This window comes from Anas platyrhynchos, chromosome Z, assembly GCF_047663525.1.
Source record: "Anas platyrhynchos isolate ZD024472 breed Pekin duck chromosome Z, IASCAAS_PekinDuck_T2T, whole genome shotgun sequence".
NCBI classification, from domain to species: domain Eukaryota; kingdom Metazoa; phylum Chordata; class Aves; order Anseriformes; family Anatidae; genus Anas; species Anas platyrhynchos.
The window spans coordinates 3,542,336-4,119,051 of NC_092621.1; the positions used below are offsets into that span (position 1 = coordinate 3,542,336).

Sequence of the window (576,716 nt, forward strand, 5' to 3'; positions counted from 1 at the left end):
CATAAGCAGCTCATATGGGAAGGGAAGAGCGAGATTATAGGAATGGCCACTTCAACAGGAAAGAAAGCTCAAAGACAAAGAGAAGGGATCCCTATTTTCCTTTCATTTAATTTGCTTTAAAATGAAAAGCAATCTTTAGGATTAGATAATTACCATTATACAATAACAACAGGTGACCATCAAAATAGTTTCTATAGCATTGAAAGCTATGCTGTTGGGCTGCCTCACACTTCGGGATGTCCATGTGGTACAACAACCTGGCCAGTGCCATATGATGCAAGGAACACTGCCTTTAGCAGAAACAAGCACTTCATGCTGCACTGGAAGCTTCAGTGGCTGATATTTCTTAATAGAGTATCCATCCTCTCCCACCAGAACTACATACTACAGCGTGGTTTATAGCTCCTTTACGGCCAGGGCACTGGGACCATTTGTAAAGGCTGCTGGAAAATTCCACTTAAATAAATTCCTTCTTTTGCTTCTGAGTGCGTTGTGTCAGGGGGACACTTTTCCTACTATCATTTTTTTAATTATGCTAACTAACAGATCTGATCCCTGTCTCCTACTGATCTCAGCCTTATCCGATTAGACTGATAAGCGATCCAAGAATGTTTAATCTAAAGGGGGGAGGGGGAAACATTGTACTTTGACGTTTTTCCAAGCCCAAGGTTCCCATCCATTTCTAGTCTGTCTTCATGTGGCAGGCAAAAGAAAGGGAATTACAGGTTTTCTTAGAATGTGTTTGCATTTAAAGCCCCAAATCTACAATAACATGCACATGTGCTTTTATTTTACTTATAAAAATAAAAAAAAAATCTTATTCACCTCTCCAGGCTTAAAAGTGGAAAGAGTTGCTCTGACAGTGCAAGTGTGCCGTGTTTTCCTACACAGGTGTTTTGCTTGCTCGCAGGGCTGACCTCGTTGCTCACTTAGGAGCTTTTTGAACGCATGGTGAACAATTCTTCTGCAGGCAGGTGGATGTGCTCTGTGCCTGCAGGCTGCACCTCCCCGGGCACTTGGAAATACTGGTTCTGTGTGCAGGATTTCATCCGGTCTCAGGCTGGATCTCATGGCTCCAGCGTCTGAGGCTGTAGGAAATGAAGTAACACGAGCGCCTGTCACATGTTTGCCCTTTCAGCCTCCCCTGGTGCTCAAAAAGCACGGGCTGGTTCCTACTGGCATCCTGCTTTAGCAGTGCCCTGGGTGATGCCCAGAACCAGCAGGTTGGGAAATTAATTACCTTGGCCTGTCTGTGCCTCTGAGAAAAAGCAGAGTGAAGGTCTGAGGCCATTGGAGTCTTTTCTCTCTGAGAGTTATGTTCCTCTCATTCAAATCTCCTGGAAGGTGAACAACTGGTAACATGGAAAGGTCCTTACCAGCTGAAGGCACGTTTCCATAGCAAGGCAGAAACCACCAGAGAGACGTCAGTGTGTCTAACAATTCGTAGTAGGCTTTGCAATACTTTGTCTCAGAGAGAGGGGTGGATAGCCAAGGATTTCATCTGAATGCACACCCCTGCTCCCTTGGGGCTGGCATTTTCTTAGCAGGTGAAATAGCCATAGTTGTGGCCAAGCTCTGTGTCAATTCTATCCTTTGTGCTAAATGTCAAGATGCAAAAGATTAGATAATTACCAATAGGAGCATTCTTTATATTGTTCATATTTCATGTAAGGACAAAACCATACAAAAATCCTGAAGGCTCTGATAAGAGATTGTATGGCTGCCTGGCCCCAGATCTGGGCACCTAAAAGCTGGTGTGCTGCAGGAGGTACTCCAACCTCCTGGTGCTGGTTCTGCCTCTGCGACCCCCTCCTGGCTCTGTTCTCCAAGTCTCCTGGGCTATTTCTTCCTCCCAGGCCAGCATCACCTGGGGTTTAGCATCTTTGCTGTGGGGCTAAATATTGGCCTCTTAGGTGCTTGCACTGGTGCTGGTTTGTACCCGGGGGCTCTGCTGGCAAAAAGCCGCTGCTCTGTGCCCAGCATCTTGTGACTGCTTATCTAAGGTCGTCTTTGTTCACGCTGCCCTCCTGTCCTGGTTTCAGTTAGGACATAGTTAATTTGCATCCTAGTAGCTGGTAGGGTGCTGTGTTTCGGATTAGGATGAGAGGAGTGCTGATAACACCCCGATGTTTTAATTGCTGCAGAGCAGTGCTTACACCAAGCCAAGGACATTTCAGCTTCTTGCTCTGTCCTGCCAGCGGGCAGGCTGGGGGTGCAGCAGGAGCTGGGAGGGGACAGACCCAGGACAGCTGACCCCAACTGCCCAAAGGGGTATTCCATCCCATCTGGGGTCATGCTGAACGATATATAGGGGTGGCTAGCTGGGGTAGGGGGTGGCTGCTCAGGGTTAGGCTGGGCATCGGTCAGTGGGTGGTGAGCAATTGCATTGTGCATCACTTGTTTGTACACATTAGTAGTAGTAGTACTGTATCATCATTATTGTTATTATTATTGTTATTATTTTTATTTTCCTGTCTTATTGAACTGTCTTTATCTCAACTCACAGGCTTCACTTTCCCGTTTCTCTCCCCCATCCCAGAGAGGGAGGGGGGAGGGTGAGCGAACGGCTGTGTGGTGTTTAGCTGCCGGCTGGGTTAAACACAACAGTCCTTTTGGCACCCAATGTGGGGCTCGAAGGGTTGAGATAATGACAGATCTGACCAGAGTGTGTTAAACTAAAATTGGTATAAGTATTAGACCTGCTTAATAGTTGCTAGTCACAGTGCTGATTGCTTTAATCTCAAGTCTGCTGTGCCTGTTTTCCAAATTGAGTTTAACAGCACGTTACCTACTGTATGTGCTCCCTGTCGTGCTGTTTATTCTTTCTGGGTCCTGGTTTAAGACAGGACAGATCTCTGGATGAGAATCCTACGTTGTTGTTTAGCCTTAAACAAAACCTGAAGTGCATTCAGGAGACATAACAACAAGAACATGTTGGTCTGAGTATCCCAAGGATATTCAATATCTTGGAGAACTATCATAACTAGCTCGGAGGATAAGAGGGCTGTGGAGGAGAAAGGGAGAGTGAACAAGTAGGAAAAAATATCTTCCCCTTTCCCCTCCACAGATTGATTCCCCAATGAGAAAAGGCAATAGATGTAATTGTTAATAGTTTCTGAGATATGGTTTCCAAAGTATAGAGTTGAGGACAGTGCTGAGTACAAATACCAGGTTAGAGTGGTGACCAGCAATTTCATCATATCATAAGCCACTGTTACACCGCACAGTACAATAACGATCTTAAACCAGGGCCCATCATAGAAAATTAACTCTGTCCTAACTGAAACCAGGACACCTCCCATTATCTCTGCCCAGCATAAATAATTCCCGTGATTTTGATACCTCCTGTATGTGTGTGTCAAAAACAAGAATGCAAAAAGACTGCTTGAAAAAATTGTGGACTTTGAATAGTGTTCATTTAAAGAAAAAAACACTAAGCAGAACACTTTGAGTTTTTTATATTTTTATTTTTTATTTATTTTTTATTTTTTATTTTTTATTTATGACTGCCATAAATGATTGTGGCAAAAGCATGAAATGCAAATTCTGAACGCTATACATGATGAATTACCACAGAACTTTGCATGGGGTGATGGGGAGCCTGAACTCTCTGGGTAGAGCAGAATGAAAAACCGAGTGATGTGCAAAGGATGAGACGTGGCCTTCATCTTCTGCTGTTTTCTGTTCTGTGCTTATGGTTCCTTTACAGCACTGCTAAAACGGCTCTGTTGCTGAGCAACAGCAAGCTGAAATAGCACCAGCTGGAGCAAGTCTGCCGATTTACACTGGTCATAAAGCGTGTCCTCTTACCCGAGTGCAGATTTCAGCAGGAGTGTGAAAGCCTGCCCTTGCCTTTAGCCCCTTGTGCTAGTGGCCTGCCCCCTGGGGCACATGTGGTGTGGCACACTATAAGATAACCTTTTTCTGAAGGGTTTGACAAGTAGTGAGGTGCAGCCCCTGGCCAGAACGGGCTCTCCTCTGTCCCCAGTCTACAGTCTGTGGCTTCCCTAGGGCTGCATCCTCGTGGTCTGGGCTTGGGGAGTTTTCCAGCCCTGGTTGCAGCACAACGCCCTGCCTTTGCGTATAGGGGAGTGTAACAAAGTATAAAGCAGTATAACGAGAAGTTGGAGGTTTCCTAAATATCAACGCTCCTACTTGGATTCCATAATTTTATTTCCCATTTTTTTCTTGGCTATTTATGTAATTTAAGAGAGAACCTCCCTTTGGAAGAGCTTAGTGATGTAAAATAGTGGCAAATATATACCCATCTCAAAGAGATACTGGTTTGTTTCCAAAAACAAACAAACAAAAAGCTCCACACAATATTATGTAGATATTTATCAATAAAGCACAGGAAATGGCATGCTTTGCAAGCAATCTCTGGAGCATCAGTCACATGGCAATAATGTCAAACAGCTGAAAATGCAACGTTTCATCAGAAAATGCTGCCAACAATTCATCCCAAATATTTTGCACTCAAATTTTTGTCATGTTCATAAAAATATATTTTTTTTCCAACCTCAAAAATCAGGAGTGGCACGATTTGCAAGGTACCTTTTTATTTTTTATTTTTATTTTTTTCCTCTGCCACAAGAGGACTGGGAACAGCATTAAAGTACCCAGGCTAATGCCAGCTGTAGGAGTGTGGAGGAGAGTATTCATGGTGAAGATGTCAGGCCTATATTCTCTAGTTGGTATCCCTGGTAAGGGACAGTGATGACAAAGTCTTATGGCCAAAACCAGTCTCTTGATGGATGAGTGAGGTGGCCCAGTGAGGCCACCAACACCACTGGGTGAAGGTCCCCAGACCCCAGGAGTCTGGGTGGAGGTGGCATAGGGCTGGTCTGCTTTAGGCTCTGCTGCATCCACCAGCCCCCTGCCTGTCTCCTGCCTGTGGCAGGGCAGAGGGAAGCAGCAGAGCAGCCCCAGGCTGGGACAGGATGGTGGTTTGCTGTTTGGTCTTCATGGGCTGGGTGGGATGGTGTAGGGAGAGGTCAAGATGCACTCATTATTTCTGCTTGTGCATGGGCTGAACAGAGTCCTTCCATTGCATAGGGAAGGAACTGCAACAGTTTGCTGCTGTTCCCTCCTTTGCTAACCTGTGACCAAGTTTGGGTAATTCAGAAAAAATTCAGAAAATCATGAGATAACCATAAAACCATGACACTTTTTTTTTAACTGGTATCACCTTTCCTCGCCTTGAGCTTACAGACTTTCCTCTGCAATGGTGTGGGTCTGAAACAATTTTTTTATGAAGTGTTAGAACCCAGTGCAAACTTCAACACCCAAAAGCTGGGGCTTATAGCTACCCTCTCCACCATTATTGTGATTTTACCACAAGTCTTGCAAGTGTTAGCAACACTGCCTGCACTTCATCTGTGTCCATTCTGCATGTGATGATTGTTAATTCACATATTTTTCCACCACGCTCGAGATCCTCCAGGCAGATTTCTTCATCACCTATTTTCTACTTAGCAAACTGTACTCTTTATTCCAGTTCTCTGCTACTACGAAGCTCCCTAAGATGCATCCTATTGCTGTGGTAAGCTGGGTTTAGCCATTGATTAGGAGTCTCATCAGATGCCGAGAGATGCTCTGCTCTTTATTGCTTTATGTTTGATTGCTGTAACTTGTATTTCAGAAACAGATTTTTCTTTTTGACTGCTAAGTCATTTCCCCGCTGTTTAAAATTCAAGCATCTTTTCAGGCATATGTGCTTTTAAATCATTACAGATTAGCCTTGGGAAAGGTCCCTCCAACACAGCACAGCCCTATCTAATCAGGATAGAACAAAAGATTGTGATGCGAAAAGTCTCTTCATTCAAAGGTGGTGGGTTTTTCTGGTCTTTTGACTTTATAGGGGGAATACCTTGTGCTCTTGCCTTACAATCTGCAAAGTATCTCTCTTCTTGGGTCTTTATACATCACAGCAAGACATCTGATGTTTCTTCACCCTCAGGTAATATGCTCGGTTGGCTTCTGGATAGGTGACTTTGGAGAGTGGTAGCTTGTAGATGGCAGAGTGGTTTGTGGTTATTAACAGGAAGGTCAGTGCAGATAAGCAGAAAGACCAGGTTCCTGATGGCACCCCAAACTGCAAATTAAAACCAAATCCCATATTTACTATATACTTGTCTTTTGTTTGGCCCATCAGCAGTCCTGAAAAAAAAAAAGACTCAGAGCCAGGCAGCTTCTAATAAATAAGCTTTCTCAAAGAAGTCTGGACTTGGTTTTGCAAAGAGGATCTCCCTGGAGAAGCAGAATTTGGGATCTTGACATTATGCATTAACCTGTAATGTCTACTGGCTCTGGCGAGAAGGATGCCTCCTGTTTGTGCATCTGCAGAGATTTTGAATGGAGCTGAGGTGGGAGTGGATACAGAAACGTTTATCTTTACCCTGGGCTGTTGCTCTGACTGCCTTTTAACACTTCAGCAAAGGAATTAAACCAAATTTGAGGCTTTGTTACCCATGTGGAGAGATCTTTTCTCAATCACTTCAGGCAGAAAGTATAGCCATGTAATTATTTCAGAGCTGTTGAGGGCAGATCTATGGAAGTTTGTGCAGGCTCATAGGATAAGGAGTAGTAAGTAATGACTGCAAGTGCCATGTTTCAGTGGGAACCACACCACCCCCTGGGCGGATTGTGTTCCCTCACCCAGCTCTGCCCTGCCTTTGGCTGAGTTGTGCTCTGAGACTCGATGTTTTGCCTCAAAGCGTGTTCAGTGAAACAAGCCTTTAGCTAATAAACTACTTACCACAGACAACATGTTTGTCATTGTTGCTCCCAGATAGGCACTGAAGAGCGCTGTGGAAAAGAAAGATAATTCTTGGTGAGTTCTGTTGCTCTCAGCATGGAGGAGAAACATCTCTCACACTGCCTTGGGTAGGTCAGGCACCACTTGTGACAATGCCTGGGCAGGCACCTCTTAAAGATCTGTCCTTTGCACAGTGTACCCTCCAACACCTGGAGCCCATGGAAAGGGCAAAACAAAAAAGATTGAGTGGTAAAAAGTGTGACTATAGAAATAGAGGCTCTTGAAACATGTATGGAAAGTAAGTAGGTTGATGGATGGAGTTAAACAGGAAAATAACCCTTCCATCTCTCCTGCCTCTAGGGCTAGAAGGGGGGTCAATGAGATACAAAGCTAAATCTTTTTTATACGCACACTGAATGAGCAATAGTTTCACTCCCAGCTCCCTGTGATATTGAAATTTCATATGGAATTGCCTTATAAATAATTCTTCAATCATTCTGCATTGCTTAGCTCATGCCTCTGGTATCCATTTCCACAGACTGGGGAAGCTGTGTTGTCTATTTCCAGGTTCTGATTCATCTTGGGCTCCAGTTTTCTTAATGTACACAATTAATTTTGAAGCTAAGTACCTGATTTCAAATATATTAGTTAATCCACTGGTCGCTTCTTTTGTTTTGAGCACAACTCTTGGCTGGAAGTCAAGGCACTGCTTTTATTTTGTCAGGGTGCGTTAGAGCAATAGCTCCAACATCTGCCTCAGTCCTTCGTCAGTCTCACCCGAGTCCATCTGCCTGCCTAGAGTTGGCCATCTGGCTTCAGCCCACCTCTAGCAGCAACACATCTTATCTTGTTTCAAAGGGAAGTATGGCAGCAGGGAAAATCCATAGGGTACGTACCACAGGCAATTGCCAGCAAATGTGTCTGCCAGGTGAACGCGTAGAACATGCCTCCGATGGCGATACAGGAGAGAGAGCTGTTGTAGCTCCACAAGCCGGAGTAGATTTTGCTAAAAGGTGTTGCTAAGCTCAGCGCTGCAAAATAAGTCAAAGATGTGTCATTCCTTGGCCAAGGAGATAAAAGCAGCTGAGAAACGGCACAAACCCAAGTTTTTGAGGGCTGAAGCCTGCATGTGTACGCTGAGTTCCTGCTTGTGGTCATGTTACCATGGTCTAGGAGTAAAGCTTTTCAGTCTAATGCAATCACTGCAGACTCTCCCTGGTGCTGCTGAGCTGAATTTGGCCTCACGGTTTCACCAGAAGATATATGAGTGAGCAAGTGTACGTTTGAACTCTGAATGCGTCCCTGAGGCCTGCACATTCAGACTCGTGGCAATGGCTTTTATTAAGCTGCTCCTAAAAGCATCCGAATATATCCAGAAATGAAGTATTTCAGGATAGAAATTCATTTCAGCCAAAAATGCATTACTCTCCTCTGAAGGTTTCCGCTGTCATAAAATGAGGTAAGAGAATGCGGAAGTCAATCAAAAGAATTCTTAAAACAGAAGTGGGTATTTTTTTTTCAAGCAGCCATTCTCCAATGGAAAACAGATTTGTGACTGTAAATGTTCCAGTCCCTCCACTTCCTCCTTTATTCTCTGTAGAAAGCTGTGACACAAATCAAATCCTTACCTGCCAGCATCCCCACTGCTGATCCAATTGCTGCGTGCAGACAGATGAGTGGAGATGAGATAAATACAGCAAGCAGGAAAATTCCCCCGGTCCAGGGGTTATCGCAGCCATAAACCTGACCCACCCCGACTGGAATGGATTGCAGTAGCTGTGTGAATGGGGAGGAAAAAAAAAAAGGCAATTTGTTATCCACTTTGGTGTTTCATTTTGTTTTAAACCTAGTTTTGTTGGCTGCTTTCAACCTAATTTGACTGAGTTATAGAAGTTGTGCTTGTTTCAGGAGGTTTTGTAAAAATAGTGGCTTGGATGGGAGGAAAATGATGGACTAGAGTGGTCCATACCAGAGGGCTGTGCCCTCCCCTTAGACAGGTGAGAAGAGCCCAATTTTATTGCAGCTATAGAGATGGTTTTGAGACACTTTTCCCCAAAATGTTCTGTCCCACCCATATGGAACTGTTCATTTTTGGTCCCCATAAAACTTTGTGTCATGGTAAAGGTTCTTTTGGAAATGCTACCAGAGTGGATTGCTATTCAGTGTCAGTTACCTTCCTTAATCACACCTGGGAACCCTTTAAAATAGTCCACCGAGCCTTAGGGGAAAGTGCTTACTGTAGTGTCTGTGCCGCTTACTGTGCTACACAGGAGAATAAAGTGTTTCTTTGGAAAGGTCCCACCTGAATATTAACTGAAAGTATGTGAACATACGCCTGCACCCAAGTTTATAACAATTTTGTCGTGGTAATACCTGCTTGCTCATTCCTTATCTGAAAGACCGTGCTTTGATGCATTTTTAAACACCCTTTCTATGTGGAAAATTGAAAATAACCTATGAGTCAACTGGTAGCCTCAGCGTAGCCTTAGCTATGGAGTGGTGAGCAATATACCCACTGCAATGGAAAATGAGGCTGCAGAGGCTTTTTGAAGTTGGTAATATTTGGTAACATTTAGATACAGCTGTAAACAAAAGATACCAAACCAATTCTCATTTTCAAGCAATCCAAAATATGAATACCTGGAGTAAACCCTTATAGATTGGATAATAGCTGTTTTATAAATGCAATGTTTTATAAATGCAATTCTACCATTGACATTTCAGCTTCTGTCCAGGTGATGTTTGGTGTTGCAGTTGCAGGCTGAATGACGGTTGTAGGGAAGAAGAGGTTATAGGGTCCTGATGCAGCCAGATAGAGGGTCAAGGCCAAGTTGAAAGGCAAGGTGAAAACAGGCAGATCCCACTTACAGAAGACTGAGCCTAAAGCGCTGGTGAAAACAGGGCTGAAAGAAGAACAGAATGGTCTCACTAGGAGCTCAGCAAACTCCCTGCCCTCCACATGTCAGTTAGCACTATACTGATTCCTGCTGACTTATTCCATATGATACATAGTGAATTTGGTGACCCTAAGGGGTCCAAAATGTGGAGGATCCAGAGAGGGAGTTATTCCCATGCCTGTCTCAGTGACTTAGTGACTGAATACAGGACACCAGTGCCAGGTCTAAGTGACCTGGAAGGAAGGCTGTGTGTCCTTGTTCAAGCTTATGGATCAGGATCATCAGAAGTAAAGGCTGACATCAAAGGAATGATTATTAAAATGAATATATCAGTACATGGACTTCAGACAGACAGATGATATGCATGATCTAGCAATCTCCAACTAGATATTAGGGGACCAAAGACCAGCATTCAAAAATTTCAAGTGTCCAAATACCTAGCAGATTACGGTGTTGTATGAGTAAAGTATTATTGCTTGTTTGTTTTCATTAGCATCGACCATCATGTCTTGAGATCACTGAGCAGCTTTTGTGCCCAGAGAGGTAAATTTTCGTGACACTTTTATATGGTGGCCTAAATAGATGAAATGCTTGTGGTTGATGATGGCAGGGAATGCTTCTCTTGAGAAAAACATGAATTAATGCGTCACGGCAATATGGCTAACATTAAGGGCATTGAATTACATACGATCAACCATCAATTTTCCTTTTATCCCTTTGGTTTGTTTGTGTGATTATGTGAGTGTTTTATTTGTTTTGGGATTACGTTCAAGTTTAAAAGTGCAAATAATTATCCAGATTTAGAAGCATGTACATGCCAGTTATGTTTCTTTTTTATTGTAGTCTGTATAGCACATAAAAATACAGTGGCTTAGTCTCAGTGAGGAAACACTGGGACTGGAGTAAGAAGCAGTAGAGATGTCTCGCTTACCACATCATGGACACCAGTGCTACTGGCAGTAGAAGCCACCAGTGATAGTCTCCCTTAGCAGAGAAGACTGCCATGAGCAGTCCCACCAAGACCCCGTTGTAGCCATGCAGACCTGCTGCTATGGCTCCTCTGTGGGAAGAAAATAATTGTCTTGAAATCTCCCCTACAGTTGCTTTGAGTGCATTGTCCCCTCTCTTTCTTCCTTCCTCCCCATGCAGATGTGACTTTGTGTGATGATGACCTGCCAAGTCGTGCACTGACTGACCTCCAGTTTCACACTGGCTAGAGTCCTGTGTCCCCTCAGAACCAACTACTCTTTCTGCAGTTATCACAGAATGGCTTGGGTTGGAAGAGACCTTAAAGGTCACCCATTTCCAACCCCCTGTCATAGGTAGGGATGCCACCCCCTAGTTCATGTTGCTCAGGGCTTCATCCAATTTGATCTTGTTCTCCTCCAGGAACAGGGCATATGTTCAGTGGTAGGGTTGTGTTCAGTGTCCCTGTGGACCAGATGCAGCTGGTGCTGGTGGGAAGACCTGTCTGTCTCTAACAGCTCTAGCTAGGGCTAAATTCATGCTTTTCATCACTGCTGCTTATTTAACATATGGCAGTTTTGTTTTGAAGGGGAAAAGGATGGACTTACCTGTCCTGGCCCAGAATAAGTGCTGTTAAGGTTGAGACCACTGTACCTAAACAGCCTGTGAGTGTCCACCAGGGGTTCTGTACCAGGAAGCCAGCTACTACAACAAGCCCACTGAGGGGATTATTGACAAACATCACCTGGGATATCCCACGCAGCACCCAGTCGATAAATTGGATCACAATAGGCTTGTCTGGAAGAGATCAAATTAAGCAATAAGTATAACTAAAAATGCACAGATGTGACTGATTTGGGATAGTTTTTTTTTTTTTTTTTTTTTTTTTTTGAAACTCAAAAACAATTTTGGCAGTGGAACTTGGCAGCATGACTGAAGCAATGAATCAACAAGACTGTAAAACCTGACTGGGATTTATTATGGTCTATATTGAAGTCTTGCAGCTGGAAAGCTGAGATGAACAGTGTGGTTGCCAGAGTCCCCTGTTGTAAAGTACCCCAGACCAGCTTCGTATGAACTGGCTAATTTATGACGTCTGTGCCTCAGATGGCAAATTGTGTGTGTATCCTGTTGCTGATTTATTATGGGGACCAAACACACTTACCTGTGTGTAATTTAGCTTCACAGTGGCATTAGGCTTGACAGAAACTGCTCAGCTGATAGGGGAGGGAATGTTATGAGGAATGGCAGAGCACGGAATAACCATCCCAGGTTACGTTCTGTGGGACTAAATTCAGTTTGTACATGGCGTGTTGGGAGGTAAATGTCACCTCAGCCATCCTCAGGATTTAAGCAGTATGTGGCTCTGCAAAGAAGCTGAACTTTACTCACTAAAAAGACATAAATCAAGGCAGAGGTTGTTTCTGTTCTACTCCAACTTGAATCCTATTACTGAGAAGTTAGTTATTACTCCTCTGGCATAATTCTTCTTTGGAATCCCCTTATTAATTTACTTATTAATATAATTTACCTCTTAGCCAGGCTCCAAATTCCTTCATGTCTCCTGTGATGTACCCAACAGCTCTGCAGATTCTCTTCCCACCTTTGCTCAAGGGACTTTGCTTTCTTGGTTTTCTTTCCCCGTTATTTTCTATCTTGACATCAACACTGTTTTCCATGGTGACGTTTTGACCCTGTGGTGGAATTCAAGAAAAAACAAACACGTTCATTACGATGCCTCTTACTCATCCCTGCATAGTATTGCTCATTGCCTGTTATGCTGGAGCCTGAAAGAGGAAAATCCTTAGTGTTAAAGCCTGATTCTTGTGTCTCCATGAGCACATCCTCTCTTCGTGCTCTCTTGGGGCCCTGTGCTGTCCTTCCAGATGTTCATGTAGCCGTAGATTTGAACACCAGGAGGAACCCCCAAGCCTTGTGTCATAGTGGTGGTTCACCTGGTTTTAACACCCTGATCAGCTGCATCACATTTTCCAGAAATCAAGATGTTCTTGATGTAAGGGCTGAATTCAAGAGCAGGGTGGCATTACCAGACACTGGCTTCACAGAAGTGGAAGCACACCTCAAAATTCAGCTTGGTCAGAGATTTTCCCACACCTGAGAAGCTGCTTCAGTGATTGATTACATCTTCCCTGCTGCTTAACCTGTACTTCCAGTTTGAACTTACCATCAGCCATCGACAATGGGTCCCTAGCGTTAGGTTTACGGGGTGTAGGTTTATGCCTCTATATAAGCACGATGGCGATCAGTTCAATCTTTCTCACGGGTATGGGCTCAGCTTATGGGTTGTTCACGGAGCCTTACTCTGTTATGCATAGGCTGACACGCGTTGTTTTCTGCTCCACTGAATTTTACTTTTAGCTGCTCTGTCTTCAGAAGTACCCAGCGCTGATTTAAGAAATTAGAGACCATGCTGAGAGTGCTTGCTCTCTGATCTGCTTTCTCTCTGCCCCGTAACGTGCTAGGTAGTCTGCACCAACCTTTCTTCATCAACATAAGACAAGATAGGTGAGCACAGCCTGCAATAAGAAACCCTCAGGGAGTAATGAAAAGACTTATTAAATTTAGTACACATTGTATCAAGCCCTAAATAAGGTAGGAGAGCACTAAATAGAGGTGCTTTGGCCTAGATGAGGTGTTTGGGGCATCCACATGGGGCTGGCACATATGGGGTGCCATATGGGAGGTATCTTTCAGATCAGGAGCTGCTGCAATGCACTGTGGCACCTCTTACAGCTCTAGACAGCTTCATTCAGGTACGTGGATCAGAGACCTGCATCTAACTGAAAATATTGTTGTGTTTCGTTTTTTAAAAAAAGACTTGTGGCTGGCTTGTTATTTGTTTAAGTGCCAATTCTCAATATGAAGGCAGCAAATTAAAAACAGTCAAACCTTTCCCTGGAGTGCACTCAGTTTCCTGAAGAGTAGGACTAAATCTGGGTAGTTATCAAGACAAAGAAAACACAAGATGAGGTACTGCTGTTGAATGAATAGAGAACCAGAGCTGCTTTGGTTCTCCCCAGTGAGTAACAGCTTGTGCAAGAAGTAAAGCACTTAGGCTGTGGGTTAGTAGCCTAAATAAGATGATACCAGCACGTAAGTCTTGCAGTTAGTCCTCGACTCACTTGTGACTTCTTGGCAGCTGGGGAAGAGAATTCACGCCTCAGAAATGCAGGTGCTGAGTAGTTAGGTTGAGGCAGCCTCTCCCCTGGGCATTACCCTGCAGACCTCGGTGTGTGGTGAAGCAGCTCGGAGTCTGGCTGTGGGAATGGGTGCAGCCCAGCCAGTCCCTTGCTGTGTGTTGCTGGAGGGCTGATAGCGACATTTCACCAAGTAGTAAATATTTGCAGAACTAATACACAAAAATAAGCATTTTATGTCTTCTGGGAGGGCCCAGCTCATGCAAGGATGTGTGAAAGTGGCTGAAGGCAGGACCAGTATGTAGAAGAGTGTGGAATCTGCACTGGGACAGGGCACAAAGGCAAGGAGCTTAGCTAGAGGAGAAAGAGAAGAAAAGGATGAGAGCATCGTTAGGGACAGTGTCTTGGTGCTGGAGGGCTTTTTCCCAGCTCAGTTATAATTCATTACCTTGATTCATTAACCTTCACTTTTCTCATATTTTATTCTGAAATAATGGAATAAGTGAATTGGATGCACTTTCAGTTAAATCAAAATTTCCAGCCAAGATAAATGCTCTTCATTTGGTGAAAGTGCATTTACATTTTCAATTTAAAGAGTCTTCCTCTTTGTGGAATTTTGGTTTTCTCTGTAGCTAATTCCTAAAAACAAGACTGTTACAATTGCATTTGTAGAGAGCTGCTGTGTGTCCAGTGCTAGCATTCCTGAAATGCTTCTCTGCATGCTGAGCAAGGAGGTTTTTTGCACCACAGTAGTCTGGAGATGTTCTGGGACATAATGTATGTGCACAAGAAGTGTTGGAGCCACTGTCTGCTCTGTTCACACAGTGGAAAAGGGGGTTGTGTTGGAGACCCTAGTTCATCAAAACACATACCCCACAGGAATGCCCTAAAATGCCTGTTTAACTTCCCAGAGGAGCTACATGAATTCAGTGCTTTACTGTGTCAGGGCCAGAATGAATAGGAATGAAAAGGACTTCTCCTGCAGTGAGAGTCTGAGCTTCATTCCTTTCTTATGCAAAGGAATTTTTACCCTGGCATATATAATAATTGCGTGCTCTGAGCCCCTCTGAGAAGCAAAGCCTTCTATCTGTTATCGAGACTATTTGGCATTGACGTGGGCTGAGCAGCTGGTGTGGATACAGTATAAGGCAGCACTGCGTGGTGCAAATCTGATCCTGGGGACTCCTTCGCTCTGGGTTTTCATGGCCAGAAATGAATTCAGCTCAATGCGCTTGGCATGGCAAAAAGGCCAGGTGAGTCACTCCCACCACCCTGGCCTGATCTGTACCCTTGATGAAGGCTGTGTGCAAGCCCTGTGTATTTGTTCTTCCAGAATATTTACAACTGGAATGCTCTGGGGGTGATCATGGGCATCTCTTGGTCAAAATCATGTCATTTTGTCCCTGTCTACCAAGTGACGTGTCTCTCTAGAGTGGGCTATTGGAGGGATAACATGGACATTGATTCATCTTCCCTGTGACATAATATATGCTACAGTGGAAGAAAATCACTGTGAAACCCCACCATCACCTGCAGAGCAGCTCGATATGTAATCACTAGCACACTGGTTGACAGGTGGGATCTTTGTGACAGCATAAAGTTCCAGATCCAGGCCTATTGGCCTCACTGCTATCCTGACTCACACCCCAGGCACAACGTGCTGGCAGCCTCGTGCTGCATCAGCTCGTTTTGCCCACGTGGAAACTGGCACCGGCTGAGGTAGAAGAGTATTTCTGGAGCCACTTTAATTACTTGTGTCACTATAAGAAGCACTTGCTGCCCTGTGTGTCCTGACTAAGGTCTGTTAATGCATTACCTTGTTTTATGGAGTAGGCAAAAGCAGCTCTTTAAGAAAGGATAAAGGTGTCTCATCCCAGAATCATGGGGATGTTCAAGGAATTTTAAGACAGTGATGTCCGAATTTTAATTTCAGATTAAAAGTGTGTGTCCTGATGGGGATTGCAAGAAATGCAGTCTGCGGCAGGTCTTTGGAAGACCTGCCATTGGAGTTAACGTGGTTTCTAGTCAGGGATATTTTTTTCTTAGTGCACAAGGAAGGAAAATGGAAATAACTGTGAAAGGACTGTTCTGCTGGAACAGTGCTTGACTTCTGCAGGGGGGAGGACTTTTTATTGCTGTTTTTTTCATGCCTTATTTTCATTAGTCTGGGAAAATGGTTTTCGATCCCAGATTCTTAAGACCATAGGTTCTGCTCTCGAATGCACAGCATGAAGTGCACTGTGTGCTCTCATGAGCTCTTGAGGGAGAGGTGCTCCAGACATGCATTTGGTAGGAAATTCAGTGTCGGCTCCCAGTGCTGGTGTATTAACAGCAAGTACTGATTTGTGCTCTGTTATAAGTGCAGAGTAACTATCTAAAACTCTTTTCCTATGGTGTACTGCTCTGGGTGAGAGCTGGATTTGGTGCATTTATGCTTCTCCCCAGTGATTTGAGATGCTTGCTGCCTCCCCTTGCCTAGAGGTCTTTGTGCTGCTGGGTAAAGGTCTCACTGCCATTCTTACTACAAATTTTGCAGCTGAAAGCATCTAAGTACTTTTGTATTGGCTATGAAGTGAACCCCTGAGATTAGGAAAAAAAAATCTTTTGCATGAAAATGAAGTCATCAGAGGGCCAGGAAACATTTTTTTTTTTTAAATCATTTGAGAGTTAATGAATGTCCCGTAGCAAAACACTGATGTTATGCAACTTCATGTCTCCCTAAGTCAATTTCTCTTCCCCTTGTGTGTATTCCTTCCATGTCACGCCACACCTGCGGCATCTCAGCAATGCCTCATTAAAACTGCAGCACAGCAGTCTCCTTGCTGGTGCTGCCCTCCTGCAACATCTGGCCTGCAAACAGGTTTCTATTCACTTGCTGACACGGTCACTATGTGTTATGTGTGGTAATAGTGGTGCTGTGAGTGCAGCTGGGAAAGGGACAGAGGTTTTTATTTGGCTTAATTGTTTTTGGACTCACAGGTAATAGTTATTTCCAAATTGGTGCCTGTGTTGCTAGGCGTTGGGTTTTATCTCAGAAAATGCAGCAAAATTATCTGCTGTTTTCTCCTCTTTCTGTGCTTTTCCTCTCTCCCTGACAAAATTCAAATTCCTCTGTAAATGAAGGGGATTTAAATTGCTGAGTGGTATTTGTGTGTCTAAGGAGCTGCTACCGCACAATTACAGTCATTGTGCCTTGCATTCACCAAATTGCTGCCGTGCAGTGTGCAGGCAGCCAGCTCTGTGTGCAGCATGTTTTTAAAGGAATTCCTGCATCCGAGCACAATAGGAGGAAAGGGCCAGATCCTCAGCAGCCCTGATTCCAGCCTAGCCTGAGTAATGTTACCAGGGGCTTAATAAAGCTGGGTAAGTGTTGTGTTATGTATAGGGACACATGACTGCACAGGCACACTCCCTGAACCAGAGAGATTATAATGCACTTGACCCTCACTGAAAAAAGTTCAGGTTTTCCCACAGAAGACACATTTCAAAGCAATAGTTCAAAAGGAAACTCATCCCTCAGATTCAAATATTCATTAAGCGCATTCCCAATTCAATTTTCAGAGATCTGTCTCTCTGGCACAGAGAGATCCAGAGATGCTATCACATTAACTACATATTATTGCTGTCTGGGCATTTTTCATTTTGTGGAAGGGAAAGGCAGGAAAAGGAGATGCTAAAGAGTTACTTTTTTTTTACCCCCTCAAAGTTTTCAGCCAAACGTGCTAGGAAGTACTAATAAATCCTCAGCCTGCTAGAAAATTCTCAATAATTGAAATTTCTGTGACATTCCCTAGCCTCTGCTTTCTTCTTGAGCCTTAGCTGCCCTCATGCAGGAGGACTTCTTAAAAGCTCTTTGTTCAGGGGTTTGGGGAGAAAGATCTAGGTAAGCCGGTCAGTAAGGCACTTTTTTTTTTTTTTTTTTCCTGTGCATTAAAAGGAAGGAGCAATACAGTCTTACCTTTTGGCTGAGCTCGGGGTAGCTGTTGCTTTGCTGGCTGGTACAGAGGGAAAGCAGGGCTAAGAGAGTGGGGAAAAGAAAATGCCCCACCAGCTTATATAGGCTAGCATGGCTCCTGTCCTGATATTACTAATTAGTTTGTTTCTCCTCCCACTTTGTGAGCTCCAAACAAATGTCAAGAAGGTTCCCTCTTGAATTCTCCACCTTTCCTCTTGTTCTGTTCTTGGTCTCCTGCCAGTAGCCTCTCCAAATGTCCTCTTCCCTGCTGCTTTTGTTGTTGTTGTTGTTTTGATTTGGCTTTTGTTGATGTTTTCTTTTAACTAAATCTCCCTTAACTCTGTCCTTTCCCCTCCTTCATCACTTAGAAGGACTCCAGGCTTCAAATTGGACTCTCAGCCAACCTGACCCAGTCCTCTCTGCTGTTAATCTCCTCATTCAGGACCACTCAGCATCTCTCCCTCCCTCCCTCCCAAAACGTTGTTGGCTCTACAGCGGAGAGGGAACCCAACAGCAGAAGCGTTGCTTGAGATGTCCCCTCTGTGGAGGCTTTAGACACCACAGTTTGCAGCCTGTTGAGTTCAGCTGTTTCTGGGTGGGTTTTGGAGCCACTATTCTGTTAATGCACTGGAGCGAAGGACCTGGCTCCATTGTTTAATATATGATTCTTTTTACTTTTTTTTTTTTTTTTTTTTTTTTTTGAGAAATTCAAGTTTTTGTTATTTTCCATCTTTGTTTTTTAACCTGGCCTCCCTGGCTCTCTGGAGGAATCTGGACTATCAGAAGTGGCATATTTGAGAGGTTTATAAGGCTGTGAAATAGCCATGAAAGGCAGAGAGGAGGCTGGAGAGGGAAGTCTTGGGAGGATGAATTATAGGAGAAAGGGCAGAGAAAAAGCTTGTGAACTTAAGGAACCTGCTAGGCTAATTTCAACCACAGCTCAGTTCACTTTAAGACCCTAGAAGAGTGACAGCTTAGAGAAGTGCCCTTGCAACTTCCCCTGAGTGCAGGGGCCAGTGGTTTGCTGTTGAACCAAAAAAGACCTCCAGCCTTACGGCTTTGCTTCCAGCTCGGTGGAAATACAGCATCTGCTGCGAGAGCTGAAGTGATGTTATTCTCATTGCATTCATTCCCAGGGTGTCTCTCTTTTGATGGAGATGTTTTTAACAGGAGACTGGATGCCTTTTTATGCCTTTTCCCTCCCTAAGAGCAGGCTGTCAGTTTAGCATTGCTGCACGAAAAAGTGTGTCTGATCTCCCAGGCACCAGTGGATGTGAGAGCCAGATGCTGCCATCCACCGACTTTGTACCCAGCAGAACATTTTACACGAGGCAAGAAAACATTTCCTTGCAGGGGAAGATGCTTCTCTCCACTTCAGTGAAGTTTTTTCCCTTTACTGTTCATTACTCCCTGGGCTGCCTCAGCTTTCTCTCTAGTAGAATGAATCCATGCACCTCGAAAGGAGGGAGATGCAGGGGGTAATTCAGCTGGGAGAGCCTCATGGACAGGCTGGTGGGATTGAGCTTTAGATTTCACGTTTCTCTTGTTTCAGACCTGGCCTCAGTGTCATTAAACACAGCATTTTGTCTGCTCTTTGTGAAAGGGCTGCAGCTCAGGGGGCAGGCAGGGATGGCTGTCGGGCTGTGTTACCTCCACCTGCAGAGCACTGAGGTGGATCTGCAGGCTTGGCAGACACTTTTGTCCTCCAGGAGACCAGGTTCAAGGCCACCATGTCCAATTCTGGCACTTTAAAGAGGTCAACACACTGGAGGAGATTCACAAAGAAGCCAAAGTATCGCAGGTGTGGGCTGGTTGTCTTGGGCTGAGGCTTTGTTCAGCTTATCAAACAGCTGGTTAATAGCTGACAGGATCAGTCTGCTGGTACCTACGTGGGAATGAGGTCTCTGCCACAGCCTGCGCCGAGAACTGGGGGCAGAGCAGTGATGAGCTCCACGCATTGGGATTACTGGATTGTAGAGGGCCAGCTGTGGGGAGGGACTGTCCCAGGTGCCAAATGCCCCAGGTGGAGTTCAATCCCTGCCAAGTCGGGTGCCCACCACCACCCCAGGCTGAGCTGCCCCTGTCTTTTGGCCTTTGGCTTTTCTGACCTCTTCCTGAGGTCTGCTCCTGTCTTGTGGGGTTTGAGATGCAAGGTGGGGAGACTAAAACAGCAGAGTCCAAAATGACCAGGACATGCCATATGCCTGCTATGGAACCATCAGGTTCCACCTACCTGGGAGAGAGACACCAGCTCTGGGTGAGGTGATCAGGTAATGCTGTACAAGCTGAGCATGCAGGTGACACTTCCAGGTGACCACTGAGTTGCCTGTTGGTTTTAGGTAGCCATGAAGACCACTTGGTGGACAAGGAGGACATGGCAGCTGGGGTTTGTGTCTCACACCTAAATCCTGTGTGATTTAGGAAGGCTGAATCCGTGATGTAACTCATCTCATGCCAGTGAGGCAGGTTGATGGTGGACTTTTTTTTTTATTTTTGTTTTTTGCCTGCTGTGCTCTGCAGGACGGTGGCTCTGAAAACACCTCTTGGCGTGAGCTCAGCTGGCATTGTCAGAAGAGGGTTTGGTGGTTGGATCCCAACCAGATGCGGTACCTGAGCTGTTTGGAGGGATGCCTGAACGATCCCCGACTGTGCCACCCCACCGGGCAGGAGCTGAGCTGGCTGTATTAGCTGGGTACAGTGCTGGAGCTCGTCAGCTCTGCCAGGAGACACCCTTGTGGCCCTCATCCAGCTTCACACGCTCTGTCTCCACGCCCCTCTCCAGGCTCAGTTGCCTCCAAGAGGTGCACTGAAAACCGCTCAGTAGCAGGTTGCCATTATACTGCTGCTTTTGGCTGTGTTCCTTGGCTCTGGTTGCACGGTGTGGATTAGGTGTGCACAGGGAGCTGCGCTGGCTCTTGCACTCCAATGGGTGCTTTAAAGTGACGCAAATCCACGTATGCATGTTGCTAAAAGTCCTGCTAGGCTGGGCTGTGGCCGTGTGAAATGTAGGTGGTATTTGTGAGCTCCTCATCATCCCTTACTGGGGTGCGGGGCAGTCTCAGGAGCCGACCTCCTGTCGTAGGGCACCACCAAGAAGGGCTTGGCTCTGCCTTCATTAGAGACATCTCTACACGCTGATAAGATGCGAACCCCTAGCCTTTTCTTCCCAGGCAAACCAGTCCCAGTTCTCTCAGCCTTCCCTTCTAGAACAGGTGCTCTGGAACAGGCTGCCCAGGGAAGTGGTGGAGTCATCATCCCTGGAGGTCTTTAAAAGACGTTTAGATGTAGAGCTTAGGGATATGGTTTAGTGGGGACTGTTAGCGTTAGGTTAGAGGTTGGACTCGATGATCTTGGGGTCTCTTCCAACCTAGACATTCTGTGATTCTGTGATTCTGTGATTCATCTTCATGGCCCTTTGCTGGATTTGCTTGGTATGTCCCTATCTCTCCTGTGGCAGGGAGCCGTCTTTGTGGCAAGGGCACGCTGCTGGCTCATGCTCAATTTGCCGCCCACCAGGACCCCCAGGTTTTTCCTGCCAAGCTGTTTTCCAGCAGCATGTCCTGGTGTCTGGGGTTGTTCCTCCCCAGATGAAGGCCTTTGCACTTCTCCTTGATGAACTCATCAGGTTCCTGAGCGCCCCTTTCTCCAGCCTGCTGAGGTCCTTCTGGACGGCACCCCCTGGTGCACCCACCACTCCCTCCAGTTTGGTATCTTCTCCAGATTTGCTGAGGGTGCACTGCCCCATCACCCAGCTCATCACCAGGAGGTGATGCTCATCCCACTTGCTGATTTGGGAGGCAGCTCCTCCAGCCAGGAAGGGCTGAGATGTCCTGGAGGCAGGGACAAGCAACATCAGCAGGTCTGTTTCCATCAGCATCTGTGGCCACGTTGCTTTTCATCATCTCATTTTTATGAGCAAAAGCAGAGTGGAAAAATCTGTTTCACCACAGAGCATGCAAGGGGTCTGTCACAATCTCACACTTGTTTGCTGAGGGAAATATTTCAGGGTTTATATAGAGCGGACCAAAAGCCAAGCTGGTGCAGGCTGCTTCTGCCCCTTCATTTTGGCCTGTAAAAATTCTCCAGGGAAAGCTGTTATTTGACATTCCTCTGCGCAACAACTGGCAGTGTTTTCTCTAGCTAATGGCTATCAGGAATGCTGGAGGGCCCAGCTCTGCTGTCCGTCTCCCTCTCGTGGCATGTTTCTGGCACAGTCTCACGTGCATTACAAAAATCAGAGCAAATACTCGGATGTCAAGTTTTAGATGCCTCAGAAACAACAGTTCCCTGGTGCTGTCTTGGTCGAATCTCCCCATGCTTTGGGCTTGTGTAAGCCTCTGGAAACTGAAATATGCCCTCCAAATTAAGTACTTCTCATAGTGCATGCACACTACTTCCCTCCCTGTCCACCTGCTCTGGAGACCCACTGTCCTCTCTGTCCAGCCTGACCTGCTCCCAGGGCTCAGCTTCTCTGTCCACACAGCTAGAAGTGTGCATAACTGGTGTGTGGAAACCTAGTTATTGATCCAGAGCCATGGTCTCAATATCCTGGGATAAGAGTGGGGCAGGCATGTGTAAAGAGTAGGTCAGAAATGGTTTATGGTTAGAGTAGGGTGTAAGAAAGCTCTATTCTGTGTTATCATGGAAATTTGGCACCAATGGTAGGCAGAGGTTCAGACTCTTCCTGCAGGCTGGAACAGTGGAGTGCTGGGTTAGCAAGCAAATTGTCTCTTACTTGCAGATTTTTCAAGAAATTTATTTAAAATGTTGCTGCTGAAATGAAGAATGGCTTGGGAGTGTGCTAGCTGGCCAAAGCCAACGCCTTCCACAGATGCTGCTGTGTGGTGGCTTTACTGTGCTAGGCAGCTAAACACAACAACCGCCCTCTCACTCCCCCTCCTTAGATGAGGCGGGGAAGAAGTAAAGGAAAGAACAACTCACGGGTTGAGATAAAGATAATTTAATTAAAGGGAAAAGAAATAATAATTATTAAGGAAAGATTATTATTAACTAAATAATTCACTAAAGGAAAAAAAAAGGGGAAAGGGGAAAAGGGAGGAGAAAAGGGAAAAAGCAACTAAAGGCTATGTGGAAGTGCAGAGGAAAGAAATTACTCTCTACTTCCCACAAATGAGCGATGCTTGAGCATGTCCTTGAAGCAGAGCCGGTGTTCGGGAGGAGGACTGACTTTTTCACAATGAAAGCCCACCCTCCCTTCTTTCTTTTTCCACCTTTTATTGCTGAGTGTGACATCACATGGTATGGAATATCCCTTTGGTTGGTTTAGGTCAGCTGCCCTGGTGATGTTTCTCTTTGCACTCTTTGCCCACCCCCTAGGAGGGTTAGAGAGAGGCCCAATGCTGTGCCAGTGCTGCTCAGCGGCAGACACAACATTGGTGTGATACCAGTGTTGTTCTAGCTACAAGTGCAGAGCACAGCACTGTATGGGCTGCTGCAGGGAAAGTTAACATCCCAGCCAGACCCAGCACAACCTCCACCCCTTATTCCATAACATTTGTGTCACTCTCAGATCCCCCATACTTTAGCATATAAGTATTCTCATCACCATTATTCCTTGTCCTTTAACAGATTAATAGGCAGGTGTATCTTTTCATTCCATAGGTCTTGGAAAATGTTCATAAGAACTGTTGATGATTTGGTCTTCATCTGCTAAACTGGTTGCTCAGGGCAGGCAGAGTTGGATGTCTGGACGCCAGCACCAGCTTAGCTCAAGTCCTTGTTGCACTTTCCCGGTTCCTTGCAAAGTTGACCTGTCATTCTCCAGCATTATCAGGGTCAGGGCATACGACTCTCAAACATTCTATCAGGGTTTTAGGATTTTGCACTTGTTCAGGGGTGAATTTCAAAACTATTGGAGGAAACACCCGTGACAGGTACCCGCCTATACCCTCCCACACACCTTGCCACCTGCCACAAGACTGTCTAGAGACAGATTCCCGGGTAAGCTTTCCAAACTATCGACTAATCTTAGAGAGAAGAGGAAACCCGTTATTGAGAATTAGAAATAGCAATATATGGGTTACACATAGATATTCAAAATACTCAAAAGCTGTTGCAATTAGCCCACTGTGAAAGAAGGAGGAGGTACCATTGCTGATATTATTCAGAAACTGACATCCAGACGAGGAAAGGATGGCAGTGTAGTTCTGAATATTCTCTAAAAGATAGTTTCCATGAGACCCAAATGATAACAGTGCAGAGCCTGAATGCCAGATTAAACTCAAGGTCAGTGCTTGGCAGCACAGCGAATTCAAAACAATGAACACAGATTGTAGCACTTTGTCGGATTGGATATAGAGGAGAAAGGAGAACATGACATGGGTTGCATGACATACGATCAAACAAGCCAATATTAACAGGACACTGAACGTGGTGACTAGTGAGTAAGTGTGTTAGTTGTATGCGTTTTAATCAATTCTACTGTTATCTCAACACTTCGAGCCCCACGTTGGGTGCCATCTCGGTGGTGATGTGCACCACATGGCACCACTCCATTCTCTAGTGTAGACATAGCTGTGGTGTCCAGCATGGGAGATATCTCCAAAGCCCAAATTAAAACCAGGGAGTCATCTGTCTCAGGAAGCCTTGTGAAATGCAAGTCAAGGAAAAACCAAGTGCATTTATCTGGCTGGGTCCCCTTGTTTGGATTTTTTTTCCTTGCCCCTTTTCCAGGCAGCACTGTCCCTTTTATTAGCAGCAACGGGCATTACGTGGCTGGTCTGGAAGCCTGTGGAAATGAGATGGAGTCACACGCACGAGTGGGACCACTGGAAATCATTCTTTTCAGCATCGTGATCCCAGCTCTGATGACTCACTATGTCCAGCTGGGTCCCAGGATGACATACACCTGTCTGGAGGTCACTGGCCTCTGGTACAGTCGTCTTCAGCTTCAGACACCTTCAGATCCTCTCCTCTTTCCCTGTTGTGTACTTCTGACCTGGAGGAGGGAGTATTAATTCTACTGACACTTGGCACGATCCTGTTTGTGTCTTTGCTCCAGGACCTACTCTGACTCATAGCTTCGCGCTATGAGTCTGAACCTTGAGGCTGTTTGTTTTTGTGGTCGCTTAAAGCTTTGCAAACAACATCAGCCAGATTGAAATGTCCTAAACCAGTAGAGGGTTTTGGAAGCCCAGAGTTAACTGTATCAGAAAGTTAACTGGGTTTCAGAACTGGAGAGGAAATTGCAACTCAAACAGTTCTGAATTCCAGCTTCATACCCCTGTTGTGTGCTTCTGGCACCAGGGGTGAGCCCGGATCCAAAGGGGTTCATTTTCCAGACCTACCTCAAGAGAGCACTAGCCCCACAAGAATGACAAAGATTGCCTCATTTTTTATGATACAAGGGAATGCACTTTTCTGCTGCTTCATCCCCTTTTGTTATTTCAGAGCCAGTTCCCTCAACATCCCTGCATCTGATCTCAGCATAGTAGAGTTTCACTCCCTCTTTGCTTCTTTGGCCCTTATGGTGCGTACGTAAGTCCGTGCCTGCTTTCAAGGAAATAATCCATTCTCACAAGCCGAAATGTTGTAGGATATGAAGGTGTTAGGCCTTAGGAAAGAGCAGAACACTGCCCTGGTTTCAGAAAGAAACTCAACATATAAATCCCTGTGGTTACTATGTTCTTAGCAAGTAGGTCTTAACAGAAGTGGAAGGTGTTATACTGTACATTGTATGGGTTGCAGCTCTGATCAGCAAGACGAAAAAGGCTGGTAGCTTCTGGAAATGGACCAGCAGACTATAGGAAGAGGTAAAAGTTAATAATCAGTGTGATGCTAAATGGTGTAGTTGCACTGGCTGTAGATGCTTATGGGATTTTGTAAGCAGTACTGCAGAGCAGCATTTTTATGCACATACACAAACACACAAATCTATTTGCTGCAAAGATTCACATTTTGTAGTAGGTAAAAGAAAAAAAAAAAGTCACGTGTGCTGGACAACTCAATTTCTGGGAATGGAAAATGCCCTGAGTGGGATTTAATTTACACAAATGAAATAAACTCCTTCAGCTCCAGTAAGAAACCGTAGCTGGTTGATAGTTCGTCATCATCTTCACCTTCCTAATTCTCTCTGCAGCCAGGAAGAAGCTGCCTGGCTTCTGGCTGCATGGCTTAGCATAGCAGAGGTTTGTGGATGAGAGGGAGGAGCTGTCAGTGCTCAGCTGAAATGAAGGAAAAGGAGAAAAGCAAGGTCAGGTGCAGGCTGGAGTGCCCTGAAATGAGGGAAAAACAGGCTCTGTATCATGCTAGTTGAGCAGTTTAAGGGTGTCTCTTTATGTCTGCCTTGGCCTTTTGCACAGCCTTGGCTGTTGAGATGTGCTAAGCAGCCCATATACCTGCACCTCTGCATTTTGGGTGGGCAACGTAGCTAGGTGTCTTTGGAAAGGCTCCCATCTGCCTTTGAACCTTGCCCATTCTGTGTTGAGTGAAGCCGCGTGCTTTTGGAGCATGGATTTGGGTCTGTCTCAATTCTTTGTGCAAAGGGTAGTCCCTGGAGGGGAATGTGAGGATGCAGCTCCATGGCAGCTTAAGTGGCTAAATATTCTGAGGCAACCAGTAATGCTCAGGAGGTGCTGAGCTGCAGCTGGAGGTGCCCAAATGCAAACTGTTTGCTTGTTCTCAGGAAAAGTGTGGTGGAGGAAACCTTTGCTTCCCACAGAGCTTTCCCCGGTCTTCTCATCCTGCCATGGGGATGTGTGAATTCTAGCTGTTGCAGCAGCTGCGAGAGTTTGCAAAGGACCCCATGAGAACTGCAAAACCAGCTGCAACCAGGGTTTGTTCCCTGTTTGAACGCTCTTTCCATCTTCAAAATTAAAACACACCTGTCTGTGTAAAGGGAAGCAGGGGGACAGGGTTTGGTAAAGGAACCTCACCCTTAAGAGTGCTGGCATTTCTGCTACCCTGGCAAACCTGATCGACAAAAACAAAACAAAACAAAACAAAACAACAACAAAATAACAACAACAAAACAGTTGGGGAATATATACATCCCTGCAGATCAGGGATATCTGGCACTGACAAAGCACAGAGCAACTTCCTAGCAGCTGGAAAGTTTAGGGCCTTGTAATATTTGAACATGCTGTAAAGTTTTGTTTTTGTCAGCTCATGCTGAGAGCCTGTATTACTGGAGTACCCCTCTGGAGCATAAAGCCCTTCCAGATATTTGCTGGATGCTGCCAGGATGCCAGCTGGGAGCTACACCTGCCCTCCCTGTCTGACGATTTGGCTCTCCTGCTTGCACAGACACCGGTCTGTAGTGGTGGCTGTGGGAAGAAGAGGGGTCAGCATTGCACAGGGGCTTTGAAAAGAAAATACATGAGGGGTTCTTGGATGTCAGTGCGCTGCAGACCTCACCGTTTCCATGTCTGAGCTCAAAACACAGCCACACTGTGTGCTGCAGGCCCAAATCAAACCTCTCTTACTCAGGCCAGTGAAGCACTTAAAACATTTTATAGCACTATTTTTTTTTGACTTGTAAAAGCCTATCAGTGAGCACTCACTCCATTTCCCAGCTAACGTGGAGATCCTGCTGCTGTGTGCTGAGGAGATATGTCTCCATGGGAGGTCAGGCTTTGAAATTGTTCATTGTAGCTTTGGGCTGAGCTTCAGCAAAATTCAAGAGGAAGTAATTTATGAAATGCGTTTTATTACGCATTGGCAGGAGGCATTTGAGCATGCCTTGTTCCTAAGAGCCTAAAGACGTGTGTGGCCCCAGACCAAGCCCTGACCGACTCAAACAATTTCTGTTGCTGGACTTTCTTCCCGAAACATACCCTAGCGAGGCCTTCAACGAGTTTTAGGTGGCTCATGTCACAATTTCCACTACCAGCTCCTGTCAAAATCTCTGCTGCTGGAGAATTCCCTTATATAAAGGGGCCTCGGATAGGTCTCTGATAGCCTTTGGCTAGAAATCTCTCTTCTTCCTGTCAACTCTTTGCAAACCGCCCATGCCTCCGACTTGTCAAACTCTTCCTGAGGCGAGTTAACAACTTCAGTCCTAACAAACCTCTGAGACTTGGCTTCAGCTGAACTTACTGAGGAAAGCAGGAAGGAAAGAAACATCTCCAGTCCCCTCCCCCTTACAAACTATAAATGGCTTCACAAAAATATAGAGCTACCCTGTTTTAAGTGCTCATGTTTAACCTGACTCTTGCTGCAAGATGAAAATGGGTACAAGGCCCAAAGCAGGTGGGGTTTTGCTGCGGTATGGGCTGTGCAAAGGCACTGGGGAAGGGCTGGAGGGATTGAACTTCATCAGTGACTTCAGACCTTCAGATCTAATTGAAGGCCCAAACTCTGTGCCTTGCTCCAAGAGACAGATTTTATAAAGCCCAAATCCCCTTTGGAAAAGGCCATCAGGTGAAGGGAGCTGATTGTGGGGAATGAGATGCTCTGGTGTGGATGGCAGTGTGGCTCTGACTTGTGCCACCAACGTTCTCTGAGATGACAAATCCCTTCCATGTTACCTCAGCAGAGCTTTGCTGGTTGTTCATGAAGAGTGATTAACAGATCATTCTGGAGTAATCAATACCCAAGCCAGGACATGAAGCACTCACCTCAGCTTTTGCTGTTAGAGGCTCTGCAACTGATAACAACAGAAGCACCTATATGTGTGTGAGAAGAGCTGGAAATGTCATCTCAAACAGCAAAGGTGTTTTATTTATTTATTTTAAATTGGGGTGTCAGAAGCAAATAGAAGAGTAAGAAAAAATGACATTTAGAATAATAAGGTAAATATTTTTCTTAGAGCCACATGGTGTAGGTAGTTTGCTCCCATTTGCCATTGTTTGGTTTTTGAAGGCACGTTTCCAGGAAGTTGTTTTTACGTATGCCAGGTGTTGATTTGTGCATGATTATTCATTTCACTTGCTGCAGATGAGAACTGGTTGGAGTAACTGCTCTAACTACAAAATACACTTTTTTGGGGGGCCTTCCCCTTCCCCTTCCCCTTCCCCTTCCCCTTCCCCTTCCCCTTCCCCTTCCTTTTGGCAGAATTAATTTATATTAAATCTGTGGTGCTTCTGGAAATGGCTGCAACTTATTAGTTGCATTAAAAACTAATTTTTTCTTTCTCTTGACATCTTCTGTAGAACTTGATAGCCTGCTCTTGGGGTTGCTTCACTGATAGTTTCAGTCAGTGATTTTATTGCCTACTGCTCCCATCCAGGAGACACTTGATATTTGTCTTGCCTGTTTTCAAGAATTATTAGTAGTGGGTATAGTTATTCACATCTTTTGACTGCTGTTTATTCCCTATTCTTTATGGATGGTTTCAACTCTAGAAATTGTTTTGCTAATTGATTTCAGGATGGATTCTCTTGTGGCTGAGGAATTAAAGTTTGTAATGGCTCTTTCATGACAAATTCTTTCCAGTAACCATATTGTGCTTGGACTTTACTCTTATTTTTAAGAAAATAAATAATATGCTTGGCATAATTAACCACATTTGATATTTTTCTTAGAAAACAAAACGTGATTCTAGCATTATTTTAGCTGACTCTATTACAGTAATTTTTGTAACTGTTGCTACTATTCAATTCCTTCTTTAATGGTGGATTGTGTATGAGCTAATTTAAATTATGCAGAGCAGATGAACAGGTCCTGCTATTTCAAGTGTGTTTAATATTTCATTGGCTATTATAGAGGGAAGGTGTTCAGACAGCCGTGTATCACCTCATGTGTTATTCTGCCTTTGTTTTTCTACAGAAGTAGTAACCTTGAGATGTCTTTGATCTGTAGTGGCTGTACAGGACTGCTTTTTTGCTAGTGTTGGTTTGCTGGTATTGTGGCTAAAAGGATGGGTTGGCAATCTGTGGCCCTCCACCACATTCTCTGCCCACCGGCACCTTTTCTGATGGTTTCTTTGTCCCGTGTTGTTTTTTCTGGAATCACCATGCAGGAATATGCAGCTGCGTGGACAGCCTACAAGTGCCATTTGACTCTGGCTGAGACTGGAGATCCACCTGCAGCAGCCCTTGCTGGTAGCTTGAAGGCATCACTGCTTTTGTCCAGTGTCTGGGTAATGGATTGCTTCTGCAAACAATCTGTTTCTCCTAAATCACTGGTTCCCCTCCCTTGGTCTTGTGTTAAAGAAATACATCTGTGCCTGCAGCTTGTAAAAGCTCAGCATTTCTGGGTGGCTGCTGGGATTTGCATGGGAGCCAAAGGCAAATGGATTTGCTTTTTGACTTGCTGCTGTTGGACGTCTGTCAGATCTTTCTCCCCTTAATAGAGGTAGGCAAGGTGTCAAGCTGTGGTCAGTCCCATTCCTCTAAGCAGAGCAAAAGTCTTCTGACTAACGTGTTGGGCAGGCTGCTGGGATTCTTGGTCTTTTATTAGTCTCTGAGAAGACTTGTGGCATGCAGGAATGCCAGCTGGTTCCCTTGGTGCTTTCCTGGAGGGCCTATGTATGGTTGGATTCAGAGGTCAGCCTGAGGTCTAAAATGGGATGGAGGTGTAACATAGGTGAAAGTCTGTGGGATGGAGCAGGCTCAAGAACTCATTGGGTTCCTACATTTTCAATGACAGAGTTATGCCTACTGAAATCTGGTCTTGTGCGTGTGTGAAGCTGTCCTACGCGGTGGAATCTTGAATCTGTTGTAATCCATTTGGGGGACCTAAACTTTACTGAAGTCCCTGGAATGGCCTAACCTGTTTTAAGTATGTTCAGATGCTTTTTAATAGCACCATAACTTAGTCCCTCAGGCTGAATTCAATCTTGGGTGCCTCTGCTTAGGGGATGCTTAGAGTGGCAGTTTCTGGTGCTGCTAACTTTATAAAGTTTATAAAGACACAGACATCCCCTTGGGCAGGGCTCAGGCCCACCTTTTTTAAAAAAGGTTCAAGTTAGAGCTCGGCTCCTATCTGTTTGCTCAGAGAGCCTCAAATAAATCTGCAAAACAGCCCAACATCAAGAGGCCGAAGGGACAACAATCTAATCTGAACATTGTGTGGTGTCTCTCCGGATTTTAACCTTAAATCTTCAAGTTCATTTGGGTCCATGATTTTTAAACTGATCGTATGAAGTGGCTTTAGATGAGGAAGCCTTTCTGGTAGGCTTTTTTTTTCAGTGGCTTTGGAAAAGGTTCTCAAGGATAGTACTCTTTTGGTTAATTAGCCCTTCCCTGTTATAAGGACTTAGAGGAAGCATAGAGTGGCAATATTCTTTTACTTTATGCCTGCCAGAAACCACTCCTCTGAGTGTCACGGCACCAAGGTCCTCCTCAGTTTCCCATGACTAACTATGGTGGTGTTTCATGAGGTTTCTCTGGGACAGCCCAGATACTGAAGACCCATGTGAAGATCCCAGGCCAAGCCTCAACAGACACCAAGAGCAGACTTGGACTTGTTCACTGCTTGTGATTTAATGCAACAATTTCCCTAAGAAAGGGAGAGAAAGGACTCTGGTAATTGCTGCCAACAGTAAATGTTTATATCATTCTTTATATAAAGGCTCCTATTTCCCACCAGATGCATGTGGGGATTCAGATCTGCTATCCTGCAGACTGCAGGAGATAGATCTTGCAAGACAGACAATGATGCAAGGAAAAGAAAAACATTTGATCATTGCTAGCTAGTCACTTTTCCAGTACGATTAAAGCACGTATATTTAGACCTTCATTGTCTTGGAGCTTAATGAGGAGTCAGAAGATGCAGCAAAAATAGTACACACTGTAAGAATTTACCTGTGTGTGCTGTAGCTGTTAAGAGGGATTAAGAGGATTAGACATTGATGAGACACAAGGAAGTAAGAGATCAGTCTGTTTATTCCACTTTCAGATGTACATGTTCTTAATTTAAAGTGCAGCACTTGATTTCTTACATTATTTATTATTATTATTAGATGCCACGTCTCGTCTCAGCATATTTATTTTTTTAAATTACATATCCAAGATTAAATGCAGCCTCTTGCCAGTGTTTATGTTCTTCTGCCTATTCTTATAATTATTGTTGATAAGAGGTGGCTTTCAAGTTAATAACATGTGGATTGATAAGGCAGCTGTTATTATGTTACCTGAGTGCTTTTTGGAAAGCTTAGCTTAAGGGCAAATCGTGTTTCCTCCAGCATACAGTGCCAAATCCCTGGCTCACAGACCACTGCCAAAGGTGGTGTTTGTAGCTGCAGAGTGCTTGGCTAGCATCTGACAAACTGCCCTGATACTGCTTGCTCTTGGACATTGGAAATCAGTAAGCACGGCTGTTTTTGGGGGTGCACAGGGGGGTGCCTCCTGTGCTTATTTTAGAGCCACACGAAGGTTTCTGCTCCTTTCGTTTCTGCTCTTCTCTTCTGCTCTCTGATGCTCTTCTCATCATTCTCAGGTAGTAGATCCGGTTGGCTTCTGGGTAGGTGACTTTGCAGAGGGGGATTTTGTAGAGGGCTGGGTTGTCTGAAGTTATCATCAAGAAGAGAAGTGCAGAGAAGCAAAAAGGCCAGGTACAGAGTGGCAGTCCGAGCTGGGAGGGGACAGGACAGACAGGTGCACTTTGAAACCTTTCACCATCCTGTCAAATACCATGTTCTGAGAGTACTACTCACAAACATTCACAGTCAGTGCCCATGCGTTCCTGGCATTGTGTCCAACCCTCAGTCCTGCACTGTGCTCTCACCTCCTGACCTGGCTTGGAGTTTGCCAAAACCGAGGTCACAAGAAAAGAAATAGGTGTCCTTTTCCCTGATGCATCCCCAAACCAGGTGTGGTTAACAAAGCAACCCCTCTGCGTGGACCTACGCTCTGCTGAGAAGGTGCCAGATGAGTACATTTAATGCATTTAAGCTGCTAGTTCTTTTTTTTTCCTTGTAAGTTACTAAATCAATTTTATTAAAATATGGTTTTGCTTTAGTCTCTCAGATCTTCAAGAAGAAACAAAACATGGCTGTTCTGGCTTCATCTCTTTCTTGAGCTGTCCAGATACAATCAGTTTATGTTTAAGAGAGCAGTGGCTTTTTTATTTTCATTTTTTTAACTTGTATAGTTCTTGTTGCCAGACCAAACTTGGAGAAAAAAAATGGTGGGAGAGTGTGGAAAAAGACCTTGGAAAAAGCAAGGAAAACAGTAGACTGCTGTATTTGTTTAAAAATGCTGCCTGTAACTAAATCTTGCATCTCAAACTACAAGCTGTTTCTGGAATTCACATACATACGCACACTCCCACTCCAAAGTTTTTTGAAATCATATTTGCAGCTGTAGTCTGCAGGTGCACTGTTAACTGTTGTGAAATCTATAAAAGACCTGGTGCTGGCTGCAGCATTCTCACTTCAATGCTGTCAGAACTGACAATTTGGAGGAACTTCCTTGGCTTTATATAATGATAAAATCAAGAGTACAGTTAAACAAAACCCCCAAAATAACTAAACTTACCACAGATAGGGCATTAGTAAAAGCTGCTCCAGAGTAGGCACAGAATAATGCTGAGGAAAGAAAACCAAAGACAGCTCAAGATGAGGAAAGTCTTGCTCATCTTTCCAAAGAAATTATCAGAAATATTAAAGTGTCCAAATGCACGGAAATGATCCTCCCAGCTACCTGATGTGAGGTTTAATGTTAGAATTCAACAATTAGTTAAAATTTTTGATTTTGAACTGAATTTGTGCAGTAGCTCTCTATTTATGATGCATTTCCTATAAGGATAAATGAAATGGCTGATTCTATGAATCTGCTGAGTTTTGAATTTGTTAGGCTTCTGCTCATGGCAGAGCTGTGCTTTCACAAACCCTGCTGCTTCTGCCCCTTCTAGATGTTTCTGTGCTATCAGTATCTAAAGACCCTTCCTTCCGCACTTGACTTGCAACCACTTGTGACTAATATCTGATGCCATCACTGAAATAACTCTTGCACAGTGACATATTTTGCAGCAAACAAAACATGGAGTCCACAGTTGACTCCAAGCCTGTATTGTTCATAGACTGTGTGGCTGCATCAATTTTTGGCTCCCCTTAATGTAAAAGATACATACCACAAGCAAGTGCCAGCAAGTGAGTCTGCCAGGTCAGGGCATAGAACATGCCTCCAATCGCAATGCATGCAAGAGCGCAGTTGTAATTGTGTAAGCCAAGGTAGATGCTGTCAAAGGGTGTTGCGATGCTCAGAGCTGCAAGACAAAAAAGCAGGGTGTTGAGGTCAGGTATGACAAGTATCTGCAGGAAGATCCGTGACTTGCGGGGAACCCAATCCCCCTTCCCTATGATATCCAGACATTTAACTGGGTTCACAGTTGCATGACAACCATGTGCAGAAAAAAGGTGAAATAAAATGAAGTTTATGATTTTGGTGCTATGATGATGTCCTTGGGGTTGGTGTTTGAGTCAGTCAGAAAGGTTTCTTTCAGAAAAACTTCCTGCTTATGCCCTGAGTGTGTTGTGGTTAGTCCCCCAGATCTCCAGATGGAGGATCTAGCCAGAGTGCACGAGGGGTTTCTGGCTTAGCTTTACTGCTTGCAGAAATCTGTGCTCACATATATTGTTTAAAGCTCGTGCATACCCTGAGCTTCAGTATTGGAGGAACAGCTGAGTGTTTTTTTTTTTTTTTTTGTGGGAGGAAGCAGAATTTTCCATCTTTTCCGAGTGACCTTTGCTAAAATACTAAATGTGGCCACTCCATCATTGCTGTGGAAATTCTCCAGTCGGGTGGGAGCTGAGGGTCTGCTCCAAACCTGATGTCATAGGTACTTCTACAGGCTTCAGGTGTACCAATAAAAAGGATAGCACAATATGTAGTACACAGGCCACCTTATTTTTAAGATCAAGACATTTCCTGCTATAATGCCCTCATTCGTCTTCTGTTCCTTTTCACCACACTTACTCCCACAGACTTTCCCCTGACCTTTCTCTTCTAGATTAAATGTCAGATCTGTACCCAACTTGCCAAATGCTCTTAACTGTACAAATTGTGGATAGTTTTGTTTAAAAAGACAAATGCAAGGCAGATGACATCTTGTATAAAGCTTTTCAGAGCAGAAATCAGAACTTAATGTTGCATGTCTGCACCTTTTTTTAGAGGTACTTGCCTCAGACCACACTTATTTCATCATAATTTTTTTAAACTAAAATTGCTCTGATTGCATTGATCTTGTCTGTCTTAGCTTAAGACTGTTTCCCAGAGACAGGCTATTTTGGGCAGCATTCATTGAGCTGCTTTTACAAATCTGCAGCAAGGTAGAATGAACTCTATAGTAGAAAAGTCTGTTTGTTCTCATTGACTGGTTAGCTCTGAGGCAGATCTTTGCTCGTGGTTGTAATTTAACATACTTCTGGTGGCAAGAGATCAATGAAATTATTTCTTTTTTTTTTTTTTTTTTTTTTTTAAATCATCATCTCCATGGGATTCATCAAGGTGGAACAAATACCTGCCTGAATTACAAATCTATTACCAAATTCAGAGCTTAAAGAAAGTATGTTTCTGTTCTTGCCTTCACCATGTTGAGTGACCTTCAGTAAGACCTTTGGAATTTAGAGAGACTTTCAAGGATAGGAGTGTATTCCCAAGTATATCTAAGCCCATTCATCTATTAAGTCTGGACAGAATCTCCTGACATCTTGGGTTAAGGTACTCTAGTTACAAAAATGACTTTGGTAAATATTTCTTACCTGCGAACATCCCCACTGCAGATCCAATTGCAGCATGCAAGCAAATAAGTGGGGAGGAGATAAGTAGAGCAACAAGGAAGATACCTCCAGTCCAGGGGTTTTCGCAGCCATACACTTGCCCAACACCGACTGGGATGGATTGCAAGAGCTGCAGCAGCCAGCAGAAAAGGGCATGTTATTCTAACTCTGAGGACACAACAGTTATTTCATCCAAGCTAATGTTTAGAAAGGAAAGGAAACAATCCTGGCTCTGAGTGAGGCTGCTGGGTAAATGTGAGTATTTTGTCCTTCAGTGTGAATTACTTCACTGTTTGGTCTGAACTTCCTCAAGTTAAAGATGGACTTTTGCTTCTTCTGGGATGGTAATGTGGTAATATGTGTGAACAACAAACACACAGGGTGTGTTGGGGGTGCCTTTAGTGGAAGAGAAACAGTAAGCTTCCTAGGCAGCAATACTGTGGTGGGGTTGATTTATTATATTTTATGAAATATACCAGTTATCTTTATGTTTCTTTGTGAAGGTGAATGTAACAAAACCTTTTCCAGTGCTAGATCTGGCCTGTGGGGATTGGTTGTAAATGAATTTCTGTCCCTTTGATATCATGATGTTTATTCCCTCTTTTGATATTGTCATTGACTGTCCTGCTGACATCCCTTTAAACACATCTGGGCAGTGGGATTGAATATCGAGATGTACTTCTGTATCAAGAGTACTCGAGCCATGTTTTAGGGCAGTCTAGCTTTAGGTGGAGTGAGAAGATCAGGATCTTTCTTCCCTCAGCCTTGATCACCCTTTCTGCTGGGTCAGCCAGGACTGTCCCTGGGGCTTTTAGGGCACTGTCTTCTATGAAATGAACTGAGCCAAGACATTTATCTGTGAATTGCTACAGGCTGTACATATCATATGCCCATTCTGACCTATTCAAAATTGTTATCCAGCGCTGAATGTCTTCATGTGCACATTTTTAATGAAATATCGTAAACTAGTTGGGAAGAAACTTACCAGAGGCACATTGATTGCAGTCCAGGTAATATTGGGCACTGATGCTACAGGCTTGATGAGGGTTGTAGGGAAGAAGAGGTTGTAGTGTCCTGTGGCTGCCAAGTACAAAGTCACTGCAATATTGAAGGGCAGAGTGAAAACGGGAAGGTCCCATTTACTGAAGATGGATCCCAATGCACTGGTAAGGACTGGACTGAGTACAAAAGAAGAAAAGAAACAAGTATAGCTTGTTCATAATAGTTAAAGTGGTGAAACATCCTACTACTTCGGTCATAAGCTCTTGTAAACACAAGCGTTTTAGAAACTTTGGGTAGTTTCATGTTCTAGACAGTATCAGATCAAAAGTTAGAGAATGATGTTTGTCTTTTTACAGCAATTATCACATCCAATTATTGGATATAAGGGTACGTATAGTGTGAGGCTGTTTATTTGTTGAAGGAAAAAAACGTCTGACAAAAATGGGATAGTGGGGGGGTGGCGGATGAAAGGGAAAGGGAACAACCACTCAGACAGGTCCTGATCAATCAGTGGAAATAGACTCTGACCAGATACCTGTACAGACTGATAAGGAAAGAGATGGAATATGGTAATGTTGATTCAAGCAAGGTTGCCTGACTGAGGATTTTTAAATTGGGCTAATAATAAAAATTAGAGGCAACTATAATCAGAATGCTGAGACAAGGACCCGACAAAGTAAAATGGAGACAATGACCAGAAACAAACCTCAAAGTCACACAGGTTTATGGGCTTGCAAACTAGAGGCCTGCTTCCAGGAAGATAAAGCTGGACTTTGCAGCTGATAAGAGGGACCCAGACTGGGAGGGTGCATAAACTGGGTGCCATGGGGAGGTGCAGGGGAAGGGCAGCAGGAGGATCAAAGAGGAGTTGGTAGAAAGAGTAGGGAAGGGCTAGTTGTGTATAAAATGGGGCAGTCAGTACGCTTGTCTGCTTGAACCCTGTGCCTGGTCACTGCAGTTTGTCCCATGCTCTTGTGTTTTCTCATTAAACCTTTTCTCAACTCTCTCTGTGTGTGTTCACACTCCCTCCCATGTGTGTGTGTGTCCCACAGGGTGGGACCTGTGTGTGTGTGAGGGAATTTAGTGCCAGCTGCTGGAGCCAGGCTGTGGGGTGTAGGCCTAGGGCTGTGGTGCTAGCTCTGGGAACCAGCAGGGCCCTGCCATCAGCTGCTGGAGGAGTGGGGTCTTCTCCTCCCAGCCCCGGATGGGAGCAGTGCGTGCTCCCAAACCAGCTGCTGGGGGACCAGCATGAGGGAAGAATGAGGGCTGGAGCAGGACCGTGGATCACAGCCCCTGTGCCTGAGGCTGGCTGCTGGCACTAAATTAACTCGCAAACCCATGTGTGCCTGGGGTATGTGCCCAGCTTTGCTACCAGCTGGGTCTGCAAAGGGGAAAGCGGCAGCCGCGTCTCCTGGCTTGGGCAGAGGCCCTGGATCCCAGGCACCAGTCTGGGCCCCAGCAGCTGGAGGAGTCAGCCATGGTCTGCACCTTGCTTAACAACAGGTGGTAAAAACGCCATTCTGTCCTCTCAGGAAAGTTGGCTAGTGTATGGGTGCTCTGCTAGTTATGCCAGGCTCAGAGAGACAATAAAGAAATGCATCCAGAACTGTATGTAGGCCTGCAGGGAAGAAGGTGATCTGGCTTCTACTCCTGTAGAGAAATGTAGCAAGAAACAGAAGAGCAGATTTTGGGGAATACCACAGGAACAGCCATGGAAAACTGGTTGGTGAAAAAAGCTCCAGTCTTGAGGAGACAAGAGAGAAGAAGGAATTATATAAGTTGCATTTTGTGTGTTCAAATGGTTTGGGGAATACCAGAAGTGGTAAGACAGTTCTGGAAGAGGAATAAAGCAGGAGAGGTGATCAAGCAGGATGGAAAATCTTCATTAAGAGATGTAAAATATTAAAAACAAACACAAAATAAAAACACACACACAAAGGAAAAACAAAACAAAAAAAATCCCACTACCACCACCACCACCACCAAAAAAAAAAAAAAGTATTTGGCATTTCAAAAGCAACAGCTTGTGTCCTGTTGTGTAGATGCTATCAGTGGAAAAATGCTTTGTTCTCATTTTATATTCTCAGATGAAGCCTATTCTTTTATGACAAATTTGGTTTCCAGAGCAGTTACAGATTTCCTTGTCACTGTGGAAAAGAAAAAACACCACTTCAGTGAAAACAGTGTCCTAATTTCTGTGTTGAAATACAAAGCTTCTGCCAGTTATACATCTTGTCAGGAAGAAAGAAACAATTAAAGAAATGCTGACTTCCAAAGCTGAAATACAAAGTACCAGTTGAAAAAAATCACTGAAATGTTTAATTTTAAAGTCTTTCAGCTCTCCCCTCAAGTCCCCGAACTAGAAGAATAAGGAAAATTTTGAATAAAAAGCCTCAGGGAATTCTGGCAGGCAAGACAGACTAAACATTCTTGCAACATGTTCTGGGTTTTGAGAGGGTGTCACAAAATGACCTTCGCTGAGAGTGACTAATGAAATAAAATATTGAAAAATCTGATTTTAAAAGCAGTGAAATGCAATAATGATTTGTGTCTTATCACTAGCAGTGATTAAAATGTGACTCAAATTAATTTCAGTCGAAGCTGTTAAGCAGATTCTGCAGTGCCGTTAAGGTCTGTATTTAGCATTGGTAACTAATCCTGAAAGGACATTGTCTGGCATTCAGAGCTACTTGGAGGAATTAATTTTGCTCATGACTGGTTGCGGATCTGAACGGGGAAGATTGAATTCAGCCTGAGGGAGAGCTCCAGGTCAGTTCAGTGCCTGGGTAAAGGAGGACAGTTGGGGTGCTGAGCGCAGTGACACCTGCCCTGAATGTGGTCTGCTGATGAGGGCCATTTGCAGAGTGTTGAAGTAGAGCTGCTTTATCCTTCTGCTGTGATTAGCTTTGTCAGTGCACTCGGCCTTCTACCAAGGTGTTTGACAAGCTCTGTGCATCAATGAATGCCCTTTCCAGCACTGCTGTGGCTGGAGCTACTGATGTAGGAGACTGGGCAGAGGGGACTTGCAATGTCTTTAAGATGCACATAGCAGGATTCCTCATTCTCTGAGAATTGTCCCTAGCAGAAGGGATGCTTACCAGGCCATGGATGTAACTGCCACAGGAGGAAGAAGCCACCAGTAGTAGTCCCCTTTGTCAGAGTAGACAGCCATGAGCAGTCCCACCAAGATCCCGTTATAGCCATGCTGCCCGGCTGCAATGGCTGATCTGTGATGGAAAGAAACGTTTGCAAGGCAGAAGGTGACGTGTCACAGAGACCCAAAGAAATACAACTTAAAAATGCCCTCCTTCTGGAAAAAGGACTGTAGGGAGAGGATGGAAAAAATGCTGGATTGGTGTGCAGAGGGAGGAGGCAGTTTGGAGCCCATTGAACCGTGATGACCCACAAGGGAAGCTGGTCTGCTGGTTCTGATACACCTGAACGTGAGGCTGTGACCCCTCAGCAGGTTCCTGACACCATAATGATCATCCCAGCCACGAGCTTCCACCTACCTGTCCTGGCTGAGGGCCAGTGCTGTTAACGTTGACACAACTGATCCAGCGCAGCCCGTGAGCATCCACCAGGGCTTCTGGATGAAAAGCCCCACTAAAATGAACAGCCCGCTGAGGGGGTTGTTGACAAACATCACCTGGGAGGTGCCTCGCAAGATCCAGTCCACCAGCTGAACCATTAGGGGCTTATCTGGAGGAGATCAAATAAAATTGCTGGTGATAAGGCAGCATTTCAGCAGGGCCTCTTCAAAGCACACTCAGCTCTACAGTTGCTTTCTGGCCACAGAACAGAGGCGAAGTATCAACAGGACTGTAAAAATGGTCTCTGATTTATTGCTGTCTGAGCATATTTTGCATCTGGCACTTGAAAAGCTAACAGGGGTGGACTGGGCACTGCTATAAAGTCCATGGAGGGATCCATAAAAAGTGGTTTATTTATGGTGGTCAAAAAAATAGTCTTTCTTGCACAGTAGGTTGCATAAGATTCTGCTATAAATGTAACAAGGAGATAGACCCTTTTCTATGTATAATTCAGACAGAGAGGGACTTAGGCAAAGGCTGAAAGCAATCTGTGTGGGGATAGGGAAATATAAATAGAAACACTTCTGCTGTTTTAGGGAGAGAGTTGGCAATCCATGATATGGAGGCACACTATATACAGGAGATGGGATCAAACTCACGAAGTTTAAAAATATTATATATAAAAGTACTTTGGGAAGTGAAGAACCTGAGTGAAGACAACAGTTACTATAGCTCAGACTGTCCTCAGAGAAAAGAGGCATTTCCAAAGCACAAAGGGCCACTGCTCTTCAGGGAAGCCTACTGGACAGAGCAAATGGACCCCGAGCTTGAGTGCCTCAGGTGAGTGCAGGGGCAGGTGGGATGTGCGTGGCTGCCTGAGCGTATCTCAGCACGGTGCTCCTAGTGATCTCCGTGGGCAGAGGAGGGTCTTGCAGCACTGCAGGAGCTCTGTTGCTGGCTTTTCTATTGTAAATGGACCCGAGGGCTTTTGCTGCCAAGTTTGAGGGAGAGGTGTAAATGGCATTGTGCTGCTGTGTGTTAATAAGCATGGTGTAAGGAGAAGATACGAAAAAGACGGTGTGCTTGCATGTACAAGATGTTCTTAAAAGGTGTATATACATTTTTAATCTTTGTAAATATTTAAAATTAATTGTTTCTCAGTTTACATTGTTAGTTAGGCACAGTGCAAAGTACCAGGCTACTTCTTGAACCCGGGCAAAATCTTTTTTCCTAATAGCTTTCTCTCACCCCCTTTTCCACTTCCCTTCTCTGTTGTATTTATATTTGAGTCTCAAGACCCGTTTTCCAAGGAGAGAAGCTTAAATAGAGGATCTCTGAAGTGCTGGGTACCACCCTGTATCTCTTCAGCATCCCTGGGAGAGCCCTCCCAAAAGGCTGGAGTGTGACTTAAGGGATGGCTCTGCAGGCATCCCTCGGGCGGTGTGTTGATGTGGAGCCAAGCAGTTATAACCAGGAGTGAATGAGCTCCTTAGAGAAAAGTGATTGGGCTCGTTTGGGAATTCTTACTAAAATTCACTGTTGTGCTATGAAATTTATCAGCAGTGTTCTTGGTGTTAGACACCAGTATTAATAGTATTGAAATATGGTTACACTGTGCAGGGGTAGGAAGCTTTTCGGGACACTGAATAATAAAAGTGTTCTGCCAAGCACAGGCCACTGGAGAAAACAAAGAGGGGATGTTTTCCCGTGGCTGGGGACTGTGCTGAGCCCCCTGCATGGAGGCATCTCAGCCCACCTCCTCCACCAAGGATGGCCACCGCGCAGCCCAGCAGGCTGCACACAGCTGTCTCTTATTCTTTCCCCTTGCAGGAGTCGTGCTGCTAATGAACCTAGTCCTGACAGAGGACCCACAGTCTTGCATAGCCTCCCAGAGCCCCTAATCCCCAATAATTCTGGGTAACACAGACCATCTGCTCATGTATTGTTCCTGCCCGGACAGTAAACCTTTTGAGATCAGGACTTGCTTTGTACTTTATCAGAACAAAACACCCGCAGTGCTTACTGCTCCCCGAAGAATGGTTATACAAGAGCCTTTGCCCGCACATGCAGGAGCCAAGTCCCCACTGCCAGCCCACACGTGGCTGAGGAGATGGCTGCTGATCTAAAGCACTTACAAATGAGACCAAACTCCCAGCCCTGACGTGTGATTCTGGGCACCGCCGCCAGGAACATGATGCTAATGACATAACTGATTAAGTGTAAAAGACATCTTCTTGCCTGTGCTGAATTGTGTGCAGCCATGGTAATGGCAAGAGCATGCAGTGAGATTCCTTTCGTGAGAATAGAGTAATTTGGGCTAAAAGGACAGAAGTTGGCAGTGAGATTGAGCCATGCCTCCCCAGAAGCTGAAACAGCCCCTCGCCTTGTGCCCCAGCCCTATTAGTGCTAGTGGTGACATAGCTGCTCCAGCTCACTCCTTGAGAGCCCCAAACACATCCCCATGCTTACTTTTCATCCACTCTCCATATTCTTTCATTTCTCCCGTGAGATACTTGAAGACTCGGTGGATTTGCTTTCCGTTCTTCCCCAGCAGGTCCTGGGTTCGTGGCTTCTGCTCTGCGTACAAATTCCTCTCGCCTGGACTCCCAGTCACTACAATTTCTCCGAGCTCCATCTCCTTTGGGTGGTGAAAAGAAGGAACTGTAAATCAAAAAGTTTGAGTGTTAAAAAACCCCTTGGGTTGTGCTCTGGCAACTTTCTGCTGTAGGTTAGAGCCCCTTGGCGATATCCTTTTTTCAAAGATGGGACATTTCATGGAAGACACCTGCCTGAACCCATGCTGGGAGCAGCATGAGCTGCCACCTGGCACAGCGGGTACCTGCTGTGGTTGTCTTCTCCTGGGGATGAGGACCAGGAAATGACCCAGTGCTGCCGTGGAGCTGTGGCACAGAGTTGTGAGGTGGCAGAGTGGATATGGAGCATCTCACCCTGATATGTGACAGGTTGGACAGTGGACATGGTGCCCGAAAAGTTACCAAGCAGTGCCTGCCTGCTGGCCAGAGCTGCCTGACCTGCTGGAGGGAAGCAACATGAGTTGCCAGTGAGGTAGCAGGCAGCAGGAGACAAGAAAATAAATACAGTGCCTGAGCTCCTCCTGGTGTTTTGATTTGGAACTGTTGCACGGCACGGCAAATATACAGCCTTGCCATGCTCCCCATCCCACATCTGCCTTTGATAGACCACCACGAGCAAACTGGGGCAGCATCAAAGAGTTATGCAGAAATTGGTGTCCAGCGTGGCTCTGCACAAAGACAAGCATCAAAGCTCCGGGCTGTAGGCTCTTTAATTAGCCGGTGAGCATCCAGGCGAGATTATGTGTTTATTAAACTCCCAAATAACATTTGCAGGGCTCTGTTCATTAAAAAGGCCGTTCAGATATAAACGCTTAAGAGAAAATACACCGCGCCCCACTGAGCTACACTGCAGGTGACACCTTCCTAGCTGTGTTTGTGGGTTTCGAGGGGTTCACCGAGAGCCTTCCCCGCGTTTTGTGGAATACGGGCACCACCTTCTGGTGGGATATGTTTTTTTTTTTTGGGAGCTCAGGCAGGCTAGTGCGCAAAGAAAGCAGGCTGGGAGGGATGCCTGGCTGAGGGGCGGCTGTTTTTTCTGGGAGATGGGAAAAGGCTCCGTGGCTCTGCATGCCCTGGGAAGAAAATCCTTGACCACCAGAAGGCGTTTTCCCTTCACCCCGGGCATCACGATGCTAAATGCAGCTCTGGAAACGTCAGGCAGTGCTTGCTGCCTTGTGCTTTGGCTCTCTCTGCCGGCAGCTCGTCCCTACCGCACACGGCTCTTCGCAGTGCCCTTCGAGCACCACCAGCACCGGCTGGGGCCGGGCGCGCTGGGCAGGCGGTGTAGCTACCTGTAGCCGTCAAAGCTGAGCCTAACAGCACTGCTTGCTTGATCCTGAGGGTGAGGAGGATTGTAGAAAGGTATTTGGAGCATCTCTTCGGATCGCCAAGTCACAGGGATGTGTCGCTAAAGCAAGGGTAGTGGCCCTTTTCACAGAATCACAGAATCACAGAATCTCTAGGTTGGAAGAGACCTCAAGATCATCGAGTCCAACCTCTGACCTAACACTAACAGTCCCCACTAAACCATATCCCTAAGTTCTACATCTAAACGTCTTTTGAAGACTTCCAGGGATGGTGACTCAACCACCTCCCTGGGCAGCCTGTTCCAATGTCTAACAACCCTTTCAGTAAAGAAATTCTTCCTAACATCTAACCTAAAACTCCCCTGGCGCAACTTTAGCCCATTCCCCCTCGTCCTGTCACCAGGCACATGGGAGAACAGGCCAACCCCCATCTCGCTAGAGCCTCCTTTAATATACTTATACAGAGTGATAAGGTCACCCCTGAGCCTCCTTTTCTCTAGGCTGAACAAGCCCAGCTCCTTCAGCCGCTCCTCATAGGACTTGCTCTCCAGGCCCCTCACCAGCTTCGTCGCCCTTCTCTGGACCCGCTCAAGCACCTCGATGTCCTTCTTGTAGCGAGGGGCCCAGAACTGAACACAGTACTCGAGGTGCGGCCTCACCAGAGCCGAGTACAGGGGGACAATCACCTCCCTAGCCCTGCTGGTCACAGTGTTTCTGATACAAGCCAGGATGCCGTTGGCCTTCTTGGCCACCTGAGCACACTGCTGGCTCATATTCAGCCGACTGTCCACCATCACTCCCAGGTCCTTCTCTGCCTGGCAGCTCTCCAGCCATTCCTCTCCCAGCCTGTAGCTCTTCTTGGGGTTATTGCGCCCCAGGTGCAGGACCCGGCACTTGGCCTTGTTAAACTTCATACAGTTGACCTCAGCCCATCGGTGCAGCCTATCCAGATCCTCCTGCAGAGCCTTCCTACCCTCAAGCAGATCGACACACGCACCTAGCTTGGTGTCATCTGCAAACTTACTGCAAACTTTGCTGCAAACGATGTCTGTGATCAGCAACAGAGTGCAGCTGTAACCAGCAGGGAGAGTAAGTGCTGAGTAGTTGCCTGTCTTCTTGGCACCTGAATGGCTCATGGCCATTTTAAACCTTACCACAAAAAATACAGTTGGGTTTTACAAAGGGGAAATGTCCCTGCAGAGCTTCTAAAGTCGGGATTTACGGGACTGCGTTGCTCAGCTCCCCCTGAAATTGAGATATGGGGCCTGTATATGTCTTAAAATTCCTGCCCTCTCTCACACAGTTTAACTAGTAGGGGTTAAGTGCAAAGCAGTCGCGTGAGAGCCTTTTGCCATCGGTACAGAGAGAGGCTAGTACCCCGGGAGAGCGATTCATGTCACTTTTGTCATGTGCCTGTATTAGCTGTGGATAAAGGGGTGCCTCTCTCTTTCCGCTGGCTGTAGAGGGAGCCTGGCTGCTGAGCTTTGAGGGCTATTTTTAGGTGAGCGAAATTCCAGCCTAAGAGCTTTTGCCAAGGTCAACCTTAAAGTTTATGGAAGAGGGATCTGGAGTCCCAGGCTAGTGCTTTAAATCACTGAACCATCTGTAACAGGCCTGTAATCTGCATCGAGAAGGGCACCCGAGCTGAGGGGCTAAGAAAAGTTATGGTCTCATGATTCCTGTTTGCTGTCGCCCTGTGGATCAGAAGGGAATTAAATCTCTGTTTGCAAGGAGCACGCTCACCCACCTCAGCTGGGGAGGCAACCCGGGATGTGACTGGAGGAGATGCCTGAAGAATTACCAACTTTCTGGGGAAGAAAATGATACCAAAAAGAGATGGGGATGCTGAAACCCTCCACACTGGCACAGCAGTGACCCTTAAGGCTTTGTAGCAGAGCAGCCTGAGGCGCTGCAAGCAGCTAGAGGAGATTCTGGAGGGCTGGGATGGGCACAGGGATCCCTGCAGCAGTCACCCTGGAAAAATACATTTCTTTGCAGTGAGCACCTGTCAGTCGGCAGGCGTGTGCTCAGTGGTACAGGCTCCAGGAATAATAGAGAAATCATTTGAACAATTAGCTAATTAGGGCTAATGAGAGCCTGAATCACTTATGGCACACCTAGGGCTGATGGGGAATTCCTTGAGAAAAGGGCCTTTTGTCAGCAAACAGTGATTCATCACTGGTAATGAGCTATCCTGCATGTAGGAACATTTGTCAGGCTGCAGGGTAGTGCATGGTGCTTGGGGCTCATCTCTGGACCTTCCTGTGCCCAATCATTCCCAAGTAGACTGCTGTTAGAGCATGCTTTTGGGGTGCAAGGTAAAGATAGCACAGCTCTTTGTATTTTTAAGCCTCCTAGAGAAAGCACTGGGTTTCTCCTTGGCTTTTTGTTACTGGAGTAAACATTAGTGGCGTAGCACCCTCACACATCCTGCAGAGATCTGGCTCCATAAGCAAATAACAGTACGAGGGGGCTGCGAATAGTGGGACAGTGCATGACCAAGGTGTGAGTGGATACCTTCAGGATACCTGAATCCAAAGCTGGGCATTTGCTCTTTTCCTGTTTTTATGAGCCCATGCTGTAACCTCCCTCCTTGTAATGAAAATCCTGGCTTTAAAATTTCGAGGTGCTTAAACAAGTACTGGGTTAGCACATTTGCTTTCAGGATGCAAATCTTTTCTCATCATGATTTCTAGCTGTGTAATCTTGCATGGTAGAAACTTCAGTTCTTTCTAGCTTGAATCCCCTGGTGTCACCTGGCTCCGGGGTGTGGAAATTAAAGGGAGCCAGCAGGAGTGCAGGGAGGGCTGAAAGCATAGAGGTGATCAGAGAAGTGTTGACTTCAAGGGACGTGGCCTCGCAAGGGCCTTGAAAAGGAGCAGTTTGTAAAAGCATGTTGGTCTCAGAAGAAACCATAAAGAAATAGAAAAGAAAAATAGTGTACAGCTAGAGGGCAAAACTTTGGGATGGTGACAGAATGCCTGGCTGAGTCGTAATGGCTTTACCGAGCAGAGCTCTACCAGGGATCAGTGACACCGAAATGAATGAACAGAGCAGGGTATTTCAGAACAGTCATGGAAGCTGAATGCAGCCCAGTGGCAGAGGTACAAAACACCTAGACACAGACCTTTAAATAAACAAAACAATGCAAACAAACAAAGGGACCCAACAGAAACACAGCACTCAGGTAAGCTTGTTTCCCATCACAGGCATTAAATGAAGCCACTTTCCAGAGCAATTATGTCATATCTGTGCAAACATGTCTATTACATCCAGATTTAGATGCTTGGCTGTTATGATACAGTCTTGGAGTCTTTCTGTATCTTTTTTTTTTTGCTTTGTGTATTTAATAAAGCAGTACATCTCTTTACTGCTTCTTCATTTCCCCCTGTTGCAGCAGCACCTCCCAGCCTGTCCAGTGGAGGCACAGAATTTAGCTGAAGGATTGTCCTAGTGTCTTGGGTAGGCAGCCTGCTCATACCGTTCCTGTAGGGGCTGCACATACACATATATGTGTGTGACAGTGCAGAAGGAGAGCTTGACTTCCTTACCACAGGTCTACTAAGTGACCAGCCGTGGGTATCTCCAGTGTACGGGTCTGCCTCTGAGCAGCTTAGCTTTGTAGTGGGGATGAGCTGGTCAATATATGGATCTAGAGCATGGCTCATCCCCTGCCATCCTGTACAGATAAATCGTGGCATAAACTGTTGCATTTGCTGTCTGCAAAGGGAAAGACAGCTCACACAGCTGCACCGCGTATATGGAGGGAGAGGGACAACGAATCTCACCAAAGTGATTATCCCAGGGTCATCTGGGAAATTTGTAGCTGGCTGGGGTATCAACCAAGGACATGTTAATGTTTGAACTGAGCATCTAATGTATAAAGAATTTTCAAAACGCTCACTGTTTTTTTTTTTTTTAATAATAAAAGTAGTCAGACCAGGTAGATATTTTAAGATGCAAAAATCCTGTTTTCTTGCATATGGTTTCAGTTATAAAACCAGAGGGGAAAACAAATAGAGAAAATATGAAATATAAACACCGTGGCTTCTAAACAGAATGTTTTTCAAAGGTTTCCATGAGGTGTTGGCTGCTCTGCAAAGCAGACTGTAAAACAACTTTACAAGCCACATTTATTCTAAGAGCTCCACTTATTGAAGTACAATTCAAACTCTTGTTCTGCGGGCCAAGTTCCATAAATTAAACACTTGTCCAATAACACATACCTCTCCTCTTGGATCCTCTGTTTCTTTTTGGCTTTGTGTGTCTGTGTCTCTCACTCTTATTCAAAAATTCTTTGCAAATGGAAACAACAACAACAAAAAAAGGTCTGCTTGTTTTAGGAATGAATTTAAGAAATGGACCAATAAAATAAAAATAAGGAGAGGAAAAATAAAACAGGTCAACGTTTTAGTTCATCCACCTCAGACTTTCTTTCCGTTATTTTGCATCTTGGTGACGCTGATTTAGGGCCAGGGCAAAATCCACAGCGTGGAGCTGCGTGGTGTCAGACCTCTGCTGACAGGGTGCCTCAGCTCCCTGACACTGCACAGGGAGCTGGGTGTTCAGAGCAACCAGCAAAGCAACCTGGAGCTGAGACGGGGCATGGGACCTGTGCCTGCCTTTAAAGAGCCCCCAGTTTCCCTGTGATCACTTCCCAGAGGGTTATGGCCTTAGAGATTTGATTTCAAGCAGGACCAGCCATTTATTGCGAAGGAAGGGACGGGCCCGTTGTGCTGTGGCTGGCGAACTGAATGGTGGTCTGAGATGTTTTCCATCCTGTCTGACCTGGAGCAGGAGTGGGTCCATGGATGTGCCATGGAAAAACCCTGCCCCTGGGCTCCCTGGGGCTTCCCTTTCCCATTTCTCCTGCTGCTCTCTGTCATCACCCCTCTCCCAGCCTGTAACTCTTGCTGCTCTTTCTGCTCAGTGCCTTGCACCCAGGCTGTGCCCAAACCTTGCAGTTTCTTTCTGCATGATGGCTTTTGAAGTCTGATTCATCCAAGGAGCTAAAGCCCTCACCTCATCTCTCATCGTAGCACTTCTCCTTTAGCACAGCATCCATCTCTCTGGGCTTAGCAGCCATTCCTGTCCTGTTGTACCACCGTTCTCCCAACCCTCATTCTGATGTGGCCCTCTGTCCTTCTCCTTCCCATTGACCATAACCTGCATGTCTTCACTTTCAGAACCAGTTATTGCTCTTTCTCACCAGTGGAGAAAAATTAATTTCCACATCCACCTGACCTGTAATGCTTTTGCTATGAGTATTTCTAAGGATTATAGAAGTGCAGAGTGGAGGTTGGAAGGGACTTCTGGAGGTGGTGTGGTCCAACCCCTTGCTCAGGGAGGGCCACCTAAAGCCAGTTGCACAAGGCCATGTCCAAATGGATGCTCTTCTGGTAGACAAAGCTTAGATGTCCCAACAAGAGCTACTTCTGCCTGGCTGAGATACTACAACAGACAGGAATGAACAAGTGGATGAGGAAGGAAACAAGCTTTTAGGATATTTCAGTGTGGAAGAAACCAGATTTAATTCAGCTGCTACTCAAGGTGCTTTTAGGAAGTCTGTTTGTGTTGCAATGAAGTTGTAGCAGCTCTTGGGGTCAATCCTAAAGGCTTGAGATGTGGTCGTTAGGGGTGGTGATGACTTCTTAAACTCTCTCTTCTCCCATCTGCTCTGCCGCAGGAGGGCTGCCTGAGGTCAAATAAAAGTTTTCTGATATCTCCCCCTGGCTTCTGAGGTGAAGCCTGGGTGCTCTCACTCCCTGGAGCACCAAGGGCATGGTGGGGCTGGAGGATCTGTGTCTCCAACACCATCCTGTGGGGCCTAGGTGATCTTTGACCCTTGTCACTTATGTGCACACAAAACCCAAATGTGGAATATATATTTGGAAACCATTTCTATAGCAGACAGGGGTAGCTGGTGGCTAAACCTGTAAACCCTTCTGCTGGTTTCAGAAAACCTGTACAAGTCATCGGCAAAAGAACCTCATTTTGGTGTGAAATATGCTGCTGTTTTTTAGCTGAGTGAGGAAGAACCAAGCCTCTTTCCAAGAAAGCTTTGCCTGTAAATGTTTTAAGCGCAGGAACAATCACAGGGTGGCTGCTATTTCCGGGTCGATCCAGCTGAGTACTGGACTGCCTTTAACAATGCGTGGTAAACCACAGGCTGTAACGTGCTAGGTGCTGTTCACAATGAATAAAAATGTCAGAGCTTGGCCAATATTTGGTTCAAACTTGAAACAAAACACACAGCATTTTAACGGGGTAACCATAAAGACATTTCTCCATATATTTCATGTTGCTTGCTCTTTAATAGAAAGTTAGCGGGGATTTTCTTTTTTAGATAGCTACAATTTATCGTGTGTTTCCCTGGTAACTACAACACTGTGAACCTTCCCTGAAAACTCCATTGGGATTCCTGCAATGTTAGTGAGCGTAATGAATGGTAAATGTAAAGCAAACCCATTGAATCACTTTATTTTAAATTCTGGCAGAGACATAATTTCCCACAGTTCATAAACATTTACAAAAATGGAGTTTACATGTAGAAAAACAGTTGTTTTTATCACTCGGATCAAAGAACACGTTTATCTGGATGTACATGTGCATTTGCAGCCAGCGTTTGAGAAACTCGGGTGACAATCTTTAAGAAGCTTCACAGGCTAATACCGAACCTTTGAAGTCTGCAGCTTTGCTCACCTGAAAATACAGACATCACTTCTGCTCTCTGCTTTGCATGAGTCTGAAGTTTACACTTCAAAGATTACAGACGACAGGCCAAATTCCCCAAGTTGCTAGCAGCACTGGAGCTTATCGACTAGAATGAAATGGAAAAGTAGGGCAGGTTTCAGGACACAGGACTTCGCATCCACACCCACGCAGGGATTGTGCTGCTCGCGAGCCAGATGAACGGCACTTGCGCCCTGGAGAAGTGGCTCTAAGCCTTCTGAAAACACAGCGGAGGGACTCCTGTAATGCTAATGACCTCTGTATCAGACCCTAGGATGGAGGAAGCAGAGGAGCAAGAGCTGCAGATAACAACTCAGTGGCTGCCAAGGCTCCTGGCAGACCCTGGCACCGCTCCACGGCCCGGGCTTCCTTTTGTTGCAGCAGCGCTGGATGGAGTCTGGTTTCCATCTCCAGTTTTATCCCTCTGTAGTTAATAGAATGCCACTAATATAAGCGAGAAAAGGGTCATATCCATCAACCTCAGTGGAACTGCTCTGGATTCATGCTGTTTTACATAAAAGCTGTTCCTGGTGCTGTGAGCAGGTGGGGGCTTGTTTCCTACAGGGACAAACTGACTTTCCACGCGCTACTGAAGCAGCACACGTCCCGGGGCAGGTCTGCACCACCTCCAGCACTGACTGCATCTGCATGCAATGTCTGTGTTACGAGGCACACCTAGTTGCAGCCTGAGAGTGTCAAGAATGGCTGGCATTTGGGAAAGGGTTTGGAAATTTATAAATGGGGTGTTCTGCTGAGGCAGAGCAACACCCTCCTTTATAAAGACCTCCAACAAGAAAAAAAAAAAAAGATTATTTTTTAATTTTGGGGTCTTTCAGAATACTCCATTTTGCTTTAATCTTTTAAAATGCAATATATCTGTAATATCGAGTTACAAATAAAATGAAGTGTGGTTTCAAAATGAGAAACTGGAACACTAGAGGCTGACTAGCATTAGAGATTTTCAGAAGAAAATTGCTGTGTCCTGAGATTTCCACATTTCTGTGGAGTTCTTTGTTTTGTGGCTACATTTTTTTTATTTTTTATTTTTTTTTCTCCCTGGTGCTTTGTTACTGCGCTGTGAGAACTGTAATATCGTGTAACTGAAACATCAAATACCTCCCACCATCAGAAGATGTCTTTGGCATATTGTGGTGGGCAATATGTTTGTGTTCAACCAGGATGCTCAAATCACACACAGGGTTGTGACAAGGATCTAATAAGGTTGAAAGCACATGAAACCTGATTAAATGATGTTTCTAATTAGAGGCGGGTATTATTTATCAGAAATGCAAAAAGTTTTTAAATTAAATTTGGGGTCTGAGAGGGTCAGATGACAAATGCACAAATTAGTTTAATCCTAATTCTTGTATGAATGGAGCATGTGGTCTAGGAATCTAGGAACTCTGCTGCAGCAAAGCTATTAAATGAGGGATTTGTGGAGGGGGCAAAGGAAATTTTCACCCTCCCAGCTGAAATGCCAGGGAAATTGTTCATTGGGTGGGTCAAAAGATATTTTGTGAGGGCCTCCTCTGAAAGGCACTGTGGGGTACTGGGATAACCTCCCATCCCTAATACTGAAAGGAGAAAGTGGGATGTGTAACTGCTTATTTTCCTGGCATCCTTACGGGGTTTGCAGAATTCATTCAGGGGGAATCCCTGGGATGTGTGCACACTGCAGGCTGCATGGCACAGCTTGGCACACGGGTATCTTCACTGAGGGCACACCACTGAGCTTGCCCCAGTGCAAGCTGGAGCTGTGGTGGCCCCATTAATGTTCACATTTGCTTCCATTCCCATAACCTTCAGCTCTGTGTCTCTGGTTGCTGTATCTCAGCCCCAGTTCTCAGTTCTCTGCACCTTCTTGTGCTTCCTAGACCTGCACAGACATGCCTAAGTGTCTGTCATACCTAAGTGTCCTACCTAAGATACCAGGTGGATGATCTTGCCTAGGAGAACTGCTCTAGGCACTGTGATGCACATGTGCCTTGTGAGCTGGGTGGCAATAGGGACATTGCTGGCTCATGTTAAGGCCACCTGGGTTGTGTAAGTTGTTGTCTGAAGTTCAGACCTCCCAGTGGACACGTGATGTTATCTCAGGGTGCCAAACATCCTCCTGGTTGAGGACTTCAGCCAACACCAGAATGTGCCTTTTGTTTTCTGGAGACTGAGTTACGAACTTAGAAACAGGGGTATGGTTTGTGACATTCAGGGCTGCACATCCCAGTTTATTGATTTATTTTTCCATACTGAGGACATTTTTTACCAGCTTGTCTTGGCTACAGTGGGTGCTGGGGCCAGGGGGCTTGAGCACTGGGAGTGGGGTTAGTGCCCTCAGTACAGGGGATTGATGAGACTCAGGTTTGTGCAGGGATATATTTTAGGTGAAGCACTGATGCTCGTGAGGAAAGGGATGGGACAGAAAGACATAAAAGAGCATTTTGCCAGACCTCCTTCTGTATTTCATTTGCAAGTGTATGTACTGCAAAGAGCGCAGCCAAGGGCTGGAGATGTATTCAGGCTGGGCTTCCAGAGAAGAAAAGCTGGAGAGCCAGGATTAGGTCAATTCTTAATTCATGCAGAGGAAAGCAAAAGAGGGAGTGGGACTTAGAGACCTGATCAGAGTTATGGCATGTGAACAGGGAAGCAGAGCCAAAGTCATGGCCAATTTCTGTAGTTCATACTCAATTATTCTACTGGAAAGAGGTGGAAATGTGTTGGTGTCTGAGACGTGTTCCCAACTTCACCCCACGTGTGTGAATAACACCCTGTTCCCTCTTGGTGCTGGGCGGGCAACCCAGTTTGGGGCCTACCCCTAGGCTGGGCAGGTTTGTGGTTAGTTGCACGTGTGGAGGGGATTTGGAAGAGCATGGTGGCAGGTCTTGGGAATTTAAAATTTAATTTTATTTGTTAAAAGTTATTTTAAAATTAAAATACAATTTGAAGTTTTAGAATTTGTTCAGGACACGTATCTTCAGGATCTGCATGTTTTAAAAATAAAATTCTATATTCCTCGTTTTTGGTTATCAGTGTGTCCCTGCAACGAAGTACTCTTCAGTTGGGGTTCTGGTTGTGAAAAATATTGCTGCAGAATGAGAAGTAGAGCTGAATTTTGTTGATCTCACTTGATTTCATTGCCTTATTGTGAATTTGTGCTCCATATGTATTCTTAACAGAGGCTGGTCTTAGATAAGGGATAACCTTTATGAAACTGTTGATTACAGAACTATGGTTATATTTCTATGTGCTTCTCCTGTGGTTGAGAGTATTGGTATCACTTTATTTGAATACCTTAACTTCAAGTTTTCTGTGGTGCTTTATGACTGTTTTATTCCCTATATTATTGTTCAAGTTACTTTTACAGGACTTGAAAGAAGCATTGCAGATCCAAGCTTATAGCTGAACTTTGGCATGACAGTGAAGGAAAATATAAAGTTTGCATCAGCTTGTTTTACTCGCAGTGAATTTTCACGTGGAAGAATATGCCTTATCTATAGCCAAGGTGAGGTTTAGTGCTAGATTCTATTGTAATGCTCAAAATGCAACATTTTGTTTCAATGAAGGCTCTGAATTGTGTGGAGGAAATGTCTAACTGGAGTCAGCTTATTTAAGTGCTGTATTCTTAGGCTTGTGTGGCCTTGAGTGCCTTGTTGACAGCCAGTGCTTGGGTAATATAGGGTTTATGAGACTAAAGGATGCATAATGAGGCTTATAATATAAATTTGCCAGTTGTACTGAGGCCAGTGCAAAGGTTGTGATTAGTTTGGAGGGTCATGAAAAGTTGAATTGGAAAGCCAGGGGTTTGGCTGTAGTTTGCCAGCTGCAAAGCAAAGAGCTGAGGTCTGCTTCCATTTGGTTTGAATCCCTTAGTCTGAAGGCCTTGTCTGGAGCCAAAGTCAAGGGTGGATTTGGGGTCAAGATGCACTCAAGGGTCCTTGTTATGCACCAAAATACTTCTCCATGAGGCTGCTCTGGGATTTCCTGTGTTTCTAGGAAGAGCTGAAATGCTATGGTGACACCATCAATGAAAAAAACACACTATCAATAATGTTGTCCTTGACATCAGATGTCATCTCTGGGCCATGGATTTTGTTTTCCCCATCTGTGGGATAAGCAAAATCCCAAGAGTGATCCTCATGTCCCACACTATGAGTAAATAGTGCTTTCTAGGCTGGGTACTCTGACTTCCCATCCATGCTGTCCCTCTGGCAAAGCCACAGAGCCCAATCTTCCATTTATGCTGTTAGGGGTGGTGATAAAGCAGAGCCTACCTCAGAAGCTACCAGAGAGATTTTAGTAAATATTTTAGAGCATCTTAGCTAAAATGTTCATGAAGGAGTAATGTATCACTTTGTTTTGTGTTATGAGAAGAGAAGAAATGGTTAGATTTCCCTCTCTGTCTCTTCCTCTGGATACAGAAGAATATTGTTTTAGGTAAAGATGCATTTTATTGCTAAAAAAGCAGTTTCAGGTCACTCCACATATAGCAATAACTGCTGTATTTAGCAGAGCACTTTGTCAGAAGAAAACAAAAAAGATCAAATGCAGGGAGGGAGAATCAAAGAGTTATGATTTAGTTGTTTTTTAAAGCCTAGTTTAGCTAAATTCAGTGATAATTTTTCAAAGGAGAAAAGTGCCGCCGTAAAACATTTATTGCATTTTTGTGCTTGTTTTCATTCCTTGGAGAAAAATGAAATGGTTTCAGACTCATCTAATGCTATTTTTTTTTTTTTTTTTTGAGTTCAATCATTAAAACCGAAAATCAGTTATTCACACAGTTCTCATTATAGATTATACTAAAGGCAGAAGCTGTAAGATAGCTTTTTGGATGGCCTGACCCAGAACCATTTCCGAAGACATCATTTGGTTTAAACGGATGTTGGCAAGATCCGTATAAGTATGTGAATGATTAAAGAAAGCCAGATTTTTTAAAATAATAATAAGAAAAGATCTGAGTGTGAAAAGTCCTACAAGACGTGTGTGAGAACTAACTCATCTGCATGGCTTGTTCTCAGACCAGTTTGGTGGAGAATTGTTGAGGCCTGAGGCACAAAGAAAGCTGTTTGGGCAGCAGAAGCCAACTTGGAGGCTGTAAAGTGATTTGTTTCTATTTCCTTGTATCAATTTGAAAAGTCAAGTCAGCTTTACAGCTCTGAAATAAACACAGTTGGGAGTTTATGTGAGTTCAGGATGGCGTAATCTGTATGTTTTGGCCATGCTAGGGGAAGGAGAAGAAACATTTGCAGCCAGCTTGCCAACATGTTCCTCATTTGACATATCAACAAGTTGGTTGAGGTAATGGGAGAGATAAGTGTTTTAAGTTGTAAATGCTTAAGAAGCTGAGAGTCTGGAAGAGGGAATTAGTTTTGAAGTTGAGCAGTCTTTTACAGCCAGATACATGGGATGGTGTTAGGGGACTTGGACACTTGTGAAGACCTTGATGCCCTCTGGCGTGTCCTGAGGCAGGTGCCCCAGCCGGCACATTGGGCACGATGTGTTTGGCTCCCTGCAGAGCAGACATTCACAAGGCAGAGGGCAAGCAGGAGTCCCTCTCAGCCAGAAATGTTCATCCTTTGGGCTGCAGACAGCCTGCCAAAATGTTCAACCATCTGGCAGCCGCTTCTCCCCTGCTCCCGTCCCGGGGCACAGGCAGTGAGCTGCAGCTGGATGGGCTGCCCTGGCCCGCAGCTGGCTCCTGGGACCAGGCCTTGCTGTGCTGGGACCAGGCCTGTCAGAAACACTGCTCCTATGGAGCTTTCCAGACAAAGATGGAAGAATTCCTTGTGTAAACTGAGATGACGATGAGGGAGATAGAGGGAAAAAGGGTTATCAACACTGATATCAGGCCTGCATTAAGTTCACGGTTTCTCTCAGAAATGTGGGAGCTCGAGGGCTCCTGGTGCCCACAGGGTCTGTCCAAAGCTCCTGAGCTGGTCTGTGACTCAGAGGCATTGGGTCCCTGTTCAAAGCCCAGTGAATTTGGAGGAAACGTGGATTGCTCTGTGATCCTCTGTCACTCAGCCACTGGAACAGGCCACCCACTGAGCGGAAGCTTTTGGGTTTTCATCAGTTTTAAAAACTAATTGATATGAATCATGATAATGTAGATCTTGCCTTTGGCAGTCAGCAAAACCACTTACAGAACTGCAGCCTTTGTACGGCTGGAGATATCTCAGCCGTGTCACTGGAACTCAAGGGCAGCAAAACCTTCAGGGATTTATTAACACAGAGCAATTTTTCCTGGTTCTGAAAGCCTCTTAATACTTTCTACAGCATATACCTTCTTTTTATCTCTGGACTTTCAGATCATGTTTCGTCTTCCATTGCCTAAGGCCTCAGCTGGCTCTAGAAACAGCCCTGTCCTTGCTTTGGAAAGGCACATTGAAGTGCCTTGTTTTCTGTTTTACAGGTGGGGAACCTGAACGTAGGACCATTTAAGGCTGGCATGTTTGCCAGTGATTATGGAAATATCTGTAATTGCACATCTTAACAGTCAGTGTGATTTTATGATGTGTGTGTGTGTGGTTTTAAGTATGTCGAAGTCAGCAGGAGGCAGGGAGGCTTAGCAAGGAGGAAAATCAAGCCACACATCTCTGGGTAGGTGTAAGGATCAAACACCCCTATTTCAGCCTACTGACTTCAGTCTTTCCATGATTCAGTCCTTCCCTCTGCAGCGTGAAGCCGTGATCACTCTGCCGAGAGCTAGGGATGGGACCTTGGGGGGCTAAAAAGCTCTTCAACCCTTTTTCTCCATCCTGGCCACCCGCTGCATTATCCTGGGAAGTGCCTCCTGCCTGGCGTCGCCGTGGCTGCCAGGTCCCCCAGATCTGATGGCGATTCATCGAGCTGTAGGGCCGGGCTGGCTGTAGGTACCATGGGCTGTCCTACCTGGGGTGGGCTGATGCCAGACAGCCCTCTCCTCTCTGCCTGCTCAGACCCAGAGGTTCTTCTCATTTTCATATCCAGCTGTGAATTTTGGCTACGCGCCTAGTCCCTCCTGCAAGGCTGCTCCCATATTTACAGCGTATTTCTGAATCGCAGGAAAAGTAGCTGGTGAAATTTGCAGAGGCAAGCACAGATAAGTGTGCTATAAAAGCCCTGTTTTAGACGCTTAAGCAGGGTTAAAGCATCCGAGCAATCTGATGTAAGAAACGAAGATACTGGAATTTCGGTATTGCTATTGGTAAAATAAAATGGATTTCAGGTCTTTATTATGCAATCAAAATACTCGAATCACCATTTGAACTAAATGAAAGTTTACTGTGTACACACATAATTGTTTTTCCTGCTACCTATTACTTGATTGGGGTTGGGTAAGGTTAGTGAAAGAATTAAATTAATTTTCTTTGAAAGTTATGCATTATGAAGTAAGAGGTATAAAAGTTACATTACACATGGCAAATGTCTTGAGGGTTTGGTTTATAGACTTGTTTATATTTTCATTTTAATGTTTATTACTTTCTCGGTGTCATTTCCACTTTTGCATCTCCATACTCATTACACTTTTATTATCTCTTTTATAAAATCAATGGCTGCAAACCAGAGAATTTTGTTGTTGAAATAAATAGATCCAAATATATCTATCCATAAATTAAATATCGTGGCTGTGAAAAGGACTTTTCTGAAGTCACCAAGCTTAAACTGAAGCCAATTAGTAGCTGACCTTTCATTTTTATGGACCGTGGCATGCAGCACATCCATCTGACTTGGCAGATTTGAAATTATCCAAGTGATAGCTGAACTGCATTGAAAAATACATTAGTAAAATTAGTGCTCATGAAAGGCAACAGATCAACAACCTCAGAAATCGAATGCTCACAAGTGAGATGCAAAACCCACTGAAGTCAATTGTAAGTCTTTCTCTTGGCTTCAGCAGGTTCAGGATAAGGACCTTTTGTTTAGTTTAAGGACCACATAGTTTATACAGCCTTTTCAGGGGCTTCACAAATTTCAGCCAGTGGTTGTTCACTGGGAATTCAACTGATGCATGCTCCCAAACATGCCATGAGACCCGTGGGTGGAAGTGCTGTCACGGAGTCAAGGGAGATCTGATCACAAAACCCAGCAAGTCAAAGAGATGAGAGGACAGAAGAGAGTCACTGGGCTACCTGGGGAAATCAGTGAAAAAGGAAACGCTGCCTTAGCAGAAGTGTGTCCAAACACAGTCACCCATGCCAGCATTAGGGAAATTTTGTGCCTGGTCAAGCAGCTAGGGACTGGTTAGTGTTAGGTCAGAGGTTGGGCTAGGTGATCTTGGAAGTCTCTTCCAACCTAGATGATTCTGTGATTGTGTGATTCTGTTTATTATTGCTCCTATTACAAAAATATTCACCATTGCAAAAATATTCACTGGCTGTAGAGACAGACGGAATGAGGACAAGGTGGTTATGAACAAAGCTGTGAACTGGTAGCTGTTGCACCCATGATTAAAGGAGATTTATGTTTTATAGTGCCAGGGAAAGTCCTGTCAATGTCTAGCTAAAGTAGAATCCAACTAGTTGGTGCCGGAAAAGCCCCAAATGTCTGTCAGACCTGTAGCATCACATCCAGCCAGGCACTTAGTGTAAACATGAGGATTTGTGTTGATCCAGAGTCCACCTTATCCTGGGTATCTACCACATCCCAGGGGCTGGGCTGGGGGACGTGACAAGAAGAGGCACAGCCTGATGGGACTTTGGCCCTCAAGGAATTCAGCTCAAGGGACACCCAGAGACTGCTTCTTATCTCACCACAGTCCCTACACATTTCAGTTCTCCTCCTTGCTTATGAAGGCCTGTGGTTCCTTCCCCAACTAGATATTGGACTGAACTTTCCACAGCTTCAAACCACAGGCAAAAATAAGACAGTCATCCCCCTTTTTCACACCAGAGCTGAGTTTGGGCTACATGACTTGACTTTATAGTTTCATGAGTGCTGGTGTTGACTGAGATCATGGTAGTTTAATTCTGTTATTTTGATTTATTTGTGGAGTCTGCTAAATACATGAGGAGGTGTGAGATGTAGCACCAGAAATTAATGACTTTTCTGGTGTGCTTAAAAGACTTTTGAGCTGGAGACTCCTTTCAGGGATGCCTGTCAGGGAAAAAAAGTGGTCCTGCCCCTCTCCCCTGTCCTGGTCTTGCTTCTGGAGTAGGCTTGCTAATTTGGGCTTCTCTTCACTGGAGAGTGAAGCAAATCTCTAAGGAAAATTCAAGTTTACATATTCAAAGCTAATGGGATGGAGACCCTTAATTCCCTTCTGTGTTTCAGAGGTGCCATTCCTCTGTCTGTACACCATCAAATCAGTCTTCTGGTTGCCACCAGGTAATCCCAGAACAAATCTTTGGGCATATAAGGACCAGCCAGGTTTCTTCTCCTGGTGTTTTCATGGAAAGGCAGTTCTAGAGCTTCGTCACAGTTGATATTAATCTGTTCCTCCCTATTTTCTCTTTTTCCCTCTCTCTGCTAGTAGAGGCTTACTAGGCTTACTAGGCTTACTAGGCTAGGCTTGCCAGGCTTACTAGGAAAATGGGGTGGTTGTGAGGAAGCTAATCACCTTATAAGAAGTAAGTGAGCTGCAGGAAATTGGCCCAGTGGTCTGAACAGAGAAATGCAGCATTTGGTAACGATCAGGCTTCTGGTGTGTTGAGATCTTGCCTACTCAGCTGACCAGTATTGCCTTGTATTGTGTTCATGTTTTCCCATCTGTTTGTCTGTATCAATCTTTTCTTTTATTTCACATTTCAATCCAAAGCTACTTTGGAGCTGGGCCATCTTTTTGGCTTGAATATGTATAACATCAAGCCCAGTGGGATTTATGATTACGGCTTCCATAAGGAACACAATATGAATAATAATATGAATAAAACTAGTGAATATAATTAAGCTTGCCATAGAACATCTAATACAAATCCTGTATCTAAAAATAGAATGCCACAAGCAAGAGAGATGTTCAAATTCATTTCAAGTGATTTTTTTTTTTTTTTTTTTTTTTTTTTTTTTTTTTTGTCACTGGGATTTGCAAGTGGACGGGGAACTATATTTCAACAAACTTGCCTTTCCACTTATAAATTTTCTAATCTGGGTTTTTAGGAAATAACTGTTGAACTATGCCCATCCCTGCTACTCCACAGCAAAGCCCCCAATGCATATTAAGCAGGATGCCAGTTATGATGTGGTCGTTTTGAATCGTCTTGTTGGAGTTTTGCCTGAGGAAACAGAGAAAGCTTCAAGATCTAGCTACTTGTGTGGTGGACAAAGATTTTCATTACATTTAAGCAATGAGCACAATGTTCCTTTTTAACAGTCATTATTGTTGTTGGAGAGGGAGAAGTAAGACGGTGATCCAAAACATCACTTGCCTTAAATGGGTTTTGAAGTAATGAATTACTGTGGTTGTTGGTAGTGAGAATTTATGGAGCTGTTGGCTATTGCTGCCCATCCTAATGACCAGTATTTCGCCAGGTAGTGTTGTTTGCATAGTGCTAGCACTTTGTGGGATGATCATGGAGCTGGGTGCTCTGGAAGATGCTTCTGCTCCCAAGAATTTGCAACCCAATTACAGTAAAGTCTGTTCCTTACTGCGAGGAATGTGGCAATGGACACCTAGGTGGGAAGCAGCAGAAGGGTGGTCTGTTGACAGCCCAGTGGTCCAAGTGAAATAAATTAAGGGTTCAGCAGAGACAAGTGGCTTGGGAACTGTATTTTGGAATTATTAACCTTGGGTATTATCAAATTTGAGCTCTCTTTTGAATGTTGGAGCATTTTGCTTCCTTATTTTTGCCTCTGTAGTGGTCTGAAATTCTAAAAAAGAGTAGCATGGGGAATACTGTAAAGACCTGTTAAATCTTCATGATCTATATACTTGAAAACACTAGTCAAGTAAAGAGTAGTCTCTTTTTGAGAAAAAATGCTCTGTGTGCATGAGTAACTGAGGAGACATGGTCATCTGCTGGGTCTGACCAGAGGGTAACCTGACAGCAAGGATGAGACTACAAAAGCTCTTCTTAGGAAGAACTTTTTTACCGAAAGGGTTGTTAGACATTGGAACAGGCTGCCCAGGGAAGTGGTGGAGTCACCATCCCTGCAAGTCTTTAAAAGATGTTTAGATGTAGAGCTTAGGGATATGGTTTAGTGGGGACTGTTAACTGTGAGGTTGGACTTGATGATCTTGAGGTCTCTTCCAACCTAGAAATTCTGTGATTATGTGAAAAGGGACATATCTCCCCTGCCACTAGAGAGATGGGAAGAAGGAAGAGATTATCTTTTTTCAGAAGTAAATAGGATCCTGGTTTGACAAAAAGGCTTAAAACCAAGTCCAAACTGAGAGACCTGAGCCACAGAATTGCATAATGCCATTTTTTACCTGGACTTTCTGTTTGTTTTGTTGTCTATATAAAGAACAACAGAGTTAGAGACCTTTGCAAGGTCTGTGGATTGCATTCCTCACCTCAATGGCACCTCTGGAAGCAATCTGTAAATCAGTGCTCAGGTGGGACTTGCACAGCTGGGGAGTCAGGGAGAGCTGGCGCTGCATGGCAGGATGTGACATCTTGCTCAGAGGTGGAAATGAGTGCTCTTTGGAGCCTGGTGTTAGCTCCACTTTACATTCCCTCCTGTCCCAGGAGGCTTTGGAAGGGTGGGGGTTCATGAGCATGCACGTTGCTTGCTGTCACCAAAGGGAGCCCTGTGCAGGACATATCCACTGGTGTATCCCTGTCAAAAGGGTGGCATGTCCTGTGCTGATGGCTGTACTCAGAGAGGGCTGGGCTTGGTTAGGATGAAGCCAGGGGCCTTCCAAATTTTCTTTTCTCTCAGCTTGCTTACTGGATATTCAGTAAAACATCCCCAGACCATTTTCCACTTATTCCCTTTGAAGAGCCTTCCTTGCTAGAATGCAGAGAGCAGTAAATGCATGCGTCCTGTAGCTGCCACTTTGTATATTGAATTAGTAAAGCTTAATAAGTCCCCCATTAGTTTGTTGCACTATGGAGAATACAGGTGCTTTTCTGCATAAAATTTTCACACAACACAGCGGGAGTTGCACTTTAAGCCTAAATGGCATGCACTTAGTTATCTAATTTTTGCACGTTAATCCTCTCAAGATGTCTGTTAACATAAACCTCATTAATTAATGTTCCTTTAGCATCTGCAAATGTATGATTCAGTGTTTTAAAGGAAATTGGAAGACCACAGAGTATTGTATTATGACTCATAATCTCAATAACATTTACAGGCATGTAAAATAGCTTAGCTGACTCCTTGACACTGGTGGCACATGGCATAGAAATATGCCACCCTCCAGTCAAAAAAAAAAACACAAAAAAAAGAAGGTCTTATCACTGCTAACTGCATGTGTACTTATATTCTTAAACAATCACAGCTATAGCAACACTTTGGTAATTATCTTCGTCTGAATGTGTTTTGTTAAAGAAAAAATGGGATTCTCACTGAAAATAAACTTGTAAAAAGACATGGAGGTCTGAATGAGACCCACTAGACTTGCTTTTTGGTCAGTGGAGATAAGCAAGGAGCTCCAGAAGGTAACTCACCTGATCACAAGCTAAGAGAATTCACATCTAACCCTTATGCAAACACCAGTGTTGAAACAAGCTTAAGTTTAAAGCTTTATTTAGCAAAAAGTGAGTTCTTAAGGGGCTTGTGGCATTCCTTTGCTTTTCTTATTTTGAATGGGAAATAGCAAACAGCCTATTGTCTCTGTTTTGGCATGTCTGAGGCCAGAAAATGTGTCAGACGTGCACTGTGGTACTGAAATTCAAGCCTTTATTTCCAGTCCAGAGGGATCTCAGATTTTTAAGCAAATGGCCAAACTTCTGGATATTTCTTTTGCAAAGCAACTTCCAAATTGCTCTAGCGCTTGCAATAGTGCCTTGCTTCAGAAGATGTGAGCCCACTTAAGCATCAAACCTTTATCAATAGAAACTTACACAGCAGAAATGGGACAGATTGTACTGAAAATATGATGATATATTCATGTATCATCACTGTGCATTTCTACTCAAAATCTTGAATGTTATCTGTAGATGAGATGGAGCAGACTTGATGGAGATCATGAAGAGAAGAGGAAGCATAGTATAAATATTTTTGCTCAAGAAGGCTGGGGCTAAATCTCCTGTGGACGGACTTGATCACAGATATACAACTTAAATCCTCCCATTAGCAATATTGTCTTAAGCCTTGTGGGTTATTTATTGCTGGTAATGTTTTTAACAGAAGGGCTGATTAGCTGTTGGAGCAAACTACCAGGGAAAGCAGTGGATTCCTCTTCTCCTCAAGTCTTCATCTCAAAATTGGAAGTCAACATTGCTATGCTCAATACAGCAGCTACAGGATGAAATTTACAGTCTGTATTACATGGGCTGAATGCTGAAATGTCCCTTCTGGCCTGAACATTTATGAATTTCAGTGTTTCTAAAGTGCCTACAGATCCCTGAATAAAAGGCACAATTGGAAGTACAACATATTTTATGGGAGAGCTCCATCTGCCTTGTGTGGAGGTAAAGAAAACCTCACGCAGTTGTACAGTGAGCTCAGGTACATGCACGTTTTATTGAACTTGTTACAACTTTCAACCAAGTGGGTGCCTAGACATAAATAAGCAACGCCAGACTAGTTTTACCAAAATACATACTTCTCTCACCTTGACAGGCATGCAACGGGCTGCAATTGCCTGCGTCTCAAGGACAATTTTAACAGCAAGACCATTCACCTCAGGGGACCACTCTCACTTTTTTTTTGTATTTAAAAAAAGAGAAAAGAAACCCAAGCTTAAACATATGATGGCTTTATTATGTGAAATCCAATAGGAAATGAAGTAAGAATATCAGCCTGCTTTCATTTGGGTAGTTTCCTAGCAAGGGATTTTGTTTTAACTTGGAAGAGGGAAGCTGTGTCAGAGGCTCGCTTCCCTTCACCTAAATATCAGGACCCTGAATTTAATTGTATGAAGGTCATTGGGTGAGCCGAGTGATACAAAAGGTAGAGCAGGCTTGATGGGAATGATCTCCCAGGGTTTGGTTCGGGTTCTGCGGCTTCAGAGAGGAAGGTTCAGCTGTAGAAGCAGAAGGAAAAGACCCCTCTGAAAGACTGAAGCACATCTATTGGTTTGCTGCTCATGTGCACATGTGTGTGTGTGTGTGTGTGTGTGTGTGTGTGTGTGTCTGTGCACACTTGCTGTGTAAGCCAGCTAAATTCCATCTTCATGGACAGTTCAATGGAAAGTTAGCTTGAAAATGCAGTATATCATATTTCATGAATTTAATAGGGTTTTCATGATTTTACAAAGTGCTTCAACCAGACACTCACGGCTGGAGGCTGCACAGCAGGAGACCTAAAACACTGCATCTGTGTTTTTCAACTCTTGCCAGAATCCATTGAATTTGATCCGGAATGACTATGCATCTTTGGAATGTACATTCACTTTTCTCTTGCCTTATCCAAATAAAAAAGGGAGGGGAAAAAAAGAGTCCTATGAGAATTCCATATGGAAACACTAAACTAGCATTATAAAGGATTTCCTATAAACAAAATTACGGTCACAAATTTTGGACTCGGACCACATTTGAAACAAAGGACCCTTTGTCTCCCTCTTTTTAATATATTATTTTATCTATGTTAACACACACTTTTTTTTTAATAGATATATATAAACACACACACACATATACACTCATGCAAAAATGAATGTATATATTAGTTTGAGGTCCATTTGTAATCTTTTTAATTTTATTTTTTTTTTAGATTGCAGAACTCCTAACAAGAGCAAACTTTAATCGTTCTGTGCACTAAATCCCCTGAAAATAAATATCCAGGGCAACTTCAAAAGCCCTTAATTAGAAGCACATGTGTGGTGTTACAAATTTCTGGCTGAGGCGGCTGAGTTGTAATTTAATGTTATGATCTGCCATAAATATTATCCATAATGAGCAGACTTCGTGTTACACTTCTGTACGTCAGATAACTGCAATATTTTTGTCTGCTTTTGTTCAATCACTAAACCTTAAGTGAAGTTTAAAATTAGAAAGAAAGAAAGGAAGAAAGAAAGAACCAGTTTTCCCACCAGGGAGTTGAACATTTTTGTCCTCCTCACTCTAAAGAGAGCTATTGATTTTATTCTGTTTTCTTTGTTATACTTTAGAATTGTGGTAAACAGATAATAATGTGGAGATGATGGGGGAAGGGGAATACTAGGGATGGGAGGTTAGTGAGATGACAGCTGTTTTTGAACATGTTTCTGATAGCAGCTTCCAGGAGTAAGTGCTATGTTTCCTCCTCTCAAGCCCCTCACAGCTCATTTCTGCATGAAAATCCAGATCATTTCTGTCCCTGCACTGTGCCTGACCAAGGGGCAGTTGTCTATCATACTGCAGGAAGTGGAGGATTGGGGAGAAAATTTTCTATGCTAATTTAAGGCACTGTTTGTTATTTGGTTCTGCAGCCTTGGCATGGCCTACTTATGAGCGCATGTATATATGTGTGTGTGTGTGTGTGGAAGGAGAGGGTAACGAACCAGCCGGTAAATTTACAGTACAAATATACAGCTGTAAGGATTATGCACTGGTTTCCTAAATGTGTGTGAAACGATGCAGAAATAGTGTGGGGCCATGGAACAAGTCCACAGCCTCATGACTCATGTATAAAAAGGCAGTGCGGTTTTGGACTTCAACCAACAGCGCAGGCTGCATGGTTTTTCTCTTTGCAGAGTGCTCCAGGACCCCCCCGTACCTATTTAAAATGACAAGCCTTATCTGGTGCTCATGACTTCAGGTATCTGAGCTGTGCTTTGGCAGCCTTTCTGTGCAGCCGCATCTTTTAGCCATGTGCAGGAAAGCTGCTCCCTCCTGGGCTCGCACTCCTAGACAGAAGACGTTGCGTGTCCACAGCCTACGCTCCCTCCAGCAGTCTGAGCATCTCCTGCATTTTCTCCCACTCAAACGAGCCTTTGGGTTGGAAACTGCTTTTATGCCTGATCCAAAAAAACTACTGCAAGAATGAGCAAAAGTCTCCGTCAAAGAGCCCAGGGTGTGGACGTGTCTCCTTTATTGACTGCAGCGGCTCGACAGAAAACGTGGCTCCTGCAGCTACATGCTGACAGAGCCATTCAGAGCAGGGAAGCGGTGAGCAAGGACACAACGGCTTCAAGCTGCAGGCACTACGAGGCCAGATAGAAGGCAAAGGATAGCTGGAAACAGCACGCTCTGTGGGCACGATGGCAAGCGGTCGGTTGGCAGCATGGCATGGCTCCCTGTCTGTTCAGCTTTCGCCAGGCTCTCTGAGTGCCTGACTGGCTGCTGCCACTGCTGCAGGGCAGACACTGGGGTGTCTGGGGCAGCATCTCCTCCCAGGAGATGTCAAGCCCTCATAGGAACAGTAGTTGATTCCCCTAGCAGCAGGAGGAGCTGCAAATCCATCTCTCCAGGGTTTCCTCTGCATGATCTTGTCTCAGCTCTGCCCCTCATTCCTGGGATGCCTATACACAGTTTTTGCCTATGCTGTTGCAAAACCTTGAGCTGGATCACATCGTATCAGGTCATTTAACTCGCATCAGATACAGCAGGTCATGTTTGTTCCCTGTGCTAACTCCCTTCAGTCTAGCCAAGTTACACAGTGATGAATTTGGCCACCTCCTTTTCCTCTTTAGGTGCTACAGAGCAGAAACAAGGCACAAGGCTGTAAACCTTACAGGTGACAGGTTATCTCCAAAAGCCTGCCAAGCTACTTTGTAAACTTCAGCTACATAGGAGAGAAGATAAAAGCTATAACGGTGCCCATCGGTTCCCATGATGGATATGCTGCTCTGTTTCTGACCGTGTTGAATGTCTCCAACCAAACCTTTTATTAAAGTCCTGAAAATAAAATACCTCTACATCCCCCTACCCCTTCCATCTTCTAGTTTCTGGAACTAGAAGTGCCAAGATATGGAGAGGCTGTTGTCGAGACGTTTCTCCCAGAAGTGACGGAAATACCCATTTCTCTGTGACTGCCAGGATCGATTTGTAGGCTGGGAGTGTTCAGATAATGCCTAGAGACCTGCAGAGCTGCCAGTGCTTCTCTGAATGTAATCAGCACTCAGAGTCATCTCCAATAAACACTTACAGACACACTGTCCGGTACTTTGGGCCACGTACCAAACAAACCTTAAACCTAGTACTTAAAAGTATATCACTGGGGAAGAGTCTCTAAGTCCTCATTTCATTAAGTTATTTAACACTTTGCAAGTGCCTTCCAGCCAGGGATCAAGAAGTTATTTAAAAATATGAATCCTTCCAGTGTTTCAGAGCAGCTCTCCAAAGTCTCCCCCTGCCACCCCCCAGCTATGTCTGACTGCTGGGCTGCAGGTGAATTCCTGGATGGGTGCGATGTGAGGCTTCTGGAAGCCAAACTTCTCTCCCATGTGTCTTCATTTGCCATCAATTATTTGGGTGACCGTGGCTGCAGGTAGGAGGAGGATTAGGTCCTTTTCAACCCAGGCCATTCTATGATTCTATGATTACCTGGCACATCCCCCTAAAGGCAAGCTTCGAAAAACTGTGTGTGAAAGACAGGTTGAGAGACAAAAAAGCGAGAAAGTAATTTTTCAGCCATGGTCTAATAAATGCTTGTAGCAAGTTCGAGCCAAAAGGGAGCTCTGATTTTGTGTGGCCTGGCCCTGTGCCCCCTGCCCTGCAGGAGGCTGCTCCTCTGCCCATTCCCTGTCTCATCCGGAGCTGCAAGAAGGGCCAGCCATGGCAGTGCCCCAGGCACAAGGTCTGTGGGACCCACCAGCTATGCTCTTCCCAGGAAAAGAGCTACTGAAATGTGGTTGTGAGAGGCTCAGCGTAGCCAGGAGGTGAATAGGACCTTGTGGCAAGTTGTCAAATGTCAGCCAGCTGCTCACCCTCGCTCTGCCCTTCCCCATGTACCCCCTCCACTTAGAGCTTTGCAAGAGCAAAAAAAAAGTGATTATTTAGGAAGAACGTCACAATTTGAGATTTTACGGCTTTGTGATTGGTCTCTGTTGGCCCACAAAGGCTTTTCACAATGAAGGGAGGAAAAAAAATGAAACAGCGGGAGAGAGAAACAAATGTAGTCCTCTGGCTACCCCTTCTTTCATCATCATTGCTTCACATCTCTGTAGTTTGTCCTTTCTGCCACTGCAGCCTTAGTAGGGTTTGGGTCAGACGTGAAACCAGGCCATCTGGGGTACAATAATGGTCATGGTTTGTCCTTTGAGTTGGCCTACATTCAGTTTAGCAGGAGCACAGTTGCTAATGCTGCCCCAATCCAAAGCAGGATTTCTATTTAAACGTCATAAAGTAAGGTTCGTCTGGACCAGCTGCCCTGAAACCACAGCGATTAGCCATGTCCCTCAGCCGCTAAACTACAACATTGTCTGGCAAAAGGGCTGAGCGATGTGCTCCAGGCGGGCTGCAGAGACCTGCTGCCCCCAAACTCTCCTGCTTTAGGACGCCAATAGGTGGAGCTGACGAACAAGGCAGAGCACGCGAGTGAGCACACACGGGTTGGTTTTGCTTTTCAGGGGATCGGGAAGGGATTGAGCTGGTGGAATGACAGACGTGTAATTGTATAGGGCATACGGGACACAGGGCTGCTCCTGAGTAAGGTGAAGGAGCATTAGGAAAAGAATGAGATGCATGGAAATTTTCAGCTGGGGCAAAGTATCTTTTCTCAGGCTACAGAACTCTCCACAGTATGTTCTTCGTTTGGTTTAATTTCTACACGTACAGTACCAAAATATTAATAAAAAAATACATTTCTTGGTAAATCACCTACAGAATGAATTTTAGGATATGATTTTGCATAGCTAGCTTGGACTAGGCAATCATTTAGTGCTTTGTGCATCAGCGATGTCCACCTGGGGATCTAGATCTCAGTTACGGCAGGTCATTCAGGTGTGTTTAAAATCTCCCTCCAGCTACGTAGATCACTTTGTGAAAAGAATCCTTAGTATGCCATGTAAATAAGGATTCTCATGTCATGGTTTGCTTAGTCTGCTAATCAAAACATGTAGCTCTGAGCACTTTGCATTTAGTGCAGCTTATGAAAATCAAGCATCATTATTGCCGTCTGATACATTATCACCAGCAGCCATATAATGGGCAAAATGTTCCTGGGTTGGAACGAGTGCAATTTATGATTCTAAATTATTATGTATAAAGAAGGAAAAGTGCAGCTGGATATTCATTAGATGCGTTCAATTTAACGTATTGAAAACAGTAAAGAATATGTTTTAATTAATAAGCCAAGTGCACATGGCATGGAATCTGTAAAGAGAGCCCACAGAGCTCTGCTGTGCTCTCGTACTTACTGGGAACTGAGACAGCAAAGCTCCTCTCTCAGAGGGGAATCAGTCTGCATTCATGAACAGACCAGCATTCACCTACTTCGTTTCTCTCTGCTTTATTGCCAGAGGTGGCTGATTCTGTCCTTCAGACCCACCAGAGACACAAAACACATCTGACGTTTTTATGCGCCTCAGCGTTTGGCCATCCAATCTGCAAATCATTACCGGCTTTAGTTTCAGGAGGAAGATAGCTAGCTAGCGTGTTCCAAAAATCAGGACCTTTGCTCAAATTGTTTAAAGAAAGGGCAATTAAGAATCATTAAAAAGACATTAAAAACATTGTGAGCGTTGCCTCTGTGCTGCAATGTTGGAAGGAATGAATAGGAAAAAACAGGACATCTTCAACAGCTGTAGAGAAGTTCAAGTCCCAAGATGACCTTCAAAATTAAAACCTCATCACTGAAATTTCCCCGAAGAGTTTGAAAATGAACAGAAGATGTCTACCAAAGGGTCTATTTCTTGTGAGGGGTTCCTAAAAAGACCCTAATTGGAAATGTGGAATAATGAACAATTATTAAAGTTACTGTTGGGACTGAAACTTTCATTCTAGCTCAAAATGCTTTCTGAAGGAATTTTTTGGCACCTGGCATTAACCGAGTTTGCTATAAGCCAGAGAGTGAATCACCTTGGAAAGTCTGAGCAAAATTTCCATGGCTGCCATCATGCAAGGGCACATGAAATGTGTTTCCAAGTTATAAGAATTTTTTTAACATAGTTTTTAGCTTACAGCAACTAGCTCAAAATCACTCAGTGCTTACAGTTTGTAATATGAGTTGAATCTTCTTGATTTTTATGATGTTTTATTATTTGAAAGAAAGGAAGGGGGCTGGGGAACAATTTTATACTCTTTATATTCATGTTAGCCCTCAGAATCCCTCATCAAAATCAGACTTGATTAGGCATGGCCTTTCCCCAAAAGTTCCACGAGCCAGGCCTGAAATGTGGCAGCACTTCTGACCATCAGTCCTGACTAGGATCACTTCCTGCTGGTGCCCTGTAAAAAGGGCCATCTGCATATCCCATAGGGGTCGACTGGGTGCCCATACAGGGTGAAGAGGGACCAGCACCTTTCTCCAAAAAGGCTGTGGTTTACACCATTCATAGAGTCAGTGGTGAAGGGAATAACCTTGGTGGCTTTGCCCATTTAATCTTTTAGAAATTAAACCATGGTAAGAGAAAGTCCCAGGCAGAGGCTGTACTATCACTGGCAGTCTGATCTGTGAACTCTGGCTACTTCAAGCAGCAATTGCAGTGAGGATGTGGTGATAGCCAAGCCTTTACAACACCCTGAAAGTTATTCTTGGTGATGTCTTAGCTACAGGACAGACTGAATGGCTTGCTACAGCCTCCATGTGTGCAAAAACACTACAAGGGTCTCACACCCAGGTGTGTTTCCACGGCTGGTTGCACTTCCTCTCCACAACTGTGCAACTGCTTTGAAAGACAGCTGGAAATTTTCTTCTCTGCAAATTAGGTGAGTTTTCAGCCTGACAAAAAGTGTCTGGCCTTGGGCAGAGGTAAGCAGCACAACTGGGTGAGAGACTTCCATGTGAACAGAAAGGAGTGAGGAGTGCACACACACAGGGAGCCTCAGCTCACTGGGAATGTGGGGTGGTCTTGTCCTCTTGCAGTTGCTGTCTACTTGTTCTGGGAAATGGAGATGGCTCCTGCTCACTGTCCCCTTCACATCATCCCAAAAGAAAGAGATACTGGAATCTGAGGTCCAGGAGGTCTATAAAGCAAGAGTGGTCAATAAGGTGATGTATGTACAGGGCAACATCCCAAAACCTCCTATAGGTGTCAGAGAGCTGTGACTAGCCCCAAGGGCCCATGGTGGAACCGACCCAGTCACTTAGATGACTTTGGGCCCTGATGGTGTGGTGTGTCTGTCTCCAGGTATTGAACAGAAAGTACAAAGGACTGGTTCTGGTTCAGTCCTGCTAGCCTTGGAAAGGATCTTTCAACATCAACACAAAGCCAGAGACCTCAATGGCTTTGTCCTGTGCTCCTGCGAGGCACCCGGACCACACTCAGATCTGTAGCTGACCCCATGTGCTCACCATTCATATTTCAACAAGGTGAAACGGAGAAATGCTTGTGTAAGAAATTTGTTTGCATGCATGGTCCCAGAGAGCCACCAGCCTAAAACATCTCTAAAAGTCTTGCTTTTCTGCTGATTGTACCATTGAGATTGACACTCACCGAGTACTGGAAACTACAGCGTTAATGGCAGAAGTCCCATCTTTGCTAATATTTTCAGCAAAAGTCCTAAGTGGGAACAAGTTGTACCATGAGCAGCAGAATTAATGAAACTGTTTCTTGTGGATGGATCTCAGGCTTGAACTCTCTAGTCAAAGGAGCACGCCAACTGAAGCTTTTCCATAGTCGCAATATGAGTAATGTCTCTCTCCAGCATGGATTCTCTAGCGTCTGATAAAGGGTAACTGGATCCTGTCTTATTCTGGCTGGTGCAACTAATCAAGCCTTGTCTTCCCCCAGGCTGTAAATTTTCATGAAACCTGTACAATTCTATCAAATTTGGTTGAAACAGGTTCAAAAGTTGTCAGAGGGACACAAAGAGATGAGCTGATGCACACATATCTGGGATTGTGTAAGTTCTTATTTTCTTTGGAAAGCAGGATAGAAACATTCTCTGCAGGCAGATTTTAATGCAGAAAATGGCTATTTATGGAAATCTTTATGCTCTTTTGTATCTTATAAAGAGATGCAAGTTGGCTTCACTCTTCTGTTTGATTTATGACCTATAGGGGAATGAGTGTTTAAAGGTATCCTGCCAAGGATTTTCAACAGTTGCCCTTCTTCCCTTTACAAGTTTTCTAAATTTTTGTTGTTCATTTTTTTGATGAACAAAAGCTCACTGAAAGATTTTTATTTTTTACCTCTAGTATTTTGCTGCTTATTCTTGCTGAGACTTTTCATGAAGAATCTTTGAGCTGTTTCACAAAGACCGTGTGAATCAATTTAAGTGTTAGTGTTGAAATTTTAACACAGGCTTTCTAAAGATTAAACACTCAATGTTAAGTAAATGGTTAATGAAGGTTCCCCTTTCAGTTACCCTTCACCAGATAGTCCTCCACCCTAGTCACAACCTATACTGACAAGCTGAAAATCAAAAATAAGTTCTATCAAAAACAATTTTTCTTTTTAATAAAGAAAGGAACAAGCAACACTGATCCAAGCTTTTTTGACTCTCACAGGTCCTCCTTCTCACCTGAAGGAAGGGTGGGAGGCTTTGAATATATCAGCCTAAGACAAAGTCTAGTCAAATCCTAGTGAGATTTATTTTTCTCTTTTTATCTTGTATATGCAAATTCAAAACTAATAAGTGATGGGTAACACTAATGTTGGGATCTTAAACAGATCATTTTTCCTAGGAACAGGACCTCAAATTTCCATGTGTCCTAGGTGCATTTCAAAAGCCTTGCTCTACAGTTCATTTCTGCTCTTTTGATTTTCACAGAGGCTTTAGCCAATTCCTGTTGTGGCCAGCACCAGTGACAAGGGAAATATTTATAGCTCTGAACTCAAAGGAGCCAGCACAAAGCAGTGCTAACATCACTCCATCACTTTAACCTTATTTTTCAAATAGGGAATGTAACTGCAGGCTTAGAGAGCAATCATCATGGTAGGAACATTTACCTCTTGGAAAGCTTGTCTGATAGGGCTTTACTTTAGGGAAACCTTGTTCTTTTGCATAATTCATGACCCTTTCTTCTTCATTTTGAACATTGCTGGTTCAAGCAGAACATTGGCTTTCTGATGCAGGCAGTGGCGCACCGTGCTATCTTTTGGCTTTTCTCATCCACCATTTCTGATGGCAGACCTTGCTCAGAATGGTTAGAACATTGTCATTCATCAACGCTAGCTTCTCTCCTACATTGTTCCTTAAGCTTCTGAGGGTTATTTTTCTTTGTTGTTTGTTTGATATTCTCTCTGTTTTGCAGTACATTTTGCACCTGCTATGTTCTCTCTCCAAAAACGGCAGCACAGGACCAACCTCCTTCACTGACTTCTTGTTTTTCAGACGTGCTGTGTTCTTTGGTTTGCAGCTGCTGAGATGGGCAGGTTGGATTTATAACAAGTCATCAGGCCAGCTCATGGCAGCTGGGACACCCGCAGGTACCCACAGCTCTGGTGCCCTACTCCATATCGTCAGTAGTCTTAAGCCTATAAACATAAAATTAGAAGATAACCTCTAACACTCCCCAAGCACCTACAAGCACCAAAGGCAGGGGAGACATTGGTGTCAGGGGAGGAAGAAGGGCAGGCGAGGAGAGCCAGGGGTCTTTGGGAGTGGCAAGAGCTCTAGTAAGTGTGGGAGATGCAAGCAGGAGCTCTGGTGGAGTTGCCACCTTACAGTGAAGTTTTGAGGATGTAAAGTCTGCAGGGCCATATCTATTTTTTGAACCTGTCTTTCATTCTCCTCCAACCTCCTTGCAGCAATAACCTGCCCCAGGCGACTGCCTCCTCTGCCTGTACCAGAGCTGGCCCCGGCTGCACCACCTGGCCCTAGGCTGTTTCCTCTCCCCTCTGCTCTATCTGCTGAAACCCTGGCAACAGCTCGCCGTGGAGTGATGGGAGCCTGACAGAGGGTATGTGAATAGCTCGCTGCTGATTGACAGCCCCTCCATAGCAGAGTCTGTCAGATTCATTATCGGTACTTCAGAAATCCCTGGAGATCCCATCACCATTTCACAGGGTGCTGTAGAGACATATAACAAAGATCCAGCCCCCTTTCCCCAAGAGATGGCAATCTGTTTCTGAGATAAGAGGCAGTAGGTGGAATCAGCTTCCTCGGGCAGCAATGGAAGAAAATGGGTTTTATGATCTGGGAAAGACGTAGAAGCCACAGAGTCTGTCTGCTTCCCTTTTGCTAATGGCATCAGAGTTTTCCTGGAGTCCTCTGGAAGCAGTGGTCTCCAGAAATGGACCATCACCATTGTGTGCCCAGTTTGGGTGGGTGTTCCCCAGCCTCAGAGTTACAGGAGAACATCATGTTGGAGGAAGACCCAGAAATCTGGGTTCCAGTGCTTGAACCTGCAGATGTTCATTCTGTTGATAAAACAATAAGACTAAGATTTTATTATTTTTATTATTATTATTGCCCAAGCAGCTGTCAAAGCGAATTTGGGGAAAGGGACTTTTAAGCAGTGTTTACATGAGGAATGATTACTCATGGAAAATTCCTCCTCTGAACTTTTCCAAATTCATTAACAAAGGAATGTTTATAAAGCAAAGCCCCGCTCGACACACTGACATTTCTGAGTTTGGACTTGCTCTTGTAGCAGTTGAAATTGAGTTCATGCACCGGTTTGCGAGCACAAATCACATCCGGGTGGAACAAGGACCTGCTTGTTGCAGTCCTGGGAGAAATTAGTCCTTGTGTGGCAATGAGGCAAGAACTGAGAATATGAATGAAGGCATCTGAGATGTCTTGGTGAAAGCAGATTGTTGCTGAAAGTATTGAAAAAAGACATTATTAGTCTGGCCAAATAAATAACTGATTTTATCTTGGGCAAATATTTACAGTCTCTGAAAGAGAACTGAATGTCATATCACTTGTTGCTATTAGTGACTGTTCAATATCCACCCTCAAACAGAAGTTTGTTATGTAAAGATGAGATTCCTGACACAGACTTTCCAGTTTATAATTTAATCCTTATTAAAGCTAGGCTAATCTCATTCTGTCATAGTAATTTATTTATTTATTTATTTATTACATTTTTTTCTTGTTGTTTTGCCTCAGAAGGAAGAGAGGCAATGTTAAAAAGCCCCACTGTCCCTGTTAGCTACTGAATTATCCAAAGTCCAACTTGAGCCCAAATACAGCTGGCTAGAAGGACAGTCCTAACCACTGATGGTCTCGTGCTGTCAGGTTATGAGTGGTACACTGAAGGTTTTCTGTCACAAGGCACTACATGCTACTGTTGGAATTGCTCAGGGATAGAATCACAGAATATCCCAAGCTGGAAGGGACCCACAAGAATCATTGAGTCCAACTCCTGGCTCCATACAGGTCTACGCCAAAATTCAGACTGTATAACTAAGAGCACAGGGGTTTGAACTTTCACATCCTCTTTCACTGAAGGGTGATGAGAACATTTTGCAGAGACAAGTGCCTTTATCCCCATTTTTCAATTGGGAAACGCAGGCTCAGCTAGGCCTCATGCTGAGGCCCTGGTGGAGTCAAAGCCTCACACCAGCACAAGGCCCTGCAGGACCTCGGGGTGGCATGGCAAAGATGAGGTATTTCTCAGTAGTCTTCATTTCTCGGTCAAGGGCTACCAGTTATTTCTAGACTCCTCTAGTGACCATCTCTTCCACAGCGTACACAATCTGACAAACTAGGCAATTTTGATGGAGGTTTTTCATGAACCATACCTATTGATTTTACTAACAGACTAACAACCAGGGCAGCTTGTGACAGCTGTGAGAGCATCAACATGTAGTAATGTCTTTTTTTTTTTTTTTTTTTTTTTTGTGTGTGTGTGTGTGTGTGTGTAGTGCTTGTAGAAAAAGGCAGGGTGGATCTGTTAGCAAGAAAGTCAGATAAATAGGGCTGCAGAGAAAAAAAGAATCTCAATGTCACCTTCCTGACAGAACCTTCTCAGAAGACCTCAAATATAGCTTCGCTGATGCTAATGCCATGCAGACAGCAAGCTTGTGCTATGTCACCGAGGTACTCAGCACTTATGAGGTGTATATTTTAGAAGATCACGTGAGGAATTAAGCATGAAGGTGCCATTTAATGATACATTTATGCACTTGCTTTTTTTTTAAGCAGACTCTCTGCTGAGCATTTACTCCTTTGAGTTAATGACAATAATTACATGAAAATCCATTCGGGCTTCTCAAGATGCTGAATTTGCAAACTGGCAATACAAATACTTTAATACTCATTTAAATGCACTGTAATTGCACTTGATTCTAAGTAGTGGTGTTTTAAAAACCATGCCATTTGTAAATACTCAATTTCCCCCTTCCCCCCCCTTCTGCTGCAACATCAATCCTTAGCAATGTACAGTGTATCTGGTTGGTGTCAGTCTTGATAAATGATTCTGCTGAAAGAGCTGACCATAAAGAATAACATTTTCCATTAAAAATTAATATATTCCCATGCCACAGGTCCCCGTGTAAGAGCAATACAATGGTCTGTATTGTCTGTCTGTCAGCAGCTCCATGCCTGATTTGCAGTTTACCTAGGTCCTACAAAGTCCTGAGAAAATTACAGTTTTGATACCTGCCATTGATTAGTAATATTTATATAGTCGTTCGTTTGCACGATGGCAAGTGACACCTGCAGTATGCTAGCTGTCACACAGGCTCATAACATGAAAGAAAAGAAACAACTTTGCATTATTGAAGGAAAAGATCCAATTTTTGCTGCTTGGTTTTCCAAAGAGATTTCAAGTGGCAATCTGGCATTTTTTGCAGGACAGGCATGGCTTCTGTAGTCCTGTGGAAACCCAGAGCAGCAGAAGCTGAGTTGTGAAACGTAATTCCCTTGTAGTGCAGGTCCCAGGTCTCATCACTGTTCAGAAGCTGATCGAGTATCATGTCAAAAGCAGCTTGAATTTCTCCCCCCTCCATCCTTCTGTTACTATGGACATACTAGGACTTAATTCCTCTGGAGAATAGCAGTGCTCTCCTCACTTCCAGCCTAAACAAAGCCTTGGAGAGTTTCAATGCCTCATTTATTTTGGTAATATTGTTCTTCACTTTATGTTACTTTTCTGTATACCTGGTTCTTCTGAATGTGGACAACTGTTTCATTCTGTGTTCTCAAGAAACATTTTTTTTTGCTTTGTATGCATGTGTGTACATGCATTGTGCCAGACTTTGTCTTGGAACAATATAAAAAAATTATTTTCTTCCTCCTTCGTATTTTATTTGGTTCAGAAAAAAAAAAAAAAAAAAAGCTGAATGATTTCTCTCTTGTGGAAGTCACTTTGTACAACTGTTAACACTGTTTTCAAAGTTGCTTAATATTAGCGAGATTTTGTTTCAAGAGGTAATCAGAGCAAGACCCCAAAATGGCTATACTAATTTTTTGATGCTTCTCTGTTTTGAACTTTCCCAGTTTTGTGTTGGATGATAATAATGTGAGAGAAAAGAGAATGTGAAGCAGAACATTTCAATTGCTAGGCAGCAATTTATTTTCTTTATTTCTGGGATGTAGCCACCGAGAAATGGTATCTTTTCCAACTTGCTTCCCTCGGAAAGAGAAAAGTGAGAGCTACCTATAAGGCCAGGCAAAATATTGCAAGAGATCTTTGTGATGAATATCTTCTAAGGGTAAAGGGTAAAGCTGATTGTCAGCCTAAGGATCCTCAATTTTTCATTCTATTCTGTGCAGAGATATAGGTATGAAATCTCTGTCTCTCTCTCTCTCTGCCTGTCTCTTTTTGTTTGTTTGGATTTAATTTCTATTCAGGAGTTGCTTCCAGGGTGCATGGGTCCATTCAGTTTGATGCCCTCGTGGATTATTTCTGAACTGGCTGTTCTGCTTACTTATTGTATGTAGGGACAAAACAGGGCTTGGATAAATCCTTACTCACACACAGTTAGAGGTCTGTCAACTGTTTTGTTGGTAGAAAGTGCACTTTCTGTATGATTTCTTTCCCAAGGAAATTTCTTATTTTGTGAGGCAGTTGAAACCAACCCAGGTTCAAAATTCTGTTCAAGTCAAGAAAGAGAAATCTTTCTCAAGTAGAGAGATTTGTTTCACAGCGAAGGTAAGCAAAAATCCATGTTTTGTGGCAAACCTTCCCCAGCAGTCTAGCAACTCTTGTGTAGATCTGAGTATTTTTTATAGAGGTCCATCTACCCTAACTGATGCATCTAGAAGGGAGATCTGACAAGGTCACCCCACTCACTGAAAAGTGATTCTGGAGCACAAAATCCCCCAAATAGCCATCCTAGATAGGTCAGGCATCATTCTGGTATGTCCTTAAATCCTGATTTGCATAACCTTATGTACCCTGTGTAAATACATCAAGTCCAAACCACATGTTCATCCCCCGTTAACAGACACCTGGTCTGTTTTTGCAAAGAAAATCTTTCACACATGGATGTTTGTGCATGTGCAGTGCACACCCGGACAAATGTGCATCCACTCTTACATTGCACATTTCCCATTTTCCCTTCTTGCAAGGGAGGTTTCTGAAAAACTCATTTTTTTTCGAAAATGAAATGCACCGGCAAGATTCACTGATACTCCACATATTGGGAAGAATGAAAAGATCAGCTTTGCAATGGGAACTCTTTTAGGTAAACCCACATGCTTGAATGATTAAACCCAAGGACAAAAATATCTTTTACAATGTGTAATTTTTTCCTTTCTCACAATAACTTTAACACAGGAAAGAGGGGAGGGAGGAAGAGAGAGAAATAAGCTTATATTCTTAACTTTCCTAACCCATATTGCATTCCAGAACTATAAGATGTGGTAAAGACAGGTAAGCAGATTAATTTAGCAGACTTCCAGGCTTCTGAAGCAAAAGAGGAGGCAAGAACATTTTATCATTTCTGACATATGGAGCATGTAGTGCTGACTGCAATATGGAATGGATGATCAAAGTCATGTTTTCAATAGATTCTAGGAACATTTTTAGCCTTAAAGTCATTAGTAAACTTCAATTTAGAAGCTGAACCCTAAAACCTTAATTTGGACAAAGCGCTCCTACTTGGGAGCAATAGCAACTCACTCACAGGTCAAAATTTAATATCATTCTTGAACCAGGCAGCTCAATGTCTTGGAGAAAACGACTAAAAAATACTTAGAAAAATACCTTCAAGGGATGAGGATGAAATTGAGAGCTAAGCACAGAAAAAATAAGAGCTAGGGCTTTCAAAGAAAATTGAAGCTTTGGAGAGCCTTCAACTATTTTGATTTATATTTAAACATTTAGAGATTGGAGCTTTGATTAGCTGAGACCCTCTCCAGTTCCCCTTCAGCTCTGATTTATGGGCAGGCTGAATCTCAGTAAAATGAAAGCTAAATGAGGTGTTCTTTAAAATTACCTTTGAACACTTAAAGAAGGTAAGGAAGAGGGCAACTTGGCTGATGCTGACATGAAGGGGAATGGAATATTAGGGTGGGTGTTTTTAGAAGCTGAAGTCTTTTGAATACTGGAGAGGGGGAAGGAGCAGGAAGAACAGGATGTCAGGGGGGTTCTAATTGCTACATGCAATAGTGCTAATATATATATCTCTTAGACCGGGAGATGTGTTAAGCTGGAAATGCTGGCAAAAAACAATGTTGTTTGTGCATTTGCAAGGTTTTTGGAGGTTGTTTTTTGTTTGCTTGTTTGTTTGGAAGATTTTTTTTCTCAACTTTTAATGGATGTCTTTCATGCTTCAGGGTTTACAAGTGAATGGTTCAGCCCACCCAAGGGTGTTTTGATAGAAATCTTCTAACACTCAGGAAGCAGCTAGACATTACCTCCAAATGAAACTGTGGAGGGGTGATTTATGATGGATGACCCCAGTGACCCATCTTAGACTAGCATTCTCCAATATTAAAGTGGGTCAAACAGTCTGTATACCAGAGATGTTTGCCTCACTTGACCATGTTCTCCCCAGTCCTCCCCTATTTTTGCCTTTCAGATAGCTGCTCTTTTTATTACTGAAGAGGCACACTAACTGACTTGAGCATTACCAGAAGCCAGTCAGCACTGCATAAAAGTACCCCTAAGCAGGCCAAGATTTAAGGCAACAACCAGTGCTACCAATGGTCTGGCAAAGGAACTGTCTCCCCTCACCTTCGTAAGTATTCAAGGCAGCCTCCTGCTCTTGCAGATGACTGCATCAGAGGTACGCATGGGATTGGTGTCCCACCCTGCCAGATCTCTGCAGTTGGCTCATCCTTGGAACAAAAATCTCAGGTGCAGAGGAAATTTCAGGAAATTTCACGTGACAGTTGTTTGAAAACATCTCTTAAATGAAGTAAGGAATCTGACATAAGTAGATGATTCCTGAGAGAGTGGTAGCTGCCAAAATCATGAGTTAGGTCATGACGTTTGTAGAAGATTTTAATATTTTGCAGCTGTAATGTGCATATAACAGCATATTCCCACCCCACATTCTTGCTGAGTTTGAAGACATGGATACAAATGATTACTGACTGGCTCAAAAACTTCCTTGTAGATATTGTTTCTTGACAGCCGTTATCATGGCAAGAGAATCTGTTGAGGTATTATGAGTGCAGAAGATTGAGCCTGACTGTGGGGGATTGTTTGAGTTTTCCTAGTTAGTTAAACAGCCATAGGGCATCTTGGATTAAATTCAGCTTCATAGCTTGGACACGGATCTCAGTTATCCTCTATTCTTGGCATTGGTCTTCACTTGCCTGACAGCTCAATGATGGGAATGCAGGATCTTTGACTACATAAATCTGTTCCTACATACGTGCCACCTCATTCTGCAGTAGTGCTCTGCATTCAAACATTTTCCTTGGTTGTTTCTCACTGACAACAGCTTCTTCCCGGTGGGAAGGAGATGAGCCATGGCAAACCTTTATCGCTTCTGTGGGATGATGTTACATCAGCTTCCGTATCAGTCCTGAAGCCGACTGCAGTCATGTGCAGGCAACAGCTTGGGTCTTTTCTCTTTGCCAACACACTGTCCCAGCAAGGCAGACTCATCCTTGTTGACTTGACCAGCTCACATGCATGCAGCTGTCCCATGGGACATGCAGATGGGTGAACAGTGACCTACTTGTGATGGCTCTTGCATTCCTTCCAGGGTTTTTATTTCAGACACATGCAATAATTTTGCTGATAGCAATGTGGCTGCTCTCAGCCAATCTGAGAGAATCACTGTGGGCTAAGGAGCACAGTTGCTATTTTTGTAACTACTGGCATCAAGTAATAACATAAGTGGTATTGCCTCTGGAATTAGCCAGATCGCACAATTCTTTGTATTTCTTCTTGAGATATTTGGCGTCTTTTGTCTCCCTAATCGCTTTCTCATGCGTCAAGTCAGGGCTGGGCATTTCTGACACTTAGCAGTCTTTCATGCCACAAACCATAATGTCATGCATTGTTTCACCAAACAACCAGCTGGAGAAATGGCAGTTTTGTAGGGGGACTGCATGGGGATTGGAACCTCACTGCCCCTCCTCTGTGCAACTCCTGGGAGGCAGAGAGGGTCCTAAGGTGGACCCCAAGCCAGCTTGTCCTCCTGAGTCAGATAAGGGCTCAACTGAAGGAGGAATAGAGGAAAAGGATCTGGGTAGGCAAGCAATATCCAGCTCTAGGAGAGGAATAAGCTAATCCTCTGAATTGCTGTTGCTTTGGGAATTGGGTATTCCTTCAGGAATATCTCAGTGGGTTGCCCTACAGACTGTCCCAAGGTGTTCCAGCCAACCCCAGGGAATGTAACACAAGTGGAGATGGGGCTGCTCACGTCTGGGAGAACAAAACCTGTGATGATCTTTCTGGTGAAGAGCAGATGTTCCTTCCCTACTGCCAGATTAAATGGATATCTCACTTTTCTAAAAAAAATGTTTGCTTATTTCGTTGAAAAGGCAGAATAAGCAATAAAAGGATTGCAAAGACAGGATAGACACCACTAGTTTATGGCTGGAGTGTATGAGCTGGGGGTACTTTACGGTTTAAGCCATGATGCCATAAGTGCTCCTGCAGGATAAATAGGAGAAAACTAGTTTGTGGAAATGGTTCTGAAGCAGTTCAGAGGATTTTAAGAAACAAAGTTGTGCAATTCTTTCTCTCTTAGGTCCCCAACTTGCCCTATCTAGCTGCAGTCATTCTCACTCAGCTAAGTCCCATTCAACAAAATGTTTTACCCTGTGCTTAAATCCACCCCTGTTCAGCAAAGTGCATGTACTCCATATTAAATGCATACTGAGATCCTTCTCCTAGGAGCCTCTTTACCAATCTGAAGCTCTATCTCCAAATTCTAGCCAAAACTGAACTGATGCCGGAGGTGTTTGGCCCATGCTCTAAGTGCTATCACAGTTTAAAGTACAACAACAAAAAATGCACTTTACACATAGGATCTCAATAGCCTAAACTTTGAGGCAGGTCCAAAATCACTATCATTTGTGGACAGTGGAAATCCCTTTTGCTGGTGCTTTATTAGGATCTCTGACTGATTTTATGCAGAGATAAACATGGTGATTTCAAAAGATCTGTATTTTATTCACATTGATTTAAATTAATATGCAGGCTATTATATTGAAAAAAAAAAAAAAAAAAAGATGTACCTCATATCTAGGCCAGATGCAATGTCAGAGATATTTGTTGTTTGAAGCTAGAACATCTGAACCTGTGGGACAAGGCTGTCGTGCTTGTCTACATGTCACTGTGTAGCAAGGGCCAATGTGAATACATGTAATGGCTGTGTGTAGGCAAAAAAACCAAATGCTTGCAGCTAATGAAAGGTGCAGAAGTTTAAACAGTGCAAAATTCTGTGAGAATACCAAGTCTAAATAACTGAAAATACACCCCCCTTATTTCTGGAAACAAAACAAAACAAAACAAAAAACACAGAAAACTCACTTTTTGAGCAACTCCATGACCACTAAAGTCCAAGAAACTCCTGCCACTCATTTCAGTGTGAGCAGAAAGTGCTGCCTACTTCTGAAAGACAACCCCCCAGATTTAATTGTCCAAATGAAGTCAGCACAGGCCAGGTCTGTCCTCTCCCTGGCAATTCTCATCTCAAATGAAGTGATCTCCTGTGGTTTGCTGCATGAGGACAGAACAAGGCAAGGGAAGAGAAGGTAAAATGCTGTTTTCAGAGTCCAGACTGTCAATGATTAAGTGCTCATGACATTTCCACACCTGCCTGTGAGCTTTTCCTGTGAAGGCTTCCATCTCCACCACAACACCTTTATCGAGTGAGATCTGGAAATTCAAGCTTTCCCAATAAGTAGTTTGTAGACAGCAAACACGTGAACAGGTTTACATCTCTTCTGATACTACATTACTGTTTGGGACCTACGGGGCTTACTGCTCAGCCCCAAGCTGGAGGAATGATCAATGCAGTGTATCCACCAACCCCAATTCATGCAGCATGTGCATCTGCCTTACAGTCCTGGTTTGAGCACTAGCCACATCTCACTGACGTGGTATAAAATGTGCGACAAGATAAAAATCTGGTGTGGTGCTCTGGGTCATGATATCATTATTACATGGCAATTATAATAATAAAATAGCAACAACTAAATGCCGTTCAATGGCTGTACTAAGAATAGGTTCACTGAAATGTAATGACTATGTATCATCATTAGGGAGCTGCTGAGTCCTGGAGAATCTCTGCTAATGAACAATTGGAATTTAACTAGCAAACGATGACTTTTGTGACTGAATCTGAAAGATGAACTCATTCCTACCATTTGATTATTAAGGGCTTATGTATTGATGTTCAATCATTTTAATAGATTTGCTTTCCTTATTGTAGAATATGACAATAGAAGTGCTTTGAATAGTAATTTCCTAATAATAACTCTAATAATGCTAATAATACCATAATCTTATTTAATCTAATTTAAATAGACAGCAAAAAGACCTACTTAAAACCACTTGTCTTTTGTTGGCAGAAAGATTCTCATTACAAAATTAATTTGCTTTCAAACTCCTTTGGCACACTGAAATCAAAGCCCCTTACCATTTATGAACCAGGCTGCAGCCCCAAATCTGCAAAATCTTTAGGGAAGCACTAATGTGTTGTGTTTAATAGGGATGGATTTAAGCACGTGCTTACAGACTTTGCTGAATTGGGCTTTCTCAAGCCTTTGGGCAGGGTCTCACTTTTTAAATGAGATTAATTTTGCATCCACGTCAGGGCACTCTGAGTCAATTTAGTTTTCCAATGAAGTCTCTGCAAGTGGCTGTAGGAATTAACAGGGAGTAGGTGAAGGCCGCATGGCAAAGATTCAGCTGAAATCAACTGGTAAAGCCTGTCTGGCAGACCAGACTCTGAGCCTATAGTAAATTTTCTTGACTCCACTTGTACTTTTAATATCACGTATCAGAAAGAAATCCTCTGAAAGCATGTTACCCAAGTACGGACTTGCCTCAGCAGTATTTAAACTTCCATCATCAACTATTTCTAAATTGGATCCACCCTGAAGTTTCAATACATTTCTTTCATGTATAAACATGGAAAACTTGGCAGAAATAACCCTTCATGGGAAGAATTCAGAGTTAGCCCCTTAAGTGTCAGCCTTGTTTGGTCTGCGTGTTACCTGTATGGCTTTGTATTTTGGTCATATTTGTTGTGTGCTCACAAAGGCAAGCTTGGCAGGTTTGGGTTTGTATCCTGCAGATGTGACTCATCCTGGGGGATGAGGGCTGGATTCTCACATGGCTGACACATCATACTGAGGCCTGACTCTGACTGCAGCATCTTATTAGGGGCAAGGGGCAAGACAGCAGAACTGAGGTCAAAAGGGTGGACTATTTACAGGGCTGACAGGCTAAAAAAAACTTTCCTGCCCAGAGATGAAGAGTGGATGTCATTGAGATTGAATAAACTTGCTAGTCGATACGATTGTTTTTCATGAAAAGTCCCTTTTCAGACTTGGAATGCCAAGTTCAATGTGAGCAGGCTGGGCTGTACTCACATGGAGGGTAAATGCCCTGTTAGCTGCAAAATTCACTGGTGCTGACAGCAGTTTCTTGCAGGAGGCACCACAGGTGCCTGTCAGACAGTCAACAGGACTTTGTTGCTTGCATTTGTCTGCCCACAAGCCTCTGTGCCAAAGGTGCAGGATGCCCCTGTGCAGGAGACGACCGTGCTGCAGAAATCCAGCTAGGTGACCATGCACGGGTAAACCCTATGCAGTTCTCCTTACAACTGGCCCCCAAAGCCATTGCAGGCAGCTCAAAACCTGCTCAGACTCACTGCTTGCTTATGCTGTCAGTGCCCACGGGAACAACAGGGTGTGAGGAAGCCTTAGGCCATGCCCCACGTCTGCACTGCAAGCACAGGGAGCGTGGATGGGTAGGAGCTGTCACTGAGGAGTCCCCCGCAAGCATCTCCCTCCCAGGGTGATCAGAGCGGACCAAGGGATGATTGCACTGCTCATTTTATCTCTGGATCTGTGGGGATTCAGCTATTCCCACCTGCCTGTGCTCCCGCCAGGCACTGCAGAGGAGAGTGAACTCCTTTGGGATGCCCTCGCTGCAGAGCGATCCCCGTGTGCCATGCAGACTGCTGGGGAGAGAGGGTGTTAAAAATAATGCTAGAGGAAGACTGCAGAGCACGCTGAAGTTGAAGACAGGACTTTCAGAGAGCACAGTTTGTCAGGAAGACAGCTGCTTTTTATAGCATGCCTGGCATGGCTGATGGCAAAGACATTTGACATTTAGATCTGATTGAGTGGCAGGTGGGGAGGAGGAAGCCAGAGATAATATAAGCAAATCACTCCAAAAATTGAGTTAGGAAGGGACAGCTTTGGGGGAAAGTTGTGTAGCTTTGGCTGGACTTTTTGGCTTTTTTCATGGTTCTTGAGGGGCTAGAGACAAAGTCCCTTTACATCACCTAACCGTCCCTTCATGGAGAGGAAAAAATATTCCCTGAGCTGCAGGGAGGACAGGCACAGGGACAAGGGTGAAAGAACTCAAATCTGGCAGGAGTCACAGCCGGCATCCACACCTGTCTTTTGCTAAGGAATTGCTGCCTAGAGGGGAAACTGGGTGAGGCAGGCTGTGAATTACCTCTCAGAGGGTCGCTCAGGCACCCCTGGCTTAGGCATCTGCCTGGCACAAGGACTTGAGCAATGTAAAGCTTATTGACATGAGAATGGGTCTCAAGGTCTTATTCTCTCCATTTACAAAATATGGCTAGAAACATGGACCCTTCTCCCACTTCTCAGGGTGCCTCTGAACATGTGAGGTTATTAGGAGGGGCTTATTCCTGCACAGCAGCTCTTATCTTTCATGCTTGTACTGAGCCCCTTGGCATTTGATTGCTATCCTTGAGCTGCTCACACACTGTGTGGGATTCCTGCCTAGGACCTAAAATGGGGATAAGAAACAATGGTGTTTCTCTTTCCCTGTTTGAATACTTTTGTGGTGTTCCCAGCCTAGTGCTGATCCTGTGTCGCATCAGCAGTGTGGTCGTGGTGCACTGTGCCCCTCTGCGAAAGGCTGGCAGTAATTCCCTTATCAACTACCCCTTATCACATGGACCTACTGATGTATTTGTTCAAGGCTCCCTTGAGCTCCTTAATTTCATTTAGTATTTTTATGAGGTCTTCCTTATCTCTAAATACATTTTCTTATTATTTATTGTTCAGGATGTGTTTGGTAGAAGTAGTTAAGTACCTCAGTAATTTACAGTCATCATTAATTTCATGACTGATAATTTATTAGTGTTTACACCTTCTGTTCAAGAAGGCACAGTATTTGATACAGTAAATAATCTTCTCCTCAAGCGTTTGTCAGGCTGTATTTGTCACTGCAAGTCTTTCCATTTCAATACAAGCATAAACTACGGGACTCACTGCCACAGGACAGGAGAGGAGAGACTCTGAGCATGTGAAATACTTAATTAGGACTAACGGCTTGTGGGATGCCCTTAGGCAAATCTGTTCACCTGCATATGGGTAAGGAAACTTGTTTGGAAGATGAAGATAGATAATGCAAATGGCACTAAACATTGGCTTTGGAAGAGACAGTGATTTGAGAAAAAATATCAATTTGCGCAAGTATTGTATTTTCATTAGGGAAACATTAAACTAACATTTTTATTTTTGTTGTTTTGAACTGAAACACTTTGATTTGTGTCCCAGACCCAAAACATTTGAGGAACAATTTTGTTTCAAACTCTATTTGACTAAGGTGCTATGATATTTCATGGAAGCTGTGATTTGAATATTCATCATCTCCTGTAGGCAAAACTTCTCCCACCAGGTTTGTGGCATAGCTGCTTTTTCTTTTTCTCATCTATCTCAAATTCAAAGTGTTGAAAAATTCCTACTGCAGGCCAGCTGTCTGGAGGCCTATGTGTAATTGTACTCCTGCTTCCAGCAGAGAGAAATCTGTGTAGTGCTAGGAATGATGTGTTGATGTTGAGTTTATACCTTGTCACAGGCTCAGTATGTATTTATTGGAAAATGCATCTACTTTCCCTGTGATTTTCTTTCCATCTGAGATGTGGGAAAACTCACTGGACAGAAGTTTCTTTCCTGCATAATTTTCCAGGCTGGGGGTGTGGAGGCAGGATTTCAGTTTTATTATCCAACATCTCATTTTAGATGAATTCAGTCCCCCAGATATTATGAACATTGTGCCACAAGGAAATTGGAGTTGGCTGCTCATGTCTTCTTCCAGTACCCAATTTCCAGCAGGGCTAAACCTCCTGTAATACATCATCGTTTCTTTTCTTATCAATGGGAAATTGAACATTTGGTAAGTCTCAGAGAATTAAGCATTAGGGGAGATGTTGTCCTGCAGGAGACTCCAGTTTCCAGGTGAGAATGGGACTGCAGGCAGCAAAGTTCACCCCTGAGGCTTTTGTGACACTTTTCCTTTAGCCAAAAATATTTGTCTTTTTGAGGTGGTAGTATAAATAAAAAAGTAATAAACAATCTCCGTGGAAAAGCAGCTACTGTTAATTAGAAAATAAGTTGCACTAAAAGTAATCCAAATTTCTAATATAAAGCAGTTTCCAGAGAAAATATTTGCATGACACTATTTACAGCAGTACTTTGCTTGTCATTTTCTGTGCCTTGTGGATACTGCAAAGGGGATCCATTTGTGTACCTGTCGGCTGACTCTTGGTCCTGCTATGGGAAAAGAAATGCAAATAGTACATTTCTGAGATGCACCTGAGATGTCCCTGAGAGCAGACCAAAGCCCAGCAGACAGACCCTGAACAGAGACTACAGTTGTTCCCATGTGCTGGTTCCCCTCCTGGGTCCCTGGGGATGGTGGAGAGGGAGAGGGCACCCCATGCACACAGTGCTGGGGAAGCAAGCCAGGGTCATTTTGAGGCAGAGATCCTGGGATAAAGGGTAACTTCAGGAGTGTTGCAAGAAAAACCCTCAAAGATTTCCTGAGATCCTCCAGCTTGCAGCAGAAATTATCGGCTTGCTGCAGGAATTACGGGGTGAAGCCTCGTGCTCTCTGGGATGCTGATGCAGGGACAGATGCTCACAGCGGCTCCTTCCCAGCTAAAGAATCCCAAATCCACTTAATACGGCTGTGCTTAGCCTGATGTTTACTCGTAATAAAACACCATTAGAGGGGCCTAGCCTAGCATTAATGTTGGCTTTGTTTTGATGAAATCTGGCTGCACGAGGAGTGTTTTGGAGAGCTGCTCCAGCAGAAACACCGGCAGCCCCGCACTGCCAAAGCGGGTGCAAGCACAGGCTGATGGAGAAATTGCTTCTCCTGCGTGGTGACCTGGCTGGCCTGCTCCTGTACGGGTAGCAGGAGTAAGCCAAGGCAGCACAAGTTCACCATTCCCATCTGAGATGTTTTGGCTTTAGTAGCCTTTTATTATTCCTCCCTTCCCCCCCCCCCCCCCCCAAAAAAAAAAAAAAATCAAACAAAAAAAAACACCAAAAAAACCACTTGGTTGTTTCATTATCTTTCCTTGGGGAAATAAAGGAAACTTCTTAGCATAGCTGCAAAATCTTTGTTGTGATCTTCTGCATTCATCAAGGTCTGTTTGGTTATGTTTGTGTTAACTGCTTGTATAGTTTAGCTTAGGACTGTGAAAAGTAGTTAATATTCATTAAGTAAAGACATGCTCACAGGATGGGATCCAGCCTCTGTTGAAATGAGCGTTTCTTAGTGATTGAGACAGGTTGAGAAAAACTTCTTCGGTCTTCTGAGAAAAAGGGGGAAGCCTAAAGTGCCCAGGCACATTTGTAAAGATTGTTCCAGCCAGGGGGATTCAAAATCAATTTTGCAAATTGCACACCCAGTTTATCGGACTGGGGTGAAATGGTGCACCCACCTCCGGGGCAGAAGGCAGAGACTATTTGGCAATGTGAGTGGCTAGGCATGCGAAGGGAGGAATGCAGAGAAACTATTCAACAGCTTTTGGCTGGCAGGATGACTTCTCACATGTGAGACCACAGGAGGAGTGTGCTGCTCTGAGATGTTTCATGGTTGTGAGCGGTCAGAGCTTTAGCTTTGCCTCATTTCAAAATGTGCGTGGGGAAGGGCTAAAACCTAAGCATCAATCACATACAGCAGAAGAATGGATTGTTTGTTCTGGGGGGGACCATAAAGGAAAGCTTTAGGTACTTCTGTAAACTAAGATTAAGATTTAAACCCGTTTTAAAGAGATTTTGAAACACATTTATTTGTAGGGAACACAAATTTCTCAATTGCTGTCTGCAATGCTTTGTGTACCTTGTGTTTAATTTGCTCAGTTTTTGGTGGTGCTGAGGCACATCACCATCCACTGCTTTGAGCTCAGGTTGAAGGATGTTGTCAGAGTAACTGAGCTCAGCGTGGCTGAACTGACAGATAAAGCATGGGGACACTTCCAGACTGGGGTTTCTGTGCATGTTAACTTACAGATATGTGCAGCATGTTATGCAGTGACCATCCTCAGCATTCTGTCATCCTAAAATGACTAGAGATGTGGCCAGTCTGGCCAAGATCATGACTGCATAGTAATAATTACAGTGAAGTTTCCTTGAGTGTACCCATAGGAGATTCTCCAAGGCAATGAAAGGCTGTACCCAGCCTGTGATGTAGCAGCTCCCATCACAAGGAACCCATTGTTGCAACCTCTTAATGTTAATGCTGGTGTTTCTTGGGTTGCCTCCATTTTGCCCCTAGACCTTTTTCTATAAACCTCTTAGCATGTCTCACACCAACTGGTGTCTCCCTGGCCACAAGACCGTGTGAGATTACGTGTTAAAGATAATATCACCTAACATACTTCACTTAGCCAATATCATCACTGTTAAATCTTTAATGGCAAGGGTTAAATATTTTATTTAATGGAGAACTTCCCTTCACCCCTGCCCAAGAATGATATTTCTCCCTCCATGAAGAATGATTGCAAACATTTCTGACAATAATTAATTTTCCATTAATTATTTTCTATTTCTGTACAGTGTGTTCTTTTCATTCTAGCTCTCTAACAAATTTGGCGTTGAGACCCCTTCACCCTTTCCATCTCTTCAAGTACAAGGTTCCATTCTTCATTAGGGCTATTTTAAAATCTGCAAAGAACTGTTTTCCAGATGTGGATATGCACAGACAGTAATTGCACTTCATGATCACTTCCAGCTGCCCTAAATGCCTGCCAACAAATTCCCATAAGGAGTGCATGTTTTGTGCTGCAAATCAGGGAGAACATTGTAAAATGATAATGTGTTGCACACTGCAGTACCTACAAGAGTTATGGACTTTATAACCGAACTAATTGGAATTAGGCTTTACTTTAAAGGTCAAGAAAGTGACAAAGAAATGCAATCTTTGTAAATTAATCTGTTGGGTTGTTTTTGAGTAGTACTGAGTACCTGTTTGTTGGATAATGTTCATTTTTGTAAATTATATATTTGAATACTCTGTGGATGCATTGAAAATGTATATTGTGGATATGGCAATCCTATTTATTGTATTTGGACACATAGTCAGGCACCACGTACTCTTTTACCAAGTAAAACATTTGCCTCCTGAAACTCTTCAGGTGTGACCAGAGCTTATAGTTATGGATCACATGTTCTGCTGGTGTTAATGGCCTCAGTTTCATTGATATCAGTAGAGATATGTACACACTGCTGGACCTGAGTTTGGTCCTGTATTTTTGTTATTTTAACAATGTAATTTTTAAATAGGTGTTTATATAGTTCCAGTGCAGTTTTCTTCCTTTTTACTCACACATCCTTATGATTCTTGGCTGAGATACAGTTTTGTGCAAGACCAGCAGAAGACATCACTTACAGCCTCAAAGTGAATAATAACATCTTAACTAGTAGAGCAAGTGCTTTAGCAGTCTTCAAAAAAGAAAAATAAAAAATAAAAAATCTGACATTAGCAGAACAAAATTTAAAAATCTATCGTGTTATACCTTGCTACAATCCTCAGAAGCCAATAAACAACCCCTAGCAGCTCTCTGTATAGACTATATTATTCTCTGTGGCAAAGCTTGACCATAGCCCATATGCCAGAAGATGAAAAAATTTGGAGTTGGACACTTCCAGCCACACTTACCACCTTAGAACTGTGCCCCAAAGCTCAGCTTTCCTTTTGGCACTTGGGTTCAGAATTTGGCTTTCCTCTGGAGCAGTGTAAAGTGTGGAGAAACAGGATACTGCCAAGACCTGGAGCAGAAGAGCCCCAGACAATAAACTATGGACAGGTGAGTCTGTCTTTTTTATAAGAAAGGTATGTATTTTACATTCTATGCTGAAAGGGTCGTACAGCTGATCTTTGAGGGATTTACTAGTCAATATGGTAGACTTGAACTAAATGCCTCCTGAAATGCCTATCTGCTGGTGCAGCATCAGCTGAGAGGAATGATTCCATGTATGTCCACCACATTATGGTGGGTCTAGTTCACTGTTACCACACTGATGTACGTGCACATATATCTGTGAGCATGTCATGGAACTTATTTGAACTTGCTAAGGGCACGGTAGGGCACAGTGTAGGTGTTCCCCATGACTTTTTGTGGGAGAGCTTCTTACGGTTGAGGAAAGTAAGCAGTCATTCTTGAGTCAGTTCTGGTGAATTTGCCATTGACTTTCAAATTTTATTTTTATTTATTTATTTATTTATTTATTTTTTCTTCCCATTGAGGGTGTGGATTCTTATCTTGCAAGGTTAAGCAGCTTCCAGTCAGCAGCTTTTCTGTCCTTAGCTTTTCTTTTGCTACCACCTGAGAGATCACAGGTCAAAAAACACTCTATTGTAAGGCCACTGAAGTAATTTTCTTGAGTATCTATTTCACAAGCTACTTTCGACAAATACCTGAAAGCCTTACTACAAGTTTATTTAAGCTGCAGCCCTGTTCTGACAACATTCTGTGGTCCGTTGATGTCACCTGCCATTAATAAGGAACAGCACAATGGGCTGGACAGCCTGGCCAAGCCTCACCCGTGCCTTTCCCAGCTGCTGTGGTGCTGTGTGGGGGCTACCTGGCAGTAACCAGCTGTAGAAAGAAGCCACGTGTTGTTAACAGGAAGACCCGAGACAACAGACGGTGCTGTCCAGGTCATGTAGATATAAAGTTTGTATAGGCTGCCCCACAAATCGCTCCTGATAAATTTACAGCTGGATACTTTGCTATCTGAATGAAATGGCGTAGTAATACAGTATGATTACATGGCTTAAGGACTACAGAACTACAATTAGGAAAAAGAGATTTTAAAGTCAGGATCCTAAATCCTAACTAACTCCTGGTGAGCTTTTTAAACCTAGTAAGTGTACAGCAATCCCTGTCTATGCAGCAATTAGTGGGTAGAGGACACATTGCAAAAACTGTGTTCAAGTAGGAGCCTCTATCTAAAACACCCTGCTTTGAAGCCGTGACTTATCTGCACATTGGAAGAGTGTTCTTGTGCCAACAGAGAAGTGGCTTTCATTCTGACATTAAAGTCTCACATTTGGTAAAGGAAGAATTACCCTCTTGCTAGCATATAATATGTGGATGATAATTCAAGGTGCTGGGAAAATAAAGTCATCATGTGAGATGGTTATGAAACCAAGATCATGCTGTATGAGAGGAGGATATTGCAGAGGAACTGAGAAAGAGAGAGACTTGTAGCAGGCTGCCTAATAGTATCTAACCCTCCTACCATCTTCTTCCTCAGAATCAACTCCTCTCCTTGCTGTGTTGTGTTGCAAGATACCACATTAACCCCCCTGCCTGTGTTTTATGGACAGACCTTTCTCTATTTGGTCTGCAGGCTTTGATTAGCTTTACAGAGAGATATGTGTGTCATTTCTCAGGCTATTTTAAGTGCCACACTGAAGGAACCTAAGGGAATTCTGGATGTTTGGAAGGTACATGTCTCTGTCTGAGCTGTTCATCTGTGGTTCATATTAGTTCACAGTCAATGGAGAAAAAGCAGTTTTGACTAATTTGGTTTAAGATTAGAGGAACTATGCCATGGAGTGATTCCAGCAAGTAGGGTGACCAACCAGGGTGAGTACCTTCACCCCAAACTAAGTTTTGCAGAGAGCAGAGTGGTAGATTCCCCCCAGGAAGGTTCAAAACTCCAAGGATTTGTACCTAGGAGTAGGCAGTGTGAGCACCTCCTGTTTGATGATCCTAACGTTATAGTAGCTCCTCCAGCTTCTAAATCACTGCCTAGTGCAGCATCTCTGACAACTTCAGCAAGCATTGACCACGACCGAATGCTTGATCTGAAGTGCAGTGCAATGAAGCCTTTCTTTTGACTTTCTGTGGGATTTTACAGCGAGCCCTGTTACATAAATAATAGCCTGTCTGCATGTGACATTATCAGCCTGATAATGCAACTGCAGCAGTCTTTTCTCATGGTAGGTGTAAGTCATTGGCTGGAGCAACCCTGTAGGCAGACTTACCACTTGCTAGACAAAAACAAGTGCTTTCTTACCATGGCATTTGTCTTGGTAGGTGGGAAAGCATTTATAGCTGGGCATGGGAGAAGGAATAACAATCTTTTGTTATAAAGTTTTGTTATAACTGAGCCTGTATGTTCTCCGTGGCAAAAATTCATCAACAACATTAATTTATTGTGCCTTCATGAACAATCCTTCATTCAGAGCCCTCCCACACCCCAGCATTCACACATGACCATGGTTCATAGCTGAAGATACTTGCTGACGCACAATTCATCAACGGCTCTTTTCAGCAGTGAGTCTTTCCCATGATGGATTTTTTACCCTGCTTTCCAGCTGACCCAATGCCTATGCTATCTGGGTGTCTAGCCCAGAACCTCTTCGCTTTCTACTCTCCCTTCTGTTTAAACATATATATTTTCTTTGAGTTAGGGCTTATTGAAATTTCAGGAGGAAAGAGTTTCTGCCAAAAAATACAGTTTTGTCAAACCTAATTTTTGGCAAGAAAATGTCAGCTATACGTATATGCATACACAAAAAAACTTTGCTTGCAAGAAATTCAAAAGGAAAAATTGTTTTGAATGATCATTTCAAAACAAGATGAAATATTGTGTTACAGCACAACCTAAACTGTCATTTTTTCTTTTCAGCAAAAATCTCCTGTATTTTAAAAGAAAACAACATTTTGTTTTGAGACATCAACCTGAGATCATTTTCTTTTTGGAATTTCTTGGAAACAGCTCAAGCAAGTGATTTTTTTTTTTTTTTTTTTAAAGTCTACACCCAGTATTTTTCTTCTTCAAATTCCATCTATTTTTTTTTTTTTTTTTTGAGAAAAAAAGTTTTTTTGACTTGCTCTACTTTTATTTTTAGACCTGGTCTCAGGATCTGCAATGCTGTAATTGTTTAGAGCTGCTAATGGCTAAAAGAAGGCTATTTTATTTTACACCCAGCTAAAAAGGGAAAATTAAATGTTTCAGTTCCAGTTATGCAGAAGACTGACATGGGAAAAACAAGCCCCAAGAGCTCTTCATTCATTCACAAATCTTTGTGCCACTTAGTTGGCCAGAAGAGATGGAGATTCATAACTTGCACTCCCCATTTGTTCAATGTTCGGGGCGCCTATTTGAGAGGAAGGACCATTTTCAGTATCTGGTCTTCACAAGGCTGCTCTTGAAAGTATGCCACACCATGCTGTAGCTCCTCTGCTCCCTTTCCACCTCCCTTGCCTGCACTTTTGATCATGTCCCAGTGCTGCAGACTGCAGCTGCTCTGCATACCCCTCGCCAGGCTCATGGCCTCCATCCTCTTCAGCTTGCATGCTTCTTTAGAAAACAACATTTACTCTTTGTAATCAGCATGAAAACTTTGCAAGTCTATTGTCCGTAAAGGGGAATTTAGATGATGATGGTTGCATGGTCTATCGTGATAAACCACACCTCCAGTTGTAGGGAGGAAAACAGCAGGGCTCTTGTGTTCTGCTGACCTTTCTCCCAAAATAATATCTACAGGCTGTCAAGCCTATTAAACTCTGGGCTATCTTGAAAGGCTCATCCATATATGTGGCTCCCTTTTCCCAGATGGAAACCCCCAAACTGGAGAGACCTAGGGAACCTCTTGGTAAATTCCTTCAAGACAGTGTATTACAACGCTGAGGCTTCCACAGCAATGTGCGTAGGGCAGATGCACAAAATAATAGCTCTCCAACCATGATGTGAATCATAAAGAAAGCACTTACCACTCGTAAGCCAAAATCAATAGTAAATTTTTTTTCCTTCGCTCAAAAGGACAAAACTATTTGTTTCGCCATCACACCAGCAGGCCATTCCCTGAGATGAGCTGCTTCCATCAAAGGCAGCAGCGCCTGCAGAAACAGAATTAGCTTAACTTCACTAGCCTCTAATCTTAGAAGGATTAGGTAACTCTATCTGTTCAAAGTGGATAAACAGTTTCAATTGCCTACCCTGGTAAGCGGGATCTGTTTTAAATTTAGAAACCTTTCATAGCCTGCAGTAGTGTCTTTCCTGTGACCTTGACACTGGCAAAGTCTGGCTTGAGGCCTTGCCCAAGTTTTGATTCTTTCCTACGGGATGATACTGTTATTGCTGAGAAGCTGGACAATTTTGCCAAGTGCTAGGTCTGTACTTGTAAAGTAAAAAATGATCTATAAAGTCAGCTGGACTGTAAATTTACCCATTACCCCTCCTGAACCATGGCCTTCCCATGCACACAGATGCTTTCCATGTAACTGCCAGGGTTTTCTCCAGGACGTTATTCCTTTCTTCCAGCTGTGAGTGTTGCAAGTCCTGTGTTTGTGGCTGAGTCAGAATCAGCATCTGAAGCTCCTGCATAAATCTGCACAATGGTTTTTGTGGATGGGATGGAGATAGAAAGGAAAGGGTGGTGGAGGAAGGGGACACATTAGAGATGAGGTGGGGAGCAGCATGAAGACATGGCTGGAGGCTGGTTTTGATGAACTGAAGCCTTAACTGGCTACGATGTCCCAGCAGGGTATTTTATTTTATTATATTTTATTTTTTGCAAGCATGAAGGAACACAACAAAGTCTGTTACCTTTGCCTGAAACAGGTGCTGTTCAACCCCACCAGTGCTGTGTTTAATCAGGTTGTCTGTATATTTGTTCTCTCTGACTCTATAAACACCGTTCTTTCTTCTTGCAGCCTGCCCTCACCTCATACTGGTTTGATCTCTTGACTGTTCCCCAAATCCCTGTTCCCATCTTCTACAAGATTCTTTCCCTGCACAGCTCATGTCAGCAGAATACTTTTCACTTCTCCACAAATCCCTTTCCCTTTAATTATTCTGAATTCCCTTTAATTATTCTGAATATACCACTGATACTACAGGTCCCAGTATTTTGGGTGTTGTGCAAACTCATCTAAGAAGCAGTCTTGCTGAGGACTTTACAATGCAGACAAATAAGATAAATAAAGGATAAGGGGAAGCAATGTTATTACATTCCTGGTTGAGATAAGGAGCTAAGATACTTCCTGATTCAGGAAACAGCTTATATCTCAGGAAATGGGTGAGTACTTGTTTAAGTTTTGTTAGAGTCTGTGGATCGCAAGGATATATGTAAAACTCACTTAACTGCTTCCTTGAACAAAAGCTAGGTGAAGTATCTCAGGTGACTTAAGCAAGGGGGCTGAGCTGGGGACTTTGTCCACAGTTCCAGTGACCTCGTCAAGTTCCTCCAAGACCATGTTTGGTTTATCTTTTCTCTTCTTGCTTGTGTTTGAACAAACTCAATAATTCCCTCTAGGTGTAAAGACACTCTTAAATATTGTGTTATTCTTGTTTATTTTTTATATTTTATATTTTTATTTTTTTAATTATTATTATTATTATTTTTAATACAGCATTTTGAGATTAAAAAGGAAGGAAAAGTGAAGTCAAGTATAACATCTGCAATTGTGAAAACTGAACAGATTTCCATAGTCAAAAAATTTATGACTCAGACAATGGGTTTCAGTTTAAAAATATAAATTATAATCCCACCAGGGATCAGTTTTACAGTGCAAAACTACTCTTTGGCACTGGCACGGTTTTTTATTAAGGAGTTTATAAAAGAAAATCTTAAATAAATACAGCTGGTGTGAGCTACAAGTAGGACTGGATTGTAGATGACAAAATTACTCAGATAGATAGATGGTCTCAAAGGTCCCTTCTAGACAGTTTGTAATCATAGTAATAGGGGTATTGTACACAAGAGTGACAAAAAGAAACTGTGACAAGGGCCAAGGAAAAGGCTGTGGGACATAGTTTAAAGTTTTCAGGGGCCAGTAAAACATCACACAAAAAGATTTACTGTTAGCTGGTGCGAAAGGATGTATCCTGTTATGCGTCGTAAATTGCAAATGGGGTTCAAACATATACTCAAGCATATTTCTAACCATTTTTGTTGTCAATGATTATTAGCTTCCTGATGCTTGATTACTGCAGAAAACAAAACAAAACAAAACAAAAAAACAACTCTTCCTAATGCATGTAGAACCCCAGAAATGCTAAGGCTAGAACACACTTTAATGAAGAAGACACACTTTAAATAAAGAAGACTTTTAGTTCTGTTTTATTTTTTCTCATGTTCTTATTTTCTTCTGTCATTTACTATTTCACAGTGCAGCTTGGCCAGAGATTGCCTCAATGCAGGGTTCACCATAAAGGGCGTGAGGAAGAAGAGGGAAGATCTGTTCAAACCAGATACCCTGGCCTTTATAAGAGAATGGGAACAGGGAAAACAAAATTCTCTAATGGTCATAGATTGTGTTTTTTTGGTTTGTTTTCCTGAAAAATCCATATTTTTTTACTAAAGTAGTATGAGAGACTGCTTCTCCTTGAGCATGCCTGTCTGAATTAACCCTGTGCTTCAAATATTTTTCTTCTCAGACACTATCTCTGTCAAGAGTGGCTATTTTGCAGTCAACTGTTCAGCCCTACTAGCTACATGCCCTACTAGCTACATTATTATTCATTTCCTCTTGCAAGTGGAACATTCATGGCTGCCTTTTGTCTTTATTTCATCAGTGTTTTAACAGCCCCCCCCCCTTTTTTCTTTTTTTCTTTTTTTTCTTTTTTTTCCAATCAGGAAATGGAAATTGGAAAATAATAGAAAATATTACAAACAATGAAACTAAATTCTGGGTTCCTTATTCAGGTTCTCATACCTCATTTCCAAACCCATGCTCACAGGCAGACAGAAACAATAGCTTGGGAAAAGCTGTGTGTCAAGATAAAAATGTCCAAGTTTGTATTTCAGACACCAAATTGTTGAAATGAGCTTCTCAAAAACACATAAAGACTTCCACATGCAGAAAGTACTTAGGAAACAAATGAGAGAACAGCAAAAGTCAGGAATTAAACTGCTTATCCTCTGCCCTAGACATATGAAAAAGGCAAAACTCACATGATGATTTTCAGTGGTGTGCTTTCTCACTGTTATTCTCAATGTCAAAACTTTGTCCTTCTCTAGGGCCCTTAATGGAAAGATAGGAAAGCATTTTCTAACAATCATCCCCCAAATCACCCTGTGCTAGGTAAGGCTTTTTTTTTTCTCCATCCATCCCCTACAGATCAGCTGTGTTTGGCAGTAGCATTGATACTCCATCCCTGAAGATCCCCCATTGTGTGAAATCTTCCCCAGCTTCAGCAATTTGAAAATTTAGACTTCCTCTTTTTCCAGACCCCTTTACCAGAGGGATACAAGTCAGTAAAAGAGCCAGTTCTCTACTACCTTGCCCGACCCTATACTACAAGCATGTTTCCCTGTCCGACATACTGCCAGCATCAGCCTCTTTGAGGTCCCCGTGATACAGCTCTGTATCTCCCTGAGTTGTAGGTGCAGGTGGAGTCCGCGTGCTACAGGAATAATCGCCCATTAGCATCCATATCGAGCCACAGTGCAGCAAGCCTCCCACCCCAGTGAAGCTGCGGGAAGTCCTTGCCTGAAGGTTTGACATTCATACTCTGAAGATAAATTATTTATTACCACCCTCCTATCCCCCACCCCGCACTTTCGGCATTGTATTGTATTTCATACCATGCTCGCCACAAACCTTACGAGGCTTTCAGAGTGTGTGTGTGTCAAGGCTTAGAGAGGAGCGCTGAATTTTCTAATACTAAAGGGCCCATTTCATGTTATTTATGACCTCACTAGTGTCGAAACAGAGACCTATAAATCGTAAACATAGGCGCACTAATTCTAGCAACAGCAAGTTTTAGTCACATGTAATTAAAACATCCCAAAGTCTTTCAGCTGTAATGTATTTCCAAATGACACCACTGGGACAGGGGGAAATGGGAAATGGAGGAATCAGCAGTATTTCAAAGCCGTGGCCATTGTTAGCTTTTGGGGCTTTCTGCAGCGCTGGCAGTGCTGCCAAGTCTGCAGGTTTCTGGATGTTATTTTCTATTATGTATTTTAACGTTAACGTCACTCATTTCCAGAAACAGTAGAGATGTATGCTGTGCTAGGATGTCACTGAGAACTTTAGGAGATAAGGCTGATGACCACACTAAAAAAATAATACAGGCAAATTCTGTGATGGCATTTCTGCTGTGGATTAGATACAGTAGAGGGGAGTGATCTACAGCTGCATTAAAACTGGTACTTGAGACTCTGATAAGGTTTGAGAAAGTTTGGGGGCTTTTGCTTTTCCTGTTATTTCACATAGGAGCTTAGGATAAGCTGTTTCCTTGCAGGAACTGGGGAAAGACAATGCAACAGGAAGACAATGTGTTTTCAGATACATGTAAGGGATTTGTTGTGCCTGGCATGTGATGAAGCTGTGATTAAGCTGGTGTTGTTGCCAGCTGGTTGGAAAGTCCTACTAAAGCGTACAGCCAACACCAGTGTGTGGCCCCTGGTCACCAGAAATTAGAAGACATCAAAGCCAAGAGTGACAGCAATGTGTGGTGGTGCACAGTGTTATTGCTCAGCAGCACTGCCCGTTGGACAGCAGGTTTGAGATTTACCTGGAGGGAGGGAACTTCTGCTGCTGGACTGAAGGACGTGCTGTCAATTCGGGCACAAACCCATGGGTTCAAAGGTACTGTGCAGTCCGGGCCAGCCTGGGTGAGGACCTGGGATGTTTTTTTTTTGTCTTAGTGAGGATGTTGGGCTTCTGCACTTCAGGGTACAAGCCGGCCCACAGCTACCTGTGATTGGGAAACCTCCCCATGGGCAGGCAACAGCCCAGTGCAGTTCCTTTGAAGCATCTGTTAACAAGTGTTTTCGAGTGCTGACTTGATGGACCATCGATTGATCCAGTGTGACAACTCCTGTGCTCTTTTCCAGCCTGGCTCCTCAGGCTAGCGCTGGCGCTGGCTGTAGATCACAGGAGTGAGTGTGGAGCCAAGCCACGCTGCTCCCTGCAGAAGCCAGGAGTGAGCCCTGTCCTGGGAGCAGCATGGGCGTGTTTGCAGCTGGGGTCTCATGCTGGGACTGTGGCGGATGCTGGCAAACAGGGCTCTGCCCAGGGCCAGATCCCAGCCTGCCTGGTCATTTTCCGAGGGACACGTTGCTCAGCGTGCACCAGATTTTCTGCTGTTGCCAAATTTTAGTGAGTAGTAGAAGGAATGGTTTAAGGAAACAAAATGTAAGTAGTGACAAGGATGAAGGGGAAAGCATTGTTTTTTGTGGCCAAAGTCCCAGGCATGCAGACTTCCATGTGACTTGTTTCCTGCTCTCTTTTTTCATTAGGGTGTACTTTTCCTCAACCAGACCCGCTCTTTCTTATCGGCAGGTAATGAGCAGTGGCAGGCACATACTCTAGAAAATTATCTCTTTAAGGATGTTAAAGTAAATGCAAAGCTAATCACTGTGTAGTTAGACTGAGTTCATTCTCTGAATTCAGCTTTGGTGGTGGAAAGACAAAGCATTTCTAGGGCAGGTGCTGTCTTGCTCTACAAAAGCTATCCCAAAGCAAAGTCCCTGGATCAGACCACAGATCACCCTGTCTGGGCTTTGGAGCCCAGACAGGACCTTCTGCAGCATAAGATGCTGCTGGGAACAACAGGGGCAAGTTGATCTTCTGGGTGGAGCATCCCATAGCATGAGTCGAGGTGTCTGCTGAGGGGCAGGGTGTGTGCGAATGGCACAGTGTGATAGGTCAGGTCTGAGGGACATAAGCAGAAGCAGGATTCTAGTGATATGGGTGATGGAGGCAAAGTGTAGAGAGCACCTTGGACATTCTTGTATTTTAAGAAGAAAATTTGGGCATTTTGGTCCAAGTTCTGATATTTCAGGAGAAAGGAAGCATTATTATCATCTACAGCAATGAGAAGAGGCATCACTTGAATTGATCTTAAGGAGCCTGGCCAGATGTAGCAGAAGTGGAAAGGGATTTTTATACAGTAATGCTTTTATATTCTTGAAAGTAATGTGGCTACGTAGGGGTCTCTGCCTCTAAATCCTCTTAGGGGATTTTGCAGGGATTGGATTTTGTTGAATGAAAACACATAGGACAAGAGCAGAGGTGAAGATGTTCAAAGTTCCTGACCTCAGTGGCTGTAGCTGCGATAGAGGGAAATGTTCAGGGTGGCCCTGTGGGGTTAATGCATCTTCCTAAATTTCTGCATAACTGAAAATTTCCTGAAGTCTGCCTGGTGTAGTGATGCCATCCCCTTTAGCTGGGCAGAAAGATTACATCAGTGTGTTTCAGCTGTGTTGCTTTTCCATTCAATGCAATGTCCTCAGCTTTACCCTCTACCTATAGTTAGGCAATGGTGCTTCTTTCTCTGTATGGGGTGTCTGAGCTTGCTACCTATCATAAATTTACCTGGGAATTTTGGGATCATCCTGTCTTAGATCCTGACTGTCAGGAAATAAATCACAGCACCTTTTAGATTGCAATTTCCTTTGCTGCTCCATGTACTCAAGTCTCTGTTTACAGAGATGTTGCCAAGGTCTTCTTAGTAGTCAGCATTTTGTGCTTTGGTGTTGATACTGGTGAAGCATCACAGTTACATTTCTCACTTCAAAACCCATCGAAATACAGTGCCAGCTTACAAAAACTGCTAAGAGCAATTTGAGATCCAAAGAGTAGGTTTTTTTCTGGCCTCAGTTTAGTCACATACAATGTAGATGTTTTAATGCTTTCTGTGTGTTTTGACTCCCTTTATAGGTAACAGAGAAGCACCTCCTGCTTCACTGTATTACTCATGTTGGACAACTGTTCCACATGCTCTGCTTGGTTTTCTGGACAGTCGTTCTCTGACAACAAGAAGACCAAATGGTTTAGATTAATCATCAGCTTTATTTATTTATTTATTTTACATGGTGAAATCTAAGGTGGCACTAAAGATTTGTGGATGCAGGAAGAATTTCTGTTCTGTTTTCAAGGTACAATGGACAATCATATCAGACAAACATACTTATGTTGCTACTATATGATGAGAATATTTTTTAGGCTGCTGAACTTTCAAGATACTTTAAAAATATTTTTCATTGCAAAGTTATTGAAATTTTCTAGTGAGGGAAATGAGAGGCTTACTTATTTTTAGACTACTGACTTCACAAGAAATTAAGAATTTTGTTTCATGAGAAATGTTGAGTTTGGGAAATTTTTAGCAATCCTATATCAGAAAGAAGCAGACAGATTCCCAAATTTGTCATACTAACAGCAATGGCTGCAAGAAGAGCCCTGAGTAGCTAACAGATTGCTTGCAAGGACACTTATCCCTGAAGTTTGGGAAAACTCCAAGTCCACATGATTCAGGTAGACTTTTTACTAATGAGTAATATTGAAGCTGATACATTTTCCACAAAACAAAACAAAACACTGCTGAAATAAAAAGAAAAGTAAAAAGGTCACAAACTCCATTTTGTGACCTCAGCCAGTTTTCAGGATAAATTTGGAATCTGATTTTTCTTTTAGTTTAGAGGTGAATTGATAACATGGTTCCCAGGGCTGTTTGCACACAAAATTTGCTACTAAACAGGAGTTAGAGCAGGAGGAAGAAGGCATGGAAACAGGATCCACTCTTTCTCCCTGAATGCACCTTTATCATTTATGGTTTATATTTCTATGGTTCTGTGGCCTTGGATCTAGCTGCCTACTGTTCATATGATGAATTAATGTTTGTGTTAAGCAAACCTTTATTCACACACCTATGGTCAGATAGTGATTGCAATATTTGCTTGTTTGACTGCTTAAAAAATGCCTGCCCCACTCCAGGTTGCATTGCTCCTGGAGATGTGCTGATGGGGATGAGTCTCCTCCATTTCTCAGTGTCCTTGCTGTAAGGCCTGGAACTCAGGGTGGCAGATGTCTGCTGCTGAATACTTGGTTTTTTATTTTTTTTCCCCCTCCTTGTACTTCATCACTCGATATTTTTAGTTGCTAAATGTTGCAGAGACAGCTTTTTCAATTAGAAAAGTGACAAACTCTGCAAAATGAATTCCAGCACTCGGAGAACATCAGCATCAATCTCCAGTGCTTGCTCACTGACTTTGCAGGATGGGCTTGTTTTTCCTAAACTGAATACTCTGACCTATTTGTCTCCAAAACAAAATAAAACAAAAAAAAACAACAACCCAAAGCTAAAACAAAACACCAATGAAGAACATTCCCATCTAATGACATTTAGGAAAAGGCACGTGTCCAAATCCATTCCCATATCCTAAGCAGACCAGCATCAGTGGACTTAAAGCTCAGTTGGGGTGTGGTGGCAGAACAGTAAAGAGACTCTGCTATGGATACAGAGATTTTATTGCAGGCTGCCAATGAATTTATAATCCTGTGTGTAGTTATGGAGTCAAAGGTATCCAGGTATGACACGTCTTTCATTTTCTACAAAACCCTGTGTGCCTTGAGCATGCTTATTTAATGTCTAGGCATCAGACAGACAGTCAGTTTTGGCCCTGACATTAAGTGAAATCGTTAGTATTGGCCTTAATTTAAGGAATCAGCCCTAGCAGTGCCTAAAGGATAGACCTGATAAATGATACATGTACCTGTGATGCAAATAAATGGCCTAATTTCCAGGTTCTTCTTTAAATGCTAATAAAAAGTGTTCTGAGAATTTAGGTTGTTTAGTTTTCTACGTGTTATGGACCTGTCCTCTATTTTGTTGTTCTCTTTAGAGTGAGCATGCGGTTATAGACTGTCAGGCAAGTCAAAGCAGTGGCAAATCAAAATCATAATACTTGGATTATTATTGATTATTTGTATTGTGCTAGGATCCATCTGCTTAGCTAAGAAATGTTTATGGGAGGCCTGTGCTGGAGGAGTTTCCAACTAGTTTAAGAGTCAGCTTGTTTCACTCTGTAAGTGGCAAGTTCAGAAGCTGAAATTAGACAAAATTAGTTTAGGAAGTAGAAATGGATAAATTTTTAACTGTGATGGCTGGAACACCTTGTGTGAGACTACATTGGCTTCTCCATCCCTAAAAATGTAGAAGTTGAGTTGCTGTTGTTACAGAGGAAGTCAAACTAGAGAATAATGCTCCATTCTAAGCCCAGGCTCTATTCTATCACCTTTTACTGATAATGGGAGTGATAGATTCCAACTTGTTTGTTGACTTTTGTTGAGCTTCTGAAAGTTAGAAACTTCCATGCTTCGGAGAGTCCTGGATTTCAGACTGGGCCATCATAGGTAGGTGCTCCAAGTGTGGATGGCAAAGAGGAAAACAAGGCAACACAACTTCACCCAGTGATCCCATGAAAGAAAACCACTGAGCTCCATGAATTCCCAGATGAGTTGCTCTGACCCAGGTAACAGGTGCTGATGTGGCTTTTGTAGCTGGAAGCTAGTGTCTTTTGAAACCTAACTGCACAAAATTATTTTTAAAAAGTGAATGGGTGACCCGGGAAACAGCTCATACATCTGATGACTTATCATGAAGCAATTCAAAGCTACTTTCCTCAGTCCAATCCCCAGTGCTCCCAGGTTTTCAAAATAAGACCTAAAGCTATAAGAAATCGGTAATATGAGAGAGAAAGTGCTGTTGGCAGGAAGCACGCAAACATGGACAAGCTTCCAGCTTGGTAGACTCTGTTGGAAAGGAAAAGTTGTCGCAATGAACCCCTGATGCTACCAGGGTGTTTATAGCAATTTTGTGTGCAAGATGTTGTGGGTGGGCAAGCTTTGGGAGTTTTGCTCTCAGAAATGAAGGCTTTGGTCCATCATCTCTTCAGTGTGCTCTCACCAGTGCTCCTGTGCTAGGATCATCTGAGCTAGCTGCAAGAACCCAAGGAAACTGCTCCCTCTTTGCAATCTAAAGTGGAGTTGGAGTGCCCTTAGGATAGAGAATAGGACAGAATTAGTTTTAATGAGTATTAAGAGGACTCATTACTGAGATAAATGTACCTCGACAGATCATACGAATCCCTCTGTTTCTTTCCCAGACAAAGAGAGAAAGGCTCAGCTGCCAAAGTCTTGGCTTCAGCTGAGCAGTCAGGAGAGGGATCAGACCACAAAAGGGTCTTCTCACACAGCAGTGTCTTGCAGGCTCTTGTGTCCATCTTGCCTTCTGTGGAGTGTTTCTGTTCCAAAATACCGCTGAAACAGATATGTGCAATTACTGGGTAAGATGCAGCTGGTCAGCTGACTCCTATGTATTATCCAATATACATCTGGAGAATGTATGGCTGCCGATTCCTGCCTTTGGGGATTCTTGCATGGGAGCAGCACGGTACTCAGCAGTGTCACTGCCACAGACAGATCCTGCCTGGCCAGCACGGACTTGGCTCTGTGATGAGGGGGTGACAGACAGAAATTTGACCTCCCCAAATCAATAGATGAGCAATGAGTTACATTAAGAAAAATCTCCCCTGTCTACTGCTTGGGGTAGCACCTAAAACAGATCTGCCAGATTCAGGATTTTATTTGAATAAGATGATCTTGTTTTGCAGGAGTGAAGCTGTCTGGCTGCCTCTTATTCCAGCTGAGATAATGGCAATGCCTGGACTAGGTTCAGGGAGCTGTTCATAGCAATAGGTTATTTTTATTATTTCTTTAAATCACAGTTTCAAAATGTTTTTTCTTCAATGAGGGAATTCCTGATTTCCATTGCTCACCCAACAATTTTTGCAACTTAGTCATGAATTTGCCTGCAGATGTCCCCTCTCGTAACCTGGCATAGCCTCACAGAAGCCCTGCTACAGATCTGGGAGGAAAAATAAAATGGTTCTCTAGGGGTCATAAATTTGGCTAAAGTTTAAATACCTCAAAAAAATATACCTAGTAGCACAAATACAGGTAGAATTCTATTGCACCTTTCATCAGAGTAGCCCAATTTTCAGCAGAAAGGAGGTGAATATCTCCTGAAAATCAAACACCGTTTAACTGGTTTGGGCTGGGTACTCAAGAAAGGAAATCATCAACCATCATTAAAAGGTTTGGACTCCTCTACTCTGAGAGCATGGCTTATGCAACAGTGAAGGAGCAAAAAGAGCTATGTCTTTCTTTCTCATAAGACTCCATGGAATTAGAGGATCAGATTTATTTATTTATTTGCATTCTGGAAACAATAGTATTGAGGTCTCCCCAAGGGAAATAATCTCAAACAATTAGGAAAGTATCAATACAGACAATCCTTAATGAACGCAAAGTTTGCTCTACAAAGGAGTTACTGGATTTAGTTCTTGCATCCCAATAAATGTGAGGTATAACTCCTGGAAATATGAGGATCCTTAAGTTAAACCTGAATGAGCCCAAGTTAGTCTTTGATAACATGAGACAAAATTTTCCATCACTATGAGAATAACTAGACCTATCAAATTGGCAATAAAGGTGAGAATGTGGTCTGGTTGGTGTTTGGAACAAAGTACTTTTCAGAAGCACTTTTTAGAAGGACACCCTTCTGTGGCTTTGAAGCCATACAAACAGGAGTGGATACATATCTCCAAATACCGTCTGTCTGAAAATTAGACACCTATGGTGGGTTTCAACTTGTACAACAAACCACAATCCCTTTGAGTGTGTCTTGGCTCCCACTGCAGTCGGTGGCTGTCTGGGAAAAACACCGAGAGCAGAGGTGTTCTGCGAGCAGTTCTGCTCTTCCAAGAGCAGACACCTACACTTGGTCAGCTGAATCCCTCCCTAGGCTTCTTTGACTAGCTGAGGTCTCTGTTGGCTGGGTGTGCAGACATCCAATTCACATGTGGGCACCTACACATGCTCCCCTGAATGTCAGCCTCTTTGCCTTGTACTCAAGGGACCTGTCCAACTTTCCTATGTGGAGAGAGAAATGTTATTCTCTCAGAGGACATCTCAAGGCTGCCTGCAAGAAACCCGGAGCTTCATATCTCCCTCTTGTGTGTGCTTAAAAGTAGCCCAGATGCCTAATGTAGATTAGACATCTAATTTCTGGAAGTGTAAAGATAGGTGAGTATGCCAAAATAAATCACTGCGGCTCTGACCTGCACAGTCTGTCTCCATTTATATATGATTCAACTGCAGCTGGGAAACTGCATTTGATTAATAGCTCTGTATTGCCAGCAAGTTGTTGAGGAGCAGAATTACTTCATTTTAGTTGCTCTCCTCTGATCTGAAAGCTGGAGGCATGGGTTTATAGGGAGAATTAAAAGAATCATATCTATATGCATACAGTGGAAGAGGCAATTAGAGAGAGTTACGGAAAGCCAAACTTCAAGAGATTGTTAACACTGAAGGAGAACAGCAATTATTTGGCATGATACCCAGGGTAAAGCTAGCAGCAAGAGGATTCAATTAAGACAGAGAAAATGTGAAATTTGGGCAGACCTTACAGGAAAGTTTTCTGAGAAAGAGACCTATGGGGGTATGGAATAATTTAAAATCCCTGAAAAGAAAGATTTTAAGCCAGGCAAAACAGAACATCAGCAAATATTCTGGAGATAACTCTCACAAGAGCAAGAAAATTGCCTGGATGGTCTAACTGGGTTCTTCTCTTTATAAATTCTGTAATTTTCTATTCGGCTTCCTGATGCATGATGGCTTCCACGGTGTAAGTCCCTTTAATGACGACTAGGATATTGTGGTTCATTTATCTTTGGTGGATCCATTATTACTTCTCCACAGTAAATGGCAGTGTTTTGTGACAAACACACAGAAATCAGCTGTACCCACAAGTACGCCTGCCTTCACTGTCGCTGTGCAGTTGCAATAACAGCCTGCCTAGACTCAGCGTGACCTCCAGACCAGGTCGAGATGAGGTTCAGTGTACAGCAGTGCCCTGAATATATGCGGGTGGGGCACTGCATGAGATACTCATTTTGCTTGTCTAATTTTTTTTTTTTTTGCTAGTATCTGATCCTAAGGGAGTAAAAGCTGTTGACATGTTGTCCACTTGCTGAGGGTTTGGCTCCTAAAAAGCCATTCATGTGTCTATTGTGCTAGTAGGCACTTGGGATGCCTGAAAGTGGCTGTGTCAGCAAAGCCTCTCTGATGGAAAATTGGTAAAGATATTCTTAGGGAATGAGAAAATCAAGTGACAAAGATTCAAGTGAAATGCAAGTCTTAACAATGACATTTTTCTGTACAGCAGCTGCAATATGAATGGGGACTTTCTGGAATCCCCCATTTAACATCAAAGTAAGGAGATGGAGGCCTGGGGGAAATCCCAAACAGTTTGTGAATCTAGGTCCATTTCAGTAAATTATTTTCTCCAAAAAAAGTACAATTTTTGAAGGCATTACACACTGAAATGCTTTTCCACATGAAATGTTTCAGATCAGGAAATGCCAAGGTAATTCATGTCAGTATTTTTTTAAGAAATATTTTGACTTTTGTTTCAAAACACTTTTTCTTTTAAAATTGATTAGTGAAAAGGAAAAATAGGTTAAGTAAATAATAAAAAGCTTTCTTTTCTTTTACATTCTCTTAAGACATAGTAAGATGCTTATTTTTAGAGCAAACAAATTCCTTCAAGTTGACCCCAAATGAATTTGATTGTTATGCTATTTTTTTTTTCTGATTTTTTTTTTTTTCAAGGGTTTTCCTGATCAGGAGTTTCTCCTGGGTTGATTTTAAGCCACTGAACAGAAAATAAATAAGTAAAACAGTAAATAAGCAAAACATGTCCACTGTGGAATGCCTTGCAAGGATCAGCATTGCCCTGGTTGGAGAAGATGACACTGCATCTCTCTCTTATCTCTGTGACTAACTTTCAGACATCCAAATTGCCTCCTAACATATGGAAGATGTACGGACAGGATTTTTTTTGTGCAAGCCAGACTGCAGCAGATGGGTGACAAATACAGCACTCTGACTTTGATTTAGCAAAAATAATCTACTTCACATTCCTGCAGACTGCATGGTTTTTCCATGAAGCTTCTATGCAGGCTTCCTTCTCTAAGGGCTCTGGTTAGGTTTCAAATATTTTGTAACTCAGTTATGCCAATTTCTGTTCAGTCAGGGAAAATCTTGTGGATTAGATGCCTGTTTCTTCTCCCTTGGCCAGCCCTATGGCATTTCATGCTTTTGCAGAGCAGCAGTAGAGACTTAAATCCAGAGAAAAGCCACAGCTCAGCAGGTTGCTGCTGGAGGGCACAGTCCCTGGGTGAGCAACCACCAAGGCAGCCTGGAGAAGAGCCCAGGCTGGTTGATAGAGGGCTCCATCCCTCACACGGAGTGGGGAATCTCTGTGGTGGACCTCCTGCGCCGAGACAGTCAGCTGTTGGTCCAAGGATGGGCCCTGATGGGCTCCAGCTCTCAAGATGATGCCATAATTCAGTCCCTTATCCAAAAATCACGCAGCCCATGCAGGGCTGTGCCCTTGCTATGGTTTTATGTTCACATAAATATATGTCAGTTATACAACAGTTATACACCGATGTGCTGCTATCACTCAGGACATCATGGTTCCACATACATGGGCTTTAGAGGCACTGAGGGGTCTGCAAACCACAGCTGTCTGAAGAGCTGTACGGCCCTGGCCCCTGCAATTCAGTTACAAATGTCTGTAAGATGTGTATAAGCCAGGGGCAAAGAAACCCTTTCAAGCTCAGGTTACATGCCATCATTCCAAGTCCTAATTTCATGGCACAATTTGTTCTCTTTTTACTCAGGCTGTTCTCACACCCAAGTGGCCAGACAAAACACTTTTCAAGATGGGTGGAAAAAAAAAAAGGGGGTGGGGGAAAAATAAAAGAACATGATACTCAAAGTTCCCCATCAGTTCTGGGCATGTCCCCATGTCTCAGATGAGGATGAGTGTGACACAAGGAAGAGCAAGGCTGATCCAATCCCTGCTCGCTCTTGCCCTGCTCCCCCAGGCCAGCCAGTGCTGGCAGTGCTGCAGAGCCAAGCCATTGTGCAAAACGAACCTTTTCTAGCCCGATGCCGTGTCTGCTTTCTAGGTCTGTTCCTCTCACACCAATAAACTCTCATTATTAAATCTTATCGTTGTAATCACAAACATTCCTCTGCAGAGCAAGACCAGTAAGCCTCAACTCTGCCTTTGAGGAGGCAAACTTGGCTATTCCTAAACACGATTATTATTCTTATATATATATATATATATTTATTTTTTTTTTTTCCTATTTGTTTGCTTAATAGCCTCTGATTTGCTGTGCTGAAGGCAGAGTGGACTGCAGCTCGGCTCTGTACACCAGGTGGCCTCAGTGGTATGTACTTCAGCAGCGATGATCTCAGGGTGCAGTTGTCACTCCTGCTGATACCATTTTCGTTTGCTGTGAGCTGAGCATGCTTACAGTGTGGTGAAACGGAGCCAAGAATCATCCAACAGGAGGAAAAATAGAAGATAAAACACATGTATGGATGGGATTGATATTGCAAGGCATCTGTTAAGCACACATAATCAATTGTCCATCTATATGAAACAGCTCTGCAGACAGTGCACGCCGCTGCGTGTAGCTACCTGGGGGAACAGAGTCAGGATCCTCTTGTCTGAGAGTAAAGTGCTTAAAAATGAGAACCTCCCCTATATTCAAACATTTTGCGTGTTGCCATGTGAGAATTTATTCATTAAAAAGGAGATGCAGAAACTGACCGATGACAGAAACTGGCTGCATGGGAAACTGCATCATGTCTTAGTGACAGAGTGGTTGTTGGCATAGAGGGAAGCTACCGGTGGAGTTCCTTGTCTCACTGAACTGATGTAATGTGTACATAACGAGGGAGTGCAGTGGTGAAATCTGCTGGTGACATGGAGTCAGAAGACACGGGCAATGTGATGGAAAATTGCGAGTCAGAAATTTGGCAAGGTTCAGTAGTAGAAGATGAAGGTTGTCCAATGATGGTGGCAATCATCTGACTAAACGTAAATTTCCATGGATGAGTTACTCCATGAACTCTATTAGTAGCAGCAAAAAAAGGCACTTTAAACATACTATCCGTGTCTGCTTAAAATAGATGCCTAAGATAGAACTAAAGGACCATACACTAAGAGCTGCCATTCACTCGTGATCGTAAGGACACCAAATGAGCCTGGGTCAGCTGCAGCAGCATGAACTGTAATCTTGGTGTTGCAACATGAATGCCATGTGGCTTTAGTGGAAAATACCAAATATTCTGTAATCTGGTGGCATCCATAAGGAAGGATGAAGAAAGGGTGGTTTGTGCTCTTCAGGCACAGAAACCTCTGGTCTGTCACCTTGTGGGGAAGAAAAAACAATAAGAAATGAAAAGCTTTAGCTTGGTTCCCCCCCCCCTCTTTTTCCTTTCCTTTCCTTTCCTTTCCTTTCCTTTCCTTTCCTTTCCTTTCCTTTCCTTTCCTTTCCTTTCCTTTCCTTTCCTTTCCTTTCCTTTCCTTTCCTTTCCTTTCCTTTCCTTTCCTTTCCTTTCCTTTCCTTTCCTTTCCTTTCCTTTCCTTTCCTTTCCTTTCCTTTCCTTTCCTTTCCTTTCCTTTCCTTTCCTTTCCTTTCCTTTCCTTTCCTTTCCTTTCCTTTCCTTTCCTTTCCTTTCCTTTCCTTTCCTTTCCTTTTTTCCTCTTTATTCTTCCATAAATAGACAAGGAGCTTGAACGATGAGCAGAGAGCCATTGGGGCTGCAGCTGCCTGCCAGGATGGAGGGATAGATGACTGAAGATACAGAAAAATCACAGAAAGGTTTTAGAGAAGGATGAATGAGGAATTCAAAGGATCAACACACCTTGAATTAAACCAACAGTCAACAGAGATTAATTGCAGGTGGTAAGCAAGGGAGGGCTATGCTATACCTGCCATATTGTATTATAGCAGGGGGAAAATTCTACTTTTAGGAACTGGTTAGTGGCCAGGTAAATTGGATAAAAGAGGTGAAAATTTTGAAACACCGTACATCTAGCTTTTGTAAAGGAAAAGCTCATCACTGCACTCAACTGGAGTCCTTTGCACATTGCCCAAGGGGTGACATGTTAGAGAGAAAGACTACTCCAGAGCATCCCTCCCTCACCCCTCAGCTGTCATTGGAGCCATATGAGCCACCGAACAGCAAGTGGTTGGCTTCTAATGGGACAAGATTCAAGAAGAGTTTGGCTAAAGATGAATTAATTGAGTGAACCTAGTATGAAAGCAGTGGACTGTGGGGTGGGAAAGAGGCATGGTTTGAAGATGTACAAGTTACTTAAGGTTGACCATGAAGCACCCAGCTGGGTTTAAGCACAGCCATGCAGTTGAAGAGTTAGAGCAGAGACTGTGACAAAGGCCTGGTAAGTACCTGGTGAGTCAGATAGAGGTCAGTGGGGAGGAAGCAGAATTAGAAACATTTTTCATGATTGCAAACAAAGACATTCTTTCCTCCCGGAATGCTTAATTGATCTCTGGAACTCACTGCTATAAAGTATTACTGGGCATGCAATTTAGCAGGAGGAAGATGTAGTTGGGAATACTCTGAGTTATCTCACAGAGGATAGATGTGTAATGGAAATACAGTGTAATGTAAAATCTTATACTTTAGGGCATACAATCATTAACTGCTGACAGGCTTATATGGCAAAATTAGTCCATAGTTCCTCAAAGGAGATTCTTGTGTCTTCCTCTGAGGAGCTCTTGGAGAAAGGATACTGGATTAAAAGCACTGCTAATCAAACACAGCTCCAGCATTCCTCTATCTTAGTAAATCTTTTGATTTCTGACTCATAGGATATGGAAAACAATTCACGTCTCCTGTAGGTTCTGTGAATTTCAATAAGAAGAGAAGTTTAATTTCTATGAATGACATTCTTGGGAAAAAGAAGAAGATCCAAACAAAGGCAGAGAGCTGTAAGGGCAGGGCTGTTTTGCAGACTGCCCTACCTGCAGGCAGCTAGCAGGAGCACAGCGGTTGAAACTCGATGAACATCTCCCACAAAGCACTGCCTTCGTTAGAGGGCCCCCTGAGAGCTCCTCCACAGAGACCTATTTGAATCTGTAGCATATGTCTAGGTTTACTGGAAACAGAATTGCTTTTCCTCCCCCCCGTCCCCCCCCCCCCTTTTTTTTTTTAATTCGAAAACATCTGTCATTAAAGACTGCAAATCCCAGCATACAAGGCAACACATAGGGAACTGAGCTAGAGGTTCACATGTCTCAAGATTCGTAGGGCATCCAACTTCCCTGGGAGAGTTAGGTGCCCACTAGGTGCTGCTAAGTGTCTCCTTGCTACCTGGGGATTTCGGGTGCCTCAGATGCTCAGCAAAGATGAAGACAACTGCATTTGATTAACCTTTGGGCTTCCTGTGGCTTAAGGAAAGAAAGTAGGCTCCTGAGACCTCAGCTGGTATCTTTCAATAGAGCTCCTGAATTCTGAGCTGTGCCAATAAATAGTGATAGTAAAATGTCTGAAGAGGAGAAGAATAATTATTCTTTGGGATGGTAGGAACATATGATGGAATTCCCCATCCTCTGATAAACACATCTACAAACAAGTGATCAAATTGAAATACTTTTGGTTCATAAGCAGCTAATCTGCAAAGAAATCTCTCCCTTGTTCCTTCCATTGCCTTCACAACATTATTTTCATTTCTATCTATATTTGTTTGCTTGTTAGTCTGTGGCCTCCCCCTAAGGATATTACTGCAGATGGATGAATTATTTTATTTTATTAAATATTATTCTTGGCTTTTTGGAGATTTTTTTTTTTTGTTTTGCTTTAATGATTATTCCTCCTGGTGGTATTTCAGTTTTCAATTACAACTTGTGTGTGTATGTGTCTGGTACACTACCATTTTGTAAATGGATGTATGCACTTATTGTTAATTGATTCCTCAAATAAACCCAAATGCTTGTATTGAAATCATGTATTATATTTCTTGCATGCGACTGAGCTGGATGCCTTCCAGTTTGGCATCCATTGCTGCTCTGGAGGTGGGCATCTTTTTTCCCTCCTGTTACCCCTGGAGTAAGTGGAGGTGCTTATATCAATTTTATCTGCAGACCTCATCATGCTGACTGATGTCTGTGAATGAAGGTATCCAAAGTTGCACTTCCAAGACTGTATTTAGTCATTTTTTATTTATTTTTTTAAAGCATCAATGTCATCAGCTCCCACAGGTTTCAGTGAGAGTATTTGCCCCTAAAGCTGGGTCATTATGAAGGGTATTTTTTCCAAAGCAGCCCTTGGCAGCCTATCTCTGCTCCTGCTGAAACCAGTGTCTACTTGAGAGCTATTTTTTGGAAAGGATCAGTAAGCCATGATTGGTCCTTTAGCTGCTTTTTGCAGTCTCATATTTTTTAGGCTTTAGCTAGAAAAAACAGCCGAAGTCCCTGATGGTGGGACTGTACTTCGGCAGGTTTCAGCAGGTCATCTTGTTCCCCTTTATGCCAAAGAAGAAAGATAATCCCTTTTCAACTGTGATTCATCCCACATATTACAGACATCTATCTTAGGAGAAGATGAATCATTTCCTGGAGGTGCTTCTCTCTCTCTGCATCTCTCTCCATTTAGGAAACCTAGAAAAAAGCTTAAGCAAGACTATAAATTGTAGATAACTAAAATGGGGGAGATGAATCCTGCTATGCAGTGAGAATCACTGAGTGCTGATTCATTGCATTCCAACTTCCAGATGCTGTCAGCATTTCTGTTTTGACAGCAATACAATTTTTGTTTGGGATTTTCTACCTGCAGCTAATTACTGCCATTTTTAACACAGACCTGAAGAAACCCTGACACTGGCCCACTGTGCTGGTAGCTGTATGGACATATGTGATGGGATTTGGTTGATCAGTCACATGCACCTCAGTGTTGTTTTAGACACCGGGGAGTTTCGTGTCTGCTCTCCAGATGCTGAAATGAGTCAGGTCCCCCATAAGGCTGGCGTCATGTCTGCTGGCCCCACGAGGATAACTCAAGCACAAACCTTTAGCTGGATCAAACCCCTGGTACATTGCCTTCAAAGAGAAGGAAGCAGAGGGCAGGTAGGTGGCATGTCCTGCCCTGGGCTGCACACCCCTCAGCCTTTCTCCTGCGTTGTGCTGCTGCTCTCCACCCTGGTCACCGTTACTCATCTCTCTGATGGCCGTGTGGTAAAACAAGGTTGTGCTTTCTGCTCATGGAGAAAACAAAGTTGCTGTTGTTAGAAAGATGCTCAGAGAAGAGTGGTGTTAAATAGAGCAAACTGCCTAATGAGGATGTGTTTGGTTTCACCTGTGCTGGAGAAACCTGAGCTAACTCCCACGGTGGGGTATGTCTCATCTACCCAGCTCCTGCCCTGCAAAGCAGCAGCTGATGTCATAGAAGCAGAGTTGTGTGGTGACCTGGGCCGAGCAGTCTGCTAATTAGCCTGGACTTTAAGGGAGATTAATTAGCACTAAGCCAATACAGCACAAATGCTTTTGGCTGCAGAGGTATCTTGGTTGGGACCTCTGCGTGGTGTTGTATTATATGTTGCAGTCAGCAAGGAAAACATTTTTGGTGGAGATTACATGATTGTGTGTGCTGATGATAGTGACTGAAGAGCTGAAGTGAATATGAAAAGCACATGTAGCAGCTTCTTGAAGATAAACTACTTACCTCTGTGAAACTCTTTTTGGCTAAGCAAGCATGATTTTGTGGAGAATAAATGACGTCCCCATTGCTGAGCATAGAAATGTTTTAGGATTGGAGATACATAAACACTAAAAAATACAAGAACCCATGTAAAGTTGACTAAGGAACTGATTTATCCCACTCCAGTACTGTTGTTCTTCAGGCACAAAATGCAGTAAGGATGTTGTAAGCACTCTGATGATGCTCAGTGATCTGATGACCAACTGGAGCAGACCTGTGCCCTTACAAATCATACTTTCTCTGCAGATGGGGCAGCAGTGTGACGATGGATGCATCACAAAAGCCTACCTGTAAATTTTCTCTCTGATCCTCCCTCCAAAAGAAGGTTAAAAGGAGTTATTCCTGAAAGCTGCAGCTAGGAGTTTAACAACTCCCAGCTGGTGAGATATCTTCCTAGTCCCCATGTGCATGTGTTAGTGGCACAGGTTGTATTGCATGGAGAGAGGAACCTAATTTGGATCATGTTTTTCCCTAGAACTCTTCCTTATTTAGTGTCTGAGTTATACATTGACACATAATACCAATACAAATGCTAGACACAGTGAAAAACCCTTCCTTGGGCTACTTTTGCAGGAAGGGTGCCTATATGACCATCACAGTCCTTCAGAGGGTGCTCTAGCAGATAGTTTTGCAGTGACTCTGGGGCTTTTCAGCCGTGTCCACACACCCTGTTTTGGGCAGTCTTTGTGGCACTCTGGCCTTGGCTGTCATAAGCCAGGTCCAACATAGTGAAATAGCCCCTGCTGTAAATGTCATGGGACTCTTGTCCCATGGGTGATGGTGGGATGAATTATAACGGCCTGTAGAGGCACTCAGCTGATCTTCAGGGGGAACTTCAAGAAATCCCCCAGGTTTTATTCTAATGTCCACATCTTACACCAGAAAAAGGTAGCCTGGCTCAAAAGCACACTGATGTAGAGTTCTGTCTGTTTTTTTTGGTTGGTAGACATAGCATTCACTATGTGCCAATTTCAGAAGCATTTTTGTAGTCAGACTTTGTGCACTCTTTTCCTTTTGAATACTAGTAAAGGTCACATTGGTCTTGGCTACTCATTTATTTCCTTTCTCTCATTGAATTTTTAACAATAACAGGCGTTCATCCAAAGCTCTGGGCTACTCTACATTACATTAAAATTCTCAATGTCGTTTGCTTTCAGTAAATATATTCAAATGGGTTGCCTTCAAAACCATAAATGACTCACCATCCAATCAATCATAATTGCAGGACCCTGAATTTCTCCTCTACATGTTGTCCTCTAATGCCCAGAAGGAACAAACAATGTAACTCTTATCACAGACTGGTTGGAGAAAAGAAAATATGTGCGATCATTTTAATTCTCTAAGGAAAATTTGGTAGGTTAAATTTACAGGACCATTTTTTGGCTGAAAAGTGAGACAGATACATGTAAATTTTATGTTACTACTCAGTGCTCTGAGAGTTACTGCACTTAAGAAAACTTATCTCCCTAATCAATTATTAAGTTTCCAAATGGAACATGTACTTCTTTCTTACTAATTTCCCATAAACCTCCCCCACAATATCAAACATGCATATTCACATGCTAAAAGTCTGCTCATTAAAACACTACACAGTCAAAGTTTCCAATCAGATAGAAATGATCAAGGCATTCTCTTATAGGGTATAAGGAGTTATAGCAAGGAAACAAAGTAAAAGAAATGGCTAACTAGAAATCCTCTGAAAGATTTTGAAATGTAATCTCATTTTCATCACAACATTGGGCAATTAAAAAGAAAGGGGGGGTGGGCAGGGGGACCTGATTAATCCCAATAAATAACAGAAATTATTCTGTTGTCTGTCCATCCATCTGTTCCCCACTTCCCCTCCCACCCCCCCTTAAGATCAGGCCCAGGTTTATCAGTAAATCAATCATGTACATAAGAAGTAGAGGAGGTCTATCAGGAAATCCTGGTTTCTCTTCCTAAGTGTAGACTTATTCCCTCCAACATACTTTCTGAGGCTCTGTCCGGTCAAGCATTTAATGCCTGAGAACAGCAAGGCTCCAGTCACTTCCCTTGAGAGCCGATTTTGTTACCTAATAGATCTCAGTGTGAGGGACTGAGTTCCAAACTAAATTTTACTTTTCATGTCACTAGAGAGCTACTCTTTCTCAGGAATAGCTGCTTTAAACCCCTTGCCCTTTATCCTGTGATAAATCTGTCCTGTGTTCATACACCTTTGAACCGAGTGTTCAGCTCCCGGTTTACTGCTTTGCTACTCAAATCTGTACACTCATCCTCAAGGCTGATTTAAATTACTATCCACTTTACTTAACCTACTGGCGCTTGATGGTTATGTTCAAAGGAATGGTTAAATTCCCAGTAGTCAACATTGCTCTTCTACAACAAAGCTTACCAGAAATCAGCAACTAATATTTTTAGAGACTAAGAAATATGGGGAGATTGTATCTGTAGATCCCAGCTGCAGATATTTCTAAGGGTAAGATAAACAAGTGCAATGCCTATCAACTTTCCCCTCTGCCTTTTTCATACATTACTTGTCTTCTTTGGGTCTAATCCAAAGACCTCTGAACTAAACAGAAAACTTTCACTGACTTCAATAAGCTTCAGGTCAATCCCTCCAGGGCAGCAATTGTATCTTCCCCAAGTGTGTGCCCTGGTTCAGCGAGAGACTTAACACACAACTGCCTTTTGGTTTTGGAGCCATCTCAGGCCCTTGGTGAGATTATTCATATACTAAAGAAGAACATTTTGTACCACCCTGCTGATTCTTTGTGCTTAAGGCAGAGAGGGCCTGATGGAATGGCAAAAATCATATTTTCAATGATAAGGATTTTATCTGTATCAGACATGTTGTTGCTAAATTTTATGTGAAAATAATTCGAAATGCAGAGCCAATTACTCTGTTGGTATGTGCTCATGTGTTTACACTGCTCAAAAATCTGTCCCTTGACTTTAAACCAGTTTGCTAATACAAGTTTCTTTCACTAACCTGTCTCAGAATATCATAGGCAAGCAAAATCAAATAGAAGTATAAACTTCACAACTTATGATATATGTGGAGTAAGGCCAGTCAAAACATTTTTGAAAGAACAATTTTATGGATAAAAGGAAGGCTTATTGAAACTGGAACATTTTGTAGGAACATGACTGTTTCAATGACATTTTCAATGGGAAAAATGTCTCAGCAAATTATTTTGATTTTCTTTTCATATTTGTGCCACTAATGTAGAAATGATTTGTTTTGACGAAACAAAAAAATACATTTTTTGAGCTTACCATACTATTTTGTTTTGACTTATAGCAACTACCGATTTCATCAGGTAGTTTAATATAGAGTATTATATTCAATATTTCTTTACAGTATTTTTCAGTGTTATAACAATGCGACATTTCTACTTTTCCAAAACAGTACATCCATATTTCTCAATTAGGACTTTCAATATTTCTCTTCGCTGAAAGTTTCTCTTTGAAAGCTTCAAATTTTTGCTCCAACTCACCCTGAAAACATAATTTCAGCATGTTAACAGCAGTCATAAGAGTTGAATTTCTGGACATTTGTAGTACCAACTCAGTTATATGTATTTGCTGGTTGAAATTGGCACCAATAAAACCAACTACAGCTGAATTTGTGTATACCAGGTCCAGATTCTCAGTGATGGGAAAACATAAGTGGAACTACATCCAGCTGTAATCTACCCCAATGCCTTCCTTTGCCATGCATACGCTCATGACTGGATCTGAATCTGCAATTTCAGTCACGAGTTAAACTTTTATGAAAACTGGAAGAATTTTAGAAAAGATGCTAAGTCAGCAAGAAGATGTTCTATGCATAGATATGAACAGTCATGGTAAACTACAACTGAAGGTTAATCCAGCTACCTGGAGCTCCTGTCTGGAGACCAGCTGCTCCCCATCCCATACTGCTTGCTCACCCCAAAACCTGATGGTTGAAGCAGTGGAGTCATTAGAAATCCTGCTCTGGGATTCCACATTGTAGTGCATGGTAGTGAGCCACACATGGCCACGTTTTGTTTATGACAGATGGCTCTTCCCAAAAATATGATGTGTGAGATTGTGCTGACTTGGACAGTTCTGCATAAACTGTGGGGGATTGACAGGGTGTAATATACTTTTTCTGTTTACTTAAAGTCTAGGAGAGAATGGGCCAAACCCAGAGAAGAACAGCCTGTTTCAAAGATATTATGGCTGGAAAATGCTGTTTCTCACAGAGATCATCTCTCTATAATAGGCTTCATGGTGATCCTGTATGGTGGGGGAAAAACTATGCAGATTGGGAAAAGAGTCAATCACATGATTTTCATTTGTGTGTCATCATGGAAATGTCTGTGAGAGAAAAGGGAACTTCTGCTCATCTCCATAGCTCGGTGGAAAGCCAGCCTAGCTGGAAACATGCTACCTCATGGGCTAGAAACTCCTCATGGGAGCCGTTTGAAATTCAAATGAAGAAGAAGGATCCATCAGAGAAGAACAAGCACCCTCAGATAGGCTGACTTGATGGACAATCTGAAAAAGTCAGCTGGGAATTGGACCAAACAAAACACACATGCAACCTTGCTTGAATGACAGCTTGGAAGGGCCACACTGAATTTCCCTGCAAGCTGGGAAGCTGTAGATCACACATGGGATTTGCTTTACCTTCTTTTTTTTTCCCCTAAACTTTGTTGAACGTTTGCTAAATGAAGAATGCAATATGTAATATGGGGTTACCTGAAACTCTTTTGCTAATGCCTGAGGATTATAATTCATCTTGAGATATTGGGGATATGCTTATGGCCCTCAATCAGGATGGATTACTATAGGTCTGGCAAGGTTAATGCAGCTGAACTGATTTGTGCCAGCCCAAGATCAAGTTCTGTTTTATATGTTTTACTGAAAAAGAAGTAAGTAATTGTTTTGCCCCAGATTTTTCCAGGTGCTTTGGACTGGAACCTGCTGCTGCAATGGGATCTCTCATCCCCTTTGGCTTTTCAGATTACATGGCAGACAGACAGAGCACAGAGGGCATTACGGTTGTGGCTTCTATTTTTGTCACTTCCTCTGAACTGTGTAAACCTCCCATGACTAAAAGGTCTTTCTATGGCACGGGGGAATCATGTCTATTGGGATGATATAACTAGAGTTGCGTGGGAAGCATTTTTTTTCTAGACTAAGAAGCTGATATTAAGAAAAATACCATTACATTCCAAGTTGAGATCTTTGGAAAAGTTCATGGGAAACAGGAGAGACCTACTCTCATAACAACCAGTTACCTCACCCTTAGGTTAAAACGTGGGGCTTAATGATATTTCAAAGTCCAGGCTTTTAGGTGCTTGGGAGGGGTCCTCTTTTCATTAGCTGTCATTTTGATTGAAACTCATTTTGTGGAAAAAAAAAAGTAAAACATACATGCTTCTCTGAACAATTTTGTTTCTATCAAACAAGCATTTGTTGATGACAAAACATTTTGTTCCAAAACTTTCACTGGTGATAATAATTCACTAAGTTAAATTTGCCTAACCTTCTTGGACCCCTTGACTGAAAAGCCATAACTTGAAAGCAGCTGAAAGCTGCCTGCTTAAAGAGCACAAAACCTCTCCTTCTGCCATTAGTACAGCTGAATTCTGTGTGGAAAAGCACTTCCAAATTTCCTCGCTGATCTCACCAGTTTTTTCTTTCAGACTGTGTAATCCCATGATTACATGGTGATGTTGATGCAACGTGACATGATATGTCAGTGGAGTTTCTAACAACTTATTCTGTAGCAGTAAAGGAAAAAAAAAAGACAGCAGCTTGCCTGCTTACACCAAAGCAGAATTAAGTTAAAAAAAAAAGGAAATCTGATAATCACTATTGAAACCTGCTCACAGGTAACTGGCAGCCTTTTCCGGAAGTTTCAGCTAGTGCCATTATGCACAAAATGCTTGACAGTCTGCCAGTCTGTTCAGTAGATACCTGTATTTAGAAGTATTTTGGGAAAAGGTTTGAGTGGTTAAAAGGTCCTCCAGTATCAACCTTGTGTATGAGCACAGAGATCAAATCCTTAAGCCGGTTATGTTATACCTTGGACATTTCCTCAGCTGGGGCTCAGTACTGTTGGCCTTTTCATGCACAGCTCAGAAGAGATTGTCTCTTGATCATAAATGGTAGGAATATGTATGATGGTGTTGCAGACACTATTTAGGTTCTTCTGCTGCAGTCTCAAGGGGATTGTGACCCCTGGCTCCAAATTTCAAATCTTTGCTAAAGATTTTACCATTCATTCAACAAAATACATATTTCTCTCTTTCTTTGTACAGAAATGCAATTTAACTGGAATCCTGTTAGGAGAATAAAAAAGAAAAAAAAAAAAAAAAGCACTCCAGCTTGCATAAGAATAGCCCTGTCCCTGGCCTTTCTATGGGAAAGGTTAAATCAGTATAAGGTGCAACAAAAGATCAGGGAAGATTTTGAATATTGTACAACATTGTTGAACTGTAAATGAACATCTCTGAACACTAGCAGATCACAGAGGGAGTGCTGAATCCAGAGTGTGAAGAATGGCTTTTGTGAAATGTCAGCTGGTAATAATGCAGTGTGGCGTATCAGAGAGCACTGGAAAAAAGAGGCAAAAAACCACTGAGCCACAGTAGCAGATTTAGCTGTGCAAAATTTATCTATAATAAGTACCTGAAACCCTTAACAGGCTTGATGTTTAACATCTGCGCAAATGCTACAAAGCAGGGCTACTCAAACTATAAATTGTTGATCCAGATTGTGAGTACCTTTTGCGTAGTAGACTTGGTGGTTTCTGAAGAAGCAGCTGTGATGAGGTACTATGGAGGCCTATGGAAGCGTTGGCATGAACTGGTGTGCTTTTGCACCTCCCAGAGGTGAGTTGCTTCCTGCTGAGTAGACCTCTGAGTCAATACATTGTTAATTGAAACCCTGTCATTGGAAAAGCCATATGAGCAACTTGAGCAGTGAAGCTGTAATCATATTTTTCGCCTCTTTCTTAAAAGTACCCCACTACACTCTGATGGAGGAAGACAATATCTAAGAGCTGGTCTTTAGGCTTCAGATGTGTGAGCTATCTTAAATGTGTTCACCCAATCTTATTTTTCTAAGGCCATCCAAATAGCTGGCAACAAAATCTTATCTTGAAATTTATCTAAACATCTCTAAAAATTTCAGAAAGAACTAATTTATGAGGAAATGACATCCTGATTTAGAACATCCAAAATGAGATGTAGCAGTCTGAGCTGTGATTTTTAGAAGTGTTAAATGTGTATGATTTTTTTTCAGATGAAATTAGGAAGAACAGGAGGGTGTTGTTTAGCCACAGTTTCACACCTTCATCTCTGGTGAATGCTCACTTTGCTGGTCTAGTCTACACTGGTCTCAAAAGACAAATTCTGCTTTCTGACAGCTTCTTAGGGTAGAAAGGAATGTGTGTTGTAGTCTTCACCTACACTGGCCAGGGGAACCACGCTCACCTTCAAGTAGTAAGGGCCTGTGGGCTCACTCCATGTGTGCTGCAGTGAATACCTGGGTGAACGTTGCTTTGCTCAGACTTCAAATATTTCTTTGCATGTGTCACAGGCTCAGTGTGCACCCATGGGTAACTTGCTCCCTCTCAGGTGAATGAGGCTAAGCTGTTCATCATGCAGGCATTTAAAATGCAACTCTGTGGTGAAGGGAGAAGTATCTGCAGCTCTCAGTTCCTTTCATGGGCAGTATATATAGATGCTTGTACAGCAGAATTCAGCAGGCCTGCTTTAAATGCCTACTGCAGATAAGATGAATCATGTCCCAGAAATGCTATTTCTCCCTAACACCCCGAGAACTAGCTCAGATGTAGGCATCTATATTGTTGATCTAAAGTTAGGCAGGATTACTCCATCCTAATGGCATTTAAGATATGACATTCTGAATCTGAACCCACGCTGCCCTTGTTTGCATGATTATTAGATAAAAATAATAGGATACAAATGCAGTGGTCAAAAGCAATGCACGCAAATAGGCTCAGCTCAGCTATTAACATAGCTATGCAAGCCGGGGGACCTGCTGGCTCAAAATTCAGCCAGGAACCCTGAAGGCTTCATTATCCAATTAGTGAAAGCTTTGACACCTCAAGATGCTACTGAGAAGAGCTCTCTTTGTTGGCCACCAGACTGATAATCCACAAAACCTGTCCGATAACTGGCTTGACATACTGTTAGTACATTTTAATGGCAGGTCATGTATCATTATGAATTTAACAATAACAATTAGAGATGGGTAAACTTGCCATAGTCAAAGTTGGAATTTGTCCTGCAGCTTATGCAATGCCCACAGAAGTACTGCCTTAAGAAGGCTCTGAAATGCAGTCTCTCTGGTTTTGTTAGAAGTGTATGATTTCTTTTTCAAGAAGATTAGGGGGATTCACCTTGGGTTAAATCACAGAGGAGGAGAACAGTGGTTAGCAGGCAGGTCACATTCATTCTCACATGAATAGTGACCAATTGACCAATTGTGTATTGTGCAAGCAGTCTCTGTGGCATAGACAAATTCACTAAGAAAGATGCATCAAGGCAGATGAGACAACCAGTTGTCAAGATGACATTCCTGAATGAAGAACCACAGTTGTAGAAGAGCTCTAGGTCTATTCTAAGCTTGTTTCTTTTTTTTTTTTTTTTTTTTTTTTTTTTTTTTTTTTTTTTATGCCTGAGCTGGCATGTGGCATAGATTCTTCCTTATCTTCATTTTCCTACAAACGTCTTTTTGTCTCTTTGGGTATGAATTGTTGTTTTCTGTTGCAATCAGATGTCACCACCTCCATATGCACCTTTGAAGATGATATTTTGTTCTTAATAAAAGAGAATGATAGAAAGAAAAAGTAAGGAGAGTTTGAAAAAGATTTAAAGAAGTTAGTGACATGTTTATAGTCATGAAACCAAAAGGGGAATTCAGCATCCACTGGGTAATGAGATGTTTCTCTGTTGCTGAAATGCTTTTTCAACAGTGTAATAATTTCATCTGGTTTCTGTGAAGGCCTGAGGAGGTATATGCTCTAGTTATCCCAGCAGGTCTCTTTCTAGAGGCATTTTATAAGGACTGCAGTACATTTAACCTCAGTCTTGGCTTACCTTAATGCTCATCCCCCTGAATGCTGCATAGTTGGTGGTGCGGAGACAGTCCTGAAAGGGTGAAAGCTTTCCACTCAAATCTCTCCTCTCAATTAGACAAAATGGATCTGAAATAGGATGTCTCCAGGTGAATGCCTGAAGATCCCTGGGGAAAGATCGCTACACTTAGACCTCTCCTGAGCAGGCTGTCAGGGAGAAAGGGGACCTGGAACAGATGTTGATGCTCTTTTATGAATTTGGCTCTTTGTTCCCTGGGATTTTGGTAGAACTGTCTGAAAACAAAGTCTGGTTAAATCAGCATCTTTTGGGGCTTTGTCTGTTTTGCTGAGAAAAAGTGAATAGCTTTTTGTCTGTAGCTCCGCTACTTTTATTTTTTTATTGTTTTCTGCTTTGCCATCCAAATTGGAGAATTAATTCTTTTTCCAGCCCAACTGATATCAGCAAGATGGAATAAAGGAGGATAAACAAAATGGAGAATAAAAGAAAGAGAATCATACTCCTGGGGGAGAAACTTTCATGGAGAATCTCACAATGTGTTTATTTTAATGGACACAGACTGAAACTCCTTTTCATGAGCAGCCCCAGACCTGAAACATAGTTTAGTTCAGAGATATGCTGGCTTGGATCTGGGGGTTATTTACTCATATTAACTGAGACATTAAACCTCGTTTAAATGCATCTGCAATTCCAGTTACAGTGAGGAGACTTCCTTAGGGCCTTAACTAGGGTCTTGGCTCTCCCAGCTCAGGTGCTTGTAAGGGTCTATTTTATTTATTTATTTATTTATTGTGTATTTTGTGTGTTTGTGTGTATTTTTTTTTCTTCATGTCTTTGGGTTCTGGTTGCAGAGGGTGATGATTCAACTGAAATCATCATGAAGATGATTTCTTCATGATCCCATCATCTGACACAATCTCTGTCCCTGAAATCTGTGGAGGTGAATGTGGGGGAAACTTAAAAGTTGTGTTAGTGAGGAACAGCAATATTTTCTGCATCCTGAGGATCAGCTTCACAGAAAAACAGATTCCAGGTAAATTTTAACCAAACCACACTTGAGTGGTGCTTTTCTGAGTACAATTCATAAATATAACAATCAACATCATGGCCTTGACACCTGAGGCACTGTCTTCTTTTGACACTTTGTTCAGTGGAAGCTTGGCCTATTGGAAAGAGCAGAGCTAACAGCCTTGTTAGGGGCTTGATTAACAACCAGCTTTAATGCTTGGCCAAGCTGCCATGTAGCATGGCAATCATTCCCTGTGTCTGTACTTGCTACATGACCCCAGCAATAAAAACACTGCTAACTGCTGAAAGCAGCTTAAAAGAAAAAAAAAAAAAAAGGAAACCTTGAAATGGGGAAGCTGAGACAGTGGCATGGGCTTTTATCACCATTTTGCTAATGAACCTCACCTAAAGCAGTCGACATCAGGTGTTTGGCTAGTTTGACAGCCTCTGACTCAGAAACCAAACAGGGTCAAAGCTTACAATGCATGTGGGGCTGGAAAATTGTCCTGAACACCATTTTAAAGGACTCCTAAAGGTTCAAGTTACCTTAGTTCCCCCAGAGCCCCTGACTCTTCTGCAGTGCAAATAAGTTAATCTGCTCCCAGAAGTCTGGTTTGAAGCAAACCAATAATAAATGTGCAGAGGGAACAGAGGACAATGTGTGCAATGGACTGCACTTCACAGTCCTATGGGCTGTGGAGCCAGGACTCACTCCTGATAACACGAATACGTCTTACTAATTAAGCTAATATATATTTTTATTTTTATTTTTATTTTTATTTTTATTTTTATTTTTATTTATTTTTATTTTTATTTTTATTTTTCCTAGCTCTGTGCTACACTCTGTTGGAAAATGATCAGAACTTAGTTTCTTGTTCTGGCTTCAGTGCTCTGTCCCATACTGGGAGCCATCATTATCCTGTTAATTCCTGATCAAGTTCAAAGAAAACACAGTGACCCAAGCTGTATTTTGCACAGACACCTATAAACTCCTTCAACAATTGAAAAAAAACATGGGAAACTTCTAGTGACTCTGAGAACTTAGTAGTCTGGGCTTTCTGCTCTACTGAGAGATGGCCCCTCCAGCAGCATGTGCTCGGGCACTGGTTCAATCCTAACTCAGGTGGAAGAGATCCAGAAAGTGAATCACCAGCATCTGCCATCTACTCATGAGGTATCCAGGCTTACCTGGGGAGGTCTGATGGGTACCTGCCCTTAGCGTGGCACAGCAGCCAGAGTGCTCCTGGAGCTCATCGTCTTGCCCCAGGGAAATAATCTTTCAAGGCTAAAATACTGCAGTAATGTCTGAAATCCTTGATAAATTGCAGAAACAGTAGTTTCTTTTTTGGTTCTTATGCACTGTTGAGAACGAAGCCCTTTAAGCTTTCGTTTGTTTGTTAAACACAGAATAGACTATAATATTCTTCTCTGGAGACATTTCTGCTTGGAGTTACAGATTGTGGAGAGATACTGTACTACAAACCAACTGTGAAAGCTTATTGTCCCTATCTCCCAGCAATAAATGAATTCCATAAATTGCAATTAATGATGCAATCGGGGAGTCTAGTTAAATGAGTGGCAGTCTTCCAAGCTCATTGGCTTTTACTTTAAGAAAGGGCAGAGGTGTTCTATATTTTGGCAGTGCTTGCATGCCTCCTTGTGCCAAGAAAGGCCCATTGAAGCTGGAGAGACTGCCTACAACAAAGCAGTAATGGCTTAGCATAGCAAGTTATTGTGTGTTTTGTAAGCGCTCTGCTCAGCATCCATTAGGTCAGGCCCAGGAGATGGGGTAGTGTTAGTATAGTCCTAACTTGTGCCGGCACTGGGTGCAAGATTAAATTTGGAGTTGTGGTGCTAACTTACTCTACACTGCTTTCTGCTGCAGGGTGAAAAGCTGGGCTGGTGTAAGAAATAGAGGTAATTCCCTGTTTCACAGTTCAGAAAGAGTTTATTGTAGGGAAGGGAGGCTAAGGACAGGCTGCCTTCTACTCCTTTTGATGTTGCCTGATGCAGTTCATATTGTTCTGATTATTTGGTGGTGAAAGTCCACCTGGCTGCCCAGACCCTTAGTAAATCTGCAATGTCTCAGTCATGGTCCAGAAAACAAAAACATAAAGAAAAACAGAACATAAAACACGTAATGAGTTCAATCTTGTCTGCCTGAGTTTATTGGGAGTCTTCAATGGCAGCTCTGCACTGTGCTTTCAGGTGTTCATTTCAGTATATGCCATCAGGTAGGCACTGAAAAGCCAGAAGTTGCTGCAGACAGGACAGACATGTTGCGCTAGAATGCCTAAAAGCTCCTCAGAACTTGCTTGTTTTTCTTGGTGGTATCAAGAGATGGCAGTTTCAGAGTCCACACAGAAGAATTCAGCTATAAAAGTCTAGGAAAGATCCCTTGTAAAGATTTATTTTCTTTTTCCCATGAAAAGCCAAATGTTTGTCCCAGCTAAGGTATTTCTGAAGGATAAAAGAAGAGACGGATGGTGTAAGAAAGGAGGAACTGGTTAAAAAAAAGTGAAATCCACTAACACACATGTGTGTATGTGTTATTAGCACTGAAAAAAAATTTCTTACCCCCAAGATTCTAAATCCACATAAAAAGTCTGAGCAGATCCTAACATATCCAACTCAAATCACTTTGTTTCCATCCCAGAAGTGTTTTTAAACAATATTTTTATGGAAATGTGAAGTTCTGGACCCCTACCCCACCATTTTCCCTCACTTCACCAAACTCAAAAACACTTCAGAGCTGTGCCCAGTACAAAGGCTGGGAGCTGGTTACAGCAGGGGCTGCCTAACCCCTGCAGCCATGCTCTGATATGGATGCTTTCCAATAGCAGAATGCTTTTTCAGCTCATTTTTTTTGAGCTGTTTTGACTGCTGCTCAACTAGGCAGAAATGTCGGCCTGGATTTTGAAAATACCTCACCTGCTCAAGCTTGTAATCCAGTGTATGTCGTGTACTGGGGTTGTAACTGCCTTGGCTCCTGGGGGATGTGGGATGCGTCGCTCTGCTGCATGCTCACTGCAGGTGAGGACCTGGCTCCTTTGAGCTGCTGCTGTGTACTCAAATAACACGGCAGCATTAAGGTGCTTTGTTTGCACATTTTTGGTATTAAACTATAAAAGCCCCACCCAGCTGTGTTTGTTTTTCATTTCTTTTAATGTTTCCTTTCCTCCAATATTCTCCTTGCTGTATCTGCCACCCTTTTTTACATTTTTTTTTTCACCCTTTTTAATTTCCCCTTTTTTATTCTCCTGCCGCTTTTTCCACCCTTTCCTCCTCTCCCTCCTCATCACCGTGTAAGCACCACCAGGTCTACCCACACTACTGATGTAAAGGATGCTCCCTGGCAGAAGGTACAGAGGACTACATGGAGCAGAAATGGTTTTGGGGGAATGTCTCTGGCAGATATCCAACAGCCAGGTGAACTTGTGAACTTGCTGTAAAAACTATGATACCCTTGCAGGAGGCTTTTGATTGGGTTGTAGCATGGGTGTGTGTTGTATGGGGCAGAAGGGAAAGCATGGTAGTGGTCCCACATGTGGGTACATGTGACCAGCCCAAGGCTTGGGCTGTTGGCCCTAAGTGACACGTGGAGTATTGGGGAACTAACCATGAATGGGGATGTAGTGCAGTGCTCCATGGTCAGGCTTTAGTTTAAGGTAAAAGAAAAGCAAAAGCATCATGTGGAATGGGAGGATGGTGAGCTTGCTTTTGCAGTAAGTCTGGCTATAGTTAAATGGGATGTGCAGGAAAAGTTCACTTCAGATGGAGACCATGTAAGGGCTGAGCTTGGGAGCTGGGCTCAGTTTTATTTTATGTGTGTGTGCAGAGCACAAATCCCATGGACAATATCCAGCTCAGGGTGAGACTAGATTAAGCCTTCCTTTCACAGTCCACTTCCATCAATTTGTCCAGAATTAAAGCATTTTCCAAATGAGAGCTGGTTTAAGGCCCCCCAGGTGCCTCCAGAATGTGGGCTAGGGGAGGAAGTTGGGGACACAAAGTGGTTTCTTTTGGTATTTTCCTCACAGTACTTCTCAAGTAGCTACATTTAAATTGTCTCCTTGGTCTGCTGGTGACTGTTTGCGGTAGACGGATGGAGGTGGACAGGTTCTTTTTAAGCTAACCAGGGATGACAAGTCCCATGACACAGGATTTATGGAATAATGCAGAGCATTCAGAGGAGACAAACATCTTTTCACTGAGAAGGCACAAGGATGGGACTGGGATGCTTGATGCCTGATATAAAAGGCATCAAAAAGGAATGTCGAACTCTTTTCTGATTCTGCTTTCAGCATTCTATATAGGCTGAAGCTGTAATGTACTGAAGCTTTTGAGACATACAGGTTTCCATTTGTGTGTTTTCTAAGTCACAAATGCCTTGCATAGGCTAGGGAAATATCAGTTACATGTAGGAGAGCATTCAGAAGTGTCAGCAAACATCTTCTCTAGTTGATGGTAGGAAAATGGCTGCTTCCTCATACTTAAGGAGTTTGTGATAATTGCATACAAGTAATGGTTTAAAATAAGATAAAGGGAACCCTCAAAAGTTCAAAAGAAAAACCTACAGTGGTCAAAATTAGTATGGTAACCTGTGTGGGAATAATGGAATTAGCTTGATGTTGAAAAATTGCTGTAATCATAATTTGGGTGACTCTCAATGGATCAACTCTTTAGGCATTCACCCAGCATTTTGGGCAAAGGCTGAGCTTGCTGTCTGCTCTGCTATCAATACTCAAATGAGCTGATTTGAAGGGAGTGAGGATACATTTACATGAATTGCAATTACACCTTATTTACAGTACAGTCATGCAAAGGGTTACCCACGTTGTTCAGGGCTGCATCCTCTCTGATGAGCTGGTTGCAGTGGTATGAAACAGACATAAACTCACGGGGGTGTGCCAGCTTTAAGCGTCACCCAGATAACACACCATTGAGTCTGAACAGACAGTTTCAAAGCCTTCCAGTTGCCCAATGTAAAGTCCCTCTACTTGTGAGAACAAGGATTCTTTAAGGACAAAATTTCAACATAGAGACAGGAAAATGTTTTAGGACAAGATTCAAGAACTATTGGAGAATGAGTGTGTTTACAGTGTAGGAAGAGGGAAGCACAACACTGAGAGTACCTTGAAAAATTAACTGTCCCAGAGAGTGGATCAAATTTAAAGGTAGACTAGTATTTCCAAAATTTCAGTATAAGACATTTAAAGGAAAGTTGCCATAAAAGAAGCAATACTAATGCTATATTTGAGCCTGAATTTGCACATGCAATAGCCTCCAGCATGACAAAGGACACGAAAATGTGAAAATAAAATAAACTCTAGATGAGAAATTTATGGCTCAGGTGATTAACGAGGGGTGACAAAACCTTGTTTCTTTTTAAAGACTTATCAAGTTGACAGCAACCAAATCTTATTATCTGAGCTAACTAGGACAAGGGGTAGAGCTGGGGGAGAGCTCTCTGTGCAGTGCTGAGTGGCTGAGCAGAGATTTTCAATAGCCAACACTATCACCCTGACACCTTTCCCATGCAATAAATATAGCACAGCTTCACAGCTCTGATTTGTTGAGCTAGGTGGGTGAAATGTATGGTCTGCACTATACAGGAGGTCAGACTGAGTGATCTTGTTGGTCTCTTCTGCCCTTAAAACCCATGAATCATAGCACAGTGATGAATGCTTCCTGACTAAAAACCAGAGTCTAGAACCAGGGGAGAGGCTGCTATGGGACAGAATGAGGATCTGGAAGGTTCTGTGGGATTTCAGGTTGTCTCCATTCAGACTCCCCTTTGCATAAGGAAGGCAGTGTGCAGCAAGCCCAGGAGCAGGAGGATTCATGGCCCAGGAGATCCTCTGTGCTGCCTTGGTGCAGGTGGTTGGAGCACGACAAATGAGCTGTAGCAACCTTTGCTGTCACAGCATGGAAAGACCAGAGCCTGAGAAAAGCTGGAGGTGCTTAAAGCATGATTTTTAGGTGCCTAAATCCAAAATTGTCATGCTGATTCAGCTGTTATGTAGCCCCACAGGCACTGAGATTTCAAGGGCACCTCAGGTTTTTATGCTTAGTTTTTCCAGTTGCCTAAAGTATTTTCTCACTCCCAATAAATTTCCAGAAATCAGCAGTGACTTTATTTTTCTCCCTTGAGAAGTGTGAGCCAATGGGTTTTCTCAGATTACCTCTGAGGCTGGTGGTTTTGACTTCACATTGTTTAAAACAACAGAAGGGAAACCCCTTTTTCATAAAACAGTACTCATGCATGGAAGGGATATCCACACCCAAACTTTCCCCTCCATGAGGATGTCAAGTCCCTGTTTCTGGCCTCTCAGGAAACGGCTTTAGCCACCAGTCTGTAAAGTGGTGTAGGAAAGAATTCAAGATTCATGGTGAGAAGGAGCAAGGTAGGCTCATCTCACTTCCAAGAACATCTGTGAGGAGGTGGATCTGCTGTCAAGGACAGAAGAAATGGGAGTTTTACAAGGAAACCACTAAGAATGGCCCAGCAGAAGTGGAAGATTTAGGCTGATTCTGTGTTACTGGACATACAAATAATATAGTTGATCTTGGAAGGCAATAGGTTAGTGTTGGATCTCATCTCTATTCAAAACACAGTAAGTGGTCTTTTGTCTTTTAAGACTGAGTTTCTTTTAAAAAATCATAGAAAAATACAGAAAGTCACCAGATCAAAGACAATATTTAAATTAAGGATTATTAAAATGCAATATTTGCTATTTAAATTTGGCTGTGACAATCTAGTTTCTACTCCATCTTCTCCAAATATAGTATTTTCTTTCCTGTTGAAGTCCAAAGATGACCTTCTATTTCAAATAACCTTCTATTTTTACAAGAAACCAAATTAAAATGTGAGCACTGAGCATCTCTCAGACCTCTTGTTTATGAAAGATTGCTGTTTTCCTAAACCTTTCCCCAGGCCTAGTCATATCCCCGAAGTTCACCCAGAATTCAATGGAAATTTTTCTTTTGATAGTCACAGGATGCAATCAAATGCCTTAGAAAAAAGTTGTTGCTGGATGAACTGAAGAATTAATAACTGTTCACTTATTTTCTGTATTTTTTTTTCCTGTTTTTATTCCATGTCATTGTGATGACCTCAGCTTTCAGAGCTGTTTCTATCCCCCAGGTACTACCTAGGGGATTCGGTTCCCATGTACGTTTCTGTCCCAGTTTCTGTACTCTTGGGCACTCTGTGAGCCTTTGTCTAAGTCCCAATTAGCAAGAAGCACCACTTGTGGTTCTTAGAAATGCATATGCTGATTACTGACCAGTAGTCTCATGCTTGAAGGCCAGCTGGCAGCTAAAACTGAACTGAAAAGCTACTGATTTTCATGAAAGGCACTGGAATTTAATATCTTTGAGACCTCTACCCTTCTGTCAAAGTTGATCAGTGGGCTTACATGTTATTGAAAAAGACTGACAGATGGCTGGACAGGCACAAAGCACGATCACACAAGCTCTGTTTTCTCAGGCTAAAAACCATGATTAACTTTTGGAAAACAAAATCCAATGTACCTGGATTAATCTTATCTCTAGCAGTGATTAATTGCAAGTTAGGGCATAACATGCAGCGTGAGTTATGTACTGGTGATGCACATCTAGAAACTTTTCCAGCATTACGAACTTCTAAATTTCTGTTTTTGATAGCATCCTCCTCCACACCAGCAGCAAACTCAAGTCAGCTAAAGAGATAAGCAGCTTATCTATTTTTAAGTTGCTTTTCTTTCCTCTTTCCTGCAGCTACTTCATCAGTTAGAAAGCTCATAGAAAAAGGGCATTCCTAGGAGAGATTCATGATGCAGGAGAAAGAAAGAGCAAAATGCAAACACAGCTGATCCTCAGTGAATTGAAACTTCCCCCAAATACTGCCACAAATAGATAGATGTACTTCTAGCTTTGCTTCTTGGGATTCTTCTTTCTTATGCATCATATGCTAATTGCCTCACTAGTCAGGCTGCGATATTTGATTTGGCAGTTTTCCTGCTTCTTGCCTGTAAATTTACATCAGAGAAGAAATAGGGTGAAATTATTAATGAAAATGTATCCACAGGTGTCTTTCCAAAGGAGGAGAGCAGAACCACTGTATGAAAGAGGACCCATTTTCAGGTTGCCTATTAATACATTTGCATTTAACTCTGATCCCCAGTAATTTGCATAGGCAAGAGGATAAAAGCAGTAACAAACATCTCAGCTAGTACTGAATTTCCCCTACAGACAGAATTATATATATGCTGCTCTTTTTTGTGTGTGTGTTTCCTGTTCACTTGCTGCTTTTCATTCCTTTTAATGGTATCCCAAGATGTACATGGCAAAAAGGGTATTGATGAGCTTAGATACAGTGCAAACACAAGTGTCTGGAGCTGAGCTGCTGCTTTTGGGTCCTCTCCAGCCAGTGCAGAGGGAATAGGACTTCATCAGAAATAAAGGCCTAAAATATGTGAGGTGAATCAAGGCCTATCCGGAGCCGTTTTGCTCAACTGATGTCAAAGGAAGCTGAAGGCAGTTTGCTCTGATGAATCCATTATTGTGACCACTGGGCACTGGAGGAGTGAGAAGGAACCATTTCCTGTTTGGAGGGTTATAATTTACTTTCTGACCAAAAAATCAGAAATTTCCATTAAAACAATGTTTTTAAAGAAATAAATGCAGTGAACTGCCCCTCAAGAAACAAACAAAATCAAGCATGTGAGAAGAAAACCACCTTTGATTGAGAAACTGAAAATGTCAAATGCAAATTCAGCTGCTTTTAATTCTTTAGCATTCTTACTTGAGTCCACCTTTTAGCATATCTTTTATATTTTCAGCTGTAGAGCAATGAAAAATACTTGGCTTTAGGTTTTTCTACTCAAAAGGAATCTGACCAAGTCTTGCAGCCAGCTTATGGCTTCAAAACAACCCAATTCTAATGTAATTTGCATGAGTCCTATATCACCCAAATGCTCCTGACAATTCATTGAACTTTGTCCTGCATTTTACCAGATTACTTATGAACCATATTGGGCACAGCAGAGCTGTTAATGAAACTGGAACAGTATAATTACAACATGCTCATCCTTGAAGATGCAGGCAGATGTGGGAAAGTGTACTCCATTTGTCTCACTGAAATACCATTGCAAATTACCTCTGCACTAACTACATTTAAATAGGAAATAAAGGGAAAAAAATCTTACTCTATAATGACAAGACAAGAATATCCATAAAAAGGAAATAGAGATGACATACTTCTTTGCCTGTGACATACATTTTTTACATGGCTTAGGGGCTTTGCTTCCTGAGAGTTTACATCGTCAACTGTCAGGGCCCTTCCATGCATGATTTATGTATGCATAATAAAGACATTGTGGTTGAGGAACTGATCTGTGATTTCCAACAGCTTTGAAACTAACAGTAATAAAACATACAGCATATGAATAATATAGGGTTTAGTTAAAAAACATTGAGTTATGAAAAATGGGAGGCATATTTATTTTCCATTGCTTCATTTGCTTTTTTTTTTTTTTTTTTTCCATGCAAATTGAATGACAGCTGTCAAGGGAGGCAGGCCAAAATTTTCAAATCCAGGGGCCAGGCTATGCACAGTATTGCAGATGCCCCCTTGCTCCCCTTGCAGACTCCAGGCACTCAGCAAGAGAGCAATTGGTAGCACAAACCTGGCACAAGTCATCTAAGATTAAATTTAGAAGAGGACAGACTGTGAAGCTCTTGGAGAATGCATTTAACTGCTCTTCCTAAAATTTTATGAGACTTCTCCTACTTTTGCAGCACGGCTCATGTACTAGTAGCATTGACCACCAGTATTTTACAACAATATCTAGTGCTGGGATCACAGAGAGTGTGCTGACACCATTCAATGAGGAGCTGTGCCACAATGGCTCTCAAGCCAGCGAGTCTTGCTGAAATACATCTCATCTAGCTCATTAGCCAGCATGCATTCCTGCCTTGCACAGTCAAATGGACCAGGTTATAGAGCTGGGTTTCTTGGTGCTGATATCAGCTGTTTGTAGCAAAGGACAAATACATTGGACAAGGCCACATCCCTTCAGAAAATCTCACTGTTCAGAGACTGGATGAAAGGGGGCCTTTTTATTTTATATGAGAAAATCAAGATACAGATACTCAGTGATTTAGATAAGTTCATGCAGGAAAACTGCTAACCAGGCTCTATTTCTTGTCCATCTCCATGAAATTGTCCATTTTCTACTGATAGAACTTTGTTGTGTGTCTAGGGAAATTTTACTAGTGCTCTGTTGGAGTAATGTATGAAAATTCGCCCCTGTTCAGGTTAATGAAATGAAATAGAGGATTAGATTGCACTTAACGACAACAAGAACATGGCAAAGGTGCAAAAGCCTTCAGGAGTTTTCTCCAAATCTACATTAAAGTTCTCATTTGGCTCCATAAGTAGGGAAAATGGACAGAGGTCTTACATAGCCTCAGAACCTATTTTAATTATCGCCTCCCTGGATAATTATTAACGGGGGAGGAGAAAACTGCATGCAAGTGCAAATGCTAATGGGTTCCCCTGAGAGCAGGAGACCAGAACATCAAGGAGCATGTGACAGGCTGCTGGCGTGGAGGGGGGACGTGGCAGTCAAGATGCTGATGACATTCCTCAATGACTTCAAGACTAAATTGCACATCTTTATAAAAGCAAAGTGGTCCGTGCACTGAAGTGTTCAAGGGGAAAGGAAATTGTGTAGCTAAAACATGGGCTTTTGACGTAGCCAAATGCTGTCAGAGGGAATAAGGAAGGGGAGGTAGATAGGGCATCTGAACGAGGTGGGAGTTGTGCCCCACTGGGCTCTGCTCTTTAATGACAGTTCTCCAAGTGGTTTCTAGAGTGGAAGGAGGTTTCATGATTAAACAAAGGGAAAAGTTTGCATACTTGCAGGATGACAAAAGGATGAGGACTGATAAAAAAAAACAAACAAACACACACACACACACAAAAAAAACAAAACAAGAAAAGCCCAGACATGTGTGGGATACAACTTTCATTAGTACCTTGAAAAAATCCTGAGGTGTTACCTCAGGTTTAGCACATCGGGTCTTTGTTAGGCTGTTAACTAAGAATATTATTTAAAAACATCCACCTTCCTGATCAGTGTTCCAGGTGCCAGACGAAAAGCACATCTGAACAGGCTATGGTGAGTGGGCACTGACTGAGTTAAAAATAATGCTTTTCTCCAGGGCCCTGAAATCTGTTCTGCTGTGCTTGGAGGGGATTTAGCACATAAGTGCTGGTACATGAGATGGAGGCAGAGGAAGTGATTCTTCCATTTTCTCAGGTGTTTTCCCCTGAGGTCCTCCCTCCAACAAAAAACAGTCTGTGGAAAACCCTTTGCATGAGGTTAGGGTCAGAATAAAATAACTTTATTTTTTCAGTAGCCAGTTTGCCCTGAAAGTGACTGAAAAAGGGATTTTATGTTTGTTTCTCTTCCCAAATGTTATATTTTAATTTCACAAGGCTGATTTTTTCAGCCTCTCCCAGCTCATCCCTGAATCTGAGAGCTGTCTGGAGTGAGTTCATCCCAGCTCAAACCCAGCCCATGAGCCTCCTACCAAGTGTTGGGGTTGGTCCCACCCTTTCCACACAGCCTGAACAGTTCAGATTCCAAACCCACCAAACAAGCCTTTGGAGGTATCCAGAAAACACCATTATTTAATTAAGTACGTTAAAACTGGAGAGAAGACTTCCACGGGTTGCCTAGAAGAGGACTAATAAAGGCTCGTTGCTCTTAGAGGCTTTATGAGCATGACAAAAACTGGCGTGCTGTTTTCTAGGACCTGCCTACGTATGGGTCATTTGAAAGCTGGCACGGAGAGTAACTAAGTTAACCACAGAACTGTCAGTTGAATCTTGGTTAATTAGTGGCCCAGAGTAAATTAGTCTGCACATATCTCCATATTGTCTTGACCACATTGCTTCCAGGGCCCAAAGTTAATGTCTAAGCATGATGGAGACACAACCCTGTCTTCCTCTGAAAGATGGATGGGGAAAAAATGAACTATAATTTCCATTTCTGCTGGAAGGCAGCAGGTGAGAACCTGTGGCTGAGAAGAGGGAGAGGGTGCTGGTGCTCAGGACTCATGGTCAGAATTGGACCATGCCATCATGGTCCATCTCCCCAAATCGCACAAGGCTAATTTAGGTAACACTGCTTCTCCTGTGCTGCTGTTCCCTGTAACAAAGACATAATGCTATGGCTTTCTCCCCCTCTGTCTTCTGCAGCTGTCACCACCTGATGCCAACAGTCCATTAGGAGTGTATTGAGCTAAAAAGCTCTGCTCAGATGATCATGCTTATCTCAGCTCAAAGGCTTTCAAAGCCCAGCTTAGCCAAAATATGTGATACACACCATGAGCCCAATCATCCCCCTTATAGCCATCTATGAAGGGCTGTATTTTAAACCAAGCTTTTCCATTATCATTTTCTTCTTTTCTTCCACCCTTGTTTCAGCTCACTAAGCATTAACCACCATGACCCACTGCATAAACCCAAACCGTACTAAACAGATTAGGTTGATAGCCAAATCCTAACACCCTATTTGGGGAATGGCTACAATGCCTGGCTGTTTCTGTAGTTCAGTAGGATGGGTATTTTTTGGACAATGTTAAATCTTTTTACTTCGCTGAAACATTTAACACCACATTGCTAAGGCAAAACAAATAGCCAGGAAAAATCCATTGATTTAAGAACAGTACTAAAAAATAAGACAAATGTAAGCCCCAAACCCATCTGCATTGTATATCCAAAACTTGTAAAAGAAACCGACAAGTTTTTATGAACTAGCTTATATAGATGTGTGTGTGTGTGTGTTTACATTTTAGTCTCATGGATTGTATTTATGTTGGAACATAGTAAATGGCATCTACCTTTAAATTTATATTGTGGCTTTACATAATCACATGCTTTCTCGCGGATAAAAACCCACTGCTGTTAACAGAGCTGCCAGCAAGCTGTTGTAGAAAAGAACATTGCTGAATATCATGGTTTTAGTTTTCAAAGGAAAAGGCAAGGGAAGGGAAAAAAAAGCCACATGGTATGATATCAGTTGACAAAAGGGTAAATGTCAGGTCAGGAAATTCAGATAAATCATCATTAACTAGAGGCATTCTGAGCAGTGCCTCCAAAGAACCAGACCTGTGCTTGGGGCTACTGGAAGTTTTCGTCAGTAATCCAGAATTAGATATAAAGTCACCACTGATAGAATTTTCAGCTGATGAAGATTGGTAGAGGTATAAATAACTGCAGGGACAGTGTAATCTAGATCACTGGTGAAGCTTGGCTTGTTCAGGCAAAACGTGTTTTACTACAGCCAAATGTGGTGTTGTCCATGTAGGAACATAGAAAGCATGCTTTATTCCTATTCTACAGTAATGAAATTTCATCTGTAGTGAAGGGGCAGCCTTCTTCAGGCAAGGGATGTGAGGGGTATGTGTGCAGGAGGTCATGTTGGGTGACTAACCCAGCCTGAGCTTCATGCTGTGCTGAGACACAACATTCCTGGTTGTTCCAGGACCTCTGAATGTAAAGAAATGAATGATGCAAGTGGCTTGCCTTGGTCTGAGGGGTAGGTTTTAGCCCCCCACCATCAGGAGTAGCCAGAGAGCCTTGCTGTTTCTTGTGAAGGTTGTCCCCCAGGACAGAGCTGGGAAACAAGAAGGAAGAAGCTCATGCTAAAGAAGCCTTGCTTTCATAGTAATACATTTGAAAGTATTTTAATTAAAATCTTGACTAAATGATGTGATTAGTGAACAAACAATATAATATAAATGTGATGTGATGAATTACTAAATGGAGGAGTGCAAATGACATTGCTTACAAGGTACAGATGACACAATTTACAGAAAGTTGAAGTCCATGCTATAGGTAATAGTAAATAGCCTGGTCTGATCAGGATTGACTTTTATCCACATTCCTGTGATCCAGTGACCATTTTTCAGCAAATATCTTGGAGCAGACAGGAACTTCTGTATGGCCATAAATTCAGGGCAGGAGGTCTCCACTAAGAGCTGACCATTCATTTACATCTACCCATATCTAGACGAGGCAAGCAAATCAACCTAACTCCTTATTAGTGGTCATACTTATTTTACTCTCCCTTCTTATGCAAGACTGCAAGACCCTGATTCATCTGTTGCTTCTGACACATCCTGCTTCTGACTTCTTTCCCTCTGTTCTTCAGTAGTCAGCTAAACCTACTCCAGGACATAATCTGCACCACTATAAAATAATTACCTCTATGGCTGTTAGCCCACAGATCAAAGGCATGTCTACACCTACATGTATTTCTCTATATGTATATATGCTCTATGTGCATGTGCTCCATACACTACACGTCAGGGCCTTTCATGTTGAAACTCATAAACCTTTCTTATATGCATATTCCCATTTCAATAGGATCTGATTGCAGCCCTGCACCTGTGTACAAAATCAGGGTGAGCGAAATTGTAGTGCTGCATCCCAGCTTGTTTGCTTTCAAGAATATAAAAACAAAAACAAAACAAAACACAGAGAAACTGTAGCAAAGAGCCAGACAAGAATAGGGGAAATTCCTGAGGATGAAAGACTTTTCAAGCTCATCCTGCTTATTTGGGCAAGGAGAAGATGGAGAGGTTATTTGACTACTGCAGAAATATTTGTGCAGGGAGAAGAACCTTGTTGGAAAAGGGCTCTTTAATCAGACAGAGGAAGGCATGAGAGGAACCAGTGTGATTTAGAATAAGATTAACTTTCTGCTGAGGAGGATTACAAGCCAGAACAAACTGCTAAAGAAAGCCATGGGTTCTCTGCTTCTCAATTCCTGCAAATCACGGCTGGGTGTCTCTCTGGAAGACAATTTTCTCTGAACGTCAATTGCCAGGATCAATCCTGGGGATGACTGGGTGAAACTTAACAGCCTGTGACATAGATGATCTAAGTGAAATGATTCTTTGGCTTTAAAATCACTGAATCTTAGGGATGGTGAAGAGTAGAGCTCTATATAGCAATGGAAATATAAGTAGAGAAGACACTGGAGGGGCAGAGGAATTAAATCCAGGCACCAAGAGTTCCATATCATTCATTTTCCACACCTAAAGGCTATTAAGCAGGCTATTAAGTAGATGTTCTGGGCCAGAAGTGTGGTGTAAAGTCTTTGTGTGAAGTGTAGATGCAAGTAAGCCTTATTGCTTTACCCTGATGCTTCTATGATGTCTCCTTTCCATGCCTTGAGCTCTGTGGGAGGGATATACTCTGCCCAAAGGGGAATTACATTAATCAGGGACAAGGTTCTGTGGTTCATGGAGCTTCTGCAGGTGCCTTGCAGCACTGGTGAGCTCAGCTTGTGTCTTTCAGTGATTTTGTCATGAGAATACAGTATTTCATGTTTGGAAGAAGCTACTTTACCACGACACCTCTCAATTAATGGCTTATTGCAAATATTGATGTTTTACAACATAGATCATAGAATCATTAAGGTCAGAAAAGACCTCCAAGATCAGAAGTTTTATTGCTGCTTTTTCTGCTTGGCTGTTACTCATTTTCAGCAATGAATTCCAGCCTGATTATTTATGTGTTTACTTATTTTAAGGAGAGCTAACAAGTTTCACACGAATTATGTGTCACAGGGAGATATCATAGCTAATCCAAAGAAGTTAATCGCAAGACCAGGAAACCTCAGCATGTGAATTGAGTTTTATAAAAAGAGATGCACAAACTGCAATATGTGCTCATCATGACAGAGGCTTCTATGGAGATAAAGAACCACTGCAACTGGCAGTGTGCACAGGCAGTGCTTTGCAAGGCTGTTCCCCTCCCATGGAGACTGCAGACAATGAACTCAATGGGCTGATAGTTGGAGCTATAAGATGCTAATAAATAGCCTTAGTTGGTAAATGACAAAAGTGATTTTCAGGAAGCACAGACAAACAACTCTGTTTTAGGAAACTGAGGCACAAAACAAGGTGATTTTCTATTCCTGAGGTTTCTCAGTAGACTAGTATAAAGTCACAAGCAAACAGAAAGGTTTATCAAGACAAACTTTTCATAGAACAAATGCAGTCCCCATGCAATGCCTGTAAGAAAAGGTCTCTTTTGTCCCAAAGCCTTCCCAAAGCAGGGGAAATGTATCCTTCTCTGCAGCTGTCTGGGTGGAACACATGCCCTTGAAATGGATGGTGCAGTCACTAAACATGAGATGCTTCACAGTCACATCGCCTCCTATTTAACTTATATCATAAGGTATTTTTGATCCCAGATTTTGTTCTGGAAACTTAATTTTGAGATGTGATCCATTTACATTATCAGTAAACAGGAAGGAGAGATCACTTGCCAATCTAACATATAACTTTTTCAAGAAACGTATCTTTTGTTAGCTTGAATATTGAGAAATCTTATTCTTTTGGTGTTAGATTTCTGATCTGAGAACTAGTGCTTCTTTATTGCTCATGCTTATTTCTCACCAGGACAATTTTCCTACCTCCTTGGTTATGTGAGGGTTAATGTGTAAGTGAATGGTGGAGGTGCTGCCCAACCGAAGTCCTATCCTCAATGCTAAAGTACCTCCCTCACTTGGAACTACTCTGAACTTCATGGCTAGGAAGGGAGAAGAGAAAACAAAAGAGATCTCTAGTTTCCTAAATTTTCTGTTACAAAGTACAGAAAGTATTTCTCAAGTAGAAAACTTTCCAATGAGATAAAATACTGGTGATTTTTTTTCCCCCCTGAGAATATTTGATCTTTCTCCTTGCAAGATGAAAGTCAAATGAAGTGCAGGGCAGAATTTCCTTCCCCATCCATCAGCAGAAGTGCAGTTCCCAGGAACATCATCTCTGCCTCCAGAACCTGCTGCTCAGAGCCTAAATGTGGAGGCCAAACCCTGCTGCAACTCCAGCACATCTTCCAGCTCTTCCTGGACACGGAGCTTCGTGTAACCCAAAACTTATATCCCTGCAGCATGATTTTCCTGTCAGCGCTCTCTCACACATTAAAAAGCCCTGGAATGACTAGCTATGACAGCACCACCTCCTAAAGCATGTCATGGGATCATGTTTCTTGACTCCACGCTACATGTTCCCTGCTCCTACAAGTGAGTGTTCATACAGGCTGCCAAAGCAGCAGCAGAAGCCTCCAGTACTGCCCTTCTGACATTGGCCAATGCTAGATATCCTCCAGATGGTAAAAAGTAATCTTTACAGACCTTGGAGGCACTGATGTGGTACCATACCAGCTGACAGCAGCTGTTGATTACCTAAACCTTGTAATTTTTATTTTTGTTAATGCACACCAGCTGCAGAGCTTACTGTCACATGACAAACCCAATTGTCTAATCTCTGCATTTTCCCCTGAATCAGGAACTTTTCTCTATGCCCGTCTATGGTGCTACAAATTAATTATATCTGGCATTAGGATATTTGCTTTGTTCTATTAAGATACATGCACAGAAGCTCCCAGAGGACTACATAAGGTGTAGATGAACAACTTCATTTAGAAATATCATTCTGGTATATGTATTTGTGAGAGGTCACTTATTTATTCAGTTAAATCAGGAAATATAATCATCTGTCTTAATTTTTACCTTTGGAAGCAGTATAATATATGCCAAATCAAACATGTAACTCATCCATCTTTAATAGCTTTCTTTGTGCCATGTAACTGCACAGCAGCTGCTTTGTCAAATGACCAAGAAATTAGAGTTTGGCAAAACAGTGGTTTTCATCAGCATATGACCTTAAGATAACATTTATGTTTCAGGAGATGCAGTTCCAGTCAGAACAGAACTGCAGGGCAAACTCACATCTCTGGATACTCATGGAGGCATTCGACAGAAAAGCTAATAAATGCACTAGATTAGTACAGTTTTATTTTCCATAAATCTGGGACATGTTCAGCAATGTCAAACTTGTTCCTGTGTCTTTAAATTAATAAATAAACCCAAGCTTGCTCTGAAGCTCAGAAGTGAGGTGGAATTCATTTAACTGATTACCATTTAAATGATAGATGGACAAGGTAAACTCTTCTTTTCAGGCAGGGAATGGACCCTGTAGAGACTCAAACACTGGTATAACATAGACCTGGGCTCTCAGCTTTAGATGATTAGATTCAGATGTTTCCAAGAAAATTATTTGCTCCAAAAGGACTCTTTGGTTACTAACAGGTATAGCAATCATATTTAAAATGTTTTTACTCACAGTCAGGTTCCTACAGCTTCAGTCACATAGGATTTACTTGAGGGTTTATCCTTGGGCTGCTCTGTTGAGTGCGGAGAATTCAGGTGGGTGTTTTCAGATGGTTAGTCTGCCAAGACATACAAAGTAAAAAACAACATGTTTAGAGGAGAAATATTTTGCTTTTGCCATTTTGGCTATAATTTATTTCCTGCTTTTGCAGAAAGTCATTATTTGCTTCTCCTAAATCGCAGAGAAATTTAAACAGGAGAACGGGAGTAAGTGGGTTTTTGGTTTGTTTATTTTGTGAGAAGAGGAGGTACATCTGTAGCTGAAAACAAGATGGTAAGATCTTCACACCTAACCCAGGCTGAGTGAGAAAATAGCATTTTGGTATTCTGTAAGCTAATTTAAGGAATTAATAAACTCTAAATTTAAGTCTTGATTCTGTCTTAATAACTATATGAGAGTGGGGGGATGACCCCAAAACAGAAGAGAGATTTAACATACTTGACATTTATGCTGCTGCATAACCACAAATGACTTGCTTGATTTCTGGGTTTCTTGTAACCTTGAAGCTTGATCTAAGCTCACCAAAAGTTTTCTGTGCACCCACAGGTCTCTTCTTAGCAGTTTCCATTTCCAGTGAGCTAACAGGGATTTATTGCTTTGAGTCAGAGAGATGGATAACCTGTGTGTGTACGTGGCTGTGACAATATTTTGATCCCCACGTCAGACACAAATGGTGGCACAGGGAGAAGGATGGGGGTATGTTAGAGAATAGGTCACGTCTTATAATGTTTCTTTACAATAACCTTTTTTTCCTAACAGAAGAACTCTTTAAGACACTGTCTCATAGATGTGTATTCTCAATCTAGCCTGTGTCCGTGACAAACTGCATCACCCTAAGACTCTGCCAGACCCTAGGACAAACTCTTCCTCTTCTCCACCTCTGAAGCCTGATGACGTGCCTGGTCCTGGCTCTCTCTGCAGAACTCCTTGCTGGGTTTTGCATACATCCCTGCAGCTGCTTTTGCAAACCACAAGTTACATTTCTCCACTGTCAACAATTGCAATCTTTCCCACGGAAGACTTTGCTCTGGGTTTGAACCTCAGCCACGGTGCTGTTGCCTGAGTGCCCACCTCTTGCCAGCTGTTGAGCTGCTCTCCATCCCCCTGCCTCCCCAGAGTCAGGCAGGCATGCTGCACCTCACCTGCTGCAAGCCGTTTTATTTTTGTTGGCTTGGGAAAAGCTGTTGGTGTTGGTTTCTTTTTCAATATTTCACATGAAAGAGAGGAAATGAAGCTGCGTTGCAGAGCCTAACTTCTTCAGGTCAACAGCTACCAACACTGTGCCTTCCAGCACCTGGTGCTGGAGGGTGATTTGGTAAAGTCCTCCCTCACCTGCCTCCCTGTAGGTCATCCTCCTAGTTTCAGTGAGACTATTCAAAACATTTACATCCCCCAGCTGTAAGTGGGGGTGGCAAATGGAAATTAAATGAAATAGAGAGATCTTTTCTTTTTGATATGTCACCTGCAGACGTGAATTTTTGCTGATGTTGACAATTACTCCAGACACAATATATAGTTTCTTAACATATATTCATAAAAAAAAGAAACACGCACACACACACACACACACACAAAGAAACAGCCAAACCAAAACAAAAAACTACCACCAAGAAAAAAAAATGTTCAGATCTGAGGAATAAACAAATGGCTTTCCAGAGACCTGAAATTTCAGGTTTATTCCCTCATATTTACCAGAGACCACACTCAGGCTAGGATTACTCCAAGCAGCATGCAGAAAGAGTAATTCAATAGCATATTACAAGCTGAGGTCTGGCAATGTTTTTCAAATTAATTTGAGTGGACAGCACCAGTTTTCGTGGCCAACAGACCAACATCTCATCATCATTTCTATCCCCAGAACACACCCACAAGTAGACCAACTGGAGGCAGCCTCCAGAAAAAAAAATCAAAGCTTACATCTTGGGCCGGAAATAAAAGGCCTAAACTGCTTTTCTGTCTTGTATTCTCTGTGTAAACCCATAGTTAAACTCCAAATATGGTTTTGGAGCTTAATAATTGGAAAGACTTTCCTATAGCAGTGCGGTTTTGAGGGCAGCCATCTATTCCCAGCCATTGCAGATGGTGTGCTACTGGGTGAACACCATTTGGGCAGCCCTAAATTTTGAGAGCCTCTGGCTCTCAAAAAGGCCCCCGTTCCTGGACTGGCAAACTGATTCAACAACCTATGTGACTTATGAGTAAAATTCTGAATGGACAGAGGCAAACAGAGCAGGGACCCCAAGGAAATGCAGTTATTCTAAACAGGGTACCATACGCGTGTTCGGCCTCATGCCAATCCCCGAGCAGGCTATTTCATGCTTTCCTCTATTGGCTATGTACAGAGTTACCACAAAGAGGGTGATACAGGCAAAGATGTGCACTGTTGCTTAGTTCATGGTGATGTGTTCATCTGCCCTTGTCTCCTGTAACTTTGGGGTTTGATGAAGGTAGATAAACTTACAGGGAATTTGCCACATTTATTGTAAAAAATGCCTTTAAATTTATGGCTCTGGAAACTCTTCTGATACATGTCTTCTTTCTTATGGGTGATGAAGATGCTATATCCCAGATTGCTTGGCTTTTTTTCTGGTGGTCCTGGAAAGCACCCCTTGGCTTTCTCGTTCTGGTGGGACAAGGGTGCAAAGGTCTTGTGAAAGAATAAGAGCTGCTCTGGAAATGCCTGAGACCTGATAAACACAGAGCCTTGCAAAGCCATTTTTAGACCTCTGCTTTTTAAATATAGCCCTCACCACCAGCACCTGCTCTACCAATAACGTGTCATCTGCGAGATGTCACTCGCTGACATTGAGTGTCACGTACAGAAGCAGGCCAAGCATTTGCCGAACAGGGCCTGTTCTCCAGAGGGAGGAATATAGCTGCAGATTATATGACTTGGATAACATTTGACAGCATTATGCCTCCATACATGTTTGCTCAGCACCTTATGCATTGAAGCTCCCCCAGTCTGGAGCCACAGGACATTACTGTAACCCAAGTATTATTTATGTTGGCAACTGAGAGATAGATGATGGGTGAGAGAGAAAAAAAGCAGTATTGCTGATGAATGAATTTGCATATTATGGCTTTTATAACATCAAACAGCTTAATATTATTAGAGACTGTATTGACCTAAACAGAGATTTTGTCTCAGGGGATCTATTGTTTTCCCTTCCATAGAGATCTTTGATTGTCAGAGATCATACTTATTTTTATGCATTTTTGTATCTCACCTTTTCTCTCTTTTGCATGAGAACTGCACATCAGCGAGTGGTGGAAGGAGAGAAGGAGGGGCAGAATCACAGTCCCTGTACCTTGCAGGACACACAATGGGGCTGGAGTGACAACTGCTTATGTCTTCAACCTGCCACCTCTTCCATTTTCCTAGCGGAGTCAGAATAGGACCTGGACCTCACTGTTTGGGATTGCCTAGGGCAGGCTTGAATATTTTGGCCAGGTTTTGACCGTCGCCTGCCCCAGCTCTGCTGAGATGTGCCAGGCAGGCTGCTCAGGCTCAGGGTGGGAATCCCAGCACATGTCCAGAAATTCCTGCACTGAGCTCATGGGCTCCTGTGCTATGGTCACAGTGGGTGCTCACTGGCAGCACTGATGCTGAACCCTGTGCATAGCACTGAGGTGTGGGGAATGCAATGCACCTGAAATCTCAGATGCTGAAATCACAGCCTGGCCACATCACCACCTCTTCCCCAGCCAGGCACTTGCTGGACATCGGGATATTAAGGGCACAGCTTTCCACAGCCTGCTTTCAGAAGGTGCAGCTGGGGCTCGCACTGCTTTTCAAAACACCTCAGCTCAGCTACTGAGCTGTGGCCGTGCAGTCTCCTTTATCTTTTTTGCTCTCCCTCATCTCCTTTCCAAGCACCTGCAGTAGCTTTCAGCAAGCATTCTCTCTCTCTTGCCGCATATATGTTAAAATTGTTATTTCCCAGCAGATGAAGGTATTAAATTCCCACCCTTCCCACCTCGCTCTCAGAGCATCGACTCTGTTTTCACGGAAACACCAGTTTTATTATAACAGAGCTGAGCATTTAAGCTTCATTCTCAGATTTGTCTGTCTTAAAACAGAAGATGTTAAAAAGATTGGTGATGGGAAGCAGTGAGTGTAACCTCCAAATCTCCCCTGTTCGGATCAGATGTAGCTTTCCTGCTGTAATCATTCCTCCCTTTCCCCTCCTCCCCTCCCTTCTCTTTCTTTTTGGAGATGTGTTTCTCTCTGACTGTGATTCTGCAGTGGCAGAAAGGGGTCAATCTATCTGTAAAAGATGGACTCAGCCAAGCTTTTCTAGCTCTTTCCTGCTGATGGCAATTATCCGGAGGTTGGCAGCGGTCCCAGAAACCTGCAGTTCCTGCAGTCCTGCTGCTGTGGGCCTGCTCCACAAAGCCAGCATCCTAAGAGGATCACTTGGTGTGATGCCCAGGAAATGACAAACAGAAAAGGTCACACGTACTCCAAAAAGATATACTGCTCGGCAAATTTAATTGACATTGTGCAGCTTTTCAAAATGTCCCTGCAGACATTCCAGCATTTAACAGATGCAAGCAAAGAACAGCAAAATAACAGGGCTTTATAAAAAGGGCAGAAAAAATACATTCTGTCCCCCCAAAAGAATTTTTTCATACCCTGGTAATATCCTTTCACATGGTCTATTGGATCTGGATACTTTTTTTGTTACCCCTGGTCTGGCAAGTGAAACCCGCTGGCCCATCCCCCAGCCTCCCTCCCTTCCTTCGCACACACACTGCTGCTTTTTAAATCATTGAGCTTTCATTACACAGGGTAGCTGTCCTTGTTGTTTTCCTTGCATGTTTGTCTGTTAAAATACTGTACGACAAACCAGCTCCCTGTCAAGCCCAGTGCTCTCCGGAGGCTTCGGCATTGTGTCCTGTGTTATCTAGCCAGAGGAAAAAATGCTGCTTGCATCAATGGGTGCTTTCTTTAAAGAAAAGAAACAGGATATCTGTGGAAATTTAAGAAGGTGTCTGATATCTAGCACTGTTAGCAAGAGGTGATGGGAAAGCAATGAGTGGCCACAGTGAATCTAGAATGAAGGCAGGTGGTCCCATTTCAGCAGGGAGTGTATTCTGCAAGGGCTCTGCTCCTCAGCTGTTTCATTCAGCATCCTTCTGCTAAGAACAAATTCAAAATCAATTTGTTTTTGTGGTTTTGCCTCCGGTTTCTCCCAATTAAATTTAAAAAATGGTGGCAAAACTGAGTATAGAATGAGTACTGAAGATGGAGCAGGCACTGACATGAGATCTGAATACCTAGCCCATGTACATCCATGCAATTTGTGATGAAAGCTACCACCTTCCCTATACAGCAGGGACTATGTGCTCACCTTGATTTAGATGGCTGGGAGAGCAAAGAAGAAGGTTTGAGTCTATGGAGAGCTTTGAATCTTCATGTCATGAGTGCCAGTGTGTCAGCTGGCACTCATGCTTATAGGGAGAAGTGATTAATGTTCCTGAAGCTTTCATGGGCTGCTATCTACAGAAACTGTCTACTTGGAAAGATGGTATAAAATATTCAGTGCATAGGATTAAATACTTCAGGACTCTGTAAGCAAACACAAAGATCCATGTTGGGGTCTCTTTGGTAACTCTGTTTTAGAAGAACTAAATATCCTAAACAGAGTGTGAGCACGTACATGGATAGAATCTGTGAAAACTGGTTACTAATTAGCCAGATTATAACCAGAGGTTAGTCCAGCAATTCTGTGATTACAATTTCAGCAAAGAGTTAGTGGGACAAATTGATTTGGCTGAAGGATGGCACAACCAGGGAGTTTGCAGGGCACAACAGCAACCTGCAGAAAGCAATGATGATGGAACTGAAAGTCACTTTGTCTTGCAAAGCTGCATTTGATACAAGAGGGTATGTATAATACAACCTACAACTGGAGGTTTAAAGTACTCTCTGAACAACACATAGCCCTACCAGCTGTAAAAGGTAGGGAAACATGATTTCACTATTTTTTTTTTGTTGTTTCATTTATGGTAACTGTTGGGATCTTAATCCAAGATGCTCTGTCCACCTCTGCACTTAAAGTACAGGCTGTACACAAATAAGAGGGATTGGATAGTGCCAGATCCGTTTCAAGGCAATTTTCTCAATTTAAGTGTTTGTTACAAAGGAGGATCTTGTTGAGAAGACAACATGACATTAGGCTTTTTCAGCATGGAGGTACCAACATCCACTTTCTGAATGAAAACTGAACCTCAGTGTTTGAAGAGAGGTTCAAACACCTTTAGCTGAAACTCAGACATAGGGTAAAGTTTCAGGAGTTGTTTCTGCCTGTTTCTGAACAGAATTTGTCCATCCTTTGCCTTGCTTTGTGTCAGGGTAAAAGTTCAGAAGCAACAGTGATAAATCCTACGTCAGGGCTTAGACCACCAAGTGTGGGAGAAGCATTAGTTATTTTGAAATGTCCTTCAGAACTAGTTCAGCCCCATAACAGGTTTCACTGTTATGCTGAAACTCAGCTCTGGCAAAGTTTCACTTGGTTCAAAATGTTCTGACTGTCAAGAAATGTGTGAACAAACACACTTTAATTTACATGGTGTTATAAAAGGATTTTGACTTCCTCATGGACAAGACAATTCTAGTTTAAGAGCATGCTGTCAGAAATAGTTAACTTTCCAACAGAAAACGTTTCCAAGAAAGGGTTTTTGCTCTTGACAAAATCGCTGTGTAGTAAGTGACTCATAACTGTGTAATATTAATGGCTGGTTTCATAACACACTCTCCTGTTACACTGGACTTTACAGAAGCAACACAATAAAACTCAGAAGTTGATCTTCTCTGTACTGCAGACTTCTGTCAACACAATTATATTGGTCAGGAGAGGCAAGAGGTGAGATCTCTGGCCGAAGAGCAGCATCAAGAAAAGACTGATTGTAGAAAAAGTCACAGAAGCCAGAACTGAGCTTTTGCCATATCAATGCCTTAATTTCAGGATGGAGGGGGCAGAGGAGAAAGGTTACATTTTTCCCCAAATATCCTGACCTTTGGGTTTTGTTTTCTGGGGGGAAGCTCTCTAAAGCATCTCAAGATTTTAAACACAAAATATTTTCTGAATTAAGGCTTGATTTAGTTCTTCTGCCTCCAAAAGCAAAAGCTCCAGTCCTTTAGACCACAGGAAGCTTGCCAGCTGTGGAAATATTAAGGCTTTTACTGTATGCAATTGAGCTGTTCTGATTCCATCTGCTAAAATGGTAAATTTTCACATATGCTTGTTTTGACTGATACCCAATCCCGAGTACTTTGTAAGGCAGTTACACATGCAGGTCGGGTAAAAAGTATTCAGCTCTTGCCAACACAGAAAAATGATTGGTTTGTTAGCAGAAAGTGACAAGTTGGGCCTTTGTGACTTAAGTGGAGAAGGACAACATTCATAAACCAATCTTGTTTTGTTGGCAAAGAATGTTTTTAAAAACAAGGAGATACTATAGTTTTTCTGGCCGTTATGGGAAACTAGTTGAAATAGCTAAAGGGAAGAATATACATCCTGATGAAATTATTTTAATTTAAGGATTGCCAATCCAGTCAGTGCTGGATTAATTTTATTAGTCTTGCTGTTAGGTCTTCCTATTTTCTTCTCATGCTGCTAATAAGTGCTTGGATATTTTAGCAGATGAAAACTTCAGGAAACACAGAAATTCTTCCTTTGAGGCCACTCCTTTCTTCTCATGGAACATGTAGAACTAGAACAACAAAAATTTCTAAGAATAAATCCCTGTGGTGTATTAGTGTGAAATATTGTCAGTGGCAACTCAAAGATTGCGTAGTCTCAGGAGAAAGGAGAGAACACAATTTAAAGCTTCTTATTTTAATTGCAAAATTGTATCATTCTTTAGTTCAATCTTTGGCTAGGAAAAAAGAAAAAGCATAAACTGAATTATGGCCAAGTATGATGGATGCTTCTTACTCTTACACAACTGTTTAGGAGGGAACCGTGGAATTTTGCAGTAATTTCTGCTGGAAGGGACCTCTGGAGGTCACCAAGTCCAACCCTGCCCTCAGACCAGAAAGTACTGAATAATCCTATTTCCAATCAAAACTGTGGGGAAATAAGGGCAGGCAGAAGGTCAGGATTTGATTTCCAGACAGCCTGCCTGCCCATGAATTTTATTCTCCCAGTTTTCAAGGCACACTGAAGAGCTTCCAGGGAGAACCAGCAACATCAGCAAAGTCCTTAGCAGATTTCACAGGGACTCCAGATTTTCTGTCTTTTTGACATAAAAGTTTTGGAAAGGGTAAGGGTATTTTTCCTCTATTTTGTTTTACTTTATATTAAAATACTTTTTGAAAGATCTGATCAGTATCCTCTTTTCATGTTTCTGGGAACACAGAAATAAGTCCAGGTTCCAGCAGTATACACCTAATGATGAGAGTAGCTTTTTAGATGGCAGTTTTATATTGCATCCCTAGAAAAGGGAAAACTTGGATCTACCTGCTCTTTTTAATGTATAGCTTGCTGCTCTTGATCAAGAAAGGCTTTGTCTTCAGTCACCACATGCTCAGCTCAGTTATTTAAAATATGGTTGCTGTCTCATTAAAGACAAGGAAGGTCAGGATTTGGGTTTTATGTTTTGCTTGAAAGACTTGGACATTCCAGACTGCACAGAGATTTCTAAAATAATTCTGGGATTTCTGTCAGTTTTGATTTATAACAACATATGTCAGATTTAATTACACCATCACCCCATCCATTCATCACCCATGTTGCTCTCTACAATGCTCTTCACCAAATCTCCAGTGGATATAATGACCTGAACTTGTTTCAGCAGTGCCAACAGGATTAGATGTCCCCATACCATTGTGCTTTGTAGATTAGTGACCCCACAAGAACTGGGAGGTATTGTCAGACAGCAGAAAGGTGCATAAAGCAGAGAGTCTGGGGCTGCCCTTGCCTAAGCCTGCTCCATAACACACATCACTGTTAGCAATCCCTGCTAAGGGTACTTGAAGCAGATCTGCACTGGGAAACATACTTTATATATAAATCTAACTCATCCTTAGCACCTTTGAGTGGAATTGTGTGGGTGAAGCAAGTTCACTGAGTACTGGCTCTAAGATCCTTGAACCATGCAGCATTACGGTGTAAACAATTTCTGGACTCCTAAACTTGGTTTTGTGCAAGCAGAACAAAACAATATAACAAAACAAAACAACCCAAACCCTGAACTCTTCATGTTTCTGTCTCTTAATTATCAGGAAATATGTTTTAATCAATGCCAAGGCACTACTCTCTGATCAAAGGTAGAGGAGACACAGGTGTAATTACAGTTTTACTCTGTTGCACCAGATCAGCGCTTGCTGGAGTAGTCAGACTTCACATCTGAGCTCTTTCATCTGATGCTTTAAATTCACAGTCAAAATACAATGTTGATGCTTATTTTTGTTTTATTTAGTTTGGTTTGATCTCTCCTCAGCTTTAAATTTCCTTACAGTAATAAATCCAAATAACTGTCAGGCTATCATGGCAGCAGGTTCATCACTGAACAGAGACTGAAGATCAAATACAGAATTTAATTAGCATTGGACAATGTTTGTGGGAGGGCAAAATCTTCCTAAAATCAATCTTTATTTTTCCTCTGAAACATTTAATTCTCTTGAAAGGAAGTTTGATTTTGAAGCTAAAGACTTGAATTTGGGCTTTAAAGAGGCTAATCCTAAGTAACATTTTGGACTTTGGGCAAATTTCAGTAGCTTAATCCTAGATAGGAATTATGCAGCATCACAAAATTATAGAATTGCTGAGGTTGGAATGGAATGTCTGAGGGGCACTTGGTCTAAGCCACTGTTCTGAGCAAGTCTGGCTTCAAAGTTAGATTTAGCTGTTCAGAGCCTTGTTCATCTGGATTCTGAGAATATCTGTGACTGGAGATCTGCACAACCTCCTTCCATGTGTAATCACTCTCTGAGTGAAAATTTTTCCTTATTTCTGGAAATTTGTTTTACAACGTCTGTTGAGCCACTCTGAGGAGAGTCAGGGTTTGTCATCCCTAAAAGCCCAATTTGGTAGCTGAAGACAGCAATTAGTTCCTACCTTAGTCTTTCCTTGGCTTAGCACTTTTGTTTGCATCTTTGCATACAAACAAAATCCACAGAAACAGAGGAAAGAAGTTAGGCACTTTAGGTATGCCTTTTTGTTGTGTTACTGTTGTTGCTTATTTGTTTATTTTTCTAGTGTTAAAATGCCATTGGGCAGTACCTGGACATAACCAAAGTTCCTCTTTTGAACTGACTGAATTCTTCATTCTTTTATGCAAATTGAAACAAGGACTGAGATCGTTGTACCTGTGTCCACCCTTAGAACTATGATACCAAATAGGTAGCATAGGAAAATGTAAAATTCTTGTTTCCTGTACAGAGAGATGAACTCATGTCTTTCTCTTCCTACTTGTCAGAAATAAATTAAATGCAGTTTGCAATGGTAATCATTAATTATGCACACAGATGTGTGACTCTGTGACCTTATGACTTTGTAGTTGACCAGAAAGATTTAGTCCATCCCACCAAACCTTTCATTATTAAAGAGGTTCAGCATTTAGTTCTGAGGCCCATATGAAGATGAAAAACAAGAATAAGTCATGAACTATGTACATTTATGTAAAACAAACAGAAAAAAAGGAAACCTGAATAAATGGGAAGGAAAGATATGTAAAACCAAGAAAAGGCTGAAATTCTGGCACCAGGCTATAGAACTCACCACAAGATGTCATTGGGGCCAAGAAATTAGTAAGATTTGCACAAATAACAGGAATATCCAGAAAAATCACAGATAATACTAACAAAACCTTTATGAAAGAGATGTAAGACTTCATGTTTCAGGGTTTAAATCAATCTGTAACTGTTATGATTTAGGATGAAACATTCTCTGAGAACAGATTACCAAACATCTGCCTTCTGCAGGCTTAGTACACATTCCTCTGAGGCATCTGGCCCAGGCTGCTGTTGGACACTGGATATGTACTAGTTAGCCCATGTGTCTGTTCTGATCTGGCACTTCCTTCTTTCCTTTCCTTTCCTTTCCTTTCCTTTCCTTTCCTTTCCTTTCCTTTCCTTTCCTTTCCTTTCCTTTCCTTTCCTTTCCTTTCCTTTCCTTTCCTTTCCTTTCCTTTCCTTTCCTTTCCTTTCCTTTCCTTTCCTTTCCTTTCCTTTCCTTTCCTTTCCTTTCCTTTCCTTTCCTTTCCTTTCCTTTCCTTTCCTTTCCTTTCCTTTCCTTTCCTTTCCTTTCCTTTCCTTTCCTTTCCTTTCCTTTCCTTTCCTTTCCTTTCCTTTCCTTTCCTTTCCTTTCCTTTCCTATTTTCTTTTCCTAGAGGTAAAATATTACCAGAGAAAAGAGAGATGCTTTCCCAGCAGAGTTCCTCTTGTTCCTAAAGACCTGGTATTTGTATGAAGATAAGATGGTAGAGATAAACAGAAAATAAAACTATCATGCTCCATGATGCTTTTGGAGTTAGAATGCTCCAGAATAAATGCCCATTGCCATTTTTCCCCTCTGTATCATTCCTTCTGCTCACTGTGCAGCCATGTATTCAAAAATTGTGCATTTACCATAATTCTCTGAATTCCCCTGCAGTCTCTCAGCATTTGCTTGGCTAGCACTTCAATTTCCCTGACTACAGTAAATAGTTCATCTTGCAGGCTTCAAACCTCCCATTGCAGATATCCTCTTGGTGAGAAACAGATGAGCACCCACAACAACATCCCTTTTCATACTGCATGGCCCAACGCTTCCTCACTTTGTCTTTGTTTCTGGTAGGCTGCACAAAGCTCTGTGATAGATCACAGTTCCATCGTGTGTACACATCACTCTCACCCAATCTTTCGTACTATGTTAATTTTAGTTAATTCATTCCCTGCTGTGAATTTAAATCACTGGGACAATTTCACTTGCCGTGTAACTGAGACTAAGCCTGCTAGAGAGTAGAATAGATTAATTGAGCATACTATTTTTATATCTTAAAGATCATTGTTCTTTTAAATATCACAAGTTCTAACTATGTAACAGAAGATGATTGATATGTCTATTTTCCATACAGTATAACACAACTTAATGGAGTCATAAGATTTCTGCCAACACATTATAGGATTTGGAATCTAAATAGCTCCTAGATTACTGGCATCTATGTCTTCTACCACAAGTGATCACATACCGTAGTGGCAGCTGTGATATAAATCACAAGAGTATCTCTCTCTATCTGTCATTGCTGTAACTAGGTTCCAGGAAAAGGAAAAAAGAATCTCTCTACAAGCAGGTGAAATCCACAGGACTATGCACAGTGATTTTAAGCCCAACAGTTTCACTGCAATGGAAATATTACAACCCCCCAAAAAATTGTTCAGACTTGAGAAAATGTTTGTAAGTTTTGTTTTTGGAGACAGCCTGCAATACTGGCTCTGTCCACTTCCTTTGTGGGCTGGTAGAGTCTCACTCTGTGCCAGAAATGCACCTCTGTGTTGACTCATTGTCATCAGACAGTGATTACACTCAGCAGGATGCTGTATCCAAAGTTTGAGACTTTTAGGTAGCCTGAGGTGTTAGACAACTTTTTTCCTTCAGATAATTTCAGTGCTACAGTAGCATGGTACTTCCACCAGTAGGAGGGTGCGGTTCAAGTTAAAAGATTTCTCAAAAGAGTGGTGTGCAATGTCCACTGATTCAGATGGGGTTTATTTAAGTATCATCAGCTGCATGGCAGGTGGCTGTTGCTCATGGTTACTGCTAAATTCTCAAATGAGGGAACTGGTCTTATGCAGAAAAATACAAGGCAAAACCTACAGGAAATTCCCTTAACAGAAAGAGCAAAGGCATTACCTCTTGGTTGTATCACTCTACAAATGTTGACATATAATCTAAAGCTCAGCCTTTACTAATTTCAGTCCAAATTAAGGGCTCAAAGGTAGAAGCACTGATGAAACAGCTCTACTCCTCACCCCCTTCAAGGTTCACAGCATGAGAGACTCTGAGATGTGTGGAGGAGTAGAGATCAAACCTCCAAGTAAGAGCTTTCAGAGAAGCTTTTTTTTTTTTTTTTTTTTTTTTTTTTTTTTTTTAATCCCAACCACTGTGATATGTCTTTTCTGACAACAGATCCCAAAGTGCTTTAAACTCACCAGAGTGCCACCAACCAAACCCTCAAATAAATACAAAATGTAATTGGAAAGGATGCAGGTGTTGGTTTTGGCAGAAGGAGAAGCTTGTTTCTGACTCACCCTAAATTGCAGACAGTAATTTTAAGAGCGGGTTAGCTATACTGCGCACATCGTTCAGCTGGGAATGAAGCACTGTGCTCATTGTGATCTTGATGCCATCTTAGTCATTAGAAATGCCATGCATGAGCCAATTTCAGACCTCAAAATACAATTTCTTTCTGGACGAAGAGACTGCATTTCTCCAGTAATTTCATATTTGGATTCAACAGCTGAAATGAATTATGAAACTTTCTACACTGTCACACATTAAGAAGGAACTGTAAAATGCTGATAAGATGCCAAAATGAAGGCAAGTGGATTTAAAGGTCACTCTGTCTGTCTTTCTTATCTGGTGAGGAGTTTAGACTGAGCTCATTACCATAGTACCTGAGCACTTAATAGGCTGTGCTGAGTTTGAACACACAATCACATCTATCAGGCCTCCAAATGTCCTCAGTGCAGGGACTGGTGAGAGCAGGGCTGATGAATGCAGTCAGCGTCGAACTGGAAGATCCAGGTTTAATTTCTGACCATGTAAAATACCTGCTGAGAGTTTCTCCTCTTACTTGTCATCATCTCCATTTACACTGTGCATTCATGAGGAAAAAAGCAAGTCTAACTATGGGTACTGAGCACAGCCAATACAGATGCCTCTCTGGGAAGTACTGTAATATAAAGCACAATTCATACCATGCTTCCTAACATGGAAAAGTTGAGGATCACTGCTGAAAACATATATAGCAGGCTTTGGACTTGGTAAACAAGGGCTAAATTTCCCTGATTTGTCACATCTCTATTTGTTCATCTTTCATTTTAGAAAATAGAGATGAATCCTTAAAATATGCTACGTTTATTATGATAAAAATATTTTGAAAGAAACAACAGAAGGTAAAAATCAACTAATCAGTTGAGAAACTATTTTTTTTTCCCTGTCCAGAATTGTAACTATAGTGCAGTAATTGCAGCAGGATAAATCTAAATTATAGAAATAGGTGCTTGAAAGTTTTAAATGTAATATTTTGGTGCTATCCTTAACCAAAAAAGGATTATGAATTTAGAAGGCAGTCAAAACCCCGTAACATCAGTTTTATTCTAAAGTGTGTGATCAGACAATGATGAAAGAAGAAGCCTGTGTTTCAGATACCTACCCTAAGCATAGGAACAGGACCAGCAGAAGCCAATCAGAGGGGCTGGGATGCCCACTGTGCAAGATGTGAAGTATAGCCACCTCTGTTTCAGTCACTCACATCCTAGCTAAGGTGCCATAGGTATTTACTGTGCTAAAATGAGGAAATAGTTCTGTTTCTCCTTCACGTGTTTTATCATGAGATGTCATTCTCATTTCACACCACTGTACTGTTATGCTGTGTTTGTGTGTATGAAACTTTCTGGTAGTTTCTCCAAAAAATTATTGAGGAATTGTGAACAGCTCCCCATTTCCAAACACAGGTCCTATTCACACCTATTTATTTATTCATATGACTGGATAAATAATTATAAGACTGGATGAACTGCACTACAGTGGGCAAGGAGATGTTATTTAAAATCAGCAAATTCTTCCTTTAACGTACATCAAGGCTTTTTCTCTTTCTTTGTCTCATTTTATTTATTTATTTATTTATTTATTTATATTCCTACTTCCATTCCCCTTTAGGTTTGTTATACTGACTCCACCAGCCATGCACAGCTATCTAAATTCAGAGATGGCATTTGTTGGGGCTAAGTGTCAAGTTTGCAAATGTGCCTGCATATATTCAAACCATTTATGGAAGAAAAAATTGTAGCTAATAAGATATAACTCAGTTTCATATTGTATCATCTTTAATGTTCTCAGGGTTGCTCCACACTGATTTATGTGTACCTCAGAATTTGATCAAAGTAGTAGGTTATTCTTATATTTTGAGATGTATTGACACAGATGCAAATTTGGTATTAAACTAATCCGCTTTGTTGCAATTACAATTCTCACAGCATAAAGCTTTGGACAAGAATATTAGACACCAAAAGGAAATATATAAGACTCAGCCAAGAACCTACTCCTCACAAGTGGCTTAGCCACATTATTATTGACTTCAGTGGTATAAAATCAGGGCCAGAATATATCTAGTACATACAGACAGGGCTCATATTTTTTGTAAGAGTTCCTGTTCAAACGTTTCTTTATGAAGTAGGAGACTCATGGCTTTAGCAGTTTTTCTTCTATGTGCACATTACCTAAAACCTTGGCAGTTGGGTAGGTTCAGGCCTATTTCAGATGAAACAGGGAAATCATTGCAAGTTATCATCTGTAGTGACTAAAAACAGTGATCAGACTTCACAGAATTTCACAGAACTGTAGGGGTTGGAAGGGACCTCAAGAGATCATCGGGTCCAACCCCCCTGCCAAAGCAGGTTCCCTAGAGCAGGCTGCCCAGGTAGGCCTCCAGATGACCCTTGAATATCTCCAGAGAAGGAGAGTCCACAGCCTTCCTGGGCAGCCCGTTCCAGTGCTCTGTCATCCTCACCATGAAGTTCTTTCACATGTTGGTGCGGAACTTCCTGTCTTATGGCTATTACCCCTTGTCCTGTCCCTGCAAACCACTGAAAAGAGGTTGGCCAAATCCCTGTCTCCCACAGTTAAGATATTTGTAAACATTGATAAGATCCCCTCTCAGTCTTCTTTTCTCCAGGCTGAACAGACCCAGGTCTCTCAGCCTTTCTTCATAGGGAAGATGCTCCAGGCCCCATATCAACTTTGTTGCCCTCTGCTGGACTCTTTCCAGGAGATCCCTGTCTTTTTTGTACTGGGGAGCCCAGAACTGGACACAGTACTCCAGCTAAGGCTTGACAAAGGCAGAGTAGAGGGGAAGGATCACCTCCCTTGACCTGCTGGCCACGCTCATTTTTATGCACACCAGGATCCCATTGGCCTTCTTGGCCACCAGGGCATACTGCTGGCTCATGGTCAAGGATGAGGATCTTGATTATTTATGTGCTGACTCCTCTGACCTACAAACTGAACTTTGCAATAATTTCAATCATTTCTTAACCAGAATTATCCTTCCTTTGTTATCCTTTTTTATCCATAGTCTTATTAGCAATGATGATGATGATGATGATTGAGATAAAAAGCAACTCATTTCTTTAGAAGGAAACCTTAGACTTTATGTATTCAACACAGTCTGTGGAACTTTTACAGAGCTTTGGATCATACATGGCTTATTTTCATTAAATGTAATGGTGTTATTCCTGGCAACATGGCTTATACAATTTAGCTCACAAGTACAGATACATATAAATCAGCTCCTACAGTTTCAGAAGAACAGAGGAAGAGGATGCATGGCTCATCTCTAACTTTTAAGCAACACTGGCACTGTATTTTTGCACTCTCCACAGAAGAGATTGTTATTTTAGTTCTATTGAACTCAGGATTAAATTGAAGGAAGCAATTTCAAAACCTGGCCTTGGGGTCCTGCAAGGCTAAGTTGTGGGGAGAGCAGATTGTGAATTGGCTACAGGTTGAGCTCTGAAGGGAAATGCACACCTGCCATGACAAAGCATGATTATCTCAAAAAGCCTCATTCACAACATGTCTGGGAGCCCCTTCTCACATTCTTCTAGTCAGGGATTAACTTGTGAAGAGGTGAGAACTGCCTCTACTCAGTGCATCCCTCATTTTTAAAATTTTTAATTTCAATAAACTCCAAAAACAAACTCCCCCAGGTGCCAAGACTGACAGGATGAGTCTTTATACAAAGAATGGAGCTCACCTGTTGTCTTCACCAGGGCCTGAAACAACCAATGGCTGTGAAGAAATTGTAGCATTTGGCTTTTTGCCCAGAAAATAAGGCTCTCCTTAAAGCTGTGTGCTTGCACGTATTCACAGAGAGGTCTTGTGGGAAAAGGAAGTGGAGAAAAAATATTTTTTGCAAGGTTAATTGACTAAAAGGTGAACTTCATCTGAGGACAGTCTCTGGTGCTGAATGTCTCTGCTAGTGATTTGGTTGGAGGGGAATAGATTATGCACTCAAACTAGTCATGCAGCAGGAATGAGTGCAACACATGAGACCTGATTTTTGTATTCTGGCCCTAACAAACAGAGACAGAACTCAGTATCAACTGCAGCTTTCCTTTCCAGGCAGACTGGACATGTCATACCCTCTACAGCAAGGACTACTAAGTGCTGGGCACCTTTGAAAATGAGAGCCTCTATGTAGGTGACTGACTATGGAGCTGGGGTCTCTAACTCAAAACTCTCAGTCAAGATCATCCAAGGCATTCAGAAACCCAGTTCCCACCGATTTTTCATCAAATTCTTGGTACCTTCGAAGATTCAAATCTTCCACTTTATGGGAGAAAATTTATGTCATGATATTGTCACCATATTAAATCAGTCATGAACACCAGGTAGTTTTAAAGAGAAAAGGTTCACATGTACATACTAGATTAGCATTTAAAGACACCGGGAGGAAGTCTGAAAGCTTATCTTTCCTGCCTTTCTGATGGTGTTTAGTACCCTTTTTGTTTGAAATGTGATACATCAATGCACTGATTTTATTTAAACATTCATTACTTTCCCCATGTTCTTCTCTTCTCTTCTCTTCTCTTCTCTTCTCTTCTCTTCTCTTCTCTTCTCTTCTCTTCTCTTCTCTTCTCTTCTCTTCTCTTCTCTTCTCTTCTCTTCTCTTCTCTTCTCTTCTCTTCTCTTCTCTTCTCTTCTCTTCTCTTCTCTTCTCTTCTCTTCTCTTCTCTTCTCTTCTCTTCTCTTCTCTTCTCTTCTCTTCTCTTCTCTTCTCTTCTCTTCTCTTCTCTTCTCTTCTCTTCTCTTCTCTTCTCTTCTCTTCTCTTCTCTTCTCTTCTCTTCTCTTCTCTTCTCTTCTCTTCTCTTCTCTTCTCTTCTCTTCTCTTCTCTTCTCTTTTTTATTTTACTTTATTTTTTAAGTTGGCCTGGAAACAGAGCTAGCCAATTTCTGGTCTGAAAAAGCAACAGCAAAAAGTTGGAAGAGAAATGGATTGTTGTGTGCAGGAGGAGTGGCCCCTTGGTAAGCAAGACCTCAAAACACCCTCAAAAGTCACACACATCCTGAAGCTTTGGCTGTTCAGCTCTGGTCCTGATGTTTTTTCTAAGCAGCTCGTTGTTGGGGTGCCACGTCTATGTGCTTTTACACCATGAGCAAAAGGAAGAATTACAAGTAAGAGTTCAGTATGGCCAGGCAACCTCACAGAGTATGAGGTGGGTTTGGGTCCAAAGCCTCAATGCCTCGTGAATGAAGAGCTGTTCCCAGGACAATACATACTTCCTATGCAAGATCTTGGCCCAATGCGACTCTAACCGTGCCATGAGGTTTCCATATCAGAGTAGAGTCTTGCTCACAGTGACTGGGCAAAACAAGACTGGGTGCATATCCTTAGGGATGTGAGTGGAAGCTGTTGACAATGGTTCAATGCTGTTGGCAATGGGTCAATACTTGACTACATAACTCTTTTAACCATAGGGAAAATTAGCATCACAAAGATGTGCTATTGCACAAAGCCAGGCTCTGAGAGGAAGCCCTAAAGATTTGCATTCAGCTTTAGAGAACAATGATTAATTGTTATTTGTAATACAGGAGTACCTGGAGTTCACAGCTGGACTCAGGGCCTTGTTTTGCTGGCTCCTCTCCACTTTTCCTCTCCTGCTTCATGCAAAATACACCTTCAGCTAGCATCAAAGCACGACTGAGAAGCATTGTTTTGTGGCCAAAGCCTAATTCTTCAGAAAACCAATCCTGGTCCCTGTCTTATCATCACATATAATTGTCCTTGACTTCAGGTTTCATCCTATCAGCAGACAGATTAACAAGTTGCAAGGTCTGGTAATTATAACCCAGAAAAAGTACAACAGACCTCTTTGCTTCTGAAAGGTGGGGGAAGAAGAAAAGAAATGGAAAAAACATCAGCTCAAAATATGTCCTCTAAGGACCACATTAAAATTTATGGATTAAAAAAAATATATCATGTATCAAAATGAAGCCAAATCAGCAGTTTTGGCCTTGCTTCTCTAAGCAGAAAGGCTTTGCTGTCTGACTTCTCCTTGGCTGCCTTTCTAGGCCTGCAATTCACAGCTGCATTGAAGCGGAGCAGGTCCAGTAATGCCATTTGTTTTCCACTTAAAAAAGAAAAAAAAAGAAAAAAAAAAAAGAAAAAAAAAAAGAGGGACATATAAATGGATCACAGAAGAAGGGGGCCATTAGCAGACATTTAGTCTGACCATGGCTAGAAGTGCAGATGGTTCAGAGGAACACAGCCAACTTGGCATTTATATAAGCTATCTTGTATCTCTTTTTTTTTTTTTTTTTTTTTTTTTTTCCATGCACTGGCACTCAGATTGATTAAGAGGTCAAATAAAGGCTGCTTCAGTGTGAGAGTGTGCATGATATATGACAAAAAATTCTGTCTCACAGTTAAGGCTTTCTAAACAGCATAAAAGACAAATCAATGCATAAACTAATTCTCAGCCTGTTTAAGTCTTTTCTTCCTGCAAGCCGTATGGATCTCTCTCTCTCTCTCCCCCTCTCTCTCAAATAACCTAATGACAAATATTTAGAGAAGTAAGTGAAGAAAACCAGGCAGAGCAATGGAATGTGAACATTATGAGGTGGAATAGGAAGGGAATTTTTAATAAAGCAGGTAAAAATGCTATAAACATATTTGATTTATTCAGTAGACACAATAAATATCCTTCTTAAACTCTACAAAAAAACATCGTGTTTTAGTAGATTGCTGTCTCCAAGAGACGGTGCTTTGTGGCTGTCTTACCAGTGCCCTGACAAATGGCTTTTCTGAAGTGTAAGGAAGAAAAGCAAATGCTAAACAGTGAAGGTCTTGCTTCCCTTATGGCAATCTACCTCCTGCATTGTCTAGGCTTTTGGCTCAGGTGTTTCTTGGGTGCCTGCTTTGCAGAGAAAAATTTTGACTCTATGGAAGACAATGGAAATTTGATGGATTAGATACCTTCTACAGTGATAAAAGTAATGATGTGTGCATGAATTTAGGCACTTGAGATTTGACCCACTGTGCTGTTTAGGCATCTGTCTTTTGGTTGATTCAGGGATCCAGGTGTCTATACATCCAAATAGTGCCTAAGTTGTATGCTTCTAAGAAGCTCTTTTTAGACTTATTTGAGGATTTGTTTACTTCTTGGAATCTTTCTGGAGCTAGATCTTCTTCACTGAACTTCAGGCACCTTAAGGTGGTTCAGCATCTGAAAGTCAGGTGAAGTTAGGGCCTTTATTAAAGGCAGAATCCCACCCCTGAGTATATCTAAAGATTTGGGTCTGAACCAAACCCCAGGCTGCAATAGCTCAAGCAGGCTGATTCAAGTCTTGCCTGTACTTTTAATGCTGAATTATGCCAGGTGCCACAGGGATGGATACATAGAAAACAGATGAAGAGGTATTCCTGAGCATCTAAAGACAAGCAGATCAGTTAGATCAAGTTCTGTAGATCTTGTTTGAATAGTTAATCACAGGAACACAGAGATGAAAAGAACCACATGGGTCAATGATCCCAGGTCTCTGATATTTTCTCATTATGATTTACAACCTGGATAGTATCAGGAGCATGCCAGGTGCTTCATATAGTCAAAGAGTCTGACAAGCTGGTATTTATTTTGGAGCCATGGAGGCCTGCCCGTTTTATGAAACAGAGTTGTTGTTGTTTTTTATTTTGAGCCTGGGAGGTTGTTAATCATCCTGTTTACACTGCGATTTGTGGGGTGATATCTTTGCTCACCTCCATTACTGTTGCCTGTGCATTATATCCTAGTGCTTTAATTTAAGAACCACAATTATTAAAGCTTTCTTCATAACTTTACTGAGTTATCCTTGAATGTATTTTGCTTTGAGCTGTTTAGACACTGCTACCTGCTCATACACTCAGTGGAAATTGTCAATACATAAAGATGCGTGTCATATGTGCTTAGGCCCACCCATACATGCTCCCCAGATTTGTACATGATTTAAGTATATATATGCAGAAAATGTAAAACATTCTTAAAAATCCAACTGGTATCAATAATTGTCTTGTTATCTGAAGAGGCTTTTTTTTTTTTTTTTTTTTTTTTCCAGGCACAAAATCAGGAAATAATAGATACCCTTTGCAGCTGGGATTATTGATGCAAGTGTAACCACATTGAATGTGCATAAAAGAATTAATGGCAGCCTGAAATTAAAATCAATAACCAAAATTCTTGCTTAATAGATGCACCAAACCACACTGTTATGTCTGTTTTAAGGAAAAGTCTTTCACAGAGTTTGACATATTGGAATGAGTTTCTCTATAAATATCCTAGAGGAAGCAGGTCTAGATGATTTTAGAGGTGTTTATTAGACTGTAGAAAGTAAGTATTATTCAATAGACCTTTTTTTTTTTTTTTTTTTTTAAGTGCTTATATAAAACATCACCAAAAGATTCAGAAATGATTGGTAGATATTTTAAACTTGCTACTGACAAAAGTAGCATCTGAAACAGATGGGGATAAAAACATCAGTAATGCAGTTATAGATTATTCTACACTACACCATCCATTTATTTACTTGAGTTGGTAACAATCATATTATTAACTTTTAATAATCTTGTAGCCCACCTATGGTAAATTATTTATGAATGTGACCTTGATAAAACAAGTGTGACCATTAAGGTTTTAGTTTATATGTTTAACATCTGAAAAGTTTCCTCTGATAGATAAATTGCCCAAAGTTTCTAGTAATGAAATATCTTTGAAATCTGCCCTTAGAGTAAAAAATTTAAATTAGTGATACCCACTTGTAGGCACCAAAATGAAAAGATTCCCATTATTACTGAAAATGGGTGCAGGATAGAAAAAATAAGGCCTGGAAGGAAGTTCCTTAAAGCAGGAGTGTTTTCAAGAGTACTTACAGAAGTGTCTCTGCGTAAGAGGAGGTAACAGGAAATAGTTAAAGTTAATTTAACTAGAGTACTAAACTTTTCCACAACCGGATGTCACTAGAAAAGTCAAACATAAAATGCAAAACCATTTGAAAAAACCCTTAAGAATAATTCTGAAACATACAGTTGAAAACACAAGTTCAGACACAAGCAGAATTGAGTTTGCTGGACAATAAATTACAATAATGTGCCAAAGTATGACAGAAGATAGGCATAACAGACAGCTGTAAGATATAATATATAAGCGTGCTGGACACAATCTATTCTGCCAAGACTTTCAAAGCATGTGGGCACTTTGTTGCAAGACATACAGAGAAAAGACATATAGAAAGCTCAGAAGGTTTCTGGTAACCCTCCCTCAAAGACTGGTAAAGATCTGTTATAGTGGGACAGGCTACTTAATGGATTATTAGCTTTTTAGCAATGCAGAAGTATTCAGCACATTAAACGATGATGTACTACTGGCTTGTAAGTGACAGATTGCTCATTACAGGACTTCAGAGAAGTTAATAATCATGATAATGGACCATGAGTCACAAGTGTCTCTTGTATATCAGTTTTTCACTTTTATAGACATATATAAACTTATCCCATCAAACACTTGTAATACACAGTCAAGTGGGAGAATTAATTAAGCTGGTTGAAAGGCTTCTCAGTGAAAACTGAGGGGAAAGTTTACCCAGCACACTGCCCTGCCTTTGTCAGCAGTCCAGAGATCTGGGGGAAGAAGAGAAGAAGAGCAACATCTTCAGAGCCAACATCTAACAAGCTTTTTCAGGTAAAGCAATTAATGTTGAAGCAGCTGTTTAACCATTTCATGATAAAATATCCAATCTATCACAATAAAGCAATAATAATAAAAAAGACCATGGGAAAACACTAGCATAAAAAGGCCAAGGTCTTTAGAGAATTGAAGCTAACCAGCCGGGGGTTAGTTATATAGGATAATGGAAGACCTGTTTTATGACAGACTGTTTGCATCCATTGCCACACACTCATTGTCCTTTTCTCCCACCACTGTGGAGTGAAAACAAATCTCCATTTCTAATTATTCATAATTATTATAATTATCTCATAAGAATCACTGAAGGAAAGGAAAGGTATGTCATGGACTGCAACACCAAAACCAACTACTAAGACGTTCAGCTGGTCTCCATGAGATGCCAGAAAAGTTCATTTGGGATGCAAATGACATGATGACTAATATTAAGACATCCACTCAATGCAAAAGCATCGAGGGTGAGCAACTCTGTCACCTTTTCAGGTTCAAGTAGTCACTTGAACTAGAACTTGAATTAGTCACTTGAACACCAGAATGCAACTTTAACTTCTAAGTGCTGGGGCTTGACGTGTACATGTCCACAAGAATTAAGGCTTCCTGCAGCTATGCATCTTTTCAATGTTTAATCATCTAAATATCTGTAGTGCACCTTCTTGATGCACACAGTCCAAAGAGGTGACTCCTTTACTGCACTTAGTGTTGGAGCTGCCTCACCTTGAATACTGTGTGCAGTTCTGAGCTCCATAATAAAACAAGGATGTTAAGGTGCTTAGAAATGTCCAGAGGAGGGCAACAAAGCTGGTGAATGGTCTGGAAGGCATGTTCTGTGAGGAGAGGCTGAATGATGCTTGGGCTGCCTGGGCTGGAGAAGAAGAGGCCAAGAGGTGACCTTGTTGCTCTCTGCAGCTTCCTGGGAAGGAGAAGAAAAGACAGAAGTGCTGGTCTCTGCTCCCTGGGAACTGATGCCAGGACATGTGGAAATGGTGCTCAGCTCTGGCTGAGCCATGGGATGGTCACAGTGGATATTAGTAAAAAATACATTTTGGTAATGCCCTCAGGAACATACTTTAATGTTTGGTTAGCCCAGAGGTAGTCAGGCAATGGGATTTCGTGATCTTTGTAGGCCCCTTCCAACTGAAATATTCTCATAGTGATAGCTGATAGTTACCAGGGACAGTGTATTTTAAATACAGGTGGCCAAGTTAAGACAAAAATGTTTTGTGAATATAATTTCTGGGCATTCATTTTCCTTATTACAAAGTAATCCAGGAGTAATTCAGATTCAGAATACTGCTAAAATTCTAGTATGATAGTACTGTATGCCAGCCTACATTTTACTTCTTACTTGTTAAATGAAAATAGGCTAAAAGATTATCAATCTTGTTATTTTAATTTTAATTTAAATTTTTGTTTTTATATTTGGAGGAAATAAAATTGTTTAAGCCTTAGAGGGACAGATATCTTTTTTGTTTAAAGAAACACATTTACAATCTTTTTTTTTTTTTTTTTTTTCCTGTGATATAAGTTTTTGATATGGGAAGAAAGCATGAACAGTTAATATTTTGGAAAACAGTTTTTGTCTTAGTGAATTTTGGAGTCCTTTCCCATAACTCCTGAGACATGGACACAAAAACATCCCATATGATTTTAGGTAGTTATGTGAGTCCCATAGTCCTTCACATTTTGGGTTTTATTTTGAGACTGGAGAGAACATTATGAGTGCATCTGAAAAGCAAGACAGCTAAGATCACCTTTTCACCTGTTTCTTGACTATATGAAAACATGTGGTGGGATAGGCAGGTAGAATAAATTCCACAGAACAGAGCACACGTCTTCCCTACATCAAATCCCATCCTTTACAGGCATATCCAGGAGTCAATGTTTTTGCACCGTCACTAGTCCCTGGATAGAAACAGGAACTTTGGCTTTGGCTTCCACAGCTTGATGGCATTGTTTAGAGACTCTTGGATCAACTTCAGGCTTGCTGCCTTTAAAACAATTTAACTAGCCATAATGTTTTAGACTGTTCCAGAAACATAAAAAGGCAACTAGTATTGCTAATCTCATATTTATCTTTCTTCTGTTAAATTCATTATATTCTAATGAGCTCATTTTAAGCTGGAGTTGTTAAGTAATCTCTACCGTTGGTTTCAATGCAAGTCAATGTTACTCTCACTTGACAACTCCAATGTCTAACTTACTTGTTACAAGCACCCTGACTTTATGTATGTGCTGAGATTGTCAAATGATGGAGAGACACACTTGCAACCTAAATTTTAGAGTGCAGAGTAAAAAATGGTCATACACAACTAGAGCTCAAACTGTCAGTGTAAGTAGTCTCTGATAATAACATTCGAATTCCTCTCTTCCTACATCCAAGGAGAAGAAATAAATAGTAAGAAAAATCCACCTAGTAATGAAAGCAATTATACCTATTTTTCTGAAGATAATTAATCTGTTATAACAATACAGGAAGACTTCCATCACTGCCTGTAAACACAGGCTGAGGTTATTTTATAAAACAGTAAAGCCACCCATTACTGTTGTCCATCATTTATTACTTGCCTAATAAATACTTCAATTACATTTAATAAATAATGTATTCAGACTCACTGAAGTGATAATTCTTTAAATTAATTATTAAATTCATGCAAAAGATTTTATTGGAAGTACTACTAAAGGAAATTTCTATCTTTAATCTAAAGCGATTATTCATTATGTGCAGTAAAGCCTCCATTTGCATATTATTAGTGAAGTAACCTTTAGCCTTCCTGGCAACAGTAAAAATGCATCTTAATGTTGCTGTACATTAACGTTCTTGGTTAGCCTTCCAAAACTAAAGTGACAATAAACAATATGTAATAAAGTCCTTGTTTATAGCCTTCTACCAGCTGTTTTTTGATATCTCAAATATACTACAATGACAAAATGTCCAGTAAATGTATTACAGCAAGTTGTTAAAAGGTGTTGCCTGCAGATGGTTAGTTGATGGGAAACAGTAAAAGTGGAACCGATTAATGCCCTAGGGGTCTGAGTTGTAAATTCATCTCCAAAAGATTTTTTAAAAGCCCTCTCTCTGATGGTTTCTCATGCACTGAGCTGCCCTGTACTTGCTGCTTGCCTTGCCTGCTACACAGCAGAGCCACTGGGAGTTAGTTATGTTCTTGAGCAGTGATCAGCTCCCCTGATGGTAGATTTTTTCTGTCTTGACCAACTCTCAGTGCTAAATAAAGCATTTCCAGCACCATATACATGAATCTGTCCTAACCTTACTGGTAAGGTAGGGAGGAATTTGCTAGGGAGGAAAGTCCCACTGATTTTTAACGAGATAAACCATAGCAGCCTCTCCCTCTCCTGCTCTCTGTCTTCTGCAGAGGAATCCTTAGCTTTAAGGTCTTTTTTATGGCTGATCCAGATTAGTGAGTCCAGACATTCAGTGCTGTGGAGATTACCTGCTCAGGAATGGGAAGAGCTATCCCATGAATACACTTTTCTTCTGCTATGTTGTATTGTCCTGAAGCCAAGCTGGCAATCTGGTGCTAGCTGAGCAATAATTACAAGCGATTCACAATGCTGCCTAAAATCAATTCTGAAATGTCAAGCCTAAGTGCCTTGTAGCACTGCTTGTAGGAGTACTCCTGGCCAGGAGACAACTACTCTGGCTGGATTTTCCCGGTCCCAGGCCACCAGGCCTTCCTTCCTGGAGCTTGCTAAGGCCTGATTACCTGGACAATGGATGTATGTGTACTCTGGGAATGATTAATTTTGCAGGAAAACCATGGCACGATCCCCTAGTTTTCCTTGCAGAGATGCCATTTCATAGTCTATTGCTGCGATGAATGCTTCAATCCCAGCCAGAGACATACCCATGCAGGTAATGCCACTCAAGGACATGGTGTCACAATCCATCCCCTGGCCAAACAGAGGCACTGAGCAACCCTGCCAACACCTGAAGCTAGAGTGCTGCAGTAGGTGGTCCAAGCACTGGATCATGGAAATCTAGGCTAGATGTAGGAACTCAAAAAACTTTAATGTGAGTCTTGGTAAAACCAATGATGGAAATAAAGAGAAAAATTAAAAATTATTAAATTATGATTATGTTTCCTACAACAGTCTCAAGCATGGAGAAGATGTTCTCAACACAGTAATTTGTCTTAGCCCTGCAGTCTTAATCTTTTTATAAAGATAAACCACAGGACTGAAATGAAAAATTAAACTGATCATGGGCTCCTTTTACTAGAATGTCAGGGGAAAATCTATTTTCTTGAGACTGTGTCCTTTGTCTTTTTTTTTTTTTTTTTTTTTTTTTCTTTTCAGCTGCCAGTACTCTCTCCTGCTGGGAGCTTGAAAGTAAGATTTCTGAAAAATGAAGTTATCAAATGCACCCTAATTGGAAGCACATTTTAAAGATGCCATTACTTATTTGGTAAATATGCGCTAGAAGAACAAGTAGTGTTTCACGTAAGCTAAGAGGTGAGGTGAGATTTGTCTAACCAGATGTAAATTGAACTGTATACATTTTGTTGCCTGATTTGGACAACAAAGAAATGCACCTTCAAATGACAATGTCATGTATCCTTAGGTATGCAGCTGAGACAAACAATATAGTTCTCGCATTGCAGTGGTCGAGCTCTGCAGAGAGACCCCCGAGCTTTGCACTGGAGTAACTGAGACCACTGAACTTAACCAAGGTGAGTCCTGCCCATTGCAAAATCCAGGCAAGAAGAATACAATTGGTAGATTACTGTGCTTCAGCAGGTAAATAATGGGAAAGTCTCAGGATGTTTTTTAACTTGTTAATGACAAGAAAAACAGCTTGACCTTCATTAGCATTTCACCCTGTACTAGTTAACATGAGTCAGCCAAGACACAGCTTCCCTTCGCTTTCCTTGAAGCAAGGCCATTTTTACTTTTTAACTAGATTTTTGTCACAGATTTTGAGCCTACAAGAATAAGCTATTGGGCTGTGTTATCTCCTTTCCCAGATCTGTTTCCAAATTGAAGACATCTTTGTTGACAGGAAGTCACTCACTAATTCATATAAAAATGCAATATATATGAAATCGCTATAGACTCTTCATTGTGTTAATGAATTCAGCATTTTACAGAGACAGGCTCCCTTCCCCCATCCTGCTCATATTCACATTTCTAACACGGAGACCTCTGGTTCACCTTTGAATCACTTATGTTCTCTTCACTGTAGCAATCAGCTCAGTCCTACATAAAGTGTAAAGTGCTGACATTTTCAAGCAGCCTAATGTTTCTTGCAGTCATCTAGCAGCCTTTCAAATGCAGAATCCTGGATGCCCTTGCTTTCCTTAATCAGCTAGCAGTGAAAAAGAAAAATGGAATAAAAAGACCCCATATATCCTCTTGTCCCATGTCCCCCCTGCAATTTGCTGTCCATCCACACTAATCCCCCTATATCCCTCCCATTATACAGATGTGGTGAGATCTCTGAACACAAATATTGTAAACCTCAACATCACTCCACTGATTCACACTAAGGAAAATAAATTTAATTCACTCAGCTTCTCATCATCTTACAGCTCCTTTAGGGCTAATCATCTGTGTTAACTTTCTCTGGAGTCTTTCTAATGCCTAAGTGCCGCCGACTATTTTGTAGCCGAAATACGTGTGGCAAGAGAACAAATTGCCCCACAGTGGATTTCTTTTCTACAACAGTGGTTTTACTATTAAGGAGAAAAGAATCAGGTTTAGAGTGGTGTTGGTTTAAGACTTGGATGGCAGATTATGTGGCTGACTATAACAGCTTCATACTGCAATTTGTAGTCAATTTTTCTTTCTTGAAAAAACTGTACAGTATTTATGTGTCCAGATAATTTTTTATGTCTATTCAAAAGCCATAATAATCCCTTTGGTTTTAAGGAGAACGATCCCTTTCTCAGCATCCCAGTTACTTGAATTACCAAATTTTAATAGCTAGCCAGCTTGTTTTTGCAGATCTGTAATAAATACAGTCTTGAGTAGCAGGTCTTGAACACTGTTAAAAGGATACTCCTAATGCCTGACTTCAAGCTTGACTGAAATGTGCCTTTTAGAGATGGTACACAAAATAGATGCACTTTTGTTCAAGGCTGTAGATTCAAATTCTCATTCTTCCACAGATTTACTAAGCAGTTCTGAGTAAGGACATTCTATCTTTAAAATACTGCTGATCGTATATTTTTTCTTTACTGTCTATTTAACATTCTTCATGGGGCAGGAGTTGTTAGCATGTGTTTACATCAGGCTGTGAATTGCTCAGTGAAGAAATCAGCAGAATTTATTTTGCTTCTTGTTGCCTTTTCACATCTACCTTGGTTTTCTTTCCCTTGACCTGTCTTATTACCTTTTTTGATCCTAATGGCCTCAATCACCATGGAGAGTTGAACTCCTAAGATTAATCTTTGTCCTCTGGCCTTGTGCATCCTCTTCATTCCTCAGTGGCAAGTGCCACTTAGATCTTTCTCTGCGGTATTCCACCATTAGTATTAAATCTGTATGGTAAAACAAGAACTTGCCACCCAGACAGTTAGCTTCTTTCCTTTTCTGTCACAAATAAGTCATTTTTCCTTCTGGTTTCTAGGACTCAAGATATTGAAGAACGGTCTTCTTCCAGTTGGTCTTGTAACTCCTATCTGATGGTCTTGATCAGGTTTTCCTTTTCACAACAGAAAATCCATTTGGGGAGTGGGGGTGGGGAAGGGGGGGAGAGAATGAATTTTTAAATATGAAAAGCCTCAGTTTTAGAGAACAACATTTTTCGTTAGGCATCATTAATTTCCCAAATAGGTCTCACTATAGCATCAGGTTGTCAGCGCCAGCAGGTGTTAACCCATCCACCTGAGTATGGTTCTCACAGTTTGTGTTTTCTCTTTGGAGGAAATCCAGTTGGGACATTGAAGAGTTTGATGACAATTATAACTAAGAAGATGGGTGGAGAAAGTGGGGAGTGACTGTTTGGCTCAGACACAGAAGTTCTGTCCAGTGAAATACACATATTATGAGAAGTACGGTTTGTTCTTTTTCTTTCTCCTAACTCATCTCTGTAGCTTTATCCTTTTCCTTCTGCAATACCAGATGATGCAAGTGCCGCTACAGATGCTGTTCTAGCTTTTTTTATAAACTCAGACACACAGATTACCTCCCCTGGCATTCCTGTACTGCTGAGCTTGTTAAAAAAAAAAAAAAAAAAAAAAAGGAAAGAAGAAGGTTTAATAGCTGTACTTTCCACTCGTTAGGTTCAATCTATTTCAGTAGAAAGACTGAGTGGAAAAAGAAAGGCAACAATGATTGCATGGCACTGTTCATATGCTCAGGGTGGAGGATTATATTTTCCTAAGCCTTCCAGGAAAATAAACAAGCATGTTTTGCAGGGGTATAAAGCTCTTTTGTTGTCAATTAATGGTATTTTGGCTTGCTTTCATTTCTTCACTGCCTCTCTCCATCTTCAGGTGGATGTATCTTTCTGAGCACTCTTGATTTTTTTTGGCCTCTTTGCCTATTGATTTACCTAATTTAATAGTACATCCACCTGAATGTCTGGCTTTCCCTGATATTTTTATTTGCTTCACTGTGAAAATGATGCCCTATTTTAATGTAATTCTTCTAGGGCAATAAAAAGAAAAGACAGTTGAAAACACAAATGTGTGAATTAAACTGTTTTGGGGTAATATTTGCTGAATGAGGAGGGGCTAGACTGAAGTCAGGAACAGTATTGTGCATGAGAAAATACTTTAAAGTGCATGACACCACACTACTTCACTGTTTTCTCTGGCATTTCTAGAAACAAATTGAAAATATTTAGCCAGAATACGCTTTTCACATGGGAAAATAAAGAGGGTGATACAGCCTATCTAGTTTATTTATCACCATCAGAGCTGGAGTGCTTGTTCTATCCCTGTCTCCATTAAATATGAGGCGCCTATAGTGGCTACACTCCTAATTTTAGCACCCTGGTTTAGTGGCTAAAGCTGGCTGGAAAGCATCCTGGATTATGTTCTTTTTTAACTCCATTTAGTTGCCTTTAAATGAACGTAACTCCTGCAACCATACAAGCCAGATCATGAAGGACTTAAATGTACTGAAAAAGAGTTGTAACAGGGACATACTAAAAGTCCTGTTGAGCATCATTATCATTAAGAAACCAAATTGCTAAAACACAGCTAATTACACCATACCATCCTCAGACTTCAAGCTGACTGAAAATTTGTATTGAATGTATTGATATTGATTTGCCCAGAGATGTGAAAAACATTGGTCTATATTACATATCTTTCTTTCCTTAGTATATCTTTTATTCTAAGTAATTAACTGTCTACCAGGGATGAGATTGGCTCCTGCACTCTACTCAACAGCCCAAAATTTAAAAATCAACCCCTTTGACACATGATGTGTATATTTTTAGTGACTACAACATTAATGTTTCTCTGCTGGGACCACACGTCTGAGCTGATAGGCACTTGGTTAGGGAGGAGACTGGGAACTGTTCAATAACCTGGGAAGATATTGCTAACCTGGAGAAGCAGGACATGAGAAAAAGGAAGCGAACATGTTTAACTCATTCTCAAAATAGCCCTGCAATATGTGCTTAGATATATAAGGGAATATATATATTTATATTTAGGGAATATAATCACAGAATCATGGAATCACAGAATATCCTGAGTTGGAAGGGACCCATAAGGATCATCAAGTCCAACTCCTGACGCCACACAGGTCTACCCAGAATTTTAGGCCATGTGACTAAGTGCACAGTCCAAACACTTAAATTCAGACAGGCTTGGTACATCCCTGGGGAGCCTGTTCCAGTGTGCAACCACCCTCTTGGTGAAGAATCTCTTCATGATGTTCAGCCTAAACCTCCCCCGTCTCAGCTTGACACCGTTCCTGCAGGTCCCATCACTGGTGATTAAGGAGAATAGGTCACCTGTCTCTCCACTACCTCTCGCGAGGAAGCTGTAGGTTGTGATGAGGTCTCCCCTCAGCTTCCTCTTCAGGCTGAACAGGCCAAGTGACTTCAGCTGCTCCTCATACATCTTCCCCTCTAGGCCCTTCACCATCTTTGTTGCCCTCTTCTGGACACTCTCCAACAGTTTAAGGTCCTTTTTGTACTGTGGTGCCCAGAACTGCACACAGTACTCGAGGTGAGGCCAAACCAGCGCAGAGTAAAGCGGGACAATCACTTCCCTTGACTGACTAGCGATGCCGTGCTTGGTGCACCCCAGGTTGGCCCTCCTGGCTGCCTGGGCACACTGCTGGCTCATATTCAACTTGCTGTCAACCACAACCCCCAGATCCCTTTCTGCGGGGCTGCTCTCCAGCGTCTTGTTGTCCAGTCTGTACGTGCAGCCAGGGTTGCCCCGTTCCAGGTGCAGGACCCAGCACTTGCCTTTGTTAAACTTCATGCGGTTGGTGATTGCCCAGCTCTCCAATCTGTCCAGGTCTCTCTGCAAGGCCTTCCCACCCTCATCAGAGTCCACAACTCCAAGTTTGGTGTCAGCAAATTTACTCAAAACACCTTCTAGTCCTACATCCAAATCATTTATAAAAACATTGAAGAGGACTGGCCATAAAACGGAGCATTGGGGGACCCCAGTAGTGACCATCCAGCCAGATGTGGCCCCCTCTACCACAACCCTTTGAGCCCTGCCCTTCAGCCAATTACCCACAAATCATATGATGTTTTTGGTTAGTTGTATGCTGGACATTTTATCCAGTATGATCCTATGGGAAACCATGTCAAAAGCTTTGCTGAAGTCCAAAAAGATTCCATCAGCTGGTTTCCCTTGATCGACTAGGTGGGTGATCTTATCATAAAAGGAAATCAGATTTGTTAGGCAGAACCTACCACTCATGAACTCATGTTGGCTGGGACCAGTTGATGGGAACAGTCTGTTTGTTTGTTTTTGCTTGTTTATTTGTTTGTTTCTCTCTCTATTTTTTTTTTTTTTTTTTTCCCAAGACTATTTCATGTCTTAGTTTCCTTAGGAAGGTTAGCTGACTATACCAAATGATGCTTTCTCCCTTGAGTGAGCCAGAAGCCCATCTCTTCTCTGGAATGCAGATGGTCAAAGCTGTCATACAGATACTTGCACATCTGAACTAAGCACATTTGTGTCCTCCAATGCATTCCTTCAGCAGAATTTGGGAATATGGAACTCGCCTGACCTCACCATCAGTATTTGTTTTTGTAGTGGCCCCAGGTGGTCCCACGTGCCAACAACTCAGGTTGTATGTTGGTGAAGTACTGAACAAAAGCCATCAACAGTTAATCAATAGCTGATTTTTGTGTTTTTTTACAACACCTTCAGCTTCAAGCCCTTCTGCTGACATGCAGACCAAGGTGTCCATATCCTTACTCTACTACATGAAAAGCATCTGTTGACACACAAATATTTTGGAATGAGCCTTTGTTGTGGTTTAACCTGGCTGGCAGCTAAACACCACACAGCTCACCCTCTCCCCTTCCTCTCTGGGATGGGGGAAACGGGAAACTGAAGCCTGAGAGTTGAGATAAAGATAGTTTATTAGGACAGAAAAATAATAATAACATTAATAATAATAACAATAATGATGATAATAGTACTACTACTAATAACGTGTATGAAACAAGTGATGCACAATGCAATTGCTCACCACCCGCTGACTGATGCCCAGCCTAACCCCGAGCAGTCCGACCCCCCCACCGCTATATATCATTCAGCATGACCCCAGATGGGATGGAATACCCCTTTGGGCAGTTGGGGTCAGCTGTCCTGGGTCTGTCCCCTCCCAGCTCCTGCTGCACCCCCAGCCTGCCCATTGGCAGGACAGAGTGAGAAGCTGAAATGTCCTTGGCTTGGTGTAAGCACTGCTCTACAACAATTAAAACATCAGCGTGTTACCAGCACTCTTCTCATCCTAAGTCAAAACATAGCACCCTAACAGCTACTAGGAAGAAAATTAACTCTGTCCGAACTGAAACAAAACATGAAATAATAGTTCAAACCCTTCTGTCACTACTGTGCTATGTACCTTGGGGTTGACCTAAATGTGTCTAAGATATAAACCAGCAAAAGTTTCCATTTTTATTTCGCCTTTTTTTTAAAAAATAAAAAACACCACCAAGTAGTCTGCCAGCTACCCTATTGTTGGTTTAATATCCTTAAAACACATCTACAAATGTAAAAAACAATTATAAATATTTATAAATAATTTTATAAATATTTAATATTTCTTTCATTCCAGTTTATTTGCAGATCTCTTGACTTTGTATCAGAATGTGTTCCTCCTGAACTCACTTTCTCAATTATTATTTTTTTTGTGTGTGTTTTTAACAGTCCGTGATGTCTCTGAGAGATGGGATACAAAAGTGTAAATATTAATAATAGGAAGGTTATTGGAAAATTCCCCAAAAACCTAACTCATGCTTTCCTGCCTTTAAACCTTGACTGTTAAATTTAGTGAGACTAAACCTGTTCTCAAGTGTTTGGACTGCATCTGGTGTTTCTAGTGGCCAGGAGTGTGTTTTCTATTAAGCACTCCTCAGAGGGCAACAAGCCACCTCCTCCCATAGTCTTCTTGCATCCCAGTGATTACACAGGGCACAAATAGGAGAAAGGACACTCCTAGTTGGGTCAGCAAGTGGATTTGCAGATGGTTGTCTTCCTGCTCTGTCTTGAAGTCTTAGCAGAATGATCTTTGTGCCTTGACTGTACAGTCAGATATCTCAGAGTTTTACCAAGACCAAAGCTGAAAACTGGTTTAGTGGTCAGAGATCTAATTACAAGAGGTCTGTATTCAAATCCCTTGCTCTGTTGCTGGCTGCGCTTGGCACAGGACATGCTGTTTCTGTATTATTGTCTCACGTGAAATGCTGCAAACTGTATTTTCCTTTTCCATGAAGATATGGACTGAACACCAACACAGAAAAAAAACTCCTGGGGGTTAAATGTGTTGATAAAAAAGAAATGATCATCAAAGCACTTCTGAAAGGACTTTTTGTCAGTGTCTTTCTCCTCTGGACTAAGAGGAAGAAGACGTGTACTAACGCTGGTCAAATATTTTCCAGAAGAAGGGTTCTCTGTTAGAAAATGCTGATTCGAGATAACAAAATGTACCTTGATTTCAGTGGATATTTTGCCTTGTGTTAGTGGGATAGAAGGTGAGATGTAGGCTGGGAAGAATTACTAAATCACTGATTTGTCAAGTGAGCAAGATCTGTGAAAGGTGTAAGCATGGGTATAGAGCAAAAATGGTCTTCACAGCCAACAGAGATAAATCTCTTCTGTCTAATGGCCTGTAAGAGAGCAAAAATCACCCCATCACCTTCCAGATACGTCACTTAAAAAATCTTACTGTTGGAATGAATCAATCAACTGAATTACCATTAGTAATATTAGCAACCATAACCCTTTTGATTTTTGGCATTTCTGGAATGAGTTCATTGCATCAATTTAAAGCAAAAGCTAGTGGAAAGATTAGGTGGCTCAATTTCTATTAAAGTCCTCTTTGTCTTGTAGCACAGATGGAGTTCATACAGATAGCTAACATTACTGCAAAATATGAGAGATTATTATGAATAGGGCATAAAATTATAGAAAATACCAGTTAGAATAATTACATTATCATATTTTTATATGGAAATTATTTCCCAGGCAAATGTCTCCTGTTTGGAGAAGTTGAAAACAACTCTAAATAGATCCTTCTGTATGTCACAGAACAAAACAATTTTAAAGTTTAAAACCCATTATTTTAGAAGAGCTATTTATTTCAAGTAGGTGGCAATTTTCTCCCCCTCCCCCAGCCCACAGATTTCAGTAGCTATTCACCTCTTGCAATTTTCATCTAGCCTGTTCTTTAGAAACCAATTGCAACCTTTAAAGTAGTCATCTATTTCCAATGGAAATCTTCGCATCCTGCTCTCCAAGCTGCTTTTTCAAACTCTTAATAAATTGCCTCAGGTTGTAGAGTTAGTAATGACACTAAATAGTGGAGGGCTTTCATGAAATGTTCTGAACTTCAATTCTCTTCTCACCCTTTCTTTTGTCCACTGCTCCTTGCATTTTTGTAGAATTTCAACAATTGCTCATTCAAAATGAACAGATGCCTTTATTCTCCCACAACAGATTTTGTGAAATTTGCCAGATAAATGGGGATGAGAAGGGACATGTAAACAGGGTCAGTCAAAGCAGAATTGGATCTTGAAAGAGCAGTAAATACTTAGCTCTCACAAAGTACTTTTCTTGGCAAGAATAATCTTTTCAAGGAGAGAAAGAAGAAATCAGAAGGTGACTTTATGTTACTGAATTTACCTCCTGCTGCTGCTTTACAATCAGTGTCTGCAGTGAATTGGATGTTTCTGAAAGCTAGTGAGGGTATCACAACACTGCAATGCACTCTGCAGGCACACTCCTTGTAGAAGTACTGAAGAGGAGTGATGGACTCAAAGGATGGGAGATCAGGATTCACAGACTCTAGAGTCTGGGGTTTTTAGCTAAGACAAGTGTTGGAAGGGTGTAGCTTGTGACTTCATTGGCTTCCCACAAAATAGAGAAAGAAAGGAGGATTCCTCAAGCTCCATTCAGTTGCAGGTCTCTGCAACCCAAGTGCACAAATCAGCATGCAGTGGACAATGAAAACCACTGCATCAGATGAGGAAAATTTATACTAGGACAGCCTTATACTGGTTCATAATAGTACATGTATAGGGACAATACAAAAGAAACAGGTGTCCAGAATAAACTTTGTCTTCAAGTAGGTAGCCATGTCCATATAGGTACCTAATGTCACTAAGAAGGCAAACACAATCCTGGACATCTAAGCAGAGATGAATGTCAAATACAGTAGGGAGGCAATATTTCTTGTCATGTTGGAAACTGTTACTGGAAGGTGGTATCCTAGTGCAGGTTTCTACACTTCACAATTGGATGTGGGAGAATCAGAAAGCATTCAGAAACAATTTACAAGCACGATTAGAGTCTGAAAAACCTGTCTCACCGTGAGAGATTTAAGAAGTTCAATCTATTTAGCTTATCCAGGAGTAGATTAAGAGGTGAATTGATTATAGTCTACAAATATCTATGTTGAGAAAGGATTTTGGAAAGCAGACAATTCTTTAATTTAGCTGCGCAAAGCTTAATGAGATTTGGTACTTTAAAACAAAGCTACTGTGAACACAGAGTAGGAATGTGGCATAAAATTTTTGACTCTGAAGATAATTAACTATTGAAGCAGCTGAACTGGATGTATGGAGGACTCTCCACCACTTGGAAATGAGCTAAAGAAAAACTATTATTTAAACTCAATTAAGTGCTTGGTATAGACACAGTTAGCAAGGTTTTGTGGTCTGGTGTTATGTACATCAGATTAGATGGCTATGATGGTCTCTTCTAAATTATAATTCTTCATTAATTATTTCTGTATCAAAGCAATACTTTAGAAAGGGCAGGATTTGCTCTGAAGACTGCAATTAAGAACACTACATTATCACATATTTAATTCTATTGGAACATAAATGAGCTATAAAATTTAAAAAGCTTTAAGAAATAAAACACTCTACAGTTCTCAGGGCTTGCAATTTCTACCCTGAATAGTCAATGTTTGCAGATTCATCTTCATAATTTTTAGCATTCATCAACCATCCAGCCTTGCTAGAGAACTTCTTCTTCAGAAACTATTCTGTGAGAAATAATCTGTCTCTTCATTTGCTGCTCTCCGGGGTCAAGCCCCAATCCCTTCTGATATGAAGGTACAAAAGGGTTGTCAGAAAGTAAGGCAAGATAATTAGACATTCTTCCCTCCCCTCCCCTCCCCTCCCCTCCCCTCCCCTCCCCTTCCCTTCCCGTCCCGTCCCGTCCCGTCCCGTCCCGTCCCATGTAGAGAAAAAACGAATTGCCATCTTCCATGCCAAATTGTCCATAAGGATGATAGTCACTTGATCGATAAAATTTGTTGATAGAAACCTCACTTGGTTATAGGAGAGTTTAAAAAACTAAACCCCATGCTGTTGCCAGACCATGAGTGATACGAGGAATAAACAAAGGTTTTGTATTTGAGCTCTGCATCACTGCTGTAATTGTACAGAGTTGAGCAAACCCACATCACAGATCAATGCACATCTATCGGTGACAAAGATGCTTGTCCTCCATTGGGATCTGGCAGGTCACAATGAGCTACTGAAGTCAGCAGAACTAAATAGAGGCAGGGGCTTGTACTTCTGACATACAAACCTGTAGTCACTAAAGTAATTATTCATGCTCTCAACAGCTTGAGAAACTGGGTGTCATTGAAGTCATTGTAGTGAGTCAGAGCATGAAAGAGAACCTGAGTTTATCATTTCCTGCACCAAGGAATACAATCCTTGATATCAGTTCAACCCAACACCAGATCTGTGCTAACTTCAGAGCATCTGATGCTCATGTAGGTTTTTCCATGCAGGATAATGGACTTTGAGGAATAACTGTAGGTATTTCTAACACCTTTAGGTACCTCATTTTTTTACTCTTTCTATTGCAGAATTTGCTTAGGAAGGGTCCTGCCTGAGTGTAAAGTCACTATGCAGTTTCTGCAGGAGGAAAAGCAAGCAGACGGATTAAATCTTAAGAATCATGTATTATAGCACTATAGCAGAATTATAGCACTATGCAATGTGTGCTTCTACAGAGATGCCTGGAGAAGATAACTGCTCTGGGGAGATCTGAGGTGGTGACAATGCAGCTATCCTGAAGAAACTCAACTAAATATTAGATAGCGTAGGATTGAAATATGTGTGTTCATCAAATCTATTCCACTGCAGCACCTCCCACCAGGCCAGACTCTTTCCAAGAGATGATCTAGTTGACAGCACCCATGGAAGGGTATATGGTAAGACTAGAGACCTGGTTAGTCCAGCTGCACTGGATGTTATACAGAAGCAGGTTAAAAATATGGTCTCTTATCTAAGAAACTAGTCTAATTGGAAAAGAAGAGATAGAGGTGGACAGAGACAGACACAATGAGCAAATACAGGGGTATCATGACCCCTGAAGAGAGGGAATTTGCAGCAGTCACACAAAAGAGCCACATGTTTTCACTGTTTTCTGTCAGGTGATTCATTATAGAGAAATGCTTCTGGAGCTAGCGGAAACTTGATGGGTTCTAAAAGCAGGCTAAATCAACATGGAAGTTAGTGTGAAAAAATAACTTGACACAGGCTGCTTTCAAACCTGCTGAAATTTGGATTGATCAAAGATTTTTTAAATAGAGTCAAATACTGTGTTTTTAGGAAATGAAAGAGACTGTATACACAAATGTCAAGACTTTTGAAAGCTTTAGATTCCCTATACTAAAGTGAAGTAAAGCTATTGGGATCAGCAATATCTCAAAATCAACACGCAAGCTTTAATTGTGACCATTTAAAATGTATGATGAGAAGCAGACAAACACAGTTACTGATGATGGAAGGAAGGCTGCTATGCTGTTTGTGTTATTTTCTTTCAGAGGTGAAATACACTTATAAAGTTTGTTTTTCGTAAAGAGAAGGATACAGGAGAACCTCCTACACCACTGCAGAAGCAATCTGGTGCCATCATGCTCATGGAGGATATAATTTACCTTGAATTAGGATGTTACTTTAGGTACCTTGGTCTGTAAAACGATATAGAGACTTTCTACCCCAAGCCCCCTACCCCAGCAGCTTTGCAAATCCTTGTATCTGAGCTTTTCAGATTTGTTGTGGTTTTGAGTTCCTACAGTGGATTGAACTTCAGTCTGGAACAGACAGAGCCCCTGTACCACAGAAACAACATAGCAAGCCATTTAAGGTTTCTGTGGCTTGATGACTCAGTACCCCAAAGTCAGTTTATCAGTGCAGCTGGGACAAAGTCAACTTTTTTACTTAGCTTATGTAAAACTATTCCCATGAGATCTTATAAAAAGCTGTGGTAAATTCTTGATTCCTGTTGGGAAACTAAGAGCAAACAAACCACACCTACTTTTACTAAGAAGATAATTAGTATAAATTAAACAACTCACTCACAGTCACAAAGCTACAGCTGAGCAGAGGTGAGGTTGACCCATGGACTTTGGAAGCATCCTCCAGCTCTAAGCTGTAGTAAGTCTTAAACACTGCCTTTAGTAAGAGTAGTAGGAGAGAAGAGCATAGGTATAAACCTTCCTCAGCTAAGAATCAGTCTCTATCCGGGAGTGAAACAAACCTACAGCTTGAAGATTTGTGGTAATGCTGTCTGCTCTCTTTAATTCTCTTTCTCTCTCTCTCTCTCTTTTATTTTTTATTTTTATTTTTTTTGTGTGTGTGTGTGTGTGTTGCTCTAGTACATCTCCTTGGAGAATATCTTTAAAACAAAAGACTGTGTGTTTTTCATCACTTAATGAAGACTTACCATTTGTTTTTTTCACATGTAGACAGTTTTTTTTCATATCCTGGACCAACACTGAGCTGCATGGGTGCTTATTTCTCTCTGTTGGCCTTAAAAAGAAGGCCTAAGTCATATCTCAGCTTTTAGTTAGATAGCTGAGCTAAGATGTTACTACGCTCTCACTTCTCATTTGCTTGTATTTTTTTTTATGCTTACTTAATCTGTTAAATCTTCAGGGAAATCAGTCCTTGCAAAATGCTGAGCACATCTGGCTGTTGTGGCTGGCCTTTGAATGGTTCAACAACCAAATGCTGCAAACTTCAAATAACCGCTAACCATGCTCACTGTTGCACCTAGCAAATGTGAAGGACAGGAAATATAATTAAATGATTAAATTTAAAAGATTTGGTAATGCTTCATTTCAATTCAAACTATCTTTTTAATTACAAATCAACTAGAATATCCTGTAGCAATGTCATTCTGAGCTGACACTTGGAATTATTTAAGAAGATCAAGTCAAACATCTCAACAGCTTAAAAAAATGATATTATTCTAGCCCCTTCCTCTATGATCCCTTAAGAAAAACAATCTTCTAGTCCATGTGATTCACTCCTGATAAATCAGTATTTCCAATGGGAAATAAACTGGTTACTTGACAAGTTCCCAACCAATTCTAACAAGAGTTGGCAAAGGTCACAGTCTGATGAAAATTTGCTTTTTGTTAAAGTATTTCCCCTTCCACTGAGGTATCTCTGGGCGCCCATTCTTGCCTTTCACTTGTTCTTCCGTCTGATGACATCAAAACCTCCCTGAAGGAAACACCTGTCTGAGCTCCTCTGCTTGGGAAAGTCAGCAGAAACTTTCTCATGGTGCTACAGGGGAGTTTGGACAGGGAAACTTCTGAGTTCTTTTCATCAGTCCTTGGATTTCCTTGCCCTGCCCTGGTCTAGGGCCAAGGTCTTTTGTCAAACCCATCTTAAGTTAAAATTTTTTGCAACATATCAGTAGCTGTCAGCAATGGAAACTCAATTTCTGTTATCACCCAAGAGACATCTGTAAGGATGGAAAGAAATTATCAAGGAAATGAGTAAAACTTGCATAGCATAACCATCAGTCTGTTATCCTCCATAAGGACCACCATAAAGTCAGGTCATTCTTGTGCTATGTTCACATAGGTAAAGGATGAGACAGGCCCTGTTTCAATAACATAGTTAACAATGGTGAAGATGAATGAGTTGTTTCTCAGAAATTATTACATTTTTTTCTCAAATTCACAAACACAGTGAACTGAGAGATTACTAGTGAAATTTGATGTAATCTAGACAAGTGTTTTTTTTTTTTTAATCCATTTGAAGAATTTTCCAGTGTTTGAGATTGTTGTGGACATACTTATTCTCCCCTGTTTATAAGGGGGAAATTCTTTCATAGAGGAGGATAAGAATATAAGAGAGAACTGAAGTGAAGTGAGGAGAGGGATCACTTAGGTTATATACTGTATGTTTCTATGTGTTTGTGTTATATGTTGCAGGAATTAACACATGACACTATCAGATATTGAAGTGAAACGTGGGAAGAAATTTTCAGGGCGTGCCAACAAATTATGGAACCTGTGGCTCCGAGATGCAGTGAAAGCTAGAATAACAAGCAACCTGACCCCATTATGCTCTCAGATAGTCCTGCATCTTCCTTCATTGCAGAAGCACAGTTCAGGTTCAAGGACAGCTGGTTTCCAGTATCATGACACCATGAATTTTGGAGAAAGCAACAAAAGAAGTTGCTGTATTATGTAACAGCTGTCACTAAGACACAATAGAGAATGAAATTTTGTTTCTTAGATTGGTGCTCTTAAGAGACTGCATGTGTGTTACTTACACACCTCTTTACCATGTTATTGGATGGAAGAAAAACAACCAAGCTTGTCCAACACAATGCGTCCAAAGAGCAGGTGTTTCCAGTGCTGACTTCTCCACGGCTAGGAAGACAAACTGCAAGACTTTCACGTCTGCTACTGCTCAGCAGAAGAGCAATTTATCAGCTATCTCTCCATCAGCTATGCTTTGACCTTGCTGATGACTTCCCAGATGGATATTTGTCCGTTTAGGCTCTAGTACATACTTTCCCAAAGGCTTTTCTTCCATCTTTGTCCTCTTTACTGAAAGACATGTCTGGTGTTTAACACAAGGAAAATTCCAATATTCTATATAAATTCTTTGATAATTTTGGCAGAAGAGTTAATGATTCTTTTACATGCTTAAATTGAGAATATGCACAGCGTGACCTCTTGTAAAATCAGTTTTCCATTGAGCAGCTGAACTCTGAAGATAAAATTACCAGCTCAGGTTCAGCATCTTTGCTCTCTCTTTGTCTTTCTGCAGCATTTTTTTTCCCCTCCTCACTCTGCCTTCCTCTCTTGGTCTTTAGGTAAGTCTCATGCTTTCTGCAGTACTCCTTAGTCATGAAAGGGTCAAGTTCTCTTCTAGTTCATGCTGATGAAATTCTTTGGAGGTCAGGGAGATGACACCATATGTGATATCAGATATGCTGGTATAAAAAGTGATCATAATGCTCTTTCTCAAGCTCAGTCTAGGCTCATGTCACAGGAATGCTTTCTTCTTCAACATCTCATTTCTATTCCATATGGCATCTTTCCTATCTGAAAATAGTTATGTTTTTACAAAAGTAGATGGAAAAAGAATCTTTAAAATTTAGTAACAAACTAGAAAGTGTCTGTGTCTTCTGAGGTTTTGAGATCATTGGAGAAGTGATATAGGTCCAGCTACTGTCTCAGATTGGAAAGTAATATTTTTAATTTTTTTAATCCAACTAGAAATTTATAGTTATTGATAAACCTCACTATAAATCAAAATTCTAGAAAATAAAGCATAAGCTTAAATACTTCATTGTAGAGAAATGACTTAAAGTATATTCTTCTTGCTCCTATTTTTCAATTGCTTTCTTTGTATAAAATATTTCCTTAAAATTAGGTCACTCTCTAAACACTTCAACTTGATAGAGTTCTTATGATGCATTCTGCTTATTAGCCTTTCATGATGTTGTGTATTCTGTAGAATTTTAACCATGCATTTTTAACTTTTCTTCCAGACATACCATCTATTCAATCCCATATTTTTAAGAAAAATTTCCAAAAACTGCTAGAGAACTATCTTTCATCCAGTTTCTTTAGAGCTTCAGTCGCCAATGCAAACAACCAGTTTTCAAGAAGGATGTGACAATACAGCACATGGACTGTAAAACAACTAAGAAAATATACATATTGAAAGAACTCCAATTTTTAAATATGTCTCAGAATTCCAGCATAAATCTTCCTGGAAAAATAGCAGTGCACTTCCCATGACAGTAGGAGAGAGATGTCACTTCATTTTAATTTGCATTCCTGTGGTCATCACTTCTAATAATTGCAGTGACAACCTTGGAAAGCCTTAAATTCTGGGAGTTTTTCATCTCCAAAGTTCTTTAACTCTCTGAAGGTTGATGTCTTCTTGGTAACCCTGTAGGCTGGAGGCTGGTCATGTCATGTAGGAGCTATAAAGAATATCCTTCTGCTGGTTGATCTACAGAGCCCAAATGTGGTGCATAATGCTCAAGAAGTCTCAAACCCTTTGTGAAAGAATCAGATGATAACCTCTACTTTACATCCACCATTCAATCATTAAAACAACATATGCTGTAGTTAACAGGAATGTTGTTGCTATTTGAAAATCACCTCAGTAATGTCAGTAAAGTACTAAATAATAGAATCACAGAATGGTGTGGGTTGGAAGAGAATTTAAAGACCACCTAATTCCAATCTCTCCTGGGGCACGGACACCTCCCACTGGTTGCCCAAAGCCCCATACAGTCTCTCCTTAAACACTTCTAGCAATGGGGCATCCATAATGCCTCTGGGCAACCTGTTCCAGTGCCTCACAACCCTCATAGTAAAGATTATTTTCCTAATGTCTAATCTGAATCCGCTTTCTTTTAGCGTAAATCCACTATCCCTTTCCTATTGCTATACTCCCTGGTAAAAGAGTCTCTCCCCATAAGGAGTAGCTCACTGGAGTCATGGTATTTCTCCCATTTGTACTGGGAATAGAAAGTGGATTGCTTTCATGTCCAGATGCTACTGATCACTATCAGAAAAATACCATCACTATTACACTAATTGCTAGTCTCATCAAAAGGGTTACAGCTGAATAGTGAATGAAATTGTTTCTGGTGGTTTGCATGGCTATGCATGTATGCATAGTAAAGGTGCTTTCCTTACTCTTTTCTGAGGTCTACTTGATTGGAGAGAATAGGAATGAATTCTGTTCCCAAGATTGCTGAGATTCTCTTTAAAGATATATTTTACTATTAGGAAACAATATTATATAACTTAAAGGTTGTGGAATTGCAGTAACTACTATGTACATAGCAAGATAGGCAGAAACGAACAACTATATTCTGCTGCCATTCCACACTATAAAGCCAGAAATTTTGGATGATCTAGAAATCACCTAAATTGTAGTTTGCTCTCAAGTATTCTACACAGCAGAAATCCTCTTTCCCAGATGATTTTCCTGTTTAAGCCATGGATACCTTAGTCCTCTAGGTATGGTTTCTGAGGAAAAAAAAGTCCATGAACAAGGACTACAGTTCCAGGAACACTCCATCAGTTCCAGATGTGAACAAGGATTTAACTCCAGCATATCTCCTGCAAGTGATTCTGTGTTTAAAGACTTCTTTTTTTTTTTTTTTTTTTTTTTTTTTTTTGCCTGTTGTTCCAACCAAAGGGCAAAGAAAAAGCAAAGAAAAATGACAGTCTTAAACGGTTGACTCATTTCTTCTTCCAGAAACTAAGAACAATGTAACAAACCAAAAGTGTCTGATGTACAGCTGACCCCAAGCAGCTTCATCTTCTGCTATTCATCCTTTTATCTGACATCCTCAGCATTAAGTACATTCATTGTATCTGTCATTACCACACTTGAGATAAGAATGGGAACTCAAAAATCAGGGACCTTATGAAATCAAATAGCTAGACGAAGTGAGTGTGGGCCAACAATCTGTGAAACCTTTCCAACAAGGAAAGCTTTTGACAGTAAACTGCTGGTTTTGTTTCAGGCATTAAAAAAATCTTAAGGGCTCTAAAAACATGTCATTTTACTCCTACATATATTGATATATCTGGTGATACTAGCTGGCTCTTTATTCTTCCTCCAAATCTGGTTACTAATAAAGAAAATTTTCAAAATTACAGTGGAAGCAAAACACGAAGGATGAAGGTCCCAAAGGAAAACAGCTGAGCTAAGTTTGTGTATCTAATTCCCCTAAGGTCTTTTCAACTCATAAACAAAGAATTCAACAGGGATTCATTTAGACTATAGAAGAAAAAGTTTCTGCAAAAGGCTCATGCATTTGTGCATGAAATCCAGTCTCTTTATTCAGCTGGTATTTCGTGAGCAGTGGTGTAGAAGAACACACTCTTCATAAGAAAATCACAAAGTGAGCATTTAATGTTCACAAATTTTATCCAGAAACCTGCATCTCAGGAGATGTAGAATATTTAGGGGAACCTGTCTGACAAATCTGTGAGATTAAATCATATAATCTGACATTATGCATAATGAACAGCAGAGAATACCACCTCGTTATGCCTAGATTAAGGCAAATAACTTGCACTTGACCAAAGCTTTTAAGCATTTACAGCAAATCACTTGATCTTAATTTTAAGACTTTCAGCAAAAGATTCAACTAACTAAATATTGCCATCTGCAATATGTATTTCTACATCTCACCCTGGCCTCCCTGAAAGTAATGGCTAAAAGTAACCATTTGTAGGGAAAAGCACATCTCATTCTGCAGGAAACATTTAAAACAAATTAAAGAAATAGTATCTATTTCCTAACAGTGTCTGCCTCAAGCCAATGGTAGTCTTTATAGCAAGTCCAGCAAATTTTGTGTGTAGTGTTTATGAATACCTATAATACAATAAAGCATCATTTGAAAAAAATGAAAACAAAAAACAGGTAAGTATAAGAATATGAATTAATATAATTCATCCTACTTATTCAAAAAAAAAAATTACCAATACTTGCTTATTTTGCTGTTATAATTTTGTAAACTGACTTACAAAGCTCTTTCATACTGGTTGAATTAGGGCATTTAAGCCAATGTACCCTAAAAATGCCCCATAGTAACTTTTAAATATGAGGGTTACACTGGAAATGTAAGCATTTTGAAAATTCCTGTGCCTACAACCTAAGATATTATTTCTTCTCAAATGAAAATAATAACGTTCTTAGTCATATGCATGAGCTGGAGTTTACCTATGATATAACTGTTGTATAAAAATTACTGGAGCAATTTACACAGATCACTAATCCCTCACACATACTAATCTTTCCCTATGAAACTATAAATTAGAAACATGGTTAAATTCCTGGATTTTCTTTAAATTGTGGTTGCACAGGGAGGACTTTAAATGCATAAGAAAGCCTTTCAAATGGTTTATTGAAGGACCAGGTGTGCAGCCTGCAAATTTCCCCTAAAAATATACCTAAAAGTGGGTGTGAAGAATTAGAACGTGGCTCTAGCTTTAGAAGTTACTTTTTTTTTTTTTTTTTTTTAAAAAAAGGCTTTATTTCCCACAAATGATTCGATAGTTACAATTCATATTTCATTTACAGCCCAATAATATGTTATACTCACACACAGACACAGCCTGTCATTTTACATATGGGTTTTGTGAGGTTGTAATGGCAATAAAAGAAAACAACCCACAGTTGTGGTGAAAAGGGGGCAGTGCTTCCTGCAAAGTTGTCTTTTGCCGAGTAGCATGGTCATGATGAGCAGTACTCAGATTATGTCTTATCGATGGTTAATTTCCAATCTGGAAGTTGATTAACTTTGACTCATAACATAAAAGGCCACGACCGATTATTATTCAGAAAAATCCTGCTGTTTAGCCAAAGACCATACAGAGCAATCCCGTACTTGATGTGCTGGTGATAAATGTTCACATGACAAGGTTATTTGGTGTACAGCGGCTCGAGTGGTTGTCATAGCAACCTGAGCACAATGCCCATAAATCTGATGTGTAGTTATCCTTGCTGTGTATGCAAAAAAACACAAAGCCAGCTCAAGCAGTTTAATTTATGGCATCGACTGTCTCAAAAAAAAAAAAAAAAAGAAATAATGAATTCTAAGGTAATAGACTTCTTCTCTTTGGATTATATTCCTTCACAAGACAAGTACTCCAAAAGCTGAGACAAGCTCTTCAAGCCAAAAAGACTTTTAAGATAATCATTATGGTAGGAAGTGCAGGTCATCATTAATACCAAGCAAGAAAAAAACAAGAGCTCTCTTGCAAATCTCTGCTTAAGTACATTGTTTTTTTTTTTTTTAAACTCACGTAAACAGCTATCTGTAAGTGGGGAAGGAAAAAAGAAGCCACAAACTCCCTCTTTTTTATTTTGCTTGTGTTTTCCAGAAATGAAGAGTTGAAAAGTTAGAATCACCTGTCTAGTAGGCTATGACAAAACGTCTTCTTTTCCTTACAAATGTCACCAGTTTAAGAATAATCTGTCTTTCTCCACAGTTCTGTCCTATTCAAATACAGGATAAAAGTTAAGGGAAAGGTAAAGACTCTGCTCTTTTCTCATGGGTAAAAAAGGTTGGCCTAAATACACATACATAGAAAGAATAAACTGAAGGCTGGAAGATTTTAAGGACCAGTCCATCAGAACATTCAGTTTGGCCAAGTAGCTTAGGTTGTGTATCTCAGTCTCCCTATCTATATAGCAGGGATTCTTGGGAATGTCATTACCCTGTTCAGAAAGAAATAATGCTTGGAAGAATGGATATTTTAGAGTAAAAACACTTGTTAGAGATTAGAATAGGAACTCCAGACCTTTCTCTTTGGCACTGGGGAGAGCCCTGATGGAAACGTTCCCTTGTGAGTTCCCCTCTACCCTACACAGGGCTGTGCATGCATGAAATGCATGGGCACCAAACAGCAACGACTTCATTTTATATCTTCTCTTGCAGTTCTTCAAAATGAGAAGATGTATAGTAGGGTGCAACAAGTCTTAGATGTCTTCAAAGTACTGTGACTCTCCTCTGGAGGATGTAGAAGTTTATTATTAATTAATTCCAAATGCATGTATATTCATGAGTCAAGGTTCCTGGGCATAACCAGGACAAGAACTTCCCAAATACAGGACAAGAGGACATACTGTTCAGGGTCACCTTCCTACACAAAAGACCAGGTCTTTTGTGAGGAGCTGCTGCAATAAGGACAGAAGATGCTTCAAAATACAGAAGTGTCCTCAAAATTATCTGGTGTGTAAAAGAAAAAGGAATTTAACATGCAGGGGTGATTGCAGCTATTTTCATCTACTGCTATTCTATGATTCCTTATTGCAGGAGAGAAAAACACCATAAAAGTATAGATAAACTCAAAAAAATATATATTAATGTATTAATAGTAAAAATTACAAAAGGAGGAAAGAACGACACAACCTTCTGGAGATAAATGGGATGTCCCATATTCATCAGTTCTGGAAAGTGATTCATCCCACTCTCCGAGTATTACTCAATGTAGTCAGATGATCACTCTCTAGAAAAGGATATTTCCTTCTGCTGTCACACAGGGATGCCAGGATGACTAATTCAAATTTAAATACAAGAGATCTAGAAAGAAGTAAACTAACCTAAACATAGGTGTCTACAGTGAAGGAGTTTACATGTCATCTACATATCTAGTACCTCACTATGCTCAGGGAGACTTGGGCAAGACAGTTAATGGGCATTAGGACAAAATTAATTTCATCCTTGAGTTGACTCTTAACATTTGATTAGATGAATCTCTTCCTAATTTCCATTTACTGCTTTGACTGGAGTTTTGCTGATGCTGGTTGGAGCGAGGATGGTTAGGTGATGCATAGACTCCTTTGTTGTGGACATCTATGGCCAGATAAAATTTACTCCCAATGAAAAGCCTTTCCTTTCTCACCCCATATCAAAGCCTCAGCAACATCTGCACCTTTCACATTCTTTCCTTGGGGCAAATGCTTTCTTAAGGATTCCTTCTTCCAAAAAAATCATTTTGCAACACTGCCCTTTAAAATGCCAAGTAGCTGTGGTGCCATGTTTTTAGTGAAACAGGATGTTCCCACAGGGACTGTCAGCTTATACTGAGAAAACCTGGTATTTTGCCACTACCAACAACTTTCAGAGAAAGAACCACAAAGTCTAAGTGCATGTGGTCTCAGTGTAATAAAATGTGTCCCCAGGAGTGCAATCCAGTTTTGGTTAACTTTACACATCTCCCACATAAATGGCAACACCAAAACTGGTTATCCTGGGCTCCTTTTGTAGTCAATGGGATGAGGGTGGAAAAAGTACTTTTGGGGCACAATTCATCTGAGTGTTTTGATATGTATGTCGGGACAAAATGAATCACATCCTGAAAGAAGGCTGAAGTGACTAAAGCAGTGGTAAACACCTACATGACTGACACAGTCAAGAGACAATGTGCACTGCGCCATAGCAACATCATGGAAGCTGAACATGATATTTGCCTGTCCTTATAGTCTAATATTAGAGGAATAAAGTAAGGGATTTCTCAGTTCAAAGTAGGATTTATGTAACAGAGTACAGAGGTCAAGCTTTTGTATTTTTCTCTCATGAGAAGCAGAAAAGACATTGCCTGAATCAGTGTGTCCTATACAGAGACTGTAGGGCTTGGGCTGCTGCATCTTTCTGAAGGCTTTCCTCTGAAAAAAGTAGCAGCTATTTTGTTCTTCCATCTTTTCCTGCCTCTCAAGGGAAAAATAAATGCTTGGTAAGTGGCAGTGGAGACCCCTGAAGCCAGGGGAAGCAAGAAGAGAGCTGTGTGGTTTCTCACATCCTTCATTTCTGCATGGCAAAAAGGAGAATAACCCAGTTGTGTGACCTGAGGGAAATTGTTTGGAAAATAGCTCTGCTGTGAAACTGCCAGGCGGCCAGCAGCTGAAAGGAGTTTTTGCAAGCCAGTGATCCCAAATCATGTCATGGGGGCTGGGAGTGGAGCTTGCTTCACTCTCCTCTCTCAGAGCAGAGTTTTCATGTTTTAAACCCCGATGACTGGGGATGCTGGTGCTTGCTGAATTTCTTCTCTCTGCTGGATCTGCAGAAATGAAAGGTGAGCTATAAGAGAAGTCCACAGGAGGCCACAGAGGGGAGATGTTAGCAAGAAACATCTTTCTTTCACTTTCTAGCGAAAGACTATTGACTACATTGGTCCATATTTCATCATCAAAGAGTAGCTCAGAAAAAGCTACAGATGAAGGAAAGAAGCATGTTAAATTTAAAGTGAGGTATGTTAGAAAACTACCAGATGAATAAGAGAAGCATCTTAAAACAATAAAACACAGGATATCTGGACCAACAACACATACCACTGGAGTTCTCCAAGTTCCTGTTTAATGATCTGAAAATATCAATGATCTATAGGTTTGACTTTTTTTTTTTTTTTTAGTAAGACAGGAAAGTTTATTACTTAACTTTTAAAATAATTCTCAATATTTCTAGAAAGAAGCAAGCTAAGAACAAAAGCCAGAGTTACTCTGATCTACTGAAATGCTGGAGGAGTTAAAAAAAAAAATAAAAATTGGAGATGGCAAGCTTTTAATATTGTTTTCTTAAAGAAAATCTTAAAAACTGCAATCAGATGGCAGCTTCTTCCCTTCCCTTCCCTTCCCTTCCCTTCCCTTCCCTTCCCTTCCCTTCCCTTCCCTTCCCTTCCCTTCCCTTCCCTTCCCTTCCCTTCCCTTCCCTTCCCTTCCCTTCCCTTCCCTTCCCTTCCCTTCCCTTCCCTTCCCTTCCCTTCCCTTCCCTTCCCTTCCCTTCCCTTCCCTTCCCTTCCCTTCCCTTCCCTTCCCTTCCCTTCCCTTCCCTTCCCTTCCCTTCCCTTCCCTTCCCTTCCCTTCCCTTCCCTTCCCTTCCCTTCCCTTCCCTTCCCTTCCCTTCCCTTCCCTTCCCTTCCCTTCCCTTCCCTTCCCTTCCCTTCCCTTCCCTTCCCTTCCCTTCCCTTCCCTTCCCTTCCCTTCCCTTCCCTTCCCTTCCCTTCCCTTCCCTTCCCTTCCCTTCCCTTCCCTTCCCTTCCCTTCCCTTCCCTTCCCTTCCCTTCCCTTCCCTTCCCTTCCCTTCCCTTCCCTTCCCTTCCCTTCCCTTCCCTTCCCTTCCCTTCCCTTCCCTTCCCTTCCCTTCCCTTCCCTCCCCTTCCCTCCCCTTCCCTCCCCTTCCCTCCCCTTCCCTTCCCTTCCCCTTCCCCTTCCCCTTCCCCTTCCCCTTCCCCTTCCCCTTCCCCTTCCCCTTCCCCTTCCCCTTCCCCTTCCCCTTCCCCTTCCCCTTCCCCTTCCCCTTCCCCTTCCCCTTCCCCTTCCCCTTCCCCTTCCCCTTCCCCTTCCCCTTCCCCTTCCCCTTCCCCTTCCCCTTCCCCTTCCCCTTCCCCTTCCCCTTCCCCTTCCCCTTCCCCTTCCCCTTCCCCTTCCCCTTCCCCTTCCCCTTCCCCTTCCCCTTCCCCTTCCCCTTCCCCTTCCCCTTCCCCTTCCCCTTCCCCTTCCCCTTCCCCTTCCCCTTCCCCTTCCCCTTCCCCTTCCCCTTCCCCTTCCCCTTCCCCTTCCCCTTCCCCTTCCCCTTCCCCTTCCCCTCCCTTTTTCTTTTTTTTAATGACCAACTGGTATATACTGAGAATGCAAGTCCATTGGACTTTGGGACAGTGACACAAATGTGAAACTGATGTTAGATGTAAAACTGAGAGAAAGATCTCTTTTGGGCAAGCACCAGTGTTTGGAATAGTCAGATATCTCTGTGTAATCCCTTCCATTAGGGAGGATAGCTATAGCTTGGTTGGTATCCTGATGACACCGAAGTCAAAGGAAATATAATTGCTTTCAGTAGGACCAAATCTTTACCTCTTTATGCTTGTGTATATTCCTTCTAATCTGAAAAGCCTTCAACTACATGTTCTGTAAACTTGACTCCAGCTACAAGCACATGAATGGATTAACCTCTAGCAAGTCAAACTGTCCTGACTTGCAAAAGCTGCAAACAGATGTCACAATCTCCAAAAGAGCTTTGGCTCAGTCCCAGGAATGGCCAATTTACCCCCTGGATGAATCAGGGGCAATTTTCCCATACATTTTGCTGCCTGCCTTTTAGAGGCCTGTCTGCTTGTTTCTCACGCTCCCAGACATATATAGACAGCAGGTTTGTGCCCAGCTGCCACCGTGCAACCCACTCAGGTTTATGCCTCAAGCTTTGCCTCTCTGCTCATGTGTCCATAGCCTCAGGGCTTGCTTTGACTGTGACTGAACTGCACCCTTCTCTGGGCTGTATTAAATTATTGCACACACACACACACACAGATGCAATGGAAAATACAGGGATTTATTTTTTTTCCAGTTGTTCATTGAGCTGTGATGGGAATGGCTCAGAAAAGAGGCATTACGCAAAGTGCCATGGGCTTTTGAATGATCGTAAATAGGAAAGCTTTCTGAATGATGCCACTGCTGTCAAAACAACACTCAATACCAGCACCCTATTGTACAGCAGCACTGTGATGAAGAATACAAATATATTGAATCATCTGGGTATTTTTCTTCAGCGTTTTGATGTTACCCATCCGTATAATGACCAAGTCCAGTTTGTGAGTTAGTGATTATTACCTAAGTGAAAATGGCTTCAGGCACAACAGGGAAAGTCATGAAATGGAAAACAAACAAGCAAAGTAAAACTGAAAATCTATCAACTGATCGATGAGGTGCATGTGTTTCTTCAAGAAAACAAAGGCGGGTTTAACTCTATGAATAAGACTGAAGCAAAATAAGAGAGCTTTGCAGAGGGTAGCTCTTGTAACAGCACTTGTGTTGACCCCAAGTGGCTCACCTCATTGCACAAGATCCAGAAGTGCTCCATGCCCCTTCACTCCTACACAGACTTGCACTTGCCTCTGCAGGATGTATATCGTTTTGACAGTGATTTATGGGGAAATGAATTCTTGTATCAGATGAGAAAGAAAGCAAGTGTTAAGCTCACACTAGCTCTCATCTTTGCACTAAAAGCTGTACAGGATGACACCGCTTCACACAGAAGGGGAATAGGATCACCAGCAAAACCCTTAACCAAAGCTCTGTCAAAGTGACAGTCAAACAAGACAGACATGAGCTGAGTGAATCTTCACAGCGAGGGCACTTGCTTAGCCTGAATCTGATGAGATAAAATTAAACTACACCAAGCTGATTAATCTTAAAGGACTTCATTATTACTATTATTATTATTTAAAAAAAAATGATGTCTTGGGCAAAGGTGAGTAGTCCAGAAGAAAAAGGGTTTATAATTTTTTACATTCCATAATCCACCTTATCTACTGTGTTTCCTAAATTATTACTTCCCCTGAAATAATCAAATGAATGTTGGTTACATAAGCCCCAGTTATGATGAGTTACACTCAGCTAGGTGGGGAAACAAAACATGAGCATACAACTTCCAGGCCATTAAAGCTAAACAGCCCAGCTTGATTTCTAAACACTCGGAACCACTTACCAGTTCAAGAACATTTATATATATATATATATATATATATATATATATATATATATATATGTTAAACCTTCATTTTGAAGGAATCACAGTCTTCTTCTGCATATCCTAATCTGGATTGATCTGAACAAACTTCAGGACTCAATAAATGTGTCTTTCTGAAGACTGAAATAGTTTTTCTTTTTCTTTCTTTCTTTCTTTCTTTCTTTCTTTCTTTCTTTCTTTCTTTCTTTCTTTCTTTCTTTCTTTCTTTCTTTCTTTCTTTCTTTCTTTCTTTCTTTCTTTCTTTCTTTCTTTCTTTCTTTCTTTCTTTCTTTCTTTCTTTCTTTCTTTCTTTCAAAAATATTTACTCAGGTTTGATTATTACTATCCTGCTTAATACAAGTCTGAAAAATCTGAATGATATTTCTTAATGTATGCAAATAAGTCCAGGATGCAGCTTTTCTTTACAGGCATAAAAGTGGGCAGCATTGCTTGGTCCATCCTTGGGCTATGTTGGATGAAGCATTAGGAAATGCACTGAAAGGAATAATATTGGACTGACCTGTAGATCCCTGGCTTCAGATGACTTTATGAGATTTTAACATCTGTTATTTAAACAGTATCTCAGTGATGCCTCTTTGATATGTCAGCCTGAAGTTACAGGATGTTAGCCTTTAACCAGGATAAAACTTACCAAAAGGCATTTACTTCCTTCTTACACACCATGAAAGAAAGAGCAGTTCAGAAACAACTCTGATATGACTCCTGCAATAACGCCATATCGTTTCTAGAAAACCTTAGCTCCAAAAAGAGTTAAGATTGTTCCTTGGACAGACTTAATAACCCTGCTGGTTCTGACCCTCAGGAACACATGGTGACAAAGGATCTGTCAGATATATTGGGCCACAGCCACTGAATGCCATAAAAATAAGCAGTAAAACCTTGAAATCGATAGAGAATTTTACAGGGAGTTGGTGTAAAGATTGTAAAAAAGGAGTGATGTGTTCACCTACGTGCTGATGCTTTTTTAAGGGACGTGCTCTACCCTGCCTGCAGGTCTGTGGCTGCAATTAATGTTAAAGGGAGTCACACACTGGCAAGTGTAGGAGAGGCCGAGGGACAGGAGAGCTCAGGTATCCTCAGCTGGATTTTAACCGAGATGCATAGGTGGAAATGGAGAGAAGTGTTTTTTCCATATCCATGCCTATGTATGTTATCATATTTTGTTTAGTCATTAAAAAATGTTCTGGCATATTTAGATATGCATTTTATACAATTGGTTTAGACACAACGCACTAGACAGTAAATATATGTGATATAATAATTATATGATGAACAGCTTTTATTTATATTTGTGTATGCACACCTGCCCTCCCTTCCCCCCTCCTTTTTTTTTTTTAAATACATATATTACAAGTTTACCATTTTATATCTATTGATACAGCTTTAAAAACTTTCTGTATGGATATGAGTGTGTGTACAGTTCCAGCTCTGTTTAGCCAGTTCTTTTGGAGATGTCTTTGTGGAGATGCATGATCATTTGACACACAGATTCATATTCTGATGCCCTCATATGGTGAGCTGTTCCACTGAACTTTGCTTCCAATAGAAGGTTAAAAATGTCCTTGACTTTGGTACTCTTCCAAATATTCCTCTATAGACCTAAACGAGAAGAGCCTGTTCTGCTACTGGGTCTATAACATTTTTGTGAGCAGGCTGGGGGCTTTGAAAACATGCAGATCTCCATGCTGCCTCCAGAAGGTCATACTGTGGAGTCAGGGGACACCATCCCCTTATTGCACTGGATATTAGAGCTGGCTCTTTGTCCCACAGAATGAAAGGAAATTATTAACTTTATACCAGGTAATATAAAAGTCAGATCTATTCCAAAGATACGGAGTTAGAATAAATCTACAAAATGAACTCCTCTTTCATATGCAAAAAATATTCATCCCAGGTCAAAATTGCCTATGCCTTGTCACAAAATGCCCATTTGAAGCATCAACTTGTTATCCCTTGCAAATACATTAATCAAGTAATAAAACTACAATGGCCAATACTCCAAAAGAGAAGCCAAGGAAATGCGTCTGTCCATACTGAGCAAAGACTGTACAGTTCAAATAATAGAGCAAATGGGGAAAAGCACAGCATCATCTAGCTAACACTGAACTGCATTGTCCATCCTCACCACCTCTGCCCAGCACAGCTTGTTGTGGAAAGCCACTGTGTCCTCTCCCACGGGTAAATAATGTCCTCTGTGATCTGCCTGTAAAGAGAGGAAAGCAGCACAGAAGTTTTCACTGAAGGAAAGGCACCTTCAGCTTTCCGATCAGTCCTACATTGGGAGCCAGGATTACTACAGTGTTAAGTAGTACTTAAAGATACCTTTCACTCTGTAGTCCCTTTAGAAATTGCAAGTGCTCTGGAATTTTATGAAGAAGTCTCAGGTCTGTGATGACTAAAATCTCTTTGTGGAAGGGACTGATTTCTTTAATCTTCTTGCAATGCAACAGAGCAAAAAGATGCTCTGTGCTCACTGGAGGCATTTCAGTCCTGTGACAAAACCAGAGCCTGCAACATCTTGTCACCTGTAACTGCCAATTTCTTGTTTTTGTTTCTGGTGCCCTCTCTCATTCCAAGGTTCTGTACAAACCATAGCTTGCACAGAGATGACTTATAGAGAAAACTCCCCACGTTTTCTTTGTTTCAGTGGATTTTGTTTATATATTTATTTATCATTCCTTACATCCTCTTAAAGTCTTTCATGTCTTGCATCCCCATAAGGTCTTTCATGTCAGATGGACACAGCATTGTACATAAATCAAGGAAGTCAGCATTGCAGTCTCATATTTGGATCAAGAGAAGCTGATAGGTTTCAAGATAACAAGATCAGACACAGAGAAAGGCTATCCATAAAGATATAGCAGTAGTGGTGCTAGACCCCACATATCCTAACTCGTCTATTTTTGAGCAGAACACAAGAAGCTGTCTTTAAAACACTCTCACCAAACAAAAGTAAATAGATACTGCTGTGCAAAGAGTCCTTTGCCATTGTAAATGTCACCATTTTAAGCAGGACAGAGGTCTAAATTGCTTCCAGAACAAGAAAAAACACATATTTGTCCAAAAGTTCTATAGGGTCTACCTAAAAATCCATTGTCTTCAAGATGCATTCTTGCATGCTGATGGGATGGTCTATATGTCAAGAGCTGCAGACATGCCTGCACAAAACTCTTGCTTCATTCGGTTACCGGATAGAATAAAAGATGCTTTTATTCAGTGGAAACATGAGCAGTCTAAAGGAAACTCTTTCCACTGAAGTATTTTTGGGCCTGGGATTACCATACAGGCTTTTGCTCAGATCTCTAAATGGATTCTCCCTGGGAAACAGGAGGTTACAAAAGCAGATGTCTGCTAGACACAATTGCCTATTTCCCCCCAAGTGGCAAAGTCACTCAATTTGCTGAGTGAGGAAACCACTACAGCACAGTATATAATATCTCAAGGCATTCGTTTCAGGACACAGCATTCTTTCATTATCCACTCACAGCCTTCAGCATTTCTTCAGACACACATTATTAAACCACAGCTAATTATTAAATATTTAACAAAGACTTTACAGTACATTGACTACAGCTACCAAGGTAGGCAGAGATACACAGATTGATTTCCCTGTGTCTTGAGCTCAGTATACATCAAACGGCATGGATCCTTTGAAATTTCAAATCACAAGGCTGAGTTTGGACCATTGGTAGTGCTCAAAAGCAAGTGATTTCTTTATCCCATGAATATTTTTATGATACTGAAAAAAAAAATAAATTAAGATAAAGACAAAATCTTGGAATCCTCAAAAATTTCTTCAAAGTGAAAAATATATGTATATTATTTAATAAAAATAATTTTCTTACAAGGGACTTCAACATTTAGAAAGTAAGATTCTCTCAAATGGAAATGATTCCCTTCCCTTCCCTTCCCTTCCCTTCCCTTCCCTTCCCTTCCCTTCCCTTCCCTTCCCTTCCCTTCCCTTCCCTTCCCTTCCCTTCCCTTCCCTTCCCTTCCCTTCCCTTCCCTTCCCTTCCCTTCCCTTCCCTTCCCTTCCCTTCCCTTCCCTTCCCTTCCCTTCCCTTCCCTTCCCTTCCCTTCCCTTCCCTTCCCTTCCCTTCCCTTCCCTTCCCTTCCCTTCCCTTCCCTTCCCTTCCCTTCCCTTCCCTTCCCTTCCCTTCCCATTTAAAAGAAAGTGCCTTGAAATTTTCAAGAAAAGAGGAAGAGTTTAGCTAAAGTCAGTCTCATTCAGTGGTAAGTTTTACTAGTGTGACCTTTCAAACTTGGGAGTTGGCAGCTTGGTGTTTACATTTCAGCTTTAAAGACCTTTGTTGGAATCCAATTTACTTGTCATGTAGAATAAATGTTGGGACTTCCATTTAATCCTTTCACAGATATTTCTCCACACAGATTAATGAATTTTAAAGCCATTATGATCATCTAGTCTGACCTCCTGCATAACACGAGTCATAAAATGTCACCCAGCAATTCTTGCATCAAGCCCAATCATCTGCAATTCAGCTAAAGCCATCACACCACGTAGCATGACTTTCAGCATGTACAGAGAAGCTGAGCAACAGCACGAATCACAGTTTAGCAAAGCTGATTTTTATCACAGAGGGGGGTGATCACTGATTAGATTTGCTGAGTTCCCATGGACTAGAAGAAGCAAAAAATTCACATTTGGACATCTTAAAAAAAAAAAAAAAGACAAGAGGACTGCTGTGTTTATCCCATGTTTTTGAAGTCGTCTTTATTTGCTGACCTCAGGATCTCTGGCATATGCTGCTAGTACTATTACAACAAGATTGCAGCCTGGTCCTCAAAATTTTGATCCACTTCCCAGAAATGTGGGCTGACAACAATGATCAAGCATGACTGGCAAGACCCATGGCCCATAGCATGGCTCTTGTGATGTTTATTAAATATCTGATTGATACTGCCAGACTTAGCTGCCCAGAGTACAGGAAGGGAGCAGTCACCTGAAAAGTGTCATAAGCTCTGGAAAACCTTTCTTCTCCCTACCCACCCTTGTCATTTAGGGCAAAAAGATACCCAGGGAAATTTTATCTTGTGAAAAAACAGCAAGAAAAAAAAGGAAGAAGGGTTCAGAGGTAAGAAAAGAGAGTCAAATAGTTATTCTGGTGGATTTTTTGTTTATTTTCTTCTTTTATTCTGACACCATTTTTTTAAAATCTATCTATCTATCTATCTATCTATCTATCTATCTATCTATCTATCTATCCATCTATCTATCTCTATGGTTATTTTTGGCCATTATTTAAGAATTATAAAGCCAATACATATGAACATTTACACTTTTACCTTTTCAAGATGCTGAGCAATAATTACGGTAGTTGCACCTGACAAATATTACTAGTTGCCTTTTCTCCAAGAGCAGAATTATTGCAGTGAGATGGCAGGTAGGGAGAAGAATGTCTCCCAGTGCCCAGGGCCAGTCCAAGCTTTCCCACACATCACCTTCACATTGCAGAATCACATTGCACAGATATCTTGTTCCTCTGTCCAGCACCTACTGAAGGTACAAACCTGGGTTAACTGAGAGACTCCTAGGCCTTTTTTATTTTTTAACAAGGCAGCCACAGAGGTGGGATTAGATACCAGGGATTTCATCTCGCTTGTTTGATTTTTGGTATAAAGGTGTTTGAGAATGTTTGACAGCGTAGCCATTCTGCAGAAAATGAGGAACAAAGCAGCATTTTCTCAGTTGGAATGTGCTTGCTCCAGTTAAAATCCTGTCAGAGAAGTTTTATCAGGGCCAAAACGTTTTATTTTTTTTTGTAGTTGAAATGAGAATCTGATTATTTTGAATCAGAGTAAGCAGGGACTCATATATTAGGTAGGTGCTGGTACCACAGGGGGATGGGTCTGTTGATGGAAGTTTATGGAAATTCACCCAGGCCTGATAGGTTTCTCTGAAATGCCTATAATTTCTTAGAGAAATTCTGCATTAATACATTCCTTAAATTTTGAAAAATCCTTCAGAACAGCAATCTCACTTCTCAGCAAGCTTTGTGTAGGCTCCACAGTCCATTCCGACATTCAGTGTTCCTCAGAACCATCATATACTGCAGGCTTCAGCAAAGCAACATTATTTTTCCTCAAAGAAATTCCAGCACCATTTCTTTTAAGATCAATAAGAAGTGTGCCTGTGCATTAAAGGGGTTGCCTCAAACCCATTTTGATCAATGGAAAGACAATCGCTGACCTCGGTGGGGTTAGATCACACCCTGGGTACAGTATAGGGAGGTACAGATGGCAAAATCTGTTTGCAATGAAGTCAGTAGGAGCTGTGCTTTAGTATAGCCCAGTATTGATTCACTGGATAGCAAAATCATCAGATCAAATGTCCCTGCTCCCTATAAATTATCCAAAGCAGAGAAAAAAAATGACCTCACTGGTAATTATGGGAAATGCACAGCACATTTTCTCAAAATTGGCTTCCCTTGGGATAGACTTTGAGGAAGACTGCATATTAGCTGCCCTTTGAATAAAGAGGAAGATAATTTTTCTATGATGTTCAGCAAGCAAACAAGAAAAAACACAGAAAGAACCCAATAAAAATATTTATAATTAGGGTGCTTAACAGTGCTTAGAAGACTGGTTTACTCAGGAAAAAAAAAAAAAAAAAAAAGAAACCTCTTCATATTCCTTCCCTTCCTTGTTAACTGCATACAGAGCATTTCCTCTTTCTGTTTTCTCCTAGATTCTGAAAATAATTAGGAAGACAAATTTGTAAATTGGAAGATTTTTTATGGGTAAACTAATCCTAGAAGGAGACTAAATGATTGAAATTTTTTGGGGGGAGGGCTGTATAAGTCATCAAGCATGCCTTGTTTCTCTCAATAAGGCAGAGCCAAAAAAGAACCGGGCTAGACTCAGATCTTGCATTAAGTGATATTTTAGATTTTTTTTTTTTTAATGAAAAATTCCCATTTTACAGCTGCTGATCTGACTGCTGCAGAGAGTTGGAATAATTTCTGCCAACACTCACTGCCTAGTTTGGTTTGGGCGAGTCACACCTATAACAAGTGTTTTGGGGCTTGTATGTAACCTGCTGGCTCTTGTTAAATTGCATTTCAGCCTTTGATGTATGTGAAACAATATTGCCAGTCCCCTTTACCACACAAATCATAAGGCTGACTAATAAAAATACAAAGATTGTGTATATAATAATGAGCTCCCAAAGGGTGGAAAGAAGGTTCTTTCACACTGAGCTGCACACAGGCACGTATTAATGCAGTTTGATTTGATCACTGGAAAATTGTGTCCTGTAATTACTAAGCAAACATGAGGTGGAATGACAGGGAAATGCAATGAAATGGGGCTTTGAGGTGGAAGATGAATTTTTAGAAAGTGCAGTCGGGAAGGAACACATACAAATCCAGTGCAACTGCCTTGAAGTACAAGGGACCCATTGATATAAAAATGAATTGTATGCTCACTTAGTGCTGCAGGACCTGCATGGGGCAGTATAGACTAAGAATTATTGTGAAAGAGCTGGATTTGGGGCATGTAGGTTCTCATACAATAGGCATAGGCATCAGTTTTGGAAAATATCTGCTTTTCTGAGTGGCTCATCTTAGGCATCCAAATTTTTTTTGTTGATGTTGCTTTTAAATAAAACATTGGATATTCAATTTCAATTTCAATAATCTATTTTCTGAATAATAAAAACACTGTCTCTCTTTATTGGATGTTATGATGATCTATGAACTAGAAATTTGTTACAATTCCCTAAACACATTCACATATAACAAGTTATATTAATACATTGATCTCAATCTTTAATGTTCCACATTGTTATTCATTATTATTTGCAAATGCTGAAATGCATTTGCAATGTAGAAAGTTGCTCACTCAAAATCATTCCACGGGCTAGTCGTCAGACTCTGTCAAACTCTTGGCTTCCCTGTGTTCCAACCCAGGACTTAGATCAGCAGCATAGTACCCAAGTGCAATATGCAACTTTCCCTAGAAATGGAAACCCAAAATTGAATTATTCTTTAGATTTCCTTAGTGATACTTAAAAAATTCAAGCCAACCTTATAGGTTGTGTGTATTGCAACTCAGAAATGGAAGGATGTATTTGAATACCAGTAAATCTTACATTTCCTTTGTCCCCTGACAAAAAGAATGAAAAACTATTTTACAAGATGTAAGGACAGCATGGGAAAGTTGATGCTTTCAGTCTTGTTTCATTTCCTGCATTTGAAAACTTTAATATGGCAATAGGTATAGTTGGACAGAAACATTAAGAGGAGTTTAATGCAAGACTGGTGTATTGGTAACATGTGTAATGATAAAAGAGTGAGCACTGATCACCTTATCCTTTCAAATCCCACTCTGGAGGCCAAACCTATATGCTTGATAGTAGGTTCTCAAAGTTGCCATTAACAAGGAGAACTGTGTGCTCCTAGAAGCGCTTGTGAACTCAGCACGAGTGTTACTAATGGATTAGTGTTCTGACTCAGCTTCTCCACACTCCTCCTTAATAGACAGTAATTGGTTATGTTCAGAGCATTCGAGCGCTAGCCTTGCACATGCTGCCAAAGTCTCAAGAAGTGACAGAGTTGCAATAAAGCTTCTTGAGAAGAGAAACGAACAATTAATTTTCAGCAAACAATAAAAATAGGAGAAAAATTAAAGATGTAGGGATCCTAATAACAATGATGTGGACTGGTGGTGCCTTTATTAGTCTCCTTTGTGTTCTTGCTAGAAACATTTATCATCACTGAACTAGCTGATTATTCTCTTTTAATTACTTCATATGGAATAATTAAATAAAATGAAGACAATAATCTTTTATAGATGGTTATGAAGAGGAACATTTTTCTCAGGGAACTGAATATAGATTTCTTTCCCTTCCCCTTTACCTCCCAAGGCTGTAGGAATCTAATGCATTCAGTGCTACAGCATAAAGAGAGCCCCTGAATTCTCTGAATTATTTATTTTTAATAGTTAACCATCATTTAAGAGCCTCACCTGGATGACCTATGATTGAAGATCAAGCCTCATTGAGCACAGTGTTTTGTTCTGATGAGATGTTTCCAGACAATTTCCTGTGTGTTATATGAGAAGCTGCAAAAGCTGCAACCTGCTCATATTCAAAAGGGCCATGGTGCCCTGCTGAGATTTCCCAGACACCTGGAGCTTTTGGTCTGCCCCTCTGCATAAGGCTGTATGCTGCACCGCGTCAAGTACACAGGACAGGAGGATAGCAAAAAGTCTCCTTTGATGTTATCCCTGATGAGATGGCTTTTTCCATTGCAACAGCGTCCCATAGTTTCTTGCCTGCTCTGTGGTCACAGCTCAGACCCCACATCTGGATGAGAATATAAGACAGAGAGAAAGACTCTGGGATGAAAGGAGGCCAGGAGAAGGAGAAGAGTGAAGCTGGATCTGAAAACTGGTCTGGCTGCCAACAAGTTTGGCCTTCCCTCATTGATGTGAGGTGAAGAGCATTTTTGATTACATATTCTCATTTTGTCCTAGCTAAGTCCCCTTGCACAAGCAGAATCTGTCAGGTTAATAGGAAATAGAAGGATGTGATCTATAAGCAGATGATGTATGGATTCAATTATGTTTCATGTCATCAGAGAAGACTATGAAATAAGTTGTAATCAAGATGAGTTTTTAAAGTAATTATGGGTAATCCAGTCTGTATTTCAAGTTGAACTTGTGGCAACATTTAGGACAGAGAAAATGAATTGTACAAGAAAACAGAAGGGATGGAATTCATTCCCCTACATTTTAGGTATCTGAGCATGTCTCTACCTACAGTCAATATAGAAAATTAGTATTTCAAAGGAGGGGAGAATGCATCTCAAAAAAACCTGACATGGGGTATATGAATCATTCATTGTGTATACCCTTCCCATGCTCTGGGGTCTTTACAACTCAGGCCACATCTCACAAGTGTCCTTGCAAAGCTGATGGTGAGGTGGTCAGCAAGCACATGGGTTGAGAATGGGAGAGGATTCTTAGACTATTCTCAGACTATTACATACTACATTCATACTACATACTATATATTTCATATATTTCATACTACATAGCTCCGAATACCCACCAATGTTTTTGCCTCTTTATTCCTGCTGAATTGGCAAAGAGAAGCAGACTGGTGGGCTCTCCTGTGGGGACTGCATCTCACTCCATTCATTTCTGGGAGCAGATGAAGGCACATATCTGTATGCTAACTATACACCTTCATTGGGCAGAATGAATTAGGGAGTAGCTTTCTCTGAGGGCCTTTGTTTGACCCTTCTTCTCAATCTGCTGACTACAGTGTATAAAATTCTTTGAAAAAAAACTCTCCAAGCACCCTGTTTAGGGGAATAAAACTGCATCCCTGAAATACATTTGCTCCAGCAGGCAATGGGAAAATGCCTGAGATGAACTGTGGCTTTTCTCAACCTTTTAACAGTCTTGTCTCCTGTGTAATCACAATCCCAAATTACAATCTTGATATAAATTACACTTAAAAATTAATAATAAATGTGTTTTTATTATTATTTATTTATTTATTTATTTATTTATTGTGAGGAAAGATGATCCTCTGGGTAAGGTGCTTTTAACTTTATGGTAGTCCTAAGAGTAAGGGAGTTCTGAATCTGGAAAAGCAATCATTATTAATAATACAGCTCTTATAATACTCTCCTTTTCAAGATTTGTTTACCTATCACCATTGTTTGATCATAAATATGCCCATTTTACAGCTTAATGAAAAGAACTCTTTTATGGCTTGAACTGAGCGGAGTTCAGGAAACTATTTCTTTCAGAAGGGCCTGTGCTATTGAGTGTCTAATCTGGACCATGTCAACCTGCACAACCAAACACACAGATGCTCAAGATTAGAATCAATATTGTTGTTGTTTCTTAAATTAGTTTGTGGTCACACGGAAACATTTAACCCACCAGTGCTTCCCCCTAGTCACTTGCCCTAGTTCCAGGACAACACTGTCGCCCTGTGGTCTGAGTCTTGGCTCACCCTCTAGTCTAGTTGAACAGCAAACCATCTCAGAAAATTTGTTTCTCACAGGGCTTCCAGCGTCATAACATACTACAGGAAAAGGCCATCATTTTGACTGTGCTTTACAGATGTCAAATCCTTCACGGGACTCAGTTTAAACTTTAGGCTCAGTGTCAAAAATAATACAAAAAAACGGCTGTAATTACCTCCTGGAGTTAGCTTGCAATAAATTAAAACAAAACAAAACAAAACAAAAAACCCACCCCACATTTTAAAAGAATTTTGACTTTCTGCCTAGATATATATTTTTTCACTCCTTGCTTGGAAACTTAAAGAAGGGAACAATTAACGAAAACCAATTGCTGAAAAAGACATGGTTTTCAGATCATGTTTGTTTTCATATCTTAGAGTAGCCTGCTGTTTCTTAACATAGATTTAATTCATAAGGAAACCCCAAAACAAATTAGAAATGTATATCAGATGTGGAAAGATATAAAATTATTTTTATTTTGAGCCCATATTATTCACTACCTTCGTGTATGCCTCATTTTTTTTTTCTCATTGACCACTCTAATGGTTCAGTATTTTTATAGCACGCATCATTATAATTAAAGGAGTGTATATTTTTATGGATGAAATGCCCTTCTTGCAGCTATTGCCAGAGACTATAAGTAAAATGCAAATTGCATGTAGACTTCTGGAATGAATTCTGGAAAGAAAAATTGTTTTTCCTCCTCCAGCATACTACAGCTTTCACTTTTATACCTTTTTCCTCCTCAGGTGCAGCAGAAAACAAAAGGTCTGTGATGCCAGATTTTGTTGGATTTTGGAGCTTAATAGAAGCAGGAGATATGAGCTCAGATATCTTGCATAGATTTGCAAACTGGGAAAAATATCACCACATGAAAATGATTATACAACACAAAACTTCCAGGCTACAAACAGGTAGAACTCTCAGTCCATTCCCAAGACTGGAAATTTGTCCAACGATAAAGATTTGACTGTGAAATTCACTCAACCAACAGTATCAATGGCAATATTGCTTCTTTAATTGCCTGTTTCCAATTCAGTCTTACCTGTTCTGTCTCTAATTGATGCCTCTCCATCCTGTTTTACCATCCTGGGTACTCTGGAGATGAGAGGACTCAGATGCTTTATCATTTACCAGGGGAACAGGAGGCAAGGGGGCTTTGTTGCACTGGACTTTTCTTGGTAAACAAGAAAAGCTCTGCCTTCAAGAAGACTCTGCCTTCTACAAATAGACTCCATTACCCTTTGACAGGGATTGTTCCTGGCAGGAAGAACTTTGTCTTTCTGCTCATGCCTGACTCTGACTATATTACATGAGTTTGGATCCCTCTTAGCTCTTTATTTCCTGGACTTCAGTATGACCATAGACTATGTGTCTCATCCAGACTTTTAGTCTATTTTTTTTTTCTCATTTCTGCTGCCTGTTTTTAAGCATTGTTCATAATTTTTAGATGTTTCAGTCTAAACTCAATCTAGCTTCTGTTAAGCTACTCCACATTTGTGTTATATATGCGTATACCAACACACCAATCCTTAAGTAGTTTGCTTGAACTTTCAATAAAAAACAAGTCTGATTTTAGCCAGAATATCTGTGTCAGATCAGTCAGTGCCTCTTATGGAATTACTATGTGAAACTCAAGATGGAAGGTTTTCAGAGTAAATAGTGAATTAATCATTCTATCTTTATCCCTAGAAAAAGAAAGTGCTAGTCTCTTTAAGTGAAAGACCTTGGATCCCCTACCAGAAATGCTTGTGTTTTTCAAGTTCTATCTATACGAGAAACATGAGGCACAGTGTGTAAAATACATCAAATTTTGCCATTTTTTTTCATTTGTCAGTGTGAAAAAGTAACTCTGTGTGAGAACTAATTGCTGCCAGAAACTCACTTTATGGAAGTGATCAAAATGAGTAATTCTATGAGTCTAATGGATTTGCTTCAAAAGGGAAGCAAAATGAGCCAAGAAAGAAGCACGTAGAGAGTTTTCCAAGGATTTAAGGTTAAATAAGACACCATCTTTCAGAAGTGTAATGAATGACAAGTAAGAAATCAAGACCTTCAGCCACAGGGAAATGTCACACTTTTACTGTAAGGGAGGAAACTTAAAAGAGAGTGTCATAATGGAAGTGAAGCAATATTTTTTTAGTGCATGCAACAGAGTCATTTTTTAACCCCCAACACAGAACAATCCATGTGAAGTCAGGGCAATTGGTGAAAGAAAGGTTTTTCCCAGATTAAAATTATTTTTTAAATGATAATTAAATGATTTATAAAAGCTGAATGAAATGGTGGCATATTTTAGAATGCTGGTTGCTAGCAGGTGATGCAAAGACGGGTATATTTACACCATCCCATAAACTCCTGCTCTGCACTCTGCAGTGTATCTGCCTCCTTTGCCATCCTAAAGCATGACCTGAAACAAGAAGAGAGTTGCAGTTTTCCATGACTGAAGAAAGGAAACACAGGAAGAAGGGGAACAAAGGTGTAAAAGCTATTTTACCTCTACTGGAGCATTGGTCATAAGACCTAAGTGAGCAGTGGTGGGTTTTTCCACCTGATGCTTGCCCGCAATGCGAGCTGAGCATGTAACTTCCACTTCTCTTTCTTCCATATTCCCTGTTCAGGCTGACCATTCTTCTGGACAGACAGTGTTTAACCATGTACATGGTCAGTGTGTGATATGTCCTGATCAGGACATAGCCAGGTGTCATTGTAGCCAATACTTCTTTGGACCTTCAGAGGAATCACCCAGTTGTGCTACAGAAGAGAAACAATGCAATGGCTTTTCCAGATTCATTGTTTTGTGACTTTCTCATAACAAGCAACTTGCTGGTTTCAGGTAGTCTCCTATGGTCACCTGAGAAGCAAGGATTATGAACAAATACCATTGCAAAGGGAGGAAGTGGTGCCCAGGTCAGAAAGCAATGGAATAAAAATGACACTGTGTGTCCAGGATCCCAAGCATAATGAATCAGAAAATGGAAAACCATTAAAAAACATAAAGTCTTTGAAGGAAGAGAGATGGGATTCAGCAGCTCTGGGGCAAAGAAATGGTTTCTACATACAACCCAGTTGTCCAGTCAGTTGGAGGTACATTGCAGTTTCTTCACCACCTGCTGCTGTGAAGCATACAGAACTTTTCCTTACTCCACCTTCCTCATATTTAATGTCTTGTATAAGCCCACTAAATCCAATGAACTTATATCATAGTAAAAGTGCATTTGTAGTAAATTCTACTCAGTCTAATAACTCTGTCACTGAGCTTGCAAACCCTTTATTTATGGATTTCACTTCCTTGACTGATGCAGATGTTTGGGTTAAGTAACTTTACATCACAAAAATCTCACTCTCAGACATTTGGTTATTCCTACAGTTTAACATCAAATGTTTGAGGCAAAAGATAAACAATTCAGATAAAAAAAATGGTAGCACTTAAAAACCCATGCTTAAAAAACAATCTTGCCAAGATATGCAGTAAAAAGCAAAGGAGATATATCTGCTCTTTACTCCTTTTTCCCATAGGGATGAGGATGTCTTTTAAATCTGCAGAATCCACACAACATGTGACAAGAAATGCCAACCCACCAGCATGAAAAGGGAGATATGTCTTATCCATTAAAAAAAAAAAAAAAAAAAAAAAAAGACAAGAAATATAATGTTCATGGGAGTTACAGGAATAAATATAAAGGAGTTTCAGGTCCAAAATTCCTCCTTGTGCACTGGCTTATGTGCCCTGCAGATCTCTACATCACCAGATACCAGATGTGGTTGTGCAGTGCTTTGCAGCATTTTATAGCCAAGCCATTGGCATCACAGTGGTATCTGCTTCTGTTTTGCCTCAAGCTTTTAAATGTTATATGTCTAGAAATAGCATTTTATCACTTTCTTTTACTGGATCACCTTCAAGAGTCACTTGAACATGTTCTACCAAATGAATTATTCACTTTTGCAGGGATTGTGGGAGTTATTGGTGCTGTGGTCTCAAGATTTCTGCTCCTTGCACAAAGTCATTTTATCTCCTGGTGGTTGAAATGCCTTTTGTTTAGTCCCGTTTTATAGGATCAGCTCAGAAATATCGAGGAGGCATGAGGTAATGGCTTGAGGTACGCAGAAGGGAAGACTAAATGACCAAATAATCCTGTTTGGATATTGGCTCTACAAAACTAACAGAACAGAGCAGATAAATTTATTTTTAACAGTAAGAGAAGTTCTGTCTGTTCACCTGGGAAAATCTATTCTTGCCTGACACAGCAATCCTTTTTCTGTATGGCTTGAATTTTTTTTGGTACTAATCAAGCTCTTATGGTGAACTATTTGAACGCAAATGAAGTTTAAAGATACTGTAATGTCTCATTTCAAGATGGATCCTTATGATTAGAAGAATAAATTATCCCAAGCATCCCCACATGCTTTAAGTTTATCATGCCTGTTTAACATGTCTGAAGAGATTTCACACTGCAGATATTTTGCAGCTTCTCTTTTCATCTCAAAGAGAAACAATTACAATATGCTCATGTTCTTGCCATCCAATTACTTCTGTTTTTCTTTTCCCTGTGATTTGCTGATAACATGGGCTGGAGAAGCTCTAGGTGAAAACAGGGAGTTGATTTTTAATCAGCCATTTAGGATTTCGGTTGCAATGGCCAGAGTTTTCCTGGGCTAACACAAAGCTAACCTAAGCCACAGCTTGATGCTCACTGGGGTTAGGAAAGTAGATAGTGAAACCGAGGATGAAATCATGATTTGCTAAGACTCAGTAAATGGTGGAGGTCACCTGTCTTACAGGAGAGGAAATTAGAGCAGCCTCTTCACTCTTCAATCTCTGGGATCATTTCTTCATTTCTGGTTGAAATCATTGTACTGAAGAGGTGCAACAGTTAGACAAGAATAAGGGTCTTTGACGAGGTCTTTTCTCTCACATACCCACAGGAGCAAGGTACATTGCCCCACTGCTGACTCCTTGTGTGTTTTGGAAATTCAGCCAGAGTCACAGAGGAGCATAACTGAGCAAGAGTCACTGGACATCCCCCTTCTTAACTCAGGGATGGGAACTCCTGGGCTCCACGTGGAGCAGGCACTGCAGGACCACCTGCACAGTTAGGCTGAGGACATGGAACACGAGCTGATTCTCCCTCCATGTTTCTACCACCAATGTACTGGGACAATCTGACTGGGAGGGCTGGCTTGAACCTGAGCAGTCTGTCTTCAAGCAGTGCAGCACAACTGTCTGAAAGCATCTGATGAACACTGTCAGTCCTGACTTGGACACAGTGTAAAGTCAGCATGTGTGCACCCCTAAGCACAGGGCTTTGATGTTGTCCTGGAAACATTACATTTTCTCACCTGGTTTCAGATCCATTCTCGAGTCTAATTCTCCACAGACATGAATTGCAGCACTATAGGGGGAAGGGTATTTCCTCTATTTATTTTAAATTTACCTACCATTTATTTTAACATATGAGCACCAGTTCTCAAGTTACTGCATAGTGTAAGGAGAAGGAATGATCAGCTTTTCTTGAACCATTCATCATCTTAAATAGGCCAATTAAGCCCAAGTAATTATCCTTCTTTCCAAGTTAAATAATCCAAGTCTTTGCAGCTTCTCATATGGAAAGTCCATCATGCCTCTAACCCATTGAAAATTATATGGTGCTAATTTAAAACATGGCCACTTGTAACATGTGTATCTGTGTCTGTATCTACTGATGCTATGCTTGTCAGCTAATTAAACATGTGTAACACAGAAAACACCACTCTGGCATTTTGTTCCCACATCCACTAATGAAGACATGGTAAAGTTCTGGGTTGTAAAAGCAATTTGTATTTGCTGAAGGTGGTCTGGCACCTTCCAGAGGGCTTGGAGCTATGGATGCTTACAAAATTGTGAGCATATTTTACTCTTCGACCTATAGAGACAGGGTGCTCTTTGGCTATGTCTACACTACCCAGTTCCCCTGCCAGAGATTCCCATTGCACTGATGCAGCCTCAGATAGAGGAAACTTCAATTATTTCTGCCGTCCAAATAATGTCTAGGGTCCCCAGCTGAGATCAAGGCTCCATTGTGCTCGTGATGGCATAAACATGTATTTACAGACAGTCCCTGCCCTAAAGGGCTTATAGTCTAAATAGAAGAGACAGATAAAGAGTGGGAGAGAAAATAAATGTGGAATGACTTGCGCAGCTGCTGGGACAGCTGCTTTGGGTGGGAGCTGGGAACAGGACCCAGTTTGGAAGGGCTCAGGCCAGAGCTTTTGCTACTGGGCCGTCTTGCTTGGCTGAGCCTTTGCCACGAAAAGCTCTTGTGGAAGCTGATGTTTTAATCACCACATCTTGAAAGCACTTGGTCAAGGAAAGCTTTGGGTACAGCAAAGATACTTGCAAGATACTTGGCAGCTCGGCACCCTTGCACTGCACCAGCTTCTGTTGTGGTAGATGCAGTGCAATGATTTCAGAGATGACCTGGTGATGGAAAAGCCATGCTGAAAGAAATGAGAGCACAGGTAACAGATTTACATTAACAGCTCAGAATTCAGGTCACAAGAAGCTTTAGTGAGCTGAGCAAATAAGCACAGATAACTCATTTAGCACCAATGTTAAAAAGGTCTTTGATCTAAGACCAAAAGCCTTAACAATGCTTAAATTTGAACACAGATTTCATTGCCTCTTTCCACTCCAGTGTGAAAGCTCTCCAGTCTTGTGTGTTGCTGACTAGTAAAAGAAAGGAAAATGAAGGAAGTCCGTAAGCCAGGAGGTTTCACTGCCAGCGACATGCACAAGTTTACTCCCTGTAGTCTTTCCCTGTCTGGTTGACGTCTCTGCTGTGAGCTAGTGAAAGCAGCTGGAGAGTCTGTGGCCAGTCCACACCAGATATTCAGGTAATGATTTCTTTTCAACACTGTGAGATGTTTGTGCCTCCCATGCAGTTTTGTAAGCACTGGTGAAATCTTACTCTTCTTCAAAGCTGTTAAGTGTGATCAGATTTCATATTTATGAATATGTTGCTTGTTCATATCAGCACCATCCTACTTGCTTTACCCATGACAGACTGATGCTACAGGATTTAAGGCAACTGTGCCCGGTTCCCTGTGTCCCAGAAAGACCTCCTAATGTGAGCATCTCTGCTGGGCAGACCAGACCTGCCAGGGTGCCACCACACATCTGGTCCTTCCTAGGGCTACCTGGTGCTCTCCATTACTCCTCATTTGAGGTGTTTTTGCTGGCTGACTGAATTTCTGAGGGACAGAGCAGTGCAGCAGCTGCAAGGTTTGCTGTGATCTTTGCAGAAGATTCCCTCTTGTGAGACTCTTTTCCACCCTCTTGCTCGCAGTCACTTCAAGAGACAGACTCCTCCCTCCCACTCTCTTTGAGATGGAAATGACTGATCCAGCTCCTACTTGAATTTTTTTTTTTTTTTTTTTTTTTTTTTTCTGATAGTAAGCTTTTCTGCTTGTGTGCACTGCCTGGTTTCTGCTTCATGATCTCCCACCACAAGCATCTACCAGCAAACTAGGTGGCCTCATGGCATTAACACTTCATCACCAGTGGCACAGGAGGAACATCTTCCACACACAGCAGTATTTACTAGCCAGTGGGTACACAGACAATTAAGATAGTAGATTTATAATAATAAACACATAAAATTTTACAACCTTATATGCCTGTAGATAGACATATTAATTAGATTTGGAGGCCATTTTCCTCAGAACCTTCCTGCTACATCCCCCAGTTTTCTCTCAGTGTATTCCTCTCCACTTTAAATCATAATCAAAAAGTCTCTTGCAACTCGTTTCTCAGTCTGGACAAGACATCTATATAAACAGCCCTGGGTAAAAGTGGTGAAAACCTTATGGAGATGTCCCTGATATTTGATTTTTAGGATGCTCTTAAATTAAGCCAGCATGCATGTCTTCTTTCATGTCAAGTTTGATCTAATGACCTAGATACACCAGGAAAAGTGTTTATCACTTCTAGACACAGATGTACCTTCTACAGTCACAGAAAAGAACAGGACACTTTTTAAAGGTGATTTATTCTATCTCAGATCTGATTTATATTCCAGAGGACTCATATTCTCATATCCTCTTTACCTATCAAGGTGGCCTAGACTGGCAAGCTCATGACACAGAGACCTATGTTTGGTAGCAAAAGCTAGGTGAAATAATGGCAGCTTTGGGAAGGATCCTTCCATGCTAGCTTTGTTCCATTGCTGCTATACTACAGGGCCTTCTCATAGTGGAGACAATGTGAAAACCCTCAGAAGCCAGAATCCTGCCAGCGTAGTTGTGAAAACCTCATTGAACAGCATATCTGTGTCTGCAGTAGGATTTTGTTGGCAGAGATTCATTGGCTGGGTACATCTGAATTTTTTTTTGTGCACTTAGCCAAAGAAGCTATGCCAGCAACATCTCATAGCATAGACTTCACCACAGTAGCCCATCATAAATGCACTCACAAAGGCACACAGAATGGTCATTAAAAAAGATGTTCCCCAGTTCTCCGCTAAGTTCTTGTTGGCCACTGATACATAGCAAAGTTAAAAATAAATAAATGAACCAATCTGCCAGCTACTTAATGTGAGTCAACAGCTGTCTCTTTGTGCTAGTAGGAACTCCAATCAGAGGTCATGATGCAAATTAATTTTAGCAACACCCAACATTCTCCCTGATGAATATGATTCTTTTGGGTCAATCCTGGGTCATGTAAGAGTCAAGAGAACACGCTTTCACTAAGTTTTTTTTTTTTCTTGGGACCAACTCGCTGCAAAGCTACTCCTTGCCAGAATAACGTGACCTCTTCACAGAACAAGATACTTTCCTTGGGTTAATCATTTAAAGATTTAATTCTCAGCTTATAAAAATAGTTCACACCGTAACAGAGAGTTTTTTCAGGGTTTATCCTCTTCCTCTTTTTAAACTGATTTTCAATTCACTGTTACTCAATGTCGTTTCTGCTATTCATGGAGCACAGCCAAGTGAAACCAGGACCCGCTATGCTGCTGATTTACACTATAGAACCATTATTAGCTGAGTATTGCATTGGCATTCCAGGCATTCCAGCATGCAGCTAGTCTCCTGTGTATTTATTCATTCAAAATAATGACAGGGCCAGTGAAAGATGCCGGAGAGACAGCCCTGTGGACTGAAGAGGTCCTTCGTGAAGTGGTGGAATAGGAATGGCAGAGCCAAAGTGAAGCACCTCCTCCCCATGCCTCCTGCATGGTCCTCAGTCCTAATCTGAAGGCTGTCTGCACTTTTTCCAAGGCAGAACACTCTCCAGCTCTGGTTAGTTTTTGATGAGTTGTGCAATTTTTGCTCTTGTTGTCAGTGGTCTTTCGTCATTCTCAGGCTGAAGAGTTCCCTAGCACAAATGCACTCATCAGCTGGCCCTATTTCTTGATTCACTAGGACAAATACATGCACAAAAACAAAAACAAAACCAAACACAAACAAACAAACAAACAAACAAAAGCAGAAAACAACAACCTCTAGATGATTTAGAGCCCTAGGACTATTTATCAAGAGTGACCTGGATGTGTAATTCACAACACCAAGTCACTGTTAGGGTAGATCTGAAGTCTCTAAATGGCGCAACAACTTAACTCAGCACCCAGAGCACATTGTTCATTCTTCTTTCAGGCCTTTCAGTCCCATTACTTTGTAAGGAGGAAGCATCGTGATAGATCGTTGACATGAAAAATGTGTTCTCTGATAGGAGGGAGTATAGCAGGGAGGCAATTAAAATGTCCCATTGTGCTCAGCGCTGTGCAAACACTGAAACACTGACTTGGGGATCTAACCACTGAGACACTGCAGACAATAGCAGACATTCACACCACATATTATAGACTATTTGGTGTATCCATTTTAGATGTAAGTCATGGGCTCAGTTTTCTGCACTATCAGATAGGTGCTTTCAGGGAGTGACTCAAAACACCTAAGTCAGGTGGCAAAAGCTCATATGGTATTGATATCCCAGCCAGTAAATGGAGGACAGTGAGGGACAATAATCGCCTCTGTCTAATGGACTGGTCTCCCTAAGCTCCCGCTGTTACCTCTCCAGGAGAGGAACGACTTGTACACGTGAGGAAATTCGGAGTGTCCAAACTGAGCTCTCCATCCTCCTGATGAAAACCATTTCTCTTTGCTGACAACAGAGGGGGAGTCTGGGGATAGTAAGTTCATTAGGCTAAAATAACCTCGCATAACACCCTTGCAGCTAGCAGGAAAAACAGCACACAGCTGCCTAACTTTGTCAAGTTGCCCACTAAATTTATTAATGGATACAAATTGGCCCCAAAAATTATATGTGTGGTGGGGAGAATCCATTTACAGGAAACCTAACATCTTTCCACATTCCAGCCAAACATACTCAAGAACAAAAATGAAAAACATCCATCCCTTCAATAAATTTCACATCTCATCTCAAGCAGCACTGTGATTTACACGTAAAGCAGGACACTGTGAAGCCCTAGCCACTGCAGTGCTGGGCTTGTTAAACATGAAGCCAATCTGCTCCTTTGGTCCGACCGTGGAGCATGTGCCCAGGCAACTGATTTCCCAAGCTATGTTTCAAGTCCCTGCTCTCCCAGGGCACACACCTTAGAGAAAGGCAGTTCCTCTTGCCTACAGAAGCAGGAAGAATCCACAGGTGGCTGCAGGAATTGCTTCCCAGTACTCAATGACAGCTTGCAAACCACAATGGAGTTTTCTCTGATGCCATGCATAATACTGGGCTAACAGCATCTACCTGTTTCCTATCAGCTTTATTCAACTGATGCTTGCAGAACACTTAGAGATGCTCAGATTAAGTGTGCTAATGGAAGAGCAAAGTGCTCGAAAAGCACATAGTGGGATCGCCACCACGTGCTTCCCTCTGGCTCCCAATCCTTCCCCACGAGCCGCCTTGAATGGATGCTGCTCCACTACGACCTTCCACAGTGGTGCTGTGGCAGCTTCTTTCTTCATGGGGGCACTTGGGCTGACAATGAGAAGCTCCTTTTTCCCACATAATTGAAAGGAATTTCTGATTATGCGCAGGATGTCAGCAGTGCGAAGAACTTGGATGCCTTCCAGCCGCAGCCGGATCCAATGACAGTGCTGCGATTTCTCCTTTTTTGGCACTCTACTTGTGAACTTTCTGCTCCCTTCTGGGAGTGATTTCTCAAGATAATACACTGCTGCTCCAGCTTCTCTCTGATGGCCTAGATTTATAGCTTCTGCAAGGCGTGAGAGGGGAAGGGGTGTGGGAGAGGCAGGGAGGATGAAAGGAGAGAGGGAAATTATTTTTTGGTTGGGGTTTTATTATTTTGGTCCCACTCTGCTGCAGTGACTGTCTCCAGGCTTTGCACAAAAATAGTCTGTCATTTCCATCTCTGTAATGCTCTTTACTGCCTACAGTGAAAGGTTGAAAGTACACACGTGTTTTTTTGGCCTCTCTTTAGTCCAACCCCAGTGAATATGCAGTACAGAGCGAGCACTGCATTTATCTCTGACCTTTTCACTATCTCTTGCATCTGCTAACTGAAAAGAGCTAGAGATGTCCCCAGCCTCCTCTCCCACAGAGCAGATGATACTGGTGACTGGATTTACTTTATCTCTATCCATCCTGACTTGCCTCAAATCTTTCCAAATGTCTAATTTATCTAAAGCATTCATTGCACTAGCTACACTGGGGAAAAACAAAACAACTGCCCCCAAAACCCCAGCCACTGATTTTTAGTGAGAAATATTTAAAACTTCCAGATGCTGTGCTCAGAAATTTAGTAATGCCATAATTAACTAGGACAAAAAAATTTCTCTATGGATGTGCTAAACAGCTGAATATCCTCTTTCCCCAGTGACTTCAGCCTATTGAAGATGTTTCTACAATATCAGATCTGGATTATCCAAGGATTTCGGCTGTCTGTCCTAGCACCCCCAGGAAGATGGGACAGTGCTGCCATTCCCATTTCACAGATAGGGCACTGAGACACTGAACATATCTAAGGTAGGCCAGGTGAGTTAGCTTTTGAATATATCTCTTTCTCCCTACTGCTTATAAAGGGAGTTCACTGATGTTTTATAGGATTACATCTCTAATCCTGTATGGCTAAAAGCAGCTGGGATGAATACTGCTCTTTGAGGCTCGGCAAGGTCACCCAGGAAGCACAGAGCAGAGCAGTGAAATGAGCCTTTGTATTTCACAAATGACCTGGTGAATAACATGTGCACCCCCTTGTGAGGTGTTAGGCCCTGAAATGTTTTGATGGCATTGCTGGGAAAGGCATGGGGTGCTGAGCAGCTCCCAGAGTTGGTCTTGGGCCACTTTTCAGCCTTGGTGCTGCCCTGGGGACAGCAAGGCAATCCTGCAATGCTCACTGGTTTTAGCTACCAGGGCATTTTGGTTATTTAGCCTCTGTAAGGAAAGGGAAATAGAGCTGAGAAATCTGCCTGTGCTCTGCTTCACATTTCTCATCATCTGGAATAGTCAAATTGCCAGTGCTGAGTGCTCTTTTCTAGGGGTCATGGCTCAAATCCTCCCTCTCCGATGACAATTTTTTTGGAGACTGATGTGAAAAATTTGCAATTCTTCTTGTTCCTATTTATCTTTTGCTGGTTGCATCTGCAGGAATCCTAAGCTTCCCTACAATATAAGCTTTTTGAAATTGCACTTGGGAATCTCAGATAAGCTGATTCCAGGTACTGAGGCCTACAAAAAGCTTTTGATTATGGAGAGATGTAAAATCAAATGGTACTGGAAGCTAGACCATAGTGCTTTCTTGTGAGGACCTCAGAAAATCATCCTAAAGATCAGGACTGGTGAGTGTTTGCTCCACTCTTCCCTTTTGAATATTTCAAGGAACAAAAAATAGAAAAAAAAATATAGAAAAAAAAATATAGAAAAAAATATAGAAAAAAAATATAGAAAAAAAAAAAGCATTACCTGTAATGATACACCCTAATTAGGCATCACCAAAAATCAGAGCACACTTTTATTCTGAGCAGAAATGAAGTTGACCACTTGGTGCTCCCTGAGTCTGGGTACCGGGGCAGAGGCTGTGATTGAAATGACCTTATGCACAATCAGTCACGGGAGTCAAACTCCTCCTCAACAAGGATTGGTCCAGAATGATGGGAAGCCTATCGCTTCCCCTCAGAAATCAGAGTGACAAAGGCATGCCGACTGGTTGAGGAAATTATATTTTATTCAACTTATCAGCATGTGAAAGATAACGGAAATGAGCTGCAGAAGCGAGTCCCAATCTCTTCTGTGATGGCAGTTGCAGAGGGGTAGGAAAAATACGGCAGTGGACTGGGTACCCCCAACTGTTGGCAAGTCCCACACCACTGTGGGTTTCCTACATGGCTTTGCAGGGTCTGTCTGTGATAGCATGGCTGTCCCCATGCCTGGAAAACTGCAAACAGGCAGTGCACATCCACAGTTGTCAGACAGTCCAGGGAAAATAAGTCACAAAGCCTGGATTAGGCAAATCACATGGTATTCAGTGTGCTGCTGGCCTTGCTCTGCTGCCTGCATATGGATCAGGAGCGTGGCAGCTGGGACTAGCAGCCACTCTCAGTTGCCCATTATTGTCTTGATCTGGGCAGCCCTAGGAGCTTGGATGCATAACCTGGGCACTTATATCAGGAAGATTGATGTAGCTTTGAGAGCTGTGATCTACATTTCCATATCTAAAACACAAGCTTAACAACAGTGTCTGTTAGCAGATGAGGGATGTGAAGGTGAATAGCAAATGTTGTTGCATGCTCAGACTCCCTGGCCAAGGAGATTTTCTAAGCCCTGGTCATCCCTGCTGCCCGCTGGCTGTATGAGGGGCAGGTTGTGACTACCAGGCTCCTGTGGACAGGCATCCTCCTCTCATCTGAAGACTTCTCTGTTGATGCATTTGCATTCAGGGTGCTGTGTGCATCAATGAAGTCAAAAAGAGAGCAAATATAACCTGTCAGTGAAGCCACAAGACACTTCTGTCTGCATCAATGCCTTTGCCATCCAGGAGCATCCCTTCCTCTTCCTCTAAGTAAGGAGAGACCACACACCTGAATTGCGAAAACCAAAAGTCAGACTCAAGTCTAGTGTGGTCAGAGACAGAATATTTACTAGCCTGGTAGTATACTTTGTACCCACAAGTAATACCAATAAAAAGTGTTTTTGATGTATGGAATACTTATTGGTATATGCATGAAAACATGTGGTGGGATCTGGGGGCATAATAAAATGGCTGTGCTAGTTAAAGCCAGCAGAAGAGCATCTGGGGGACAGGACGGGTGCAGGGTGAGGGTGCCCACTTTAACCACTTCCCTGCTAAACCCTGCTGCCTCAGGCCCACACAGAGGGCTTTTTTAACATGAATTTCAAGGCCCCTGGACTAACGGTGCTTCCCAAAAGCACAGTTTTCCTCTGCTGCCCTGTGGGCAAGGGACATCCCACCCAGGGAATGACATCGCCAGTGGTTTATCACCAGACCTGATATGGTTTAAGAAGCCTGGCCCTGATATTTCAGTTGCTTATAGACTAGGAAGTCCTTGTGATTACATGGACAGCACTCATAAAATTAAATGCGTCTTACAAATTGTAAACAGGAAAATATCAGCATAATTGTATTTACTCCACACCAGTGCAGATTTGATTCCAGTACAACTCCCTGAGAAAAGGAAGGTGGAGGCTGCATTCTTCCTGTAGTCTATTTGGGACATCCTTGATGTTCATGACCCTTCTATTCTTCTTTCAATGACTTTTAAAAATATTTTCTCCCTGCTTGATTCTTTGATTCTTGAGATAGGCCTCTGTATCTCTTTTGAAGGTTATGTTCAGGTCTTTTTTATTCTCCATGGAAATTACTCCCCTAATTATTTCATATATTTGAAGAGGGGAAAAAAATCAAACTGCTTGATGTCTAGCTTACAAGAATATGGTTAAGAGTTCTCCGTATTTGTATATATAGACAGCTTTGGAGCATTTATGGTTTGTAACCAAGAAGTTTAGAATTGCCCTAGGGAAAGGTGATGGCAAGGGGAACATGGACTGGATTTTCTTGCCATCTCCATAATCTAGCCCATCAATAAAATTGTAAGAAATAACATCTTTGCTCCTCTACTGAGTTTGCTAGGAGATGTAATTGTTAAAGAAGCAATGAGGCAGAAGGGAAATGCACTCATTTTACCCAGTGCAGTGCTATTTGAAGAGCTTGGAGATCCTGGGGCATATGTGGTACCAGTATCAGTACATAAGCCCATGAGCGGGGCCTTTCTTCATTTAGGAACTCGTTCAGCTGATAAACATCGTCACTCCAGATTAGACTATATACAGTCCTCTGACTTCCCTAAGCAGGAGTCATTGCTAACAACCCTATGTTAGATGAAGTAGCCTCAGGGTTCTTTATATTTAACATCAAAGCACAGCAAAACAAATGCAATTACAGGCCAATAATGAAATTTGTATCTGTTGTAAATGTCCTTAGCTACATAGCAGAAAATCCAGATACAGATGAGCTAAAAACAGCTCCAAAATGAGTGGTGAGGGAAAGTTGCAATTTCTTTTTAATTTATGGGGAAGGAGATAGCAGACAGTATATAAACCTCACAAAATGTTTACTTTTTGTTTAAGCTGTGGAGTAAAAATAACTTTCCATTCATCATGTGAAGGGCTGTACAGTGTGAGGCTGCTCTCAGCCTCCAGCAACGTGATGTTTTCCAGTTCAGAGGCAGGGAAAGGGGAAGATTGCTGTGGGGGCCAGGTAATTTCTTATCACTCAAAATCTTCAGTGCTGTGCCTCAGACTAATGGCCAACAAACGCTCCTTGTAAAGATCTAATGCCAGACCACTCTTTGTTGCACCAAGATAACACTTATCCAACCTCAGAAGACCAGTGGGAGTGGGGAAGTAACTCTACTCCTCCTTAGACACTGGCACTTGTTAATTAGCATTTCCTGTTAGCGCTAATGACAGTGGGTCTCTGCCTTTCCTTCTCAGGATGAAAAGGAACCAGAGGAATAAACAGGCAAAGCCTTTTCAAATTTCTCCAAATGAGTCTTCTCCAAACAAGTACCCGTGACTTCAGTTACTGATGCACTGCACAGCTCCTCCTTCCCAGCTTTGGAAATTATCCCTTGCCCTTCTTACAGAATCTTAAAGCAAGAGCCCAAGAAAAGGTCGTGCCATTTCCTAATCAGTCATGTGTGGTGGGCAGCTAGAAAATTAGCAAAAAATTCAGCCAGGACTGCATAAAATAAAATGAAATAAAATGAAATAAAATAAAATAAAATAAAATGAAATAAAATAAAATAAAATAAAATAAAATAAAATAAAATAAATAAAATAAAATAAAATAAAATAAAATAAAATAAAATAAAATAAAATAAAATAAAATAAAATAAAATAAAGTAACATAAAAATATTTGTCACTTTGGATGAGTTTCCTGTTTTCTGTGTCAGGACCAATGGTAGTTCCCAAAGGGATTTTGTACACTAAGCACATTTTTTGTACCTTAAGTATACTTATTTTAATATACGAGTTGCTTCCTCTGTCCTCTGTGCAGTGTCAATTATTTTAATTTAATGGCCAGGCTTCAGTTCCTTTGCTTTTATTGAGTAATGCTGCAGTTTCAAGAAGGCTTTTTATAGCAGAAGATGTGAATATAAGTGAAGACATTAATGTGAATAACCAGATCAGAGCACGTCCCTGAGACCACTGGACCAAAAATACATCTTTTTTTTCTAGTTAAAAATATTAAATGTTCTTGAATAAAAGTCATCTGAGGTGTAATTCCACTCATTTCCATCAAGCCTTTCATCAGGGAGAGCTGGACTATGAAGTTTCCCCTAGACAAGACACAATGTGCAGTAGGACTACTGAGCTCCCCATGGAGAAAATGTCAAGAGTCCTTACTCTCGCTGATCTTGTGGCTCTGCAGACTGCCTGAATCACAAATGTGTGTCATGGTAAGATAGCTAGTTATATCTTCTTCAGAAATGGCTAAATGTATTTTAAATAATTCCCTGCACAAATAAGGAAGTATTTTTCACTGAGGTGGGTTGCATCATCTCAGCTCTCTGAAGATTAAGGTTCCTGCTTGTTAATGCCACTTGCCAAGGACACGTTTTATTGCCTTTGTGTTACTGTATGTCAGTCAGGAATAAATCTCTGCAGAGCTTCTATCTCGCTCTTCAGCCACACGTAACCTCATTTATATTCAACAAACTTTCCTTGCCTTCTCTCTCCCTCTCCTCCCGCCCCCTCTTCCTTCAGAGAAGGCATTTCAATGAATCGGTGCGGGCACCATTTAGGACTGAAACGAAGATCTCTATTCAGAGGCTGAACAAATTCTCACCAGCTTCCTTAGACGTAGGGCTAAGCTCCTCAGTTCCCTTCGCCCTTTTGTCTGCAAGTTTTTTGGGGCCAGACTGCCAAGTTCAAGCGAGCCTCCGATCTCTCCTCTTTCACAGGCCTCCTGATTAGTGCCTTTCTTTTTCCAAGACTATAGATACAATTATTAGAAATTCCTTTTTTTGTGAACACATTGAATGAAGGTATGAATGGCAATGCTAAGGCGAAGAAAGTGAGAAGCTTAATATAACTTCAGCTTCTGTAGTTAATTAGATTTGGATGGCTTCAGAGAAGCAGCTGTATTTTTTTTTTTTTTTTAAATTGAAGTTACATAAAGGGCTATTCAAGGTATTTTGGGTGGGGAGGGGGGACTGTATAAAATAAAGAAGCTGTGAGATGGGTTCTGGAAATACACCCTCTCTCCCTCTTCCTTTTTGGGAAACAGTTGTGGAGAGAGTAAAAAAAAAAAAAAAAGAAAAGGAAAAAAAAATAAAAAGGAAAAAAAACCAGTCCCATCACCAAAGGGGATAACAGAATCACCCGTGCTAATACTCTGTGTCTGAGGTCTGAGGCACAGTAGTGAGGCACAGTAAGCAGGATGCATATTCAAAAAAGGAAGATTGTTTTTCCTTTCATTTATTTATTTATTTTTTATTCAGAGATAATCTGAAATGCAGAAATCTGAAATGCATTCCTTTGCATATACAGAATACAAGATATCAAACTTTAAAGGGACATTGCCAAGATAAAGATCACATTCAGCATTTAAAACATTTCACTGAGAGACAGAAAAAAAAAAAAAAAAGCTTATCTGCCTGAAATCTTCAGGTTGCTAAAAGGAGGCATGGGTTTTGAAATCCAAGTGACGCTGCAGCAGTTACGCTCTTTGTTTATTCTTCACCCTGCCTGGCGAAGGAAATGAGACTGGTCAGCTCCGGCTGCTGTTTCATGTCATGCCAGCTTTCTGCTCTTGCACCACACACACTGCAGCTGCCTCTGCAATCCCAGCCCTGTGCAGAATCCCCATCTTAATTGAATTCTTAAATACATAAAGAGATGCCCAGTAGCGTTAGATTTTGCAAGCCTTTTTTTTCCTTTTAGACTATCTACATGTTGATCCCAAGACACTTCAGGGAAGCGGCTCTCTTTCATCAAGGGTATTTCAGGAGATAAATCCTCAACTCATGCAGACAGAGTGATTTCCACTGGCTGCAGTCATGCTGATTTTGCCTCAGCTAAACATGTAAACCAGGGCTCTGGGAGAGGATGACCATCAATTCCAGTTACACCAACACACTGCATTGCTTTCAGGGCAGTGACTGCATGATCACATTGACTATATTGCTAAATCCATCAGTGTTTTTTAGTCTTCTCACTTGGGTTATCAATAGAGTGAATAGGCAGGAGAATTCTACACTTGGTACCCCAACATATATTTACAGAGTTGGAAGGATGAGAAAACAAATATAGATGGAATTCAGCCATTTGTCACTATCAAATTTTTTGCAGTTCAGCAAGAAATGCCACTTGCAAAATCCCTGTTTCCTCAGTTTGAATTCTCTGTATTACATACATTCTGCACATGTATGCTCTCAAAAATATTATTCTTGTAAAGAGAGGCAGTAGCCTGGGCTTTAGCCTTCTAAAGAACTGTATTTTATTTTTATTTTATTATTTTTTTTTAACTGTAGGACAGCATCTCAGAAGTCTTCAGTTCTTTAGCAATAATCAACAGATGTATTGGGAGGAGGGCAATTTGTCAACACAGCCTGCCAATCTTATTTCTTTCTCTTACTCCTTTCTCATCTGTTTGGAGTAGAAATAGAAATTCTTATGAACTTTAAATCACAAAAACAAAAACAACAACCACAAAACAAAACAACAACAAATAAACAAAAACAAACAAAAAAATACAAACAGACAAACAATAATATTATTTTCTCAAAATGTTTGCAATGATTTGATTAGGAAAAAAATATCAAAATGGCATGAGGCTTTGAATTCGTTTTTTTTTTTTTTTTTTTTTTTAATTAAAAAATGTTGTGGAAATGTTGAAATGAAAAAATTCTTTAAACTGAAATAAGAAAACATTTAATAAAACATTTCAGACTTCTGAGTGATTTTTGTCAAATTTGTCAACACATTTTTTAAACATTGTGAAAACAGGAAAAAAAAAGCGTGAAAAAATTTCCAGCTACTTCATATTGGATTTAACTACACCAACCTTTTGTCAGTTCAGAGCAGTCTAAATATCATCTTTTTTTATGACACTTGTGTAGAAAAAATAAAATAGAAGAAAAAGCTTGATCTATCCTGTAGATTTAACAGTTGGAAAAAAGGTATAGGTGCCTAGACTAACAATGAACAGTGATGGTGTGTTTGCAAGAATCAGGAAGAAGACTTTTGGGTTCAAGGCTGAGTGAAGGAGTTAAGAGGAAGAAAAGATTGCCGGAAAATATGTGTGGTATCCTTCTCCGGAGACAGGGTGGCAGAATGAGAGAATGAACTTTGTGGCATTTGGTTTCTGGTCTGGAGACCAGCTTCCAGTTACTAAAGCAAGCTAGCCACCTCCAGCATAGACATGATGCAAAGAAGATTTTTATTTTTACTTTATTTTTTTTTTTCAGTAAACTTCCTAACTTGGTTACTGAAGGCTCCAAGCTTTACAAAGTCTGAAAAGTAGAAAAAATTATCCTGCCTGGAATTCATCACTACCACAACTAAGCTGCTTCTACTACCCAGGATAAACCCCTTTTAACTGGAATAGTTACCTTTAAATTTTTCTGCAGCTCTACCAGAAGAAAGTATTAGTTTGCTGTTAACCTGTGCATTTCTATTATCAATTCTCTCAGAATAAAGATACATGTTCATTCTAAGGAAGTGTTTGCTGCTGGAAAAAGGAGAAGAAAGACAAAGGTGTTGAATATGGTTATTGGGAACCAAATGGATTACCCATATGCAAGGTTTGTGTCTAAAAACATGGAAGAACTTAAAATATTGGCATGTAAAATAAACCATTTATTCCTCATTTACAGGAAATAGAAACGTGGCAGAAAAGCTGCCATTGGAAGGTTCAGAAAGATACTGAGAAATAGGCAAAAGTCAGCACTGATGAACAAAAGGAAATGGGTGGTGGGAGCAGTTAGGTTTATTAATAAATTATTGAAAAAGTCACCAGCAATTTTTTCCTGCACCTTCATAGATAAGCTCAGTAGCAATTCTGGTCCAAATATCTGTGCCTTGAATTTAAATTCATTCTTTAAATATTTGTATAGTGACTTAAAAATTCCCTTTCTATAAATATTCCCAACAGGATAAGGTGGGATATTGAAATGTTTGCACACAAAAGGTGTAGTCACTGTGAAAGCAAATCCATTAAAAAAGTGTTGAGCAAATATTCAGAGGAAATGAGAATAAAATGAGTGAAAACAGCTTTAAGAGGGTTTGGAAAAGAGGCAGGTGAAGTCATTGTGATAGTGCCATGTCAGATTAGTGCTCTGAAAAGACTGTAGGGTTCAAAGTAGTTAAGACATTATTTACTCTTGCAATAAAACAAGTATTATTTTTACTCACATTAATCAGTAGACTTGTAAACCCATTAAAGAACATAGCCCATGTATAATAGGAAGAAGAAAAATCAATGTAGAATGGTAAACTAGTAACAATGAGTGAAACTAAACGAGTTTCTGCGATTTCCTACCTTTTCAAATTGCATTACTTATTAGAATAAACCCTTCAGGGAGCTTGCTGTAGACCTGACTGAAATACTGTAGAACAAATTTGGTAACTAAACAGGGCATCAAAATAAAAGAGTAACTCAATAATATAATCCTTTATCCAGAAGTCCTAACTACTAATCTGACTCTATCACTCGTCTGTCTGATTTGATAAGTTTTTTCTAAGCGTATTCAGATTCAATTACCTTGATTGGAGAGTTACATGGCACTCAGCTGGAAGTAACTCTACTGCAGCCAGGGAACTACAGTCTCAGGAGGCAGCTGCTTGGCTCCTGCACATTAAGTTGCCAAAAGCTCGTGGTCAGAAGATGGTGAAAAAGGAATCTGGTGGGTGTCAAAAATGCCTAGGAACTGTTCGAGCTAATTATTATCCATGATCTCCAGGAACTGGTGTGCAGATCAGGAAAGTATATAAAACAGAAGGAAGGACTTGAAGGAGCCCTCATGAAACAGCTCTTATTGTTGGGGCTACCAAAACTTGTTGCATTGTCTAGATGTAAAAAAGGCTGAGTTTTGTTGGTGTTCAAATCATGGAAGTACACAGAAGCTGCAACCAGGAAGAAGGCTTCAGATCATGGAAAGTGTAAAGTTCTTATTAGCCTCTTTGCTTTGAAGTATTGCAGTGAAGTGCTGGAGATAGCAGCTTGATGGAAAGTAGAAAGATACAGTCACACCCAGAAAGGTTCTTAAGTTGCCTCATGTGAGTGCCTACACTTAAGTAGGGAAAAATTTGGAACTAGGAGATATTTAAAACCTAACATTATAAAATCACAAAGCAACCTATGAATCTAAATAACCTAGACAAAAAATAAAGGGTGAGGGATAGCAGTGGGCGGGGGAGGAGGAAGGGGGGGGTGGGGGAAGGGCGCAGAAATGGTTTGCTGAAGATTACACAGGGATCAGAGCTGTTAGGAAAAACCAACTCCTCCAAGCCTTTAGCTTCTTCCCTCCTATATCTCCACTGCTGAATCCCTTTGGAAGATTCTTTAGAACAAAGGAGAAAAAATGACCTAGTGGTCCTTGCATGAAAATAATAAGTGATTTTCAAGTGTTTCAACAAGCTCTGTCTTCTACTGTTGGTTGCCTTAAAGGGCAGTGGAAATACATCATTCAGCAAGCAGGCGAATTCTTGTGTCATGTATCTGCTGTCCATACCTTCACATTCATGTGGCAATTTTACATCTGCGAGCCTGTATGTTGCAAGAACTCATGAATGGATAAACCTCTACCCACACACACACACACAAAACTGTTTAAAGAGAATGCCATTTGGCAGATATCTGCAGTTTTAAAGAATTAAGATTTTTTTTTTTTTTTTTTTTTTTTCAGCATGAGAAAAGGGTGAGGAATAGAAATACATTTAATCTGTGTCACATTGTTATCTTGGAATTTAAATAGTTGTGTGTCCTCTTGTTTTTATTAGATCAGAAAATTGTCCATTGTGATTGTATTAAGAAAGTCTCCTTTACCAAACAAAATGTACTTTGGGTGTGTTAAGTAACAATGAAATCCAGTGTCTGTGGTTGCAAACATTCATTTTGAGTTAAATGGATGGCTCCCTTCAAATCTAGGTTTGTTGATTGTTCTCAGCACAGAGCTGGCTAATGCTTTCTGTCTATCCCTAATACTTTTGAGATGATTTTCTCTGTCTCGTATTCCAAAAAGTAGTCAGAAGGGAATAACTCCCGCTCTTGACACTGTAAACATGATCCATAACTCTGAGAGTGAGTCATGAGCTCACACCAACATGACCATGACTCTGTACGAAGAACATGTTTAAGAAAACAGATCTTATATTCGTTGATTGCTCATCATATTTGTCTGCGAAAAACACTATACACAGCTTCTGCACAACAAGAAAGACAGACAGAGCCAGAATGTGCAATAGCAGGGTTGGGAGGGAATCCCATTCATGTAGCTCTCTCCATAGCATGGCCTGTCAGAAGCAGAAAAGCTAAAACGAAGATTTTACTTCCAGAAGCAGTTCAGTGTTGATCAGCCTGTGAAGAGCCAAGGGATTTCTTATGAAAGATATAACGGGAAGAAAATAAAGCTTTCTCTTCAAAGTCATGTTGCCTATGTTGTGGTCTGAAAGACCCATGTCACGCACAGAAACCGGAATAACAGCAGCTCCAGCAAACAAACAGACAATATAACAGATGTTTGAGCAAAACTGAGATGAAAGTTTTCATGGACTTCCTACATATTGCTGCCATGTGTCATGGGAATAACAAATTCCTGGAGGAATTACAAACATGGAAAGATCTTTGGGAGATATGAAATCTCTCGTTAGACCAACAGACACTTTGGGAAAAATAGACAAGTTTTGGAGGTACACAAGCCTTTCTTCAGGTCTGAAATAGAAACAGTAGCATTCAAAGCTAAAACGAGTGTGGGAAAAAAATAAATAAAACCTGAGTTTTACAGAATCAGAGAATCACAGAATGGTCTGTGTTGGAAGGGACCTTAAAGATCATTTTATTACAATCCTCCCTGGCTGTATGCACACCTCCTACCAGACCAGGTTGCTCAAAGCCTTGTCTAGCCTGTCCTTGAACCTTTCCAGGGATGGGGCATCCCAACTTCTCTGGGCAAGCTCTTCCAATGATCCACCACCCTCATGATAAAGATTTTTTTCCTTATATCTAATCTAAATCCACCCTCTTTAAAATGGTTTAAATGGTTTAAAGCCATTCCCCCTAGTCCTGTCACTGCGCTTCCTGACAAAGCTTTCCTGTAGCCCCCTTTAGGTACTGGCAGGCTGCTATAAGGTCTACCCTGAGCCTTCTCTTCTCCAGGCTTAACATCCCCAGCTCCCTCAGCCTGTCCTCATAGAAGAGTTGCTCCAGCCCTCTGATCATCCTCATGGCTCTCCTCTGGACTTTCTCTAATATTTTCATGTCCTTTTTGTGCTGGGGATCCCAGAGCTGAACACAGGGCTCCATCTGGGGTCTCATGAGAGCAGAGCAGAGGGGGAGAATTGCCTGCCTCACCCATGCTGCTTTTGGTGCAGCCCAGGATATGTCTGACTTTCTGGGCTGCAAGTCCACATTGTCATTTAAATAAGATATTAATTAAATAGATTTGCTAAAAGAGGAGGTAGAGTCCACCCAAGAAACACAAGTTAGAAAAACAGAAATATAATGCTTGAATATTTTCATCCCACTGTGCTTGCTTCCATTCAGAATTATTATTCTCACTTGTACAATTTCCTTTGGAGATTGCTGCCTCTGTCTCAGACCTAAAACAAGACTCTGTGCTCTAAATCCATAGCTTTTCCAACTGTATTTCTTATTCTGAAGAAAGATGTTATCATTCCCCCTGAAAGCTATGTCTTGCTAATCACCTTAAACTGCTGTGGCTATGACAAAAACTGTTTCCTGATTTGAATGAAAGAAGGAACAATGCTTTGACTATACTAAAGATCCAGCCAGTGAAAATGTGTCTTGTTGTTGGACCACTCTGATGAATCAGCAAAATACATGCAGAGAGGTCTGTGCACATCATAATGGAGGGAAAATTTCATCAGTGCTTGGTCACCCAGCACTGCTTCTTATGTTCAAGGTAAATAAGCTAATAAAAATACATAGGAGAGAACTCCTCTATGCCCTGGTCTGTAATATTTTCTTGATAAAAAATGTATAAAGTTTAGCAGAATGACATTGATGCAAGCAACATTAACCATCTTACAAGAAGTGACTTGTATAATGGTGGGTCTAACATATAAATACAAATAATGAAAGCTAGTGTTTTCCACATCTTCTTTCCAGAGAAGATGGGGTTGAAAGTGAATCTCCTCATTGCCTCTCCCTTCCAAAACCAAATATCTAAAAATGAAAGGAGAGAGCCTGCAACAACTGCCAAGGATGAAAAAATATTGCTAGAAAAGTGTGAATGGCAAATTTCAGATAAAAAAAAAAAAAAAGAAAAAAAAAAAAGAACATTAGTTGGGAGAAATCACCTATATTGCTTTTGATTATGGATTTTTAACCAACCCAAATAAATGCAATATTTAGAAAGCCGAGATGTGATAATGGTGATTCTGACACCAAAAAATGAACGACACCAACAAATCATCTTCAAAGAAACCTTTTTCATTGTGCCATTATACTAAGGCAATAGGTATGGGATTAGACTAAACTAAAGACAGAATATCCTTTGAAGATTGCCCTATTGCACTTACAGTGCAGAGCTGGTGCATTTTCTTTTTTTTTTTTTTCCCTGCTTTTTACTGGGAGAACCAAAGCTTTCTCTAATAGAGCTACCTTTGGAGTCTATTCCAGGTTTTTGAATGAGGTTTTCATTAGGATTTTCCTTCCTAATATTGAGCATAATATTTTCCATTGCTTAATTTCATCCTATTATATCTAATTACACTCCCCTGAGCAATGTGAAACTATTCTTATCCCCCTCTTCAACTACTTACAGACAATTATCTTGTTACCTATCTCTATTTGCCAAGTTAGAGTTATTTAGTTGTTTTAACCTTCTGTTTCATTAATTTGACTTTCCTGTTATCCAAAGGCTATCTGGTACCTTACTTAACAGAGAAGAAAGACTTGGAATAACTCATATAAGCATAAAGGCTTAGGTTTGCAAAATATTGTCTCCTCGCAATTATAATCACAAGTATTCCATCATATTTGAAATTCCTAGTTCCTAGCATTCTGTGGAAGATTATCAAAAATATTTGACCTTTTAATAGAATGCTGTTGCTGAGTATTAAATTCTGGGCTTTCGTCTTCTATCATGAGGGAAAATACAAAATAACTATCATTGTTCCATGCTGATGATGTCATCTAAAGATTTTTGACTAGGACTTTGGAATATCAATAAAGGAAGAGACTATGTGAGGTTAAGCATATGATCAGACTTTTTTTGTAACTCTAAATATTTGTGGCACAGCTTCTAGATTACTGATTTACAAGCATTTCTGAAGTTCTCCTAGAAGGAAAATTTTACACATGAGAAGGAATAATAATTTAGTAGATTCATTGTGAAATAAATCATCAAGTTTTACAACAATACAAATGTTCTTTTCCATACAGCTCCATGTTTTTAATAATAACAAAACCCTGGTCAGTTAGCCTTCAACTCATCTCACCTAGTCATCCCCGTAGAAGAGGGAAGCATGCAGACTAAAATAGTTCCTCCACAGTTATCTCTAGGTAGTGATACGTTTCACCTGTCTTTGGTACTTATCTTGGTATATAGCATGTTCCTTAAACATATTTTCAAGATTTCCCAGCAACCATGGAGCAGAAAATACATTAGACACAAACAGCTTTGGAAACAACTCACCAGGCTGTGACACTTACAAATGATATTTCATAAATAGTGGCATTAACGAAACCTGTTTTCCTAACAGTTTGGGTGTGCTTATTTTGTTAGCCCTCTCCTTTCCCTCACCTAGCGTGATGAAAAGCTGCAATACCTTCTGTCCTCCCTGACATCCCACAGCTATCACACAGCCTGTGTGGTACCAGATATGTGCCATGGGAAACCAGGTACTCAGATTGGAGTACCTGCTCACACCACAGGATTTTTCTCTCTGTGGCTGTTGGATCTCTTTCCTCTACCCACCTGCCAATTTCATATACCTGTCAGGAGCTTAGGATCAACAGGATGTTACAAGAGAGGTATAAACCCATCTTCAGATCTGACAGAAATAGGCCAAAAGATCCCAGAGTTATTAAGTGGAGAACACAGATGGACAAATGATAGCATTATCACAGAAGTCTTTTTTTTTTTTTTTTTTCTCTCTTCAAAAACTCAGCTAAAGAAAAACTAACACTTTGAAATAAATTAAATCATAACTTTTTTTTTTTTTTTTTTTAATCAGGGACTTGCTATCATTTCCCCCTTGCTGCCATGAAAATTGAGAAACTGGGAATCCAATTACAAAGGCTAGATAAAAGGGAATGATAGTAAAGATTTTTAATTGGATGGAAAAGACACTGAATGCATGTTCATGCTTCAAAAGCCCTAGCACTACAAGTGTACAGGCAGAGGTCACTGTAGAAAGGGATATAAGGTGGCTCAAACACAGAAATAGCAAGCCATGGCTCTGGTTTTCAATCAATAGGGCCAGCAAGAGCTGCTGGACCTCTCATGCAATTGATTACTTCGAGAGGCAGTAAATAGTGATACTGACATTCAGAATGTGACCAAAACAAAATTGCTCATCTCTTTTGTCAGCTTTATTCAGTGTGAAAACCCTGAGCAGCAGGTACCAAGGGTTTGGTAACCTTTCATTTTCAGGGCTTTCTATAAGGAAAATGACATGTTGTTTAGAGCTCTATTCTAAAAAGCTGCTGTTGTAATTATTACTATTATTATTACTATTATGTTTATTATTCTTTGTGTAAATTGCTGCAGCAGAGAAAAAAGAGATAGCCTGTTCTTTCATGTAAGCAGCATGACACAAAGTCCTATTGACACTTGAAATTAGAAAAGTCCAGGTTGTTTGGCTTCAAATATATAATTTAAACTTTGCTGTGGACAAAGTTCCTGCTAAGCCTGACAAGCAGCAATCATTTAAGCCCTGCTAAGTTAAACTAACCTATTTTACATGCAAGAAGATTCAAAATTTAAATGCATCTAAGCCTGGACTTTCCTCAGAACAGTATAATAAACTTTATCTTGTGGTTTCTCCTGACTTATTGGATGCTGGCATTCAAATCTTAGTGTAATCCCAATGGAAAAATTTTCACTGATTTCAAAGATGCCGGGATTTCACTTGTAGATCTTCTATCAAATTGCCTTGTTCATCCCCTGTGAATACAGGACTGTGCCACCTGCTATATCCTTCTACAATTCAGGCTGAGGAGTGTGGTTTTAATCTATTTGAGAGAGCAGCCCAGAATCTGACAAGTCTTTGGAGCTAGGATATATACCTTGAATTAAATTTCTTCACTGCTGGGCTCTGTTTGTGGGAAAACTATTTACTTTTTAAATTATGCTCTTTCTCAGACCTGTCACTGTAAAGAAGATCCACACCTGACCCTATAGGTTCTGTTAATGGACTTGAAGAAATTTTATTGGAAGGACTTCAGGAAAACAGAAACAGGCATGCCAAATTTGATGGTCCATCCAGTGAAGTAGTTGATGCTAGATCTTCCAAGAAAAGGATATAAAAATACCTGTAATGGCTACTATTTCTGCCCACAGCAGAAATGTCCTGCTAATCCATATGTCTTCAATACAGACACTAGATTCTCCTTTTACACTGGAAACATGGAGCTTCCTCCTGTCCTTACCTCTCTGAACATCCTTTCAGTAAGGATACACAACACTGTTTACATGTACTGCTGAAGACACAGACCTTTAAAAACAGAGAGGTTGAAGGCACCCAAGGGTCTGAAAAAGAGCATTTCAGATATTTATAAACAGTAAGATGCTGCTTTTTGTAAATCCAGGACTTTGGGGTTTACACAAATTAACCTGCAATTGTAGATCTTGACCCCACAAAACCACTGATATATTATGTTTAGCTACTGTCTCACTCTTTGGAGTAGATGACAGCTAAAGTCATGCAATATTTAGCTCTGTAAAGAAAAAAATAAAACTGTGATGTAAGTATACAAAACTTCAGACAATTCTCTAAAATTTATGCTTATAGAGGAACTTCCAAATTTGTACCAGAGGGGCTAAAGATGAAAAAAATAATTACATCTCTATATCTATCTCTCATTTGTATCTGTGTTTGTATCTGTATCTTCTCTATGTCAAAATCTTCAAGCCTCTCCTTTGCTGCTGTAAGCTTACTTATAATACCTTGGACATAAATTTTGCATAGATGTTAGTATTTTTGAATAAAAATTTCATAGAATCATAGATTTGTTTAGGTTGGAAAAGACCTCTGAGATCATCTGGTCCAAACTTTAACCTAGTACTAAAGTCTACCACTACACCATGATACTAAATTCTCAATTTACATGTTTCTTGAAGACCTCCACAGATGATGACTCAACCACTTCCCTGAGCAGCCTATTCCAATGCCACACAACTATTTCAGTAAAGAAATTTTTCTTAATATCCAACGTAAACCTCCCCTACCGTAAATTGAGGCCATTTCCCCTCATCTTATCTTTAGTCCTCTTATAAATATTTTAAATTACCTTGATTGGCTGACCTGTCGGGACACTTATTGACATCTGTGCCTCTTTCAACAGTACTCCTTCTTCTCCACCCTAAAGGTCATTCCAACTCACAAGTTCTTTCCCTTTCCTGCACCTAATTACAGACACTATTGCCACCACCCCTAAAGACTAACAAACCCTCTTTCTGGGAGCCAGCTATAAGTGTTACACAAATATATATAATTCAATTCTTTTCTTGCCCTGCCCATGTTACAGATCGATCTGCTAGTAACTTCTGTTAATATACACACCCTGCTTATCGTCAAGGAATCAGGCACAGTCTGTCTGAAAACAACCCTGATTATAAGGCAGCAATAACAGATGGCAGCAAGTCAAAGAACATTATAGATGTCATTTGCCAAAAGATTTTTCTTACAGCTTGTGGACACTGAATTATTGACACAGAGTGTGGGTTTTTTGACTTTTCTTTCCTTTTTTTTTTTTTTTTTTTTTTTTTTAAGTAATGTTTTCATTATAGTATTATACTGGTGAAATTTTCTACAAGCTGTCATTATAGTTTGTTCTGTAGCTCTTCCTAGAGGTTCCTTTGGGGACCTGAATATGACAGGCATATAAGTGAGAATTAAACTCAGAAATCTTTAGATATTGACTATGGACTGATCTAAGCTACTCATTATGAAATCCCTTTGGACATAACTGAGAGGAAATCACCACCAAATGGTTTTTCATCTGACCTAGCTAACTCAGGCTAGAAAAACTTTATCCTTAAAGTGCCTGTTTCCAGTAACTGATTATAGAGGAAACCTAGACAACCAGTTCAGAGAAAGAACCACTAAAGACAACTATCATTTTTTGAGAGTAAACCTGCCCAAAAGACAGTCAATGATACTCAAGAAATCATTCAAAAAGCACTACAAACATGAGAGGTTATGCATGCTTACATTGATTTGTTTCTGAGATGTATGATTAGCCACAGGCAAAGTAAAAATCGCATATTAGTAAGCACAACCATTTTTATTATTATTTTTTTTTCAGATGTCACAGCATGGGAGAATTTTTAGGAAAGAACAATGAAGGTGAACAGAACAGTTTCTGAGGAAGTTTTCAATGAGTGTCTTTCATGCATTACTAGAATGTGAGAAAAAAATATCTTGCTTGTAAAATTTAATAAAAAATGTCGTACCTCTGGCATTGCAATCAGGAGAGAGAGGATGTAACAACCTTACTGATTATATACAAGGATATATTGTACATGGTGGTGATATAACATAAAAGCCTTAGACAGAAAGAAGTTTATGTTGAAGAAATGGAGAATGAAGGACACTTGGAAAGATACAAAAAAAAGGAAGCAGCATTTTCAAAACAATAGGCAAACAAAATGTTCTCTGCTGGAGTCTAGAAGTAAATGCTTATTTTTTTTCTTGCTATTGAATTCCTGCAGTACTATGAAGTACTCATCCGTCTCGCTTTCCTGACCACTAATATTTACATGTACTTTAGGTGCAGTTCTCTGTTTACACTAATAGCTAGTGATATATTCTTAAGTGTATTGAAAGGCCATAGATTATTCAGCAAAGACACTGGAGCTTTCCCTGCCAGTACCCTGCTGGTTTCTCTCCAGTTCTGCAGAAGAGCTGGAGAGGAGGCTAACTGGGTCTTTGCAGCTCAGTCCATATCATCCACTTGCTGAAATCATCAGCCTGGACACCAACACCTAAAGGAGATGACTGCCTCACCTAGCGACTAGCTGAAATTTCCCTTGTTGCATTTTTAGCCCACTGTTACTTGCTCTGTGCACAGGGGGAATGAAGATTCTATTTATTCATTCATTTATTTATTTATTTTGCCACACTCTTTTACGTATTTTGAGATTGTTTTATGCCTTCAATTTTCTTTTCTGTAACTGGAACAACCCCAGTTTTTCAATCCCCCTTTGTAGATCATACTTTCAAGACCTCTAATCATTCTTCCTGATCTGCTCTGGACTGTCTTCAATTAGGCCACATCTCTCTTGATGTTTACTGAACAAAGTCATCTGGATCTGCTGAATTTGAAGTAAACAGTAACAAATAGTGGTGAGAAGCTGTGCTGGAACACAGGAGGCAAAGCTTGTGGTTGAGAACAAGACAATTATGTTAATAACTTCTTATCCTCAATCTATGTATGTTTTTGGGAGTTGTCAGCTGAGCCCTAAGGAATGCTGAGCCACTGGTATTCACCATCTTTATTCAAATTAAACCACATAAATAAAAAGTGCCAACAGACAGCAACCTTTGAAGATACCGAATCTCTAATGCATATTGCTTTTCAGTGCTGTGATTTATTTTCACTTAAATAAGAATGAGATTTTGGAGGGGAGATAAGTTTGGGGGGCACACCTGAACCTGCACCTGGGAAGTTCTCCTGGTTCTGGGTACTGGTGTCTGTGGCCCTTGGTTATGGCCCTGTAAAAAGGCACAGTTTTACCTCACTGTCCTATTTTCTGTGAGCAATCTGACCTCTGCAATTATTAGGGACCTCTATGTATCACAGCTAAAAGGTCTCACAGTAACTCAGTCACATATTGGGAAGAATACCTAGGTTTTTTTAAACTCCACCTTCTGGACTTTCCAACTGTACAGCATCTCTCCAGCTTTTTCACTTTCCTGCTTCCTTGCAACAACAGCTGGTCGTTTTATGCTCCCTTTTCACTCCTCTCCATGGTAATCAGGATGACAACTGCACTACCCACCCTGCCCATGCAGTTTTGTCCGTCCATCCTCTCTGCACATTTTCTGGATTCATCTCTCATACAAGAAAAACTTCCCCACAGTTTACAGTTTCTTTTTTTTTTTTTTTTTTTTTTTCTCTGCTTCTTCACCAAATATCCTCTCCAATGAAAAACTGCACCCAAACATCTGGTAAAACCAGTCCTGACTCAATTTGATCTAAGACCCTTCTCTGAAAGTTGCACCCAGCTTTCAGTCCCTGGCATGCTTTTTTGCCTCTCCCTTGCCTAGCTGACTTACTGAACTCTTGGCAGGAAGCCCTTCCAGGAACCCTGCACTGCAATGTGTTGGTGATCAGAGTCTTTGATCTCAGAAGACTGGAGCCTCCTCCCTCATCCTGAGTTCCCCTCCACCACACCTTAGCTTCACAACAGTTTGAGACAGGTAGCAAAATGGGAAAGAGAAAAAAAAAGCAAGGTGGAATTTTCTTGGATTTCCCCAGTTCCCTCTGGATATAATCTATGCCTCTCCCTTTCTCCTTAACTTATGTCCTCCAGCCTCAGAACCTGTCTCCTAACATTATGTGATTTCCATATACAAAAGCAAATAAAAGAGTGGAAAAGCCTTGGGCACCATAAGAAGAAAAAAAAACCACTATTGACTACCTGAATAAAAATCCGAAACAAGAACAGAGCCGTGATGTTTTGTAGCATAAGGATTAACAAAATGTAGTATGAATGCACATTATTATTTCTATTATTATCCTAATAGCTCAATGGAGATGGAAAGTATTTAAAGCAATCCAGTAAGCTGAGGTGTTCTGTAGTATTAGAAATGAAAACAGCCCCTATATTAGTTTTGAGAAGAATCTGAGTGTAGTCCTACCTTAGCTACCTTCTGCTTTCCTATTGAGAAATGACCTATGCATTAGGAGCTTTCCTGAATTACAGCTCAATACAACTTTTTGTTTTTTGTGCTATTTGACTCTGGCTGGGTGTGGCATGAGGAGCAACTCTGGAGGTTGGAGCCAACTCATTGCACTGAGCACGACCCCTAAGTCAATGTCATGACCTGCATGGAGCTCCAAGCCAGCTCCATTCAGTCCATCTCAGGGTCATGAAACAGCACACAGACACAACTGGAAACATGCCACTAGACCTCTTGTAAGAAGTGTTGGCTGAGCCGTTTGGCAACAAGAACGTTTCACCTCTTCTCTTTAAGTCAGTGGATGACCCAAATTGGCCCCATCAATTTTTCTGTTCAGTCTCACAAGGCCAGGCAGAGAGCTATCCAGGTCACCACAAAATCCCTTGTGGAGGAGTCCTTCAGCAGCTATAGCTACATGCTGTGAGATTGCAGGGGAGACTCAGCCCGGTGAGATAACTCTAATCAGCTAACAGCCCTGAATAGAGCAGGGAACAAAACATGTCTGCTGTCACTTATAATAGCATACACTGTCCGATTTCATTCAGTTGGGCTACTTTAATACTTGTCTGCTCTCCTATTTATGTATAGGTGATGCATAATTATCTTCTTCTAAAATGTCACTCTCAATTGTATTCACTGTAATCATTACACAGTCTGGATATTTTTGAGAGAGGACATGTTAGGACAAACATCTTTCCAGTTATGCATAAATGGGGCCATCAGAAACACATACACCTTAAAAAGTTTAGTCACTTGAGTGTATGCCTCTGGCATGACTTATTTTTATTTTTATTTTACTTTTACTTTTAATTTTTAGTATTTTGTGTAAATACTAAAGTACTAAGACCTCAAATTCTACAGACAAATGGTCACCTGAGTTCATGAATTTTATTTCCTTTCCTAGCTCTTTCATTCCAGAAAGGTTATGGAGGAAGGATTTGTATTTTAAACTACTCACATGTTGGTATATATTATTCTTTCAACAACAGCAACAAAAGAACCCCTACTTCCTCCATTTTAGTCCCAGTTTACTCAATTCCTACAGCCTTCATTAACTTCAGGTTTTTGATATGATAATTGAGTGACTGGCTGCATTCAACAGCCAGTACAGAAAATAGAATATCAAAACTTGATCTTCTTTGAGTGATATCACAGATATTAAATCAGGTTCTATCTTGTCCAAGAACATCACCTCACCCTTTATAATTTGCCTCAAGTCCTTACAGTGTCTATCCATGCCAACAGCATTCTTCAGGTTTTCTCTGCATGGTTTCAGTTCTGCAAATATTCACACAGGATGCAACATAAAACTATCTACACAATTAGAGATCATTGAATCATCAGGTTCAGGTCTGGCTCCCAAGCATATTCATGTTTGTGAAATATAATTCTGTGGAAGAAAGGCTTTTCTAGCTAATAAGGCTTTCAGTAAAAGGTGCAAGCTCCTATCTTTTGCTGTACTGATTCTGCTAAATTGGCACCAGAAAAGATCTTCCATTTGCTAAATCATAACTAATAGGTTTTCTCATTGAGATTACAGAATCACTTGAACTGTAGCCAGCCTAAATGAAAACAAAAGGCAAATAAGACAAATAAATTTGTGTCAATAAATAAATAAATAAAATAAAGAGTGGGGAATCAGGTCACTCCTGCAACAGAAAAAAATAAGGAAAAATGAAGATCGGAGTAGAGTGGAAAAGTCCTGCAGAGCTGAGGTTCCTTTTTTATTTTTATTTTTATTTTTATTTTTTTTTTTTTGTGATGGAGAAGGAACAACAGAGATGGAGGCAGGTGTTGTCCCAGATGGCCTAACTCCAACACACCTCTCCTTCTCCATGGAGGAAATAGCAGTATCTAAAATAGACAGTTGAGCCACAGCTGATTTGCTCCTCTTCACCATCCCTTAGCAATCTCATCTCCAGGGTGAAAGGCTGCCTGCCTTGCCCTTGCCCTGGCATGGACACTGTGTTCAGCTGGCAATTACTGCTTCTGTGAGTCAGCGCCACAAGACCCTTAATGCAACGGAAACAAAACGCAGCCCTGAGAGCCCATCTCTGCCAAAAAGCCATCAGACTGAGTTCCCTGGAGGGTTTGTAATCGACTACAGGTGGGTTAAAATCTGAGAAAAGGAAAAAAAAAAAAGTTTTTTCTAGTGCTTTTAGCTGCATTTTTCTTTGAGAGACAATGCATTACTGTTGTTTGTTACTCCATTTTGATCCTCTGCAAAAACGAGGTCTCTTATAATTAGTGTCTGAAAAGATAGCAGGTGTCCAAGGATTTTTTTTTTCCTTCCTTCTCTTTTTCTTTTGTACCAAAAAGGTGAGTTAACAACACTGTCTCTTCTTCTGAACTCAAGCTGGATCCAGCTGAACTTCAATTCATCCCAGCAGCAAACTCTTTATTAAAGACCTGTCAAATGCCCATATTCTGTGGATCATCACAGGAGCTGACAGTGCCACAAAGGCTTGAAATCCAGTGCATATCACTGGAGGATGCCATTAAAATGAAAGTGAGACCAAAACCTCGCAGCTGTCACTCATTATCTAGGACATTCTCACAGAGTAGATCTCGCACACTTCCCTTTATCTAATGTGAGTTTTCACATGAGTTTTAACTTGTCTATTTCTGCTGTAATTAAACATTTTTTGAACCCAAACATTTTGAGACAAAAAATCTATAAATCTCTACTGAAGTGTGTATTGCTACTCCATTTGGAGTTCTCCTGCATATCCAGTTAGTCACTGTATCTCTGTTTTTGGTCACCTGCTGCTTATTTTATGGGCTTTTAGATTTTACAACTTGAAAAGAAGAATAAATAGGAATGGCTGAGTTTCAGCCATTCAGACAGAGCCATTTCAAGAAGAATGGTGCTCAGCCACTTGCCCTTATCTCAGACCAAGCTTGAACGTAACTTTGTTCCAGTTCAAATAAAACAGGCTATTAATGTTTCTGTCCTCATTATATCTCATATTTTCTCCCATTTTTCCACTTCTGGTTTTGACTGGAAATTTAATGGCTGTGATAACTAAATCAAAGCCCTATCAGTGCTGACAGTGAATAGCTCTTAGTCATGAGAAAAGGCTGTTCTTAGCTGTATTGACAATACAGCTATTGGTAGGAAATACCTAAAGCCTCATAAGCTTGTTCTTAAAATGGCTTGATATCCAGTCTGTCAGACCAATTTTACAGACGTTTAGCTCCATCAACATCAGAGACACTATGAAAGTGTAAAAATAATGGAGTGTTGACTCAAGCTTCTATAATTGCAAGTCATTCTAAATTTGCTTTAGACCACAGTATACTTAATTGCCTGTTGCCTTCACTCTTGAACCCAGGTCTCAGAGAATTATTTTCATTACAAAACCAGTGGCCAAAGGAAGATCCAACTACAAGACAAAATCTACAGTAATTACTTGACTGTGATCTCATCACATGTCCTATGTAATTACCAAATGGTTCCACTTTTTTATGTCTATAATTGCTACAAATTCATATTAAAAGGCAGGTTATCCATATTAGCACAGCTTTCAGATTTATTACACTATTCTGTCACTGCTTTGATGTTAAAGATTCTGACAAATATATTTGGAAAAAAGAGCTATATTAAGGGTAATTATTTTATTTATACATGGACTTTTGTGATTAAAGAATTTTATTTTTAGAATCTCTGTGCACAAGTTACTTTACACCTTAATTATTTAAAAGTTTTATTTTGCATTAATATATATGCAACTGTTACAAAAAATGTCAGAATAATTCTAGCACGACTGCAGGTTAAGTTCTGTTCCATTAAGAATAGAGATTTAATAATGCAGTCATACACTTAAACTTAGGAGTAATTATACACTTTTAAAAATATATTCTAAGTGTAATTACAATGGAATTGCAGTAAAACTGCAGTACATTGAAAAGCACTCCATTTCCTGGGGTACCTGAGGCAGGTGGAAACTTATCTGGCTTAGAATTTAAGGCTAGGTAATTGGAAAGTTTTTCAGGGACATGTCAGTTAATAAAGAGTTGCAAAAATAGAGAGAATTTTGTTTTGTTTTGTTTTGTTTTGTTTTTTAATTCTTTGATGAATTACAGTTAAGGCTAATAACACACAATCATAATAAAATGCCCAAGTCACGGTGCAAACAAATGGTAGAAAACTAGGTTATTCAGAACAAAGGCTTTAATTTTGGCCTCAAATTCTAAATACAATTAAATATAGTAACAGTTTTGGGGAGGGTTTAGGCAGTGGCTGTTTAGGTTGGAGTGAGAAAAATAAGATACCATGATAAAGGCTTATATAGTGCTGTCCTGATGATGAAGTGCCCGCTAGAAAAATGCTTAGAAACATGGAAGCTGTTTTGGGTGCCTCCTGCTCTGCTTAGGAAAATGAGGCATATTTTTACATATTCTTTATGACTAAAAAGGATGGCACTCATGCATTACTTGACTATAGTAGCAACACTGCCTCCTGACAGAACAACCCTGGAGGCCCTGACTACTGATTAATTGCTTGTGACATAAGGAGTCATGTTAGTATCAGCAGCAGGATCCGGTTCCCAGGGAGAGAAATCGCAGTCTGGTAATTCCTCTTGATCCAAGCTGGAACAAATAACGGAAACGATCACACAGAATCTAAAACAAGGGCAGAAGATGAAACAAGAGGGGTTTAAAAGAATATCTGGAACCATCCCTGAATGAGCTTAGAGTTGAGCTCTATGTGGAGAGAAAAAAGTCTTAGCACAAAAGCTACAAAATGTCCAAACAGGCACAGAACCTCTCTGGTAAAACTTCCATCCAACCTGGCAAGGTAGATCAGAGAGGCTCAGGCTGTCCCCAAGCCTAGCAGAGGACATGAAGAAAGTTATGCTCAATCTAGGATGTGCTGCCTAACATGACCTGCAACATGGACTCAGGGAGCTGAAAACATCAGCTTCTGAAATGAAAGGCGTGCAGACCAGCATGTCTGGATGAGTCAGTGGATGAGGAACTCGGCCAGTTGGAAGATTTGGTAAGACTGGGCACATATATCTTCCACATTGTCTGTAACCAACAGAGAGCTGGAACAGAAAGGCTGGATTATCCCAGCCTGAGTAACACAGAAGCCAATTACTTTAGAGGGAAAAACTCCCTGGGAGTTCTTGCTTCTGTTTAATTTTGTAGTCCAAGTGAAAAACTTGGAGAATGGATAAAAAGTGTGAGAGGGAGAGATGGAAGGGGAAGGGGTATTTTCAGGCTGCAAACTTGATTGAACATCTTCAGTGGTACCTCAGCACCATGTCCCCAGGACAGAAGCTCTGTTATCCAAATCTGGTAGAAGCCCTGTGTTTGGCATATGATTCCAAGGATTTAGCTTGCCAGAGCACACCCAAGGAGACCCCACCTGAACCTGCAAAATGCCTGTAGAGACTAGTCCTTCTGGCATGCCCAAACACCAGATCCCTGGAGCAGCTGAAAAAAAGGCACAGCTCTATGGAAGGTGGCAATTTAAGATCAACAAAATAAGGCCCAGGACTGCAGTGGAGATTTCTGAATTTACCAAAGAATCTGGAGATCTCCTTGGTGCAGCCTAACAATACATGAAGAAGGACCCCTCACAATAAGGCATGGAAATATGTGGAGACATGGCTCAGCATGTTGGGTGAAGGCATTTAACATGGTTCACGGAAACTGTGAAAGATTGAAAGGAAAAACTTCTGTTTGTAAATGAAGGAAATGGGCAATTGGAAAAAGAAATTTTGCAGCTCACATTGCCCAGTACCAACCAGCTGGTGGTTTGAACCTGCATATAACCAGTTAGAGTTATGCTTCAGAGACTGAGGGTCTCAGTTTAAATGTAGGCAGTAAAAGACTAGGCATGGAAAAATACAGAAAATCTGTGAAGGACACAGGAATAAAAGGTCAAACTGCAAGAGCTGTTTTTTGCATGATTTTAGAGAAAATGGAGCTCAAACCCATCACAGATGGAGACAGTGATAGGAGGGAAGGAAAATACAGGGGAAAACTTGGATCCTAGAATTCACTCAGTAGTCTGTTCACAGGAGCAAATACTCAGTTTAATTTAAATTTTTGATAGTAATTGTGTCACAAACTTCAGGAGAAGTGGCAACAAATGGAATCTGTAGAAACGTGTCTTGTTAAGTAAAGCCTATGTTTTCTATGTATTTACGATGAATAATAATAATAGTAATAATAATAATGATAATAGTAATAAAACAGCATGTCCTAAAACACATTCTGAACTCAATTCCAAGTCTGCAGTCTTGGAGCCAGTAAAAACATGGATGATTCTGATCAAGCTGGAGAGTGGCACAGCAGCATATATTGAACAGATATTCCATCATGTCACAGTACCAAGAAGGAAAAACATCACTGGGGAAAGATATTAGCATAGTATGAATTACCAGCATAGTATGAATTAGTCTTCAACCAGTCCCAGAATTTCATCATATTTTTGGCTAAAATACATAGTAGAAGCAGATTTTCTTTGGAAAATAGCAGATGAAGTGCTAGAATCTTTTTTGTGTTTTTGAATAGCTGTTGACCAGGATCCCATAGCGTGCCCTTGTCCGTGTGAAAGCGTTCATAGGGACACAGAACTGGATCTTAAAACAAGGTGAGAAGTGCTGCACCAGCAGAAAGAATCTCAAGGTTGTTTAAAAGGAGATCAGAGTGAAACAGACCGAACCTTCCCAGTTTACCCATCACAAGGTCCCATGGTTTGCCAGGGCTGCAATATAGCTGCAATGACAAGGGGTAAATGCTTCTGGTGGTTGAGAGTCACTTAGCTCAGAGGAGAATCCTAGTGACTGCTTCTGTCTTATCCTCCTGTTGCTTTCAAAACTTCTTTCAATAATGCTCACGGATGGCAATGCTTAAGGACTGGATGCAGAGCACAGCAAACCTGGCACAGTGGTGCCAGATGACAAAAGTTTCCACAGAAACACCTTGGGAAAAGGCCTTGCCCAAAAGAAAGTTCTGATTGTGGTTAAATCTGCAGGACATATTCACCATGGGCTACAAGACAGCATAGCTGTGGTTGAATCAGGCCAAAGTTTCTTGCACTGGCTCTTTTAATTCAGAAATCCTGGGGAAACTTGCCAGGTGGTTGGAAAAACTGCTTTGTTTTGATTTCATGGTCATATTGAGGCCTGGGTGTGAAAACATCGTTGGGCCGATGCTCTTACAGATGGTGTTATTGGGAAGCTAATTGCAAACATTGTCTCAAGCAGGATTGGGAGGAACTGGTTGCTCCAGAGAAGAAGCCTGTTTGGAAAGAGCTAAGACATTTTTTTTTTTTGGAGGGGGGGGGGGGGGGGCTTTTTTTTTTTTTTGGCTATTTTTTGGTCTTTTACATTTCTGATTAGTTTGAGAAAATAAAACGGGGTTGCAGAAAGGGTCTGAAGGAAAGTAATTCCAGAAGCATATCTCAGTATCAAAATGGAGCGGCTACAAAATCATTTGAAAAAACTGACCATCCAGAATGGTGGTATTCCTGGCCTGCTACTGCTCAATGTATGTACAAGCTATTTCCCTGCTCTGAAGACCCAGAAAGTGAGATACTGAAAGATCAACACACTGGAGACCATGTGTGAAATCTATTGTCTAGGAGGGTTTTCTGGATTACAAAGAAGTCACTGGCAGAGGTGGATATGTGAAACCACAAGCCTTCTTTCTGTAACATGATTAACTGACTTTTTATTTAAAGTATTAGTTTGCCTGTAATGTAGTTATTTGTATATATATATATATATATATATATATATATAAACCATAGCCATTTTTCAGTTTCTGTTCATCCTTTTCTATTTTAACCAAATATATATATATATTTATTTGCTGCTGAAAACCAAGGAAATTCTTCTGATTTTTAAGACTTTATTTATTTTTATTTTTTTTTCCATGAAAATCTCCTCATTTTCATGTAATTTCCAGATCTTATTTCATATTTTACTGTTAAAACTTCTTTAAGTATTTTTACAGTTTCAGTGAGTGTTATAGGAAAATCTCACAAACTTATGTCTCATTCACACACACCAGTGTCCCACACTCCAAAAGCAAGAGTCCTGCAAACCTATAAGCACTTCATTCTGAACTCTTCATCTGAGTGCAGGCATAGACTGATTGCCAGACGTATCACTGCTGTCCTTTCCAGACCCCCAAATTGGGGTACCTTTATCATCTCTCAAGACATGTTTCCCCAAAGTGTAGGATAACTTTTTAGAGGCTGGTGTAATAGGCAGAAGACAAAACAGCATTATTTTGGGCACAGAGCAGAAAGCAAGTAGGCATTAAAAACAATTCAGCATGGCTAGCGTTAATTTACTCTACTGTTTATGATTAAAGCAAAACCTGTCCAAACAGTTAGTCAGACAGAGCTGAGTTTGCACAGCTTTGTCTGGATGTCTTGTCTTATTTAGGATCTGGACCTCTGGGAAGCAGGAATGCAGAGGCAAAGATGTCTTACGATACACAAGTACAGAGCAGATAAATTCATCAACGCTGGGTGGACAATAACAACGTTCCAGTTTAAAACTCTCCGTGCTCTACTGGGTTTTGCAACCAGCTTTTTATAAACCTTGTTTCACACCAGCCATCTCTTGTAGGTGCTCAAAAGCTCTGGTCTATGGTGGGGAGAGGAGCTTTCCAGTAGGCTGAAGGAGTACAGGTGGTTGAGTTTACCAGATTTCCAAGTGGTTTTCATTTCTTTTTCCTTCCTGAGATAGTTAAACACACATTCCTCAGCTGTGTAAAAACAAATGGCCTACTCTCCCACTTTGGGTGGATTTCAAATGAAAGCCAGGCTTAATTAGAGCTTTTGAAAGCTTAAGAGTTAATACGTGCCCATTAAACACTAACCACCAATCATTTACTGTCCGTTTGCTGGCAATAAGGAGCCGCACAAGCGGCTCCGGCTGTCAGTGCTTGCAGGCATGCCGGCATGTGGGACGAGGGATGAATTATCAGGGACCATCCTGGTGCTGGGAGAGGAGAGAGGACCATGTGCGTGGCACTGTGCCTGGCCTGGGAGGTGGGCAGAGGCCGACGTGCGGGGAAAGGCACAGATGTTTGACCTCTCAGGGGGCTGGAGAAATGTCTCCAGCTTGGAAACACCGGGATGGTAAGAAAGTCTCTCTGCGGGGTTTGCCATGGGGTTTGAGCTTGCAGGGAGGTGGTGAGAGGTATTGGCACTGAGCTGTCACCCTTAGACCAACACCACTTGGCATGCTGCTGGCCTTCAGCATGGTATGTCAGCGGTGTCACGGCAACTCGTACCTGGCCAGGACCTGGGGAGGCAACAGCTGCACGAGGTGAAATCCAACAATCATCCTCATGCAGGAAACACTGCAAGAGTTATTGTCCCTGCTTTATAGGTTTGGGAAGCCAGGGATTAAATGAGTTGTCGAAGGCCACACAGGGAGCCAGTGGCAAAGCCGGCAGCACACTGGGAGCCCTCTCTGCTCCCAGAGGCAGCTCGCAAACCACACTGTGTCTTAAAGGCAGCCATTCTGCAACCCCATGGCTTGTGTATATGTTTAAATGGAAGACAAATTGCAGCATTTTTGTCTTTATTTGCACTACTAACATCTGCCCAGACTGCACAATGACTGATGAGTAGCTCAGTAAAGATCTGTAGCAGACAAAATAGACATGCAACACACAGGGAGTTATATGTTTAGCTTCCCTGCAAAAATCTCACTGACAGTCTTGCGATAAATATATAATTTTATGGCCTATTTCTCAATCATACTCTGCTACATAATATCATGCTACAAACTGCTAGCTACCTTGCCAATGGAAATATGTTGCTGGCAAGCAGCAAGTCTCTCCAGATCTGCTCAAAGAGTCATAACTGTAACAATATAAGCAAATAGATCCTCAGCATATTCTTTTCTGCATTTTTTCTCTCTTTCTTTCCTCTCTTCCTTTTCCCTCATTGTCCCCTCTAATTTTCTTCCCTCTCCCCTTCTCCCCCATCCCTCCTCCTTGCTCCCTTGCTCACTCCTCCATTAGTGTTTAGAAGATTTCACAGTTTTCACCCAACCCTGGAAAGAATGTAAGTCGATGCTGCTGATTGCCTTTGAAAACATTTGGAACAAATTATCTCTACTTTTGGAATCTGAATAAAGGAATGTGAGCCTCACTGGAGAAATATGAAATACAGGGTGGGATTCACAGAAGGTCTGTAGCTTTTTTTTTTTAATTATTATTTCTTTTTTTTCTTTTTTCTTTTTTTTTTTTTTTTAATAATAATAATAATAATAAAAACACTTCTTTTGTTCTTCTCTCTTTTATATATATATACATATATATATATATTTGCTACTTCACGATGGAAAATGTTTCATTTGGGAAAAGAGAAGAGTGTAGGAAAGTGTTTTTTGTGAAGTGGCTTCTTAATAAACTTTTTTAGAGGTGAAAATGATGACTGACATGAATCAATTGTAAGCATGAAACCAATGGGCTTGACAAAGAAATGAAGCAGACTTTGAATTCTCCCCATCCTCTTCTCCAGTGAGGGACAGTTTAAGTCACTGAGGTCTCCTTCTCCCATCTTACACTGCTTTCATATAACTTGCCTCAGTTTCCCTTCTTGCCAGCTGCTGCCACAGTGTGGTGCTGTGGAGTTGCCATCAGTAAAACAATGGAGAATTCCAGAGGAAAGGTGCTATGTAAATTTAGGACAAGCCACACATTTCCAGCTTCAGACTTTTCTATGTGTAGGAGTATTTGTATCCAGGATTTTATTTTGTCTCGTTGCAGAAAATGGTGCCAACCATATACTTCCAAATCATGATATGAATGGCTCAGATTAGTTGGGAGGAATTGGGAACTAGGGCTTTTGTTTTTTTGTTTTTTGTTTTTTGTTTTTTTTTTTTCTATGCCTTTGTTTTTTTAGGGTTCAGGCTCATGTCTAGCACAAATACAAAAGACATGATAACTGGAAGATGGAAAACTTTGCACTTATTGTGTTCTCAAACTGGAAAGAAGGTCAAAATCAGAATGATTAAAATTGTGTTGTACATTGGCTAATATTTTCAGGTTGCAGACAGAACAGATAGGTCTGTAGATATGAGAACGAAAACTTGCCCTGCTGAGGACCAGTTGTCAGACCCTGTGTTGCCATGGGTGTTGACAGCCCACAGTTTCCACTTTTCTTAGAGAAATTTATAAACTGAGGAAGATTTGCTTGCAGGTATCTTAACAGATAATTACACATACCTGTCTAGTTTGCAAAAAATAGCAAAGAGCAATGATCAAGATATTTTCCCATTTCTCCTCTGTTTTTCTAAAGACATTCCAGAGAAGCTGAGGCCTAACCGTGCTAAAAAGCTGATGTGGCTACGAAGCACATCTTGGTAAGTGCACAACTGAATACAGAGTGCTCTGAAGATCAAATAAACCTGAAAAATGCAGATGAAAACTATTTTCTAAGCTTTGGACTTTTTGTTTTGTTTCCTTGACTCATAAAGTGTTGGTGAATCCTGCCCTTAAGTACTGGAGATGGTGATAGATGCCAAAGTCCTGGCAGGTTTGAATCTGTTCGCATAAACCCCGTGGGTGTGAATTTGATTCTTTCCGATGATTATTTTGGAATGATTTAGTCACATTGTTTTGACCTACTTTCCCTAGTTGCAAGCTCCATCCAAGTTAGTTATTGTTTATACAAAAGGACTGTGAAGGCTGTTTTATACATTGCTATATTATCTATGGTAATTTTCAAAAATAAGCTAAAGGGGAAAAAAAAAAGCAAATCAGGAAAATGTAATTTTAGGCAAACACAGAGTGTACTGCAGGATGCAAGTCTTTGCAAACTCTGGCAAAAATCCCAATGTAAAGAAGAGGATTGAGAGAGTGGCTCTGGCAGGTTTGGGGCTGAGCATTGTGTAAGACTGCATATGAGAAAACAACTGGGAGAGAATTCTTTGCAGGCTGATGGAAAGAGTCTGGTTTAGAGGACAAAGTCAAAAAGGGCAGAAGGCACAATGCAGAAACTTCCTGCAGAAAGAGGGATGCAGAAGTGCACCACAAACACAGCCTATGGTCCATGGGGGTTTGTGGCAAGTCACAAATTGAAGGGTTGAGAGGTGGTCAGGAGATGAGAGAAGGTCACCTATGTGGGGCTCAGAGAACATCACTTGGCAGTCCCCTGCTGGATCACAGGCAGTAAATTAATGGCAGCTGGGCCATGGGGATATATTCTGGAGACCCTCTTCTGGCTGCACTGACAGGCAGTTTGGGCTCGTCAGCGCTACCACAGTAGCAATAATAGAGATGATTGAATTTCTGCTTCCTGGAGAGAGAACGTGCCCTACGGAGCTAGGGAGAGATAGGAATCGGGAAGATCATAAAAGATGGGAAAGCAACAGTTGAGGCAGGGAGTCATTAAAGGAAAGTTAATGCTGTGAGTGGGAGGTAGTCTAAGAAAATATATTAGAAGCTGAAATGTAAACTTGAAGAGCAAATTGAGACCTCTAAGTCTGAGATTATCAAAACAGTCCTAGGAAGTGAAGTGCCATGGTTTTATGGAAAGCTTGACATCTACAAGCTTTTTACAATTCTGGTAATCAACCTGTTCATATCTGGCAGCTAGAAGGAGCAAGGGCTCTTTTTCCAGTGTTTGCTAATGCTGCGGAACAATTCTATCAAAAAGAAAAACCCAAACCAACAGCTTGTCTCCACTGGGGAAGTTAGAAATAATCATTAATACCAACAAGTTCCCACTTACAGTGGAGCAAGCAGGAAAACATCTCTGTGTTAGGTCAGTTTTGAACTGAAGCATGTTAAAAATAGAAGACAGTGTAAATATGTCTTCAGCTTTAGATCTCTTGGACTTTAGGAAATACAGATAAACATCCAGCCCCACTCAGCTTAAAAGCTTACAGCAATGAAATATTACCAATAAAACATCATCAATGGACATCACATACAGTAATTGGAATGCAAAAGGTATTCAATCTTCAGGCATAACATACATCATGGCTGAAGCCTGGAAAACTCTGAGAATAACAGCATTTATATCCCTTTGCATTTTCTGCATTTTGATTCTGTGAAAGACAAAGAAAACATCTGTGGGGAAAGTATCAAAACTGTGGCAAAGGTTAGGGATTAAACTGCCGTTCTGTAAATATGTATATATGTCTAGATGTATACATTATTCTGAAAGGAAACCAGTCACCCAGACATTGATTTTCCTGCAAGAAATATAATTCACTGATGCATGGTTGCTGTAATTTAACAAGCTCTATTTGTTCTTCTCATACATGAATTTTTGCATTCAAAGGATATGGTTTGCTAATAAGTTTGTGCCTATGTGCTGCAGAAGAGGGAAATCTTTACCTAGAAATCTTCATCTCCTCTGAATGCTACCTTTCAGCTAATGAGATTGCTGTCACCTAAATTTTCATTGTTTTAAGAGCAAGTGGCTGCCGACAGTTTCCTTTCAAGCTTGAATGATGAAAGGAAAACACCACACTGCCTCATCTGGCTAGCTTGCTGAGAGCTAATGAGCCTGAGGCTGCACCCATCTTTGCTATACTAGTGTGACCTTATGTCTGCTAATGCACAGGGAAGGAGTGAAAAATGTACTGCTAGTTCCCTCCAACAGTTCCCTGGGGACATGCTGAATGTGCCAAACAATTTAGTAAATATATATCAAGTTACTGTGTTGAAACATACTTCAATGTATTGCGACCCTGGGTATCTCAATCTAAAGATCGTATTTTATTTTTGCTTGTCTTCCCCTTCTGTGTTTGACATCTGTAAATTCCTCTTTAAAAAGATATCTTTTCTTGCTAGTTTTTAAACATTGCACAAAAAGGAAATTCACTTGGGGCTTACATTCATAATCATTGATAATGAACTATTTGAAAATTTTAACTTTTTAAAACTAGGTAAATGTAGTTTTTGTTTAAAGTTTGTTTAGTTATTACTAATTGAAAGCCCTGAGTTGCATGGAGCACGAAACTCAAAGAGATTTGCTATGCATAGACAACAGGAAAATTTTTGTGGCTTCCCCTTGGTGGGGGAAGATGTCTTATCTCTTTGTGCTCACTTTCCATAAATATTGCTGGATATCACCTTCATCGGATTTTAAGATCAAATTTTCAGTTGCAGACATTACACTCAAAAAAAGTAATATTTGAAATGCAAGTTTGAAATTCCCACTGCATGCTCGTTATTTGCTGAAGCCACATAATAGGAAAGGAAATGTCACTGAACAGTGGATATATAAACAGCCCCGTGAAACTAGATTATTCACAATAAACAGCATTTCTGAAAACTACAGAAGATCAAGAGCTTCTTGATGAAAAAAAAAATGCGGTGTAATGTTAAGTCAATTAAATAATGTTACTTACCCAAAGAAAGTTAAAATAAACCTAAAAATCTATATCATGTTACTAATAATTACTTATTTTCACAGCTCTAGGACTTGTCTTGTGCTGGAATATGGTTCAAGATTTTAGACTAGCCAATGATATTTGTGACCTATGCAGCAGATTTGCTTTTTTTCTGACAGAGTCCTCTTGTGTCTTGAAATTTTTGTCAACACCTGGAAAGCATGGCCCAGATTGGTGAATATTTCTCTTCACATAATTGTGAGACAGAAAAAAAAAGTGGTTAAAAGAAGAGTTTTAACCTCTGCCAGGATTCTGGCAGCTCATTGCTTCTGAATATTTTGCGGTGATCTCCTCAAACACACATGGGATGAATTGGGCCAAGGGAACTGCACCAGAATTTTCATGCTCATGTCAGTCCCACACCTCCTGGTAGTGCTACTACCAGCTGTGATAAATGCAGAGCTCCATTTCATCCTGCTCCAAATGTCAGTATCACCCATTTCTTCCATTACAAACTGAAACACGAATATTTTGAAAATATATGACAATCTGGCCAAAAGCAGAACAAAACTTTAGTGTGGTAACTCCACTAAACATACCCAGTCCGCTCCTCCATGTCATGAGGATGTACTTAACAAATTGCAGAATCATTGCCTTGTCCCAGGAGATATATAATTTAGATATTTTTCATAGGATAGAGTTGGGCAAAAAGTCCCCACATCGGCTCTGCTCATTTCCAGCAACCTTAATGCACAGAGAGGGTGGACCTTTTAGAGATTTTACTGACTCTAGAAGACCTTATCAGCTGTTGACAGCAAAACCTTGTGAGGTTTGTCAGTCTATGAAATTTACAGATCTTCACACAAAGAACCAGAACACACATTTTTAGCTATTCTACACTGCCCATGGCTCTCCTTAATGCATTCTTCAGTCAAGTTTTAAAGGCTTCAGGAAAACAAAGTTCTACCATTTCCCTTGAGGATCCTCCTGGCAACAGAAGAAGTGCTTATCTTTTGGGAAGTCACTCCCTGTAATGACAGAAAGGAGCTTTACAAAAGGCAATTCTGATCCCAAAGCAGTGACAGCACAAATAACTATGAAGAGGAGAAAAGAAGCTGTTTTCTCCATGGTGGGGGCAGAGAATGAAGCTCATAACCCCACGTGGCACTTGGCTGACTATTTTTGCTCACCAAGGCCATGCAGTGCCTGCTGGGGTTGTCTCTTCTGGGCTGCTCTGCACAAGGCAGAAGTGTTGCAGGAAGGCAGGTCTGAACACAGACCTCTTGCCCTGTGTTTCCATCTCCTTGCTTTTCAGTGAGCTGTTGTGTTTTGCTTTGTGTTTTTCAGGCTGCACTTTTTTTTTTTTTTTTTTTTTTTTCCTGTACCATTTGAACAGTGGAAGCACTGCCTTGTTGGCACCAGTGCTGTTTTCCCCTCGCATTAAGCCTGTCTGAGTTGTTATTGCATTGCAGTCGCTCAGCCTGTTTTGCTTTCTGTGGCATCAGCATTTCCCTGCAATAGCTCTTGTACTGCACTATAACCCTGTGGATGTGCTTTATAAGCCCCGAGCCTCTAATAATGGGAGCAATGTTTTCTTTTCTGTGGTCCCTGCCTTCATTGCAAATAAGTGTTAGGCCTGAAATGTGGAAACTTATGTTTGACTTCCTTTATTTACCTCCATCCACACCTTTCTAAACTGCTACAGTAAATCCTTCATGCTAATTATTATCCTGTAAGTCACATATGCTTACACAATGCTTAATGCACAGAGATGCAACATGGCCCTCTTCCAAAAACTACAATCAAACCAGGACAAGATTAACTATATTCAAGGCAAACACACCCACAATCTAATCAAGACAAAAAGAAGAAATCCTGGCTCTGTTTGAGTCAATGGGAGTTTTGCCACTGACTTCAGTGAGGTTAGGATCTTACCCAAGATAAACAAGCATGAGACAAGACAAAATAAAATAGTTTAGAAGTGGGAAGGTTTGTGGATGAGTCATGGGAGAATAAGGGAAGGGATATTTACTTCCTGGGGGGAATGAAGATGAGACAAAAATGAAATATGAATATTTGGCTGAGTGCAGCATAGGAAAATAGAGGATTGAAGGGAATAGGATCTTTGACTCTTGATCTGGCTTTCAATTGAAAGTTAAGAGGTGCATGGTCCAAGAAGACACTGTGTACCCTCAGCCTTATGGTTCAGGCCACTTGCAGGAGAGAAGAGGAGAGGAGCTGCTGCTTCTGAAGTATTTACATATTCACCTTGCTAATATTGGGATATCCTTTTGCTCTGGTGAAATGATTCTTAAAATAGTGTAAAATGTTGTTATGGGAGAGGTTCATGAGGACAGTGTTAGTTTTGCTGAGGTTGCCCTCCCCCTGTGGGAGAGCTGCTCTGCTCCAGAAAGTGGTTCTCAAAGATGCCAGCTATGATTATCTTCTGCAGGACTTGGCTGCTACCTGTTATTGCAATCATCAGTACAAAGTCCAGCCAGAAGCCAGTCAGTGGTGTACTCCAGGGTTGCTGGGGTACCTACACTGGGGGCTGAAACTATTTAATATCTTCATCAAAGAGATGGACAAAGAGACACAGTACATATGGAGAAGATACAAAACTGGGAGGCTGATAGAGGAGATGGGTGTGTTGCCGCTCAGAGGGACCTGGACAGCCTAAAGGAATCAGAACACAGGAATGCCATGAATCTCAAAAAAAGGGAAGCACCAAGTCATATCCCTAGGGCAGAATGCCCCATGCACCAGCAGTCTGTGGGAAGATTGCCTGGAAAGCAGCTTTGCAAAGAAGGCCCTGGGCGTCTGTCTTTTTATCACTTTTTCTGATGAAAACCAGGTTGACCATGAGCCAGGTATGTGAAGAAAAAAAAAAAAAAAAAAAAAGAAAAAGAAAGAAGCCAATAGCCCACTGGGTTGCATTAGGCAAAACATTGCTATTGACTTGAGGGAGATGGTCCTTCTTTGCTCAGAACTGGTGAGACACATGTGGGGTGCTGGGTCCAGTGTCTGAAGTACAGGAGTTTTTCAGTCTTTCCTTTCCTTTCCTTTCCTTTCCTTTCCTTTCCTTTCCTTTCCTTTCCTTTCCTTTCCTTTCCTTTCCTTTCCTTTCCTTTCCTTTCCTTTCCTTTCCTTTCCTTTCCTTTCCTTTCCTTTCCTTTCCTTTCCTTTCCTTTCCTTTCCTTTCCTTTCCTTTCCTTTCCTTTCCTTTCCTTTCCTTTCCTTTCCTTTCCTTTCCTTTCCTTTCCTTTCCTTTCCTTTCCTTTCCTTTCCTTTCCTTTCCTTTCCTTTCCTTTCCTTTCCTTTCCTTTCCTTTCCTTTCCTTTCCTTTCCTTTCCTTTCCTTTCCTTTCCTTTCCTTTCCTTTCCTTTCCTTTCCTTTCCTTTCCTCTCCTCTCCTCTCCTTTCCTCTCCTCTCCTCTCCTCTCCTCTCCTCTCCTCTCCTCTCCTCTCCTCTCCTCTCCTCTCCTCTCCTCTCCTCTCCTCTCCTCTCCTCTCCTCTCCTCTCCTCTCCTCTCCTCTCCTCTCCTCTCCTCTCCTCTCCTCTCCTCTCCTCTCCTCTCCTCTCCTCTCCTCTCCTCTCCTCTCCTCTCCTCTCCTCTCCTCTCCTCTCCTCTCCTCTCCTCTCCTCTCCTCTCCTCTCCTCTCCTCTCCTCTCCTCTCCTCTCCTCTCCTCTCCTCTCCTCTCCTCTCCTCTCCTCTCCTCTCCTCTCCTCTCCTCTCCTCTCCTCTCCTCTCCTCTCCTCTCCTCTCCTCTCCTCTCCTCTCCTCTCCTCTCCTCTCCTCTCCTCTCCTCTCCTCTCCTCTCCTCTCCTCTCCTCTCCTCTGCTCTCCTCTCCTCTCCTCTGCTCTCCTCTCCTCTCCTCTCCTCTGCTCTCCTCTCCTCTCCTCTCCTCTCCTCTCCTCTCCTCTCCTCTCCTCTCCTCTCCTCTCCTCTCCTCTCCTCTCCTCTCCTCTCCTCTCCTCTCCTCTCCTCTCCTCTCCTCTCCTCTCCTCTCCTCTCCTCTCCTCTCCTCTCCTCTCCTCTCCTCTCCTCTCCTCTCCTCTCCTCTCCTCTCCTCTCCTCTCCTCTCCTCTCCTCTCCTCTCCTCTCCTCTCCTCTCCTCTCCTCTCCTCTCCTCTCCTCTCCTCTCCTCTCCTCTCCTCTCCTCTCCTCTCCTCTCCTCTCCTCTCCTCTCCTCTCCTCTCCTCTCCTCTCCTCTCCTCTTCTTTTACTGTGAGGATGGTTAAACACTAGAAGAGGTTGTGAAGTCACCATCCTCACAGATGCTCACCTCCATCTGGACGCAGTCCTGAACAACCTTCTCTGGCTGACCCTTCTCCAGCAGGGGCTTGGACTAGATGTACTTCAGGGGTCCCTTCCAACGTCAGCTGTTCTGTGATTGTGTGTGTTCTCAACAGGATAGACGAAGAATTTTAGCCAAAGTAGTCTAAAGTTAGCCTCTGTGAGTTCCTGAGATGTCTGTGTCTATGTCCTGTGTATTTGGATAAATACTGAATTCCTTTCCCTAATCCTCTCACTTCCTACAGACAGATTCTGCATCTGCAAGCTACTCAAGGACATTGCCTTTCTGATATCCACTACACACATTCAAACAAGCACATCTCTGACCAGCCTGGGACAAATTTAATACAGCTTTACCTCAGCTGCAGTTAATAGAGGTTTCCTCATACACGTGAGTGGAAAAGAGGCTGAGTGCTAGTAAAATTGGTGTGGCTGAATCACCTTATGAAACTAAATATGCTGACAGATTATGACACCTATAATGATGGTGGCTTCCATTAAAATGCCATTCACCAAACAGCTCTTGCCACATTGATTTACTATTCTGAGCAGAGAGGAAATGTTTGCCGTACACATATACTAGTGAACACCAACTTATTAAACTCTCTCAGTTTCAATTTCTTGTGAGACCTGAAAATGGCAAGGAGGGAGAGAACTTTTTGGCTCAGTCACAAAGAGTCACTGTCCTCACGGCGTCTTAGTGCTGCTTCAGGCAAAACTCCTCTGCTTCTCTGCATTGCATTGAATCCCTGCTAATGCGAGAACAGATCTGAAATCCATCTTTCCCTTTGCTGAAAGGAGCCAGCAAAGAACACTTGAGAGAGTATAACAACAGAGCATGGGTAGTGCAACTTTTTCTATTTATAGTCTTATCCAGCCAATAATAATCAATAGACAGATTCTCCCTTAAATATGTAAAATTTATTTCAGTCTCCATATCTTGCAGCTATCCCTTGGAACTGCAGGACAGCAGGAGACAAGAACACCCTTGCATTACTCTTATTTCTCTTATCTGGCTATTGCAACAACCCCCAGGCATAAATAGATCAACTTCAAAGCAGCAAGAGGCTGATGAGGGGTGGAGCCCAGGTAGAGAGTGTGAGGTTTGTAATGGGTGCTTGGAAATAGCATGGGTGAAACCATCCTTGCAGCAGAGATACAGAAGAAACCCAAGGCAGCAAACTGAAGACAGGCCAAGAGGAGGTCTAAATACAGCAGAAAGCACAATAACCAATAGGTAGAGGAGGTATTTTCAATGCTTTTTCATTATTTCAAAGTTGATCTCTTCTTAAAATGGACACAGACTGCTTTTCAGTGAGGGGAAAGACAATCTGTGGTGAGGCCTTGCTAATGTCTTCACCCAGAGGATTCCCAAAGAATTTTTACTTTCACACAGACTTTACCCTGCTCTCCAAAAATCACGTTCAGGGCTTTTCTTTTTCTGTAAGTCTGTATCTGCTTATCTGTTATTGGAACCACAACGTGGCCATAGAACCCAGACTCATCCTAGGCCTGGAGGCCTGCCAAGTTCTCCAAATCTTTTACAACTGGCATTTCATTCAAGTGATTTATTCACCTAATCAAAAAGTAAATAATACATACAATTTCAAGACTTCAAAGATACTGTCTCCCATGGTGGGATACAAATAAAGCCACAGTTTTCATAATGCTGGTGATAGCTGGCAGTAGCTGTTTGGTAAAATAAGCTCAGATTGACTCACACAGACCATGTCTTCTGGAAGTGAGAACCATTAAGAAACGAGGCTAAATGACATAAATGAAACAAGATTCAGAGATCGAATAATAAGGCTAGACATAGGTGTTACTGTCATCAGTAACAGTAATTAATAAATAAATAAGGAAGGAAGGGTTTAACTCAGAAAGACTTCTGTCTGCTGCAGTGGTGTTTGGGCACAAAAAGAAAGAAAGTGAATGAAAAGGTCCCCAGTACCATAAGTAAGCCATATTTCCAATTCAGTTGCAAGACTACCTTGAAAGGTTTTTAAGTGATAGATTCACTTGGATAAAATGAAATCAAACAAGAATTGGTGTTTCAAAATTCATTTAAAAGTGTTACACTAATAAGTTGATATTTTATATCAGGATGAAAATTACATGAGAATTTCAGAGTCAGCAAGGCATTCCCCCATTACCTGAAGGAATAAAGAGCAAGATCTGAAGTGCATCTTTGACTTCCACTGATTATAAACTCCATCAGAAATCAAAGATGTGGCAACCATTTTGGGCAACAACTGACGAGTGTGTCCAGAATGATGTAATAAGGCAGTCTACTTAAAGCAGTGACAACAGACAAGAAAGAGGAAGATCCATTTCCAGATGAGATTCATAGGCAATAGATTAAAAAAAAATAGTTATACTGGCAGGATATTTTGGAAAGTGCGAGTTGATGAAACAAGGTTGTTATTTTAATAACACTGAGCATGAAATTATGACAATTAAGAATAGACAATCAAGAAATACAAGAAGAAAAGAGTGCAGTCAGAGAAGCCTGAGCACAGCTTGAAGACTGAGAAACACAAAAGAATGGATTTGAACTAGTCATTGAAATGGACCAGCTGCTTAACAAGCAGAAGAGAAACATTTTGTCAATCTTGGTGCATTTTACTGGTTACTTTGAATTACAGATGCAAGCAGCTGACCTTAGAGAGCATTTCTAGTTCACCCCTCTTCTACCACCTTATTTTACTAACAATCTTTTCAATCATTTGAGTTAGGCTGAGTAGGGGTACATAAACATTTCCCTCAAATCTCTGAACTGAGCAACATGTTTCTGGCTGGAGAAGGGAGTTCTTTCTGGGGAGAACCAAACTGAAGCTTGAGATCAGTTTGTTAAGAAATCTTTCAGGGAACTGTTAGTAGGAAAACCTCTACCTCTGGCAGACCTTTTAGCCTGAAGAAAAAGCTGTGTGTGCTGATGTGCAAAACCTTCACTCCAATGGAAAACCTACATTTTTTTTTTTATCTCTACTGGGCATATGGGCACATGACAATGGCAAGATTCTCATTTAGGATCATTCTTATTTGACAAGCTCTGACTTTAGCATAAGTTCATCTGTTGTGATAGGCAGTTAAATTTTTGTTATAATAGGTGCCACAAACAAAAGGATGACCCAAACAGCTGACGCAGAAGGTGGCAATACTAAGCTGGCAAAGGCAGTGTGAGCACAGAACTTCCAGTAGAAGACTGATTCATTCCTTGACAGACGACAGACCAGAACAAATCTGTATTCTCAACTATGGCATCTACATCTGTTTAGGTACTGAAAAAGCTAAGAATAATTTACCGTAAGTGGGAAATAGATTATTACCCTGGAATTATCTAAACAGGATTGCTCTACTTATACAATGTTGTTTCTTTATGGTTAAACACAGTTTCATCTTGGTATCAATGTCTTCCCCTTGCTAGGCTTGCAAAGATACAGTCTGATGCAAGGGAGACAGTGGAGACAGGCTCTGGGACCAGAATGTGAAATTTATAATGAACTTCCTGGACGGGCACCAGATTAAGCCAATATCTGCTGTTACTATGTCATATGGATATATTTGCTTAGCACATCCATACTGTGATGCAAAAAGAGAGCAAAACCACTTTATATGATGATCATTAACTGCCTATGCTCTGTTAACCTTGTTGATTGCAGATTGTAGACACCCGTGAGGTAATTTTGTGGCTCTGTGTATAGATACATAAAACTGTACAGTTGAAAAAGAGAATTTAAAAGAGCAGAACAGAGCCAAAAGTTTGACACACAAAAACAGTCTTGCTGCATCCCATCCTGTCTCGTTCTGCAGTGATATTTTCCTTTAGGAGACCACTCAAACACATACCAGCTGCTAATCTATCTACTGTCCAAAGATGAGCCGATTTACCAGTCTCTGGTACCTTGTATAATCATTCACACCTGTGAAAGGTCACTGTAAAAATAAGGCACATCAGAGCTGTGCTGTTTAACACCCACTGTGTACAGATGTAAATGGACAGCCACTGTGGAAAGCAACAGAGAAGGGATTCAATATGCTACGCTAATTAAAAGTCTGACCAGACATAACTAGAGGAAAACCAGAGAAAAAAGAAGACTCAGTTTCTTATTTATTCAGTAGTCATCTGAATGCAGATGACTTTGGCATTTGTAAAGCATATTTACATTTTCTCTAACACCAGAAATAAGCACAGCAACATCAACAAAACTTACTGCAATTACTAGTGACTTTATCATCTATATCAGAAATGTGTTTCTATACAGAATCTCATGAGTCACAAAGACTTTTGACACTACATCAAACAACATCTTAAATAAATGATGTTCCCAGTAGTGCCAATGTGAAGGTTGTAGCAAGAAATCATTGTTCAGATGGTTTGAAAACTTAGCTGAAAAAAGATGTGTTCACAAAACATCAGATTGTACCTGATTACTCCAATAGCTTCCTGATAGAAAGATAACTGGTCTTCTAGACAAAAGAGATATGAAAAACCTAATTTATTTGGATGCTCTTACAGTATTTGATAAAATGCTACCATAGGCACATTCTAGATACTTGTTGAAGATGGAGAATTGTAGAGAAATCACTGGGTGGGAGAGTTAGTGGCTAACGAGGAGACAGCAAGAGATAACAATGAAAAACATATTATTATTCTGCAGGGACATAATGGTCCTGGACCACACTGTCTTCCTGCTCATGCTGGCAGAGGGCACCATCTTTCCTCACTTAGTACAGAAGAACATCAGAAGGTGGTGCAGATATTGCACATGACATGACCCTGGAGACTTGCTTAAGAAAAATACCATGTAATTCAATAGCACAGTGCAAAATCATGAATCCCGAGGGCAGGTATCTCAACATTGTCATATTCTGATAATTGGAGTGTTCATCCTTTGGAACAACTGAGAAGGAGGTGACCTAGAGGCAGTAGATGGTGGCATGGGCAGCAGTTGTAGATTGACAAACATGGTTTAATAATTTGCAAAAGGGGAAAAGAAAGAAAGACCACTGGAAGTGGTACTCGTGAGGAAGTCCTCTAAAGAAATGTTCAAGAGAGATGTACCATAAGACAAAGGAATTCTTGCAACTGTAAGGTAAGAACTAACCATTTTTAAGATGCTTCTCTTTATGAAGTAACGGGGAGTTTAATAAGTTTATGCAGCAGATTATATGAGATACCTGTAGTTGTCAGGTCTGAACTCAGTTGTCCAGATCTGTGGCATGTAAAAATGTCAATTTTCAAGTTACTTGTGGCCCTTTTTGCCTATTATTTCTCATGCAAATGACATTTTTTGAGCTTAGGTAGCCTTTTTCTTCCCAATGCTTACACACAGCCCCCGTCACTTTAGCAGGCTAAGAGATTAAACTGTTGGAGCATTCATCTGTTGTGGTAGGCTGAAACCCAGGTGCTCACACCCACACTGAACAGTGGAGTATGACAGCTTCCGAGAAGCCACCTCAGGGCAGAATGGCACCTTCCTCTTCATCACAACTTATTGTTGTACCCTCAGCTGCTAACACAACCTGATGGCTTCTGGGCTGGAGCTGGTTCACATCTGAGGAGTCTGAAGAATCTGCCTATTTGGTTAACCCTCTCCACAAGTGTTGCTTTTCATTTAGGAGTGGATTACCTGAAGACACTCTTATGCTAAGGGCCATGAAAATACTTTCCCAAAGAAAATTCAGTGAAAGCCGAAGAGGCTCAAATGTTTGTAAAAGCCAAACTCATACCTTCTTGGGAGCTCTGTCATCAAATATAAAGCATTTGTGATATGCACATTTTTTTAATCATTTATCAATTTTAGTTAATTCATCATAGCTTCACAGAGAAAAAGTAATGTACAGGGTGTACATGAATTCCCCCTGTTTAAATATCAAACCAGAAACTACCAAAGGGGCAGAGGGATAGCAACCACAAAAAAAGCAGAGAGGATTCAGCATAAAAGGGGCATTCAGCAATTCAGCCTATTATGTCCAAACTCCCATCAATAATTTTGCAGAACCAAATTTTATCTGTCCAAAATCTGTTCCAATTTTTCTTTGATTCTCTTGCAATCAGTATATCTCTGTTTCTATTAGCCTAGAAAATGTTGGTCTACTCTGCAAATTTTGTTTGTACTTCCAAATATCAGAATGTCTTCTTTTTTTACTGCTGCAAATTCTTCTATCTTGGAATTTCAGCTTATTTCACAATCTGGCTGCCTATAGACAATTACTCAACGAACTGGCTCTTTCAACCAGCCTTATTACAAGCAGAGAGAGACTGCTTTAAAAACAAATAAACAGAAAAACAACTTCATTTTAATCTCTTTGCAGAATTACAGATTAGTGCAAGATCAGTCAAGATAAGAGGACTGAGACATGAGACACCGGGTGTTAAACTTTCTCATAATTTCAGACTCTTCAGACAAAGTAGTTTTGAATTCACTCCTTATTTTCCAGATCATCAGGTTTAATTGTAAACTCTTCATCATTACAGCCTATGACCAGCATGAAATGTTAACAACTCGGGAAGCGTTTTAAGTCCAATACATAAACCTCCATGCCTACAGGGTTCAGAAGGAAAGCTTTTTTAACCTTTTGTGTCCACATTGGCTACCAGCTCCTGAAATAGTGCTCTGGAAAGTGTTTTGAGATCTCTGAATGAAAAGAAATGTTTTTGTCAAATCCAGTAAATATACAAAAACTGTAAGGCCATTCATGGCTTATTTGAAATGCTTCCTCTGCTATTTTCTTTAAGAGAAACCCTGCACCTTGAGAAGTAATGAAGACATGTCACTGGTCAGAAGGTAGCTCTGTCAGTGAACATATTGAAGGCTGATCACATAAACAGAGAAAAAGACAGAAATATTCATGAGTTGTTTGAACCCATCAACCCATAATGTGAGATGGTAGTTCACCAGGCCAAAATGGCCAGTTCAGCCAGATTAGTGAGGTTTCTATGATCACTCATCTTTATTCTGAGAAACATTTTTTTCTGTATGAAGGCTTGTGAAATTAGAATGTTCTATAAGAATAGTCCTCATTAGAAATATTAAGAATGTTAATTTATATAGGGCTTTCTTGCAGCTATTATGTCCAGGAGTGCAATTAAAATCAGCTGAAAATATCACTGTTAAGAAATACCAGCTTTAGTACAGATAGAAACATTGAGCAGGAGTCCTATTAGAATGACAGTTTTGGACCAGGGCTCAAGAAAGTCAGATTTTTTTTAATTTTATTTTATTATTTTTTTTCCTTGTAGAAATAGTAATTTTTGTCCAAACTATTACTTTGATCTGTTTGCAGTGCAGGGATTAGGTTAACTTTGCCAAGCGTAACTGTAGGCAACAGGAGTGGTCTTCCATCACCTCGCGGCCAAGGGCTGAGATATTTACCTATGCTGTGAAAAGTCCAACTCAATTTCCTTTTCTGTTGCTGACGACGTGAACTTGTGTATCTCAGGTCAGTGAATTAATTATGATGCTCTGCATGTTGCCTAGTGGCGAGACACTTGGTCCCTCCTCCACACTCTCCAGCTTTCTGCTGTGGGTGCTGTTTTATGTTGTATAAATAGTTAATCACGGGCACTGAGACTGGTGCAGGACTGCTCCAGCTTGCAGACGACATTGAACTGCCAGGGCACGGAGTCATTCAGACTCTCCCTGGCTCAGTTCATCTATTGAAATACAGCACAAAGGTTTCAGCAGAAGAGACGATGAAAGACCGGCTGTCCGCATGGCCCATAACCTCTGATTAGGACATTCACTGAAAATGTAGGAGTTGTTCATCCAAATCCACGCTTTGAACTTTTTCCCTGTCTTTTCAGAAGTCTCCCACATTCTCTGTTTTCCACATCTTATGGGAAAACTATGAGGTGGACAGAGCCTACAATGCTGTAGGCTTTAGAAATGCTTAAATTGTGCAGGAATGACACAGGAAAAAAAAAAAAAAAAAAAAAAAGAGTGCATAGTGTGGTTTGTTTTATCCCACTGAAAGGAGATCTCCCTGGGGTTAGAGGGGTTGTCATCGCACAGCCATGCAGACTGGTCCAGTGTGGAACAAACACATCATGTCATAGGATCCTACCATCATTTTGTAAAGTGGATATATGCTGCCCATGCTCTGCAAATTGATTCTGACAAGAAGGATAATAATAACACGCCATCCACTAGACCATCTGCTCCTTCCGAACAAAAATATCTTAATCAACTATTAGAGATATTTAATATGCATCACAGCAAGAATTATTTGTGGATATTGGACTGTAGCTGAAACCAAATGCAAAGAACAGTCTAAGTTGATGTGGAGCAATGTAGCAGAGTCATTATATCTGTGCTGACTTGTGCTGGTTGAGCATACAGCCCATCATATTTAGAAACACAGTATTAAGAGTGGTTATGCTCTGAAACTTAATAAAATTACAGATCAGAATATCTCTAGTGAAATTAATGATCCAAAATATTACAGTCAAGCAGAAGTCAGCCTTGTCTTGAATTTTGAAGGTCATTTGTAGCCATAAAAAAATACAGTTTTATGCTTTAGAGCTTTAGAACAATAATAAGGCTAAGGGGACATTTAGCAGTGAGGGGGGGGGAGAAAGAGTCATCTCCTCCCATATTGCAATAAATTTGCTGAAAAATCCTTTAATTGTCTATCTCTGTAGACTTATTAAACATGAATAAACAAACAAACAATCAAAACCCCACCCTAGTGACATTCAAAATAAGCTGTTTCTTCTGGCTGTGCAGAAGAGGATATTTATAAAAGACACTGTGGAGAAGGTAGCTCAGCTCTGGCACAAGATGTTGTCAACCTGACATCCTTGTTGCCCTCTGCAAATCCAGAAGAGAAACTGGATTTAGCAAACAATCAAGAAGAAAAGAGAAAATAGCTTGAGCCAAGGCAAAGAAAAGTACTTTGACATACTTAGTGGAAGGGGGGAAAACAAACGATCAAAAAATCATCAAACTAAATCCCGAGGTAAACAAAATATTGGTGGAAAAACATAATATTTATTCAGATTCAAGGCAGTTTTTTATAATTTAAGAGAAAAAATATATTATTTTTTCTTTCCCTAATTGCATCAGTACCTTAACACAAAAAGTGACTGTTTTTAATTAAAAAAAATATCATAATTTTAAAAGTATATGTCCCATTTTGCAGCTATGGACAGTTTTTTATTTTTTTTGTTGTTGTTGTTTTTGTTTTTGTTTTTTAAACTAAAAAATAAGTCTTCATTGCCTCTTACCGAAAGCATATGTTGTACTGAAACAAATTTTAGATAACTATTTGACAGAAATATTGTATTCAGCTCTATCAAAGATCAACAGAGGGTGGAGATATTACTAAATCTCTAGAAAGAAGAAAAAAGAAAAATGAAGCATGAAGTATTGAGAAAAAGAAATTACTCTATTGAGAGAAGAAATCTGTTGCTTGGAGGAGAATAAATATGAATTAAATAATAGCTGATCATATTGTTCTTGGCCAAAAATATTTGATCAGGTTTGACAAACTTATCACAAATTTAAAATCCCTGCATTACAACTGCCATAATCATTGGTCCAAGTCATACATGGCAAGCATTAAACATCCCCTCATGTGCCTGACTTTCCTCATGTAATGTGTGAGTAATGAGTGCTACCTTGATACCTTGAGAATTTATACATACGTACATGAGAACAGAGTGAAATCCTGATCTAACTAAAATCCACTGAAGAATTTCCTTCAGTTGTATTTTATTCTGTATAATTCTTGCATTTTTTTTTTTTTTCTATAGTTTCCTCTTAACTATAAGAATGACATTTTGGGAACAAAAAATCAGAGGATGTATGTTTGCTGTTTGTGTCAACTCTATGATACAGTCATATTGCCCATCTCCGTTAGACCAGACCTTGTAGAAAAGCAGGGACAGGTCTTTTAAGTCCCACCAACCATGAATAGAGAAAGGGAGATATTTGATCTTTAGTTCCTGAACACTGTGGCTGACCTGCTGTCTTCTGGAAGTGAGTTCAAGTTTAGGCATTTGCCAAGAAAACATTATCCCTGGCTCACACAAGTCTGACTTTCCACTAGACATAGCAATATTTTTTCAGGCTTTCCCTCCCCCCCCCCCCTCCTCCAATGGAAAGAACATTAGTATAATTAAAATTTAAAAGGGGAACATTAACAAAAAAGAAAATGATAAAACTTAATCGATACATGGTAATGCTAGAGCTGACCTGTGCTGAAAGATCATTTTGAATTTTTCAGTCCATGAAACTATCCTGAGATTGACTTTTTATCTTCATTTTTGCAGGGAAAAGTGCTTTCATATTCACATTTGCATGAGAGAGGAAAATTGTTTTCCATGCAGCTGTATACTTCAGGTTGACAGCTGCATTTTTCACGGATGTGATCACTCAAGCTGAGCTAGTCACTCAAGCAGCTTGAGCTGATCCCATGCAGGGCTTTGGAAATGACCAAAGCTACCTTGAAATTGTCCTGAAGAGAGAAGAGCTCCAGGACAATATACAGTTTGGGCATGTGTTGCCATGAATACCTTTTTCTCTCTTCTAACTCCAAAGAAGCTTTGAATCTCTAAATTTGTTTTTCATGCAAGTAACAAGAGAGAATTCACTAAGTCCAAAGAGTTAATGGAACATCACACTGTTGGTAAATTACAGAAGTCAGGACTGGATCCTGCTTCTTTGGTGAGATGTAGTTGCTTACTGCCCTGATTTTTGCAAGTGTACAAGTCAGAATGAAAACTGCCTTAGAGCTGTGGAAAAATGAGCTATAACCTCACATCAATTCAAGTCTGAAGGCAAGGCTGATGCTAGAATTTCCAACTTTACAGACTGGGCATCATTTTCCCAAGGGTCCAGTTCTGAGAGTTCAGTTTTAATGCTTGCTTGTGTACTTGAGGTATGAAGGGACCCACAGCAAACCACTGATTTTAAAATCAGTAATTTAGAAACAACCAATCAAACAAAAAACAAACTTGCCTTGTTGAGTCAATGACACACAAGAGGCTGACAAGAGATAAATTGCATTGACCAAAAAAAGAATAATAATAAAAAAGGTAGTATCTCTCTGCTGAAAGGGGAAACTTGTTTTCTCTAGAGTTACATTCTGGCGGAGGTCATATCTGCTTCTCTTCATCATAGTGTCTGCATTATTAATATTTGGGGTTTGGGGTTTTCTGATGTGCAGAAACAAAACTCCAAAATTTTGTGCATCCTGTGAAGCTCAAGGCAAGAAGCAGTAGTCAGTTGTAGAGTTGCAAAGCATTTTAAGTAACCTACATGTGTAACTTGCTCTCTCTCAAATACCTCATCAATCTGGAGGCTACAATGCCCATATGTCTCTTCTGCCAATTCGTTTTAACTGTCAAAGAGCTTGTTTTCAAAGGACTCAAGTGACAGCTCAGAAATCCATCTTAGTGGATTGGCAGGGCCTGGGAACTGTGTCTCTGAACTGTACAGAGGTCAGTCATTTAATTTCATACTGGTTCACATGATTTATACATTCTCCAGCTCTCAATTCAGAACAGCCCATGTCTCCTCTGCTAGTCAGGTTATAATGTCTGTCTAGGGATTGCTCCCTCCTGTATTGCTTGTACAATTACAGAGCACAATGCCGGTGCTAAAGTAGATCAATACAATATTATTATTCCTATATTGAAAGGAGCAACATATAGGTGTCCTGTGAACGCAAAATCTGACAAAAAGACTTGTCTTGTCAAACATTCACTGGACCTCACTTTGTCTGGTGATTTGAACTGCAATTTTGGGCACAGGTATAATAAAATCAGCTCTTAGCCCTTGATATAGGCAAAAAAAGATACATGGTAAGAGGTAGAAGGGAGGAGGAACGAATCCACAAGGAATTTCTCTAGTGAGCAATATGAATACTTAACACTAAAAACTCAGGATGTTCTAGTACGCTCATTTTTGGGGTAAAGAAAGCAATATTTGGATAGGCAGGGGAATTTGTCTGCTGAGCTCCCACAATTTCAAGGGAAGTGGCTGAGATTTCTGGGTACCCAGTTCTGCCTCACTCCATACAATGTGACACCTGTCACCCCTGAATTTCTTCACCTGTACAGGGTCTTCAGTCCTAGCAATAGAATTCAAAGGTAGCCTACAAAGTCATCCTGCAAATATCATCAGAACAAATACATTGTCTAGGACTTCCTGAGAAATTTGCATTTGTGATCAGCAGAACGATTCCGTCTCAGAAGTGCTCTGACATTTGACAAACAGTACAGAAAGAAAGGGGAAGAAGTACTCTCTCTCTCTCTCTTCTTTCTTTTCTTTTCTTTTCTTTTCTTTTCTTTTCTTTTCTTTTCTTTTCTTTTCTTTTCTTTTCTTTTCTTTTCTTTTCTTTTCTTTTCTTTTCTTTTCTTTTCTTTTCTTTTCTTTTCTTTTCTTTTCTTTTCTTTTCTTTTCTTTTCTTTTCTTTTCTTTTCTTTTCTTTTCTTTTCTTTTCTTTTCTTTTCTTTTCTTTTCTTTTCCTTTCTTTTCCTTTCTTTTCCTTTCTTTTCTTTTCTTTTCTTTTCTTTTCTTTTCTTTTCTTTTCTTTTCTTTTCTTTTCTTTTCTTTTCTTTTCTTTTCTTTTCTTTTCTTTTCTTTTCTTTTCTTTTCTTTTCTTTTCTTTTCTTTTCTTTTCTTTTCTTTTCTTTTCTTTTCTTTTCTTTTCTTTTCTTTTCTTTTCTTTTCTTTTCTTTTCTTTTCTTTTCTTTTCTTTTCTTTTCTTTTCTTTTCTTTTCTTTTCTTTTCTTTTCTTTTCTTTTCTTTTCTTTTCTTTTCTTTTCTTTTCTTTTCTTTTCTTTGTCTTGTCTTCATCCCGTTGCCTTTTTGTTAATCCCATTTACTATGACTTGGTGTGTAGGGATAGCTGAAGTCCTGGGACAACTCCATGCATCATGTAGTAATTCTTGTGAAATAGAGCACCAGACTGCAAATACCTTACCAGTGCCATCACTGTAAACCTCATGGAACTTCTGCCTTGCTGTGCCACACATAATTGGAGCTTTGGTAGCATCAGCCTCTTGGCATGGGTCCCTGTGTTGAGCTATTATTCTCTGCCTTCAATCCAGAATGATAGAAAGCTTCATGCTTTGGCAAAAATCTTTAAGCTATCTATATATCTATGTTCTTTTTATGACTTGGAAAGCGAAACTGTTTTCTGTCTTGATTATTTGCCTTTGAGAAACTTGCAAAATAAAAGGCAGCAATGTAAGTGCAACTGATATGTTGAAGTTCACTTTCTCAAGTTGATTTCATGGGCAACTCCCTGTTCTATTAATGGGAGACATAGGAGACTTTTCTTTGCATCAAGCTAACTCACCCTGTTTTCTGATACTGATGGAAGTGGAGAATCCAAGAATATCAAAATACTTTCATTGAAGTTTTCTAAAAGACCTGTAGGTGCTGTTAGCAGATCAAGAAAGAATAAACCAGCCCAAGCAGAATTTGCCTTGTGACACAGCCAAGTCATGTGACCACAACTAAATGTAGAGGTTGTTATTGGTGCATTTATTTTTCTTTTCCCATTACATCCAACTAACTATTCTTCACAGTTGGCTATTGTGACACTGGGGAAAGAATGAAGACTTGGGTCTTTTACTCCTATTTCCTCTTTCCTGTGCTACAAGCAGAATCATTTCAAGCACCCCCTGCACCAAAAAGTGGTGTTCAGGGTAAATTGTCATTTGAGATCATGTCATGGTGGCTGGCTGGGGTGTTGAGAAGTGAGTCCTGCCTTTGTGGATTCACACAGTCCTTGTGTACCCTCCAAATTCATTAACTATGACAATATCAGCAGTCAGCAAATGCCACCATGAGTTTATTACAGTTATGAAGGGCAAAAATAATTTTATTCTCTTTCCAAAAATTTCTTTTTCCCACTTGTAGGTGGTCCATTATAGCTTTACATGTGTTCCAGCAATCCAAGTACATCTGCAAAAGGTTTGTTTGGAAACAGAGGAAAGGAAAAGCCTGAAAAAGTGAATACTTTCCAGTAAAGTAAATGCCATTCCAGGAAACCCTATGTTTCATCACAGCCTCCTGAATTTTCATCAAAGGGGTTAAGCAGATTAGCTGCCCACACCAGAATGTACCCCAGCATAAAGAAACATTATTGAAAACAAACTTTATTCCAATAAAAAAATGCCAGGTGTAAGGTGGTAAGTAGGAAATGACCTAGTGCTGTCGGTTCTGCTGTGCGCAGTTTTGTTTCTGGATATTAAGTCCAAGACAAAAAACAAGGTTGAGCTGGGCAGCATCCTGTTTTACTCAGAGACTTCGCCCTATGCCAAGCATACTGATGTCTGGCCATCTGAGGAGCTAAGAGTTTATTGCAAGACAAAAAAGAATAAATCTAGTGAGATATGCCTAATATGCCATTTCATATACTACCTTGTCAGTGTGGTCAGTAAAATATGAAGGAGACTTCTTTCTTCCTGGTTCATGTATTCTCAGTGGAGGAGTTCAATATAAAAGGATGCTACATACACAGATCTACATACAGGTGGTGTATAGTTTGTTATGTCATACAACAGCAAATGAATTCTGTATTTCCCACACGTTTCAGCTGGCCAGGCAGCTCTCATACTGCATGCAGGTACAGGAGGTGGTACAAGTGATGCCTGCTTGTTTTCCTGCATTCCCAGCACAGCATGCCTCATTTGCAGGGACAACTCTGTGGCATGTTAAAGGTAACATGCAATCCTTTCACCACAATGTCACAGGAGACAAAATCCTTTTGTTTCATAGAAGAAATGAAAGGGCGCTCCAATGCCTTTTGTAAATGGCAGCCTCCTATCAAAAGTAGACTGTGTACAGCCCAGAAGACACCGCTCACTTTGTGCTTCTCAGCATTGTTAAAATGAAGGCAATGGAGCCAATTTACTTCTTTTGATGATCCTCAACTTAAAGCTGCAGAAGCAAATGCAAAACTATGTTTGATTCAAACTTACCAGTTATTCATGCTGAGAGACATTTCCTCCTCAATATTTGAGACAGAAATCCACAGCGAACAGCCACACAGTAGAATGAAATATATAGAGTAGGATTATTCAGCAGCTGTCAATTTCACATTTGTTTATGGAACCAATATCTTACAGGAATTACCCCAAATCCACCGAGTTCGTGATTATTATTAATAGCATTAAGCATTGTGTACTGTACATTGTGGATTGTAAAACTGGCACTTTGCCAACCAGTTACCTATTGGAACACCCATTAGAAAACAAGATTAATTCACTTCCTTGGAAAAGAGCTCAGTCGAGTGAGTTTTCAGACAGCAGAATGAAAAATAAATGTATCACATTAAATAAAATGTTCCTGTTTGCACAAAGCATGCATCCTTCTGGATTACTGCAACCAAAAATGAAGGAAAATGTGGTTTGGGGTTCAGCCTGTTTTGGGAGGGAGCCCACAAACTGTCACAAAAATGCTACATCACAGCAAAGCTCTGGTGTCTTATTTTTTTCTCTGTTTAAGCTATTTTATAGATTTCATGTTCACGAAAGCAGATTAAAGTTGCGGACAAAGTACTGTCTTAAAAGCCTGAATCCCAGGCAAAGAAAATTATACCACTTGTTTCTCTCTCCACTTCTCCCCAAACCTATGGAGTCTGGCTCATGACTTTTAAAGGTTTAGGGTCAGTGGGACTGAATAGTATGTGAATAGGCAGAAACTGAGTCCAAACAGGGCTCACATGGAAACCAGTACCAGAAACAAGGGTATTTGATGGTGCAAATACAAGGGTATTTGAAGGTATTGCTGGCTCTTATGGGGGAAAGGATTTGTGTGTGTTATGGTCTGGTTTCCCTTTCTCCACTTAACCAGTGGCAACCACAAGTTTTGTTGTTGTTGTATTTTTTTCCAGAAAAATCAATCAATCAGTTACAATAAATGCCAATGACATGATGCAGTCTCTCCACCCGATCCAGCTGGATGCTTTCCTTGAAACACCATTCTTGCAGTCAAGTGCTGAATATCTCAGAGAAAGAGGTATAAGCAAAGCAGGTAGGCTAAAAACACACACAATATGTATTCTGGTTTACCTTGATGGGCAGGAACACATTAAGCAGTGGTAACTTGTAGAGGGGACCTCAGTTTCATTGCTTTTGTACTTCTAGCATCCCTTTGCCTCTGATGGCTATCAAGTCTGCCTCTGCATGTGGGAATCGTTCTCATATGTGCCTTTGCAAAGTGCCTTGCTCCCTGCTGGTGACTTGGTCTGTAATAAATTCTGACCTTTAGGCCAGCAGAATCATCTGTGCAGCCACAGCTTAATTTGTATTAATGTTAAATAATGTGTATAAAAGCAAAAGGGAGCCTGCATATAATATCTTTCTTTCTTTTCTTTCTTTCTTTCTTTCTTTCTTTCTTTCTTTCTTTCTTTCTTTCTTTCTTTCTTTCTTTCTTTCTTTCTTTCTTTCTTTCTTTCTTTCTTTCTTTCTTTCTTTCTTTCTTTCTTTCTTTCTTTCTTTCTTTCTTTCTTTCTTTCTTTCTTTCTTTCTTTCTTTCTTTCTTTCTTTCTTTCTTTCTTTCTTTCTTTCTTTCTTTCTTTCTTTCTTTCTTTCTTTCTTTCTTTCTTTCTTTCTTTCTTTCTTTCTTTCTTTCTTTCTTTCTTTCTTTCTTTTTCTTTTCTTTCTTTTCTCTCTCTCTCTCTCTCTCTCTTTCTCTCTTTCTCTCTTTCTTTCTCTCTTTCTCTCCATTCTTATATTTATTTTATTTTCCAAAAGGTTAAATTTGTATACATGGTGTGGAATCTCCATGGTTTTCACTTATCTGCTACAGAGCGTGAACTTTAGTCTTTTGGTCCAAAGGGAGAAAAATCAATAGTATCATACTGATACACAAGAAACTTTATTAAAGTAGCCATGGGCATCTCCGCAACCTTACCCTATCAAGCTGGCTTGCTAATTGGTTTGCAGCAGCGTGTCTGCCATGAAAATTACCCAGGTCTGTCTTGTGAAAATCTGGCTCTATCAGCATCAAGAACACAAACAGCCAGGGAAGCGGTCAAAGGTCGCTTCCTAGTTGTTGGAAACGGAAAATGAAGCTTGTTAACATTCTGCTGCTGCTTCTTCTAGGGAGAAAAAACCACATCAGTGCTGCAGGGAGCTGTCCTCTGGAGGATTGAACAAAGATGATCAAGCTTCTCTCTGCTCACTTCCACTCACCCATCAGGATTTCATTGACGGGGAAGCCTGAAAAAACCTGCCAGAAGTGTCATTTCATACCCGCCTGAAGTCTTTAGTTTGGAGTGCTTCCCTTATTCATCCATCACAACATAGTCTCTCTCCCTTTTACACATTGTCTCTGCTTGTTGCGGCACCCTGGTTTGCTAAACCAGGTTATGCTAAAGCAAAGCCAAATTCAAAATGGTCTGAAAAATCATTGGTGTATCCAGGCAAGAATGAATTAAAATGTTGCAAGAAATGCCAATTATAGATACAAGAGGGAGACAACCACAATTTCTAAATCCTCCCCGACACTGTTCTGCAATCCAGAAAGCAAGAAAGGCTTTGGCTAGCTGCATGAGTTTGCATTTACATCTTCAAGGCAAAAATGTGACTTGAAGGAGCATGTTGCCAGAGTGAACCGATGCCAGCAAGAAACTGTAGCAGATCGTAAAACATCTGTGTAAGAAGCTTGCACTGCTGAATAGATGTAGTGTCCATCAGGTATGTTACCTATGTCGCACAGAGAACAGGAAAGGATCATCAGAGGTCTTAGGAATGACCTCTGGGGTCTCTGAAAAACAAGGAGAAGCCATGGAACCATTGTTGGGGGCTCAACAGGGTTGTGCTCTTCTCTCTTCCTGGCCAGCTCTGCTCCAGAAAGTGAACTTGTTCCTCTGGACTGGCTGGTGGCCACAAGGAGGGGAATAAGGGAATTGTTTTTCCCAGGTCCAGCTGCTTCAAAATCTACAGAGACTCTCAGAGCAATTTTAGCTAGCCATCCCTTGAACACAAGACAGAATAATTACAGATGTAGGTGAATAACCAAATTAGCACTGAGATACTCCATAAAGTATTGCCTTCTATCAGTTTTTGACAGGATTTTGTGGTGGAGATAAAGAAAAAAAGAAAAAACCTGAAATTTTATTCAATCCATCTGAGAGGTCAAACGGATAGTAGAGAATATTCAAACCCTCCTTTTTGTTTTTCAAAGTCTTTAATTCAGGATGTCACCCACAAAGTAAAAACATCAGCTTTGTCCAGTAATAATGACCAGAAGCTTCAGCAGCCAAGCTCTGCACAAGCAATAAGTATGGTGTTGTCCTTGTCTCTAAGAAACTGAGATCTAAGTAATTCTCTGCCACATATTCAGTCTTCCATAGTGAATATTTTGCTAAGATCAGCCACAACTCCAAAGCAAACTGTTGTCCAAATAATAAATTGTGTCCAATACAGCTTCAAACACACAGAAGGTAAGTACAGTTTCCAGCCACTCTTGGGCCTGTTCAATCTCCTGCCCATCTTATCTTAGTGTTGAAGCCTCTCCATAGCTTGAAGGCCCCCCCCCCCCTTTTTTTTTTTTTTTCTTTTTTGAGGATGTAGGCACTCCATGGTGCCAGGATCTTCCTCCTGGGGCAATAGATATTTGGAACTGGCCATTCATAACATCTCCTTATCTCCTTATAATCCACACAGCAGTTCTCAAGTAAGAGGTTCTCAAGTAAGAGGTTAAACTGCCTTTAGGGCTGATGCGTAGCCTTCTTGTACCAAAAGACATAGCTCATGGTTTTACACTGAGCTAACTGTTTGCATTGAAATAGGGCCCTGAAGACTAACTCAAAAATTTCAGCCTGTGTTGTTGTTGTTGCTGAAAAAACAAGGTACACAATTTGTCACAGAAAACATACGGAGAAATCATAGGAGGAATAATGCCAAAATTGCACCTTTTTTTATTCACAGTTTATTATGAAGATAATTGTAATTTATCCAGCCAGCTCCCTAGGGATGTTTTCAACTTTTCCATATTGTGATGGAATGAAGTTAATTAGGGATCAGTCATGCAAAATCTTCCATCTTGGCCAGTGTGAAATATTAAGCTTCTAAGGGGTCAATAGATTAGGGGGAAAAAAGCTAAGAAGCTGTGAAATCTGGCTTCATGAATTAATTTTGAAAGAAATGTAGGATTTCAGCATGAAGCTTGATGTATAATCTTTTTCCTTAATATGAAGTGGTTGTGTCAAACTACGAATTTCATCTGCTTGTCCTGTTCTTTTTTTTTTTTTTTTTTTTTTCCATTAGGCTACTCATACCAATAGATCATCCCAAATTTTCAAAAAAGAAGAAAGATTTCCTGTCATCATTAAAAAAAAAAAAAAAAAAAAACTGTTTCAAAGGAGAAAAGCAGATTTTATTTTTGTTTTATTTTATTTTATTTTATTTTTGTTTGTTTGTTTGCTTTTTTTTTTTCAGGTGAAATGGAGGACACTGGACAGGAAAACAAATTGATTCAGAAAGCAATTGAACTTTGTGAATACCTCAAATCTCTTCAAACTGGTGATGATTTGCAATAGATTGCTGTTATGCTACCATTGTATGCTAAACTGTCTCCCCTCCACCTGACACACAGATGTACACACTTTAAATACAATATTAAAGATACCTTTGACTAGTAGGGATCCTGTCAAAGTATGCTAATCAAATCCAGCTTTGATTTCATGCTTACTTTTCTGCTCATCCGAGTTGTAAAGCTAAGCTCTAATTAATACATAAGAGGCTGATGATTATACAGTATTAGGCTGAACATATAGAGTGAACATACAACATTAGATTGTGTTTCAATAGATATGACACTGCAAAGAAATAAGATCAACTCACAAGGTCTGGTATTAGCAGACCGCTAACTTATCTTGGTGACAATCTTGAGCACTTGCATTGATCTCCCACTACCAGTGATGTTTCCTGCATGTTCACATATGGATGCTTATACCTGCATGGGAGGACTGAATAGGTAATCTTTCCCTTTTAATTTTTTTTTTTTTTTTTTTGAAATTGAATTTTAAGCCATGTCTCTCAGTGAACTATTATTATTTATTTATTCAGAAATGGGTCTGATAGTCAACTGCCATGGCAGAGACAGTGTGCCTTCAGGAAGCAGATTTGCAACCTCCCCTCCCTCCCTGCTCACCTGCTCAGGGGCACCTCACAAGAAGGACAGACCATATAAAAGAATAAATGTTGCAGCATTAACTGACACCCTACTGTCAGACACACCATATAAACTAGAGGAATCCCTTCAGATTCTTTGTCAAGGACTTGCTAAGGTCTTATTTGTATACTCCCATCAGCAAAGAAAAGAAAAAAAAAGAAAAAGGAAAAAAAACAACAACAACAACAAAATCCACCAGCTTTCCATAGTCTGAAATTGAGATACTTTGAACTGAAAATAATGACTTGTGACTGCAAGAAAAGTCCTAGTATTAAGCTTTATAGCATAGGGCATCTCACAAATTGTAATAAATAGTGAAAAGCTAAAATGAGGAAAACCTAGCCCCTTATGATCTTGAACCTACTTGTGGTTTCTCTGAAATAAAGCTGGAGATATTGCATTAGAAACAACAACAACAATAACAACGAAACAATAGAGGTCCAGACCTTCAAAGTCCACTTGCCACCCTAAAAATTTCAGTAGTTCATCCTTTGAACAGTGCTATACCTCAAAACATTTTTTATTAAAAAAACACCACCAACAACAAAAAGACAAGGAAAGGAAGGTTCAGCTCTAAGGAGTTTTATTTTGCATGCAAGAACCAATTGCATTTCACTGCAGAATCACGCAAGAGCAATACTCTCATGTTGAGCACAACCGTGCCATGGTTGTGGCATGCCATTTCCCCACACCATAACGAGATCATATGTGAAAGCCTAAATTATGCAAATGAAAAGGCTCCACTAATACTGTTGAAATATTCCTGGAGTGTACACTTGACAACCTCAAAGTACATTTCACACCACTAATGACTTCATCACTAACACAATTGTCATGAGTCAAGCAGTTTCCATGGCAACGCCCTAGTACAGCTGTTTACCCATATAAAGTACTGCACCTACTTAGTTACATATACAGACAGATCACTAGATTCCTAGGTACTGAAATTGAAATAATTCAATTTTCAGTGTCTCTCTTTATGAAGTGATTCTGCCAGCTATAGGTATTAGCATATCAATGTGACTTTGACAGGGTCTGCTGCAAAAGACATATTTTGCAGGCACTTCATGTCAATTAGAGCCCTAACTGTTTCATGGAATAATCATTCCTGCCAGATTAAGGTCAGGCTGCAAGGTAATTTAATTGGTGCCATTATATCTAGGGGGAAAAAATGCTCTAATAAAGTGCACACGCTGTAGCTGCCAGTGAGGATGTGCTATGCGACATGAAAGGGATTGCCTTCCTAAAGTGTATGGGCAAACCATTTGAAGAGAAAGAAATAAAATGGAGCAACTTCAGATGCTTTGTTTCCAACAAAATTCCGGTGTGTTTGACCAAGGGGGGAATTTTATTTCACTTGAAGTGGTGCTATTCACATGGGAGGAAGTATTGAAGAAAAATAAATAAGAAAAAGGAGAAAAAAAAATCCCCTCACTCTATGTACATCTTCTTATCTCCTGTGGAATGATAAACACTTTAATTAAAAATCTGCAAAAATCAAAACAAAGTGTCTTGTTCCCAGTGTGAGCAGGAACCTCCCCAGCCTTCCCCTCGGGAGTGGGACTGGGAGGCTTACTCCTTCCTTCTGCCAAAACTTTTGGCTAACAACATATTTCATGAGCAACATAAGGTTTTCCAGAGGCTTCCTTCCCCCAGCAAGAGCCAGGACATGGGGTGCACAACATGGGCATGTGTCAATGTGAGTGCTAGAACAAACTGCATAGTCATTAAGGTCTACTTTCTTCTACTCCACAAGGACAACAATACAGGTCTTTTTTATTTCCCCAGAACTTGTTTTTCACCGTTTTTTTTCATACATTTGATTGTCCTCAAAGCACATGCCTTTTTTCCTCTTTTGTCTAAAGCCAGATACTGTTTTCAGGAGACTGACTGATGGACAGTGTTGTGAGTACTACAATATGGTAATCTTATAACAAAAGAAGATGATAAAAATATAAAATGATTTGTTCTGTATCCACAACCCATGATGATTTACCTAATGACAACAAACTTACAACAACACCACCAGTTTGAATTTACCCTTGTTCTTCACAAAACAAAACACTGAGGATAATATTTGACTTGCAAACTGATTGCTTTTCACAGAGTTGGCCATGCTCAGTGTTGTGGTTGTTACTACATTCTAAATACTAATAAGCTCCATAGCAAAGGTTAGGTTGACTGAAGATATGTGATGTTTACCAAAGGCTCAAGGCCAGGTTTTCATTTGGTGTAAACTGTCTCATTTTCACAGACTTCATCTAGACTGCAATTATTTAAACAAAGTTGAGGATATTAATAAAATATCATGATGGGCTCAAGATTAAGAGATAAGAGAAAGCTTTCATTAGGTTCCGTATAATCCAAAGTATTTACAGTTAGTTGTAAGGACTGTGCAGACAGTAGCTTTAATGTATCACTAGGGGGTTTTGTTCTTGTGTTTTAGTCTTGTTTTTGTTTTTAAATAGGAATAAATGTATTCCTAAAGTGCACTGGACTGATGAATTCTGCACCTTTATTTATTATCCCGAATAAACTAAAATACTTATTTTTAATGACTTCACCATTAAATAAAAAAATCTACTTAGTCACACTTACTAAGTTGTGATGTGAAAACTGGTCATGACCAAATACAGCCCAAAAAAACAGAACTGAGAAAATTGTCTTTTTTTTTTTTTTTTTTTTAATTGAAATAATATGTGATATATAACAGAAAATTTTTTGAAATTGTTCCAATTTTGCAAAGTTGAAGGAATGGAAAAAGATCAGACTCTGAGCCCTTTAAATTTCCCTATGAATATTTCAAAAGACTCTATTCATTATTACTATTTCCTTTTACTATCCACTCAAGCTTACAGTGGAACTATTTAAAAAGATATAGGAAAGATTTTTTTGCTGGTATGAATATTGCATAAACTAACTGAATTAAGGTCAAGCAAAGGTAGATTATAAATGGAAATGAAAGTTTTTTGTCATTATTATTTTCCTTTAAATATGTCTGCTATAACATTTTGGCTCAACATCCCATCTGAACAGCATTTGATCAGCCATAAATTATCCATTAAAAACTCCATTAATCCCATTATAAATGTAGTTTAGCTCCCAGCATTTGGTTCAGCATTGGTCATGAATGCAGGAACAAGGATGGTTGGATGAAAGAGATCTTTGGATTTGAGAACTCAGCAGCTGAAAGTATCACAAAGCTGTTAGAAATAAAACTTCATTTTCCTTCCTTCCTTCCTTCCTTCCTTCCTTCCTTCCTTCCTTCCTTCCTTCCTTCCTTCCTTCCTTCCTTCCTTCCTTCCTTCCTTCCTTCCTTCCTTCCTTCCTTCCTTCCTTCCTTCCTTCCTTCCTTCCTTCCTTCCTTCCTCTCACCTTAGTCAACAAGCATCTTTGCTTTGAAAAACCTGGCTTTTCATTTTTTAATTTATTTTTTTTTTCTGCTCTGGAAGAAGGACCAATTCACTGCTAAAGCAATTCACCATTATTTCAACTCTTGTGAAGCCATGAGCTTAGCTGCCTGCTGTGGTTTGGTTGATGAGTTCCTGCTCATCTGGTAAGCAACAGGTTCACATGATATATCAAATATATCTTATTCATATGTCAGCTATATGAAAACAGTAGTGTTTTCATGAGTGTCTTTGCAGCAACCAGTAGACTATGCTGAGAACATCAAACTGGGTAAAACCCTTGGAATATGGAAAACGTCCTGCCCCTTGCTATGGGATCTTCATGAGGAGTTAGTATGCAAATAAACTGCAGCTTCACTGTGACTTTAGCTCCTATTTCCACTTTTACACTTGATGTGCTAGTTAGGTCTACACATTTGATTAGACTGGAGGAGATAAAAAGGGTTTTGATGAGTTTTACCTGTGCATACATGCTCTAGTAAGGTCACTTGCATTTTACAGGAGCCCTAAGGCCCAGGTAAGTGGTTGGCTGAGGATATGGGAGGCAGCAATGGGCAAACTGATTTTTCTGCTTGTTTTATGAAGTATTGCTGTCTCTTCTCTCTCAGACCCCCCCCCCCTTTTTTTTTTTTCCCTATAGTCCTTTCCTTTTCAGTTCCTTCTGATAGGAATTAACTTCTTGACTCAGTCCATATAGTCCATAGACGGACAAATTGTTCAATGAAAGTGATTTAAGGAGCAGGACAACATCTAGATCACAGAAGGAATAGCTCTTTTATTTTCTTTCTGAAAGACAAGGAAAACTAGAGCTGGAAAGTTCACACTTGTGAAAACACTTTCTTTCAAAGGTTTTCAGACAACAAATTAACTAAACAGATGACGAAAGCTGATGAAAACTGGGAAAATATTGTCATAAACAGACATTTCCAAAATACATTTCCATCTGGCTGAAAGCCACTTTCATTTATTTTTTTATTTTATTTTATTTTTTTTCCTTCTAATGTTGTTTTGAATGAAATCACTTTTAGCAAGGCTCTCAACAAATCTGGAGATGCCCCTCCGATTGTAAGGGCTGACTGTTGCCAGTAGTTTTCTCTTTGTCAGGTGAAGCAAATCTGTTGAGTTTGTCTGGGATCACCCTTATTGCCTTGAGAAGACCCTTTACACACCAGGCAACATTTTTGGTTATTCAGTGTTTCAAATCCAAAGCATCCTTATTTAGCCACCAAAGAAACCCATTGTCAGAGAAAAAAATAAAATAAAAAATTCAAGTTCTGAATGCTGCACGCAGCTGCTGCGATGTGCAAAGAAGAGAAAACAGCTCAGAGCACGTGCAAGGGAAGAATATGTTAAACTATGTTCAAGGGAATAAACCTGACAAGGAATTTTATGCCTGATTTTTTTACAAAAGGAAGACAACTTGCAAATGTGTATCTCCAGAAAGAGGAGGCGGTAATGAACAAGGACGGTGCCTTTCCCAGTAGGTGATGAGTAAGCCGAGGGATAGCTGCAGGATGCCATGATGTACTCTGCTGTCACAAAGATTTTACACATAGGCTGGACAACCTGTTCAATAAATCAACATGCATCTATCATTTTTTTTCCCAGGTATCTGTTTGGAAATTCACAGCCACAAGATAATGCATGCACAGTGTTTGTTAACTTGGCATACCCTTTTTATCATCTCCAATCCTATGCTATCTCCTGGGGGTGAATCATCATTATATAACATAGAGCACATGGTACCATGTGATGATCCTTGTCCTTGCTGGGGAAAAAAAACAAAACAACAAAACAAAAACAAACAAGCAAAAACCCTAAAGAGCACATAGGAGGTTTGCACAAAGGTACAACATATTCTAACAATCATATACTGGTCACACTAGGTACCAGATGTGTTTTCCTCACCTCTCAAACACTCTTATTGATTTCGGTGTGAAATGTTCTTGCCAAACTGATACGGACTATAGTCTCTGAGGTAATTAATGAGAAATTTTATTTTCCTATTTTTGAATTAGATTCTGACCTTTTTTTTTGAAAGGAGGAATTCCAGCTAACTTCAGTCATCAGAGCAGACCCTTCTGCTAGGATCTTGTTCAGCCATCTCTTCCTTTCCTGTGCACTGCACAAATTCACCACCAGTAAGGTGGTTACTTAGATAAACTGACTGATGTAAATCTGGAGAAATGCCTTTTGATGGTCAAAGAAATAAAAAGAAAGAGTGCAACTCTCACCTGGAAGTGGTCAGTTAAAATTGACAAAGATTTAAAACGTGGCTAGTACAAACAGCTTGGGCTATTCCCATCCTAGATCACACACTTAGCTGGGTTGGAAGGTATCAAGGAAATGATGAGTGAATTTAGTTATCATCAGAAGTTTTCATTACCACTTCCTCCAGCAATGGACATCACCACATCCATAAATGTAGCCGACAACCTAAAGGTATTGAAAATACTGACTGGAAAAAAGGGGCAGGGTTAGTCTCAGATGCTCAGCAAGGATTATGTCTATTTATAAGCAAAAGGTTTATTCACTTGGAAAGACAAATCAGCAAGGCACCATGGGCCTCTTCTTATAAACTGTGTGGTGAGTTCATTTTTCAAGAAAATTGTGCAACCTACAATGGAAGCCATAAGGACTTTGGCTGGCACAGATAGCCACTACAAACACAGAATCCTGCCATAGATCACAGCCTTGCCTGAGACAGAAGCATCTCTGAAAGATGACAGCATTTGCACCACAGATGTGAAATAGCCCTGCATGTTATAAAACTTGCTTGCTGAGGTTTGGAGGAAAAGCAAACAAACAAACCCACCAAGTCTTCCAGCTCTTGAAATTCCATTCTTCCCCAAGAATTTCAGGCATAAGCATTTAAGCATTTTAGGATTTTTTCAGAACCAAAAACTTGTCTAGGTCTTTGAAGTTTTACATCTTGGGAATATGGTAGAAAAATTCCTTGTTTCTCTAATTTACTGGGACATCATGGGATTACATAGATATTTAGATCTACACTGAATTAAGAGTTATTTGGGGAACCATAAATCTAATTTTTCATATCTGTAGCATATCATTATTGTATGAAATTAAGTATGAAATTCTTTCACACATACTCTATCTAAACATTTATATCAAGACAATGGTGTGTATTAACACAAGCCAGAGTCTGATGGGAGTTTTATCTGTGAAGAATTTCATCCTCTGAGTCCACGACTCACTATGTATGCAATAGCAAAGAAAGGGGAAAGAAGTAACTGGCAAGTATTCACAACATACTTTCAAATAGTAGCAGTAACACTTTGGTTTGAAAGAATATTGGAATAGAAAAGTGCAATGTGTCCAAATCCTTCTATATTCTGATATCTGTTATTTAAAAACAGAAAGAAAAAAAAAATGCCATGTTTCAGTAGATCACATTTTATCAACATGGCATGCTGACTTCTGGAGCAAGAAAATAAGTGAACATGTCAGGTGCAGGGAGAGTGAAGTAATGAGCTGCATGTCGGGATCCAAGTTAAAGGAATGTATACAAATGCAACGGGCATACATAATAAGATGTCCAAATTGGATGTATAGTGCATGCACTCATGGATACATTTAGAAAAATGACTTGGAATTAAACACAGACAGTACCCAGAAATGAGAGATTAAGTAAATATAGAGCAGTGCTATATATGAGGCTGGAGGGGATCATGTGGCAGCAGAACAGCACTTGCAGGCAGAAAAAATGGGTTCTACCCTGGCCAATGGAAGGGAGATGGTAGTGTAATATCACTGGTGCTTGAGATGGAGGTTCAGAAGTTGTCAGTTATTGCACTATTTTTTCTTTGAGAAGAAATCTGAAACATTCTGGATTATCTGAGCATGATTTTTGAGATTATGAAAGATTAAATTAAAATATTTTTATAAAAGCTTTCTCATTTCCATAAGCTTTTTTTTTTTTTTTTTTTCCCTTTTCTTCTTTTAATGATAAGATTGATTTAGTTTTGTTTGATTGACTTGACTGTCTAGCTTCTGTGGCTGGAAAGGAAAGCAATGATTGCGTACTGTATGCACAGTCTGTTGCCTGATTTATTTATTTTTTTCCTGAAGATGAATTAAATCACATATTTTTTTAGACAGGTGTGTAGTGTTGCCTTAAATATTCCAATAACACTGAATCCACTATGTTGGCTGATGCGCTGATCCAATATACAGACACAATTGAATACAATTGTGTATACAATTAGACATTGTTTAACGTTTGATTTGCTCTTAGTTTTACCTGTAGAATAGTCTTATACTCGTGTCTGGAAAATTAAAATACACCTTTTTTGCCCAATGCCTTGTTATACAAATTTTCCATGTGTCAGCAGCCATGTACAGTGCTTAGATCACATGGTGACATTTTTTTATTATTATTTTCAAATATAAAATGAGAAAATTTTCTTCCCAGAAACTTTTTTTTTTTTTTCTTACTCCATTTTACTTTAAGCAACTGCAAGATATTTAGCAGCTTCTCTACTAATGTTGAGTAATGAACAAATCTGAATGGCTGTTTATTTTTTTGAATGAATGCATTCATTTTGGGAAAAAAAAAAAAAAAAAAAGAAAAGACAGAAGTTCTGGAGGGATGGGAGTTATTCATGAAGTGTGGTTAAAATCAGTATAAATCGCTGTGGCCAAAAGAGCCGAAAGAACATTTGGAAATGTCTAATATTTTATGTTGACATTTTCTGAAGAAAAAATTTCCATTTTTGCTTCCAAGTGTCATTTTGTTTGGAAATTTGAAAAACATTTGTTATTCTTATAATTATAGTACAGTGACAATATTACATATCTTCCCTAATATTTCTGTATTTTCTAGGACCATATTTGTTAGAAGATCACACGAAAGTCCCACATTCAAATAGTTATCACCTTGTATTTCCTACTTCTAAGACTAACTGTCAGTTGCTTCTATTTCTCAGTTCAGTGTCTTCTGTCTTGTCTGATCTGTAGACTCTTTGAGGGGTATTGCACATTTTATTTAGTTTATGAATTCAGTCTGTTATATTCTAAGTCTTTGCTCAGGCAATTACAAATACAATAATCACTACACTCTGTATTGGTCAACTAAAAACCATTGTGGCATCTTCAGACTACTGGCCAAGATTCATCTCATTGGTAAAAATGCTGAAGAGAGCTAGATTAAGACCCTAATCCCTTGGAGACGGAATTAGTAACAGCTCAACTCATTGATTTCTCCCCATTAAAAACTCTGTTTCAAGACCTGTCAGACAGAGAGTTTTAATCCATCTAATGTGTGCCCTGTTAATTCCATATAATGTAGGGTTTTTAATCTAAATGTCATGTGGTACTAAATCAAACTCATTGGAGAAATCCAAGTATATTATGTCAACACCATTGTCTTTATCAACCAGACCTGTAATGTTGTCAAAAAACATATAACACGTTTGCTTGACAAGACCCACTTTCGATGTAAACATGTTGACTAGCATTAATTGTATTTTTAGCCCCTAATTCTTTGTTGACAGAGTCCTGAATTAACTGTTCCATTAGTTTGGCCAGACTGACATCTGACTAACTGGTTTACTGAGTCATCTCTTCTGCTTCTTTCAAAAGCTAGGATTTTACTGGCAGACATACAGTCTTTAGGAAATTTCCTCAACTTTCCAAAGCCTTTTTAAAATCTGGATCAGGGGACAATCAGATAGTTCCTTTTAGATTGCTGGACATTGGTTATACGTGTCTGACTATCTCACAGTGACTCATGTCTACCTCTATGGCAGATAGTTATTGCTCTATTCCATTCACAGCTTTATCTCATATGATACCTCTTAGACTGTATTTTTATACTTAAAATATATTTGACACATCCTAGAAAATACTTTCTAGCATGACTGTATGAACCTTTAGTAATCAGTAGCAAATACCATGTGTTTATTTTGTTTTTGTCCTCAACACATTTCCTAATTCAAATTTAATTTTTTTTAACCTTACTGAACATTTGCATTAAGATGACTACTGTATTTTATCCTATCAATCAAAAAGCGTTTTAAAATACACCCTTTGCACTCATACATGTCATCCTTTTCATTGTATGTTGATTTATTTCAGATGTCCTATCACTTTTTTCACAACTTCTTTTGGCATTCATCTCAGACTTGCATTTTAGAAGTCAGCTGAACATAAAAAAAAATACTTTTCAAAATAGATGACTTTCATCTATACATCTACTTCTTCAGCAAGTTGGAAAATGTGTTTCTTTCACTTCCTAATTTGTGTCTCTTGCCACTAAACTGTTGCTTCCTCAAACTTTAATCAAACTTCAATGATTTGATTAGATTAGAAATGGACATGTATTCTTTTACTCATAAAGAAAATACAGATTTCTTGGGTAATGATCCCAAATTGCATGGTATTATAGGACCTCATAATTGTTATTAAAAATATCTCAGGGTGAAAAGAAATTAACATTTCCATTCAAAATCATAAAAGGTGCAAACTGTGTTTGTAACAGAGTAGGGTATTGAACTTATAAATCCAATTATTTCAATTGCTTTACCAACACTTCTCAATAAAATTTTCTAAGCCTCTCTTGAAGAGCACTCCAGGAACTTGTATTTCACCATTACTGTTTATGACTACTGAACAAGAAAACAAAAATAATGAAAATTATGTTTTTGTGGGTGAGGAAACACACAAAAAAAATGATGCTGTCATGGTCATAGCACAAATACTCAACAGGAAATTGTTGTCAGGGGGCAAACTGAACATTATTGTTGAAGTTCTTGAGGAAGAGAAAAATTTGGCCCTATGCCAGTAGTTTGTGTTCAAACCAATATGCTCAAGTTTGTATGGCTAATTAAGAAAAAATATGTTTAATATTTCTATACAATTAATTCTGAAAGGGAAATAAGTCTTTCAAATAGACAAACTGGAGTACAGTCAAGTCTCTGTGAGTTTCAGTGAGTCAGGGTACAGCCAAACAATGGAGAAACATACAAAATAATACGTCTCTTATTTTCTGTTTCTGATCCTTAGACTTTAACTCTGGAACCATTTCATGCTCCCTGAACTTGAAAATTTTAGTTTCTCACTTGCTTATAAGGAGACATGTAAGCTTGTGACTTTAAAAAGCTGTCCCTCCTGTTCCCTTCCTAGCACACTGAAGTCTCTTGAACATTATCTATTCAGTTTATAAATTAAAAAGTGGAAAAAGTAAGGTTCTACTTAACAAGAGGATAAGTTATGTTATCTCATTAATGAAATGATACTTTTTCATCTTGCGAATGATAGTGGACTTGCAGAGTGTTGGTTGTTTGTAATACAGTGAAGATGTTACTCTTGAGATACCAAAGCCCTGCACTGGGACATGGAAAACATGTTTGACTGGACAGACGACAAAACACAAACAGTGAAGAGGACACTGGACAAGCCAGCATAGATGCACATAAAAGGGATGGAATCCTGGAAGTCTGACTTTTAGTTCAAGCCTCAAGTACAGGAGCACTGATTCTATGCTTCAATGTTTTGCAAAAATAAAATAAAAAAAAAAAAAATCCAGATCCAACTCTTTCACAAAATTTGACTTTTTAAACTCAAGGTTGACCAGGTGTCAATTTTGTTTTCTGTTCTCTTGCAAAGACCTGGACAGGACATATATTTATAATGAATGTAGAAATAATAAATCTATTCAATAAAACACATTTTGACCAGCAGTTCATGACTGCCTTCAGCAACCTTTATAATGTGTTTTTACACTGCATATCTTTCAAAGAGGTGGAATGCCCAGAGTCTGTTTATACAGAATGAAGTTGAGAGATATGTTCCTCCATTCCTCCTATTTTCATTCTTCTTTTCCTACGGTTATGAGCAAACTCCTCTTCAACCTGTTTCTACAGATTACTTCTATTTATTCTTTTGTTCCTGTTTCCAATAATACAACTTCAGAGTCAATTTGAGTTTCAATGCATGGCAATTACTAAAGAAATAAAATATTGCCCCCATCTTCAAACATTTTGGCCACATTCTTCTTGGTTTTTCTATTTTCAGTATCTAAAGAGCTGCACTCCTTCAGTGCCCTTGAAGTACTTGTTACATTACTGGATGCATTATTCCTTAGAAGAAGAAGAAAGAAAAAAATATCATTTTTCAATTTATGAATCATTCTTATCTTTACTCTTCACCTTTAGTTCTCTTTGTGTTTCCTCTTCCTATGATATTCTAAATTATTTCTGGCCAAATACAATGTCACAAAGTTGGAACATTTTATTTTGCCACTACTTTTTTCAACATTTTTACTCCAGCTATCTTTAGGTAGTACAACCTCACTGTTTGGCATACAATAGCATTACATTATTCTACAGAAACCTATTTTTCCCCTTTTCTCACACTATGCAGAGATGCCGGTTTATTTATTTATTTATTTATTTATTTATTTATTTATTTATTTTTATTTATTTATTTTTTCCACATGCTATTGTTTTGGCTCAAATATATTCCTGCAGAAAGGCACATTGGCTCTTGCCAGAGGTACAGAGTTCTCTGGCTCTGATTTCTTCAAAAGCTGTATCACAGAAAAAACACCATTTAAAAGGGACTCTCTTTCCTCATCAGAAAGAAGTGCCAGGGTTGCTTCTAGAATTAGAGAGCAATGATACATTATAATGTGCTCCAAAGATGTCAAAGAGCTACTGACAGATCAAAGATAAAATATTTCTTCCTGATCACTCTGTCCCAAATCAGTTATGAAGGTATTTTATGTTGTGTCTTATGGCAGGGAAGGAGATCAACTTTCTCTGATCAGGGAAAATAACAAATTTGAAAACATCCATTCTGCTAAATAAGTCAACATCATTTCCAACTGATGCAATTTAACACATTGTTTTATATCTACAATTTTACATGTTATTGAACATGTAACTGTACTGCACATGTACTAAACAGTCGATCAGTCACCTTTTTACAGTATGTGTCCATACATTTAACGTTCCTGCAGTGGCAAACTTAAATGTAATCATACTTTTACCAAGGGACCTTAGCAACCTACTTATACAGACCAGATCTACCAAGAAAGGGAGATAAATATTGTCAGACAAATATTAAAATACCTGGAGATAAGAAGATTATGAATCAAGACAAGAGGCTAGAGCAAACATACTTCACGAGTCTGGGTGGGCAACTTATCTCAAAGCACAGCACCTGAGAAACTTCTGCAGCCAAGTAGATGTGCTACAGTTCCTCATCCAGCATCAGATATAAAATGTGCAAGCTGACTTCCCCAATGGGGATGCCTACACCAAAACAATGAGAGATCAGTCACCCAAAGCAGCCACACAGACAAGATAGAATAGTTGGGCAGCTCTTCAGTAATATTCTCTGCTTTTACAGCATTTTTCCACTTTGGACAGCTTTCCTAAATGTTAACCAGAACCACATGGCTGGCAAGTCACAGCTGTGTGAGCCACAGGAACCTCACAAAAGCACCACCACCTCTATTGTATTCCCTGCAGTATGATAAGGTTTCTCAGCACAGCCTGAAGCTATGCTGATTCCAAACTGAGTCTACACAAGGAGCTCACAAGAGGCAGGATCTGAGTACATTACAAAATGGCTATGCTCCGATGTTTCTGGTTTCCTGAGCAGTTTGTTGCTACTATACAAATCCAGAGGTGAATTTTAAGTCTGACACAGTGTACATGTTTATTCCAAAACTTAGAACATGCTTAAGGCATTTCTGAACCACGCACAGGTGCCCTTGGAGCAATGTGACTATCAGCATTACAAGCTTTCTGTGTACTTTTATTCCAGCACAGTGTTTGCTGAAGTCAGATACAATGAAGAACCAACAGATAAAGCTGAATAGTATTTTGTTATGAATGTCTTTGGGGATCCAGATCCAGGTGATTTGCCCAAGATCATTCCATAAATTTATGGCAGCAAAAATAGATGGCTTCCCAAGGCTGGGAAGAGCAGCTGATATGTGGGGTCACAAAATAGTGCCAGGACATGGAACTAGGGCATTGCAACACATTTTCCTATTTTCCAACCTTATTTCTGGTCTCCTTTCAAATATACATTTCAGCAGACTTTTTGGAAGTTTTAAGGTGAGGAGGCCTACAGAAAAGCTGGAGGACTCTTTGCCAGGGAATGTAATGATAGAACAAAGGGGAATAGTTTTAAACTAAAAATGGATAGGTTTAGATTAGATACAAGGAAGAAATCCTTCACTCAGAGGGTGGTGAGGCACTGACACAGGTTGCCCAGAGAAGCTGTGGATGCCCTATCCCTGGAAGTTCTCAAGACCAGGGTGGATGGGGCTATGAGCAACCTGGTCTGGTGGGAGGTGTCCCTGACCATGGCAGGGGGATTAGAATTAGATGATCTTTAAGGTCCCTTCCAACCCAAACCGTTCTATGATTCTATGATTTTCTCCAAGTCTAGGCTGCCAGACTGATACAGCACTCAGAAAAGAAGGAAGCTGGAAAGCTTTCTGGGAAACTACCTTGAGGAATACCTTGTGGCAAGATGCATCCTATATAAGCCTTGGTTTAACATGTAGGTTCCTACAGTGCATGGCAAAGTGCTTTGGGATGTAGGGATAACATGCATTATTACTGCCGTTGGCATAGGAGAAGAACACTTACGTACATTATATGAATGAGTACACACATACATGTAAAGCAGTAAGAGTGCCATAATATATATTGACTTACAATAAAACTGAGTCTGGAAATGAGAAGACTTCAGCTCAAAGTTTCAGAAGAAATTGAGTCACTGCAATCGCTCTGTCCCTCTGTGAATGCAGACAAGAGGATGGTGATGGGCTCACAGTTGTGTTGGTGATGTAGTTGATGGAATTTCCTTATATGTATGCCTGTGTACATATATATGTGACAGTGTATGGCTTAAACCACAAGTATTTGAAAAGTTCTCAAAGGAAGACAGTCTCAGACCTGTGGAATGTCTGTTGTGGAAATGAAGTGACCAAGATGTGACCTCCTTCTTGCCACCATCACAGACAATAAGACTGATTCTGAAGAAGAGGTTACTGCAGTATTTCCAGATAAGAAAATACTAAAAATGACATGTCTAAGAAAGGCAGAGTGTAAATGTTTGAAGATATGAGCTCTGGGTAAATTGACACTTGGTCTGAGAATGCTGACAAATAAAGAATCAGGCTTCATCCTGAAGCTCTGTAACTATGTGCTCTCAGCGTGATGCTAGTCTTGTTTAGATTTCCACCCAGATGACCCCCTGATGGTGAAGTTACTCCAGCTTTATACCATCAGAAATATGCTTACAATGCCCTGCCTATAAACAACTAAGCTGCCAACAAAGCCCTGCTCAGTGCTATTTCTAGGTGAAGCAAGGCTTTCACATGAATAAGAAAGACAACTTTCCTTGAAGAGGGCAGAGAGGGAAAAATGAGGCCTTTTTGAGGAAAAAGATGCAGAAGAGAAGATAATCAAGGCTTGTGTATCCATGTATGTGCAAGAGGAAGAGCATCGGTGAGAGATCTGTGTGAGGGGAGCCCATTTGCTCAAATCGGATAGCATTACTAATACATAACGACTCTGCCAGCAAGGCACTGCACAGCTGGAATTAATCTGTGAGAATGTGTGTTGCTGCACAGACAAGCGCAGAAAACTTTCCCCGTGTGAAGGCTGCGTGAAGCCCTGCCCTGTGGCTTGGAAGCACTTCATCACGCCCTGACAGCACAGACATCTTCTTTAGACCATCAGTTTGGAGGGGCTAGGGGGAAGTGCACTCCACCCTTCTCAAATGAAAGCCCAAGAGGGACTTTGGGTTTTATTTTATGCTATTTTTCAGATCACAACCCTCTCTCTTCTCCTTGATTTTTTTTTTTCTTAATTACCAAGTTAGTTTTGTTCTTCTCTTGCCTTATTGCATCGGCTCTGAACCCAATTGAAAAACTGCCATGGCTTATTTACACTGAACAGCTATTCAGGCCAAAAGCAGCTGCTCCATTTAGCCAAGCACCTCTGTGTTACCATTTCTCTGCTTGTTGTAATAAGGTGCTTTCTGTTAAATGCACGCTATAAGGAGGAGTATTGAATGTACGCAGGAGATGATGGTGCTCTCTGAAAGGGAGTTTTGATAGCTCAGTGAGCCCAGTGTCATCAATATAAAATGCCTGTCCACTGAAAGACAGTCTATCCAAATGTGAAGTACAGCCAGAGCTGATTTTAAGCAGACTCATGCATGTGTGTTGTTCTCTGCCTCCAAATCCTTTTTTGTTCCAGTCTGTGCCTGGGAGGTTTCTGATTTGCATCAGTAACTGATTTACCCCTGAGATTTCATGTTGACAGTGTGACTTGTTCTCTGTTTGTCACCTAACAGAGTTCTTTTCCTACACAAGTGTAGCCATAAGGAATTAAGGAACATAATAAAAATGCTTGAAAAGGAAATAATGCGGTTTTAGTGCAGAAAATGAGACAAAATGTGCTTTTACAGGGGGAAAAAAAAGACTTTAAGGGAAAAGGTCTTTTTTGCTTTTGAATAAAGACAAAAATACACATGCTCATATGAACACACATAGAGCTTTTGCTTGCAAACATTGATTTAATGTTCATTTCACCCCTAATTATCCTCCTAATAGCTATCGAAAGTCTCACATAGTTACCAAATTGAAAATAAGTTCCTGTGCACCACTTCCAATTACTGCAGAAATTATGGCTTTATTGCTATTATTTACTTTCCCTGGCTATAATGTATGCCTGGCCGTGAATCACCCTGCTGTAAGAACCAGTGGCTCCAGCATATTTTGTAAGAGTTTTTTTTTTTTTTTTTCCCCTCACTTTCCTCCAGCTCTTCTTTCCATCCTGACTTGCCAGCTTCACCCCCTAAATATTGTTCCTTCTGTCCTCCTCCAACTTATATTTTGGGAAGCTTTACAATGCAGGAAACAATAAAAGGAGAGAAGAAAGAAGAGAGGAAAATAAGAGAAAGTTGTTTAGTGGCTTGAGATTTTTTTTCCAATCTCTACAATATTTTCTTCCCTTTTTATTTTTCTTTTCACCCAAGATCTTGGCCTACTCCTTTGGTCCCTTGATGGCTGGTCAAAGATTTCCCAGGTCTCAGGAGACTGCCTCAGGTGGAATATATCCAACATAGCTGGTTGGGACTGTGCCATATCTATCACAGATGGAAAGGGCCTGCTGCAGAAGCCAGAGGTCTGCAGGAGACAGCAGAAGGTCACTGCTGCTGACCTCCACTGGTGTACCACACACTTCAGCAAGATAATGAGCTGAACCATGTAACTGGTGTTTAGCCTAACGCATAATTTGTGTTTGAAGAAAACATGCCTTCCAGATATGAGTCCAGCTGTAGTCTATGTGTTAAGAGCTGGAGGAGTCAATTCTTCATTTGTTAGTTTGCCTTTCCTAGCTGAAAAATAGAAATAAAAATCTGAAAGTAAAAAAGTGAATGACTGTTTAAACAAACAAACAAACAAACAGAATAAAGAACTTTTGTGCATAATTTCCCATTAGAATTTGTCTGGCATCAGCGTCTAGGCTTGTTAAACCTTTCGTATTGCTTTTTTTTTTTTTTTTTTTAAGACTTTTGGTATTTTATCCCTTTAAAGGTACTCAATTAATGCTCAGTACACTTTTTGATAAATTAAGCAGATTTTATTCCCTAAGTGCCTGACTAAGATTTTTTTTTTTTTTAGTTTTTAAATAACTGCATGCCTTTCTTCAGCAACTGCAGTTTTTCAACCTGCAATTTAAAACATTGATTTGGATGCAGAATTCCAGTTTTACTGTAGAAATGCACAAATCAGGAGCTAGAGGGGACAAGAGAAGACCTACACAGATCATATCCATATCCATACCCACTGATGATAAAACCAAGACTATTCTTGCCTAATCTTTGAGCTTCAAACCTAGATTTGTTACATCTTCAGTAACAATGGATAGGCACTAATAAAGGGACATTCTGCGTGTAATGGGGACCTAATTTTTTCCTTCACTGATTACAGTGGAAGCTTTAAGTAACATTTCTGCTGGGTGTACCAATTAGATTACTATTGTAGAGTGGATTTTTCATTGTGGTCTGCATGTATCTGTGCTGATCACCTAACCCAGGTTTCTTGTGCTGTTAGTGAGCACAACAAACAATTGGTATTGCAGTGCCAAACATGATTCTTTATTGTGAAAAGATTAAGAGGAACAATCTGATTAAACCTTTGCTTCAAAAGACCTTACATTTCACATAACTGAGCCTCTAACACACACACAATGAATGTTTGTAGTTTTATCGCAGTATAGACAAAAATATAGAAGATTCTCCTTGCTAAGTCTGGTTGTTTATTGGATGAGGAAACTGCAGGACATGCTATGAACAAGCTAGATGGCCACACAGTTTCTCTGGAAGTGAACTGCTGCTTCATATCTGCCTTCATATATTGATTCTGAATAATGGCTCTTTACCCATATATGCCCAAAAGGTTTTAAAGGCCATGGGATGGAGAATGATTAATAGCAGTAATTCATAAGGGATATGTTTGCATGTCATAGTTTATCAGATGTCTCCAAATGGTAACTGAAGTCTCTAAAAGAGAATTAATTTTAAAAAGGAGATATTTTAAAAAGCTTTATCCAAAAGTTTCATCATAGACTTAAGGACATATGGGATTTCACTGTCAGAAGCATGCTCAAATGTTTCAGAGACTTTTTCAGGACCATGTACCACTAGTGATTCCTCTAAGTCCCATACTGATATCTTCTTTCCCATAAAGACTATGTCATTTCACCACACCTACTGATTCTCTTGGAGAGATGAGATTGACTTTCAGAGATGCCTGAGGCTTCTTTATGTACTTTTCAGACCTTTCAGTTTTATTTTCCCTTTCTTATATTGGCAACAAATGCAGATAAACTTTATTTTAAATACTTCTATATATTTATAGGCACACATACAAAAGAGAGAACTGTCAGAGAGAGAACTCACTCTACTCCTGAAATGAAGCCATAGGTTAGGCAGAGCTTGGCTGCTAACTAGCATGTATACAATAATTCAGATCAGCAAGTCTAGAAAAATTACTTGGTTTAGAAGTGCAAGAAGGAAACAAAGAATTTTAAATAGCTTTACAGACATAATATTACCTATTCTCTGTATTCAGAACTGACTACATTTGAGGACACTTCACCATCGGTACCCAGTCAGTAAACTTTTCCTTTGGATTAAATATTCATTGCTGGGGTAACATTCCTGTAGATACAGCAATTTCTCTGAATTTAGCATAGATATATTTTAGAAAAACAGGTCTTGCATCACCTCTGTACCATGCTTTCTATTTCTTGGGGTATGGAGTATAGTAACTCTAATGATACTGTGCTTATACAAAGCACTATAAAAGTGGTTTGAGATAAACCACACAACCATCATTTTAGAAATCAAAGCTGTTTTCTACAAATGCACATCTGTTTGCAATGGTTTCTTTCCTTCTTCCTCTTTCCCTGACATCCCCATCAGCTGGTTCATCCCCAAAGCACAGAAAGTTGGATTTGTGGGAAACATATTGATTTAATTTCTTACCTGTGAAATCAAAGCTTATAATGAACCAGTCTGGAAGCAGTGCTCCATGACAAACAACATCCCTGCCAAATACAAGATTCAGCCAGAAATCAAATTTCTAGGTGTTACGGTTTATTAAGAAAAATCATCAGATCATTTTTATTCCCAAAAGATTCTATAAAACCTCAGTTTGATTTCTATTTAATAAATATAAGATGGTGGGGGGCAGAGGGAAATAATTCAAATATCCTAATGCTATTTGTGCTTACTGGCTTTGAACAGAATTGATTTCATATTATGGATTTCTATCTTTGTTCTTCACTTGGTATAAAGCATTAGGAAACAAACACTAGGTAGTAAATTAAACATACTCTTAAGCAGATTTTTTAATAGGTAAGTGGCCAAATCATATCTATTCAGCTGTTTTTAAAGGAGACATTTGGGTGATTAAATGTGACCAATCTGTCCCACTAACTTTCAACTGTCCAAATTCAAGTTTAATTTTTACAGATATATAAAAGATTTTTAACATCGCTATTAATATTTCCTACCCTAAATTTATTGAGGTATTGAAAGGCACACTCTTCTCTAAAGAGTATTGAAGAATTATTCTCCCTGTGTTTATCTATTGGAATCAAAACCTCAAACATACTTAAGTCCAGGTCCTCAAGACCATGTTGATAGTTAAATCACTTAGAACTCAGTTAGTGGCAGACACAAAGTAGGGTTAAGGAGCTTGGACTTGTGATTTGTGCAATTACAGAGGAAATGTTGGAATGGAAGCAGCTGACCTGAAGCCACCATCTCCTAACTGCAGGGTGATGCTTTTCCTGACCATTGAATAATCCCTTTATCTAAGGGCCAAAGTCACAATGGAGAAAAATCTTTTTTATTTTTATTACTTCTTATTTATTTAATCATTTATTTTTATTTGTGTGTGTGAAACAGACATATATCTGAAGTTCAAGGATGGAAAAAACAAATATCAGACAATATTAAGTCTCTTTCAGGCTTCCATATAGAGGGAAGGTTTGGCTGGTCATGACTGAAGGCAACAGCAGGCATTGCTTTCGTGGCCTAGGAGCTAGCTTCCAGACTTATGTCCTCTGTTCTTAAGTAAAAAGTATAATAAGAGTAATCTGCAGTGGTAAGGAATAACATATATAATTTAATTGTTATTTAATTTATGAATTCCTAACACCAATGTAAGTGTATATATTTTCATGTGGATGCCTTTTAAAAGACTTATAAGAATCCTGGAAAAGTTTTGAAGTTAATGGATTTGAAGTCACCTCTGCTTGCTGTGGTACTATGCCCAAGCAATCACCTCTGCTTGCTGTGGTACTACGCCCAAGCAATGGTTCTCAGAAATCTTTGAACCTCTCCAGAAACATGGTCTCTGTCATGTCAGAATACACACACAAAGTGTGCACTCATATAGGTAATTTGGAGGGAAAGAACAGCTGTGATGTTAATCCAACCAGTCAGAAAGGATCTAAAGGACTTTGAATCTTTAAGGACTGTTTCTGTTATGACTCTCATAAACTATGCAAGAAGAACCCAAGATATAATAGCTGGGCTAAGGGATGCCGTATAGACTGTATATATTTGTTATGCTCCTTCACATATCTCTCCTCACTTTGTAATTCCTGTTAATGGCAGAGTCCTTCTTCATAGTCTCAGTCCCACAAAATCTTATGTATGTGCTTAACTTTCTGAACTCTTGAGTTGTCCCAATGACTTCAGTATATCTACCCCTAGTGCAAAATTAAGTGCAGACATAAATCATTGCAGGGCTGAGCCTAGAGTGCAGCGTGGTGAATAGTTTCTCTTCAGGAAAGCATTTATTTCCTGAAGGTACCATTTCAGCCTAAAGTTTTCACATATTTGTGTTATACTTAGTGAGTCAATAGGGAAACAGAGGTGAAGGACAATTGGAAATGCTCAAAATACACATTACTAAATACAATATTTTAAGTTTGGAGAGCTAGACACACAAATTAATTTAGATGCCATCCACAATGTCTTAAAAAGAAGTGGCAAATTAATTTGTATTTTTCCATGTTAGCCCAAATGAACAGGGTAATCACCTGGGAAGAAGGAAATTGGGGTTTAAATTTCCTCTCTGCTTGAAAGTATGAACTTGAATTTAAATCTCCAACACCTTTAGAAAATGATGTCTTAAACAATGGACTATGGAATCTGGAAAGGCTGCACAAGGCTAGGCCTGGGAACCGAATTCTCTGGTGATTTTAGTGCTCTTTTTCAGGTGTTAAATATATGTTAATATTGATCAATTTAAAACAAAGTAAAAAACAAAAACAAAAACAAAAAAACAAACAAACAAACAAACAAACAAAAAACATTCCCTTAAAAAAAGTTATATTTTTGGAGTGATCAAAATTTGTGCTATAGCATACTATTTAATCACATTTTGTGCTGTGGCTGATGTAAAGAATTAGAAGGTATTCTTGGCTACTCACAAACATGACTTTGAGGTTTTCTCAAAGTCTAATATTAAATATTTAGTATAATTCTATAAAATTTTACATCCATTGTGCTGCTTGCTTGTTTTACCAGTTCTCAAGGGACAGAGAGGGTTCTGTATCCCCTTTCCAGTCCATCAAACCTTTTTTTCATAATACCCCTATTAAGCCGTACTTCTCCCCAGCCTCCTGTAGATTGTCACTGAGTCATGTCGAAATCAGTGCAGAAACTCCAGCTGAGTCTTGCTGACATCGGTCAGAAAAAGGGCAATAAAAATTGCCGGAACCCAGCATTCTTAAAAATACTACAGTTAGTGAGACTGTGGTTAGTCAGGTCACCTGTGTTGAATTTCAGCTTCCTTTCTACATTTGCATATTGATTGTCAATGCTTTCTTATGTGGCTGTATAGCATCATACATATTGCCAGCATGGCACAAATAAACGAGCTAATGAATAAATAATAGCAATCAATAAAAACAAACATAGAATTGACTGGCCTCCTTCTCATTGTCCTCACTGAATGAGATGCCAAAAGTAATCAAGCAGCATAAATTATAAAATATAAGTTCAACATTAGAATGTCATTGTTTCAATATTTTAAGAAGCCTGCAGTGTGTGTAAGGCAATGTACTGGCTATAAAACATTTAGACAATTTTGTTTTTCTTTCAGCAAATGCCTACCTCTGCTCCCACTGAAGTCAGCAATAAGCCTCCTGGTGTGGAATGATTTCAAAAATACCGCTATGGTTTCTACAAAATAAAATGTTTGCCTTTATTTTATTTTATTTTATTTTATTTTATTTTATTTTATTTTATTTTATTTTATTTTATTTTATTTTATTTTATTTTATTTTATTTTATTTTATTTTATTTTATTTTATATTATTTTATTTTATTTTATTTTATTTTATTTTATTTTATTTATTTTATTTTATTTTATTTTATTTTATTACTAAGAGAAATTTTCCTCTGTAAGGGGTTGTTGTGCCACAGAAAACCAGTTTAATCCAGTCTTCCAAGAACCTGAGGACTTGAGACATGCACTTGTTAACAGAGACTTTCTGCTGTCATCTGCATGTGCTTAAATGGTGAATTTCTCCTATGGAAGTAGTTGTTACTGAAATTATATTGAAATTGTTTTTACTAGCTGCATTTCTTCTTGTCTAGCTGCCTTTAAGCATTCCCACCCTCTTGAATCTTTATATCACCTCCTTCTGTTGTGCCTTACATATACACAGGGAGAAGTCTTATTTCCATCTGTGATGCTTACCACAAACGCGCTTTAATTCAGTGATACTGGTACCCTCACAGTTTCTTTGTGTTCTTCCTATCTCTAATGACCTGTTGGCCATATATTTACATGCACGGAGAAACCCCATCGAGAGCTACAATAGCTGTGGAAGAATTTTGCAGTATCCAGCACAAAGGAACCATGATGTTCAGCTTTGCCATAATACAAATACATGTGGGGGAAAAAAAAAAAAAGCAAAACAAACAAAACAAAACAAAAAAAACCACCACACAACACAATAGCACCACATGAGTAATGACAACAATCACCTGTAAAGTGGAGGGTGCCTTGCAACTCCTGTTCCCTGCTGGATGCCGAATTGTGTTTTGCCGAATTGTGTTACACAAAGAACGTTCCAGCAGACAAAAGCCAAAAGATTATAAGAGACCATGTTGCACCCATGTGTAATTGTTCTGAAGTGCCGTATATAATTTGCAATACATGTGTATTGAGATAATACCATGGAGGTGTTTTTTTTTTTTTGTTTGTTTGTTTTTTTTGTTTGTTTTTCTAGTAGAATGCATATGTATTGTTAAGTAACTGATGACAAAGGCTGGCACATTATTAAACACTGGACCAGGTTCAGGATTTAATATTCCCCTCACATTTCAAGCAATTTTCAATGTCCACAACTGTCATCTAACATTGTTTCCAAGCTGCAATTCAGTGGGAGAAAAATAGCTATCCATGTAGGGCTTCACAGTGACACATCTGTTATGCTATTTATCTTAAGTGTGAAGACAGGAATGGACCAACTTCCAGCTTCATAATTCAGAACTGAACATAATAGAAATTAAAGGGAGAAAAGGAAGAAACAGCATCTTTGCATGAATGTAGGTTAATGAAATTTCATGTGGAACTGCTTTTGCCAGAATTACACTCCCCGGTTCCTTCCAACTGTACTTATCATGATGTAAATCAGGAGGAGCTTCATTAAATGAAATGGCTTACATCAGTCCAAGCAGCTGTAAAACAGATCTGAATGAGGCACAATATCACTGCAAGGGGTCTGTCGGTTGAAGCCTCTCAGTGATTAAAATGATGGGACAAACACTTGAACCTTTCAGACCTGAAGCATGTTTCTCCTCCAAGGCAGCTGTCGGACACTGTATTATTTAAAGCATTCCTTCCTTTGCGCTTCAGCATTTTGGGGTTTGCCCCACCCGCCCCTCGCCAGGACTCGCCGCACACAATTTCATGGAACTTCCAAACATTTCCTGTGGAGCAAAAAAACAAACTTTCTGAACTTCACTTTGCTTCAGGGCATCTAATCTTGAAAGCTATGTGTGCTGTTAAAAATTGGCTTTCAAATCATGGAACTAGGCCTTTAGGGATACTTTCTTTCTTTTCTCTCTCTCTCTCCCTTTTTTTTTTTTTTTTTTTTTTTTTTTTTTTTTTTTAAGAAGTTTCAGAACTGCAGAGCCTCAAGCCAAAAGAAATAGTTGTACAGGCAAGTTTTCTACACAGAATCCAAGAGAACAAGAGGCATGCTGAGGTGCTTGCTAGGGGCTATCTCGCCCTCCCGCATTCACATGCCTACCACAATGCTCCATGTAGCTGATATGAAAATGAATACATGAACTCCTGTGTGAACTTTCAAATTGGCCCTGCTTGTTCCTCTCACCTTGGCCATTTCAGACACATTCTTCATGCATGAGGATGACTTTCCAGCTATTTTACACCCTTCTAGAATGAAATTACATGAAAATAAGGAGTGAGATGGAAAGATAGAAATCCTCCTCAGCATCATGTCACCAGAATCTGATGGGCCCAGAGCAGTAGCTATCATAGTTTCTGTGCTGGAATTGTACTTTGCATCTTTAGGATTATAGAAATGTCCTTTTTAATAATTTACTGATATTCATGAGTATAAGGTGGACAACACTAATTTCCAAAGAGCTATTATTACTCATTTCCAAAGAGCTTCCAAAGTTACTATTTCTTTTCAGTAGTAACATTCCCACTAACACTGGTTTTACTGTACATAGTCCAATAGCACTGTTTGGCTCCTTATGGACAACTATTTAGAAAATAGACTTTGTACCCCCAACTTAACAGATCGGTAATTTATTTTCATGTACTGTTATATGTGTTAGAAATAGAGCTTTGCTTCTCTTTTGTGTTAAACATAGAAATCAATGTGAATATATAGAATATTCTCCTTTCTATGTTTTAGGGCCAAAAGGGATCACTATTCTTCTCTAGTCTGACCTCCTGAAAAATAAGCTTTGAAATTTTGCATTGTGAGCCCTGAAATGGTAAAATTAAATCAGAGAAGATGGATGAATGCTGTCAGATTTTGTGTTAAAAATAGCTTTTCAAAGACACAGGAAAGAAGACAAATGCTTAAATTAAATATTTTACACACCAAACAGACTGTTAGATAGAAGACATCTACTTTGGCACTATTATTATTATTTATTGTATATTACAGTACTGCCCCCAGTTGTGCCTTTGTAATAAAACACAGATTCCCTTACCCACTCCCTTCCTGACTTTGAGAGATTGCAAACAAAGGCAATGACCATGCCAAGCTTCACACCCATGGTGAATTTCATACACTGCAAGCTTTTCCTGTGAAACCCAGGTCTGTGCATGGTTTAGTACAGATGTGGATGATGTTGTAGCTCTGTGCCTGTGCCCATGCAAGCAAGACGGTACAGCTGATGGGTTTCAGTACATACTCATGTCTGTGTATACTATTTTTAAAGTCATAGAATTTGCAAAAGATTTATTTTCTTGAAAGTTAAAAAAGGGAAAACTTCTGGTTATCAGGGGTCAATGCCAGTACATACCTCCATGGAACTGGATACTGGGAGCCTGGTGTATAGGTTGGGGTGTCAGATATTGATTCATGTTCCCCCACCCCAATATTCCACAGGGACAGGAGGGGAGCACTGCATACACAGAGGAATCCTGGCACAAAGCAGATACATTTCTTGCCCCAAATCATCAGCTAGCAGCAGAACAAAAGGGAAAATGCATTTTTCCTCCTCCCAGGGTCACACAATTTGCATGGTGGTCTGTCCTGCATGAGTGAACAAATGTGTGAATATGCCATTTTCTCTTGTGTACTGATCTTGCTGTGTTTAGCTTACCTACACAGAAGGTTTTTCAAATGCACTTAACGGGTATTAACTTGCAGTTTCTTACAACTCTCCAGCCAGATTGCTGAGCAATTATATACATACTTTCTGTTTTCAGAAACTCAGACAGAGACTCTGAGGACTAAATCAACGTAAGGTGCAGAAATTTGTTCTACCACAACTAATTATCCAATGAAAACCCTCAGTTCAGCAATATATCTGAAAATAGAGTGCTTGGAAAGCCAACCTAGTATTTCAATCTATTTATAATATAAACCTTCATTATAGCCAATGTCGTTAAGACGTTTTTATAGTATATAGCATGAAGTTTTGGTCTTTAATTATTCCTTTAATCTTTGCTGGGCTTGTTCCTGAGAACAAGTTACACTCCTGCCTTTTACAGGATAAACAGCTTCCAGGAATGCATCAGACTGCCGCAGGGGTCAGAGAGAGCATTTATTGAACACCACTCTACTTCAGCCTAAATCCTGACTGATCTGTTTTCGCTTAGTGGAAGTGTAATTATTATAGCTAATTAACAAACGGCCACCCAACATTTATTTATTTATTTATTTATTTAATTTCCAGAGTAACAGAATTTACATAAGCTTTAATTTATTCCACATGGCTTCATTTGTGGGCACACTTAGAAATAAAAAATGTGTCAGTGTTGTCCATTTGTGTTCATTGGTGAATGGCTGATACAACTGGTTACAGCATTTTTCTATTTGTTACGTTTCCAAAACAGATACAGAGGCTGAGATTGTACACTGGTTCCTGTTACAAATTCATAGGAGACCTTCAAAGGATGTGTGTTTTCTTTACTATCCTGCGGTATGACAAAGCACCATTGGAGATGTTTCTTTCACAATGATGCACTGTGTTGGTTACTCCTCGAAACATCATGGACGTACAATGCTACTGTTTTCTGGATACCCTTGAAACTTTTGTCAAGGTGCTGGTGATGGGAGAATGACCCTTTGTTGTAATTATAGACCTCTCCTGTAAGAACAGAATTCTTATTCACCAGATACCCTTTAACAACCCTTAACAGAAGACAAACATTAAAGGAAAAAAGGGATATTTGCTATCTAATGTTTTTGACATTTGTTTCAGAAATGGATGCCTACAAATGACAATTGTGCAAATATTTTTTTTTTCCTCCACCTCTCATCTTCATTCCTAAGGGAAGAATGTATAACTTCCCTCACTGAAGATGATCTTGGTTTGGAATTATGTCCCTTTAAAGTCCTAATCCCTCCTTGGAATTCAAATTTAAAACTCCTTCCTTCAACAGTATTGCTGAGGACTTCAGAAATTCAGATTCTTGAGCACAGCAAACTAGAAATATCTCGTTGCCCACAATATAATAGTTAGAAATTGGTTCACCTAGTGAAAGGATTTTTTTTCTTGCCAGAGAGAAACTCAACCATTCATGCAAAAATTACAAGCTCCTCTCCTGCCCCCACCCCCCAAAAAAATAATAATGAAAAAATAAATCTCTATTTCATATTCCTTGATACCTGTATGCATGCATGCAAATGAGACTTAATGTGTGTGGTTTGTTCTTAATTCTTGGACAAGGTTCTTGGATGCAACTGAAGCTGGATAAGGTTTTGACAGATGTCTGGATTGCTGACACTTCCCCATGTTTTGACAAGCATCTGCCTGTTGTAAACTTATTGTGCAACACTGGAGAGTTACTGGTTGGACACGAAAAGCATATGGACCACATCAGTTCCTCACGTTAAATTTGATTAAGATTTTAAATGGTGTATGGTCACTGTATTGATTTTCTGGAAAGTGTTTAATTTCACAGAAAGAAAAGAAGAGAAGAAAAGCTTTATCTAAATGTTTATGGGTGTTGTGAAGTAACAAAAGGTTCTTACTGAGAGGTGGCATATGAAAAAAAAAAAAAAAAGAAGGAAGATAGGAATGAGAAAAATATTAGTGGCATTCCTTCATAAGAAGCTGTGGACTACAGCTGAAGGAATTTATGTTTTGACTGTGACTCAACACTGTCAAAGTATAAGCAAAGAAGAACAGGGAAAACAAACAACAACAAAAAAAAAGATGCATGTCTGAGGAAATAAAAGTAGAAACATGAGGTATGGGAGGATATATTACTAAAGTGTATGTTAATAGTTGATAGCTGAATTCATTCACTTAACAGTAGTGAAGGCAAAATCTGGCTAAACCACAAAGACTAGGAGACCAGATTTATTACTGCAATGATTCTATAGTGGTGTTCCCTAGACCATATGAAGCCATAAGAGGCCTGGAAATGTATGGCAAATGGTCTGTTCAACTATACCAAACAATAAAACACATTAAGTTCATCTCATACAGATGCACATGTTGTCTGTGATCAGCTTATTTGAATTGTTGGGGGTGACTGAGCTCATGAATGATTTGTATGTTTGCTCAAACAGATTTATAATTCCAAGGAGAATCTTCTCAGAGCAATCTGGATTGTTGTTATCAATGCTTTGGTTTTATTCTCAGAAATTGTTCACAAGCTAGTATTGATTTCTGAAAATTGATTTATTCATAAACATTCACTAAGCAGCTTTGACAAACAGTTTCTGGACTAGGAGGTATTCATGAATAGCACCTTCTTACCCTGAACTGTACATTATGCATAATGCGTTACTTCAGCCATATAGCATTGTTCTGTTCCTAGACTGGTCAATGATAATGTAACTAGTGACTTGATAAGCATAATGGCCAATATTGAATCATGAATAACATATAAATATTCAGAAAAGTGACATTTGAGGAATACAAGGGATATCAAAATAGACAAACAGATAACGAAATAGACTGTGGTCATTCATATACTCATGAATAACCTTATGAGACCTCAGAAGAGAAGAGAAGTTAATCCACATATTCATTTATGCCTCACCTCATTTTGTTATTCCAAGAGCACTAATCTAACCCAGAGGGAGAGCAAAATTTACATGAAAGAGTCATTAGATAAAATGCATAAACAGTCTTTGAAAAACAGCTGAGAGCACAGATCTATCTCCTCTCCAAAGCAAGCATGAACCATGGAAGGTTTGAGAGCTTTGCATTCAGTTGATACCTCTTTCAGACTCCAAAAAAAAAAAAGAAAAGGGAAGGGAAGGGAAGGGAAGGGAAGGGAAGGGAAGGGAAGGGAAGGGAAGGGAAGGGAAGGGAAGGGAAGGGAAGGGAAGGGAAGGGAAGGGAAGGGAAGGGAAGGGAAGGGAAGGGAAGGGAAGGGAAGGGAAGGGAAGGGAAGGGAAGGGAAGGGAAGGGAAGGGAAGGGAAGGGAAGGGAAGGGAAGGGAAGAAGAGAAGAGAAGAGAAGAAGAGAAGAGAAGAGAAGAGAAGAGAAGAGAAGAGAAGAGAAGAGAAGAGAAGAGAAGAGAAGAGAAGAGAAGAGAAGAGAAGAGAAGAGAAGAGAAGAGAAGAGAAGAGAAGAGAAGAGAAGAGAAGAGAAGAGAAGAGAAGAGAAGAGAAGAGAAGAGAAGAGAAGAGAAGAGAAGAGAAGAGAAGAGAAGAGAAGAGAAGAGAAGAGAAACAAAAAGAAAAACAAAAAGAAAAACAAAAAAAAAAACAAAAAGAAAAACAAAAAGAAAAACAAAAAGAAAAACAAAACAAAAAGAAAAGGGAGGTGTCTATCACAGCATGATCTGGTGAATGTAGGGATCCCTGCAGGAACTGTGAGGTTTTCTTTTGAACCCCTTTAGGTAAAACTGAACTTGAACCTTGGCTTCTCAAAGAGCCAAGTGTTCCAATGACTAGGGTTAGTCTGACTTTTAAAATATAAATTTCTTTTCCTCCTTTACCTTTTAAACACTACAGAAATAAAGAACTCAGATGTGAGACACCTTTTCTGTACTTTCCTCCAACCCCCCCTTCTCCCCCCCGCCTGCCCTCCAAAAAGATGGAATTTAGGCTTATTCAATATTAGCTGGTAGTTAAGATAATATTTTCAGGCTTGAAATTTTGACTGCTCTGAAGAAAGGAACAGATCAGTATAATTGAGCAGGTTCTATAGAAATATAGTGATGTCATCAGGAATATAGTCAGTGTGCAGCAGACTGCAAATTATGCCTCTTTCCAGATGCCTATGAGAAACAGAGATACACAGAAGCAGATCTGCAAAAATCAAGGTCCTACCAAGGGGAAGCTAATGAGATCCATAATGTGCAGTGATCTGCAGTTTTGTTTCTGCAGTTTTTGCTTATCTCAACAGAGGAAACTGAGGGTTAAATGCAAACTTTCTTATCAAATAGTGAAATATTAAACAAACACTCATTGCAACACAGTTGGGGCCAAACTTCCCAAGGGTTGTGATGATAAGATTATGGTAAGAAAATCTAGAAAAGAAATATGCTAAACTAACGAGATTAAACAGGGTGAGATCATCCATTGACAAATTTATCCCATGACCAAGAACAATATAATGGGATTAATGATGAGGATTTTTGATCATAATAAGATGTGGGTTGATGCCTGAGAGAAAGTTCTGTGGTCACAATGACTGCAGTGAGTCCCACGTGTAAAGACAACATAATAATGCTTAATTGGCAAAATGCTGGATTATGAATAGAAGTCTTTGCAATCATTTTATGGGAAAGCTCTACAGAATTTATAAAACAACTATAATCTTCCTTCTATTATTATTCTACTTTTGGACTGGTCCAGCTAATGGAAACACTGGGTCCATGGCAAAGGTTTTTGTATAGATAAAACACCCCTCCAAGAAATATTATTTGCTACTGGATTTAGCACATGGCACTTTTAGCAGATAGGCAGATGTGCTACCTTTGGCCACAGGGATACTCTTTCCCATGGGGGTTTTCATATCTGCATATCATCAGCTTTTTCTTCTCACTCAGTGAACTTAGTTTGGAAACTGTAAGGCTTAGGTCCTCTGAGCACTTTGGACAGAACTCTTTATCCTAGCTTGCTGAGACTAACACACACTTCGTATCCAGGTGTTGTTCCCAGGAGAAATTCCCTGGGGAACTCCTAAAAGATGTGTGTTATAAAAAGGTCTACCATGGTCCACCCTGGTCTCAGGGTGACAGTCAGATTACCTACTCATGAGCTGGTCACCCTGAGTCCTCTTCGTGGTTATTCTACATGAACTCCTTTCACCAACTTTGCAAGATTAATTTAGGATGATATGACTTAAGCTTAGAAACTTCCCTCTTTCTCACAATAAATTGAAAACAGAGGTGCTAGATCAAAAAGCCAACTACATTTATTTAATGAAGAAATGTTCTGTAGTTTGACTTTGTTCTTTTTTCCCAATAGAGACCTGATAGGTAGATCTGATCAATGTGTTTGACATTGCTATCAATACTGTAGTGGTTCTTTCAAAATAAAACTACTTCAGGTTTCTGGTTGAAAAATCTCTTTTGAACTTCTATGTGAAATGGCATAGTCCTACAGAAGCTTCTTATTTGATTAGAAAGTCAGTCTTTGCTTCAGAAAAGAAAGAATTGTGCAAAATTTTATTAACATCATAACTCTTAAAGTATTAGCCAGCTGAACTTCGTAAAGTCTTGTAATGTATGTTTTCTATTTGATATATGAGGAATCATAGACATCAGAAGATGACATTGTGAGCACTGCAAAATCGTTGGTAATAATTATTTTTAAAATTCTTCTGCAGGGTCTCATCAGTTAGAAGACTATTGATGTAAAAAGGTAGGTAAGTGCTCTCCAAAAGAAGGAAGAGAGACTCCTAAAAGGACATAGTCTTAATGGAATCCATTGAATGGAAAGGCAGTTACAAGTAGTCAGAGGGTGCATATAACTACATATACAGTTAAAAGAAAAAAAAAGCGCAGTGAGTACATGCTTTGAAGTTTTCCACATAACTACTCTTTCATAAAGAGAGGCAATGCACACACTCTATTGAACCCTAATGGCTTGTCTGAAAGAACTTGTATTCAGAGAGCTTTCAAGGAGCATTTGTCTGTTTTCAAGATTATATATATGCTTATGTTCCTTACATGTACTTACTTATATCTCCGCATTTTTATTTATTTATTTTTATTGGCTTTGCTTGATTTAGACCAAACCAGTTCTTCAAATAATTAACATTTTTACAACTAAGAAATCCTGTATAGGTATTTGGTTTCAGCTGAATTTCAGCTGAATTGTATGTAAAATAATCTTAATAACAATCCTAAAGTATTTGCCAACTCCGTCATCCATTAACTTTTTACAGTAGGCAAACATTTAATGTTTTATTGACATATGTCACGAACATGTACAAGGGGACTAACTAGGCATGAGGGCAAGGAAGTTATCCTTAATTTGTAATTTCCTGTTATTGTAAATTATACCTATTCTGCATCTTTATGGCCTTCTTCCATTTTGAAATGTTACTATGTTACTTTTCTGTTTAACTTATGCACCTTGAATGTTGTTAAAACTACTGTAAAAGTCAATAAAAATGCAATAACTTTGTGTCAATCAAAAGCAATGGAACGATCTCTATTGAGCAAACAATTTGAAAGCTACAAATAAAATGCAATTGCGATATGCAATTGATTAAAGATATGAATCAGAAAATTAAAAGTTTTTTTCCAGTTTTAGTTATTACCAGGTTCTTAATTTATAGAGCAGTTACTGTAATTCTATCTAAAGTCCTGTAAAGAGCTACCAGTACAAACAGTGATACTGTCTTCTCTTGTTCCATTAATACGGATTACCTGTGATCATCTCAAAAGCATAATCATTCAGCAAATGTTGCCACTTCTAGTCTGTTTATGCGAATCCTCAGGTAAGTCCTTTGTTTTTATCAGGAACACAAAAGCAGCTGTACTAGGTCAAGCCACAGTTCGGTCCAGCTCAGCATCCCCTATCTGACAGTGGCCAGCAGCAAAGCCCCAGGGAAGACTATAATAACAGGGGAAGTGTAAAGTCATCCTTCCTGGGTATGATCTCAGTGATGTGGCTCAGGGACCTCTTGACCTGCACATCTCTGCGTTTAAGAGCATTTGCTGGATTTTTCTCCCCTGCACTTTCCTAATCACTTCTTGAGGCCAGTGTAGACTAAACATGAATGAGTCTGAGATGGTTTTCAAGCAAGTGACTTGGGGGTTGTGCTGATTTCAGACTCCGTTGTAACTTCACACTGGAAAATAAGATTTCTCACAGGACCACCGTAATGGATCAAAAGTATTGAGCTAGGAGGAAGTGATAATCTTGGGATGGGGATATGGGAGAAAGGAGATCTGGTGATTTCAAGGCCAGTGTTGGTAGTTTTCCTTCCCCATACAATTTTGGTGTATGAGTGGGGGTAAAGTAGCTTGTTCAAAACTCCAGATACCCGTTTGGTCAATATGACAATTTGATTCTAAGCTGTTTTTTTTGCATAACAGATAAATAAGCCATCATAAACTATGTCATCATAAATAAAAGCCTTACTGAGCTCAGGCAATGAAATCCAATCAATAGAGGACACTCATCCCCAGTGAAAGCAACGGCTAATGCTCTGTGGTTCCTGGTGGATACTCTGTCATTGTATTTTAAAACCACAAGGAATTCCCTGTGTCATCAGCAATGACCACTTTATTGCTGGTGAATTAGGAAGTGAGCAGGGCTAAAGGTACATTTGAATTCCACAGACTCATTTATTTAGTGCATCTTTCAATGGGGGAGATCACCTGGTTAGCTCATGGATTTGGAGCGATGCAGAAAAGAAAAACAGGCTCTTGAGTTTCAACTTACCTGTGATACTGGATTATGATACTTTCTGTTCTTTCCATTGCAGTGGAGCAAATTAAGGTTGATTACCAGAAAACAAACAAACAAACAAATAAATAAATAAATAAATAAAGGACTGAGCTAGTCTGCTTAGTCATTTATGTCGTGCAGTTATGTCTATTCCTCTGCTTGTTTCAATCAGAAATCCAAACCCAAAACAAAACATCTACATTTTTTTCAAGAAGTATTACACTTCCTGATATACAGTAGATTTAATATTTCTCTGTATAAAGATCAAAATTCTCAATTTAAAAATAGTTCTATTTATTTGTGTGTGTGTGTGTGTGTATGAGCCTTTTAAAATGGATCATTCCAACTTGAAATTAATCATTTTATTTATGTCTTAAAAAACGTATTTGTTCAACCTGGAAAACCATATAGCTCACCTTTCCCCACCGAAATCTTTTATTGTTATTTTTTTTATGTCATTGATTAGTTTTAATGAATCGGAAATTTTAGAAAACTGAAATCTATCTGTTTATTTTTGCTGTTGTGCAACTTATCCTATGGAATATATCCTGAATACCATCAGATACATTAATTCAATCTCAGTCTAAAAAGTGAACAAACTTCATTAAAACAGTACAATTCCTTTTGCAAATATTAAAGGAGAAAAGAACAGCAATTTGAAATCATTCATTTCTCTCTTGCTTAATGAATTATTGATTTGTACTTTACTTTTGAATGATAGTGCTCTGATGTGATAAACATTGATTTGAATCTTTATACAAATATTGTATATCATCAGCAGATTATGGCAACAGAATGATACATAACAAGATAGACCAGAAGGGATGTAATAATACAAAAATCATTATGAGATGCCATGACTGTGTACTGTGTGTGTGTGATGGGGGTGTATATGTAAAGCAGAAAATGGAAATAAAAGTAATACATCCAGGGGGATGATAACAATGAAGAATTATAGAAAGTTTACATTTGCATTAACACTGAACAGAGAACCTTGAAAATGAAAAATAATTACTTTCTGCTACTAGTAATTCTTCTAAGCTGACATTTCTTGCAACCAGAAGTGCAGAGCTGTCACAGGTTTAGAGAGCTCTCTTACACCCTGCTCATGTTCAGGAGCTTTAACTTCATGCACAGCTATTCACACCAATAAGAACTACATAGTCAAAAGACAAAAGAAAAGTGCTGAGAGCAGTAAACACATAGATAATCCTGTCCACCAAACGATTTTGCATTTCCTTTATGCACCATTTATTTCAGACAAAAAAGCTGCTGAGAGATTTACGTCAAAGTGATTTCCACAGCTCAGCTGCTCAAGGCTGGGGAGATGATTGAAGCGCTGAGCTACACTTTCCTGAGGACCTGTGTCTACCCCTCTACTTCCATGCCTGGTAGTGGAACATTACATGTGGTCTCTCTCAGACAAGTTCATTTCTGAGATCCGTTGTCTGTATTTTGGCAGGCTGGACAAGGGGCAAAGGCCCCTAGGTACAAAGAGAGAGAAGGGAAGAATGACTTTTTTTTCCTTTGGACAGCAGTAGTTTTCCTTCTTTTGGGCTACGTGCACTGGGCAGGCTGTGAAGGTCTCCACTATCTTCCTCCTGAGCCCACTCTATAGTGGGGAGCACCCCTTCAACATTCATGAGGCAATACCCATATATTTGACAACACAAAACAAATCATACATATCCAGCTCTAAAATATTCGTATTTGTCATGAAAAATCCTCAAAGGAATATGGTTGCACTGGGACAAAAACCACTCATGCTATCTCATATATTCAAAGTGAATTGAACTTGCAACTAATGAACTATAACTATTATCCACCAGGGCTACGTTAAGATTTTGCCTAGATGGCTACAAAGGATTTGGAACAAATATTACCATGCAGGGACTAACTAGGACCAATATATGTTCAGATCAGCAGAAACAATGTGGGGCCAGGGAGAAATGGAAGCTGGGCACCCTCCCTAACATCACCAATAGCAAGCCCAACACAGTGGAGAGGGAGCTGCCGTTTGTCCTGGTGTAGGCTAACAGCAGGATATGACCCCTTAGATTACAAAATACATCAGTATTCATGTGAGCATCACTACATAGGCAACATTGGTCTGCATACTACAAAACCCTGGCTCAATGATGTACCTGCAGATATATTAGGTTAATCATGCTAGGCAAGGTATATATACAAGGATATTAATGCAAATTTGTATAGTACTCCGTATCACTTTTTTTTTTTTTCTTTTTTGTAAACACATGCTTTTGTGAATGGCCCTGCTCTTCTCAAGTGTCTCTCTAGACTTAGTAGTCTCTCAGGAATTGTTTTAAATGAGATGCCCCTGAAAATTTTGCTTGAGACTGTTTCAAAGGAGTAGGTGGTTTACTCAGGGTTGAAAGCTTATCTTATCCTACTTTCACTAGAATCAGGTATCATATTACTATCACTCAATAAAAATGAGTTCTCTATTCCCAGGGAATATTTCTAGTATTAATTCAGAGCATTACCATTTTTTCTTATTCTTTTTTTTTTTTTCTTCTTTTTTTTTTTTTTTTTTTTTTTCCCCTGTGGTTACTAATATAAAGACCTAAACAGACCATTTAAAACTTATTAGCAAGTACACAACAACTAAATAAGACATAATTTTTTTATTATTTTTTTTTTTATTTTTTTTTCCCTTTACACATATTTAAGTGTTTTGGAATACGGTGTATAATGTACACAGCTCTGATTGTTCAAAGGTAGATCAACATCCTGCACCAACAGTCTTACATGTATGTATGGAGTAGTAAAGTGAACCTTCAGTTTACTGGGGAAAAAAATAGAACTGCAGGCTGCACACTTGTAATCATTACGGCATTTGCATTATGACATATTAAAAATTGGTATTCTAGGTTACGGACAGTGCTATAAAGCTGGTATTCTACACTGTGTAATGCAAGCTCATTTAAAATGTACTCTTCCACAACATGATGAGAACACAAATTATAATTAGGAAAGTAACCCAAGCAGAAAATTAGTCTGGAAAACTAGTCTGAGTGTGCTCCTGGAGACAAAGCGATCCTGTGTCTTAACTTTAATGTCTTGGTATAGGGAGAGATTGATATAGAAGATAAAGACAAGGACACATAAGGCTTTCTGACAGAAAGAGAAAAAGAAAAAAAGCTTTGCAAGTATGTGCACAGGTCAAATCTGTAGTGTTCAGGAAATGCAAATGTGCACACAGAGAAGCAGCACCAGATCTTACCTTTGCAGTTACTCGCAGCATGGGCTGTAACTGCTCCAATATACAGGTCTATACCTGGATTTTTGTTCTCACAGTGCTCGTCAGAGGTAAAAATCTACATTTATTGGCACAAATCAAGGTCTCAAATGCTACTCTGAAACCAGAGCCCACTTGTAGAAGCAAACATACATGACACTTTTTACCAACAAAGGCTTAGCTATAACGGCTGTCATCTGAGAAAAAAACATGGTTTCAAAACAGCATTCTGAAATTCTGTTTGGATCAAGAAAGAAAAAAGTCAAAAAATACTTGTTTCCACTAAACCATAAACCAAAAAAAATGATCTCAACAAACTTAGAAGCAAGCAAGAGGCATATCTGAAAATATTTACATTTAAGATTTTTTCTTATGGAAAAGTTTTGTGGCATTTAAGAGAAAAGCAAAATGACAAATCACTCGGTAAGTCTACAGTTTTTAGAGAGGCTGAAACAATCCCTTCATTAGATGCCTTATCTTACGGGAAGGAGACCTGCTACATTGCACTCAACGGGAAGTATCATAATTTTCTATTAAACCTTATTTGCTGGTTCTGTGGGTATCCCTGAAGCAATTGATAATACTTTAATGTGACTTAGAGAACATACAACTTCACAGTACCTTATGGGATTGAAGAGGTTTATCCTTATTTAGAAAAAGACAACAAGAAAAAGAAATAACTATTATGGCCAGGAATTAAAAAAAAAGTGCTCTGCTGTAAGGGATCAGGGGATCAGTTTGTCAAACAAAACAAAACAAAACAAAACAAACAAACAAACAAACAAACAAACAAAAAATGAAATGTTTGGTGAGTTGAGTTGAAAGTTAGGTGTCTACCTAAAACACAGGAGTTTAAAAGTGAGAATCAAGACATGAAAGAATGTATTTTCTGCAAGGGTGGCCTGCATCCCTGCCTGTCAGTGTCTGCAGCATCAGTAAGGACTTCAGCAAAGCAGGCATTTGTTTGAAGAATGTGTGAAAATGTTACCAGATTGCAGAGCAACACACAACAGCCCTTGTGCTGAACATGGAGCCCAGCTCTTCTTAGTTACTACAAATGACCTGGAGAATTTTTTATAACTGCTGCAGACATTGCTCAAAATATACATCCTATGATCTTGATTGTAACTGCACGAACCAGTAACTTGGTGCAACTTTGGCTTTGCCTTTTCCCTGGCTATGGACTGTTGTCCTGAACCCTTTCTGTTCCCATGTCTCAGCGAGTTAAAGAATCACTCACTGAGCACTGTTTCTACTGTAGACATTTTTAATATTTCTTTTCAGTTCCTCAGTTACTTTTTGTTTGTTTGTTTGTTTCACTTTTTGGATGGGTGGGGGGAATAAAAGTTACTTGATGATTAGGGAAATATATGAATACATAAAAACACATTCAACTCCAGACACAGCCTTAGCCCCAAATCCATTATCTTGGCTCTGCAAGAACCCAGATTACCTACAGCAGCTCCTGCTGGTCACTGGGGCTATGCAGTATTCATCTTCTCATTACATTTATTTCTATTGCTTACTTACAGACTAGTTGGAGCATCTCATTTTAATGATAAAATGGTGTGGTGGTTCAGGTGGCAGTCAGTGGCAGTGATGAGAAATCCAGCCCAGGAAACTGCTACAGGAAAAGCTGCTTGGACCTAAGTGAAAAGAACAGATGCATTATGGCTAGTTGCTCATCCCATTTGAAGGCCAAGTTGTATTAGTGTATTAGTTTCATATTAGGTTATTCAAACTTATTTTTTTTTTTTATGTGCTACTTCCCTTTTGTCCAAGAGTTTGGGAAAAGGGGAATTATAATTTCACATACAATGTGTGGTCTGAGGCAGGATAAATACATGACTTGTGTGTGCATTTAAATCCATCACTTCTCAGAACCTTCTCCAGCAGTAATGTTTAATATGGGCTTTAATACTGTGCTTCTGTTCTCTTAGAGGTGATTTAAAACCATGTCTGGAGTAAGTACACATTTAAGAATTGTTGTCCAGGGCACAGAAACTTCCTGATGGGCTTCAGAAGAAACCAAAAACTCCTAAGCAAAAATTAAAGTAATTGCTTATTATTGAAAATCACATAAACACCTTTGTGGCCAAAGCTCCTCTTTAAACCTCATCATCAGGACATATGTTGCTAATTTGCAAGGCTCATTTCAAAAATTTTAGGCATATTATTTATTTTTTTTCCATTTTCAAAATGTCGAAAACATTTATAACAGAGAAGCACTTCCTGTAAAGAAAAAAATGGGAAAAGGACTGCAAATTCGTTTTTAGTGCTTGTCAGAGCCTTCACATGGGTTTTAGTTTTGATTAAAAGAAAACAATGCACAATCACAGACCACAAAAACAGAAGTGACAATGCAGAAGATTTGGGCAACTGGAAATTTCATTTTTGATTACCAATTCCTGCCTTTTTCATTCATCTCCAATATGGTTTCAGAGAAATGCCTTCTTGAAAGTAGCTATATATTATAAGCTAATTAAATTTTAAAACTCTGGATTGGTGACATTTACAGGATATTTAACACTTTCCAAAACTGTGACGGTATTTATATTCCTGAATATAGTTTTAGGAGCCTAATTTCAAGTTTAAAAATACTGACTCATAGACTGCTCAAGATGTATGAGAAACATCCTTTAGAACATGCGTAAAATGACAAGAATAAAGGTGTTAGGCTAAAAACCTGGTCGAAGAAATAAAAACCCACCAGGAAGGCTGTTAATCTGCTCACGTAAAATTGCACCGAGCAGCCTGCAATCTCCTTATGTAAGGTTTCTAACCAAAGGATTTCTTGGGCTGCACAAACACTTACTGAGCTGGAATTGCAGCTCTGTGGTGGATTATCTGGGTAGACTGAGGATGCACATGCTAGGCTATAACATACAGGCAATAGGGGGGGCAAACTTGGTTATTAACATTTTGTTATTGAATTAGGCAATTATACTTTCAGAAAGTTCAGCATTTCTATTTGATGGAGTTCTCTAAATCCAAGAAACAGGGTGAAAATATCCCATGAATTGTATTTTCTATGTTGACCCCTTTCAGAATGCTTGGTTCTTCTCATATGGACCTGGATTCAGGTGATAACAAAATATTTTTTATTTTTGACAATGTCAACAACAGCAACAAAACCAAAGCAAAACCCAAAGGAGTTAAAAAAAAAAAGTGATTAAGATATTAACTGTACTGGTTGCAAGAAAAAAAAAAAAAAAAAAAAGGAAAAAAAAATAGTCTTTACAGTTATTCCAGCAGAAAACAAGGCAGACTCAAAGCTGTACTTCCTTAAAAAAATACCTCATGATTTGAACTTCTCTTCAGGATTTTAGAAATTTTGGGATATCTGGTATTTTTTTTGAAAACTTGAAACTCACACTACAATCTTTTTGGTGAATTTTCCATCACTTGGTTGGATTGAAGAAATTAGAAATGTACTGCTTTCCTAGGGCTTTTCAGCACCTCCTCCTTTCCACCCTCCTACAGATTAAAACATGGTATGATATACTAAGACTGGCCAAAAGAAAGAAAATGCAGAAGCATGTCGGAAAGCCTCAGGCTTTCAAACTGCAAGAGACAGGGATGAAAGCTGCAGACAAACGTGTACCCATGCTGTTAGAGGGTGTAGCCCCAAGCTTAAACGTAATGCCCAATTGAGAAATCTACCCTTAAACTTCAAAAGTCACAGGCTGCTGCCCTATGCCTCTTCCCTTGCTGAGTGACTACTGCATTTTTATTTAATGACATCATTATGTACCTTAACTGCAATTAAAGACCCTGTTCAGCCAATATACAGGAGCACTTTGAAGGGGCAAAACCCATGAGTACTCTTTTTATGTTAGGGCTTTTTTAAAAAATATATGGACATACAGAGTTGCCATGAAGTGTATCAGTGTTCTTTAGCATCCCAAATACAATGAAGAAGAATAAGTGCTGAAAAACCTCAGATTTAATTCTGTCTTCAGTAACTTTCCCTCTCCTATACATCCTCTGAGTATAGTTCCTGCAGGCCTTTATTCATGGGGACAATTCAGTAGCCCAGTGGTTTGCCAGTGGCCAGAATTCTGCATCAGGTAATGAATTGCTGGCCCTATTCTCATATAGGTGCCCTATCAAAGGTTTTCTCTCACTGATTTATGGAAATGACTCTTCCTCTGGAGATCCCTGCCTCAGGACACCTCTGGAAATACAACTGTAAGAGCTAGATATTGTGAAGATGGGGGCTAGGTACTCCAGCCTGATCTGAGAGGTTTTCCTGAACTCTGATATTTTCCATTTTCTGCATCTTCTGTACTGACATACATATCTCCCTACATTATTTCTATCCCTGACTAGTATTAATAGACTTCTATTTACTGACTGCCTTATGTCTATCACAGTGTATTGGGTTTATGTGACAAGGTTTTGGTGGCAGCGGAGCTGCAGGGGTGGCTTCTGTGAACAGAGCCCAGCAGCTGACCCTTTTCCATTGTATTTTCTCCCCTCTTCCTTTGAGGAAGGGGAGTAGGAAAGTGGTGTGGTGGAGTTTAGTTAGCCATTGGTGTGAAACCACCACATGCAGCCTCATTCATTCAAGACTGCCTATAAGTCTTCATCCTTCCCTAGCACCACAAATATTCCTCAAGGCAGTATGTGCCATACACACACATGTATGTCCAGGTGTGGCTGCAATGGCCCTGAGATATAGGAAAAAGTTAATGCTGTGGTCTGCAACACAATGTTGTATCAAGCTGCATTGCTCAAAAATAATTTCCCTTCTGCTTTAGTGCATATTTGTGAATTGTTTAACTCTGTTATTTTGATGGTCACCATTGTGAATTCAGCACTGCAGCAGATAAAGGTTTTTAACTTCACCTGAAAACCAAACCAATGTGGCTGGGGCTGTAAGAGCATCCTCTGCTATGTGGCTGAGGGAGGCTGGGGAAGCTGCAACCCCATTCAGCACTGTGTCACCACAGATCAATGCAAACTGAATGACCAAATAACTTTATAGTCTCTTTAGCTTCCTGGGTCTTTTATTTTAGATTGGGGTTGATGTGCTGTGCAAGAGCCAAACAACTAAAACTTCCATGCTCCCAAAAGAAGAGACAGAAGAGTGAAAAGAAATTGGGGAAATATTTCTATCAGTGTTTTGTATAACTGGTTTCCAGCATCTTTCAAATCTTCTGGTGTCCCTTTAAGAATGCTCTTATCTTGGTTCGTAAAAGCCGGTAGCATTAAAAATACAGTAATTAACATGTTCATAATGTAAATGCTAATCATTTAACATGTCAAGCATCTTCATCCCCTACTGAATCAATATGAATTATTAAAACAGACTCTTTAAGACCTTTAAAATCAACTCTCAAAGCATGCACTAAACAACCACACCGTTGGCATACGAGAGCACCAAGTTACAAATTCATGTGTTAGACTGTCTGACACACTCGTTCTCTTTGATGAGAAAAAACAAAGAAAAATACCTCCCCCCAGAATCTTATATTCAGAACTACGTAATCTGTATGCATAAGTGTATTAGATTTTTTCTCAGAGGTTTTGTAAATCATTTTTTGTTGTTGTCTGTTTATTTTTTATTTATTTTTATGCATTTATTGAATTAAGTAAGCCGTATAGAGTGGAGGAAAAAAAAAAAAGAGAGAGAGAGAGAACTAACTTATTCAGGATAAGCAATGTTTTTCTGAAACAAAACTGCAAGATGGTCCCAAAAGATCTTGAAACAATAAATGCATAAAATCAATAACAAACAAATATAATAAAGTAATAACAAGTAACAATAAAGTAATTACAAGTAGGGTAAAAGCTGAAGTACCTATCTTTAAAAAAAATTGTCAAAATTTTTAGTGGTCATGAAGAATTCTGTATGCACATTTGGAAATTTATTTTTAATATTACAAATAAACACTAACTCTTAAAATCAAATTTATTTCCATCTTTAATGCAGAAAGGACAAGAAAATGTTTCACATTTTCAAATGTCTGCAAATTAGAGATGAAATTATTAGACATGCATCTTACCTCAGAGCCAGCTTACTAGATGTTTCAAGAGAGTCATGAAGTAGCTTTTGTGAATTTATATATGTGTGCAGACAAACATCTGCATGAGATGGCTGTTTCTTGTTCAACCCATTGAAATAAGATAACAAACATTATTTTTTGCTGTTGTTGCTTCTGTTAAAGATATGAAATAAATGAAGTTTTGCAATCAGATACAAGCAATCACATAAAGAGTGGATTTCAAATACTTTCATATCAGATTGCACGATGCTGGTGTTAACATCTTGTTCTACGTGAACAATCAGATAACAGCCTGGATGTTAATAAGCCAGAGGTTGTTCTTGCTTTGCGAAAATCTTCTATGCCCATTAAGTTAATTGATAGGCATTTTTCACAATGCCACAGTACTTTGCTACAACTATCTGGATTCAGATATCAGATATATCAGATTTTCTGTATCTGGATCTATCTGATTTCAGATATAAGTTGAAGTTCTACCTGGGCAATCCTAAATCTTTATTGTGAGAAAGGAGGAAATTCATTATAGCATGGTTAAAATTTTACAAACTTTGTGTACTTAGAAATAATGTATGAGGGCTTACACATCTGATTGGAGATAGGAGCTCACGCATCTTGCTTTCCTAGCATGAAAAATACATCTTGACCTCCCACCACCCTCAACTAGGAAAAAGTTCATACTTCATGCTTGTAGATAGCAAAAATTATAGTCAAAGTGTAACTAGAAGGAGGAGAACTTCAGATCTGAGACAAAATAAGTCAGCTGCAGTTAGGAAGGCTTTTCATGCTTGTGTCAAGAAGCAGCTACATTATGTTTGGTGGGCATATCTTCCTGCTAACCTCTCAGTAAAAATTCTTTTCACAACAGGGTGTGAAACAGGCATGATAGATGTGAACATGTTCTACTAGTTTCTAAATCATCTAATGATTTAGAAATGTTGATTTTTTGGCCTCTTCTTGCAGATAACTAGCTATATGGCAAGAAGAAATAGCCTCAAGTTGAGCCAGGGGAGGTTCATGTCAGAAATTGGGAGAAATTTATTCTCACAAGGAGTCATTAAGCATTGGAAGAGGTTGCCCAGGGAGTTGGTGGAGTCACTGTCCCTGGGGGTGTTCAAGGAAAGGCTGGACCTGGTGCTTAGTGACATGGCTTAGTGGGTGACATTGGTGGTAAAGGGATGGTGGGACCAGGTGATCCTGGAAGTCTTTTCCAATCTTAATGACTCTATGATTCTAATGAAAGACCTCCAAAGAGCTCTTGCATTTCCCACAATGTTTGGAAAGGCTACACAGGTTACCAGACTGATGTGGGTGCTTGGAGCTCTAATATCTGCCTCTGAAAATAAATACAGTCAGACTTCCAAACTCTTTAATAGGTGGGGCAGCTGAAACAAAAATCTTGGTAGATTTTCCTAGTTAAATACTCAAAACCTGAATGTAAAATTTTGTTTTGTTTTGTTTTGTTTTGTTTTGTTTTTGGTGCTTGTTGATTTTTGAATATTCCTGGAGTTAGATATCCAGAGTCAAAATTATAGTATGAATACAAACAGAATCACAATGCAATTAGGTTTTACAAGATATTAGTTGAATTGCAATTTCACAACACAAAGCAAACTATAATACTACTAAACTATAATACTATAATACTATAACCTATAATACTACTAATACTAAGCAAACACTAGGCAAAAATATTATTGCAGCAGCTAGGGAAAATTGGTAAATCAACCACAACAGGAAAGACTGGGACTGGCAAATGTGAACTTCCCTGACTGTGAGCAGTGCCAAGAGCTATGATCAAACTGGACTTGGATTTTCTTCAGTGGTAGGACAGTGGTCCAGGAGAGAGAAGGTGAGGCTGAAGCCATAAAGGGGTAGGAAGAAGAGGACAGAATAGAAAGCAAGCAGATACAACTGAGTTGTGATGAGATTACTTGATCATGCATAACCCTAAACTGAGTGTCTTTAATATAAGGAATTATTCTTTAGGGAAAGGAATACTGGGAAACAGAACATATTGTTAATTTAAAGTCCATATTATTTCCCTTCAAGATTTAGCTTTTAAAAATATGTGTTTTTATTTTAAAACAATGGTAATTTGTTCATTATCAGTTGAGGAAATTGGAGGTAAGGTACAGACCATGGCTATATCTGAAGCAAATAAAGTATCAAGACACGGCATTAATATACAAGCCAGCTTGATATTGTCCAGGTTTAGCTTCTATACTATGCAAAGAGGGTACCAGGAAAAAACCTCTAGAATCTGCCTTATAACACCCTGCCAGCTTTGAGTATCTACTGACTTAGAAGAGATACAGCCAGTAGTTTGACATTTCTGCAGGAAAGTTATGGTGAGTGACATCTCTATTAGAGCTGCAGACATGGTGAAGTATACAGTATCTGCAGTGACAAACTATCTGCTGAGAAGAAAAATCATGGGCTTGTCATGTATATCTGATCCTCTAATTACACATACTTATGCAGACAGTGTAAAAGAAAGAACTACTCCATCAGAAAATGCTTCCATCAGGAGTAGGCTTTCAAACCTCTGCAGGTCCATCCTTTTTAAGGTATGACATCATTGTATATATCCCAGAGATTAATTCACACAAAGGTCTGGTGTTCTTAGGGACGGGATATTGAAAAGAGGGACAGGGAAAGTGAGTGAGGTCACACAGCAGTTTGTTTAGTGAAGACTAGAAAAAAAAAGCTAAAGACAGCATCCTTCAAGCCTGGCCACAGATCCAAAATCAGGATTATCTCACTGGGGCAGCTAAGAAGCTGGTAAATTTGCCTTTCAGATGTCTTACTTCTGGCTGCTGTAGAACTTTTGATCTCATCTACCCTGAAGTCTATTGCCACCCAAAGGAGACCTGTCACATCAGAAATCAACCTGACTTTATACCCTACTTCTTTTCAAGATCCTGTGCACAAATTTGGCCAGCATCAGATACAACTGACTTCACAGAACAGACACAAATAAGACTTGAATTCAAGATGAAAACCCATTTTAATTCCTGTATTATGGTGAATAAAAGAAATCTAATTTTATATAGAAAGGGGATATTCATCATGTATTTCACATCAACTATGAAGCCAGGTTATTAATTTTGGTGAGAAAAAAAATGCAGTAAGAACTATGTATTGCGGAATTCTCTGCCTCAGAGGCCCAAAGAGTCTCCATCTCATCAAATGTCATCATTCCCATGAGCTCTTTCAGTAAGTGACATGCAAGCCAAGATGTGTTCCTTGATTTGATGATATCCATGCCATGGAAAAATTATATGGACAAGATCTTTCTATCATCCATCATTCCTGATATAGGGAGAATATGTGCCATTTTTGAGAAACACTGAAAGTTGTTATAAAGCTTGGGACAGAAAGACTGACAGACTGGTGGCTGCATTTACACATTCTGAAAAAGGAGTTAGACTGCTGCAATATAACAAGAGGGTATCATTCTTGCATGAAACCATGCCTGGGCAGGATTCCTTAGGTCTCTTCCTGGGGATTAGGGATTTTAGATCACATGTGAAAAGAAAACTTAAATCCTCAAATCCTTCATAAGCTCCTTGACTTTTATTATTATTATTATTATTATTATTATTATTATTATTATTATTATTATTATTATTATTATTATTATTATTATTATTATTATTACTACTATTATTATTACTACTATTATTATTGTTGTTGTTGTTGTTGTTGTTGTTGTTATTGTTATTGTTATTATTATTATTATTATTATTATTATTATTGTTATTATTGTTATTATTGTTATTATTGTTATTATTGTTATTATATCTCTTTCCCAATCAAAGTTAATCCCTGTATTATTTACTTTCTTAGCAGCAAGAGTCTAGTCCTCTATTTCTGCAGAAGGACCAGGCTGTAGATATCACATGGCTCCTCTCAGGCTCAATCTGAAAAGAAATAAGCCAACAACGCTGACCTATGACAGGGTGCAAGACACACTCCAGACAGCAGAAGGGCTGTCCAGTGAGGACAGCCTTGGGGGCAATTTTCAGTGACTTCAACAAATGTGTGGTCCTTTAGAGCACATGTGGTCTGAATACTCTGAACCTCTGGGCTGTCATGACTGTATCCTTGTCCAAATCCCCCACAGCCAGGGCTGTAGCTGCAGCAGTAAGTGTTGTACAGTGTGGGCCACAGGAAGCCAAGTGAGGTGGGTCACACTGAGACCCGGATTAGAAGTTCATTGTGGACAGGGAAAACAAACAAAATACACACATCCATTTCTTTCATGCCCAGTTGCCTGGGCTGAATGCAGCAGCGAGAGACTTTGGGGAAGGCTGCATGCAGTAGAGGAAAGTGCAGGTTTCTCAGTTCTGCAGGCAGAGAGGCAGCTCTGAACCGGAAGAAATGTAACACGCTGATATTCCTGTGCCTCCTGTGAGAAGGATTCCTGCATTCTCTATAAAACAAAGTGAAACAATGTGCATTGTGGGATCAGTAGACAGGGCCAAGAGACATTAAATACCTCCTCCTGCCTCCCAGCAACAGGGTCCTTGTAGCAAGGGATCATCTCCAAATCACTGCCCCTGCGAGGGAAACACTCCACGCATCCCTCCCTTCAAGTCCTTCTTTCTGTGGAAATACTGCTATTTAAAGGAGGGTAGTTGGCATTAAACAAACTTGTTCTGCACTTGCTGTGACAAGGTTTTATCCACCTGGCTTGCTATTTCTCATGCAATTTTCTACCTGCCCTGTGTCTAAATTTAAAGACTTTAACACACGTCTTACAGCTAAGCAGTAGCCTAAATGTATGAACACAAAGTTAACGGGTCTCTGGCTTTCAGCAGCTTCACAGTGGCCCTCCTGACCTTGCAATTCCTCTTCCAGAACTGAAATCCTTTTGCTGAAATATGAGCCTTAAAAACATGGGGCTTAGCACAGCAACAGAAGAACAGCCTGCTTTTCTGGGAGTCACCCATGAGTGTGCATTTCAGTATTGCTCAGTGATTTTTCAGCTGAAAATAGTAGGCAAAAGTAGTATCAATATAGGGAGGGTGAATAAAAAACCTTTCTTTTCCATATGAAAGATCAATACAAATATTGCCTCCTTATGCCACATGAATAGAAATTAAATATGTATGGTGATTGAAATGGACTTTGCTAAAACATGGCAGTGAACTAAATTCCACTAGCTGTCTGCAATTTTCAGGGAAAAAAAAAATATTTTGGTGATCAGACAAATGTCTCCAATTCCTTTTCCTTTACTTTCCATTCAGTCTCTCGTACTACCAATACCTACAGGAAAACAGGATTCTAAGGAGCAAAACCAGACTTCACCTGCCCTAAAACAAACAACTGAAAAGTCTTTAAATAAAGACTTTTAATTTTTAAAGGGAGGCAAAGATATTGAAAAAGTTGGTACTGAATTCTTTGTATGCTAAATCAGGATGATAATCCTTTGTATGCTAAATACTAACTTAGGGATAAGAGCTTCAGAGAAAAAAGTCTTTAATTAAAGACCTTTCACATTTAAAATGCTCAGTTCACAATTTGATGAATCTGGCTGAGTCTGTCTCAGCTGCATGGCACCAGCAGCATTTTGTTTTCTGCTCAGCCTCTAGCAGAATCCTTAAGGAATATTTTAGCAGCTTTGACTTTGGGGACTGGTGTATTATTCTTGACTATAAAGGAAGGATGGAGAGTTTATAGCAGAGGGCTCTGGGACCTTGCTGTATCACAAGTACTTGTTATGTGGATACTACTGCAAGGTCTTGCTTCCCCCAGCCTACATTTTCTTTCTGTAAAACAAGAGAGAGGTAGCTATCATCATTAAGCTGAGGAAGAGCTATCAATTAGAGTGAGAGACAGCAGTCAGGAAAACCATGCAAGCACCTTGCAGAAAGTTAGAACAAACATGTCTCTATTTGCCATTCTGTTCCTGTATCCACTAACTACAGAGGCTCCTGAGAAAAACAGGAATGCAGCTGCCTTCTCACTTCAAGTGAGATCATTCAGATCAGTAGGCAAAGGAAATAAACAGCTAAGAGAGCACTGAAGTGGAGGTTATGTTTCCTTTGGAGCTGCTGTTTACATCGTGTATGCCGCAGAAGATGCTTATTTACTCCCTTTAGAATAGCTCCTGCACTCAGAGAGATTTTTGTTGTGTTGCTGTTACAGTCCTCAGAGAACAGCAGGGAGTATCCTTTTTTCATATAAAGCTTTGAGAAGCCACTTCAGATTCAGGCCTTCTTTAATGGAGCCCCTCTCTGTCTTTTGGGAACACGAGGACCTGTACCATTGCCTTCTTGTTCCTGAAGATGTCTTCAATTTTGATGAATTAAGAAAAACATAAAAGCAAACAAACAACAAAAAAAAAAACATTTCTTATTCTACTTTTTTTTTTTTTTTTTTTTTTATTAAAAAGTAGCCATGACCTCTTACTAGTACGAAGAGTAAATAATAGATATATGTTTTCAGAGTCAGAAGTAAAACATGCAACAGTTCACACACAGCTTTCACTCTGTGGCATCCTCCACTCCACTCAGGGTTTTTTAGAATCAAAGTGCACACAGATATTCAGTCACACACATCTTTGCAGATCCTTATACTCTGACCTGTATTCCTGTGGAGACCACCGGGGCATACCAGAAACACCGTGATGCTATCCTTTGTTTAACTTGTTGCAAATTACACCAATAGAAATACAGGATCAACAAGAAGCTTTAACAAGTATGAACATTTCTGGCAACTATGTGTTTGGTTTGTGGAAAGAGACGGACTGTGTCATTTTAGGAAGTCTTGTGTCACTTTGCTTCCTGTAAGTAACACACTGGTCTGTACCTAGGCTTAGTTTCCTTGGACACAATGCCATCAGGGAATCAGGGTACTTCTTATTTGAACATCAGATGTCAGGCATAAGGTGATATTTCACTAGATGATGTTGGCAACCTTGCTAGCAAGACTTTAAAGGACTTGAAAGATCAACTTCAATTTACCACAAATACTTCCTCTTGTAACATAAGAATCTTTTGGTCTAGACACAGAAGTGGCAAAGGAAATATTTGGCTAGCACTTGTACGAGAGAGCAATCTCAATATCTAAACAAAGGTTTCCCACTGCCTGTCTGGCATTCATGAGCCTGGTTAATTTGTTAGATGTTAGAGAAGAATACTGAGAATATTTCCCCATTTATTGACAAAGCATAAGGCTTTGCTCAGAAATGTAGCCTGAATGGGAGGCAAATATATTGCAAAAGTTGGTACTGAATTCTTTGTCCTTTGTATGCTAAATACTAACGTAGGGAGAACAGCTTCATAGAAAAAATGAAGGAAAAGCTCTTGCCTTGCCCTGTAATTATCACAGGGTTTCGGGGGCGTGCCTCTGAGAACAGCACATGTACTTTGTCATGAATGCCCTGCCTGGTCCTGGAAGTCCTCAGCTTGTCTTTGCACAGATGGAAAAGGGATTGCTTTGAGGTGATGGCCTGACTTGGGACAAGGTTGTTGACTGATCTCTTAGCCACCATCACAGCAAATTATCTGTCTAATTGGTGTGGCAGCTCTCCAGCTGAAGATTTTAGATGATCCTGGAGATAACCCAGATCCTCCAGCTCCTGCTGTGCCCAGATTGTCACACAGTCACTCTTTGTATGCAATTGCACATAAATAAAACACTTCTAAGAAACTACCTACAGATACTGAAATTGACACGTAGTAAAGTCTTTCGCAGTTATATGCATATATGGAGGCATAATTTGCATAGTTTAAACAATCAATAGCAATGGATAGTGCAGATACTGGTGTTGTGGCCATGTAGCACATAAAAGCAGAACACCAGTTTGGTGAGCCCCAGCCCAACCAGCATCATTGCTCCTGTGAGTATTGGAGCCACTCATAAAAGCATGAGGATCTCTTCCCTCTTACGGGTAGAAACTAGTATGACACAAAGCTCCTTCATCCACCTTCAGATTACTTCATCCAATGTTGCTTTGTTTGACAGATCAGAGGTATTATTTATGTGTGATGTGTGTGTGCATATGAACATTGTGAGAAATAATAATATATATGAATAGAGACAGAGAAGGGGAGTTCCTTTCTTTCCTGAAAATGCAGCCTCTGAAGTTGCTCAGTGCACTGTTATTCCAGCTCAGAGCAAGTTGCAGAAAATGAATTCACTGAAAAACTCTCATGGATTTTCTGCTTGGCCTGGAACCTTTCAAAAGTGTTTGGAAAATGCCATGAAGGAATGTGTCTGCATGGAGCTCTCCAAAAAGTGAAACAAGAGATACTTCACACTCCCATGTGAAGACAGCTTATTATATCTGCTCTGGGGAGAAGGAATATGTAACATATACAGTCCTGCAAGAGATGAAATTCATTTTAATTAATGGAAACCTCAAAAATCAGGCGCAAAAGACATTAATCAGCTAAGCGACTTTCTGTGTTGTTGGTTTTACCCACTAGCTAGTGCATGCTCCTTTATGACTCAATTTAGTGTGTGTAACATTTAACAGCCAGGAGAGTAACACATGTTAGAAAACTGCAGCTAATAGAAGGTGCTGGATCCTGTCATTGCATCAAAGCATCGATTCCCTTCTTATTACCTAGAGAATGTTAAGGATGCTTTTCTGACAGAGAAATGTAAATAATAAAAACTACCATAATCAAAGTTCTTCCTTTCTTAGTTTGCATTAATTTATTAAAGCACGATGGAATTAATGAAAGCGTGTCTGAGACATACAACATGCTTTTTGCATGTCAGTGACAGATGACCTCTGATATAACATGCCTATGAAAATATAGCACAGTTTAAGAAGAATGAGGAATAAATTGAGTATCAGAACTCATGACTTTCAGTTTCCAAAGTATTTGTCTTCTGAACATTGGATTAAAATACTGTGTACTGAATGCACAGTCCCTTACTAGACACCAGAGAATCCACACAATACCCTTGACTAAGAAAAAAGCCTCTTTGCTTTTGTATGGTTACAGCATTTTTGTTTCTCCCATTTTTTATTTATTCACTCTTTTAAGTTTGAATGTTTAACCTGTTAAATTTTTTCTGCTTAATAATTAGGCACTTTCCACCCAGCAGTGGAAATTCTCTTTTTGAGAATGCTGAGGACTGGGTAGATCTGACAGCATCACTCCTCTGTCAGGTTTGCAGCTGATAAATGGATCCAGCAGTTATTAAGTGGGACTGACAGACAGAATGATCATCCAAGCCTCATTTCCTGAAGAAACTAGGCTAAAAATTGTTCAGTAATTATCACTGATTTGCCAGGATGCATCACCAGCATTCGATGAGGAATGTTTAATTTGATATTTAAATTAATCTTTTTTTTTTTTTTTCCTTTCAACATTAAAATAATACTTTATCCTTACCTCAAACCTTTCCACAGGTTTTTCCAAGGATTCTTCTACCTAGAACAGCCATTTATGTGCCCAAATTTCTTAACTAAGGGTCTTTTTATAAATAAGATCATCTCGTGTAACATGAGGATAACACATAGATAACTTGGATAACTATCAGCCTCCAGCAATAACTGAATTATTTCTATAAGTTTGAAAAATAATTCAGTAAGCGGATCTTTTAACAACACCAACAAATATGAAATGAACATAGATCACAAATCCAACAGAACTCAGAAATGGAACTGCCTTTATCTTTTCTTGAGCAAGCTGAAACGGGCCATCCAAAGGTTTCAAGTCTCTCAGACTACATTTGACTAGATCATGGAAAAGAGCAAGGTTTTCAAACAGACACAACTCAGATTTACTGGGACAAAAAGCAGCTTTTACATATCTACAGGGTCTGTGAGGTTCAACAACTCTACTGTAGTGTTTCTTCAGTGTTTCTTCCACTTGTAGCTTCTTGGACTGTAAGGAACTGCACAGTCCTTACCAGGACCCATGGGAAAGTTTCCTTCAGCAACTGCACTGACTTTGCACACACTGACTGTGTGCTTGCTTGCTACTCTTCTCTTCCTGCCCCAAAGACCCTGCTGGCTCCTTGCCTACTGGACCGTTCATGTAAGCCCCCTCTGCCCTCGGCTGTTCTCCACAAAGGAGAGAGGTTATCTCTTCACTTGAACTGGAGGGCAGGAGCCCAGACCAGGCAGCAGGCAGTCTTCCTCCCTGTGGTTTGGCTGGTTCCCCTTGGCTGGCAGAATGGGCAATAAATGGTGAACAGGAACTGGTCACCCTCTATCACACAGTCCAACAGGAGTAGGACTCTTATACCAAGAAACATTACGGCATACATTATGTCTTCCAGAAGTTGTATTCTACTCCTAAAACAAGAAGAAAGCTTTGTGGTAGCAAACACAGCTCTGCTTTTAGGAAAAGTTCTCTGAATATAGATAGATTATAAAATACAAATGCAGATGGCACCACTCCAAGTGGTAATGGCAGAGGTCTCCAGGTGTGTTTAGATACCCAGTTCTTACCATGAGTCAATCCTGGTCACAAGTGACTTTCATTCATGGATTACACTACCAGTTACAAATGTTACTGTGTATATTTATACATTTAAGAATACTCAAATTACCATTTATGAGGTGAAATTACATTGCAGTTTAACAGCTAACAACAGCTTCATGTTTCTGTTCATTCCCACCATCTCACAGAGTTAAAAAAAAAAGAAAAAAAAGAAAAAAAAAGTTTTTACAATTTAATTTTACTTCTAGTTTACTTCTAGGCCAATATTTGAGAATATATCTATAATGACTTTTGTTTATTTATTTATTTATTTATTTATTTTTGTTTTTATTCTTTTCTCTTTCAGAGAGATTCCTTCATTAACTACAGTCTCTTTCCCTAGCATGGATGTGTATTCACTGTGAGCGTAACCATGCCAAACTGACACAAAACGAATAGAAGGGATTTGATCCCACGATGGAAAAAATTCTCTGCAGTACATACACATACTTCAGAAAAGACATTCCTTAAAATTTGAAAGAGAGCAGAGTGTGATCTCTCATGTTAGTCATTTATATGTGAAACCTGGGGATGGCCATACATCTGACTGGGAGAAGCAGGAAGAAAGGATTGCTGTTCTGTTGATACAGGTGCAGGGGAGACATTGTCTTTCAGAGTAAAGAACTGCTGTACATGAACATCTTGGTGCTGGAAAACAGGTTTAAGCACCACCTTGTGGGATAAGCCATGGGATTTGCATTAGGCTACATTTTAAGAGATTCTGACATGTAAGGATGCCATGCTATGAAGAGAACGACATTGCACTATGTGTTGGTTGCATTACACATTAACTCTATAGGACCCTAGAAGGAGTTCTCTGCTTTCCTGTTAAATGTATCTAAAGAAACTGGGAGTTTATTTCTTTGGGGAAAAGAGAGGGGGGAAAGAAAGTGCTGAAGGTATTACTGGTAAGGGGGAGGCCAGAGAAAACTTGAGCAATCTCTTCCAAAGGGACTGCTCCAGGACTGTAACACTTCACTGTATTCAAATGAAGTAGCCAGGTTGCAAAGACCATGCAGGAGAGATGTATAGAAAAGATTTATTTTATTTTATTTTATTTTATTTATTTTATTTTATTTTATTTTATTTTATTTTATTTTATTTTATTTTATTTTATTTTATTTTATTTTATTTTATTTTATTTTATTTTATTTTCTGTCTTGCAAAGGGGAGCATGTGGCATGGATTTAATTTGGTGAAAGAATAAGGCATTAGAGAGAAACTGCTTTTTGTGGGTGTCCATTTCAGTTTTTCAGCTGGTTATAAACCTAAAGTTTTCGGGAGAGGATTCCCATCTATCCCAAAACTACACTTAATCTTACACTCTTGGCTTCTATTTCAGCCTAGCTTAAAGCAACAAACATTGCTGAATACAGAAAAGAAACACACATTTTCAGTGTAATTTTATCGATTCAATATTTCTTAATTTCTAAAAAGAGTCCAAGAAGTAAGATATTATTTTCTTTGAGAGAGTTGGTTTGTGACATTTTCATATAACTCAAATTTTCAACATCTGCCTCTAATTAAGAAGCATTTTTCTACTAGGAACAACGATTACAGTGTCTAAAAGTGCTGTTACATAGATATGATTCATATCTCCCTCCTAAGAAGCTCATCTTATGTCCTGAAATCTGAGATTTGTAAATCCTTTAACTAAACATTTATATCTGCTACTAAGGTCTTGACTGTGCAGGTGCTTAAATTTGCAACGTTTTGCTGAGCTTGATCTGTAAATGCATAACAGACCTACAAATGTTTTCCAAGTCTGGGAACTTTTCTGTCAAGGCTTTTCCAGTTTCAGGTGATGTATTGAATTCTGTCTCCTGTGCGATACATTTTACAGTAAAATTGCCCCATCTGATGAATTAACTTCCTGCATTGACTGCTTACCACTTTCCTCAGTTTATAAAATAAGCAAAGAAAGACACCCAATTGAAAACAAATGAACAAACAAACAAAACAAACAAAAAAGATAAATGAATGTCTACATTTTAATTTTAGATAATTATTAGGTGCTTATTTTTTTATTTTTATTTTTTATTTTTTCCCAGTTGTAAAAAGTATAATATACTTTTTGTATATTATACATTGTGGAAGACTGTATCAGGTACATAATATGGGCTATATTTATTTCTGCACACAATTCTGTCAGGAATTTATCTAGAAATTAAGAATTAAGATGACCTCTTCCATGACAATTTTGTGCTGTTTGTCAAATAGTTGATGGAAGAATGATACATGATGGTGCCATGTCCTTCCTTCACCTAGAATAATACATAATAGCTGTACACAACCTTGGAAAGGACACTGTTATGCCTCAAATACATATCTGCACTACTCTAATTAAAAAGAAAGTCAAGTAAGTTATTAGTACGGTTTAGGACAGACAAGAGTACAACACACAGGAAGGATAAAAAATTAAAAGGTAAAAATCTCTTACCTTATTAAAATACATGCAGCAAAAGGAAAAGACACTACAGTCATGACAAAGTCCTCTACTTACCTCTGAGGCCTGAGTGGACCTTGCGTATCCTGTTTTCTCCTGTTTAGCACATGATAAAGAAAAGCAGTGTGGAACTCCAAGTCATTTTATATTTATCATGTGTTTCCTTTCTTATTTGAAAGAGGCCAGCTTTGATGGAAAGACTAAGGAGAAACTGTGTTCCTCCCCACAGCTTTTACACTTGCATGCCTACCAACAACATTTCAACTTACAACTGCAAATCTTGATGCTTCACAGAGGTTCATTGATAAGAAGATTCTTTTTCCTTAGTTATGTCTTATGTTTGTGATGATTAAACAACCTATTCCTGTAGAGTTTGTGGAAAATGCATAAATGAATCTCTTACTGATTTTCAGTGAGAAAGAATACATTTAAACTGGATTAACAAAGTATAACTCTGAGAACAGTAAAATCAGAAGAAAATAGCAATATTTGGCACTGCTGAAATTGAATTGCCAGTATCCTTTTATATATAGCTCACTATAACTAAGTGCACTTGTTCAGAACCAAATGCAATTAAATGTTATCAGTGTAGTATCATCTAACATAAGCAATGCATAACACTTACCCTGGATATTTGGCTTTTTTGTCCTAAGCTACTTCCCATTCAGCTCTGCTTTATAGATGGGTGAAATCACTCTGAGTTGTCTCTGAACAAATTAATCTGTATTATGGCTGAGTGACAATGCTTGGTGTGCAAGGTGGTATATGAATTAATGGATTCAGATGCAGTGTCTGACCCATTTCAAACTATTTCTATGGGGTACGTAGAAAAATGATAATACTATAGAAAACAAATGTAAAAATGGTGTTAAGCAGAGGCAGGGGAGGTTTAAGCTGGGCATCAGGAAGAGGTTCTTCACCAAGAGGGTGGTTGTACACTGGAACAGGCTCCCCAGTGAAGTAGTCACTGCACCGAGCCTGTCTGAATTTAAGAAGCATTTGGACTGTGCATTTAGTTACATGGTCTAAAATTTTGGGTAGACCTGTGTGGTGCCAGCAGTTGGACTCGATAATCCTTATAGGTCCTTTCCAACTTGGGATATTCTATGATTCTATGAAAATTATATTAAAATCCCACAGAAATTCATTCCTGCTCTGTGTACCCGGATAATTTGGGATCTTCTCAGCTGACAGCTCTTCCTATCTTTAGAGCTTGAAAGAACTGATAAAAAAGCTTGAAAGCCTGACAGCAAATAAGCGCATTGTCCTCCAGGACATTTGACATGGCACGCACGCTGAAGAGAATTCAAGTAAGGGATGACTTAAAGAAGGAGGAGAAGAATCATTTCATTTGTGGTGGTTTTTATTTTTGTGATTGTTCTGTAAGTTCAGGCCTAGCATTGTCAATGTGCTTATTTTTGTAACATATTAGAGAAAGGTTGAGAAATAACCATAACTGAGTATTGCTTTATAATCTAAATAACAACATAATGATATTTAATATGTAATGTTACAAAGGGATAAATCACCTGTCTAGAATATTAATATTGGAGAGGAATGACATGGAAGCATTTTAAGTCTGGCTACATAAGATGCAGATCCAGACATGAATTTTGCATCTGTAGCCATTGTTAAAAAGCAGCAGATATTGCAAAGACTTATTGACATAGCCTCAAACTTTGAGTTACTCTAATGATTTAAATTGAAATAATAATTTAGTTAAAGCATAGAGATGTAGTGGCAAGTGTAATCATGAAAACTGGATTCCCTCCCACAGGTGTAGGAAGCTGGAAAGTAGAAATCATGACTATAAAAGCAGCTGATGACATTTTAGTCTCTGTGACTTCCCTGCACTTACTTAACTGTGACCGTTTCAATGTCACCATGCTATAATATGATTATGGTCATTTATGCTGGTCTGATGCACTTGCCAGGAGTCAAAGTGTCTTCAGTGCTGTTCTCTTTTGGCCCCTGCCACTTGCAGACCTACATCAAAGCCTTGAACATGGGTGCCAAAAGCTCTGGATGCGATAAAGTGTATGTGAAAAATATGCAAATCATCTTCAGGAAGAAATTTCCATTTCTGTACCAGTAGTTTTCACTTTAATCCTTTCGCCTTGAAGATTTCATTTCCTTGAAAGAAGGGGGAGAAAGGGGATGGATAATTGCTCTCTAGTTCCATTTCTGTTGTTGCAGGGCCCTGATACTGAGATCCCATTTCTCAAGCTTTATTGACTTTGATAAAAGCCTTTGACTTGCTGAACTTGCTCTCACTTTAGGTACAGCTATGGAAATATGGATTTCCTGACAAAATAATTAATCTCTATCTTCCTCTCTCTTCACGTATGTGAGGAAACCCAATAAGCTCACTCATAAAATGTTTTTATGCAACTTTTCCCTAAAAACAGCAGTATTTATTTCCTATAAAATTCCAAGAGAAATGGAGTAGATAATCTCTGACTTGCTGTGCAAGATAGAAAAATGTATCACAAGATCCATCATTGCACTAGTTACCCTATGTAACATCCTTGCAAAAGAGCTCAACATTGAGGCTAAGAAACAGATGGACAGCTTCAGTGAAATTTCTCTTTTGATAGAACAGCTAGATGGAGAGGGACAATTTTGCACTGTAACTTTTTCTAATTCCCCATTGCTACTTTATTTATAAAACTTTATATTCTGAATATAAACATCTTTCAGCAGAAGAAAACTTGTACTGTATCTAGGTGGTCATTTTAAAATGGGAAACCTGTGGTAAAACCAAGATATTTATATCTTGGTTAAATTTTATGACTCACACATTTAAGGAAGCTACTACAGTTTAATAAGTTTCTTTGGGTTATCTGAGCTGTGGTTATTGCCTGTATTTATACATTTAGCCTGCATCCAATGGAATATAACAAGTTAATTTAATGTTCTTCACTGTAGTCTGATGTGAGACAGAGGATCACAAAACCAGCATACACTAAGATCATACACAAGGTCATTTGCTGTACGGTAATTCTATAAAACCATGGCAAAATGTTTTGATGTTCAGCCTGATGAAGTGGATGTGTTACTGCCTCTCCTTCCTTTCACCTGGTATCACTAAGGCACAGCTCCTAGTTGTCTTCAGCTCTCAAAGTGCAGAAGGAATGCCCTGATGTCTTCTGACCCACAGACAAAACAAAAAAAATCTAAACTCTTATTACTATGGTGACCTGGTAAGAGTTTTCAGTAGTCTTTCAGGGTCAGCATTCATGTTTTATGGACAAAGATGTGCTAGACTTCAGAAGTTACAACTCCACTTCCACCTCCTTATATACATGAAGTTAGATATTTGCCAGTTGATATTTATCTCTTTCTAATTTGCATTGAAATTATAAATAACATCCTAAAAATTAGATTCAGGAATTCCAGAGAAAGGAAAGAAAATCAATGTATATATGTAAGGTACTGACTTCTGAGTCTGAGACTTACTTTTCAGAAGGATCCAAGTTTCAGATGTTCACTTGTGTCAAGGTTATCGATCACTATTCCCCTCTTTTAAGCCCAACTGTTCCTCACAAAGGCACAAGTAGGAAAACAAAGATCCAGTATCCACCAGCGTTAGTGAAGGAGATAAGCTGTACAATGCTCAATGAGTAAGAATACTTCAAGCTTTTGATGAGAAAATAGATTCTCAGTCTTTTTGTCTGTCTGGAATGCAAACATAATTGTGGTTTCCTCATGATCTACTTTGTGCATTTTTGTAGTGTGATGTTCTACCTGATTTAGGGAGACCAGAGGTTCCTGGTAGAGCAGAGTTAACATTTCTGAAACATGGATTTCAAGAGCCAACCATGTGGTAAGGTTACTTTGCTTCTGGTTGCTGTTTTGTTTTCCCTTTTTTTTTTTTTTTTTTTTGATTGATAGTTAGTGTGTGTATTCATATTGGACACAATAAGCTTTGCATCACAGATCTAAAATATTCTCATAATAATAGCAGAATTTTATGTTTATTTGAAGTTCTGGGTGTACGTAAACAGTTACAGGTTCTCATGCTTGCAAATTCCATAAAGTAGCTATCTAGGAGAGGAACACATTTTAATTTGCCCAATGTCCACTTGTTTTGGCATAATGTTTTCATAGAAAGTGTCCCTTATCTATTCTTAAACTATTCTAGTATTCTTAAACTACTCAATCTTTATGCTGCCTTGATTTATAATCTTACTTAGGATTTTCAAGAAATAAGTATTGTATAAAGGGATAATTACCACACCCCAAAACATACCTAAAGAAATTCCCAAGTTGTAATTTCTAGGGCAGAACTGTGTCAGACAACCAAAAAGCACCAACATCCAAATACACTAGCCTAAGATTTTCCAATGATAGTGTATCAAAGTTCTAATTTCAGAGTTTTTCCTTGTCAGACTGTCACACTATAATGACAACATTAGGAAGATGTTATAACATCCCAAAATTTACAACTAGAATGCATGCCAATTTTCATTTATTTTTTGTCATTTTAGGTATGTTTGTGTATGTTTATGATAATAAAGTACTAATTAATTTTAATACATTTTAACTTCAAATCTAAAACAGTTCTTCAAAGTTTGGAGGGTTGTTTTCTCCTTCCTCTGTATCAAAACCTTGTGCGGTACACCTCACAGTAGGGTTAAGTGTGAATTTTTCCTGTGACTGCAAGATGCCTCAAGCATTTGGTGGTATTTGTGGTCTTTTCTGGTAATTTGAAGTCATCGGATAACTGCCGTTCTTTCCATGGTCTGTTCACCATGTCTCATGGGAAAGTACATTTCACTAGTTTGTATTCCCCATGGTTTTGTCTTGGGTTTGGTGGAAACAGAATAATTGGAAGCTTGGATGAAATAATCTTACTGCCCATTGTCATGTTAGAAGCTTGAGTTTTTATCTGTTCAAGGCATTTAATTTGTTTCACAATGTGTGGTTTGTCCTGGAGAAATAACTTGATCCTAACAAGATCTGCAGCTATAGCCATGGAAATGTCTCTACAATTCAATATTGAGTGTTGGACCAGGCTTCTGTTAAAGACTTCTGTGAATTTCTTTATGAGCAGCTTAGCAATTTGATCTGTCAAGCTGATGGCTAACGTACGGAGATGATGTGATGTGACCAAATTCCCACTCTCATATAAATAACAAAACTCTGCCAGTAAACTGGGACTGAAATTAAATATTTTGGGATGCTTTGGTTTCTGAAGTACTACATAGCTTGACTTACAGTATCCCAGTAGTAATGTCTGGCAGTTCATTTATTTCCCAGATGTCTGTGTATTAGTATACTTTGAATAAGTTGGAATGAAGTTCCAACTTCATAAGTTGGAACTATCCCTTCCAACCCTGCTTCTGTTCATCTTGTGGGAAGGCTTTGCACTTTGTGTATCTCTTTGCTTTTCTGCTTTTGTCCGTGTGTCACCCATGCTAACTAGATCTCTCATGTTCTTGGACATATTTAGACAAGGTACTGCTCTTGTAGACTTCTGTTGTGGATTCCTGAGATAGCTCCTGCTTTCAGTGATCAGTGTTATAATTCAACTGACTGCATCTGTGATAGTACTTTGTGTCTTTTATTCCCCCACCATGATGCTTCCAGCATTTCTGAAAGCTAACTTAGCCTTCTGTGTGACTGTCAACTCTAACAGAATAGTACATTGACAGCTGGATATATTTCCTGGTAGATAATCAACTAATCTTTTACTTGCCTTGGAAATGACAAACAAGCCAACTTGGCTGAGGATTTTCATATCTTTTCATGTTTTCTTTAGTTTCCTCCAGTTGAGAATCTCATATGCTAGTTTACTTTCATATTTTCAATGTGCAGGCTTTTCTGGATAAGAAGCCAACTTTATGTGTCTCATTTCATTGCATGAGAGACTACAGGCTCAGTAACACGCATGGAACTCATGCAGAAAATGGGTTTTAACCATTTTCTTCAAACGGTTCCCCTTCCCTGAAAAGAGAGCACACCTTCATGTTGGTCATAGTATCATTTATGCAAAGCTTATGATATGTTCCCTGGTAGGAATGATGCTGTAAGCCACGCTTTATTTATCACTCTGTATAGTCTCTTTTTCTATATCGTCTTCTCAGCATAGAGAGGCAGCTAGCAGTTTTTTTGAAATATATGATAGCTGAATCAAATAACCATTTTAAGGAGGACCATTATTGAGTTGAGGTATGAAGGACTAAAAGACATTTGAGAAGTTTAGAAGACATTTACTTTATAATTCTTAACAGTAATAATCATTTAAATCTACTTTTATGTGGATGTTTTTTATAAAATTTTTATACTTTTGAAATTATTGGAAATCGTTAAAGCAGATAAAGCATATGAAGTGTTCAATCCATCATATTTCAACCAGTTGCAACCCTGTCTTCATTTTGTTTGTACTCACTTTCAAATGTATTCTGTGACTTTTTCTTGTGAACAGATGGGATTGTGATTGTGACCTGCCACAGCTTCTGTCATGCTGCCTCTGTGGGTTGCACATGGCCGTAGGTGGTTTTACATACATATATAAGCATTAAGCTTGAGGCAGTGATGAGTGATTCAGACCAACTCCTAACCAAGGCTTCTAGTGTCTGTTTTTCTGTGCAGTCATGGCAAGATGCAGGAGCCAACGTGCTGTAGGAGGTTAACTTAGATTTTCCTGTGAAACCTAAGGAAGTATCTATGTCATTAATTGCAAAAGATGCTGAGGAAGACATATCTGGGACAGTGGGTAGAGGTCTTCAGCCCTTTATTGTACTGCTCGAGTAAGCATACATATTCTTCTAGGGCCCTCTGGCACTGCTTGTGAGTGAGGTGATAATCTCGTTATTTGCTCCACACAAAGGAAGGCAAAGAGACTGAGAGTTAAAACAAACAAATCCCAGTGAGAACTTTAGAGAAATAAAATGGAAATGAATCCTGAACTCGCAAACCAAGATTAGTTCTAAACAAGTCAGGACACAGCAGATGAAAACAAACAACTCAACCTGTACCTGCTGAGGTCTGCAATTAAGCAGATCTAACTCTTACTATATCCAGGGTGCACAAGAATGAACTGTAAAGGGAAGATATTTGCTCTTAGAAGAAGTATGTAACCACACAGAGCAGACTTTACTGTTGTGATGGTTTTACTCATCTGGACAGTTGAGCTCCACAACAACCACTCTCTCACTCCCCCTCCTCAAAGGGAAAGGGAGAGAAAATACTACGAGAAGGGTCCAAGGGTTGAGATAAGGACAGAGAGATCACTCAACAACTATTGTCATGGGCAAAACAGACTCAGCTTAGAGAGATTAATATAATTTATTACTTATTACTAACAAGCTAGAGCAGTGAAAAGCTAAGAACAATCTAAAAACAGCTTCCCCCCATATTCACCCTCTTTTACCTTCTCCCCCCACGTTGCACAGGGCAACATGGAATGGGTACTGCAGTCTGTCCGTAATGCTTCATCTCCACCATTCTTTCACAGTCACTCTCTGCCCCTGCTCCGCATGGGGTTCCTCCCATGAGAAGCTGTCCTTCCCGAAATGATCCTGCTGGGGCTGTCCACAGGAAGCAGCTCTTCAAGAGCTGCTCCCACACGGCTCTGTACCACAGGGTCCATCCCCCAGGAGCAAACGGCTCCAGCATGGGTCCCCCATGGGCAGCAGCTCCCCCCTAGACTCCCTGCTCCCGCGGGGGCTCCTCCATCGGCTGCAGCGTGGAGATCTGCTCCATGTGGGACCCATGGGCTGCAGGGGGACAGCCTGCTCCACCAGGGGCCTCTCTGCAGGCCACAGGGGAACTGCTGCTGCCTGCCTGGAGCACCTCCTGCCCTCTTTCTGCACTGACCTTGGGGGCTGCTGGGCTGGTTCTCACTCTTTGCTCTCCCAGCTGCTATGATGCATTATTATTATTTTTTTCCTTAAATATGCTCTCACAGAGGTGCAAACAACATGGCTTATTGGCTCTGCTCTGCCTAGCAGTGGGTCCCTTTGGAGGCAGCTGAAAGTGGCTCTTACCTAACACGGGGCAGCCTCCAGACTCTTCTCACAGAGGCCACCCCTGCAGCCTTCTGCTACCAAAACCTTGCCACGTAAACCCAATACAACTGTCAAATTAAATACTGTGCTCTGAAGTAGTTGAGAAGGCAGGGAATGACAAGGTCAATGCTGTTTCTGAATAAGGACAAGGTTATAGATTCACTGTAGTATCCTGGCAAAGTGAAAATTTTGAAGAGTGTAGTCTTAGGAATAAAATGAAATCAATGGCAAATGAAAAGCTAGAAATGGTTTAGAAAGCAATGAAGGACTAACCAGCTCAGGAGTACTCAAGGGAGAGAACAGGTCACAAATCAGTGTTCAGATGAGGGTGTCCCCATGTGAGTTAGGTGCCTAAGCTCTCAGTACCTGAAACTGAAATCAGTATAGAATTAGTAAATACAGTCAGCAGAGGTTGGTATAATATTCAGCTCATTGTATGGATGCTCTGGTTGTCTGAACAGCCATTGTTCAGCCTCTTGCACTGCGGATAGGCTTGATTCAGTTACCAAAATACTGGTCTTTACTGGTCTTCTACTGTATGGGCTGCTGCAAGGAAAGTTAACTCCATCCCAGCCAGACCCAATACATTGCCGTCTGAGATGCTTTATATTGTTTGAGAGATTTGCCTGGGGCTGGCAGATGTGACCCTGGACATACAGGAGACACATGCTCCTCTCAATCAAAATTAGGGATTATGCTATATTATAGAAAATTTCAGCACCTGGTATCTACATTTAGTCAGCTGAAATGAGTTTTGGATTGTACAGAGATTATCTCACATGTAGATAGCTAAATGTAGGTGTCTCAATCTGTGATCTGAATCCTATCTTAAATAAATAATTACATTAAGATTCATTGGAAAACTGGACTTCTCATACAAGGAAGAGTTTTACAAGTAGGAATATACAGAGATTTATGTCTTGCAACATGTTGCTTTTCATATCAAATAGTATCTGATTCATAGAATGTGGTACAGGAGATAAAACAGAACAAAGAATGTGTGAGGTGTATGTGTCCGTGGTTTTGGAAAATGGATTTTGCATCAATACTGTCTAACTTATTTGCATTGCGAGATATGGACATTCAAAGGGACAGAAGTAGCTAGGCAAGAACTAAATAATTAAGACAGCACAAAAATCAGGATAAAGGAAATTACTCACATTGATTAAAAAAAAAAAAAGAAAAAAAGAAGAAACAAGAGGTCACTGTATACACTGTTATCGATCAATATATTCTTTAAAGGGAATAAAAGTCATATTCTCTATGAAAATTTTTGAAAATTTTGAAATTTGTTATAAGACTTTGATTTTCATGGGAAAACAAAATTTCCCATGCTTCCCAAAATTTTTTGTTTTCCCATGGAAAATGAAATTAAAATGAAATGAAATGAAATTTTCCATGGGAAACAAAAATAAGGAAGATTAAACATCACAATGATCTTTCAGAACAATTTCAGTAGGTTATTTCCACAAAATGAAAGATAACTCTTTGTTTTTCATATGGACGTGGGGAGCTTCCCTCTCATCTAAAACAATTAAAACTAAGGATCTTGGTCTTTCAAACAAGAGTTTTCTGTTTCTTGGACAGCTTTACTAGTCAGTAATTTTGTTGTTCTGTTTTGCCAGTACTGTCATATGGCAAGAGGTGAAGCATGATTTATAATTATAATCATTACATGCTACTGTTGGGGAAAGAATAGATATGTTCCCCCTGAACAAAATGTTGCCTGTATGTGACCTGTCCTGCCCCTCTGCCTTCTCTACAACAGTTTTGAGCAGGTTATTTTTAGTCTTATTTCTTGTTGTATGTGCTTTCAGGTTTCCTTCTTACTTTAATTAAAGTGTCCTTAGGCTTGTGCATGTAAAAAGTCAGCAAGTTCACCCAGTCAAGATCTCTCCTAATTACAATGCAAAGTAGGAGTTCAAGTGAGGAGAACATCAAACAGTTTTTATGTGACATATGAGAGGTTGACACTGTATTTTGACAGGCCTGTTGTAGAATACATGATGCCACTAAAATATATTTTATAAGTAATATCCAAGCTTATGCATCAGCCACAAAACAAGCCCGTGGTATAGAGAGCAAGCTGTACAACATGCTATATATAGCAAAAGTCAGTGTTTAGTGTGTTATTGATGTGTTATATAAACAGTGGTAAGATCCAGAGCACTATGACTTTTGGTTTGGCTTCTTCTATATGACGGTGTTTACAGATGAACCAAATCTATAGGCCATTTCTTCAAATCTAGGTGCCTTCAGAGTGGCTGCTTAATGAAAAATCGGTGGACCTTCAGCACTAACAAACAATCTGTCAAAGCACTAGCTAAACAGTGAAGCTTTTCCAGGCAGGAACAGAGTGCAACAACATTTATTTTATTTTATTTTTTTTTCTGGCGCAAAAGAGAAGCTGTAGTACAATCTTATTACACTAGGACTCTGTGCCCCAAAGTACGTGATTTTCACCCCAGTTGCCTTCATGAGAGCTGTAACCTGTAGGCTCACACTGCAAGTGCCTAGAAAGCCAGGCTCTGTATGCAGCCATACTTTTGGGCAGCAGTTCATCCAACCTGGACTGAGATGAGTCATGCCAAGAGGTTTCATTTTCCCTACTGCTAGTAAGAGGAGCCAAAGGTGACTAGTTTAGATGTCAACATTGCAAGCATCTGCACTTAGTCACACGAATTCCACCTGCATACAAATCCCTCTGCATTTTCTATGTTTCCTCTTGCAATTTTAGCTCTCCAAGTTAACATATAGTATGTAAATTAGTTGAGAAAGAAGACAAGCTGGGACTGGGAGAGTGGAAAGAAGGGTTGATATGATTAGTGTGTATTATTGGAGCCAAAACAAACAGACATTTTTTTTACTGAGAGTGTTTTTCTTTCCATGGAACGTTTGTTGCTCTTGCTAAAATTGGAATCTACTTGGAAAATATATTGTTTGGTTGAAGTCTTGAATTATTGCAAAAAAGACTGAGAAACAACACAAGATGTGTGAAGAAAGTGTCAGTGAAAAGTATGAGAGGTTAATTTCCTGACCCTCAGCTCTACTCATAACTCACCATCGTCAGCATTGCCGTGAGCACCCTGCAGTCAGAGCTGACACTACTGTAGCAAAAATGGGTGAGTCAAGTCCTGTGGGAGTGCAGATGACTGTACAGGACTCCTGCATGACAAGGACCTTTTATTTCACAACTTGGGGTGCCACTCAGCACTCAACAGTGACCTATACAGTTGCAAGATCAATACACTGAATGAGAAGAAGCAGAGGAAGGAGGAATGTGAGGCAGAGAAAGAGCAGAAATACATTGAGGACAGAGAAGGGAAGGAAAGGAGTGGAATCGACTGTGCAAAAAGGACACAAAAAGGACACAATTTCTTGTTTTCTTTGTGTTGTCTCTCTCTCTCTTTTTTTTTTTTTTTTTTTTTTCTTTTTTTTTTTCCCCTAATAATTGCACAGAGCTGATCACACAACTTTATGGTGAAGGGTAACACTTCTGGGAGTTTCCCATAACATCACAGCTTCAATTTCTGCCTTTCACTGTTGAATTGAATACAACTTTAATAGCAACATTATTTCCTAAAATATATCACAGCGTGAATATTTAAAACAGTATAACTGCAGAACATCTGAACTGCCAAACACCTCCTCTTCTGAGTAAAATTTAGGACTGAACAGCAGAGGTATTATGCATTGTCTCACAATTCAGGCCAAAAGGAGGCAACAGCTACCACATTTTGCTTTCTGCTCATCCCTGGCTGAGGAAAGCAATTATTTCCTCAGAATTGGATGCAAGTGCAAAATATGTTTGAAGGCATGCAGAGACTAGAAACACAGTGTCTCAATATCTTATAATGTCTTAGGCATCCACTATTAGAACTGCATTTACCTGAATATATTTCATTGTGAGTTGTCTTGTAAGGAGTACATGTAGACAGTGTTGTAGTTATCGTAACAGCCACAGGGCCTCCCTGAATGGCATGGCACAACATACTGTACTTAATGTTGACACTGTTCAGTGAAACAATTATTACAATCAATTTGACTTCTAATGCAACTTCTCTTGTAAATCTCTGGGTCATTAACCTTAACAACATCAATGTACTGTCAGTATCCAATTCCGCCAAATTAGTGTCCGAGGTAATAGGAGAAGGAATGTATTAATGCATTATTGGTGACTAATAAAGACAGCAACCCTCTAATGTGCTATGAAGAACAGCTGAAGCATGCAAGGGAAGAGTAAGCAGACAAAGTCAGGGAAACAGACACATTTGGTGGTATATGTCAGGTCATCTGATTAGGTGTTAAACAGCTTAACCTCTTTACCACAGACTCAGGAGGACCAGGGATGGGATGGCTCCACAGCATATGACAAATGAATAACACAGTGCATTTTGTGCTGATCAAAAGAGCCTTTCTTCATGAAGAATCATTCCATGTTCCAGCAGATGAAGAGCACCATCAGGTACAATCATATAGTTGTACTAGAAAGAAAGGGAAAATAATCCTCACTATGAACAGATTTAATTTTATTAGCCCTCATTATGCTCCAAGACATAGCTTGCACTTCACGGAACTGAAGTTATGCTGGGCTGATATAAATAGTTCTTTGCATCAGTGCCACCTAGTTTATCTTCCAGCTGGAAAGCTCTAAGTGACGTCTTCTCATATTGTTTGAGACAGCAATTTACTGAGATGATAGGTGTCACAGCCTATCATGTCCACCACTGTGAAAGGAACTCTGAGTGCTCACAGTGCAGCAGAAAAGGTGCACCGAGGCTCTGGAGGGAGCAACCAAGTGAGCGCTGGGAATCCCACTGACATCCAAGTGTCAGGAGAGTACCGTGTTTGGAGTTGACTCCTGCCAGCTTGCATTAGTGAACAGAGTTGTGGTGGGTGAATGTGGCACGACACAGGCAGCATTTAGATCCCCTTTAATGCCCTGCAACATCAATCTTTACCTGTAATTACTGAGTGGACAATAAATTTCTCATCCAAGTAAAGTCATTTTAAGATAGTTGATATAGCACAGAAAAATTCTTCAACAGACATCCCTCAATAATAATAAAGAAAAGCTGAAATAATGTATTTTTTTCTCTCAAAGTTTCCAAAGACCTTTATATTTTATAAACCAAAATCACCAACTCAACACCAAAACAAAAATCCTTTAAAATCAACCTTTCAGAGAAGAAGAAAGACATGGAGAATTAGTGACAAGTTTAATCACGAGGCAACCTATCTTGAACGAAATAGATTAGGCACCTCATTTAGGGATTGGCAGGATCAAAGAGTTAATACCTTTTCCTATAGAAAAAGTGCTATAGGATTTTAAAGTTTATCCTATAATTACAATTTCTGTCTTAGGACTGCAAACATCATTCTGTGTTTTGGTAAGGCACTGCTCTTTATGCTAATTTCTCTTCAAATCTATACAAAAAGGTAAAGAAAATCAATACCAAACAAACAAAGTAATCCTTATATTTTGGCAAAATCGATACTATATGCAAGAAAAACACAAACAAACAAACAAACAACAACAACAGAAACAACCACCTTCAGGAACAATTTCATATTACTGAGAATTTCTGTCCTGCACAGCTGACCAAAACCCAGGATTATTTGTTCACTACAAGTTACATTTTTATCCCATCATGAAAACCTGATGAAATGTGTCATTAAAAGTTCATAATGAATGGAATTTTAAAGATCTGTACTCTTAAACAACAACAACAACAACAACAACAAACACTAAGAAACCCCTCTGCTGCAATACCTTATATGGAACCTATTAGATAGCTTCCCATAATATTGATAGATTTTGGATGAGGCTTTTGTATGTGGTTAAACTTATCATTTGTCTCATCAAATGGGATTAGTTTCACCTAACTTCAGCCATCTAAAAAGTTAGGTGTCTAAACTTAGTTAGATAAGTGATCACGTTCTATAAACAATAACTTTATAGAAATTCCTGGTGGGGGATTTGTAGGTAAATAGCTTGGGATAAAGAAACAGTGTTTGCTATCAGTAGGTATCTTTCCTACTGATGGAGGAAGGAGCTGAGGTGACTAGTCTAAAGCTGAGTAAATCTTGGATTTCTGTACGACTAAATACTGTTGTGAGATGGGTCATACTTCTGATCAACAGGGACGTTGATTAGTTTGTGAGGTGGGAATGTAGCATGTCATGGAGTGGTTTGGTGATGGGCAGCAAAGTATTTGTACCCAATTAAAAGTATAATAGTGAAACACAAGGTGTTAACTATTTTTCTGTTGTTGTTGTTTTCCTGTGCTGCCAATGGGTTATATTTTGATTTTCTTCATCTCCTGGATGCCAAAGTGAAATAGAATTTACCTTATATTTGTCTTTCTTTCCTTGCCTTTTTTAATGCTACAAGAACAGAGTTTGACACTTGTATTGCTTTGCCTTGGGCTGTGTCTGCAAGAGAAAATGGAGGCAATAGCTCTACTTTCAGTAACGGGTAGCCTAGGAACTTTTTTTATTCAAGGGGATCTGATGAGGCAGGAAGTTTTTATTTCTCGAGGCCATTTCCCTGGCATGAATTATGAATATCATGGAAATGTGGCTATTAGCACATTTGAGAATGTGTTACTGCATAAGATCCACAAGGCAGGGAGCAGGGGGATTGAGAAGAAAAGGATCGTACTTGGTTTTGAAATGATGTGAAGAAGCAGACTGAAATTTCAGCATGTATGCAGATTATTATTTGGTTCGTATTTGTGTCATTTAGGAAAAATGGTTGCCTTTTGTTCCATAAAAATATATAGCATATTTTGTATGTAGATTGTTATTCCAAATGTTATAAATAATCCCTTATATCTGATAGGACTTTCCTTCAGTGTAATACTTCATGAACATTGGGTGTCATTTTCTCTGGATATTTAGGCTCTTTGCATTCAGGAGGTGCAAAAAGACCTGAATGCATTAAAACAGACAAATAATGCAAAACAGTAATTTCATAAATGCCAGTTTAAACTGGCATAAACCAGCAGTGCTGTTGAAAGAGGCAGTCACATCTCCCATCATTTATTCCTGCCCAGGACATATAATTCAGCCAACAAAAACCCAAACACTGAATTGATTAGTTTGAATCATCTCTCTTAACCTGTTTGGTGTGTGGTTGCACAATGCTTGTGTTGGCACATGGAAGGAGGTTCTGTAGGGACAGAGGAGGATGAAGGCTTGCTCTTTTATTGCTATGTTAGGTCATGCTGGCTTGAAATTGAACATGAAACTATGACTGAATGTCACCTACAGAGAGAGATCCACCAATAGTGGGCACTACACTTCCATATATGATATGGATTTAGCACTAAGAAATAGATGCTGCTGAGAACTTCTTCCACACTATATATTGGTCAAGTTGCAAGTTTGTTCAGAAGAGAATTGGTCTTTCCCAGTACTGAATCTTCAAAGTCAAGGGTTCTAGTGAGAGAACTACATTAGTCAAACACAAATTATTGGACTCCATGCAGCAGTAACTGAATACTTTTTTATTGCCTGCATTATGTGAGAGGTCAGACTCAATGAGATAATCCTCTTTTATGGCCTTAAAGTGTATAAAAACAGATAAAATTAATCCAGTAGACACTTCCATGCCTCTACATTGCTAGCAAGATATCTGTTCTATCTGACTTTTGGTATGTGGGGTCATTCTAATTCATGGGTTGTTACTTCTCTTCATTATTGGATTTTCTGTTCTTGTAGCTCCCAGTCTTTATTTTTTTGTAAGCAGAAGCAATGAATGAGTAATGCGAAGGACATCTTTCCTCTCCCTGCCAACCTGGATCATATCCACCGTTTTCTCAGTTTAAAGGGGTTTCAATTTTCTATAGCCACGAAGAATGTCACAGCACCTCCTGGGCAGCAAGTGCTATGAGTCTGCAACTCACAAGTCATAGGTCATTGTTCTCTGGCTTCTCTAGAAGAGCGGTTACTTGTAGGTCCATCTTTCCTGTCTTGGACTAACAAGAAGGTCCATCTTTCCTGTCTTGGACTAACAAGAAGGAGGAATTTTCATCTTTGTCATGGTTCAAAGAAGTCTGAAGGGTCAGGACTGAGACAACTGTGTCCCCATGAAAAGGCTGAGGAACGTTGCCATGAGACTTCTTAAGTTATTTCAATTTCCACACAGAAAAGACGTGTCTAATCATAAAGGTGGTTTTTAGTTAATTTTTTTTTGCTTGTTTTTTAACATGGACTGAATTTGATGTTTTGTTATATACATATGCCTCATCACCCTCATCACAGTAGCATACCAACAATAATGTTTCCTGACAGGTATTAGCAATTTTTATTTTACAGTTCCCAGGGGATATGAAAAAGTGTTTTTTTTTTTTTTTTTTTTTTTTTTTTTTTTTTTTTTGTATGGAAGTGAAGGGATAAGTGTCTTGCCTCATAGTACACATTAAGTCAGTGACAGAGTTGGGAACCAAGCATACGTGAACTTGAATCCCTGTCTGGATCTGTAATCAAAGCACCAACTGTCAGTAAATTAAAATCTTAATAGATCCAATAGATGTGAAAAACGTACATGTCTAAGGATGGATGAAGCAAAATTTATCTTGAAGTTTCTGCACTTTTTTTTTTTTTAATCTTTCCACCAGAAATGCATGACCTGTTTCCTATGTACAAAAAAAATGTGGAGAGTCAATGAATACCAACTCATCAAAATAAACAGGAGGGGAGTCTTGGCTCTCAATTACACAGATCCTTTGTCACAGCTCAAGTGTGTTCTTTTGGCCTGCAACTAAGATGGTTTTCTCACTAAGTCAGACACTGGCAGAGTTTTTATCTTCATCACTTTAATGGAGCATGTCCATTATTCGATGAGTTAATTTCAGAAAGGGGGCCAAGTTTGGAAGGATTAACTGCCAGCTAAAGAAACAAAGCTTTCATGATCTCCTGCATATCTTGCTCGGGGGGGAAATTGATGCAGCTTTCTATGTGTGTGCTCATTTCCAAGTGCCTTCATGAGACATGGCGTGACAAAGGCTGCCAAGTGTTTAGCACAATAAATGGAACCACATTTTAAACACAATAAAAACCTAATGAAACCAGCCTCTTTTAAACCACCCACCTTTAGCACAACACATTAGAGGCTTTGTAACAGAAAAGCAAAAGGAAACAGTAAAAGACATTTCTTTATATAAAAAAAAACAACCCTCCATATATGCATACAAACACAGGACCCTGAGTGGAAATAAAAAGACCTGCAGATTTAAAGATATTGCTAAAAAGGCAACAGTGTTAGTAGAAGAGGTGGGCTCAAGGGAAGTAATCTCCACAGTGAAGCCAAAGATCTTGGGGAAGGACCAGGCAGCACCTGAAGGTGAGACGTAGCCCTAGAAGAAGCATGGAGAGTCAGATTGGCGATCACCTCATTGTCAACAGAAGACAATATTAGCCGATATTAAATGCTTAGAAAGCAAGGAAGTCATATACAGTCTCTCCCTCTGGACACTGTTTGGACTGGTCCTGCCTAGCATAGCTTCTCTTCTCTCTCAACACAACTGCGTGTGTGGACATGGAAGTAAAGATAGGAGGGCAAGGACATGAGAGAGTAGGGTGAGGTGGCCTTGAAGGCAGCTCTTCTGAGAGTATTTGGGGTCTTTGGATGGCACATTGTTTGGGTTAGCACCAGTTAGATGGTGGGCAGTGGCCTGAGAGAGCAGTGCTCCTGATGTTCATGGTTTTCACCAGAAATTAGGTGCAGCTATAACAGCAAGTTCCCAAAAGCTGTGGTGGACTAGGAAAACTAAACTCCTTCACCCTCATTTCTTCCAGGTAGAATTATCTGAAAGCTGATTCAAGAAGATAGAAATATTAAAGCTGGACAGTATATTATTGAGAGGGATATTTTTATTAGTGGTTCAGACAGAGACAAAGACATTCCAGTTCTCTGAAAATGAGTGTTTTTCAGCTTAAATGTATATATATGTGCACATATAGAAAAAGACAAGATTGATACACTTCTCTGATCTTACCTTCAGCTAAAGTGGAACGAGAGATGCCGCTGAGAATGGTACATTTGTCTTGATCTTCTACTAGTGAAAGGTTTCTCAGGGAAACTTAGAAACAATTTTGTGAGTTAAAATGGCTCCAATGCAACTCTAACATAATGCTGATGGCCCAGATGTGAGAGCCACCAATGGCTTCTCCCACATGTCCAAAAGAGTGCAGAAAGGCTCTGAGGTACCTATTAAAAGCTTTGAAGCTTATGTGGCTTCTAAAAAGAAGTACTGCTCCAGAATACAGCACAGAGTTTTGTGGTGTAGTAATGGCTTTGTATATTCACAATGAAGAAATGGAGAAGTTTTTAAAGCTGCCCTCCCTGTACCTCCCTCTCAGGGGGCACAAGGAAGCAAATCAGGCCAGTGGCTGTACTCAGGCACTCTCCTCTCAGTAATTTCCTTTGAATAATGGCTTCAGAGCTCAGAGAACAGAAGAAAATCTCTTTATTTGGGTGTCATACAAGTTTTTCCTTGCATCGTATGCAAAAGGTGTTAGTCACATAATATCTAAGGCTGATTCCTAACCAGAAGATGTTATGATGATTTTATCTGCTTTTTCTTCTTTTGCAGTAACCTATTTTTGTGTGGCCTGAGGGAAGTACTAAGTAGTTAGCTCTCCACAGAAGCTTGTGATACATCAAAAGTTCCCAGAATGACATGGAGCTTCAGTCACATTCCTTTTGGTTTAGTGACAATGACATTTTTTGTTGTTGTTGAGGTAGCTCTAGCTTTATTCTTTTCAGAAGAACCAATTTCTTGGAAAGGACTGGGTTGAATATAAATCAGTGTCCTGAAGCAGCCTGCAAATTTTCCAAATATCTAGTCTGACACTTTTAGGTCCCCGGGTGTCATCTCTAAGGAGAAAACTAGCAGTAAAGATGCCTGCAGTTTGTAAACAATGGCAAGAAGAACATCCTGACAGGAGGCTGTAATGTGGTCTTTTTTTCTCTTAGTTATTTACTTGCTAAAGTGAGATTTTTTCCTCCGGCCCCTTCCCATGTCAGTATTCCTCTCTATGCATTGCAATAGTATTCATCACTTGCCATTTCCACAGAGATCTGCCTCCACAAAGGGCACAAAACCAAGCCCTTGGGGATGCTGCCTTGGCACACTCCTCCACAAGTGGGGCCTACAGAGACAGGGCCCAACGTAATACCACTTGGCATTCCCCCACTGTTTCGTAGGAGCAGCAGTATAACACCTCAGGGTCTCTAAATCACAAAGAAGATAAGACAATTTTGAGCCTGTGGTTACCATAAGGTATCTGTGAACAATCTAGTCACAGACAGAATGTAAAGGAGTCAAGATATCGATGGTTTTGCCTCACATGAGAAGAAACCCAAGTTAGAGGCTTTTTCTGAACTTTGGTGACAGTTATGTGCGGCCCTGCTGTTTGCCAGGGAGATCCCAGCTCCAGCTGTACCATGTAGTTTCACCTCTCAATGATAAGGGAGGGCAACATCCATCCTGTGCCCTCAACTGGAAGAAGAACAGATGCAAAGCCACAACCTGATGTATCAAGAAGCAATAAATGTGCTTGTTTTCAAAGAAAACAGGGATTTTCTATTTTGCTCAGTGGAGCTAGTCCTTCAACTTTCAGCCACCCTCTTTATCTAGCTTTAACAGACCAGGGAGTTTGCTTACAAACATTTCAACATAAGGCTTTTCAGTTATGAAATGAATCAAATGTGACTACATAGAGCCAGCTGTCATGCAAGTGTCTCCCTATACTTTTGCCAGGCTGTTGCTATGTGCAGTCCCTATATACCCCCATATATAGTTCGTTGGCTGTCACAAATGAGGACTTTGTATAGCAAGCCTAAAGATATAAGCTGGCCCTGGATGTCTTCAGTTGTGAGCCAGATACATATGTACATGGTCCCAAATTTAGGAGACACAAATTAACTATCATCTTAAAGAAGACACGCTGTGCTGATCAGTTGACGGTGTTACTATCAGCTCCTGAATATACCCGTTAAGTTTCAGTGACAAATTTATATGTTCAGAGGAAGGGTTTGGTTAATGGAATCAAACAGGCACATTTTTTAAGGTTGAAAAACTCATTTCCTGATATCATTCTGATTTGTATTTTTACAGTCTTGATTGAACTGTGGGGCGATCAGAAATGACAAACCAATAGCACAAATTTTGATTTATTTTTTTTCCTACTGAATCATTTGGTTCTTACACTAAAAATTCAGGTTCTACCTATGCTTAAAAATGCCATGATAGGTCCTACACTTTTAAGATGAAAAAGAGCTTGGTATGAACACAAAGTTGGATCCCTAGGCTCTCACGGGTCTCTCTAACCAGTGAAACAGCACAACCATGGTGGTAAGAGAATGTGAAACTTTCCAGTTTCTGAAGGGAGGACTTTTTGGAATCAGACAGCTTGTAATTATATTTGGATTCTATGCTAAATGATCTACTACTATTTTCTGCCTTTTCTAACCAAAGTAAAATGATTGTCTTTTTGATGGGTATCCCTGAGACCTCTGTAAAGGCCCTTAGGGAAGAAAAGCTGGGACAATCGTCTGTGAGAACATTATTGAGGACATTACTGTCACACTAGAGCCCAGGGACTGGTACAGATCAGAGTCAGAAGAGGTCTGCCAAATATCTGATGTCCAGGCTGCTCCGTCTGACTAGCATCTTATCAGTGCTATGTTGCTGCCACCTGAAGACTGTGAGATGGCTCTGAAGTGAAGGATGCTCAGAACAAGTTTGGCTTTCTCCGTTCAACTCTTATTTTTCACGTCATAAAAAAAGCACCTCCATGTTTCAGCCCATCATCTGTCTGTTTTTACACAAGAGGACAGAGGAAAATGACTGTGGAGACCAAGCAATCCTCCTCTTTGTAAGGGTTCAGGTCATGGCTGAGGGCACTTTGTTTAGGGCTGGCTAAGCCAGGCAGACCAGTGTGAGGAATCATGTCTTTGCTTCTGATCAGGCCCTGCATGTTCTTCAGGTAAGCTCAGGACTTCAAGGTCCAGAGCTGCCGGTGGAGCATTTTTCATCAGCATGGAAAAAATTCCCTCGCTTCCCTCACCTGCAGTTCCTGATGAACTTCTGAAGCCTGCTGAAACTTTTGTAGTAGCTTCCTGCTTGATCCTGAAAACCAGCAGTACACTTAATGCACAGCTCAGGTAGAGTGGACCCAATCCCCTGCTGGCATCAACCAGAGGCAGCATTTTACACAGCGTTACATTTACATTAACCTCTCTGAACATGCCCTAACAGGAGACTTGGCCCTTTAGCCTCTGGAGCTTTTAAAGAACTCACATTAATGAAAATAGAATAAGACAACAGCAACATGAGAATGCATGTAGACTTGCAGATTCCAAACCCTTTCTTAACCCAAACAGAGCACAAAGAGAAAGATAAATGACATTTTGTGGCAAGCAGAGAGCAGATGATAAATGTATAAGGTTCATGATCTAATGTGAGAAAATGTTTATTTTCTTTGCCTGGGGAAAAAAATAAAGTAAATCCAGATAACTAACAGCTCAGCTGTTTTTCTCTACACTCAGTTGCCCCCACCTGATTGCATTATGGCAAGATTGGCTCACATCAGGGAAACTGTTCATTCCCCGATACAGTTTCACGGCAGGAGGGCAGGTTGAAGATGATGTTGTTATTTTCTTTTCTTCTCCTCTAAGGTATCTCCTTCTGGTATACCAGCTTGGGGTTGCTCTTTTCTTGTATGCAGGATTTCATCTCTCCACTCTGTGCTCCATGTTGGGTGTCTCTAATGAGATCATTTTGACTTGGATTTCAGTTGGCACTGGTGACCCCCAAGCACAAAGGTCTGAAGAAAACATAAGATCACTGAGTCTACCTTTTTATTTTTATTTATTTATTTATTTATTTATTGATGGAAGAAAGATTACAGGAAAAAAGACAAAAAGAAATTAAACTGAAATCTTCAAGAGTTAGTAGATATTTTATTTTAGAAATCAGAACAGAACTTTTCACTTAATCATCATTAGAATAAAAGCATGGCATTTCTTTCTAGTCAGTTTTTATAATGTTATAGTGCTTTTTTTTTTTTTTTTTTTTTTTTTTTTTTTTTCCTCTCATTCCTTCCTTCCTGGATCCATAATAACATATAGAAAAGAAATTTCACTTTGGAGAGGGACCATACCCAGTCTCTTTAGGGAGTGGAGGAACATTTTCCTTGTGCATTGCAGTTGCTTTGGTTCAAATCCAGCCTTCTATTGAAGAGTTTCTGTAAATCAGGACTAATGTCAGTCTGGTTAGTCCTTGAACATAATATATTGAGGAGTGAATAGAGGTCTCATCCTCATCCCTAGCCGACAATGAACCTACCCTTGAAGAAGAGCTGGTAATTAGCTTCTCTGCTGGCATCCTTAGAAGAAGAAGTAGGGATTGATTGAGCTTTGTAGCCCAAATTGCCTACTTGCTGCTAAAAGAAAGATTGGTGTATTGTTTCAGAATAATGTAAGAAAGACTGGTACTGCTCCTATTCAGACAGTATGGAGTGAGACGATCTTGCATGGTATAAGCAAGCAATGGTCCATTGAAGTGCAATTCAATGGGTGATCTTGTCTGGTACAAAGGTTTGCTTCACCTCATGAATTATGCATGAGGTTCCCTCATTTGATCACCATTTCATGTCCCTCTCTCAGCATCCCTCCACCAGTCACATCCTGGGGCTGCAGAGGGAGGGCAAGAATGCATTGCTGTGCAGGCATGCAGCTTTGCATGGCTCTTTCCCACCTCCATCCCCAGCACAAAGGTAGCTGGCCCTCCTGGGGGATCCCAGAACAAAATGTCTGCAGAGCTAGTTTGGCATTTTTCACAAACAATAAAACCACCACAAAATGTAAAGATACATTGAACTAGTGATCAAAGGTTTTTGTTTCTTACCACAATGCTACTTTTCTTGTTGTACCTAATACAATTCCTAACTTTTCCTCCAAAATATTTGTAGGTAGCATTTCTTTTCTGTCGGCTAGCAATCACAGCTAGAATGACAATATTGCTGGGAAACAGTACAAACCACAGCAGAACATCCAAAAGCTTGGCTTGCTTCAGCCTGTTTTCTGCACAGCAGGCCCTGACTTTAATATCTCATCTTAACAGAGAACAATTTCTCTGGGAAAAGCAATAATCACACAATTTGCTCACTGTGCCTCTGTATAGTTGCAGGCTCTCAATGGGAAACGAGGCAAATCATTTGGATTTCTATTTTAATTGGATACGACACTGAAAAAATAGACTGAAACCTTCAGATGTGTTCATCTTATTTTTGGTTGTGGACCTGATTCTGTATGCTCAGATACACCTCACATTAATGAATAAACTTCTCAAATTAGTATTATAGGAAAGGGAAGAATTTTTTTTTCCTCTATAACCCTGTGCAAAACCCAGATCACACAGGTGAAAGCAGAGGCACGCTACCATCATCAAGACAAGCTAGATGTCATGTTGTTATGGCCAACAAATAGACAGAGAACATTTTACCATGTGCCAAAGGTTCTCTGATCAGGTAGATGGGGTGACTGTCTGTATTGGCATTCCAGGTCAGCGCTGAATGGGATGATGCAAACTCTACCTTCTGTCTTCCTCCTAAATCTCCAACCCCTTTTTCCCTGGCACTGTACTGAGTACTTCAGCAATGACCCAGAAGATCATTTACCATCCGCATCTTCTCCCAGAAAAGCCCGCACTGCAAATCCCAGTTCCATCCTGACAGCTCACTACTATTGTAGTGATTATTTGGTGATAGTACTAGTGATTATGCACTCTCAAGATGTTCTGAGTGCAGCAGAGAAACAGAAATATTACAGAAAATCACCCTCTGGGAGCATGCAGCTGGTCAGCACCACCAGAAATTGCCTGCAGCTTGGAAGCCCTGGGCAGCTCTGCACTGCTGTCACTGACAGGGACGTCTGGACTGTGGAGGGTTGCAGGGGACCAAGGCTCTCTCTGGGGACACCGCTGCAAGGACTGGGGGGGAGACACCCACAGAGGCAAAAAGATAGGGGCAAAGAGTGGGAGTAAGATGGGGTTAATGTAATTACCATAAAAAAATAAAAATAAAAATCCTGCTACATGCTAAAATCCTTTCCCCTGTCTTATCATTCTCTCTCTTTTTGAAGCATGAATATAAAGTGCTGGAGAGATTGCTTCAGGAAATGGTGTTCTGTGTCCCTAGGACAAACTTTGCAAGGGATCAAGCTGGACAAACATGTTTCCATGAAACCTTCAAATGTGTCTCAGATCCAGCCATGAGGCTGGCCCAGTAGTGATGGGGAAGAGAAACCCTGCAGCCCTTCCAGATGCATGGTGCAGGGCCTCAGGAGGGAATTCTGCATCTCCTGAAACCACCGGGTCCGCAGCGCAGCAGAGCAGTTAAGCACGAGTTAAAGCACAAACTACTTTAAGTGCACGGTGAACTGCTTTGCCAAGTCAGGAATAACAAGCTTGTCATGTTTCTAACGTGTGGCTGGGCAGCACTGAACCGAGTCCTGCATGGGAGGTTTACAAGGATGGCTCCAGGCTCGCACGTGTGCACTGGGCCTGGATGGCTCGTTTCACGCCGGTGTTAATTCCACTGGTGTGAAAACTGGCTGAACACAGACGTGAATCATGATGCTGACATGTTTCATTTTCCAAGGCTACTTGCAACTGGGTTCCCAGGTCCAGTGATGGGGAAAGTAGGGCTGGAGCAGCTCCCCTTGTCTTGGAGATGGGGGTTGCAATTCTGCTGTCACCTTTCTTCCACCCGGCTCCGTCAGCATCACTCCCTCCATCCTGTGCGTGTCTCTGGCTGCCTCTTTGGATCTTTCTTCCACATTGTCTGGTTTTCCTCCAGGCAGCAGCCGTGAAGTGCTGACTGCTCAGACCTGAGCGAGAGCCCCATGCTGAGCGCTGAAGAGCCTCACGCAGTTCGGCAGCCGTGGCCTTGGACTCCGTGCCTGTGAGCAGCGGTGCAGGCCAGGGCCAGCACATGGTTTGCATCAAATCGCTGTGTTTTATTTTCCTGAGCTATTTTTATTAATGGCTGTTTCTAAATAGACTTCCTGAGCCGTGTTCACAATGCACTTGCTAGTGTAAACTCCAGTATATTCACACCTCCAGCTGGTTACAGGGAAACTGCATTTCTGTGCCTTACTGGCCCTGATGCTGGTCTTTGCCAATGGGAAGCTTGTGCCTGATTCCCACCAGTGTCGAGTTGTACGAACTCAGAAAGCAGCCCACAAACAGTGTCACAGGATCACAGTTTAGTGTTAACAACACTAGGATTAGATAAAGCTTTATTTCATATCCAATCCCTTTTTTAAAAATGGTGTTGCTTCCCCAGATGGAAATCTGGCCTTGTTTTTTGTAATGCATTTTATTCTTGCCGTTGCTGTTTACTTTTTTTCTGGTTGAGATGAATGAATTTTTCCTTTGATGTCTCTCATACTTCAGAGCCACTTCTTTGCCACTGGGATATGGCAGCTGAGCTATTGCAGAGCAGAGGTCAGCCTTAACAAAGACTGGTACTCTTTCCTTTGGACATGAGGCAGCAGGATTTAATGCTCCCATATATCTAAGCTCTTCCTTTAACTGACTTAAGGAGGAGGCTGAAAATCAGTGATAATGGGTTAAATCCACAGCTAATAGAGATTAATGCAGTTGACTGCTAGAATTGGATGTTTTCATACATGGTCCAAATAACTTGCAGCCCTGAAATTACTGGTGAACTAAGGTATGATCTTATGATGTTTGACATTTTTGAACTTTCTGGACTGCAGTCGGTGGAAATCTAATGTCTGAGGAGGACTCGTGTCTCCTCCACCGAGTGGTGGCTTATTGAATGCTGATTGGTATTCTGCTTGTTTCCAATTTCTAAGGTTGTTGTAAGGAACACTACATTTACTACAGTTTTTTGATGATATTTGCTGCTGGAAGCTTTCACAGTATTTGGCACAGAGACATCCCAGGGATTGAGAGAGAAACAAGTGGCTAGCAGGTTCATAATGCAAAGGGGAAGTGCCTGTATAGGAATTTATGTACTTATTTGTGGTCTGCTCCATACTAAATGTTTCAGAACCCTTACTCCGGATAATAAATTCCTCAGAACAAAATGGAAAAGTTGCACTAGACACTAGACAGTGATTATTATTTTTTAAGTGTTATATGGTCATAAATTTCAAGGTCAAGCATATAGACAGGGTTCATCTGCTTCCTGCAGACAATGTGCTGTAGAGAGTTACTCAGTAATGCTTATACTAAGTTCTGAATTCTGCTGTCAAAATCGTGACAAAATAACTGAAAGCAGAGGAAAATTTCCTTCATTCTAGGCAAGGTATTCCAGTGATTAATTGCCTATACATGCTGTTGGTGAAGACTGACCTTTGTAAACAGTAAAAATGTTGTCGAGGGGAAATTTTAACTTCACTTTCCCAATCACTTATTACAGAGTCTTTTGAAGAGGAATTTCATGTTAATTTGGTCTTGTGTAATTTTAATGCTTGGGGAAAATAAGTTAATAGCAGTGATTTCTTCCAGGTGTACGATGAAAGTGGATTTGCAATATTAACTATGCAGCTAATATGTGGTGTTTTAGAAATATGCTTCATTTACTATTAAACTGACTTTTCAGTGGCAGAGGTGAACACAAAGGTAGAGCTGAGCCAGACAGCATGTAAAAAAAAAAGTCCTATGCCATCATTCATTGGACATGGCTGCTGCTCCATACCACCTACCCAAGGTGAGAGCCAGACACAACCACCATCAGGGAGACAAGGGCCAAGAACAGGCTTTTCAAAGCTTCTGAGAGGGAAATTGTTGTATGAGTAGGCAAAGAATAACATGGTAAAGGCACAGAACAAAAGGAAACCATAACCAGGAAAAGCATCTGAGGGAACCAATTGTTACCTCGGAAGCAGGAATGTGAAAGATTGTGAAATGATTAAGGTGTCATGCAGTATTCTTGCTGAAGTAAAATGCTATTCAGGCTTCCTGCCATTGGATAGCTTTTTTCAGTGATATTGTTCAGAGACATGAATCAATTCCACATCTCTGTTTTGATGACTAGCTTGGATGAGGTCTGATAGGTACTTCAATCTGCATCCCAAAAGTGAAAGATGTGATGGTATACAGACTTGGCCACTTCTGTTTTCCTAGCCCAGATAAGCAAGTACCTAATTACAGGGGTCAGTTAAAGGAAACCTGTTTGAACTGAAAACAGATTTGTAAGTTAGAACCCTTTGGGAATTCCCTGTTGCTTACTCTCTTCTGAAACTTTGTATTGCTGGAAAAATCAATGTACTGCTGGAAAATAGACAGGTACCATATTAAGAAATGCACAGCCTGAGAAAAGCAGTTTATAAATCCACATGTTGTATCGGGATGCTGAGGGAACCACTGATTATCCAGCACTGCTTACCTAAAGACACACAAGGAAAAATTGTAGGACTGCCTCAAAACAAACGCAAACAAACAAAAACATTCAACTTACAAAAGGGCTTTCTGAGCTTTGTGACCATTTTGTTTAACAGCTACCAAAGGACACGTCCCTCATAGAAACACTAAGCTGAACGTCTCTGAATATTTTCAGTTTTATGTCTTGGGTTTCTGCAACACTGTAGCAATGACTTCCATAATTAAAATTGTGAATCGTTTGATAAAATGTTTTCTTTTTTTTTTTTTTGTATGTGTGTCTTTTTTTTTTTTTTTTTTTTTTTTTTTTTTTTTTTCTTTTTAAATATGCTTCCTAGATCTTCTGTTTTGGGAGAGGGCACTCAAATTTTAAGTAATAGTGAGAAATAACACTCAGATGTTAAGTAATAATTTCATATATGTTTGCTTTCTCCTTTATGTTTATAATTTTATAGATTTTTTTTTCCAAGTTAAACATTAGTTTCTTCTAATAAAATGTCATTTCATGCTTCATAGTCTGATAAGTTTATATATTTTGCCATCTGATTATCCTTTTTGCCACTGTATCTCTTACAGTTTTACTATCTTTTTGAGATGGGACAAACGTAAGTACATGAAGTGGTCAGAATATTAAGATATTTTTTAGTGATTAGTATTAGTCTAATATTTTCAATGACCATGTCACAATCAAAATCTCTTCTCTGAGTCGTAGGAGCAGAAGTAGAACCCATGATCAAACATCCTTAAAAAATGGATCATTGAAGACTGGAAGAATAGAATCTATTATTAGTAATAGTAGTATTATTATTGTGCTTTCTAACATAAATAAAATAAAATGGAAAAGAAAACATTGTTACATGAAAAGGTCTCTTGCAGGTTACCAGCAAACAGCATTTTTAGAAGTTTTTTTTTGGTGTGTTTTTGTATATTTTTTTCCTCCAAAAGGAATTCTGCTCACATTTGAGCTTAGTGACTTTTACCTTTCTTATCCTCTTTTTCCTTCTCTCGTGCTCTGTTGTTCAACTTCTTAGCTGAATCCTACACTCCCATCCCATCATTTTACCCCAAATTGTCTCTTTGCAGACTCATGAAAGACATCAATTCGTATATCATTAAAGATATTCAAAATAGATATTAGGGTGAAACAGAGAGCTTCTTCAGGAACTCAGGAAGAAAAAAGAGAGCTTATGAACTGTGAAAAAAAGGGCAGGCAGCACAGGAGGATTATAGGGCTGTTGTCCAGTTGTGCAGGGACACAGTTAGAAGGACCAAAGCCCAACTGGAATTCAATTTGGCTAGTGCATTAAAAGGAACTAAAAAGATGCTTTTATAAATATATCAACAACAAAGGGAAAGAGTGCTAAACCAGAATCTTAATGCTAACTTTGCTATACATTTCACTATATGAGAGTAGGAAAAAATCCCAGCAAAAATCATGCAAGACATCTTTGAAACAGCCATGTCAGTCTATAATTGTGTCCATGATTCAAATTTTCGGATGAAATTATGGGGTATTTCTTATCTTCCAAAGGTTGTCTTTACATGTGAGACTTAGAGTGTATCTGCAATTACCAGCTAAGACACACTAGGATATGATAGAAATGGGGTGTGATTGTACCTCTTATAATAACATGACACATTTTTAAGGCTACTAAGAATATACAGTCCGAACACAATTTCAGTGATGTGAGTACAAAACCAAAAATTACCAATGATTTATTGACAAACAGGACAGAGTGGAGTTCTGCATGGATATACACAGTATTATGATATATTGATTAATGATCTGAATAATAAAAGAAAATGCATGCATATTAAACTTGCAAGTGATCTGAGACTAATGAGGAATGGAGGGTTGAAGTGTCTGCCTGAGGTTTAGAATTCACACTTCCTTTATAAAAAAAATAATGTAATGACCTAAAGAAATGGAATAGGATTCCACACACACACACACACACAAAATATATATATATATATATTTGTAACGACTGTGTTGAAAAACATTAGCTTTAAAAAAAAATAATAAATGGACAATGACTGGTCCAGCTCCTTAGTGGACATCATATCCTTTTTCAAACACATAAAAATGCTATGTTTTAGAGAAGGAAATGAAATAAAAGATTCTGTTCCTGTTTCCTAGGTGTGGGATGTGTAATAATGGACTGAAATTGCAGCAGGATTTCTGTAAGTCTAATAGTACTAGGTGATTTATTGTTGTATTATATTACCTAGGGATGTTGTGAAAGTGTTCATAAAGAAGTTAGGTAAACATCTATATGAACAATGTAATGGATTTAGTTCTGTTTAAGGCATGACAATGTACTATGCAGTCTTTCCGTGATGTCATTTTTACCCTTAACTCTGTGCTTAAAATAATGAAACAGGAAATCAGGCACTTTATAAGAGAGAATCTGTTTAGTGGACATTAACAGTTTCTTTGAGACATTAGATCAAAACATAGGAGCTGGATATGATCCAGTTCTCTATGTATATAGCTTGTTACCTTATGATATTTTGGGGAAAGGACACAGTTATGAAACAAAGGTGATGAATATATTAATCACCTCAATATTAATCAGGAGGATCTGGATAGGCTGCACCGATGGGCTGAGGTCAACTGCATGAAGTTCAACAAGGCCAAGTGCCGGGTCCTGCACCTGGGGCGCAATAACCCCAAGCAGAGCTACAGGCTGGGAGATGAGTGGTTGGAGAGCTGCCAGGCAGAGAAGGACCTGGGAGTGATGGTGGACAGTCGGCTGAATATGAGCCAGCAGTGTGCTCAGGTGGCCAAGAAGGCCAACGGCATCCTGGCTTGTATCAGAAACAGCATGACCAGCAGGGCTAGGGAAGTGATCGTCCCCCTGTACTCGGCTCTGGTGAGGCCGCACCTCGAGTACTGTGTTCAGTTTTGGGCCCCTCGCTACAAGAAGGACATCGAGGTGCTTGAGCGAGTCCAGAGAAGGGCGACGAAGCTGGTGAGGGGCCTGGAGAACAAGTCCTATGAGGAGCGGCTGAAGGAGCTGGGCTTGTTCAGCCTGGAGAAGAGGAGGCTCAGGGGCGACCTTATCGCTCTCTACAGATACCTTAAAGGAGGCTGTAGTGCGGTGGGGGTTGGTCTGTTCTCCCACGTTACTGGTGACAGGACGAGGGGGAATGGGCTTAAGTTGCGCCAGGGGAGTTTTAAGTTAGATGTTAGGAAGAATTTCTTTACTGAAAGGGTTGTAAGGCATTGGAACAGGCTGCCCAGGGAGGTGGTGGAGTCACCATCCCTGGAAGTCTTTAAAAGACGTTTAGATGTAGAGCTTAGGGATATGGTTTAGTGGGGACTGTTAGTGTTAGGTCAGAGGTTGGACTCGATGATCTTGAGGTCTCTTCCAACCTAGAAATTCTGTGATTCTGTGATTCTGTAATAAATGACCCAAGTAATAAGTCAGGAAACCTTATTTGATCCTCACCAAAGAAAATCTTTCCTATAAAAATGAATATTCAGACTCCCTAGAATTATGAATCAACTACTGAAAACTATAGCAGTGCTATGAAACTACGCATTGGCTTGTTCTTAATTGAACCAGTAGCTGAAAAAGTGGCAATAATGACAATTAATCATAATTTTTTTTTTCTTGTACTTCTAGCCACTTCATGGGAAACAGGAGTTCCATGAGGCCAAATCTCATACAAAGCTAATTTTGTTGGGCAAATGCAGCAAGACCATTTATCAACATAGGGAATGCTCATTTTGGATTAAACTAAATTACCTAGGGAGCCAAAAAATAAGGAATTTACAGATTGTTGATGCCAAGGCAAGTTGCCAGTTTTTGTCGTTGCCATTGTCATTTGTTGTTGTTGTTTTTTTTGTTTTGTTTTTTCCCCTCCCCCCCCCCCCCCCCTCCTGCCATTTCTACAGGGACAAAAATAAATGTTGAATAGGTACTTTGCACACCTTTTCTCACTTTATGACAACACATCTATCAAACGTCAGGCAAAAAATAATAACATAAGGTCAGTGTGATTAAATAATCAGTGTGCAATTTGCAATTCAGCATGCACACATTTGCCATTATAAACCTTTTTTTTAATACTCTGTTTTAGAGATGCTATAGACTATTTATGTATGATTAATTAAAAAATAATTATCCCTAGCTAGGAAAATGAGAAACAATAAATGGGTCATAAAATCTAAACAAACACAGAGACTGTGGCTATTACTTTAAATCACAGCTACGAATATTTACTGCAGTGGTAAAACACATACTGAACTAGCCACAACAGATAGCTGAGACGAGCTAACAAGTGTGATAGCAAATACTACTGGTTAAGACATATACCGTTATTGCAAGCTGTTTCATTTCTGCTTTTGGTGGCTCTTATATTAACATAGTAACATCAACAAATAAATAAATAAATAAATAAATAAATAAAATTGTGTCATACTAGCTTGTAAAAAACTGATCCTTCTCTTCTCAACTATTTATTCCTAGGAAATTGATTACATAGGAAACAATCAAATGATAATGACCACCTTTGCCTACTAAGGAAAATGTCCCAGACTCATCTATTCTTACACAATATTTTTCTAAGTACTTACATATTGACACACTCTGCAAGAAAATGTCTTATCCCTTAACTTGGAGAGCCTTTACTCAGTGAAATTGATATTAACTTTTACATCGGAAAGGAAACAGAAAGAAATGTGGTTACGGGTGTAACATCAACACATGAAATTGTTATAACAGTGACACAGCTATTAATTCTTGCAGAAAAATTTGCAGCCATCTCTATCCATTCACAAAAACTCTTTGAAAACTTTGGGGTAAGACTGTCTAATACCTGGTCTGTTTTGTATTTGAATCATATATTTTCCTATATGGGTCACACAGGCCTTTGAAATCTTCCTCCACAAATATATATATGTATTGACAGGACTCAGTAGATATGACTGAGCAGAATTTATGACTGTCAAGTCATAAATTGCCAGCAATGGGAACTATGATATATAGACTAGTTCACAGGGTACTGTCATAAGTCAGACTGTTCCACCCAAAGGTATTTCTAGATAAAGCAGGTCTTTAGCATGATGTTTCTCTGAGATTTTGGGAAGATAAATTCAATTTCTTTGTACGGTGGCTGTTTTCTATCTTGTATACATGTGTGATTGCATGTTTATGTATGTGCGTTCTTTTCACCAGAGGGAAGAGTTTTTACTGTCATGGTTAAGAAGGCTTGCATCTAAAAGAAGATTATTTTAACCCTTATATCCAGTCTCTACCTTAAGCAAAACCTACTTCTAAGTCCAAAAACTGATGGGAGGACCTCTCATGAAAACCCAGAAACTGATGGGAGGACCTCTCATGAAAACCCAGTGTATGATTCTTGTGAACCATCACCCTTCTTCCTTTCTCATCTTAGCCAAAGAAATAACAAACAAAACTGGCAGAAAAATATAGTGTGACTGAAGAAGTCTATGTGCAGCCAACAGCTATCAGGGCAGGCTCATTTTATGAGTTGGGTTTATAACCTGTTTTGAACTTGGCCAAACACAAAATGTCTGTAAAAATGAAAGGCAATGGAACCTCCATGCAGAAGTACTGGTTTAATGGTGCTCCCTCTTCTCAGGGCTCAGGGCTTTTCCAAAGAGTTAAGTGTGCTTCTCAAATGTGAGGGGTCCAGCAAAGTCTTTTTTTTTTTTTCTTTTTTTCTCTATCTTACACAGAGTAAACAGCAAACTTTATAGACAGAAACTAGGTAGTGGATTAGGTTTATGTTGTAAAAGTTACTGTTTTCCACTGGAAACTAATGAATAATTACAGCACTGGACGCATATGCCTAGGTTGTAGAAGGCAGCAAAGTATCAGAGTTATTTGCATTGGAAGGCAGCTCAGTACTGTGAAATACTGAGACTGTACATGACTGTCCTGCTTTTTGTGGGGGATATTATACTGAGTCTGTAGACAAGCTGACTTCCACAATCAATGAAAATGATAAAAAATCCAAATCACCAAGACCCTAAATCAGCATCCAGAGGAGCTTCTTTCCATTCTACAGACCTTCTAGGCCAATATTTCTCTTTACTTGAAGAGTACCTATTGTTAAGGAGAAGTCAAGACTAGTGCTATTAGTACTACTACTGGTTGTTTAGCAAGATACTTCTCCAATAATAAATGGGGGCTAATTCTTTTCCCTTTTAAGGACTATGAAAATAATTGACTTTTAAGTGAATGTTCTATGGTATATTAATAACACTATTATTTTACTTAAAGCATATATTGAAAACATATGCTATGTACTTAAAACAAGACAAGGCATAAAATAAGCACCCAAAAAATCTAAAAACAAAGGAAATCCTGTTACTGAAAAAGGATCAAGACCAAACAAGAAAACAAAACCAAATTTACAGACAACATATACTGCAGCACAAACAGGACACGTAAAAGTGGAGATATCAGTACTTGGAGTAGCAGAGACTGACATGAAGTTATTTCCATGACAAACACTAAGTCTTCCATGGAGATCAATTTTACTCATGACAGCTATTATCCGTGACTTACAGAATTAGCCCTGTTCTCAGTTTTCCATATTCAGGCCTCATCTTCCAGCTGGTCTCTTTCCAGCTTCTTTTATTGATCTTGCTGGCACTTGACACTTATTATGACCACAAGTAAAATAACAAGTAAAAATCCCCAGAACACCACAGTCTAGTTCTGTGCGCAGTTCCACAGTCCTTATCATTATCAGACTGTAGTGGGATTTTCAACTATCCTTCTTTTGTCCTAAACATGGAATATTCTGAAAATACCACTTGTTCCTTCAAGTCCAAAATCAGTTGTCTGAATTCAGTTCACTTTATAATACTTATTTCTACCTCTGATTTTAAATAATAAAGTGGCGATTTGATGTTCCACATCCCTACAATGCATTTTTATTCCTAAAATTATAGATGAACATTTCTTCTTTCTGCTTGTGTTCTGAAAATTCATAGTATCAGGAGAAAGCAGTAAAGAACCTGTAAACATCACAGTTCAGATATTATTCCAGGATGAATGCTCATATATACACATAAATATACAGAGAAACATGTGCACCCTTTATAGTGAGGGTGTGTAGCCTAGATACGAGCAATATAGACATAGGACTGTTGAGAAAGTCAGATGTTGCTGCTTAGTGTTCCCTTCTCCAGTTTTAATGCCTTGCCCTCAAACTCTGCTCCTCTTATCTGCTTTTACAGCTTCCCACAGTGCCCCTGTCAGTTCTACTGAATAAATGATGTCATCCTTGTCTGCTTGAATGTTTACTTCTTTCTGAGCTGCCCTTGGCACAGAATACTCTTCCCCAAACTAATCCATCCTGAAAACCATTTTTCTTTTCCTTCCTATCTACCCTCAAGGCCCACAGCAAAATGGCAGCTGCAAATGGCTAAGCAGATGCTAAAAATGCAAAAGCTTTTTGAAGTATCTGCTGAATCCAACTCTGCCATCTCAAAGTGAGCACCCAAACTCCCTATGCAGGCACAGGAGGATCCAGACAACCCAAAATATGACTACAAAAAGAGAGAGGGGAGATGATTAGTGTTGCTTTGTTGAACAGAGCTTTCACACCTTCTAAAGGCTGGTGTGTGCTTGAAAAAAAACACCATGCTCCTTATGACTCAGTTGTCTTAATGCGAGCTTCAGGGACAGACCGCCCACCACTCTCTGATCAAAGCCCAGAGACTCCAGTGGAAAGAGGCCAAGAAAATGAACTGTTTTCCTTTACAATGGAAGGAAGCAGGAAAAGCAGCTGCAGCTGATGCCATGTGTACACCAGTTAGTACTCACTGGCTAGACTCTTCCGCCAGGAAAGAGAAGCGACAGACTTGCGCTTAGTTTCTTGACATGCCAGAGAGCATCCAAGCCTCTGCCAAGCTTTGAAAGAAAACTATAGACAAAACTTCCTCTGACAGACATTTCTAACAGACGTGCAATAAAAGCGTCATCCCCTAGCTCCCCCCCCCCCCAAAAAAAAACAACAAAGCAAACAAAAAACAAACAAACAAAACAAACAAAGAAACAAACAAAAAAACACACTGCAACAAACCAGGGGAAAATTAAAAAAAAAGTCTCATCTGTGAATCCTTATGACGCCTGACCAACCAGGCAGGTGGGGGTGTGCTGAAACCTAGTGTTGAAAATGTAGGGAGCTTTTAAAACCAAAGGAGAACACTACATAATTAAGGACGAGGTGGTGACTTGTTAAAGAACTGAAAAGTTATACCTATCCAAAACTTAGGTTTTTCCCCAGATTACTCCAGATTTTCTCCTGATTTATATCATTTGTCCAGCGTTATACCTGTAGGAAAATGTTGCCCTGTGTATGAAGATGCCCCTACCTCCAGGGACATTGCTAACTTCTTATTTTTCCTTGCGGCTTCTGTTCATCTTGCACAGAAGTGGAAGAAAATAACCTTTACAAGGATTCAGCTAATGCATTTTCTCAAGGTGGAGCTACCTGATTGGGATGTCATTCAGATCTGTTGATCGTGATGTGGCAGATATAGCAGAGTGGCCATCTCTACACAGAGGCATTTCATGATTTATCATTGCAGTCATTCACAGGTTCCCTCCTTTCCCCAAATTGTCACACCTCCACATGCTGATTCATGGGCTAAGTTTTTGGAATTGATAAGGACACGTAACGTATGAAAAGTCACAGTGCTGCTGCAGAGTACAGAAATAAACAGGCTACTGAGAGGGGTAATCAAAGTACTTAATAGAGATGAATAAGAAAATATTACAGAGACCTATTTTGAGTTATATCATGGGGCCATCCTTTGTTTCAAAAAAAAGGACATCATATTATCATTGATTACTTTAGCTTTAGACAGTAAAGAAATATTTGTAAAAAAAAACAACAAAAAAACCCTCTTGGTGCCCTGACGATCATTTCATCTTGACTCACTAACATCTATCTGGCCAGCTTAGCCAGCTACTGACTCAGAAAACAGCTACAAATTTTACCTTCCCTTTCCCTCTACAACCATGAATATCCCTCATTTTTTCCTTTAAAAAAGAAGAAAGGAAGAAAGTATTCTCAAAGGTCATAAATTATTCTCCCAAATAGCATTATGTTTCTTCCTATAAAAATGCTACTACCAATCTAACCTGCTTATAGAAATGGAAGAGAGGAACCAAATGAGATAATTTGGGCATAACCTATAGCAGAGACACCTTTCTTTGTGCAGCTGAAGCTCACCTTGTGGACCAGAGCAAGGGAGCAACTGATTGCTCTTATTTTGCAGTATATTTCACAAACACTAAAGATAAATAATTTAAACAAATAGAGCTGGTAAGAGGAATGGAAAGAAGGGACAAGAAACAATGATAAGACTGGACCTGTGAAACAAATGTAGATAAGAGGTAAGAAGTGAAAATAAGAGCACTTAGAGCACTGGGGAACAATGGCATGCCATAAGAATATATGTATATCATGACCCTCCTAGGTCCAGGTTAGTGTTAGATATATACTAAAGAAAAAAAAAAAAAAAAAAGTAAACTCTGAATTCAGCTTCTAAGTTTTATATATGGGTTTGTTGAACAAGTATCTAAGTGTCTCAAAGCCAGTGTCAACCCAGATCCACCTTGCTGTAGAGACATTAGTTTAGATAACAACAGTACAGACAGACTGCATGATTGTGTCCCTTAGGTGACATAATTAAATACATAATTACATCGTTTCTGATTTCAGAGCCAGCTCATGATGTATAGCCTGCAGTCATCTCACCAGGCTCCCTATGCAGATAGCTACATCATATTGCATGTATATGCTGTCCATTGCACTGAAATTGCTTGGATCTGAGAGAAAATCAGTCCAGAAATGTAGCAGGCAGAACCCACTACTGTAGTGATCCTTTAAAATACCAGTAAAAGAGGTTAGTAAACATCTAAGGGAGCTTGAGGGAAAGGAAAGATTTGTGTATTTCTCAGACAGCGTATGAAAGCCAGAAACAGTTTTACAGTAGAACAAGCTCAAGTTTGCTATGTGGTTTCCATCTCATCATGTACTTCTAGTTACTTAATCAAATGAACCAACTAGAAAATAAATTAGGATTAATGACACCTCATTTTGTGGGTTAATGTCAAGGAATTCAAAAGTCATCTACAGTAACTATTGTTGTTGCAATCATAAACATGCAATCCAGTGCTGCATGAAAGAAAATTCAGTGCATTGGCTGTCTACTATATTATTATTATTATTATTATTATTATTATTATTATTATTATTATTATTATTATTATTATTATTATTATTATTATTTATGGAAGCAGTGGACAGGTGTGCCTTTTGAGTCAGTATCACAGCGCTGCTTAATGCTCCTTCCAAGCCCATTCTGATACACTTTTGTAAAGATTTAAAAAGAAACTTTTGGTATAAAAGGAGTCCTGATTAATTTTTTTTCCCCATTGTTAGAGAGAAAACTAACCACTGCTGAAGGTACTTCCTTGACAGATAATTTGTTAAATATAAAAATCAGCTTTAGCCATGATGTTGAACTCCCAGCTGATGATGATGAATTGTTTTGATACTGCCACCATTTCATCCAAGTATGATGCATGAAGCATTTCCATTGAATTCTCCAAGAAATTTCTCTCCAATTCTAAATGGAGCATTAACCCTGTCTCCAGTTGCAATTGAAAATTCTTGCATCAAGGATTTTACCATAATTAGATATCTCTCTCTCATCCAGGATAGGTCTTTTTTCAAGAAGATTTCTTCCATGAACATCTCTTGGATCTTTATATGGATTTGTAAGCAGAATGCAGCTAACTGTTGTATTCTTGTTGAATCAAACTGCTTTGGTCATTATGTTTAGTGCCTTTGGAAATCATGATTTTTCCAATGGCAAGCTCTAAAAGTTCCATTTTGGGTAAAGTACATTGAAGTTACACGTGACTTGTATAGGACGTACCAGTTATGTTCTTCTTTGTCACCCCAAAAGAGAGAGCAGACAGCTCTTTTCCATGGGTCTGTATTTTATATCTGAAAGTTGCTCTAAAATTTGCCAGTAAAATAATGTAATGGAGTGACCAAGGACCAAGGATAGTTGACCAAGGACTATGGAGCCATTCAGGAAACTGAAACCGTGTACCCAGCTGTGCCACTGGTATGAAGTGTCGACTACACTGGGATGCTTCATCACCCTGCTTGCCTTCTCTAGTTAGACTATGATCTTAACCAGGAGTTTTTCTGCAAATTCGCTGTAACAGCAGTACCTTAGTGTTGGTTGAGAACACAGAAAAAAATAATAAAATAAATCTAACTATTTCAGAAGATATGATAGTTTTTCAGATATCTTGGATATCCTGGTGTTTCAAGTGCCCCTGACTGAATGTACCTTTCCTTAATGGATCTTGAACCTGAGCAGTCCTGGCTGTTTCTCTGAAGCTTGAAAAGAAAAAAAAAAAAAAAAAAAAAAAAAAAAGAGTTGTAAGAGATCTCACACAGAAGTAGAAAACAAGAATAAACCCAGGAACCACAACTGAATGGACAGAAGATGTAAGGTCACAGAGGTAGGACTGTGATGGAAGAGTCCATCTGGTCCTGTACCTGTACCTCTCTTCCAGTAGGGTTGTTTTTTATCCTCCTTTACCAAAGCATAATGCACAGCAGTGTCACTGCATGAGGGACAACTCTATATGCCTTGCTTGAGCTAGGGTCCCATTTTCTGCTCTTGCAGCAGTCGTTCAGCAAGAGATTAACACTGTGGCTGGTGGCTAGGTCCTGTGTGGTTGGCATTATCCATCTGGGTGTTGGTCCAGAATTTCCTCCTCCCCTCTCTCAACCCCTCTGATGTATTAAAGTCTGGATGCTTATTCCAAATCATCAGACCGTATCATTTAACAATGTTTGGCAAGTTTTATTTATTAAATATTTTCCAACAAAAGCCTGTAAGGCAACAGAAAAGTAAAGCATAAAATACATTTGACTTAATTGGCAGCAGCAGACTGCATGCGTCAGAAGGAATTAACCTCCAATAAAGCAGGATGTGCAGGAAACACAATGTACTAGTTTGATATGGTCTTTCAAAGCTACCACTTCCTGGAACAGAGGCAGAAACAGAGGTTGGCTAAGACTGGAAAAGACCATTGGATTTATGTCCTTGCAATAACTCTCAAAAGATCCCCCCCACACATCTAGAAATCTAGCAAGAAGGAATTCAGGATTCCCTTGCCATGCCAAAGATTTTGTACTTGTTCCCCTTCAGTGTCTGGATCCACAGCAGACCGAGCAAAAATTTCATGCTTCACCTCCAGTGATTCATCCACAGCATCCTTGCCCAGTCTATCATCTGAACATCAAAGCAGTCAGGACAGCTACAGTATTTGGGACACCCTTATCAGTGAAGATATAAATAAATGACCGATCCTAAACTACGTAACTAGTATCTTCAGAAACACACTCAGTGTAGTTAGGCTTTGGAAGTATTTATAGAGAGCTGAATAAAAAGGTTTTCATGCTATTTTTTGAGGTAATGAAGGATGGACAGAAACATACGGCTGCAGTAGAGAAGGACAAAGAAACCCTTGCCCTGGTTTAAAGATTCATTTTCACTTTGCTGTGTAAATGACTTGGCCTCATTTTTCATGGATAAAAGAAATAAAGAAAGAAGCTGACTTGGAGAGAACGTCCTGTCATAGAAGTCTTGATAAGGATGTTCTCTTGTAAAACAGCACCTTTTCTGCCAGGATTTCACAGCTTTTTGGTAATGTTAACAAACAGTCCTTCAATGTATGCAAGAACTACTCATGGTAAACTGAGGCCTGGGGCTAAGAGTACCTTGGGAGATTGTTTAAAACAGGAGCTGATCAATTCCTATTTCCACTGCTGAAAATAATTAAACTTCAGTTTGTCTGACTGTGACTAAGTCGTAGAATTGGAAGTCAGGTAAACACTCAGTCTTGTGTAAGCAATTAATCACCTATTTAATTTTAAAGTGTTTAAATCGTATTGATGTCAGTGGGACTAAGCCAAAGGTTAAATGCAAGTTCTTGTTTATATTATGTCCTAAATTTCCATAAGTGTGTGCTGATGTGATTTTCTAAATCGAGACGACAGCAATTCAGATCACAGAGAGGCTATGCCCTATTGCTTCTCTCTCTCTTTTTTTTTTTTTTTTCCTCCTTTATTTATTTATTTATTTTCAGGAAGAAAAAGCAATGTAATTCTTGGCTGATAGGATCTTGTCCCTCAGGGTCACCCAGGCCATTTTGGAGATAACATTCTGGTGAACCACCATTTGAAAACAAAGCAAAACAAAAACCTTCTCACATTATCCTGAGCAAAGGCCTAATAGCTGGCTTCAAGCCAGATGCTTCATGTTGATTTTACTTGCAGTGTGACAAAAGTCACCAAGAGCCACATTTTTTAAGGTTTGTCTCTAAGAGGCCCTTCCACTATCTCCATGGCCGCTTTTTTAAATATTTGGACCACACAGAGATATGCATGCAACATCAAAATGGAAGTACCCAATAGCACAGGTCTGCTCCGACGATTTGGACCTAATTTTCTTGAAGTTTGCCACCTCTTACAAGTGGGATTGCACAACAGCTTGTTGTTGGGCACAAAGCTGCTTGTATCCACATGAGAAAGCAAGTTGCTGAGACTCATTGCAGGTGAAAGTATTTGACCCTCGGATACTTCAGTTAGATGTTGAATCAGCATTAAATGTCCATGGAAAGCTATGGGATAAACAGCACATAAATATTATTCTTATATCTTTGAAGTAAATAAAGCTGCCTTTATTGTCAGACTTTTTTTTTTTTTTTTTTTTTTTTTTTTTTTTTTTTTTGTCATTTGCTAATCCTTGACCAGGATTTTGGGAAACTTTTAAGTACCAATATCCAAGCAAAGGCAGTTTTACTTCTTGCAATAACAATCTTTTTATCTGCACTTTAAAGACAGGGAATCAAGGACTAATGGTCACTAAGTGTGCCCTGATGGTAGCTGTTTAATGAGGATAAATAATGAGTGCTGTGTCAGCTTAAAAAGCAGCAATAATGTCCTAGTAAGCAAGCAGGCTGCCTCTTCTATCTTCTCTTGCAAGCTCTGTTTTTGTACTCTCTCCATGACCTAAATCTTCATATCCTCCAGCCTCTCCCTCTCCCTCCCTCACTCCTTCCAATGAATGTCCTTTTGTGTTTCTGTGCTCATTGCTTCCCCTTCAAGTATGCTGCTTTTTTTTTACTCTCTTCCAGAAAACTAAGCAGTGCCTTCCTTTGTCATTATCTTCATTACAGCTCTGCCACATCATCATTTGCTTCCTTCAGAGATCACTTTTCATCCCTTTTCTAATTGTGCTCTTGCACAATGCTCACCCGCAGATGTTCTTCATGTGCTCTTTTTCTTGCCTTTACCTTGCAGAGGCTTTCAGTTTGTCCTTTTTTATTAATTTTCTGCTTGAAATACTTGTTCTTTAAGTATATAAACAGAAAATTGGGTGAGGCAACTAGAAGACATTAAGAGGTATTTGAGGTCACAAATAGTATTGTGGCAAGCTAAATCAGGGAGGTGCTGCAGGGAATTTTGTTCCCTTTGAGTTGATGACAAAACCTCTACTGATTTAATTTGAGTATTATTTACCAATAACGTCTGTGGGGGGGTTCAAAACTTCCAGATATGAGTATGTGTTGGAGTAGAATGGAGAGAGACATTTTCTTGTATTTTCAAGGATACTCAAGGCCAATCAAATAATTATATCTCTGACTTTGCCCCTCTTCTGGAGCAGGTTACCTGGAAAATGATGGACAGAAAAAAGGGTCCCTGTTCTGAGCTTTGCATTGCAGGCTGGGGAGGGATTTTAGAAGGGGTTAAATCCCTCCAAGCAAAAATTGCCATACAAACCACATCTGTTTCCAGCACTGCAAAAGAAACACTGTGCTTCCTCCAAGCTTGATTTATGCAGGGCTGATGTACTCCATGATACCTAGGGCTAGGAGAATTTTTTTATTTTTATTTTTTCTGAAGTACAGAAGGGTCCCAAGAAGAACCATACCTCAATACTTAAATATCTTCCTGATACATACAAAACTAATGCTTCATCCTTTTCCCAAGGACTTTCCACTTCTTTTCCCCACTTCTTTCAACCACAGCTCTTATAAAACCATAGTGGTCTGACTACTACTGCTGCCGAACAAGTTTTCCAAACATTTGATTTTTAGTACATTTTCAATATGACATTTCTTACAGGCAACAAACAAGAGTAGTTTATATTACATCATGTTATGAGAGGCACTCCAAAGCCACTTTGGGATGAATAGTTTCCATGAGGAAAATGAAAACAGATCTTTTTCTCCTGCAAACTGCTTTAACACATTTGAAATGGATAGTGCTGATCTGCATAAGCTGAGAATGTGAGCCACTGGGTCCTGCTCTGTGTTACAGAGAAAGTTAATTGTTGTAATGAAATGACTTATGATGGCACTGACATTCTGTTCAACTCTTCTTACAGCTCCTGTGGTGTTTTCATGTCAGTTGTTCCTGTAGCTTACAGTAAAAATGCATAGATATTTGATAAACCACACTTTGTTGTGATTTCTGTACTTCCTATTAGCTTGGAACCCTCTATGTTACTGCAGTAATGATGCAGTTCATTAATTACTCATAAAAAGACATATATATATATATATTAGGTTAACTATGCTTTCCTTTGCTTTCTAGCACTTGCAGAATGATATGTACTGAAGAACCTTGAACAGGATCCTGTCATCCATTCCATGAAAGTCATGGAAAATTCTTCTACTTGGTAAAAGAAGAGTTGTTCTAAAGTTATGTGTATGCTCCATGTTACAGAATAGCAAATAATGCTGTCATGAGCTCACACAATCTGCATACAAGCTGCAGACATCTCCACCAATTAAACTTCCTCCCTTCACACAACATAAATTCAACAGATGAGGTAGCCATGAAGTGTGGTGGGAAATGGCACCATGGGGGAGATCAAGGCTTGTCTCTGCCAGCCGAGTCTTTGGGAAGGTCACCTTGGTCAGCCTCCTTGTCCCGGAGAATGTGAACAACCTCCACTATTAAGAGTAAATTAAGATCATACTTAGACCCTAATGATACTATGCATCTCCTTATCCATACCTCACGGGTGGAGTGAGAAATTCCCTTCTAAGTTCAAACTCCAGAAATATGGAGGAAGACCAAAGAAAGTTTGAACAGAGCTTCACTAATTCTGTAAGCAAAGGATGCTCAGAAAAATAAAGGGAAGATAATCAGAAAGAACATTGTTTCTAATGACAGTTATTTCTGACACACTTGGTGTTTTCATTATTTGGTATTATTTCAGGCAGAGATTAATAAAGAAAGTATTTAAGTAAATTGGGAAAGCACTGGACTCAAGCAAAATATAGACATGAGAATAGTACTTCATTAAGCAAAGAGTACCTAAAAAAAGCAACAAGCTACCAAAGCCTGTGATTTTCCTTTTTTTTTTTTTTTTTTTTCCTCAGAGGAAAGAGGAGAAAATAATGGAGTAATTACAAGGGATGAAACAGTCAGGATGAACAGAGAGAGAGAAATCCTAGCAAGAGCCTGAGTTTACCTTGAGAAAACCAACAAGGCTGTTGAACAAGGACTCCTTCTAGCCCAGAGGGAAACCAGAGAGGAGTATAGTGCTCTGACACTGTACGTGGTGTCAGCGGTCTGATGAACAAAAGGAGATCAGAGCCATGAATGTATGAAGAACAGACAGACGTTGGCCATCATTGCTTGCCACACAGCGACAGAAACCGAACATCCCCTATGCCCTCTCTTCCAGCAGATGTTCTCCCTGCCTTCTCCATCATCCCTGCAAGGTGATATCATGAAAGCACAGCAGTGCTCAGTGGCATTGGGAGGTAAATCTCAGAAAAGAGCTGGTGGGAGGGGAGATCAGTCCTCAGATACCACAGCAGCAAGCACAAAACTTGACAGTTCACAGATGCATCTGAGGAAGTCTTACCACAGGCCTCTTACAAAATGTGGTTACAGTCAGAGACCAGTGGCTTATACATCACAGAGCCCGATAAAAACAGTGAGCAAAAATGTCAGCGCTTTTGCAAACTGTTGTCAAATGCTGGGACTGTGCATATGTTAAAGATACAAAGAAGAGAAAGAAAAATGACCCATTAAAATGAGATCTTTGGAGCAGCTCTACACCAGAAACATGAAGTTGGACACAACCTTGGGGGGAAGCAATAGCTGTAAAAGCAGCAGAGTTGTCCTAGTGGTTAGATGAGTTTGTCCCACCAAACAAACCCATCCCCCAAAAATGAAGGGCAGAACACGAGAGAACACGGTCACCTATCCCACGTAAGCATCATTGACTTTCTCCAGGGAATGGGATTTGCTTTCCATGCACAGGTTGATGAGCCACTGGGGAAGGCGGTGGAGCCCCTGGCACTCCTCACCCTGCAGAGGCCTGGAGGGCCTCTGCTCCATCTGCTTCAGGAGTGAGGTGGGTACCTGTGTGGTGGTTACCACCATTTCTGGTGACACAATTTGGACCGTAGACATTTCTGCTCATTTGGTGATACACACAGCCTCATTGTGGGAAGCCCCCTTTTGTCCATGGGGCCCATGGCACAGTCCATTTTTAACTTTTAAAGATATTCTGGGAAAAAGTAAAGGAAAAAAAAAAAAAAAAGAAGAAGAAGAGAAAAAGAAACAGAACCAAAGCATGTTTTTCTCCATTACCATAAAGAGGGTTGGTGAATGCATGGTATTAGTATCCCAAAAGCTATTAAACTCCTTAGTGATGGGAAACAGATGGAAAATAAGACAAAAGAATTCACAACTCATGTTAGACTGAATTGAATTCCTTTAATTTCACACAATGAATAACATATGAATAGGATTAACTTTTTTTTTCCTTTTTTTCCTTTTTTTTTTTTTTTTTTTTTTTTTTTTAGTTAAGTGCTCTATACTGTGCTAACCTGATTTGGTAGCGAAAAGACTGAGCTTTGTTTTAGAAAAAAATGTTTAAAAACCAACATCTAAGATCATGAAGGAGCATGACATTAAAGCATGCCAGATGTATCTAAGCCTCAAAGAACATCAAGTCCATATCCATTTTTAAATGTACAAAAATGCTTCATGAATAAAAACTGTTACAAAAAGAACATTTCAAACAATGTACAAGTTTTTTTTTTTCTTGCCTCTATATTCAATAAAATACAAATACATTTTTTGCTCTAAAATATGTTTACATACAATCAAAGTAGAACATGCAAATTACACTTTAAAAAAGGCTTTTAAAAACCACTTATGAATACAAACTAAAAATTAGCCAGCACGACTTATAGAACAATCTTGTGCCCCATTCGTTTGATTTTTTTTTTAATTTTTTTTGAAATACAGTATATACATATTTAACACTTCATGTGCATTTATTATTTAAGAAATAGCTTAAAAAAATAAAGAAAAAGAAAAGTAAAACAAACCAACATGGGATTGAACTGCTTCCCCATGTTGTCCAATTGGCAGCTCTTTTCACGTTTTTACATTATTTATTTATTTTTTTCTATGTAGTGTTTTATACAACCTAGGTAGGCATCTTAAGCAGATCTCCAATATGTGTCCTTTGTTGAAATGTGCTTCTAATTGTCTCAGAACTTCGATACCCCAGTTTTTGGATGATATGGAAGGAAAAGTCATTGATGTTTGTTTTCTCAGTTCAGAAAACCATTGTTTTTTTTCCTGACTTTTTTTTTTCCTTTTCTTTTTTTCCTTCAGGATACTATTTAAATGCACTTAAGTGCAGTCCTGAATCAGGGCCTGTGAAATTAAGAGTTGGGGAAATCCGTGTTTATGGAACTGTGATTACTGCTTATTCGTCATATTGCTGTAGTGCTTAGAAACTCCAGTGACGAACCAGCACCTCATCAGACCAGACTGCCCCAAAAATTTGCAAACTCAAACATAATATCCTACATGGATGATCTAAAGCACTGCTGTCAAGTGGAGAGGTATGGGCTATGCTGTAGGATACTCTAGTAGCTGACTACTACATTTTTTTTCTTTTGTTTTGCATTTTCTCTTTTTTAAAACATTTTTTTTTTTTCACAGTTACCCAAAAACATGCAAGGTGCTTCATAGAAAATTTAATAATGAAGGGCTCAAGAAACTGGCAGTACAAAGCTCTTGGAGACAGAAGCAATCATTTACTTGTTTTTCCTCTCTCCCTGCACATTTATATCCCCATTTTTTTTACTTCGGGATGAGGAATATAGGACCCATGGAGAAGATGCATACCTATGGCCTCATTTCATATGGCTGATAGCCATGTGATTTTGTTTTGCATTTTTATTGAAGCATGCTAAGACGTGTTAATCTGTGACACGATGGACGTGTTTGAAAGGTATTTTTGGTCTTAATAAGCAAAAGGGCTTTCACCCCAGTTTTATACAGTTCTTGGAAATGTGTGGAGAGAATTTAGAGAGTTTCTCAGTAAATCTTCCTAGTGGTAGAGAAAGAAAAAAAAATCAGAAAGCTCATTACTAGAATATCGTTGGGTAATAAACTGCAGGAGTGGGATTTTAGCCTTAAGCCCTAAAACTAAATCCTTTATGATCTGCATGTAGTACATCGCCTTATAATATTATTCTGTCAGCAACTTGCTTATCATATTTATAGACTATGCAACATGCAGAACACAAATTCTGAGTGCCATCTAACAGTATTTTCAGCCTGCTTTCATACAAATTAACAAGCTAATCTTCCTGCCAGCCAGGACTAACTACATCAGGCTGGTGTTTGGACAAACAGCCCTGGCAGTACCGCAGTGCCGTGCTCTCCCAGCACCTTCTCACTGAGAAAAACAAACCTTGGGCACCCAGGGTAGACTTAGTGCTACCCTTAGTTTCTTAGGACCAAAAGTGCCTTTTTATTTTTTTCGCCATATGCAAAATGCTCTGTAAAGAGCATAAGGGGTTGTGCTTTCCAAGTGGAGGCTGACCTTAAGCACTTTGCCTCTAGCAGCATCTTGGATAGTACATTTTGGAAGGATAAGAGCATTTTCATAGAATTGGAGAGTCATTTAGGTGCCCTTACTGGCACTCTGTAAGGTCTGATGCATCTTGAAACCCCAACAGGCGTTCAGTGACAGAATCTGGTTCTTTCAGACCTTTGCTCCGCTTGCTATGTGTTGTCCTTCAAGGCTAAGAGATATATAAAGATATCACTGAAGATGAAAGTAAGGATAGATGGCTTAGTTTCAGCTTATAGGCTACCTGGAATAACAAAACTTTTTTTTTTTTTTTTTTTTTTTTTCCTTACATTTTAAGAGACACTGTCCACTACTTGCAGGCCCAAGGGAAGATGGAAAACCAAAGGTTTCTGAATCAACTAAACCTCAGTCCAATGTGTTTTAAGAAAGAAGGGAGGAGCTGGAGGAGGCATAAGCATTTTTTTCCTGCAGGCTGTGTCAATAACACCGCACTGATTCAAGAGAACTTAAAAGCAAAGTTGGTTGTAACAGAAGTAGCAACCAGTCAGTTTATTTCTAAGCTGCATTAATTGGAAAACAAAAAGCACAAATGAGTATGATGAATGATGCAAAACAGATCGGAAACAAATTTCTGCGATCCATCTTATCAGTTGTAAGGAGATAGGATCTCAACATTTGTTCCGGCCTTAAAAACAAAAACATAAACAAAAATACAAAAAACATCCCCAAAAAAACACAAAAAAACCTCTCCCAGCCCCCGAGCCCCCATTCATCCCCAAATGCATTCAGTTTTAATAAGCTAAGGTGCTATCACAGAAGAAAAATCAGTCTCTAAGAATAATGAGCTGTATGTTTACAGTGTCCCTTTAACACCATAGTCTTGATACGATTTTTGTAAATAAATAACAGAATAAAAATGTATTTTTTTGTGGGGACTTTTTTGTTATCTTTCTTTTTTCTTTTTTTTTTTTTAATTTTATTTTCTTTTTTATTTATTTTTTGTCGTGCTATTTGAAGTTTCCTTGGCAATATGCCAGCTGAAAGATTTCTCAAAAAAGGGAATAACAGTTGGCTTGTGAATCATTAAATAATTCCACTCCCCACTCCCTAACTGGAATTTTCCCTCCCTCCCCTCCCATTTTTAATATCCATCTTGCCATACCAGGTGTTGAGTGTACTAAAGGACTTTAAAAAAAAATAAAATAAAGTTGAACCGATTTCAAATTTCAACAACTGACTTTTTTTTTTTTTTTTAAAAAAAAGCATTTTTACTGCAATGGAACAGCTTCATGTTCAGTCTTCTTTTTTTGAGTAAAACATTTTGATTGGGCTGTGGAAATGGAGCTCAGGTGTTTTACCCAAGTTAGATCAATGGTTAACGTACAACTCGAATGAGAAATGTACAATTTGAACTGACCATTTAAAGAGACGATTTGTCACACACAGTTTGCATCCATGCAGACTGAGAGCTTTATAATTACATTATGTACAAAAAAAAAAAAAAAAATCTTTTTAGTTTATTAAGGCAACCACAACTTGGAGAACATGTCCAAAGTGGCATTAATACAATTGCAGTGGTGATACCCTTTGAACATTTTATTTTTATTTTCAGATAAGAACACTTATTCCTTTTCTTTTTTAAGAAATAATTGCCAAGAAAGAACCTATTTTCCATAGGGTTTTGTTCTCTTTTTTTTTTTCTTTTTTTTTCTTTTTTTTTTTTTTTTTTAAAGAATCTACTTTATCTATTTTCTTTAAAAGAACATATCAAGGCATTGCTACCCAATGCAAATAATTCGGATTCTGGGTTTCCCATAATTTCATTGGGAATTGCAAGTGGTAAGAACTGGTAGGGTTGGGCCCTGTCTTTTTACTCTATTTTTTCTTTCCTACTTTTTTATTTTCTCTTTTCAATCCTTTTTTTTTTTTTTCTTTTCTTTTTTTTTTTTTTGGTGATTTTGTCCATGTTTACTATAACTCTATTCCCCAGAAGTGTCTTGCTTTTCTCTACTTACATGTAACGAGCATCAAAACAACTTGGTTGATGGATAACCCCCTTTTCACATGCCATTGGAAATGCCAAGTTGCTTCATAGAAACATGCTATCATAACTGAATATCCACGTACACCTTATTTGAAATGCTGTGATATTCCATCATTCGTTGGGATAGCACTCAGAATGAGAGTGTGCGCGTGTAAGGCTCTACTTTTCTATTGCCTATATTGCAGCTAGTTGTAACTAGGCAAGTAAATGACAGAGAAAAAAAAATACAGTTCTAGCAGGAGTCAGGCATTTGGGGTTATGCTGCCCCAAAACCTGATAGGTGTATAAAACTGAAAAAAAAAAAGAAAAATTCAAACAGATTATAACCAAGATCACAGTTGAGAAAATTACTTTTTTTTTTTGTTCTTTTCTTTTCTTTCCTTTTCTTTTTTCTTTTTTTTTCTTATTCCTTTTTTTTTTTTTTTTTTTTTTTTTTTTTTTTTTTTTTACAGTGATTTCTACTATGGTATGGTTACTCTTAGTTTCACCTGGCCTACCATACAGAATTAGAGTCGAGCATGCAGCCCTAGTGACAATGTTCAGCTCTCTGCAAGGACAGCCTCCCACCTCTGGGTATGGTGTGAGCACAGCAATGCTGAGATGCTGATTAGTTTTGGAAACTCTGTAAAGTAGACAGTATCCCCAATTTTGACATCCCCCACCCCCTTCGCCCCTACCTTTCCAGCCCCTCACCCTTTCCCCCTCTTTCCTGAGGGGCTGAGGCCGAAGCGATGAAGAAGAAGATGCGAACCCCTGCTGGCACAGATCTCCATGGTGGATTTCAGCCACCTGAGGGACAAGTCCGGTGCTGCCGCAGGGGCAAAGCAGACCGTGTGCCTCTAGTTCATCAGTCCCGGCGCGCCCTGATGCCGGTACCCGCCATCCAACGGGTTGCGCTGGCCTTACGGGAGGCCTTCGCTTTCACTTCCTCTGCCTTTCCGGTGCCGCTTCACTTTCATGTCCTCCTCTTCCTCCTGCGGGGACTTGCTTTTCCTTTTCCCAACCCGGGGTGTCCGGGGTGGGGGGAGAGCGGGTGGCGGGGGGGGAGGAGGGAGAGGAGGTGGCAGCGGTGGCGTCTCTCGAGCCATGTGTATGACAGCCTCAATGGTGGCCATGATTGTGTCTTGGGTGGTTGCTTGCTCCAATATCAATGGATTCAGTGTCGGTCTCTGACCTCTTTTGCTGGGAAGGTCAATGCATTTTTCCAGAACGGGCATTTGGTCTCTGGAGTCTTCGTCAAAGGAGAGGGGTTGCTTCCGTGGACGCCCTCTCCGCTTCTTGACGAAGTTATTGCCTGTCTTTGATTGTCTCTGCAGCCGCTTGGCTTTCAGGATCTTGTTCACATGATCCAGATTCTTCTTTGTGGACAGGATCTTGGTGTAGTTGCACATCTTGCGCACCTCACACTGGATTGCTTCGATTTCACGGCGCTTGAACCTTTTTTTCAGAGGTGGGCTGGCTGTTGGGAGACAGGGAAAGAAACAGGGCAGGGTCAAACAACAGTGAATGGAAACCCTCCTTTGTCTGCTTTTAGTATCACAAAGACTAGGGGTTTTCAAGCCTAATAGGCTGAGTATGACTACTGGAGAAGCAGTGGCTGTGAGAAAGGACTTTGCATAGACAAGCAATTTAAAAAAAAATAAAAGTTAAAAAAAAAAAAAAAAGTAATTTATTACAGTGCCAGAAGAATTGGTGTTACCTCCTCTTTTACTGTTCTAGATGAAAACACAATTTTGCTAAGTTGTCGTCAGTGATCTCTCTCCAGTTCTCTTCTCTTGCAAAGCAGTAAAACTTTCCTACAGCAATGTTTTACTGTGGGTTTGCTTTAGTCTCATTCCTAAGCCTCTAGTGGGAGGGAAGAAAGGGCTGCTTAGCAGAGATGTAACATTGTTCCACTGTAACTATTAAACTTTGTGTACCCCAAACATATACTCCTGATGGCTTCACCCTGGCCTTTAATGCTTGCTGTGGATGTCAGATAGTATGAAGTGTTTGCTACTGAAAATAGTGGGCACTGAAAAGTTCTGCGACACTTCACCTGTGGTAAATTCGTTAATCCCACTTGGATTTCTTTACTATCATCTCTGCAGAAACTAGCTGAAACTATCAGTTGTATAATTGACTTTAATGGCCCTCGAAATAAGCTTACTCCTGCCTGGTTCAGATCACTTACTTTAGATCTGAATGAAATCCAAAGCAGTTAAGTCTCTTGCCAAGGTCACGTGAGTCATTGTCAGAACTGGAAAGAGAACCCAGCATTTCTTGGCTCCTGGGCCTTTGCTTAGGACACGAGACCTTGATTGTTTTTCTTAAAATTGTTTCATTGTCCTTTAACAAATATGGCATTTGTTCAGAGTTCAAGATTTGCATGTGGATTATAAGTAACTACCCTTTTGTGAGTGAAACTGTATGTATTAATTCTGTTATTGTAATAACTGGTGCACTCTTTCACTCCTAACATATCCGTTCTGCGCTGCTGGAAAAGAAATGATAGAGTTCATGATTTCTTTTCAGTAAAACATCCCACTAAATTAACCTCAGCCCATATCTACTTGCAAACTTAATTTACACCTGACTGTCAAGCAGTCATTTGGGTTTGAAATCTTTGAAGTTTCCAGAGTGGCCAAGATTTTGAGAAAGGTTCATTTGGGGGTTATCACTCCTTTCATGGCTAACAGGGCAATCTTCTAGCAGTAGTTTAAAATAAAGTTGCTGTTGTAGCATTTTCTGTAGATAACCAGGAGCCATCAAGTGGCAGAGTCTTCCCTTGCTCATTATGACAGATTCAGCATACAAACATCACTTACTGTCCTCCCCTCTTGGACAACATAAATTATTGGCTCTTATACCACCATGTTGCTTGGATTCAGCAAAGGGATTGCATAAACAAATCCAAGTTACAATGCAAGAAGTAGGAGTGAGTCATAAACAAAACAGAGACATATGCTGTCTTATAAATAAAGACCTAGATGGCCAACTTCCCAAAGTCTGGTTTTCATTAATTACAAAACAAAATACATTTTCCATATGTAACCCACTCCCCACACCAAAAAGAAAAATAAAACCCACTTACAGTTTGTGATTCACAGAGGACAAAAGAAAAGAGAAATGCACTCATTTTGGTAGCAAAGAAAAAGAGAAAGGAAAGGAAATGTCCAAACTACTAGGGAAAAATCTAATTAGTTGCACAAAATTCCTCTCAAGTAGGTCACCCCTAAAAAGGGTGGATATAATAGTTCTAATTGCAAGTGGCCATGAGAGCCTTCTCTGTCATATGATCAAACAAATTAGATCCCTGGTGCAAAAAGCCATTACTCTGTGGCTTCACTGATGACTGACATATAAAGTCCCAATATTTCCAGTCCTAACCATTCAACTCTTCTGGGTTCCTCCCAGATCCTGATAGTGGCTTCAGGTAAGAGGATTTAAGAAATCACACATTTTGCATAGCCTTTATATTTGCTGTCCACATTTTGTTTTTTATCACTACTGCCAGGGCCCATGTTCAAGACTTTTTGAAAACTATCATAGAATCATAGAATCATAGAATCATAGAATCATAGAATATCCTGAGTTGGAAGGGACCCTTAAGGATCATCAAGTCCAACTCTTGACACCGCACAGGTCTACCCAAGTTCAGACCATGTGAGTAAGTGCACAGTCCAATCTCTTCTTAAATTCAGTCAGGCTCGGTGCAGTGACCACTTCCCTGGGGAGCCTGTTCCAGTGTGCAACCACTCTCTCTGTGAAGAACCCCTTCCTGATGTCCAGCCTAAACTTCCCCTGCCTCAGCTTAACTCCATTCCCGCGGGTCCTGTCGCTGGTGTTAATGGAGAAAAGGTCTCCTGCCTCTCGACACCCCCTTACGAGGAAGTTGTAGACTGTGATGAGGTCTCCCCTCAGCCTCCTCTTCTCCAGGCTGAACAGGCCCAGTGCCCTCAGCCGTTCCTCGTACGTCTTCCCCTCCAGGCCTTTCACCATCTTCGTAGCCCTCCTCTGGACACTCTCCAACAGTTTCATGTCCTTTTTATACTGTGGTGCCCAGAACTGCACACAGTACTCGAGGTGAGGCCGCACCAGCGCAGAGTAGAGCGGGACAATCACCTCCCTCGACCTGCTAGCGATGCCGTGCTTGATGCACCCCAGGACACGGTTGGCCCTCCTGGCTGCCAGGGCACACTGCCGGCTCATATTCAACTTGCTGTCTACCACGACCCCCAGATCCCTCTCTTCTAGGCTGCTCTCCAGCGTCTCATCGCCCAGTCTGTACGTGCAGCCAGGGTTTCCCCGTCCCAGGTGCAGGACCCGGCACTTGCTCTTATTGAACTTCATGCGGTTGGCGATCGCCCAGCTCTCCAACCTATCCAGATCCCTCTGCAAGGCCTTTCCACCCTCATTCGAGTCCACAACTCCTCCAAGTTTGGTGTCATCAGCAAACTTGCTCAAAATGCCTTCTATTCCTACATCCAGATCGTTTATAAAAATATTGAAAAGTACCGGCCCTAAAATGGAGCCTTGAGGGACCCCACTGGTGACCGCCCGCCAGCCTGACGCAGCCCCATTCACCATAACCCTTTGGGCCCTGCCCGTTAGCCAATTGCTCACCCATCGTATGATGTTTTTATTTAGCTGTATGCTGGACATTTTGTCCAGTAGGATCCTATGGGAAACCGTGTCAAAAGCCTTGCTGAAGTCCAAAAAAATCACATCAGCTGGTTTCCCTTGGTCTACCATATGGGTGATCTTATCATAAAAGGAAATCAGGTTAGTTAGGCAGGACCTACCCTTCACAAACCCATGCTGGCTGGGACCAATGACTGCTTTGTCCCCCAGGTGCGCCTCAATACGTTCGAGAACCATCTTCTCCATGATTTTTACCATGTTCAAGATGTTTTTGTTTGTTTGTTTGTTTTTCTCCCAGAAAGTAAAGTTGAATTTTTTTCAATTGGTGATGAAAATCTTGCAGATGGGAGTTTTAGTGAAAATATAGGAAAAATTTCAGGGTCCATGGTGAAATCTGGAGATTTGGCATTACTCTCATCTTTAATTGGAAAGACAGCAAGCCAAAGGGCAGAAAAATTATTTGAAAAGAAGAATCTGCAAAATTTTATGTTTCTACTGAGATCTATTAGTATCTGTTATTTTAGCATCTAGTATTAACACCCCGTTGCAGTCAATGGAGATCTGCTTCATACAGTCAGTAGAGAATTCTACTGACTAATTTAGAATCTTCTATTTCTAAAATGGGAGTTTAATGCCATTTGAGATGACCATGGGCATCCTTCTGATCCCCAGATACTGAATAAGTAGGGTGCAGATATTCTGTTGGTTGTGCCAGCCCTGATGGGTGTTGCAGTCACCTGAGACATCCAGGATACCCAGGCTCAATGGTATGTAGACATGGACTGAGTGGAACAAATGCAGGTATCTGCTTTCTGCCAAACTGCTGAGTTCTCTGAAATCAACTAACACACGCTTAGTGGTAGATAGCTACTCTTATGTGTAAATCTGTGAGCTGAACACCCAATGACTTCCTTCATGTTGTTGAGATAACTTTCTTGCTATCCTAAAACTTTGCAAGCTGACAGACGCTTTCCTTTTGGACTGAAATTCATTTTCTCAATTAAAAAAATATATAAAAAAAAAGTTGGTCTGTGCTGGCTTACTGTAGTAATTTTTCTTTCATAAATGCTTTGGGGTGTTTATGACTTTCCCAGGAAGCTTGTTAGAAGCTACTAATAATGCTTTTGCTTCTCTTCCTAGCAAGCCACGGAACTCGCACGCTTTAGAAAATATTTGAATTGTGTTATATAGTCTGCCGATAGTCAGAATACACGTCTTGAATAAGTAATATCCTTTCAAGTCAGACTTTTTATAGATTATATTAGGAAACACAATATTATTTTGACTGTTGAGAGTCAGGGACATCTGATTCTACATTTGGAGAAGGGAGGCTATGTGGAAAGGAGTCTGATGAGTCTGCAGGGGGAAGATTTGATGAGGTGTGCATATGACAAAATATCAGGGAGATCTGCCAAAATAAACCACTATTGAAGTGAGAGCCATTAGGTGTTATCGACTCATCTGGAAGCTCTTGGTGAGCAATCTTTGATATAAAATATTTTGCTATATTGCCATGTGATATACTGCTCTGCTGAGAACCAAAGCTAAGTACTAATCTTTTCAATTTTATCCAGACAGACCTCTGCCCAACCCTGGACCTAAGTTGGTCTGCATTGTTTTTAGGCTTTGTTGTTCTCCTGCACATAATTTACTGTTTGCACATGGAAGTTTTGCTCTGGGAGAAAGACTTTCCCCTATCTCTGTCTGGTGAAATTCATCTTAAATGGGATGAAGACGAGGTTGGGAGTAGTAACTGTCCGTAGTGTCTCTACATGACATAGGAAGATGGGAATATGCCTCTGAAGAGATGATACAACATGATGGCAACCTTCAGGTGATGTAGTACAAGGAAGAGAACTTTGCTGTCTGGGCATACTTATCTCCCTTCACCTCCCCAGGCTGCAGGGCCATGTGCTGCATCTGTGAAGCCCTGAAGCTATTTGGCACAGTCTAGCCCAAAGTGATCAGAAGCTAGAAATACTAGATACAAAAAGCTGACAGAAGAAGAACCCCCCCCCCCCTGAATTTTCTCTTACTCCATGGGGAGGACCCATTACAGAGGAAATCCTTCTTTCAGAGAGATTGATAGAGTGCGATAGGAGATAGAAGCAGTTTGGTCTCCCAAGACACAGAAAATTCAGATAAGCACCAGCATTTCTGGACTCCTGTCTGAAAATGGATGTCTGAGGCTTTCCATGTGCTACCAGAGACAGGCACACTGCAGTATCCGCTGCAAACACAGTGTCTCAAATGCAGGCTATGAAAACAAAGTGCAATGTTACACGCTGCTGCTGCACATTGCTGCTGCTTTCTGTCCAATCAAACTTTTGTACTTTTCCCCCATCTCTTCCCTACTCTCCAGAAACAACCTACCTACCTAGCTGCACCAAAAAAGCAAGCAGCAATGTTGGTATTAAAAACAAAACAACAACAAAAAACTTTGCACATTTTAAATAAGGCACACAGGTGCCCTGTATTTCTCCCCTCCCCATGGTAAGCAGATGCAGTGAGGCTGCATCTCATAGGCAGAGACAAATCAAAATGAGTGCTGGCCAAGCTGGGATGTCACAGAGGATTGATATAGCTGGGAATAACTTCTGAGGTAATAAGAGAAATCTCTACCAAAAATATATGTTTCCAAAGGTAGCTTAAAGGAAGCTGAACAACCCACCTCACCACAGTGGTGTTGAACAAGAATATAGCAGATGTCTTGGAAGTTCTCCATTGCTCCTCTGACTTTATTCTGCATGGCTTTGGTATGTCTGCAGCACTAAAGATCAATCTTACTGCCTGTCATTCTCCATCCCTTCAGAGTTGCCCGAGGCCACTTGCAAGAACATGGCACAGAGAAGACTGCTTGCTCAACAGCTGGGCTCAGTTTATTGACTTCATTCGAATGGAGGAATTTTCAAAGAGCTCTCCATTAATTACAGGAAACCCATAGCACTGTCCTGTTTTCCCATTAACACAGTTTCTTTCAGTTTTCACTAAATTATTTCAACATCTGGGCTACAGATAAACCAACAATTTAATTAGACTTCTGAAAATGGAAAGAATGAACTATGTAGTCAAACATACACTTTCATCTTGAAACTGATCATAAAATATTTGTGTGCTTTCATTCTCTATTGCATTAAAAATCTATCCTTAGTTTATATATAGGAAAGTATTAAAGGCTAAACAGAGACTCTTGATTTTTTTTTTTTAAATAAAAATTTATCTTTATAGAAGCCACTTTACAGCATGGTTCCCTGGTTTTCACTATTTATTGAGGAAACTAGAGGAAAATCAAAAAGAGCACGCTGAAACAGCACCTTCAATTGCATAATTAGATATGCTATCATTCCATAACTCAATGATACAAATACCTTTTTGTGAATGTGGAATCAGAGATTTGACAAGACTAAGAAACTCCTAATGCCTGCATGTAGGGTAACGTACCGTGGGCTTCCCATTCACTGGAAATTAAGACATAATGCAAGATTAACTTCTCTATCCATGCCCCCCAAAAGGCATGGTGATGACTGAATGAATTGGCACACTTTTTGACTGTATAAAGCTATCACCTTCCAATCTGATTCCAATTAGAAGCACCAAATATAAGTTGATTGAAAAACATGCTACTACTGCTTATTTATTCCCATATATTTTAAATCACTGTTCATTGCCCCAGACAATTTCACATTTGCAAGACAGACTATTATGCTAAAATCACTGAAGTATGCAGAAAGAAATCTCAGCTGCTCCTTAGCTATTCACTATGTATTCAGCATGTTTGTACTACAGGGATGGAACATTCAAATAAATGAACAACAGGGCTGAGAAAGCAACCCAAGAGCCTTGCTTCAGAGTTCCCTGCTAGACCATACGGACTGGTGCTACTTCTATCCTCTTTATTGCACAAGTGGTGGTATGTGAATAAAAGATTTGATATGCCAAGATATGATCATGATAAGAAAGTGTTAGAAAAAAATTACAGCCTGATTATCACATCAGATATGCATATTTACAACTACTACTCAAATCAAGAAGAACGGTACGAGCACATAGTGTTCAGTGCAGGAAGGAAGAAGGTGGAGAAGAAATTGAGGGGATGGAGAGAAACAACTTTACCTGCTTCAGATGTTGCTGATGATGAAGGTAGGAGAGATAATACTGGAGTCGGCATTGCAACACTGTCAACAGCTGCTGGTTTCCTTCTGGTCATCATGTTACAGGTAGAACTTTCCATTTTACTGTGAAGTGAAGTCTGGTCTGCTTTTAAGTGGGGTCCTACAATTCCTGGGGAAGGAAACAAAATTTGGATGAAATAATTAGACTGGGAAATATCTGGAGATGAACACTCTGTTGTCTTTGTAACCCCAATGTATTTTCATATTTCCCTGTATGTGCCTGGTTTCAAGACCTAATATGGTCTCAATACTAGCAAGGATCAAGATTTTTATTATTTTCTAATACCTCTGCTTCAGGAGGAGCTATCAGTGATCTCTATAAACACCAGGAAACCGGAATAATAATTCCACATTGTTACTCTTTCTTCTGTGAGAAAATACACACACTTATACATGTTTAAAGACAGACACACCTCATATCTCTGTTCAGTGAGATTGTCTATTTGTCATCCTCTGTGTAGTATATTTTCCACATAAACATATGTACTTCTCTTTTGCAATGACTTGACTCAATGTGTGTTTCATCTGAGTAAGAAGCGGGCATCAGTAACAGCTTCAGCATACATTCCCCGTCTAAAGAACATTACACTTTTACATAGTTTTGGGAAAGTCCTTACTAATAAAAATCTACCTTACAACTCATCAAAGAGGTGGGAGTTTTGTTTTTTTTTTTAAAAAAGAGCACTTTGTCATACGTTTTTCTACCAACAGATTCTGTGATGGCATCAGAGTTATCCACACAGGGATTACAAGATGGGATAAATGAATGGTACAAACATACTAAAGAGGTTAGATGTTCCAAGAAATAAAAGCTATGCAAGAAAGGCTGGTAGATTCCTCCCTTCTCCCTTTGCAATGCTTCTCAAGCTCTCTTACAATCTTGAACCTTTTTTTTTTTTTTTTTTTCTCTTTCTTTCAAATGTCTTTCTTTCAAATTTATACAGCTGGTTTTGTAATATTATATATATTGCATATTAGATATGCTCCTGACTAATACATGTACATCTGAATGTATATCCACCCATTTACATATAATATTTGTGTGAGTTTGTGTGTGTTTATACATACTGTATTTACATCTGTAAGTATATAAAAAAAAAAAAGAAAAAGAAAAAAGTATAAATATATCAAGTGGGAAGTCAGCTAAAATGTCTTAGTCAGTTTTTTACAGTAGAAGTGAGAGGTTTTGCTGATTTTAGAAAATTCCTAGCAGTTGCTGTTTTATAAAAATGCAGTAATTCTGCTCTCATGAGACTAGAGCAAAAGTCTGGTAGGATGAAGAGCTGGTGTTGTGCCTCTGCTAACTTATGAAAACCTTTCCCAATCTATGCAATGCTGGACTTCAACACATTCATGACGGACACTCATTTTTCAAAGGGGGTCAGATTTTTAATATCTCCAAGAATAGACTCCACAACCTCTCTGGGCAAAGATATAAGCAACATCAAGTTGGTCAGGCATGAGTTTTGCTCCATAAATCTCAACTGACTATTTCTGGTCACCTCTTTGTATCCTTCATATGGTTGGAAATGGTTTCCAGGGTTATTTGTTGCATCTGCTTCCCAGGGATCAATATGAGGCCAACCAGCCTGTAGCTCACTGGATCTTTTTTCTTGTACTTATTGGAGTGACACTTGATTTCTTCCAGTCCTCAGGATCCTCTCCTGATTACCACCATGTTTTAAAAACAATCGAGAGTACTCTCAGAATAACACTGACCAGATTCCTGAGCACCTTTGGGTATATCCTGTCAGGTCCCATGGACTTATGTATGTTCAGTTTTTTTAACTGTTCCCTAACCTGATCCTCCTCCACCAGAAGTAGGATTTCTTTCCTCACAAGTCTCAGGGGCCTGAGATTCCTTAAGTCTGCTCTTACCAAGGTGACCATGAAGACCAAGGCGAAGAACACATTGAGTACCTTGGTCTTTTTCATGTCCTTTGCCACCAGTGTTCCCATTTCATTCAGCTCTGTTCCCATATTTTCCCTAGTCTTCCCTAGTCTTTTTATTTTTTTTTCTCCTTTCTGTTGATGTACCTGCAGAAACATTTTGTGTTGTCCTTCTGCACTCACTAGATTAAACTCCACACAGGTTTTGGCTTTCATGAGCCCATCCCTGCATGCTCAGACATTTTCTCTATATTCCTCCAGATCACCTGTTCTTGTTTTATCTTTTCATTTTGCATCCTTTTCAATTCTGACATTAGTCAGTAGCTCCTTGCTCATTTGTGCAAGTCTCCTGACACCTTTGCTTGATTTGATGCTCATTGTTGTGGATAATTCTTGAGTTTGGAGGAGGTGATTCTTGAAAATCAACCAGCTCTCCTGGATCTCAAGGTTCTCCATGGCCATATTCCATGATATCATAAGATTTCTTCAAGTAGATTGTGGTCTTCCCTTTTGCCTTGTTCCTCCTATCACACTGAGGTGAACATAAGATTTCTCTCTATCTAAGGAAAGCCTCATCTCCTTTCTGATCAGGTGGTCTATAGCAAGCACCCACTGCAACCTTGCCCACATTTGTCTGGTCATGAATCCTGACCCTTAAGTGCTCGGTTGGTTCATCACACGTCCTTAGGCATTGCTCCATGCCTTGCTGCTGATTTCTTATATCACCCTGCAACCTTTCCTTGACAGCTTGGTCTACCACTTCCTTACCTGATTGTCGGTCACCATGTCTTTTCCTCATCATTACTAGTTTAAAGCACTCCTCACCAGCTTGGCCAGGCTGTTGGAAAATATCTTTTTAATCCATTTACTCAGGTGGACCTCTTGTCTCCCTAGTGGTTTTCTAACCTTGAAGAGGGGAACCTTGTTTCCGACACGAGCTACACAACGAGTTTCTGACATGAAGGATTTGTCAGGTCTTCTTCAAGCACTTCCATTTCACTTGTAGGATAGAGGAGAAAGCAGTCTGTACCCCCATGGCCTTGATCACAGCCCCCAAAGACACTTAGTCATGCCTGACATGCTCCTGTACTCTACAACTCTACTGCTGGTGCCCTGTGGAAGAGCAGCAGTATTATCAGTCCAAAGGCTGGACAAGCCTTGGATATCTCTCCACAGTGTCCCTGATCCAAGTTCCAGGCAAAGAGAAAACCTCTCTGGACAGCAGAACAGGTCAGAAGACTGGTGCCTTCATCCTCTGCAGCAGGTGACAACTGCTGCTCTCCTGAGTTGCACCTGGGTAGCATCTGGTAGAGCTCCTCACAGAGATCCAAGAAGTCACCTAATGGCCTTGGAAGAAGGTCTCAGAAGATCAAGAAGATATCAAAGCAGAGCCCAGAAACCTGCCCATCCAATGGGCTGTGTCTGTTGGCTGCCTCTGCTGGCTGCACCCAGCTTTGCCGGGCACCAGCTAACATTTCCCTCCGTTTGCATTTGGAGCTGCTATGAGTGTCCCTACCTTTGCCTTTACATGTGAAATGATAAATATCAGGAAACCTACAGATGGTCCCAGAAACTGGAAGAGATTTCCATCAGACTCGGACAGAGAAGCGGCGCACTGGTCAGGGGAGGCTGAAAGATCTTGAAAGAGATGAGGGGCTACAGAGTGGGCAAGTCTGGGAGAGTTGTCCAGATGAAAAAACTGTGGTCTTAATGCAGCAGAATGGGTCCAACAGCAGAAATAGTCAGGACAGAGAGAGAATCACAGTCAGAGGCCATGGCTTGTTAGAGATATACTGAGGAGTTTTTGTGTATTAAGCCACACATTCTTCCAGAGCCCCAAATCGAGTATTAAGCATCTAAAATTGTATTGATTCAACTTCAATCTCTCTATGCTCAGCTTCTCTATTGCAAATGAGAACAATAATATACCCCTCATCTCAAGAGCAGTGCTGCGAAAATAAAATTATCAACATTCATGAAACATTCATCTATTCATAGTAAGGCTTAGAAATGTGGAATAAATGAGACATGAGGTCACACACTGAATAACGAGAGGAAAATCAAACTACCAAATAGCTGTTCATTAGGTGAGTGCCATACACTGAATAAAGTAATGTCCCATAGAAAAACCAAGGTATTAGACCAGGTAATTATGCCTGTAGGATCCCAGGACTATGGATATGCAAAACTAAAGTTTCGCCACTCCATAGTGCTTTAGTTTGAGGCTTAACATTATTTTTTCATGAATGTAGTCTGTGGGCAAGAAACGTGTATATGTGGATGTATGCATCAATACACGTACACATATATGCATGTGCATATGGTACATAATAATGCTAACAACCTCATAAATTCAACATCTGGTTCTAATTAAACTGAAGGACCTATATAAAGAGCCGTATGAAAACATGCAGCTGTAACCTGTTGACCTCTATTGATAAAAAAAAAGTCTCTGTGAAGCTGTGCTTCAACATATCAAGGGACAGTCATTCATTTTTCAAAGGTAATCCCTCACAAACCACTTATCCTCTCAAATCTCTACCTGCACACAGTGTTTGCATTAGGGACCTTGATTTATGGATTCCCACTCCTTGGATGGAGAGGCCGACTTCCTGTTGCCGTGGTTACTTGGATCTTGGTTCAAGGTTAAACTACTCCCAAATCAAAATCAGTGGCAGGCACAGCATCTAACAGCCAGGTTATTGACTACCCTAGGATGCTTAAAGGTCAAAGACCAAAGTGCTGCTTACTGCCTTTGGGGTGAGTCAATATTTTCAATATTTTTATTCTGTTTCTTCTGAAGAAGAAGTTGCTGCTCAATTACCACCTATCTGGGTTTAGCAAGGTCATACAAATCATCGAGGAAAATCCCCCCTCTACAGAAGAGATACAAATGTAATGAATTACTTCAAAGTCTACGTGGCCCAATTGCAGCTCATCACTGGTGAATCATGGTTTCAGCCATCTGTCTTTTGTTTTACGCACTTGGTTTCTTCAGCCTGTAGCACTCACATAACCAAAATTCACCTCTGAATTCAGGGATGGGAATAATTTATGGATTTGGAACAGCAAATAAGGAAGAATCATAGGGTTTCTTTCCCAGATACCAAAATGCAGAATCGGAGGTACCGTTAGAAAGCCATGGAGTTTCACAGAAGGCCATGATTCATTCTGCAGCATGAGAGGTCTTTCATGCTGCAACCCACTGATGTGGCATCATCACCTTTCACTGGACTATTTCTTCCCATTTGGGATGCCCTGTTTAGGAGGCCTGGTCATGAGATCCTCCCCAGTTCAAACTATATTTGAATCAAGTGAAAATAAATCTTTCATAACACTGTCATGTGTGTTGGGGGGGGGGGGGGGGGGAAGGAGGGAAGGGATTCACTTTAAAATTCAACCCCCTGCCCATGATTCCAGTGTATTTTATCCTTTGCTGTTCCAGAGACAGAACAAGTGATGTGCATGGGTTGTCTGATTCAGACGTTATTTGCCACCTTTCTGTTGATCTTTGTGCACTTCCTCCAATTTAAAGCTTGTTTCACCCCCTTTAAAGACTCATATCTTAACTTTCCTGAGTCCTGCTGATATCACAGACAATAGTGCATGTACATGCAAGTGAGCAATGGGCCAGCAAAGCAGGGAGCAAATCAATCATTATTTGTTAAATGAAAAAGGGCAAAGGGAAAGGACAGCTTCAAAAGCAAGGGGAGACACACATGAAGGAGATTATCAAGAACCTAACACAATAATGGCATAATTATAAATAAATAATAATGATGATCATAAATAAAAGGGTGGACCAGGAGTAGCACTACTCTAGTTCAAGGCAGACTGGCAGAAAGGCTGTGTATGAGGCAGAACAATACTGATGTAAAACGGGCCCTGTTCTTAAAGATTTATGGGTCCCCTGATACTGTGCATAAAAAAACTGGCATTCTTCATTCACTGGCTAAGCAACTTATGAGCTCTGTCTGATAATTAATACATTAATTTTAAAGGCCTAGTCATTATTGTTGCTATTAAGTACTTACATTGCAAGTAATGTGGTCTAGCTCTATTTTGCTAGGCTCTGTACAAACGGATTAATTAACCATCCTTGCTTTACTGTTAGATCATGCTCACTCTGCTTGTTGCATTCATCTGTTTTCTCTCATCTTCTACTTATATGGAAAGGTTCTTGGCCAATGTCCACCTTTTCTTTTATTTGTGTGCAGAACCTAGTACAATGTGCAGCCAGGCTGGAACTCTAAGTGCCAGTTCAAAAGAGATAATAAATATTAATTTGCTATTGGAAAACAGAGAAAATCAGCTGATCAAATTGACCTCTGTGTAGCTTCTGCTAGGGAAGATTTTTCTTTAGAGAGTTCCTTGCATTGGATTTTACACTCCCCACAGATTTCTGGAAATCCAGGGCTGTATTTAAATTGTTTATGCATCCAACCACTGTTATCGGAAAATTCTTAAAATTTTTCTCCCAGTCTTTTTGCGCGATGTATATACACAGTGCAGTTATACAGGAATGCACATCTAAACAGTAAGTTAGTCATGTTATTTGCATTTTGATAACTGCCCAATTTTGAATAAAGAACCAGAAGAAGCCTCATATCTGGGCGAATCTTTTCTTAATGCCGATTTTAAATAAATCAGTCAAAAGTTTGGCATTGCATCATATTCCAGAAGGGAGAACTGAATTACTATGTGATAAATGTAGTTACGGAAAGTAATTATTCTTCTTAAAGTAATATTATTACCTTTCTAACTTATGGAATTCATTTTCCTGGCTTCTATTTGACGTGTATTATCATTTAAAAATAACTGTACTTTCAATGTACAGCACTGCTTTATGGCTTCAGGTCCTTTTATCTTCCTTCTTTTTCCATCACCACATTAAAAACTTCAAATTCCACCTCATCTATGAAGGATTTTCTATTCTACAGGATGTGTACTCCTGAATAAAACTGAATGCCTGTAGAATGAAAAAAAAAATTACTCTCATTGCCAACAGGCAAAAATTTAAGACACGAAGACTGCCTTATTTCATTTCAGCTATTTTCTTACTTCTTTATTATTATTATTATTATTTTTTAAATCAGGATATCTTTAGAGAAAGAGAGAGGGAGACCGAGAAAGCCATCATTAGATAGATCTTCTGATCTTTATCTGCAGTAGCACAGTCAGAAGAGCTAATGCTATGATGATAGCTTTGAAATCTCTTAGGAATTGGATAAAGAGAAGCGATAGTGATGAACTCCCAGCTAATAAACAGAGAGTGCTTATTTCTGCAGAATGATCAATTTCCAGATGTCCTGAGGCTTGTCTGATACAGTTGATTTACTCATTCTCCCTCACTTCACTAATAAAGCTCAAGTCCAACATCAGATTAGAGAAGAGCCAGATTTCTTAAAGGGGCAGGAGGAGGGCTGGCATTGTGGCATGCAAATGCTGGGAGACACACTAATCTCCTCTGCCTCCTCCCATAACCACCAAGCTGTCTTAAACAGCTGCCTTCCTCTGCTGAAATCATACACTTTATCCGCTTTGGGTTAGTACAGTAATACAGACAATTAATTTGTTATCTTGTTAGTGGAAATTTAATGCAATGATCTAAAAGAACTCTTACATATTGTGATAAACTTTAGTGCCTCCAGGGCGCTTCTCTTCCATAGGACTCATTTCACATCCCATCCATTATGTAAATGAGATGTGGAAATAGTTTAGTTCCCCTAATGTATCTGTACACTGATGGATTGCACAAAGTCAGCCCTACTGAAACTAATGAGGTTAAATGCATCTTGCCATTCCTTTCTACTTGGGTGGATCTCTGTGCCTGAGTTCAAGAGGCGCGGTGCAAGCCTTCCTCTTCACTTCTTTAGGAAGATAATCGTGTTTGCTGCCAGGGTGCATAGTGGCAACTGCTGTCTACCTGAAGCCTCCTAACGTGTCTCTTAAGCAAGCTGAGCAGCTGCTAATGCAGCTGTGGGGTTGTCTGTAGAGGCTTCAACTCATCTTCCAGGTTTGGGAGGTGGGTCCCAGGACTGCGGGGAGCTGTGGTGGCATTCAATGTTTGAAAAAGATGTAGCTGTTGGCATTAGTCATGCAAGAACTAAACCCAATGAGGAAAGGCTAAGAAAGCCTTATTTTGCTCATCATCAGGATGAGTCACAAATCCCCTTTGCCCCTGCAGCTAAGAGGATGATCAGCTGTAATTTGATTTAAAAAGCTGATCTCCCACCTGTTTCAAACCTACATTAGGCTTCCTAGGAGATAGAGTCTTGCGCATTGCATTTTTTTTTCCCTTCCTCCCATACTGGTGCAAAGAAGACTCACAAATCCTCTATCTCATTCCTTACCATCCTCCTCTGCAGGTTGCCAGCAGAAACACAGAGCAGTCCTGAGTTAGCAGACTGCAGAATAAAGGATGTGCAGACTTGGTCATGGAAGATGAAGGGACATGCACTTGCAAGTTCAGTCTGTCTTGGATTGAAAGATGAAAATGGTTTAAACACAGCTGGTGAAAGTAGTTCTGATGCCAAGAGAGTACAGGACAGTGAACCAAGGGGACTGTGAGTGTGCTTATGATTGGTCTCTTCCAGGCCCCTGCATGCCCATCCCAGCAGCCCAGTCCTTCAGCAGGGTGGGACAGGGGGCTGAAAATTTGTCATGTCATGAAGGGATAAACACGTGACATGAGGATTTCCATCAGATTTTGGGGAGTGTGTCAGCAATCAATAAATTTAAGGAGAGAAAAAGCCAAGGGAAAAAAAATTGCTAATTCAGAGTCGGAGGCTCCAGGATCCCAGGCCTTGAGGACATGGTTTTAAGTAATGGGGGATTGTCCATTGGTTCAGAGTCAAAGCTTTTTCTGCCCAGAGCCTGAAACTTTAGGTTGAGCAGAAACTCCCAGTTTACAGTTGTAGGAGGCAGACAGAATCAAGGGAGGAAGAGACCACTAGTACTGAAGAGATGAAATTTGCTGTGAAATATCTTAGTGGATGAATCATTTAATACACAATGATGAAGAACTAACTTCTCTTGTAGAGAGGGAAGAACAAAAATTAAAATCTTTGAAAGAAGTGAAGTGGGAAAAAAAAAGTACTTGAAGAAGTACAGGAGGCTGGGGTGGAAGAGAGAGACAAAGGGCTGTTTTTTAAGGCATAAAAAGCTATTAGGTATTCTAAGGGATTGAAATAAAATAATAATAATAAAAAGACAAGGAAAAAAACTGAAAGTAGGAGCACGAGCCTGCTTAGAGATGAGTAGTCGAACTGAAATGAACTGTCATAGTGGATGAGGATATGCTCACTGGGGAGGAAGGAAACAGGAGATAGAATTTCTTTCTCAAGAACAGCTGAGGAAAGACAGATGGGGGAATTTCAGTCTGTAAGTAATGAGAAAAGTCAAGGGTGGTGTTTTGAGTTGTTGTTTTTCTTAACAACAGGGATGATCATTTTTAAATGTGGCAGATAGAGCTGATATCCCCTAGGCAAATGGAGTTGGGAGCAGTTTGTATTTATCACAGATTAAATGGGACAGTGACAGCTTTGGTAGGAGAGTGCTGGCATGAAGCATGGGCAGAAGAGTCAAGTTGCTGGCGGGGGGAGGATGATTGAGGCACCAGGACTGGGCTGGTGTAATGATGGAGTCATTTTTCAGGCACATCTAGCGTAGAAAAGGTGATGAAAGAGATGAGAAGTTAGCAAAGTAATTAGCAAAAATCTTGCTGAACAAGTTCAACTAGGATACCTCCGCTGAGAAAAAAGAGCACAACTTTTCTCCAGAAATGGGCTTAGGTTGCCCTGCATATGCATGAAGTAATAGGCAATTGCTGGATAATGCACAAACTTAGCTGATATTTTTCCTTTGTAAGTGAAATATTGTATTAGCATTATAACAATTTAAGTAGTCCTGTGGTTATGTCTGTGTGCAAGAAGTAAACAGTTCCAGGGGTGTTGCTGGAACCCAACTGTCCATACCATTGCACAAAAGGAAAACAAAAAAAACAGGTGAGCATCTCTACCATCCGACTTAGTCCAGAAATACACCAAATGTTCTTCAGAGACGTCCCTACCTTTCTAGTCACCACGGTCACAATCAAAGGCAGCTATGTTGTGGTGGTAGGCACAGGCAGGACAAGACTGAAACATTTTCCCTGAAGTCAGGCATGAAGCTGATAAGGGAATTCAAGACTGCTGACATCCCAGTTAGCATTCTCCCTACTGGGCAGCCTGGTCATTTCATTTTTCTTCTTTATCTCTAATAAGCTATGCCCTGCTTCATACAATGAGAAATGTTCAGAGCATGCCATGCATTTGAAGTAAAATCTCAGCACTTAATGGAGCTCCCCGTATACCCTACAATCCTAGGAGACTGTAATGGAGGAGGGTTTTTATTTTGAGAAGGTTTTGTGCTGGCTTTGTTTTAATATCTGAGTCCATTTATCCCACTTTAATGCTGATTTATCACTAAAATGAGTGCTTGCTTTATCAGCACCAGAGATGAAAAATAATATACACTGGGAGCACATACATCGTTCTCCTTCTCTCTCCCTTTCTGTATTTCAGATCAATAGATATGGGGTATTTTTTTTTTTTTTTACCTTTCATTCTGAAAACCACAGTAATTGACTGCAATATGAAAACTGAAATCTTTTTAAATAGATACAGAGGTAAGATCATGTGTTATTGCCAATTAACCTTAGTGACAAAAGTTTAATAATTAGCTAACATTATGGCATATAGTTCTTTAATTGTTGCTCTATTCTAATGTCATTCTGGGGAAAAAAAGACTTAATGGAGTACAATGTTCAGCTTTATTTTCATAGTTCAAGGGTTGCTGTATCTGGACCAAAAACAACTTAGAATTTTCAGATTTTTCCTGAAGTTCATAATTTCTTTTTTATCCTACTAAAAACCTCAGGGATAACTATTGACCTAGGACAAACATTAGTGTAAAACCTTTGAATTTTACTTTTTTTCAAAGGAAAATTCATATAGGAAATACTTTATTGAGAGTGGTTTTCATTAACATTCTTGCTGGAGACTGCTTCCTTGAGCAGTGTAAGAAGGAAGGCAAAGAGACCACATGTAATAAGGTCAGAGACTGCCTCCATGGAGTGTACAGACACAAGAAGGGATCTGACTGATGAAGAAGAGGTTAAAGAGGTGAAGAGTGCAAAGTGGAATGAAATAGGGAAATAAATGGAAATAGGAGACAAAGAATAGATTGAAAAGAAGCTGGAGGAGGGAAATCACTTATTACAGACGTGTGAAAAGCAGACTGACAAGAACCAGCGTAAAGAGCATACTGGGAAAACTCTAAATGCTTTTAACCACTGACATTTGGAGTTATACTATCAACTTGAATGCTGCACGTCTATGTGGAAACCACGCCAAATTTCCAGAGTGCTCTTCTTCATAATATTGGTATAAGCTTGTCTTCAGTTTTCACATTTCATAGTGCCTAAACAAAATGTTTTAGGTTCTTTCCCCATGAACTTCCCTCCTGATAAACATACATGCTTATATTACAGCATCAGTCAGACTAAATACCAGGTATAGAAGAGAAGACCAGGTATATCAGGGTGGGAATACATTCCATTTAAGCATCTAGAAAACTCTGAGAGATCATCATGAGGGAGCAAAGATCATGCAAGCCAAGTTTTTCTTTAATTATGATCCCTTTGCTGGGGTGGCAGAATTTTACTATCACAATGGAAAGATTTAACAGTGGCAGACCCTGCTGAAATTCTGAACCTGGCTGAGGTGTTCGTCAAGCCATTGTATGATAGAAAAAAAATTATCTTCAGGAAACTGCCAAGCACAGGCTCTCCAAATGAAAATGCTTGAGATGAAGTTGACAGCATACTTTATTTGCTCAGCACTCCATGTTCCAGTAGGGATGTACCTAAGGATAGATCCTAGTTTCAAACAATTGTTTGCAACACCTGGCCTTGCAAGTTTTGCAGAAAAACTAGGAGAAAGAAATCAAAAGGAATTTTATTTAGCAGTTTTGGCATCAAAAGCCACTTCTGGTGCCCTTGTATTCTCCTACTGGGACAACTGTCCAGGAAAACTGCTCAATCATATCCAATATTTTGAGTTTTGCCTAAAAAAACAAATCTTTGGATTTTTAGTTGTGCCTTCCTGATGTTCTTTATTAATACATGAGAAGAGAAGGCATTCATCTCATCTAACTTTAGGTGGCCACAGTCCAGGTTTCTACATGAGAGCTTTATGTCGTAGCTCCTGTTACAGGTAACAGGGATCAAATTAATAGTCAAAAGAGTGGAGTGGATGATTCGTCTGAAAAAGTAGGAGTCTTCTCTATTTCAAGACAAATTATTCTCCAGGCTCTACTGGCTAAACTTTCACCAACTATAATGAAAGTGGAGACACCTAACTCACATAGCTATCTTCTGCTGTAGACACACAGATCTCCGTGGGAGGATCCATCCCCCAAAAAACTCCACGGCCAAATGTCAGCCTCTCAGGTTTAAATTCCTCCTGCTCAAAAGGAGAGGCTCAAATATGGATGGTGCATCCCTGGGCCAGGAGTGTAAGCTCTATACTGGCACCTGGTTATATTTGAAATGCCCTGAGGTATTTGAAACATCCACGGGTGGCTGGCAGATATGATAAAGGGCTTCAGGCAAGACCTCTGCCCTTCAGCAAGAGCAGCTGGAGGCCAGGCAGGATATCCTAGGCATCTCAAATGACAGTTGACAACTACATGTGGGCAAATGAATTGAGCTCTGAGCCTTCATCTTTGCTTGTCCCAAAGGCTCTTGTGGGTAGGGAAATATCTCATCATTGCAAATATCCCCTTGTCACCAATGAAGGGGCAGCACAAACATGCCCTGTCAACTCCTTCCTGAATGGGAAGTAACATGGCTCCAGTGCAAGGCATCAAAGTATATGTGCTATAAATTTAAAAGACATAGAAATTTCCTGTGTTTCATTAGGATGGATTTTTTACCCAGTGAGAAAATTAGATATATTTTTTTTTGTTTATTTGTTTTCTGTACCATGACAAGGATCTTTTGCTTGACATAGCAAAGAGATTTTTTTTTCCTTCTCCTCTTAAACACAACGTTAAAAAAAAAATCCAACAACCCTGCAGTTTAAAGTTACAGGTGAGAGAAAACCATAGAAACTTACAGGACACAGCTCTGTTATTGCTTGCACATAGAGAGGGAATCAATGAAATAAATATAGCCTACCAGTAGATACAAGTAAAAGTTACCCCAAGTGCATAATTTGCTTCATCTATGTCTGAAGCTAGCTCATAGCAAAGAGGGCAAAATGTCTCAGACTGATTAGACAACTAACTAAGCTTAACATTTCCTCTCCCTTCTTGTTTATCCATTCCTCATTGTTCATTTAGTGATGCGAAAAGGCTCTGGAAGCCAAACTATCGAGATGGCTTACACACATGTATCACTTAAATCCAGATCAACCTCTCAAAAAATCCTCTAAAGGCAGCCTAAGTTATGGTTAGGTCTTAAGCTGGGCTTCTCCACAGGAATTTTGCTCCTCCCCACAAACAAAAGAACCATTTCATGTAGAAATGTGAATCCTCAGAGATGGGAAAAAAATGTGAAATGCCAATGATGCATCAGTAAAATATCACCATTGATGAAGATTAACTGTTTCAATAAAGGAAAAAAATGTTTAGCAACTGCTGGGCATTTCCAGGGATTCCTGTGCTATTTCTGTATAGCTCTGTGGCTGTTTCTCATTCCAGGAGCTAAAAAAAAAAAAGTCTTCTGTTTTTTTAAATGATCTGGAACCACTTGGCATGTGACTTCTGAAGTGTTTAGCACAGTCTTACAAAAACGTCATGAAAATTTATCAGCCTAGGCCCCAAATCTACTTGCCTGCCTTGTATCATCAGTCATCATGCTAATGAAAATACTAATGACATTTCAATTGCGTTTCAAGAGAAATGAGCTGCTTCAGCTGAACAGGAATTAGAAAAAAATTAAATTTTTGCATGAAGAGTATATCACTCTCCCTTTTTATTATTATGAATTAGATGAAGGACGTGGCTTCACCGAAGTCTGGGGTCCCACTGTAGGAGTCACAGTACACATGAAAAGTGAGAAACAGGCCACACAACTGAACAGAGAAAGATCTCCAAGCTTTCCTTCCCTGGTCTCCAACCCATTTCCCTAGGGCAGCCACCACCTGAAGGTTATTGCTAGGATGAGTGCAAGCAGAGCACCTTCTCTGGGGAAGGGGGGCTGGAGAAATGAGGTGGTTTGGCTCCCCATGTGGGACCACATAGCCATGTATTGCCAGGAAGGAGACATAGAGACCCCTGGCAGATGAAGGTGTCAGTAGGTGGTGCTGATGCCCAAGGGGTGCAAGCCCTGATTGCACTGCAGCAACGCACCTGGACTGCATGAAGTATCCTTTCCACTCTGGTGGCTCACATTTTGCCTGCAGATCACACAAATTCATCACATGTACTTTACAAACTTCACTTGCATCAGCACAAAAAAGTTCCCCACTCCAAAATCATGATGTAATGTTATCACAACACTGACAAAAGTGGATTTGCCTTTTCTCTAGGGAGGAGAAACCCATTTTGCCTTTCCCTTTGACTAAGGGGAACAATTTGCGCATAGAGTGAAACTCCAGCCCTCATCCCATCACAACAACACAAAAAAATTCCCCACAATCATTTCACTCTTTCCCAATATCCAGCTCAAGTTTTTCTTGTGAACATCTCCCAGTTGCTGTCTTTATCTTGATCCATGAGATTTCTTCATGTTATTTCCTCTCCCTGTTGAGGAATGGGAGTGAGAGAACATCTGGGTGCATGTCCAGCAGGCAGCCAAGGTCAGCCCACCACAGTGGGAGAAAGGCAGGGGTGTCCTTTGTAGTATCTCTTGATGGATGCACATGGGTGCCATGGTCTCACGAAGGAGAGGGCAGGGCAAGAGGCTGAGGCTGCTGTAGGACAGCAAGAAGGGGTACTTGCTGTCAGGCATGGCCCCTGCACTGTGGTTTGGGAAAGCTGCCTGCACGGGTGGGTGAGCTGACTTTGACAGCCCAGGGGATGCTTGCCAGCTCTGATCCTAAGCTGTATCTCCGGGCAAATACTTCACATTTTGCAAATTTTGGAATCTTTTGATAAAAAAATAATAAAATAAAATCATGATGCAATGCTTTTCCTACAAACAAAACAAAACCCTGGAAAACCACAACAATTCCCATGTTCCAGTCTGCTCTGCCATGAAACCAGAACAAATAGGTTGCAGCACAGTTTTAAGAGTCGATTATAAAACACCCCATCAGAACACAAACATCCCACATCGACAAAGTAATCTCTGTGGATCTCAGTGGGCCTGACCTGCTGCTGCCCTCTTCCTTGTATAGTCATGAATACAAATGCAAGGTGAATGCCGGCTGCCTTCTGATCCGGTGACATTTTACACCCATGTTACTGATGTCAACAACTGCATGAGGCAGCAGAGAATCAAACTCGGGATAACTACTTGCAAAAAATAGAAGAGCGAGCTGAAGGCATGTTTCCAAGGAGTTTAGGTATTTCAGAGCTGAAGCTTACAAGGCTAAGTCAATCCCTTCCACACTCCCACATTTACTTAGGGAAAAGCTTTGTACTTACCATTGCGCTATAATTCATCACTGGAACACATGCTGCCCTATCTCAACATGAGAGCTGTTCTCCCTTCCTGCCATCTCACTTTGTGAGTGTTAAATCAGTGCACAGAAATACCTCCCCAGCAAAACTCTTCAGAAAACTTTGGAGACCTAAGCCCACAACTTTTGTCTCATGTTTGCAACTGGAGAAAATTATGACTTGTAGCTCATTCTGTTCAAATGGTCCTTTCTCTTTTAAGCAAACAAACAAACAAACAGCAAATGGCCTATTCCCACCTGGCATTAGTGCAATGGTATATTTGAGACTTTAAAAACGTAAAAGTCAAACCATTCAAAATGATGGGTCCCGTAGCAAATGTAACATCATCCCAGGGGTATCTACGTAGTGTATGGTATTGCTGCACATGGTATTAACTTTTATGCCTTTTTCTATATGTGCAATGTGGCTCATTTATAGTTGCTCTGGGAACCACTATGTTTACATAAATTTTAATTTCCTGTCTTTTGTTTGTTCTCTTTATCATCTTTCTAAAACAAAATTTTCCTTGTGAATTTTAGTGCTCAACCAATTATCCACAGATGGAGGCGAAGGAGAAATGACATCCTCTGATTTTTCCATGTGGCCCTGGCAATTTGCCTCCACGTCGCTTTGGACCCATTAGATGCTGTAGAGCTCAGCAGTGGCACTGTGTCTACTAGAGTGGGCTTCTTCCCACAGGTCATGGTAATTTTGGTCTGTTGTCACCTGGGACCTGGCCAAAACCTTCCTGTTGAGTTGACACAGACCATATTTACTGTATTGTAACTCATTTTCCATTATCGAAAATGTTTGTTTTCCTCTTAAGTGCATGCAGCTTGTGAATTGAATGCATCTGGTGCCCAGTTTCATAGAACCCCACCTGAGTTATATGTCTCCAGATTTGGGTGTGAAAGCCCTTTTCTACCTGCTCTGGTAACTAAAACAAGGTGTTTACAATTGCTGGAAATGTATCTTTTGTTTAAGCTCATAAAACTAGTGTCCCAATCGGCAGAGATCTGACTGTACCTTGTTATGAAACATTCGTATAAAAGATTGAAACTTAGAGATGCCAGCTACACAGAAAAAAACAAATAAACAAACAAACAAACAAACAAAAACACCACAATGGTCCAGCAATGGATTAATGCAGTGATCTTCATGAACAGTTAATTAAAATTCAGTGTTGACAGGACCAAGGCTTGCTACTATTTTTTAGGGAAACAAAGAATAACAGATAAAGCCAAATTATAATAGGTCGGTGTAGCAAATCCAAGAAAAATATGGCAGTTCTCGGCAGCTGTGATAGGAATCCTTCCTCTTCTTGAATAATAAAGGCTTTTGCTAATTTTAACCAGAGCTGAATCTGAAAAACCTGCAGTCGCGTGTGACTCACAGAGCCCCAAGGGAATGAGAGGTGGGGGGAGATATGTGTGTGTGTATGTCTGTGTGTATAATCTAACAGTGCCCAGAGCTTTTGCGATCCTGGACCACTTCAATCGCACAGGCCAGATTCATTAAAAACCCTGGCTACATTCCAGCAGTTAAAATTGAAGCAGCATATTTATTGCATTTTGCTCAAATAAATCTGAAAACGTGTGAATCATATCCCTTGGAGAGATGGGGAGAAGAAGTAAACAATCTCGGGCTCAGGCTCGGGAGTGGGGTATGAGGAAGAACAAAGATGCAGGAGGGTCATAGTCTCAGGGAGCTGCAGGATGCTGGTCGAGTCAGAGGTTTGGTGAGGCTCTGCCGCCATTTTCTAGCCTGGCCTCTGATCCTCTGTTTAGTTTTCTCTGTTTTATTTACACCCGTGCACACACACACACGCGCGTGTGCACGCGTATATTTTAAAGAGCTGCTTAGCTTATGCAACTCCACTCTGCGGTTCTCTGCGGTTTTCCAGATGCTGTTCCTGACGCTGGCACCTCACCCCAATTGCAGCTGCATTCAGCTGGGATTCAATTACAGCCTGTCTTGCAAAGGCAGATTGGTTTTTCAAAGATAACATATTTGGGGGAGGGATTTTATTTTTTTTTCCTCCCCAAAAGCCATTTTTATTAAGGAAGGAGAAGCATGACTTGCAGCTTGATCTTGCTAGGTGCTGAATGCCTTCAGACAGGTCCCCAGCACCCTCGGTATTGTTTTACATCAGCCCACTTTAGCATACAGCGCCCTGCAGGGGTAGATTCTGCCAGATTAAAGTGCTGGCAGAGCAGGATCCAAGCCTGCTGCTCCCCAGGGAAAACTTTCTATCACAAACAGCACATTGATAACCGGTTTTCTCATGACTGATTTCGCAAACCATAATCAGCTTAAAACTGGCAGACCTAATTATTTATATATTTTTAGGCCATTCCTCCCCCATGCCCTGAAAGTATTGGGAAGGAAGGGTAGAGAGGAATTATTTCTAATATTTCTCCAAGGTATTCTCTGCACCGTGGCCCTTCCTCTTCCTGAGGAAGCTCTCCCGAGGTGATGCTGTGCAGGGAGGAGCCAGTGGCTCAGCTGGGTGGGATGCAGGAGGTGAAAGGAGAGTCGCTGCTGATCCCTGGCTGCTCAGGGTGCCTGCAAGGCAGCAGGGGAGGGATGTATTTGCAGACTGCAACAGACTCAGAGAAACAGGCTTTGAGATTAAGAGCTGAGCCTGGGAGCACAAGGACTGTAGGAAACCTGGATGACAGGTTTTAAGCCTCCAGTCCTTGTTTTTTCTTAACCACATTTTCCTATTCAATTATCGGTTGCACTAATGAACCCCAATTAGCAATGTTATTGCTTCCATCCAGCCTTGGATGGGGCTCAAAGAGGCTGAACACAGGATGCAGACACTGTTGCTTCTTGAGAAATCAAACAGAACGAAGCCAGACATCACCTATTTCTGATATTAAGCAACAAAAATAGCAGCCTGACTTTTGGGGATGTCAGTTGCCATGGTGTTTGGTGAAATCTTCAGGAGCAAATGATAGGAGGGACCTTGGCATCCCAGGGAATAAAAACTGGAGTTTTAGTGACTAAAAGCGTACAGCCCCTTTGGCAAATGTTGCTCTACATGCTCCTGCCCCAGCTTCCCCTAGCCGTAATAGGAGCAGAACACCTTATCCCAGCTGTGGGGCTGGCAAAAGCAGTAAGCAATATGCAGGTGAAAACAAAACAAAACAAAACAAAACTGCTAATTGTAAAGAAAGAGTGTTTATTAAATGAAAGCATGCTGAGAATGTTTGCTCTTTTTGGATCAGACAGGGAGACAATAATAGCCTTATTTATTAATCATGTACAGTTCTAGTTTTCCTCAGTCCTTCTATAGGTGATTTATCTGCATGCCATCAAATCCGACTGCCCTTTACAGAGACCTACTGAAGCCCACAAGTTGAAGGGGAAGCAACTCAAAGGAAGAAAACAGATCTGGGAAATAAAAGTCCACATGACTTTGACAGTGAAATTTCTTTGAATTAATGAAAACTGAACAGGTAGGGCAGGCAGAGCAGCAAGGAGAGTGATGCAGGCATGGTGCAGCAGCAGCCAGCCTTGACATGCATCCTCTGTGCCACTGAAGGGCAGACAGAGTGCTGCTCTTTCACAGGTGTCTCCCTGCATATTTGACATATTTAGCTGCAGTGGGAAAGCAGTCATGGAGAAACCATACTGCTCTAAGGGTAGAAGAGATGCAAGGTGGCTTGCAGTGGGGAGCAGCTCTGCATAGCTTCTTTGAGTCCAGCTGAGGAGACCTTTCTGCTCCAGGAGCATGCAGCAAGGTGACAAAAGCAGGCTGGTTTTACTTTGCAAAAATTAAGCTCAGGATGTGGGTTTGGGAAACAGCATCCAGCAGCAATTCAGATTGAGCTCCTGTTTCACCTGAATCCAAGAGTTTAGTAAGAGGTTTGCATGTGTCTCAAAGTGCCTTAGCTTGAGCAGTGCAAAACATTTTTATATATAATAACAAATTTGGCTACTGGGAACCCCTGGGAGTGAGAAACCTAATCCCTCCTTCCTAGTGAGTGGAACTAAACAATCCCATTAATTTTGTATCATGATTTCATTTGAGTTTTAGTGGGGAGGCATGCACTGTATCTGAAGGCAGGTTTTCTCTATTATAATAGCAGAATTTCTATGCACATTTGAAATAAAGACAGAAGGTTCAATTCCCTCAATATTTCCTTTTGTAATTAGTGAATCTGAAGATACAATGTGTAAGTGAAGGTCCATTTAGCTGGTTGCAGGGGAGCATCCCCACCATAGCAGTGGGATGCTAACATGAGATTATAGCACAGACACCAGAGAATAAATGAGGGAAGAGGAGGATCTGCAGGCCTTCAGCCTTCAGCACCCCCACTGTCCATGTAGCCTATGCAGTGCAAGGAACAGCCATTAATAATTATTTTAATGACTTGATCCTCAACTACCCTGAATAAGTTGTAGTGCAAATTTATTTACTGCTCCTGTACCAGGCACACAACTTAGGTACTCTACTGACCCTGGTGAGCCTGTACCTCCTCTCCATTGCCTATATCTCAGTATCTCTGCCTACTCATTGCTGATTACCTAGCAAAGTGCTGAAAGTGCCTGGGTTGCTGCACAGTTTTTGGAATCAGACCATCCACCTGGTCATTTTTGTTTTGTAAAGTTAATACTAACCAAAAGAGAAAAAGAAGAAAAAAGAAAAAACAACCCCTAACCAAAAAGAAACACATAACACAGGAAACAAATCCCTGCTTGTGTTGATGGGGAGGAATTTAGGGTAGGTAAAGAAACCTTGTCTAAATATTGGCCCATCTGACTTCTGGAATGTGTTTAATAAAGACATTTTTCATGATGGCACAGTCCAATGTCCACTAAAGCCATGACTGGATTTCTATTGACTGTAGTGTGCTTTGGATTGGGCCTTAAATGAATAAAATAAAATAAACATCTATATTGTCAGCTTGATGTATGTACATTTAGTTGAAAGGTTTCCACTAAATGGAGAGTTGTGAAGCTAACTCCCCAGGCGTGACATCAAAGATTTGGCAGGAGAAACATATTTATTAAGGCTAAGCAGGACTTCAGCAAGCACAGTTTAAAAATAAAAGCAAGGGTCTCGAAACGCAGTGCCAGCTCTTTGCTAATTTGCTCCTCCCTCATCACATATATTTTCCTTCAAGGAAAAACAAAATCTCACAGACCACTTGTGTGGCATGTTAGCTGCTGTCTGCAAATAGAAACAGGCGTGTTGCAGGCCTCCAAAAAATGCCATTTGTAACTGTAAGGCCAACTGACCCTCAACTGCAGTGGCACTTTGTGGCCCCCACATGCAAACAATCCCCTATTGATTCCCCAGCCTCCAGCTTGAAGTACACTTTGTTTTCGAGAGGCTTCCAGTTGCAGGCAAGACACTGTCATTGCTAATTCTCCCTGCCCTGAGGCTGCTCAGTATTTCTGCTGCTCGCTTGAAGTGTTATCAAAATAACGATGGCTTGCAAAGCAGAATTGTTGAATGTTAGTTTTTCACTGTTTTGGAGTAGAGGCAGTGAACTCATAGTTGTACAAATGGGCTTTTATTGCCACCCTCTTCTCACATCTGCCAGAAGGAATATTGAGGAATATGAAATGGGGAACATACAGCACCAGGAGGAGGCATGGAGCAGACCAGCCACCACTGCCATGTTTCCCAGGGCAAATTTCAATTAATCAAAAGCCATCGAGGAAAGCTGCTTAAGCCCTCTGTATTCTCTGTAAGCCCATTACTGTATGTGTGCCGCAAACACTGCTTTACGAACTATGACAAGGAGGGACCCTAAAGATTGTGATTTGAAAAGAAATAAGGAAACACCCTCAAACCATATCTCAGATCTTCATTAGGTCAGCAACAATCTACATTTCCCATGCTCATTTTAAAGCCCTTTGCAGTGGCTACAGATGCTCAGGTGGCTCTGCTACAGCACTGAAGCATGGCCCAGGAGGGCAGCGTGTACCTGGTGTACTGTGTCCAGTTCTGGTCTCCCCAGTATAATAGGGACATGGAACTCCTGGAGAGACTTTAGAGGAGGGGTATGAAGATGATTAGAGGGCTGGAGCATCTGTCATACAAGGACAGGCTGAGAGAACTGGGCCTGCTTAGCCTGGAAAATAGAAGACTGAGGGGAGGCCTCAACAATGTATATAAATACCTGAGGGAAGGGTGTCTGGTCTCTTTGCAGTCAACCCAGAGACAGGATGAGAGGCAATGGGCACAAACTGAAGCCCGGGAGGTTCCGACTGAGTGTTCTTCTGTACTGTGAGGTGACAGAGCACTGGGACAGGCTGCCCAGACAGGTGGTAGAGTCTCCTCTGGAGATACTTGAAACCCATTTGGATGCCGTCCTGTGCAATGTGCTCTAGGTGATACTGCTTGGCAGGAAGGTTGAACTGGGTGATCCTCAGGGGTCTCTTCCAACCCTGGCCATTCTGTGATATTGTATGCAGCACCGCTACGCCAATGGTACTGGACAGGCCGCGATCGCCATATGGCGGTTTAGAGGCTGCAGAGGGCATTACCTGCCAGCTGCGGCAGCAACGCATCCAGTCCAAGCAGAAAGGATCTGTGCTTCTGCTGGTGCATTTAGGTGGATTAATATTAACTAACTGAGTCTAATATCCCTGAATGAGGCCTTACCATGGGTGGAGAAGAGTACATTATTCCTAGGATGTGACATCATGGCAACCCAGAGAGTTGGCTTGGTGCTGGCTCTGGAGGAGATGTAGGACCTACTGAATCTCTACCAATTTGAGTCACACGCCTCACTCCCCAGTGGTGTATTTTCAAGGTAATTATGGGGCTTCACTTTACTAAGCATGTGATAAATTGAAGGCATGAAGGAAAAAAAAAAGAACCTGGGTTTTAGTAGGAGAGTTAATAGGTGAGCACTGAAGGAGAGCACCTCTTAGACTTGGAGATATTAATTATTGCTTAGGGATTTGCACTTCATAACTGTTAAATATATCTCAATAGACACAATGAATGGTTTTGGTAGAACATGGCAGCTCCTGCTTTCTCTCAGAAGAAGCACCCAGCAAACTCACAAGAACTGCAAATAACACAGCCAACAGCAGGGTTGCTGTGGCTACACACACAGGAATGCCCACAAGAGAATTTTCTCATTTGTTTGGGTGAATATTGCTATATTAATAACAACTGGACAAAGATGGCAAGGGAAGTCCTGGCAGTAATCTGATCATCCTATTCTGACCAGCATGCAGCTAGACCCTGGAATGACAGAAGCTGCATAAACTAATGTTGCCAGCTACTGCCACTTCAACTCTTGTAATTCTATTATACCATGTTTTTCTTAAAAGTGGAAATTGCTTGAGTCAAGTGATGAATGCATGTCAATTATCTTTAAAAAAACAAAGAGTTGCTTGTGATGGTGATGAGAGAAAATACTTCCTGCATCTTGACAATAATACATGAAATAACAAGTTGAATCCAATGGAAACTGACTTCTTATTTGTAAATATTAAAAGGAATTGAGTTATTCACCAAATTGCTGGTGCCTGAGACATGATGTTAGAGTGTTTGGCATCAATGTCTTCAGGCAAGGAGATGGACTTCCCTCTCCTGGCCTATTTTCAGGGTATGATTCACGGATGAAGCCTCAGTGAAATGTTTCACTGAGCCTCTATAGCCTGCTATGGGAGGGGAGCAGATTGGCTGAGCCTGAGGTCTAGACCTTCTTCCCTGAGGTAGGCTTAGGGTATCATCATGTTGGCAAAGGCCAGGAAGGAAAATCCTGCTTTGCTGTAGCCACCTATGGAGGGAAAAGGGCAGGACTTTTACCCTTTCAGCACTCGGGAGGAGGCAGAGGTGTTGGGGACAAGTTACTGTTAACATTGGTGGGGTAAAGAGATATAGTTGATTGCTCTCATAAACAACCACAATAAAAGCCTCTTCCTATGAGGAAAAAAAATCTGCCTACGAGGTTCAGGAAGTGGAAAAACTGTGAACACGAGGGACCAGACCTTGCTCTAGATGAATTGGTGGCTGTGCTGTTTCAGCTACACAGGCCTATCCAAAAGCTACATATAGACTGATTTTTGAATTCAGCAGCTCAAAAAAAAAAAAAAAAAAAAAAAGAATTTCAATGATTTTGGGCAACACGTAAGGTAGTCCTCTCCAATGTGACTGTTACCACCTCCTTGAACTAAGATGTAGTTAGAAATCTTCTAGGTGAACACCTTACGTCTTTCCCCCAGAGAATTCCCAGGGACCTTCTCCTCCATCCCAGATTTCAGTTTTCCACTAAAGTCACGCTCCACTTCTGACCTGGTCTGTACTCAGCTCCAAAGGGAGCAATTATAGAGGCTTTCAGTTCATTTCCTGCACTGTGCTGATTTTCACATCCCTATTCTCTTTTGCTCTATAGGAAATGAGGTAGAGAAAGGAGACTGTGGCCAGCCTTGCATGCTGCTAGGGATAAACCAGCTTCCCCTCTACAGAAAAGTTGCTTTCCTCTCAGAACAGCTTTCTCACTCCATATCACTGACTCCTGCAATTATTGACTGCTTGTGTCGAGTTGATATTTTGCCAAATTTCTGACACTGGGTCTGTGCTTGAGATGCAGCTTTTGATGGGTGGATGTCACTGTAATTGAGTGCTGGAATCCTACAGCACTTTTTCCCTGGAAGGATCCCATCTCATCCCTTCAGCTAAACTGACACAAATTGTACAGTTTATTTATTCCTAAAGCCCAAATTTCAGAGGGGAAGAATGATGAAATTATTACAAGATCTTATTTCCTCCAAAGAATTTAGGTTACAGAAAGTGAAATGTAAATACACTAATAAGTACGTATAAGTTTAGGCTTAGGAGCATTCATACCCTGAACAATCACCACAAAGATTAAGCAATACTTTATTTACTAGGACTTCACAGACCATGACAAGTGGGAGAACAAAACAAATTATATCTGAACATTAATATCCATGTTTCTAACTCAAAGTTTATTTTTCCTGCTTGGAGTGATACTTGTCATCTACCTGAAACATTGATTCTTGAGCACTGTCCCTTTAGTGGTCCTTCCATAATTTTTCCTTTTCTTTCTTGAACTCTGTTTCCCAAGTTCCCAAACAAGATGACATCAGTTCAGAAACAGGAGGCCTGAGCCCTTGCTACTTTTGGAGAGCAAAGTGTTTTAGCACAGAAGTTGGAGAGGGAAGAAGACAAAAAGCCACAACCGAATGTCCAGGGATCCTGTGGTTATGACTTGTCTGCCTACTAAAAACACTGTTCCTCATTTTCTGGTGTGTTCCTTGAAAGCATATCTGCCTGCGTTGGTGGGTCTCGACAGTCCAAGTTTAGGTCAGATATATTAGAAATGGAAAAGCCATATTAGCTCAGCTAGCCCAAGCTTCCAGCTGTTCCAGAATAGGCCAATCCATTCAGCCTTAAACAACAGGGCTTCCCCAGCTTCCCTGGGGGACACTATTTCAAAGTCTGATAGGTTTTCCTCGTATGAGTCTCTCCCAACGCTAGATTAATTTAGTTTTGGTTTCTGAATGGGAGGGCTTAAAAACCATCATCTGATGTGGGAAGGACAGTGTTGCGGGTGCTCAGTTCAAGAGAATAGATTTTTTCAAGCTGCCAAGCATCTGCAGAAGATGGGTTTTAAAGGATCGTCAATTGGGCAAGTAAGATACTATGCACTTTTCAGAGGTTATATGTATAAATAGGCACACACATGTACATCTTATATATGAGTTAGGGGTTTTTAAAAGCCAGTGCTGGGGCAGAACTTATGCTGGACTGCTTGTCTGTGATGTTTTTGAGGGCTCTTCTCCACCATCCTTCTGCCACAGGTTTGCCACTGCTTACAAGGGCAGATGAACCAGTCCCTGAAGTAGGACTGAACATGACACTTTGCTGCAAGTATATAAGTTACATAGCCTCTTGTATGTTCTTTAGTGTCATGCAGTAAGACTTGGCTGTGGGAAGAGCTCTCCACAGCTATGATGAGCACCCTTCCAGGCTGTACATACGTGATGACCTAGATGATTGAACTATTGTCTGTGTATGAGAATAATAGCTTTAATTATAACAGCACAATACTGTCTCCCCAAGCTGTGCGGCACTTGCTGCAGTGAAAGCAGACGTGCTCCTGCAATTGGGAAGATGCTGGAGGACACAGGAGGAGTGGGCGGGCTCTCACACTGCCCCATTCAGAGCAATAGCCTTTTAGGAAGGTCTGTGCTGAAAACAGTTTAGCAACATTGCCATGTAGCCCACATTACCACTGCTGTTTGTCTTCCTCTGCAGGCACTCAATGCTGTTATTCCCTTGTCCTGGCTCCAGCATGCATTACTCACTGACCTCTTTTCAGTCTCTGCGGCTCTCTTCATCAACGCGAGCTCCGTTGGCTTTAAGAAAACTGGCCCCAATTCCCCCTTCTGGCCTTGACAAAGAAACTGTCAGTAGCTCAGCTCTGTTTTTTATCTGACCTTGATCTGATGTGCTACCTTCCCTCCAGAAATTTGCCCCTTGCTACTTGCCTATTAAATGGCTAATTTATGTTGGGGCATAGTAATAATAATAAGAAAAGAAAAAAAAAAATCTTAGCTAGTGCCTCCAAACAAATGTTATCTTCTTTTGATAGAGACAGGAATAGATGAAAGGGTTTGGATATAAATATTAAGTCAGTAGGGTTTTAAATAAAGACATCAAGGCTACATGTAGGCTGAGAGGGAAAGAGGATTAGGGAGACAACACATGTGGAGCATCTTAACATATTTTAAGGGGCTGAGGGCCGCAGCCCATAATTCGTCCAGTGCAGCATGGCAAATGGACCCACCAGCTGACCTGGTCAAGAAGTATTTGCCAAAGGCAGTGCACACATTGGAGCTACCACCTCGTTACTGCGTTGATGGCACCTGCCCAGTGGGAACCCTAAGGAAATCCCATGTGGTGGGCACGGCTGCCATATCCTGCTCGGACAGAGTGGTAGCTTCTTCACTGGGAAACACATTGGGAAGAAAGGCACAGAGACACCCCTCTGAAGAGTTTGGTGAGACCTGGCTCCTCACTTGGAGCTGTGCAGCACTGCAGTTTGCTCCTGCCTTTTAGTAAATGGGGATATAACTCCATCAAGCTGACAATAATGTGACACTGCCTGTGGCTGTATCATTATTGCCATTTACGTACATCAAAAATGGACAACCACAGTGGCTGCAGACAGACAGCATGACAGGTGTGGATGTGAGGACAGGTGGCTAAATAGGCAGGGAGACAGATCAACAAATAATATCCTCTGATTTCTAACAAGAAATGAAATCCTTCAGTGGTGGCTTTGCCCTCTCTCTTCGAGCTCTCCTCCCAAAGTCCATCCTGAGGAAGTCATCAGGTTTTTCATTCCCCACCATCAGTGCAGGGGAAATCTGCAATGATGGGAGCTTAGGCAGTTGGCAATGTTATTCTCTGGAAACTATAAAATGCTGAACTCTTTTTTCTCCGCTTTCTGCTGATTTCTGCTGACCAGAGACCTACAAAGAAGCAGGCAAGTGCCAGAAGAAAGCCTGAGGCTGCTGCAGATGGCCAGGTCCCTCAGGATCACCCAGAGTCTCAAAACCAGACCAATAAACAGGCTACAGCACTCAGAAAAGTTCACAGCATCTCAACATCCTGAGCCACGCGGGTCTTAATACCAAGCCTCGCTCATCAGAAATGCCCTCAGCACCCCGGGACCAGCTTGAGCCCAGCCATACACAGCACTCCGTGTGATCTCTCCGCAAACAAGTGTTAATATTATGCTAAGAGCCCATGTGTTCAGCAGATTTGCCGTTGCTGTGGATGAACCAAACTTGAAGCTGTTAATTTTACAGATGCTGCTAAACCAGGACCCGAGTTATGAGAATCTCTAAACGTTAGCACAGCTGCATGCTTTTGTCCAGTCTTTCCAAATATCCCCTTTCTTTTTAATGGACTAGTAGGGGGTTCAGAGCCCACATTCAAGTCAGGGGCCTCAGCAGGATTCCAGACTATTTTATGTAAAAAGGACTTAAATGATACAATATGGATATTTTTTTTTTTCTTTCATATAATTTCTTTCCAGCTTACATCCTCTGGTCTGGGTGGCACACAGACTTTCCCGAACACTTTTGCTCTCACTTGACAATTTACTTACATATGTTTAGAATATACTAATGGCTTTTGAGACAGAAAATGTAATCAAAACAGACCATAACCCATAGTAGCAAAAACCATGTCTTTAGCTTAAATATTTGTTTCCCCAGAAAAGTTGGGGGAAAAAATGGCTCTCGCACTTTCAAGTCACTGATGGAGAATTGCCACTTACTACAGCACAGGGAAAGAGTCATAACATATCTAATATATTATCCCCAGACCAGCACGTTATGGCTAATTAGTCGGAACATAAACAGCTGAAGTTAAAATGCCAAAGACAGGCTTTGACTGCGTAGCTGTGAGTTCAAACCACATTGCCATGTTTCAAAGAGCTTTGAAGCAATAAGGATTGAAACAACACAAACATTTTGTTGCCCTATAGAGGAGGAGAGGGAACAGAAAACGGCTGGTGATTATGACTTTGCAGTTGACTTGTAGTCAGAATTTTTAACATATCAGGAAACTTCCTGATTTCAGTAAAGTTCTGCTGATTAAAGGAGCAACAAATACATCAAAAGTGCAAGCCACCAGTTCATTAAGCAGGAGTTGGGTTCATCCAAGCCCTGGTTTCAAAGGTAAGCTGCTCTCTCTCTGCATAACAGCAAGCAGAGCCTCTTTTTTATTGAGAGCCTAACACAACTTTATGACAGCACTAAACAGATACAACTGTGTTCTTATCTTATAGAAAAAAGGGTGCCTGCTGAAATAACCACATTACTGGGCAGCTACTGTGTTTCCACAGAGCAGTAAACTCAAAGTTCAGATCAGCGCCACGCCGATAATGAGTCAATAGTAGTCATAGAAGAGCAGAGATAATCCGGAGAGAATGCTGACAGATAACGCTAAACTTTTATGGCCCTCTTCATTCAAACATAGGGAAACTGTAATGATTACAGAGAATCACATTAACAGTTAAAGAAGAGAATGGCAATTCTCTTGCTGCTCCAGGTGCTTTGCTGTCGCTCAGGAACTCCCCTGCTCCTGGAGCAAATCGCTCCATCCCCATGCCTCAGCTTCTCTCCTGCAGCAGGACGCTCCAAGGACAACACTCCTGTGGTGCTGGACCCCTCCTATGAGGACTTCTTCCAGCAGAAACGCTGAGCAAGGGCCAGAGAAGCCACCAGCAGTGCTGAGGAGTGGGAGCTTGTGTTCCCAGAGTGACTGCTGGCTGCTGGCTCTGCCTTACCTGTTCAGGTGCAGAGAAAAGCACCTCCAAAGCACAGTCCCCCTGCCACAACTAACCTCCAAAGCCTCTTTGGCAGCACCCCACAAATGCAGGTGAAGCATGCTACAGGTATCCCGGTATTTACCCACAAAATGGGAACCTGAAGCTTAACCTATCCTCAGCTTGGGGGTCCCATTCCTGCCGCCTCCTAGGATGCTGCTCAGAGCATGCAGTGAGTTTTGCTGGTGCTCTGCCTGAACTTACTGTCTGGTAGATGTAAGGGTATAATGCAATATCCGCCAAATGCACAGACTAAGGAGCACTCACCCCTTCATCAAACACCTTCATCAGCCCTCATTCAGCTGGTTGGGCCTGGGTGGTTTGGGGTTCAAGCCTGCTGGCACAGTGCAGCCTCAGTGTGTATTGTACTTCAGGCTGGTCAGGGCTCAGTGTTGCAATTGCCTATCACTTGCACATGAACTGCAGCAGAAACATGAAAGGTGAATAAATTTGACAGAATCCTCCATCTTCTCACCTGCACCACCTGTTCAGGGGTGCCCCTTCCTCGCGTCCATGCCAGCTGCAAATTTACAGCTCTCAGGGGAGGATGACACTGGCTCTGCTCCTCTCTTCCTCTTCCCCGTGCCTGTTGCAACATGCAGTATTTGCCTCACACTCTCCGTATGCAGCAGAAAGGACAGCAGGGCTTGGGATATGCTGCAGCAGCCTACAGGAATGTCTTTTTGATTTAAAAACATTTGGCAGAGAATGAAGGTTGGATCCTCATCTCCACCGCTGTAGCATGAAATGGGAGTAATTCCCTTTCAAGAAGGGGAATGAGATGAAAACAAGCCTGGGAAAGAGGGGCTGCCTGCTTGATTGATTTATTGCATCAAAATTTAAGCTTTCAAAGCTTCCTTTTTTGTTTTTTTCTTTTTTTTTCCTTCATTTTTGGTTTTACCTGCTTAAAGGGTAGTCACTCCAGACTAAAATAATCATAATCATCATAAAAGGAGTCAAGCTGCTTCTCCCCTAAATGAGTTCATTTTCTTGGATTCCTCTCTTATAGTAGGAGGATTGAAGAAGGGCAGATAAAAGCTGGAGGCTGTGAACAGAGAGGGTAAAGCCACCCACACATTGTAATAACAACCAGTATTTTAAATCTGGCACTACCTTTGGAAACATTTACGGTCTTAAAACATAATTATAAAGATACGGGGGTGGGGGGGCGGTGGGAAGAAAGACACACACACACTGAAAAGAAGAGAAATGAGTGAAACAACTGTTTAATTTCTTACTGTCATTAATACCAGAGTATTAAATAAAATCTCCCAGATGAATAAAATGACTCTGTTGAGACAAAAACAAAATTCCACTGGACTGGCCCTGGTTTTTGCAAATAGCAATATGTGTATGCAAAGGAATTCCTTGTCCCTGAAAATGTTTACAGCTCAGAAATAATTGAAATCAGAAACCAGTCCTTTCCACAAAAAACGGACTTTTTTTTTTTTTTTTTTGCATTTGTTTTTTTCCTTCTCTTTCTCCTTCTCTCTCTCCCTCTCTCCTTCTGAAAGTAAGGCTCACTGCAATGTTAACCCATTCTGGCTCACATCAAGGCAAAGGGCAGAGTTGCCTTAGACACACGCCAACTTTTTCCTCAACAAATTGAACAATAACAAACCTCTTTGTCTATGTCAATTGGGGAAAACAGGGGATGGCACTTCATTTTTATTATTTTGTGTTTCTCACACAATGATCTCAAAGCATTTTACAGATTTTAGTGCATGAAACCTCAAAGGGTCTCTGCAAGAGAGGAAAGTACCAGCGTTCCCCATCTGTAGTTGTTGCAACTACTTCTTTACAGACCATAATTAGCAATTGTAAGGTATATGAAATAAAAATAAAAATCCAGTGACTACTTGTTTGTTTTGTTTTCCACTTTACAAGGGTTGTACAGTCCAAATTCCTGTTATTCTCCTTCCCCTTCCTTTTTGCACACCATTGGCTTGGTCACCTCTCATGAGTAAAAAAGTACCTTGGTTTCCTGACTTGTTTGGTCTTCAGATTCTCATCAGGGTGTGGCTAGAAAGGGCTCAGGAGTAACAAAACCAGCGGTGAACTTCAGTGTTTCAGGTGTTTCTTCAGTGGATGTGAGAGCATCCACCGCTGTGGAGGATGCCTACACAGGTCCATGTTCTGCTTTAAACACACTAAAGCTGGACAGCCTAATTCGTACATTTTGGGGTTGCTCAGAGACACACTGTTTGTATGCTGGAATAAGGCAACATATTTTATTTTTCATTAAACTTCCTTACCTCTTTAACTTATTTTTAGACATATATGTTTTCTATTGAAAACACAAAATTAAATTTTATGTATATCCCTGTCTGATGAAGACCCTGCACACTGGGCAATTTATGTGTGTTGGCCATTTCACTGATAGCATGAGAACAAATACTGCTTTGTGCACTGCCTTCATGCAGCTTTTTACCATGTCTTGGAAAGTATGTCCATGTGGTGACTATTCTTCAGGTCTCAGGAAAAGGAATTTTTGGTATTTTCAGTAACTTCAGTCTGCACACTTCTCCACAGTTCCATAATTTACATAGGGCATCTTTTGCACCAGGGAAGACTGCAATGATACTTTGTGATGTTTGTCACAGTAGTTCTTTAAAGACTAGTTCAAATGATAATAGATATTTGATGAAATCATTTTTTTATTTTTTTGAAATGTTGAGGGGGGAGAAGCCACTGGCAGTTCTTCATTCTTATATTATGAGAGAACATTTCTCACTTTGCCTATGATGGGAGCCAGCTCTCATTGCCAATTACAACTGGACCCTGAACCTTGATTACCCCAACTGCAAACTGCCCAGATGTGGTCTTCATGGGCGGCAAGAAAGCATGGATGATAACCTGGGGTGCGATCTCAGATTGAGCATGGCTTTGGGGGCAGACCCAGTGCCAAGAAGAGTGGCGGGGGGCTGGGCTGTATAGGGGGAGATTTCTCTGACAATCTGCATACACAGCTGGGAAGTCAAAGTAGACCCAACAACAATAGAATATCCAAGATGTCAGAATTACCACACCACTTTTAATGTATTTTAATTAATCAATTATAAAAGTCAATTAATTAGTGACCACAAAACAATGGCAGCTGGAAAGGGATACCATGCAAGTACAAACTAGACTGTGATTTGTTCTGATTCAGTCTGGTTTCAGGGCATTTGAGATTTTCCAATAAGATCAGGTCATGCGTGTCTTTGTCCATGAAGATTGAGAGTGGCAGTACAGCAGCAAAGCAGCAGCCTGTTTTAACATCTGTGTCACTCTGTGTCATAAGAATGTACTAAGAACTGCTTAAGATGAGGTGAATTTGCAATGAGAAAATGTAAAACTACAGGTCTGTAGATTTCTTTCACCCATCTTGAACTGTATTCAACACTTACCAACTGCTTACCTTTAAATTGCTACATACAACTAAATGGAGACGGCACATACCCACATATATATTTTTAGCTTCATTAAACATCATGTAGCAATTTCAATCTGTTAAATAGGGCTGGGATCTGCAAGGATGCTGGCATTTAGATTGCTGCCCACTTCTGAAAGTGAAATGGTGCTAATGATACCCAAAACAGCAGTGGAAAATGTGTGCTATTTTATGACACAGTCACCGATAGACAGGAATGACCTTCAGATGTAATGACTGTATATTTAAGTACCTACATTTCCCCAGATGCTTGCTCCAAATAACAACAAACGTTAAGACAGGGTCAGAATGGACGGAATAGAAAAAGTAATGTATTTAGCATACAGTCTTGAGGTGGATGTGTGACATTTCAGTCATATCTGATAATGCCCAATGATGCCCGGCTGAGATCTCTGCATAGTCTCCTAGATCTGCAAAAATCCCTATCTAATGTCCCTTTAGGTAGCGTTTGCTGCTGAACAGCCTCTTACTGCCTCCAAAACGTGGTGCTAATTAACGTGAACTAAGTTACAATATGTGCTAAAGATTCCAGCTTTGTTACTTATTTAATGAGCTTCGTGGGATTTGAACATGAGGCTCAAAGTAGCAGGGGAAACCTCATAATTAGTTTCAATTAGAAGAAGTTCCTACGCATTACAACTATTTGATAAACTGCAGAGGGAAAAAGGACTACTGAACAGATACAAATCACTAGCTTTGTTTCATTTGTTATTATACTTATTTTCTTCTTAATTAGTGCTGATTGGCTTATGATCCTAATTAATGCAAAGGAATTTGGAATGGTATACAATGGTATGGCTTAGAAGATGCCAGAGTGTACAACTGCTAAATTATTGCTAATTGTTATTTACGCGAGGACAGGAAGACTAAGTAATGTGCTGCCTAATTAGCATTAAAGATATGGTTTCCATTTCCAAATTAAACGAAGGCAAATGGGATAAAATCATTATGGTTACCAAAAAAACCCTCATCCTTCTCTCTGAAAGTCAATAGTTGTGTTGCCAACAATTTTTTAAAAAGATATAACCAAAAACCCAGCCAAGAAATAAAAGACCTTCAAGAAAAAATAGATCCCTAATCCAAAGTGGACACTGTTAAAACCTTTTCAGCTGCCACTTGAACATGTTTAATGCTAGATCCGTTACAAGGATACATTACTAACAGCAAGCACTGTGCCAGTCTTAATTAGGGAAGTCTGTAATGATTTTAGCAGTTACTACAGGTGTGCCCAGCCTATAGAATTGCTCTGCTCCAGTGGCTGCAAAGAGCTGGCATCTTCATTTACTCCTTTCAGAGCTATGTGGGAAAGTGTCCAACCCTGAAACACCAGAAAACTCAGGCAAAATTCCTACATTTTATCCTGGCTCTGCCACTGACTCACTGGCTGGCCCTCATAAGTTACTTCACTTCTGCTTCATCTTCCTCAGAGGTGAAGCAAGAGCAAGAAATCCATCGGCACTGATAAAACACTTGTCAATATAGCAAATTTACATGCTCATTTCACAGGCGCTTTGCAAGAATCACTTAATTCCTTGAATACAAAAAATGCTGTGTCAGTGTCGCCATAATTATCTCCCTTTAGTTTTTAATCACTCAATGTTGGAAACAAGATAAAAAGTTTTAACATTAATGTTTATGGAAAACTGGTTATGTGAGAAAGGAAAAGCCCAAGGCATTGAAAAGAAGCTCCAAATTCTTTTTTTTTTTTTTTTTTTTTCTTCCCAGACATCAGTTTTGTTGGGTATCGAACAATATGAAGTGTGGTGGTTGATTCAGAACTTTTGTTTTCACTGTGATTTTAGCAAAAATAGCCTTTTTGTAGCTTTAATGTTTGTTTTTTTTTTGTTTGTTTGTTTCTTTTTGTTCTCCCTCAGTGCCAAGGGAATGGCCAGGATGACCTAATAGGTCTTTTCTATCTCTAATTTCCATGATTTGATGAAAAACTATATTCTGCACACTTCTCAGCCCCATATACAAACATTATTTTGGCCACTAGTCTATGTTTAAGGGTGTCATTCGCTTCTTGGGGTTTCTAAAGATTGCATTTCTTTATATAAATATACATGCATATATTTGGTCTATAGTATCACTATGTCAAAAATTATTTTTGAATGTTAATTTCAAAGCAAAACAAAACAGTATATCTTTAAGTCAGTGAGACTGTAGATATTGGGTGTTTTCTGACCAGAGATGTGTATACGCATACACACCTATGCTATAATCATAGAAGCATTTATAACAGGACGCTGCCCCTGCTTGTCTGAGTTGCCTCATTCCAATTTGCTTCAGGGCTCACAGAGTTTGTGCTTCACTGCCAGCAAGGGGCTTTTTATTTAGCAGATCAATGCAGATAACTCAACACAGCCCTGCGATATTACTGAAAGAGGATGCAGGCTTGTGTGTGAAAGATACAAAGGTTTCTGGAGGAAAATGAACACTGAAGTCTGAGCAATGGGCATTTCTGTGACTAGCCTGCACTTGGGCTGTGACGTAGGTCTGAGGGGACTGAGTCCATCTGGTCTTCATTCTCACTTACATGAAGTCTTCCTTTAAGTGATAAAAGAGGCTTAAAGATGCATTTGCACTATTAGGGTTTTATCCTGCCAACCCTAAAAAAATGGGACTTGTTGGAAATGGGAACTCAGCCCCCAGCTTTTACTGATGCCACTTACACACCTGAAGTTGGATTTGTGCTCAAGTTGCTTGCTGAAGCCTTTACAAGTGTCCATGTTTGTCTGCAATGGTGTTCTCAGTCTTCTGTCACTGACATATCTCAGCCCATGGTGCCTGCACTCACTCGGCTCCTTCCTTCCAGAAGCTAGCTGTGCCCACCCTTCCCTGCCACCTGTCTCCCTCTTGCTGCCTGCCACCCATTTCAAAGACAATTTCCCTGCATGAACACATGAACAACTATACTGTGGTGCAAAGACGCATCATATTGCAGAAGCAACTGCTTTTTTTTTTTTTTTTTGCCATGTTAAAAGCTTTTTTTTTTTTTTTTTTTTTTAAGGTCTAGTTTGAAGCATAATCTTGCTGTGAGTGAAATTAGTGGGTGTTGTATTATTCATCTCACCTACAGCAAGAAGAGCTCCATATATTTACCCAGGACCTGATACTAGCACTTATCACAGGAGCATCTGAGAGTTCTGTTCTTGTTATCTTTGTTTCAGTCAATTGATTCTTGTACAGCAGTGAAATACACTCTAAGGTCTTCACTTATTGGCTGAGGGGTAGTAAAAAAGCCTCGGAAATTTGTATTAAAGGAGACATTCAACTTTGGAGGACATTTCCTGAGCATTGCAAGAAATTTAGATAAGGTCACTTTCAAGAACTCCTTAAATATATATCTTTCAAATCATTTGTACTTCTCAAATGACACACTGACAACATTAATCAAAATCAGTTGCTGTGAACTAAAATCAGAGTCTGCCTCAAACTGATGAATTTTCAATTCACAGAGCACTACAATTGGATAGCTTGCTGGACTTGATGCCTAAAGCTAAAAATCAGCTTCACATTTCCCTTCCCATGCTGCTGCAGTTATCGTAAGGTTTTTCCCATCCAATGGCTACAAAGCAGCCTCTGGAAAATGAGAATATTGCCATTCCTGTCGCTAGTGGAGATGATCCTGTTACAAGAATAGCATGAAACAGGCACTAATTCTTTGAACTCTTTTCTCAGACCTTGAAGGTTGAGGCAGGCTGGCTGCAGAGCACAGTGGCTGCTTGCTCTGTGGTGAATTTACTGTCCTTGAGAAGAGAAAATAAAATACTTAATTTTATTTTTATTATTATTATTTTTTAGACTAGCACATCCAACTCTTTTCTTCTCATCATTAAACTCAATTACCTTTTTGATAAACACACAGGAAAGCCTTGGAAGGGGCCACTTGAATTTGCACATAGGGATTTATGTTGGATAGACATGTGAATAGACTGAACAGCTACTTACATTTTATCAAACAATGTGATTTTCAAAAAGGTATCTTCAAAAAGGTATCAGTTTTATAGGGATTGGATGACCTTGTGTGGAGCAAGTGTTGAGGATTCACTTCACTGCTGTGAAACTGTGTGACTGGATCAGCAGAGTTTATTATCCTGGTAAATAAAGGGAAGATCTGAACTCAAACCTATAGACCTGCTGGGTGCTTTGTTTCCTACATTAGTAGCTCTGAGGGAGGCCAGCCACTCTTGGCAAAGTGTAGAGGCAAAAGAGAAGGATGTGCTATAGGAAGCAGCTTTAGAGATGTGCAAGAGGAAGTAACAACTCCCCTACATTGGTGATTTTAGACCTTTCTAGACTATCTCCTCCCATTCAACACCCAGCTAAGAGGGTTCATGCAGACAGTAACCAAGAACCACTCCTGTGCTAGAGTAGCTGAGCGAGTGGTTTGGTTGTGCTTTGCAGCAGGTCACCACAGATGATCCTAAAATCCTCTTCTGTCTACAAACCTCAGACCTAGGTGCCCTGAAGACAACCTCAGCACTGAATGTTCAGTTTGATGCCTTCTTATAAATACCATCAAGCTTAACCGATGTTACATGAGTGAACACTGAGACAACAGAATGCAAGCAGTGACATAAACATGAAGTTCTTGATCAGCAGTAATTACTAATATATAGTCTCAGATAGGGATCTGGGCCAGCTGTGACCGAGTCTGTATAGACATGTTTACACCTTTCCACCTCCAAAGAAAGGAAGTAAAACACACAGTGGAAAGGCACAAAGAAGAATCAGTTGGTTGCAGACTATCTGATGGTAAAGCAACCTCTGCATATCCACTGCCTATGTAAGAATGCAATATATCCCTTGGAGTAAGGACTTCTGACAAAAGTCATGAGCACCCATGAGCACATACTCTTAGTCCTTGTGTATGATCAGGACTAATGAGGCATTTAAGAGAAAAGCTCCAGCAACGTTACTACTGAAAAGAAAGCAGCAATACAATGGTATGTACATACATATGAACTCAGAGGTGATGTATTTAAGAGCCACAGGAAAAAAAAGAAAAAAAAAAAGAAGAAAAAAAAAGGAGTAGAAACATGTAGAACATATACCAGTCTTGACTTGTAATGCACAAGGGCCTCAAGATCTACAGAGAGGAAGCAATATAGTAGAACAAAGTCTCATTTTATTACCATGATTATTGATCCAATGAGTGCTTTTTTAAAGCAGCACATGGCCATTTTCCTCATCTTTTGCTGGTAACCAAATCTCCCTCCTCCCTCTTACCCTTACTGTTTTACTGTTATTGGCTTTAAATTAAGTCTGCAAAACGATGTCATTTTTTGCAGCCTAACTGGTTAAATGTTGAAACATAAAATGAACGGTGTCAAATCATATCCTCAAAGCTGATTAAAAGTAATCCTGCAGATGCTAAATATGGATTACCAAAGCAATTACTGAAAATTCATAACCTTGCTAAAAAGGCATTCTAATGGAGTTCTGCATCACACCGTAGTTAAGGGCTGTTTACTTTTTTAAAACAATTTGCAGCTTAATGTGTGGAAACGTGGCCTTATATAAGCTTCATCCATTTCTGAATACAAAATTGTTGGGCTGTTGAGAGGTATCTCCTGGTATCTGATACCATCACTGTGTTTTATAGAATCACAGAATCATAGAATATCCTGAGTTGGAAGGGACCCTTAAGGATCATCAAGTCCAACTCTTGACACCGCACAGGTCTACCCAAAAGTTCAGACCATGTGACTAAGTGCACAGTCCAATCTCTTCTTAAATTCAGACAGGCTCGGTGCAGTGACCACTTCCCTGGGGAGCCTGTTCCAGTGTGCAACCACTCTCTCTGTGAAGAACCCCCTCCTGATGTCAAGCCTAAACTTCCCCTGCCTCAGCTTAACCCCGTTCCCGTGGGTCCTGTCACTGGTGTTAATGGAGAAAAGGTCTCCTGCCTCTCGACACCCCCTTACGAGGAAGTTGTAGACTGTGATGAGGTCTCCCCTCAGCCTCCTCTTCTCCAGGCTGAACAGGCCCAGTGCCCTCAGCCATTAAGGCCTTATATAGGCTTCATCCATTTCTGAATACAAAATTGTTGGGCTGTTGAGAGGTATCTCCTGGTATCTGATACCATCACTGTGTTTTGTTATCACTGTCTGCTATTGGACCGTGACTCATATTATGTTCTCATTATATCTCTTTTACAGTTTAAAAAGGTTTGAAATCTATTTCATTCCTAATTTAAGGCCATTTCATACTATATGTTACTCTAAGGAAAAGAGGCTGATTGCATTAAGGCTTGTACTTTCAAGCCTGCCTACTACACAGACTTTATTTACCACCACTAAACTCTATCACCATTGATAATCTAATGAGCAAGAATCTGTCAGTTTTAAAGCACACTCTCTAAATAATATACATGAACATAGTAATTATGAAACACTGTCCATTGCCTTATTTAATATAGATTTAACATTATTTTCAGTGACAGTTAAATCTGTGTTAAGCTTTGGCAAACTCTTGTGTTGGCAACTTGATATAGCCATCATTCTCACCAGATATTAGTGGTTTAAGTTCTCTTTTCCATAACTGAGTTCAGATGGAAAGAGAACATCATCTCCCAGCTTCAGAAATGTATAAAAAACGGAAGATGACTGGATAAGTACTCTGAATTTTGCTGACCTTTCTGGCAACACAATTCTGTTGACAGCAGAAGAGAGCTATGAATGTTGCTACAGTAGGCCGTTGCTGTCTTCCTGCCTGAAGTTCACTTTTTCTGGACTAAAGGTTTAGGTTTACTTTTTTTTTTTTTTTTTTTCTTCTCCTAATAATAATAACAATAAAACAATAATAATAATAATAATAATAATAATGGGTAATTGGGACTTCAGTGTATATTAAGTGTATTTAAGTGTATTTTAAAGATTTGTTCAATACATGAGGAGATGTTACAGCTACAGACTTTTATTCTTATTATCTCCACTTAATCTTGAGAAACAGTAAAAACGTATGAGATTAATCCATGCGTGAAGGAAATAGTGCTTTAGTTCACCTTATAACATACCTCAGTAAGAGCATTAGCGGATGGAAGCACAGGCATTAAACAATTTGATCTGAAGTTTGGTTAAGGTTAACACATTCTACTGTTCCTCCTAGTGACTTGAAGGCAAATGGGATACATTTGCAAGTTTTGAAATCAGATGCCTTGATTATTTTTCCATTTCCTGATAAGGGGAATGTTACTCTACATATGGGGGAAACTGATTACGAAGGTACAAATACTTTGCTCTTATCTAGCATCGCTCCATGGATGTAATATTGAAACATGATCCTTCTACATAAGCCTGATAATATCAAAGCAAACAAGAAAGAAATATGTTTCAGCTGATAAAACCATCCTTCCTGTAACAACAAACGAATTTCATGAATCATATACTTAAGGAAAAAAAAAAAAAAAAAAAGAGCTGGCCTAAGGTGTTTATTTTTACACTTGCTATACCCTCCTACTGCCCACTGGATGTAATTACATGCTCCTAGTGGGTTGGGTTGGTGGTGCCAGTCCTACCAGAAATCATGATGACAAATGAGCTCTTTGCTCTTCTCCACCATCCAGATTCCCAAGGAGATCTGCCACTAAGAAGGACTTGTAGTACAGGCTCTAGAGAGAAATAGGGAAGATCCCAAACTGCCCTCCTTAAGCAAGATCAATGCTCCTCTCTACACTCTTCCAAAGGCACTGTTCACTTTGAGACCTAAGGAGTTACCATCGCCTCCTACTCTTTTCAGCCTGTGTTCAGTCTCTGCTAAACAGAAGATGCAAAGCTAATGAAGTTTAAAAAGCAAACTTAAGATTTTTCCAGCCTGCTGATGTATTTCCTCAAAAGAGTTATCTTTTGTGTGTGTGCCTGCTGAGGGAAGAGGAAAGGCTTTTAATTATATCTGAACCGGATTATCCCTGTCTCTACAGAAGGGCCCTTGACATTTTTTGAAGACTAGGCATCTTCTGTTTCACTAGCAATAGCGCGTCTATGACAGAAACAGTGTTGCTTTCCCTCATTGGTAAAACGACCCATGCTGCTAATGGCAAAGCCCTCAAAGCTTTCTGTTTAGCGGGATCCTACACAAATACAGATCAATAGCTTCAATTTGATTCTCACCAGTCCATCTGTAAAAACAGTATCATTCATATGTCTGCTGTCAACACAATTGCTCTCCCCTATCCAAACAATTTTGAATTAGAACTTTCTCCTATGTTTTTTTTTTTTTTTTGTTTGTTTTTTTTTTAATAAATAGCTTTCTATATATTCAGATTAATCTGAAAAAGTGACTCCTTTTACAAACAACTCTCTGCTTCATAATACTTTTGCCCTACCTTCTATGCAGTAAAGAGCAGCTATCACTCAGAAAGTCAATAGCTCTTCCTTTTCCTTTACAAAAATTTGTGGAGTGACTTTGAATAAATCCTTCACTTATTGTGACTATAAACTTTATAGTAAATAGATTTTAATATAGAATATATATACTTCTGGATGGTGAGAGTGCGCTTTACCATACTCGAGAGAGGTGTTTAAGGAGAAAAGAACATAGGGAGAATGATGGAAGTTTTGATCTGCAGGGAAACATTACACGAATTACATAAACCCAAGTAAATGATGACTAAAAGTAGACATGATAACAATCTGCAGGTGTTTGATGGAGACAAATACAAAGGAGGAAGAGGTTTTACTTAGGGTCATCCAAAGGGTAAAAGTAGCAGCAATTCAAGATGGACAAGATAAATTAATAGGTTTTCTCCACCTCTAATGACTATGATTCTATTACGTTAAAACAGAGGAAAAGCTACAGAGAAATACTGAAGCCATTTCTAATCCAGACCTTCTCTGACAGATTAAATAGTACAGTAGATTGCAATTTCTTCTTTTGTAGTCAAATGTTAATTAGATTCCTCGCAGCTGTCTGTATATCTTTCTGAGTTGGCTGATGAGCACATTAACAATGTGAACTGATTCAAGAGTAGAGTGAAACTTCCTTCTGAAGGATAATGACACATTTGAAGCACAGACTGGTCCCGCCAAAATACAAAACTGATGAGCATGGAGTGGTTCTGCTGCATATTTTATACCGCATGCTCTTGGTTTTTGTACCCTGGTGAAAGCAAGCTCCAAATAACCTTTAAGTCTCAGCACCTCCACTGATGCAGCTATTGAGCACCAAAAAAACAGAGAAATGGGAAGATAATAGATATTTTTTTTCCGTATTTTCTAAATAGTCATAGGAAAATCAAGCCACTTGACACTTCTAAGCCTTCCTCATGTATCTGTAGAATAAAACATTATTCCTCTTGTTAGTTTACTGTTACTAAACCTCTTAGTGTCATTGGCTGAATACTACTGAGTTACAAACTGCTGTGCTATTATATTACTGTCAGTTCCCTATTTCTTTATCTATTTATTTTTGCCTAGCCTTTTTATCACTTGCTTAGACCTTTAACCAAGAAATGAACTGGAGATGGAGTTCTCTCTTCAACTCCCTTGTTCAAAAATGTTTTGAAAATGCCTCTTTCACAGCCAATTTTGCTTTAATTATATTAAGAATTAAAGTTCAGATTTGAAGTGAAACTGTTAGTTGAATTCTTCTCAGAGACAAATGAATAAAATATTAAGAAATCAACTTTGGGTTCCTTCTTTTAGGTGAACTTATCTGAAATTTCTGCTTAGACATGTAATTCCCCTGCTCAAAATTCCTAGGACCAGGATTTTGACGTAAAGCTTTCCACTGAAATGAATGAGACATCCTGACTAAATGTTCTACTTGGCTTTGAAACTTCCATCTTTAAAAACAAACAAACAACAACAAAAAACCTACAACAGTATTTACACAACAATCTGAAATAGTTCTAGGTGTACTGTAAATTTAGAATAAATGAAATACATATTAAGGACTTGGGGTGTGATTTTTAAAACATCTCCTACTATGTGCCCACAAACATCTGTGAATGCAAATCAGGCCAGGCAGGTGAGCTGGTATCATCTTCAAAGAAATAAAATAGATACTTGTTTCCCATCATTTCCACATGTAGTTTATTTTGGCAGGAGTTACTTTTAGAGGTACAGCATAAAAACAATTTTTGAAGGGTGAATACGGCAGCAGTAACATTGCTTTCCGTAAGTCTGATGTTTTGTCCTTTTAAAATAATTCAATTAGACCTCAGGTCTGAAAAATGATCCTGCAGTGGAAGGAAAATGGAATATATGATCTAATAAGTCCTGTGATTCTTACTTATGATCTAATTGCCAGCCAAATATAAATTCTTTTTTTTTTTTTTTTTAAATTGTATCTGTTTTTTTTTTTTTTTTTTTTCATTAGATCAAAAATTGCTTGAAATGTGACTCTTCAAGAGGAACAAAATTTTATTTTTGCACTTTTCTGATGTAACCTCTGCTTGAGCACTGTTCTTGTGTTACCCACATAAAGCATTCCTGTTCAAAGGTTCAGTTATTGTCAAGGAGATGAATTATAAAACAACTTTATATTGTGCAATCTGCAGATTTTATTGACAAAGGTGTCACAAGCAGAAGAACTGGGAGTCTCTCTGCTTGTCATGGGATAAATAAGAGGATCTACAGAGTGCCTAGCTTTATTCAATTTGTTTAAATACAAGTTGGCTGTGAGCATTGAGTCGATATGAAACCAGTTATGGATTTTTAGGTAGGTACGTACACAGTGGGGAGTAATACCTGGATCTAATGTGAGCACAAAGCTGCAATTCACCTGGGAGGATGCAGAGATCATGTAAAGGCATTTAGGATCAAGGGCAGATGGGTTTGATCCTTGGACAGAAGTGTTTCCTCCTCCCACTGCAGCACCAAAATATTGCGGTCTCTTCTCCCATGTGGAGAAAACTGTGACAGGTCATATTTCTGCCTTAGAGGGTCTTTATTCATAGCCCCTCATTCTTTAAAAGATAGTTTTCCCATCCCTATTCTCCACAAACACTCAAAGTCTTGAGTGCCAAGTAACTGAATCAAAATACCAGCTAATTTACTGGGTAAGACACACCAGAACAAGAGATTCATACAATGCTTTGCTATTTAACTATCTGTTTTTTGCCACAATGCAGTGTCTTTTACCCATTCCTATGCCACCTACCCAGCCTACCATACCCCTGGTTACATGATCTTTGCGTTTATACCTGCCTACAAAGTACTAGCTTGCTGAGGGCCTGCTGCAGAGCAAGTGGAGTTAATCTAAATATCCGACTTCAGAAACATAATCCTAAACTCTCAACCCATGTTCCCATGAGCCTAGTCTTCCAAACTCTTCCTGGCCTCAAGCAGCAGTAGCCTTGGCGGTCATCTCAGTAAAAGCCAAGGCTCAGTGTAGGTTTCGCTAGGGAAGTGAAACCCATCAGGAATACATTGCCAAGATGTTGACTGACAAGATCAAACTCGAAAAGATGATTCAAAATCCTTTGCCCTGAGACTAATGCTTTAGTAACAGTGAAAGCTTCCCCCGAGCTTCTTTGACAGCTGGGCTTATGAAGTATTTCTGCTGGGTGCCTCCACTGACGCTGCTCAAAAGATGGATGGGGCTCAGTGCAGAAGATGAGGGAAGAGGTAAGGGAGGGTGGGATTTATCTCATATTCCAGCCATCTAAAAGTTATACATCTAATCGCAAGCAGTCATCTAGTCTCCCTCCATAAGGATAGGCAACTGTCATGTTGATTCAAATCTTTGGTCATATCTCCAACATGATCTTAGCTGCAAACCAACTCATTTCAGGCTGAAAAGCCATTACAGTGCAATTTTCACTGAATATCAAGGTGGATAGGATTTGGTTTGAAATCTCTGGAATAAAGGATTGCTTCCCTGGGCTTTTCAGCCATGTAGGCACCACACACTACATCAGTTACTAGACTTTGACATTTCATAACCATGCAAGACAGTTCAAACTTATCCTTTGTTGCTTTGCATGATGTTGAAGTAATTAAAATTGGAAAATGCTCTGAAGCCTTTTGTTGGTAATGGTACTTTAAACATAAAAGCCCTCCTTCATCTTTGTTGAAACTCTTTCGATTTGCACAGGTATAAATTATTACTTGTTCGGCACCAGTGGAATTTTTGGCTTAATAACAACACTGAAAAGAGAACAATGTATTTAGGAGGATTTTTTTTTTTTTTTCTTAGAAATTGTTTTCTTCAGCCAGATCCCTAGCAAATTCTGTTTATTTTTCAATTCCCAGAGATGGTGAGAAACCTGAAATGTTTTGATCTTTCAAACATTCTTCCCAAAATGCTCCAAGGTTTTTATCTTACAGATAAGTACAATCTTCTATTTTATTATTTGTTCAAGCAGAGCAGTTCCAGCCTAAGAATTCAAACATTGTGCTTCTCATCACAAGTGTAACCTGAAAGGGAAAAGGCAATTTGCACTATTTCCTTCTTTGGGTGAACTGTTTCATTAAAAAGCTAAAATAGACAATGAATTAAAACTTGTACGATCTGCTAAATACAACTTCACTGGCTGTTTTCAACTATTCTGACAATTTTCCAACATTATCATTTCAAAATGACTGATCATTAAAACAAAGCCACAAGAATGTTATCAGCTGATTGCTAAAGAATAGTGAACTAGGAGATCTGGCTCCTATTGCTAAATACAATCCAGGTTTGGGAAAGCCTCTTAGCGTCTCTAAATCTTGCCAGTGTTTCATAGAAGGATGTTGAAGAACTCCAGGCTGGACCAGTGCCCACTTTCCAGCATCAGCAGCACTGAGTCATTGACGTTGGAAATGCTGAAGGTCTACCCACGACAGATGGAAGTACAGAACACCAATAAATCATAATACAGAACTGCTCAGATTTTAAGGATAGGGACTGCATTTTACTTAATATCTTTTTATCAAGCCAAGTGATTTGTCTGTGAGCACACACTATCAGGCACCCAGTCTTGATCTGTAATCTTTAAGAAATGGAGCATCTACACAGTGCTAATCACAGTCATACCTTCATTATCACCTTGGCTTTCCACTGCATTCCTCCCACATTTCTCTTTCATCCTTTTGCCCACATTTAGGTGCCTGAATCTGGAGCTGAATCCCAGCCATCTTCTTCACATTTCAGAACCTTACGCATCCCATCAGCAGTATAACACCTCTCATTCACTATCTAAATGGTGGCTGCTGTCTCTAATCTATCATGCTGTCTTCCATTGGCCCTGTCTATATTTCTTAAATTAAACACTTTGGCACTATTTCCCATGGCATTTTTTTACACACTGATTGTTTCATCTAATCCCCCACAGACCTATCTCGCTATCTACCTTCAAACTCTCCTTTGCTATAGTGGCTACAAGCCTTTGCCATCAGATTAGCATCCTTCCTACCCAACTGACCACCACAGTGCCATTGCTCCTGTGTACACCTTTACCCTCTGTCCATCTTTTGCTTTATAATCAGATGACAGTGTTTTTATCTCTGAACAGCCTTCTTTATTGTGGGCCAAGGCCAATAACAAAAGCCTCAGCATGTGGGTGCCAGCATTTGCTCCCACATGCTGTCCCCAGCTCTCTGTGCTCATGCACCAGCTGCACCCCACAGTGCAGCTCCAGGACATGTGGCAAAACAAATCCACATGAGATTACCACCGGTAGAGGAAGTCCAGCAACAACTTCCTGGGCCTTTCATTGAAAAAAAAAAATATCAAAACCATCATGTCCCTAAATTGCAGTGATAGCAGTAGCTCAGCTCTTGCAAGATAACAGGACATCACTGCAGAGTTTCATTCTCTCATCCTCTCCCATCTTGCCTTTGCAATAAGGAACTGGAAGTGTATTTGTAGAAGGAAAGGGCTAATTTGGTTAAGGGAACAAGATTAATAAACTCCTCCCCTTCTGAAAATGCCCTGTGATTTTTAATAGCCATTAAAAGCCCAAAGGATCTAATTTCTTAGGATTTAACTCAAAGGACTTGTTCTGCCTGTAGTGAATGGCCAAATGCTCAATAGATCTGCATTAGCTTGTAATGATCCTGCTGGCATTTGAAATTATGGCTAGACAGATCTGAGGCATATGGCTTAAGCCACTAAGCCATTGCCTGTTGTTTCTGTTTTTCATTTACTTGGGAGCTTCCTGAGGTCCTGAATTCATCCTTGAGGATAAGGCAAGCTTTTCCTGGCAGTGAGTGAGCTGTCACAACTTACCTAAGTGATGCAATATTTAAGTGGGGTAAGGCAGGATTACTCTAAATGCCTGACTTAACCCAACTAACGTTTGACCTGGCACATAATATTTCAGTGTCATGTTTGCATGTGTGGTTTAGTTATTTACATGTTGCTGTCTGTTTTCTTTGGAGAGTTTCTGATATCAAACAAGAACCTACAAGGATGTTCCTAATACCTGTCTAGAAGTAGATTTCTTTCTACCATGCTCTGCTTCTGATAAAAATGCTATATTCTTTTGAAAAAATTCACTTAAAAAGTGTTGAAACTCTTAAGCATGAGAAACGTCAAACTTTAGCCTTTCTATAAAAACAAGCTGTCATATGCTGTTTTAAAGTAATCAGCTGAAATGAACTGCACTAAACTTGTGTAATGGACAGAAAAAGTGAATTTTGTCTCTCCTAAAGAGGCTAAGAGCAAAATACAATTGTCCTAAGAGTGGAGAAAGTAAAATGTAATGTTCTTTTTCAGCTCTAAAACCCGTTTTCCTTTCTAGGCAGTGAAATGATGTTCCATGCAAAAAATAAATGTCACTTGAGTGCTAGGGCTTCAGCCTCCCATGCAGATTCACACCAAGGTCAGGGAGGTGGAGGAGAAGTACCTTGGAGCTCTTTCTTTCATGAGCAGCGATGTTACAGGGCTCGCCAGCAGTGGTACGGTGTACTGTCAGGTAGGGGGTTGAGTCCCTCATTCATCCTCTCAATTTCCCCCACCTCTCTGGCACAGAGTCCTTCTCCATATCAACCTCAGAGGTGGGTTTGTGGCTCCAAAGCACTAATTTTCTGTGCTCATGCCAGTAGGGATTGTTTTGGTGGAGGTGTGCTGTTAATCACGCCTGGGATCAGAGGAAGCTTGAACTGGGGAGAGACAGATATCTCCCCATAGCAATTCCTGCAAATGGTGCACCCTTGCCTTTCCTGGGGAAAGCAGGGCACGGCTGTCTCTCCCACATGCTGCAAAGCATCCCTCTAGCCAAAAAGTTCTAATCAGCGCTGCTCAGCAAATCATGGCAGACACTTACATTCACTTTATGAGTTACACAACCGATGTACTCATGCAGATGTTGTTTGCAGAATATTGGAGATGATGCCAGGCAGACTTTTGGCACCATGGCCCAATCTGGAAGATGAGGAGCTTTCTAGGCTCATTCCTAACATTCATTATTTTCGCATTTAATAAGAAAATTGATGCGACACATCAGGGAGACTGGTCAGTCAGCTAGCATGGAAACTATTAGTGCAGAAAAAATGAATAGCCTGGCAGTTAAATGTCTGAAACACCCACACACTCCCTGGAAACAACTTAGAAATAGGGTTATTCATCCGAATTTATACCATGGTCCCTGGACCTCATCACAGTGGTTGAAAGTGGCTGAAACACTTTGCACTGCTTGTTGCTGGATCTGGGCACTCTGTGGTGAGTGTTTTTAAGGAAGACTTCTCTCCAGTTGTAAAATCCAGCAAACAGAGCTCAGAAACTTTGCAGAGACACAGGGCAATACTGGGCATTTAGCTGGGTATGAACCCTCTGGATACTGGTTTCCTAATGATGGCTTTAAGGGACATCTGTAGTGTGACAGGTTTTAGGAAAACAGTTAGGTATACTGAGTCCAGGAAGTCTTCCTTTACAAATGTTGTTTTCCATATTCACTCAAAGGGGGTCAGTCATTCTCTACCACTGACACATCATCAAAATACGCTTAATAAGAAGGGCAGAACTAACAGAACTCTTCTCTCTTTGGTTGCTACTTGCATCCAAGTCCCAGTTTCAGGCAATGCAAATGAATAAACTCTGAAATTCATCTTTCATTCTCTTATTTCACTATCTTCACTGCTTACACCTCTTTGACTGTGTGTACACCAGTAAATATATGAGTTATAATCCATTTTCTGGCCCTGAAAGCATGCAGATAATGTGGCTTGTCTTGCTAGGGCTAAATTTACTACCCCAAAACAGGGCAGCCTTATCTGTGTCTTGCCAACTGTAAACAGTCTCTGGCTCATGATATCCACTGAATCATGCTCAGGTGTTATTTGAGGAGAGCCTGGTTGGCTGAGGCCAAAATGTGGCAGGGAGGAGGCTACCAGCAGCTCAGGAAAATCTCCTGCTATCCCCATTCCATTCACTGATGAATGCAAATTGAGCCTTTGAAGCTCAGCTCCTTGGTTCAACATCACCAAGATCAGCAGGTGTATAGGAGACGTGTGCTCTTGTTCACAACAAAAATACTTTCCCCTGAATCTTATCTTAGGATGGCCATGAGTCACCCTCCCTCAGTTGCTTCCTCCCTCCCATGAGTATAGGAGGAACCCTGATGACTTGATTCTAGGGGCTGCTTAGCTTTTGGATGGCCAAAGTTAGATGAAAACACCATGCTAAAGGATTAAGAACTTCCTCCATGTTTAAACCTGAATGGTTTTAAACCAACCTCAATTTTGCAAGGAAATGAAGAAGTCCTACTAAGAACATATGCAGTTCAGCTCTTTCCTGTGAAGTTGCCATATGGCAGAGCAGTGATGGGAAGAAGAAAAATATTGACAGTGATGATATATCTTATTACAGAGCATACGGACCAAATTTTCCTCTCAGTTACACTAGTGAAAATCTGGAGTGAACAGCCCTGACTCGATAGGAAAATCAGATCAGTCAGTGGATATACAAAGCCAATTATGAGAGTGAAACAAAAGCAAGCTTGAGAAACATTATGGTATAGTAAAGAAGACATGTGGTAGGATGCCAGAAGACAGGAAGTCAATGGACCCAGCACGCTTACTCTTCTTTTGAAAAAATCATGCAATCTACAAAAACCACAAGTGGTCAGGATCTTGTTTTATGCCTGAATTTGGCAAACTGTATGAAAGCTGCCCAGAAACATCTGTTCTGGCTTCCAAACATTTATATAGCCCTTTGTTAGAGTACCAAAGATGGCATCACATCAATAGAAAGGAAGCATTGCAGAAGAAAGCAGTACAAGGATGCTAGAGGGAGAAGTCCAAGTTTAACACAAGATCTGCAATGTTTTACACACCAATAACTTTCATTTATTCCTTGCTGAACATTTAGATGATCAAAACTTTAAACCATACTTGACAGACAAGACCAGCAAGTGCTTCAAGGAGTGAGACCACAGGAGGCGGTGAATTCCTATTTCCATATTACTTAGAAATACATTATAGTTATGTTAGCAACAAAAGCTGCAAAGATAGCACTGTATGATGACTGCATTACAAAGACATAAAGGCAAACATGTAGCTGAGAAGACATTTGGAAATATTATGGAAAGGACATTTGCTCAGCAGCAATTGAGAATGGTTTAATACAAACTTACTCTTAAAACCAGCTAGTTTTCTGTTCAGGATTATTTTCTGCTTTTTTTTTTTTTTTTTAAAGATAGTAAATAAAATGTATGCTTTTTTTTGTTTGTTTGTTTTATTTGTTTTGTTTTTACCTATATGGCAATATGATGTCATTCATGTAGAATGGAAGTAAAAAACAAAACATCAGTTAAAAAAAATCAGCAATTTCACATACAAAAGAGTTAAACTGAAACTTAATAAATGAACTATGTATATTTTTTCTTGGAGGCCTATAAAGACTGAGGTTTTGCAAAGAAGTTCAAAGGCAAACTATAGCCAACCCAGTGTCCACAGTTTCTTTGGAAGCAGCATGGAACATTTGGCCAGAAGAAACGGTGCCAACTATCCAGTGCAAAGCCTATACTTTAATTTGCAAAAGCAAAAAGCTGTGATTTATACCTCTGAAAGGAAGAAGTAAAAAAAAAATAATAAATAAATAAAATAAAAAATCTAACAGTACATTCTGTGTAGGTTTATTATTTTGCCAACAGTTTGTGGGTTGGACGATGAGGTACGTTCCTGAAGATTAGACATCACCGTTTTTTTTTAAACAAACAAAACAGCAGGAAAAATCAAAATTCCCCTAAAGCAGAGGCAGTCCTTGCAAAAGTTCAGAGCAGTTGTGGCTCTCCCTTGGCTCCTTTTTAAAAAAAGAAAATTCATCAACCAATAGCGTTAATCAGCTCTGGCTCACAGACAGCATTTTTGCTTCCAGTTGAGGACAATTAGAGGCACAGTGTCAACTGGTCATTTATTAGGTTGTGTAAAGCTTTGTGGATACACATTGTTTATGTGACATTAAAAAATTCTCATGAAAAATGGTGCTGTTACATGCAGACATCCCCTGGTTTCTTCTCCTTTTAAACTCAACAGATTTAGTAGTTCAAGGGAAACTAAGAAGTGTTTTTGAGAAGAAATGCATGCTGAAAGCAAGCAGTATAGCTCCAGGGACAAAATCAACCAGCAAGTGAAAATCAAGCCGGGTAAATGATGAACTATCAGTCCATTCTTTTGTGCCTGATTGTGTCCTTTTGTAGCACAGATAAGGGAAAGGTGTCTTTATGTGTAGACAAGTGCTAAGAATGAGAACATTTAAGAAAATGAAGATTTGGTCCTTTATAGTTATTATGACTATATTGCCATCACATTATTGTCCAACATCATTTCTTCAGCCCTCTTAAACCATTAGAAACCCCTCAATGAATGTCCCTAGTAGGTGAAGTAGGTGATCCACAAACATACGCATGATAGACCCTCAAGAAATCACTCAAAATTTGGCCAGATGTTACGGTTAAAAATGGAATATTGTTTTTCAGAGAAGACTCTTTTTCATTGTCATGACTTCTCCCAGCCACCAAAGACCTATTCTAAGACTGCAAATTAAAAGTCAAAATAAATATATCATCATTGTGCAATAAAAGAGCCCTGCCAAAAGAGAAAAAAAAAAAAAAGTATAAAAAGGACATGAAAACCCAAAGGATGAAACAATGTCATTCTGCAGACTGAAAAATATCACTTATTGCTGAAAAAAGTACTCATACATTGCACATTGTTAGACAATTCTTCTGGGCTTCTTGGCAGTCAACCTGGAAAATCTCTCTTTTAAACTTGCCTTTAAAGTATCTTATATAATCCTAGTAAGAACAAGAAAGATCTGGGAAACAAGAAACTGCATTCAGGGTAATTCCAGGTACTTGTTGTAATACTACTCGCAGTCTCTCAGTCCCTAAAATTTGTGTGGGATTTTGGAGCACCACTACCCAACTCCCCACCTCCTCCTTGGATGTAGGTGCATGTTAATGGATAAACATTTTTATTTTTTTTTTTAATTTGTGTGTGTAAACTTCATCTCCTCTGGCAACACTCAGAGCAGAAGGCATTCAAGCAATGTAAAGGTACATTTTACCTGGTGCATTTTTACTGCAGTCTTAGTCCTGCCTACAGTTTCTATCCACTGAGCCTCATATTTTATGAATCATTGCTATTACTCTGGAGCTGGTTTCCATGAGGGCTTTCATCTTTAATGTTTTTGTTCCTAATAGACTGGTTGTATTTCAGCTTTCACTTCCTGTGGCAGGATATATCTGAAGTATTATAAAGTTAAAAACTATCAAAAACAAAACAAAACAAAACAAAAAAAAAAACAGAGATGAGTTTCTGAAGTGTAGATGGTAAGAATATTTACTCTTATACTGGAAGAGAAATGAAGGGATATAAAAAATGCATCACAAGGACCAAAGCCCAACTATTAATCAGGGGGAAGGAGGAAGATGTGCATTCTACAGATCCAGTGCGACATTTTCTTCTTCGATGTGCCTTCTTTTCCATGTTCTTCGGATGGGAAGCTGGATGAGGTAGATACAGTATGGCAATTACTATGTTCTTATGAAATGTGGTAATTGAATAAAACACAGAAGTGCAGTACATCAAGCTGACACATGCTTATAGAAATACATGTGGCTTATCAGTCTTCATGGCAACTGGATTTTTCTTGTTTGTGTGAATTTCACGAACCACATTTAAAAAAAAACAAAAACAAACAAACAAAAAAAAAAAAAACAAAAAAACTTGCTCCTCCTTTTCTTTTCTTCTTCTGCTTCCCATCCCCCTATTCAATTTTGTATTATTTTCTAGTATCTTTTAAACCAAGATTATACCCCACTGGCAAATTTTCCTATAGGAGTGTGATAGTCATCAAGAGAACAATGTCATTTGGATGAATTAAGACTCCCTAAGGAACCCCTGTAAGAGCTAGAAAATCTATAAAGTTCTTACTGAAAGGTAATCCAGCTTGTGATTTGGTCTTTTAGAGTAAAATATTAGGGTTGCTTTAGAGATTTGGAGTATTTCTAGTCATGGAAAAAAGAGCATCACTGCTTTCTTAGGCTATCAATATATATTTGTGAGGCAGCAATAATTCTTCCAGTGAATTTCATGTTCCCATTCAAATGTCTTTACTTGTTTTAAACAAGGCAAGAATTAAAAAATGATACTACACTGACAACTAAAAATAAAGTGACTTGACAACTGAGTTAAAATAAGCACTGCTACTAGCTTGATGTAAATAAGAGGGAAACCATTTCCTAAAAATGACTTCTACTGCCTCTGGGCATAGCCACTCAGGGGGAGAAACGGCACCTGCCCTTCTTTAGTCATTTACCGGTTCTGGGGGAAAAAGTCTCTGGAGAGCAAATCCCGATCTGTAGAGAAAAGGTCAGTACTGCTCTATTTCTGTCTTTGGTATCTCTGCATAACTTTGTGGTTGGTTCTGCAGTAAGAAATCCTGACACTCATGCACAATGATGCATTAAAGTCTGTTGCAATTAGCTGCTTCTTGCTCTGACACTGACCTTTTGGCATTAGCCCTCCCTGCACCTTGGTTTATCTACCCATAAAATGAGGGTAAAGATATTGACCTCTCTTGTAAAACCAGTCTGAGATTTACTGCAGAGAAGCACCCTGGACAAGCTAGGTAGAATAACACCCAGTAGCATGTGTACAGCCAGCACAAACTCCACTGTTTTGGCAACTCTGGTTGAGAATTGCAGTCTTGTGAGATTCACTTTTGTCTGAACTTGACTCAGAAAAGCCAGTTTACATGAGATACCATTGGCCACCAGACAGTTTACATAGTACAATTGTACTTGGCCTTCAAAGTGTCTCCTATCCCCTGAATTAGCGATTGCTCTTGGGGGAAAGAGTAAATCATGTCTTTGATGAAGACATAAGGATGATAATAAGAGAAGTGATGATGCTTCCCAGTTACACTAACGGCTTGGAGAAAGGAGTATTCTTCTGGCCACAGCCAAAGGTAATTAGTTGGGTCCAGTTTAGTGGACCAAAGACAGGCAATGCCAGGGGGGCAGATGGCAATGCCAGGACCCCTCTTGCACTGTGAGGAGCAAGAGCAGCTGCTAGTACTATATTATGCACATGAAAAGAGTGCAGGAGGCCTGATGACAGGGCCATAGTAGCCACCTGTACAGCCACCCAGCCTCCTCCTCCTGATCCCATCTCTTTCTGGTGGCCAGCTGAACATCAGCATCTCTTTAGTGTTCAGTGGCATCACCCAGACTTAGACCGTTTTGCTGTAAATGTTCCCTGTCTCTCTTCTCCATCTCTCCCCCTCTTAGCCATGAAGCATCAACCTGTGTTTCACTTACCAGTGAAGGCAAAGTGCTTAGCAAGGAAATTTATAGCATTCTTCATTAAGAATTTACATACAGGGAAAATTAAATCTGACTTGCAATCTAATGAGCTATTTTGTAATTTAATGAAATGGTGTGACCTACCAAGGGACTCGGTCCAAAGAGTTTTGTGTGCTAATCCGGTGCTAGGCACACAGGAGGACTTCAGGGATACCAACTTCTCTTGGGTGCCTTGCCCACCACTGAAACTGCAGGGCTATAATTAACACCAGTTATGCTAGTGAAATGGAAGACCAAAAGCTACCCGGGGGAGTACAGTGCTCAGGATGAGCACCAGTGCCAGCCAGAACTGTCACTGGGGAGTAATTAGGTCTCCTGCAAATCCTAGCAGGACCGTCACATCTCCAGATGCCTTCTGGCATATCACACTTAAACTGAGCACTGAGTAACTGAGGACTCCAGTATAGATGGGGTAACACTGAGAAACTGGGGGAGAAAGAGAGCAAGTGCAGCACTCTTGGAATGAGAAGCAATGCCTCTTCCCCAGAACATTTTAACCTATATAAATATATCAATACCATCCACGTTTTAAGTAAGCTTCTTCATGATTCACAGTGAATCAGAGGAAGCATCTGCCCTGCTCCATGCCCAGGTATGGTGTGAAAGTAAAGCAGAAGTGCCATCTAGTCATAGTAATACACTTCATTTATAGACCTCATTTTATTTCCAACATCTCCAAGCCTTGCCAGCATTAATTAATTAAAATCTTGCAACAGCCCTTTGAGTTAGGCAAGGACTATTATATCATTATATTTGTAGGTAAACGTGGAGACCCTGGAGGCTAGATTGAGACTGTCTGCTTTAGGCACTCAATTTAGATGTTGCAACACCTAAAAGAAATAGGTGCTTGGCTCCAGCAGAATGATTCACATCACTTAGGGCAGGTGCCTACACAAACTACACAAGCAAGGCAGACCCCAATACCTTTGAAGCAGCACCCAAGCAAAGCTCATGTTTCTCCACTGACAGGTGGTGAGCTGTGGTGCCTCCATGGGATGACTTGGTGTGGCTGCACACAGCCACGCAGGCACCGGAAAGCATTATTGTCGGGTCTGTGGCTGGGTAAGGGCTTAATGCAAGGCTCAGCAGTGTGCATGCTTACCTATCTGAGATCTGAAATGCAAATTCCCTTGTGAAAGGCAAGCACCTGTCTCCTGGGGTAAGTGGGAGGAGAAAGCACAAGATATTAAAGGTCTGAGAATGAATCTGGAAACTGGAAAAGTAGAGATGCAAGCTGTCCTGCCCAAGGGGGCTGACCCACTTGCCAGGGCAATACCAGGCTGCAGGTGGGGCTGGGGTGGTGGCACTGACCGCTGCAGCCCAACTGCTCAGCAGCCAGGAAGGTAAGATGAAGAGGCTAGAGCATGTCAGCCAAGTGGAAGAGGAGGTCTTTTGCCTGAAAATCTCCTATTTTAGAGCTCTGTCAGATAAAAGGCATGAGAACAGCTAGGTCAGGGGACAGGTAGTCCCTCATGTCCCAGGCTTAGCTGCACTTAGGAATGTCCAGGGATTCCCACACTGCCAAACGGACTCTTCCCTTGTCCCTCTCCTATATCCTGATATCTAGATTCTTAATGCTCTACACTTGTTAGCTGGCCATTAGGGAGCCATTTTTTTCATTTGAGAGGAAAGCTGGGCATGGACAAGCGGACAGTGTGCTCCAGATATGCACTGCACAGCCTTGGCTCTCACCTGGTTCAACATTGCAATGCTTGCCTGAAGTCCCCAAACCCCCAGTGTCCCTCTAGTCACTTCCCAGAGCACAAAGGAAGCAGGTGGCTGCAAACAGCACCCATTCTGGGATCTATTTCATAATCAATCAAAAAACACATATAAATAAATACATAAATTTGAAGAGAGGCATTGCCCAGTGGAGGTCAGGATCAAGCACTGCACAACATGGGTTGGTCTGTCCCCAACAGGCACTCCCAGCTCTCAGCTGTGTGAACACAAGCCAGCCTGCAACAAGCAGTCCAGAGGCATAGACTCTGGCCCACAAAACCAGTATAAATACGCCCCAAGTTAGTTTTGCCGAGGTGTTTCATGCTAGCTGAATGTCACCTAAGACCAGTGGTTTTGGTCGGACTATGACTCAATGAAGTGGGCATTTTCAATACCCGGGGAAATATTAGCCCTGCTCCATCATGACTCATAGGTCTGACTGCTGGGAGCTACACACCTAGCTACTTTGAGCTTTCAACCACTGAACATGTGTGAAGCCATATGCTTATGTGCTTAAGTTACTCTTAAGTCTGAAATGCATGGCCCAGACTCATACACGTGCTGTTTCCCTGGGAAGTGCTACTTCAGATGAAACAGCCATTCCCTGGGATTTTGACATACACAATTCACTCGTGTGGACTTCAGTAGACTCATGGATGGTCTCAATCACATCCATTGACTTATTTAGACTCTGCAACATCTGAGAAGCAGAGCTGAGGAAAAGACTCGGGAGTCCTTAATCTGGGCTTGAGCCTGATTTGTTATCATTTTTACCTGCTAGGGGTTTCCTTAATCTCAGCAAGACTTCCCTGATTAGCAGTACAGGAGAATTTGGGTTAATGCATCTTGCTCTACCCACTTCTTAATATAAGAGTGGCTCCTACTAGTATTTTAGCAGTTGTGCTTTTATGCAAGGACTTGCAGAGCTGACTTGGCTAAACTTTAATGGGTATGCTTCTAGTGTGGGAGGAAACGTTAAGCACTGCTTATTACGTTAACGCTAAGCACTTAGAATTACACACCCAGATGCCATAGCTCTATCCAGAGTTCCCAGGCATCTAGCTACTTGACTATCTACCACAGCACACCATATCACACCTATGATCTTCCTTACCGCCTAAAGTAATGTCATGATGCACGGCAGGAGCCAAAGAATGCTGGGTTTGCAAAATGCATGCATTGCTTCAGATTGCAACGAATTCATTTAACAGGGGATCAGGCAACAACCATTAATTTCAGGGCAGCAGATTTATCTGCTCTTCTTATTTACCAAGATGTTGTCTCACCAGATCAAACTGATGACATTGCAACAGCTCTCCCAGTGTACCGACAACAGCCAATATCTGCCGAGCATCGCAAAGAGACAGACCATTAAAAAACATTCTGCCACATCCCTACTGCTCGGTCTGTCCTGTTGGAAAGAGTAAATTTAAAGTTTTCCAGTGTACTTGGCTGAGTCAGAAGCGCTTTTGGGCAGTCATGCACAGGCGCACGTATTGACTGCCCTGCTAGCAGCAACTTTGGCCCCACCGTGCCAAGGGAGATGTGCTATTGTCCTTGGGTGCACTTCCTGAGGCCACGTGTGGGGCGTACACAGCTCCACCCTCAGCTGAGGTGGGAAACTTGTTCAAAGTGGTTTTGAGGTTTTGTTAAGAAGCAAAACAGGAAATGTGCATGAATCTGGAGTTTAACTATTTTTTGAACTTCTTGCTCTCCCGGAGATTATTTTTTTTTAAATAGAAAATAAACAAACATCAAAATGACAAATATTCTGCAACTGAACACGTCCCAGGCTTGGGCTAAGCCCAAGCTTTTAGCGGTGCAGACTAGACTTTGGGCAGCAAAGAGATCCTAGTGTAGTCCGAGGAATTTTTCTTTTCTTTTTTAAGCAAACCAAGTATCTCAAACTCTGTGTCAACTTACTTAAGTGCTCTTATGCCAACTAATAGAAGCTGGCACAGAAAAGAACATTGACTGTTGCTCCCTTCCCAGCCTAAACTGGAAGCACGAAAGGCCAAAGATACCAAGCTGAAATGGCAACTTGTGCCCTCTGCAAAGACCTAATACCCTCAGGGGAAGGATCACAAGTGGTCCTAAAAAATACCTGAGGTACTGAGCTCCTGAAAATCAGTGAAAAGGACAAAAAGCACATCAGTGGGGTAGAAGCTAGGGTGATCCTTCAGGCAGAGAAAGAGTTAATTCAAAAGCCACAGATGCTTCTCAGTTGATGGCATGGGTGAGTAAAGTCTCCTTACTCTGGACTGAGAAGCACAAGGCTGACTTCTCCAGTGTGCTGAGCCCTACGTGCCTTGCTGCTACCAATGCTGATGGCATCTACTGCTCTTGTACTGCTCTTATACTGCCCTCTTCCCTTTGGTCCCCAACCCGAGAGACAAGCCAGGCAGCCCAGGAGTGGGAAAGCTTTTCCACCACTGCTGGCCCCAGCATGGGACCTAATGCTAAAATCCTCCACCATGGGAGGATGCTCCCCTCCTCAGTTGCATTCTGCTGATTCACCTACTGAGATACCACTGGGCAAAGCCTACCTAGAGCATCCACAACTGTTTTTAGTGGTGTATAACACCGGATTTGGGTCTCAGTCTGTGATCAGATATGCTGATGTCATTCACAAGCATCCTCACTGCGTGTTACTCATAGAATAAACCTTGGCTGTGCTGTATCTTGCCGTTGGGATCAGCCAGGCGAGTTCTTCACAGTTTGCTCCTGGTTCATTTAAGCTGTCTGTGTGTGCTGCAGGAGGCACCAGCAACACTTTCACTGCTGCTGCAGCATCACTCTGACGTCAGCACTTTTATTTGATTTTCTGTCACTGTTCTTGCAGATTAAATTTCAACCAGTGACCCACGGCTTGATAGCTCATTAGCAAATCCCTCCGAGCCATCCAGTCCTGCTCTTGCCTGACAGTTAACTCTGCATTGCACACACTCCTAAAGCCTCCTTAATCCAGTGCCACCCTTTGCAAAAGTTTGATCAGGCTCAGTGCTGCTGCAAAAGCCCCTGTGTGTTCCTGCCCAGCTGCGTGCCTTCTGTGACAGATCATAAATGGGCCTTATTATGAATCCTTGCATTCTAAAACCTCCTCCATGGTCAACACTTTCCTTCCTCATCCTTCCCCTCAGCCCTTGATCTATAGGAGAATTACTCTGATCTCCTTCATAGTCAGTCAAACCTTAAAACAAGGACTTCTTGCTCTTTTCTTGTTTGGCATCATTGCTGCAATCCGGTAGGTGAAGACAACTGGGATAATTCTCTTTCAGCTTTCTTTTGCTGTGATAGATGAATATAAACTCTTGGTGGGTGGTGGGAACAGAAAAGCCTCCCCAGAGCATGCTCAGGAGGTCACAGACCCCAGCTCTCATGCTTGCAGTTGGGCTGGATGGGATGTAAGTCACCTCGAGTACAGGAGGATCCAACTCAGAGCAGATCTCTTGAGCTCAGCTCTTCCTATACCTAGATTTGTATCACAGTGACAGGCAGGTTAATAGTGAAGATACAGCAATTGCTTTGTTTTACTTCCTCCATGGATCTGAACAGACCTCTTGCCTTGTACTTAGATTATCAGTGCCTTCAAGTGAGAAATAATATGCTTTTATAGCGGGTATAGTCCAGAGCTAAAACACATACTTTTTCTTCTAATGCTTCTTAAGGCTGCAACTGAAACAAGTACCCACTGTCAAAATCCTAGCCTGTCCTCTCCCTCCGGGCTAATGAAATTTTCTCTACAGATGCCAAACTGAGGCTGGTTGCAGGAGTTTCCATGGCACAGTACAGGTAGAGCCCAGCCGCATGGACTTTGGCCACCAATGGGACACTTCCCAGCCCCACAGCCTCATTTTGCCACAACAGAAACTTCTCTCCTTTGGGGTTGAAGTCAACTTCACTGACTTCAATGGAGAGACATTTGATTTATGTGAGGATGAGAAGAGAATCAGGCCTTGATTCTTTATTGCCTTTTAAAGCCAAGAGCCCAGCAGAAGCCAATTGTGTCTGACGTGAATCTGCTGCACACCCAACGTGGAATCTGCACAATTCCATAAACCAGCAGTGGTCTAAATAAAAACTTCAAACAAGACATTCTGGCATTGGCCAGAAAGAGTGAAGATAAATAGCTGGGAGCAGCCAAGTTGCAAAGGAAGAACTGTTTGACTGTTGGACAGAGTTAGAGGCAGAAATTAGGCAGGGTGCTGGGAGGCTTGTAACACTCCCAGAAAGCAAAGGGGTCACAGCATTTAATTTGATTAATTCATCGCTGGTCCAAAAGACTTTGTACTGAGCCTCAGGCAGCGCAATAAACATACAATCATTAAGAAAGGAAATAAAAGATTGGTTGGGTGGTAAATACTCCAGCTCCCTCTCCCTCTCCAGCTTCCCTCTTGTTTCTTCTCTCCATGGTCAGTGCAAACATTGGAAGCAGCACAGTAAGCAAGCGGCAGTGCTAAACAACAACAACAGCAAAACCCACTGTATTTCAAATGCCTTGGTCAAAGCACTTTCAAGGAAAGCTTTGACTTGTTTTCCCCATCATTCTTGTCTTCCCTCAGCAGCCCATTCCTCTAGGAACTGCCGTGGGCAGGATGAAGCAACAGCCACGCCACTTTGGCCTCCTCTCCCCATGACTGGCGGAAAACAACAAGAAGGACATTTCTCCAAGGGGGGCTGGACAGCACTTTCAGAGGTCATTTCAGTAGTTTGAGTTGCACACTCAAGCATCCAGGGGCCCAAACAGATGTTTTTATGAATGTAATTGTATTTACAAATAATGGGATTTTGTAAAGCTCGATGCTGGGATTTGTGGGCCAGATGGTATAAACACTCACCCTATAACTGTACAGGGCCTGTCCCTCCCCACCCAACACAGGAGGAAGGAACAATCCCCCACTGGCACTGGGTCTGGAAAACTGCTGCAGTTGCCTGAAGCTGTGTAGGAGCCTGGGGTGTTAGAGGAAACCATGGCAGAAACTGAGCTGGGAAGAGTAAGGGTGATGAATGCTCCACACATCCCTGGCAAGTGAAGTTCGCGCCTGGCTCTTCTCCCATCCACTTCAAGTACTCACCATAGCTCTCTGCATCAGGATAGTGGTTTTATCCCCCTTTCCAAGCCAGACACTGGGGTTTAATCCTGTTTAGATATTTTCTGGAGTCATGTGAGAAAACTATGGTACATAAAATGGGACTCCAAACCCCATGCCACACATCAGCTCACCTCTGCATCTGTGCACACACTGCCACGTGCCACCTAGATGCCACTGAGTCAAATCTTGCTACTGAAGAAAGGAAGGTGACTTTATGTATGTGTTTGAATTGATATTTGATTAAATTTGTTAATTCCCCTAATTGTCCTTTCTCCCCATTTGCCCCAGTATGTAAAGGTGCATCCATGAGCATACACACAAGACTCGGTCAGGATAGGCATTCATAGCATGTCTCTGGGATGGCCAAATGAGAAAACTTTCATCAACATAGTGTTGGACCCATTTCCACTATTCCTGAAATAATATATCCACTACAGAATAATGAACCTACCCTGTAATTCTGGATCTATAAAAATATTATTCATGGAAAATAATATACAAAAAAAAAGTAAAGTTTGATTACTAAGACAGTTGAATACTCTTATTTGTCTTGGTCTTCCCTATACATTCAGTAGAAGAAAGAAAGCAGTGTGATTAAAACTTCGTAATAATGATCTAGAAGTTCATATGCTGTTTCTTAAACAACAAGAAAACCCTTGTAGTGGCTTTGCCAATATTTCACCATGTTTGTTTTTGCTCATAGCAAGTCCTGTTTTAAATCACAATAACACGTTTGACTTCTGAGAGAGGATGACCAGAGATTTATTCTGTGCTGCATGGAAATAGCCCATTCCAGCAGAAAACTGAGCTGTGGAGCGGAGTTTTGTCAGGGAAGAAATCTCATCTGGATAAATGGCACTCCTCAGCAATGTGTGGTTACTTGTAAGTATGTTAGTACTGACATCAGATGAATGCTGTTCATCCACTTGATTGTCACTTCCCCCCTCTTCCAGCGCTCCTCCTACTCTTTCTTTGGAAGGTTTAATCAACCAACTTAAGGCTTTTTAACAGGAACAAGGATATTTTCAAGACAAAGACATTAAAAACAACTTAAGTAATTGCAGCATAGAGTTGTGCTTTTACTGAATGTGGTTGGGTATGTACATACGTACAAGTGGCACAGCCCCTCTTCCCTCAAGTCTTAGGGCCAAACGCTACTTACTGGTGAATTTCATTCAGCCTTAAGCCAACACCATATAGCCTAGCTGAGAAGGAAAGGTCAAGTCAGAAGAAATTCATTCACTGCTGGATCTCAGGGGTGGAGTGGGTGGGGAACTTGTAGGGAAGTTAAACATTAATTTGCTTGTCATGCTAACTATCCAGCATTCAGAGACTGATGGTTACTACCTTCCTAATAGCTGAGTAGGATTAACTTTATATTCTTGTAAATTTACTGTGCACGTTGTCTGTGCTATATGCGATGAAACCCATGTACTTCTTAGCTGATCTTTCAGCCATGATGCCTAACATGCAAGACACCCTTTGCTTGTATATCTGTATCAATGACACAGTGTGATCGAGTGCACCCTCAGTAAGTTTGCAGATGACACCAAGCCAAGTGGAGCAGTGATACAACAGAAGGAAGGGATGCCATCCAGAGGGACCTGGGCAAGGCTGAGAATTGGGACCACGTGAACTTAATGAGGTTCAACAAGTGCAAGGTGCCAGCAGTGTGGGCTTGCAGCCCAGAAGGCCGACAATTCCTACTCTTTTCCAAGGCACAAGTTACAGCATTAAGACTGCTCATCAGCAATTCAAGCCTCTTCTTCAGTACCATGTATGAAAGAGAAGCAGGCTGACATGCCAAGAAGCTGAGGAGTTTGCCATGAGGACCTCTTTCAAACACAGCTCTGCTCTCAGTCTCCCCAGCCCAGCTGTGTCACCAATCTGTGGCCTCTCCCTTGGTCCCTCACCTGGGGCTTTAGCATCAACTGGCGAGCAGATGAAAGGCTCAGCCATCCAGCTGTGCACAGCGCCTCAGGTCACGCAGTGCCAGAGGGACATCAGAGCATGTTGCAAATGCATGAGGTGCACCTCTGGCTGTGCAGAGCAGAGGGAGAGAGTCAACTCCAAGGCTTATTGCACAACACAGCTGGAAAGATCTCTTTAGGATGTGCTTGAGTGACAGTACAGATTGTAGCAGGGCAGGGTCTGAAGCACCTGCAGCATCCTTGCCTGCAGACCTGAGCAATGCCACCAAGTAGTCATCTGCTGCAGACAAACAAGCAAGTAGTGTTCATTTTGGTACCATTAACCAGTCTGTTTAAATACAGGAAGGTTGGGTGAGTACAAGGAATCTTGGGAAAAAAAAATAGCGAAAAAAAGCAGTAGAAAGAAACAGGTCACGTGAAGAGGATGGGAAGGAAGGGGAAGAGTTATTACCCAGTGTTTATGGAAATGATCTCCAGAGCAATGGTAGAGAAATGGGCAGTGCACGTGGAGAACAGCCACCTGCATTTACTCTGCACTTTTAACTGCAGGAGGTCCCAAGATGTGCCAAATGAGTGAGAGCTCACAAGGTCCCCTCCAGAGAATGTCCAAGCTGGTGCCATGCAGGGAATGGAACAAGCTTCCTGCAGCCAAGCGAGGTGGCTGATGGCACTCCCTGCAAGGGACCTTTTGCAGAGATTTCCAGCTCCTCCAGAAAGCAAGTGTAATGGTTTTTCCTAACCTTTCTAGATCACAAAATCATATGCAGGCATTAGGGTTATATAGCAGGGCTGTTTGCTACCATATGCATTGCCAATGCATAGCATCAGGAACACTGAACTTTTCAGAACTTGCTAAGTGCTGTTATAACTCAGGTAATAATGATAAAAATAGCAACAATACAACAGTGCCTTCACCAGCACACTACAGCAAAGCTAACTGCAAAGCCTAAATGCTGAAGAGCAATAAATGGTCCTCTCATCACTCTTATCACAGATATCTCTACGCAGGGTGGGTGGCTTTTGCTCCATATGTCATCTCCAGCAACACACCATGAAGTTGCAAATGGCATTCCTGAGCATGCCAAAATGCCCATGCAGTAAAGATAAACACTGAAATGATTATATAAATTTATTTCCAGCTTTCACCTGAGTATTCAGGATGTCTCCTTTTATTTCTGTTATATATTACTTTTATATTGTGAGACCAATTGTGAAAGATGACAAATACGGGATGGCAGGAACAATCAGGATATGGAATTGCCTCCTGGGACAGAGATGTGTTCTCATAGGGCGCTTCCCCACCCCCCTCACCCCCCCTTTTACCTTTTATTTTTATGATTAGACAATCACTGTTTAGCCACCTCAGGGAAATGCAAGGTGAATTAGGAGAAAGAAGGCCAAGGTTATCATGGAAAAGTTTAATCCCTCCTCAGTGGAAACCAGTTAATAGCTATGGCTAGACTCAAGTATGGACCTCTGTTGGGAATCCCAGTGAAGGTCAAAGGCAGAGAGGAAAAAAGCTGCATGGAGATCTTAGACAGTCATAAGCAGACAGATGTTCCTAGGCTTTAATGAGCAGTCTTGGCTCCAGGCCTTTCTTGGCAGAGTTGTTTAGTTTTAGTATTTTTCCTTGTAGTGCAAGGTATGGCTCTGGTTAGCTGGCTCTGCTTAGTTAACTGCTGATGATTTTTCCATCTAAATAATAGCTTGACAATGAAGAAACCAGTTCATAATCTGTGACTTGATGGATTAGGTCATGGGGAATGGTGTGCAGTTGTAATCACGAAGAACAAAAAAAAAATAAATAAAAATAATAATTCTGGTTTAAATGAAAACCAGCTTTATGAGTTTGAACAGCAAATCTGATGAAGCTCCTATTGCAATTTCTACCACTCCATCTTATGTTTTTATTGTCATGGACAATAAACAGAAGGAAAATGACAGGAAATAGACTTTTTCTTAACAAATTCTATTTCCAAATCAGCCTGGTGGGGATTATGCCCCTAATTTGGAAACTTGTTTGGGTTCACCAGTGCTAAGAATTTTTTCTTGACAATCTGCTGTGCCTAAGTGAAATATGTTAAATTGGGAAAACAGGCTCGGCAAACATCTTCTTCTCTGAAGGGAAAGAGGCTACACATCCAACTGTTATCAGACTGGGAAATCAGTAACTTTTAGTGGACAACAGCAAAACAGCCCTGTAAAAAAATCTGAAGATTTTTAACCCTTGTTTGGTGGGACACAACATCTTTACTGTAATAGCCACCACATTGCTTGCTGGAGAAGAATTTTTTTATTTGACAGGCATGTAGCAACCCTGATGTAGCCAGGGACTGAATTCAGTCTCTTTCCTATGTTTCCAAGTGTCTATTTTCTGGGTGTCACAACTGCTCTGATATAATGTGATATTGTGAATGGAAATGTTTCCGTAGGATAAGCTCTCATTTTAGACTGCTTTTGATTATAATAGCACAGACCCTGGTCTCCGTGAAGGAAATGGAAATGTCTAGGTGGCTTAAGTATGAGCAGACCTTGGATCTCAATCAGCTACAAGTCAATAAAAAACTTAAGAGCCTCACATTGGCAGGTTATACAAATTCCCTGTTCCCTCTATGTTCTCTGCTGATTTCTTTTCTTTTTGGAGGCTATGAATTATGTCTCTTTGAAGCTCTTTTTTAGCACATCAGAATCCCGTCCATTGTTGGTTGGTTCAGTAAAGCTCACCCTTTTCCACAACCAAGTGTGAAATCTGCTTTGTGATAAATATCTGATGGTGCAGGAGCTCTGGGCTTGCTCCCAAGCTAAATTCATTTATATTGCAGTGAAACACCTGCCTCTGTGTCATCACAAATGCAGCTCCCTATTGTAAAGTACAATTCAGTCTTTCAGACAAGATTCAGATTCCTTTCCCCCAACTCTGTGGGAGAGGAACAGATGTCCTTAGCATCCAAAAGAGCTTCCTCCCTTCCTATATATTCAGCTTGTATTTCCAAGTCATGCATCCTCAAACTCTTCAGAGTCAATTGGCTAGGGTTTATTGTTTCGATGACACCAGTCCCTCCCACAGCCACTTGATGCTCAGGATAATTACCTTACACCACACCTGCCAACTGGAAGTGACAGATTTACGCAAGGATTGTACCCAGGGTCTCCATATATTCAGCACTGCCATTGCTGTGATGGGTCCCTCTGGACCACCAGTACACCACACCAGGCATGGGACATTGACCCACAGCTTCCCCTACAACTTGCCCAGCCCATCAACAAATTGATTTTGTACACTTTGTGGGCCAGAGGGAAGACTGCTCAGTACTATGGCTGTACTCCCAAAGGCTGGGCAATGACCAAGACCTCGAGACATTAGATCCCAGAAAGAGGGATGCCTACTTTTCCAACAGACTTTGCAATTGCTGCTGTTGCAGAACGCAATGGCTAGATTTTTGAAGAACTTTTGTTCCAGCAAAGATAAATGTACAAAGGCAAGAGAAATATTTATATATTAAATAAATAAATAAATAAATAAAAGTTTAACAATTCAAATACTTCTAAAGGTTTCAGCTTAACATGCGACCAAAACAGGATTAGATGACAAAAAGCCAGAGAAGTTAGTGACTCAAACATAGTTGTTGGAAAACACAAGTTTTAAATTATTCAAATTTAAATTTAATTTTAAATGCAGAAAGATAAAATGGAATAAAATGGAGCTTACCTGAAGAGGCTGAAGAATCATAAGTACTTCTGTCCTTCCTATTTGTCCTGAAGGGCTGAATGTCCTTTTCCCTGTAAGTTCCAAACCCTTCAAAGCTTCTTCTTTTATTCCCACTTGCATCGTTGTCCCGCTTCTCACTCGAGGAATTCATTTCACCAAACATGTCCAGGGACTCTGATCTTGCATTACTCTCAGTATTACCAGAGTATCTTTTTGTGCAAGAGTCAATGGGATCATTGCTTGAGTCACTTTTATCTTTACTCTGCGTCCACTGCTGGGCATCAGAAAGTGATAACGTAGACAGCGTATCCACTTCGAAGTTACTCTTTGAGCCTTTGTGCCCAGATTCACAATGCTGGTGCTTCTGCTTCTCCTTATGCTTGCTTTTCTCATTGAGCAAGGAGAGATCTTTATCTGAGCCACTTAGCCTTTCATTGATTGCATGGCTGGAGAAGCCAGTGGACTTGCTAGCAAAGAGACCACTCAGATCTTCATGTGTCCCCAGTATCCGCTCATCCTTATGCTTGTGCTTATGTTTGTGTTTCCTTTTGTGAAGTCGGCCACTTGAAAGGCTTGTTCCTCCGACCTTTGGAGGAGCCAAAGAGGACTGCATGTCTCCAAGGCCCATTCCCACAGGTGTTTGTAGGTGCACTCCATGTTTTGTTTTATGCTTGGCAGTGGTGGACATCTTCATATGAGAGCTTGCATGGAATTGGGGTGGGGGCACGGTAGGTCTCATAAATGGGGAAGCCGCTCCGAGCGTGTGAGACAGGTACAAAGGAGCTGGATACTGACCATAGTAACCAAGATTCATCATAGGCATTGATGTGTAAGGCATTCCATAGGGTGCATAGTAACTCCCACTGGGAATAGGGTAACCGAACCCTTGTAAAAAAGGCACCTTTGTCATGGTGTCATTGGTTTTGGCAGGTCTACCACGCTTCTTCTTAGACTTCATATCAGAGGTCCTGCGAAGATAGAGCAATGGGTCATACTGGATATATGGCACAGGATAGTAGTGATCAAAATTAATCCTGAAGATGCTGGGATATGGATTTTCATGATAAAATGTGTAACTTCGATGGGAAATCCTGAACACTTGAAACTTATTGATGAGTTCCTCAAGGTCTGCCAGAAACTGGAGGTCATCTCTGTTCTGCAGGCTTTTCCTTTTCCTCTTGTGCTTTGGCTTTTTAATGCTCTCATGAGAGAGAAAGTTATCCACAATGAGATGTTTCTGCCGGTGACCATGCCTGTTCTTTGTGCTGGTGTCAGATGGGATAGCCTCTGGATTGTCCAGGCTGCAGAAATCAAAGGAGTATCTCCGGCGGGATTCTGAGCTTTTCTCGGCTTGGTCAGAAGTGCTGTTGTTGTCTGTACCTATCCCGCTGTCGCTTGGTATGGTTTCCTCACTGTGAGACTCACTCACTGGCGACAGAGTGACTTCTTTCAGAGAACCTATTTCACAGAGGTGGGAAGGTGAATTAGCCATTAACCTGGGTGGAGACAGCTTCCAAGTTCCACTGTGCATTCCTTTCTGGGTTTTTGTAGGAAGAGCACTGATAGGTTGAAGATTTGGCATAGTTTTTAACTCTGAAAAATTTGTTTCAGTACTTGCAGGGCTAAGGTTGCCATTAGTCCCCACTAACTGTGTCGAAAGCGGATGAATAGCTGCTGGTGACGATGCCACAAGTGACTGCAGGTTGGAAGGCACTGCTGGGTTTTCTGGCTGGCTGGAAACAGGCCTTGAGTGCTTGATGGCTGTCTTAGGTTCTTCTGTCTGAGGCTGCAGCTCTGCTCTTGGCTTTCTGCCCCTTTTTTTACCAATATAGATAGTCCCCCTCTTGCTGACATTGATCTGCTTCCCTAGCCTGGCATCAATGGTTGTTGGCCCAGCACTAGATGGTGGCTGGACTTTCGCTTTCAGAGCTATGCTGCTGGAGCAGGAGGACAAGATCTGATTGAGAATATTCTTCCTCTTGAGGGTCTTCATCTTGTTAATGGTCTTGATAGTCTTCTTATCCAAGACCCCAAGCTTCCCAACCTTTTTATGAAATTTGAGTTCACTGATGGACTTGTCCTCTCCTGGGACCAACTGGGCCAACTTGGCCAGATTACGTCTCCTCTTCCTTTTCTTTGTTCCTGGAAACTCACGATTGATTGGACTCACTGGGCTGGTAGAGGTTCCCTCATGAATGGTTTCAACAGTGAGCAAAGGCTGTTTCTTTGGTCGTCCTCTTTTTTTCTTGACAGGTGTGATCACAGTAAGACTGTCTGTATTGGTATACAGAGGGCTGGATGGTGTGATGGGATAGGCTGAAGGAGGCTCCACCATCAGCTTCTCCGATGCTGTCATGGAGGTCTCCCGAAGGAGAGATTTAGGTTTGCTGCAGGTCCATCGCCGCTTAGCTGCAAGTTTGGGGTGCTGGACCTCAGATAATTTGCTAGCTGTAGGAAGATCGGTGGATAGGAGAGTGGGTGTCACAGCTACAGGTTTTCTAAGTCGGGTGGCGCTGTTGGGGGAAGCTTTGTCAGTAAGCACACTGCTGTCAATAGCTACTAAGGGGGACTCATTTTCAATCACTTTCCCTGGCTTTGTGGCTCGAAGATCTTTTTTACTCCCCTCTGACTGAGAGCTAGTCCTGTTTGCTACTTCACTGCTCATAGCAAGTGCAGAAGGCAGGCTTTTCTCCTGGATAGTTTTCTCCATAGAAGATTTTGTAGATTGCCTTTTTTTCCTTTTGTGGCCAGATGAATCTGTTGTCGGAGACTTAATTGGGATAGTAATTCGTACATGACTGGTGTCACTTTCACAACTGCTAGCAGAAGTGGGATTCTGCTTCGAGGGTGACACGTCCAACACAGTGTCCATCGAGTAAGACTCCTTTTTTCCTTCCATGCTGTCATGGGATTTGCTATCAAATACTTTTTGAGCACTCTTCACCCATTCAATGTCTGCAGTTTGGATGGTTTGATTTATCAAGTCTTTTTTGCTGGACTTCTTCTTTGTACTCCCAGCAGGCTGATCGGGGGCCTCCAGCTGCACACTTCCCTCTTGATCACTAAGAGTCAACAGCCCGTTGCATTCAGTAGCGCTGCTTGGCTGGGCAGCTGCACTAATGTTGTTGGGTGATGGGACTGCACTGCAGATGGCAAGCTCTTTGCTGCTGGCTGACAGCTGCCCCCATGTGCTGCTGGCACAGGACTTCTTTGCTTGGGATTTGCTGAAGGAAACTCCTGGCTCTGGAGTGGTGGCCTTGGTGGCACTGACTGCTTCTCGACTGGGTTCTGTGTTGATGAAACAACTTTGAGAAGTGGATCCAGTATCAGAGCTTGCTGACCAGTCAAGATGGTGCTGGTTGCTACTTTTCTGCTGGTGCTTTGATTTTAAGGTGTCACCGGTGAAGTCTTGTTGGAGGCCTGGATCATAGTGCAGAGCAGAATGTTTTTGTGGCCTGTCATACACCTGGAATGCAGAAGAAAACAAAAATAGGAAAAAATGTTAGTTTACCAGTCCAGTTGTAACCACTGGTTTCAGCTCTTTCATTATACAATGAATGAAAACTCTTCTAAGCTGACGTCCTCATAAGGATTAGCAGCCTTTATAAAATGTTCTTATACTCCAGTCAAATTTTTAGATTCATGCACTGTAAACAAGTTTTGTTTTGTTTTCCCATTCTAAAAACAATAGAAATACTTCTAAAATGTTAAATTGTTGAGGAAACATCTTCTATTGATTTTTAATTTAAAACACAAGTAAAATATTCCTTTTCAATGGATGAATGGTGTAACTCAACGTCCTGGTGAGAATCTCGTTTTCCTTAAATGTAATTCCTTGCAGAACTTGATCAGAACTAATCCCATTGTAAACAACAAGAATGCAGAATTATCTAAGAAGTTACAACAAACTAGACGAAAACCCATGAGCTCACTTCTCCATGAAGTCAAAATCTGAAAAAAATTACTTGCTTTAATTTTCACATTGAAGACATCCCCACAAAATCAGTGTTTAAAAATGATAAGCATCAAGTGTGTTGGGTATGCTTGATATTCAAGCATGCTTGGGTTCAAGATTTGCATTACTCTTTTTCCATTTTAATAATTTCCTCTTGCATTGTTGGTAAGAGACATTTTCAATATTATTTCTAATCCCACAGCAGCCTTTCAAATTGCAGGGGAAATTTGGTAAGGGCAGAACTACACCAAAAACTTCTATAGAGTTAAAGAAAGTCTACTTTTTCTTATTGGTAGGCATTCTTCAGATAGAGAAATTATATTTGTTATATTTGTGCCTTTTTCTAAAGTATCTTAAAACAAACAAACAAACAAGAACAAACAAACAAAAAAAAAAACTTTTTATTTTCCATAACTGATCTCTCCTAGCCATTTGTTTTCTTCTGTGAAATTTAGGTGCTATATTTTGTAAAGTTCTGGACCTAACTGCGCAACTGGTTTCGTACACCTAGTACTACAAACAACTGTTCTTAGCAAACTGTAATGACACCGTTCTGAATTCCAAATAAATGATGAGAGACTTAAAATAAATGCGTAACCAAGGAAAGAACAATAGAAAACAATTGCTTAGCGTCTCATGTTGCTGCAAACACGCTGTTACAATTAAGTTTCTATCAGCAGCCTTACATTAGATCCCTGCTTGGGGTGTTTGCCAGAGATTCTGGGGTCAGCGTAACAGGGCTCTGAGCTCCTTCAGACTTAGTTTTCTGGGAAAATACGTGTCCCTAGTTTTGGGCAACTCTGGAGGGATTTGAAAGGTGCTAAACAGTTGAAGCCCACAGTACTTTATTTAGTGACCAATAAACATGCAAGTTATAAGCAAATTGATAATGTGATATTCTTAGTGTGCATATAAAAACAGGCATGTGGCCTTTCTGGAATAGGCAGCAATGATGAAGCTGTTCTAGTCCATCGTTTGAGGAGTAATCAGGGACTCTTAAATCCTGTGGATAGCTCAGCTGTCGTGCATATGGACCAGCTATGCTTGGGGAAAGCAGAGATTTCCAGGAATTGTGGAGTGAGAAAATGAAAGCACGCAGCTGCGGTGAAGCTGCAGATGTCGCGGGCGAGTGACACCCGTTTTTTTCAGCCTGAGAAAAAAGCCGAAAGCATAAACAGACCTCAGGGAATGAATCAGTTCATCCTCCTTGCAGTGGCCTCCCACGCGTGAGCCACACAGCGCGCAGTGGCCCAGGGCTGCACGGCTCCTGAAGCACGATGTCAATGTCTGCCTTTGGTAAAACACGAGAGAAAATGCAGCCCACCCACTTCCCCGTCCTTGGGATGAGGTTTAATAGCTTGCTGTGCCACACGGAAAACATCCTCTTCCTGACGTAACTTGATGTCTGACTTGAAAAAGGCCTGGAAATGGAGGGCCGAGGCCTCTGCTGGCCTGCACCAAGGCAGGGCCAGGCTGCTTCTGCAGAGATCCTGGCCTTGTGGCTGCCATCAAAGCAACTCCCCCACCCCACACCCACGTTATTTACAAAATGCAAAGCTGCAAAACCAAATGACCTGAACAATTTTATTTGCAAAAAGAGAGGCTTAGAGCTGTGAGTGAAAACATACACTGACAACTCCTTGGTCCTTCGAGCGCACTGTACACATGAAGCTCTCTGGTTTAAAAGAAGCAATGCTCTCTGATCTATGTTTAAAGGCAGTTAATAAGGGCTCAGAACTGAGAGGCCAGTTGTATATCAGAGATGAGAGCTGATATATCACTTGGCTCCTCCAGCCTCATTTTCTTGTCCTGCACCTTATAAAATGATGATGCAACTTCCAACATATCCCTATTGTTAACTTTGTCATTACTGCAGCACCACGGGGCACCACAACATCCATCTTACAACTCACGAGAAAGATATGCCCCTATCATCAAAGGTGCCAACTCTGGAGGCATTTAACCACACTGATAATCACTCCATTTTCAACAGGGTTTCAATAAACAACTAGTCTGCAGGATCAGAGGACTTAATTTCCTAAGAGAGATGTCAAAACTACATATCTGCTGAAGCACATAACAGTCCACTGCGTCTCCTCATGCTACTTCTTCCAGCACAAGGTTTACTGTTTACTCTCCCTTGCCAGACACATCCAGGTCACCCCAAAATAATTCTTCTGCAGCTTGGTAACCAGAGATCATGTGGCTGCAGCAGCTTGTGTTTCACTTGCTGGAATGAATAGTGCGGACTGTCCACTTAAAAGCATGGGCAACTTGGTTGAAAGTAATGCATCAAAATCTCTTTTATTCCTGGTGTGTCCTTCTGGGTTGCTGTCTGATCCCATCAGTACTAATTTTTAGGTGTCAACTTGCCCTGCTGGATAAGCACCACCCTAAGAAGCAAACAAGCCCCAGTTTAGTATACCTTACTCCTGAGATGAGTTAGCAGAAGATACCAGAGATGTCAGTAGGATAAGAGTGAACAAGACTCTTCAGAAACCTGTACCTTGGTGCCTTTCACAGAAATTCATTATTTTATTCACTTGGGAAAATGTAATATACTACAGCTCTATAGTTCTCAGCAAGGGGCTCTTGACTTGAACAGAGCTTCTATGGCAGCAGAACTGAGACCATCACCAAGAATAGTAGGCTTTTTCAAGAAAACAGAAAGATTTACCTTTATTTACTTTTGTTGTTGTTGTTGTTTGGTTTGTTTTGTTTATAATACCCTAAAAATACTTCAAACTTAATGCCTGACTATATTTGTAGCTTGCCATTTTATTAAAGGATATTTTCTTCAGCAGCTAGCCATTCTGGACAGGACCCTGCTCCTTTGTCTGTTAGTAGAAGTGTAACTTAACCTGTGTAATTTTATCACTTCTCAACAAACTTGGTCAATTTTTCTCTTGACATTCAGTTTACAGGAAGTGATCAGTGGGTAACAATCCCATCTTTCCTTAAAAAAAAAAAAAGAAAAAAAAAAAAAAACACAAACGGATATGGAAGCTAGCAGTTTTTGTAACTGCAAAGGAGTCTGAGCAACATAATCCAGTATATGATAAGCTGTAGACTAAAAAAATAAAGCATGAATCCTCTTATCATTAGTGAAATGGTTTTAGTGACAAGCTCATAAGATTCATTCCTCAAGCTTAGGCTGTTGTGGGTAGGCCCACAGGCAGGATACTTTCCGTTTACCAGCAGTTGAAGTGCACTATCCAGAGAGCAGAGGAGATGGCACTGTGTGCTTTACCTGCCTTGTCAGACCTGTGCATCCCCACACTTGCAGATATGCTTACTCCTCTTTACAGTTTTATTCTGGTATACAACCCTTGCATGTGAAAAGAATAAGCATTTTATATCAGTCTCCTGATGAACGGCACCCTACTCTGCAAGCAGTACCCAGTAGCAGAATTCATCCCTACAGGACTTTTTTAATTTAACTACTGGATGTCTCACGCTGCCTCCCTGTTTCCTCTGAGCTTCTCTTCAAACCTGTATGTTGCTTCCAGCCCCAAGGCAGAAGGAGATACCATAACCAAATCAAGTACTTAATAAAGTAACAATAAAAATCCAAACTAATCTATAGAAAAATTAAAATAAATAGGGAAAAAGAATGGAGAAACTTATTATGTGAAAAAAAAAAAAAAGGTTGCTTAGAGGGTGTGGTATCCTTGTATTCCAAATGCACCTTTATTCCAGAGGTAACACACACACAGCTTGTCAGGAATCTGGCTTGCAAATCAAAGTTAATACTACAACGCCCCCTCTTTAAATCATTCGCAGATCCATCTGTGTAATGGCTCCTCAAGTGTAATTCCCTATTAAGAGGCTTTATCTGGAGAGATAAGCAGCTGGTTCCCATGTCACTAATTGCTGTCTGCTGTGATTTTAAAACATCTGCACCATTGTGCTCTTCATTTTCATATTCTAATCACCCTGAAACTTGAAAAAGGTACATCATTGATTGTTTCTGTGGGTTAATTAGTACACAGTCTCCTTGTAGAGACAATTTAAAGGCAGTCAGAACCTCAATCAGCAAGTTTGTTTTAAAAATTAATAACATCGGGAGTGTCTGTGGGGATTGGCATCCACAGTGACACATCAGAGCGTGCTCTGGGGATATACCATCCTTTGTTATCTTCTTCATAGACTGGAAATAAAATTATTAAAAAAAAAAAAAAAAAGAAGAAGAAAAAGAGGAAAGGCTTTCCTAAATGCATAATGTCACTTAGAATCAGAGTCTTGGGAAGTGTTTACTTTTATCTCAGGGCCACCCCTGCCTCTCAAGCAGGCATGAATCTCAGCAAAACATTGCTCAGTAACTCTGTGTGATCTAGGGACCTAGGCATTTTTGGCAGCAAATTGGGCAACAAGGAGCTGGCATCTTATTGGAAATCAATGGGGTGAGGCTGTGACCACTTCAATGTGTGCAGGCGTGGGGACTGCTTGCCACCTGGGTTGTCTGGATGCTGGGACACAAGGTTGTTCCCAAGCTATGCAGAGAAGGTATTTAGCTCAGGCCCAGCACTCTGCTAAGGTGGCTGTGTTGTATGCAAACTGGACCTTCCTTGCACCTAGCTAGTTTAGAGCAAAGGTAGGTGGTGCCTAGTAAAAGGTCAGACTGAGATTTTTCCAGGACTGAAGGAATAAATTTGGCTGCACTGAGAGTAAGTGGAAAGTACAATGGGCACTTGCTTTTTGGAAAAACAAAACCAAAACAAAACAAAACAAAAAAACACACCAAATGCTGCTTTCATCCTTCACATGGATTTCTAAAAAACAGGAGAAACTTCAGGTAATTTGTTCCTCTTGAAAAGCTTTCTCTTTAGTTTCTGCTTCCTAGACACGCATGAAAACACGTTACTGGAAAAGAAAACCCTTTGAGAGGAAGAAAAAACCTGAGATATCCCTCTCCAATGCATGAATAAATAATCCTAGCTCAGCTCATACTCTCACTCAAAAACGAAACTGAGCATTTCCTCCTGTGTCCCAATGGGACAGCTGAAAACTGCTCGCTTGAAGCCCATAATTTGAACTCCAGGTTGGAGATATTTCTCATCTTTTGGTGAGCGCACTGAGCCTTCCTGGGGTAGCATTACTCTGTAAATAAAAGATGCCAAGTGTAGGAGACTCCAGGTTCAGGGGAACTTAACTCTGGCCTGATGACTTACCGCTTGAGCAGTCATTGCGATCAATTTATAGCAGGGGTCTGTGATCAAATCAGGTCAGTTTGTAATAGCAAGTGTCTGAAACGGTTTCAGGAAGTCTTTTAGGTCCTTGGTGACTCTAACCAGTGAGGAGGTATCACAAACTGACATATGACACCTGCTAGAAGGGCAAACAGCAGTATTGTCTTGTAAGAAACCCCACTGAAGGTAGTTCAAAACCAATGTAGGGATTTTAATTCCGATTGAAATATGAATGGAAAATGTGTCAACAGGCACTAACATGAAATTCATCATTATCATTCCAAAGAAAGGGGATTTTTCAGAGCAGTGTATCAAATTCATTGTTCCCAGAGCTCACTCCTTCCCCGAAACCCTGAGCCTTCAACAGCGCAAAGCCCAAACACCACCACACTCACAGGAGCGAGGATCATTCATTAGAAATTGACAGGGAGGCAGGAATTAACACAAAGCTGCAGGGAGACTACTTGAGAGCAAGACACAGCATGGGGTAGGAGTGGGTTAATTAAAAGCAAAGCATCACCTGTTTGTGTCCATTCACTGAACACAAACATCACAGACTGTGGTGCAAGTCAGCACAAATCAGGAGCAGCTTCACTGAAGCTGCTGGGGGTCCTTCCAGATTTGCACTGCCATTATCACACAGCTCTTTCTTCCCTGAGATATTTGTGTAATCACATCAAACAGAGAGGCTAAAGTCCCAAGGAAATGATGGTCCTGTTATTTGCTGCTGTGCCATAAGTACCTTGTTGTTCATTCCGTGGGCATCATCTAGATAAATTAATAAAAATATCAATAAAGCAGATGATGTTGCAAGAGCTTTTGCATTACTTATCCACATATCCTTAAGGAAAAGATAAAATAATGCAAAGAGATTACTGAATAGTCCAAAGATGCTCACACGGTTGCAAATCTTATTTTTTCATGTATTTCTACTAAAGCATCACGATTTGCTAAATAACGCACAAATTTCACAGTTATTCCAAATTAATTTTGCTACTGCTTTGAACCATATGATTTGCACACTAGTTCAGTCTTCAGCTGCATTTAAGACATGTCCAATTTCCAAACCCAGGGACTGAGGATTTTGGGGTTAAACTGCAACAACATGGTGAATTTATAAAGGTAGGATTTGGATCTCAGGGCTAATCCACTCCTTATTCATGGGATAGGGCCATCTCTACAACACATATTTTCTTTATCAGATGTTTAAGCAACTCATTTCAGGGCTTTGTATTAAGCACCAAGTCTGGGAAAACTCTAAACAATGGGATTTTTCTATCATCTCCAACAAAGAGCCCATCACCAGTGACATAACAATACAGTTTAAATATCGTGTACAAGCATAACGCAGTTTGCCACCCCAGTTTAGGCAGAGAGAACAATTGGGAGACCAGCTAAGGAGGACTACAATGGACTAACACAGTTTTGGAAAGATAACCCTGGTTCAATCTTTGCTTGGCCTTAAGCCAGCACAAAGAGTTTTAAGTGAGCATTTCAACTGGACATTATGTCCACGAAGCCAGGGCTCACAGTGCAAAATGCCTTGCTAAGCTGCTTTGCTTTCATTTGTCCAAAAGCCTTGATAAATGAACTTAAGGGCATCAGTGATATAAGGGCTTTATCTTTGACACACAAGAAATATATATAAATATATCTTAGATTTTACATATTTGTATTTTTATATATAAAATGTGTTTCTATCCCTTCAGAAGTGCCATAGCCAACTACTTCTTCTGGTGTGCAAGCACAGTTTTCTACTTCAGCCTGCCCTTCCCTTCAAGCCTTTGAGGGCAATGTATACCTCTACAGTGACTTGGCCAAAATAAAATAGCAGAAGGATCCCAGGATCGATGGGGTCCTGTTGGCCCTTCAGAAATGCGAGCAGTAAGAAGTGTTCATCTCTGAAAAGTCTGCGGTGGTGTCCGGGATGTTAATGCTTTGGCACGTCTCGGGTTACTAAATTGGAAATAAGGTTGTGAGCAGCTGTGTACTGTAAGTCTCTGCTGTATTTTTTAAAAGCCTGCAGCGCTTAATTTGCATTGAAAGATTTCTTTTATCTTTCATTTATTATAGGAATTGCAGTTTTACCCTGAAAGCTTTGCATTTATTTATTTATTTATTTATTTCCAAGGGGTGGGGGAATTATAGATGGCTTTTCCATTGAGGCCAGTGCTTCTTTCCACTAGAGTTAAATAATTTGATTATAAATTGAGTCCTTAAATGTCAAGGAGATGCTGAATTCACCTGAAAACAGGCATTTAGAGAAGCTCATAAAAGCTGTGAGCTCCAGTCAGTTAGCTCATCATTCTTTTAGCATGCACTTCATTTAGCAGTTACTGACTGCCAGATTAATTCTTTCAAAGCATCGTGATTGCAGCTAAGGTCTATCATGAAGTATTGCATGTGCTACAGCATTAGCACAAAGTCCAGAAATCTGCCAGAACATCTATTTGGCATAGCTGGGTAAAAGCTCATGAAAATTCACAGCAGAGTTCAAATATACCAAAGAAGAGGAGTGTTCTCCCACCTCCCTGCATCATGGGATGAGTCCTGCATCACCAATGTCGAGACAACACCAGGTGTGCCTTCAGCAAATTCACCCTGAAAAAATGAACTTGATCTGCAGCAAGATGTGGGTGGCTCATTCCTTCTGGAAAATCTGCCTAAACAGGTCACACATGACAAATTTCTATCTCCAGGGAAGACAGGTTTGAAGAAAGACACCCAGGAATACACTGGGATGTCTGAGGCCAACATCCCCCTGCAAATCCTCTTGCAAGGCTATAAAAGCAATTTTGGGTGGAACCACCATCACAGGCAGCCCTGGATAAACCTGAACACCTTCCTGCAAGGACCGTTCTTACCATTCCATGGATTTGGCTCCTTGAGGTGCCTCATCCTTCCAGACCCATTCACCAACTACCCTGCTGCACCTGTAGCAAAGGCTTTCCCACCAGGGGAAATTCAAACAGGCTAGCACTACTGTTCTGGAGCAACAACAAATAATCATATGACACCAATGTTTTGGTGGCAATGCTAGTTGGGGTGATGATGAGTGGTGCCACATTTTGGAGGGCATTGCTGTGCTTTTTCACAATGACATGCTTCTCTGCTTTGATGTTCATCTCTCAGCTCTCCTTCCCCTCCCTCCCCAGCTATGGCAAAATCACCTTTACTAATAAACCTCCAGCTTGAATAGCAGGTTTTATTTAGTGTGCTATAAAAACAGTCATTTCTCAGATCATAAAAGGGGCTCAACTGGACTGCATCATTTTGCTGAAGTGAGTTTTCTGGTGGAGCGATTCTCCCTTCTAAATGCCACAGTTCCCCACCACCAGTATTTATGTACCAAAATGAAACGCAATTTTCTGTATTTTATTAAGTGTGAATCTCCAGCGGAAACCCATTTGGGAGCTGAACCGAGGATTTAATTGTCCCTTGATTTTATACTTTCAAGACTTTCTCAGCTGTTTTCACAACAACTGCTCCAGACTAACTATGCTTTTATTAAGGTACAGCAGCATTCCTTAAAGGCCCTGGCCAAGGTTAGGTTTGGTTTCTACAAATATAAATCAACAGCAGCACAGACTGAAAAAAGAAAGCGTTGGGAATAGCCACCTAGAAAAGAGACTTGCAAGGTACCCTACGCAGGACTTTGTGCTTAAGTGGCCTCCCAGACTCCTCTGGCACCTCCCCTAAGGATAAAATTCAGCCCATTGAGTCCACAGCCTTTCACCCAGGACTTTGAATGGACAAGCAGAAAGACATTTAATGCAAATTCAGGCCTGGGATTACCATCCAGAACAGCAAAGCTTGTAGCTCTCCTGGCTCAGGGTTTGGCTTATTATTTGGCTTGGGTTGGAAGGGACCTCAAAGACCACCCAGTTCCACCCCCCTGTCATGGGCAGGGGATGCCACTCACTAGATCAGGTTGCTCAGAGCCTCATTCTACCTGGTCTTAAACTCCTCCAGGAATGGGACATCCAAAGCTTCCCTGGGCAACCTGTGCCAGTGCCTCAATACCCTCTGAGTGATGATTTTCTCCCAACTTCTAATCTAAACCTACCCTCTTTTAGTTTAAAACCATTCCCCCTTTTTCTGTCATTATCTGACTGAGCAACATTATCCTGTGCAGAAGATCTGGGCTGCAAAAACCCTCCAGATCTTGAACCTATAAAATTTTTTTTTTTTTTTTTTTTTTTTTTTTATAGGTATATATACATGCTCTGTTTAGGACTGGAGCCACTGAGACTAAACAGAGTGATGGTGTGGTACCACCAGCGCTTCAGAGCATTGCTCTTTTAATTGCTCTTGTTCTACTAAATCACTTAAATACATTTCTTCACTCTAGCCGTGTTGATGAAGCAGAACCATTCCCAGCCCTGTTATTACTTCCTCTTAAGTGCTGACTGTGTGCTCAAGTTGAGTAACTCTATAAAAATACTGACACCAAAGATACAATCCCCTATCCAAGCATCCTGGAGCACAGGGTTAATCAGAGGCAGGCAATATGTGTCTCACACATCAAAATAGCATTGTCCATTGCTGAGGGAGCAAAGTTATGTCTCTCTTTTTTTCTTTTTTTCTTTTTTTTTCCCCTGAAATGTAGCTTATTCTGAAGGATTGGCGCTGGCAGATTTGGCAGAAGATAAATGTTTCCAAGAGGTAGCGGAGGAGAGAGGAAGATGAGCTAAATAAAACACAGGTGTTAGTGGTGTTATAAGCATCTGGGATGCACAACAAAGGGACTTAAAATACATAGGGACAAGAGTGCCACAGAAGATCCTTCAGCTTAGCAGACAGATGCAGGGTTTGAAGCCAAAGCTACCAACACTGAAACAGAAAGATGGCCCACATTTTTAATAGGGAGCATAAATAACCATGAGAACAGCTTATCATAGCAATGGATTCTCAATTACTGAAGTTTCTTGTAAATCAAGGCTGGGTGTTTTTCAAACAGATATGCATTAGTGCTTGACAGCTATTGGACTTGTAACAGGAATACATTTAGGCAAATCCCCTGGTATGAGTCATGCAGGAGGTTTGACTAAGCAATCACAATGGCTCTTTCTACCCTTAAAAATCTGTGACCATATATCCTCTCTATATCCTCGAGTGTTTTGTCCAACCAAGTGTTAAGCAATTCCAGCAATGTGTCTTCAAGCCCTTCCTCTGGGAGGCTATATCCCGGTGTAATAAATCTCACTGCTCAGAACCTTTTCTGTCTTCCCCTGGAATCATTTCTATCCCTTGACACACCTCAGTTCTGGATTCATCCCAGCAATTCTTCCTCATCCTTGGCACAAAAAAGAATATTTCACATTTTTTAACAATTCGTTTCACTTGCCATATTCCCTGCTGCTATAAAGTGGTGTGTCCCACGGTACAGCAATGCTGATTTACTAGGAAGGCTCTTTACATCTCGACAAGCCTGGGGAGATGTGGTTCCCCCAGAGTGAGGACGGGCAGCGCTGGACTGCACATAGCTCTGCAAACACCAGTGAAGCAAACACCTTGCTCTCAATGCACTCAGGCTACTGATGTGGCACAGGGAAAGCTGTGGTGATGCCTGCAGTGTACCCTCTGTGCTGGCTGAGCATGGGCACACGCGGACATTCGAGAGGCACATAAACGTGAAATATGCCTCCAGACTGACCCTGGCCTCACCAGTTGGGCTGAGCCAGGATTTGGCCCTGAGCCTCAAGAGCAGGCACCAAACATGATATCTAGTCTGTGTCTAAGTCTCACGGACATCATTAAAACAGCACAAAACATCACAAAGACATGAGGAATGCTGGGGCCAGTTTTAGGCATCAGCTGTTTTTTTTGTTTGTTTGTTTGTTTTTTTTTTCTTAATACAGAAGAACGTATTGATTTGGCTTAAATTTCTCAGCTGTTCTGTATGCAGCATCACAGTCTCAAACAAGTGCCCAACTGCAACCCCCTGAGCTGCTGGAGGTCTCTGCCTGTGTCCAAATGTCACACTCAGTGTGCAGTGGTGTTCTTGGGGGGAAGCAGGGTACAAAAAAGAGCAAAAGCTAAATCTTGAACCACTGAATAAAAAGGTTGCATACACTGAAGTTGTTGTTACAGGGACTATTTAGTGAGTGCTTTAAACACACTTCAGATCAGAAGAAAGATCTATTTCACCCAAGGTGAAATATTAACATAATTTTCAGTTAGGATTTCTTTTCATATTATTATTATTTTTTTTTCTTTGTTCTGTTTTTACTAGGCAATGCACTTATTCCTGCATATTCTGCCTTTAAGAATTTCTCTCAAGGATTCATGTGCATCTATTTTCTGCAACCTGATAGAAAAAACCTTCTGAAATCAGCACAGATTCATCACCCACCCTGCAGACGACCTTATCAGCAGTTGCGATGGGTGGCCCCTATGGAATACTATGGAAAGGGCAAAGCTGGAAAATGTGCACTTTAAAGTGCCAGAGACTTTAGATCAGTGTGCAGCTTGTAATTTCTGCTGCTGCAAACTGCTCTGCTTGTTGTAGATATCTGAAAATTTGGGTTTTCCCTGATGTGAGATTTATTACAGTGATTTTTTTTTTTTTTTTTGATTTTTTTTTCTTACTCCTGGAACAGGTAAGGCACAATTGATGGTACCAAATTACTGCATGTATAATATCTCCAGCAATGAAGAGAGAAGAGAAACAAGGCTTCCTGGCAATCTCTTCCTGACATGTAACTTATTTTGGATTTACTTTTAGTGATCAAATGTTTATTTAAACAGAAGCCAGATGCAAAGACCAGGATTCAGTAGATGAAGTATAATAAAAAAAATTATCCTAAATGCTTTCTGTCCCATCCAGAGACATACATGTATTTAGGTTTATCCTCAGTGGAGATGGACAAGGACTCATGTGGATGGACTACAGCAATGGGTATTAAAAATGAGGTTTTTAGTCTCATCAGAATACATGCTTCCATCTAGTAGCAAATATATCCTTGCATATATATCCAGAATAGGTAATCTTTTCTACTGGCCTGCATGCCCTTCTCTATGAGGAACTGCTTATGGACTCTTTGTACAAATACTACTTCAGTGAGTAAGAACATTGTATGTTATGTGTGGGAGGGGATATATAAAGCAACGAATAAACAAGTTACAAAAGTTTATTGCATGTATTTTCCATTGTGCTCTTCTGAATGACATCCATCACATCATTTGCAAGAAGCAAAAAGACCTTGTTCTTATCTGAAGTTTATCCTAAGTAAATACCAAAGCACCTCCTGGAAGATATAGGATTATTCTGGGCGCTATGGATAGAAATACTGAGGCACAGTGATTTGCTCAAGGTCTTTCCACATCCTTCAGGGGAATTTAGTTTTGCTGATCCTCACTTTTTTCAGTGCACATGGAGATTCCCAAAACCGAAGTCCCAAGTACATTTTCCCAAGGCACTTCACAATCTAGATTAAAATGACTTCAAATAAATGAACATCTAGGTGGACAAGGAGAATAAGATGGACCTTCCATTACCAGCATGAGATAAGCAATACAGTGTCAACTAAAACTGTAAGAAAAGAAGGAAACTGAAATTCCAGTACTGATGTTTCCTGTATGCTGTGTATTTCTTCTCTGGTTTATAGGCAAATCAGTGGGAAAAGGTTTTTAAATATATAAATATAAAAGGTTTGAAAATATATTTTAAAATGCACTTGTAGGGCAAATATGGTCTGTGTTTGTTTGTACTTTTTTGTATGTTATCACTAAAATCATGCCCCTGTGGCAAGGAGCTTAAGTGCAAACAGATCCTTTGCTACGGGGTCTGTGTGTGTAAGTGTGGGTGGGAAAATTGAAAGGCTCTGGGCTGGCTGCAATGATGCCTTTGTGTCAGGAGTGACCATTGGTATCACAGCCGTGACTGCGATCACCAGTCTGCAAAGCAGAACAAACAGGGCTGTGCGTCAGTGCAGCACTCAGCCCTTCACAGCCAGCCCGTGGGCATTCATGGGTGTCTCAGATATACAGGGATATCTTTTCTCTGCTCCAAGCATTACTCACGAGCGATGCTTTTTAAGTCCTTTAACTTTGTGGTGATATCAAAATGGATTATTTGGGCATCTGTGATCACAGCACATGTGCACTGCTCTACCTGCCGCCTTGTGTGCATGTGTCTGTGCATGTGTGTATGTGTTCCTGGGTGTTTCATTTTAAGATGGACATTTTTCTCAAGGAAACAAACGGCAGGCTGTGGGGAAGATCCCCAGTTGTTCACCTTGGAGGTAATTACACCAGGAAAAGCCATCAGGTCTATCCACTTCTCATCGAGCAAAGGACACAGTCACAGGAAAGCAGTGACCTCGTGTTTCTGCTGCTCAAACTCCCAGCAACCCACAGCAACTTAAATTGGAACATGTGCAATGTAATTAGATTTCCTTCCCTTGCAGACTTGTCGTACTTCTCCAGTTTGAAAAGGAGGGGACACTTCATGCAGCGCTGGCTGCTTCTCACTGGGTTTTTACTTAGAGGAAAGAAGGAAAAAGGTTGTGATTAAAGCAAAGCCTTTGTGCTTTCAGCTCCTGTCCTCTAGAAACGGTTTCTAGTTAGGAACCAAAATAAACAAATAAATAATGAGAGAAAGTGAAATAAAATAAGAAATTCGGGTCAGGATCCAAACCCAGGTTTCCCCCCAGGGCTGAGCTGTTTGTTACCAAGGCTATAGCTTGGAGAGACCCCGTGAGATATCAGGTCAGGCTCGGGATGTCACCCATTAACTTTCTGCAAGAACTGGCTCTCCTTCTGCCCCACACAGCTCCTTGGGAAGGGCAGGAAACTGTGAGCATGGCTCTGGCCACTGAACCTCAACCACCACATGACTGAGCAGCCTGGGTGCCCTGCATGGCCAGCTGGGCATCCAGAGAGGCAATCAGTGTGCTAAATCACCCCTCTGACTATATAGGGCACCTGAGCATCTAATTCAGGCACCTAAAATAGGCACTGAAAGGGAGGCAGGGTGAATACAGCCCCAATTACGTCGGTGTCCTGTAATATGCCCTTAATCCCTTTCCTGCTGTTCCACATCAGGGCTGAACCATGCCTTGACAAAAGTCTTTCTGAAACATTTCCCAACCACTCAAAGGCAAAGAGGCCCAAATTGTTCCTGACAAAGCTTTCAAAATTTCCACCTATCATTACTATTTTTTTTTGTAGGGATCCTTGCAGTTCTTTGAAACTGTGTTTTGAATACTACCAGCTGTGAACCTTTAGGGGCTGCCTGACGCCGTCCCTCCAGTCTGAAGCAGGGGACTTTTCATTCCCCACAGTTAGACTCTACCATTACGAGGTCTTAATTTGAATTGTTCTTGAATGAAAGACTTCTCTTTCCTTTTTGAGGTAAACCATGGAAGAGCAAACAGATAATCTCAGATACACCACAGTCTTAGTGCATTTTCTCCATTGTTCCCAATCAAACAAGAGCATTCTGAAAACAAAGAACAAACTTATGCATGTAATTCAGATTTAAACCCAGCCATCTTCTAAGTTAGCAGAGGCTAACATTTCCTTGCTCCCTCCCTGAAATTGCCACATTATACAAATGGGAATTTAAAAACAGCCAGATCTGGTTCTGGGATTCACATTGGTCATATAGTTCAGATGCTCTTGCTTTTGACTTCTTATTAAAACTTGAATTAATCTTTTTTGAGGTTTGCCTGTCAGTAAAATCTTGCATTATGCATATTCTGTTACTTCAGGTCACAGCAGTTGGGCATAGGAAAAATGCAATGGAACTGCTATGTCTCCTGCTTTGGGCATCCTTTGCTCCTGCTCTTCCCTTGGGTTATTTCCAACAAGGGCACCTCTGCTCTGTTTGTGGTGCTTGCAGAGAGGCTTCGTCCCATCACCACACCTTTAGAGAGCAGTGCCTTGCTCAGCCCTCCCAGACAATGGAGGAGAGACTAACAAGGCTCTGCTTTGGTTAAATGAGATTTGAGGTAGGCATTCCCAGCTCTGCCTGTTTTTGGTCACTGTTCACCAGGCTTAAGGATTCAGCAGAGAAAAAACATGAAAACTTATTATTATGAAAAATGCCAGAGAGAAATCAGTTTAAGCTGGGCATGTGGAGTAGGAGTCTTGCCACCTGCATGGCCTGGGCTTCTTGCCCCCATGGTGATGGATCAAGCCTTAGCCTCTGCTGGGGTCATCCTTTCAAGGGCTTGGTGTTCCCTCTGTCTTTCTTTTAATTGACAATTTTTTATTCCTATCACCTCTAGCTATTTTACTGGACACACACCTGCCTGCACAGCTGTAGAAGCAAGCATGGTCTAGCTGGACTATGAGTTTAGAGATCAACATTGTGTTCTCATGCCTACCATAATTTCAGTGTGCCCTGGTCTTCGAAATGTCCAGGGACAGTCTCATGTGGTATGATTATATGGCAAAACTAAAGCCTAAATTTGTCAGAGGTTTCTAACTACTGGTATCATATAAATAATTATTTTAGTAAAATAATAATAATAATAATAAAACAAAATAATCCAATTCTAGGTCAGAATTTTTCCAATTCAGCACTTCTCTGAAGAAGTGGATGTATGTGTAATATTTCTTAAAGGAAGACAGGACAAAAAAATAGCAAATTAGAGGAAAAAAGAAGACAAAACTTATTAAGTTTTGATCATCTCAGCTCATCATCTCACCTGAAGGCCTTGTGCCATCATGAAACACACAACTTAACAAAAAACCCTTCCCAAGAAGACAAGGGAACGGTGCATCCAATGGTGCATCCAACCACTCTGATGTGCTGTCTAGGCTCCAGCAATGTGATTTCTGCTCCCACAGGGGCAGCAGCCCCTGAACCTGGACGAGACATCCTTTCCTGCATACCTGGGTGGGTTTGCCCTACATAAGCAGGCCTGGCCAGTAGGCAGACCCCAGAGTTTAACTGAAATGTGTGCTGTGACTACTTGCTTGTTGTGCAAACAGCAAGAGCTACCACAGCAGTGATTTGTGTTGGTAAATCGTAGTTGAGAGGTAAGATTTCTCCCTTACAACCAATATATCCCGATGGGAATCCAGTAAAGTTTCTCCTTTCAGGAGAACTAACTCCTGCTTAATGCAGGAGTTAGTGAGAGAGCCTAAGACGCATCAGAGCAGCACAAAACCCTCACTGAAGCACATAAGAGGGGTCATAGGTGCCTGTTTAAATTTTCTGCCCACGCTACAGTAACACGGGCAGCAAACAAAGCCAGGCTGCTGTCTAACAATCTTGTCTCAGAACCAGCCACGGTTTGGGGAAAATAACTGCAAAGCTATGGTGTAACTCAAATGAAAACATGAAGGTTACTAGGGATACGAGCCGACTCATGGAGTAATTAAATAACCAACAGACACACACACCCACACACGCAGCCCTCATTTACTCAAATCCCTGACAGTTGTTTATTGAGAAGTAGGTGTTGACAGTTCACTTGTCTTGGATGTATTTCTCCCGGAATAAACACCAGTGCTTTCAAAATGCCTGATCCCGTTTTCGTGTTAAAAAAAAAATAAAAAAAATAAAAAAAAATCAGGCAGACGCTATATACAGAACGGGTATCATTACTGCTGTGTGCTGGAGAGAGGGGACTCCATGTATGGGAAAGATTGAGCTGCAAGAGTGTTTTGGAAAATGAAGAGTTATTTCGCAATAGGCCGTGACATCTCCCTTGGAGAAAACTTGCTCAGATTCTGCAGATTACTTTGCAGATGGAAAAGGGACAATGTCTGATTGCAATATACTCCCAGATAAAGTCAAGTTTGACTTGATCCAGAAACATTCCCTCCCCAGGGTGACCACACTGAGCATTTAAGGCATCTGTCTTCCTTTAAGCTGATCTTTATATTCAAATGCAGGTGTAATTGATAAAGCAGGCGTAGTTTCCCTTGTAAAACCGAGACTACCAAATGCCAAGAGGATGAGCAAAACTCCCCCTCACAGCCACAGCACTGGGTATCAGCAGCTCAAGAAACAGCTGGCTTTCCACAAAACAAATAAGAGAAAAGGGTTGAAATGAAAGGAAATTCAGGCTTAATATTAGAACCTGCTGACAGCGAGATGTATTAAGTTATAGGGTAGCCTACAAATACAACAGGAAACCCAGTTTTTGAAGACGTAAGACTAGACAAAATAATAGGGATGGAAAAAATGCTGCAGGAAACAGTTGTGTAAGGATAGGAAGTGAGGCATCGAGGTGACCTGCCTACATCTTTTTCATTCTTCCTTTCCATGTCTCCACAGTAATCCCAGAGTTTCAGTTGTTGCAGAATTGTATTGCACAAAATCAGAAGTAGGCTGCTCTGATACAGGTCTGACAAAATGCCTTCCAGGATGGTCTCTGATGGTCAAGAGGGGCAAAAACAAGGATATATAAAGTTAAGCAAGGATGGATTTCAGTAACCACACAGAGCTGCTGGACCAGCACTTCAATGTGCATTCGAGCCCACTTTTACAAGTCTCTGACAGAGATAAGGATCAGAGTCCTGACTTTCCTTGCATTAGAAATGCAGGCACGTTAACCCAGGGCATGGTCTATGTCTGTGTTACCAAAGCCTGCAGCAAGGATCAGTCGTAAACAGCATCACTAAATAGAAGCTCTCCCATGGTTCTTCTCTCCTGTTCTTTCTCTTGGTGTCAAGTGCCTTTGAAACGGCTCCTATCCATGCACCATATTCATGCATTAGCAGACCGGCCTGAGGATATATCTTCTGAAGGTATAATTAAAACCTTACACATAATAAAAATTAATTTCTATATTTCCAGTCCAACAAGATCTACAAAATTTGTACAGGGATATGAAAGCCATACAAAATCCATCCTGATCCTCTGCACTAAGGACAGCCTGTTTGCATTGATTTCCACACCAGAGAAGGTGTAAGACATTGAAAGATTTGACCAAGGACAGATATTCAAGGCCTTTGTGCCACAAAGGGAGGCTGGACTAGGAATTCAGGCCTTCACTTCTATACTTTCTTTTAGTAATTTATAAGAATCATTGTAGTTATATCTATTCATTATTTCACTGTGATTATCAGGACACTCAAACAGCAATGCATGTGCCTGGCTGCAACATCAGCATCAAAAATGCAGCAAAAAATCTGCCCTAAAGCCCTTGCATTCAAATAATGAGGGCACAATGGAGAAAAGGGAAGATGCAGAAGCAGAGAAGAGAGGCCAAATAGCACCCAACACCTTCTGACTTCCAAGCAGGGTCTGAAACCATTTTGCCAAGGTGGAAGAAGGTTTGCCACACTCCCTGACTTACCGGTTAAAGCAATCAGGCAAATAACCAATTTTGCACACATGTTTAAGCAGGCCTTGCACACTTGCTGCATGCACTCTCCAGGGGCCCTTTAGATACTGCTTTGTGCTCAGTGCAGGGTGTGCTTTCAGGGGTGTGAAATGAAAAGGTTAGTACCACGGCAAAAGTTCTAAATGCTGAAAAAACAGCTCGGGATGCATAAATAATTAAACAGTGTGCATTTAAATCATGAACCATTAAAAATAGCTTTTGTAAAAAAAAAAAAAAAAAAAAAAAAAAAGGAAGCTGTGGGATGCAAGTTAATCTTTCATAAGGCAGACCTTCAGATGGTTGCTTCTTTATGGACACTTCACAGCGCTCTGTTTCCTTTTGAACCAAGCGTTCGTACAAAAAAAGCATTTTGACAATCCCACTAGGATGCTCATCCTCTGTGTTCGGAGAGAGATTTATAAAGATCACAAGGCAGGATTGTGAATATAATGATCCTAGGGATTAGCCTTTCTTCTGAGTATGGTAGGGCAGTCCTTTGGACCTATCTGAAATCAGAGAGGGGTCTCTTGACTGTGAGCCAGTGTACGGCTTTCTTCTCACTACCACTGTCCCTTCCCCACCTTCTCTCATGTGCCTGCAACACTTTAAATACTTTAAAGTTTAAAGCAGTCATATGTAAGCTATTGACCTCCCCATCAAAGGAAAATGGAGGAATCTCCATTAAAAGTCAGTGAACTGTTGCTCCTTGTCAGAGTGGATCTACTACTGGGAAGTGCTGATAAAGTATTGATAAGGAGCATATTTAACCTACTGAAAAATCAAGCCCAAAGGACAAGAAAAAGCTCATTCAGAGGAAAGAGGGGTTTGTGGTTATGACACTGGATAGGGATTTCAAAGATCTCTTATTTCCTCTTATTCTCATATCTGCTTTGACTTTGGGCAAGGAACTTGATGATTACCAGCCAACGTTTCAGATGAGGCCAGCTCCTATTTAGGCTTTTCCAAGTGGATTTAATAGGGATTGGGCTTATTCCCTTCCCAGTTAAGATTCCTGCTTTAGGAACATAGTCACCCAGATGCATTTCTGTGGTCAGTAAGAGAGAAAGAGAAGTCCTTCCACAGGTGACTGGGCCAATGAAAAATCTAACTTGTGCTCTGGAGGTCCATGGACTATGGCTGGAGCCAAAGGATGAAAACATTGTTCTCAGAAGATGTCGAATCTTTGCAAAATGTTGTCTCAAATGCCATCACTCTCTCTAAAAAGGAGAGAAATAATAATCTTTCCCTTCTCTTGGCTTTAGCCTTATTTTGGCTTTAGCCTGCAAACTTCATGGAGCAGGCTTGTCCCTTACATTGCCTGCTACAACAGGGGGCTGGTTTGGCTCAGGTCTTCGCAGGTACCTGAATATAGTGGAGACGTCCACTGTGTTTAACTGAATTAACTGCTTTCTTCTCTTGCCCCTGAGTAGTAAAGGGAAGGGCAATAACATCACCAAGTAGCTGATACATTATTCTGATACATAAAAGAATTGCGAACAGTTTCTCAGGCATGAGGAACTTCATTAACTTGTCAACATTTCCACGCATTTTTATCCATGTAAACTTTAAGTAATCTCATAGGTTCTTACAACCTACATAATAAGTCCATGTAACAAATGACATGAAAACTTGATGGGAAAAGGAAAAAGAATCACAAAAGCCTTATGACTGGTAAAGATAAGAACCTGAAAGATCTTATGACTCAATGAGTTTGCGAGCGTGACCTCGATTCAGCCCATTTGTGCAAACAGATTAGTGGCACAGGTTTTAATTACACGGTCACATACTGCTCTTTTACTGCAGGGACCCTGCTTCACTGTGTGCATGAGAGAGGTTTTCATTCCTGTAACTTTATAGCACATTAATCATGGATGATGAGGCCATGAATCAGTTATGCAAGACATTCCAAATACGTACTGATGAAACCTGTAAACCACCACCCAACACCCATATTCTGATTATCCACCTATGTAACAGGTGAACTATTTTTGGTATGTTTCAGACAACTCTGAGGACATTTAGAGCTTTTTCAGTAGCATGAGGATATCTGACCCACCATCCCTATAATGTCATGTGCCTCAGTTAGATCATTTGTGAAGGACTCAATAAGGAAAAATATGATGGTCCAATACTTAATGCCTTCAGTGGTGACCTAGAGCAACCTTCTGCATGGAAAAAGAAAGAAAAAAAAAAGAAAAAAACAAACATCCTATCATAGTATCTTTAGATACATGTTGCATCGAATGATGAAATGTAGATAGACCTTTACATGGTGTTACAAAGCCTCTAACGTCTCTAACTTTGTGATCCATTAAAAAATTTAAAAGTTCTGTGACGGGTTAATATGTTTTTTATAAAAAAAAAATCTCATTTTTATGGGACAGAATGTTTCATATACTGCAATTGTACATTTATACGTGTACAAAGAGGATGGTCAAGATTTGGATGGTATTTCTTTCTTTCCTTTTAATTTTCTAATGGTTGATGCTGGTTAAAAGGGTCTCTTTCTAGGAATGGAAGATGAAGTAATAAAAAACCCAAAGACAAGTGGATTTATTGTATTTCATTCCTATTCATCATAGAGACATGTATACAGGCTGTTGCAAGTGTTGGTGTTATCCCTACTTGTTAGTGCCTTGGAATTCACCACTCACTGGATCATAAATATCCCATTTGGAAAAACCTTTTAGGCCATTCCAGCTATCCTTTTGCAATAGGTACAATGGTCCCTACCGAACATTCACAACCATAATTGAGTTTCACCATTGGAAGGGTCATTTTTCTTCTAATTACTATGGCAATAATGCAATGGACATCTAGATCTTCACCACAAGAGATATTTTAATTTACAGCATAATCCAATATAGGAAAAAAGTATATTGTACTTGCCTACTTAGTTCACTGCTAAAATAATTCCAACCATGAGGATGTTGAGCAGTAAACCCCGCTGCTGACCTAAACTTTCAAACATGAAAAAAAATCTTCCTGTGCTTTAAAGTGGAATTTGAAAATGTATAGGGAACTATCTGCAGCTTTTCTTTGAAGATTAACAGTATTTAGAGTAATTTTATTTAAAAATAAAATCTGTTTTCCTAGGATTTTACAGGAGAAGGAAATAAGAAAAAATGGCTTTGAAGTAATTCATCCCAGAGAAAGAAATTAGATCAGGGTTCATATTTTACTGTGATTTACATCTTGTGCAACCCCATTACATTTAATGGGACTACTGAAGGTCTGTGTCAACATGGAATGTGACTCTTCATGCCTACGTGCCATGATTCATAGACTAGGTTACAGTGGTCAGTGTTTTTAGGATAAGACTTCATCTCCAGGGACTACTGATAGAGATTTTTTTTTTTTTTTTTTGGGGGGGGGGGGGGGGGGGCTGCTTTTCCTTTGTTTGCTTCCTTAGGAATATTCAAGGGGATTAGCCAGTCAGTCATATGCCCATATTTCACAAATTTTCCTGTACACAATTATTCTAAAGGGAATACCTGCACTCCTGGCACGTATACTCTCATATTCTTGATGGCACCTCACTTTATTATTGATCATATAGAATATGTAGCACTCAGAAGGGACCAGTACTGCCTGCAAGTGAAATGTCAAGGCCAAAGCCAAGACAGGCAGTATTTTATGTATATGTATGCTGATATTTCCCCTCTTAACTTCTATTTGCTTTCTTGCTTTTTCTCTTTTTCATACTGCAAGGATCTGAAGTGAGTGTATGTTAGCTCATATATATGTATTTTTTTTTTGTGAAGATTTATCATATTAAATTACTATAATGGATGAAACTGAGTTGCTACAAGGGTCCTGTGCTGTTGTGTTGCTACACAGTTTTTGATGTTAATGAAACAACAGATTGCATGCATATATTTGAGATGTTACTGAATGAAATGTTTTGGTGCCTTTTGCCATTTCTCAGGAGGGTTGTAAGAGTATTATGAATATTTAATATTTCTATTCTATTTTTATTAGGTTTTGTAGCACTTGATAACCAAGAAGCACTCCCTGCTTTGTCCCATGAACTTTTTGAGACTGGGACTGTAAACTGCTATACAGCACTTAGAAACCAACCCAAAGAGAGAAAAACACTATAGAAAAATTACCACCTTTTACTAAACTACTGCAAACTATATGAATGAATCCGTAGGATATTTCATAACTACAGTTTCTGAGGAGGGCTAGGAGCATGTTTCTCACCTGAAATACAACACTCGGGGCCCACTCCCACCCAGGAATTTCCCCCCAAAAGGAAAATGCCATCTATAAAATCACTTGTGCAGAAACTAATGTATTCAGGAAACAGAGACAGACTTATAACTCTCCCACCAGTTTATTCTGTAATGACCGGAGAACTTTCAGTGGAATATTCCAAAGGAAACTTGCTGGGGTCACACCAGAGCAGAAGCAATTTCCATTTTATCCTATCCCAGCAGCTGCTGGAAGCACATGGCCTTTCTCTAGGTGTAGTGACTCTGTGGGAGTGGGATGAAATCTAATCTGGGAAACTCTAAATTAAGACATGCCTACACTTGGTGCTTAGCCTATGCTCTTAAATTTGTTTTTGTCCATCTCCAACTGCTTTCATGCAAAGTCGTATTTTATGAAAGCTTAGTTGTACTTTGAGCTTGCAGTCCCTTTCCCAGAAGAGGAAATACACTTAAGTATTACGTTTTTGGTGTACCACAGCAGAAGACCATGGGTATTGCCTCTCAAGTGGTGCCTGACACCTCACTAACTTCCCAACAGAGGAAAGATATCGCAGGCGTTATGGAGAGATCCCAGACTTGAGGTCACTTCATTAAAATCTGCAACAATAGACTACATTCAACAACAGAATAAATGCAAAAGAACCATAAACCAAAACCAGAGCCCTGAAGCATTACCACATCCCTTCCCATTTCAAACTGTAAGTGGGTGCTTTTGACCATGTCACAGCATTTATCCACCTCCCTTCTAAATTTGCATAAAAAGATCTTCAAGGTTCAGTTTGAATCTCTTGCTCTCTAATAGGGCAGAGGACCAGTGTTTTCTACTCTGCAGGTTGTTTCACTCATCCTGTATTCATGGTTTGCCTTTCTCTCCCAGTACCTCTCAGCATGAACCCAGGAAGCCCAGCATCTCTGTGAACTTTGCAGAGGCAAAGAGGGGGAAGCGGGAAGAAGAGAGTCTGGAGGTAGGTTTGATCCCTGCCACAAACACTGACCACACTGTGAAACAACCAGCTACTAGAAAACACACAGGTCTGAGAACGGAAACTAAAATATTCTGAGAGCTAGGAGGGGTTGAAGGTGATGAAGAGCCACGGCAGCTGATGGGGAGGGAGCTGGGAGTGGGAGGAGGGAACCCTCTGTCACATGCGTTCGGCATGTTATTATTTTTCAATACTCACATTAAGAACAACATAACCACAAAGTTTCATAACTTGTCATTTAGCTTAGGGAAAGAATTAAAAAAAAAAAAAACAAAACACAAAAAAGATTAAAAGACAAATAATAAAAACAACTCTGAACCACAGAGAACTCAGAGAACTGCAAGGTGACCTTCAAACAGGATCTGGGGTGAGCAACCCATCTCTTGCCTTCAGATGTCTTTTGTTTCCTAGCTCCCTCTTTGCAAAGGCAGGACGAAAGAATTTCTTAAGTATGCTGTAGGAAGATGAACAGAACAAGGACTTTCTGTTTGTACTTCTGTGCTCCTCTTTTTGAAATAATAGCAGTGAAGAGTCTGATCAGAAGTGACTGCCTAGGGGATTTTTTCTTTCAGCACTTAGTGCACTTCTCTTGCTGCTAGTGAAGGATCCACACAAGTAAGTGGAGGCTTTGCAGGGAAGAGACCGCACAGGAGAAACAGCCAAATTGATTGCACACCCATCAGTTTGCACACAGGCACTGCCAAGTGCCTGAAGTACACAATCCAAAAAAAGAGAACAGCACATTGTGTTCTCTTGAACTGGTTTAACTTCTTGCTATCTTAGGCACTACTTGTAATAATTGCTTGCATTAATGATACAAGAATTATTTTTATTTTATTTTTATTTTATTTTATTTTATTTTATTTTATTTTATTTTATTTTATTTTATTTTATTTTATTTTATTTTATTTTATTTTATTTTATTTTATTTTATTTTATTTTATTTTATTTTATTTTATTTTATTTTTTCACTTAACCTTCCCTTGCAGTTCAATCACAGTTTGAGTTCATAGATCTTAGAAATCTCACAGGTGTCAGGATCTGTGATGGCATTTAGGTGGGTAAGTGGAGGTGTAGAAAGATGATGTCATTTGGTCAATGTCACCCAGCCCCGTGGGGGATAATCCATCAATCTCACTCAGACCTCCCAAATGCTAGACCCTTCCCCTTTGCAAATTACTAGCACTTTAAAATATGTACATGTAAGAAGATATAAACTGTCGTGTCTCAGGATATATGCCAAACATTGAGCGGGGCAGTGGATAAGGAGCCGTTTTTCTTATGAGCAAATTGTACCTACTGTCCTTTTCTACAGCATGGCTTCTTGCACTTTCCTTTAAAGCATCTGGTGTTGGCCACAGTCGGTAATTGGAAGCTTGTAATAACAAAATAATAAGACTTTGACTGGTGTAATGGCTCCTAGGTTCCAATATTTAATAAATCTCAAGAGTTACAAACCAACTCATTTACTCAGTATTAGGATCTAGGAAGCTTTCCTACATGAATGAAGGCCAGCTTTTGTTGAATTCAAGCATTTGTTAGCAGGAACAGAAAAGGGTTTAGATCCTTATATCCTCATTTATAAGCGTTAGCTTTCTAAACATGAACCCATTCATTTAATGATGAAAGAAAATCATTCATGTTTCCCTGCACGGCTCCCACTGCTGTCCTCCAGCTGTAGCAGAGGCTTGGGATGTAAGGCAGTCAGCTGGCAACCATGGTGCAGCGTTAAGCACATCCTGGACCACAGAAGATGTTCTGCATCTCCCAAAATGGGATTAGCACCTCACAGGGCTTGCCCATAAACACCACCACACATTATAACCTATTATAATCTCTTAGTAAATTATTCCCACAGTATAGGAGCAAAGATTCAACTCTTTCAGAAGAGAAGATAGCAGAAGGCATCTTGAGTCATAAGCTAGTCTGGATGTTGGTGTGTGTCTCCATGAGGTTGTTCTCCACGAACTACTTCTTGAAGAGCAGCAATGATGCTTAATAACACCCTTTCTTATCCTCAAGAAAACTAATTAACTTTTTCAATTTTCCCTTTACTGGGAGAAGGGTACATTCTCAGTGAGTTAAAAAAAAATAATATAAAAAAAAATAGGATAACAAATATAAAGAGGTTTCTGTATTTCCCTGTGCTTCTTGTGATCTATCAGACCTTAGCAAGTTCTGGTAAAGTGGAAAAAAAAAAAGTCACTTCAGAGGTTTCATAGGTCACCCTAAAGGCTTCAGCTGTTTGTTTCTTGATGGAGAGACCCCTTAGGTGTTTTCTGTACTTACGCCGCCAGTGAAGCTGCTGTTGATGTCAGTGGGAGTCAGTCACGAGGGAGAGAAAACTGCACTAAAAAAAGTGAAAACTTGCACCTGCTCTGATAAACATGAAATTCTACAGGAGGAAAGGAAGTCTAAGATCCCAAAGTGAAAAGTTTCTTCCTTATCTACAGTTCACGGCAGTGCACAGTGGTTTTCCCTTGGGCAACCTTTGCATAGAAAGCTCAGTCACAGCAAGACTTGTGCCTCCAAGGAAGGTAGCAGGCTAACATTCTCCTCAGCCACCGTGTTACCAGGGGGTCACCCTGGGAGGAGCTGCTACAGACAGAAAATTCAGCAGTGGCTGAGGCAATGCACATACCATCATGTCAGCAACAGCTGGATGTGGCAAGAGTGTTGTGTCCCCCAGCATCGGAGAGGATCCGATTTCTCTGCAGCAGCAAGTGGGAATAGGAGAATGGCTAAACAGCATCACAGAATCACAGAATCACAGAATTTCTAGGTTGGAAGAGACCTCAAGATCATCGAGTCCAACCTCTAACCTAACAATAACAGTCCCCACTAAACCATATCCCTAAGCTCTACATCAGGGCAGCCTACAAATTGCATAGCTGAAAAATTACAAAAATTACATCTAGTAATGGCAATCCTGCCCTTTCCTGTGCCTCTGATTGCACTGTTACTGCTCCACACATCGGGCTGTGCAGGTGCTGTGATAGATGCAATATCTTGATATCTTCGGGGTCAGTGATGCACAGCCCCAATCTGTGCATGGCTTCTGAAGCAACACGTTTACACAGCCCCTCTACTTCACAGACTTTCCTGAATTCAAATTTATCCAGACCAGTGCAGTATGCCAGGACCACTCTGCCATCACTTAGGTGGGCAGCAGCAGATATTGGGCATTCAGGGGTAACTGCCCCGGTAGGTAATGGGCCAGGAGAAGATGGCCTGATGTCAGGCAGCTGGCAGGGACAGAGACTAGCTGTATGGCCATACACAAGCCCTACTCCACCTCTCCGCGTTTGAATGAAGAGTGATAAACTCACTCCCCTTTGGGAGTGCCTGATCTCTCATCACAGAGCTTCTTAAATGGTTTGTGATCCAAGGTCAACCAGCACCATGAACCCAAGCTACTTAAATGGGAACATGCCTGAAGCATCTAGGTCACATCTTTCTCTCTGCAGTCCACAGAAAGACAGCGAGACTCTTCTGGGCTGAGGAGCCTGCCATGAGTGCCCATATCTTCCCCGGATGATGGAAGATGTGTAAGGTGGTCATGCCCCCACGTTAAACATAGTGACTGATGTCAGATGTGGGCGGAGCACTGCTCCAAGCAGCTCACATGATGACAGGCTTGTCATCTTGAGCAACAGGGCAAGACCCAAGGAATTTGGATACACTACACAGGAGACTTCTATTAACAGGATCCACAAGAGGCACAGGTCTAAACCAAACAACATCAAGTGATGAAGTGAATTTGGAGGAGTGCCAGGAAGACTACAAGACAGGAAGAAATGAAAGATGAAAGTGTTTTTAACACTGTGTCTCCACATGCTCAACAAGGATTTTCTCAAAAGTCTTTGCTTTATAAATGCTCTGTGATGTATTGCATTTTTTCCAGATCTGTCATTCATTCGATCATTGCTTGCAGGAAAAGAATCCAATTGCTGTGGCAATTGGATTAATCCTTTAAAAATGGCTCATTTCTCCTTTTATTCTTAAAGTGTAAGGCATGGCAATTCCACAGAAACCTGTGAGACTGGTGGGACTATCTACCAGGGTAAGTAAGAAAAGGATCTGACCCTACTTTACCCACATCCATGTCCCTAAAGAAAGGGAGACATGTTCTCAGGTCCTCATCTTAAAACACAAAATGCTTCATCAACATGGGAATAAGACTCAAATGATAACTGACTCGTAAATAATGCAAAGTACTACTACCAAACAGGTCTCAGCCTTATAAATTAAGGGCTGCTGTTCCACAGCTCCTAGGTGTCTCAAAGAGGAATGTGTCTTTCCTCAGGCATCTCAAAACGAGATGCCTGAATGTGAACGAGTCACCATAGGCTTCCTTGATAAGTCAATGGAGAGGAACAGGTACCCCAGAGGACAATTTGCCTAGCTCTGAAGCAGGCATCCACGTCAAACGGATTGCTCCCTGGGGATGCTTATTTCTTACTGTTGACAAAAAAGGGAGCTCAGGGTGACCAGTTCAGCCTTAGGCATCTAACTTTAGACATCTAAAGTTGTGTGAAATGAATCACACCCGTAGAGGGACTAGTAGATCATCTATCTTTTATATGTCATAGAGCTTTAATTTTTACCCCGTTACTCTTCTATTGAGCCCAATAACTTTTGTCTAAAACGTTTCCTCCAGAGAGGCCTTCAATCTTGAAGACTTCAAAAGATGAAGAATTCATCACTTCCCCTGGCCCCTTGTTTTAATGATTAACCACTATCACATCGAGAAACACTGCTGGTTCCAATTTGCCCTTGGTTAATATTGTGTTTCCCTCCGCTATTTTGAAGAGTGCTGTATTTCCGCTCTGGAAGCACTGATGCCGTTTCAAATCAGCAGATCTGAAGGACAAATGGTCCAGCCTTTCCTCCCTTTCAAAACTAAAGATCTTTGTACAAACTTCTACCCATCTAGCAGAAAAATATGGTTTCATTTTAAGTTGAACTATGACATTCTTTACTAATACTGATATTTTTCCATACCCCAGCTTCCTAGGTATCTGGAAGAATGCTTCATATACTAATAAATTATGTCTCAGCACCTCTAATAAATATTGCTACACGTCCATCAGGAACAGTGAAATTAAAGGGCAGAGAGAACAAATGACTCAACTCTAGAGCAGAGATGGGAGCCAATTTGCTCTTTCCTCATTTATAACAATGTCTTTTAAGCACTGGCTTTCAGATAGGACTCTGCCACCTTTAGTCACACCTTTTTTATTTTCTACTGCAATGGTACAAACATGGGTTGGAGAGGAGAGCTTTTATCTTCAGTGTTTGGCTTCCAGTAAAGCAGGAGCACCTTTTTCTTCTCTATACCAAGCCCCTGAGAAAGGATTTCCAGTCTCTGACTTGGGCTCCATGGCATTGCAATGTGTGCAAGTTGCAATACAAAAAAATCACAATTATCATCTGAAACGATGCAAACCTCAAACAAATCTCTGCATTTGATAGTGAGGGCATCTGGGGAGAGTTTTACACCAATGAGGGCAGTGCACCCAATTCACTAGCAAAAACATAAGAGTCTGCACGAATACTAAATGTGTTAGAAACAGCCATTTGAAACAAGTGTCAGTCTTCTCTTTATTCTCTTGCCATTATCTGTATTTTCAGAGATTAGGAGCCTACTGCACCATGCACTGCACAATCAATAACAGAAATGATAGTCCAGGTTTCTATTTTTCCTGGTATTGTATCTACTAAAGCCAAAGTGAAAGAATATCATTGAAAATGCCTCCATATAAAAAAGTCCTTTGGCTATATATAGATGCTAGATGGAGTTAATCTTATCATGTAGATAACATGTTCCTATGATCAGCTTCCAGATACACCTAGAAACAACAGGGTTCCTGCCAACTTTGCGCTTCCAAGATATTTCATAATGGACACTAGCAGGAGACATCTGTAAGTGTAAACATCTCTACTGCTCTTCATTTCTCTTATCTTTATCTTACAGTACTCTCTTCATCTCATAATTATTGCAACTGTGTGCTCTGTTTTAGCTTTTTCAAACTGTATGCTTCTTAAGGAAGAAGGCAGCAACTTTAACACATCTTGTTAACAGTGTGCATGTCTAGGGCAGAATATGCTGTTGTAAATGGTCTCCACCCATGATTTGGATGATTCAGTGACCCGAGAACTCTGTGATCAGAGTTTGTGTAAGAAGATACAGTTGTACACATACACAAATTTCCAAACACACGTTATTATTATTTTAAAATAGTCATATATGTTATTTAGCATGTTTATTTTTTTATGACCTTGCATGAATTGATGGTGAAATTGTTGAACACCAACAAGACACGGATGGAACTTCATTGGGTTTGCTTTTATACCAACCATGCTACAACGTGACTCTCAAATTCTGTGCAAATTACTTTTTCCAAGCTGTCCAACCGAAACATAGATTTAGAAATGTCCACATACCCGCCCAGAGTGTTTAGCATGCATTAGATGAAGGTCAGAATAAAAGTACTAGTTTTATTATTCTACAGTTTCAGCAGATGGTCTAAACTATTAAGAATCAATTTGAGCCTATTAAGAACATCATTGATTCTATTTCCAGGCAAAATCACAGCAGTTCAACCTCATTACTTATCTGTCACTGTGAGAAGTAGCTGAACCTTCATCCATCACATTCACCTACATTTCACCCAGAATTCTTGATCTATTTTTCTGAGATTTCTTTGTTGCTAAACTATTATTTTCCTCAAAGATCTCTGGCAATGAAGGCATCTATTTCCAATCCTCCTGCTCTCTTCCCTCCCAATACATATATAAAGGTATAGAGAGTATCTAGTTTTCATCTAGCATACTTTCCCGAGTACATCACAAAGGATGAATGTATCATTAGACCCATTACTTAGATGAGACATCAAAGGTATGCAGTGATTTCTCTACACAATTTAACAAGTGTTGTGATCTCTGAAGGTAAATTGAGAAATCAATGCTGACACAGCACAAGTTTTAATTTTGAAATAATACAGGCTCCCAGAATTTCCAGGACTACTGTCAGCTCAGTTGTTCAGTTGCTGGTATAGCTTCTTAAGGCAATTATTTTTTAAAATAATTTTCAAATATTTATTTGCAAATTTTGCCTTAACTCAAATCTACTTTTCCTTGGGAAATATGATTCAGTATTTCTGCAAATTTTGTTTACTGACTTTTAAAATCTAAATAGTTTTCTGTAGAGCTTATATTTTATTTTGTTCAATGTTTGAGTGATGCTTCAGGTTAGCAAGTAATTAGTGTTAGCAAAGTGATTAGTTACTCATTCCTGAGTTTTGAAAAACCCAGTCTGATCTTTGGAGGCCTTGTTTTGGAGGCTTGAGACTCATATCCATATGACATACTCACATCATATCTTCCTTTTTTTTTTTTTTTTTTTTTTTTTAATAAAATTAGCCACAAACTAGATAACTATAATTTGACTATAAGCAAGATTCAAAACTTCAAAGGCTATCCAGACACATTTATTTTATCAATCATGCCTATACTAATCACACCTTAATCACATCTAGCATTGAAATAAGACTATCAACAATATCCATGACTACCATATTTATTCATTCTTCTGGACACAAAAGATGTAACCAATGCCTGTAACAAAGATGTACAGGCATTCAACATGACTGTAGCTGTGATTTATTTCCTTGCATAAATTTAGAGAGGAAAAGGAAAATTTTGATTGCGATAACTCAATTGCATTTGAGGAGATGTAATACATGTCATCTATCTATTTTTATATGACAACATAGAAATAGAGGAAAAAAAAAAAAAAATTCACTAAAGGGATGTATTTGTCCATCCCTAATACCACTGCCACTTCAGGGGAATGTGTGTTTTTTGTTTTGTTTTGTTTTGTTTTGTTTTGTTTTCCCATCACAGAGAATATTTGGAAACAGAAGAAGCATCGATCAATACCTTCAGTTTCTTGAGAGGCAGTATTAAACAAGAGAAAGACTGATTCTTTTACTACTATGTCCCACTATGAGCATCTACACAGGAGGCCCATGTTCCAGCTAAGGCAATTAATGATTAATGCAAAGCAGGCATGTCTTGTTTAGAGAAATGGGTGGTTGTGGTGGTGGTGGTGTACATATACAAAGCTGAGCACTGCATGAAGGCTTTGTCAAAAAGGAAAAGGCAAAGTGTCATCCTTTTTGGGGAAAAAAAAAAACAACAACTTTGAATCCTTGCTCTATACTACTTGAACTTCTGTCAGGTTGCTCAACTTTTTTCCTACAGCATTAGGTGGTCTACATGGGAGGAAAGACAGGCAGTAATCTGGAGATAAATTGGTGGTTTATGGTGGTCTGTGGTTCTTCACTGAGTCAGCTGGATAGGAGAGGGCTTTGGGCTTGACCACTCAATCCACTCCCTAGGCTGTGGTTACATCACTGTTAGCATCCTTGACACGCTGTGGCTGGAGTACGGCACACACCAGAGGTAGCTCACAGTTTGACACTTCTGCTGCTTGTAGAAGTTACTCTCTTTCTTATTTACTTACTCTCTTACTCTTAATTAGTTTCTTTCTTACTTACTCTCTTTCAATGTATGGGCTGGATTTTGTCTTTCATAGCCAGCTGGAGGGGCAGCACAACAGTGGAAAGCACAGGAGAAATTTGGGCTGGCTTGGCCAGACTCCTGCCTGGGATCCCCTGAGGAGAAAATGTTGCCATGGCAGCTTTGCTGTTCCTTGGGCTGGCTCAATGGCTGTTGTTGCTACATTAAGGCAGCTCTGCTGGCCTGTGAAGGTGAGCAGTATTTGCTGGGTAATTAGAAAAGTACCTGCTTCCCTGTGTGCTTCTGTTATCCATCCTTCCATCTGCCTGTGATACACAAAGCCTTTGTTATCCTTTCAGCAGGAGATGACCTGCCACAGCCATCCTGCTGTTCATCTCTCAGGATTAGAGCAGACAGCTCTGGCACCTAATGGGCTGCAGCTTTTACTGAGGGTCTTGAGCTGGCCCCGTAAGGTACCTCTTAGAAACAAGAGAGTGATGTACTATAATTTTAGATCTGCTCTCTGTGGTGGCATTCATCCTTTCCTAGTTTCTTTGTGCTTTGTCTAGTGCCTATGGCGTCCAATGTCAGCCACTGCACTGAGTAAAAAGCCACCTCAGCTACTCAGTGGGAAGCTGATAAAGCTTCCATCTTCCTGGAAATACTATAAAAAAAAACCTGATGAAGGGCTGCACTGCTCAGAATTGACCTAGTTGAGATCTACACCTTGGGATCTTCACCTAAGGCAAGATTTCAATCATTTTTTTTTCAAAGAACTGAGCAAGGTTGTTCCCTTTGCAAGTTCAGCCAAAGATGAGACCCCTTCCCTTCTTATACCAGGGCTGCTGGCTAGATCACACAGATGAGCCATGCTGAAGCTCTTTGTCTCTCAACCCACATCTCACACCTCACTGGAGAAAGCCCTAAGGCCACTGATGGCTCTGAGCAACAGACATTCACCCATCTAGGCTGCTGAAACTGTGCCAGATGAAATCAATGGGACTGGAAGCATTTAAACAGAAATTACTACTGCTCAACCAGTTTAAAGCGTCTTTTCTCAGACACAGCCCCGTCTGCATCTCTTTGCTTGAGCTATACACAAAGCGCATCAAACTTGAGGTAGCATCGACCTACGTGAAGGTAGCAGCCTCTCCTCCTTGCCTCCTCAAGATACTGCACATGGTTCTCACAGTTCTGGAAACAATATAATTACCATACCCACTTGACACGGACATTCTGAGAAATGGCCACGTAATGAAGAGCTTTGAGATCTCTTTGTTAAAAGGAGACACATCAACGTTACCATGATTTAATTCATGCATGCATGCACTTCAACCCAGACTAATTCCCTAGAGTCAAAATGAAATACAGTTTAAATCTAACAAGAGTGTAGGAACTTGTAACCAATTCCTAGGCTTCTCAAAAAGAATATCAAATGACGTGAAATTCTTAACTGCCCTGAATGAGACAGACATCTGAAATAGAGTTACTTGTTTCCTATCAGTAAATTGAAAGGAAGCTCATTTTTTACCTTCTTTCTGCTACTCCTAGAAAATATAATTTGTTAAAGTATAAAAATAGACTAAGCTTTACTAAAACCAAGCGTAATTATTAAACACTTACTTGAAAAGGACAAGTTATTTGTGCAACTAATACGATATTAGGAAACTTTAGACATTTCTTTCACAACTGATAAGCAACTGAGTGCAGTAGACAGGCCTGTTTCACATCAGAAGCCACAAAAGCTCCAAAGTCCATATTCCTTTGGATTTTTCTCTGAACTCCATTGTTTGTGGTTAAAAACCCAAAAGGGTCTGACCTATTTTAAAAGAAGGAAATCATATTTCTTAGGCTGCAAATGATACTCACTGCTAGCAGAAAAACAACTGGAGCTTAATCCTCCTGAAGAAAGGAAATGTATCAGGTCAAAGTCACAATACATAATCCCCTCCAAAAAAGCAGGGAAAAAAAAAATACACCAGGTCCAGTTTAGCTGTGCAGAACCACAGAACCACATAGCACTGGCAATGGTTACAAATGACTCTGTCAAACCCTGCAGATTTACACCCAACAAAGCAGCAAGATTTTATGGTGGAAGGATAGCATTACTTTTGGGCAAGGCAGAATTATACCTTTATTCTCATATAATGCATATAATGTTTCATGGTGGGAAGTGTTGCACACCGTAATAAAAACCAATAATCTGTCTTCAAAGTCCTTTCCAAAGGTCTCGCTCATTCCAGTTTCTCAGGGCAAAGCTAAGTCTTGCCTTGCAATTGTGTCCATTTCACAGACGGGAAAGATGAGGCAGGAAAGTGAAGGATTAATCTGGGGGAGGTGGGAGGATGACTTCCCTTTTACATGTTCAGATTGCAGGCAGTCAGTCCTTCTTCTTGCATTTGCATTCAACTCAAGGGTAAACATTTTTGAGCTTTCTACCAATGCAGCACATGAGATCACTACATCTGCAATTCATTCTGCAGCCTGAGTGCACCAATTGGCCTGAACATCAGGGAAATAAGACCACAAATTTAGATGAATCTCTGGCTTTTTGCCAAGCATGCAGAGATCTTGTTACTCAGAATAATTACTGAGTTAACCTCTTCGCAGGGAGAAAAGGAAATTACAGGGGCCATTATTATTATTATTATTATTATTATTATTTATTTTATTTTTATTTTTACTTATTATTTTTATTTTTGCCAAGGTTTAGCATGAGAACTCAGGACATCCTGGGTCTCTCTCCTGCTCAGATCCTTAGGTTTCCTCTATGTTCCAGCAATTCCCAATGCTAATGGATTTAGCAGTGAGAAAGACACATATTGAAGCAGGGATTTTCTCCTGCTGCTGAAGGAAGGAGAAACAAAGACTTAGAAGGACTACAGACAATCTCGTACTGAACTCGTAGACTGCTCATTTTCCCTCAGAAACTCAAGTTAATCACTTTCCTTTTTCTTGGTATTCCACAATGAGCTGCTCTCTGAGGCACTGACCCTGTTACTACTGACTACCAGCCCTAACACTTATTATCATGATAAGTCTCATTGGTTAAAGCAGCTTTCTAATGGTTTTCACATACACTTTACAGCCTGGCATAATTCACCACTGCCTCATCCCATTGCAAAAGAACAGTGAAAAACTGACATTTTATTTGCATAGTGTATGGATTTCCTGTAGTGCCAATATTTCTAAGATTTAAGGTGATGGCCATCAGGACCTCAATTTGTGTTGGCCAAATTGAGGTTGAGAGATTACTGAAATAGGTCTCTGGTGATCATAGACCAAAGGTAAAGCAAGTCAGTCTTCATCTGCCCTTACTGCCAGTATATTACAAACCATACAATTACCCTGGTTACTCCTTGCATCCTTGAGTCCAGTAAAGTTTAACCAAATCATATATTCTGCAAAACCCTCCAATCATATCGCAAGGCAGTAGATCCTCAGGAACCAACTTGGCTTAATCTGTTAAACATTTACCCCTTTACTGTAATTTGCACTTGTCTGGTTTTAACTTCTGGTCGTGCGCTTTGTTCTGTTTTTGTCATTGCGGTGGGTACTTTCCATGGGTAATTTCTTTGTATACAGAACTCCATGACTTGCACATTATTGTATGACACTGAGTTGCCTGGCTAGTCAGTCTGTTTCAGTATCTGTCGTCATGAAAAAGCAATCTGTCCAGGAGAAGAAATTACAAAAAGGATGTGAAATCATGACAGCTTGGGTAATTTCCTTTCCAGCTATAGCTCTGTTGACATTAACTACAACATTAGCAGCTATGAATTAGGTTTGTCATGTACATTCCATGCAAAGAAGAAAACAAGTGGAAAAGTTCAATATTTACTCTCTGTCAGATTATTTTTTTTTGCAAGTGTTATTCTTTAACTAAAGTTCTCCAGTACCATCCCAAACCATTTTGCCAAGGAAACTGTTATTTGCAGATCAGGTGACCATGTTTGCTTAAGCATGATGTGGAACAAAATGAAAATAAAAATAAAATAAATAAAAACAATAAAAAAACTTCTTTCACCCATTCCTCATCCACTATTTTATTAACCATAATTGTAAGGTTAAAAAAATACCTACTCCATTAATCTCTAAAGCATCAAACACAGGAATCCAAAGCTTACTTTTCTCTTAGTCTTGCTAATTTTCAGCACCTACTGATGTTGTGTGGCACCATGCAAAGCAGACTGGACTGTGATTTTTTTTTAAATGGCAACTTGGTCAAATCATGCTTTCAGTTATTAAAAAATACCATACCCTAGGGTCAGCTCAAACTTTCTGCTATATGCTTGAGGTGACTGAATGATAAACAAAAGATAAGTGGGAAATTTTGATGCTGGCATATGCTGTCTGGTTAGCTTTTAGAAGGAGGAAGTGAGAAGATGCATGGTTGACTTGTCAGAGTAGTTGAAAGGAAAAGAAGAGAAAAAAGTACAGTGTTTCAGACTTCACTTTCTTATGTAGATACCTATAATCAGACTTTTACTTGTACAGAGAGCTGCCAAAATAAACAGGACTTACTCTCAGAGTATCTATTAGCTTCTATTTGGGTACTCAGTGTGCTAAGGATCACTGCAAGAAACTTTACTTTTAAGTGCCTAAAAAGGGCTGAAGTCACTGGCTAGGAAACAGTCATCCTGATTTGGACATTTCTGGCAAGGCAAAAGCACAAGGATAATGGGATGTCTGAAATTGATTCATTTCCTGGCTAGATCAAATTCCAGACTGATTTAATATGAGTGGCCAAAGCATAGAGAAAGGAACTAATGTGGTACTGCTCATAAGAAATAATGCAATTAAACTGGGGTGAAGGAAATTTAGATGAGTCTTTATAAGAAACTAGTAAATGGTAAAGATTGTTGTGTGTTGGTGCAGGTCACCTGAAGGACTCACCACTGCTGGATGTATGTAAGAGCAAATTAGATGAATGTTTGTTGAGTGGTTTGAGACAGAGCTGCTCCTGCCTTAAGGAGGATGGATGCAGTGACCTCTCCAGCTTGATCTGTTCAGACATCTGCCATAGCTACCTCCAGAGAGAAAGTGTCCTCTAAAGGTGACCAGCACTGGTACCAGACTTATGGCTCACTCTCCAGATGGCCATACCTTTGGTACTTCCGTGACCTTCTAGTCTTAGTAAATGAGGATATTATTTGTTGCACTTGTTTTAGAATACTATAGGTCTATTAATGTGAAGAGAGGAGAGGAGAGGAGAGGAGAGGAGAGGAGAGGAGAGGAGAGGAGAGGAGAGGAGAGGAGAGGAGAGGAGAGGAGAGGAGAGGAGAGGAGAGGAGAGGAGAGGAGAGGAGAGGAGAGGAGAGGAGAGGAGAGGAGAGGAGAGGAGAGGAGAGGAGAGGAGAGGAGAGGAGAGGAGAGGAGAGGAGAGGAGAGGAGAGGAGAGGAGAGGAGAGGAGAGGAGAGGAGAGGAGAGGAGAGGAGAGGAGAGGAGAGGAGAGGAGAGGAGAGGAGAGGAGAGGAGAGGAGAGGAGAGGAGAGGAGAGGAGAGGAGAGGAGAGGAGAGGAGAGGAGAGGAGAGGAGAGGAGAGGAGAGGATTTCCCTTCAACTTTGTGAGTTTCTAAATAAAAAGTACAAGACAAGTATCACCTTTCTCTGTGCAATTATATGGAACCTTTCATGTGAAGATCTCAAAGCACATTTCATCCATTAATTAAACCTCACACGCTCCAGGGATTGAGGTGGATATTATTAATCTACTCATTTGTAAAATACAAATGGAGCTAACAAGGTGAGGCATCTTGCCTTAGGCTGTATGGCAGAGCAGAAGCAAAGACAGGCACAACCTTGGGGCCAGGTTTTCTCTAAAGTCAGGAGTTTTTCTCCTGTAGGACTGCTGAAAATAGGAAAACATGACATGGGTAACACAAGGTAATCCAATTCAAGTTTTGATGTAAAATGGCAAAAAATCCCTTAGCTTCATGATCTTCAAATCCCCTTCAGATCCCTTCCTCTGCTAGACCTGCCACTTGTGATCGTTGGCAGCACTTGCACTGCCCAATAGAAAAGCCATAATAAAGTGAAGACCTCTGCATAGAGCCATATATATGGGAAAACACTCACAGAGCATTAAGGTGGTCATGATGCAGTATTACAGACCTCTGGACAAACTGTCTCTTCTAGACACCAGGTGTTTAGGACATAATGAACTCTTAATGGCTAAATAACGGTCTCTTACAATTAAGCCATCAGAGGACAGAGCAAAGAATAATGGTAAGTACAACTCCCTGTTTATAGTATGAGTCCCATTTTTTATGACCTGGATTCTCTTTCTACCCACCTTTCTTGCTTAGGCTTTTCCTTTCCTATTTTGCTTGCGCAAAAGGAAGATAAATGAAGTTTTGGTCCCAAACAAGCCTTTTGTGGGAAATTAGGAGCATCTCTTTCTGCATTCAGGTTGGGAGGCAGAAAAGAGGAAGAATAAATGTTAATAATCAGTGTGGAAATACCCACATATGAACTCCAGGTCCTTGTTTTTTCAGCCACAGCAGTTACCCTGCTGAGAAACCCTTGGGCCTGTCCATCTGCCGTACAGTACGGTGAATACCATTACAATGGCACTTTAACAATAACTGTGCTCTTTTGAACCTCCCCATTCAAGTCACTCCATTGATTACTCAGAAGAATGCAGACTCTTGTGTTATTTGATCGGCACATATACACTGAGCATTTAATCCCCTCAAATATTTTTCAATAACTTCCTTTAATTACAAGGAAACACGTCGAGTGATGCATGCATTGAAGAGCTTCCCCTCATGTCTCTCTCTCTCTCTCTCTCTTTTTTTTTTTTTTTTTTTTTTCCTGTTTAATGAAGAATTTGAATCACTTTTCAGCTTCTTAATCCTATAATCCTGGAAGGAATTTGCTCTCTTCCAAACCCTGGGGGTGGCAGGCTTATGCTTAGTACAGTACACCCCGGAGATCTTTCAGCAGGGTCTCTCCAGAGAAGTCCCAAATACCTGCATTCCTCAACTGTCTTTCTGGAGTTAGACCTGTGTAGCCAGTAGGTAACCCAGCCCCACCAAAAACACCTTGTTTGAGTGATTAAGGGACTGACATCCTTGTGAGGTGTGGAGACAACACACTGTGGTAGCCACGAGGTGGTCAGAGAGGTGAGCTTTGCCAGGAGGAATGGGTGGACTGGACCAATGCTTTTATTACCTCTGATGAATTCATTCTTCTGTAGAACATAGAAAGACAGGGCAGGGCCACCGTGCTAGAGCTGCATCCTTGTCTCCTGCTGTCTCCCAGTCCCCAGTGAGGCTGAGGAATGAGGGACAGGTCTGTACAGCTGCTCTTCTTGGAAAGGTTGGCCTGGACCTGCTGGCTGTGTGGTCTGCCTGGGATGGGGCTGGGTGCATTTGCAGCACGCAATGCTCTCCCCACTGAGAATGGTGTGCTTGCTGCACAACTTCAGACTTGTCTAGCTTAGTTCAAAGCAAAAAATTTGTTGGTACAAGAAAATAGCGCTTTATGCAACACAACCAAGATCCACAACTCTTCTCCTCCCAGTTTTCCTATGGTACCAAGGAACTTCAGTGACACATGAAGTGAAAATTTTCCACCTCATTTTCCCAGGCTGTTTCTCATGGGGTGGCCTGTGGTTCTTTAGGGATCCATAAAATGCCCCCAAATGCTGCATGGAACAATTGCAAATGAGTAAAACCACAGTAATGACCCAAACCTGTACCTCGTAATTCCGTATGTGCCAGCAGGCAGACAGGGGAAAGGAAAGCTGTAAATACACTTTCAAAGTTTTGCAGCATTTTTAGCTGGTTGTAAATCAACACCTTGGGGCTCCCCTGAACAGAGCAGGCCTTGGCTTACTCACCAAATGCCAAAGTGCTCTTTTGCGACAAGTGGCCACTGCAAAATCATCTGCTATTCCCTCCTCTCCAGTTCTAGGCTACGATCTTTAGCTTGCTTGATTTTTTTTTTTTCTTGCTTGTTACTTCACGTAACTACTGTGTTGTACTGGTTAGTTATCTCATCCCATTACACATGATCATTGTCACTGCATTTTGTGCTGAGTAAGAAATGACTGGGAAGCCTACACAACCCAACATGTATCTCTTCAGTGCCTTGCTGAAATAAGAGGCCATCCTCAATGGAAACATGGCTGGAGGAGCACATGGGACATGTTGATGTTAAGGTGGATGCGGCATGGACACGCAGGGCACAGGGGGCTGCCTGTACCTCCTCTGAGGCCCCCGTTGAGGGATTGGAAACTTTAAGGCCAATATTTCACTGCTGGAGCAGCCTGAAAGCCTGGCTTGCTTTCAAAGGTTTGCACATTTTCGTGCAACTCTTGACGATCAGTTTTATGACCTGACAATTGACAAACTTACTAACACCTTCATCACAGCTCAGCTGGCAGAAGATGATGAAAAATTATGTCATGCAGTGATGTATGACTGCAGCTTTCCACTGCCGTGATAGACTTCAGTACCTATTTCATACCCAAATAGCCCATCTCAGGTTGTTCTTCTACAGGAGAAATGGCTTGGGTGCCTGCCTGGTTGAAGTGTTGTATAATAAGCAGCAGCATAAATTAGAGGCTGTTGGTGATGCAAAGCAATTGCCTCGCATATTCCAAAAATTCTTCACCAATTTCACCAGAACCTTGCATTAAGGAAACACAATTTTGCTATTATCAGAAGACAGCCAGGTGTAGCTGCCATAAAACTAACTGAGGAATGGCACCTCTAGGAATATTTTGCAGCGCATAGAGCAAGCTGCTCATATATGACAGTAGTGGATGGGATATATGTCCTCTCTAGGAGAAAAGTCTCATTAGAGCAAACAGGAGTGACAGTTTCTCCCCAGACTTTTCATGTTTGTAGTGCCGCCCTCACTTCGAGCTCTGAAAGAAGCTGGGAGAGTTTAATGAATGAAGACCATTAAAACCCTCAGTGATAGCAGGATTGCAGAAGGGTGAACCAAGTCTCAGGGACATTGTCACTTGCTTCAGGTCACATGTCAATTCAGGACTGGAGATAGTGACAGAATTTAGGAAAAGAGATGAGGAACAATATTTTGGGGGGAAAAGTCTATGTAAAATAGATTAGGAAGTATATTTTCTCATATTCTAAGAGAAAAAGAAATGTCCAGTTCTTTTCACAGTCTCATTTATGTTTTCCCACTTCCTCCTCTCTTTTCCATGTCTCTCAGTAGAAAGCATGCCTTTCAAGAAGAAAATTAAAACGTTACCTTGGTAAATATATATATATTTTTCCTCCCACACTTTCTCTTACAAAAGTACAAAAACCTAAACAATAACTGGCAGCTCTCCCTGGGAAGCTACACAGACATGCCTCTCTTCCACGCTCACTGATTTTGTCCTTGTGGTAGTCATACTATCAGCCTTGCCCCACTCTCACATGGCACTTCAGAGCACCGTAAGGACTATTATCCCCTCTCAAAAAGAAAGTGAAATTCACTGCACAGAGGAATCACTGAGACTGTGGTGGGACAAAATAAATGCGAAAGGAAACGGACCCCCACTGGGGTGGCTCACCTCAAGCAACACAGGCTGAGGGCTTTTTTTTTTTGTAGAAAAAAGAGGTTTTTGCTCAAAGAGCTGCATCCAGCAAAGACAACCTGGGAAGGTGGCATTGCTGCAGCCGTAATCCTCCTGGGACACACCACAGCCTTCAGATCATGAGCATGTTGCTTCTGGGGGGTGACTGAAACTGAGATGTGGGGGGCACAGAGAGGTCCCACCACAGTGGTTGCATTTGGAGTTGGTACTGTGCACAGGAGGGAAGAGGAGGGGACACACACCAACAAGTCTCTGCTCTCTGCAGTACACAGATGGGCAAATTCATAAGAAAGAAGTCCTGCTACCAAAACTGCCCTTCTCCATGCTTGCCATATTGAAAGATTCCCTATTATAAGATCTCAGGTATGCTAAATAACATTAAAAATCCTAACCATTCTTATAGACATTGGTTATTCTTATTTTTCATTTATGATAAAAACCAGGGAGCTCCCAGTGATCCCTCTGTGAGCCCGAGCATCTTCCCTCCCCAGCCAGCAGGGCCAGGAGGAGCAAAGGAGAGGGAGCAATGCCTGAGGGCGCTGGCAGGGCACAGCAGTCACCATGTCACTGGGATAATCTGGTTAAAGGAGGAGGCCATGGCATAATTAAATATCCTGGCCTGAAGTCCTAATAGAGCAGCTGGAAGACCTGATGCTCTCCCCATAATAAACTGTAGCTCATTTATTACTGCTTTGCATATGCATCTAGAAATGAGTTCAGCCTCAAGCCCTGGCCCTCCCCACTCTCTATTACCAGGGATACCGACCTTCTGTTTGCAGATTTTTCTTGTTACTCTGACACTTATCTCCATTTGAGAAGCCACAAAAAGATGCAAGGAGATTTTATCTCATGTTTTCCTGCAAAAACAACAAAGCCATGCATGGCAAAACCTTCTTACAAGGTCTTTGCAAGGTTGAAAAAAGGAAAAGTAGCATTTGAGACCACTTTTCTATCATTTTGCTGCCATGTTATCAGTGAAGATGCCTTGAGTTCCCAAGCATCCTTTAGCAATTCAGCGGCATGAGGAGCAACCAGCAAGGACTCACACAGCAACTGGGTGCTGGGCTCCTCAGATTGGAGGAAAACCTCTCTTGGCTTCTGTGAGTCTAACAAGACAGACAGGATGCACTTGCTGTCTACTGATGTATCGGAGGTTAATACCAGGGAGATAAGCAAGCTGTTTAAGCTCATTTGCACACTGTTAGCATGAGAGAAGAGGGCATGAATAAATTAAGGCTATAACCTGGAAGAAGCAGAGGTGACAAGAAACCAAACTACGGATGAGGTGGGACTTAATAGATTTGCATTAAGGGGCTTACAGGACACAGGGGATGGATGTGATGAGCCAAGAGACACCATCCAGCTTTACATTGAAATGGGGCCTGATTCAGCCTTTGCACAACTCCTCTTTAGAGATGATGATGATAATGGTGCTCTGGATGTTCAGTGTGCCTGGCTCTTGCTGGTGCCTGGAGTTCCATTTTGGCTGCTCATGGGGCCTGGAAGCCCAGCTGGGACTTTTTAGATGGGTAATGGTAGGATGATAATTGCACCCTTTGTCAGCCTGTTTTCTCCTGCATATATTTCCTTGAAGTTCTGGAGTTGAATGGTTTGCCTCATCATTTGGCACCAGTTATTTTTGGTTCCTCCAGAAGGTGAAATTGAATTTCCCGCTGATGTAAAGCAGGATAGCTCCCCTTCAGCCATGGAGCTACGCGACTATAAAATTGGCAGGAGATCAGTCAGACCTTCAGATACAGCAGACATTAACAGCTGAAGTTCATTCAAATACTGTAGCTTCCACTTGGATTATCTCACCCTTTTGTCAGGTTAATCAAAATGTGCCTGACTGCCTTATCCCTGATGCTCAAAGAACACATCATGTACTCTGACCTTTTGCAACATGCAAGAGGTCTATATTTCACATGCCAGCTATTCATCAGGAAGAATGGGTAAACCTAATGGCTTCCTGCAAGAATGCTATTTTTATAGAGATAAAGAGAAAAACAATCTAATAAAAACACTGTCTTAGAGAGCAGCCATCATTTTCTTCCTTAAAAAAAATATTTTTTTCTGGTAAGACAAATCAAGTCTGCTTTGCAGATTTCTACCCCCCAGCTGAACAGAAGCAACTGTAAAGTAAATAAAGTGCTAATTTTCAGGGGGATGGAAATTGGAAAGCAGCAGACATTTTTCAGGACTCATTCTTAAGCAGAGGTAGTGGCATGCACCTTTAACGTTCGGATGCCAAGCTGTCAGCAAGCGACTTCAACACTGCCTTTATCTCTCCTCTTTTCTATTTATACATTATACAAAGCTATTTTTTCCTGGGCTTAATTGCACATCAAAGGCCCAACTGAATGGATTGGTTTGGGAGGTTGCTGATAGCAACGCTGGGGAATCCTGCAAACGTAGGTCTAAAATTTCTGTTCTTTCCATTGGTACATTGGCTAAAATGCGATAAGCTAGTGAGACACTTAGCAAGCCAAAGCATCCTGGTTGTGCCTCTATTATTTGCAGGTTCAAGCTGGACATAAAGATTAAATATCTATTTATTACATTAACTCTCTCCCTTTAACCCCACACTGCCTACCTAAAGACACAATGGCACCGATGACAACGCTCATTTCAATCTTTTGGAGCCAGAGTGGCAGACCTTTAAAGGCATTCATGTGCCAGAGTCCACCAACATGTCCTGGAAAATGGAATTTAGTCCCCTATTCCTTCAGAGATGAGCAAAAATGCTTTCATTTCCCAGTTACTTTTAGGCTAAATAACATGTTTTCACATTTGCCTATCTTGGCAAATTTAGATGAACTGTTCCAAGATTACAGGAACACAAAAAAAATAAAGTAAAATTGATTGCATTGGATATAGGCATTGGGCTGAATGTGTCCCTGCCTTGGTGGGAGCATGGAAGTACCTACTCTATATTCCAGCTGTAACAGAGATGTGACCACCACGAAGCACCTCAGCTTGCTTAAAACCATCTTCCCAGCACCGAGCCCATCTCTGAGCTTCACACACACGAAATGTAACTGGACTACCTGCTTCAAAATTTGTGCTGACACCACCATTTGCAGCAATGTGAAACACAAGAAGCAGATGAAATGGAGCAGCCCTGGCAGTTTCAGATCCTTTCAAAGCCCTTGAGAGCAGGAACAGATCAAACATTTCAGGTATGGAAGAGAAGAAGAATTGCAGGGGAAACTATCAGCACAATCCTACAGAATGACATTTCACAGCTGATGTTGGGCAGAGCAAGAACCAGTTGGATAAAACATGCTGTCTGTAAACAAGCACAACTCCAGCCTAAGTTGCACAGCCATTTTTGACACATTGACTTGATTATTTTTGTCTTCTTCCCCCAGCATTCCAGCTCATACTGACTTAGCTTCTCTCAGATGAAACCTCTGGCAAAGCTGCTGGTGATTCAAGATCCTTAAAACTCCTTTGAATGTCTCAATGTCAATTATTGCTTATTTACGAAAGGAAAGGAAAAGCAAAACAGACAAACCCAGACTCAGGAAATATTGAATAGACAGAGTTCCACATTCATAAATAAAATAACATACTTCCTATAGCTCTTACATAATGTTAAAGGGATGTTTTGCTTTAAAACCAGCACCATTTTAGTAGGTCTTTTTGTTCTACTACTGTTGTGCTACTTTTAAGTGGGAGAAGTGTTTGACAAGTGAATCTTCAGTAATGACAGCCTCAGTGTTTATTGACTTTGCTGCAAATACTGAGCTAACTCAGTATTACTGAGCTAGGCAGCACCTGCGAGCATAAACTAAAACAGTATGTGACTGGTGCACAGTACACAATAATTTATTTAGAGCTTAACCCGGCAGAAACCGATGCCCAAGCCTAGAGACACTTAAATGCTCTTAGGAAACCTTTTCCCTCCTTGGACTGGACTTTATCCACCTCTGTGCTTTGCTCCACTGCACACACACATGTCCAAGTTAATATAATAATTTATAACGGTGTACATGTTTGTTGTAGGGATGGTTTCCTAAATGGTTTCTGTTCCCTTGCAGACAGGTGACTTTCTGAAGAGCACAGACACGGGAGCAGGTTTGGGGTGAGGAAGAAAAGCTGGAAGACCACTCAGCCCTGGTTGCCACTGCTTCCCCATGCCACTCTGTGGGCCAGTCCCATGAGGAATGCCTCCAAATAGCTTTAGAGAGCCTACCTGGTTGCAGATATGGCAAACTAATTATATGGAGCCAAGTCTCAATCGAAATAATACTACTAATAATAATAATAATTACAATGTACCAAACAGTGCCCATCTGGGAATCTCAATTAGCTTCACAAACAGTAATTAATTTAGCTTTTTAACTCTCTGCAAGATAGAGAATTACTAATGTTCCCATTTCATGGATGGGGACATAAACATGCAGAAATGTCTACAGGGCAGTAGCTGAAGGTAGCACATTTTCCTTGTCCATTCTCTGAATTGGGCTGTCAGCTGGTATTTCCCCTGTCTTTTCATGCAAAACTGTATTCTGCAGTCTTGGACCAGAGAAGAAGTAAGTCTCCAAAATCTCCATTAGTCTGACATGAGTAAAGCCTTCAGTGCTCAGTGTGAGACCTGCATCAGTACCACTGCTTGTCTTCCCTTTTGCTATGCCGGAAAATATACCCAGAGGGGAACCCACTGGGTTTTACTTAGTGAAGTCTCCCTAATGAGACTGATGACAAACTTTCCTTTATTTCCTTTGCTGAATGGCTCCACAAAGACATCAGGTTAGCCAGCAGCAGACAGACCTGCAGGGCTGGTCAGCTGGTGCCCACCTCCAACCTTGGATGCGGATGCAGGGCACGAAGTAATGGGTCTGCGGGGCAGCATCCCAGTGCAGCGACATAACCCATCCTTCCCTAAAATTAACACCATGGCAGCCATACCCACAGAGCCACCCTGAGCCCTGTGATCCCTTTGGCACTTTAAATCTCTAAGTGAATTACGGGATCACAGCACACACAAGCAAAATTAGGTACGTCATGACCCCACAACGGTGCTCAGTAATTTTATACAGGATGGGGTGAAATAAAGAAAAAGGCCAAGGATATTGGGGCTAATCTTCACTGATCTTGATTTGCCTGCTTTCTGGCTAGGAAAATCTTTGGGTATGCCCAAGACATTAAAAATGTTTGGTTTAGCTGAAGGTTAATTGAATATGGTACAAGCTTACTGATGGTTCCACAAATAATCACACAAAAGCTGCCTGTGAATGGGAGGCTGTCCTGCAGATAAGACAGGAGGTAGGAGCTGTTCTCATCTATTTTTAACCTGACCACAGAGTAGGTTTGTGACTTGGAAAAATATTGTTATTGTGTCTCAATTTCACAAAAAAAAAAAAAAAAAAAAAAAAAAAAAGGCTTGCAGCTGGTGACCGTGGCAGCTGTGCTGCAGTGAATGTAAAGTGGATGAAAAATATTACCACTGGACTGTGTAAAGGGAGTTTTCAGACCCACATGCAGTTTGGAGGAAAACATAAACTGTGAGGCAATGAGGAATGAGGTCCATAGCAGTGACACTGCTGGAAAAAGGAACTGCATCCCATCTGAAGCTTTCCTCTACTTTAATTTTCCTCGTTTAGGGTTACTAGGTGGGTCACCCACCAACTCCCCTTGCCACATTTCTCTGACGTGAGCCAGCAGCTCATCTGCTTTGTGTCTATTTGTGGCTGGTATGAAGTGTGAGGGCTGAAAACATGTCTAGGGGATCTTTTATAGCTCCTGGTGACAAGGAGGGCTGTGGGCAGCAAAGTGTGTCACCTGCATGTTTACCAGCTGCAAAGCTGAAACTGATAGCAGGGAACAAACAGAGAGAGCTGATGGCCTCACCTCTATCTGATACCTCGTGGGTCAGCTCACATTTCTGGGGGCTCCTTCACGGCCCCTTGGGGATGGCTGGAAAAGTCCTGCTGCACCCCAGTGACGGTGGGCTCATGTTATCTCCCCAGCTGCCTGGCATGGAAAGACCAGGGTAAAACCAGGTGCACAACAAAGCCCCGAGTGATCAACCTGCTGTTCATTGGGCTGAAATCCTCCCAGGGCTTTGTCTCTGGGGTCGGTGCTATTGTGGCTTTGTTCTTTCTCCTTGCTGGTGGTGCTCTCCAGGCACCTGCACATGGGAGCTGGCTGTGAAGGCAAGCCAGGAGGCACAAGCACAAGCCATCTCCTCTCCTTGTGGCCAGCCAAAACCACATAAAGCAGCTGCAAGAAAGAATGGTACGTGCAAAATGCACCGTCACCGAGGAGCTAGTGATGCAAAGGGAGGAGGAAAATTGCAGGTTCTGCACCTGGGAGATGAAGCAACCTTTTGGCATCTCAGGCAGGGGGACAGAGGAGGATATGCTATCCAGCCCTCCGTATCCCTGATCCAAGTCAGGGAAGGGAATTCAAGCGGCTTCTGAAATCCCGGGTAGATATCACAGTGGTTTACATTCAACTTGTCAGTCAGGCAGATGCACTCCTTAAATGTCCCTGATTAGCTCTCTTCCCCAATTAGCAGAAGAATCACAGCTCTTGTGCAAAGTGGCTATGGAGACACCCATTAATTTCCATGGCCTTGAATGTAAACAACAATGAAAAGCTCCCTATAACTTTACAAGGAGACTCACTTCATGTGCAAGCGCATGTGTGCTCGTGTGACTTTGCTCTCTGGAGAGACATGAAGTCTCTCCCCGAAACAAGTGACAGCCAAGGGCCACTGCCCCCAGCAGGCTCCAGCTGCCCTCTCCCTGACAAGCTGCGTTGCTTCTTGGGAGGATTCCTTGGCTTTTACACGTGGTGGCAGAGGGGGGTGAGGAAGGTTATCTCTGCACTCACTGAGTAGTTGGGAACAGCAGCAGCATCTCTTGCTCCCCCAAAACTCATTGCCCCTCAGTGATGCCTGCCCTGGCTGGCAATGAGTGCAGGGGCAGGAGGATGATTCAAGGCTTCACCTCAGCCCAGGGGGAAAGAAAAGCATGAGAAAAACACAGAGAGAAGGTCTGCAAATGAACAGTCAGCATAAACAAAGCCTATCAGACCAGGCAAGAGGCTGAAGCACGGCTGCACTAAACAAATCACGGTGGAATCAGCAATTGGCAAAGTAATTGGCGTTATTACAGCTGATGGAAAATTTCTGATGCCGCCCATGTTCGTTTTTGAAACACTGCTCAGACATTTAATTTGCTCAGTTCTCGTGTAGCTGATTGCTCTTTTTTTTTTTTTTTTTTTTTTGCACATCAGGCAATTATCTACAGGCAGAAACTTTGGGATGCTCTGTCCACCTGACAGAGACAGAGAGGAAGGATCACAGCTTTGAATGAACTGAGCAATGGGGGAGAAATGAGTGGAAGAAACAAATCTGATGTGGGGAGCCGAGTCATTTCAGCCTCTTCTTCACCTCTGTTCCTCCTCAGCTCAGCTCTGTCACTACCAAACGGTTCTAGGCTTGCAGCACCTAAAGTCCGAGCATCCTCATTCCCTAATTTGAGCCCTTCCAGAGCTGCCTCACAGGGGAGTCAGGCTGGTATGGGCAGACCACAGCAGGATTTAGAACTGGGATTGCTCCGGCTGCTTCAGTCTGCAGGCATGTTGTCCAAGCACCATGCTCTAAGTGACACCGAGGAAGGATGCTCTTGCCCACTTCCCTCCTCTAGCTGCACAACCACAGGCTGCCTTAATGGGGAAAACCGCAGTGGCAGCCGCTCTGCAGCCGCGTGGAAGGATGGTTCCTCAATTACCAGGGAGTCGTTTCTGAGTACGCCCTCTCCCTGGAAGCAGTGGGAAGATTTCTGAGCCCGCCTGATTGATTCATTCATCGGCCGATTTCACTGGGATACAATCCATTTAGATTTACAGCTCATTTCCAAGGAGGAGGGAGCCCGGAGAGGCTCATCCGTCATATCCTCCGTCACTGCAAATCAAAGGCAGCTCCTCTCTCAGAGGCTTCCAATGCCAAAGGGAGAGGGTGTTTGGCAGCCTGGCTCCCTGGGATTTCTGGAACTGCCAGACACCAGCCCCCTTGTCTTCCTTGAATAATAACAGGAAAAAAAAAAAAAAAAAAAAAAAAAAGAAAGAAGATGAAAAAAAGCCTCATTGGAAAATGCTCTGGCATGAGATGGCCAAAGAGGATTTTGAATCACTTCATGGCTGGAAGGACATGCAGTCCCTCAAAGTCTGTGGTAAGGCCAGCATGGCCACCTATAACATAGAAGGGCAGTTTAGGAACACCACAGATTCCTGATCTGGATACCAGGAGGATGGCTTCAAGATCAAGCCCCTGCTCAGGAGTTTTTAGGACCCCCATATACGCACAAGGTTGGGGAACAGGCTCATTTTAAGCAGGTGGGTGCCTTTCCACCCAAAACAGCCGGTTCATTACGGGTGATGTAGTGTCACAATAAGATTTCACAGGGAATTACAGCACCGTCCTCATGCCTTGGTGCCTCCTACATCACTGCCACCACCAGACCTCAACAAGGGAGTGAACCCCAACATAGGGTCTGGTGAATCCCACAAAGCTTCAGAAAAAGAAGAGTGAACCCAAGCTGCTTTCAAAGCACTGAGGCCAGGAGATAACAAAGAGGCAAGTTCAAGGCATGAAAGATCATCTCTTCCCTTCTCTGTGCCAAACAGGACTTACAGCAAATCCCTCCAGAAAGAGCAAACAGGTGACGGTCAGTGACAAAAAAATGGAAGAAAAACACTGGGAGCACCACACTACTTTTCTACCAAAGTGATTTTTCTCATGCTGTTAGCAACTCTCAGTGTTTGACTTTGTCAGGGAAGATTATCTGGTTGCAACCCAGGTCCCCATGAAGCCAATGGGATGATGCCCACTCCCTTCCCTCCGCTTTAGTGCAAGGCTAATTCTTGCACTGCTTTTACACAGGGTGTAAAAGATTCACACCCTGGCTTGAGCCTGTCTACAAGCGGGTGAAGTTTGCCATTGGAGATGTAGTACACTCCTGGGATGGGATTTAAGAAGATCAAGATCTTCTCCCAGCAGTGCTTTTGACCTGCTCTGTGGCCACAATGAAGTCGCCTCACTGAGTGCTTTTTCTGTTCTCTAAAATGGGTACGGTGTCCCGCTCTGCCTCGTGAGACCCTGAGATTTATGTGCAAAAAGCATAACATAAAAACTAAGTATTGTCACATAAAGCAAGATGAAGATATAAAAAGAAGCCAAGGCAATGTGGGTGCCATTAAAATCCTGACACTGAGTGCTAGAAGTGGCTTAAATTTGCTGCGGTCCTCCTGCTGTTCCCTTTTATTAAGCATGGGGAAATATTGCCTTGCAGATAAACATTGTGATGTGGTAAGTGTCCAGAATTTAATGGAGTCATTATAATCGATGAAAATGTAGCTTTCATTACTTTATGAATGCCTTATTCATATATATTTTTTTAAAAAGTCCAGAAAGAATGTTTTCCCTACGCAATTGCCAAGTCAGAGGGTAAACAACTTCTGCTAACGTACCTTCATCTCCTCTCCAAGGCTGTCTCTCCAGCAGAGGAAAGGCTCTCGTTACGCAGCCTCCAGCCCTCTTCCAAACCTCTCCCAGCGCCATGCAGACAGCCCAGTAACAGCTGGCCACAGCTGGCTGCATCGAGAGGCACCCAAAAGCCTTTTCCCACAGCTGCCTGCCTGCTTCTGCCCATACATTGACTCCCATCTGAACCTTTTAATGTCATGCAGTCTTTGGGCCGGGAACAATCTCACATTTGCTTTATGATGCTCTGACTGTGGCAAAGATTTTTATGGACTACCACAATGCTGTCTTCTTAGCTGCGGACATGCTGCTGATTAAAGGGGTCACGTTGGTAGCAAGAGGATCTATGATGTCTTTATTTGTTCACGGGAAGGATGCACTGTGAATTCAAGTTTCTCCCTCCAGCCCCAGCCTCGTGGTGCTTTGATCCCAACCACCTTCAAGAATAAAAGGGGAATTTAGCTCTTAAATGTGATTCGGCCACCGGTGTCTCAGTTAACACCATCCATAAAAACATCGGTTTCTTTGTTCCGCAGGACAAGGCTGAGATCACAGAGGTGAAATAAGAGTAGAGTGAAAAAACAGAAAAAAATAAAAAAGTATATTTTTAGCTAAAAAGGGCCAATCATTATCTATGTAAATAAATGAGGGGCTATTGAGTTTTAATAACACACTCTGTTTTGTTGCTCATTCATGAAGAGGGATGAGGAGATAATGTTTTGAGGATTCAAAAAGCTTTTTTTTTTTTTTTTTTCTTAAATTAGAGAATTACACAACATGGTGCTTCAGTACCATGAACACCTGCTGACAGTATGATTGCAAAACAGGACATTCTTGAGGCTGCAAAAAAAATGGGCACAAAAAAGAGAATCCTGTTATCAAGCAAAATATCTGAAGACTGTGGTCGAGCGTGTGTTTTTTCTCTGACTTTTAAAAGCGTCACATCCTCAAATTCAAACAAGCAGATGGCTGCCAGAAATGCTCTGAAACCAGCAAGCTGCTTGCGTTGGACACATCATTTTGGTGTCTTGGCCTCTTGACTCACACATTGATTTTTATTTCATTTGGTTTTGATCCAAGGCAATTGGAGAGGATTTTAAAGTCACCGGTGACCTCTGAACTTCAATGATGGCATTTTGGGGCATTTTATCTACAAGAGGAGATAAGGGCAGAAATAGCCACTCATTCACCTTCCAATGAAAAAAAGATATAATGACATCATTTGTGGTTTCAGTTTCAGCAACTACAGCAAGCTGCTGAGGCTGTACAGAGAAGAGGTGATGCTGCTGGAAAGGAAAAAATGTTTTGAAGAGTGTGCAGCAATGACATTGCCTCTTTTTCTTGTGTGTCTTCTTTTTTTTTATTTATTTATTTTTGACAGCACACAGCCACAGCTGATGACGACCTCCTCTCTGACTCTGCGTATTGCACAGTAGCAGTCGTGAGCTGTAGATCACACCACTTCCAGCTGGCTGAGGGTCTGAATTGCTCTTTCTTCCCTATCTGAATGAGTGCAAAAATTTAATCTTTGATATGAAGATGAGTTTTAGGAAACTCCAGTAGATGCAGAGCATCGCATTGTGTATCAGACTGCTCTCAGAACACCAAACCTGACCTTGGTTCCTCCCAGAAAGATTAAATATACATCTCTTGTACCTCACATAAACACATTTCTGCCAGCTTCTCGGGGCTCCCAGGGATGGCTGAGCAGAGGAAGCCACACTAGAGGGGTCACCGAGACTCAGACTGGTCCACATTGGAGCCAGGCAGCTGCGGCTGCTCCTGCCATAGGGTAGGCTCCTCCCACTCTCATTAGCTGATTCCTTGGGGGAATTATGGTTTGCTGGAGCCAAACTTTCTCCCAAATGCCCACGTCTCCTTGATGAGCCTCTCTGAGGTTATGCCCTGCTCACATCTGGGTTTTCCTTCCCCAGCACTCCTGTTGTTCAAACAGAGCTCCTCATAAAGAAATGCTATCAGTGCCATAATGCAGGTCCTGATGAAATACAAGGGACTGGAACAATATTGTTCCTGTGTGGGGAGCACCGTGCCAACTAATTTTGGTGGTGTACAGATAAAATACTGATTTAATTTATCTGGATCTAGTAAAATCTGGAAAGAGCTTATAGGAAATCATGCTTCTGTCTTAGTTAATGAAATTCCAGTCTGGTTCTGGGAGGACTGACAATCTTAAAATCAATCTGCCAAACTTTCATTCACAACTTCATTGCGAAGCTGTTAAGGATAGGGCACGGCATGCCAAACCTGCAGGGGTGCGCAGGCAGCATCGCGGAGAACCGTTCCTCCTTCCACCCCACCGATACCAGGCTGCTGCCTCTGGATTCCACCAGTAGCTGCTTTGCTGCACCCAGCATCCGCAGAAGGCTGAAATGAAGCCCTGTGCACTATATCTGCAGGTCATGTGTGCACTGATATGCTTGTGTTCATGTCCATGTTGGTTATTAGGCACGGAAGGAGGGAGTGCCGAAAACATCAGTCCCAGGGGACAGCGGCTGTCGCGATTTTCAACCTGGCTGCTCTGCAAGCAAAAACCCAGAGTGCTAGCAAATAATGACTGCAGAGGTTGATGCCTTGATTTCTGCTGCTTGGATCGATGTTAACAGTAATATTATATTTCCAGGGCATACTCAACTGACAGAAGTATTGATTATTTGGTATGTAGCAGTGCATTGATACTCGATAGCAAACTGGGACACCGAAACAATAAACGTGGAGCTGTTAACAAGCAACACAGGGCACTGGGTCTCAGTGATACAGCTGGGATATCACTTTCTTTGTCTAAAAAGGAACATCTTTAACACGTCAAAAATATAATTTTCTTATCTGACTTGCCAAAACACCTGGGGAAAATACATTCATCACTGGAACCTGCAGATTAAGGTCATGTTTCCAAATAAGTGCCAGATTCGATCAATAACTTCATCCCCACTGTGACCAAACACATGAGGTATTCTTGAAGTGAAAATGTTTTGTTTGATATGTTTAAACAAAACACTTCAATTTGTTGTATCAGACCATCTTGTGAATGAGCAGATTTCAGTGAAAGAAAAGATAATGACACATTATACTCTGGTTGCAATAGTGGAGCCAAAGCTATTTCTTCATCTAGGTTTCAGATTGTGTGAAAAAATCCATCCATATATTTGGATAGCTTGAAACAGAACTTTATCAAACAGAGAGTTTCCTGGTACTTAAATGACATAACACCATATCCTTCCACGAGCTATTTTATTAAATCTAAGCCAACTGACAATTAACTTTTTGTCTAAGACAATTGTCTCCGATGGACACATTTATCTATCAGCCACCAAACCATTAAAATGAAATTACACAGAACACCAGGCTAATGGCTGGAGCCTACTGAAAAAGGAATCTCCACATGGTAAGGGAGAAGGACACTCTTCCTGCGATGGAAATTGGCCCTTGCTGTTTCAGGAAAGAAAACTCAATAACTTAAAACTTCTCTGAGCTCAGAGAAGCAGGGGGGGTAACTCGTAAATATGCAGGACATGTAACTCTACTATAGCCTTTATGGGGCCAGTATGGACTTCTCTCTTCTGTTGGCATGTTGAGCCCTGTAGGCTCAGTGGCCTCAGACTCTGCCTACAGTTTGGAGATGTTAGGACCACAAGAGGCTTAATCAGCCCTGATGGTGGCTCCCTTCTCTCTCCTGCTGCTGACAAATGGAGTTTAGGATGATGGAGTCCAGTTTCTCAGTTGGGTCTGAGCCTCTTCAGCCACTAGCAAGTTACATGTGCCCAGAAATATTCCCAGGCACTGTGGCCAGCTGGCACAGAGCAGTTCATATCTCTGTTCACAACCATGTCTTAGCTCCCCTAACACAGTAGCTAAATGCAAACAGCTCACTGGGATGAGTTCTGAACTATGGTTAGGAATGATTTAAGAGTGCTAGTTGTCATGGACCAAAAGCATGCCAAGGTATAGTAGTTTGAGTATACCCATGTATATTCACTCCTGTGCCCAGCAACGTTCCCAGACACCACTTTGCTTAAGTCAGATGCAGCCTAAAGCACTGGTATGACATAAACGTCCTTCCCCTTCTCCTGCCTAAGGTCATTGCTTTCCTGTAAGGTGAAGGGAGGTGTATGGCTCTAAATTTGGTTATAACAATAGTCTTTTGCTGGTTCATGATATCACTCTTAGTGAAAACCTAGAGATCACTGGTGTCTGCAGACTAAGAATAATTGCAAGGAACCAGATGTTCTATGTTTAAAATGCCAAAGATATTGTACACAGGCAGCTTAACTCCACAAACAAACTGCTCTCCTCTTTCTCCCATCCCACACCAGTCATCTTCCTGGTAGGCTCTTCAACACTTGTCGCTTTAAATCGCATGCCCCCAACAAAGCATCCCACCTTGAGCAGTTACAATATGCTCTACCCATACTGCTCTGGAGGATGGTAAGATGTTCTCTATGAGCTTCTGTGCTGATCTGAAGCTATGAGTTCCTCTGAGCTACAAGAAGTTGAGTGCAAGAGCTTGTCTTGAGAAGAACTGAGCATATTGGGACCGGGGCCATCTGGCAGAAGACCCAGCGGCACTAAGGCAATCCCACACTAAGAGGGAAGATCTTGGTATGCTGTGACCCAAGCCCAGACCAGCTCCTGCTCCCCACAGAAACCCATGTACTACAGGGTGGAAGCATTTCATACCTACACCCTGATCACCATGCACAGCACAAAGACTTCTCTGTGGTAAGGTTTCCAAGCTACCACCAGAAGCTGCTACTCTGAGACAGGCGCCTTTCCGAGAAGCTCACCTCTTCAAACAGCTTTGCTTGCAATGCTGCAGAACTCATCCATGTATTTATTGTATTATGTCCATGTATTTATATGTATTATTGCCCATGTATATTTGCCCAGCTGTATTTCAGCAGCAGCACTTTTCTGGTGTAGCACCCACCCTTCGCAATGCCCATAGAAAAAGTGGTGGAGACTGGTGTCAGGCAGCTAGTGCCTCCTTGCAGCTCCTCCTTAGACATCTCTGCAGCCCTGGCAGATGCAGTTCAAAACCTGATGTGGGCTCACAGCATCCATGTTTCACTGCAGTTGCCTGACTCGGGGAGCTATAATGCCAGGAGGATGGCGGATGAGTTAATGCCAGCAGATAATGCCTTATGATCCTATGATCTAGTGCTAAAGGCAGGAGGAGTGGGAAGCCCAGCAGGCACCTGATTGAAGAGGCTGGGGGAGATAAGAGGAGACGGTGTCCTGCTGTGCATTTCCTCCACCTCCATAACCTTCTCATTTTCAAAGAGCTTCCTTAGGGATGTGGCAGCTATTGTTCTCCAGACCCGGTGCCTCAGCATCCCCACTACGCTGAGAGCAGCTTGGGAGTCATGCGCCGCCAGCTCTTCTGTCTCTATGGAGAAACGAGCAGATCACTCGGCTCAAGAAGAAACAATACTTGCACAACTCAGACATCCCCACTCTAGCACGTGCAGGGCTATATTGCAGAATCCATAACCAGCAGAAGCTGCCTGTGCATGGCTCATGCAGACCCAAAAAACATTCAGACTTCACCAGCGCCTTTTCTTCCTCACCAGAAGTGGCCTTGGCAGACAGATCAAACTTGGGCACAACCATTCCCGACATGCAGAGTCAGCAGGGAATGAGCATTCTTCTTCATGCGCAATTATCTGGGATGCTGAATATTAATATTGGCCATTAAGATAAAAAGGAGGCTAATTTAAACCTACTACAAAGTTTAAGGAGAAATCCTGAGCAGGCAGTAGGCAAGATTGATGTAAGAGTTATTCTCATTTCTCTCTGGTTCCATGAAAAGAAAAATACTAGCAGGGCTATACATTTTTTAAAACCTACACTTTTTTTCTAAATAGGGTTGAAATAGGTTTAAGCGTTACTGTTATTATCTCAGAAATGACAGGGAGACATTTCCATGTGAGTGCTTCCCTTCAGTGTCAGATATCCGTATTCACAATGTGCATCCCTTGGATTTGGGGACTGCAGCTCCCTGCAGTCCAAGGACTTAGGGTTCATTTTGTGCAGATTCTTCTGCCAAAATGGGGTTATTAGTAACAGCAAATGTTGCAACGTCACCCATGCTTGATAGAAATGGGAGGGTAGGGTAATATTAGGGAGAAACTGTAATCTGTAATATCCAACTGGAGCTGGCAAACTCGAATGTGTTTGGACTGCCTGTTCCAATATTTCACTCCCCTGCTTTCAAATGGTGGTCCTGGCCCCGCTGATTAACCACCTGAATATAACAAAGGATATTCACAGGAAGGATCTCACGATAAAAAGGCTATTCCTGGCCCTCTTTCCATCACATCATAATCTGTCCACTAATATGGCTTGAGATCTCAGCTGATCAAAAGGTCATAAGATGTTGCCACTAAGTATCACTCTGCTCAGCCAAAGGCATTTTTACTCCTTGCAGCAGGCAGGGAAATGCAATAGCAAAGCCTTCAAATCTGTTTGTATAATAGATGAAGTCTTTGCTATGTGGCGTTTATCTTCCTTCAGGGAGTGCCACCTGGTAAATAAATCTTGAGTTGCCAGTAAATTTAAATAAAACAAAGGCAAATCATGTCCCTGCACGCTGTCAATACATAACTGCAGAGAACACAAGTTCCCACTGTCCCACCATTTCCTCTGCTACAAAAGCTATAAAGCACTGACCATCTTCAACTCCAAGGGAACCCAGCTCCCTGAGAGCATAAAGAAGAGCATGGTGATAACATAGGAGGGACTGAAAAATACATCACTCATTTAGACTAATGAAAAGGTATAAACTGTCATATTGCTTTTTTAAGTTAGCAAAAAGCAAAAGCCAAAGAGAGAGGGGTTATTAGCATATCAATGGGAGTAATGGAGTGAAAACAAGAGGGATTCTACTAAATGGTGGGATGCCTCTCCTGGTGAAAAACACTAGGGTGGGCACTTTTCTGTATGTCCTGGGATGGAGAAAACACTGAGCAGCATCCCACCATGGCACTGGCCAGTCAGTCACGGCCACAGAGTCATTTTCAGGTGGCAGCGGGTCTGTTGGTCCCTTGCTGAGCCCATCCCTGGATGCCAGCCATCACCTCCAGCCCGTGCCACAGACGGCAGCCACTCCTCTGGCTATTCACGGCCAAGCAGCTTGACATGGGCAGAGCCACAGATTGCTGCCCAAAACAGTGGAGAGAGAAGGTGCCACTGCCAAGGACTGCCTGCCACCCGGAGCTCCTGTCTGGCAGGTCTGCAGAGCTTGCAGGGGGAGTGCTGCAGTTGGAAAAAGCACTGCCTTGCCTCTCCCACACACCTGAAGAGATGTCACAGCCACATTAAAATGCTGTGCTCCCTGGACTGTCTGTCCTATCCTCGCTCTCCAGATGCAGAGCTTTACACCCCGATGGACAGACAGTGCCTTTAACTGCAACTGGCAGTCATTTTGCTCCTCTCTGTGCTTTCAAAGCTGAGAGCCATCAAAGATTAGCTGAAAAATCATGACTATTTTTCCCTAAGAAGCTGCACTGGTAATAAGCTTCAGGAAAAATCCTCCTAAATGCAAGTGATAAGCGTAGACTGTGTGAAGGCTGACAGGTCTGATTATAATTATCACTATAAGGGGACCAGCACTAACCTCTCTTCTAGAAGGCAATGGCAATTCCTGGAAGGGAACATGCAACTGAATTATCATAAACAAAATCATTGCACGTGGAACTGACTTGAACTGGGAAATGAAATAAGACCCTGATAAGAAAAGAAGGGAAAGAGAAGAGAAAGAGAAGGGAATAGAAAGAGAAGAGGAAGAGGAAGGGGAAAGGGAAGGGGAGGGGGAAGGGGAAGGGAAAGGAGACGGGGAAGGGGAAGGGAAAGGAGACGGGGAAGGGGAAGGGGAAGGGAAAGAGGGAGGGGGGGAGAGGAGAGGAGAGGAGAGGAGAGGAGAGGAGAGGAGAGGAGAGGAGAGGAGAGGAGAGGAGAGGAGAGGAGAGGAGAGGAGAGGAGAGGAGAGGAGAGGAGAGGAGAGGAGAGGAGAGGAGAGGAGAGGAGAGGAGAGGAGAGGAGAGGAGAGGAGAGGAGAGGAGAGGAGAGGAGAGGAGAGGAGAGGAGAGGAGAGGAGAGGAGAGGAGAGGAGAGGAGAGGAGAGGAGAGGAGAGGAGAGGAGAGGAGAGGAGAGGAGAGGAGAGGAGAGGAGAGGAGAGGAGAGGAGAGGAGAGGAGAGGAAAAGAAACACTTTGAACACTCATTAAAGGTCAGCCCTATATAAAATGGCACCCCATCTAATTTTTGCTAACTTCAGGATGACAGGAGTGCAAGAATGAAGGATGGCGTGGAGTCATGCATGTAAGAGGCGTTTGGAAATAAAGGATATCATCTGAAACAATATTTAAAGAACACTCTGCAAAATAACATGAACAGAGGGCCTCAGAATGCATGTTGTTCCAGACTGAGCTAAATATTCAAAACTAGGACAAAACTCCAGCATCCTTGAACCAACCTTTCCCCTTTGATAACATTCTAGAAGGAAGAAATCCAGACGCAGCTTAGAGCTCTTTAAATGGGACCTGTACATCAGCTGAGAAACAAGGACATCAGCCCTCAGCAGGTTTTCAGGAGCCCTAGTTACAGTGGATAGTATGCCTTCGAGATCGGCCTGTCCTAACCTTCCTTGTGCTTCCTCTGACAGCTTTATATTTTTCACAGGCTAAGAAAAATGTGTGTGCAGGTTGGTTGGCTGTTTCTCTTTCTATTTCCATTGGAAAATGGGAAATATGAAAACTTGGATGATCTGGAATCAGGGTAGCAGTACAGCGGCTTTTTCTTTCTGAACAAAGGGAAATAGATATTATCTTTTTAATAGTGGGCTCTAACTGCAGAGGAGATGAAGAGGAGAGCCTCAGAGTCAAAGGCAGTTCGAGGAGTTTCATTCTCATTATATCTCAATGGAGTGAAGCAAATAAATTGCGCAAGGAGACATATGGAAGCTCACTACGCAAATGGCCTATTTAAGGCTCTTACTTCCTAATTAGGTCCTGGTGTCAGGAGGTTGGTAACAATTATTCACACATAGATCATTTGGATACAATACAAACTGTTCTAAAACCCAAACCATCATAATGGCATGCATTAAAAAGAAGCCCTATTTAGCTTGATCTTTTTAGGCTCTTTCACTTAGCACTTGGAATATCAGTTCCTGTGCCGCACACATCCTACGTTTCACATCTAACACTTCAATAACGGGTTTGGAAGGGAAAAAGGAAGCAACAAAACCCTTCACAGCCACAACCCCTTGTTCTTACCTTGTTCACAGATTTCGTCACTGGACTCTGCACAGGGAACCCACACTCTCTTCCCAAATTCTTCATCTGGCTCTGTGGTGTTTTCCAGAACAAAGAGAAAAGAAAGAACCTTCATTGTGGGCATGACTGTGAGGAAAATGGTCACAAGTATCCAAAGTTTTGCTCTTTTCCAATTCATTACATCTTTCTATGTGCCCACCACCCCCTGAGCACACTGTCCCGGGGTTCACCCCCAGCTGCCTCATCCCTGTTCAGTTTTGGAAGGTCCCCCAGGCTTCTCCTTAACTCATGCAGATGGGCAGGTTTCTCTTCTGACTGGCCCAGGCAAATACAGTGGCAACATGGGGCCATCTAGGTTCTGCCTGGCAGCCACAGGGTGCATCCCAACCCATGACGGCTGGGAGTAGAGCCACGGACAGCCCGATTTGGGGAGGCATGGGAAGAGCAGGACAGTGTCCCATGATGCCAACCCATCTGCTTTGTTTAAGAGTTAAAGCAGGGAGCCAAAGCCAAGGATTACCACATTGTAAAACCATTTAAAACAGGGTAAGTGGTTGTGATTCAGCATCATGACTCTAGCAAACCCACTCTGTCCTGTGCTTCCACGCTTCTGGTACAAAAATGAGATCTTCCCTTCTCCCCCTTGCACCTCCTCACCCCCTTTGTCCACCTCTCAAGCTCTTCACATGAAGGTGAAATATTTCACATTTTCACCTGTGGTAATGCAGATCAGAGAGTGTTTGCTTTGCTTTGCTTTTCACTGATTTTGCCCAAGGCATCCTTTTAAGCGGCAGCCTGTGCAAAGATAATAGGTGGCACAATTCTCTGTAACTGGAATCAGCAACAAATCAGCCATCTGCCACTCTAGGGGTCTGAGATTAACCCAGCTACTGGACCGTGACTGCAAAGCATTTGCACATTTAGATTACAGAAATGCGAGGCTACCGGTCCAAAAAAAAAAAAAAAAAGACTGGGAATGGGGAAGGTGTGGGGAGAAGGGGTGCAAGACAGCCTTGGAAGAGTCCTCTGGATTAACCCTTCCAGGTGAAAGTCATCTCATAACAACTCCAAGCAAGCAAGGTTTCAGTATAGAGTGTTAAAGGGAAAAGAGGTTTGAAGTAAGCAACTGGCAATTCATGAGATATCATGTTTCAGGGAAATACATCCAGAGACACCTCTGATACAGGGAGGAATAAAGACAAAGACATACAGCTGCATTGCCAATGCATTGCAATGCTCAGTGGGAGGCTATGGCCAGATGGTATACCTGGACCATTTGGGAGGAGAAACATTTCTGCCCCAAGATGGACAGGCTCCCTTACAAAAGTTCCCTTACTCCAGAGCACTGCCAAGACACTGAAGAAATACAATAGATCTCTGCTCTGAAATATAAAGCTTTAGGGAGGTTTCTCCACTTGCTGTCCCCAAATATTTGTTCCCAAATGACACACAATACAATGCTACTCCATGAGCGTGGATGCTGTTGGTCTACATTAACTTTTTGTCCATACATTTGAGATCCTGTCTATAAATCCATTAAGTAATTGTTATTTGTTAAGTGGAGTTATTTGTTAAGAGGTGTAACTGAGTAGGAAATACAAGCTGGTGCACATCTAGAAGTGTGACCCGTGCTTTGTGCAGGTGCATGAGGCTTAGGAAAGCTGCCCAGGTCTCCTTTGCTCAATTTCATGTGGGCTTTAATCCCCACTCCTGCCATTTGCTTTTGCAGGTTGGCATCCCATGGTGAGGGATCTCAGGTTAAAAAGAGGGAGCTGTGCCCACAGGAAGAGGAGCAGCACCAGCCAAAACCATCAGGAAAGGAATTTCAGTCGAGATCTGCATGGTATGTGCCCTGGGTGAGGATGGTAGCTTGACTATATGGCTCATCTCACCGAGTCTGAAGAGATAACAGAAAAGCAAACAGCAAGCCCATGTCTGCATACCCAGACATGTATTTTTATATACGTACTTTCTTCACTAAGACCAGATGGAATCTGATGGAAGGCATACTGACTTTTGCCACATTTTTTTCACCCACTCCAATGCTTCCCGGCCAAGCACTGCAAACCCCTCACTTGTGTCAAAGAGGCATCTCCTTTGCTCAAAACCAAATCAGGCTGCAGCAACCATGCCAGCCAAGGTCAAAGCACAGCTGGGAGGAGGAATGGAGAGAAACCCATTACTGTAGACATCCTCCCTACAATGCTGGCAAGTGTTATCCCAGGAAAAAGTGCCTATCCTAGCAATGTTAGTTTGGGAATGAGCCTGGAGAAGAGGAGGATGAGGACAGAGGGCTGGATAACACATTTAAGTCACAATGAGTTCCACTCTATTTATCACACTGTTTCCAAAAGGCATTACCTGAGCAGAATCAGGTGTTCCAAAACCAGGCGTACATGTCCAAAAACAAATGTGAGGTTTGAAGTGGTTTGGATATGTACTAGGGCAGGATTTTCAGGTGAGGAAGAGGTCTTGGGGATCATACCACACCTGGGACCATGAACTGGGCCAAGGTAACCACCCCCAAGCTCCTGAGACGTGCAAGCTAATGAGCCGCTGCCCCTGCTTTGGAAAACACTCCTTGAACTTGACCTGCTGACTGTGTCAGTGATGCAGCTGCTGGTAAAACAGGACCTAGACCTGTTTTCAAACCCGAAGGCAGGAGTTTCTCTTTCCCTAGTCTCCAATTTCTGCAAAGTCAACCTGAAACGTCAGATCCAAATCCCAGCATGAGCCAGAAAGAAATGTGTGGTGGGGGGACAGATCTTTGTGTTCAGTTTCAAATACTGGGCTTCTGCAAGAATGCTTGTGCTGTTAACAATTTTTAAATGGTTAAAAAATATATCAAAAGGCTGCCCCCCAAAAAACAACAACAACAAAAAACTATTTGCATGTACCTTTCCCTAGTTTGTGAATGAAGGGAAGAGGGGAGCCAGAGGGCAAAAGGTTTTCTTTAGACAAAAGTGACAGCAAAATGCCAGGTGAATCAACCAACCTTACAAATTGCTGTCAAAGTTTCAGCCTTGTATGATTATCACTATTTTTTTTTCTGCCCAGGCAGACTTGCAGAAAGGGTTTTTTGCAGCAGAAACCCCTGAATGGCATGAAGCAGGGGCCCAGCAGAGCCAGGCACCTACACCAGGCATCCTGGAAGCTGCCTCATCCCTCGCCAAATGAGAAGCACCGGAGAGCAGTGAGGCAGGCAACACTGCACCTTGCAGAGCTTAGCGTGTCCTACAAGTAACCTTGCATCATGATACAGAGCAGCGAGAGCAGCCTTATGGGTACTGCAAGAGGAGGAGGACAGTGAGGAGGAGGGGAAGGAGTGGCAATGGGAAAACAATCAGAAAACTCCCAGGGAATCAAGTCTTCTCTTCCTTGCTAGGAAAAATATATGAAAATTAAAAATCCCTCTATGTAGGGATTGCAGGAGAGGTGGGCAGGGGGGGATTTATTCCTCGTTCTTGGTTACTCACTTATAATCCTATACTCGAGAGCTTGATAATGCACACACCCAGGCTGGAAATGGTGCTGGTGGGGAACCAGCATTTCTGCCCAGTGCTTGCCATGCTTTGCCCGGGGGCAGTGCTGCTGGGGGTGCAGGGTGCTGCCCAGTTCCCTGTCGCCCCGTTGCTCTACCTGGACCTGTGCAAAGCCAAGAACAAGGATCCCTAAACCCTGCTGAGGGTGGACTGGAAAGGAAGAGAGTCGCGTTTAAAAGGCAGAGGAGGAGGGAGAAGGCTCCTGAAGCTGGCTGGCGGCCCCGCGCCACAGCCATTCTCATTCCCGGCACGTTTTGCTGCTCTCGAGAGCAGCCCTGCTTGGAAATATTAGTGCGGCACAGAGCGCCGGTTTCGAGTCGCTGCAGCTCCTTCTTGGCACCGGTTCAGCTTTTTGTCTTTTCTTCTCCTCCAAGCGCCCAGCGGAGGGAGGAGGAGAGAAAGGACGAAAACAAGGCGCTCTGCTCTGCTGCTGCCTGCCTCCCCAGGCACCCCTGGCATTGCCCCGCGTCCCCAGACCGCTCCCAACCACCCCACTCAGCAAACCAAAACCCCTTCCCACAGTAGCCCGTTCGTAGCCTCCTTCCCCCCTCCTGCCACCCCTTTTCATCACTCTCTCCTTTGTGCTCATCTAAATTTTTCCAGCCAAGCGTTGCAACCTTCCACCCCCCCTCCTTTCTCCTCCACCCCAGCCCTCCCACCTCTTCCACTGGAAAAAAATAAAAAATAATAATAAAAAAAATCGTGCCATGCTTGCCAATGCCCTGGCATCTCTTCACAGCTGCAACAGCAGCTCCTTTGAGCTCCCCCAGCCCCCCCGGGTGCCTGTGAGCCGGGGGGACCCTGGGCTCTCGTGTGCACACCCACGTGCACATCAGTGGACATTCTCTGTCTACATCCCTCGACATCGCTTTAAATACAAACTTCCTGCAAGCCTGCCTTTGGCAGCCGAATCCCTCCTCGTGCTCATGGGGCGGGTGAGAAACAGAAGTGGCATAGCGAGGGAGGGAGGGTGTATTTTTTTAAGCAACCCAAACATGGCACAGAGCTCTTCCACCAACTTCTTCCCAGCCTGCTGTGCTGGTAGCCAGCTGCTGGTTCCAGCCTGGCACCAGCTTTGATTTGTTTTTCTCTGCTCTTAAACCCCCTCCTCCCAAATATTTATTTATTTATCTTTATTTTTATTTTTTAAAATCCTTTTTCCTTCTTAGCGTGCCCACAGGAGGGGCTCCCGCCTGCTCCCACCCACAAATCTGAAGCAGCACGTGTGGAAGGAGCGGCAACGGGAGTGAAACATGATGCAACGCTCAATGCACCGAGAGGGAGGGGGGAGAAAACCCCATATGTACACACAACATATGTATGCTCTTCTCCGAGGAAGAAGGAGGGAGGGCGAGATGCCTTGAAAGCAGGCAGAACAACCCTCACACACGCCAGGATGAGAAAGTGCCAGCCCCTCTCCATGGGGGAGGTTTGGTGGGGGGAGAAAAATGTGTTTTCCCCATGGGAAAGGACCCAGCAGAGAAAACTTTCAGCCAGCAACATGATTCCAGTTAAACCAGAGTATGAAACACTGATGTGCTCATGATGAGGATAACATGGTGTAAAGCACACCTCGTCTGGTGCCTGGAGGAACGAGAGATTTAGGGAGAAAATCGCAGTAATGGTGTTACTGGTGCTGAAGGGAGGGGAGAAGATGCACTGAGGATTTCAGCACAGCAAAAGCAATGTCAGGAACGCATCAAGCTGCAGGCCAGGCTGAAGACCCGGAGCAGAGTATGGCCCTGCGAGCAGTCAGTGGTGTTGGGGGGCTTTTGATGAGCCTGGCTGGGCTCCCTTGTCCACCGGGGCACATCAGAGACGGGTCTGTGGAAGCTGGGACAGGAGGAAGGTTGCGTGACAGATGGGCATGAGCTGCATCCCAGCCGTGATGCCTCCACTCCCCATGGCACTGAGTCCTTTGGGAGGTGCAGAGGAGCATCTGGCTGTTTCTCCTTGACCACACTCTGGCCATCCAGGGGAACAGCAGAGGAACCGGCTCGAAAGCGGGGTCTTGGAGACAGACAGACAGACAGACAGCATGCTCGGGGTGGTACAGACAAAACAGCAGTGTCCGGAGCAGCTGCCTAATATGTATCTTGGCAAAATCTTGCCTGGCGGTGGATGAAGCAGAAATCGCAGGCTGGAATCGTAAACCCGTCAGTTGGTCTGACTTTTGCTTCCCTGGCCTGCACATCTGATGCAGCAGGAAAGCAGAGGGCTGGTGGCACCCTGTCACTGCCAGGAGCCACACGGAGGAGCTGAGCTGTCGGCCACTGCCAGCTGCATGGGGAGCAGCCGAGGAGTAGGCACTGGAGGGGATGAAAAACAAGCAGGCACCTCGCTGTGCCTCATTCTTTAAGGGACACATGTAGGTGCATACTTAGAGCCTGTCCCCATGCCCTGAGGAGCATCTCCACCACTGGTACCTGTCCTCTGCAGTGGGCCGCATGTTGGAGCTTTCTCCAGCATAGCTGGTGCTCACTGGGTTGGATGGAGCGCTGCCCAGACAAGGCCACCAGATGCCTTCCTTTGAGCTGTGGCTTCGCTATCTGAGGCCTTTTGCACAAGGATCTCACCCAGCACTGGCAATGGCTCATCCCAACATCTGCTTCCAAACCGAGCCATCATCAATCCAAATCCCCTGCCAGCAAGCTCAGCGGATGATTTTCTCCCTGCTGTTCCTCAGGATTAGGGTGGGTGTCTGCCCTTCCCTCCAGCACTGAGGACCCAGTGCTGGTGTCTGGCAAGGCAGATGAATCCCTCATGTACCTCCATGGTGAAGGAGACCCTGGGACCTCAGTCAGAGGCCACTATAGAGAAGATCCTTGCCTGGAGGTATCTGCAGCTTGTTGAAGGGACTCCCAGATAGAGTCGCACTTTCCAATCTTTTGAGTGGAAAGGCACTATAAATAAAAGATATTACAGACTAACAAGTTCTCAGCTGCAAACCGGAGTGGGAAAGAATATTTTAGCATCCTCTTTCTAGGCACATTAACTATTGGCAGACGTGATCATTCAGGTCTTCAGAGCTGAAAACTTCACACGGCATGCAACATGTCAAGTCCACACACTCCATCTCTGGTTTCAACAGCTCTAAAATCTACACTGACCTATGTTACACACCCCGTGCAGAGACAGCATCCAAACACCATGTCACTTTCGGGGTTAAGGCAGTAAACATACACTCCGTGGTGATCTTTTCCAGGATAAGCTGGGGGCCACTGCTGCTGTAACCTCACAATAGATGGTGCTTAAGCATTTTTATCAACTGGCTTCTAATGCTTTCCTTCCCAGAGTGAGCAAGCACTTTGTATCAATCTGGCTTGCTTTAGTGCAGTGACCCAGCGCTGTGCTCCACTGCAGAAAGTTCAGGTCCCAGCTGCGGGGCTAAACTCTTGCTGACACTGTGCTGATTTCTCTGCCTCTGTCACCCATGCTGCCAGGGAGGGGGGTGTTGGTTTTTCCAGGCTGAGAAGAAAGAGAGAAAAAAAAAATCCTGCAAAATGCAAAGAAGATGAGACAAAGGACAAGGGGAAGAAAGCGACGCCAACGTGTGCTGTTATGTTGAGGACAGGAAATCTTTTGGACAGCACAGGGCACTTCATTGCTTTCTTCTTTTTCTTTCTCCTGCCAAGACAAAGATCTTGCTGGAGAGGCAATTAAAATGTTACAGGCAAGGAAAAGCATCCACTTTTAGGATGCCTTGAAGAACTTTTGTGTGTGCACAAGCGCACAGGGAGACATGCACGGGGGGAAATTGCTGTTAGTGATGGGTGAACTACAAAAGGTTCGGTGGTTTGTTTTGGATAAGGATCCTCACATGCACATGCTTATCTAAAGCCCTCAATCTTCGGAGCAGGACTGGAAATGTCTTAAGAACAGATCCTTCTTGCATGATTTCCAGTATCTCACAGAGCAGTTGCTCATGCCAAAAATACCATGAAAACATTTTTTTTTTCCTCCTTCTTCTTTTATGCAGTGTTTTGGCTCTTCTGCTTCTGGTTCCAAGCAAAACTGAAAACCGCAAAGTCTTTGACTTTGGTTGAACTGCGCTTATTTAATTTCAAGCCATCCTGGTTCTCATGACTGCACACAAACGAGGGAAATAAGGAAAAATGATCCTGTGATTCCATGGAAAACTTTAAGAGAATAGAAAACTGCCTGAAAACTGGCAATAAAATGGTCTGGCTTCCCTAAGAGAGAACTACAAGCCTTGGTTTCCCTGAAGTAGAGCACTTACTTATTTGTAAGCTGGCTATTCTGGCCACAGATAACATGCAAGATCTCAACACTCCCAATTCAAATGTGGCTGTTAGCCTTTGGGTGGCTATTAGTTAGTCAATACTATTGAATCAATAAACAAAATACGGACTTTGAAGGGAGTCTTATTTCCCCAACCAATCTTGAAACTCATCAGATCTGCAGTGGCTGTAATTTGACAGAGAAAGAAGAAAGAAAACAGTTTGAACATGATATGGTGCTCTCCAGTTTTCTTAAATCAGAGTGTAATTGAGGTAAAATAGCCCAAGGATGGTGCTGTTGGGATGAAAGACGTATGTTTTGCTTAATGCCTCTGGTTGTTGTAGGGCTGGTTTTAATCTTTGGCTGGATTTACAGTAGGGTATCTCAAGTAATGTTGCTCAATGTGTAAGGCAGATCAGAATCAGGCCAATGTGCTTTTAAGTATGTTGCCAGCTATCCTGTGTCCATGGACTGTTCACCCTGGGAAGGATAAAAGCACACCCATTCACTGTATATATAGCAAGGAATGAATGTTTTGTCTACTGGAGACTAGGTGATGTTCTTGCTAAATGGTTTCTTGTAGTCTTCTATTTTTTCTGCCTTTACTATTATTTATTAATTACTCAAGCCATGGTTTTCAGCCAAGTTTTTTGAAGACCAAGACTAGGGTCTTTAGATGGTACAAACTGGGATAACAATCCACATCAGCAGAAGGATGGACAAAGTCAGAGGAGATGTGACCACCAGTTTATACCACTCAGCCTTCCAAAAGAGGAGCTTGGCCTTCCATTCAGCACAGGGCATACCGTCTGAGTATATTCTCACTGCAGTTTCAGCACTTCTTGTGGGCAACCAAGAGAGATAGGAGAGGCCCAAGTCCCTGTTTTTGTATATCGGGAGCAGCTCTGTTGCACACTGAGTGCTGAGCTCTTTGCAAAATCCATGCATCATGTCCTGCTAAGAGCAGGAGGATGCTGATCATTTTTTGTCAAAGCTTGGCTCCTCTTTTGCTTCTTAGTTTAGCTGGTGGGAGGAAGGGATGGATTTAACTTTTGGCTTGAAGGAAAGAAAGTAAAAAAATCTGGACCCTCTCAAGAGTTGAGAAATCCGGCCCTGAGCTTTTTTGAAAAAGTGACCCAATCTGTCTGGTCATTACCCTTTTCTCTGCCTGTTACTAACACAGAGATTGATATTTCCTTGCAGGAAACGTTGGCGAGGGATCGGGGTTCCCATTCACTCGTGCTGTTTACTGCTCCCACGAGACCCCAGGCTTCAGCGACGATTGAGCAGACCGCTCTGCAGGTGCATGGTTTATGCGCCAAAATGGGCTGTAAATCAGAGCAGAGGAAGAAAGGGCTGTAACAGTGCTTGTTTGTAGAAGCGACCACTGGAAAGGGATGCTGACCATGTTCATTTTACAGGTCTGATCTCCTAAACCTGCCCTTCCTCACTCTGCTCCCAAGGGATTGGGTCCCAGGTTGCAAATCTAAGGAGCATACCAATAATTTGCCAGAGATTACACACATGGTGAACTTGTCCCTGATCTCCATTATTGGTTTTCAAAAACAGGAATTCTCATACCCTTTTGGACAGATGGCTGGTCCTATTACTTCTTATGTTAGATTTCCCATTGAGGCTGAAAGCAAATCCACGTTCAAGCTGAAAGTAAACAACCTGCAAATTCAAAAGGCATTAACTCTAACTGCCAAAGCATTTGCTGCGTATGCCGCAGACGTCAAATAGACAGTTTCCCACAGCACTGAGCCTAGACATATAGCTAAGTTACACAGCAAAACCTTCCACCCAGCCTGAAAAATCATCCTGTGCAAAACTCACTCCCCTTGCTGGCATTCTAGGGCTGGAGCCTCAGCTGGAGCAAATTAATGGCATTGCCCTGATATGAATAGAGCTACGCCAATTTATACCAGATGAGGATTTCACCCTTTGGAGGATGAGTGGGAAATGGCTACCCGCTACTATTTATTTCCCTTTTTTAACACTGTGATTTGAGAAAAAATAAAAGGTGGTGTATTTTAAAGAGTGAAGAGCACTAAATAAGGATCTCTTTTTCTGTGTCCATGATTAATTTCTAAAGTAACCTAATACAGATCGTGGTCCTACAGTATCAAGCTTTACAGAAAAATGTATACAAATAACAAAATATATAAATACATACAACTGAAGTTACACAACTTATTTTGATTCCTGATGCCTCCCAAAATGCCAATAAAAAGTTAACTGGGAACCTGATCACAACACTGCTGTAGGATTGCAGAAAACTCAGAAAGTGGAAAGGACTGAATAAGGCAGTCTCTTGTTCCCAGCCAGAGCTGAATGAAGAGGACAAAAACCATGAAACCAAACCACATAAACAAAAAAACCCTACCCATATGCTCTGAAATGCTCTGAACATTAGTACATTAGTATCATGGTGTGCTTCTCAGCTGTAAAGAAATGCAAATTTGTTTTTCTGATGTATTTTGGTGTAAACCCTGAATTGAATCCTAGTTCTGCAAATCAGGATTCATTCCATTTACATCAGTGCAACCTCATGGTGTACATTCAGGAAAGGTCACCCAAATTAGGCGTATGATTTATTCTTTAGCATAGGAGGCCTGGTTCTCAGACTCAGATGTGCCTTGATTTTCCCCAAAGTAAACTGAAGGTCAAATATTGCACCAATAGAAATGACTGGAGATTTTTTAAGAGAAGGATAATGGGAAGTCAGATGACTAAACTCTAACTTAAAGACTGATGGGTCTCATCACAAATTTCACCTACTCCTCTCCCCAGCCATCCTTGTTTTCCCTTTACTCATCAGTGTAAGCTGGCAATTAGTAATATTTTGCTTGTTTATAGAACCTTCCATCTGAGGATCTAGAAACACTTTGTAAACATTAATGAACTAAGCTACTTAGCACCCCCTGCAAGACTGATACCACTATCTCATTCGTGCAGATCAGGGAAGAGGTGCAGCTTTGCCGTGGGTCGGAGCTGGGCAGCAGCAGAGCTGGGAACAGGCTCTGGACCCTGAAACCAATGCTCCCCTGTGCTTTCAGCTCAAATACACAGCTCAGATACATACATCCCTGGGTGTGGGGATGTGTCCAGCAATTTGCAATGCTGGTAATTATCTCTGAGTTCTGCTGGTGTGCACTGCTTTGTGGCAGGCTCAACACAGAGGGCTGAGGTTGTCCCCATGCAATGGACTCAGGTCCCACTTCCTCACTGACAGAAACAGATCAGAGATGCCATCCATCCTCACCTGAAATAACCACTCACAAATTACACCCTCTACAAAATACAATTTCCCCCTGAATAGGGGGGAAAACTGGGAATGTGCTCGCCTTGATTCATTTCTTAATAATATCACCAAACCCGGACAAAACAACACAAAGGTCCCTGAGGGTTCCTTTACCTTTAATTGCATTTTTAATTGTCCTTAACTTTTTCTTGTGTAGAGGATGTAAAATGTTCAATCCTGCTTGCGAGTCACAATGACAGAGGGAAATTTAGAGCACTTTAACAAAAATCTGAAGGTTTTGCTTCCCAGACTATGAGGAATGCTTAGATCCTAGACAAGCCATAGGACAAGATAGGCATTGACCAGACATGGTTTTGCTGTTATTGTTATATATATATATATATATATATATATATTTTTTTTTTTTTTTCTCCAAAGCACAATCTCATTGATTTAAGAGCAGCTAATGTCTGGTACCTATTTGAAGCATATTTCCACATAGTACTTCTCCAACTGCATGGCAATCGGACAATTTCCATGATGATTCTTCTGTCTAAAAATACACATCTCCCCCTCTCTTCAATTTATCACTGAGCCAGTCAGCCTGTTTATTGTTGAAGTTTTGCCCATTTAATAGTGCACTTAGGAAAGCTTAATACAAACATCGACCAATTCATCGCTGTCACAAAAAGAAAAGCCTTAGAAATCATTCATCTAAGCAGGAGTCAAGAGCAAGAGTCTCTTATTTAGAGATCAGTCAATAAGAAACAATGTTATGGAAGCTATCCTAAGCACACTAGATTTTAAAAATAAATAAATAAATCTTTTCTTCACAGAGAGAAACTGAGGAGAATAACAAACAAACTGTTTGGTTTTGCTTTCAAAATTTTCTGGTGAATTTAAATTCCAGAAATGGGGCACTGCAGAACAGACAGGCATTTGACATATTCAGAGTGTTGATTTGTGAACTATTAGCAGATTGCTATTTGCCTAAAAATATGTATTTGAAATTCCTTTCTAAAAACTCTTCTTGATCTCTTCCCAATTCATGAGCTGTTAAATGTCTGTTCGACACGGCAATGTTTGTCTCCTGAACAGAGGGACATTACAATCCCTAGAAGCAGGTTTCCAGTGGGAATATTAAGGGCTCTATTCAGGAATATTCTCCAGAATTTGCAGCCTCCACAAACACTCTGTCTCAAAAACATGTTTGCTGGAATATTTGTCAAGAGCAAACATGACGGGATGGTGGGAGAAAGTGTACAAAGTCTAACCAAGCTTATAAAAACCCAGCAGCTAATGAATACTTGTGGAAAATGTCTTACAGTATTTCCTCAGCTGCAGATGCTAATTAGGAGAGCCTATAAAGCTAAAACTCTTTTGCTGTCTACCTCTTCGTCTGCTCCAGAACTGAAAGCCACTTCCATGGGTTTCTTTATGACGCTCATCCCCTTTACATCTGCTGGATCCAGAAGCAGCTATTTCAACTTTTGTGTGCATATCAAATGAGTGAGGTATGAGCAACTGGACAGAGGCCCAGAAACTCATTTCACATAAGCTGCTTGATGGCTAACAGCTTTTCACTGTCTCCAAGAAAAGAAAAAAAAAAAAAAAAAAAAAAAAAAAAAAGACCTACAACATGTTTGAGCGTACATGTAGATTGGTGAATATGTCTCACTGCCCAGCCCTGGATGACAGAATAAATCTCCGGGTCCATCTGGTCCAACCCCTGCTCAAGCAGGGCAGCAGGGCCACCCAGAGCAGGGTGCCCAGGCCCACATCCAGGCTTGTGAAGATCTCCAAGGAGGGGACTCCACAGCCTCTGGGCAGCCTGTGCCTGGGCTTGGTCTCCAAAGGGTTACACAGTATCACACATTATTTCAGGACCCTTCCTTCAGTGACAAAACAGCTTTTGGATGGGGCCTTCTTCCATAATCGAGCACAGTAGATGCCCAAAGAAACACAGCAAGCTTGTACTGCTACAGGATATCGACCCAAAAGCACATGGCCGAGGAAGGCAGGAGAACTGCAAGAAAAGCCAGTGGGCATCCTCAAGTCTACATGTCTCAGTACTTGAGGATGGTGAATTACTGATGTTCAGCCAAGCCAAAATCATCTCTTACTGAGTGCTAATACTGCTTAAACAAACAAACAAAACAAACAACAACAACAACAAAAAAAAAGCCCAAGACATCAAGATCCAGTGTTTTTAGTTGACACCAACCCAAGGAAGCATTTGTAATGCATGGTGCTGAGACACAGCAGGAGGCTAAAATGAACTTGTTGGTTGAAAAAAAATAAAAATAACGTTGGGAGACAATTAGCTCTTCTCCCACGAGCTATATTTTACAAACTCTGAGCCAAAATCCACTTCTAAAGTGATGCTTAAATTCAGTGGGATTACTGTGGACCTCCTCTGCCACACTGCTGTTGGAAAAGTAAGACGGGGTGGGCTGTGGTCAGCTAGGCTGAATTTGTACCTGGGCTGCTCAAAATGCTATTGCAACACTGAGGTTCACCAGCATGTCATGAAACTCACCACCATACTTGTTTTCCAGTAATGCCTGACACTTCTTTTACACCTGACTAATACTGAGACCCCTGGTAAGTTTTCAGAGCAGGAGTTTCCTGAAAATGATGTTCACTCTGCTGTGCATGCAATGAGCTCACTAAATGACTAGACAGAGTTGTTCTCCTTTCTTTAAAGAAAATGCAAATCCTACTTCACTTCAAATATGCTTTTATTTCACAAATTCCACCTATTAGCTGAGTACATCATTCCTCATGTTTCTCTCTCCTCAAAGGTAAGGGAAAGCGATGGACCATTCCGAATTTTTACACACTGTCCTCTCTGGTCATGCATTGCTAGAGATGATACTGTATAATGCATGACTTACCTGCAAAGACATCAGAGGAGTAATGAAATAAGCAGATGCTCTGTCAGCAGGCTTTTAAAACATTGGTATTGCAATCTGAGATGCAGCCAGCCATTACATGCATATGCCTTTTATTTATGGAGCTGATAAAGGCTCTGTGTCTGACAGTCACATCGCCTTTTTACTTTAAAACTTGCTGCCTGATTGTTTTATTCTCATTCAAGCCCCTGATTTGGGACGAAAAGCACAATTTACCTCCTGACTCATCTGTTAAAAACAGTGGTCTAAAAAATAGACACCATCATCCAAGCCAACCACCAGGGAAACCACTATAGGGTTTCCTCTCCTCCTAACACTGATGATGCCTGAAATAGGTGGATCTCACTGGGGTTACCTATTTCACTCCACTGGCTAGGCAGGGAGCTCAGGACAACCTTCCCAGCTGGGTGCCAGGTGGCATGGGCACCTGCCACCATAGATGTCCATGCCACCAGTGTTGTACATGTTCACCCCTATGTAATTTCAATTTTGAATACTCTTCTATCATAAGTATTGTTCTGGGCAATTTCATGACAGCACCAAACACATTTTCCCCCAAACTCCATTCCAAACATTAATGTGCTCAAAAAAGAAGAAGGAAAAAAAAAAAAAAAAAAAAAAAAAAAAAAAAGAGGAGAAAGGCTGGCACGAATCAAAGGGAAGAATGGTGTTAACATTAACAGCCACCAGACGAGAAGCACTTTGCACTATAAATAAAATAGCGTTGCTCAGCTGCTCTAGGAGCTAAGTTCTGAAGTCACCGAGTTGCACAGCTGTAGCTCAAGGGAGGATTTCAATTCATGCTGAATGCTGTGTTTGATCACTGGTACATCACCCAAAGGTTCACAGTAGAACAGATGATGGGACACAGAAAAGCTCTTCTTCCTACCACCGCCAAGGAAGCTGCTGCTTGCTGACTGACAGCTCCCCAGCCAGCTTATGTGCATCTAATTACTGAGCCACAACCCAAATCAAAATGCCCCGTTGCAGCTGGTGTCTCACTTAATCCATTCATAACACAAGCTAATTAGCATTGATGGTTTTGGGCAAGTTTATTCCAAATGTGGTCAAGTCCCAGGCTTTCAGCTTAGTTGCTAGGACCCATTGAGGATCCTGGGAGAGGCTGTGTTTCTGCCCAGAAGGCATTTTCTGCTCTGCTGATGGAGAGGCTTAAGAGTGGGGTCAGGGGAAGATGCTGCACTCGGCTGGGATGAACACTGTCTACAAGCACTGCTGCCGAGCTGCTCTTGCTGCTGTGCCCTGCCACCCTCCTCCATACAGAGGAGTCCATAAATAAGGCACTTTGTAGTTTTCCTCCTGTCTGAATCTATATATTGTGATTGAGGGGAAAAAAAAAATCTTGGAAAGTGGGAGAAGTGAAGGAACAATTTTGTATTTTATATTATTCTTTGAGAGCATGAGAGCAGAGCTGAGAAAAGAAGACAGTTACCAGAGCTTTGCATTTCCTTTTCAACCTATGGGATTAGAAGATGAGAGCAGGTGCTAATGGGAATTTTGCCCATGGCAGAAAATCAGGATCCTAAATCTTCCGTGCTGGAAATCACACACCCCCTCTAGCAATGACCTGTAATGGCTGCACTTGGAAATTGGTGATATAAGGAATTGTCACTTGGCAGAAAACCTACTTTACGCTCCTTCAGCGCTCCCCAATTTCAGTTTAATTTGTAACAGGATGCAAGTGTAAATGAACTGACAACAGAGCTATCAGCTATTCTGTTGGTAACACTCGGAGCAATAGTTTCGATTTGACTAGACACAGCTGTCCACTGCATGTAATGACCTTTAGCCCCGTCCTTGGCGAAATTCAATTCTCTCCATGTCTGACTCTGTCCGTGGGGACTTGTGTAGCAGAGCTGCCAGAATAATCAGCACATTGCTTAATGACAGGCACTCCAACGAGCAATACGATTGTGCATTGTCAGAAACGGAGCCCCCAACCCCGGGGAGGAGGTCCCCTGACTATTCAGAAGGAAATAAAGCACTTCTAGAGGGGCAGATGCAGCTGTGCGTGGCCACCGGTGCTACACGAGCGTCACCAACGCACTCAGCTCCGCTTGCATGTACATAAATACAGAGTTTGCTCGTGTGTTTGTCAACAAAAATGCATTTTGATTAGATCTGGTTCTAAAATGGGCTGGATTCTGCTGCTGGGCTGTGCTGTACCACTGCAAAATGTAATCTGCATTTCTTTAAATCTAAACATGATTACATCCCATATGGTGATGCTTACACAGCCATCCAGATGTATGTCATCTAGCATGTGTGTGTGTGTACAGATATACACACTTCCTGTCTGTTTATTACATTGACCACTGCAACAAGGAAGATATTTAGACTGCAAGGGCAGGAAAAACAGAATTTTCCCAACTGTATGGATATTATTTGTGAAAACGTCTTTCTGTTCTAGTGGGTGTCTCTCTGGCAGCATTACCACGTGATGAACAGGGACAAGCCAATCATCCCCGCTTCCTTATTTCCAGACGGAAAATTCAGCAGCCCAAGAGTTTTGTTCTATATCTTCTGCCTTGAAATTAACTTGGGTCCAAAAGTGCCGACATCCTTTTGTGCATTAGGGATCACTGGAAGGATGCAGCCCTTTGGCTCGCAGTGCTACAACAGCTGCTGGTGAGAGACTGCGAGGGGTTAGACCCCAGTGAGAGGGGAGGATGCCTTCCTTGGAGATGGGTTTTCTCTCCTTTTAGCAACTGGGAGCAGGTGTGCCCTGCTCCACAGTGGTGCCACGAGGGGGACATGCAGGCCAGGTGCTGGTGATGGGGAGGGAGGGAGGTGGTGAGGTGAGGCCAAGACAGCCCTCCTACACTCCTCCTCCCTTGGCCAAGCTGCTACACCTGCCCCACGAGCCCCCAGGGAGTTCTCCATGCAGCCTTTGCTATTTTTGCTTTGGCAGCAACATGGGCCCGGCTCTGCAGAAGATTCGTGTTCAGTTATTATTCTGAGCTGCTGCCAGCATTTTCCTGAGAAACATAAGTGAGAAATGGGGAACGGCGATCTTGAACAGCTCATAACTCAGCCAGAACGGAGGGGAGTTTCATGGGAGAAGGGAAAGGCATGTCTTCAGCCACAGAGCTTTTGTCCCTGCCAAAATTCAAAGGCTCCTTTTCAAACAACGGAGATATTACAGCTTCGTTTAAAAATAAATAAAATAAAATAAAATAAAATAAAATAAAATAAAATAAAATAAAATAAAATAAAATAAAATAAAATAAAATAAAGAGGTCATGAGAACCTTTGATAATAGAAAACGTTAGCAACATAAAAATACTCATCTTCATAGGCAAGAAAACAAGGTGGCCTCCAAAACTGGGAAAGTGTGTTACAGAGGAGCATGTTAAATAACCCACACATGGGAGTCACTGACACTGCCCTGCCATACACACCCCACTGACTGCTCCTGCAGCTTATTCAGGAGGAGGACAAACAACACCAACCCTTTCTGTTTCTCCCCAGATAAATTCATCTCATGGCTTTGCTCACAGTTTGGCCCAGTTCTGACCACTTCTTCCTCCCCGTCCCTCTAGGATAACTCTGATACCCATACACGGCCCTGAATCGCTCCTCTCCAGCTCCCTCTTTCATCTCCCTGTCACCTTGTGCTGCTGGTTTGCCTTCTTCCAAGCCAACATTTATACTCTTCCTTCTCTCTTTTCCATCGTTCTCCTCACTGTGGTTTTCTGTATTTCACCCATTACTTTGGATGGGTCCATATACCTGCAGAAACGTGCACAGCTGATAAACATTTTTATTCTCTCCCCGCTGTCCAAATGTCTGAATAATTCAGTAGCCAATATTTTAGGCTGGCTTCTTGGTATCAACAAACTAATAGTATCACCTCTTCAGCTAGCTCAGAAGAATATAGCACCTTGCTGCGAACTTGTTTTAAGCACCACCAGAGTGTCACGGAAGGGCAAGCTAAGCATAGCTTGTCTGAGTGCTTGGCAGAGATGTTATTCCTGCTCTTGAATGCCTACTCCTTTCTGCTAATTCAAGTCAAGACAGTCTTGGTTCAAAGTCCTCAATTAGTAATGCAGAAATAAGGTAAACGTAGAGATCCATGATATTCCATCCTGGTTTCCAGCAAGAAGGCAACATGACGACAACTGAAAACATGTATTTTTTTCCATATATGCAAAATTCTAATTTCCTTATTTGATAACCATGCATTTTCCCCTCTTCAGCTAAACCCAAAGAGATAAAAAATAGCCAGAAACTGCAAAATAACTAAATGTTAAGGGAAAATAAATAAAACTCCTCGTGAACAATCTCTCTTTTTGTGGTCTGCTATAAATTCCATTATGAAGCTGAAAATATTGTACTTCTGTAGGACTGACTAAAACAACAAACATATAGAAAGTCCCTCAGCAACTGAGAAAATGTATTTTCTACAGTCCTGAGAACAAGAACATTAAACTGATCCTTAGATAAATAAATCCTTCCTAGAATAGGTTGTTGGAACAAGCTAAATAATACTAAAACTGGAAGGTATTTACCATCATGCTGAGATGGGTGGGCATTCCCCCAACACTCCTGCCAATCTCAGTGTTCTAAAAACCCCCTGGCAAGTCCATGAATGTGCAACCGTATAGAGCACTGTGTGCAAAAAAAAAAAAAAAAGGGTTCTCAAAAACATGACAAACATGGCACTCCTGAAGCTGGGTTCTGTAGGAAGGTGTTGCTGGCCCCCATCACTACAGCAGAGGTAGCAAGTAGGGAAAAGTAATGCTATTTTTCTGAATAAATAAATAGATGGAGAACAAAGAAAGGATGGAGCTCTGCTGCAGTGAGAGCAAAGAAGCCCTTCCCTGGTGATGTGACACAGGTAGCTCTGTTCCCCTCTGGCCACACATCCCCAGCACGGCTGCTCTCCATCATCATCCAACCCCTTCCTTCAGCCCTGACTGGGACTCCTCAGGTATGGAAAGGGTTCATGGCCACTGTGACAGCTGTGTTGCCTGGGGTAGGCAGGGAAGAGGAGGAAGCCTCCCTACTCTTCTTGTTCACCGAAAGCCCATGCCTCCAGCTACCGTCTTTCAGGAATGCCTCTCCTATCCTTGAAAGCTGGAAACCTCCACTCATTTGCTCACAAACAGGGAACTCTGCCAGCAGCCTCACAACCTGCAGATTTTGATTGCATTAATTTGTTCCGAAGCGGGTTTTCCTCTCGAGCCTGGAGTAGAAGGCAATTAATTAAAACCCATTTCCCCCCCCTATCGGATTAAAACAAATTAAATGGCAGCAGTAGGACAGCCTTGCCTGGGACAGGGATTTTTGGAGAAGCAGAGCTTTCTCTCTCCTCTATATGGGAAGCTGGCCATGTTACCTTGCTCAGTGGAGCTTGGATTGTCTCTAACAGGTGCCCTATGTGTTAGTCCACAGCACTGAAAGTCCCCCTGCCACTTCCCAGGTGCAGGAGCCCAACTGCAAACTAAGGTGAAGAAATGTGCTTTCTGCCCAGCCACTTCCATTACTGCTAATGTACACCCTGCAGGCAATTGACTGAAAACAGCACCACATACAGAAAAACTCCTCCTTAACCAGCACATGACACCATGCTCAGGAGCCAAAAGCCACCAGAGTTCTTCTGAGCCCACTCTCTTCCTTGCTGGTGAGGGATGGGACAGAGGAAGCCTCTGGGCAGTCTTTTCGGATGCCACGTCCTCTTGCCACAAAACCTCGCTGACCCAGTGAGACAGTCACAGCTGAGCAGGTGGGCTGAGGAATTTCTGGGAAACTAGCAATAAGCAACTCTGCCAGTTCATTAAGAGTACCAAAGGCACTTCATATTTGAGCTACTCTTTGCAGACAGTTAGAAGAAAGAAAGAATCCACCTCTTCCACCACCATTTTCTCCTGTGTTCTCTATACTTCCCAGATGTTGAACCAAAGGTCCTCTATCTCCTTATCCTCTTCCCTGCTCGAGTCTCCAGTCCTGCCTATGTTGAAGACCACAGTGATACTTCAACCCAAACCCATCACACAGTTTCCAAATACTTGATGTGTTACCTGGAAATTAGACTCAGTTCTCACAGCAGCAGCTTAACCTGCTTGAACCAGAGATTGGAGAAAATTCTCTGGGAATGCCTGCTGCTCCAGAAGCACCATGCTAAGCCAAAGAAGATTGTTTAGGACCAGCCCCCAGAGCCTCTACCCCAGCGGTGTTGCCAATGTCTGCACTGCCACTGGACTTCACCCTTGGGGAAGGCGCTGTGGTAGGGGAATGCTGCTCCTCTGTTCCCACCACAACTTTACAGCAAGAGATGGAAAAGTGAAAACAACAACAACAACAAAAGATTCTCCTTCTAATTGAAAACACAGTATGAGCTTAATGGTCTTTGAAGTATGTGTGTGTGTTTTGAGGGGGAAGGGGGAGGAACGGATCGCTGTAACCAACAACACCCCAAAGGACTATAAATCAAACAGCATACAGCTGTTGGTATCAAATATAACTCCTTTCGCACTACATCAAAAAGCTTTAATTAACAACTAATTTATTCAAGTGAAAAAAAAAAAAAATTCCCTTGCACCAAATAATTGTATTATAACTTGGGGACTAGTCTGTGTATTTTCCCCCTCTCTAAAGCATGACAGGAGAGGAAATTGAGCCTTTAGAGAACAGCTAAGTAGAAAAATGGATCAAAGATTCAGAGGGCTTGTTGATTGGCTTTTCGAGTCAGCAGAGACCAAATCAGCCCATTTAATGAAAAAAGCCACGCAGCAAAGTCTGTTTGCTCTAGGACCTACTTTTAATAAAACTGCATGTAAAGATAAATGGCAGCAGCCCCAGCCAGGCACAGTGCAGAGAGGTGTTGCACAAACCTCCCCACGCAGCAGTGTCCAACCTGTCCTGTGCCCCATGTGTGCCTGCCATGGACAGGTCCCATTGTGCTGACTGCGGAGCAGGCTTCGAGCATCACAGTGCTCTCTGTGCAGTGACAAATGTCAGCTTCTATCTCCAACAGTGCTTGCTTGGGTCCCAAATCAGACCTGGATGCAACATGTGGAAGACTGGGCTGCTGCTGTTCCACTTCCCTGGGCCACCTCCTCACCTGATGTAAGCAGAAGTCAAGAATGGGAGGGATAGGATGCTCCTTTGGGATGGTCCTTTTTTTTCCCTTTTTTTTTTTTTTTTTAATTTATTTTTTTTTATTATTATTATTCGTTCAGAGCACTGTGCTAGCAATGACTACCTAATCTCTGGTGGGGTAAGGTAAGTGTCATTAGCCTGCACTAATGGCTAATGAAACCGAAGCCGAGTAAGTCGTTTACTGGTCATCTCATCTTCGGGGCCCCATCAGGCATGTTTTACTGTTCCTCTGAGTGCACTGAAGTTCCCCATTAATGCTGCCATTGATTACAATGTACAATCTTCGGGGCAGGGACTGTGAGTTTCTTTTCATTTGCTTAATGAAAAGCACACTGCCTTTTAATTCCTCTGGCTTCGCTTGCCTAGGCACTGGTTGGGAGCCCCAAAGGCAGTGCAGAGGATTGCAGCCACACGCCCACTGAGGCTGATGCAGAAGACCTGGGGCTGCGGCTTCAAAGCTTTTCTCTGAGTTTAGCCCCCTCGCTGTGGCCGTGCCTCTGTGGTGGCGGTCTGCTGCGGCATGCAGTGCTCCTCTGAAACCTCTGCGAGGATGTGCAAAGCCTGGTCAGGTTGGGAGATGACTGATTGTCAGGAGAAAGGGTTGCAAAGAAAGCATTGGGTTTGCTGCTGTGAGCACCAAACCAACAGTGCAACACATAACACTGTCCAGCTCAGAGGACATTAATAATGGCAGACTGATAAACTGGTTATTTGAACTGTGAGATATAATCATTGGGTAAAGCATTCATCCACACGTATCTGGCATCGCACTGCAGGAAAGGCAGGAAAGATATGTTTTGCCTGATGTGATAGCTTTATAACATTTGACCTCAAAACTGATGATAATGTTCAATAAATTCACAATAATTTATAAAGAACACTCAGAAAAGATAAATTTCTTTTAAAGTGATTAGTTTAAGTCTTTTCACTGTATTTCAAACATACAGGTATATGCTAAAATGTCTTTGCTGATTTGTAGATTTGGCAGGTGACTTTCATGTGATGTTCAAACTTCTAAGTCACAACCTAAAGATTTTGCATTTGTAAAACTCTGAAAAAGATCTGTATTAGTGCTACAGACAGAGGCTATTAAGTCCTTGCTTGATTAGTTTTATTTGGTAGCCCATACCCCTGAACATTAAGTTCATGAACAGAATAGCTCCCAACACAAAACTAAGCATATCCCATTCCTCACCTCCCTGCAATCAATAATTATGCCATTAAACACTTGAATATGCTAGATACATTTCCCAGCACAGTTCCCAGCCATTCGTATGGATCATCACTGGTTGCTTAAGAAAAGGGAGTGGATTGATGGTCAAACACCCACCTGGGCTCACGTCCTGACTCTCCCAGAGACTACAAACATGAATAACACTTCTTTTGAATTCTCATGGATAAAACAAAGGCATTAATCTCCACGTGAAATTCAATGGGCTACAATGCTCAGGTTCCTTTGGGCATTACAAATTATGAAAAAATTATAATTTTCCAAGAAGAATCTTCCTACTTTCTTCCATCAATAATCAATTTAAGCCTAGCACATAAAATCTGACAACTCTATGCTGGGCTTAAGTATCTTTTATTGTCGACTGTAAATTGTCTACCTCCCTAGAAATCTAGTTACAGAATATAAATATAGTCGTGAAATGTCTCCTTGAAATTAAGTGAAAAAACAGCACGCAACAGTAAGACCCAAGCTAAAAGAAAACTTGCTAGCATATGGAAGTCTTTTGTATTATTATTATTGTGAAAACCAAGCACTAAATTTGTGTTCCCCTGACAAGGGGAAGCCGCTTCCTTTCTAGCCAGGTGGGCAGAGAGCAAAATAAATGAATTGCTGCAAAAAACTGCTGCAAGTGGAAAGCATGTGCATTGTCTGAGGACTGCATGGCCGAGATGGGAGGTTGCAGTCAAGAGTTTAAGGATGATGCTGAGTTGCTCTTAGCTGAGGCTGGCTGGGGTCACCAGCAAGCCATTGTCCTCTCCCCCAGTATCAGTGACAAAGGCTATGAGGACATCTCCAAAATAATATTCCCCCTCACGGGCAGGAGCTGGGGTGCTGGGGGAGGCTGCAGGAGTTTCCCAAGCCAGCAATATCTGTAATGTAGAACAATGTATGATTTAATCACACTTTGAAAACAGGAGATAAATGCCTCAAAAAGCAGACAGACCTTTCCACCACTGTGTGCCTTCTCATGGCCAGAGAGCATTTTCTCTGTGCAGAAAGAGCATTTTCTCCTGCCTCCTGGACCACTTGGGGCCAGCAGAGGTTGCCCCAAGGAGATGCCCAGGAGATGTAGAGATGAGGGCATATTTCAAACTGAACGGGCTCTAAACATGGCAGCATCCTTCATTTCTCTATTGCCCTTTTGCATTTCCCACCCTCCTTCTGTTTCCTGTTTGCTTCCACTTCTTCCCTTTCTTACCCCCAAAGAACAAAACCTCAATGGTAATGCAAATGCAGCTCTCCGTTTAAAATCTGAGCCAAGAAGGCAGTGTGCCACCCATATTTATGAGCTCTAAATGGCTTTTATCAAAGTGAGGTTGCACTAAATCACCCTGAAGCTGTCATAAATACAAATGACTCGACATAGTCTGCAACAAGCCTTCGGGGGGAAAATTATATGATCTGCTGTTGCAGTTATGGTATATCACAGAGCGAGCTCATATATTTCCACTGGCAAGGTAACCTGATCCTTCAAAGGACACTAACAGGTGAAAGGGGGACATGAGAAATAGTGAATCAAGCGGTGTATGCCCATGTGTGTGCACACACCTTGGAGGTAACACCCCACGTTCCTCTGCTGGATGGAAGAAATCCTTGAGGCTTGGGTTGGGAGGTTTTTCCTGGCTGTCCAAATGCATCGTGGAAGCTGCTAGCCACAGGGGGAAGATCCAGGGTATTTCCCACTTTAAAAGATCCATGTGAAGGCTGAAAATTATAAAGATATGAACCAGAGCGATCCAGACTCCAAAGACTGGACAACTTCCAAGCAAATTAAAGGAGCCATTCCTCCATCTCAGCTGGTGAAGCCCAGGCTTGTAGCAAAATCTACCACAGGATAAAAGAAAACCCTTATAAAGGGGGCATGAACTGGGCAGTAGAGAAAAAACAGCATCAGTTCCTAAGATAACAGGTACTAATTAATTTTCTTCATTAACCTCTCTTCTGTATATTAAGTGCACATGTGCAGACACAAATACAGAAACACATGTATGCATACGTATAAGAGGAGGAATCCTGATCAGATACTAAATAATCCATATAGGATAGTGGCAGTAATTTGTAGGAGCATCCAGAGGTGGAGTTCAGGCTGGTCTATCGTGCACAGTTCCCTGCTGGCTCCCTGCAGACAGCCTTGCATGATTTGATATGAGCGTGTAGGCTTGCATTCAATAGCCTTTCCTACAGTCACGCTATGCTGTTGCATCAGCTTACATACAAAATAAGTCAAATCCAATGAGCATTATTTCTTTTTTTTTTTTTTTATATCTGGGATGAAGACAGTGTCTGCTTGGCAAACCATTACAATGATAAGTCAGTTTGGTTTTGCTATCTCTAACGTAATAGAGGCAATATGCCAATTTCAGCAATCCAGGTCGGATGTGGGCATTTATAATGGTACCCTTCTTGGAGAATGAGGTCTCTAACATTAAATTATGTATTTTAATTAAAAGCTGAACTTAGAGAGCTTGAGCTACTAAACTTGATTTTCAACAGCCATGAACCTGGTGGAAAGCAAGTGGCCAGCACTGGCATTTTCCATTGTTGAGCTGTTCACAATCACCCTTCTAAGAAAATCTGCTTGTTTCAGAGCTGAAAAAACAGCCCAACAAAGATGCATGCTTGTGTGATTTACCAAAAGCACCCCAAAGAGGAGGATAGGAGGAAAGCATGCAGAAATCCTGTGCTGAACTCCTTCTGCTGTGATGCATTCCCCAGGTGGATCATCTCATGCAGGCATTGCGGGAAAGACAGGCTGCTACAAAGCTGGAGGATAGGGGTTATCATCTGTGTCCTACCTACTGGGAAGCCTGCAGTCATACGGGAAAAGCCTGAGAAGTGTGTGAGCTAACCACATCGCCTGAACTAGCTCACTGTGTTTCAGAAAGTAACTTCACCATCTTCCACACAGCTGGTCTCCTGGCATGAGCTAGCACTGCTCAGCTTCGTGGGTACAGGAGGGAAAAAAGACACAAGGCATTCTTGCAACACAACGAGGTGGTGGCAGGCTGACCCATGCCGACAGGTCAAGCGCAAGGCTCACCATCTGAGCAACAGCACCTGGAAGCCGTCCAGCCGTCTGTCCGATGTGATTAAAAGCAAAATATGAAATGCTTCAGAAGAGGGAGAAATGGGATAGCAGGTCTGGATTGCATAACATCATGCATTTGTGTAACCAGTCTAAACAGAGCGTGTGAGTTGACCAGATGTTTTTCATTTCAGTGTGCAGCACGGCCGAGCAAATCAGAAACCAACAAGCGCCAAACACAACGGTGGCTTTGCCAGCACTGTTGTAACTGGAGCTCGACAAAGGACACTGTCAGACCCAGTCTCTGGGCAGGCAGGTCAGCCTCCTGGCTGCTTAAAGAAGCTGGCCAACACTTTACGCTCAATACCTAAGCTAAGTATCGGTAGTAACTAGTAAACATGGAGTAAGAGCTCAGCTCTTGAGCCAGCCATCATCAGGAAAAGAGCCAGCAGAGATGTGTATAAGATTTGATCCCTTCTGGGAAAGGGCTGGAGAGGAATATGCATTTATTTAGATAGAGCCGCATACCAACTTTGCAAAACAAAAGCATCCCATCTGAATATGTGGAAAGAAAATTGATCATACACCCTCCTTTATTACTATAGCCCCATTCTGGTTCGGAAATATCTCTGTTCAAGGATCAGTATCCTCTGCCTCCAACCGAGGAGGTACCTTTGGTCAATGTTCTGATGGGGTGACCAAATTTTGGTGCTAGGGGCCACTTATTTCCACATGGGCAATGCACAGAGCTGTAGATGAATTCATAAACTTTAGGCAATCAGGGTCTCTATTCTCTGACACACACACAACAATGTACTTAGTGGCTTGACTCACTGACCACCCTGGCAACATACAAACAACATACTGGGCAAGCTAACATGGCCTCGGGACGCTAACCAGTTGTCTTTGTCTTAAACTTATGTAGATAAGAATTAGTCACCATGCAGAAGCTGCACTGCTCTTACTACATGGACAGAATTATAGCAGGGTAAACAAGCTCCTACAGTACAGTTATGTGAGAATGGAAAAAAATATCTTTATACGCATCCTAATTAGAAGAACTGTGCACAAGCCAGATATTACATGACTTACTACAGTTGTATTCCATTGATAGAAGCAGGGAGTGCTGCCCTGGCACAAAATGTGTACTGGTCCATGTAGACCAGCCCTCCAAGCAGTACCTGTGTGTGAGAAACAAAGTTGTGTTTTTGCAGTAGAGAACTAATTTTCTGTATTCCAAGGTAGTTGTGTAGTCATAATAAGGAGAAATGCTAGGTAGGTAAGTGGACGGTAGAAGGCCTCACTGTTCCAAAACAAGGTAGAAGACTGAGAAAAACAGGATGAGCAGTGTGAGAACAGTAAAACAAGGTCACAAGTTCTCAAAATATAAGAAAGGAGAACTAAAGGGTTGAAAAAAAGAAAAATTGTACATATACAGTATAGCGGAGCGTCGAGTAGCTTGTGAACCTGTAGTACTCGACCAATGAGGAAACAGTGGAGGCGATCAGGCATCGGGTAATAGGGAATAAAAGGTTATGATTTGTTTACTAAAATGCACTCCTAATTGACAGGATGCCCACCATTGCAATCGCAAATAAAATAGCTTCACAGAAAATGCTGTCTGAGGAAAATCATTTGAGATTTTTCTCACATTTCGGGGGCTTGTCTGGGAACTTGTCATCTGCCAAAGATTTCTTGCCACCACAGACAGGAAGGTGCACCCTGCTGGTTTCGGTGGTCCCATCAGGGGTGGTGGGTTGTCTCGGTATGGCCGGCAAAGGACCGAGACTGATAATTTTAAGACAGGCTCTGTGAAGCTCTGGGGAGAAGGGAGGCCAGCACAAACATACACAGACACAGCCCACATATAGTCCAGACTGGATCGGGAACAAGCACTGGGATTACTGCTGATAACCTGGACCAGGAAGCCATGCACAGAACGAGGGAAGGGAAACTTTACCGTACCTTGCCTCGGGTTGGGTTCAGGGAGACCCTGGTGTGAATGAGCGTGAGTGTGAATGAGACGCACTTTTAGTGCGGAGCGAGTGTGGAGTCCTAATCCGTGAGGATCGGTGGTCCTGCGAGGGGACGAACAAAGTCCCCTCGGCTGGAGAGGGACGAAGCGAAAGAGAAAGGGGAGGAGTGAAAGAGAGTCTCAAGAGTTTGGGCCCTTACGTGTACGGTACCCCGAGCACAGTGAAGTGACATGCTCAGCAGTACATCCCACCTCTGTCCTAATCTTAGGTGAAGGTGTGTGGGTGGTAAAGTCCACAGCAGCACGTCAGGAAGAGCTGGGGATTAAGGGTTCCAAGAGTCAGCAGTGTGGGGTTCGGGACCCCGGCCTAAGGATAGCCCTTTGGAGAGAATGATAAGGATGTGGCAAAACAACCCTAAAACTAGGGAAAAAGAGCTAAATACATGTATATATTTATATATATATATATATTTTTTTTACAAAAAGGTTAAATATTGTGTAATTGTCTGCTGTCCCTGGAGATGTTGTGCAGGGGAGTGTGGACCGGCAGGAGCAGAGGCTGGGGGGTCCTGGTGGGGCCTGGGGCCATGCAGGGCCGACGAAGGGCCGGTGCCACTCCCCCCCTTACCGGCAGAGAGGCTGGGAGTTTTAAGAAGGAAATTGAAGCCTTTAATTGAGGGCCTAGCAGAACAGTCAAATCCATTTCTATGGCCTAATTTGTATTCCTGGGGGAGTGAAATGTCAATCTTGAGTATGTTATTCCCTGGAGAAGAATCTTTAGGAGGGGAATGATTTGCCAGGCAGCTATGCAAGAATGGGAAAGAACTAGCACCCCTCCCCAGACCAAGAGGAATTCTGGTAGAGCAGAAATATCCACTTACCCGACTGAAACAACAACAACACACAACATAGAAATCATATGAAAGACTTGGGGTCAGAATTAGAAAGTAGTCAGGGATGAATCCCGAGGACCCCGTAGCCCAAGGGCTCTTGAAAGTTCGTTTTGTGATTAAAGCCTGGCCAGATATACAGAAAAAGCTCCAGAAAGTGGGAGGATGGAGTGACCAGTGCGGGTTGCATGAAGGTTTTTTCCTGGAGGGGAGATGAGAAGGAAAAGCAGAGAGTTAAATAAATGGTATTCACAGCGTACTGGGTAGTGAGGCAGAGGGGTAGATAGCGGGACTTCTGGGAGGAGTCGGGCGTGGATGGAAAGCAGAGGAAGAGAGACGGAGGAATAGCAGACAAGGAAAGCTACCTGTGCTGCAGCCTAAATCCTAGCAGGGACAGGCTTTGAAAAGATGTCTTAAGTGTGGCCAGGCTGCCTACTTCCAATAGGAGTATCCAGAGTGGGAGAAGGAGGAGAGATTGCTGTTATACATTCAGAATAGGGGAGTGAGGGCTTCTCAGAAAGCTAGTTCCCTGATAATGGAAAAAGTGTACCTCAGGGGTTCCTCGAGTGTACCTCAATAGGGATCACTCTACAATGATCATTACAGGCAAAACAGACTTAGCATAGGAAAATTCATAAAATGTATTTTATAAGGGGAGGTGATCAGGCATTGGGTAATAGGGAATAAAAGGTTATGATTTGTTTACTAAAATGTGCTCTTAATTGCCAGGACGCCCACCATTGCAATCCCGAATAAAGTAGCTTCACAGAAGGTCCTGTCTGAAGAAAATTATTTGAGATGGTTCTCACACTGTGGAAAACACTACTGTGTGCTTTAAAGGTTTGATATCAGAGGGCTAAAACAGGTGAATTTTTAAAGATATGTTGCCTTTTCTGAATATTCTCATTTTTCCCACTGATATTTATTTATAATATTGAGACAAATATAAAGCCAGGTCTGTATAAAAGGGATGTGGCCAGAAAACCTGGGGGCTGAAATGCTCTTCCAGGTCCATAGTAGGTGGTGTAGCACAGCTTGCCAAGACACAGAAAGGTGCTCACCAACTTCCTACTTCAATAGCTCTAATATCAAGGGAGCAGGTCTTTTCTAATCATTCAAAAGAGAAGTATACCCAAATTTTAAAATCCTGTTCATTGGGAGTGAGGCAGCAGGGGGAACCAGAGTCTGAGTCTCCCCTTTATACAAGCACAGCACCAAGGAGGGATGCTCAGTTAATAACCCTGATGTGCGTATCTCTGTGTTCATATACAAATCGTCCTCTACCAATCTGATTTTCATAATCACAAAATCATGATTTTATCCACAAAGATAATAAAACCAAAAATATATATATATATATATAATATTGTATATATATATATATATAAAAGTTTTATAGGATTTTTTATTTTGAAGCTGAACTGCTTTTCAGTGGTGCAAAACATGAACTGATTCGAATGCCTAATTGAATCTTTTGTTACCAAGCATTTTTACACTGAAGATGAATGAAACAACTGAATTAATACATCTGTGCAAGCTTCAGCAGAGGCCAGATGCAGTCAAAACATAACTACTGTCTTCCACTACTTCTTTATAAGCCACTGCATCTCAATGCAAAGTAATGGTAATGATTATTCCGGACTTGAACCCACTTTGTTCACCTTTCATTTTCAAGATTAGCTCCTTCCAGCTTAGTTTAGGGGTTAGAGCAACTCACTCAGGAAAGAATTAAACCAGTGTTTGTTCTATGCAACCAAAATGTTATATATTAAACTGCTCTGGGGATACCTCTGTTTATTTGTTTCTTGAGGTGGGGGGAAGGTACCCTTGTTTCCAGCAGAGAGTTTTACCAATGCTTTGTAGCAACAAAAAATATTTTTTTTTTACTGTGAGAAATGATGACAACAAATGGACCAAACATGCTTTTGGGTATTCTTCTCACCAAAGTCTCTAGAGAAAATTTCTACCTTCAAGCAGGCTAGTAGTAGCCACTGCCCCTTATAAAGACAACTTGAAACTTGCAGGGAAGCTTTGGTAGCAGATGACTGGGGCATTTTTTGGACCAAAAGACAATGTGATGAACAGCGAGGTGATTAAACACTGAGTGGAGCCATCACAGCTGATCAAACTTCAGTTTGGTATCTAGCCAAAATCAGCCTCCAGGTAACGTGGACTTTCAGTGAGTTAATCAGTCAGTGCCTTTGCCAAAGATGTATCATTTAAGAAATCTGTGTATTATGCTGGCGTAAATGGATGTCCTTGCTATTACATGAAAGGAGGAAAGTTCATCCACAGAAAGGCTGCAAGAACCTGCTTCAAGTGTGATTCTTTTCAGGTAGGCTTCAAGAAACTGAAGTCATAACCAGAGCCACTGGGTTTGGGAAAGACATTCACAGAGGCACTATGATGTTATGTAGGCCTTTTAGCAAACTCAGAGTAATTCACAGATTCATATCTCTTAAAGCTGAATATTAAAGCTGAAACAAACTTCTTTGCCTGAAGTGGGTGCGAGGAAGGGGTTATTGCTACCCACGTCTAGCTGCTTCTTCTATCTTTCGAACAAGAATTGCTGCTGGCCCAGTTTTTCTGGTAGCCTTGTCATCTGAATGGGTCCTAGCCTACATCTGTATTTCAGCAGGGCTAGGAATCAATTGTATGAAGAGCTGAACTGAAAGTGCCGAGGGACTGACATCCTGAAACCACAGGGGCTGAGAAGCCACAGGAACAAGCTGTCCAGAGAGCGACCTGCGCATCCCAGATCTGTTGCAGGCAGAGCAGTTTATCTGACCTTTTGTCTGGGTTATCCAAGCTGACCACACAATTTTGCCCATACACACTTTGAATCGTGCTCAGAAATTGCCTGGCTCGATGAATCTTTCAGAAGGTCACGCAACCTCGCCTGGAGACGTGAGATGGAGAGAGCCCATGATGAGTTTTGCTCAAACAATCATCTTACCCTTGCTGTTTACAACATGTTTACCTGCCCTGATACAGCTCATCTGGTTACAACTTCCATCCGCCCAGGTACCTGGCTCTTCGGGGCAATACAGAGGAAGATTCGGGAGATGACAAGCTGCCCGGTGCAGCCCAACAGAGAGGTCTTGCTGCCATGTGATAAGGAGCCAGTGGTTGAAATGTACAGCAGGAGAGAGAAGCAAAAAGACAAGCACACACACACATGGTACCGTTCTGGTCTGCCCCCACAGACCTCCTTTGTCCGCCTGGCCATGATGGCCCCCTGTAGCCCGCGCTCCCCTCTGTCCTCCCGACCCCTCCTCTCGCCCCATTCATTCTTCCAGAATTTATCCCGCTTCTTTAACTCGGCATGTGTCTGGGCAGATGTCCAAAAAACCTCCCTTCGGCAACAGGGGGGAGGAAATTCCTCCAATTCAGCTCAGGCTCTCTGCCTCCCCCAACCCCCTCCCCTCTCTGCTCCCCGCCTTCGCTTTCCCTCTTTTTCTTGCTCCCTCTTCTCTTTTAATACTCTGAGTGATTGATAACGCTCGCCTCGCCTTGCCGCTGCCTGCTTGAGTCCTTTTTGCCCAGCATCTGCAGCCTCGTAGGGAAAGCAGCTCTCCTAGACGGTGGGATGCTGGGGGACCCCCTTTGGTTCTTTTCACAACTTAAATAAATAAAAGGGAAGGGGAGAGAAGGGCAGGGGAGTCTGCAAAGGGTTGAAGGGAGGGGGGGGAGTGTATGTGGAAAGGGATTGGCTAGCAAAAGCCCTTGTTTAGGACAGGTCCAAAGCAAACAAACAAATTAAACACAGCTCCTCTGCAAGCCCCTAACTCTCCATCTGCCATGAAAAAGTGAGGGGGAAAGCTTTGTTCTGTTGTTTTATGTTTTGGGGCCCAAAGAGTAGTTTTCTGCAGAACTTGCTGTCTCTCTGATGCTGTCATGATGAATGGTTTTGTTGTCTTGTATTCACACCTTCTGGAGCCATTCATCTACTTGAAAATCTTTGATTTCAATTAAAAATAAATAAAGTTCCATTTGTCTTTCCGATAGTGGAAAGAAGCTATACAACATGAGTCCTAACACCTTCCACATCTGAATCAGAAAATATACCTAATTTCTTTGTGTCATACAATTGTGCATTACGTTTGTACATATACAAAACATTTCATTTTCATATTGCTTGAAGTATCCATAGGATGCCATGTACTTTATAGTTTGGGTTTGAGGTATGAAATTCGTTAAAACTGAAGTGCAGGTTATGTATTATAGCAGTGTATATATGTATGACATATACATCCTACTTGTAACAAAATCCCATTAAAGCAGTGACTTAAAGCTTAAAAAACATTATATATATATATATATATGCTGAGATGGAGAAGCCCTGAGGAAGTTAGAGAAGGCTGGGTGAAAAGGAAGGGCTGCTACCCCCATTTAAGAGGAGTGTGGAGAAGGATTATATTTTGAACACGAGGATTTGTGTTACCAAATTTAGACATCCAAGTGTCTACTGGTCCCAGGTTCCATCTATAGACACCAAAACACCATCTCCAGAGAGCTGTCTAGGAAAGACCTGGAATGACTTTCTCATATGTGACATTGCTTGGGGATGGATATGAAAGGCCATGCCATTTGAATCCAGCCAACACCACCCAGACAGTCTCTGGCAGGGCTGAGATTTCAGTCCATGCATCTTATTCCCTAGGCCAGCCCCTAGCACAGAGAGGAAAAAAAAAAATCTCCTCCTCTTAGCAATGCTACCTGTCTTCTCAGGAACAGAAAATTTTGCTTTCAAACCAGGAAAAACAGATAGCATAAACTCTTCATATTTTATTAATCAAGATACTGAGTTTTGAGGCTCTGCCTGAAAATGAAAGGTAGGTTTCCATGACATGATAACTCAAAGTAAAATAAACAAGTCACTGGCATTTAAAAGAAGTTACAATTAATAAGATGAAAACAAAACAGAATAATCTGCAAAATGATTTTATTTATTTATTTATTTTTAAATCGAAGCAAAAGATCATCATGTCAATACTACCTGGGAAAGCTCCGTGTTGAATATTTATTCCTTCTTAGCTCTTTAAACTCTCAGGGGACCTGCAGTAAGTGATCTTCCTTTCCTGGGCCTGGAGGACACTTGACGTCCCTGGGTAAGTAGCAATCTATCTACTGCAAGCTGCTGACTACCTCAACAGGGTCTGGGAGAGGTAAGTCCTCATTTATTTATTTGAAATAATTATCAAGTGCTACTTGGAGATTTCAGATGTGTTTCCTTGTCAGATGTGTCCACTCTCAAGGTCTCCTAATGCAAAGCTGATAATTACCAGAGGTGAAATTTCCAGTACTAACACCCAGGCCACCAGACCAGCACACACCCAGCATCACCAAATGACACATCCCATGAAAATAATAGCAATAATAAACCATTTTTCAAAGAAATTTCCTTCCATTGGAGGTAAGTGCCAATATTGTCCCACAAATCCAACATGCCCTTCACAAGTCATTCATTGGTACCTGAAGCCTGACCATGTAACAACCAGCAAACTTAATTGTTTTGAGAGAAAACACTGGGCTCTCAATTTCTAAGTTCCCCAAAGATCACTCAGAAGCCTGAGGACAGCCTTGGTGAGGACGTTATCTTTGAGTTCCTGAAAATATCCAAGATATAGAACCGCTTGTGTCCCATCTCAGAACATAGCACGGCATCAGCTGACAAACACTTGCACTTTTTTTTCCTCTGCATTTATTATATAACACCTGCTGTTTTCATACCAAAAAACAAGAAGTAAGAACATGCCAAGGAGAAGAATTCATCCCTGAGTAGGTGACTCCACACATTGTGCTGGGAGAGGGGGAGCATCCCCAATCTGTGGTATCTGTCAAAGTTCCCTTGTTCTCCTGCAGACAGGCACTGTTACAGGGGCTGAGCCTGGCTACCCCTGCAATAAACCCTAGCCAATTCAGTGTTTTCTTTCATGATAGAGACGTGGCCTGAGCCTTTTACACAGGGATGGGAGAGGTGTCTGCTTTTTAGGCAAGCATGCAGATCAGTCCTCATCCTTGACTTAGGTTCAGATGCAAATTCACCCAAAATACCACTCAAGATCAGCCCCCTCATCACTGGCTAATGCTATCACCCCTGCACAACACACCCCATCCTGTTAGGACTGCCAGGGTCATCCAAATCTCGCTACCACACACACAGGGCAGGAGGAGCTGCCCCGAACCCACAGCCACCATGCTGGGGGATGCTCTGCAGGGACAGCCAGCAGGGTTTCAAAAATGTACAGGGCTTCATTAGCCTCCATTTGTGCCAAAGGTGAAGGGCATCACCCCTGTGATTAATTTAAGTGCTGTTCTTTGAAGATGCAGCTTTATTATTTTGGTATCCAAGAGCAAACCTGGGAACCATGCCGTATCAACAGTGCATCTGTGTAAGGGCTTCTTTGAGCCATTGGTGAATGAAGGTGGAGAATAGACTGTAAACATGCTAGAGTTAGCTCTCCATCCTCTCCTTGAGCTCCAGTCAAACGGACAATCTTTCTTTGCATTTGTGAACCAAAATTTCTGATTTTTTAACTTGTGGAATTGTTGGAATCACCCCCACAAGAAGAAAAAATAAATAAAAAAGAGGGGAAGAAAAGGATGTACGGATGTATTTATCAAAATCTATGCCCATAAAAAATGACTGCAGGCTTTGCTATGAATGGACCCAGTAGGTTTTAAACCACTTTGTAACTACTGGCAGCTAAGGAGCCATAATGTCAGTCTCATTTGTCATGGGTACAGGGGGGAATAAATGGCCATTACCAATGATTTGTTTATGATTCCACCGAGAATGCAAAAGAGAAAAAAGGGGGGGCAGTGGGAGGTATAGTCATTTCTTCCCATTTATTGAGTTGCTTGAGATAGTCGTTTTTGAACAAAACATAATTGGTCATTGATATGTGGTGGCAGAGCTGTGAAGCAAAGAAAAGACAAGATAGTGGTGTATTGGAAGATGGGATAACAAAACAAGAGCATGATGAGGCAGAAAGGGGACTAGAACAAACACAGAAGGCAGAAAATCTTCTTAATTAGTAGCATGACATCATTTGTAGGCCTTGTTCTGCTGTGCCAGGAGATGAGACTCCAAGCATCTTGAACTTCATGCCTTTGGCTTCTGGTTGCATGTATGGTATGGGATACACTGAAACGGATATGAATATCCACAGCTTTTTTTTTTTTATATACCTGTATCTATATCTACAACATATCTATGACCAGATCTGTATCTATCAATACCTAAACATATATATATATATATATATATATATACATACATACATACATCTATTTTAGGACCCTGATTTTCATGTAAAAGTTCTCAGAAGGCAAAGAGAAAACGGTTGCCTGAAAGAGAGTACAGAAAGTGAGAAGAAAAAATTTGATAAGAAGAGACAGACAAAAGATTATTCATCCCTGCATTGTCTTCCCCCAAAAAGCTTATAAATGATTTTTTATGGCCAAAGTTGGTCTGTGCCCCACTGGCCCTGAGTTCAGTAAAACCTCCCAGTTTTCCCTATGTAACATATGAATTTAACCTGAAGGGCAACATTATCATTTGACCCGCATGAGAGGAAGCCCCAAAGATCATCAATTCCCTTAAATTGGAGGCCCAGCCAGTCATTTAATGCCCCCCCGTCAGCTCGAAACAAGACTTACAGTTTGATAGGTCAAAGTGAAAAGGGGAGGATGGGAAGGGGAAAAAAAAAAAAAAAGACAGACTGATTGCAAGAGCAATAAAAAAAAAAAAAAGAAAAAAAAAGGGAAACACTCAGTGAAAGCAAAGCATTGTCAAAATATATATGTATAGGGAGGAGAAATTTTACAACCTCCTGTAACCCAGTGGTCCTGAGGTATTGCCTTTCACCATCTACCCAGGAATAGGCCTCTGAGAGGTTGTAAAAACACCATTTATTATTCCCAGAGACTGAGGTGTCATCTGGAGGGGTTCTTGTGCTGATGCTTTTTCTGCACCAAGAGGTGTTGCTCTCGGTGTGGGCTGCCCATGTGCGGCAAAGCCTTGGATGTGGTGTCCCATCCAGATGGGAGGAAAACGGGGTGCCTGTCCCCTTCATCTCTTGCCCCAGGGACTCTGCAGAGCCCCCTCATCCCTCATAGGGAATCCACAACTGCAGCAGGTCCTGTATGCTTCATCAGAGATGGAGGCAGAGATACACTGGGAAGTAACATGCATCCCTCCCACTCCATCACATAGGCTTTGCCAGACTTGTTTGTCCTCTCCCCATGTGCCTTGCTGCTCTTTGATCACTTCTCTTCCCCCCATGAATGTTCTGCACTGAATTTTTCATGGCTTTTGTTTGTTTGTTTGTTTTTGCCATCCATGCAAGTGTTTCATTTCCTGCTTTTCATTTTCTTTCTTTCTTTCTTTCTGAGGGTCCAGTGGGTGCTGCAAAAACCCAACCAAAGCAAAGTAGCACTGACATCCCCACCTACTGCCTGTCTCCAGGGCTGCTATCCTCCTCCTGCTCCTCAAGCACTACAGGGTGCTACCAACCAGTTTTTATAGCCATAAAGGTTGTATTTCTGGATTTTATTCACCACCATACCATAAGAGTGAGAGGGTTGGATATAACATTTGGCTTTGGTCAAGGCGAAAGCCGGACACGCAGATTCACCTGCACTCCATGTTCCTCCTGTTTGAATGACATTTCAGGTTCATCTTCACAGACGTATTTTTCTCCTAGCTTTCATACCCACAGGCCTGGGTATTGTGCATACCCATTGTACCATCCACACTGCTCAGTGTCTCCATTTTAAGAGGTTTGTTTCCTTCCAGAGCAGGACACAACCCTAAACAGCCTGGTCGAAGAAGCCAGGCATAACTGTCATGGGTGGCTGCCCCATTTTACATATCCTGTTAGGTCCCAATTCTCCTTTCTTCTTCACCAAAAGGCATCTTTGCAGTTCAGCAGTCGTCCCTGAAGAAGCAGTGGCTACACCCCTACTTCTTGGAAACCTGGTAACAACTGAAGGCTCTTGGCATTCTGGGTTTTGTGCTGGTGTCCAGGTGTCTCCTGCAGCACTGGTGTCCTCAGTCTCCTGGTCCCCAGGTTGCCAGTGTCCCCCTGGCTCCCTTTGGGGACTGGTTAGTCTCCAGAATGTCAAGAAGGGGAGCAAAAGGGTTCCCACAGTCCTACAGTCCAGTTCCTGAAATATTAATGAGTATTTTGAGGTGTAAGGGGGGTCGGTGAGAGCCCCTTCCACTGGCAGCAGTGGGAACCTCTCCTCCAGTGAGCACAAAGCACTTCGCGTGCAGAGCTTTTGCCAGGATGTCAGGGAGTGCGCCCATGCACTTCAGCTGCCCTTTTCCAGACGGGAGTCTAAAAATATCTCTGAAGTCATCCATTTTCCAAAGTGCCAGGGATCTGGATGCAATGCAGGGCAGCAGGGCTCCAGCAAGGTGCAGGAAACAGCAGGCGGGATGGCTTTTCCTTCCCCAGGGAACTGCAGCAAAAGGAGCAGCCTCATACAGCCCAGCCTGGAGCAGATGACCTGATGCCCTTCTCTTATGATATAACCTCTGTAGTGCTGTATCTCATGCATCATAAGAAGCACTCAAGGTACAACTCCAGTACCTTGATTCTCTCTGCTGTGCACAAAGTCTGTCTTAAGCGTGAACTTAATTTATTTGCTAGGGCAGCAGCTTTTGTCTTCTTCTTGTCTACAGATCCCAGCGTTACCTGACAGGTTGCTCATGTCACTTAATCCTAAATTTCTTCTCCTCTCTTCTGAGCCCTTTTTCCACATCACCTCCTAAGACACCCTAATGCAAGAATACTTGATATAATTACTTCAAAGCATCTAGCATGGATTCAGCTGGATTAGCAGAACTGCTATCAGTGAGTGATCTAGGCATTGGAACAGATTTGTAAAGTATGACCAAATAATTGATTTATCAATGCATCCAGTATCTTTAAAATTCAAGCAGGATATAAACACAGCAGCCAACAGGCTACTTGTGAGCTATCTGCTCTGACCTTGATTATCTTTGACAAATGATCATGTAAAACCACTCAGAGAGCTTTCTCCTTCCTCTCTTCCTGAAGCTCTTTGCACACAAAACAGTACCTACAGCCATTTTATATATCACCACTACGTATGCTTATGATCTGCATTTCCCCAGAGACCAACCATTTCCTCGTTTTCACCTATACAAAATACTCAGTTCCAAACCATTTCAAAACCAGAAGAGGATAATTGCTGAGCTAAAATTCAGAATTCATTAGGATGTCTGGAAAACCTTTTTCCAGCTCCTGCTGGCTAACCCAGCTCTACGAGAGGATGGTGACTGGGAACCATTCCCAGAAGCTAAAACAAATTAACAGGGAAAAACAAACAAACAAATGACCTGGGACAGTTGAAATGTAATATAATTTGTCTCAAGGAACTCTTTCTGTTCCCTAAAAGAATTAAATCCCAAGACACTGAAGTCCTTTCCACTGTAATTTTCCAGTTTGAACCATAGTGAATGAAGCATGGGGAGGCAATCAAAGGGATAATAGAGCACACTAAATATATAAGTATAAGCATCTACTCTTCCATCCCAGAGGGAAAAAAAGAGAGAGAAAAAAAAAGAAACCTCCTCACAGGAAACTATAAATGCCCAATACAATGAAAAAGAGAGAATTTTATGGGCCCAATTACATAACTGTGGAGCCAAGTGCATGCAAGGCACCCATTTCCAAACACACAAAACCCCATCTGCCAGTAAAACCCAGCTGTTTACTGATATGCTGTCTGCTGCTTGGCCTTTCCTGGACTGTCCACTTGTTAAACTCTGTAAAGTACTCTTATGATTTCACACCACCCAGCAGCTTCCTCTGTAACCCACAACTACAGTATAGAAATGTAGCATGTGCTGAAATATCCAAGCAAATCTTTTTACTGTATATAGTCATATGGAATAGTTTGAACACGATCCCACTCCTACAAGAGAAGACACACTGTATATCTGATAGCACAGAGAGGCAATGTGACAGTATTACTATGATTATTATATATCGTGTTCATTTCTTTTCTTATCATTGACAAGATCACAAAATCACAAGTTGGTTTATTGATGCTGTCATTGGATCCAGCATATCAGGATAAGATCCCAACAATCCCCCACAAAGAGGAAACACAGATCTCAATTTAGGGAAATGCTTTCCATTTTGGGCCCATCTCCCAAACTTCTGTGTCTAATTAGGCATCCTTGATATATAATCGTAGGTCTGCCAGCACTGTAAGCAGGGCTTGGTTGCTTTCAGCTACAGCAGAAGTGCTTTATTTCTGGGGAAGCCCACCTAGGGGCTGGGCATCCACCTCTGGAGGTGCCCCCAGGCAAGGACAATTTTAGGGAAAGCAGGAATTGTCTCCCAACAGCGTGCTCAGTTAAACACTTCCCAAATCAGATGGCCACTGCCTGTGATCGCCTATCTCCCGTTTTAGCTAATGGAGTGATACACAGCCCCCGGTGCCTACCAGAGGGCATGCAGCTTAGAAAACATTAATGCGTCAAAATGTCTGCAGGCTGACTATGTGAATGGCAATATACATTTTTAATTTGAATAATATGCAGTGTTTACCATAATTAGACAGCGCATTAACATGATTAAACCAGCGCCGCGGATCAGAGTGGCACGGCACCCGACTCGAGCCCGGAGCCCTGGCTGCCGGGAGCTGCATGTCGCGCCTGGCCACGGAGCTCCTGCCTGCCTGCCCTTTTGCAGTGCGAGTTTGAAGCTGTCATTGCAGGGGGCAAAATTTTCCTTGACAAGCAAACAAATCCATTAACATGTTAAAAGGTTTTGCACGGACGTGGGGAAAATATTAAGCACGCCAACACAAGAGCTCGGTTAGGAGGATCATATTTATTCCGAGATAACAAAATGCCCGACTTGCGCATCGAGAGAGCAGGCGGTGGGCTTTTACCTACCCTGAAAGGCAGGAATGGCATTGATTTCCAATAGCGGTTAAAATAACAGAAATAGGAATCAGCAGAAATCTCTGCTATTTATAGCTGCTAGCCTGTTGATCTCTAACTTTAGCAGCCTCTGAATGGCCGCAATTACATTGCTCTGTGTGATCGCTTTGTGCGCATCCTCCCCGTACTCCAAATCACAGCCTGCGCTCCTGCTCGGCTCTGGGAGCCTTGCCATTGATTTCCATCAGGCCAGAACTTCACCCTTGCTTCATTCAGCCAGCAGAAATCCTGGCACTGGGCTTTCTCTGGAGAAAGTCAAACATGGGAGGTGAAAATGATGGCAAATGGACAGAAAGGCTGTATGCCCACAGCCCACACATCTCCCAAGTGGGAACACAATGCTGCGGAAAAATTTGGTGGGGAGGGTCACTGTGGTTATTTAATTCCAAGCATTGGATGAATGTGAGCATCGGTAGCTTTAAAAAGATTGCAGCAGGGCACATAAGAAAGAAAAAACAATACTGAAACATTAAGTAGAAGTGGACCATGATTCACAATCTCTTCCTTTTCATGCTTTCACTTGCAATATTCAGTTTCTCCCTGTGTCACTTGCAATATTTAGTTTCTTCCTGTGCATCAGACAAGCACCCTTGCTTTTATTCACAAAGGAATTCAGCAACAAGAATTCTGCTATTCTGAAACAGAGCAGCTGCAGAACATTAAGGGTGCTCTAACCATTAAGGGCCTTCTGGAACATCTCAAAATTAGTATTGCATCAGGCCACAGGGCTCAGATATTTCCATATAGTGGGCACACTTCAGCTCACTCCAGTTCTAGATATGTCCTAGCAGGATGCCCAGTGCTGAGGACTGGGAAAGCCCTAGTGAACTGCAAAGGTTTTGCAGTTGTCAGCGAATAATTTTCTGTATGTAATCTGCAAAGCAACCCACAAGAAAACCGTAAGAACATAATTTTTACTAATGCTGTTCTTATTATACAGCTGCCTAAAGGCACTAAAATGTCCTTTTGAGCAAGGTGCAATATAGACCTGCAGAGCATCTTACAGGGTGCACTTTGAAAGGCTGAAGTAATCACAAGGAAGGGCTGAGATGCAGCACGTAAGTAGGATGAACACCATGTGTAAATCTTGTGTTATTCTCTTGATCCTATTCACCCTAGTTTAACAGTGGGGTTATCTGAGAAAGGGATCAGTGAGAAGACAAAGAGAAGATGAAGTGAGGGAGAACAGTCAGAACCAAACCACAAGAGCATCCTAGTGACACCAGCATCACTCAGGGGTCCCTGTTCAAGCCCTTTTCTGTCTCCTTTTATTCCATCACAGGTTTTAGCCAGCTCTTTGCTCTATATTTCTTTCCAAATGGGTACATGGCCTGGGGCCCTTTGGTGAATGGGTATGGGAAAGGAAAAGAGAAAAGAGTTTGTGTGTGTTGCTGGGAATACGGGAGGGTGTAACCATGAGCTTCATATCCAGTCATTAGTGTGGTGAAGGGTGTTGATGCAAGTTAAGAAGTCTCTGCTAGATAATCTTGTCCAAGGGTTAGGTTTCGGAACAGGAGAAGAGCGGGATATTCAGTAGTGTCCTGCTCCCACAGCCAGGTGACAGGGGAGCTGTGCTGCTTCCTTCAGTAGTAGCAATGCCGAGCACTTCTGAAAACCTCACTCTATGAGCACAGAAAAAAAAAAAACTTAGAAGACTGTAAAAAAAATCCTCAGTGATTTTTAAACCTTCTCTGGCAATTCCTAGAAACCCAAATGTAATCCTTTCACTGAAATTCAAGGGAATACAAAAGCTGAGCTCTGCTGGTCTCTTTTGAAGCCCTTTGATAATAGGATGTTAAGAGCAACATTAGAGAGATGGGGAAAGAAATACAGATCATAGGATAAGCACAACTTCTGCAAGGAAAGGATTCTTTGTGATACTTTCTCATGTCTCAGGACACCTGACAAAAGTAAGCAAAAATCACTCTATATCTAGTAACAAATTCAAACTTTTCATCTCATTTCCTCCAATTCCATGTATAACTTGTGTTTCCCTGCTTCCAGGGGGAAGAAAAAGTCCAATCCAGAGGTTATCAGTGTCCTCCCACAAAATAAGGGGCTGAGGCACATAAGGGTTGGTCCTGATGGGGCTCGGGCTTGCAAGAGCCAAATGATTTTGGCAGGAGGCAAAGATGTTCAATACCCCATGTATGATACCTGTGGGTGCTTTCAAGCCTCAGCAGACTTGCTGATGGGTCACAGTGCTGAAAGGTCCCCCCAGCACAGTGTGGTGGGGCACAGGGCTCGCTCTCCCCAGCAGCCTGACTACAGGATCCCAACAGGACTTCCTGCAGCCCGCCTTCAGCTCTTGGAAGAGAAAGAAGGCTGCATTTTGCCTCTGAACCGAACAGCTCAAACTCCACGTTTGGCGGTTCAAAGCGTGCCTTGCTGCAGCTGACTGAGCAGATCTGAAAACTCCCGGGTCAAGGAGCGAAGAGGCTTCACTTGGAGGCTCAGCTGGAAGTCTGAGCCTGCAGCAGGGTGGCGGGCAGCACAGTGCTTCACACGGACAAGCTCCTAGTCCTGCTCAATGGCAATGAAATAACCACGAAAAAACACTGCTGGAGGAGCACCACGTCTCACTGCTCTTATAAAAGCCATCAGAGAGAGGTGAGATGTCCCCAGTGGGACCAGCACTGGGGCACTGGGACTTGGGACCATCAATTCCTGCTGTCAGTACTGTGTCAGTTTCCAAGAGATGACGTCCCTCCCAGTCCTGCCCTCCCTGAGGCATGGTGCAACACCATTGCTTAATGATTGGCTCAGGTCTGCAGACATTTGCGTCCCAGTTTGGCTTGAGACACACTAGGATATATATTTCAGATATGTCCCCCAGAGCCCTGGAGTATAGATCATTTTTAGAGTGGCTAAGGGTTGTGACCTGTCTCCTGGACTATAAATCTAAGAGGACAATATACTCATTCTGCCTTACTCTTCATACTCTGAACCAAAAATGATAGTCCAAAGACTGAAAGGTAAGGCAATGTGCACTTTTTCTTTGTAAGCAATGAGAAGTGGGTGTCAAAAATACCTAATCTGTAATGCTCAAAGCATCATGAAGGGGCTGGATATAGAAGACACCAAATGGAATAACATGGACAGTCCTTGCCTACACAACCAGGGTTTGTTTGGTTATGTGCTCAGTGAACATGGAAGGACGAGAAGTAAGAGAGAAAGCAAAGATAAAATAATCTAGATTTATTACAGATGGTGAAGAAAGGAAGCAGAGTCCTAGTACTGGGATCATTCCCTGCCTTGTGATGCATGGAGGAGTCATTATGACCTTGAAATCTTAAAAAGAACATTTTTCATTAAAAAATATTGTTTCCTCTTAACCATTGCACATATGACTAGATGATGCTCCATAGCTTGTGTTCTGGAGAAAGGTGGCACTGAAAATGAAAGAAGGTCTGCCTTAATGGTTTATGTATCCATAAATCATTTGGGGCATTTCACAGGTCCTGGCTCTGCACATTCGCTACAGACTAGACTGAAATCCACAGGAGCACACAGCTACAAGGGGATATGCACACTCCTTTCTCCAAAAGAATCACAAATCTGGTGCATTTGGGCTATCAAGTCTGTTTCACTTCAAAACTGTCACTTTCTATGATACAAGAGCCTTGGGCTTTCCTTTCCAGGGAGGAAAATAAAAGGCTGTCTGAACTTGTGGGCACCTTGGGCATTGCCTTCGGCATCCTCGCGGCTTGCCAAGTCTTCAGAGTTCCTTAACATCTCTGTGCTGAGATGCACTGTAACCCCGCTACACTTCTCGACAGAGCCTGTCAGGATGAGCACATCCCTTTCAACACTAGTGCTCTCCTGGCTTAAAAATAGCAGTCAAGGCTGGGAAGAGGAAGGAAAAAAAAAAAAAAAAAAATAGAGATTCAAATCCAATTGCCTCTGAAGGCTTCATCCTCTTTCAGAACAATAGCAAGAACAGGCTCCATTCTGTGCGGGGATATCACAAAATGCCTGTCCAGCCCTGGAAAACTGAGAAAAAGTCTCAGAGGTGACTGCTCCTTCTCCATGAAAGTGAGAAGAGGGACAGACCCTCCTGCTGAGGACACTGACAACTAGGCGCATGTGGACCATCTCTTTTTGGTCCAGGCTGGAAGGGGGTCTCTGAAGAACACTTCTAAATTGCAAATTTTGTCTTCAAAAGTGTGCCTCTGGTAGGGTGAGCACCAATCCACACTGGTACTTTGCGTAGCAGTTGTGCTGTGGTCCCCTTTTTCACCATGACCTCTGCAGATGGCCCCTGTGAAGATCTTGCCACGTGTCCAAACTCCCAATTTTTCTCCTTTGCGTGCATGCAACTTGGAGGGAAAGCAGCTACAACATATCTTCCCTTCTCCTGTCTCAACATTTAAACTGCACATAAGAAACTTTAAAGGATTTAGGGAGAGGAGGGGTCAATGGAGTAAGACCAGCAGCAAAATACCTGAAGTACTGATATGCCTCCCAGCACTCAGCCCCTCAGTGGCTATAAATTAGCACACCACCACCAATCTGGGGGCAGCTACGTTGTCAGACACTGGCAGAAGACCTGTGTCCAGACCAGCCCCACATCCCCCATGGGCTGGATCCACAGCTTGAAGAGGCTGGTGGCAGGATTTCTGCTAGCAGAGATGCTTGTATGGGGACAGAAGGGCAAAAGAGCACGAGATAGCTCCCTGACCTAAAAGGAGCAGAAGTCCAGCATCTGTCCATCGAGCGGCACATTCTGTCCTGGCTGTCAGACGTAGCCCTGTGTACATTGCTGTCCAATCTATATTTAGTCCCTGATGTAACTAAAGTCAATAGTATCCCATTAGGGCAGCTGGTACCAACTCCCGAATAGGCTCTCCTACGTGAGCTCCACCTACGCATGTCAAAAATGTGGACATATACAGCTACAAAGCCTCCACATGTTTATATACAAAGCAGCACAGTTTTGAATAGAAAATATACGGCTGTTAGCATAGCTGAATGGTCTGCTATATAACACTGTGGCGTTTTTCAAGGAGACGCTGATTCTTCTTGTCCAGGGGTGAGTTTAAAGGCCTTAAGCTTCACTGCAAGGAAAATACTGGCCTTTCCCTTTTTAGGGTATGTTTCTGCATTGGAGCATTCCTTATCTCTGCCTCCGGTGGCAGTCAGTGGAGGGTTTTGTAAAGTTTTCTGGGAAGAAAGACGCGCGTATGAAAAAGAAGAATCACACTGCAAAGATGACATTTAAGCCTGTAAGATGTATATGTCTTGTGTTTCATATTGCTTAATGACTTTTACAATGCACCATATGAATATTCCTATTTGATTGGTTGCTTTTCCAAAGTAAAATTCCAAAATAACAAAAATACTTTAAAGCTAACAGAGTCCTTTACTAGAAACACGCTTCAGGAAATGTTCAAGAAGTACGACAGGTTTACACCTGGAGTTAGCATTGCCTGTGTTCAATTCCTTGACCTCTACTGCATGTGCTAGAAGGGCACAGAGAGCTTCTGTTAGCATTTCTGGGTAAATACAAATGTTTCTTCCAGTGGCAAGGTGCGTTCAGGAACACAAAACGATGACTCAGAAGTCTGTACACATTGCCATTTAGACTAGTGATTAATGCCAAGACAACCAACTAAAGCCTATTACCAACTGATAGCTATTTATTGGTTTTAAAGGATGATTCTTAATTTCTAAATATAAAAATTAAAATCAAATGCTATAAAGGATGTAATATAACTGTATTTTGGAGTCCTCAGAGAGCGCAGGGGTCTAATGGTATAGTTTCCTTATCCACACGGCTCTGAACACGAACAGCAGGATGGATGAAGTGATACCCATGTGTACCCCTGCAGCCGTGTATGACACTGCAGTGCCAGGGCACGGAAGGTCACGCTTGGTTTTGAACACCATCAGTGAGCCACTGAAATAGTCTCATCTGTACAGACCTAAAGCTCACCTGGGGAAGTGGCTGGTGGAAGAGCACCCTGTGGAAGCCAGGCTGAAATCAAGCACTACCTGAACATCACAGGTCATATTGAAAGCCCCAGAATTCATCTCCCAATGGTGATGGCTCCTCTTTACAAAGAGATGGAGACAAAGCACTCACAAGCATTGCCGTTTGAGACTTCAGACTTGCACCTGGGTAAGGAGGCACCAGAGAGGCTTTCCTTTTCTTCTCCCCCCATGATCCCAAGGAGCACAGATATGATGGAGAAAAACCATCTCCAGTGATGATACCTGCCTATGCTTCTCCATACCTCGGATGAGCAGTGTCCTGCCCTCCCAGGAACACATGGAAGTCATCACTTCACACTGCTGTTTCCTCAAGAGCCATGCCACTAACTGTCTGACCCATGGGTATGTCTCCTGGGGATGCAGAGTAACTCCACATGACCCACCTGACGGCTGAGAGGATGTGGTGATGCTGGAAACCCTTGGCATGAAACTGCAAGGCGCAGATTATCTCAGCTAGGTTAGCTCAGAAAACCTAATCAATTCAAACTCCTCAAAAGGATGCTTTAGAAATTCATTAGTGTGGAGAAAACTCCTTGCAATGCAGATACTCTCTGGGGTAAGAGATCAGCCTTAAAATAGAGAAAACCTGTATTTTAATTTTTCTTTGGCATACTACTTGCTTTTTTTTTCTTTTTTTTTTTTTTTTTCTTTTTTTTTTCTTTTTTTCAAACAGGTTGTTTGGAGATGTGGAAATTCTGGAAAATATATCTTACTGTGTAATGGCACTGACCAAAATTTGACAAATAAAAAGGAGTATCTTTTCTCATACTTTTAGAAGTCCACAATTTTCAGTTTTAAAAATTCAGAGGCAAAGCAGGTGCTTATGGTGAGGGTTGCAGTAGAAGAACAATATGACAGAAGAGAAACTCTATTTTCTTTATTCAGGTAAGAGCCTCATTAAAAATCAATAGGCCTAATTTATCCCTGATAACATTCTGTTGAAGTCTGTACATTTACTCTAGGGATTAATTTAGCCTAATGGGTCTTCATGCACAAACAACATAGGCAAGGTTTGCTTCTTGGAAGTTACAGCATAGCAAATGCTACTACAGGACTGGATCCTAGCACTTGTAGAGACAGAGTGGGCTGAAGCATCTGATAGGCTCAAAGCCCCTGAATTATCTCCAAAAACAGCTTATGGTGGATAATGTTTTATGGCCAGTCATATGCCACTATGAAACAACTTTTTTATTGATGCTGCTAATCAGAAAATGAAAGCATGGATCAATTTATATATTTTGAAGAGAAAAGAGATATGAGATATTCCTTTCCATGTGGACCCTGGCAAAAGTGAGTCATCCTGACCTGTGGTGATCCTTGCAATGGGATATTTTTCTCCACTCCCAGGAAATGAACAACATTCGCCTTGCAACACTCTGCTCTTGGAAAACAAAACAAATAAATAAATAGATATATATATATAGTGAAGAAGACTATGTGAGCACTAAAGAGCCTGGTTTCACTGTGAATACGTGACAGTGAATTAGTGGCCCTCAGGTGTCAGCATACAGACCAGTGAATTAAATTAAGCTCTTTGCTTCTGTTCTAATGTAGCAGAACTAATGCAGTCACGGCTCAGCACTGCGGCTTCTTAAATGTGGGCACTGCTGCCACGGGGAAGGGAACCTGGTTTCCATCCCCCAGGGACACTGGCTGGAGTCAGCAAGCCACCCCGAGCAAGTGACATAATGTCTAAAGACCCAGGCAGGAAGAGGACCAGGCAGCAGAGGCACCTCCAGTTCCAGTCTCAATGCCATTAGGGGGGAAAGCAAGCCCAGTGGCTTTAAAACATGGTTGGAGGGAGCATCATGCTAGGAGTCCAAAAAAATCCCCAACAACACCAAGAAAATCGCAGCTGGGCAGCAATAACCCTTTCGCTTTCACTTCCTCAGGCAGGAAAAGGCAGCACTCAGAGGTCTGGAGAAGGCACAGAAAAAAAATAAAAATCTGTAGACTGAGGTTGCCTCGAGGACAAAAAAAGGAGAACTTGGTTTTGGAAAATCAAGACTAGCCCTAGAGAACTGCTGGTGGCAGCACCATGGAAACATTTGTCTTGAAGGAAACAGAAAAAATTAATACCAGAAAAAAAAGAAAGAAAGAAAAAAAAAGCAGTCTGTTTCTGAAGACGCGGTGTTCCCATACATTTTGTACTTCTCTGACTGTATCCTTTGCCTCCCTGCACCCGCCCTTCCCATCACCCTGGCTGCACAGTAGCAAGCAGGGTAAATATTAACCATGATAGGAAATGATTAATGAATTATCAATCACAATCAGATTGCATAATGCAAACAGTTGGAGGGTAAGGAAAAGTACTGGCTGCTGTGCCTATGTTATTGTAGTGGGGAGAAGCTGCAGGCAGAAAGTAAATGGGAAGGCTGGTTGGTCTGCAACGGAACTGAAAGGGATCCCACAACACACAGGGCACCTCCTTGTTGAGTGGAGCATAAATACTCATGCAAAACTCTGTGCTTGATTTGCATGAACAGTTATTAAGACGGCACATACAAAATCCCTTTTTGCCCATGCAAATGGAAGGGCAGAAGTGCTATCAGCAACAGCTCATGCAAAGCCAGGCTGTATCTGCACCCGCTTGAAAAGGAGTAGGAGTGGGGCTTTCAGGGCTCCATCCACATTCATCAGTGATGTCTCCAGTGAGTTAACAAATAAATAAATGTTCTGAAACTTTCTTGTGAGGTAGTTGACTGCTACTAGCAAAAATACCTCAAGTCTTGCAATCTAAAAAGCTGTCCTAACAAGTTCTTCCAAGGGTCAGCTGAAGCAAAGTAGTGATAAGGTCAATATATTCAAATGGGCTTGCCTAAAATACCCAGCAAAGCCCATAATAATGAAGACAACCACTAATTTGGATGACTCCATTGGGTGTAACTACATGGCTTTAAACACTAATGTCTGAAAACACTGGCCTTACCAACTGCTCATGGTTACGGAGCAGGCAAGGAGCAGACAACACGTGCTGGTTTACAGACCTATCCACTAAAAACAAGGCTTGAATACTGCTGAAAAAAAAAGAGAGTTTGCAGGTCCAGCTCCTCAAGGGGGGCTGCCCAGAGGGAAAGGACTGGGACTGATGCGGAAGGCAATCGGAGGAGCATGGAAACCCGTCTGCATTGAGGTGTTTCCAGACAGTGCTGTAAAAGGGATTGGCTCTACCCAGCCTTTCTCGCTGGGAACACGAGCGCCAGTAGCTCAGCTCCTGACTTCTTCTACATTTGGACACAGATGACATTGAGTGGCGTATCTCTAACAGCTCTTGCTTTTCTAGTTAAGCATTAATGTTTAACGAGATCAGCCTGCAGTCGCTTGTTAGTGTTCAGTGCTCCAGCTAATTAATACATCACCGGGAGAGCTAGCCTGCGAAAGGAGAGAAAGCAAGTGCATTCCAGAGGCATTTCTCAGCCTTCAGAAGAAAATAAAAATAAGGAAATATGGGCAAAAGGTTCTTCAGAGTGAGGGAAAAAGAAAAAAGAGTCGTGTCATCTGACTGTTTGTGCAGAAATGCTCAGCTGACTTTCCATGAAGAGGCTGCCTCTCACTATGCAAACATCCTCCCGATAAAAGATGGTGCTGGAGAGGCAGCTCGAGTGGCACGAAAGCACAGCGGTCCTACAACCACACACGTCCTCCAGGAATGAATTAAAAACCCAAACACCATCTCCCCTATTCCCCCTGCTGGCTCTCCAGCTTCAGAGGTCATCAACAGATTGGGGAAACCTCAAATTTCCCTGCATTTTTTCAATGTATTGTTCCTACACTCCCACTGCCTGTGTCAAATGATATTTTGTCAGCCTTGCTGCTGCAGATAAAATCTTTAAAATACAACTCCAGTCTTTTCTAGCATTTCAGAAGCCAGTAAGCAACCTGAAAGACCTTTCTGTTTTCTGCCAGCTCAAACTTCAGCCTGATTTTTAAACCAGTGAAGTCATTTTGGAGCCAGTGGATGAAAATATTTTAATAATCTAGTGTTATTACTACTGCACATAGCACTGTAGA

The 576,716-nt window shown here is 41.2% G+C and overlaps 2 protein-coding genes across 4 annotated transcripts in view; both read right to left on the reverse strand.

Annotated features, from left to right (window-relative positions):
- Positions 1-4,551: 4,551 nt before the first annotated feature.
- LOC101796621 (urea transporter 2) lies at positions 4,552-324,534 on the reverse strand. Its single transcript, XM_038170394.2, has 21 exons — positions 324,378-324,534; positions 319,897-320,012; positions 145,070-145,175; positions 50,495-50,612; positions 42,361-42,552; positions 39,871-40,060; positions 39,457-39,585; positions 36,342-36,534; positions 35,339-35,486; positions 33,709-33,843; positions 33,114-33,163; positions 31,948-32,208; positions 31,440-31,454; positions 12,152-12,314; positions 11,229-11,418; positions 10,586-10,714; positions 9,468-9,660; positions 8,386-8,533; positions 7,654-7,788; positions 6,758-6,807; positions 4,552-6,094 (listed from the first exon to the last, which is right to left on the reverse strand). The coding sequence occupies exons 4-21, from the start codon at positions 50,508-50,510 to the stop codon at positions 5,918-5,920; spliced, it is 2,514 nt and encodes an 837-aa protein (XP_038026322.2). The 5' UTR covers positions 50,511-50,612; positions 145,070-145,175; positions 319,897-320,012; positions 324,378-324,534; the 3' UTR covers positions 4,552-5,917.
- Positions 324,535-384,698: 60,164 nt separating this feature from the next.
- Positions 384,699-576,716, reverse strand: part of SETBP1 (SET binding protein 1) — a 268,231-nt gene continuing 76,213 nt past the window's right edge. For all 3 annotated transcript variants that reach the window (XM_038169752.2, XM_038169753.2, XM_038169755.2), the window contains 4 exons: positions 526,534-526,605; positions 462,029-465,494; positions 395,457-395,624; positions 384,699-388,179 (listed from right to left, as the gene is read on the reverse strand). In XM_038169752.2, coding sequence (XP_038025680.2) covers positions 387,623-388,179; positions 395,457-395,624; positions 462,029-465,494; positions 526,534-526,605 — 4,263 coding nt within the window. In that variant the 3' untranslated portion in view covers positions 384,699-387,622. The remainder of the gene's footprint in view (positions 388,180-395,456; positions 395,625-462,028; positions 465,495-526,533; positions 526,606-576,716) is intronic.

Coding starts and splice junctions, on each gene's coding strand:
- LOC101796621 (XM_038170394.2), bottom strand. Junction 32,209..33,113: donor TTACTAATGCCCTATCTGTG/GTAAGTTTAGTT, acceptor GTCCCCTCCCAG/CTCGGACTGCCACTCTGTAC. Junction 9,661..10,585: donor GCACTGGTGTCCATGATGTG/GTAAGCGAGACA, acceptor TTCTTCTTTCAG/CCCTGTTTTCACCAGCGCTT.